The 573,940-nt window shown below is 46.0% G+C and overlaps 7 protein-coding genes, 3 long non-coding RNA genes and 1 pseudogene across 66 annotated transcripts; 4 read left to right on the top strand and 7 right to left on the bottom strand.

Annotated features, from left to right (window-relative positions):
* Positions 1 to 20,748: 20,748 nt before the first annotated feature.
* On the bottom strand, positions 20,749 to 28,639 carry AVPR1B (arginine vasopressin receptor 1B). Its single transcript, XM_086342861.1, has 2 exons — positions 26,041 to 28,639; positions 20,749 to 21,752 (listed from the first exon to the last, which is right to left on the bottom strand). Exons 1-2 carry the CDS (start codon positions 26,978 to 26,980, stop codon positions 21,424 to 21,426), a joined length of 1,269 nt encoding a protein of 422 aa, XP_086198987.1. The 5' UTR covers positions 26,981 to 28,639; the 3' UTR covers positions 20,749 to 21,423.
* A 7,655-nt stretch (positions 28,640 to 36,294) lies between these two features.
* Positions 36,295 to 38,094, bottom strand: LOC147357085 (uncharacterized). Its single transcript, XR_015142884.1, has 2 exons — positions 37,968 to 38,094; positions 36,295 to 37,200 (listed from the first exon to the last, which is right to left on the bottom strand). It is a non-coding gene; the product is annotated as an uncharacterized LOC147357085 (long non-coding RNA).
* Positions 38,095 to 56,018: 17,924 nt separating this feature from the next.
* On the bottom strand, positions 56,019 to 64,263 carry LOC147357084 (uncharacterized). The gene is made up of 3 exons (XR_015142883.1): positions 63,969 to 64,263; positions 60,189 to 60,243; positions 56,019 to 56,482 (listed from the first exon to the last, which is right to left on the bottom strand). It is a non-coding gene; the product is annotated as an uncharacterized LOC147357084 (long non-coding RNA).
* A 33,288-nt stretch (positions 64,264 to 97,551) lies between these two features.
* LOC147357083 (14-3-3 protein zeta/delta pseudogene) lies at positions 97,552 to 99,857 on the bottom strand (annotated as a pseudogene).
* A 33,683-nt stretch (positions 99,858 to 133,540) lies between these two features.
* Positions 133,541 to 146,458, bottom strand: RUMY1 (regulator of UNG2 and MKLN1 interacting yippee protein 1). Of its 2 annotated transcripts, XM_086342858.1 has the most exons (4): positions 145,268 to 146,458; positions 142,957 to 143,034; positions 139,554 to 139,678; positions 133,541 to 134,710 (listed from the first exon to the last, which is right to left on the bottom strand). In XM_086342858.1, the coding sequence occupies exons 1-4, from the start codon at positions 145,417 to 145,419 to the stop codon at positions 134,616 to 134,618; spliced, it is 450 nt and encodes a 149-aa protein (XP_086198984.1). In that variant the 5' UTR covers positions 145,420 to 146,458; the 3' UTR covers positions 133,541 to 134,615. The 2 variants fall into 2 exon arrangements, with proteins under 2 accessions (XP_086198984.1, XP_086198985.1); XM_086342859.1 differs by lacking the exon at positions 139,554 to 139,678 and having other exon boundaries at positions 145,268 to 146,455.
* A 402-nt stretch (positions 146,459 to 146,860) lies between these two features.
* On the top strand, positions 146,861 to 401,442 carry SRGAP2 (SLIT-ROBO Rho GTPase activating protein 2). Of its 19 annotated transcripts, XM_086342847.1 has the most exons (25): positions 146,861 to 147,020; positions 148,862 to 149,470; positions 250,257 to 250,449; positions 278,640 to 278,802; positions 322,486 to 322,548; positions 323,489 to 323,563; positions 329,697 to 329,912; positions 330,470 to 330,598; positions 337,806 to 338,030; positions 341,871 to 341,972; positions 342,979 to 343,176; positions 353,581 to 353,665; positions 356,387 to 356,414; positions 358,092 to 358,116; positions 363,645 to 363,705; positions 372,410 to 372,487; positions 373,416 to 373,550; positions 375,171 to 375,276; positions 383,936 to 384,160; positions 387,692 to 387,771; positions 389,804 to 389,984; positions 391,420 to 391,566; positions 395,394 to 395,718; positions 396,369 to 396,463; positions 398,067 to 398,520. In XM_086342847.1, exons 2-24 carry the CDS (start codon positions 149,404 to 149,406, stop codon positions 396,456 to 396,458), a joined length of 2,997 nt encoding a protein of 998 aa, XP_086198973.1. In that variant the 5' UTR covers positions 146,861 to 147,020; positions 148,862 to 149,403; the 3' UTR covers positions 396,459 to 396,463; positions 398,067 to 398,520. The 19 variants fall into 19 exon arrangements, 15 of the variants coding, with proteins under 15 accessions (XP_086198973.1, XP_086198969.1, XP_086198968.1 ...); XR_015142879.1 differs by lacking the exon at positions 396,369 to 396,463 and having other exon boundaries at positions 390,703 to 391,566; positions 398,067 to 401,442; XM_086342843.1 differs by lacking the exon at positions 396,369 to 396,463 and having other exon boundaries at positions 337,809 to 338,030; positions 398,067 to 401,442.
* A 5,091-nt stretch (positions 401,443 to 406,533) lies between these two features.
* On the top strand, positions 406,534 to 431,377 carry IKBKE (inhibitor of nuclear factor kappa B kinase subunit epsilon). Of its 14 annotated transcripts, none has more exons than XR_015142871.1 (23): positions 406,621 to 406,898; positions 407,460 to 407,534; positions 409,461 to 409,580; positions 410,226 to 410,366; positions 410,709 to 410,838; positions 412,369 to 412,550; positions 413,478 to 413,638; positions 414,424 to 414,534; positions 414,842 to 415,021; positions 415,653 to 415,849; positions 417,050 to 417,114; positions 417,203 to 417,294; positions 417,417 to 417,503; positions 420,620 to 420,695; positions 420,811 to 420,906; positions 422,039 to 422,174; positions 422,652 to 422,728; positions 425,118 to 425,157; positions 426,043 to 426,144; positions 427,805 to 427,901; positions 428,601 to 428,713; positions 428,916 to 428,987; positions 430,586 to 431,377. XR_015142871.1 is itself a non-coding variant. In XM_086342839.1 (22 exons), the coding sequence occupies exons 3-22, from the start codon at positions 409,494 to 409,496 to the stop codon at positions 430,617 to 430,619; spliced, it is 2,151 nt and encodes a 716-aa protein (XP_086198965.1). In that variant the 5' UTR covers positions 406,534 to 406,898; positions 407,460 to 407,534; positions 409,461 to 409,493; the 3' UTR covers positions 430,620 to 431,377. The 14 variants fall into 14 exon arrangements, 4 of the variants coding, with proteins under 4 accessions (XP_086198965.1, XP_086198963.1, XP_086198966.1 ...); XR_015142872.1 differs by having other exon boundaries at positions 424,996 to 425,157; XR_015142878.1 differs by having other exon boundaries at positions 420,811 to 420,923.
* Positions 431,378 to 440,644: 9,267 nt separating this feature from the next.
* Positions 440,645 to 513,641, top strand: RASSF5 (Ras association domain family member 5). 3 transcript variants are annotated; one of them, XM_086342833.1, is made up of 6 exons: positions 440,645 to 441,165; positions 467,789 to 467,910; positions 507,205 to 507,315; positions 508,350 to 508,647; positions 509,462 to 509,577; positions 511,144 to 513,641. In XM_086342833.1, the coding sequence occupies exons 1-6, from the start codon at positions 440,694 to 440,696 to the stop codon at positions 511,294 to 511,296; spliced, it is 1,272 nt and encodes a 423-aa protein (XP_086198959.1). In that variant the 5' UTR covers positions 440,645 to 440,693; the 3' UTR covers positions 511,297 to 513,641. The 3 variants fall into 3 exon arrangements, with proteins under 3 accessions (XP_086198959.1, XP_086198961.1, XP_086198960.1); XM_086342834.1 differs by lacking the exons at positions 440,645 to 441,165; positions 467,789 to 467,910 and adding an exon at positions 482,696 to 483,215; XM_086342835.1 differs by lacking the exons at positions 507,205 to 507,315; positions 508,350 to 508,647; positions 509,462 to 509,577; positions 511,144 to 513,641 and adding an exon at positions 481,628 to 482,154.
* A 2,456-nt stretch (positions 513,642 to 516,097) lies between these two features.
* EIF2D (eukaryotic translation initiation factor 2D) lies at positions 516,098 to 537,864 on the bottom strand. 20 transcript variants are annotated; one of them, XR_015142858.1, is made up of 15 exons: positions 537,537 to 537,863; positions 536,409 to 536,599; positions 534,498 to 534,581; positions 533,936 to 534,026; positions 531,008 to 531,115; positions 529,064 to 529,302; positions 528,503 to 528,620; positions 526,820 to 526,865; positions 526,334 to 526,437; positions 526,064 to 526,213; positions 525,606 to 525,732; positions 524,583 to 524,821; positions 523,216 to 523,336; positions 517,864 to 518,038; positions 516,098 to 516,312 (listed from the first exon to the last, which is right to left on the bottom strand). XR_015142858.1 is itself a non-coding variant. In XM_086342824.1 (15 exons), exons 1-15 carry the CDS (start codon positions 537,839 to 537,841, stop codon positions 516,242 to 516,244), a joined length of 1,989 nt encoding a protein of 662 aa, XP_086198950.1. In that variant the 5' UTR covers positions 537,842 to 537,863; the 3' UTR covers positions 516,098 to 516,241. The 20 variants fall into 20 exon arrangements, 5 of the variants coding, with proteins under 5 accessions (XP_086198950.1, XP_086198954.1, XP_086198951.1 ...); XR_015142857.1 differs by having other exon boundaries at positions 524,441 to 524,678; XR_015142856.1 differs by having other exon boundaries at positions 524,583 to 524,678.
* Positions 537,865 to 540,646: 2,782 nt separating this feature from the next.
* Positions 540,647 to 563,235, bottom strand: LOC147357077 (uncharacterized). 2 transcript variants are annotated; one of them, XR_015142867.1, is made up of 4 exons: positions 563,166 to 563,235; positions 558,683 to 558,819; positions 545,799 to 545,938; positions 540,647 to 541,099 (listed from the first exon to the last, which is right to left on the bottom strand). It is a non-coding gene; the product is annotated as an uncharacterized LOC147357077 (long non-coding RNA). The 2 variants fall into 2 exon arrangements; XR_015142868.1 differs by lacking the exon at positions 545,799 to 545,938.
* A 123-nt stretch (positions 563,236 to 563,358) lies between these two features.
* On the top strand, positions 563,359 to 573,546 carry DYRK3 (dual specificity tyrosine phosphorylation regulated kinase 3). Of its 3 annotated transcripts, XM_086342832.1 has the most exons (4): positions 563,359 to 563,594; positions 565,605 to 565,716; positions 571,731 to 571,893; positions 572,669 to 573,546. In XM_086342832.1, exons 1-4 carry the CDS (start codon positions 563,518 to 563,520, stop codon positions 572,749 to 572,751), a joined length of 435 nt encoding a protein of 144 aa, XP_086198958.1. In that variant the 5' UTR covers positions 563,359 to 563,517; the 3' UTR covers positions 572,752 to 573,546. The 3 variants fall into 3 exon arrangements, with proteins under 3 accessions (XP_086198958.1, XP_086198956.1, XP_086198957.1); XM_086342830.1 differs by having other exon boundaries at positions 571,731 to 573,546; XM_086342831.1 differs by having other exon boundaries at positions 563,359 to 563,632; positions 571,731 to 573,546.
* The last annotated feature ends 394 nt before the right edge of the window (positions 573,547 to 573,940 follow it).

Here is a 573,940-nt window from a genome sequence, read left to right as displayed (position 1 = left end):
ATGAGAAGGCAATGGCACCCCACTCCAGTACTCTTGCCTGGAAAATCCCATGGACGGAGGAGCCTGGAAGGCCGCAGTCCATGGGGTCGTGAAGAGTCAGACACAACTGAGCAACTTCACTTTCACTTTTCCCTTTCATGCACTGGAGAAGGAAATGGCAACCCACTCCAGTGTTCTTACCTGGAGAATCCCAGAGACGGGGGAGCCTGGTGGGCTGCCGTCTATGGGGTCACACAGAGTTGGACACAACTGTAGCGACTTAGCAGCAGCAGCATTGCCTTATATATTGAGGTGCTCCTATGCTGGGTGCATATATATTTATAATTATTATATGTTCTTCTTGGATTGATCCCTTGATCATTATGTATTGTCTTTCCTTGTCTCTTGTAACAGTCTTTATTTTAAAATTTATTTTATCTGATATAAGTATTGCTTCTTCAGATTTCTTTTGATTTCCATTTGCATGGAGTATTTTTTTCTAGCCCCTCACTTTCTGGTCTGTATGTGTCCCTAGATCTGAAGTGGGTTTCTTGTAGACAGCATACATATGGGTCTTGTTTTTGTATTCATTTAGCCAGTCTGTGTCTTTTGGTTTGAGCATTTAATCCATTTATATTTAAGGTAATTATTGATATATCTGATCCTATTGCCATTTACTTTATTATTTTGAGTTTGTTTTTGTAGGCCTTTCTTCATCTTGTATTTCCTATCTGAAGAAGTTCCTTCAGCATTTTTTGTGAAGCTGGTTTGGTGGTACTGAATTCTCTTAACTTTTGCTTACCTGTAAAGCTTTTAATTTCTGTGAATCTAAATGAAATTCTTGCTGGGTAGAGTAACTTTGGGTGTGGGTTCTTTCCCTTTTATCATTTTAAGTATATCCTGCCATTCCCTTCAGGCCTGCAGAGTTTATGCTGAAAGACCACCTGTTAACCTTATGGGGATGCCATTGCATGATATTTGTTGCTTTTCCCTTTCTACTTTTAATATTTTTTCTTTGTGTTTAATTTTTGTTAATTTCATTAATACGTGTCTTGGCATGTTTCTCTTTGAGTTTATCCTGTATGGGACTCCCTGAGCTTCCTGGATTTGGTTGGCAATTTCCTTTCCCATGTTAGGAAAGTTTTCAACTATAACCTCCTCAAATATTTTCTCATACCCTTTCTTTTTCTCTTCTTCTGGGACCATTATAATGCACATGTTGGTCTGCCTAATGTTTTCCCAGCGCTCTCTGTTACTATCCTCATTTCTTTTTATTCTTTTTTCTTTACTCTACTCTGTTTCAGGTATTTCCACTTTTCTATCCTGCAGTTCATTTATCTGTTCTTCAGCCTCAGTTATTCTGCTATTGGTTCTCTCTAGTGTATGTTTTTTCTCAGTTATTGTGTTGCTCATCACTGACTGTTCTTTATTTCTTCTAGGTCCTTGTTAAACATTTCTTGTATCTTCTCAATCTGTGCCTCCATTCTGCTTATTTGTGCTTCCATTCAATTTCTGAGATTTTGGATCATCTTTACTACCATTACTCTGAATTCCTTTTTAGGTAGAGTACCTATTCCTCTTCATTTATTGTTCCTGTCTGTTTTCACTTTGCTGCTTTCATCTGCTGCATGTCTCCTCATTTTGTTTAACTGGCTGTGTTTGGGATCTCCTTTCTGCAGGCTGCAGGGTCATAGGTCCTCTTACTTGTAGAGTCTGTTCCCAGTGGATGGTGTTGGACTAGTGCTTTGTGAAGATTTCCTGGTGAGGGGACTGGTGCCTGTGTCCTCGTGGGTGGAGCTGGATCTTGTTCCTCTGATGCACATTGCCATGTCCAGTGGTGTGTTTTAGGGTATTTGTGAGCTTATTATGGCTTTAGACAGCCTGTCTGCCATTGGGTTGATCCAGGACCTAATGTTGAAATGGAGGCCTTTAAGAGAATCCTCGCTGCCTAATATTCAATCGGGTCAGGTGTTCAACATCCGGGGCTCGGATCACCTACCTTGGAGGTTCAGGCCCAACCCCTGGCTGGAGCACCAAGACTCCACAAGCTGCACAGACAAGAGAAAGAAAAAGATAAATGAGTCAATCAAACAAAGAAAAGACAGACAAAACACCAAGTCAACTCCACACATCAGCAGATAATTGGATTAAAGATTTACTGAGTAAGGCCTTATGTACCAGAGCAAGACCCAGTTTTTCCCACCACCAGTCCCTCCCATCAAGCTTACACAAGTTTCTTAGCCTCCTCCATCTGAAGGCAGACAGAAGAAGCAAGAAGAACATCATTACAGAAAATTAATCACCATGAAAAAGCAGAAAGTTATGTCCCCAATTAAGGGACAAAATAAAACAAGATACACAGAAAAAAAAAAACACAAAAAGAAATTCACACACTCACACTAACTAAAAGAAAAGAAGAAAAAAAAAAGGAGAAAGAGAAGAAACAAAAAGAAGAAAGTGATCAAACCAATAAATGAAAACCAACAGTAAAAACTAAACTAGCAAAAACACAAAAGCAAGATTAAATCAAATGCAGAAAACAAACTAAAATAAAAGCAAAGAAAACATAAAACAACCACATCCATACAATCAAAAGAAAAAAAAAGTAAAAACAAAAGCAAGAGGAAGACAGAAGGAAAAAAATACAAAACATCAAAGAAGTAAAGTAAAGATAGATCAAGGTAAAATATATTTAAAAAGAAGATCAAAACCAAGGGGGAAAAGCAATATAATGAAAACATACTGCGGAAATTGGAAAAAAATAAAATAAATGTACTTAAAAATAAAAGCATAAAAATCAAATGACTAATAAAAAAAGAACAGCGATAGAAAAACAAAAAAGGAAGAGTAGTAACAGACCTACAACTGCGGCCCTTCTCCTCCTTAGAAAGGTCTCTGGATGTGCAGTGGGCACTGTGGGGCCAGTTCCGATTCTGGTCTGGCCTTACTCCAGCTTGTCCTTTTTTCCAAAATCCACAATTGTCCCCAATATCCACAGCCTCAAATGTGGGAACACATTATTTATTCAGATATTCCGGATGCAGGGCTTCCCATACCAGTTGTGGAGATTCCATTCACTGCTCCTGCATTCTTTTCCTTTGGTCACACAGCTGGTGCTCAGCTTTGGTTCTGGCCCACCTCTGTTTGCATGCTGCCCTCCAGCGTCTGGTTTTCCACCCAGACAAGAGAGGGGAAGGTGGCAGCCGGTTAGGGCTCACTTGCCCACTCAGGCTGGGGAGAGGGACATACGCAGCAGACACGTTGGGGATGTGCAGGGAATGCCTTCATCGGAAGAGGCCTCCGAGAAGGTGCTACAGCCTGGGGCAGGGCCTGCACTCTCCAGGGGAATCAACCCCAGGGCACAGCTCCCTCGGTGACGCCAGGCGGCACAGGCTCCTGGGAAGGAGTGGACAGTGGCTTGTGCCCACTCTCAGCCTAGTGGAAGTGGGGCAGCTGTCATGTCCACCTCCTGGGTCAGAGCTGCAGCTCACCCCTCCTCTGGAGCTTCTGTGAGTGCACGGAATTACAGCATCCCTGACCGGCCTGCCCTTCTCCTCGTGTACCCGGTGCTAATGTGCTCTCGTCTCTCTGGCAAGTCCAGGCTTTCCCCTGGACTCCTGTAGCTGTGTTGTATTTGTGCCCTCAGACTGTCATCATGGAAGTCCTCTCCCTGGGGTCTGGCCTCTGAACCCGAGTCTCAGCATCCAGCCCCCACCCGTCTCAGCGGGCATGTAGACAAGCATCTCAGGCTGGGGGCGGGGGTGCTGTAGGCACTGGTCTCTATGCAAAATTCTCCCCACTTTGCCCTCTGTACACCTGCTGCCGCACTCTCTTCTGAGGTTCTGAAGCTTCCCCCATCCCCACTAGTGAGGGGGTTTCTGAGCGTGTGGAAACTTTCCCTCCTTCATAGCTCCCTCCCAGAGGCACAGGTCCCATCCTGATTCCCTTGTCTCTCTATTTTCTTTTTCTTTCCTTCTTTCTCCCAACCTGGTTGTGTGGAGATTAGCTTGCCTTTCTTGGAAATCTGAAGTCTTCTGCCAGCATTCAGTAGGTGTTCTGCGGAAGTTGTTCCACATGCAGGTGTATTTTTTTTTTAAAGATTTATCTGTTTATAAATAGATAAATTTATCGATCGCACTGGGTCTTCATTGCTGTGCATGGGCTTTCTCTAGCTGTGGCAAGAGGGGGCTACTATTCGTTGTAGTATGCAGGCTTCTCTTTGTGCTGGCTTCTCTTGTTGCAGAGCATAGGCTCATGGCTTCAGTAGTTGCAACACACGGGCTCAGTAGTCGTGGCTGGTGGGAGTGCTGGCTCAGTAGTTGTGGTACCTGGGCTTAGTTGAGCCATGCATGCAGACATAAATTTGATGTGTTTCTGGGGGGGGAAGGTGATCTCCAAGTCTTACTCCTCTGCCACGTTGAGAAATGGTATACTTCCATACTTTCAAAATGATCACAATAAGTCTAGTCACCCTCTGTCACCATACAAAGATATTATATAATTACTGACCATATTCCCCACACTGGGTATTTCATATCTGCAACTCATTTAATTTTCAACAGGAAGTTTGTACCTCTTAATCTTCCTCATGTATTTCTCCCTCCCCTCACCGTTCCCCCTCTGGCTACCGTATGTTTCTTCTCTGTATCTATTACTCTGTTTATGTTTTGTTATTTTTGTTCATTTGTTTTTTTTTTTGTTTTTTTGTTTTTTTTTGCATGTCACTTTGTTAGAATTTATGATATAGCAGAATACAGAATCTCTATGGTGAATCATAAAAAAAAGCCCACATTTTTTTCCTTCACATTCAAGTGTTTTTTGAAGTTATATAAACAGTGAAGATTACAAAATAAATAGTAAACGAACACCTGTGTAATTTCAATTTTTCAATGCAAGAAATTATTATACATTTTTTTTTCATTTTGTCTCAGGCTTTCCATAACACTTTTTTTTTTCCTTTTTTTAATATATATATAAAAAATATCAAAATGAATCCACCACAGCTATACATGTGTTCCCCATCCTGAACCCTCCTCCCTCCTCCCTCCCCATACCATCCATCTGGGTCGTCCCAGTGCACCAGCCCCAAGCATCCAGCATCATGCATTGAACCTGGACTGGCATCTCGTTTCATACATGACATTTCACATGTTTCAATGCCATTCTCCCAAATCTTCCCACCCTCTCCCTCTCCCACAGAGTCCATAAGACTGTTCTATACATCAGTGTCTCTTTTGCTGTCTCGTATACAGGGTTATCATTACCATCTTTCTAAATTCCATATATATGCGTTAGTATACTGTATGGTGTTTTCCCTTCTGGCTTACTTCACTCTGTATAATAGGCTCCAGTTTCATCCACCTCATTAGAACTGATTCAAATGTATTCTTTTTAATGGCTGAGTAATACTCCATTATGTATATGTACCACAGCTTTCTTATCCATTCATCTGCTGATGGACATCTAGGTTGCTTCCATGTCCTGGCTATTATAAACAGTGCTGCGATGAACATTGGGGTACATGTGTCTCTTTCCCTCCTGGTTTCCTCAGTGTGTATGCCCAGCAGTGGGATTGCTGGGTCATAAGGCAGTTCTATTTCCAGTTTTTTAAGGAATCTCCACACTGTTCTCCATAGTGGCTGTACTAGTTTGCATTCCCACCAACAGTGTAAGAGGGTTCCCTTTTCTCCACACCCTCTCCAGCATTTATTATTTGTAGACTTTTGGATCGCAGCCATTCTGACTGGTGTGAAATGGTACCTCATAGTGGTTTTGATTTGCATTTCTCTGATAATGAGTGATGTTGAGCATCTTTTCATGTTTGTTAGCCATCTGTATGTCTTCTTTGGAGAAATGTCTATTTAGATCTTTGGCCCATTTTTTGATTGGGTCATTTATTTTTCTGGAGTTGAGCTGTAGGAGTTGCTTGTATATTTTTGAGATTAGTTGTTTGTCGGTTGCTTCATTTGCTATTATTTTCTCCCATTCTGAAGGCTGTCTTTTCACCTTGCTAATAGTTTCCTTTGATGTGCAGAAGCTTTTAAGTTTAATTAGGTCCCATTTGTTTATTTTTGCTTTTATTTCCAATATTCTGGGAGGTGGGTCATAGAGGATCCTGCTGTGATGTATGTCAGAGAGTGTTTTGCCTATGTTCTCCTCTAGGAGTTTTATAGTTTCTGGTCTTACATTGAGATCTTTAATCCATTTTGAGTTTATTTTTGTATATGGTGTTAGAAAGTGTTCTAGTTTCATTCTTTTACAAGTGGTTGACCAGATTTCCCAGCACCACTTGTTAAAGAGATTGTCTTTAATCCATTGTATATTCTTGCCTCCTTTGTCAAAGATAAGGTGTCCATATGTGCGTGGATTTATCTCTGGGCTTTCTATTTTGTTCCACTGATCTATATTTCTGTCTTTGTGCCAGTACCATACTGTCTTGATAACTGTGGCTTTGTAGTAGAGCCTGAAGTCAGGCAGGTTGATTCCTCCAGTTCCATTCTTCTTTCTCAAGATCGCTTTGGCTATTCGAGGTTTTTTGTATTTCCATACAAATTGTGAAATTATTTGTTCTAGCTCTGTGAAGAATACTGTTGGTAGCTTGATAGGGATTGCATTGAATCTATAAATTGCTTTGGGTAGTATACTCATTTTCACTATATTGATTCTTCCAATCCATGAACATGGTATATTTCTCCATCTATTAGTGTCCTCTCTGATTTCTTTCACCAGTGTTTTATAGTTTTCTATATACAGGTCTTTAGTTTCTTTAGGTAGATATATTCCTAAGTATTTTATTCTTTTCGTTGCAATGGTGAATGGAATTGTTTCCTTAATTTCTCTGTTTTCTCATTATTAGTGTATAGGAATGCAAGGGATTTCTGTGTGTTAATTTTATATCCTGCAACTTTACTATAATCATTGATTAGTTCTCGTAATTTTCTGGTGGAGTCTTTAGGGTTTTCTATGTAGAGGATCATGTCATCTGCAAATAGTGAGAGTTTTACTTCTTCTTTTCCAATTTGGATTCCTTTTATTTCTTTTTCTGCTCTGATTGCTGTGGCCAAAACTTCCAAAACTATGTTGAATAGTAATGGTGAAAGTGGGCACCCTTGTCTTGTTCCTGACTTTAGAGGAAATGCTTTCAATTTTTCACCATTGAGGATAATGTTTGCTGTGGGTTTGTCATATATAGCTTTTATTATGTTGAGGTATGTTCCTTCTATTCCTGCTTTCTGGAGAGTTTTTATCATAAATGGGTGTTGAATTTTGTCAAAGGCTTTCTCTGCATCTATTGAGATAATCATATGGTTTTTGTTTTTCAATTTGTTAATGTGGTGTATTACATTGATTGATTTGCGGATATTGAAGAATCCTTGCATCCCTGGGATAAAGCCCACTTGGTCATGGTGTATGATCTTTTTAATGTGTTGTTGGATTCTGATTGCTAGAATTTTGTTTAGGATTTTTGCATCTATGTTCATCAGTGATATTGGCCTGTAGTTTTCTTTTTTTGTGGCATCTTTGTCAGGTTTTGGTATTAGGGTGATGGTGGCCTCATAGAATGAGTTTGGAAGTTTACCTTCCTCTGCAATTTTCTGGAAGAGTTTGAGCAGGATAGGTGTTAGCTCTTCTCTAAATTTTTGGTAGAATTCAGCTGTGAAGCCATCTGGACCTGGGCTTTTGTTTGCTGGAAGATTTTTGATTACAGTTTCAATTTCCGTGCTTGTGATGGGTCTGTTAAGGTTTTCTATTTCTTCCTGGTCGAGTTTTGGAAAGTTGTACTTTTCTAAGAATTTGTCCATTTCTTCCTCGTTGTCCATTTTATTGGCATATAATTGTTGATAATAGTCTCTTATGATCCTTTGTATTTCTGTGTTGTCTGTTGTGATCTCTCCATTTTCGTTTCTAATTTTATTGATTTGATTTTTCTCCCTTTGTTTCTTGATGAGTCTGGCTAATGGTTTGTCAATTTTATTTATCCTTTCAAAGAACCAGCTTTTGGCTTTGTTGATTTTTGCTATGGTCTCTTTTGTTTCTTTTGCATTTATTTCTGCTCTAATTTTTAAGATTTCTTTCCTTCTACTCACCCTGGGGTTCTTCATTTCTTCCTTTTCTAGTTGCTTTAGGTGTAGAGTTAGGTTATTTATTTGACTTTTTTCTTGTTTCTTGAGGTGTGCCTGTATTGCTATGAACTTTTCCCTTAGGACTGCTTTTACTGTGTCCCACAGGTTTTGAGTTGTTGTGTTTTCATTTTCATTCGTTTCTATGCAAATTTTGATTTCTTTTTTGATTTCTTCTGTGATTTGTTGGTTATTCAGCAGCGTTTTGTTCAGCCTCCATATGTTGGAATTTTTAATAGTTTTTCTCCTGTAATTGAGATCTAATCTTACTGCATTGTGGTCAGAAAAGATGCTTGGAATGGTTTCTATGTTTTTGAATTTACCAAGGCTAGCTTTATGGCCCAGGATGTGATCTATCCTGGAGAAGGTTCCATGTGCGCTTGAGAAAAAGGTGAAATTCATTGTTTTGGGATGAAATGTCCTATAGATATCAATTAGGTCTAACTGGTCTATTGTATCGTTTAAAGTTTGTGTTTCCTTGTTAATTTTCTGTTTAGTTGATCTATCCATAGGTGTGAGTGGGGTATTAAAGTCTCCCACTATTATTGTGTTATTGTTAATTTCTCCTTTCATACTTGTTAGCATTTGTCTTACATATTGTGGTGCTCCCGTGTTGGGTGCATATATATTTATAATTGTTATATCTTCTTCTTGGATTGATCCTTTGATCATTATGTAGTGACTTTCTTTGTCTCTTTTCACAGCCTTTGTTTTAAAGTCTATTTTATCTGATATAAGTATTGCTACTCCTGCTTTCTTTTGGTCCCTATTTGCATGGAAAATCTTTTTCCAGCCCTTCACTTTCAGTCTGTATGTGTCCCCTGTTTTGAGGTGGGTCTCTTGTAGACAACATATGTAGGGGTCTTGTTTTTGTATCCATTCAGCCAGTCTTTGTCTTTTGGTCGGGGCATTCAACCCATTTACATTTAAGGTAATTACTGCTAAGTATGATCCCGTTGCCATTTACTTTATTGTTTGGGGTTCGAGTTTATACACTGTTTTTGTGTTTCCTGTCTAGAGAATATCCTTTAGTATTTGTTGGAGAGCTGGTTTGGTGGTGCAGAATTCTCTCAGCTTTTGCTTGTTTGAGAAGCTTTTGATTTCTCCTTTATACTTGAATGAAATCCTTGCTGGGTACAATAATCTGGGCTGTAGGTTATTTTCTTTCATCATTTTAAGTATGTCTTGCCATTCCCTCCTGGCTTGAAGAGTTTCTATTGAAAGATCAGCTGTTATCCTTATGGGAATTCCCTTGTGTGTTATTTGTTGTTTTTCCCTTGCTGCTTTTAATATTTGTTCTTTGTGTTTGATCTTTGTTAATTTGATTAATATGTGTCTTGGGGTGTTTCGCCTTGGGTTTATCCTGTTTGGGACTCTCTGGGTTTCTTGGACTTGGATGATTATTTCCTTCCCCAGTTTAGGGAAGTTTTCAACTATTATCTCCTCAAGTATTTTCTCATGGTCTTTCTTTTTGTCTTCTTCTTCTGGAACCCCTATGATTCGAATGTTGTAGCGTTTAATATTGTCCTGGAGGTCTCTGAGATTGTCCTCATTTCTTTTAATTCGTTTTTCTTTTATTCTCTCTGATTCATTTATTTCTACCAGTCTATCTTCTAATTCACTAATCCTATCTTCTGCCTCTGTTATTCTACTATTTGTTGCCTCCAGAGTGTTTTTAATTTCATTTATTGCATTATTCATTATATATTGACTCTTTTTTATTTCTTCTAGGTCCTTGTTAAACCTTTCTTGCATCTTCTCAATCCTTGTCTCCAAGCTATTTATCTGTGATTCCATTTTAATTTCAAGATTTTGGATCAATTTCACTATCATTATTCGGAATTCTTTATCAGGTAGATTCCCTATCTCTTCCTCTTTTGTTTGGTTTGCTGGCTATTCCTCTGTCTCTTCATCTTGTTTAAATTGCTGAGTTTGGGGTGTCCTTTCTGTATTCTGGCAGTTTGTGGAGTTCTCTTTATTGTGGCTTTTCCTTGCTGTGTGTGGGTTTGTACAGGTGGCTTGTCAAGGTTTCCTGGTTAGGGAAGCTTGTGTCGGTGTTCTGATGGGTGGAGCTGTATTGCTTCTCTTTGTTCAGTTGCGCTGTGGGGAGGGAGGGAGGGATGCTGCAAACAAATATCACTGGCGTGCGCTCGCAGTGCCTCAGCCACACTGGGTCTGCCCCCGCTCACGGCGCGTGTAGCCTCCCTGCCCACACTGCTCGGGCTCTAGGTTGTTCCACCGGGAACAATCCGAGGCTGGCCCTGGGTTGCATGCACCTCCCAGGTCCAAGCCGCTCAGATTGAGGCACTCGGGTAGTCCTCAGAGGCGCAGACTCAGTTGGGCCTGAGTTTTGTGCTCTTCCCAGGTCCGAGCAGCTCAAGTGATGAGGTGTTTGGCGAGCGCCAATGCTGCGACTTATCGCCTCCCCGCCACTCGGTTATCTGGGTGTAAAACCGGCGCACCTTCTCAGGCAGATGTTAACCATCCAGACCCCCAAGAAGTTTTAGTTAGCAAAGAAGCCTGCTTACAGTTTTATAGATAATGTCTCTCTGGGGCTGCGATTGCCCCCTTCCGGCTCTGGCTACCTGTCACCGGAGGGGGAAGGTCTGCAGCCGGCTATCTCTGTTCAATTCTTTGTTCCGTGCGCGGGCCTGGCGGTGTCTTAGGTTGGGGCTGGCTTTTCGCGTGGTAGATATCCCACAGTCTGGTTTGCTAGCCCAAATTATTTCGCTCAGATAGTGCTCAGGGTATTCAGGCCAGATTCTTACTCTAAGCGATGCAGCCCGCGCTGCGCCTCCCTGCCCAGCCCCCACTTGCTAATGGCGCGTGCAGGCGTCTGTGCTGCTTCTCCGCTGGGGGAGTTACCGTAGGACTCGCAATCTTCGAGTTTTAATTGTTTATTTATTTTTTCTTCCTGTTATGTTGCCCTCTGTGCTTCCAAAGCTTGGCACAGATTCGGCAGTGAGAAGATTTCCTGGTGTTTGGAAACTTCTCTCTTTTTAAGACTCCCTTCCCGGGACGGAACTCCGTCCCTCCCTCTTTTGTCTCTTTTTTTGTCTTTTATATTTTTTCCTACCTCCTTTCGAAGAGTTGGATTGCTTTTCTGGGTGCCTGATGTCCTCTGCCGGCATTCAGAAGTTGTTTTGTGGAATTTACTCGACGTTTAAATGCTCTTTTGATAAATTTGTGGGGGAGAAAGTGTTCTCCCCATCCTACTCCTTCGCCATCTTGGCTCCTCCCCTCTGTTCATTTGTTTTTTTATATTCCACGTATAAGTGACATCATACAGTATTTGTCTGACTCATTTCACTTAACCTAATACCTTCTAGGTCCATTTGTATTGTTGCAAATGGTGAAATTTGATTCTTGTTATCGCTGAATATATATTCACACACACACAACACACACACACACGTATGTATATTTATATCTTGTTTATCTGTTCATCTACTGATGGGCTTTCATGTTCTTCCACATCTTGGCTACTGCAAATAATGCTGCCACGAACATAGGGGTATATATATCTTTCTCAGTTAGTGTTTTCATTTTCTTGGATAAATACTAAGGAGTAGAATTGCTGGATCACATGTTATCTCTACATTTCATTTTTTGAGGAATCTCTGTACTGTTTTCTATAGCAGCTATACCAGTTTATATTCCCACCAACAGTGCACAAGCGTCGGCTCCTCAACACATATTTGTTGTCTTTTTGATAACAACCATTCTGACAGATGTAAATTGACATGTCATTGTGGTTTTGATCTGTATTTCCCTTGAAGATTAGTGATGTTGAGCATGTTTTCACATGCTCATGTTTTGGCATGTCTCTTTTAGAAGAATGTCTATTCATATCCTCTGCCATTTTCAATCATTTTTTGTTGAGTTGTATGGGTTCTTTGTATGTTTTGGGTATAAACCTGTTACTGGATATATCATTTGAAAATAACTTCTCCTTTTCAGTAGATTGTCTTTTCATTCTATTCATTAATTCAAACTATTTGTTAATAGTTTCCTTTATGGTACAAAGTCTTTTAGTTTTATGTAGTCTCATATGTTTAGTTTTGTTTTTGTTTCCCTTGCTTGAAGTGATGTGTTTAAAAAACACTGTTACTAAGACCAATGCCACAGTGTGTACTGCCTGTTTTTTCCTAAAAGTTGTATGGTTTCAGGTTCTGCATTGAAGTCTTTAATCCACTTTGAATTTACTTTTGTGCCTAGTGTGAGAAAGCCATCCAGTTTGATTCTTGTGCACATAGCTGCCCAGTTTTCCCAACACTATTTATTGGAGAGGCTGTCCTTCCCCGCTTCTGCATTTTTGCCTTTTTTGTTGTAGGTTAATTGCCCACATAAGTGCGGGTTCATTTCCGGTTCTCTGCTCTGTTTCATTGATCTACGCGTCTGTTTTTGTGCCAGTACCACACTGTTTCGATAGCTGTAGGTTTGGATTATAGTTTGAAACCAGAGATTGTGACACATCCAGCTTTCTTCTTTCTCAAGGTTGTTTTGGCTATTCAAGGTCTTTTGTGTTCCCAGAAATTTTAGAATTATTTGTTATAGTTCTGTGAAAAATTCCATTTATATTTTGATAGAGATGGTTTTGAGTATGTAGGTTGCATTGTCATTTTAACAAGATTATTTCTTTTAATCAATGAGCACAGCATACTTTTCTGTTTGTGTCATCTTCAATTTCTTTCATTAGTGTCTTACAGCTTTCCAATTACAGCTTTTTACTTTCCTAGTTATGTTTATTTCTAAATATTTTATTATTTTTGATACAACTGTAAATGGGATAATTTTCTTAATTTTACTTTCTGATTGTTTGTTGTTATTTTATAGAAATGCAACCAATTTCTGCATACTAATTTTGCATCCTTCAACTTTACTAAATTCATTGATGAGCTCTTGTAGTTTTTTGGTGGAATCTTTAAGATTTTTCCATGTATAGTATTATGTCATCTGTAAACAGTGACAATTTTACTTATTCCTTTTTAATTTGGATTCCTCATTTCTTTTTCTTGTCTAATTGCTATGGCTAGGACTTGCAATACAATGTTGGTTAAAAGTGGTGAGAGTGATCAACCTTGTCTTTTTTTTTTTTAATCGTAGAACTTTTTTAGATGCTTTTAGCTAGTGCGTGCAGGCGGGCAGGCTCTGGTGAGGGTCCCGGGGAGTGGCAGCCGTAAGGTGTGCCCCTGCCCAGGTATCCGAACCTCAGAAAAAAAAAAAAAAAAAGATGCTTTTAGCTCTTCACTACTGAGTATGATGTTAGCTATGGGCTTGTCATATATAATCTTTATTATGTTGAAATATGTTTCTTCTATATTCACTTTGTTGAAAGTTTTTATTATAAAGGTATACTGAATTTTCTCAAAAGCCTTTCTACATCTATTGAGATGATCCCATGATTTTTATTCTTCAATTCATTAATGTGGTGTATCACATTGATTGATTTTTGAATATTGAAAAATCCTTGCAACTCTGAAATAAATTTCACTTGATCATGCTATATGATCCTTTTAATGTATTATTAGATGTTTTGCTAGTATTTTATGGAGGATTTTTTTCATTTATGTTCATCAGTGATATTTGCCTGTAATTTCTTTTTTTGTGATATCTTTTCCTGGTTTTGGTACCAGAGTGAGGCTGGCCTTGTAGAATGAGTTTGGAGGCATTACTTTCTTTGCAAATAATTTTAGAAGGATAAACATTAACTCTTCTCTAAATGTTTGGTAAAACTCACCTATGAAGCTGTCTGGTCCTGGACTTTTGTTTGTTGGAAGTTTTTAAAATTACTGATTCATTTCATTATTGGTAATTGGTAGGATCATATTTTCTACTTTTTCCTGATTCAATCACAGGAGATTGTACATTTCTAGAATTTGTGCATTTTCTTCTTCTTCATTTTATCAACATATAGTATAGTTCACAGTAATCTCTAATGATTCTTTACATTTCTGTGGTGTTGGTTAGAACTTCTTTTTCACCTCTCATTTTATTTGGCCCTTCTCTCTTTTTTTCTTGACAACTCAGGCCAAAGGTCTGTCAATTTTGTTTGAGCTTTTCTAAATGGGGAAAAAGAGTTTCTACTGATTAAAGAAACAGAATGAAGAGTAAACACCGCCAAAGCCAACAACAGTGACGCTATCTTTGCATCCAGAAGCAAAATTCTACTTCTTATTGATCTCTTTTAAAACGGAAAAAAGAAAATTCAAAATACGCTCAAGAGATTAAGATAGGTTATAGCACACCCAAGAGAGACTGGGCAGAGATGCTGCCAAGACACTTTCCACACCAGGAGAGACGACAGCTGTGGCAGCATGGACAGAGTGCCTGCCTTCTGCTTTCTCCCAGAGTAGGCCCTGCGAGGTGGGAGGATCATACATAAAAATAAGGCTTTAGCACCTAGATGAGGTTAGGTGGTGCATGACCTCCATGTGGAGACAGGCAAGAACATGTATACTACAACACATGAGAAAGGAGAATTAACACAGAGCAACGAAACCAGAGCTCATCAATGATTAGATTGTGTATAAGAATGCTAAGATCAGATGGACCTAATCAGAAAAAGTAACTAGAGAGTGATGGTTTCTGACCTCAGTTTAGAAAAAAGGGTAGATGGATGGATGTAAAAAGAGGCAGAAGGACAGGGAGCAGGCCTGACCCAGTGCAGGCAGGCACTCGATAAATTCTTCAGGGACCAACCTGAACTGAACTGCATGGAGAAATGTCTGAGTTCAGAAGCAGTGATGATACTGGGAAGCAGGAATTTGACGTCAGAGGAAAGAGAGACGAGAATGCCCCTGCCCGCCTGATGAAGGGGCGTAACGAACTGTGCTAGGATTGGTTTCAAAGGCATGATTTTCAAGGCAAATAAATATATCACAGAGGTTAACATTAGCACTCACCCCAGTTGCTTATAAGGGGAGGCCTTCTTTGAGGGTGCTGTTTAAGAATAGAGGTGAAAGTACGACTCCAAGTGACTCGCAGAGATTTGATTGACCATCAACAATGCAGGTGACTTAGATGGTCTGAAAAGTGAACAGGAGAGTTTGGGCCAATAAGATAACGGTTGGGGCCAGCTAATAATCTGACTTGATCCACATTGCTAGCCACAGCTAGAAATAAAATGGTCTTAAAAAAAAAATATATATATATATATATATGTATATATATATATACACACACACACTTCCATGTGCTTAAAGGGTTAGCTGCCTAAATCTGCATAAATGGTTTTATGTACAGGTAATCAAAAGCCTCTTGATGAAAGTGAAAGTGGAGAGTGAAAAAGTTGGCTTAAAGCTCAACATTTAGAAAACGAAGATCATGGCATCTGGTCCCATCACTTCATGGGAAATGGATGGGGAAACAGTGGAAACAGCATCAGACTTTATTTTTGGGGGCTCCAAAATCACTGCAGATGGTGACTGCAGCCATGAAATTAAAAGCCGCTTACTCCTTGGAAGGAAAGTTATGACCAACCTAGATAGAATATTGAAAAGCAGAGATATTACTTTGCCAACAAAGGTCCGTCTAGTCAAGGTTATGGTTTTTCCAGTGGTGATGTATGGATGTGAGAGTTGGTCTGTGAAGAAAGCTGAGCGCCAAAGAATTGATGCTTTTGAACTGTGGTGTTGGAGAAGACTCTTGAGAGTCCCTTGGACTGCAAGGAGATCCAACCAGTCCATACTGAAGGAGATCAGCCCTGGGATTTCTTTGGAAGGAACACGACTGAGTGAATGAACTGAATTGAACTGAATCACCCTTTGAGGAGTACAGTTTCTGGTACAATAAAGTCACTTTCTCCAGTAACATATGTACACTTTCTCTGTATATCATCAGAACCTCCAGGGAAGAATTACGCTGCCCCACTCTTGGTTCCTCTGTGAATAAGGACTGGATACAAATCTCTCTAAAACTGTCTTACCACAAGGTAAACTGATTTGCTACTGGCAGCCAGTAGAAGGCTGATTACCTGCCAGTAATGAACTGGGAATGCACACTGGACCAGACTAAATGTGACCTGTCTTCCATGAAGCTTTATTCTAAAGGAGCAAGCACCCACTGCCCACCATGGAACTGCAGCAGAATTCCGTGAGGTAAACTGTCTTATCTACCAGCAAGATCCACAGGGTGAAGAGGTATTTTATGCTCAACACCTGTAGGGTATTTGCTCCTGAACCAGGACTATTGCCCTGACCCAGGGGCGCTTCAAGAGGCCTTCTAACCCAAGACCCTGGCCTCTAAACCAAACACATAATGACTCCAACTTATTGGCTTCTTTTTTTTTTTTTTTTTTTTTTTTGAGGTCCCACTAGCTCCCTCATGCACTCACCCTTTCAGACAAGAATCTCTATATTCAGACCCTCAACTTGCAGAAGAAACCTCTTGCTCTTTGCCCCTCTTTGCTAAATACATCCTCTGTGGACTTTGGGAGAAAGAAGTGCATGTAAGTTCCTGAGAGCATGTCAGCTCTCAGGAGAGCTGGGTCAAATGCAAGACCAAGACTCTAGAACCTTACGGAAACTTAGTGTGGCATTAGAGCTGGGAAGACTCCCTGCAGGCCCCTGTGGGTCATTTTCTGGGTCAGACTCACTTTTAGCTCCACACTGCCATCGTGTGGTCCCAGGGCAAATCCCAGGTGACTTGTCTTCTTTCCCTTTCAAGTGGGTGGGGGGCACCGGGAAGGTGGCTCACCACACCTCGACATTTCCCCTGCCCCTGCTCTGCTCAAAGCTATCACAATTTTATTTTAGCTCACATATCTTGTTGTCATTGCCCATAGGAAGCAAAGAAATTTGCTGGTTATCAAGCAGTTTTATTGGCCAGTTTCAACCACATCTTTGGGCTCTGGACTCAAGAGTGAGTTGCTATGGCCTAGACGGAAGCTATAGCTCCTCAGTAGATAGGAATACTTATTTACATACAAAACACAAAGTCATCTAGAAAATTACTGACATAGATCAAACAGCATAGAAAGCCATTCTGAGAAATGCCCACAGTCAAGCAATTAACCTCCTCCTGCCATGTTCAACCCTGCCCACCCCATAGTACCCTGCCCCGCTCCCCCACCACAGCCCTCTACTTCCACATGGGCTCACAGGACTGAAGCACAGTAATTCACAGAGTCCACAGGACGGCATAAACAATTCACAAAGGTGCTCAGCCCAGGGACAGTACAGCTCAATTTATCCTGAGTGAGCTGTCAGAGAGCGCCGAAGAATTGATGCTTTTGAACTGTGGTGCTGGAGAAGACTCTTGAGGGTCTCTTGGACTGCAAGGAGGTCAAACCTGTAAATCCTAAAGAAAGTCAGTCCTGAATATTCATTGGAAGGACTGATGCTGAAGCTGAAACTCCAATACTTTAGCCACCTTGGAAAAGACCCTGATCCTGGGAGGGATTGAGGGCAGGAGAAGGGGACGACAGAGGATGAGATGGTTGGATGGCGTCACCGACTTGATGGCCATTAGTTTGAGCAAGCTCTTGGAGATGGTGAGGGACAGGGAGGCCTGGCGTGCTGCAGTCCATGGGGTCACAAAGAGTCAGACATGACTTAGAGACTGAACAACAGAGAGCATGGGACCTCCTTCTTGCTTCTCATGGTGACCCACCTTCCTCCACCCTACCCAAGACCCTACTGCTGTCTCCAAATGCTTAGGAGAGCTTCCTACACAGACTGCAAAAGACATCAACCATAGATCCAGACATCATCCTGCCATTTCCTTCAGGAGCCTCCTGGAATAGACTCCTGAGGCTCCCAGCCTGGTGTCCAGCTGTTCCCCATTGGCCTCATCACAGAATAGCACCAGGTTTCTGGAAAATATCAAGTGCAGCCTTTCCATGGGAGAAAGAGTGAGGGTCTCAAAGCCACCATCACAAGTAAATCCCCCTTGTGTAAAGGAAATCTGGAAATATAATAGTGGGATTATTTGCTACTCCTTGCTATAGAAGGACCTCCCTGGTGGCTCAGATGGTAAAGCGTCTGCCTACAATGTGGGAGACCCAAATTTGATCCCTGGGTCAGGAAGATCCCCTGGAGAAGGAAATGGCAACCTACTCCAGTACTCTTGCCTGGAAAATCCCATGGATGGAGGAACCTGGTGGGCTACAGTCCATGGGGTCACAAAGAGTCGGACACAACAGAGTGACTTCACAAGCAAGCAAGCTACAGAAAGCACATGGCATGGGAGGGGCTCTGGCCAACCTTGATTCCGGGTCTCTTCTCTCCTCTCTACTATAGAGTCTCAGGTCCAGTGCCCTGGAAGCCACCCACTGGATGGGATCCAGAGCCAGGCCACCATCCTCTCTAGCATCAGAAGAATGTTGTACAGTCTACAGCCTCACAAATGCCTCCCACAAGGCAGACGTTGTTACTTCTGTTTAACAAATGAGGTGCCGCTTGCTCAGAGACATTAGATAACTTGCCCAAGTTCATACAGGTAGAAAAGAGGTGAGACTGGGACTCAAAACCAGGTTTGGGTTACAAGGCCAGTATCCCTTCTACCTCCCAGATGTCGTGATGAGCAAAGATTTACTTACTATCTACTGTGGTACTAGGGTCAGAAACTGTGGTCTGAGGTGAGGGAGGCTAATGTAAACAGAGGAAGGAGCAACTTCAAAAGCTCAGGCTGGCGTGTGAGGTTCATAAGCCCAGCTCCATCAGGACAGATGGGCTGGGAAGAAGCAGATGGATGTCAAGGGCTGACATGAGCAATAGCTGCAGTGAAGAGAGATAGTGGGTTCCCACATCTGCCCAGAGCCTTGATCCCATTAGGGCCTGCATCCCAGTTTCCAGTTCTCTAGTGTTGAAAGGCTGGGATGCTTTGCTCACTCATGACACTCAGCTTAGTTCTTTTCTCTTAAGGAGACCTAAGGAGACTTCTTAGAGCTAAGTGGCCTCTTAAAGAAGTGTATCCCCAAAGCCACAGTCACCCCTCAAACCTTCCCTAGGAGTGGAGGGCAGAGAGTGACTCTGTTCCCTAGTGCTGCTCTCAGGCGCTCTTAATTAGATTAGCAATCAATCCCCACAGTAGTATAGTTTCATGGGTTTACAAACTGCCTACATACCCACAGTCCTATTTGACCCTCATAACAAAGAGAGCTTCCTTGGTAGCTCAGCTGGTAAAGAATCTGCCTGCAATGCAGGAGACTCCAGTTCAATCCCTGTGTCAGGAAGTTCCCCTGGAGAGGGATAGGCTACCCACTCCAGTATTCTTGAGCTTCCCTGGTGGCTCAGATGGTAAAGAATATGCCTGCAATGCAGGAGACCTGGGTTCAACTCCTGGGTTGAGAAGATCCCCTGGAGGAGGGCATGGCAACCCACTCCAGTATTCTGGCCTGGAGAATCCCATGGACAGAGGATGGCGGGCTACAGTCCATGGGGTCACAAAGAGTCAGACAGGACTGAGTGATTAAGCACATAGTGAAGAGAGCAAGGTCACTGGTGGCATCGTGGTGGTAGAACCAGGGCCTGACTTCAGCTGATGCTTTTCCCACCATCAAGACCATCACTTAGATTAGAACCAGAATCTTGGAGAGGAGGTTATTCCAAGGTATAAATGCCACTGGAGATAATGAGGAGCAGGACAAAGTCCCAACTTCCACCGGCCAGGCTCTCTTGGCATTAGCATCATGTAACTGCTGGCAATTGACGCTTTTGAACTGTGGTGTTGGAGAAGACTCTTGAGAGTCCCTTGGACTGTAAGGAGATCCAACCAGTCCATCCTAAAGGAAATCAGTCCTGAATATTCATTGGAAGGACTGATGCTGAAGCTGAAACTCCAATACTTTGGCCACCTGATGCGAAGAACTGATTCATTGGAAAAGACCCTGATGCTGGGAAAGATTGAGGGCAGGAGGAGAAGGGGATGACAGAGGATAAGACGGTTGGATGGCATCACCAACTTGATGCACATGAGTTTGAGCAAGCTCCAGGAATTGGTGATGGACAAGGAGGCCTGGCGTGCTGCAGTCCACGGGTCACAAAAAGCCGCACACAACTGAGCGACTGAGCTGAACCGCTGGCAAAGGTGAACGGTACGGCCGCGGCAGGACCCAAAGCCACCAAAACCGAGTCAAACAGCGTAAATGTCACTATCACGAAGATCCAACAATCCTTCTAGAGCTTATGGGTAGGAAGTCCTCAGTGCTTCTCCAGTCTTGCGAGTCATGAAAAGTTTGAGCTGGGAAAGACCTTGAAGAGCATCTCTATTCTGCAGGCAAGGAGCTGAGGCCCAGAGAGGGAGGTAAGTTCCCAAGGTCGTACAGATACCACCAGGCAGAGCTGGGATCCCCATCCTGGGCTCCTGACTTGATCGTGGCAAGCATGTGATTTGTATGGAAGCTCTGAAGAGCCTCAAACAAATCCAGAGCCACGACTAAGTCATGCTTTCTCAAAGGATGTCCCCTCCATGCAGCCCAAGAGGCAGGAGCCACGTGGACCCTGTGAAGGGAGGGGGATGTGCAACCAATCCCTGCTGCTCCCAAGACCTCCTCCCACTCAGAATTTGGTGACCATTTTCATCTCCATCTCTCCTCACTCATTCTTCCCACATTCAACCCAGTGGGCCATTCCACTGAGAATATGCAGTACTTTGCCTTGTCACCCATCCTAACTATAAATGAGGGTATTTGGGAGCAGACAAGCAGCATTTGCAGAGTTTTTACCAGTTACCAAGCGCTGTGCTACCCCTCATCTCCCTTCGGTAGACAGGTGAGTATAGCAGGCGAAGCCCCCACACCTGTTCACTTCTCTTCATTAAGCACGCCTCTCTCAAAGCCCCCTCCCACACACACCCATCTCAGGATTCAAATACAGTCCTCCTTGCAGTTATTCACTCCTTCCCTCTCCTGGCTGAACTGGGATGCACTAGTCAGATTAGGGTGGGACAAACAAGATAAGATACCAGCCTTTGAATCCCTGCTGCCTGTGGACCCTCAGGCAGGACAGCCCAGATCTGCAGCACCACATCTATCACACACTTGGTCCCCAGACATGCTGTGAACACGGCAGGATCAAGGAAGCAGACAGTCTTAGTCTCCCTGTTTCCCAGCACGTGAAGTTGGGTGGGCAGCTATGACACCAAAGACAGGAGCGGCCTTTCTGGCCTCCTCACCCTGCCTCAAGCTGAGTCAAAGGGCATAAATGTCATTGTCATGAAAATCCAACAATTCTAGGGCCTATCGGTTAGGGTGTCCTTAGAGAACGCTTCTCCAATCTTGCAAAGTCGTGAAAGGTTCTAACTGTAGAAGACCACGGAGAGCATCAGGCTGGGCAGTGCTGAGATAGGCAGAGATCCTCCACCAGACTCTGGGGAGTGCTCCTTAAAAGATGCTGGTCTCAGTGGCAGCATCGCCCTCCACCTGCTCTGCGCCCCGCAGGGAGTCTTTGGGCCCTGGCCTCCTGCTGAGTCCGGGGCTGAGGCCGCGGGCAGGCGGGCCACTGGAGCGGGTCAGCAGGGTGGCATGGCGGCTGGACAGACTGCCGTTGGAGAGCCGCCTGCGCATCCTGGGCCCAGGGCCTCCGCAGCAGGCCAGACGGCGCAGGGCATGCAACCACAGGTGGCTGTTGAAGCCCATGTAGATCCAGGGGTTGCAGCAGCTGCTGAGGTTGCCCAAAAGCATGGAGATGGTGAAAGCCACATTGGTCGAATCTGCCAAGGGAGAAGCACAAGGATTTCAGAGCTGGAAGGGACCTGGGAGAGAGTCCTGCTCCCTACAGAACAGAGGAGGAAGTTGAATCCCAAGGAGGACCACGTGGGGTTCTATAATCAGAAAGGATCACAGCTGGGACTCAAACCTGGGACTCCTGACTCCAGGGTTTTCCCTCACTGATTTATTTATTCATTTTGTGCCACAGGGTGATGACAGGAGCTGAGGCTTGCTCTAAGCTGACTTTAGAGGCACAGACATAGTCAGCAACAGGAGCAGCCCGAATTGGATCACTATCTTTGTTCTGAAATCCGGAATCGTGAATCCCCTAATGGATGCTGAGCACGGGTGAGGCAATTTCTATAAAACCTGCAGGAAAAACAACCATGATTCCAGCCAAGTTTGGGCACACTGCATTCCCACTTAGGTCATAGATATGGGGACACACTGCCCTCTGAGTTCTGTGCTCCTTGAGCCCTTTGGGTCTGTCCCAGTCATTCTGTCATTCAGTTATTGCCCGTGTGAGTATCGACCGTGCTGGGGACCTGGTAGCCTATCAGTGGAGCCTGACAGCCTAGAGGTCCCATGAAGCCATCTCCAACTGTGCAGCTTCTAGGTACAGGGCATCCAGGCATCTCGTTCCTGGCCAGTACTGTTCTCTCTTGTCAGAAATTACATCCAGAGAATGTCCCTTCTGCAGGGAAAACTACTTTCTCTTCTGGACAGTCAAAATGCGAGCCTTCAAAGACTCTGATAAAATTCCTTACAGATGTAATACTCTTTCGGAAAACTAAATGAAACTTCTCATGCCAACAGGAAAGCTGCTGAGATGGGCCCCAGCCTCCTGCCAGATGCACCATGGCTAAGCTACGGCACGGGCTGCACACTGAGTTGCCCAGCTCTTTGGTGGAGGCTGTAGAATCACTGAGTGCCATGGCAGAGCTGGAAGGAATTAAGGGTTATGGCCCAGACCTGATCCTAGGTCTTCCCTCTTTAAAGCAGCAATTCTGCACCCTGCCACCATTTCAACCAATGAACTCAAAGGCAGAGCTCAAGTGCCTGCTCTGTAAAGCGTCGTGAAAGCTTCCGATATGCTGGGTCCTTGGGTGCTCTCCAGTGTGGTACTTGGCAGCCCAAGAGAAGGGAAGATACCGGGTCAGGATATTTGAGAGAAGGCATGAATCAGAGTTGGGAAGCACAGAAGTGAGAGCAAGGAGGGAGCACTTGTAAGCAGAGGGGGGGGACCAGCCTCAGCAACAAACCCAGGCTCCTGTAGCATGAAGGCGTCTGGCCTGCACCCCAGTTAACTGAATACCCAGGGGCTGCAGACATTTGAGAAGTTGCTTTGGCTAAGGGGTGTATTCATCCCATCTGCTCCATCAGTATATGTATAGTGCCTAGACTAGGCCAGAGACTGAGGGTTTCCACAGGTTTCTTCACTTGAGAAGCATCTGTTTGAATTGGCGCCCCCGAGCCAGGGCCAGGTAGGGGCTCGAGACGCGCCTGGAGCCCTGGAGTCTTCGGAGGCTCCAGCTCAGTCCTGGAGGGCAGACCTGCTGCAGACCGGCCTGGCAGAAGCTCCACTGACGGTAGGGGGTATGGATAAGCGTAAGGAGACAGCTTCCTGCCAAAGACTCGGGGATGAGTGGCCAGGAGGCCAGCATGCCGTGGAGGGAAGCTAGATGTACTGGAAAGCAAGTTTAAAGTAGTGAATGTCTGCTCAACTCAGAGTCCCCGAAGGGCTTCCGGTTTTCTGAGGGACACTTCGTTCCTGTACTGCTTACTTGGAGAGACCCTTGATAAGTGATAAGTCATTTATATATGGGTCTGAGGGACAGGATGATGATGGTGGTGACTACAGGAGGCAAGCAAGAAAGCTTCTTGTAGGTTCCTTGATAAAGGGCGAACGGCCTTCTCATCCCTGGTGTCACCAGCTCAGCTAGGATTGTTGGGAATAAGACAACAATAAAAGTCTGGATAAAGTTTGGCCTAAGGAGACCTTGATTTGATTCTTGGCTCCATCTCTTACTAGAAGTAGCACCTTGGACCAGTTATTTCACCTCTCTGAAGCTCAGATTACTTAGATGTCAAGGGGAGAAGGTCACCCCTAAGTAGCACAAGGCCTAAATGTGCTTGGCACATAGAAAGCCCTCCTTCCTTCTATTCTGTCCTTGACTAGAGATGGGGGCAGTCCCTGGAGCAGGTTAGGGGTAATATTGCTTAAAGGGTAACTTTATAAATAGCCTCTGGTCCACACTAGTGTCTGAAAGGTAGTTAAGAAGGGGTACAATGGGACTGTTACAATTCAGTATTGCTGAACTCTCTCTTTTTTTTTTTTTTAGCTTTTAAAAAATTATTTTTAATTGAAGGACAATTGCTTTACAATATTGTGTTGGTTTCTGCCATACATCAACATGAATCTCGCTGAACTCTCTTGCAGAGTTGTGTTAATGTCATGAGCAACCTTCCCCTTACTTCATCTTTCCAGAAAAGATGCTTAGCTTGAGCCTGTTTGGCTTGAGCGTGCCCTAGGACAAGCAGATTGAGGTTAGAAACAATAGCACAGGGAAGGGGGATCACTCTAAGAGCTGGTAGGAAGTGGTAGTCTGGGTCTGCTGGTCAGTGAGTCCTCAGGAAGCTTCCAGAGCAAACTGTCCACAGGGCGTCCCTGGGGCAGTCATGTGCTGCACCCATCATACACCCCGAGCTGCGCGTGAAGAGTCTGCTGCACCAGAGAGCACAGTCACTCTGACAGGTGACCACACTCTTGTCCCCACCCTCATGTTCCTAGGGGAGCAGGAACAGATGTCTTTGAATACCACTCACCAGCATTTGGGCTGCCCAGAAACAGCACTTACCTTTCTCAGGACAACCTCACCCCCAAATGGCCTCACCCCAAGTTGGCAGTATCTGAAACTTAGGCTGCCATCTATCTCACTCCAAAAAATGACCAGAAACAGGCCTCCCACGTCCCAGTTGGGACACAGTCCTGTTGGAAGGTCCCACTTTGTTTTTTACATAGGAGGAAGGCCCTTCTCTTCATCACTTCCAGAGCTAGAATTTGGAAAGTGGGGGCATGGAGTTGAGGAAAGAAATGAGGAGATTCCAGACCTAGGTTCTATCCTCACTTTGCCACTTCCTAGCTGTGTGGCCTTGGGCAGGTCAGGTAGCCTCTCTGAGCCTCTGCTTTCTCATTAACAAGACAAAAGGGTTGATCTTGGAATTTCAGGGTTGTGCCCCAGGGCTAATTAATTGAAAATGGCTGTTGAAAAGGAGTTCAAAGTCTTGTTCAGGTGCAGTGGGGGAAGAATGCTGAGAGACACACTTCATGGGCCACAAACTGCCATCTGGACCAAATCGTTTGAAAATCCCTTTCAAACAGTCTAGCAAACTGTCAGTTGCTTGGCCAAATCTACTCATGGTCATATCTTCATTAGGGCCAAATACTATTTTAAAATGCTTAAATTAGTTGCCAAAATTGTAGAATATGGAAATTTCACCTTAAAGGTACTCACGTGGCATGTTTTGATTGGATGGGAGTTGCAGCTGTCCCTTTTCACACTGGGACAGGCACCATCTTTAATGCTTCACCCATTTGTTACCGGCCTGACCATGGCAGCCTCTGTGTTGTGCTGCCGTGCTAAGTCGCTTCAGTCGTGTCCGACTCTGTACGACCCTATGGACTGTAGCCCACCAGGCTCCTCTGTCCATGGGATTCTTCAAGCCAGAATACTGGAGCAGGTTACCATACCCTTCTCCAGGGGATCTTCCCGACCCAAGCATCAAACCTGTGTTTCTTAAGTCTTCTCCATTGGCAGACGGGTTCTTTACCACTAGAGCCACCTGGGAAGGAGGCTCAGATGGTAAAAACTCTGCCTGCAATGCGGGAGACACGGGTTCAATCCCTTGGTCAGGAAGACCCCCTGGAGAAGGAAATGGCAACCTGCTCCAGTAGTCTGGCCTGGAGAATCCCAAGGACAGAGGAGCCTGGTGGGCTACAGTCTGTGGGGTCACAAAGAGTCAGACACAACTGAGTGAGTAACACGCACGTAATACTGAATGAGATCTTCAAACAGCTTTGAAGGGATTGATAGAAACCATTCAAAATGAATGCATACTAGAACTGTCCCGTTTCACACCAGAACACCATTTTTAACTGCTTCACCCATTTGCTACCTGCCTGGCTCTGGGAGCCACTGTGGCCCTGTCCTAATACCCTCCTTCTCTCTTTTCTGCATCTTTCCACCTCCTGCTCCCACCTCTAGCTTTCCAACCAGACCACACACTTGCCTTCATCGGGGGCATTCTCATCCCACACAGACCACATCTGGACACTGAAGAAAGGCGCCCAGCAGGCGATATAGGCCAGCACAATGACGAAGGTCATCTTCACAGTTCGGATCTTGGCCCGTGAGATGGCACTGACACTGCTAACCCGGGACGGCAGCCCCCGCGGGGCTGCCACCGGGCCACGAGTGGAGGGCCTGTTCCCAGTGCCCCAGCTCCCTCCTTCGGCCTGCCCAGCCTCCGTCTTGACTTTGAGGTTCCTGCAGATCTCGTGGCAGATGAGGCCGTAGCAGGCTGTGAGCATGGCCACTGGCAGGATGAAGATGGCCAGGGTGGTCCAGGTGATGTAGGCCCGTGGGCCCCAAGGGAAGCGGAAGTCTGCCCAGCAGTCCAGCACTCCAGAGCCCTGGATCACCTCTCGTACGGAAAAAATGAAGACTTGAGGGAGGCTGAGGACTGCCGCCAGAAGCCAGGGCGCTGCGATGAGCGGGTAGGTGGACCGGCTGGGCTGCTGGAGGCTGCGCAGGGGGTGACAGACGGCCAGGTAGCGGTCCAGCGTCATGGCCAGCAGCATGTAGGTGGAGGCAAACATGCTCAGCACCTGCAGGTACTTGACGGCCCGGCAGAGCGGGTCGGGGCCCCGGAAGCGGTAGGTGATGTCCCACAGCAGCTGGGGCAGCACCTGGAAGAGCGCCACGCCCAGGTCGGTCAGGGCCAGGTGCAGCACGAACACCTGCATGCGGGAGCGCTTGCGGACCGGCTGCCCCACCGTCAGGAGCACCGTCAGGTTGCCCCCTGTCGCCAGCGCCAGGACAGTGGCCAGGACGCCGATCTCCACCTTGGCCAGCTCCTCATCCCGGCCCAGCCAGGGTGTGGTGGCGTTGGCAGCAGAGAGGGTGCTCCCCGGGGTAGGAGCAGCCGTCCACGGAGGCCTGGAATCCATGGTAGAAGTTTGCTGGGAGAAAAATGCGCGAGGAGGCGGGGATGGACGCAGAGTGTGAGCGCAAATAGAGAGGCCGGAGGAATGAGACGGAGTGGACAGGAGGAGGTTAAAGATGAAAGAAAGGGGAAGGGTGGGATGACCAGAAGGAGGCTGAGACTGTGTGGCAGGAGTTAAGAGGGCAGGGATGGAGAGGATGAGGTAAGGAAGAAGATGCTGAGCCCAGAGAGGGGAGGGGGAACCCAGGAGCGAAGGGAAGCAAGCCTCAGGGAGCCGAGGAGTCAGGAAGGGTAGAATGGGCCAGGCTGTGCAAGGCGAGCCTTCTGGAAGGGTAAGAAGGCTGGGGGAGCTGGCACCACTCCCCAATGCACCTCAAATCTACTTTCTCAAAACTTTCCTGGAAGCGGGAAGCGGGTGCCCCTAAACCTGTTTGCAGGAGCGCTCCTGGCCAGAGGAATCGCTGGAAAACGCCGCTGAGCCCATATGCCCCGGCTGGCGGCTCGGCTCGAGCAGGCTTTATGCGCTCGCATCCGAGAGCAGCGGCCCCTGCGCGCCGCGTGGCTCCTGCCGGGGAGGGCGGAGTGACACCCATAAGCGACCAACCGCGGGGCCCAGAGAAGCTGGCTGGGTGGGGATTCGAGGGAGGGCCGGGGAGGAGGGACAGAGGGGCAGGTGGACCCCGGACAGACAGGGAGCCAGAGAAGCGGACGGCGTGACGAGCGCTCAGCGGCCGGCGGGGCCCGCGGACAGACAAGCTCCCCTTGGCTCGCGCCTGGAACCGTCGGACTGTCTCCCGAGACCGGTGCGGGCCCAGCGGATGGGTGGTGGGCGCCCACCTACCGGGCACCCCGAGGCCGGCGGCGCTGGGGCGGGGTGGGGGTGGGGTCCCTGTCCCCTAGGTAGTCCCCCAAGGGTGACCAGGTGGGCGAGGCAGCGCCCCAGACGGAGCCCTGGGCCGTTGGCGGTGTCGTCTGATTGCAGGCTTGTGTGGAAACTTGGAGCCATAAAGGCGGGAAGAAAATAAAGGCGAGGCTGTGGGTGGAGAGGAGGCAGCGGCGGAGAGAGCGCAGTGGGACGAGTCGGTGCTGGGGAACCGGGGTCCAGGGGAGGGCTTTCCGGAGTCTTTCATCAGCGGTCGCCTCAAGGCAGTTAACCACTCTGGGAGGTAGAAAACGGAGGTGGTGGAAGTTACAGGATTCGCTCTAGAAAATCACAGAACTAGTGAAGCAGTGGAGGCAGGACTAGACCCAGGGCTTTTCCCAGAGCGGCCTTTGCTAACATCCGTGAGAGGCACGGGTGCAAATAAAAATAAACCACCAGGGCCCAGAGGAAGCTTACAGTGCGGTGGTACTGGGCGTGGACTCCAGAGCAGAAGTTCCTTAGGAGTGACAACAGCATCGTCCGCTACTCTCAGAAAGGCCAGGGCCCATCATCATACCAGAGGTGCTCTTGTCTTGCCTTTTAATCAAACCAGACCCTCCTTTATAGTGTCATCCGTCCACCCATGTATCCAATTAAGATCCCTTCTTGACTCGCCTCCATCCTACACAGCCTGCACATTCATCTCCAGCTCATCCTTCATGGTTCAAACACTCACCATTTCTCACCTAAAATATATTAGCATCTTCCTTTTGTGCTGTGCAGCCCAAACCCTAACTTCGCAGATTTTGTTCTTTGTGAATAATCCTTTTTTAAGTCTTTCTGCGGGATCATTCCCATTTTCAGGTAAACAAACTCTGCTGCTGCTGCTGCTAAGTCGCTTCAGTCGTGTCTGACTCTGTGCGACCCCGTGGACGGCAGCCCACCAGGCTCCCCCGTCCCTGGGATTCTCCAGGCAAGAACACTGGAGTGGGTTGCCATTTGCTTCTCCAATGCACGAAAGTGAAAAGTGAAAGTGAAGTCGCTCAGTCATGTCATGACTCTTAGCGACCCCATGGACTGTAGCCTACCAGGCTCCTCTATCCATTGGATTTTCCAGGCGAGAGTACTGGAGTGGGTTGCATTACAAAACATATACATAACCCACCTCAGACAGTAGACCCTCACCTCCAGCTGTTACAATCTCTTCCCTTTGACAGTGAGACTCAAAAGGGCTGTTTGTCTCCATCTTCTTACTCCTATTCATTTCTCAGTGTATTCATTTAAAATTATATATAGTTAAACATATGATATCAAACTATATGTACCATTCTGGAACTTGCTTTTTAAAATCTGCCCATGGTAATACATAGATCTAGCTTATTCAGTTTCTCATGCACACTATTGAAGTATGTGAATATAATGCATTTTGTTTATTCATAATTTTAGGTTATTTTCAGGTTTTTTAGCTATTTAATTTTTAATGCTACAATGAACATTCTTTATATACGTGTCCTTATGTTCATGTGTGAGAATTTCTCTCAGGTGTACATACAGATATATATGCTTGATTTAAGTATTATTGGACCATACAGTGTATGAATTTTCAATTAGATAGATCCATATCTTAAATTTTGTCTCTAAATGTGTTGTGCCAATTTAGTCTCCCACCAGTTGCATTTGAGTTTTCCACCATCATCACAGTCAGACTTTTTAATTTTCACCAATTTGATAGATATGAAATAGCATCTCACGTTGCTTGTATTTTCTATTTCTCTGACTATTAATTATTTTGAGTATCTTGCCATGTGTTTATTTGTTGTTTGGACTTTTGTGAGTTGTTTATATCCTCTGCACAATTTTTGATCAGATGGTTTTTCTTATCAGTCTGTAGGCAATCTCTATATGAATCTTTTATGTATTCTGATACATCGCATATCTTCTCTGCTTTATCACTTATCTTTTGTTTATGGGATCATCTGTTACAAAGAAAGTTTAAATTTTAATGAAATCAGTATTTTCTTTTATCATTTCTGCTTTTTGTGACTTGTGTTCCCTATCTCAAGAACAGAGAGGTCCCATATTTTTTTCTAACCCATTTAACATTTGGTTTTCATCTTCTAGGTCTTAATCCATTTAGAATTTATTTTGTGTGTGTGTGAGATAAGAATCAACTTCCCTTTTTCCCCACGTGACAAATCAGTCCTCAGTTTACTGAGTACTCCATTCCCGCTGTCACCTGAATAATACATTAAGCTTCAAAATCTGTATATGGTGCTTTTCTAGGGTCTCTGGTCTGTTCCATTGTTTTATTTTTTATCCCTGTTCTATTATTTCACTGTTTTATGTTCTAAAGCTTTATAATAAATCTTTAGAACATAATAAACTTTAATGTATAGGGGAAAAGCCAACAAGCCTCCATCTTGTTCTTATTTTCAAACCATTTTGGAAATTATGAGGCTAGGTATCAGTTTGTCTAGTGCCACAAAAATTTCTGTTGAGTTTTCATTTGAAAGCATGGAATTTGGAGACTATTTTGGGGGAGAATTGACATATTTATAATTTTATTCAGATCTATTTTATGTACTCCAATAATATTTAATAATTGTCTTCATAAATGGCTTCCCACAGAGGAGCCTGGCAGGTTACAGTCCTTGGGACCACAAAGAGCTGGACACGACTAAGCAACTGATCAGCAGGCACTTTTTCATGGGTTTACTCCCATGTACCTAGTAATTTCTGTTGCCGCTCTACATAGAATTTTGTTCTATCATATTTTCTAATAACTATTATTTGTCAGTTATTGCCAGTATTGGGGAGTAATATTGATTTTTTTTAACTTGTTCTTAAATTTAGCCATTTGCTGCACACCCTTATATTAGTAAATCATTTTGGACTATCTATGCTTATAACGTTCTCTTTAAACAGGAATCTTTTTTTGTCTTTCATTCCAATTCTGTTTAACTCTTATTTCTTTTCCTTGTCTTAATATACTAGCTAAGACTCCACTACAATGTTGAATAGCAGACAACATTGATTTCTGACTTTGGTGAAAATGCTTCTAAAGTTTCATCATTAAATATCATACTTATGGTAGGTCCTCTTCACTTTGTAATTTTAAAAATATCCTCATTTTTTTACATGCACATAGTTTAAAGATTTTATTTTCTTGGGCTCCAAAATCACTGAGGATAGTGGCTACAGCCATGAGATACCAAAAGGTGCTTGCTCCTTGGAAGGAAAGCTATGACAAATCTGCTGCTACTGCTGCTGCTAAGTCGCTTCAGTTGTGTCCGACTCTGTGTGACCCCACAGACGGCCGCCCACCAGGCTCCCCCATCCCCGGGATTCTCCAGGCAAGAACACTGGAGTGGGTTGCCATTTCCTTCTCCAATGCATGAAAGTGAAAAGTGAAAGTGAAGTCGCGTCTGACTCTTAGTGACCCCATGGACTGCAGCCTACCAGGCTCCTCCATCCATGGGATTTTCCAGGCAAGAGTACTGGAGTGGGGTGTCATTGCCTTCTCCAATGACAAATCTAGACAGCATATTAAAAAGCAGAATTATTACTTTGCCAACAGAGGTCTGTCTAGTCAAAGCTATGGTTTTTCCAGTGGTCGTGTATGGATGTGAGAGTTGGACTATAAAGAAAGCTGAGTGCCGAAGAACTGATGATTTTGTTTTTGTTTTTTTTTTTTAATTTAATTTAATTTTATTTTTAAACTTTACAATATTGTATTAGTTTTGCCAAATATCGAAATGAATCCGCCACAGGTATACCCGCATTCCCCATCCAGAACCCTCCTCCCTCCTCCCCCACCCCCCACCCTCCCTCTGGGTCGTCCCAGTGCACCAGCCCCAAGCATCCAGTATCGTGCATCGAACCTGGACTGGCAACTCGTTTCATACATGATATTATACATGTTTCAATGCTATTCTCCCAAATCTCCCCACCCTCTCCCTCTCCCACAGAGTCCATAAGACTGATCTATACATCAGTGTCTCTTTTGCTGTCTCGTACACAGGGTTATTGTTTCCATCTTTCTAAATTCCATATATATGTGTTAGTATACTGTATTGGTGTTTTTCTTTCTGGCTTACTTCACTCTGTATAATAGGTTCCAGTTTTATCCATCTCATTAGAACTGATTCAAATGTATTCTTTTTAAGGGCTGAGTAATACTCCGTTGTGTATATGTACCATAGCTTTCTTATCCATTCATCTGCTGATGGGCATCTAGGTTGCTTCCATGTCCTGGCTATTATAAACAGTGCTGCGATGAACACTGGGGTACACGTGTCTCTTTCCCTTCTGGTTTCCTCAGTGTGTATGCCCAGCAGTGGGATTGCTGGATCATAAGGCAGTTCTATTTCCAGTTTTTTAAGGAATCTCCACACTGTTCTCCATAGTGGCTGTACTAGTTTGCATTCCCACCAACAGTGCAAGAGAGTTCCCTTTTCTCCACACCTTCTCCAGCATTTATTGCTTGTAGACTTTTGGATCGCAGCCATTCTGACTGGCGTGAAATGGTACCTCATAGTGGTTTTGATTTGCATTTCTCTGATAATGAGTGATGTTGAGCATCTTTTCATGTGTTTGTTAGCCATCTGTATGTCTTCTTTGGAGAAATGTCTATTTAGTTCTTTGGCCCATTTTTTGATTCGGTCATTTATTTTTCTGGAGTTGAGTTGTAGGAGTTGCTTGTATATTTTTGAGATTAGTTGTTTGTCAGTTGCTTCATTTGCTATTATTTTCTCCCATTCTGAAGGCTGCCTTTTCACCTTGCTAATAGTTTCCTTTGTTGTGCAGAAGCTTTTAAGTTTAATTAGGTCCCATTTGTTTATTTTTGCTTTTATTTCCAATATTCTGGGAGGTGGGTCATAGAGGATCCTGCTGTGATGTATGTCAGAGAGTGTTTTGCCTATGTTCTCCTCTAGGAGTTTTATAGTTTCTGGTCTTACATTGAGATCTTTAATCCATTTTGAGTTTATTTTTGTGTATGGTGTTAGAAAGTGGTCTAGTTTCATTCTTTTACAAGTGGTTGACCAGATTTCCCAGCACCACTTGTTAAAGAGATTGTCTTTAATCCATTGTATATTCTTGCCTCCTTTGTCAAAGATAAGGTGTCCATATGTGTGTGGATTTATCTCTGGGCTTTCTATTTTGTTCCATTGATCAATATTTCTGTCTTTGTGCCAGTACCATACTGTCTTGATAACTGTGGCTTTCTAATAGAGTCTGAAGTCAGGTAGGTTGATTCCTCCAGTTCCATTCTTCTTTCTCAAGATAGCTTTGGCTATTCGAGGTTTTTTGTATTTCCATACAAATTGTGAAATTATTTGTTCTAGCTCTGTGAAGAATACCATTGGTAGCTTGATAGGGATTGCATTGAATCTATAAATTGCTTTGGGTAGTATACTCATTTTCACTATATTGATTCTTCCAATCTATGAACATGGTATATTTCTCCATCTATTAGTGTCTTTGATTTCTTTCACCAGTGTTTTATAGTTTTCGATATATAGGTCTTTAGTTTCTTTAGGTAGATATATTCCTAAGTATTTTATTCTTTCCGTTGCAATGGTGAATGGAATTGTTTCCTTAATTTCTCTTTCAGTTTTCTCATTATTAGTGTATAGGAATGCAAGGGATTTCTGTGTGTTGATTTTATATCCTGCAACTTTACTATAATCATTGATTAGTTCTAGTAATTTTCTGGTGGAGTCTTTAGGGTTTTCTATGTAAAGGATCATGTCATCTGCAAACAGTGAGAGTTTTACTTCTTCCTTTCTAATTTGGACTCCTTTTATTTCTTTTTCTTTTCTGATTGCTGTGGCCAAAACTTCCAAAACTATGTTGGATAGTAATGGTGAAAGTGGGCACCCTTGTCTTGTTCCTGACTTTAGAGGAAATGCTTTCAATTTTTCACCATTGAGGATAATGTTTGCTGTGGGTTTGTCATATATAGCTTTTATTATGTTGAGGTATGTTCCTTCTATTCCTGCTTTCTGGAGAGTTCTTATCATAAATGGATGTTGAATTTTGTCAAAGGCTTTCTCTGCATCTATTGAGATAATCATATGGTTTTTGTTTTTCAATTTGTTAATGTGGTGTATAACATTGATTGATTTGCGGATATTGAGGAATCCTTGCATCCCTGGGATAAAGCCCACTTGGTCATGGTGTATGATCTTTTTAATGTGTTGTTGGATTCTGATTGCTAGAATTTTGTTAAGAAGTTTGCATCTATGTTCATCAGTGATATTGGCCTGTAGTTTTCTTTTTTTGTGGGATCTTTGTCAGGTTTTGGTATTAGGGTGATGGTGGCCTCATAGAATGAGTTGGGAGTTTACCTTCCTCTGCAATTTTCTGGAAGAGTTTGAGCAGGATAGGTGTTAGCTCTTCTCTAAATTTTTGGTAGAATTCAGCTGTGAAGCCGTCTGGACCTGGGCTTTTGTTTGCTGGAAGATTTTTGATTACAGTTTCAATTTCCATGCTTGTGATGGGTCTGTTAAGATTTTCTATTTCTTCCTGGTCGAGTTTTGGAAAGTTGTACTTTTCTAAGAATTTGTCCATTTCTTCCACGTTGCCCATTTTATTGGCATATAATTGTTGATAGTAGTCTCTTATGATCCTTTGTATTTCTGTGTTGTCTGTTGTGATCTCTCCATTTTCGTTTCTAATTTTATTGATTTGATTTTTCTCCCTTTGTTTCTGATGAGTCTGGCTAATGGTTTGTCAATTTTATTTATCCTTTCAAAGAACCAGCTTTTGGCTTTGTTGATTTTTGCTATGGTCTCTTTTGTTTCTTTTGCATTTATTTCTGCCCTAATTTTTAAGATTTCTTTCCTTCTACTAACCCTAGGGTTCTTCATTTCTTCCTTTTCTAGTTGCTTTAGGTGTAGGGTTAGGTTATTTATTTGAGTTTTTTCTTGTTTCTTTAGGTATGCCTGTATTGCTATGAACTTTCCCCTTAGGACTGCTTTTAAAGTGTCCCACAGGTTTTGAGTTGTTGCGTTTTCATTTTCATTCGTTTCTATGCAAATTTTGATTTCTTTTTTGATTTCTTCTGTGATTTGTTGGTTATTCAGCAGAGTGTTGTTCAGCCTCCATATGTTGGAATTTTTAATAGTTTTTCTCCTGTAATTGAGATCTAATCTTACTGCATTGTGGTCAGAAAAGATGCTTGGAATGATTTCTATTTTTTTGAATTTACCAAGGCTAGATTTATGGCCTAGGATGTGATCTATCCTGGAGAAGGTTCCATGTGCGCTTGAGAAAAAGGTGAAATTCATTGTTTTGGGATGAAATGTCCTATAGATATCAATTAGGTCTAACTGGTCTATTGTATCATTTAACGTTTGTGTTTCCTTGTTAATTTTCTGTTTAGTTGATCTATCCATAGGTGTGAGTGGGGTATTAAAGTCTCCCACTATTATTGTGTTATTGTTAATTTCTCCTTTCATACTTGTTAGCATTTGTCTTACATATTGTGGTGCTCCCGTGTTGGGTGCATATATATTTATAATTGTTATATCTTCTTCTTGGATTGATCCTTTGATCATTATGTAGTGACCGTCTTTGTCTCTTTTCACAGCCTTTGTTTTAAAGTCTATTTTATCTGTTATAAGTATTGCTACTCCTGCTTTCTTTTGGTCCCTATTTGCATGGAAAATCTTTTTCCAGCCCTTCACTTTCAGTCTGTATGTGTCCCCTGTTTTGAGGTGGGTCTCTTGTAGACAACATATGTAGGGGTCTTGTTTTTGTATCCATTCAGCCAGTCTTTGTCTTTTGGTTGGGGCATTCAACCCATTTACATTTAAGGTAATTACTGCTAAGTATGATCCCGTTGCCATTTACTTTATTGTTTTGGGTTCGAGTTTATACACTGTTTTTGTGTTTCCTGTCTAGAGAATATCCTTTAGTATTTGTTGGAGAGCTGGTTTGGTGGTGCTGAATTCTCTCAGCTTTTGCTTGTCTGAGAAGCTTTTGATTTCTCCTTCATATTTGAATGAGATCCTTGCTGGGTACAATAATCTGGGCTGTAGGTTATTTTCTTTCATTGCTTTAAGTATGTCTTGCCATTCCCTCCTGGCTTGAAGAGTTTCTATTGAAAGATCAGCTGTTATCCTAATGGGAATTCCCTTGTGTGTTATTTGTTGTTTTTCCCTTGCTGCTTTTAATATTTGTTCTTTGTGTTTGATCTTTGTTAATTTGATTAATATGTGTCTTGGGGTGTTTCGCCATGGGTTTATCCTGTTTGGGACTCTCTGGGTTTCTTGGACTTGGATGATTATTTCCTTCCCCATTTTAGGGAAGTTTTCAACTATTATCTCCTCAAGTATTTTCTCATGGTCTTTCTTTTTGTCTTCTTCTTCTGGAACCCCTATGATTCTAATGTTGTAGCGTTTAATATTGTCCTGGAGGTCTCTGAGATTGTCCTCATTTCTTTTAATTCGTTTTTCTTTTATCCTCTCTGATTCATTTATTTCTACCATTCTATCTTCTAATTCACTAATCCTATCTTCTGCCTCTGTTATTCTACTATTTGTTGCCTCCAGAGTGTTTTTAATTTCATTTATTGCATTATTCATTTTATATTGACTCTCTTTTATTTCTTCTAGGTCCTTGTTAAACCTTTCTTCCATCTTCTCAATCTTTGTCTCCAAGCTATTTATCTGTGATTCCATTTTGATTTCAAGATTTTGGATCAATTTCACTATCATTATTCGGAATTCTTTATCAGGTAGATTCCCTATCTCTTCCTCTTTTGTGTGGTTTGGTGGGCTTTTATCCTGTTTCTTTGTCTGCTGGGTATTCCTCTGTCTCTTCATCTTGTTTAAATTGCTGAGCTTGGGGTGTCCTTTCTGTATTCTGGCAGTTTGTGGAGTTCTCTTTATTGTGGCGTTTCCTCACTCTGTGTGGGTTTGTACAGGTGGCTTGTCAAGGTTTCTCGGTTAGGGAAGCTTGTGTTGGTGTTCTGGTAAGTGGAGCTGTATTTCTTCTCTCTCCTTTCGAAGACTTGGGTTGCTTTTCTGGGTGCCTGATGTCCTCTGCCGGCTTTCAGAAGTTGTTTTGTCGAATTTACTCGGCATTTAAATGTTCTTTTGATGAATTTGTGGGGGAGAAAGTGTTCTCCCCGTCCTACTCCTCCGCCATCTTAGCTCCTCCCCCCAACTGATGATTTTGAACTGTGGAGTTAGAGAAGACTCTTGAGAGTCCCTTGGACAGCAATGAGATCAAACCAGTCAATCCTAAAGGAGATCAGTCCTGAATATTCATTGGAAGGGCTGATGTGGAAGCTGAAGCTCCAATACTTTGGCCACCTGATGTGAAGAGCTGATTCATTGGAAAATACCTTGATTCTGGGAAAGATTGAAGGCAAAAAGAGAAGGGGGCAGCAGAGGATGAGATGGTTAGAGAGCATTACTGACTCAAAGGACATGAATCTGATCAAACTCTGGGAGATAATGGAGGATAGAGGCACCTGCAGTGCTGCAGTTCATGGGGTTGCAAAGAGGAGGCCGTGACTTAGTAACTGACAACAGCAACTATATACATATATATATATATATATATATATATATATATATATATATATATATATATATATATTGCTCTTCGCCATGCTATGGAGGAAGGCATGGCAACCCACTCCAGTATTCTTGCCTGGAGAATCCTCATGGATAGAGGAGCCTCCACCAGGCTATAGTCCATGGGGTCTCAAAGAGTCAGACATGACTGAGCGACTAAGCTCAGCAATCTTCCCAATAGAGTAATGGGAATAGTGAGTCTCCATCTGAGGCTGACTTTGTATGAATTGAAAGTTGAATCTGTAAGGAGTAATAAAGATTGATAAAGTCTCTCACTCAAAATATTTAAAAATTTAAGAAAGACCTGGTTCATCCTCAAATGATTTAATCTAATCCTTTACAAAAGGATTTGCTTCCATGGATTTGAATGTTGGCTACTGCATTATAACTAGTAGACTAAGATGCAGAGAATCACAATTGAAATTCTTAGGTGCCACTTCAAGTAAAGAAGAAAGAAGTGTTCTGTTTTCATATGTTCAACTTGAACATAATATTTTCAGAAATAGATCTACAATGGAAAATAAAATTTATTTGTATACTTATCAATAACTCTTCTGTTAATAATCTTCCATTTTGTCCAGAATGGTGAACTCCAAATTCTTCCCACATTATTATTGGCCAGTGAAGAATGGAGAATGTGTGTTCCTCTTGTATCACACTAAGACCTGGGTGGAAGAAAGTAGATAAGGGTATTTTCCTCCTTAGCCTCTGGGTGCCTAGCATGCAGAGGCGTCTTCTTGGTTGGGACTCAGAATACCCTTAGCATGCTGAGTTACTTGCCAGAGCTGGCACTTCAGAGAGATGCTTGGTTCCTTGTCTTCACACTCGTCATCCACCAGGCACTGGCCTTTCTGCTTCCCTGGGTAACCCTTGATTCACTGTCCCATGAGTGTCTAGATGGAGGAAGCAGTCTGGGAAAGATGGGCATTATGGGGACTAATGGACCTTTATAGGCTTGTTGTAGCCACTGTCTTCCGTTAAGTTGGTTTAACCCTGAGACTGATGGACACCCAGTGGGTAAAATAAGTTGGTATAGAGAATGCGAGAGGCATCTGAACAGGTGTTGAACTCAGGGACTCTCCAAAAGCTTCCAGTTCCTCTCACCACAAAACATCTTGAAAAGTCCTAGAATGTAGGAGTTGAAAGGGACTTACACCTTGGTTCAGACCAAGAGACTTAGGAGTGATGGAAAGGAACTCAGAGACCATCAAATCCCATTCTCTCCTTGTCCAGAAGTAAGTCCAGCCTGAAAGCCTGAGTGAGGTTCTCAACACCTCACGGATATCAAAATTGAGAGCCTGGCCAAGTCTGTCCGTGTGCTCTTTGCCCCATCACTCCCTCAGGACAGTGATTCTCACCTTGACTGTACATGCGACCTCCTGACAAATTGTAAAATGCCGAGGCCTCACCCACAGACGGAGAATGCAATGGCAACCCACTCCAGTGTTCTTGCCTGGAGAATCCCAGGGACGGGACACGACTGAAGCGACTTAGCAGCAGCAGCAGCCACAGAAATTCTATTTGGATCCACTGCTAAAGGGCAAATGCTTTAGCACTCAAGCTGATAACACACTGCTTGACCCATACTGGAAGGCCAGTAAGTTTTTGTTGAATGTTAATTCAGAATTTAATGAGCACAAACAAATAAATGGATTATCCCCAGCAGGTAAGGTTTTATTTTATTTCTCAACTTAATTGTAGACATTTAAAAATATTCACTGAAGTAGAGAGACTACTGTAATTGTTTTTACAGTATATAATTTACCTTTAGAGGTTTTCTGAAGAGTAGATCAGAGAAGTGACTAATCCTGCAGAGAATTCTGACATCCCCACAGGGCCAGGGTTGAGTTACCTGTATGTAGTATGTTTGGGAACCTCTCAGACCATACCCCCTGAATATGTAGCTGTGAGAGATGCAAATGGGGGGACCCAGTGCCCAGGCATCCTGGCAACTAGAAACATAGCAAGCAGCTAAAATCAGGAGGCCTTTTATACAATATGCATATTTTGCAAGCCTGACCCTAGAGCAGTCCTCAGCTCCAAGCAGGTGAAGCAGAATTAGTGCTAGACACTGTCACAGGGGCTAGGGCTGTCTCCCAGAGGTATTCAGCTCTCTGGGGTGGCTTTTTAGAACAGGAAGTGATTCTTTTATGTTCAGATAACACCGCCTTTGACACCTATGAGGGGACGGTTGAAACTTTCCCCATTAATTATCATCAGTTCATGAGAAAGTCTTGGTTTTGGTTACAAGCTCATTGTGGCTATCAGAACTCTTAAATAAATTTCTTTGAAGTTTAATGAAATGAAAGCAGTGACTCACTGAGGATAAAATACACAGCATATCTTTCTAGTTTCCCAGTAAGCTGGTCCCCAGCCAACTTAGTGGTCTTGGCTGTTTGAGGTTAGGAGCCCTGGAAAGGGGGGCCTGGGGTGGGGCACAGCTGCTGAGCTCATGAGATCAGGAAGGTGGGGGACAGCTGCTGAATCCTGCTTTTTCCTCTAGTGCTCCCCACACCCCCAGGGAAGTAGAGTCTCGGCATTAAGTAGGCCCACGTACATCTCCTGCCCAACCTCTGTTCAGCTATGCAGAAGGAGGGCGGTTTGCTTTCAGCACCTTTAAAGCCTGCTGTCGGGATCTCTGTGCTTCTTTTCCTTTACTTCTTGCCCCATCCTCCCTTCACATTTCCAAGCCCTCATGCTGTGCCCGGCAGCCCAGGGAGCCCCACGGCAAGTTTTCCTGCCCAGGTTGGGTAGGCGGATGCGTAAGTGACAGCCCATGTTAGAGATATACCGCCCTATTTCTCTTCTCATCCACACTTACATATTCAGTGACCTACTAACAGAGGGCAGTGGCAGGGAGCTCATTAATCTATATTGTTAGTGCATACAAGTAAGTAGCGTGAAATGGTCAGGGCATCTATTATTCATCCCTGGTGATAACAATATCCCCAGTTCTTACCATAGCTCTTGGTAGATCAGATCAGTCGCTCAGTCGTGTCCGACTCCTTGCGATCCCATGAATCGCAGCACACCAGGCCTCCCTGTCCATCACCAACCCCTGGAGTTCACTCAGACTCATGTCCATCGAGTCAGTGATGCCATCCAGCCATCTCATCCTCTGTCGTCCCCTTCTCCTCTTGCCCCCAATCCCTCCCAGCATCAGAGTCTTTTCCAATGAGTCAACTCTTCACATGAGGTGGCCAAACTACTGGAGTTTCAGCTTTTGCATCATTCCTTCCAAAGAAATCCCAGGGCTGATCTCCTTTAGAATGGACTGGTTGGATCTCCTTGCAGTCCAAGGGACTCTCCAGAGTCTTCTCCAACACCACAGTTCAAAAGCATCAATTCTTCGGTGCTCAGCCTTCTTCACAGTCCAACTCTCACATCCATACATGACAACAGGAAAAACCATAGCCTTGACTAGACAAACCTTTGTTGGTAAAGTAAAGTCTCTGCTTTTGAATATGCTATCTAGGTTGGTCATAGCTTTCCTTCCAAGGAGTAAGCGTTTTTTAATTTCATGGCTGCAGTCACCATCTGCAATGATTTTGGAGCCCCAAAAAATAAAGTCTAACACTGTTTCCACTGTTTCCCCTTCTATTTCCCATGAAGTGATGGGACCAGATGCCATGATCTTCGTTTTCTGAATGTTGAGCTTTAAGCCAACTTTTTCACTCTCCTCTTTCACCTTCATCAAGAGGCTTTTTAGTTCCTCTTCACTTTCTGCCATAAGGGTGGTGTCATCTGCATATCTGAGGTGATTGATATTTCTCCCGGCAATCTTAATTCCAGCTTGTGTTTCTTCCAGTCCAGCGTTTCTCATGATGTACTCTGCATGTAAGTTAAATAAGCAGGTGACAATATACAGCCTTGACGTACTCCTTTTCCTATTTGGAACCAGTCTGTTGTTCCATGTCCAGTTCTAGCTGTTGCTTCCTGACCTGCATACAAATTTCTCAAGAGGCAGATCAGGTGGTCTGGTATTCCCATCTCTTTCAGAATTTTCCACAGTTTATTGTGATCCACACAGTCAAAGGCTTTGGCATAGTCAATAGAGCAGAAATAGATGTTTTTCTAGAATTCTCTTGCTTTTTCCATGATCCAGCGGATGTTGGCAATTTGATCTCTGGGTCCTCTGCCTTTTCTAAAACCAGCTTGAACATCTGGAAGTTCACAGTTCACATATTGCTGAAGCCTGGCTTGGAGAATTTTGAGCATTGCTTTACTAGCGTGTGAGATGAGTGCAATAGTGCAGTAGTTTGAGCATTCTTTGGCATACCTTTCTTTGGGATTGGAATGAAAACTGACCTTTTCTAGTCCTGTGACCACTGCTGAGTTTTCCAAATTTGCTGGCATATTGAGTGCAGCACTTTCACAGCATCATCTTTCAGGATTTGGAATAGCTCAACTGGAATTCCATCACCTCCACTAGCTTTGTTCATAGTGATGCTTTCCAAGACCCACTTGACTTCACATTCCAGGATGTCTGGCTCTAGGTCAGTGATCACACCATCATGATTATCTGGGTCGTGAAGATCTTTTTTGTACAGTTCTTCTGTCTATTCTTGCTATCTCTTCTTAATATCTTCTGCTTCTGTTAGGTCCATACCATTTCTGTCCTTTATTGAGCCCGTCTTTGCATGAAATGTTCCTTTGGTATCTCTGATTTTCTTGAAGAGACCTCTAGTCTTTCCCATTCTGTTGTTTTCCTCTATTTCTTTGCATTGATCACTGAAGGCTTTCTTATCTCTTCTTGCTATTCTTTGGAACTCTTCATTCAGATGTTTATATCTTTCCTTTTCTCCTTTGCTTTTCCCTTCTCTTCTTTTCACAGCTATTTGTAAGGCCTCCCCAGACAGCCATTTTGCTTTTTTGCATTTCTTTTCCATGGGGATGGTCTTGATCCCTGTCTCCTGTACAATGTCACGAACCTCATTCCATAGCTCATCAGGCACTCTATCTGTCAGATCCAGGCCCTTATATCTATTTCTCACTTCCACTGTATAATCATAAAGGATTTGATTTAGGTCATACCTGAATGGTCTAGTGGTTTTCCCTACTTTCCTCAATCTAAGTCTGAATTTGGCAATAAGGAGTTCATGATCTGAGCCACAGTCAGCTCCTGGTCTTGTTCTTGCTGACTGTATAGAGCTTCTCCATCTTTGGCTGCAAAGAATATAATCAATCTGACTTCGGTGTTGACCATCTGGTGATGTCCATGTACAGAGTCTACTCTTGTGTTGTTGGAAGAGGGTGTTTGCTATGACCAGTGCATTTTCTTGGCAAAACTCTATTAGTCTTTGCCCTGCTTCATTCCGTATTCCAAGGCCAAATTTGCCTGGAATACAGCAATTCTTGGTACATAGTGGGTGCTCAATAAATGTTTATTGGAAAGATGGGTGAAAGAAATGGAAAAATCACTAGACCTAAAGCCAGACCCACATTCTCCTCTTGGTACTGCTCATAACTCAGTGTGTCTTTGATTGTTGGGGGCCAGAGTGAGGCACTCGGCCCGTGGCAAAGGTCATGAGGAAGGAGGCTCAACATACACAAAGGCAGGATTGAGCCTCAGGAGTCCCCCTGGAAATCCTCGAGCATCTACCCCCATAACCAGAGCCTGCCTACTTTACTACTTTGTGCTCATCTACACCTCTGACTTTACGGGGGGCTGTCCCCCACCACCTCTTTTGGAGAAGGAGTTAACCTAGAGCTCCAGTTAATAAAAACTCCTGGGCGTGACAAGAGTGTTTTAACCTACAAACTCCTCTGAAGGTTCTCTGGCCTGCCTGACAGGCTTGTCCGGCCACATGTGATTGCTCACAGCCTCCCAACCATGAGAGGCACGAGATGCTTTAAACCTTCTAAAAACAGGTTCCTTAGAAAAGTTAGAAAACTATTAGTATAAGTATAATGGGCTGATTAGAAATTGCATTGGTGAAGGGTTTTTCATTTGTTGAGCCAATGTTTGTTGCTAAGTCTCCACATCCCCTGCCCTTACACACATTAATGAATATATAGAAGAAATAAGTATTAACCTTTGATATAAATCACGTTAGACCTTAGGCTAAGTAAATTCTTTCCTTAACTAAAACCCACTATACCCTCACCCTATAGGAATGTAACTTTATTTGGGTGGTGTCTGTTTTAAGAATAATCACCCCTGGAGAAATAAGTGTCCTGGTTGACTGACCGTTGTCACAAGGAGAGGGTCATAAATTGTCAGCAGGCCCCCTGGCCAGAAGATGATGTAACACCCCTAAGACCTCTGTATACATTTGTGTGAAGCATCTGACTTTGATAAAAGTCAGGACTGCTGACCCCGCATGACTTTTGCATAACATCTCAGTGTATAAAAGTAGACCATGGAAAATAAAGAATTGGGATCAGTTTCTCAAAATACTGGTCTCCCCGTGTCGCTCTCTCTCTCACTCTGGCTGAGTCTCCATCTGGAGCGCGGAACCCGCCATGCTTACTAATTATGCCTGGGCTTCTAAGATCCGACAGGGGAGGCCTCAGTGTCTCCTCTCCTTCGGGAGAATGGAAGGACGCCTGCGGCCTACATAAGTGGTGCAAGCTTCTTGTCTTGAAGTTTTATTGGTCTCCCGCGTAAACCAAGCTACTCAGCCTCTTTTCTCCACTGAATTTTCCTACTGAGCTATCCTCATTCTATTACTCTTTACATCTCTAATTAATATCTAATCGAAGTTATTGTATCCTGATCCTCGCCAACGCCGTCCCTGCTTCGAACTCCCTGGATCAGCCGAGGCTGGACCCCGGCAGGTGGCGCCCGGCTGGACCCCGGCATTTGATGATGTCACCTCATCACTCTGGCCTCAGTTTCCTCTTACATAAACCAAGGTGGTTGGATGAAATTTCCTGCAGTGCCTCTTTTATGGTTCTAAGCTGATACAAGTCCTGATCTGTGCTGAGGAGATATTGATACTTATGTTTAAAACAGACCTGAGAAACAATATCTAACCCAAGGAGAAGCTCTAATTCTGAAAATTCAGAGCCCACGCAGCCAGGAAAGTCAAAGTCATGGGCCAGATTAGTTTTCTGGGGGCTGATTCTGACCCAGTGTCCCAGACAGCAGTGGGTATCAGCATCTGCCCCACAGAGGATGCCTGAAGGTCATGCAGCAGGACCAGGCTGCAGGGGGTGCTGTGCAGGGGGCTGTGCAGGGTGAGAGGCTCATCTCTGTGAGGTGCCTCCCACACCAGTCCATGCCCATGCCCTTCCCAGTGTCGACCTAAATTCACATCTGATCTCTAACGTATTTCTACCATAAGAATAAGGTGTTCTGATTGCCTCAGTTCAAGGAATGTCACTGTGGAGCCATCAGAGACTAGTTTAAAATGGAATAAACAACAAGGACCCACTGTATGGCATAGAGAGCGATATTCAACATTGAACCCAGATCTTCCAGCATTGCAGGCAGATTCTTTACTGTCTGAGCCATCAGGGAAGCCTCAAAGTGAAAATGAAAGTCACTCAGTTGTGTCCACCTCTTTGCGACCGCATGGGCTATATAGTCCGTGGAATTCTCCAGGCCAGAATACTGGAGTGGGTAGCTGTTCCCTTCTCCAGGGGATCTTCCCAACCCAGGGATCAAACCCAGATCTCCCACATTGCAGGTGGATTCTTTACCATCTGAGCCACCAGGGAAGCCCATTCAATATCGAATAACCTATAATGGAAAAGAATCTGAAAAAGAATATATATTTGTATGGGTGATAACCAAATCATTTTGCTGTACACCTAAATAAAACACTGTAAATCAACTACACTTCAGTTTTAAAAAAGGAACTGCCAGTCTCTACAGTGAAGGCTTAATGAAAATAGAGAAGATATTGTGGACCAAAGATTACATAGGAGGGTGGATTTGAGTGATGTACAGACTTGACATACATTATTATGAATTCTCACTGCAACCATGGAAAATAAACACTGCATTATAATTCTTTCTGTCTCCCTTTCTCTTAATGGTGAGGAAATTGAAATGATTCACAGAGGTTAACTGACTTGCTCACAGAGCCAGTAAATGAGGGACCAGGATTCCAAATCTTTTCCAGAAAAGACTCCATAACTCAATCTTTCCACTGTTCTTAGGTACTTCAAAGAGGTAACAGAAAAAGATCACAGCATCCCCATTATCTACTCAATAAAACAATATTAATAACAACTAACATTTACATGCTCTTTGGAGTTGAAAAATTATTTTACATTATCTCACTTAGTTCTCACCATAATCTGAGCCACAGTCAGCTCCCAGTCTTGTTTTTGCTGACTGTATAGAGGTTCTCCATCTTTGGCTGCAGAGAATATAATCAATCTGATTTCAGTGTTGACCATCTGGTGCTGTCCATGTGTAGAGTCTTCCCTTGTGTTGTTGGAAGAGGGTGTTTGCTATGACCAGTGCATTTTCTTGGCAAAACTCTATTAGTCTTTGCCCTGCTTCATTCCGTATTCCAAGGCCAAATTTGCCTGTTACTCCAGGTGTTCCTTGACTTCCTACTTTTGCATTCCAGTCCCCTATAATGAAAAGGACATCTTTTTTGGGTGTTAGTTCTAAAAGGTCTTGAAGGTCTTCATAGAACCGTTCAACTTCAGCTTCTTCAGCATTACTGGTTGGGGCATAGGCTTGCATTACTGTGATATTGAATGGTTTGCCTTGGAAATGAACAGAGATCATTCTGTCATTTTTGAGATTGCATCCAAGTACTGCATTTCAGACTCTTTTGTTGACCATGATGACTACTCCATTTCTTCTGAGGGATTCCTGCCCACAGTCGTAGATATAATGGTCATCTGAGTTAAATTCACCCATTCCAGTCCATTTTAGTTCGTTGATTCCTAGAATGCTGACGTTCACTCTTGCCATCTCTTGTTTGACCACTTCCAATTTGCCTTGATTCATGGACCTGACATTTCAGGTTCCTATGCAATATTGCACTTTACAGCATCAGACCTTGCTTCTATCACCAGTCACATCCACAGCTGGGTATTATTTTTGCTTTGGCTCCATCCCTTCATTCTTTCTGGAGTTATTTCTCCACTGATCTCCAGTAGCACATTGGGCACCTACTGACCTGGGGAGTTCCTCTTTCAGTATTCTATCATTTTGCCTTTTCATACTGTTCATGGGGTTCTCAAGGCAAGAATACTGAAGTGGTTTGCCATTCCCTTCTCCAGTGGACCACATTCTGTCAGACCTCTCCACCATGACCTGACCATCTTGGGTGGCCCCACACGGCATGGCTTAGTTTCATTGAGTTAGACAAGGCTGTTGTCTGTGTGATCAGATTGGCTAGTTTTCTGTGATTATGGTTTCACCTCCTTATTGCCAAATACAGACTAAAATTGAAGAAAGTAGGGAAAACCACTAGACCATTCAGTTCAGTTCAGTTCAGTTGCTCAATCGTGTCTGACTCTTTGCGACCCCATGAATTGTAGCACACCAGGCCTCCCTGTCCATCACTAACTCCCAGAGTTCACTCAGACTCAGTTCCATCGAGTCAGTGATGCCATCCAGCCATCTCATCCTCTGTCATCCCCTTCTCCTCCTGCCCCCAATCCCTCCCAGCATCAGAATCTGTTCCAATGAGTCAACTCTTCGCATGAGGTGGCCAAACTACTGGAGTTTCAGCTTCAGCATCATTCCTTCCAAAGAAATCCCAGGGCTGATCTCCTTCAGAATGGACTGATTGGATCTCCTTGCAGTCCAAGAGACTCTCAAGAGTCTTCTCCAACACCACAGTTCAAAAGCATCAATTCTTCAGTGCTCAGCCTTCTTCACAGTCCAACTCTCACATGCATACATGACCACAGGGAAAACCATAGCCTTGACTAGACGGACCTTTGTTGTCAAAGTAATGTCTCTGCTTTTGAATATGCTATCTAGGTTGGTCATAACTTTCCTTCCAAGGAGTAAGTGTCTTTTAATTTCATGGCTGCAGTCACCATCTGCAGTGATTTTGGAGCCCAGAAAAATAAAGTCAGCCATTGTTTCCACTGTTCCCCCATCTATTTCCCATGAAATGATGGGACCAGATGCCATGATCTTCATTTTCTGCATGTTGAGCTTTAAGCCAACTTTCTTACTCTCCACTTTCACTTTCATCAAGAGGCTTTTTAGTTCCTCTTCATGTTCTGCCATAAGGGTGGTGTCATCTGCATGTGTGAGGTTATTGATATTTCTCCTGGCAATCTTGATTCCAGCTTGTGTTTCTTCCAGTCCAGCGTTTCTCATGATGTACTCTGCATATAAGTTAAATAAGCAGGGTGACAATATACAGCCTTGACGTACTCCCTTTCCTATTTGGAACCAGTCTGTTGTGACCCAATTCAAATTTCTTATGATTATACAGTGGAAGTGAGAAATGGATTTAAGGAACTAGATCTGATAGACAGAGTGCCTGATGAACTATGGACGTAGGTTCATGACCTTGTACAGGAGACAGGGATCAAGATCATCCCATGGAAAAGAAATGCAAAAAAGCAAAATGGCTGTCTGGAGAGGCCTTACGAATAGCTGTGAAAAGAAGAGAAGCGAAAAGCAAAGGAGAGAAGGAAGGATATAAGCATCTGAATGCAGAGTTCCAATGCAAGGAGAGATAAGAAAGCCTTCCTCAGTGATCAGTGCAAAGAAAGAGGAAAATAACAGAATGGGAAAGACTAGAGGTCTCTTCAAGAAAATCAGAGATACCAAGGGAATATTTCATGCAAAGATGGGTTCAATAAAGGACAGAAATGGTATGGACTTAACAGAAGCAGAAGATATTAAGAAGAGGTGGCAAGAATACACAGAACTGTACAAAAAAGATCTTCACGACCCAGATAATCACGATGGTGTGATCACTAACCTAGAGCCAGACATCCTGGAATGTGAAGTCAAGTGGGCCTTAGGAAGCATCACTACGAACAAAGCTAGTGGAGGTGATGGAATTCCAGTTGAGCTATTTCAAATCCTGAAAGATGATGCTGTGAAAGTGCTGCACTCAATATGCCAGCAAATTTGGAAAACTCAGCAGTGGCCACAGGACTGGAAAAGGTCAGTTTTCATTCCAATCCCAAAGAAAGGCATGCCAAAGAATGCTCAAACTACCGCACAATTGCACTCATCTCACACGCTAGTAAAGTAATGCTCAAAATTCTCCAAGCCAGGCTTCAGCAATACATGAACCGTGAACTTCCAGATGTTCAAGCTGGTTTTAGAAAAGGCAGAGGACCCAGAGATCAAATTACCAACATCCGCTGGATCATGGAAAAAGCAAGAGAGTTTCAGAAAAACATCTATTTCTGCTCTATTGACTATGCCAAAGCCTTTGACTGTGTGAAGTGAAGGGAAGTGAAGTCACTCAGTCGTGTCCTACTCTTTGCAACCCCATGGACTGTAGCTTACCAGGCTCCTCAGTCCATAGGATTTTCCAGGCAAGAGTACTACAGTAGGTTGCCATTTCCTTCTCCAGGGAATCTTCCCAAACCAGGGTTCGAACCCAGGTCTACTGCATTGTAGGCAGATGCTTTACCATCTGAGTGACTGTGTGGATCACAATAAACTGTGGAAAATTCTGAAAGAGATTGGAATACTGGACCACCTGACCTGCCTCCTGAGAAACCTATATGCAGGTTGAGAACCAACAGTTAGAACTGGACATGGAACAACAGACTGGTTCCAAATAGGAAAAGGAGTACGTCAAGGCTGTATATTGTCACCCTGCTTATTTAACTTATATACAGAGTACATCATGAGAAATGCTGGACTGGATGAATCACAAGCTGGAATCTAGGTTGCCTGGAGAAATATCAGTAACCTCAGATATGCAGATGACACCACCCTTATGGCAGAAAGGGAAGAGGAACTAAAAAGCCTCTTGTTGAAAGTGAAAGAGGAGAGTGAAAAATTTGGCTTAAAGCTCAACATTCAGAAAACTAAGATCATGGCATCTGGTCCCATCACTTCATGGGAAATAGATGGGGAAACAGTGGAAACAATGGCTGACTTTATTTTTCTGGGCTCCAAAATCACTGCAGATGGTGACTGCAGCCATAAAATTAAAAGACGCTTACTCCTTGGAAGGAAAGTTATGACCAACCTAGATAGCATATTCAAAAGCAGAGACATTACTTTGGCAACAAAGGTCCATCTAGTCAAGGCTATGGTTTTTCCTGTGGTCATGTATGCATGTGAGAGTTGGACTGTGAAGAAAGCTGAGCGCCGAAGAATTGATGCTTTTGAACTGTGGTGTTGGAGAAGACTCTTGAGAGTCCCTTGGACTGCAAGGAGATCCAACCAGTCCATCCTAAGGGAGATCAGTCCTGGGTGTTCATTGGAAGTACTGAAACTGAAGCTGAAACTCCAATACTTTGGCCACCTCATGCGAAGAGTTGACTCATTGGAAAAGACCCTAACGCTGGGAGGGATTAGGAGCAGGAGGAGAAGGGGACGACAGAGGATAAGATGGCTGGATGGCATCACTGACTCAATGGACATGAGTTTGAGTAAACTCTGGGATTTGGTGATGGACAGGAAGCCCTGGCATGCTGCGATTCATGGGGTCACAAAGAGTCGGACACGACTGAGCGACAGAACTGAACTGAATTCTCACCATAGTTCTTTCAGATGGTTATACCAGTCCTATTTTTAAGGAGATGGATAATAAGGTTCAGAAGACCTAATTACTAGGCCATGATCAGTTCAGTTCAGTCTAGTCTCTCAGTCGTGTCCAACTCTTTGTAACTCCATGGACTGTAGCACTCCAGGCCTCCCTATTCATCACCAACTCCCAGAGTTTACTCAAATTCATGTCCATCGAGTCGGTGATGCCATCCAACCATCTCATCCTCTATTGTCCCCTTCTCTTCCCACCTTCAATCTTTCCCAGCATCAGGGTCTTTTCCAGTGAGTCAGTTCTTCATATCAGGTGGCCAAAGTATTGGAGTTTTAACTTCAGTATCAGTCCTTCCAATGAAAATTCAGGTCTGATTTCCTTTAGGATGGACTGGTTGGATCTCCTTGCAGTCCAAGGAACTCTCAAGAGTCTTCTCCAACACCACAGTTCAAAAACATCAGCTCTTCAGTGTTCAGCCTTCTTTATTGTTCAACTCTCACATCCACACATGACTACTGGAAAAACTGTAGCTTTGACTGACAGACCTTTGTGGGCAAAGTCTCTGCTTTTGAATATGCTGTCTAGGCTGGTCATAGCTTTTCCTCCAAGGAGCAAGTGTCTTTTAATTTCATGGCTGCAGTCACCATCTATAGTGATTTTGGAGCCCCCCCAAAAATAAAGTCTGTCACTGTTACCATTGTTTCCCCATCTATTTGCCATGAAGTGATGGGACCAGATGCCATGATCTCAGTTTTCTGAATGTAGAGTTTTAAGCCAATTTTTTCACTCTCCTCTTTCACTTTCATCAAGAGGCTCTTTCATTCTTTGCTTTCTGTCTTAAGGGTAGTGTCATCTGCATATCTGAGGTTATTGATATTTCTCCCAGCAATCTTGATTCCAGCTTATTCTTCATCCAGCCTGGCATTTCACATGATGTACTCTGCATATAAGTTAAATAAGCAGGGTGACAATTCAGCTCGGACATACTCCTTTCCCGATTTGATGATCCCTTCCCTATTGGGTTTCCCTTGTGGCCCTGCTGATAAAGAAGCCACCTGCAATGTGGTAGACCTGGGTTCGATCCCTAGGTTGGGAAGATGCCCTGGAGAAGGGAAAGGCTACCCACTCCAGTATTCTGGCCTAGAGAATTCCACGGACAGTCCACGGGGTCGTAAAGAGTTGGACAGGACTGAGCAACTTTCACTTTCACTTTCCCGATTTGGAACTAGTCTGTTATTCCATGCCAAGATCACCAGGACATTAAAATTGAGACAAGAGACAAAAATGAAAGATATCTGGAGTCCTCATAAGTAATATAAAGGGATTCCGGGAGTAGAATTTGTAAAAATCATTGCTGTAAGCCAACCTGCTTCTCAACTTTGTATTTCTGCCTCTTTCTTTTTTTTTTTTTTTCAACCAGCCACACAGAATTGAAAATCAGGAACCATAGACACGGGAGCTTTAAACATGGAAGGACTCTCAAGTCGCCATCAAGGTGAAGCCTGAAAGTTTCTCAAAGGTGCTCCAGGGGCTGTCTTAGGGGTGAAATTGGGGGTGGGAGTTCCAAGAAAAATTGTTATTCATAAACTGGCACCAGAGTCTCTCATACACAGAATCTGACTTGGCTTAGAAAAAGACTTGGCAAACTTCAGGGAGATAGAGGTAAGACCCTGATGGTATGATCTGAAAGGCAGTCAGGAAGAGATGGTCGACCCACTAGCATAAAAAATAAGCCAAGATTTGGAAAGTGATGAAGAGAGAAGGGAAAAGGAGGGAGAAAGGATGGATATCACAGGTGAAGGCTAGTGCTGAGTCAGCAGAAATGGCACATGGGCCTTTTGAGAACAGGGAAGTCTCATTTTAGCTATCTGTTCCAGGGTTCTCTGATGTACATCTGTCCTCCCCATGTCCTCTTCATCTCGCTACACAAACCTGCCTGGTAGGAGGACATTTGAGAGGATGGGAAGAGGGTGGAGAAGGATTGCATCCTATATTTTGGTCAAGGTTGGGGTAGAGACGAAGATGCAGAATGAGCATTCAGCAGGGATAGATGGTGGCGCCCAAGGTGCTCGGGGGAAGCAAGGGCCTTGGGCCTTATGCGGTGTGCGGGGTGGGTTCAGACGATCTTCCCTGGATCCTGAGGAGCAGGTAGCCCTGCTCCAGAGCATGTGCCCCAAGTCAGGCTCCTTGCCTCCAAAGACCTCTCAAATGACCCCACTTTTTCTACCTCCTGATTATTTACCCTGAAACACTGTTCACAACTCCTCCCTATGCATGTAGCCACGTGGTTTTGTGCTTATTAAATAAAATCCAGTATCTTAAGCCTGGCCTCTCCCACCATCGTCCATGAACCTTCTGCTCTTGTCAGGCTGTCCCCCCTTACATCCACACTGCTGCCTCTACCCACGTACCTTGGCTGTGTTTTTCCTTTCAGCTGAAAAATGCTGTGTGGGGCTGATGCTGGCAGGGGGCTAGCCCTGAGGCCGATGGCTGTTCACAAGGCCCAGACCTTGAGATGCTGGGGATGGGTACCTCTCTCAACACGGCAGACGTTGTCCCAGATGGGAAAGGTGCTCATCAAAGGAGGAAAGGATGACAGTCGGTGTGTGTATGAGAGACTCAGAGCAGCACAGCATAGTAGGGATGGAAGCCCGCTGGGCTGGGAGCCTCAGGAGAGGAGTTTTTACGAACAGGAAGAGCCCTGCCACCAGCTGTGCCAGAGGACACAGAGTGGAGGCCACTCTGGCTGGTGACCTTCTTCTATCAGATCCTGACCCCGGGGCCGCGCTCAGCGGGCTGGCTGTGGAGGCCCCCAGAGTGGTCAGCAGGTGTACGTGGAGTGACATCCCTGCCACACAGGCCAGTGTGTCGGTCCTGGGACACAACAGCCTGGGGAGGGGTGGGGTGGTGGGAGTGCAGGAGTCTGGGGACCACCTGAGAAGCGTGTGGAACCACAGACAGGGGCTCTCCCTGGGGGCCAGCAGGACCACGGCTCAGAAGGCCAGGTGAAGAGGACACCCAGGAGGAGCAGGGATTCCAAGCCTGGGATTACAACAGTGTTGCTGATGGCTGGTCTGAGCCAGAGAGCTGTTTTCGGTTTGGTTTTGTTTTGTTTTGAGATTTGTCATATTAACCTATTAAATGGAATTTGTGCCCAAGACAGGGTCAATTACTTTTAATAAGTCATCTATGGCTGGTAATGAACTGAACAGATCACAGATCCCCAAGCACCTCAAGACTGTTTGGGGTAAGGTAAAGCCAGCCCGTGAGCACTTGGGATCGGAAGGGTCATTTCCCATGCCTTTAGGAAGAGCCTTCAGACTGAGTTTTCCTTCCCCTCTTGGGCCCTTTCCCTTTCTAAATCATCATTACAAATGTGCCCAGGGGTTGACTCTGAAATGCGTGGTTATCTTTTCAAGCATTGTTTTTTTCCCAGTTTCCTTTGCTTGAGTCGTGGCAATGTCACAGGAGGAAGGCAAACAGTTTCCTTTTCTACAAAATGGGACAGTCAACACCTACTTGCGGGTTACTGTGAGGATATTGGTTACCTGTGTGTGGTGCCTAAGGCAGCTTAGCACACAGTAGGTGTTCAATCAAACACATGTCATATTAGTTTTTAATCCTGCTACTGTTCTCCACTGCTCCTCCTGGCTCTCTCTTATTCCCTTTCTCTGTTTAGAGAGTGAGAGTGAAGTTTGGAAATTAGGGCTTAAAATATATTTCCCATTAACTGCGGCCTCTTTTGGCAGTCTGCTATAGAGGGGTAAATGATAGTGTGGGCAGGCAGAGATGCAAAAGACCCTTTTTCAGTGATCTAAGCACCTGGGTTATACCCAGACATCACTGACAGGACCATTTATCACCTTGATAATTCTCCAGGTGTGCAGTGAAAGCCATTTATAAGCTCCTTCCTCCTCTTTTTTCTTCTGAATATTTTAAAAAATCACTTCAGTGTGAAACTAATCAATGGCATTCTACCAGATGCTGGAGTGAAGGAAATGGGGGACTAAAATCTTTTCAGAGAAGATGAAATAGAGGTGCATTGATTTAAAAGCAACTAAACTCAATTTTTACCCATTTATTAGGTCCCTGCCAGATTTAAAAGAGAATGATTCTCAGTTTCTAGTCTATGGACCCCCAGCGCCACAGTCTCCTGCGAGTACTTGTCTGGAAACAAAAGGCAGGGTCCTGACCTCACTCTAGTCCTACCAGATCCATCTTTAATTGCAAGAACAGGGAGTCACATTTTAAATATGTTCCCCATAAAATCTGAGAATCACAGCAACACAGGAAATATAAATGTGTGTAGTTTGTATCTTTAGGCAATTTACAATCTAGGTGGAGCTGATAAAAATGCAGGACAGTGACAAAATCACCATGTATTTTAGAAAGAATTGGCAGCAATGCACAGAATGGACTTGATTGGGAAGATGGACGTGGGAGATTTGTTCAGAGGTGTTGGCAGTAAGCCTAGAGTGAGATAAGGGCTGGAGGTGCTGAAAAGGAGAGACAGATGCCACACATCAACCCCACATAGATGTAGGTTTTTTTTTTTTTTTTTAATTGCAGGCAGTCACCAATTCCTTTTGAAAATTGGAAGGCTATAGATGACAAACTAATAAAAAGTATGTAATAGTAATGAAATGAAAAAATTGATTCCATTCATGCTAATGGAGGCCCCAAGCCCTGGAAAGAGGATGATCTTTCTGAGTGTAATTCAGAATAAAACAACACTGAAGCTCACTAAGTCCTGAAATTTAAAAAGTTTTCTGAGTCTCCAGTTGTAATATTCTGGAGAAATTCACTAGAGCTGCTTTTTGCTTCTTTTTGGTTCCTCTGCTTTGCTGGGGCTAAGTATGGGCTTAGTCTTTCTGTGAAGTTGTCAGAACCAGCTACGGAGGCCAGGTGGGTAGAAATAAGTCAGGGGGTACTTTGGGAGAGAGTTTGAGGGGCGAGCTTTGAGCCAGATTTTACATGGGATGATGAACATAGAATAAAAGTAAGAAGGAAAGTGATTATAGGAGGCGAGACTGACAGGTGTAGAGGAACCACAGTCTCTAGATGAAGATGAACTCAGTCCACATGGTTCTAGGCTTTAGATGAGTGAGCCAGATAAGAACTGTGAGCGTTCCTCCAGAGCGGGGACAGGCTGACTCCACTGTCCGCTCCATTGCTGTCAGCGCTGGCCGCACAGGGGTCTGAGACCTCAGAAGAGAGTACCCCTTAACTTAGGGGAAAGGGCCAGAAAATGCCCCTGGCCAAAATGTCAACTGGAAATGGACGCACTTGGCCTCTTTAGACACTGGGGGGATTGGGGGGGTGCCTTGTATCCATGAAGTCAAGAGCCTGAGTTGGAGATCCAAAGACACATTAGGATCTAAAAGGCCATGATAACACCTACAATTAGAAAACAACAAATACCTGCTTAACTTTTTTCTGCCTATTTAATTTTTAAAACCAGCATTTTCTAAAATCATAGGATCCTTTAAAAAATATAAAGAAGGAACTTTTCTGGGAGTCCAGTGGTTAGGACTCCCAGCTTCCTCTGCGGAGGGGGAGGGTGGTGGGGGGAGTTCCAACCCTGGTCCAGGAGCTAAGATCCTGCAGGCAGTAGAAGTTGCCATCCAGCTCGCTGACTGAATCTGGCCCTGACGTGTTTGGTTTGTTTAGAGGAGCATTTTTTAAAACTTTGAATTGGTTGCCAATATTCTAAAAAAAATCAGGTGATTTCACCTAAAATCCAGAGTACTAACTTTTCTTGAAAATACTTGCATCTGGTAACGTCGGGACCTCATTCCCAGAAGGCCACAGTTGCTGGGTCATCATGAGAAGGGAGGCACTCTCTCCAGGTTGCCAGAGTCCCCAAGATTCACCTTGTCCCCAGGACTTACTTTGTCCCCTCTCTACTGAGCATCAGCTGCCATTTATCCTCACACCTGTGCTACTTTTTTCTTATAGAGAAGACTATTAAGAAGCATATTTATGCTCAAACTGCTATTGGGATTATTCTTTTATTCAGCCTGATTCACTCTGCTACACACCTGGTCCCTGCTGCATATAAGCTGGCAAGCCCTGATATAACCTCTATTCATGTTGCACAGAACCAGATGAAAGAAAGAGCCTGCAGGCTGCAAACCTCCCCACAACCCCTCCCACCTCCATACATTGGTGTAGAAATGCCAGAACCTACAGAACTGCAGACAGCCTTGGGCTGGGGCATTTCCCATTAAGTCTCCTCCCCTTCCCCAGAACCTCAAGACAAACTCCAGAAAGCATAACTGGAATGAAACTAATACGAAGAAAGCTGTCATCTTTTGAAATGGTGCTATAAGTGGCTAACAAAAAAACAGTTGTTTAGTCAGGACTTCCTGGTGGTCCAGTGGCTAACTTCCACTGCAGGATTCCACCCGTTCCATGCAGGTAAGATACCGCATACCACGGACCTTGACCAAAAAAAAAAAAAAAGAACAGGTGTTTACAAAGAGGCGCATCTTGAGAAGAACCCGCTCATGGGTATTCTGGGTATAAAAACATCCAAGGAGGCTTGCCCGTGACCTCTTCTATTCACATACCCTGAGTAAAATCTCCTCACAGTCACTCCCTTCCTTTGGGCTGATTCTTTCTTGCCAATCAGCCTCCTGGTATAAGCTCCATTAGGGAAACATGTGTCTTGGGAAGCAGGTGTGAATACTCTGGTCACAGGACAGCCATGCTCACTCATTGCTCACTTGTAGATCAGTCTCCTGGAATGCAGGCTTGAATCCCCCAGGACCTGAATTAATAAAACTGAGCTCCTCATCGTGCAAAGCTCAGGACCAGAATATTGACAAATGGCATCTCAAGAAGCAACGGGCTCCCTGGCCAGTCAGCCACCTTTCACTGCTATGGTGAGGGGGATCTGTTCAGTCCCAGGGGCTCCAGGGTCTGCAGTTGGAGACCAGCGGGTCTAAATTTCCTGGGCTGCAGGAGATTTCTTGCTTCACTTGCTCCTGAGCTTTCACTGTTCCCGGGAGATGTTACTGGTCCCTGCCCATTAGTTCCTCACGCTGTACCTGACACAGAGGAGCATTCTGTAAACGTTTATGGAAAGAATTTTAGACAGAAACATATTAGCAGAAGCCAGATGACCCCACCACTGCAACAGAGGTGCCTGAGGGCATTCTTGCTTTGCTTGAGGGGCTATGCTTCTCTCTCGGGTTGTACGATTCACAGCTTACTGCACTGACTGTGGCAGAGGGCAGAGCAAGGAGAGGTGAGAACAGAGCTGGCACTGGGCCTGTCTAAAGCGAGGCCCTGAAGTGAAAGGGCAGCATTGCCCCAGTAGGCATCTCGCAGCTTCCTGGTCATGAGAAACCTTCCTGGGATCCCTGGATACCTGGGAGAGGGAAAGGAGCAGGGGAAAAAGGAAGGAGCACGTTCGTCAGCTCGGTTTTCCTTAGAGGCAGCAGGTGTGGGGTTAGAGCAGGGCATCCTGCCTACTCAGAGGAGACAGGCGGTGGGGGGCCAACACTGGGGAGGATGTGCATGGGGCCAGCCCTGCCCATATGGTGAAGAATGCTATGTGCCCCTTACCTTTCCATCTAGCGGGGTGTCCTGCCAGCCCCCCACAAGTGGTGAGTAAATGGAGAGGACACAGCAGACCCCCCCTCACCCGGATCTCAGAGGAAAACTGCACCGATAGACCAGTTCCCACAATGATGCCTGGGACTCCTACAGTGCTAAGCGCTGCTTCATTTTTCAGAAAGGATGTTATAATGAACCCCTATGCCCACCACCTTGGTTTAACATTATTTTTCATTCTGTCATAATTACTTCTTTTTAATGAAAATTCCAGACATCGTGGAATATGAAGCTTTAAAAAATAAGGACATAGTTAAAATAGTGTGTTTTATATCGTGCGACTTTTACCACAATAAAAACATTTAAAGGACATTGTTCTCACATGACCGTGATACCATTATCATACCTAACAAAATGAATACTCAGTCCATATTCAAATTTCCCCAACTGTCTCAAGAATAAATTTGTATGGTTGGTTTGTTGGCAGCAAAGCTTTTAAAACAGTGTTCCCAGCAGCCTCAGGCTTCTGCACAAATGTCTCAGGGAGCGGCAAGGGTGAGCTGAGGGGGAAGGAGACCTCCACCCTGCTTCAGCCAGAGCAGGTTTATTATTAGGAACAAAAGAGTTTTCTGTTAAGAAAAAAATTAAATTTGAAAATCATTTCCACAAAGCATTACTTCTCTCAGATTTTAAAAGAAAATATCTAGTGCATCCCTTCTGCCTCAGATGGTAAAGAATCTGCTTGCAGTGCAGGAGACCCGGCTTCAATCCCTAAGTCAGGAAGATTCTCTGGAGAAGGAAATGGTTACCCACACCAGTATTCTTGCCTGGGAAATCCCATGGACAGAGGAGCTCATGGCTACAGTCCATGGCATTGCAAAGAGCCGGTCATGACTGAGCCACTAACTCTCTTTCTAGTGCTGTAACTGCTTTAAATCAAGGGCATACGTTCCTAGTGGTGGTGTAGTGGGAACCCAGGGTGCAGGCAGGGAGATTTGGCCGAGTCCAGTGGCTATAACACGAGAGTTTTAGTCGCTCTGGGCATGACCCGGGACTCAGAGAGCGGATCTAGCCAGTGCCTAGAGTACTCTGGATCCACACGGTAGTTTTCCCCAGGGTGTGAATGCATCTAATACTTTGCCCTTTCCCTTTCTAGATCTCATTCTATGACTCTCACCTAGTTCTTGCTCCCTTGTAGGGCAACTTGGCATACTCAGGCCAAAGAACTTTGAAACCCTTCCTGCTCAGTTTCTACTTTTAACTTTCTTAGGTCCTCTCTAAAAGAATGGTCTTCCAAATGTACATTACAGTTTGGCATTACCAAAGCCAGATTAATAGAAAAGCATCGATAACATAGACCTGTCCATTGCAAGGGCTTCCCAGATGACACTGGTGTAATAGAACCCATCTGCCAGAACAGGAGATATAAGAGACTTGATCTCTGGGTTGGGAGGATCCCTGTGTTGGGAAGATCTTCTGGAGAAGGAATGGCCACCACTCCAGTATTCTTGCCTGGGAAATCCCATGGACAGAGGCCTGGCAGGCTACGTACGGTCCATAGAGTTGCAAAGAGTTAGATACTGAAGTGACCGAGCACGCATGCACGCATCCATTGCAAAGCAAGTGGTATTGAGTCACAGATGCAATACATAAGCAATGTGACCCAGCAAGGGGGCACAGCTGTCATTGCAGCAGTCTAAAGACAAGCCTGGATAATGAAGAGTAGTCAGAGATTCTAGTAAATGGTCATCTTTTCAGGGAATCTCAATAAGGACAGCTTTCAGCAACAAACAACTCAAGACCTTTCTCCTTTCTCAGGACACATGCCCAGATTAACCTGTCAAAATACTCAATTCGCTTTTGAGATTCTTGAAATTATATTTCAAATGATGATATTTTCCTACCAGGTCTGTTCAACTGCAGAACTGTAAGCTCCATAAAGATGGTGACAAAAGAGACTTCCCTGGTGGTCCAGTGGTTAGGACATGGGTCTAATCCCAGTCCAGGAAGATCCCATGTGCTTCAGGGCAACTAAACCTCCACACCACAACTGTGGAGCCCTTGTACAGCAACTACTGAAGCTCCCAAATCTAGAACCCAGGCTCCGCCACAAGAAAAGTCACAGCACCGAGAATCCTGCACACCACAACTAGAGAATGGCTCCCGCTTGCTGCAACTAGGCAAATGTTTATCCGTTAATACGTAGATGATACACAAATAGTTTGGGCAGAGGAAAAATCTGGGAATATACGAACTGAGTCATCCTTTCCCAACACCAATCTTTTTATTAATTACTTAAATAACAAGTAGATGTCACACATGCAAGTATGCTCTCTGCTAACAAAATAGTAAACGCCTGAAAGATTGTGACCATACCTTATATTCTTTTGCCATTCCCTCATTAGTTCAAATTTGGATGTGGAACTTACTGACTAAAAAGTTGGGTCGTGTGGAATTTTCACTAAACATGAAAATCTATAAATTGATAGTAAAATTAACACAGAGAAATCTTAAAACACTAAGAATTCTCACCCTCCTTTATAACTCATCGCAAATGTTACCTCCTCCAGGCTGCCTTTCTTCACTTACCCAGGCAGGCTTAGTCCCTCTCTTCTCTCTGAGTCCACCTGCTTGCTGAAGACCTCTGTAGATGAAAATATACACAGTTACTATAATGATTAGTTTACCTAAGTCTCCCCCAAGACAAGCTGCTGGTGTTGAGGGGAGGGTGGGGCCCCCTAGGCTGCCCAGGGAGACAGCTCCTCCTTATGGCTTGGATGGAGGGTCAATAGAGGACACATATGCCCAGCAGGCTTTTGTTCTGATAAGATGGCAGGCATGCGCAGAAACATTTGCAGGATTACGTCTCCGTGTAAATATATGACAGTCCTCTCTACTCTCTTTCCTAAGAAGGTAAGAATGAAATGTTCTGGGAGGAGGAGAAAGGGAAAGGCAGTAGTCAAAGGTTCCTAAGCTTCGGTTGTGTTAAGACAAGATGAGTGAGCCCTAGAGACACAATGGGCGGCACGGGGCCTGTAGTGAACAGTGACGGGCTTACCTTTGCCAAGAGGGCAGACTTTGCCTTAAGTGTTCTTGAAACACACTCAAACAAATAATAATAGGTAAGAAGTGCAGGAGGAAAATTTGAAGAGATGAACATGACATGGGGTGTACTGATGGTTTCATGGTTTTAACCAGCTATCTGCAAGCTTATTAAGTTGTGTTCTTAAATATGTACAGCTTTTTGTGTGTCAATTGTATCTCAATAAAGTGACTTAAGAAAAAAAGAATTCTAGGCCTTTGTGAGAGGAAGATAGTCTAACCAGACACTGAAGATTTGGAGATTGAACTCGTCCACCAGAATGAAGCCAGGAGACTTGGAGAGGGTTCACTCCATGTCCGTCCAAAATGAGGACGAGAGGAGCAGCCGGTAATGCTGGCCGTGAGAAGGGGCAACATCTCAGAGGACTCCACTCTTAAGGCCGAGGAAAAATTTCATCTGAGAGTGTGGGCACTGAGAAAGAGGGCTCTGGCAGCCACAGAGGGTGTAGCTGACAGGCCCCAGTGAAGGAGGTTATGGCTGTGAGCTGAGGGTGGCAGGAATCTAATCTCAGGACCTGGCAGTCAGAGACCACCAGACAGTGACCCAGAGGATCAGGAGAAATGAAGGAAGACCCTGATTCCAGGAACTTCATTACCAGACAATTAATCAAGGCAGGAATTCAACCTGGAGGGACAAGGAGGGTTCCAGACACTAAAATTTGAGAGAAGAGCATTATGTTATGGTGGTTGGAGTGTGCAGCCTCAGAGTCCCATGCACAAGGCTCAAGCCTCTGCCAAGAGACCCAACAAGTTACTTAACCATTCTAGATCTCAATCCACACCTGATAGGGTGAGGCTATTAGATGAAGCTATTGGAAGGAATAAACAGAATTATGCTCAAGCAGAGTTTAGGACAGTGCCTAGAGCATAGCAGGTGCTAAAATAGTAATTACGATAGTAATGGTAATTCTGAAGGTTAATAGGAGTTCATAGTGTAGTAGCAGAATAATAGTGGTGATACTGGTAACAATAATGAGTAACTAGGCGGCTTCACTTTTCACTTTCATGCATTGAAGGAGGCAATGGCACCCCACTCCAGTACTCTTGCCTGGAAAATCCCATGGACGGGGGAGCCTGGTGGGCTGCAGTCCATGGGGTCACTAAGAGTCAGACACGACTGAGCAACTTCACATTCACTTTTCACTTTCACTTTTCACTTTCATGCATTGGAGAAGGAAATGGCAACCCACTCCAGTGTTCTTGCCTGGAGAATCCCAGGGACGGGGGAGCCCGGTGGGCTGCCATCTATGGGGTCGCGAAGAGTCGGACACGACTGAAGTGACTAAGCAGCAGCAGCAGCAACACCACGAAAGCTAGAACGACTGCCCAAAGGCATACTGAACCCATGGACACTCCAAAACCTACTACTGGACGTGGCACTGCCCTTGAGAGAGTTGAGATCTAGCTCCATCAACCAGAACACAGGCACAAGCTCTGCCAACCAGGCAAACATCACAGGACACTAACCTAACCCCATCCACAGAGGCAGACTCCATAACCAAGAACTATGACCTTGAAAATCCTTTAAAATTGTTTTTTCCCTTTTTCATCTTTTTCCTTTTCTCTTATAAATCACACTGTTTATTCCCCCAACATATCTCCTCCTTCACACTAGCATTTAGTGGTGCTGTGGAGTTTTTCTCTTTATTTATTTATTTTTTGTTATTGTTGTTATAAAAAAAAAATTCATTTTAAGATTCTTTTTTATAAATCACACTGTTTACTCCCCAACATATTTCCACCATCACATTAGCCTTTTGCGGTGCTGTGGGGTTTTCTTCTTTGTGTTTCTTGTCCAAAAAAAAGCAAGAAAAAAAATTCATTTTAGGGTTTTTTTTCTCCTTCTCACTTTTTTTTTCTTTTTCTTAATGAGTTTTTTGGATTTATTTTGGATATAGTCAACTGCTTTTCCTACTGTTCTTTACCAGCTGTAGCTATTCCTGAATATATATAAATCTTTTCCACACAGGTCTATTCATCTTTGCTTTTCAATTTTTTTATTTTCTCTCTCTGTTTTTATTTTTTTTAATTCTCTTCTCCACCCCTTCCTTTTCTCTTTCCCCTCCCATCTCCTCTTTCTTTGTTCTCTCTCTTTTTTTATTCTCTCTTTTTTCTTTTACTCTTTCTTCTTTCACCAGGTAAGTTAAATGGTTGAGCTCTCTATGCTATATTCCCCAGTCGGCCTTCCACTCATGCTCAGATTTCCAGATTGAGCATTAGCTAACTCTGCTTTCTATTGGTTGATATCTCCTCTGGTTTCCCTTTCTCACCAAGTCAATCTCCTGTACTCTTTTCTTTAGAACACTTTGGTTATAACTGTATGTGTGGGAGTGTGTGTGTATATGTCCCAGCATTTCCGTAATTGCCTACTTGATCTCCTCCCACTAGAACACAGGCACGTCACCCCCAACAAGAAATCAACACAAACCACCCCACCAATGTTTCCCTCCAAGGGCAAAAATCAAAAGGAAGAAGTAATACAACCCTAAAGCCTGGGAAAAGGAGACCTCAAGTGAAGAAGTTTAGAAAAAAGAAAAAAAAATGATCAAAAGGCAGAGAAATATGACACAAATGAAAGAGCAAGGTAGAAACTCACAAGACCAAATAAACAAGAAGAAAATAAGCAATCTCCCTGAAAGAGAATTCAGAATAATGATAGTAAAGATGCTCCAAAGATTTGAAAGTAGAATGGAGAAAATGGAAGAAGCATTTAACACAGTTAATACAATCACCAAGGGCATAGAAAAAATAAAGAATATGAAAACAGAGATGAATAACACAATTACTGAAATTAAAAATACTCTAGAAGGAACCAATAGCAGAATAACTGAGACAGAGGAATGGATAAGTGAGCTGGAGGATAGAATGGTAGAAATAACTGCTGAAGTGCAGAATAAAGGGAAAGGAATGAAAAGAATTGAGGAAAGCCTCAGAGACCTTTTGGACAATATTAAACACACCAGTATTTGAGTTGTAGGGGTCCCAGAGGAAGAAGAAAAAAAGAAAACACTAAGAAAATTTTTGAAGAAATTATAGTTGAAAACTTCCCCAACATGGGAAAGTGCCGGGGCCCAGCCCCGGCTGATCCAGGGTATTCAAAGCGGGGACGGCATCGGCGATCTATTTATTTAAATATTTATCAAAGATATAAAGAGTAATAGAATGAGGATAGCTCAGTGAGGAAATTCAGTGGAGAAAAGAGGCTGAGTAGCTTGGTTTACACGGGAGACCAATAAAACTTCAAGACAAGAAGTTGGCACCACTTACGTAGGCCGCAGGCATCCTTCCGTTCTCCCGAAGGAGAGGAGACACTGAGGCCTCCCCAGTCAGATCTTAGAAGCGCAGGCATAATTAGCAAGCATGGCAGGTTCCGCGCTCCAGATGGAGACTCAGCCAGAATTTGAGAGAGAGAGCGACACGGGGAGACCAAGTTTCGGTGAACAAGGCCCGCACTTTATTTTCCAAAGTAGTTTTTATACCTTAAGTTATGCATAGATGATAATGGGGGAAGGGGTGGAGTCATGCAAGGACAGCAGTTCCTGGTCCTAATCGAAGCCAGGCTTTCAAACTTATCATATGCAAAAGTTCAGGTGATTTACATCATCTTCTGGCCAGGAGGCCTGTTACCATTTTAAGAAAATTATTTCTCTCTAAAGGTGATTATTCTAAAGTCAGGCACCAGCCTCCAAAAAAGTATTGGACAAAGCTGCATTCCTATAGGGCAAAGGTGAGGTGGGCTCAATCAAGAAAAGAATTAACTCAAGGGTCCAAGGTTACAAACATTGAGGCTACTACTTACATGTCTATACACCCATTATATCAATCAATACACTGCCAAGGACACAGTAGGTAAGGAGTATGGAGACTTAGCAGCAAACATTGGCCCAATAAGTGAAAAAACCTTTCACCAATACAATTTCTAATTGATCTTTTAACTACTTAAAGGAATCTGTGTTTAGACAGTTTAGAACATCTCCTGCCTCTCACAGTTGGGAGGCTCTGAACAATCACATGTGGCCGGAAAAACCTATTCGGGCAGGCTAGAGGATTTCCAAAGGAGTTTGTAGGTTGAAACACTGTCACACCCAGGAATTATTAACTGGAGCTGTAAGCTAACTCTTTTTTCAGAGAGAGGTAGTGGGGGACAGCCCCCCGTAAAGTCAGAGGTGTAGGTGAAAGCACAAAGCAGAAAGTAAGCAGACTCTGGTTTTGAGGGTAGATGCTCGAGAACTTCCAAGGGGACTCCTGAGGCTCGATCCCGCCTTTCTGTATGCCGAGCCTCCTTCCTCATGACCTTTGTCATGGGTGGAGCTCCTCATGCTGGCTCCCGGCAGTGATAGAATTCCAGTTGAGCTATTCCAGATCCTGAAAGATGATGCTGTGGAAAGTGCTGCACTCAATATGCAATATGCTGGCTCCCAGCAGGAAAGGAAATAGTCAATCAAGTTCAAGAAGTGCAGAGAGTCCACTACAGGTTAAATCCAAGGAAAAATGCATCAAGACACATATTAATCAAGCTAACAGAGATTAAGCACAAAGTCAGAATATTAAAAGCAGCAAGGGAAAAGCAACAAGTAACATACAAGGGAAAACCCATACAATTAACAGTAGATCTTTCAGCAGAAACTCTACAGGCCAGAAGAGAATGGCAGGATGTATTTAAAGTGCTGAAAGAGAAAATCCTACAACCATGATTACTATACCTAGCAAAGATCTCATTCAAAACTGATGGAGAAATCAAAAGCTTTATGGACAAGCAGAAATTAAGAGAATTCAGCATCACCAAACCAGCCTTGCAACAAATACTAAAGGGACTTACATAGCCAGTAAACACAAGGGAAAGGAAAGACCTACAGAAACAAACTCAAAACAATCAAGATAATGCCAATAGGAACACATATATCAATAATTACCTTAAAAGTAAATGAATTAAATGCGCCAACCAAAAGATACAGACTGACTGAATGGATACAAAAACAAGACCCATATATATGCCACCTACAGGAGACCCACTTCAGACGTAGAGACACATACAGACGGAAAGTAAAAGGAAGGAAAAAATATTCCATGCGAATGGAAACCAAAAGAAAGCTGGAGTGACAATCTTATTTCAGGCAAAATAGACTTTAAAGAATATCATAAGATATAAAGAAGGACATGGCATAATGATCAAGGGATCAGTCCAAGAAGAAGAAATAACAATTGTAAATGTCTATGCACCCAACATAGGGGCACTTCAATACATAAGGCGAACACTAACAGGCATAAGAGGAGAAATTGACAGCAACACAATAATAGTAGGGGATTTTAACACCCCACTGTCATCAATGGACAGATCATCAAAACAGAGAGTCAATAAGGAAACACAAACCTTGAATGAGACACTAGACCAAACGGACCTAATTGATATCTTCAGGACTTTCCATCCAAATGCAGAAGAATACACTTTCTTCTCAAGTGTATATGGAATATTCTCCAGGATAGACCACATCTTGGGCCACAAATCAACTCTCAGGTAAATTTAAGAAAATTGAAATTGCATCAAGTATCTTCTCTGACCCACAACACTATAAGATTAGATATCAACTGCAGGAATAAAAAAGTAAAATACATAAAATCATGGAGATTAAATGATACATTACTAAATAACAAAGAGGTTGCTGAAGAAATAAAAGGAGAAATCAAAAGATTCCTAGAAACAAATGACAATGAAAACACGATGACCCAAAACCTATGGGACTCATCAAAAGCAGTTCTAATAGGGAAGTTAATATATTAATACAACCATACCTCAAGAAGCAAGAAAAGTATTGAATAGACAGCCTAACTCTACATCTAAAGCAGCTGGAAAAAGCAAAACAAAAAACCCCCAAAGTCAGCAGAAGGAAGGAGATCTTCCTTCATAAAACCAGAGCAGAAATAAATGAAAAAGAAATGAAGGAAACAATAGCAAAGATAATACAACTAAAAGCTGATTCTTTGAGAAGATTAACAAAATTGACAAACTACTAGCCAGACTCATCAAGAAAAAAAGGGGGAAACATCAAATCAATAAAAGTAGAAATGAAAAAGGAGAGATAACACAGAAATACAAAGGATCATAAGAGAATATTATGAGCAACTATATGCTAATATGTTTAATGTAGATCACAATAAGCTGTGGAAAATTATGAAAGAGATGGGAATACCAGACCACCTGATCTGCCTCTTGAGAAATTTGTATGCAGGTCAGGAAGCAACCATTAGAACTGGACATGGAACAACAGACTGGTTCCAAATAGAAAAAGGAGTACATCAAGGCTGTATATTGTCACCCTGCTTATTTAACTTATATGCAGAGTACATCATGAGAAATGCTGGACTGGATGAAACACAAGCTGGAATCAAGATTGCCAGGAGAAATATCAATAACCTCAGATATGCAGATAACACTACCCTTATGGCAGAAGGTGAAGAAGAACTAAAGAGCCTCTTGATGAAAGTGAAAGAGGAGAGTAAAAAAGTTGGCTTAAAGCTCAACATTCAGAAAACTAAGATCATGTCATCTGGTCCCATCACTTCATGGCAAATAGATGGGGAAACAGCGTCAGACTTTATTTTTCTGGGCTCCAAAATCACTGCAGATGGTGATTGCAGCCATGAAATTAAAAGACACTTGCTCCTTGGAAGAAAAGTTATGACCAACTAGATAGCATATTCAAAAGCAGAGACATTACTTTGCCAACAAAGATCCATCTAGTCAAGGCTATGGTTTTTCCAATAGTCATGTATGGATGTGAGAGTTGCACTGTAAAGAAAGCTGAGTGCCGAAGAACTGATGCTTTTGAACTGTGGTGTTGGAGAAGACTCTTGAGAGTCCCTTGGACTGCAAGGAGATTCAACCAGTCCATCCTAAAGGAAATCAGTCTTGGGCGTTCATTGGAAGGACTGATGTTGAAGCTGAAACTCCAATACTTTGGCCACCAGATGCAAAGAGCTGACTCACTTGAAAAGACCCTGATGCTGGGAAAGACTGAGGGTGGGAGAAGAAGGGGACGACAGAGGATGAGATGTTTGGATGGCATCACCAACTCAATGGACATGGGTTTGGGGACTGAGTGACTGAACTGAACTGAACTGATATGCTAATAAAATGGACAACCTAGAGGAAATGGACAGATACTTAGAAAAGATCAGCCTCCCAAGACTGAACCAGGAAGAAATAGAAATTATTAACAACCCAATTACAAACACTGAAATTGAAGCAGTGATCAAAAATCTCCCCAAAAACAAATGCCCAGGGCCAGATGGCTTCACAGGGGAATTCTATCAAACATTCAGAGAAGAGCTAATGCCTATTTTTCTGAAATTCTTCCAAAATACTGCAGAGGAAGGAACACTTCCAAACTCATTATATGAGGCGACAATCACCCTGACACCAAAATCAAGAAAAGACAACACGAAAAAAGAAAATTACAGGCCAATATCACTGATGAACATAGATGTAAAAATCCTCAACAAAATTCTAGCAAACTGAATTCAACAACACATTAAAAAGCTCATACACCATGATCAAGTCGGGTTTATTCCAGGGATCTAAGGATTCTTCAATATATGCAAATGAATCAATGTGATACACCATATCAACAAACTGAAATATAAAAGCCATATGATCCTCTCAATAGATGCAGAAAAAGCCTTCGACAAAATTCAGCATCCATTTATGATAAAAATGCTTCAAAAAATGGGCATAGAAGGAACCTACCTCAACATAGTAAAGGCCATATATGAAAAGCCCACAGCAAACATTATTCTCAATGGTGAAAAACTAAAAGCTTTCCCTCTATAATCAGGAACAAGACAAGGGCGTCCATTCTCCCCACTATTATTCAACATAGTTTTGGAAGTCCTAGCTACAGCAATTAGAGAAGAAAAAGAAATAAAAGCAATCCAGATTGAAAAAGAAGTAAAACTCTCACTGTTTGCAGATGACATGATACTATACATAGAAAATCCAAAAGAAACTATCAGAAAATTACTAGAGCTAATCAGCGAATTCAGCAAAGTCATGGGATACAAGGTCAATACAGAGAAATCACTTGCACTCCTATATACTAACAATGAAAAATCAGAAAGAGAAATTAAGGAATCAATACTATTCACCACTGCAACAAAAGGAATTAAATATCTAGGAATAAACCTACCTAAGGAAACAAAAAACCCGTATAAGAAAAACTATTAAGATACTGATGAAAGAAATCAAAGACGACATAAACAGATGGAGAAATATTCCATGTTCCTGGGTGGGAAGAATCAATATTGTGAAAATGACTATACTACCAATGCAATCTACAGATTCAATGCAATATGTATCAAATTTCCAGTACTCTTGCCTAGAAAATCCCATGGATGGAGGAGCATGGAAGGCTGCAGCCCATGGGGTTGCTGAGGGTCAGACACGACTGAGCGACTTCACTTTCACTTTTCACTTTCATGCATTGGAGAAGGAAATAGAAACCCACTCCAGTGTTCTTGCCTGGAGAATTCCAGGGAAGGGGGAGCCTGGTGGGCTACTGTCTATGGGGTTGCACAGAGTCAGACATGACTGAAGTGACTTAGCAGCAGAACAAAAAATTTCACATTTCATATGGAAACACAAAAGACCCTGAAGAGCCAAAGCAGTCTTGAAAAGAATGGAGCTGGAGAAATCAACCTTCCTGACTTTAAACTATCCTACAAAACTACAGTCATCAAGACAGTATGGTACTGAAACAAAAACAGAAATATAGCCCAATGGAACAAGATAGAAAACCCAGAGATAAACCCATGCACCTATGGGTACCTTCTTTTGACAAAGGAGGCAAGAGTATACAATGGGGCAAAGACAGCCCCTTCAGTAAGTGGCGCTGGGAAAACCGGACAGCTAGGTGCAAAAAAATGAAATTAGATCACTGCTGCAGCTAAGTCGCTTCAGTCATGTCTGACCCTGTGTGACCCTCCAGACGGCAGCCCACCAGGCTCCCCCGTCCCTTGGATTCTTCAGGCAAGAACACTGGAGTGGGTTGCCATTTCCTTCTCCAATGCATGAAAGTGAAAAGTGAAAGTGAAGTCACTCAGTCGTGTCCTACTCTTAGTGACCCCATGGACTGCAGCCCACCAGGCTCCTCCATCCATAGGATTTTCCAGGCAAGAGTACCGGAGTGGGTTGTCATTGCCTTCTCCGAATTAGATCACTACCTAACACCATACACAAAGGTAACTGAAAATGGATTAAAGGCCTAAATATAAGACAAGAAACTATTAAACTCTTAGAGGAGAACATAGGCAGAGCACTTGATGACATAAATCAAAGCAACGTCTTCTATGACCTATCTCCTAGAGTAATGGAAATAAAAACAAAAATAAAGAGAGACCTAATTAAACTTAAAAGCTTTTGAACAACAAAGGAAACTACAAACAAGGTGAAAAGACAACCCTCAGAATGGGAGAAAATAATAGCAAGGGAAACAACTGATAAAGAATTAATTTCCAAATATACAAGCAGCTTATACAACTCAATACCAGAAAAGCAAACAACCCAATCAAAAAGTGGGAATGGGACCTGAAGAGATATTTCTCTAAAGAAGACATACAGATGGCGAACAAGCACATGAAAGATGATCAACATCACTCATTATCAGAGAAATGCAACTCAACACTACAATGAAATACCACCTCACCCCAGTCAGAATGGCCATTATCAAAAAGTCCACAAACAAATGCTGGAGAGAGTGTGGAGAAAAGGGAACACTTTTGCATTGCTGGTGGGAATGTAAACAGATACAGCCACTATGGAAGATGGTACGGAGACTGCTTGAAAAGCTAGGAATAAAACCACCATCAGTTCAGTTCCGTCGCTCAGTCGTGTCCGACTCTTGCGACCCCATGAATCGCAGCACGCCAGGCCTCCCTGTCCATCACCAACTCACGGAGTTCACTCAGACACACGTCCATCAAGTCAGTGATGCCATCCAGCCATCTCATCCTCTGTCGTCCCCTTCTCCCCCTGCCCCCAATCCCTCCCAGCATCAGAGTCTTTTCCAATGAGTCAACTCTTTGCATGGGGTGGCCAAAGTACTGGAGTTTCAGCTTTTGTATCATTCCTTCCAAAGAAATCCCAGGGCTGATCTCCTTCAGAATGTACTGGTTAGATCTCTTTGCAGTCCAAGGGACTCTCAAGAGTCTTCTCCAACACCACAGTTCAAAAGCATCAATTTTTTGGCACTTAGCTTTCTTCACAGTCCAACTCTCACATCCATACCTGACCACTAGAAAAACCATAGCCTTGATTAGATGGACCTTTGTTGGCAAAGTAATGTCTCTGCTTTTGAATATGCTATCTAGGTTGGTCATAACTTTTCTTCTAAGGAGTAAGCGTCTTTTAATTTCATGGCTGCAGTCACCATCTGCAGTGATTTTGGAGGCAAAAAAAAGGAAGTCTGACACTGTTTCCACTGTTTCCCCATCTATTTCTCATGAAGTGATGGGACCAGATGCCATGATCTTTGTTTTCTGAATGTTCAGTTTTAAGCCAACTTTTTCACTCTCCTCTTTCACTTTCATCAAGAGGCTTTTTAGTTCCTCTTCACTTTCTGCCATAAGGGTGGTGTCATCTGCATATCTGAGGTTATTGATATTTCTCCCAGCAATCTTGATTCCAGCTTGTGCTTCTTCCAGCCCAGCGTTTCTCATGATGTACTCTGCATATAAGTTAAATAAGCAGGGTGACAATATACAGCCTTGACGTACTCCTTTTCCTATTTGGAACCAGTCTGTTGTTCTGTGTCCAGTTCTAACTGTTGCTTCATGACCTGCATACAGATTTCTCAAGAGGCAGGTCAGGTGGTCTGGTATTCCCATCTCTTTCAGAATTTTCCACAGTTTATTGTGATCCACACAGTCAAAAGCTTTGGCATAGTCAATAAAGCAGAAATAGATGTTTTTCTGGAACTCTCTTGCTTTTTCCATGATCCAGCAGATGTTGGCAATTTGGTCTCTGGTTTCTCTGCCTTTTCTAAAACCACCTTGAACATCTGGAAGTTCACAGTTCACGTATTGCTGAAGCCTGGCTTGGAGAATTTTGAGAATTACTTTACTAGCATGTGAGATGAGTGCTATTGAGCGGTAGTTTGAGCATTCTTTGGCATTGCCTTTCTTTGGGATTGGAATGAAAACTGACCTTTTCCAGTCCTGTGGCCACTGCGGAGTTTTCCAAATTTGCTGGCATATTGAGTGCAGCACTTTCACAGCATCATCTTTCAGGATTTGGAATAGCTCAACTGGAATTCCATCACTTCCACTAGCTTTGTTCGTAGTGATGCTTTCTAAGGCCCACTTGATTTCACATTCCAGGATGTCTGGCTGTAGGTCAGTGATCACACCATCATGATTATCTGGGTCATGAAGATCTTTTTCGTACAGTTCTGTGTATTCTTGCCACCTCTTCTTAATATCTTCTGCTTCTGTTAGGTCCATACCTTTTCTGTCCTTTATTGAGCCCATCTTTGCATGAAATGTTCCCTTGGTATCTCTAATTTTCTTGAAGAGATCTCTAGTCTTTCCCATTCTGTTGTTTTCCTCTATTTCTTTGCATTGATCGCTGAGGAAGGCTTTTTTATCTCTTCTTGCTATTCTTTGGAACTCTGCATTCAGATGCTTATATTTTCCCTTTTCTCCTTTGCTTTCGCTTCTCTTCTTTTCACAGCTATTTGTAAGGCTTCCCCAGACAGCCATTTTGCTTTTTTGCATTTCTTTTCCATGGGGATGGTCTTGATCCCTGTCTCCTGTACAATGTCACGAACCTCCATCCATAGTTCATCAGGCACTTCATCTATCAGATCTAGTCCCTTAAATCTATTTCTCACTTCCACTGTATAATCATAAGGGATTTGATTTAGGTCATACCTGAATGGTCTAGTGGTTTCCCCTACTTTCTTCAATTTCAGTCTGAATTTGGCAATAAGGAGTTCATGATCTGAGCCACAGTCAGCTCCTGGTCTTGTTTTTGTTGATGGTATAGAGCTTCTCCATCTTTGGCTGCAAAGAATAGAATCAGTCTGATTTTGGTGTTGACCTTCTGGTGATGTCCATGTGTAGAGTCTTCTCTTGTGTTGTTGGAAGACGGTGTTTGCTATGACCAGTGCATTTTCTTGACAAAACTCTATTAGTCTTTGCCCTGCTTCATTCTGTATTCCAAGGCCAAATTTGCCTGTTACTCCAGGTGTTTCTTGACTTCCTACTTTTGCATTCCAGTCCCCTATAATGAAAAGGACATCTTTTTTGGGTGTTAGTTCTAAAAGGTCTTGTAGGTCTTCATAGAACCGTTCAACTTCAGCTAAAACCACCATATGACTTAGCAATCCCACCCCTAGGCATATACCCTGAGGAAATAAAAACTGAAAAAGACACATGTACCCCAATGTTCACTTCAGCACTATTTACAACAGCTAGGACATGGAAGCAACATAGCTGTCGATTGACAGGTGAATGGATAAAGAAGCTGCGGTACATATATACAATGGAATACTACTTAGCCATAGTATTACAGCTGTAATCTGTTTTGAATGAGGTGGAAGAAACTAGAGCCCATTATACAGAGTGAAATAAGTCAGAAAGAGAAATATAAATATTGTATACTGACACATATATATGGAATCTGAAGAGATGGCCCTGATGAATTTATTTTCAGAGTGGCAATGCAGAAACAGATATAAAGAACAGACCTATGGACAAGCTGGGAGGAGAGGAGGGAGAAGGGGAGATGTATGGAGAGAGTAACATAGAAATTTACAATACCATGTGTAAAACAAATAGCCAATGGGAATTTACTGTAAGACTCAGGGTAACTCAAACAGGGGCTCTGTGACAGGTTGAAGGGTGGGGTGGGAAGAGAGATGGGAGGGAGGTCTGGGAGGGAGGGGACATGGGTATAACTATGACTGATTCTTGTTGATGTATGACAGAAAACCACAAAATTTTGTAAAGCAATTATCCTTCAATTAAAAAAATTTTAAAAAGAAAGCTGAGGGCCAAAGAATTGATGTTTTCTTTTTTTTTTTTTAATTTTATTTTATTTTTAAACTTTACAATATTGTATTAGTTTTGCCAAATATCGAAATGAATCCGCCACAGGTATACCCGTGTTCCCCATCCTGAACCCTCCTCCCTCCTCCCTCCCCTCCCCTCCCTCTGGGTCGTCCCAGTGCACCAGCCCCAAGCATCCAGTACCGTGCATCGAACCTGGACTGGCGACTCGTTTCATACATGATATTATACATGTTGCAATGCTATTTTCCCAAATCTCCCCACCCTCTCCCTCTCCCACAGAGTCCATAAGACTGATCTGTACATCGGTGTCTCTTTTGCTGTCTCGTACACAGGGTTATTGTTTCCATCTTTCTAAATTCCATATATATGCGTTAGTATACTGTATTGGTGTTTTTCTTTCTGGCTTACTTCGCTCTGTATAATAGGTTCCAGTTTCATCCATCTCATTAGAACTGATTCAAATGTATTCTTTTTAATGGCTGAGTAATACTCCACTGTGTATATGTACCATAGCTTTCTTATCCATTCATCTGCTGATGGGCATCTAGGTTGCTTCCATGTCCTGGCTATTATAAACAGTGCTGTGATGAACATTGGGGTACACGTGTCTCTTTCCCTTCTGGTTTCCTCGGTGTGTATGCCCAGCAGTGGGATTTCTGGATCATAAGGCAGTTCTATTTCCAGTTTTTTAAGGAATCTCCACACTGTTCTCCATAGTGGCTGTACTAGTTTGCATTCCCACCAACAGTGCAAGAGAGTTCCCTTCTCTCCACACCCTCTCCAGCATTTATTGCTTGTAGACTTATGGATTGCAGCCATTCTGACTGGTGTGAAATGGTACCTCATAGTGGTTTTGATTTGCATTTCTCTGATAATGAGTGATGTTGAGCATCTTTTCATGTGTTTGTTAGCCATCTGTATGTCTTCTTTGGAGAAATGTCTATTTAGTTCTTTGGCCCATTTTTTGATTGGGTCATTTATTTTTCTGATGTTGAGCTGTAGGAGTTGCTTGTATATTTTTGACATTAGTTGTTTGTCAGTTGCTTCATTTGCTATTATTTTCTCCCATTCTGAAGGCTGCCTTTTCACCTTGCTAATAGTTTCCTTTGCTGTGCAGAAGCTTTTAAGTTTAATTAGGTCCCATTTGTTTATTTTTGCTTTTATTTCCAATATTCTGGGAGATGGGTCATAGAGGATCCTGCTGTGATGTATGTCAGAGAGTGTTTTGCCTATGTTCTCCTCTAGGAGTTTTATAGTTTCTGGTCTTACATTGAGATCTTTAATCCATTTTGAGTTTATTTTTGTGTATGGTGTTAGAAAGTGGTCTAGTTTCATTCTTTTACAAGTGGTTGACCAGATTTCCCAGCACCACTTGTTAAAGAGATTGTCTTTAATCCATTGTATATTCTTGCCTCCTTTGTCAAAGATAAGGTGTCCATATGTGCGTGGATTTATCTCTGGGCTTTCTATTTTGTTCCATTGATCTATATTTCTGTCTTTGTGCCAGTACCATACTGTCTTGATAACTGTGGCTTTGTAGTAGAGCCTGAAGTCAGGCAGGTTGATTCCTCCAGTTTCATTTTTCTTTCTCAAGATCGCTTTGGCTATTTGAGGTTTTTTGTATTTCCATACAAATTGTGAAATTATTTGTTCTAGCTCTGTGAAGAATACTATTGGTAGCTTGATAGGGATTGCATTGAATCTATAAATTGCTTTGGGTAGTATACTCATTTTCACTATATTGATTCTTCCAATCCATGAACATGGTATATTTCTCCATCTATTAGTGTCCTCTTTGATTTCTTTCACCAGTGTTTTATAGTTTTCTATATATAGGTCTTTAGTTTCTTTAGGTAGATATATTCCTAAGTATTTTATTCTTTTCGTTGCAATGGTGAATGGAATTGTTTCCTTAATTTCTCTTTCTGTTTTCTCATTATTAGTGTATAGGAATGCAAGGGATTTCTGTGTGTTAATTTTATATCCTACAACTTTACTGTAATCATTGATTAGTTCTAGTAATTTTCTGGTGGAGTCTTTAGGGTTTTCTATGTAGAGGATCATGTCATCTGCAAATAGTGAGAGTTTTACTTCTTCTTTTCCAATTTGGATTCCTTTTATTTCTTTTTCTGCTCTGATTGCTGTGGCCAAAACTTCCAAAACTATGTTGAATAGTAATGGTGAAAGTGGGCACCCTTGTCTTGTTCCTGACTTTAGAGGAAATGCTTTCAATTTTTCACCATTGAGGATAATGTTTGCTGTGGGTTTGTTATATATAGCTTTTATTATGTTGAGGTATGTTCCTTCTATTCCTGCTTTCTGGAGAGTTTTTATCATAAATGGGTGTTGAATTTTGTCAAAGGCTTTCTCTCCATCTATTGAGATAATCATATGGTTTTTGTTTTTCAATTTGTTAATGTGGTGTATAACACTGATTGATTTGCAGATATTGAAGAATCCTTGCATCCCTGGGATAAAGCCCACTTGGTCATGGTGTATGATCTTTTTAATGTGTTGTTGGATTCTGATTGCTAGAATTTTGTTAAGGATTTTTGCATCTATGTTCATCAGTGATATTGGCCTGTAGTTTTCTTTTTTTGTGGCATCTTTGTCAGGTTTTGGTATTAGGGTGATGGTGGCCTCATAGAATGAGTTTGGAAGTTTACCTTCCTCTGCAATTTTCTGGAAGAGTTTGAGCAGGATAGGTGTTAGCTCTTCTCTAAATTTTTGGTAGAATTCAGCTGTGAAGCCGTCTGGACCTGGGCTTTTGTTTGCTGGAAGATTTTTGATTACAGTTTCAATTTCCGTGCTTGTGATGGGTCTGTTAAGGTTTTCTATTTCTTCCTGGTCGAGTTTTGGAAAGTTGTACTTTTCTAAGAATTTGTCCATTTCTTCCTCGTTGTCCATTTTATTGGCATATAATTGTTGATAATAGTCTCTTATGATCCTTTGTATTTCTGTGATGTCTGTTGCGATCTCTCCATTTTCGTTTCTAATTTTATTGATTTGATTTTTCTCCCTTTGTTTCTTGATGAGTCTGGCTAATGGTTTGTCAATTTTATTTATCCTTTCAAAGAACCAGCTTTTGGCTTTGTTGATTTTTGCTATGGTCTCTTTTGTTTCTTTTGCATTTATTTCTGCTCTAATTTTTAAGATTTCTTTCCTTCTACTCACCCTGGGGCTCTTCATTTCTTCCTTTTCTAGTTGCTTTAGGTGTAGAGTTAGGTTATTTATTTGACTTTTTTCTTGTTTCTTGAGGTGTGCCTGTATTGCTATGAACTTTCCCCTTAGGACTGCTTTTACTGTGTCCCACAGGTTTTGGGTTGTTGTGTTTTCATTTTCATTCGTTTCTATGCAAATTTTGATTTCTTTTTTGATTTCTTCTGTGATTTGTTGGTTATTCAGCAGCGTGTTGTTCAGCCTCCATATGTTTGAATTTTTAATAGTTTTTCTCCTGTAATTGAGATCTAATCTTACTGCATTGTGGTCAGAAAAGATGCTTGGAATGATTTCTATTTTTTTGATTTTTTTGAATTTACCAAGGCTAGTTTTATGGCCCAGGATGTGATCTATCCTGGAGAAGGTTCCATGTGCGCTTGAGAAAAAGGTGAAATTCATTGTTTTGGGATGAAATGTCCTATAGATATCAATTAGGTCTAACTGGTCTATTGTATCGTTTAAAGTTTGTGTTTCCTTGTTAATTTTCTGTTTAGTTGATCTATCCATAGGTGTAAGTGGGGTATTAAAGTCTCCCACTATTATTGTGTTATTGTTAATTTCTCCTTTCATACTTGTTAGCATTTGTCTTACATACTGCGGTGCTCCCATGTTGGGTGCATATATATTTATAATTGTTATATCTTCTTCTTGGATTGATCCTTTGATCATTATGTAGTGACCTTCTTTGTCTCTTTTCACAGCCTTTGTTTTAAAGTCTATTTTATCTGATATAAGTATTGCTACTCCTGCTTTCTTTTGGTCCCTATTTGCATGGAAAATCTTTTTCCAGCCCTTCACTTTCAGTCTGTATGTGTCCCCTGTTTTGAGGTGGGTCTCTTGTAGACAACATATGTAGGGGTCTTGTTTTTGTATCCATTCAGCCAGTCTTTGTCTTTTGGTCGGGGCATTCAACCCATTTACATTTAAGGTAATTACTGATAAGTATGATCCCATTGCCATTTACTTTATTGTTTTGGGTTCGAGTTTATACACTGTTTTTGTGTTTTCTGTCTAGAGAAAATCCTTTAGTATTTGTTGGAGAGCTGGTTTGGTGGTGCTGAATTCTCTCAGCTTTTGCTTGTCTGAGAAGCTTTTGATTTCTCCTTCATATTTGAATGAGATCCTTGCTGGGTACAATAATCTGGGCTGTAGGTTATTTTCTTTCATCACTTTAAGTATGTCTTGCCATTCCCTCCTGGCTTGAAGAGTTTCTATTGAAAGATCAGCTGTTATCCTAATGGGAATTCCCTTGTGTGTTATTTGTTGTTTTTCCCTTGCTGCTTTTAATATTTGTTCTTTGTGTTTGATCTTTGTTAATTTGATTAATATGTGTCTTGGGGTGTTTCGCCTTGGGTTTATCCTGTTTGGGACTCTCTGGGTTTCTTGGACTTGGGTGATTATTTCCTTCCCCATTTTAGGGAAGTTTTCAACTATTATCTCCTCAAGTATTTTCTCATGGTCTTTCTTTTTGTCTTCTTCTTCTGGAACCCCTATGATTCAAATGTTGTAGCGTTTAATATTGTCCTGGAGGTCTCTGAGACTGTCCTCATTTCTTTTAATTCGTTTTTCTTTTATCCTCTCTGATTCATTTATTTCTACCATTCTATCTTCTAATTCACTAATCCTATCTTCTGCCTCTGTTATTCTACTATTTGTTGCCTCCAGAGTGTTTTTAATTTCATTTATTGCATTATTCATTTTATATTGACTCTCTTTTATTTCTTCTAGGTCCTTGTTAAACCTTTCTTCCATCTTCTCAATCTTTGTCTCCAAGCTATTTATCTGTGATTCCATTTTGATTTCAAGATTTTGGGTCAATTTCACTATCATTATTCGGAATTCTTTATCAGGTAGATTCCCTATCTCTTCCTCTTTTGTTTGGTTTGGTGGGCATTTATCCTGTTCCTTTATCTGCTGGGTATTCCTCTGTCTCTTCATCTTGTTTAAATTGCTGAGTTTGGGGTGTCCTTTCTGTATTCTAGCAGTTTGTGGAGTTCTATTTATTGTGGCATTTCCTTGCTCTGTGTGGATTTGTACAGGTGGCTTGTCAAGGTTTCTTGGTTAGGGAAGCTTGTGTCGGTGTTCTGGTGAGTGGAGCTGTATTTCTTCTCTCTGGAGTGCAATAAAATGTCCAGTAATGAGTTATGGGATGTCTATGGTTTGGGGGTGACTTTGGGCTGCCTGTATCCTCCAGGTCAGGGCTGTGTTCCTTGCTGCTGGAGAATTTGCTTGGTATGTCTTGCCCTGAAACTTGTTTCACCCAGAGAGGTTTATAGCGTTATATGGAGAAGAGAAGAGTGAGGAGAGAGTTAGAGGTGACCCAAATGAGATGAGGTGGAATCAATAGAGGAGAGAGTGGGCTATTCAGTAATCTCTTCCTTATGTGCACTCCACAACCCGACCGCTCAGAGTTGTTCACAGAGTTATACAGAGAAGAGAAGAAGGAAGAAGGTGGCAGAGGTGGCCAGGAGGATAAATGGGGAGAATGAAAAGGAGGGAGACAGATCCAGCCAGTAATCAGTTCCCTAAGTGTTCTCCACCGTCTGGAACACACAGAAATTCACAGAGTTGGGTAGAGTAGAGAGGGGTTAAGGAGGAGACACAGGCGACCTAGTGGAGAAAAAGGAGAGTCCAAAGGGAGAGAGAGCAGTTAAGCCAGTAATCTCGCTCCCTAGTGAAAAATGGATACTGAAGATTGGGTTCTTAAGGTACAAAATTGGTAACAAATACATAAAAACAAAAATTTAAAATCTAGAGTAGAATTTGGAATTTCAAAAATACGATGTTAAAGAAAAGAAGAAGGAAAAAAAAGAAAAAAACGAACAAAAACAAACAAGGTCGCAAAAATTATAAAGAAAATATAGGTACAAAATTGATAACTAATACCAAAAAGCAAAAGTTAAAAATCTAGAGTAGAGTTTGGAATTTCAAAAATACAATGTTAAAAAAAAGAAGAAGAAAAAGAAAGAGAGGGAGAAAAAAAAACAAACAAGAACAAACAAGGTCGCATAAATTATTAAAAAAAAAGAATACAGGTACAAAATTGATAACAAATACCAAAATGCATAAATTAAAAATCTAGAATAGAGTTTGGAATTTCAGATATACAATGTTATTTAAATGAAGAAGAGAAAGAAACAGAGAAAAAGAAAAAGAAAAAAGAAAAAAGGGTCCCAGAAATTACATAAAAACAAAAACAAAAAAAAACTATAGGTACAAAATTGATAACAAATACTAAAAAGCTAAAATTAAAAATCTAGAGTAGAGTTTGGAATTTCAAAAATACAATGTTAAAGAAAAGAAGGAAAAAGAAAAAAAAAGGTCAAAAATTATTTTAAAAAATTATATATATATGAAGTTTGCTTTAAAAAAAATAGGGTCTTCTTTTTTTTTTGGCAAAGTAATCGGTTATAAAAGTGGAAATTAAAGGAATAATAGAGGACTTAAATTTTTTTTTTTTTTTTTTATAGGCTCACTTGTTCAGTCGCACTGAGGGGAGGTAGGGAGGGATGCTGCAAACAAATAACACTGGTGTGTGCTCACAGTGCCTCAGTCACACTGGGTCTGCCCCCAGTTCACGGCGCGTGTAGCCTCTCTGCCCACGCTGCTCAGGCTCTAGGTTGCTCCGCCGCGAACCATCCGTGGCCGGCCCTGGGCTGCCTGTACTTCCCAGGTCCAAGCCGCTCAGGTTCAGGCACTCGGGTAGTCCTCAGAGGCGCAGACTCTCGGTTGGGCCTGCGTTTTGTGCCCGTCCCAGATCCGAGCAGCTCAGGTGATGAGGTGTTTTGCGTGCGCGATTGCTGCGATTTATCGCCTCCCCGCCGCTTGGTTATCTAGTTGCGCACCGGCACACCTTCTCAGGCAGATGTTGACCGTCCAGACCCCCAAGAAGTTGTAGTTAGCAAAGAAGCCTGCTTACAGTTTCATAGATAATGTCTCTCTGGGGCTGCGATTGTCCCCTTCCGGCTTTGGCTGCCTATCACCGGAGGGGGATGGTCTGCCGCCGGCTATCTCTGTTCAGTCCTTTATTCTGTGCGCGGGCCTGGCGGTGTCATAGGTTAGGGCTGGCTTTTCGCGTGGTAGATATCCCACAGTCTGGTTTGCTAGCCCAAATTATTTCCCTCAGATAGTGCTCGGGGTATTCAGGCCAGATCCTTGCGATGCAGCCCGCGCCGCGCCTCCCTGCCCAGCCCCCGCTTGCTAATGGCGTATGCAGGCGTCTGCGCTGCTTCTCCGCTGGGGGAGTTACCGAAGGGCTTGCAATGTGTGGGTTTTAATTATTTATTTCTCCTCCCTGTTATGTTGCCCTCTGTGCTTCCAAGGCTTGGCACAGATTCGGCAGTGAGAAGGTTTCCTGGTGTTTGGAAACTTCTCTCTTTTTAAGACTCCCTTCCCAGGACGGAACTCCGTCCCTCCCTCTTTTGTCCCTTTTTTTGTCTTTTATATTTTTCCCTACCTCCTTTCGAAGAGTTGGGTTGCTTTTCTGGGTGCCTGATGTCCTCTGCCAGCATTCAGAAGTTGTTTTGTGGAATTTACTCGGCGTTTAAATGTTCTTTTGATGAATTTGTGGGGGAGAAAGTGTTCTCCCCGTCCTACTCCTCCGCCATCTTAGCTCCTCCCTCAGAATTGATGTTTTCAAACTGTGGTGCGAGAGAAAACTTCTGAGAGTCTCTTGAAGTACAAAAAAATCAAACCAGTCAATCCTAAAGAAAATCAGCCCTGAATATTCACCGGAAGGACTGATGCTGAAGCTGAAGCTCCAATACTTTGGCCACCTGATGCGAAGAGCTGATTCATTGGAAAAGCCCTCGATGCTGGGAAAGATGGAAGAGAAAAAGAAAAGGGGACAGCAGAGGGTGAGATGTTTAGATGGCATCACTCAACGGACATAAATCTGAGCAAACTCTGGGAAATAGTGAGGGAGAATGAAGCCTGGTGTACTGCAGTCCATGGGGGTCACGAATAGTCAGACACGACTTAGCAACTGAACAACAGAAGTTAAGGGTCTGATTGCTGCACTTGAGGAAGCTGTGAATTGGCGTTGAAGTCAGAACACCAGATTCCAGTCCTAGTTTTGCAAAATGATAGATATGTGATCTTCCAGCCAATCAACCTTTCTGAGCCTCAGTTTCCTCTGTTGTCAAAAGGAGATGTTGACACTGGTGGTGCCCTCCTCCCAGACCTCCTAGGATTTCATCAGTCCCAGGATCTGCCACCAACAACACGGCCCCTGCACCTAATGGACATTAGTAGATGGATATAGCCTGAATCTGATGGTCAGGACTCTTCAAGCCTGACCTGAGGCTGAATTGAACGTGTTCACTTTTCCTTGCTGAGACAGGATGAGGTCTGGGAGCACCTGCCAATGTGTTTAAGTGGCCCCAGCTGAGTGACTGTGGCTTTGGGGTGGGTGGCATGGCAGAGACTTAGGCAGGTCACCATTTTCCCCTTGGTCATAAACTGCCTCCTAATGATCCTGGCCATGACAATTAGAAAGCCTAAACTCACTTGTGAAACCAGGCTTTGAGTTAAAAGGAGGTTGTGGTTCTTTCTTTGACTTCCTCAGCCATTTAGGTTGTTGTTGTCATGCAGATATTAAGTAACACATCATCAGCTTAACACCTCCCGCCTCTTTTTGGAGCGGACTTGGACTGGAGGTTGCTGTAATGAGAGACTGGCTTTGCAGTTCCCTGCTAAATGAGCTAAGTCATGTCTGACTGTTTGTGACCCCATGAACTGCAGTACACCAAGTTCCGCTGTCCTTTACTTCCCGGAGTTTGCTCAGATTCATGTCCATTGAGTCAGTGATGCTATCTAACAATTTCATCTTCTGCTGCCCTCTTCTCCTCCTGCCCTCAATCTTTCCCAATTGGGATCTTTTGCAGTCAGTGCGTCAGCTCTTCACATCAGGTGGCCAAAGTATTGGTGCTTCAGCTTCAACATCAGTCCTTCCAATGAATATTAAGACTGACTGGTTTGATCTCCTTGCTGTCCAAGGGACCCTTAAGAATTTTCTCCAGCGCCAAAATTTGAAAACATCAATTCTTCAGCATTCAGTCTTCTTTATGGTTCAGCTCTCACATGACTACTGAAAAAAAACCATAGCTTTGACTATACGGACCTTTGCTGGCAAAGTGATATCTCTGCTTTTTAATATGCTGTCTAGGTTTGTCATAGCTTTCCTTCCAAGGAGAGTCTTTTGATTTCATTAATTTAGGTTGTAAATTCATTCATAAATGTTAGTTTGTTGGGAAGTCTGGATGATCCAGCTTTGTGATTTTAACCTAAAGCCAAATTTCTGGGCTTTTTATTGCATACCAAGCTAACTGGAAAATTTGAAAGTAAATACATTTTAAAGAGAAAAGAAAAAAATATAGAAGTGCCTGATACTCTGTGATGAGGCTTTTGCAACCTGCAAATGTCATTGTTTTGTTGCTTGTAAAAGAACTGGACAGAAAGTTCTGTTTTCGTTCTCTTCCAAACTCTTTATGTGACTAGGAAAGTGATAGTGTGTTTCTCAGAATATTTTAACTGCCTTGATGTACCCCCTTTAAAAAAAACAAAGCCAATTATCCATGCAGAGCTCACAGTGAGGTGGCTCTGAGTAAGGCCCAGCAGTGTTTGCTTTTGCAGATATCTAAAGTGGGAGCCATGGAGACCAGGATATCTGACGGCCTTGTATCTGTCCCCAAGACTTAGGAGAGCTGTTATATGGATGTTGGATCAAAGGTCATGAATGCACTCATCACACTGTATTCAACTTGTCTGGTGGATCTGGGATCTGAGTTTTAACAAGTTCTAAAGAGATGAGAGGCCACCTGCCCTGGTTGCCAGGACTGAGCATTTCCAGTAAATCTGGGACATTCTTCCAAAACTGGGACGGTGGCCCCCCTACTAAAGATCACCCCATTTTCCTACTGGTGATGCCCACAAAAGGAGACCAGATGAGATAAGCAGAGACAGCACAACACTTTTTAAAGCAGTGCCTGAAGCAGAATCACCCGGAGGGCTCATTAAAAGCAGGTTGCTGGGCCCTGCCATCAGAGTCCCCACTCAATGCATCTGGGGAGGACCCGGGAACTCGCCCTGCTAACAAGTCCCCAAGTGGTGGTGCTGCTGCCGGTGTGAGACTCCATTTAAGAGCCTCTGCTCTAAAGCACTGGAGTCTTGGCTACACATTGAAAACACCTGACAATTTTATAAACCGAATTGGTGGGTGGGTCTCACTCCCAGATGTTTGCTATGGGGATTTCTAATCCCCTCTCAGGTGATTTTGTTCAGTCACTTCAGTCATGTCAGACTCTCTGTGACCCCATGGACTATAGCCCACCAGGCTCCACTGTCCGTGGGATTCTCCAGGCAAGAATACTGGAGTGGGTTGCCATTTCCTCTTCTAGGAGATCTTCCCCACCCAGGGGTCAAACCTGCTTCTCCCACATCTCCCACATCTCCCACATCTCCCACATTGCAGACAGATTCTTCACCACTGAGCTATCAAGGAAGCCCTCAGGGGATTGTAACAGGCAACGAAGTTTGAGATCACTGCTCTAAAAGGTCCTGCTACTCTTGAAGTGTTCTGACCTGAACTCATTTTCTGACACTTGTTCATATGACATTCAGCACACATTTGCAGAGCAACTACTGTGTACCATGCATTGTGTCAGAGGCTGGTTGATGAAAACAGACATAATCCCTCCCTCCAGGAGCTACTATTTAGGGGAAAACATAGCGTAAACAACCAGTCCATTCTAAAGGAGATCAGCCCTGGGAGTTCTTTGGAAGGACTGATGCTAAAGCTGAAACTCTAATACTTTGGCCACCTCATGCGAAGAGTTGACTCACTGGAAAAGACTCTGATGCTGGGAGGGGTTGGGGGCAGGAGGAGAAGGGAATGACAGAGGATGAGGTGGCTGGATGGCATCACCAACTAGATGAACATGAGTTTGAGTGAACTCCAGGAGTTGGTGATGGACAGGGAGGCCTGGCGTGCTACGATTCATGGGGTTGCAAAGAGTCGGACATGACTGAGCGACTCAACTGAACTGAGCTGATAGCATAAACATGGCTTCCTAGGTGGTGCTGCTGCTGCTAAGGTGCTTCAATCGTGTCCGACTCTGTGCGACCCCATAGACAGCAGCCCACCAGGCTCCCCAGTCCCTGGGATTTTCTAGGCAAGAACACTGGAGTGGGTTGCCATTTCCTTCTCCAATGTATGAAAGTGAAAAGTGAAAGTGAAGTTGCTCAGTCGTGTCCGACTCTTAGCGACCCCATGGACTGTAGCCCACCAGGCTCCTCCATCCATGGGATTTTCCAGGCAAGAGTACTCGTGCTAGTGGTAAAGAACCTGCCTGCCAATGAAGGAGACATAAGAGATGAGGGTTCAATCCCTGGGTCAGGAAGATCCCCTGGAGGAGGGCATGGCAACTCACTCCAGTAGTCTTGCCTGGAGAATCCCATGGACAGAGGAATTTGGTAGGCTACAGTCCATGGGATCGCAAGAGGCAGACACGACCTAGTGACTGAACACAAGCACACACACCAATAATGTACAATTAAAAGTAAACTGGAGATTAAGAGCAAGTTTTTAGGAGTAAGAGAGAATAAGGGCATGCAAAGGGGAATGATCTTGGACAGAAAAGTTACTGATGTTGAAGCCAAAGCTTGAAAAACTAGGAGCCAGCCATGCTGAGTGAGGGGAGAGGATGTCGATCACCAGAGCTGAGGTCCCCTTTGTGCCCTGTGTGGGCTAATTCAGCAGATATTAAGTAACACACATCGATTTAACACCTCCCACCTCTTCTCTGAGCGGACTTGGGCTGGAGGTTGTTCTAATGAGGGGCCGACTTTGCAGCTCCCTGCTAGATGAGCTGGAGGTTCCAGGACTGCCAGCCAGGCAGGGAAGCCCAAAGCCAGGCCCGGTGGCTCAGGACTCGGGAGTCCCAGGTGCACGGCCATCTGCAGTGGCCCTTTGCATTATGTGGGGGTTTTTAATCTATTGCCCAGATGGAGAGTTAGATTAAATGGTTCTGGCAGGTAACCAGAGACCTGAGGAGGGAGGGTGGCAGCGGGGGCAAAGCCTGTCCTGAGTGAGCAGGTGCGGACATCCTCAGGGCAAGAGAAGGGGTGCATTCACACACCCTTTGTCACTGAAAATAATTGCAGAGTGAGTTTCAGCTCACAAACATGTGAGCTGAAACTAAATCCTTCTGAAGAGTAAACGAGTATGCTTCGTGCAGCTTTGCATGGCCAAGAACTTTCACCCTGTCCTAAACTGCACACAAAGGAGAAGAGAAGGGAGACTTTGCTTCCTAGTTTTATAGTCAGTGAAACAAAGGCTCAGAGGAGAAGGACTGTCTCAGGCTTCATGGATGGGGAGATGGGATGGATGCGCAGGCTTCCATCTGCCATTCTATGCTAGTTCCCAGTACTCTGACAACCTTGGAAATAGCTCTGGGAGAAAGGACTTTTGCTAGGGGTGCAGCTTGCCTGGGACCTAAGGAAAGCCGAATAGGGGTGAAATGAGCGAAAAGGGACTGATAAACGGGTCCCCATCATGTACTCAATAAACATTTACTGAGGGTACTGAGTATAAGAGAGACCCTACCCCAGGCAAGGGAAAGAGCTAAAGTCACTACTTTGGCACAAGGAGTCGTGTCCAACTCTTTGTATCTCCATGGATTGTAGCCCTCCAGGGTCCTCTGTCCACAGGATTTTCCAGGCAAGAATACTGGAGCAGGTTGCCATTTACGACTCTATATTTTACTTTTATCTGCATTATTAACATCTGTCACATAGTAAACCCTCAACACATGACTATGGAAAGAAATGATAAAGATTTACTGAATTCACTCAAGTAGCCCTGGCTATCAGTAGGCAGGACTGTTTTTCAAACACAGTAAAGTGTTTCCTTGACAGCAGACTCTGCATGGAAGATCCTTGAGAAGAAAGTGCCTGAGAGAATAGGTAAGGAGATGAAGATTTGGAGAGAAAAAAAATGAGATGAAATGATACTGCTTATATGTGGGATCTAAAACATGATACAGATGAAAGTATTTACAAGACAAAAATAGGGTCACAGACATAGAAAACAAACTTATGGTTACCAATGGGCAAGTAGGGGGATAAATTAAGAGTTTGAAATTAATATATACACCCTGGTGGTGGTGGTTTAGTCGCTAAGTCGTGTCTGACTTTTGTGACCCCACGGACTGCAGCCTGCCAGGCTCCTCTGTCCATGGGGTTCTCCAGGCAAGAATACTGGAGTGGGTTGCCATTTCCTTCTCCAATATACACCTACTATATATAAAATAGATAACCAACAAGGACCTACTATACAGCAAAGAGAACTATACTCAATGTCTTAATAATAGCCTATAAATAAAAGAATCTGAAAAGGAATATATATATAGTTGTGTTAGTTTCAGGTATACTGCAAAATGATTCAGATATCTGAATCTAACAGAACTTTGTAAACTAACACAGCATTGAAATCAACTATCAGTTTACTTCAGTTCAGTTCGGTCACTCAGTCGTGTCCGACTCTTTGCGACCCCATGAATTGCAGCACACCAGGCCTCCCTGTCCATCACCAACTCCCGGAGTTCACTCAAACTCACGTCCATTGAGTCAGTGATGCCATCCAGCCATCTCATTCTCTGTCGTCCCCTTCTCCTCCTGCCCTCAATCCCTCCCAGCATCAGAGTCTTTTCCAATGAGTCAACTCTTCGCATGAGGTGGCCAAAATACTGGAGTTTCAGCTTTAGCATCATTCCTTCCAAAGAACACCTAGGGCTGATCTCCTTTAGAATGGACTGGTTGGATCTCCTTGCAGTCCAAGGAACTCTCAAGAGTCTTCTCCAACACCACAGTTCAAAAGCATCAATTCTTCAGCGCTCAGCTTTCTTCACAGTCCAACTCTCACACCCATACATGACCACTAGAAAAACCATAGCCTTGACTAGATGGAACTTTGTTGGCAAAGTAATGTCTCTGCTTTTGAATATGCTATCTAGGTTGGTCGTAACTTTCCTTCCAAGGAGTAAGCATCTTTTAAGTTCATGGCTGCAATCACCATCTGCAGTGATTTTGGAGCCCCCAAAAATAAATTCTGACACTGTTTCCACTGTTGCCCCATCTATTTCCCATGAAGTGATGGGACCAGATGCCATGACCTTAGTTTTCTGAATATTGAGCTTTAAGCCAACTTTTTCACTCTTCTCTTTCACTTTCATCAAGAGGCTTTTTAGTTCCTCTTCACTTTCTGCCATAAGGGTGGTGTCATCTGCATATCTGAGGTTATTGACATTTCTCCTGGCAATCTTGATTCCAGCTTGTGCTTCTTCCAGCCCAGCATTTCTCATGATGTACTCTGCATAGAAGTTAAATAAGCAGGGTGACAATATACAGCCTTGATGTACTCCTTTTCCTACTTGGAACCAGTCTGTTGTTCCATGTCCAGTTCTAGCTGTTGCTTCCTGACCTGCATAAAGGTTTCTCAAGAGGCAGGTCAGGTGGTCTGGTATTCCCATCTCTTTCAGAATTTTCCACAGTTTATTGTGATCCACATAGTCAAAGGCTTTGGCATAGTCAATAAAGCAGAAATAGATGTTTTTCTGGAACTCTCTTGCTTTTTTGATGATCCAGCAGATGTTGGCAATTTGGTCTCTGGTTCCTCTGCCTTTTCTAAAACCACCCTGAACCTCTGAAAGTTCACAGTTCACGTATTGCTAAAGCCTAGCTTGGAGAATTTTGAGCGTTATTTTACTAGCGTGTGAGATGAGTGCAATTGTGCAGTAGTTTGAGCATTCTTTGGCATTGCCTTTCTTTGGGATTGGAATATATTGCAATTTAAAAAGCAATCAAACAGATGAGTCACACACATATACAAAGAACCTATTTGTGACTCCAGGCCAATTCTGTTTATTAAATAAATGAAAGTTTTTTAAAAAGAGGTGAGGTGAGAATCAAAGCAAACAGAACAAGAAAAAAGAAAGAAATGTGGAAACTTTATGGAGAAAATCTAGAAAAGAAAAGCAACATAATCAGACATACTACATATTCTGGGGTCAACAGAATTTCAAAGTCATAAAAGCCTAAACACTATATTGGGTAGATGGAAGAGAGGATGTCAGCACCCCTAAATGTGTGAAAGACTCATCTACCATGGCTGGAAATAAGTATTTAATATCTAAAGTTGAAAAATCAAGACAAACTTCTATTTATTTATTTTTCAGATAGAGGAAGGGAAAAGAGCTCAAAGTGGTGGCTCTTGAACGAAAGGACAGAAGATGCTCTATGGATTTCCTCCACCCCGAGGTTAGCCTACTGGCTCTAACTCTCTCCTCTGCTCAAACCCAGGCAGCAACCAGATCTGAATCCCTGGGCAACCAGCCCCAACCAAACAGAAAGAAGGGGTGCAGACAAGAGGTGTAAAGTGGAGAACAAAGTCAGGCCTTTGAACAGAGGCAGATTATGAGGGGTCCCAGGCAGCTGCAAGGCTAACTTCCAAAGTCAAGATCTTTTAAAATGGTATTTGATTTTCAGAGTTGATTGGGAAACTTCAACCAAATAAAAAATATCTTCCTTCCTGAAATAATGGAGGAAACAACAGGAGGGAGGATGGGTCAAGGTAGGTCAAAGCGAATCTTCTGGTTGGTCCTTGCTCAGACGGCCCGGTTTGCCCCACACTGATTGGGCTTCACACAGCTTGAAGACAAGGAGAAGAAGCCCCTAGAAGAGAAATCACAAAACAGAAGCAGAGAACAGAATGCCAGGGCTGGCCTGATCTCAGTGACAATCCTGTCTGATTCTGTCTTTGCCTGAAATGCAGGTGGTGAAGTCCATGGAGGCAGACAGGGCAGAGTGTGACTCTTGCTAGTTCTCTTTCTTCTCTAGGAGACAGGAGAGATAAGCAGAACTTGTTCCATACAGTGAGCACTGGCTGGAAAGTAGGAGTCTTAGATTCCAGCCCCCAAGCTAGTGAAAATCAATTGTTTAAACTTGGGAAAAATCACTTAATTGTGAGCCTGAATTGTCTCATTTGTGAGCTAGATGACATTCCATGACATTCTGGGTTCACCCCCCAGAAAGCTGAGTAGCAAACTTGGAAAGAGATGTTTCATCTTCACGTCATGCCCAGAAGGCCTAATTCCATATATAGAGGGCTAAAGTATACATATAGAAGCCCAGGTTCCACAACCAGAGAACCAGGTTCTATGCCTAGAGAGGTGGGATCCATATCAGGAAGCACTTTGCAAGCCTAAAGTCAGATTCCACACCTAGAAGGCCAAGTTCCATGTCTATAGGCCCAGGTTTCACTTGAAGGACCAGATTATATGCATAAGGGAAAATTCACATCTATGAGAAGTAAACCAATGCCTCAAAGTCCAGATTTTATAGATGGAGTGCCTGGCAGACCAGGTCGCATGCATGTAGGACCAACTTTCTTTAGGGGCTCAATGTCCTCACCTTCATAAGAATCTTTCCATAAACTTCAATCACAGTTCATGCAATCCCATATCCTCCTAACCAAAACCTTCACTTTTGGGACTGGGAGTTTGACTGGCACTATAGTTCAGCCAGTCTCAGGATGATGTTCCATGTTTGATTTTCAGCAGTTATAGTCCTGTGGCTACAGGAGATAAGGATCTCTTTGACCACACATGTAGAGCTCTTCAGTCATTTATATGATGCTTGGGCTGGGAATTTGAGTCCCTGAGCTCAGCTTTTCTTTCACTACTCTGTGCAGCAACATTAAGAGCAACCAACCAATGTAATTATATTCTTTAATTTTCAAAAAATGTTCAAAAGTATCATATATGCCACATCAACAAAAGAAAAGACAAAAATCAAATGATCATCTCAATAGGTGCATAAAAAACATTTGATAAAATTCAATATCCATTCATGATAAAAAAAAAAAAAAAACCCTCCCACCAAAAAGGGTATAGAGAACAGATTTCAACATAACAAAAACCATTTATGACAAACCCACAGCCAAGCTAATACTCCACAGTGAAAAGTTGAAAGCCTTCTTAGCTAAATTCTGGAATGAGACAAGGCTGCCCACTCTCACCACTTCTATTCAATACAGTATTGGAAGTCCTAGCCACAATAATCAGGCAAGAAAAAGAAATAAAGGTATCCAAATAGGAAGATAAGTGGTGAAATTGTCATTATATGCAGATAACATGATACTCTATAAATAAAATCCTGAAGATTCCACAAAAGACTGTTAGAACTGATAAATGAATTCAGCACAGTAGCTGCTGCAGCTGCTGCTGAGTCGTTTCAGTCGTGTCCGACTCTATGTGACCCCATAGACGGCAGCCCACCAGGCTCCTCTGTCCCTGGAATTCTCCAGGCAAGAACACTGGAGTGGGTTGCCATTTCCTTCTCCAATGCATGAAAGTGAAAAGTGAAAGTGAAGTCACTCAGTCGTGTCCGACTCTCAGTGACCCCATGGACTACAGCCTACCAGGCTCCTCCGTCCATGGGATTTTCCAGGCAAGAATACTGGAGTGGGGTGCCATTGCCTTCTCTGAGCACAGTAGCAGGATACAAAATTAACATACAGAAATTTGCTGCATTTCTTTACACTAACAATGAAATATTAGAAACAGGAAATTTTTAAAGTCTCATTTAAAATCACATCAAAAAAGATAAAATATCTAGGAATAAACCTGATCAAGAAAGTGAAAGACTTATATACAGAGAACTGTAAAATATTGATAAAGGAAATTAAAGATGATGGAAAAATAGCCAATGCTCTTGAATTGGGAGAATTAATATTAGGATGGCAATACTACCCAAAGCAACCCACAAATTTAATGTGACCCCTATCAAATTACCCGTAACATTTTTCACAGAACTAGAACAAATAATCCTAAAATGTATATGGAACCACAAAAGACCCAGAATTGCCAAAGCAATCCTGAGGGAAAAAACAAAGCTAGAGACTTCAGAGAATTTCTACAAAGCTACAGTAATCAAAACAGCATAGTACTGCCACGAAAGTAGACATATAGACGAATGGAACAGAATGGAGAGCCCAGAAATAAACCCACACACGGTCATTTAATCTTTGACAAAGAAAAAAAAGGCAGTCTCTTCAGCAAGTGGTGTTTGGAAACCCGAACAGCCACATGTAAGTCAATGAAATTAGAATACTCCCTCATTACCATACACAAAAGTAAATTAAAAATGGCTCAAAGAATCAAATATAAGACATGACACCAAAAAAAAAAAAAAATGACACCATAAATTCCTCAAAGAGAACATAGGCAAACAGCCTCTGACATAAATTGTAATAACATTTTCTTCAGTCAATCTCACAAGGCAAAAGAAATAAATGCAAAAATAAAAGGGACCTAATCAATCTTACAAGTTTTTGCACAACAAAGGAAACTATAAATAAAATGAAAAGAAAACTACATAATGGGATAAAATATTTGTAAATGATGGAACCAATCTATACAGACAGCTTATACAACTCAATATAAAAAAAAAATGGGGAGAAGACCTAAATAGACATTTCTCAAAATGACATACAGATAGCCAGCATCACTGCCACGTTAAAGATGCTCAGTGTTGCTAACTACTAGAGAAATACAAGTCAAAACTACAAGAGGTATCACCTCATACTGGTCAGAATGGCCATGATCAAAAACTCTATAAATAATAAATGTTGGTTAGGGTGTGAAGAAAAGGGAACCCTTCTATACTGTTGGTGGGAATGTAAATTGGTAGACACTATGGAGAACAGCATGGAAGTTCCTTAACAAATTAAAAATGTTACAATATGATCCACCAATCCCATTCCTCAGCATATATCCAGAAAAGACAAAAACTCTTGTTTGAAAAGATCCATGCAGCCCAATGTTCATAGCAATGCTCTTTACAATAGCCAATTTAAATGTCCATCAACACATGAATAAAGAACATGTGATACATATATACAATGGAATATTACTCACTTATAAAAAAGAATAAAATAATGCCATTTGCAGCAACATGAATAGACCTAGAGATTATCATACTAAGTGAAGTAAATCAGACAAAGACAAATATATGATATCACTTATACATGGAATCTAAAAATATGACACAGATGAACTTATTTACAAAACAGAAATTGACTCACAAACATAGAAAACAAACTTATGGTTTCTGAAGGGGAAAGGGGAGGGAGAAGGCTAAATTAGGAATTTGGGATTAACGAATATACACTATTGTATGTAAAATAGATAACCAACAAGGACCTACTATAAAGTAGAGGGAACTATATTCAATATCTTGTAATAACCTTGTAATAATGGAAAAGAATCTGAAAAAGTATATACATATGTATAACTGAATCACTTGGCTGTACAGCTGAACTTAACACAATATTGTATGTAAATTATACGTCAATAAAAAGCAAAAATGAATAAGTATCATATATGGAGTCACCAGCCCCTTGCTTCCTATAAACGGTTAATTAGATATGCAGATATTTTGCATATGTCTATAAGCTGTTCACACTGTGGACTATCAGTGCTTTGTTTACTACAGGAAATAGAGTTATTAGTCTTTAGCATCTTCATTCTTATCAGAGAGTCAATTCTAGAAATCTTAGAACCAGTTCAGAAAACTCATTCTTAAAATTCTGTTTTTCTAGAAAACACTTGATTTTAAAATCTGTATTAGGGTTGTCCAGAGAAACAGAACCAGAAAATGGAATTTTGTCAGATATACATAGATAACATAGATGTGTATGAGATTTATTATGGGGAATTGGCTGATGCAATTATGGAAGTTAAGTAGTCCCATGATTGCTGCTGCTGCTGCTAAGTCGTTTCAGTCCTGTCCGACTCTGTGCAACCCCATAGACCGCAGCCCACCAGGCTCCCCCGTCCCTGGGATTCTCCAGGCAAGAACACTGGAGTGGGTTGCCATGTCCTTCTCCAATGCATGAAGGTGAAAAGTGAAGGTGAAGTCACTCAGTCGTGTCCGACTCTTAGTGACCCCATGGACTGCAGCCTACCAGGCTCCTCTGTCCATGGGATTTTCCAGGCAAGAGTACTGGAGTGGGGTGCCATTGCCTTCTCCCATGATTGGCCAACTGCAATTTAGAGATCCAGAAAACTAAGTGGTATAATTCAGTCTGAGTCTGAAGGTCCAAGAACCAAGGAGCCAAAGATGTAAATCCCAATCTGAGGACAGGAGAAGAGATAAGAATTCACATTTCAAGCAGTGAGTTGAGGGGAAAAGGATGACTTCCTCTTTCTTCACCTTTTATTATATTCAGGCCCTCAACAGATTAGATGATGCCACTCACATTAGGGAGGGCAATCTGCTTAACTAAATTCATGGATTCTTCTGAAGATAACTTTGGAGACATATTTGAAAGTAATGTTTGATCTGGGCACTCTGCAGCCAGACTGGTAACACTAAAAATTAACCATCATGTGTTCTGTATACATGAAGTGCCAAATTCAGTGCTAGTAGTGCAGGCTCCATGCTCAGAGGTTGAGATTCCAGACTTGAAAAGTTTAGATTCAAGGCCTAGATGACCAGGTTCAATACCGGCAGGCTAGATGACATTCACGTTCTACCTGAATGCCACAGAAAGCCAGGTTATAAGCTGGGAGGGAATGATATCACACAGTCTAGTAATTTATGGCGGGCTTCCCTGATAGCTCAGTTGGTAAAGAATCCACCTGCAATGCAGGAGACCCAGTTTGATTCCTGGGTTGGGAAGATCCTCTGGAGAAGGGATAGGCTACCCACTCCAGTACTCTGGCCTGGAGAATTCCATGGACTGTATAGTCAGTCCATGGGGTCACAAAGAGTTGGACGTGGCTGAGTGACTTTCACTTTTCACCTTAGTGATTTTTGGCGTGCTTGAAAGGCCTCCTTCCATGTCCACATGGCCTGACGTAGAACATAGGAGCTTTGGTTCTATGTCTAGTGTGCCAGCTTACAGGCCTAGTAGGGCAGTTTTTATGCATGGAGAAACAAACTTTATGACTGAAATACCAGATTCCATATCTGGAATTCCAGCCTCCAGACTTGTATGGCCATGTTCCATGTTTCGACATTGAAATTCATACATGGAGTGCAAGGTTCCGTATCATGCTTGGAGGTTGAGATTCCACATGTGGAATGCCAGGTTCCAGTTTCGTGAATGGAGAGTCAAATAACTACTTTGAGATTTACGTTTCCAAAGTCCGAAATTCAGGGGGTTTTTTTGTTTGGTTTTGTTTTCACATTTTATGCCTACTTACTTATTTAGAGAACCAAATTCTACTACTACAGATCAGTTCTTATGAATGTAAGACCTTGTATCCTTGTAACCTACCTAAAATTCTGGGTTCCATACTTGGCATGGAAGGTTCCAAGCCAGGGTGACTAAGGTCCATGTTCAGTGGGCCAGATGACTTGCCTCGAGGTTCAGGTTCTAACCTAGAAGGCCAGGTTCCAAGCTTGGAGAGAGTGCTTTCACATAGGCTTCCGTGAAATGACTGTAAGGCCTAATTCCATGCCTAAAGGGTCAGGATCCATATATAAACGTAGAGGTTCCAACCCCCGGAGTGCCGGATTTTACAACTAGAGTGGCAGGCTCCCACCTGGAGAGAGTCTTCAGGGATGGAATTCAGAATCCACGTTGGAGGGCCAGGTTCCATGTCTGAAGGGCACATTCTGTACCAGGAGGGCAATTGTTCATGCTTAGATGTTTAGGTTTCCTGCCTGGAGGCCCAAGTTCCATGTCAGTAGGCTTGGGTCCTATGGACCAACACAATGTTTGACTGGACAGGCAGCCTTAACCTCTCAGTTGGTAAAGATCTGCCTGCAGCGCAGGAGACTTGGGCTCGATTCCTGGGTCAGGAAGATCCCCTGGAGAAGGAAATGGCAACCCACTCCAGGATTCTTGCCTGGAGAATCCCACAGACAGAGGAGCCTGGCAGGCTACAGTCCATGGGATCACAAGAGTCAGACGACTTAGTGACTAAACCACCACCACCACCACACATAATTTAATACTTGCAATTCGAGATTTCATACACTGACTGTTATGTTCCATGCTTTGGGGACTATTCCATGTTTAGAGATTGAGATTCCTTTCATGGAACATCAGGTTCCATTTTGGGATATTGTGATTCTGTACTTAGATTGCCAACTTCCATGCCATGCCTGGGTGACCAGCTTCCACGTCTTAGGCAGCCAACTTTTATGACTGAAACACTGGACTTAATGTCTGGAGTGCCAGGTTCCACACTGATAAAGCTACATTCTGTACTGGAAGATTAAGATTCCACCTATTGTGTGCTATTCCACTTCTGTACGTTTTAGGGATAGAGTCCTATGTGGGGTACCAGGATGCATGTTTGCAGGGCCAGGATCCATCCTAGAGAGTGATCTGCCACACGGAGCACCAGCTTCCATGCTTGGATGTTGGGACCCACATCCATTGGATTTTATGCCTGGAGAAGCAGGATTCACACCTGGAGAGATATTCCATGTTTGGAGAGCTGAATCCCATAGTTGGAAAGCCATGTTCCATGTTTGAAGGGACATATTTTTTTCCATTCATAAAACTTTTATTCCACTTACATGAACTTAATAATACACATGTTCTTAATAATTATGCTTGGATTATTCATGAAAATCTCACAAGATGTTAAAAAAGCTGGCCATCATCTCAAGTTATTTCCCTGTTAACTATTTTTATAGCATATGCATGTTAGGCAAGTATCAAAAAAAAAAAAAAAAACCCACAAAAGCAAAAAAAAAAAAAAAAAACCTTAAAAAGATCGTTAAATACATGGGGTTTTTTGTTTTACTGCTGCACTTGATATCCATGAAGTAACAGATATCAAGCAATTTACTTTTACTGCATCTTTGCTTGTACATTTGTTCTTAGGTTGCTAATACATTTAAATGCAAGTAAAATGAATGTAGCAAAAATAATGAAAGCGAATAGCAGGTAACTCTACAAATAATGGAACGTGAACCGTTCCTGCCCTTATCCAGAGTAAACTGGGTCACAACCGAAGGAACACTTCTGTAGCTGTAGTCAAAGGTGTGCACACTGAAACTGAGTATTCCACACATGACACATAGCTTAACGTGCAATATCCGTGGGATATCCACTTCTACAGCCTTGTGAGCACTCCAAACCTAAAAGGACCCACAACTATACCTGCGACTGCAACCAGTTAGCCCTTTTATTCTCCGCAGGACAAGCCAATAAATAGGCAGTTTTCTTTGCTTAGACATGGAAGCAGTTTTAACACTGGCCCTTGTGAAGCCACAATGTGCCAAGAGCACTGTGCCAAATATTTATAACTTGCGTAAAAATTCCACAGCCCCATATTGACCGCTTCAAGATGAAAACAGTAACTCCCTAAATGTTAACTGGCTCTATTCCCTTAATATTAAACACAAAAATCACATGGGAAATTCATATAGAAGTAGCATGAACCTGTCATAAATCATTAACAAAAAGCTATTTGTGGGACAGCACAGATGACAAATGGTCCACTGTGTAAATTTCAGAATGAGGCAGGCCACGTTGGAAGTCCGGTTATTCTTCCCCTCCTTCTCCTGCTTCAGCTTTGTCTCCTTGGGTGTCCAACGTCCTCCCTGTCAAGTTGTCTCCCAGTAACTGCACTATCAGCGTGCCACCTTTGTATGACTCTTCGCTTAATGCATCAAGTTCAGCCATGGCTTCACCAAATGCTCTCTTTGCAAGAAAGCAGACTTTCTCAGGAAGTTGAGAATCTCATCATACAAAACAGAAAAGTTAAGGGCCAGACCCAATCTGATAGGATGTGTTGGTTGCATTTGCTTTTTGCTGATTTCAAAAGCTTCTCGGTATGCTCGCTGTGACTGATCCACAATCCCTTTCTTTTCATCGCCAGCAGCAACCTCAACCAAGGAACAGTAGTAGTCTTGTTTCGTTTTCAAACAGAAGACTTTGCTCTCCGCTTGTGAAGAATTGGGGATCAAGAACTCTTCCGATAAAAACAAAAATAAACAAATGGGACCTAATTAAATGGCAACTCACTCCAGTACTCTTGCCTGGAAAATCCCAAGGATGCAGGAGCCTGGTAGGCTACAGTCCTTGGGGTTGCAAAGAGTCAGACACGACTGAGCAACTTCACTAAATTTAAGAGCTTTTGCACAGCAAAGGAAACTATAAGCAAGGTGAAAAAACAGTCCTTAGAATGGGAGAAAATAATAGCAAACAAAACAACTGACAAAGAATTAATCTCCAAAATATACAAGCAGCTCACACAGCTCAATACCAGAAAAACAACAACCCAGTCAAAAAGTGGGCAAAATACCTAAACAGACATTTATCCAAAGAGAACATACAGATGCTAATAAACACATGAAAAGATGCTCAACATCACTCATTACAGAAATGTAAATCAGAACCACAATGTGGTTATCATCCCACATTGGTCAGAATGGCCATCATCAAAAAAAATCTATAAATAAGAAATGCTAGAGAAGGTGTGGAGAAAAGGGAATCCTCTTACACTGTTGGTAGGAATGCAAACTGGTCCAGCTGCTATGGAGAACGGTGTAGAGATTTCTTTAAAAACTGGGAACAGAACTGCCATACAACCCAACAATCACACTGCTGGGTGTACACCCCAAGGAAACCAGAACTGAAAGAGACACATGAACCCCAGTGTTCACTGCAGCACTATATACAACAGCTAGGACATGGAAGCAACCTAGATGTCCATCCACAGACGAATGGATAAGAAAGCTGTAGCACATATACACAATGGAAGATTACTCAGCTATAAAAAGAAACACATGTGAGTCAGTTCTAATGAGGTGAATGAACCTGGAGCCTATTACAGAGTAAAGTAAGTCAGAAAGAGAAAGGCAAATACTGTATATTAATGCATATATATCGGAGAAGGTAATGGCAACCCACTACAGTACTCTTGCCTGGAAAATCCCATGGATGGAGGAGCCTGGTGGGCTGCAGTCCATGGGGTCGCTAAGAGTTGGGCATGACTGAGTGACTTCACTTTCACTTTTCACTTTCATGCATTGGACAAGGAAATGGCAACCCACTCCAGTGTTCTTGCCTGGAGAATCCCAGGGACGGGGGAGCCTAATGGGCTGGCATCTATGGGGTCGCACAGAGTCGGACACGACTGAAGCAACTTAGCAGCAGCAGCAGCTACTCATATATATGTATATGGAATTTATAAAGATGGTACCGATGATCCTACATACAGGGCAGCAAAGGAGACACAGATGTAAAGAACAGACTCTTGGACTCCGTGGGAGAAGGCAAGGGTGGGATAATTTGAGAGAAAAGCATTGAATCACGAGTAAAATAGATCACCCATGCAAGTTCGATGCATGAGGCAGGGCACACAAAGTCAGTGCTCTGGGACAAACCAGAGGGACAGGGTGGGAAGGGAGACGGGAGGGGAGTTCAGGATGGTGGGGACAGATGTGTGCCTGTGGCCCATTCACGCTGATATATGGCAAAACCATCACAATATTGTAAAGTAATTATCCTCCAATTAAAATAAGTTAATTTTAAAAAAGAACTTTCCCAAAAGTGACAGTACGTCATTGCAGATATGTCCTAGCTTGGTCTCTATTTTCTCTCTGTATTCTCGAGTCATCTGTTTTTTTCTCAGCACCTTTCGTCTTTTGCTCAATACTTGAGAGGACCCTCCAAGATGACCTATGGGCTCCTACAACATTTTTACAAGCAACTGAGAGAAGACTCCTCTCCTCCTCGGCTAATTCGGCTCCTGACTCAGTTGCAGACTTCATGCAGGCTGCCATGTCATCATATCACTCAGCCTGCTCTGCCAGTTTGGCCTTCTGTACCAGCTCATTTTTATCCATGACAGGATGTTCTGTGTCTGAAGTGGATGGTGGCAGATGGGCAGGACTTTGACGGGACATATTTTATACCTGCTTTATAGGTTTTCATGCTTAGAGAACAAAGTTCTATGCTGGGAGATCTAAGTCCCTTGTCTGTTCAGTGGATTATCATGTAGAGGATCAGATTATATGCTTGGAAAGGTAAAATTAGACCTAAATCAGATTATATGCTTGGAGAGGTAATACTAGACCTAAAAAAACCTAAATCAATGCTTGACAGTCCATATTTCATATAGGAGTATCAGGTTCTATGCTTGGAGATTGAGATTCCATACGTGGATTTTCTGTTTCCACCTTGAAGAATAGGTTCCATGTCTTACATTTTTAAGAGAATCAACTTCTCATTTCCTAAATTCTGAAAGTACTCTTTCTTAAAATTAATCTGCCTTGTAGCATGTCTGAAGTCAAGGTATTATAGTGGCTCACTTTTCTACTTCCTCTTTCAGAATTGCTATCCTCCATTTTACTAAAAATGAATGAATGAAAAAATGAATGGTGAACACTCTTACTGAACTTAACTGTAGTGCCTTGTCCTCGGGTGAAATAACTTCCAGGGCAGTGATGGGCAATTCAACATTTTGTAGTTAGGGAAGCTTTCTTTAGGCAAGATAATGTAAACCTACATTGGGCTTGTGTTTCTTTTTTTATCTTATCCATATTTCTGATAAGGGTGACTTATAGACAGTGTGGATCACAACAGTCTGTGGAAAATTCTTAAAGAGAGGGAATACCAGACCACCTTACCTGCCTCCTGAGAAATCTGTATGCAAGTTAAGAAGCAACAGTTAGAACTGGACATGGAACAACGGACTGGTTCCAAATTGGGAAAAGAGTACATCAAGGTTGTATATTGTCAACCTGCTTATTTAACTTATATGGAGAGTACATCATGAGAAATGCCAGGCATGAAGCACAGGCTTGAATCAAGATTGCCGGGAGAAATATCAATAACCTCAGATACACAGATGACACCACCCATATGGCAGAAAGTGAAGAAGAACTAAAGAGCCTCTTGATGAAAGTGAAAGAGGAAAGTGAAAAACCTGTCTTAAAACTGAACATTCAAAAAACTAAGATCATGGCAACCGTTCCCATCACTTCATGATGAATAGATGGGGAAACAATGGAAACAGTGACAGACTTTATTTTCTTGGGCTCCAAAATCACTGCAGATGATAACTGCAGCCATGAAATTAAAAGACACTTGCTCCTTGGAAGAAAAGCTATGACCAACCTAGACAGCATATTAAAAAGTAGAGACATTACTTTGCCAACAAAGGTCTGTCTAGTCAAAGCTATGGTTTTTTCAGTAGTCATGTATGGATGTAAGTGTTGGACTATAAAGAAAGCTGAGCACCAAAGAATTGATGCTTTGGAACTGTGGTGTTTGAGAAGACTCTTGAGAGTCCCTTGGACTGCAAGGAGATCCAACCAGTCCATCCTAAAAGAAATCAGTCCTGAATATTCATTGGAAGGACTGATGCTGAAGCTGAAACTCCAATACTTTGGCCACCTGATGCAAAGAGCTGACTCACTGGAAAAACCCCTGATGCTGGGAAAGATTGAAAGTAGCAGGAGAAGAGGACAACAGAGGATGAGATGGTTGGATGGCATCACTGACGAAATAGACATGAGTTTGAGTAGGCTCCGGGAGCTGGTGATGGAAAGGGAAGCCTGGAGTGCTGCAGTCCATGCAAAGAGTTGGACACAACTGAGCGACTGAACTGAACTGATAGTATAGAAATAAGGTGTGTTGGGATGTCCTAAATTCATGTATATTGTGGAGTGAAGTGCCGGGTGTGACAACAAATTTTGTTCGATGATCTTATATCTTGCATCTCCTGGTTACTGTCGAAGAAAGTCTTATTATTATAAAAGAGTTCTGTGAGATCAAAGCAGAAAGGATCAAAATATCAAGCTTAGCAGAGCCATTTCATCTAGGCAACAAACTCATGGTGAAGCAAGACTGTGCCTTATTCACCCACCCTCCTTCCCCCTCTCCCTTCTTTCCTCCATCTCTTCTCTTCCTTCCTTTCCTTCTTCTGTCTTCTTATGCAGTTTATTCAAGATTTGTAAAATTTATATTGGAGAATAGCAGTGTACTACCAAATTTCACTTGCATTTATCCACATATCAGTTGAGAATTTTGCATTATTTCAAAGAGAAGATGAGAAATCCCATGTTTATTTCCAAGAAATCAACATTAAACCTTCGTTAGGAAAATATATTGAAAGTAAGTAGAGACACTTCCATATTTCCTTAAACATTCATTCAAACTTGTAGAAGAAACATTTCATTCATTTTGGCCAAAAGATTATTGATATCATAAACTTACATTTAGTTTTTACTGGGGTGTAATCTCCTGCTGTTCCTCATTAACCACTATTCCAGTTAGTCATTTGTATTATGTACTTACTAGATTTATATTAACTTAATGGAGATATATTGTGAACCCAACTGTAAATAATGCACTTAAAATCATGATTACTATGTCTTTTGTAAGCATCACACTTACTAGCAGCTCAGTCCCTTCTTTTCCTTTTGCTATTTATTCCCACAAGGTAGATTAACCTGCATGGAACATTTACTTACATAGAACAAAATGTTCCTAAAATGCAATTAGTATGTGATGACCTGAACACTTTAGAAAACCAACTTTATTAAATTAATTTTGTTGCTGCTGTTCAGTTCTGTCCAACTCTTTGAGACCCCATGGACTGTAGCGTGCCAGGCTTCCCTAGCCTTCACCATCCCCCAGAGCTTCCTCAAGCTCATGTCCATTAAGTCGGGATTGCCATCCAACCATCTCATCCTCTGTCATCCCCTTCTCCTCCTGCCTCCAATCCCTCCCAGCATCAGAGTCTTTTCCAATGAGTCAACTCTTCACATGAGGTGGCCAAAGTACTGGAGTTTCAGCTTTAGCATCATTCCTTCCAAAGGACACCCAGAGCTGATCTCCTTTAGAATGGACTGGTTGGATCTTCTTGCAGTCCAAGGGACTCTCAAGAGTCTTCTCTAGCACCACAGTTCAAAAGCATCAATTCTTCAGAGCTCAGCTTTCTTCAAAGTCCAACTCTCACATCCATACATGACCAATGGAAAAACCATAGCCTTGACTAGACTCATCTCACACGCTAGTAAGGTAATGCTCAAAATTCTCCAAGCTAGGCTTCAGCAATATGTGAACCGTGAACTTCCAGATGTCCAAGCTGGTTTTGGAAAGGCAGAGGACCCAGAGATCAAATTGCCAACATCCACTGGATCATGGAAAAAGCAAGAGAGTTCCAGAAAAACATCTGTTTCTGCTTTATTGACTATGCCAAAGCCTTTGACTGTGTGGATCACAATAAACTGTGGGAAATTCTGAAAGAGATGGGAATACCAGACCACCTGACCTGCCTCTTGAGAAACCTATACGCAGATCAGGAAGAAACAGCTAGAACTGGACATGGAACAACAGACTGGTTCCAAATAGGAAAAGGAGTATGTCAAGGCTGTATATTGTCACCCTGCTTATTTAACTTATATGCAGAGCACATCATGAGAAATGCTGGGCTGGAAGAAGCACAAGCTGGAATCAAGATTGCCGGGAGAAATATCAATAACTTCACATATGCAGATGACACCACCCTTATGGCAGAAAGTGAAGAGGAACTCAAAAGCCTCTTGATGAAAGTGAAAGAGAAGAGTGAAAAAGTTGGCTGAAAGCTCAACATTCAGAAAACGAAGATCATGGCGTCTGGTCCCATCACTTCATGGGAAATAGATGGGGAAACAGTGGAAACAGTGTCAGACTTTATTTTTTTGGGCTCTAAGATCACCGTAGATGGTGACTGCGGCCATGAAATTAAAAGACGCTTACTCCTTAGAAGAAAAGTTATGACCAACCTAGATAGCATATTGAAAAGCAGAGACATTACTTTGCCAACAAAGGTCCGTCTAGTCAAGAATCAGGGTAGCCAGCACCAATCCAGCTGTCCCTGTCACTGGACAGGCTGAAAGCTGGGTGGGAACACTGTGCCAAGCCCCTGTCTCTACTTGGTCTAGAAGCCGGATGTCTCTCTGCCACCATTTGAGTGAATTCTACCACAGCCTCATCTTTCTGACAGTGTCATCCACACTGAAATCATGTGTAAGGACACTGATGGGAGGAGCCTGAGCCGTAGCCTCGTCCTCTGGCTTCAAGGGAAGCTGGGAAAATGTGGCCATTTTCAAAAGGCAGTCTCACTAGATGGAAGAGCTGCCAAATGTAGTGAGTGTTCAAAGCATCTAGATGGCTAAAAAGAATGAGAAGTGCTACTACACAAAGTTAGGTAGTAATGACATGATTTTTTAAATACAAATATTTTGTTTAAATCAGCATGTGATCAAGGATTGCATTATAATGTTCATTTCACTATAATCTTCACATTATTGTTTGTTAATCATTAACGAACAATGCAGGCTTCTTGATTTACTTTACATTAATTGAATGAAAAGGAAAGATTAGTTAACAAGTAAGTCTTTAAAAGACATGTCTGTGTGTTGGTCTGGGGTTTACATTCTAAAGTGGACACTGAACTTCAAGGCTTGATGTGTTATTCTTTAATTTTGCTTCTGAGAAATGGATTTACTTTAATAGAATTCCTTTTCAAAAAAAACTTTTTATTGAAGTACAGTTGATTTACAACGTTGTATTAATTTCAGGTGTACAAAAAAGTGATTCAATTATATATATATATATATAATTTTTTAGATTATCTTCCATTATAGGTATTATAATGTATTTAATTTAGTTCCCTATGCTACATTTTTAAATAAGGTCATATGCATCATTTTTTAGATTCCACATATAAGTTTTATCATGTCTTGTCTTTCTTTGGCTCACTGATAATCTCGAGGTGCATCTATATTGCTGCAAATGGTGTTAGTTCATTCTTTTTTATGGCTGAGTAATATTCTATTGTACATGTGTGTCACATGTTCTTTATCTTTTCATATGTTGATGGACATTAAGGTTGCTTCCATGTCTTGGCTGTTGTAAAGAGTACTATCACCATTGGGATTCATGCATCTTTTCATATTAGAATTTTCATCTTTTCTGGATATACGCTGAGGAGTTGGATTGCTGGATTATACGGTAACTCTGTTTTTATTATCGTAAGGAACTTTCATACTATCATCCATCGCAGAGAATAGTACATACAGCAATTTAAATTCCCACCAACAGTGTCTGAGGGTTCCCTTTTCTCTATACATGTATCATCAGTAGGCTTTTGATGATGGCCATCTTAACCAGTATGAAGTGATACCTCAGTGTAGTTTTGATTTGCATTTCTCTAATAATTAGTGATGTTAAGCATATTTTCATGTGCCTGTTTGCCATCTATATGTCTTCTCTGGAGAAATGCTTATTTAGGTCCCCATTTTTTAATTGTTTGTTTAAACTTTTTTTAATTTACTTCTGTGTTCTGGCTACACGCGGCCTTCGCTGCTGGGCACGGCCTCTCGCTGCGGTGGCTCCCCTGGTTATGGAGCACGGGCTCTGGAGCACGGACCTCAGTAGTCGTGGCGCATGGGCGTACTTATCCCGTGGCGTGTGAAATCTTCCTGGACCGAGGACTGAACCCGTGTCCCCCGCATTTGGTAGGCAGATTCTTAACCACTGAACCACCAGGGAAGTCCTGAGTTGCTTGTTTTCTGACGTTGAGCCACTTTCACAGAATTTTAAAAAGTGAAGTAGATGCCAATCCCACTCTAAGGATGGAAGCCCTTGTGACAACATGCTGTCAGGCATCACGAGACACTAGTTTAGGAAACATCGCTTTACTCTTCTCTGGGAAGTACTTGAATCTCAACTTCCTGTGGCCTCCTGAGTCAGCTTCTGATACAATCACAACTGGACTGAAAATGGCTACACAGGCTTGCCCTGCTGCCGGTTCAGGTGGTCAGCCACCCGCTACCTCGTCTGAGTCTGCTTGCTGTTGAAATCATATTACATGCTTGAACTGATCAATGACTATAGGTCAAGGCCATTTTAAGTGACTGCCTTCCAGTCTTCCAAAACAAAACATAAAACTGACCCAAACCAAGAAATCAGAGGACTCTTCAGAGCAAGAAATCCATACTGCCTCTACAACACCTGCGTGTGGAACTTGGACCCTAGATGTCTGTGATGCAGGGTCAAGGCAAGTGGGTTCAGGTGGACCCTATAACAGCCTATTCTGTTTGGCTTTTCATTTACTGGGAATGAAGACTCTCTATACCCAGAGTTTGCTGAAAAGCACTTACAAATAGCAGCCTGAAACCTTTTATCTCATTTAGAAACAAAACAGTCAGAACCTTATCTTTACTTAATGCATATGGTGTTCCGGTTGTAACCAGTGACACTTTAGTTTAAAAAATGACAGCAGCTTTTGCTTTTAACCAACCTATAAAACGGAGATGAGGGAATAGATTAAATGCTAAACTCAGGACCTAACCCCTTAGCGGCCTGTACAAGTCAGAAGTGAAGGCTCCTGCTTTTGAATAGGCACCTGTTTGGAGTGATGAAGGAGCCTACCTTATCTATCACCTCTCCTCAAAAAGTCCCCAACCCCGGGCAGCCAGTGCCTGCGATGCAAATCGTGCCTAGGGAGGCTGAGAAAGAGTCACTAGCTTCACTTACTCGGTCATGTGCCCAGCGTGGCCATCTGCCATGTGGTGGGACATGGCCCCTTGTGTCCCCATTACACCCTAAGTTTGCTGCATTCAGAGCCCATCAACAACTCCAAGACATGCAAGGGATATCTGTCCTTCTTCCCCTTCTAGTGATGTAGGTGGGGAGATTGGAAGGCATCAAATACTTGTTCCTCTGAAATTTTGCACTCGACTGGACTCCCAAGCCAGAAGAGATGCCAGTCATGCTTTAATGGTTGCCCTCCTCCACGCAGGCCTCGGGCTCCTTTGAGGATTCCATGAAAACTCTGAACACTCTCGGCTAAAACAATCACTTGGATGCGATACACATACCATTTTCACGTGCAATTACAAGCCTGTGAAGCTCATCTACAGACCTCAGTTCTCATCTAAATCCTTTCTAAACTGTTTTCCATACTGCTGCCAGGGTAAACACTTCTCACATCCTCTTGACCTGCTGTTTTATTCCAGCCATTGCTGCAGCGACTAGCTGTGTGCAAATGTGACCTGATCCCAGCCCTCCTCGGCCGTCCCTTCCTTTCTTCTGTCCCGGGCCTTCTCCAAATGTTGTGTGGACCTCTGTGGGAACCTGCCCAACTACATTGTGCATGTGAGGGGGAGATCATAAAGGAATTGTTACCCCCTGAGACAGCAACTCTTGTCCAGTGAGGGCCAGGAGCTGGTGCATAAACATCCTCCCCTTCATCTCTCAGGCAGACAACTCTGATCTTTCGTGGGATCAAGGATCTCAGGGGCGATCAGCTCCACGCATGCCCTTGGGTTAGTTCTCCCTCCTTCCTTGTTTCACCTTCTAGGTTTCTCACTCCAGCTCCTCAGGAATTTCATCACAAGGTGGACTTTTTGAACACCAGTCCTTCTCCAGGCTCTGCTCTTGGGAGGAACCAGGCCTGAAGATGGCATAAAAGGTCCTGCACGCCTTTCAAATCTCATCTCCTGCAGCTCCAACCAGCACACAGGGACTGTGGACTGCCCTATCCTGTTGAGCTGAGACTCAGCTGAAACATGCTGACGCTCCTCCTTGGGATGACATCTTCTCTGTCCTTCAAGTTAGAGCTTGTCACCTTTTTCAGGAAAATGTCCATAAAAACCTCTCCCCAATTTGTGTTACCTGCCCTTCCCCTGGGTTCCCTAACCCCAGGATTCCCTATTCATGGCACTTATCAGATCATGCTGTGATTACCCATCTGCCCATCTGCTTCCCTTATTGGACTGAGAGCTTCTGGAGGCAGAGCCAGTGGGTTTTCTCTGTTTATCCATCTCAAGCCTAAGACTGTCTGGGACTAAAAATTGGAACTGAGTAATTATTTGTTCAGAGAAGGCAATGGCACCCCACTTCAGTATTCAGAGCCTGGTAGGCTGCAGTCCACGGGGTTGCTAAGAGTCAGACACGGCTTAGCGACTTCATTTTCACTTTTCACTTGCATGCACTGGAGAAGGAAATGGCAACCCACTCCAGCATTCTTGCCTGGAGAATCCCAGGGATGGGGGAGCCTGGTGGGCTGCCATCTATGGGGTCACACAGAGTCGGACACAACTGAAGCGACTTAGCAGCAGCAATTACTTGTTGACAAATTGAACAAATGATGTATGAGATTTCTGAGATGAGCCTGGGGCAGGCAATATTTGGGTCTTTATCACATCTGGGCCCAAATGAAGCCAAGAGGAAAGTCCAGGTAGATGGCATGCCTCTGGGACCCACAGAGATAGGACCTAGTCTGCATGGTTAGTATGCAGCACAGACCTCTTTTACAGAACAGCTGGTAAAATCCTGGTCTGGGTATGTTCCCCTAATGGGCCTCCTGGGACTTTGCATGCCCTGCTGTGGGAAGCTGATCTCAAACACAGAATCTGTCAGTGCTGTCTCTTTTTGAGGTCACGCTTCATAAAACAATTCAAGAAGTCACTTCTTCAGGTTTCACTTAACAGGATCCCTTTCAGAAGCCAAATCTGAAAGTTTGCAGAGGTGTAGGACATTTGGCTTATTTACCACTTATTTGCTGATGCCTTTGGGCAAGTTCCCTGAATTCTCCGGGCTTCAGTGTCCCCATGTGCATGTAAGCCACATGTTGCAGGGCCTCCCATGCCCAGGGGTGCCAGTGAGGCCACATTAACATCAGTACTAGATCACGTTGACCACCTGGCCTGAGCCACACAACTACAGAGTCTTAGACTGTCTCATCTCTCCTGTCATTTCTGAGGCTGACTGAAAGCCGCTCACATGTGCTCATGTTCCGTTGACAAGCTATTTGGGGAGGATCCATGGCCCCTGTCACTGCCGCCATACCTGAGGTCTGATTTATTTGGGAAAAAGTTTATGTGTTACTTTTCTATCGACAAAGCTTCAGTGTGTCACTCTTATGATGCATTTTCAAGAGGACAGAACTACTAGGTAGAGAACATAAAGACCCAGACATAGAGAAGAGGCTAAATAGCAGGATATCTGAAGCAGAAGAATGGATCAGTGAGCTAGCTGGAAGATACAATGGTGGAAATAACTGCTGTCAGAGACCTCTGGGAAATATTAAACGCACTCAAATTATAGGGGTCCCAGAAAAGAAGAGAAAAATAAAGGTTATGAGAAATTTTTGAAGAGATTATAGTTGAAAATATCCCCAACATGGAAAAGGAAATAGTCAATCAAGTCCAAGAAGTGCCAAGAGTCCCATAGAGGATAAACCCAAGGAAAAACACACCAAGACAGATGCTAATCAAACTAACAAGGATTAAAACAAAGATAGAATAATAAAAGCAGCAAGGGAAAAGCAACAGGTAACATACAAGGGAAACCCCATATGTTTAACAGCTGATCTTTCAGCAGAAATTCTGCAGGCCAGAAGGGAGTGGCAGGATATATTTGAAGTACTGAAAGGGAAAAATCATCAACCAAGATTACTCTACCCAGCAAGAATCTCATTCAAAACTGATGGAGAAATCAAAAGCTTTAAAGACAAACAAAAGTTAAGAGAATTTAGTACTACCAAACCAGTTTTACAACAAATGTTAAAGGGACTGACATAGTCAAGAAATACAAGACAAGAAAACGATCTACAAAAACAAACTCCAAACAATTAAAAATAAATGGCAATAGGAATATATATATATATATATATATATATATATATACACCAATAATTACTTTAAATGTATATGGATTAAATGCTCCAACTAAAAGACACAGGCTAGCTGAGTAGATACAAAAACAGGACCCTTATAGATGCTGTCTACAAGGAACCCATTTCATACCCTAAAAACACATATAGACTGAAAGTGAGAGGATGGAAAAATATATTTCATGCAAATGGAAATGAAAAGAAAGCTGGAGTAGCAATCCTCATATCAGACAAAATAGACCTCAAAGAATATTACAAGAGATAAGGAAGGACACTATGTCAAGATCAAGGAATCAATCCAAGAGGAAGACATAACAATTGTAAATATCCATGCATGCAACATAGGAGCACCTTGGTACATAAAACAAACACTAACAGACATAACATAACAGAAGAAGAAACTGACAGTAACACAATAATAGTAGGAGACTTTAAACTTCATTTATACCAATGGACAGATCACAACACAGAAAATTAATAAGGAAACACAAGTCTTAAATGGCACATTAGATCAGATGGATCTCATTGATATCTTCAGGACATTCCATCCGAATTGCAGATGAATATGGCACCCCACTCCAGTACTCTTGCCTGGAAAATCCCATGGATGGAGGGGCCTGGTGGGCTGCAGTCCATGGGGTCACTAGGAGTCGGACACGACTGAGCGACTTCACTTTCACTTTTCACTTTCATGCATTGGAGAAGGAAATGGCAACCCACTCCAGTGTTCTTGCCTAGAGAATCCCAGGGACGGGGGAGCCTGGTGGGCTGCCGTCTGTGGGGTCACACAGAGTCAGACACGACTGAAACAACTTAGCAGCAACAGCAGCACACCTTCTCAAGTACACACAGAACATTCTCCAAGATGGGACCACATCTTGGGTCACAAATCAAACCTCAGTAAATTTAACAAAATTGAAATCATGTCAAGCATCTTTTCTGACTGTAACACTATGAGACTAGATATCAATTACAAGAAAAAAAAACTGCAGAAAACACAAAAGCATGGAGATTAAACATTACTTTTCTAAATAAGGAACAGGTAACTGAAGAAATCAAAAGGGAAATCACAAAATTCCTGGAAACAAATGACAATGAAAATACAATTCAAAACCTATGGGATGCAGCAAAAGCAGTTCTAAGAGGGAAGTTTATAGCAATACAATCCTTCCTCAAGAAACAAGAAAACATAAAATAGACAACCTAACTTTACACCTAAAACAACTGGAAAAAGAAGAATAAAACCCCCAAAATTAGCAGAAGGAAAGAAATCATAAAGAGCAGAGCAGAAATAAACACAAAAGAAATGAAAGAAACAGTAGTAAAGATTAATAAAACTAAAAGCTGGTTCTATGAGAAGATAAATAAAATAGACAAACCTTTAGCCAGACTCATCAAGAAAAAAAGAGAGACGTATCAAATCAACAAAATTAGAAACGAAAGAGGAGAGGTTACAACAGACAATGCAGAATACAAAGGATTACAAGATACTATTATGAGCAACTATATGTCAATAAAATGGATAACCTGGAAGAAATGGACAGATTCTTAGAAAAGTTCAATCTTCCAAGACTGAACCAGGAATAAACAGAAATTAAGAACAACCCAATTAAAACCACTGAAACTGAAACTCAAAAATCTCCCAGAAAACAAAAGCCCAGGACCAGATAGCATCACAGGAGAATTCTATCAAACATTTAGAGAAGAGTTAATGCCTATCCTCCTAAAACTCTTTCAAAAAATTACAGAGGAAGAAGCACTTCCAAACTCATTCTACGAAGCCACCATCACTCTGATGTCAAAACCAGGCCAATATCATTGATGAACATAGATGCAAAAATCCTCAAGAAAATTCTAGCAAACAGAATTCAGCAGCACATCAAAAAGCTCACACACCATGATCAAGTTAAGTTTATTCCAGGGATGCAAGGATTCTTCAATATATGCAAATCAATCAATGTGATACACCATATTAACAGATTGAAAGATAAAAACCATATGATAATCTCAATATATGCTGAAAAAGCCTTTGACAAAATTTGGCACCCATTTATGATTAAAACTCTTCAAAAAATGGGCATAGAAGGAGTCTGCCTCAGCATACTAAAGACTGTATATGATAAGCCCACAGCAAACACTATTCTCAATGGTGAAAAACTGAAAGCATTCCCTCTACGATCAGGAATAAGACAAGTGTGTCCACTCTCACCACTATTATTCAACATATTTTTGGAAGTCCTAGCTAAGGCAATCAGAAAAGAAAAATAAAAGGAATCCAGATCGGAAAAGAAGTAAAGCTCTCATTCTTTGCAGATGACATGATACTTATACATAGAAAATCCTAAAGATACTATCAGAAAATTACTAGAACTAATCAGTGAATTTAGCAAAGTTGCAGGATATAAAATCAATACACAGAAATTGCTTGCATTCCTATATACTAACAATGAAAAATCAGAAAGAGAAATTAAGGAATCAATTCCATTCACCATTGCAACAAAAAGAATTAAATATCTAGGAATAAACCTACCTAAGAAGACCAGAGAATTGCATACAGAAAATTATAAGACACTGATGAAAGAAATCAAAGACAACATAAATAGATGGAGAGATATTCCATGTTCCTGGGTGGGAAGAATCATTATTGTGAAAATGACTATACTACCAAATGCAATCTACAGATTCAATGCAATCCCTATCAAACGACCAAAGGCATTTTTTACAGAACTAGAACTAAAAATTTCATATTTCATATGAAAACACAAAAGATCCCAAATAGCCAAAGCAGTCTTGAGAAAGAAAAATGGAGCTGGAGGAATCAACCTTCCTGACTTCAGCTTATACTACAAAGCTACAGTCATCAAGACAGTATGGTACTGGCACAAAAACAGAAATGTAGACCAATGGGACAAGATAAAGAGCCCAGAAAGAAACCCACGCGCCTATGGGTACCTTATTTTTGACAAAGAGACAAGAATATACAATGGGACAAAGAACCTCTTCAATAAATGGTGCTGGGAAAACTCAACAGCTACATGTAAAAGAATGAAATTGGAACACTTCCTAACACCATACACAAAGATAAACTCAAAATGGATTAAAGACCTAAATGTAAGACCAGAAACTATAAATCTCTTAGAAGAAAACATAGAACACTCGATGACATAAATCAAAGCAAGATCCTCTATGACCCACTTACTAGAGTAATAGAAATAAAAATAAACAAGTGGGACCTGATTAAACTTAAAAGCTTTTTCACAGCAACGGAAACTATTAACAAGGTGAAAAGACAACCCTCAGAATGGGAGAAAATAATAGCAAAGGAAACAACTGGCAGAGGCTTAATTTCAAAATATACAAGCAGCTCATACAACTCAATACCAGAAAAGCAAACAACCCAATCAAAAAGTGGGGAAAAGACCTAAACAGACATTTCTCCAAAGAAGACATACAAGTGGCTAACAAACACATGAAAAGATGCTCAACATCACTCATTACTAGAGAAATGCAAATCAAAACTACAGTGAGATATCACCTCACACCAGTCAGAATAGCCAACATCAAAAAGTCTACAAACATTAAATGCTGGAGAGGGTGTGGAGAAAATGGAACTCTCTTGCACTGTTGGTGGGAATGTAATTGATACAGCCACTCTGGAAGACAGTATGGAGATTTCGTATAAAACTAGGAATAAAACCACCATGCTATGCTATGCTATGCTAAGTCGCTTCAGTCGTGTCCGACTCTGTGCGACCCCATAGATGCCAGCCCACCAGGCTCCACCATCCCTAGGATTCTCCAGGCAAGAATACTGGAGTGGGTTGCCATTTCCTTCTCCAATGCATGAAAGAGAAAAGTGAAAGTGAAGTCACTCAGTCGTGTCCGACTCTTAGCGACCCCATGGACTGCAGCCTACCAGGCTCCTCATATGACCCAGAAATCTCACTCCTTACCCTGAGGAAACCAAAATTGAAAAAGACACATGTATCCCATTGTTCATTGCAGCACTATTTACAATAGCTAGAACACGGAAGCAACCTAGATGTCCATTGACAGATGATGGATAAAGAAATTGTGGTACATATACGCAATGCAATATTACTCAGCCATAATAAGAATGTATTTGAGTCAGTTCTAATGAGATGAATGAACCTAGAGCCTATTATATAGAGTGAAGTAAGTCAGAAAAAGAAAGATAATTATCATATACTAACGCAATGGCACCCCACTCCAGTACTGTTGCCTGGAAAATCCCATGGATGGAGGAGCTTGGTAGGCTGCAGTCCATGGGGTCGTCGCTAAGAGTCGGACACGACTGAACGACTTCACTTTCACTTTTCACTTTCATGCATTGGAGAAGGAAATGGTAACCCACTCCAGTGTTCTTGCCTGGAGAATCCCAGGGTTGGGGGAGCCTGGTGGGCTGCCATCTGTGGGGTCGCACAGAGTCAGACACGACTGAAGCGACTTAGCAGCAGCAGCAACAACACACATAGATGGAATCTAGAAAGATGGTACCAATGAATTTATTTGCAGGGCAGCAATGGAGAAACAGACATAGAAGATAGACCTATGGACACTGCAGGTGGGGAGGGGAGGTGGGAGAGGGTGAGATGTATGGAGAGAGTAACATGGAAACTTACATTACCATATGTAAAATAGGTAGCTGATGGAAATTTGCTGTATGGCTCAGGAAACTCAAACAGGGGCTCTGTATCAACCTAGAGGGGTGGGATGGGAGGGAGGTTTAAGAGTGAGGGGATGTGTGTATACCTATGGCTGATTCATGTTGAGGTTTGACAGAAAACAACAGAATTCTGTAAAGCAATTATCCCTCATTTAAAAAATAAGTAAGTTTTTTTAAAAATAAAAATTCTGCAAAAAAAAAAAAAAAAAGAGGCCTAAATATATAACAAGCTCAGCAAATTCAGATGAAAAAAAGACCTCATCGTTTCCATAGTTGTTTCTGGCTTTAAGGACAGCAGGTGGCAGCAGAATCAAGCCTTTTCATAGCAAGAAGCTTCTGGAGCTTCAGATGGTTTTCAAAGGAGAGAAGCAGCTTTTAGCAAAAACCTTCCATCTAAAAATCTAAACTCTTATCTGAATTGCCACGATTTCTTTAATGTATGTTTACACTTTATTTTAAATTACTTTAAAAATAAACTATGTTTAGCACATTTTAATTTTTAAAATAAATAAATAATAAAAATCTAAACTCAGCAGGAGAACAAAAACAAGCAGAATGTGAAGCCAGTGTCATCAGCCTGGGCTACTAAAGACCCAAATGTCATCCTTTGCTGCCATCCCTGTCCTTCCAAGGAATCGCGAGATTTCTGTGGACCATGGCCTGGAAATGAAGCTGGAATCTGTCTCTCCTTGAATAGGATTTCTGTCCTGATGGTGCCCTTGTTGGTTCTCCAGGAAACAGGCTCTCTTCAGGGTTGGGCTCCCTGAAGAGGTCAATCTAAATTCAGAACAAATTTGTGCATGAAAAAGGGTTTCTTCGGTTGTTTTTTTTTTTTTTTAAGAAATATTGCATTTAATAAAAAGAAATGCAGTACTGCTGTGTGCTGTAACGCAGATGAACCTCCAAAACATCATGCTAAGTAAGTGCAAGAAGGCAGTCACGAACGTATGACACCATTTATAGGAAATGTACAGAATAAGCAAATCAAGAGTCAGAAAATAGATTAGTGGTTGTCCAAGGCTGGGGAGGTGGTGATTGTGGAGTGGCTTCTAAAGAATACAAGGTTTCTTTTAGGGGTGATGAAAATGTTCTAAAATTAGATTCTGGTGACAGTTGCATAGCTCTAGAAATACACTAAAATCTAGTGAATTGTGTACTTTAAATGGGTGAACTCTATGATATGTAAAGTTATCTGAAAGCTGTTTAAAAAAGAGAGAAAGGGGAAAGTATACTTTGATCACTAAGATATTTCAAGTGAAAATAAATCTCAAATAACTATTCAAGGAGAGAAACAGAGACAGATGCAGGCAGGGAAAAGAAGGGACTCTGCAGCTGCCACAGAAAAGAATTGGAGGTTGGTTAGAAATATGACTCTGGTTCATTGGGGAATTTTACTTTTCATTTAGATGCTGGTGTAATGATGGTACAATATGCTTCCTGCTTGGGCAAAACACTTTCAGTTCCTAAGGACTACAAATACTTACTTAAAGAGTGACTGGATGTTGGGGGTGGCCAGCTCGCTGTTTTAGAGGATGGAGCTCTCCCTGCAGAGAAGACAGAATGGAGCAGCAGACACAGCAAATCTCTGAAGTCACACAGGCCTGTTTTCAAATCCTAGATCCTCCTCTTATTAGCTTTGAGGTATTCGTTCCTTGTTTATATCCACATCTTGAGGTTAAGTAGGAATGACTTAGCACAAAATATGAAAATGCTTAGCCTGTAATAAACATGGCTGCTGCTGCTGCTGCTAAGTTGCTTCAGTCGTGTCCGACACTGTGCGACCCCATAGACAGAAGCCCACCAAGCTCCCCCGTCCCTGGGATTCTCCAGGCAAGAACACTGGAGTAGGTTGCCATTTCCTTCTCCAATGCATGAAAGTGAAAAGTGAAAGTGAAATAGCTCAGTCCTGTCCGACTCTAGCGACCCCATGGACTGCAGCCTACCAGGCTCCTCTCTCCATAGGATTTTCTAGGCAAGAGTACTGGAGTGGGGTGCCATTGCCTTCTCCTAATAAACATGGAACTTATGTTATTTGCCTAGAATGTCTGGCCTTCTCAGCCAGAAGACACTATCTTACAGCTAGGCTGCGTCACGCTCCCCTGTTGTTCTCATGGCTCTAGGACTCTGAAGGTCTTCTCTCCTGAGCCCCAGTCATGCCCCCCCCCGCCAGTTCATTTTCCATAAACAACCTCATTTATCACTTTTTGCAGCAATGGTAATTCCCTGAGAATGGAAAATTAGTCGAAGAATCTGAGTAGAAGGGAACCCCTGTCCGTGACTACCTAAAGCACGAGATCAGTCGATAACACATGTCTATAATCTAAGCCTGGATGGCAATGCTACGATGGAAACACTGCCCACGCCAGAACAATAGTGCTTGTATTAGAGACTTTGAGGTGTTATTATCAGAAGCAGGTCTAGCAACTATAGAACATTACGATAAAATGTTAACACCTCAGTCAATATTGTACTTAAAATCCATGCATATTTTCAACTCCATAGTCATCCCAGTAGCTCCAGGGGAAATTATACTCTGGTCATAGTGTAACGGATGAGAAAATGGGCTAAGGAGCCAGACTGCCTTGTTTCCATGCTTGTGAAACCAGGGTAACTACTTATCCTCCTGGTACTTGTTTCCTCACATATCAATTGAGGGAACAATAGGATCCATTTTATAAGGTTATATAAGGATTCTGTGTGTTGATGTAATATACTTAGAATTGTGCTTGACATGTTGTAAGCACTCAATAAATCCATTACAAATAAACAAGTGTTTATTGAATATAATTGTGGCTTAATATGTGACACTGTTTTATGTTGGGAATACTAATGTCAAAAAAACAGAATGAGTCCTGCCTTCACGGAGCCTACTTCCTGGTGGGAAGAGGCAAGCAGCAAAAGCACATACATATATGTCACTATGGACTGCACTGTGTCCCCGCCCCCCTCCCTTCCTCTCCCCCAAGTCCTATGTTGAAGCCCTAACCCCCGGTGCAATGACATTTGGAGGCAGAGCCTTTGGGAGGTAATTAGGACTAGATGAGGTCATGGAAGTGGGTCTTTCATGAAGGGATCAGTGCTGTCATGAGAAGAGGAAGAGACCAGAGCTCGCTCTCTGCCATGTAAGGACACAGCAAGATGGTGGCCATCTGCAAGCCAAGAAGAGCGCCCTTACCAGGAACCAAATCCACCAGCACCTGGAGTCTGGACGTCAAGTCTCCAGAACTGCGACAAAGAAATGTGTGTTGTTGAACAACAGACAACCCGACAACCTGTTCAACAACCCAACCCCTATTATTTTGTTATAGTAGCCTGGGCAGACTAATACAGATTTGTTTGTTAAATACATGTTTGAAATAAGAACCTTGAATACACATGTGCCTGGTTTTGCTGATGGAAAGAGCCATGTACTAAACTATGGTGGGGAGCCTCCTTTCGCGTTTTAGCAATGATACCCACTCTCCACAGAGTAGCCATGGATAAGTCACTTGATGACTCTTATCTTAGATGCCTGCATCTATAAAATGGTGAATTAGATGATCCCTGAAATGTGTGGTTCTGCCCATTTTATGGTTGGAATAGCAATTCACCTGGGTAATTTACAGACCTAAGTGTGCTAATACTTAGGTTGACTTAGAGTGGTCACTGATTATCTCAATCGTGCTTTTCAAATGAGAGATTAATTAAATCCTAAATTTGGACTTGACTTCCTAGTTGGCGGTGTTTCCTTCCTGGAAAAGAAATAGTGTGTGTCAAACAGAGCAGCTCCTACAGCTGATTTTTTCTTTCTTCCTGGGCTTATTGTGAGCTCTGACTGTGCAGCTCTCCTGGGGTCTCTTCCTTTCCAGATAACAGCCAAGACAACAGAGCTCATGGTCTCCCCGAGGTTCTTTTGATAAATGGCTGACACATGATTGATTCGTTCTCATTTCACCAAATACTTGCACAGAAAAGCCGTAGAGAGTGTAATAGCACAAGAGAATAATTTAAAAATTTTTCAGGCATTTTGTACGATTTTATTTTTCTTCTTCCCTCACCTCTGAATGCTTTCACTGGGGTGTCTTGGATGTAAAAGATTCTTTCAAGTTCTTTTGCTCTTGGATCCTCCAGTCCTCTGAGCAGGTGACAGCCTCTGGAAACGCATCTAAGGAAGCATCTTATCACTTCCATCCTTTGATCCCTGGGCGCTTTCCACTACCGAGTATGTTAAAGGAAATAAGAGCCTTCCCTGTTAGCTGCGATACAGTGGAATTGAGGGACAACCTCAAAGAATTCAGACGAAATCCTATAATGGAGCTGCCAGACAGCTTGTGATGGCAGAAATATTTTTTCCTAGTGATGAGACTAGAAGGATCTTCATAAAACCAGAAAATGTATCATGTGCACTTCCAAAAGTCCATCTTAGATCATTTGTCACAATGGAAGAAAATGAGATTTTTGAAATATTAAAAAGTAAGCTCAGTCTCACTCTTAAGATAAATACAAATAAAAATTACAAGAGGATGCTTAGCAGATTGGCCAAATTTTAAAATGACGTCCACTGTTTGCATTTACATGTAAAGGTATTAAGAGTTTAGTCTGCCTAGTGGAAGACAAATTACAGTATCTATCAAATTTTGTAGGGCACATGGATTAGTAATTACTTGGATACAGTAATTGTACTTCCAGGAATTTATCCCACAGATCTTCCAGACGTGGGCTTCCCTGGTGGCTCAACGATAGAGTCTGCCTGCCAGTGCAGGAGATGTAAATTGATCCCTAATGTGAATGGAGAAGGGAAGGGAGAAGGGAATGGCAACCTACTCCAGTTGCCTGGGAAATCCCATGGACAGAGGAGTCTGGTGGGCTACAGTCCATGGGGTGACAAGAGTCAGACACGATTTAGCGATTAAACAACAACAATCTTCCAGACATGTGCTCAAAGATGTAAGTATAAAGATAATTATTACAGAATTATTTGTAACAGAAAAGAAATAAAGAAACTTAGACGCCCATGAAGAAGACTGGATAAATAATTTGATAAGCTGGATGTGAGAGTTGGACTGTGAAGAAAGCTGAGCGCCGAGGAATTGATGCTTTTGAACTGTGGTGCTGGAGAAGACTCTTGAGAGTCCCTTGGACTGCAAGGAGATCCAACCAGTCCATTCTGAAGGAGATCAGTCCTGGGTGTTCATTGGAAGGACTGATGGTAAAGCTGAAACTCCAGTACTTTGGCCACCTCATGCGAACAGTTGACTCATTGGAAAAGACTCTGATGCTGGGAAGGATTGGAGGCAGGAGGAGAAGAGGACGACAGAGGATGAGATGGCTGGATGGCATCACCGACTCGATGGACATGAGTTTGAGTGAACTCCAGGAGTTGGTGATGGACAGGGAGGCCTGGCGTGCTGCGATTCGTGTGGTCGCAAAGAGTCGGACACGACTGAGCGATTGAACTGAACTGAACATCCATATAATAAGACACCACTAAAGAATTATCTTCATGATGTACTGCTCTAGGGAGAAAAGGTACAGAAGCATATGCAGGTAATCCCATTTGTTTAATATTCAGAAATGAGTGACACAGGTGGCATCTGGGGAGAGAAACTAGAAACCAGCTTTTCTTTTACACCCTTATCTTTCACTGTATACTTTTTTTAGCATTTAGATTTGTGTACCATTTGTATGTATACTTCAAAAACTAATTCAAATTTCAACACTCACAGTAGTGACACAAAAATTCTATAGGAATAATAACTTACATGTATTGAATTTTGCTGTATGTCAGGCACTGATTTTCTAAACCCTTTGCACATACTTTTAAATTTAATTCAACAAGGACCTTGTAGCATGGGTACTATTATTATCTCCATTTCACAGAGGGGAAAAATTGTGGTAGAGAGAGACTGAATAACTTGCCCAAGAATTCACACCTAGTTGGTGACAGAGCTGAGATTTGAGCCCAGACACCTTTGCTGTAAGACCAGAGTCTTAGCTGCTAAGTTATACTTCAGTTCAGTCACTCAGTCATGTCAGACTCTTTGCGACCCCATGGACCGCAACACACCATGCTTCCCTGTCCATCACCAACTTCCAGAGCTTGCTCAAACTCGTGTCCGTCGAGTCAGTGATGCCATCCAATCACCTCATCCTCTGTTGTCCCCTTCCCCTCGTGCTTTCAATCTTTCCCAGCATCAGGATCTTTTCAAATGAGTCGATTCTTCCCAACAGGTGGCCGAAGTATTGGAGTTTCAGCTTCAGCATCAGTCCTTCCAATGAATATTCAGGACTGATTTCCTTTAGGATGGACTGGTTGGATATCCTTGCAGTCCTAGGGACTCTCAAGAGTCTTCTCCAACACCACAGTTCAAAACTATCAATTCTTTGGTGCTCAGCTTTCATTATAGTCCAACACTCACATCCATATATGACTACTGGAAAAACGAAAGCTTTAACTAGACAGACCTTTGTTGGCAAAGTAATGTCTCTGCTTTTTAATAAGCTGCTAGGTTGGTCATAGCTCCTGTGCGATTTCAGACCTCCATGACGAACTCTTCATTATAGTGTAGCCAATATGAAGCTTAGGAAAGAAACTCAGAGGTGCAAGTATGTTTGTGTTTTCTTTGAATCAACTTAGATCTGATTCCAAGTCCCCATCTAGCTTTCTTGGCAGAATATATAGTCTTAGTCATTATTGGGGCTCCAATAATTGTGCAAGGACTGTGCAAGGTCCTGGGGCCTTTCTTGCACGGTAGAGACCCTGCCAGTTGTCAACCAACCCTGGTCACCTGAGAGATGTCTGCTGACCCAGTGCAAGACTCTCCAGCCACAGCTTGTAGTCTTACCCACTCTCACCTCTACATTTTGGGCTTCTGCGTATTCTTGGGAGATTTTCTCCTTCCTTTTTCCTGCTACCTTCAAAGGCATGCTGAATACTCTCTTCAGTGAACTCAGGTTTTATCTCAGTACAGGAAGATCATTCTGCAAAAAATCTCTAAGGTGAGTAATTACTGAGGGCCTTTCTAACTTGCTTAGATCAAAGGAGAAGAGAAAATACAGGAAGAAGACAGAGAAATTCATATTTCAATAAACTCTCCTGCCATAGAGTCATAGACATGGAAAACAGAGTAATTTTGGATTTGGAATTTACATCCTTCTTCATTTCCCCTGCAAGTGTTTGGACCTGTGTAGTTCTGGAATGATGATTTTAATATAAAAAAAAACAAAACACCATGTCTTCCATTGATAGTAGATGTTGAGTGAGACACATTTAACCCCTGTGATTTGAATGCAAAGACATTGCTTTCCAAAAGGGACAAAACTCTGATGGCAAGCTAAGGACAGTCTCCATTTACACCTTAAACATTCTCAGATAAATATCAGTCAAGTTCCTGGCCCCTGCTCAGCTAACCAACAAATCATAAACTCAGAAAAAAAGATAAGATTGGAATCTAAGGAAGGAAGTGTTAATCCAAAGGCCTGGAATCAAAGAGAAGATATTTAAATAGAAACCAGTTTGATACCAAAACTTTAGGAGGGTTATCGCAGGCAGGAAGAAGATATATGATCTAAGCACAGAATCTTTGGACTACAGGAGCTTGGGTAAGAGGTCTGCCCCAAATTCCATCTGCCACCAATGAAAGCAGAAAGGAAATGTGTAAAGCGAGCCAAGCCATGGGGGAAGAGTCCAAGATGGGTGTGCCTCCTGTGTGTTCAGTAATCGCATCCAGCTCAGCAGAGCTGAGTTTCTTTCCTCTTTGGACTACTATCCATTTTAATGAGCAAGGAGCATCTGATGAGAAGAAGTTTCAGAAACTCACATTTCCCTCAGCCTTTGTCTGAGTTTTGTAGAGGAAAACGAATAGCTGCAAACATGCCTGTGAGTGCTCCTGGTCAGCTAATTCCTGGTCCTTTGCTCCACCTAGTGGATTTCCTTGCTGGAGAGGCTCTGAAAACAATACTTTGTTCCACCCCATTCTGTCCTGGTTCATATCAAGTGAGCTCTTTCCTTTATTTCTACTAAAGCCAAATGTACAGCTATGAGTCAGCAGGATCTAATGCATCCCTTTTTTCTCTTCTTTATATAGAAATAGCATTACATGCATTATATGATCAGGAGTCACATATAGGCACGGAAAAGCATATTCCACTCAGAATTATATCCTCTGCGAGCCAAACTCAGTCAAACCTCAACAGAGTCATTTAATTGAATAATGGCTTGCCTACTTGTTAACTCCCAGGAGGCTTCTTTGAGAAATAATTGGTTAAATAGTCATAGAAATTTTTCAGGAAGTTTCTCGTTCAATCATAAAAACATTATAAAATACAGCAAAGCTAAGAATCTCAGGTACAAAGGGATTCAGAGAAGATTCTTAAGCAAAATCCACATGTGGAGATAAAGATTAGTATTGGTGTGCTGCTGCTGCTAAGTTGCTTCAGTCATGTCCGACTCTGTGCGACCCCATAGACGGCAGCCCACCAGGCTCCCCCATCCCTGGGATTATCCAGGCAAGAACACTGGAGTGGGTTGCCATTTCCTTCTCCAATGTATGAAAGTGAAAAGTGAAAGTGAAGTCGCTCAGTCGTGTCCAACTCTTAGCAACCCCATGGACTGCAGCCCACCAGGCTCCTCCATCCGTGGCATTTTCCAGGCAAGAGTACTGGAGTGGGGTGCCATTGCCTTCTCCGTAGGTTTACACAATTAGAGTATAAAAAATAAACTCGACAATCTATACTTATTTGCTAGCTGATTTTGCCCTTGTTGGTCATCAGCCTTAAAATCAATCAAATAGTTATTCTCTATCTCTTACCAATGGTTGATATTTAATTGTTGTTATGAATTGAATTGTGTTCCCCAAATATTTATATGGTAAAGTCCTAACCCCCAATATCTCAGAATATAACCTTATTTGGAGAAAGGGCCTTCACAGAGTCATAAAGTTAAAATGAGGCCATTAGTGTGGGCCCTAACCCACTATGATTGGTGTCCTTATAAAAAGCTAAAATGTGGAGACCGACATACGTCAAGAAGAACACCATGAAGATGAAGACAAGCCAAGGGCAGAGGCCCGAAACAAACCCTTCTCACAGCCCTCAGCAACAGCCAACCCTCCCAAAATCTGATTTCCGACTTCTAGCCTCCAGAACTGTGAAATAATAAATGTATGTTGTTTAAGCCACGCAATTGTGGTACTTTGTCACAGCAGCCCGAGCAAACAAGCACAATTGCCTCTGGCAAATGAATAAGAATCTCTCTGAAAAAACAAAATTAATCCGTAGAATAATAACATGTAATAACACATAATGTAATACTAACTCATGTCATATTATCTCTAATGATTTAAAAAATGTCTTTTCAGTCATGATGTCATTTAAATTTTAACATAGACCTATGAGACAGGCAGGATAGCATATAATAATTTGTGATCAAGAAAACACTAAAATATTAAAACTGACTAGTCAACTTAGTTTAGAATTTTAAAAAGTAAATGCTAAATAAAAATAATTTTGCTTTAAAGAAATGAAATCAACCCGTAGAATGCTAGAGTTGGAAAGGATCTTAGAATTCTAACAAATTGCTCAATCCCCTTGTTTTGAAATAAGATATCTAAAGTCACACAGCAAGTTGATGATTTAGCCACTGTCTTAGCTCAGCCTTCAGTCCTTCCATTTCTCTCATAGTCTGCTGGATATTTCAAAGATGGTGGCAAAATCAGCCTTTGATGGTGAGTAAATCCAGAACTTTTTGGAAAGAATTTCCTTAAGGACAATATTCAAACATAGACCCTTTCTCAGTTCAGTTCAGTTGCTCAGTTGGGTCCGACTCTTCATGACCCCATGGACTGCAGTACTCCAGGCTTCCCTGTCCATCAGGGACCCTTTTTAAGTATTTGCTAATGGAAGCACGTGCTAAATAGGAGAAACGACTGTTGGCTAGATGCCAGCCAGAAGATTGATACCCACGTGGAACAGAGAGACAGGTAATTTGACCTCTGGCTGGGCTGATAGGATCCATCACCCCTCCAGACAAGTACTTGGTTGTGGTAAAGGTCGAACTCTGGCTGGAGGGCTGCCCCCACACCACTGAGGGTGATTCACCAGAGTGACTTAATCATCTATGGGTCAGAAGCTCAGTTTCATGTGAGGGGGTGGGGGCTGGGGGGACAGAGTCTGAGTAATGCTTCGTGGAGGGTGTGGAGACTTGTTATAATAGTATGCTGCTTATTAGAGTACATGACACAGGTAATTGCCAGAGATCCCAAACCAGCTATCACCTAGGATTATGGAGATCTGATCTAATATGAGACAGAGAGCCCAGCTTCAGCTCCACAGCAGAAGCCTTTGAAAAGTGTCCAGAAGTAATTGGCATTTAATCAATGTAATCATTATCCTAGCACATGGCTCCTGGAGCTTCAGGGCCTCTTATAACCACTGAACTGCGAAAGGGAGAATATGTCCATTTAAATTCACCAGCAACAACATTTGATTTACAGTCCCGGATGAGGTCCAAGTGGAAATACATTCACACATTTTTATATTTGAGAAACACAGGTTCACTGTCAGTAAGAATTCAGTCTGGTATCAATGATAGTATAAACAGTGATGGGCATTTTCCCTTTACAGAGGACTGATTAGCCTTAATTTTGACAGACAGAGGAGTAAAAGCTGTAACAGGCTGCTAAGCATTTGCTTTTCATTTAATCTTCTCTAAGCCTTCAATGAAACATGGGGAAGAATATGACTGCTTGTCTCTCCCCAAGATACAAAAGGAGTGTTTGCTACTTGTAATTAGGGGACTAATAAATATTGACTTTGCTTTTGGTTTTGCTTCGTCAAGGGTTATCTTTGGGCATCGAATTAAATACTTAAAGGTGAATATGCTTCTCCTGAAGGGCAGACATTATTATTAGGCCTATATCCTCTCTCCTTTTCCTAGCAGGAGTTCAGTTCACTTTCAACCACCCTGTAAAAGACAACTAGAAAAAAGAGAAAGCCCAACTTTCCCTCTCAGAGTCTCACAAGTCTTTCCTGTAGGATCCTTAAGAGAAAGTGGGGAGGGAGAAAAAAGTATTTTTTAATTTTAAGGACCTATAAAATGGTTTCTTAGATCGATGGTAGTCTACTTCAGTGTTTTTCAAAGGGTACTCACAAATTACGCACTTCAGAATGACCTAAAAAACTTGTCAGCAACATAGACTGCCTGACCTCCTTGCGTGTTCCGAATCAGAATCAATGGCAGTACGCCCTGGAGTCTACACTGTTAACAAGCGTCTCCAGGGACTCCAATACACACTAAAAATGGATTCTACTCACCTTCCTTTGTCTCAACATTGCTGTTCCAAGGCTCGATCTCTTCTCTGTCTACGCTTACTACTCCCTCAATTGCTTCAAGCCTCATGCCTTTAGAAGTTTTTATAGGCAAATAGTTCTCAAATTTGTATCTGTGGCCCACACCTCTTCCCTCAAACACCAGAATCCCATATCTAACTGCCTGATTGGTGTCTAATAGTCATATTAAAAACCAAACTCTAATTTTCTCTCTGAATTTGTTCTTTCTCATCTCAGTAACGGAGATCACAAATTCTTGATTCTGTCCTTCAGTCTTCCTCGCTTTCTCTCATACTCACTTCCAATCCTTTGAGCTCTTTTAAATATGCTCCAGATCTTCCTCTATTACATGGGTTACTACAGCAGCCTCCTTTTGGTCTCTCTGCTGTGTCAGTTTCCTGCCTCAATCAGAGTTCAGTTGCAGATAACAGAAGCCAGTCTAGTTACCTGAAGCAGAAAGGAATTTAACGTAATTGTGGTAGATTCACGCTACAGAAATCCTTCCCATCCTATATACCTTTTTGCAATACAACTTTGTCACAACTCCCAAAAGGAAATGGAGTCTATATTTCCTTTCCCTTAAATCGGGGCTAGCCCTCTGATTAACTTTGGCCAATAGAATGAGGCAGCAGTGATGTTGTATGACTCCCAGACCTAACCATAAGAGTTTTTGCAGCTTTCATTTTTACCATCATGGAAGGCAGCTTTCACATAAAGCAGCTTAAGCTAAATAAGTGAAAGATGGAAATGCACACAAAGTGAGACGGCTCAGACTTTTCAGCATCCCTACCAAAATCCCAGACATATAAAGGAGGCCATCTAGGTAGGACCTTCCAGCCTAGCAGAGCTGACAGCTACATGCAACTACTTGAGCTCAAGTGAAATAGTAGAAGTGCCCAACCAACTTATGTTTGGGGGGCATTCATTAACAGCAAAAATAACTGAATTGTCAGTGAAGTAAGACTTGTAAAACCTTTGAGGGGCTGTAGGGGTATGCTCTAGGCTAGGCTTCTAGGAACGACTCCTAGAATAATACTGCAGAACTGGCCTGCCAGGGGAAATGCTACTTCTGCCATAATCTAAGAGTCAGGAAGTCATCAGTCACTTTCTAATTCCAGAAACACACTACCTTAGCCATGATCTGGTCATCGGGACGTTGCTACAAGATCTGCTGGCTGCAGAGCTAAATCACAGTCATTTTACATTAGCAAAATGAATAATTAATGTGCTGTCATTGCCTTTTCCCACTTAAGTTAGTTCTGAATTCAAGACTTATGCAAATGGCACCCCACTCCAGTACTCTTACCTGGAAAATCCCATGGATGGAGGAGCCTGGTAGGCTGCAGTCCACGGGGTCGCTAAGAGTTGGGCACGACTGAGAGACTTCACTTTCACTTTTCACTTTCATGCATTGGAGAAGGAAATGGCAACCCATTCCAGTATTCTTGCCTGGAGAATCCCAGGGACAGGGGAGCCTGGTGGGCTGCCATCTATGGGGTCACACAGAGTTGGACACGACTGAAGTGACTTAGCAGCAGCAGCAGCAAAAAGTAAATTATATTTTAATTTCTAGAGGCAGGAGAGTCTGCAAAATGTAATTTTTAGCTTTTTAGCCTATGTACTGCTGAAAGGCACAAAAGGAAGAATTTTTTAAAATGTTTTGTTTCCTATTATAACACCTAGTATAATACCTGCACTTAAGGGAGGGTCATGAATATTTGTTAAATAGTTGAACTAAAATTTGATAAAGGAAAGACATCATTTAGAAATGATTGTCCCTAGTTAGCCTAGAGTATGACATTCTGTACGTCTAAAACCCTGTTTCTGTCATTCCTTTTCATGAACATATGCTGGAGTATAAAGAAAGACTTATTTTCTTTTTAAGATTTTTTTGTGGACCATTTTAAAGTCTTTATTTAATTTGTTACAATATTGTTTCTGTTTCATGTTTTGGTTTTTTGGCCATGGGACCTATGGGATCTTAGGCACTGACCAGGGATTGAACCCACACCCTGGGTACTGGAAAAAGTCTTAACCACTGGATCGCCGAAGAAGTCCCAAGAAAGATTTATATTTCAAGATTTTTTTCTTTCTGGTACTTGCCAATTTGACTATCACTACGCATTTATCTTGAGTCAAACACATTCAATTTCTTATGTAATAAATTTTCGTTAAAAAGATGAATTTGAGAGGAAGGAAAGAAGTTTTGGAAGGGCAAGCTCTCCCATCTTTCCTGCTTCCCATGGCCTTGGCCACCATCTCTCTTTGAGGGCTTGTTCTTCGGGATACCGACAGCTTGATTTCTCTGGGTAACATCATGCAAAGGAAATTAGCTCAGTATGTCTTCTACTGAATCCCATCTGTAGTTCAATGTTTTAACGTATTTATGAACAAGACTACAGAGCAATTTTGATAAGACAAGGCAATGTTCCAGTCTCTGAGAATATTTTTCTCCAAAAAACATTTTTTAAAATACCACTGAACAGCCTGGAAATCCACCCCCACATGAGCAATCTCCAGAAAGCTTTTCAGGTGTCACAGCCATAATAGCAGGTGGTTCCTTTGGGTAGAAAAATTATGGCAAGGATTAGAGATAGAAAGCAAACTGTTTTGATATTCTGGGTACAGTTTTCTCCAAGTGAATCATTCCCATATGCCTACTCTTACCATGGGCTCCTTTCCAAATGGAGTAGGTTGTGTGAATGGAGGTGTAGATATGCATTCTGGTGGGCAAACTTCAAAGGTACCCATATTTGGCAAATCCAATTAATCTTTAGATATTTGTCAATCCACTCTTCTACAAGTCTCAAAAGGCAAATTTTGACTATGGATCTGATACCTGTTTTTGCTCCTCTCATAATAAATACTTAATCTTGTTATGAAGATCCAATAGTGCTCATCTGAGGCAAGACTGCTTCTGAAATTCCATATAAAAAGATTTTAAATGCAAGCATGTAAGAAACAGTGAGACCAGAACAATTTGCAAAAGGTGGTCATTTAATTCACTTTTCTATTATGAAATATTTGAGACATAAAAAAGTTTAGAGACCAAGTATTTACTCTCTAGTGGTATTTTGTTGCTTGTAAGATAAAAATCTGGATTAATGAAAAAGACTTTGTTTCCAGATTAGAAATGCTGGAAATTAACAGTTTTGCCTAGGTTTTTTTTTTTTTTTTCTTTCTCTCTAATATGTAAAATTAGCATTCTTATCATTTACAGGCATACCAAGTCTCCCATCTAACTTAAATCAAAAACCTATTAAGGGAAAGAAGATTTCTGATGGAAAGCTTGACTTTACTCAGATGGAAGACAACCACATTAAAAAACAAAAGGGAGCCATAGTCATTCAGCTAACCTATTCTGGCTTTTCCCAAATCTCAGAGTGGTGTCATTTGCTATCTGTGTGACATTGGGCAGGTTCTTCGATGTCTTCACACCTCAGTTTCCTGAACTGTACCGTGAAGATCCTCTACCTCTTAGGGTTGCTACGTGTCAAACCCTTAGAATGGTGCTTGGTGTACAGTAAATCCTTCAGTTCAGTCGCTCAGTCATGTCCGACTCTTTGCGACCCCATGAATCGCAGCACGCCAGGCCTCCCTGTCCATCACCAACTCCCGGAGTTCACCCAGACTCACGTCCATCGAGTCCATGATGCCATCCAGCCATCTCATCCTCTGTCGTCTCCTTCTCTCCTCTGTCCCCAATCCCTCCCAGACTCAGAGTCTTTTCCAATGAGTCAACTCTTCGCATGAGGTGGCCAAAGCACTGGAGTTTCAGCTTCAGCATCATTCCTTCCAAAGAAATCCCAGGGCTGATCTCCTTCAGAATGGACTGGTTGGATCTCCTTGCAGTCCCAGGGACTCTCAAGAGTCTTCTCCAACACCACAGTTCAAAAGCATCAATTCTTCGGTGCTCAGCCTTCTTCACAGTCCAACTCTCACATCCATACATGACCACTGGAAAAACCATAGCCTTGACTAGACAGACCTTTGTTGGCAGAGTAATGTCTCTACTTTTGAATACGCTATCTAGGTTGGTCATAACTTTCCTTCCAAGGAGTAAGCGTCTTTTAATTTCATGGCTGCAGTCACCATCTGCAGTGATTTTGGAGCCCCGAAAAATAAAGTCTGACACTGTTTCCACTGTTTCCCCATCTATCTCCCATTAAGTGATGGGACCGAATGCCATGATCTTTGTTTTCTGAATGTTGAGCTTTAAGCCAACTTATTCACTCTCCTCTTTCACCTTCATCAAGAGGCTTTTTAGTTCCTCTTCGCTTTCTGCCATAAGGGTGGTGTCATCTGCATATCTGAGGTTATTGATATTTCTCCCAGCAATCCTTAATAAATGTTAATTCAGTTTCCTCTTTTCCTCAACAAAATGTTAGCTCCGCATGAGAGCAGAGATTTTGCCTGATTTCATTCTGGATTCTCAGTTTCTATTTTGCCCACAGTAGGTGCTCAATAAATATTTGTTGGATGGACTAACTAATGAAAGTAGCTAGGTTTTGAGGCTAAAAGTGAAAGAGAATTTGTCCTAAGTTTCATAGCTAGTGAGGGAAAAACAGACCTCAGGTTTAAGGCAGGTTAGGGAGGTAGGAAAGAATCCAAAACTAAGATGAGCAGATCAAGATTCTAATTTAAATTCTTCTAACTCTCCGGGTGTTGAGACCAAGGTTTTCTTTCCTGATTTCTAAAATGTAACTCCCAATTATCCTGAGGATTACATTAAACTGTGTGTGAATGCTCACAGTAAAATATAAAGGGATATACAACACAGATATTATTAATTTTTATCTCAGTAAGTTTGTCCATTGGATGATAATCAAATGATTCTATGAGAGAATCTTGGAAGAAAGAATCTTTAGCTAAGATTTAAGTACTAAAAATATTCAACCCCAGAGGTACCACAGACATAGACTAATTTTTTCCATCTGTGCAGTTTAGGGTAGATTTGGCATACACTCAATACCAGGCAAGAAAGAAACTATGGTTTAGGCTGCTTTTAAAGTAAAAAAAAAAAAAAAAAAAAAAGGCAGAAAAAGAAACTATTTCCTTTTATAAGCATGAATGTTAGAATAGAGAAAGCCTTCATCGAGCAATTCCTCGCTGAAGCAAGATTGTTTGATCAATGTGCTCTCCTAAGTTTTCCCACTCCCCATTTTTGTTGTAAATAATAGTTGTTTTGTATATCATGATTTATGTATTATGATCACTTCCCCTTCACCAAAGAAAAGTAATATAGGCTATTCTTTATCAGCCACATGTGACTCAGAGGTCAAATGAGCAGTTCTTTGTAAGGTAGACTTCTTAGATTAGCAGTATTTAAAGACCTGGTTTCTAGAATTAGGGATTACTCAAAACATTATGGCTTTAAGATTAGGCCCCACCCAAGATGCATCACCAGAACCTGGTTTTGAGTTTGAGAAACTGACTTGAGAAAAAAGATAAAGGAACAACAACAACAACAAAAGTCATAGTGGGTGAGCTGATGACTCACTGCCCCTTCCTTGAACTTCAAGAATGACAAGATAGGAGACCATAGGGTAATGAAGCTTCCAAGGATGACAAGATGGCAGAGGGAAGAAAGGCAGTGTCCCACTGCAGACCAGATGTTTCAAGAAAGAGAGGAAATTCAGGGCTTAAAGATTTATATATGTTCTAAGACATTCTAAGGCAACACATATAATTTCCACGGTCAAGTTGTTAAGTGTATCAAAAAAAGGATACTAGGAACTGACTCTGTGTTACCCTATGGACTCTAGCCTGCCAGGCTCCTCGGTTCATGGAATTCTCCAGGCAAGAATACTAGAGTGGATTGCCATGCCCTTCTCCAGGGGATCTTCCCGACCCAGGAAGGTGGTTTTTCCAGTAGTCATGTATGGATGTGAGAGTTGGACCATAAAGAAAGCTGAGCGCCTAAGAACTGATGCTTCTGAACTGTGGTGTTGGAGAAGACTCTCAAGAGTCCCTTGGACTGCAAAGAGATCAAACCAGTCCATCCTAAAGAAAATCAGTCCTGAATATTCATTGGAAGGACTGATGCTGAAGCTCCAATACTTTGGCCACCGGATGCAAAGAACTGACATATTGGAAAAGACCCTGATGCTGGGCAAGACTGAAGGTAGAAGGAGAAGGGGATGATAGAGGATGAGATGGTTGGATGGCATAGCCGACTCTATGGACATGAGTTTGAGTAAACTCCGGGAGTTGGTGATGGACAGGGAAGCCTGGCTGCAGTCTACGGGGCCGCAGAGTCAGACACAACTGAAAGACTGAACTGACAACTCTTGGAAGGCATAGGGAACCACTTATAGTTTAGCAAATAAACCAGATACTCTTAAACTCCAGCCCATTGATTGATACTGCTCTCTGCCCAGAACTCATCCTAGCTGGCAAGCCCCAAATGGGCTTCAAAGCCTGGCTCAAGTGGTTTTTTCTCTGTATGTTTCTTAACTTCTATTCTCTCCTACTACTCGGAATGATTATTCTTTTGTTTATGGAGTCATTGAAATTTAAGCATCCCATTCATTAAGTAGATTCATAAGGTTCTACCCTTTCTCAAACTTACTGAATACTCCACAGGGGTATAGGTGAGCCTGTCATTGTGCAATTCTTGGCACACCATATGAGTACAATACAGGTTTGTTGAATTGATTCAAATATTATTAACAGAAGAGGACCAAAGTGTAAACAAATTTTCTAGGCCTGGGAATTATGTTAGGTCTGGAAAGTGTATGGGATATCTACATATGAGATTCAGCTTTTCAGTCTTAGCAGAGAGCATGTAATTTACTCTTATTTTTAAAAAGTGTCATGAATGTATTTCTCTATATAAAACATTATTAATTCACTTTTGGCTTAGAACTGGCCCTCCCATAACCCAGTTAGCCAAAAGGTAGCTGACTAATTTGAAATCCTCTCCAGCTGGAGTGGAAATGCATTTGGGTTTTGCTTCAATCAGTGAAACTCTGTCTTGCTTTGCTTTTCAAACAGCCTCTCAGTCAACCATAGCCTTTGAAGGCATGAGCAGAAGGGAAGCCAGATGAGCTCTGTTGAATTCTAAAGTTGCCACATTTTCAGCTCTAGCATTAAACTTTTCTTCTCTAATTAAACAAATTAACTAAAGTAGTATATAACATAGTATCAGTTTACTTTTTTATCTTATCCATTATGCCACCTTGCTCCTGAAATTCTTTAAGAGACGTTTGGTTAAACGAAAAATAAAACAAAACACCAAATTGTTCCACACTCATCTCTTTGGTTCTTTTGGTGAACTTCTGTCAATGCTGATGGTCAGGGTGGAAGAATTTTGGAAAAGTTTTCCAGTGCTAGTAACAGCATTTCTTGAAGCATCTTTTCTCTTTATATAGCAAATGATTAAGCAGTGCCACAGGTCAGTTTTACCCTAAGACCCAGTGAGTTTTTTCAGCCTTGATCAGTCACTAGGCCCTCACCTAGGGCACAAAAAAGGTAGATGTTACCCAGCATGTGTCCCAGCTAAATCAAATCATAGCTGATTCACGTCTGAAGGGGCTCAGAGGGAACAGCATGAAGATTAAGAACGGGAGCTCTGGAGTCAGTCTGCTGTCTGCGTTTGAATCTGGCCACACCTCTGGCTGGTTATGTGACCTTAGACAAGCTTCTTAACTTCTCTATGTCTCACCTGTCTTATCAGTAGAAAAGAAATAATAATGGTAAGTGAATTAAATGTGTAAAGCACTTACATGGTCAGCATGCAATAAATGTTACCTCATATTAAATACTTTATGTTTTTAGGCTACAATAAGAAATATTTTTCTATATATTTTTATTTAAGAAATGTGGATAAAATTGGAAAATTAAAACAAGGCTGGACATTTTTAGAACAAAACTTTATTTACAAAATCATAACTTGGTCTGTTTCGGTATCACTACTGACAAAATGCCTTTGGTTGAAATATAAGTTAAGATGACAGACTGATTTTAGCAGTTCATAAAACAAGATACCAGCACTATCCCATTTTCCTATTCCTGTGTGCCTATGAATACAGTTAAACAAAACAAAATTTAAAAAACCTTTATAATGTACAATGGCTTCAGCAAACCACTTCTTTAATTTTGTTTTCTATTTAAGTGTTGGGACTGAGACAACTAATCTAAAATTTTCTATTTACAGAGAAAGCTCTAGAGAATGGGATAACTTAAAGATGGAGGTTAAAAGGCTTTCACAATACAATATCCATATGACTTTATAAGAATGTAAATAAATAATATTAGTAAACAGTACATATTGAAAATCTTCTGACAAATTCATTTATCCAGCATCATGCTGAGGAATCAAGAGGATTTCTCCATACATTTTAGAGTTTTATTTGCTGATTCACAGTCTTGCTCCATATTAACATAGTTATCGCCAATATAACATGTGATAACCAGTACCCATGGAAACCAAATTTTTATTTTTAAAAATTCTCTGCTAAGCTTTACTTCCCAGCTGTGCTTCAAATATATATACATGCTTATCTGCATGGACTATGCATGGATATAAGCATGGTGGTAAACGTGTGGGTATTTAACGTCCCTTATTCAGGAATGTAAAATTAATGGCATCTGACATCTAACTGTAAGAAAAACTCACCCAGATTGGAAGATAGCAGAACAACATGTAAAAGATTCTTCTACTTGAATTTAAGAATACATCTATACTGGGAAGAGGGGTGGAGAGACAAAGGGTAGAAGCAGATGTAGAAGAAAAGAACTATATTGGTTCAATAAACTCAGGTAATTAATTTGAGACAACAAATAAATAAATCAACAAATGCTCCATTTTTGTCTTCTGAAAAAAGAAATCATTGACAAATCCTTACTAACAATTTTTAAATTGGTCCATTAATATATTTTTTACAAAAGAAAAAGTTATAATATTACATATTGAATATATCATAATTGTAGTCATCTAATACACTCCTCCGCTGAGATATCTAACATGTCTTCATCTGTATTCTCTTCTACCTCTGGCAAGTTGCCCCAAAGTAGGAAATTTACACCTGAAAACAAAAGGTCACAAAATTATTTTGTGCTGACTACTGTCACAACTCAGAACAAGATATACAAAACCTTTTATGTTAACATTCTTATATGAAATCATAGTGTTAGCAGTTAAGAGAAAAGCTAATAAAAAATGAACTGCAAATAACATGATTGATACCTAGATATTAAAACTATCTAACATCTAGAACATAACCATTCTTTAAACTCTTTTAATTAAGGGCTTCAATTCTAGAATCTTGGAACTCAAAACGATCTCAGGAGTTGATTTACTCAAACCTTGCCTCCAGCTACATTATGTCATAATCACTCTACACTGATAATTTTCAAATCTATTTTAACGATTTTTAAGAATGGAAATCTCATAAGATCTTTTTAGATTAAATATCTCTTTGGAGGAAGCACGGAAAGACTTGAATAAGTTTCCCCATCTCCTCAACAAGGATGGAGCTGCTGGTGCCTTTCTTCTGGTTAAAAAAAGTAGGGTTTTGGAGCCAGTTATAATATGAACTAGGCTGCCCTGGTGGCTTAGGTGGTAAAGAATCCACCTGTAATGCTTGGTCTCAAACCCTAGGTTGGGAAGATCCCCTGGAGAAGGGAATGGCTACCCACTTCAGTATTCTTACCTGGAGAATTGCAAGGACAGAGGAGCCTCGTGAGCTACAGTTCATGGGGCCGCAAAGAGTCAGATACGATCAAGTGACTAACACACACACACACACACACACACACACACACATTGTATTATAACTTGAAAGCACTAAGTTGAAAAAAACTACTATTATTAACTGACATCATGGAGAGCCAATAAGAAAGCAAATCTCAACTGTCCAGTTGTCAGTATGGACACAGGGAGGACTCAGCAACTCTGCATATCCACACTACACAGTGGGCTTCCCTGGTGGCTCAGGTGGTAAAGAATACGCCTGCAAAGCAGGAGACCCAGGTTTGATCCCTGGGGTGAGAAAATACCCTGGAGAAGGGAATGGCAACCCACTCCAGTATTCTTGCCTAGGAAATCCCAATGGACAGAGTCCTAGTGGGCTATACAGTTCATGAGGTGACAGAGTCAGACACAACTTAGTGAGTAACACTTTGACACTGACTTGAGATAGTGGCCACATGGTGGAATGGAATAAGCCAGGGTTTGGAGATTTGGTTTCAATCCAGTTTCCACCACTAACAGTATAATGGATGTGTTTACTACTTTAACTACAAATGTATATAACCATAGGCAATATACATTATTATTTTGTGTATCTAAATTTTTACATTATAGTATTATATGTATCTCTTCTAATTTGCTTTTTTCTTTCAATATTATGTTTTTGAGATCTGCCTATGTCCATATGTGTAGATTTAGCTTATTTAGCTCATTTCTTTTTATTTCTGTTGGACATTCCATTGTATGAATTAAAAAAAAATACAATCTTAAATTTAGCCCATCACTCATCCTTTTCTCTAACCGTCCATTTTGCACAGGTGCCCAAGGAGACACGCACAAAGATGTGCACCGCTACATGGTTAAACAGTGAAAACAATTAACTGTCTCTCTTGGCTGAGATACTGGAACTTAACCAGGCAAGAAATTAGCATCTACTTGATGCATAATGATGTCTATCATATTATTTTATATAATTTTTGTATGTATGAATCATTTACAATAAAAGCACTTCTTTTCCCCCAAGAATGAATGACGTTTTGCTTTTGAACAGATGACAGGATAGTAAGGAATCTCTAGGCTGAAATCTAAGGGACAATTAGAATGCATAAAGGTAAATGGAGAGCTGAACACAACCTATGTTTGAGGGCATTTGCCAATTCCAGGGAATTTGAACTGAGGTCTCCCAAGCCCCTTCAAGAGAGTCTCAGGAAATCAGGTCTACACGTGAAGGCTAACCTAGAACATAGACTTCCTGAGGCCCTTTCAGTCTAAACATTCTAGAATTTTATAAAGCTTGTGTACAGATTCCTTTGATGTTGCTGATTCAGGTGATTCAAGGACAGTCGCAATGCCATGAGCAATTCTGTTTTATATGAAGCATCTAGAAAAATCTTCCTTCAAATCATAATATTAGGGTTACAGAGGAGAAGTTTGATATTCTTGGAGTCAATACTCAGAGACATGAGTGGCTCGGCACAATTAGTTCAAAGGAGAAAAAAAATAAACTGAGAGACTGGATCTGACAGAAGCAGCACCTTCCTTTCTCTGTTAACAAGGAGGAAGGAAATCCTGTGATACATCTGTTTCTCATGGATTAGATTCAATGCAAATGGAAAAATGCTGGGCTTTTCTCTTTGAAAAATTGACCAATATTAAAAAGTAAATCAAAACTGAAAAACCTCCACCCCATGTTTTGAATTCTATGAAGCAGGAAAAACAGTATCAAAGCAGAAACTTCCTTTAATATGTTCCATGAGCAACACAAACGTAAAACTGGAGGCCTAAATTAGGAGCCTATATCTCACTTAGGGGAGTTCAGAGAAGTCTTCGCTCAAAAATGGCCTTCTTAACATTCTAGAGCCTTAAATTAAGGCCTCCAAATGATGGGTTGAGAGTCACAAATGAAAGTCAGGTGATTTTTTTTTTTTTAAAAAGAGTCTATCAAAACCCAAGCATAATTGAAAGGTTTAAAGACCCTAACAACCCAGCTAACAACTCAAGATCTCGTAGTCTGTGAAGGCAAATCATACTTAAAAAAAGAAAAAAAAAAAGAATATAAGTTCTGAAGGAAACTAAAACATACATTTAAAAACCTGAGAATGTTAGTGCCAAATTAGATTGTCACATTATTTAAACTTTTTCTGTAAACTAAAGTTCTATAAACTTTAGTTCCCACTAAAAAAAGTCTCACTAAAAGTCACCTTGGTGTGTTAAGCAGGTATTAGACACTGAGAACATGTGTCCTATAGCAAAACTGACAGGTTGCAGACAATATAAAATGTATTATGTAGATATGCTTTAAGAATTTGTTGTATATTTTTCTACTAAATAATCAGTTCAACATATTGGTATTAAATATTTTCCTTGACTAAACTTTCATCATAATTTATTAATATAGATGTCAAAATGTCTGTTTTTATCCTGAAGTAACATCACCAAACACAGTTCACCTAGTTATCCTTCCCCCCAGCTCCCAGTGACCCTAGCCTCTTCCCTTTTCTTAAACACACACACCCATACATACAATTGGCTGACAAATCTAAATTATTCCAAAATTTTCTGGAGCCATATTATATATCAAAGCAGCAATTTAGAGCAATTAAAATATTAATTTTAAAAGACCAAGAAATCCAGCCAAGTTTGATGTTCTTAAATATGATGTTGAAAACAGAAATGCAAAGAAAGGCAATGCCAAAGAATGCTCAAACTACTGCACAATTGCACTCATCTCACACGCTAGTAAAGTAATGCTCAAAATTCTCCAAGCCAGGCTTTAGCAATATGTGAACTTTCAGATGTTCAGGGTGGTTTTAGAAAAGGCAGAGGAACCAGAGATCAAATTGCCAACATCTGCTGGATCATCGAAAAAGCAAGAGAGTTCCAGAAAAACATCTATTTCTGCTTTATTGACTATGCTAAAGCCTTTGACTGTGTGGATCACAATAAACTGTGGAAAATTCTGAAAGAGATGGGAATACCAGACCACCTGATTTGCCTCTTGAGAAATTTGTATGCAGGTCAGGAAGCAACAGTTAGAACTGGACATGGAACAATAGACTGGTTCCAATTAGGAAAAGGAGTATGTCAAAGCTGTATATTGTCACTCTACTTATTTAACTTATATGCAGAGTACATCATGAGAAACACTGGGCTGGAGCAAGATTGCCGGGAGAAATATCAATAACCTCAGATATGCAGATGACACCACCCTTATGGCAGAAAGTGAAGAAGAACTAAAGAGCCTCTTGATGAAAGTGAAAGAGGAGAGTGAAAAAGTTGGCTTTAAGCTCAACATCCAGAAAACTAAGATCACGGCATTTGGTCCCATCACTTCATGGCAAATAGATGGGGAAACAGTGAAAACAGTGGCTGACTTTATTTTTCTGGGCTCCAAAATTACTGAAGATGGTGACTGCAGCCATGAAATTAAAAGACGCTTGCTCCTTGGAAAGAAAGTTATGACCAACCTAGATAGCATATTGAAAAGCAGAGACATTACTTTGCCAACAGAGGTCTGTCCAGTCAAGGCTATGGTTTTTCCTGTGGTCATGTATGGATGTGAGAGTTGGACTATAAAGAAAGCTGAGTGCAGAAGAATTGATGCTTTTGAACTGTGGTGTTAGAGAAGACTCTTGAGAGTTCCTTGGACTGCAAGGAGATCCAACCAGTCCATCCTAAAGGAGATCAGTCCTGGGTGTTCATTGGAAGGATTGATGTTGAAACTGAAACTCCAATACTTCAGCCACCTGATGCGAAGAGCTGACTCATTAGAAAAGACCCTGATGCTCAGAAAGATTGAGAGCAGGAGGAGGGGATGACAGAGGATGAGATGGATGGATTGTGTCACCAACTCAATGGACATGGGTTTGGGTACACCCTGGGAGTTGGTGATGGACAGGGAGGGCTGGCATGCTGCAGTTCAAGGGGTCGCAAAGAGTCAGACACAACTGGGCGACTGAACTGAACTGAACTGAAATATGATCTTGAAAACAGAAATGCAATGAGTTCTGGCTAGTATTTGTTTCTGTAAGTAAATGTTTGGGATAAAATTTTCGAAGTTCTACTCTAGTGGATACAACCCAGGTGAGAAAGTCTCAGATGGGATCCTGAAATGATCTATGGAGAGGTTCACTCAAATATTGATAGACAAATGTTACAGGAATTAAATTGTTTCTTACCAGTAGAGTCTAGTCTGTTAATACCATAAACTGCCTGGCTGTGAAACATCCAGAAGTGTCCGTTGTTGCAGGAAAGAAGGCAGGAACAACATGGAACAATCACGTGATAACCTACAATGTTCCCACTAAAAAGGAAAGTATATATTATTATATACAAGGTAATATCCGACCAGGCAAACCTTTTAATGTGCTAATGTAAATAGACAGACCATATAAAGATCTCATTTCCTCCTAACAACCTCGTTTTCTGGGATCTTTGGGATGGGAGTTACTGTAATAATAGTTAAGAGTTCTACTGTCAAATGGGAAAAGAGTCTTTAATGAAATAATAGTAACATATTCTCAATTTCTTTGTTAGTATTGTTTTATGCATTGTCCCTTCAGAAGTTAGTTTCTAGTTGCCCTAAGCTTGTGATTAGTCCAAAATTGATGGGCTGTACAGACAAAATACATTAAATAAACCCTGATGTGTGGATAAAAGGTTTGTGCTCTCCCCAGGACTATGGTAAATTGGGTTCTTATATGTTCCCGCTCCATGCCAGCACCTAAAAACTGTTTCAACAGATGGAGGAGTAGGAAGACAGCATGAGCCCATGAAAACTGAACACAAGCTGGCTGCTCTAATTTTAGTCTCAGTGTTTTTGAAGGAGTTCAGAAATGAAGCAAATCCACAGCTCCTAGAGAAAGTCTCAAAAGTTTTTACTGTCTCCAGGGTTATCCTTCTTATTAGAAACACCTCACTCTTCCATAGGTTTTTCTTCCCTATCTGATCACTTTAAATAGACTGAATATACAGGGAACATTTTAGCTAGCACTGTTTTGTTTTTTAAATGACAACATGAACTGCTTATACCTTGAGTTGTAAAAATTCCTATTACAGCTGTTCCCACCCTATGAAATGTGAGTCAGTCATTTTTGTGACGCCCTATAAAACTACTGTAAAAGGTACCAGTCCACCTAAAACATATTCTAATCATAATCTTCTTGAAAGGCAAACGAATGAAAGCAAAAGTTGTTCTTGCATTAGACTGACAGTTATTTGTAAGGCTATATTACAAGAATAAATTCTACAGTTTTAATTACCACCCATATTCATTCATTCATCCACTCATACCGCTAATATTTACAGAGCATCTACTATGTGTCAGGTACTGTTCTAGGTGCTAGGAATAAAGCCCTTGTGTTCATGGAGCTAACATTCTTGTAGGTACACCTCAGATCATTTTGCTCCCTTATTAAAACTCCTTCAATGGCTTTCCATTGGCCAAAAATGAAAACCCAAAGACCTTTCCTACCAAAGTTTGAAAGTGAAAGTGAAAATTGCTCGGTTGTGCCGACTCTTTGGGACCCCATGGACTATACGGTCCATGGAATTCTCCAGGCCAGAATACTGGAGTGGGTAACCTTTCCCTCCCCCAGGGGATCTTCCCAATCCAGGGATCGAACCCAGGTCTCCTTCATTGCAGGCAGATTCTTTAGCAGCTGAGCCACAAGGGAAGCCCAAGAATACTGGAGTGGGTAGCCTATCCCTTCTCCAAACCAGAGTGTAGATCTGTGCTATCCAAAATGTGACGACTGAGCACTTGAATTGGCTAGCCTGAACTGAAATGCGCTGGAAGTATAAAAAGTAAACTTGATTTCAAAGACTAAGAATAAAAAATAAGAATGTAAAAATATTTCATTAATAATTTTTCATGTTAGTTACATATTGAAATGATAATACTTGGATAATGGATATTTAGGTTAAGTAAAATATCCAATAAAATTAATTTCAGGACTTCCTTGGTAGTCTAGTGCTTAAGAATCCACCTGCTAATGCAGGGGACACGGGTTTGATCCCTGGTCTAGAAGACTTCACATGCTGTGGAGCAGCTAAGCTGTGTGCTGCAAGTACTAGGCCATGCTCTAGAGCTCACACGCCGTAGCTCCTAGCCTGCGTTCTAGGGCTCACGGGCCCCAGATGCTGAGCCTGAGTGCTAACACTACTGAAGTCAGTGTGCCTCAGAGCCTGTGCTCCACAGCAAGAGACGCCACCACAATGAGAAGCCTGCACACCACAACTAGAGAGTAGCCCCTCTCGCTGTAGCTAAAGAAAGCCCGTGTGCAGCAATGAAGGCCCAGTGCAGCCAAACATAAATTAAAAACAATAAAATGGTTTAAAAATAAATTTCATTTGTTTTTATAAAAAATAAAAAGAAGTGACTTGAAATTTTTAAATTACATATGTGGCTTGCACACTTCTATTTGATGGTGTTGCTCTGGACTATCTGGATTCTGAGTACATCTCTAATCTACCCAAACTCTCTCACCTAATGTTCACAATGTCTCAGCCACACTGTCCATTGTCTTTTCTATTAGTTGATATGTTCTTCTTGCCTTGGCTGTTCCCTCTGCTTAGAACATTCTTCCTTTGGCTCCACTTAGCTCAGTTTTTAGGATTCAATTCCAATGTTAATTTCCCTGACCATGTTATCTAAAATAACTCTTACCTACTCTCTCAACCTTTATTATTCTCTATCATTTATTATTATTATTTCCTTTGGAGTACTTCCCACCCTATTCAAGATCTTATTTATTTAAATATCTTATTGATTGATTGATGGCCTTCCTACCAGAATAAAATGTTCAAAGGTCTTTGATTTTGTCTTCTTTATTGCTGGATTTCAGCCTCTAGAACAATGATGAGCACGTGGTAGGACCTCAATAGACAGTTTAAATGAATGAATGAAAGAAATTAGTCATGACCACACAAAGAGTTTGCTAATTCAAATGATCAAAATTTATAATCCAAATCCTATTTAAATGAGAAAATCTCAACTGTTTTTTCCCTAGGATTGAATCCCATAGGATTAATTATACTCAAGTCTGTTTGCCTCTCAAAAAATTATAGTAACAGCTTTCATCTGAGTTGTAATTTATAGTTTACCAAGCCTTTGAACATTCATAATTCACTTGATATTCACAACAACTCTATAGGTAAATACAAAAAATATTTTAATTTTTATCTCAAGATATCTTCTTGAGATAAAAATTAAATAAGGAAACAGAGGTTCAGAGGTTTAAGACATTTACTCAAGGTAATAAGGATAGGGCCAAGGCTCAAACCTGACTTTTATTACTGTAAATCTAAGTGTTTCCCCCACCCCCCAAACTACACTGCCATTTTCTGAAAGTTAAAGCAGGTATTTGTTAATGCACTTCGAAAAATTATAAAGTCATATACAAATGTAAAGTGAATTAAGACTCTTTTAAAAGACAGTTCTAAGTAACAAATGGTTTTTCAACTGTTCACTGCATGGGTGATAACCACTGCTTGATGCAGCCCACTGAACCTTTCTCTGTACTTCAGTGTCAACATTCATCTCCCAAACCCAGGGCTATTTGGAATATTGCCACACGTTACCATTTTAAACATGCGATGTCCTTCAGTTTACATTTGCAGATTTCAGTGAAATAGCATCTTCCAATGAAGTCCACTGCACTAGATGGAAAAGTTTAGAGATAGTCAAACGTACTTTTAAAAGAATGTTGTGAAAAACATAAAGTAAAATTTGCTATTTTAACCATTTTTAAGTGGATAGTTCATAAGTGTTAAGTGTATTCACATTTTTTTGTGCAACAAATCTACAAGCTTTTTTCATCTTGCAAAACTGAAAGTCTATACCAATTAAATAACAATTCTTCATTTCCCTCTTCCCCCAGAACCTGGCCACCACCATTCTACTTTCTGTTTCTATGAATATGACTACTTTAGATACCACAGATAAGTGGAATAATACAGTATTTGTCTTTTTGTGATTGACTTATTTTTCTTAGCATAACATCTTCAAGGTCCATCCATGTAACATGTAAGAGGCAGGATATCCTTCCTTTTAAAGGATGGATAATATTTCATTATATGCATATACCACATTTTGTTTATTCATTCATTGCTGTACATTTGGGCTGCTTCAACCTCTTGATTATTGCAAACAATAAGAACTTGAATGTGCAGATATTTCTTCTAGATCTTGCACTAAATTCTTTTGGATATATACTCAGAAGTGGGATTGTTGGATCATATGGTAAATCTGTTTTCAAGTTTTTGAGGAATTGCCATGTTATTTTCCCTAGTAGTGGCATCATTTCACATTCCTACCAACAGTGCACTAGGGTTCCAATTTTTCCATACCCTTGCCACAATATGTACTTTTGATTGTGATTTAGCATGAATTTTATAGACAGGAGCTGAAAGGGACACTAAGAGAAATTGTAAGAGAACTATAGTATATGTTGCAAGGGCAAATAAATATTTGTGAGCTCACTATAAATATGACTAACCTTCCAGTCAAAAAATCTTATGCATTCATTGGTTCACACACATCTTAGTACGTTAATCCAACACCATTGTAAGCCCTACATGGAAGAGTAGTAAAGAGAAATGACTTGGTCACATTAACAGTTCACATACGTGAGCCCTCCTTATAACTATTCTATACTTACCATAGCTAGTGCAAAGACAAATGGGTTAATAATTAAAACTGTTGTTTCTGTATGTGTTACTGAAAATAAAAAACAAAAAATCACTGAAACTTTGCAATGTAGGGTCCAGATTTATTGTCTAGTGCTTTTTCTTTTTGCAACACATACACACACAGACAGAGGTAGTTATAATAATCCATTTATCTCTATACTAAATGAGGGCCTTTAGCTTTGCCATTATGCATGACTACACTCAAACCAATGCAGACAAGATTTCAAGGGAGGAACGTTCACAGCTTTGAGTATATTTAATTTTTTAAAAAGTTTCTATCATCATCATGAAATTCATTTTAAAGTATTCTGTTTATTGGTGTGCTTCATCTGGCTCTGTGTCTAAAGAAGAGCTGTCCATGTATATTTTGGATAATTTCTCTTTTGCTTTTGTGACAAAGTTTCAATAAAGAGTAAAATCTTGAAAACCATGTATAGGCACATACATGTTGACTATAGAAAGTACCTTTTTGAGTTAGAAAAAAGTATATTTAAATCAAATAAAGTGGCTATTTTTCTAAACAGGAAGCAAATTCTTAAAGATTCTACACCCAAAAGTGGGTAGTGACTGAAAACAGAATTTAAAAGGATTTAAGTATGCAAACAAATGCATAATATCTAAAGTAGGCTTTATGGGAGACACAGATTATTTTAGGGCTGTCTCTATTTCATCCCATAAAGATCTGTATGACTTGCTCATTCAGAGTGAGGGAGATTACAAGGAAAGAGTATTGAATTAGGTGGACAACGGATCTGATTCAGCATGCCCATTGCCCCCGCCCCGAAAAAGGTAGAAAACTAGGAAATGTTTTTTGGAGTAAAAGTTTATGAATAAAAACAAAAAACTTAAATGATCTTTCTTCTCCAGCAGTACAGAGAATCTTGCTTAAATTACCTAGCCTCTCAAGTCATGGACTTGATCCAGTGAGAGGTTGGTTGGGTAGGGCCAGGGATTCAACTTAAGGGATCACATGACTATAATTGAACTAGAAACATTACATCAGGACTGACCACTCTGGTTAAACCACAGACTTTGTCCAGACAGTCTGCGCCCTTAGTTAAACTCCAAGGGGGATCATCAGACTGTTGGGAGTGGCTGGAACACCAAAATGATAACCTCCTTGTTGACTCCGAGAGGTTCAAGCCATACACTTTTCCCATTTAGTTAAAGGCTACCGCTGCCCGCCACTAGCATGACTTACTTGGTAGGAGGGATGTCTGTAGAGAAAAGGTCTATTTCAGTGTCAGCCAGCAAAACAGCCTTCATTCCCCTAGAGCTGAGCACTTGTTTACAGAATTTGCAACACAGGATGGACACGCGCCGGTCCTTGAAACTACAGCTGCTGGTAGACATGGCGTCTCGGAAGGATGAGGTGTGGGATTTTGGAGCAATACCCTCCCTAGTCTGATTCCCCCAGGCTAAAAAGCAAATTGTGAGGCCTCAAGCTTTTCTAAGCCCGAAAATTGAGAAGGATATGAGTTTTTTTCTGTTTTCCCGTTCAAGGGTAAAAGTAATATTTATTGAGTAGGAACAGAGAAGTAACAATCTTGCCTTTCTCTTTAACTTTCGGGGGGAAGGGAGAGGAGTTTGAAGTGGGAAGCAGGCAAGCTGCAAGGTGCCTCGGGGAACTTCTCTACAGTTTTCCTCTCCTATTTGAAGGATCGTCTGTTCTTTAGTTCCTTTTGCAATTCCCTTAGCTTCTCGCCGACAGGATTTTATCTACAGGTTCCTACTCAAGCCCTCTCGCTCGGAGCGCTCCGATTCCTCTCTCTCTCGGATACGGGGCTAAGGTTCCCTACCCACGTCTCCTCTGTGGAAATCTTTCTCCTCTCCTCAGGATTCAGAAACCCCCTCAGTTTTTCCCACAGGCGAGTGTGGGTATCCCTTAACCCTCCCGCCACCCTCCTCCTCTCTGCCAGTTAGCGAGACCCCGGCTTCACTTCTTTCCTGGCACAGCCCCCAGGCTTCAGCGTGCGGGGTCTCGCGTCGTTCCTCCTGCGTCTCCCTCCCCTCCGCTTTCCCTCGCGGCTCCCGCCGATCCCTCGTCTTTCCCGAGCGGCCGCTCCAGAGTGCGGGGCGCTGTCGGCAGGGCGGGGCAGAGGTCTCTTTGCGGGTTCGGTCGGCGTTGGGGGGGTCTCTGCCACCGCACACGTCGCTTTTTGCTCGCTCTTCCGCTCTCGGGCTTTCCAACCCGCTGTCAGTTTGAATCGGCCGGCGCCGTGCACCGATTGGGAGAACTAGAGTTCGCCCACGTCCCGCATTGGAAGGCTCCGGAGCCGGCCTCTGAGGCGATCTCAGTGGCCAGGAACGCCGACGCCCCGCCCCAGTAACGGTGCCTAGATAAAACTCGGCTTGCTGGTTGGCAGAGCTTGGCCCCGCCTCTGATCTCATTGGTCCGCTCGCGAGGATTCGGCTAGCCCGAGTGAGAGAACAAGGCACGCCCACCGCCCTTCTCATTGGCAGACGTTCCATAGGCCCCGCCGCGCTCTACTCTGCATTGGCTAGAATTCTCCACAACGCCCCGCCTCTCTTCCCCCGGTCCAATCGGCCGCGCCTCCCCTCAGAAGTGTGTGTTTGGCTGTTGGTTCTCTCTTAATCCCGCCCTTCCATTCTACTGTGGGGCTCGGCCGCCCGGGGAGGAGTTTAACTCTGTGACCACGCCTCGACGGTGCTAGTCACACCTCCAGGGTTTGGCCAGCTCCTCCTCCTCATTCCTGGCCTCTCGGGATCAGCTATTCCTATTGGCTGTGGGCCCCATCGGTCGATAGAAAGCGGGCGCTGATTGGCAGGAGGGTGGGCCCTGCTTCCCGGCGGGGTCCTGTGGAGTTGGCAGAGGCTCCTCGGGGGACTAAGGGGACCGATCTGCGTAGAAGCGGGTGGCGGGGACGAGAGGGGAGGAGAGCTCCTAGTGGGAAGCGGAGCCGGGGGCGCAGGACCCGTCGCGTCAGAGCCAGGTAAAGGCTCCGTCCCTCTCCCTTTTCTTCTCGCCCGCCGCGGGACTGGAGCCCGGACTGGACAGACCGGGCGGCAGAGGCGGGAAGGAGAGGGCGCGGATGAGGCTCTCGGCATCGCCCTCGCGCTGCCGCCCGGAACCCCTCAGCCCCCCTCCCTCCGGACCCACTCCCCGTCTCCCGGTGCAGCCCACAGTGCTTCTTTAGGGCTGCGTCTCCGCCCTTCACCGTCCTGGCCGGGACCCTGCCTTGGCTCTCGCGCCGCGGCGCGAGCTCCCAGGCCCCTCCTCCAAAACCCCTGCACACGGGCAGCCTCGGTGCACCTTTGGGCAGGCGTCGTTGGCATCATCCGTGACCAACGACTGCCCTCTGCCTCTGTCTCCAAGCCCTGGCGGAGAGCCCAGTCACAGCCCTGGACCCAGAAAGACGGGTGTTCCGCGCTGTTTCCGGGGCTCTTCTCCGGCCTCAGCCCCCCGGCCCGCCCGGAACGGGCCCCTCTTCACGCACTCGCCTTCTCGGACCTGCCTCTGCGTCCCCAGAGTTGCTAACATCGTAGCGCCGCCCGTACCACTGCGGCCCACGGTAGTCTCTTAACTCCCCCCTCACCCCCAAGGTAGCCCTTCCTCTGCCCGCTCCCCGCCTATCAAGCATGTGCAGAAGCTCCACTCATCCCCCGTTCGCGTGCAGTCTTCGGACCCCACCTCTCACACCCCCTCCTCCCCCTGCTTCCTGCCCGTCTGAAGCACCACGCCGCCGCTCCGGCTCCCTGCTCCTCCCTCGCTGCGGCCCTTTCTCCAGGCGCGGGAAGTGGGAGACTCCCGGCGCGGAAGGGGAAAGGGGCGGCCAAAGAGGGAGGGTCGCCGCCGCGGCGCGTCCCGGAGCGAGACGCGCCGCTCTGCACTCGCGTCCTCGTCTCTCCCGCCTCCTGGGCCTGGGTCCGAGCGGAATCTCCTCGGGGACCTCCTGGTGCCAGGAGTCGGGGCCGCGAACCTCAAAGACCTCCCCCCGCCCCCACCCCCCAGCCTGGGATTGGGTGCGGTGTCTGGGATCTCTAAGCTTGGGTGATCAATTGGGGGTGGCATTTAGAGTCGCCGTGGTCCCTGACTTGGGAGAGGCGGTGGCTGCTTTCCGCACCCCCCGCCCCCGCCCTGCCTTCCCGGTTTTCCAGACTCAGACCCTAGCCTCTAACCCGTTTCCTGCTTCTGCCGACCACATTGTTTTCCTGGATGTGTCCCACACCGAGCAGCCTTTTTTTTTTTTTTCCTGCAGATCACTCCCCCAACCCCCGACACTCCACCCCCCCCACCCCCCCCCCGCCACCCCACCAACCCAACATTTTGCTGCCAAGAGAAGCTAGTAACCAAAACAAAACAACTGGCAGGAGGGGCGGAGGGGAAGAAAAGTTGTGCCCGGGTGACTTGTCCCTTCCCGGCTTTGATCCCCTTTGAAGTCCAGGCAGTTGCCCCCGCCCGGGATCGGGGGCCGCGTCGGAGGCAGGGTTGGGAGGGTTCTCTCCGGCTGCCGCTGCCTAACGCTGGCAAGGCTCGGGAGGCCACTGAGGTGTCGCAGTCCCCGCCCGGAACCCCGCGTTCCCGCCGCAGTCCCCACCCCAGGCCCGCGAAGGCCGTTGCTCCAAAGTGTTTTCTTTCAGCCTTAAAACAAAATCCGGAGGGAGCTTCCTTCCTCCCCACCTCGTTTCGCAGGGCTCTGCGGGCCGGGCGGCGTTTGGCTGAGATGAATGGGCCCAGGCCAGGCTGGGAGCGGCGTCCCTTACCCCACCCCCGCAGCGATTAGGATCTGCACTGGGGCTGATAGCCCCCTCCCCTTTTTCCCTGCATTTACAGGCAAGTGAACCGGAGCAAACGACTTCCGATCCAGTCTGCGCTGCTGCGACTCCCGTTTGGGATTTGATTTGCAGCATCTTCGAGCCTGTGCAACAAAACCCCGTGAAACACGCCCAGCCCTCCCCCGGCACCCCGATACGCACCCACTCTCTCCCGGGGACCCAGCTGGGCTAGTCCACACCCCCGCACCCTCACACCATGTTGTGCGGAAGGACTTCCACTCCCCGCCTGTGTCGTTGATGTCAGACCCCAGGCCAGCCTCCGGGCGCTGCAGTTCTCCCGGCTAATGCTGAGGCTGCGGCTCGGGCTCTAGCACAGGAACCAGCTGCTGCCGCGCCCGGCCCCAGCGCCCACCGCCTGCATGTGCCCGCCGTAGCCGCCTGCCCAGCCCGCAGCCCGCGCTCCCCGGAGCGCTGGACACCACCGCGGGGGGCCCCTTCTGCCCTCTGGAGAAACGGTCTTGGAGGTATTGATTTCGGCGGTTGGATTTTTCCCGTGGATCTATCAATTCACAATTCGAATTTGGAAGAAAGAAGGAAAACATGACGTCTCCAGCCAAATTCAAAAAGGATAAGGAGATCATAGCAGAGTACGATACTCAGGTCAAAGGTAAGGGCTTTGAAAAATAGCAAAATGCATCTTCTCTGTAGACCATGGAGACATACATTTCCCTGATTTGCAGGGTGTTCATTTCTTTGGGTGGAGCAGGTGGGGGCAGGCTGACCCTAGAAGTGGTTTCCTAGGTGGGTCTGCGCCTCCGAGGGATTGTCCGTGGCAGGGCCATAGGCTCTGCAAAGGCATTTTCGGAGTGGACTTTACAGTTGTCTGTAGGGCTGGTCATTATTTTGGTAGTCTTTTTCCCTAGGCTAAATAGGATGGGGGGAGGGGCAGGAGGTTCTTGGAGAGAAAAGGCGGCAATTTGCCTCTGGGTGTCTGGGTCAGGTTTCCTTGAAGGACAGCTGAAATCTGACAGGTGTTTAGGAATTTATTTCAGAGGTTGAAGAGGCGTCCAGGCAGAGAAAGGCAACCTTGAGAAGGTGTACCATTTGGAGAGCCCTGGCAGAGACTGGGTTTTTTTATCTGATGCACTATATCCAAACATGGTATTTGCTATGCCATCAGGCACAGGAAGTCTGTAGCCACCTTGGGTGCACCTTGCACCTGCCTGGTCTCTGGTTGCCTGCATTCTGTCTGAGATCCGAGAACAGAAAGAATAAGGTCACTCACGCCCAGTCTCCACCTTCACCTAAACCTGAATGGAGTTGGGATGTTGCTGGGTGGTGCTGATTCTGGAGAATGGGAAGACATAATTGTTTAACCCTTCTGTGCTGTTGTCTTCTGCTCCAGAACACACGCGTTTAAAGGCCCTCATACCTCTCTGCAAAATTATGAGGGGTAAAGCGAAATGTGGACCCAGAGAAAGCAAGACCTGTCGGCATGTCTTTTCCTTTGCCTGACTTGGTGCATGAATCAAAACCCCTTCCCAGATCGCCTTTTTTAACCAGCAATACCCATAGAAGGGGTTCCTGCCTGTTAAAGAGCCCCAGCGTATGGTTGTATAAGGCACTGTCCCTTCCTGGCCAGTCACTAGAAAGAGCCATGTGGCTCTAGCCCATTGAGACCTCAGCTGGGGAGTGGGAGAGGTGGGTGGCCTTGACTGTTACACCACATGGTTGGAGCTCTGGGTTTTCCTTTGTTTCAGAGTGCAGAGGGAGGGGCCCCTCCTTCTTTCCCTGCGCCAATGCAAGGAGACCTTTTCCTATCCTAGAGGACTTGGGAAGGGCCATGCCTCCCCTCTTAGGATTGCTGGGGGTGTGAGTAGGGCAAGAGTTTGAAATGGGCAGCTGCTTTATCTCTTGGAAGGTTGGACGGTAGTCTGAGGTCCACGTTGTGCCTGTGGGATTTTTTAATGTCATCAGCGTGGTCCATGCTGGAGGTACCCTGAAGGACCTTCTATCCACTGGGCTGCAAAGAACTGGGGGAGCTGACTGATGGATAGCTTCAGTTGAGCCGGGACTGGGAGAGGTGTGGCTGTGAGGTATAATTGAGGTCTTGGCCTCTTGTCACTGTTCATAATCCCGGCCTATTTCTGTAAACAATAGGCTACTGGCCTCAGTGTCCTGTCCAGATGTACTGCATTTGCTGTTGGAATCCCAGTTTTAACCAGATATGTCATCCTTTTTTTTTTTTAATACCTTCTATTCTTAACTGTTGCCATAGGGAGGAGTGTTAATAACTTTGACTTTCCCAGATTTCTCTCCAGAAGCATGCCATTTGACTCAGGTGCAAAGTGATTTCACACGTTTATTTTTTGGAAGGTTCAGGACCGATAGGTGTTGAATTGTATCTGCTGATTCTCTATTGGTGAAGGATTTCTCACAAGTTTCTCAAAATTAAACACTTTGTATATTTACAAACATTGCTTTCTGAGATGATGTAATGCAGTTGACTATTTGGGGTTTCTCTTCAGCCTTGCCACAGGCAGGGGACCGCTTTGCTTTGCACTGATATTTTTTCATTGACACTATTCGGCATCATGGAATTTTATAGGTGGCTGAGCATGATGGCTTACTCAAAGAATGTGCCCGATGAATGCTTATGAGACTGATTTGAATGGTTTAGTCCCTCATTTGTAGCTCAGGCAAGTGGAAAGAAATTAAGAGGCCTGTCCAAGGTCACACAGCTAGGTGGTAGTAGATCTGAAACTAGAAGCAGGTTATCGACTCCCAATTATCTGTTCTTTTCTATTCATATTTACTATGAAACGTCATTTGACCAGAGTAGGGTCAATGTATCGTTGATCATATCAGAGTAGGGTCAATTAAAAAGCCAAAATGTGTTAATGGATAATAGTAGAAATAGTGATAATAATAGATTATGTTCTGTGTGGTCATTGTGTTCCAAGCTGTCCCAAGTGCTTTATAAGAATTGTCTCACTTAATCTTCACTTAAAACCTGGAGGTGAATCTTACTTCATTCTCTATTCACTACATGAAGAAACCAAGGTCCAGAGAGGATAAAGAAGTCCTTCCAAGGTCACCTAGGCAAACCACAGCAGCGGGACTCCACTTCTTTATTCATCAGCTAGTTATTGAGTGTCTTGAATGGGTTCTGGGCACTGGTAACGTAGCTGTGAACAAGACGAAGTCCTCTGCCTCTTGAAGCTTTCCAACTAGAGTCTGTGTTCCCTGTGGAAGATCTTGGAGATCTGTGTTCTCCGTAGAACTTGGAGACAAAGGACCTGGGTTTTGGGTTGGCTCTGCTCCCCTGCTAACTGGAAGCCCTTGGTCAGATTTATGATGTTTCAGCTTTTTATGGTCTGTGTGGGACTCATAGTGCTGCCAGTCTCACTTCTCTTACAGATGCCAGGATAAAAAAGAAAATTAGTTTTTTGGTCTGATGGTTAAGAGCGCAAGATTTTGAGTCAAAGGGATCCAGGTTTAAATTTCAATGCTGCCGCTCGCTTGCCTCGCTCCTGGGCAAGTTACATGACTTGTCCAAGCCTCAGGATACTGACTTGAAAAACAGGCAGCGTAATACATGTTTCCTAGGTGGTTGTGAGAATTCAGTGAGATAGTGTATCAAGATCATTTAACACAGTATCTGGCAGTTGTAAATGCTCAGTGACAGTCAAGTGAAAGTGTTAGTTGCTCAGTCATAGCCAACTCTTTGGGACCCCACGGACTGTAACCCGCCAGGCTCCTCTGTCCGTGAGATTTCCCAGGCAAGAATACTGGAGTGGGTTGCCATTCTCTTCTCCAGGGGATCTTCCCGACCCAGGAATTGAACCTGGGTCTCCTACGTTACAGGCAAATTCTTTACCACCTGAGCCACCAGAAACAGTATGGTCTGCTTAATTGGGATGAACATTCAGTCCGCATTGCCTTTTCACTCCCAAAGTGCCAGTTGTAATAAAGAGTCCAGGAATAAAACCAGGAATAAAACCTGGGCTCTAGTTTAAGTTCCTCCAGTAGTAATGAAAAATATCTTGGTTTGATCTCTTAATGAGAACTGTTTCTCATTCTGAAAAGTGAACAGGTAAACTGTCTAACTGTTGGTCACTGTTGTTCTGTGTATCTCTGGCCAGAGTCCTGAGTCTTGCTTTTCAGTCAGAATGGTTTAAATCAAGAGGACCCTTAATGGACTTTGGGGAACCCTGCCTGTCTGTGGTTTTGGCTCCCTTTAAACCACCTGCTTGCATGTGCCCTGAAGGACTTCTGAGACTGCAGCCCCAGCCCTACCCAAGTGTGGTTTTATGAGGGGCGTGCCTCCTTAGTCAGCCTGCCTTGGAGCTGCCTTCTTAAAAACCATCATTGTTTCTGCTTTGTGGGTGTTCAGATTCCTTTGAAAGTTCATGCCTTTCAATCTCTAACTCGAAAGCAGTAATATTCTTAGTACTTGTACATGGCTCAATTTACAAAGCACTTTGTATACATTAATCTCTGGAAATTCTTGACAGATTCATGATTATAACCCGAGGCCTTTTGGCCCCTAGTCTGTCAGTTTTGGGGATTGGAGCAGCGAAAGGTGGTAAGGTGCAGGGCATAACCTTCACGAGAGGTGATAATCTGGCTGGTATTTGGATGAGCTCACCTCATGGCAGACCCTCCCAGCTATTGTCCTGACCTTGTTCAAGGCTCCTTTCCTATACCCTCTCCATACCTTGAATTTTTACATTCCCCAGGAAGCTTGAGATCGACAGTTAATGCAGATATTCTAGGAGGAACCATCTGAAACAGAGTGGCACTGTGTGCTGAGCTGTCAAATTCTCTTTCTTGAGAACATTAGGGGTCTTGTCTTTTTTTTTTTTTTTTTTAATGTCTTAGAAGAACAGTGTGTGTGCACCACAGAGCTGAGAAGTGAAATTTTGTAATTTCCATCTGGAGCATTTTGATAGAAAAGCCTCAGGCCTTTGCCTAGAACAGTTTAACCCTTTCAGGACCCTTTCAGAGCAGATGAAATTTAAAACTCTAGACATATTGTATGTGCACACACACTTGGGAATGTGGATTGCTGGTATTTAAACAAGCTTTTTCTCTGGGGAGGTGTGAGCGGTTCTTCACTCCTGCCAACAAAGGTCTTTTCAGAAGCTTCTTTCCTCCCAGCCCCCATCTCTCAAGGGAGCTTTAAATATAATCAGTTTGTGAAAAGCTGCAGTAAAACATCTCCTTGGAATCCCCAAGCAGATGCCGTCATCTTCCTGCGAGGTGATGGAAGGCACCTCTTCCCCTGCTCAGGAAGATGGGACTCTGTGGTGAGGTGAGCTCCTGGAAGAAAACGGAGCTCTTGCAGAATTTCTAGTCCTGTACTCTGTATCTGCAAGTTAAAAGGCCCTGGGGGAAGGTGGTAGGCAGGGAGCTGGGCCTGCTGTGTGCTATGCAGAGCAGCAATGGTTAGAAATGGGGTTCCTGAGGAGTCCTTAACTTTTCCAGTTTCAGGCACTCTCTTGAGGAATGGAAACAGAAGTTTCCTTTGGAGAACCCCATCTGGTAGTTATGTACCACATAGGTTGAAAGCCTGGACAAGCCCTGATCATTGCTCTGTTATGAAATTTACAGAGTCTGACTTGACCCTGCGATGTAGGTTCCACACCCTTTTAAAATCAACAGGTGCCCAGCCCCTGACTCATAAACGCCCGCCGTTCACTGGACAACGCGGGCTGCCAGTGGCACCCGTAGAGGGCTCCTTCCAGAAGAGAGGTTTTCTTCACGAGAGTCACGATTACCTTAGACCCTAGACCTTCGAGGTCTTTGTTAGGAAAATATAATGTCATGTTGTGTGGAAAAAGAAGTTGATATTTTGATTTCTACTAGCAATAAAATTCAAGTGAATAGTTTTAACTGGTGTGAGCTACAGAACTGGCCTTTGGGGGAATCTGGGAAAGTTACCTCAAAGTTGTTTGATTTAAAAATAAATAATGAGAGCACTTAAAATGTTTCTGAAAATGACAAAATAACACCTTTACTGAATTTACAATAATGTATAGGAACTCTCTTCTCTCTCTCTAATTGTGGTGAAATACACATATCATAAAATTTACCGTCTTCATGATTCTTAGGTAAACAGTTCAGTGGCATTAATTACGATCACATTGTTGTGTAACCATCACCACCATCTATCCACAAAACTCTTCAATGCAGAGTTGAAACTCTGGACCTATTAAACAATAACTGTCCCCCTCCCCCATCTCTATTTGGTGACTCTAGGTACCTATGTAAGTGGAATATATAGGATGTATCCTTTTATGACTGGCTTATTTCATTTAGCATAATGTATTAAAGGTTCATCCATATTGTAGACACATGTTCATCCTTGTGTCAGAATTTCCTTCCTTTTTATATACATAATCCACATTTTAAAATTATATGTATAATATACATTTTTAAATCCAATCATCCATCCATGGACACTTGGATTGCTTCTACCTTTTGGTTATTGCAAATAATGCTGCTATGAACATATATTCTTACTTTTGAAAAATCTTATCTACACTGAAGTTTTACAGGCTGCATATACATTTCTACATACTAATCACTTGTCTCAATTAAATTTTTAGAGTTAACATTAAAAAATACATATTCATAGTTCCATATTATGAATATATATTTATGTTCATAATATAAGCATTGTATATTAATAAAAATTTTATACCTTTTAATAACTGCATAAGTGACTAAATTTTAATTATATTTTTAACAACTTTATTGAGGTTTAATTGACATATTATAAACCACACATGTTTAAGGTATACATTTGATAAACTTTGACATGTTATTTCCCTATGAAACTATTACAATCAAGATAAATGAATGAAACCACCAGAAAATGTCTTCATCATATTGTGTTAATAAATGAATAGTGTAATACCATATTATAGAAAGGACATTAGGCTAAAAATTAATAAGTAAAAGCTGAATATTACCAAGTTTTAAAAGGTAATGAATAAATGATGATCCAAGCCACCTAGATTGGTGCCTGGAAATTTTATTTAACCTTAGTAAATAAAAACAGTCTCACAGGGAAGTGGAGTTAATAATTATGTTGTAGCCATTACTGTGTGTTTGGGAGGGAGGACACAGGATAAGGAAAGAAAGAAAAAAAATCTTGGATATGTTACAGGTTGAAGCGTGACAGTATCTCTTTTCCTATAGTCCTTGCTTAACTAATTCCCTGGGCCCAGGCCTCTTCTGAGGGGTCACAGATAAGCCAGATGCCAAGGGGAAGGCCCGGGAGCCCCCTGGGGAGATCTGCTCAGAATTGTCTGAATATGGCTTCTTTCCCCTAATGACTGATTCCCTATTGTCCATTGAATAGAGACTAACTTTCCAAGGTGAACATTACTTGGTCCTCAATACGGCTGCAACCTATCATTTCAACTATACTTTTCCATTTTATTTAAAATGAATTAGAGGCCTGTCTGGACTATTTGCCATTCTTCAGATGCATATATTATTAACTAATATTTTGCTGTTTGTTTGGGGTTTGATGTACTTAATTTTTATACCAACTGTGGTGGTTTAGTGGTTTAGTCGCTAAGTTATGTCCGACTCTTGCAACCCCATAGATTGTAGCCTGCCAGGATCGTCTTGTCCATGGGATTTCTTAGGCAACAATACTGGAATGTACACCAACTGTAGGAGGAATATATTGTTATTATCCTCTTTTGCTGATGAAGAAAATGAGGTAGAAGATTTAGTGACTCACCCAGGGTTTGTAGCTGGTGAATGATGGAACACGAATTAGAGCCTTGGCCATCACCGGAGTCAAGTTTTTCTTCTTTTTTAAAAAGTATTTATTCATTTAATTTATCTCTTTGGCTGCACTGGGTCTTGCTTGCAGTTCATGGGATCTTCAGGCTTTACTGCAGCGTGCTGGATCCCATCTCCTGACCAGGGCTGGCCCTGGTCCCCTGCACTGGAAGTACGGAGTCGTAGCCACCGGACCACCAGTGAAGTCCTCCCAAGTCAAGTTCTGAGTGCTGTTCTGAGTGCTGTTCTCAGAATACTTCTGTATGCCTGCCCAGCCCCACATCTCCACCTACTGAAACCTCACCCTTCTAACAAAGCCCGGCTTTTCTGAAATACCTTCTTTGGTCACACTGATGAGAAATGACCCCTCTCTCTAATTCACTCACTCACATAGGACTATAGTTTATACTGCCTAAGGTTTTTAGTATTTGTCTTTCAGTCTTCTCTCTTCTCCTAGGCTTCTGGTGGGAATGTTTTGAGGTTTGGGAGTACAATGCAAAGAGCATAGGCTTTGAAAGTAGCCCTTAACAGGAATCATGTCAGCATCACCGCCTTCCCCTACATCCTTGTTCACTTAACTTCTCTTTCAAGCCTCCTCTTCTGTGACATGGAGATAATAAGACCTACCTTGCTGGTTTATTCTGAATGTGTGTAAAATTCCTAGCTTCGTGTATGGCAAATATTAAGTGCTAAATAAGTAACTCATATTATGTAGGGGGAGGAGAGTCCCTTCAGATGGAATAGGGTTGTAGCCTAAATGGTGGCTCTTAGTATATATATATACCGGCTGTAATGATGAACGCATAAATGAATGACCTGGACTACCATAGGTAGTATTAAACAAAAAATAGTTTCTTAACTTGATGTTAACAATAAATCTTGCGTAATACCACCAAAGTGATTTTTTAAGAAAACAAGCTAATTGCTCTGTTGTGGTCATAGCATGAAAGACTGTTGACATCCATCACTGCCCGCTTACCTGGCTCACATTTTATACTACTAGAAGGCTAACCTGCCTCTCGTTTCCTTCCCGCATTATGTTATTTCATGCTTCATGCTTTATCCATGCTGTGTCTTCTTTTCAAATGGGTCCTTTTCCTTGAACCTGGAAAACTTATCCTTTAAAACCCAGCTCAGATGTCACCACCTCCAAGAAGTCTTCCCTGCTTATCCTTACTCTCTGCATAGTAACCCTGGGCAGGATTCTAAGCAGGATTCCTTAGTGTTTCTGCACAGGGCTGATCAACCCCCCCTCAGCGTCTCCTCAGCAGTTTCTTTGCGCTTCTTTTTATATTGCACTCATCATATTACATTGTAATCCCTTCATTTACACCTCATTATTTACAGCTAGCTGAGTACCTTGTGGACAGAATTGTCTTTTATTTGTTTCTATGTTTCTAGGCATGGAAATGAATAAATGCTTATAAATTGAACGTGACCCTTTTCTGAGTTGAGGTTGGATGTGGCAATGCCAGGATGCCTTGCTTCTGCATTTCTCTCCCTACTCCAATAACAAACCTTCTCCTGTGTTAATATTATTTGAAATTCAAAGTAGCTCAAGCACTGTGAATAATATCATTAGACAGGGACAGGTACAAACTATACTGTGCTATGGAGGCTCCCCAGTGAGGGTGAGTTTTCCTTATTTACTTCCTGCTCTCTCCCTTTAGAATCATGGCCCTAGAGCTATACTTGAGTTCTTTAACCATGTCTCTTTCCTTAAAAATCTAGGAAAATATTAACTCTGAAATTCCAAAGAGTTGAAAACAAAAGTAAGATTTTCTGTAATTGAAGCAAAACACATTCTCCATTTCTCCAGGATTTATTCATCATTCAAAACCAATATTCCAAGTCTAAATTTGAGAAAGTTTTGGTGTGTTTTGACGAGGAGTTAGTTAAAACAGACTTGACCTGAAGAGGAACTGTTGGGATACTTCTTTGATGCCTGGGTTTGGAGAGCTGCTGCCTCACTGGAAGCAGCTGCGTGATCAACGGTAAAAGGGGAAGACAGGTCCAAAGAGACAAACAGAAAAACGCTCTCCTCTGGTTTTGCGAGCCATTTGGGATTAAGTACCCTTGACTTTATTTATACATTGTGAATGAAGGGTTGTGAACTTGAAATATATATTCGTGAGGAAGGAGAAGCAGCTGGGATGTGCGCCTTCTCCATTTCTGTGGGTATTTTAGGATACCATCTGTTAGGGAGAAGGCAAAGCCTTTTTTTTTTTTTTGACCTTTCTTCTAAAAATGTGCTAATCAGCAGGCAGGTGACCTGGAAGGCACTGCGAAAGTTGGGACTATGTCTTTGCTGCCTGAGCCCAGACTCTGCCTTTTGAATCAAGTGTGACGGATAGGGTCTGAGTGCTCTCCTGAGAGAAGGTGACCTCACCAGCCACGGGCTCCACAGGAAGACACAGCCCAGAAAACAAAGGGGGCCAGCAGCGTGAGCTGCCTTGGAGCCGGGGATGTGCCAAGAGCTTTGAGAAATACATCCTGTTTCTGAAGTGTGGACAACAGTTTCTCCAAATATCGAACCCCCTTGGAGATGTGCTCCTTTCCCCAGTGGTGTTTTTCTTGTGTTTATTTGTTTATTTGGGCTGGGGGTTGAGGATAGTGGAACCAGTTCTTGTCAGAGTAAGCTGCTCTTCGGGGAAGCATCTTGACTGAGGTACCTGTTTTGGAGCAGTATCTTTTTTTTTGGAGCAGTATCTTTTTATGACACATTGGACTACAGGACTGCATGGTTCCCTGGGAAACAGTGCTGGATTTGGAGTCAGAAAGCCTTGGTTCTCGATTGGCTTTGCCATTTACTGCTGTGATTTTGGGGGTCACTCACTTCAGGTCTCAAACTTCCTAGTTTCCTCATCTGTAAAATCAGGATAACAGTTGATGATTGATGGTGTTGTTGAAGATGACTGGCAATTGTGTTTTAAGTGCTTTTGTTGTGGTTTAGTTGCCAACTCCTGTCCAACTCTTTAGCGACCCCATGGACTGTAGCCCGCCGGGCTCCTCTGTCCATGGGATTCTCCAGGCAAGAATATTGGAGTGGGTTGCCATTTCCTTCTCCAGGGGATCTTCCCGACCCAGGGATCAAATCCTCATTGCCTCCACTGGCAGGCGGATTCTTTACCACTGAGCCCCCCGGTAAGCCCTTTAAGTGCTTTAGGTACAGTCTTAACTCATGAATCTCCCAGCAGCCCTATGAGGTAGCTACTATTATTATCCCCAATTGACAGATGAGACACAGGGAGGCTAAACAACTTACTCCAAAGCACGTAGCTAGTCAGTGATAAAGGCGGAGTGGGGAACCAAGCCGCCTAAACATTGTTGTGTGGCGCCAATGAAAGAATTCATTTGAAATGCCTTTGAAACTGTGAAATGCTGTAGACATTTAGTTGATTGTTCTCATTTCCTAGTATCTTAATGCAAAAAAGGAGTCCTAAATGCAGTGTTCTAAGTCTCTGCCTAGTATACACCTATTTGATTTCCCATCTAAGAAAATAAAATTAGAAAATTTCTAAGGTCCTCCCCAGCTTTCATGGCTCATTATTTTTGCTTATTTAAGATATTGAAGATGACAGTTTTGGCCCTATTAAGCAGGCACATGTGTAAGTACAAAACCTGTTGTATTCTCTGAATGATACTCTCCCCAGTCTCAGGGCTTGCCATGCCTGTGTGGCTACTGCATACACGCAGCGTGGACCCTGTGGTGGCTCACCAGGTGTGAAATTGAGGGGAGGGGTAGTGACTTGAAGGGCTTCCCTGGTGGCTAAGATGGCAAAGGATCCATCTGCAATGCAGGAGACCTGGGTTCGATCCCTGGGTGGGGAAGATCCCCTGGAGAAGGAAATGGCAACCCACTCCAGTATTCTTGCCTGGAGAATCCCACGGACAGAGGTTCCTGGCGGGCTACACTCCATGGGGCCACGGAGAGTCAGACTGAGTGACTAACACTTTGATAGTGACTTGATGGGCCCTGAGGTGGGCTTGTGGTTGGATTACTAGGGACAATAAATGCTTTAATCAGGATAAATCTAGTAAACCTAGGGATTCCAGTGAGAAAATCCTCTTCTGATAATAGTTTCCTCATCAATGTTGGTGGGCCAGAGAGGGAACTTGTATAACTCTTGGTATTATAGTCACTTATGCTGTGTGCAAAGCTTGAATTTAAAAGAAAAGGGAAGTTGGGTGATTGTCTCTAATTAAAATGAAAGAAATAAGGAAGTGAGAGGTTTTTAATTCCTGACATCTGGGCTGGGGCAAACTAGGGGAGGTGTTGTGGATGTGGAACTGAGTAGGCTTGATGCAAACATCTGGGCTTTGGGTAAGTGACTTCAGGCTCTGCCAGGATACAGGATGGCCTCTTGCATCTTCTGTTCCTCTCCATATGGTAGGCCCTTGTCAATAAAGGGGTTCCTTTGAGAAGTGTGGTGAGGTATGCTGTGACACAGAATGGAAGTGTTTCCACGATTGTTTGTTTTCTCCCCACCTAATGAATAGGCTAAGTAACAATCTGTTGCTTTAAAATGAGTACTACTAATAATGATGACAGCTCATATTTTTATCATTATGGCGTTTAAAAAATATTCACAGGGAGGGAGGGCTGTGGGGCCATGGAGCTGCATCGTGTTGGATGAGCCCTTCCACCTTTGGGATTCTCGGCTATAAAGTAGAAAGATGGATTACTGGTTCCTTGCTTCGTCATTTTTAGGACATATGATCCAAAGTGGTTATCTTCAAATGAGTTGACACACAGAGCTTTCGCATTGATAGTTGTCCTGAGAGAAGGCTAGAAACCAGAGAACAGATATCGTAGTTCTTCCTACTTATTTCTCCTACTTCTGGTTTACGGTTTCATTGTTTTAAAAAAATTTTATTGGAGTATAGTTGATTTAGAATGTGTTAGTTTCATGTGAACAGCAGAGTGATTCCGGTATACATATACATATTCATTCTTTTTCAGTCTTTCCTCATATAGATTGTTACAGAATGTTGAGTAGAGGACCCTGTGCTGTAGTAGGTCCTTGTTGATTATCTATTGCATGTATGGGTTAATCCCCAATTCCTAATTTATCCCTTCCTACCATGTTCCTCTGTTGGTAATGATAAGTTTAATTTCGAAATCTGGGAGTCTGTTGCTGTTTTGTCCTTTATATAATTTAAAAAAATTAGATTTTACATATGAGTGTAAGTTTCATCTTCAAATGACATTAATAAGCTTTGTGTTTTGGACATCCTTGGAGTCAGTTGTACTGTGTCTCTTGATCGCTCTTATTTATTCAGTGATTTGTGGTGATGTAAGTTATCTCAGCTTTTTGCGGTCAGCAATTTTAAACAAACATTGAAGCGTTTTGGGTAGATGATATCTGCTGCTTTGATTAAAGAGGTTCTTGATCTGGATATTTTAAGACCAGTGACAACACAATTTTAAAACGCCTAGTCTTTAAACCTAGCTTTTAAAATGGCCATAGTGCCCCCACTGCCAGTCTGACGTGGGTTGATCAGTTAGTTCTTTCTGATGGTGCATGCATGCCCATGAGCTTTCTCCCACTTGGGCCAGGGAGCAGGACTGCTGGTCCAGAAATGCTGGCTCTTCTGGATTCACCAGCAAAAGGTTAATCATTATCCAGGCGGAAACAAACCTCCCAAGCTTTTAACCTTCTGTTGCCTCAAGTCTTCTTGCTCCTCACAGGAGACAATGCGTGCACACACACACACACTCTCTCTCTCTCTCTCTTAACAAAACTCAATGTAAAACAATCTCATGTTCATGAGAGCTGGAATTACTTGGGAGGGGTACTTGTGTTCTGCAGGCTCAGTGGGCATGATGTAAAAGCAGGGTGTTTGGCCTGTGGAGATTGAAGATAAGACTGTGATATGTAATTGAGTAAGAATTTGAAAAATTATCCGATAACATTAGGAGCAACAGAGCACTTGCTTGTGTTCTTTTCTTTTTTTTAATGCTTGAAACTATTTGGAGGAGGAGTACGGAGCTAGCATTGTTTTCAGGGCACGGGAACCCCCTCCCTACCCCACCAGCCACACCTGTTTGCCTAGGCAGAGAGTGTGAGGTCTCTGAGAGATCCTGACAGATCATTTAGTACATTCTTCTGGCCCTGGGCAATTCTTCAGTCCAATCATGTCAGGAAAAGGTCTGTCAGCTAACCTTTAAAATCTTTTCCAGAAGAGTACACCGGAGCCTACCTTTCCATCTTGTTCCAGTGACCCAAACTACAAACAGTCAATTCCTTCATTTGCAGAACTTGAAACAAGATAAAAAAAGGAGGCGATGAACTGAACTCATGCTTTTGCTTCCGCTGCCACACCCTGTGGACAGCCCTTTGCTTCACTCGGGGAAAGGAGGAGGTGACTGACGAAACTTTCACGGTGTTGGCTCACGGCTGCCAAGGTGTTCTTCCCAGTCCCCTCCCCTCCTCAGTGCCACCAGTTTGGGTTCACCTTGTATTGAACAAGGAAATCATGAGCCAATTTCAATCCAGCATCCGTTTATTGAGCACCTACTGTGTGCTTTGTATATGCTAGGTTGTGGGCATATAGAAGTAAATAACAAGGTTTTAGCTTTCAAGGAGCTCCAGCCTATTAAAAAGCATGGACAGATCATACAAATGTGTGGTAGGACTACAGTGGAGGGATATAGAAGGCCCAGGAGGGAGAGCATAGTCTGACGATGAGTAACTTTTTGTGGTGTTGGAGAAGACTCTTGAGAGTCCCTTGGACTGCAAGGAAATCCAACCAGTCCATTCTGAAGGAGATCAGCCCTGGGATTTCTTTGGAAGGAATGATGCTAAAGCTGAAACTCCAGTACTTTGGCCACCTCATGCGAAGAGTTGACTCATTGGAAAAGACTCTGATGCTGGGAGGGATTGGGGGCAGGAGGAGAAGGGGACGACAGAGGATGAGATGGCTGGATGGCATCACTGACTGGATGGATGTGAGTCTCAGTGAACTCCGGGAGCTGGTGATGGACAGGGAGGCCTGGAGGGCTGTGGTTCACGGAGTCGCAAAGAGTCAGACACGACTGAGCGACTGAACTGAACTGAACTGAACATTGATAAGGCTGGTGGGGGCCAGGGGCAGGGAATGGATTGTGATTACCTCCTGGTGTTAATAGAGCACTTGACAGTCTGAGAAATGCCTTTCCACGCTTTATCTTGTTTAACCTTTAACTGGTACCATATAGCAGGGCAGAGTGATTTCAGGCCTTTTTGCTTTTTTTTTTTTTTCTGGGATTTATTTAAAATACTTTAAATAAAATACTTTATTTTTAGATAATTATACATTCACATGCAATCATCAGAAATAACGCAAAGATCGCATATACCTTTAATTTAGTTTCCCTCGATGGTTAACACTGTGCAAAATGACAGTATAGTGTCACAGTCAGGACACTGACATTGATATAGTCACAGTGCTGCACAGTTCATCACTAATGTTCATCACCTCAAGCTGACCTGTTACAGTCCTGTCTCCCACTTCGTGTCATCCCACCTCCCTTAGTCCTTATTCCTTAACTCCTGGAAACACTACTGGTCTGTTCCCTGTGGTATGATCTTATCATTTCAAGATTATTACATAAATGGAATCATATAGTATACAGCCTTATAGGCTGGCTTTTTTTTTCACTCAGCATAAGATCCCCTGGAGAAGGAAATGGCATCCCACTCCAGTATTCTTGCCTGGAGAATCCCATGGACGGAGGAGCCTGGTGGGCTACAGTCCACGGGGTCGCAAAGAGTCGGACACGACTGAGCGACTTCACTTTCACTTTCCCTTTAAGATTCTGGTGATCCACCTCGGTTGCTGAGTGTATCACCAGTCGATTCCTCTTTATTGCTGCCTAGCTTTCCACTGTATGGATGTGCCACAGTTTGATGCGCATTTACCCACCGAGGGACAGCTGGGTGGTTTCCAGGTTTTGCCTGTTATGAATAAAGTGGCTGTGGACATTCATGTACAGATGTTTGTGTGAAGATATGTTTTTTAAAAAGCGTAGGCAAATTTTTTAATGAAAAGTTTATAGATTAGACGGTGAAGAATCTAGACTTTGCTATTCACTAGCAAGTGGCTTCCCTGGTGGCTCAGACGGTAAAGCATCTGTCTACAATGCGGGAGACCGGGGTTCAATCCCTGGGTTGGGAAGATCTCCTGGAGAAGGAAATGGCAATCCACTCCAGTATTCTTGCCTGGAGAATCCCATGAACAGAGGAGCCTGACGGGCTACAGTCCATAGGGTCGCAAAGAGTCGGACACAACTGAGTGACTTCATTTAGGAAGTGATATATGTTCTTAAAACTGATAACTTTTTGAGTCTTAATTTCCTTATTAATGAAGTAGCATAATATATGTTCTGCTTCCATCCTAGAGCTGTGTAGATAAACTGAGATAATATATGGTAACAGACACTATAAACTCTAATAAAATATAAATGTTTCTAACTGGGACAAGTTACCACCTCACTGTGTTTTCTAGGAGAATTGAGCTGGAAACATACCCAGAGTAGTTATTAAATTAAAGTCTAGAAACAGCTTTTTTAGGTGGTCTTGCTTTTACTTGTTATTGACATGTGGGTGTTTCTTATATATTCTGGTTACTTATCTTCTGTTGGTGATATGGCTTGCAAATACCTTCACCCAGAGTTGGCTTAACTTTTCAGTCTTTATTGGATTCTTTGATGTATAAGAAATTTAAAATTTTAATATATTCAAATCTGTCTAGCTTATCCTTTATCGCTTGGGCTTATTTTAGAATGCACATACACATAACCTTTTCTATCCTGAAGTCATAAGGATATTCTCCTTTGTGTTCTTTTGAATGTTTTTTAAGTTTCACCTGTCACAAATCTGACTTGCATAAATGCAGAATTTCTGTCTGTGAGTGGTGTGAGGTTGGGATCTAACTTTCTTTTCTGGTCTGTGTGGCTAACCATTTGTTCTGATTCTGCTTGTTGGAAGGAGCCATCTCTTCCTCCATTAATCTGTAACGTCACGTTTGGCCGTGTATTGAGTTTACACATATTTGTGGGCAAAATGAGCTTGCCATCGTGCTTAGTGGTGTTTAATCCTGGGACATGCAACAGGGACTGTTAGTGCAGAGCTGGATGCCTGCCCCCTGAGTAGGCAGCTGCAGGCTCTCATCATGTCTCCAACCATCAGCTCTGCTTTTAGGGTTGCTATGTTGAGTGTCCACCTCAGACTTTATTTGAAGAGCTTCTTACATTTAAAAACTTTTTTTGAAGGTTTTAAAACTATAGTTTTGGCAAATTCTTGTTGGAAAGTGTTTTAGAGATAGCTGGAGGTCTCCTCTCTCATTTTGGGTTGAATTCCAAGGGTAAGCCATGCAGAAGTCAGGACCTAGCAGTGAGGGGAGAATGTATTTGCCAAATAAATATAGGATTTTGTGATTGTCAGTAACCCTGAATATATCACCTATGTTACCCATAATTAGTGCATTGGTTCCACAAGAGATTTAGAATTATCTAGAATCTAGCGGGTATCCTCTGCAGTTGCTTAAAGCAGTGGCGAAAAACAGCCAGCGTATGCAAAAAATAATTTAAAAAATAATTTAGCCAACAGCAATACGAGAAATGACATCAGCCAGTGGATGACTGAAAATGAGTAGTATTGATAAGAACTTGAGGAATTCAGAGATGGGAGAGGTGTGGGCCAGAATGAATAGGATCTTGACTCTCAGAGTAGGATCTGGCTCACTGGGGAGTAGGAGGCGAGAACAGAGGCCATGTGTGCGCCTCCCGGAGTGCGTTCCCACAGCCCTGCCGTGCTCGCCCCCCGCTTCACTTCCTACACCGAAATACAATGATGGTTCTATCCAGCCTCACCCCGCCCCAGGCCCCTTCCCGAGACACGCACTCCCTACCAGAAAGGCGCTTGTGAGCTGCTCGAAGGTGGGCAGCCTTTCATTTCCATGTTCCCAGCATCCAGCAGCGTGTTGGCATGTGGTGGGCACCCAAAAATGTTTGCTGAGTGAGTGAGTGAGTAGATTTTGGCTGGAGCAGAGGAGAGTGAGGTGGGGCTACATGGACTTTGATGATCTTGAAGATTAGCCAGAGTCTGCCATGCGCTGGAGCGGTCAAAACAATGAGGCTGTCTGGGTTGAAGGACAGGGCCATGCAGGCCTGCTTCAGAGAGACTCTTTAGTTGCTCTGGGCTGGAAAGGGAGACCCGTTCCTGCCCACACGCTGCACGCTACTAGTCTGCCTAGCCCGGAGGTTGGTGCTCTGAGTATGTTGTGTCAGTTCAGTTCAGTCGCTCAGTCGTGTCCGACTCTTTGCGACCCCATGAACCACAGCACGCCAGGCCTCCCTGTCCATCACCAACTCCCAGAGTCTATCCAAACTCATGTGCATAGAGTCGGTGATGCCATCCAGCATCATCCTTTGTCGTCCCCTTCTCCTCCTGCCCTCAATCTTTTGCAACATCAGGGTCTTTTCAAATGTGTCAGCTCTTCGCATAAGGTGGCCAAAGTATTGGAGTTTCAGCTTCAGCGTCAGTCCTTCAATGAACACCCAGGGCTGATCTCCTTTAGGATGAACTGGTTGGATCTCCTTGAAGTCCAAGGGACTCTCAAGAATCTTCTCCAACACCACAGTTGTTAAATGTGACCTATTCTTAATGTCACCGACAGGGGGAATACAGTTCTCCATTTACTGCACTAGCAAGCCATGCTCAGACAGGTGATCCGAGGTGATGGGTGTCTGGGGTGGGTGGTAACTGAGGCCCAGGTCTGTTAGGCTGCCAAGCCTGCTTGTTCTTTTCCCGTCAGCACCATGTTTGTGTGCGTTATAGTTGGAGACACTACTCAGGTGAGAGAATAGGCTGCAGAGCTGGGTGTGGGAGCCAGGGCCAAGGTGAGAGTCAGGAGTGCCTGGGGCTTCCAGCTTGGTAGGCAGAGAGGATGATGGTGGCAGTGGCAGGAATAGACAAGGGGAAGTCAGGGTCGCTGCGCTTGCCAAGAGAGGGAGAGCTATTCTAGACATCCTGAGTTGGAGGTGACAGTTCCATTCAAGCAGGCGTTGCATCAGGCAAGTGGCAGTGCCATCCCTTCCCCACTGCCTCCACCCCACTTTCATTAAATCTGTCATTTTCCTTTCTTCTAAATTGGGAATGTTGCAGAGAAACCGTGACATAGATGACACTTCGCGTACTTGCCAAACACCTGACCTCATTTGCAGCTTCTTTGCATTTCAGTTTGAGAAATACTCTCCCTTGAAGGGGACTTACTGTTTGTGTTCCAGAATTAATAGCATTTTCTTTACCCACTCCCAGTAGGGAATGAATACGGCTAAACAAGGAAAGGAAAAACTGGAGCTCTGAGCTCCCCTGTTCTCTGATAAGCCTCTCTCCTGCCCCGAGATTCAGTTAGAGGCCCCATCTGAGGGTCAGCCTGTGAGTTAAAGAAAAGTCAAGTCCAACCCGGCCACCACCCTCCACAGCCTGAACTCCCATTGTTGATGAAGAGCTGGCAAAGGAACAAGTTATTTTAAAAGCATCCCAGGGAGTGTGGGAGAGGCCGAGTTCAGCACTACATGGCTGGGTGGTGCCTGTGCTGTTTCAAGGTGTGGAAGCAGAAGTGGCTGATCGTCTTAATTTGAGTAACTCTGGAATGATGAGATAGAGGGCTTGATTAGCGATTGTGATGTGGAATTTGTTGAGAGAGATCAGGCTAAAGCTGTTTATGGGAAAACATATTTGTGATATTGGCAGTTGCCCTAAGTGGATTCCAACATCACCTCCAAAGGCTTTGAATTTTTAGTGTTATTTCTGTTTTGAACAGAATGGCCTATGATTGCTTCTCATCAATGTGCTGGATCCAAGGAGACTGTAGGAATTATTATCCTCCTCTTTTTTTCCTTTCTGAGTAACCAGGATTACCTACAGCTGGCTTGGGAATTTTAAGCAACTGGATTTTAAACAGTTTGGTAGGGGAAAAACTACCCAAATAGAGCTTAGAAGGCTTGCACACCAGTCCAGTTGACCCTTGCATTAACTACATGTGTGCTTGCTCAGTCGCTCAGTCGTGTCCAACTCTTTATGACCCCATGGACCATAGCCCTCCAGACTGCTCTGTCCATGGAATTTCCTAGGCAAGAATACTTGTGTGTTTGCCATTTCCTACTCCAGGGGATCTTCTTGACCCAGGGACCAAAGCTGAGTCTCTTGCATCTCCTCCATTGGCATGCAGGTTCCTGCATTAACTCCATGGCCCTGAGTAAATCTGTAACCTCTCCTGACCTCAGTTTCTTCAAATATCAGATGATCGTGTAATAATCACACCTAGGGATTGCTCTGCTGCTTAAATAATATAATGTTTGTGCACCTGCTTTGGAAATTACATGGTGCAAACAAGTATGCGTTAAGACTTTGTTTGCTGTGGCAGAAACTGGTGGACAGTCTCCTGGAGTTTATTTTTTTGGGGCTTGACTCCGGATGTCTGTTAAGGTGAGTCACCTTCGGGGCCACGCTTGAAATGGCATGCCATGTAATGGCAAGCCTCTTTTGCAGCGCCCCAAGTCTAGGTTTGCTCTTGCACAATTTGGGCGAGACTTACGGGCACACCCATTCTTCCCCTTTAGGAACAAAACAGCAACTTGGGCAGGGTAGGCATCAAGAAAGTGACTTAGCAGGCAAGTATGTGATTAATAATGTAGATTTGGCCTAAATATCAGTGCGTGCCTCTGTACAGATGGGTAAATGGTAACCAGTAAGTCTGCCGAGTAAATCGTATCGGGGAACCTATTGTCCTCCATCTGCGCTTAAAGCGAACATGCCGATGCTGCAGTCCGTGTTCAAATACAGTCATACCAGCTGTATTTCTCTGCATTCATTTATTCACGTCCTTTTCTCACATACTAAACTGTGAGCTCCTTGAAGGCAGGGACTGTCTGTTTTTGTTTGCTTCTCTGGCAGCTGGTGTGATGCTTCGGCACACAGTAAATGTTTACTGGGTGAATGAATGAATGAAACTCTTCACACTTTTATTCAGTTATAGGGATTTTTGTGAAAGGTATAGATGTGTGATTATTTGTATTGTCATCTGCTAATTTCATAGATGTCTCAAACTGGAGACTCTCGCTGCGGAGCAGGGACTAAGATTTATGCAAAGCTGGCTTGTGGCAGCTGCTGCCCCCTCCTTTGTCTGCCTCCAGCCAAGCTGCCCAGGCTGGATGGTGCAGAGGTGAGTGCAGCCTCTACACCAGCCCGTGGTCTCTTGATAGAATAACGGCTTCCCTCAGCCCTCATCCCCTTTGCCTTCCCTCTGCCTTAGTCTTTCTCATGCACAAGGTTGTCTTCATCACACGTCTTCCTTCCCTTCTCTTTTCCAGTGCTTATGCATTCTCAAAGATCTTTCCAGATCTTTATTGGTGTTGGTGTATGCTTCATGAGTTAAAACCCAAACTGAACGCCCTCCTCCAGCATACCTTACTCGTAATGGATGGACTAGTGATGAGCCTGAAGGGGAGAAACCCCTCCACACGGCTCACAGTGAGAGGAAAGCCGTAACACACCAGTGTGGTCAGCGCTGGCAGCTTCGGAAAGTACCCCCAAGCCTCCTGTGGCATCCTCAAAAGCTCCCGTTTACTTCCTCATCTTTCTCAAATGAAATTTTTTCTTTCTCAGGCATCAGTCTTAAACAACAAAGAAAGCAAAGCCCTCCACAACCTGCTTCTTATTCAGTTTGGCGCCAGTGAAGAGTCCTATTGCCACTCAGTAGCTCCGTGGCTTCGAAGAAGTTTCTAGGCTGTCTATGCCTCCCTCTCCTCAACTGTTGATACACAGAGTCACGGTGAAGTTTCTGTTTATGAAAAACCCTTTGTAGCTAACAAAGCGCCATATACGTGTCAGTATTTCTATTCTTACACTGGCTTTTCTATATCGTGTTTCATTCGCACATACTGGATATTTCACTCACACTGTGGGCTAAGTCAGTTTCTTACCAGCCTGAGAACTGAAACATGTCTTTTATGGGGAAATGTGTTTGAACTTCAAATACAAATTTACAGAGACTCTTATTATGCAGCATACTCTATTGGTAAATTAACTAAGGGATATCTCTGCATTGTTAGGTATGGGTGACCAGAAACTCTATTTTCTTTTGTACCTGCCCTTGATGTTTTGCCCAGTGCTGGACATTTAATATATACTATTGTTGATAGTTTGAAAAGCAATCTTACTTATGACCTAGAATCATTCTTATTTAACAGCAATCTCAGTGTCTTGACTTAATGTAAAGTAACTAATTTATTTTGGAGCCGGGAATGGGGAATTGAAGGATCTTCTTCTTGGGCAAAATAGACCTTCCTCTATTTTGATCTTGAAACCTCCAAAGTTGGATACATTTGGAAAAGAAAATCAAATCTACTTGCAAAAATGCTGTCTAAAAGAATGATGTATGTCTGCAGGCTCCTCAGGGTGATTTTTTTCCTTTTCTTTTTTTAAGATGATATTCTTTTTTAACTAGCCAAGGGAACCATTTCCCAACCTCTTATCTTGTTGGAGGTGTTTCTGAAAAATATATCAAGTGTGGGACCCTGTGAGCATGGAGTTTATTTTTGTTGTTCAGTCGCTCAGTTGTGTCTGACTCTTTGCGACCCCATGGACTGCAGCACACCAGGCTTCCCTGTCCTTCAACATCACCAGAGCTTGCTCAAACTCGTGTCTATTGAGTCGGTGATGCCATCCAACCATCTTGCCCTCTGTCATCCCCTTCTCCTCCTGCCTTCAATCTTTCCAAGCACCACAGTCTTTTCTAAGACCCTTTGCATCAGGTGGCCAAAGTATGGGAACTTCAGCCTCAGTGTCAGTCCTTCGATTGAATATTCAAGATTGATTTCCTTTAAGATTGACTGGTTTGATCTCCTTGCAGTCCAAGGGACCCATAAGTCTTCTCCAACACCACAGTTCAAAAGCAGTTTATTAAACTGCTTAAAATCAGTCTTCCTTCAATTAGGTAATCTTTAATGTCAACCACTGTACTTTTGTCTATAGAAACAACTCAAGTTTAGTCTTGGCTTCCTCAGATTTAGTCTATGGTACAGTTGGACTAGGGCTTCCCAGCTGGCTCAGCGGTAAAGAATCCACTTGCCAAAGCAGGAGACTCAGATTCGATCCCTTGGGTTGGGAAGATCTCCTGGAGAAGGAAATGGCAACCCACTCCAGTATTCTTGCCTGGGAAATCCCATGGACAGAGGAGCCTGGCGGGCTACAGTCCGTGGAGTCGCAGAGTCAGACACGACTAAACAACAACAGTTGGACTGGGCTGTAACTCAAGCAGCTGCTGCAGTCCAGATGTAAGCTGTCGCGAGGTAGGGCTGACACTAGATAGAAGCCGGGTGCTTGTGAAGCAACAGAATGAAACTACGAAGAAAGGCTATTGAACACTCTGTTCAAGGACGTTTAAAGAAGAGAATAGGATATTTTTTTAAGGAAGGGTATAAGGTAGGATGTAATGGGGGCTGCTTCTGAGTGGGGGCAGAAGGCTGGACCTAGGATCTTGCAGTCTTAGTCCTATTTTAGAAGCTTCCTAAATTTGTGCCAAAGTTGTATAATGGCATTCACTACTGTTGAAGGTCTTCTCTGTCTTATCTTGCAAGAATATCTTGATGAATGCTTAAATCATTAACAACTCATTAAAACTCTTTTGGTCATTTTCATTTTCTCCCAAGCTGAAACCTGGGTGTGGTAGAAACCTGTGCAGGCCTGCTTGGCTGGATTGCACCTGAACGCCTAGTGACTCCTAGCATCTTGGCTGTCAAAAAGCCGCTGAATAAACAACCTGATTGTGATGGTAGAACTGATCCCTGGGGATCCTTGGAAAGGAAGACAGAATGGTAGTGAAGGATGGCTCTCTTCAACCTGAAGGACTCTTCAGCAATTAACACCTTGCCTTTCTTTTTATGCAGTGTCTTTTTTTTCCTCCCTCAGAGACCATATTTGGGTTATTATTATTATTTTTCTTTGTAATTTCAGAATTTCAATGGCTTCTTTCAGAGACTAAAAGCACTTTTAGTTCTGTCATCTCATTTATTCTCTGTAGGAGCAGGAATTAGGTGTTGATGGAGATGAGTTGGTACATCACTCACTGGACTGTGGTGTCTGTGTATTCCACAGGTGATTACAGTAGGAGTTCTGGTTACTTATTGTTCTAGTTCTTCTAGTTGCATAGATAGTATATCTATATATGTATCGATACACATATATATGTGATCGATATATATATACGTAACACGTTCATATCGTACATGTATATGTATCTTACCTTATTTCAAACAAAATGGATGACGGTGTCACAGTTTAATGTCTCCTAAGTTACATATTAGTAATTTTCTATATCTTAAATATAGTATCTTACTTATGCCTCGTAAGGAAAGAAAGAAAGAAAAAGAAAGAGAGGAAAGACTTCTGCTTTTGTCTTGAGTTGTTGAACTTATTTGTCCCTTGGTAAGCTGATCAATTGCCACTTGGATTGAGAGAAAGATGTCCAATCAATCAAAGTATTTCTGCTACATTGGCATGCTTTGTAATGGAAATGAAAACGACAGCATGTTTTTGTCAGTTTAAATGAATAGGTTTCCTTCAGATCGATGCTAGAGTTGGTATTAGAGGTAACTCAGCCTGTGAACGCCGATGATTAATTATGGAAATGCCTGATGGAGGCTCTTGATTTTACCTCGGCATCTTATAAATGTGTTTCCCTGTTGGTGAAGTGTGTGCCAGCTTTGGCATTTCTTGTGAGTACTGGAGTGAACTAGGACACTGTCTCTGTGGGACCCACCAGAGGGCCTTACCCTGTTTTTAAGAGACTTCAATTTGAGTTGTTTAAAATGTTAATTCATTCATTCATTCATTCATGCACTCAACATGCATTGGTGCGTGTCCACTATGCACTGGGCTCTGGTCTGGTGCTAGAAATGGAGATACCATGAGATAGAGTAACTCTCTGCTTTCATGGAGCTGTAATCTTAGTGGGAGAAATATACAGTAAGGAGACAAATGGATCTATTAGTAGCGTAATGAAAGGTGTTCTGAAGGAAATAAAAATCATGTGGTATCGGGGTTCCCTGGTGGTCTAGTGGTTAGGATTTCAAGTTCTCAGTGCTGTGTCTCAGGTTCAATCCCTAGTTGGGGAACAGGTCTTGCAACCTCTGTGGTGTGCTCTCCCCACCCACTCCCCCCCAAAAAATAAAAGAAATTAGGTAACAGGTTCGTGAGTGGCTGGCAGGGACTGGTGTGGGTGGAGCTTACTTAACCCATGTGTGGTCAAGGAGGGCCTCTTGGATATGACTCCCAAGCTGACCTTGTAAGGGCAGATCTGGGGCGAGGGAGCAAGGCTGCCAGGGTCTGAAGGTCCACAGAGCTGTGTATGTTTGAGGAACAGAGGCGGGGTCTGTGCAGCCAGAGGTAGAGAGCAGGTGGGAGAGCTATGGAGTAGGCGGACAAGGCACGCAGAGTCAGACCACGTGGCTGGCCTAGAGAGGGCTCTGCATTGATTCCCATGGGTGCAATGGGAAGCCATAGAGGGCATCTGCAGGGGAATGGCGTGTCTGATTTATTTATCAGTTTTTAAGCTCGTGCTACTTGCTGGGTAGAAAACGGGTGGTTCCATGTTTTCTATGTCTGTGAATCTGTCTCTGTGTTGTAAATAAGTTCATTTGCACTATTTTTTAGACTTCACATGTAAGTGATAATCGTATGGTATTTGTCTTTTTCTTTCTAACTTACTTTACTTAGTATAATAATCTCTAGGTTCATCCATGTTGTTGCAGATGGCATTATCTTATTCTTTTTTATGGCTGAGTAATATTCCATTATATAGATAGATAGATAAACCACGTCTTCTTTATCCCAGAATGAATGGTATTCTCAAGATGGATTAAAAAGGAGCATTTGCAAGAAAGAGCGGCAGGACTGTATGTGGATCTCTGATTCCCATTAATGCAGGATGGATAATACACCTTTCTGTGGGGCAGTGTTGCTACTTACAGCCCAAGCTCTGCAAGACGATATGGCAGGCTTGTAGATAAGACCCACATCTCTGCAGGCCCACTTGAACTTCTTTGTAAAGCCTCTTGAACTTATCTGGAATGGTTTCAAGCTTTAGTTCTCCATTTGTCTGAGGCTGGGCAGAAAACTGGCTACTGGGTGTGACTGGGGGCTGTTGTCAAGGTCCGCTGTGGTGGGGAGTGGGCTGAAGGTGTCTCTTCCACTCTTGGCTTTACCTGTCACAAAAACAGGTTTATGGTCTCTTTCCTTCCCTTACTTGAAAGTGTTATTTATTTATACTTGAGAGTGAGATTGTGTTTGTTTCCTGTAAGAGGTTTTGATAAGGGTCCAGGTCTGCTAGATGCCAAATTAGGGAAGGAAACAGAGCACCTCAGGGAAAAGTACCCATGGACATACAGCCAGAGCCAGGAGGTTGAAGCGCCTGCGCCTGAGCCTAGTACCAGTTTTGCTTAGCCTTGAACTCTTGCCTTCTGAGTACATACAGCCAGAGCCAGGAGGCTGAAGCGCCTGCGCCTGAGCCTAGTACCAGTTTTGCTTAGCCTTGAACTCTTGCCTTCTGAGAGAATTAGTTTTCTGATTTTGATAATGACAGAGTTGGATTTGATGATCTCAGTCTCTTTTAGCTAATTTTAGCTGAGTGGGTTTGTACCTAACCTCCCAGCCTTCCAAGTTTTTTCCCTTTTATCTTTCTGTGAGAAGATCCTGCATTTTCTTTCCTTTTCCCCTGCCTGAGAGTGCCCTGTGGGCACGTGTAAGATGCCAGCCCACTAGTTTCCCCAGGAAGAGGAGGGTGCGTGCTTCCAGAGTGGTATCTGCCATGGTGTCTGTGTTCTGGCTGGGTGGCCGTGCTCCATGTTGGGCGCTTATCTGTGGGAACCAGGAGGGCCCCCACTCTCGCAGTAACTGACCTTTACATGGTGAAGAGGTGGGTAAATGGGAAGAATACTCAGGTCAGAGTTTTCCAGAGGGAAGGTTTTTGAAGCCATCAGCTATTAAATAGAACAGAATTTCCCTCCACACCTGCAGATCGTCAGGAAATAGATCGTAAGGAGATCCCAAGAGTCAGGGAGCAAACATGATTGTAGTTACCTCATAACAGCTGAGCATTTTGTGCTTTTTGAAACTGAGTCACATATATGATGTCATGTGACCTTAAAATTCTGTCAGGTAAGCAGGGCAGAAATTATTAAAACCATTTAATAGATGGGGAAAGAGAAGCAGTAGGTAGGTAAGTGTCTTGTCCAAGGTCCCACAATTAATAAGGGTGAACTAGAATTTCTGGTAGCTCAGCTGGTAAAGAATCCACCTGCAATGCAAGAGACCCCAGTTCAATTGCTGGGTCAGGCAGATTACCTGTAGAAGGGATAGGCTACCCACTCCAGTATTTTTGGGCTTCCCTGGTGGCTCAGACAGTAAAGAATCCACCTGCAATTCGGGAGACTTGGGTTCGATCCCTGGGTTGGGAAGATCCCCTGGAGAACAGAAGAGCTACCCACACCAGTATTCTGGTCTAGAAAATTCCATGGACAGAGGAGCCTGGCAGGCTACAGTCCCTGGGGTCACAAAGAGTTGGACACGATTGAGTGGCTTTCACTTTCACTTTCAGAATTTTAGAATGCAGATTAAAAAAAAAAAGATTTTATTAAGGTGTGATTTATATACTAGAAAATTCACCTGCTTAAAACCTAGAGTTTGGTGGGTTTTGACAAGTGTACACACTTGTGTAACCACAATCACGCTCAACATATTGAGGATTTCTATATCCCCCCAGATTCCCTCTGGCTCGTTTGCATTAACTAATCCCCCCTCTAAGATCTTTTGATGTCTAATCCAGTGCTCTCTCCATTGTCCCACACTCTGATTTCACAGCCTTTTCAGCTTTATCCTGCTGCAGAGAATACAGGCTGGCAGCCTGCCAGCCTTATCGTGTTGAGTTGAGTGAATGGGAAGCTGGTGGATTGGTTACTCCATTGTTGTTGCCTCCTTCCCTTCTTTTTCCAGCTCCAGTCTACAGAAAGTTCAAGTGGGTTCTCCTTCTTAGTAGAGCTTGCAGAACAGGACGCCACTCACCCATCTGTACTGGTTTCCCTGTAGCCTGCCGGGGGGAGCCGGAGGTGCTGGGTGGTGGAGGAGACTGCCTCTGGAGGACGCCCGACTCCTGCATTGCCTGCTCAGTCTCCTCCATGGGAACCAGCTCGCTGCTGCTTAGCTGCGGTTCCCCAAGGCCTCCAGCAATCCAAATCCCATGTCTCATGAATGAATCCCCAACGTGTTGACGATCCCAGCTCTGAAAAATGAGCAAGCCCTGAGTTTTCATAGTTCTGCAGGGCGGGTCTGGGAGAGAACTCTCCCTTTGCCCCTGAGCTGGGTTCTGAGGAGAGACACTTGTGGAAATGCGGATCCTAAGTCCTGGATTTTGATCGGAGTGTCTGGCACATTCCAGAGGGTTCGGATGTCTGGCCAGGCTGTTGTGTGGTGCCCAGCAAAGGAAGGGAAGGTGCTTGCCCCTTTCTATAGCTGGCATTGCCCCCAGACCAACAAGATAGAAGGTGATGTCCTACCTCGCAGAACCCCTAGAGCGTCTGCAGAGGTGACTCAGAACGCAGTCTCACTTTTCTGAGGTGACATTTCACCGCCCATTTGGGGGACAGCCCGTGTGTGTTAGCAATGATGACAGTCTTATTCTTTCATTTGCTTTGGGATGCGTGGGTTTATAGGGCACTTTTCTATCCATTGTCTCCTCGTTCTTCTCGGTAAGTCTAGTTATCTTCTGTGAGGGTGAAAGCACCATCTCATCTGACTAGGACAGCGGGAAGGACAGAACAGACTCAGATTTCTCCTCTGCAAAGGCTCCTCTTAAATCTGGGGCTCTGCAGTATTGATTTTCTCCTAGTTATCTTTGCAAATTTCTCTGGCTTTGCTGAAAGGGGAAAAAGTCACTAGGCTGCATGCTTGAGCTTCAGGTTTCTCCTTAGCTGGCAACCCCCACCAGAAAAAATTCTTCTTTAAAGAACTGAGCCTCGGGCACTGGTTTTACCTTGCACGCCCTTAACTGTCTAGCTCTCAACAGCTGGTGACCATCCCTCACCTCCATCTCTAGTTTGCTGAGGACCTCAGCTCGGTGAGTCCCTGGTGTTGACTCGTTGACCTCACTGCTCTCCTGCAGGGGCCTCTTGTACTATATGGGCTGAGAAAACAGTGGGCGTCTTGTGTTGTGTCTACCAGCAAAGTGGGGTACCCAAAGGCCCCTGTGACAACGCCACATGGCTGACTCCAGTGTGCTGTGGGAAAACAGTGTCAGAACAGAGACTTAGTTGAGAGCCCCAAATGTGCGTATTTGATGTGGTTGCACAGAGATGGGGTCAAAGGTTGGCTCACGTCTGCAGAGAGAGGGACAGCTCCAGTTCTGCAGAGGTTCCAGGCCACAGTGATGCTGTTTCTTGCATTTCCCACTGGAGTTAGGTTTCTAAAGGTCTGTGAAGGTTTCATTCCTTTTCATGCCCCAAGAGAGCTTTCCATAGCAATGAAGGAAATACAGGAAGTGGGTAGGATTTCAGGTGGCCAAGCAAAGAAGAGAGTGCCTTTTAAAGGAAAATTTTTTGGAAATGCTCTGTGGGTGCTGCTGGTCACCTGGGAGATGTTGGATTTATTTGACAGTTCCCATCTTCTCTTAGGCTTCATGTATACACTCGTTTGGGAGCTAGGGAGCGGAATAATACCGTCCCCAAGGATCTGCGGCTGAGCTCACCGTCCCCAGGACCAAATGGAACTGCTGTAGCTGAGAAGCAGATTGGTTCAGCTCTCCCCAAAGAGCTCAGAGCTGTGCAGTTATTTCCTGTCATTTTGCCCTCATAGCTTCCTCTTTTCAGTTTAAATCTTCCCTTTCCATAGGGATTCTCAGCTACCTAACCCCCAGCTTTACAACTAGGCCCGGACGGACTTCACCCTCTCTCCTTTTTCCCTCAACAACCCAATCGCTTCTTTGTAGACTCCCTCGGAGGGAAGCAGGGTTTGTTCACCCGCCTCTTGGAAGGGCTGCACCCTACCAAGACAGATGGTGGCGGCCTAGCCTATTTTTATCTGTCTCCAGGGAAGAAGATTCCACAACCTATTTTGAAAGCTGTTCCATTGATTGACAGCCCTCAGATTAAGAATTTCTTGCTGATACCTGACCTAAAATTTAACAGCTGTCATTGAAACTCATTTCCTTTTATTCCTTTGGAAGGAGAGGGATCCTTGAGGTCATCAGGGCCCACCCCTAATGAAGGAAATTAGAGACCCACAGATTTTCTGACTCCAAATTGAAATGGGAAATAGCTACTCATCCTCTCATTGATGATCCCATTAGTTTTGGGAAATGCCTTTGAAAGCACACATTTGGGTGCCATTGTGTGAGAATCAATTTAATTTTCTGGGGGAAAGCAGTGATTCTGGAGTGGGAATGGGAGATGTAGAATACAAGGCATTAACTGCCTTACTCTATTTTGTTTCTAGTGAGAAAGTTAAATGATGCTTATAGAATTACCTTGCCTCTGTTGGCAAAGAAAATAAAAATAAACTCAGCTCTCAATATACAAAGGCTTTCCCAGTTCTTTTCCCTCCTCTTGAACCATTCCTTTGTCTTTAAAGGAAAAAAAAAAAGGGTTGATACTTTTCTCTCCTCCATCAATGAGATCCTGTGTATGTTAAATAAGTCTTTTAAAAATATTGTCAGGAGGCTGAAACTCTGCTGAAGCCTCCCTTTTCCCTCGGTTTTCTGTTCCCGCAGACTTCTCTTGACATGAGGCGCCGTCCTGCCTCCCTTGACAGATCGCATCTTGATGGCATAAAGCGCTGGTGGGAAGTTAATGATGTTGGTTCAGTTTCAGTGCCTGGTATCTTGTGATGTGGGACAGAAATCCAGCATTCTATGCAAATTAACAGAAGTGTATTAGACTGACTATCAAGGGGTTCTGGGAATGGATCTCGCTCCTCCTTGATACGTAGGACTTTTCTCAATAAAACATCATCTGAGACACTTCTCCTTGCAGAGATGACATCACATGCCAGGTTGGAACGTGAGATACTTGAATCAACGAACAAGCTGTGTCCAGAGCTGTGACCAAGGCTGGCCTGGCCTTTGGGACATATTTCATCTCTTGGCCCACGCTTCAGGCTATGAGTAGTCAGAGTGCAGCTCATGCTTACAAAGGTTAGCATCTCCGTCTCTGAAAGTATGGCTAAAATTCCACCTGCATTTTGTTTGAGAGACCTATTTTATAAAACCCCAGGTCGGCCTTCTCTGCTACCCGGTTAGTTTGGACCAAGGGGATATAAACCCATTTTGCTATCAGCCTAAGAGAAACAGGCAAGTAGTGTGGGGGCACGTTCTTACGTGTGGTAATTGGACCAGCAGTTGGTCAGTCAGCCCCAGAAGTCAGTTACAGCAGAGATTCTTAAAAAAGAAAAAAAAGACACAATCCCTAAGCATCTTATTTAAATTTGTAAATAAATACACATACATTCACAAATCTTTTGATGTGGACCAGGGCTTTTTCTTAGTGAGGGTCTTCTGAGTAGAGTTCTGCTGACTTTCTTTCATAAACTGTACCTTTAACACATCATCTGTGATTTCCAAATTGTCTCTTTAAGTAAAATGAGTTCTTTAATACACTTGAGATAAATGCATAATATTATAAAATGGATAACGTTTCTAGATTTTTTAGTCCCACCAAAACAGTTTTTTATGTTGTCTTGCCCATACCTAATTCATCAGCAATTCCTTTTAGCAGTCTGCCTTCATTAAGTCTTGCCAAAGCATTCAATTCATTTTTCATGGAAACACCTTTTTTTTTCATGTTTAGTCACTTTATATAATACTTAATTAAAATAATAAGTGTACCTATTGTGCACAGACTACTGACCCTAAGGAAGCACCCAGCCTGGCTGATGGGACAGAACGGAGCAGATACTAAAGAAAAAGGCCACTACTAACAACCCAGCTAGTGTAAGTCTAGAGAGTAATTGAAGTATTTCGCATAAAGCTGGCAAGTTAATTAAGACAGCATCATCTGTGTATATCTCTCCTTTTTGCATCCAGTGCTTGTATATGAAATTTTACCTTAGCAGCTATAATTGTAATTCCTTTCCCTAAGTTTAGGGAGAACAAGGCCCATGTCTTATTTATCAGTGTATCTCTAGTTGCCTAATATAGTGCCTGACCCATCAGCTCAGTTCAGTTGCTCAGTTGTGTCCGACTCTTTGCGACCTCATGGTCTGCAGCATGCCAGGCTTTCCTGTCCATCACCAACTCCTGGAGCTTGCTCAAATTCATGTCCATCGAGTCGGTGATGCCATCCAACCATCTCATCCTCTGTCATCCCCTTCTCCTCCTGCCTTCAATCCTTCTCAGCATCAGGATCTTTTCCAATGAGTCAGTTCTTCACATCAGGTGGCCAAAGTATTGGAGTTTCAGCTTCAGTATCAGTCTTTCCAGTGAATATTCAGGACTGATTTCCTTTAGGATGGACTGGTTTGATCTCCTTTTGGTCCAAGGGACTCTCAAGAGTCTTCTCCAACACCACAGTTCCAAAGCATCAATTCTTTGGCTCTCAGCTTTCTTTATAGTCAAACTCTAAAATCCATACATGACTACTGGAAAAACCATAGCTTTGACTAGGTGGACTTTTGTTGGCAAAGTAATGTCTCTGCTTTTTAATATGCTGTCTAGGTCGGTCATAACTTTTCTTCCAAGGAGTAAGCGTCTTTTAATTTCATGGCTGCAGTCACCATCTGCAGTGGTTTTGGAGCCCCCCAAAATAAAGTCTGCCACTCTTTCCACTGTTTCCCCATCTATTTGCCATGAAGTGGGACCAGAAGCCATGATATCAGTTTTCTGAATATTGAGCTTTAAGCCAGCTTTTTCACTCTCCTCTTTGACTTTCATCAAGAGGCTCTTTAGTTCCTCTTCACTTTCTGCCATAAGGGTGGTGTCATCTGCATATCTGAGGTTATTGATATTTCTCTTGGCAGTCTTGGTCCCAGCTTGTGCTTCATCCAGCCCAGCATTTCTCATGATGTACTCTGCATGTAAGTTAAATAAGCAGGGTGACAATATACAGCCTTGACGTATTCCTTTTCCTATTTGGAACCAGTCTGTTGTTACATGTCCAGTTCTAACTATTGCTTCCTGACCTACATACAGATTTCTCAAGAGGCAGGTCAGGTGGTCTGGTATTCCCATCTCTTTCAGAATTTTCCAGTTTGTTGTGATCCACACAGTCAAAGGTTCTGGGTTTTGACTATGTGTACAGTACTATACTAAATATGCATGTGTATATACACATACAAACACACACAGAATCAGTAAGAAAATTTACACTTCTTGGGCTCCAAAATTACTGCAGATGGTGACTGCAGCCATAAAATTAAAAGATGCTTGTTCCTTGGAAGAAAAGCTATGACCAACCTAGACAGCATATTAAAAGGCAGAGACATTACTTTGCCAACAAAGGTCCCTCTAGTCAAGGCTATGGTTTTTCCAGTAGTTATGTATGGATGTGAGAGTTGGACTATAAAGAAAGCTGAGCACCGAAGAATTGATGCTTTGGAACTGTGGTGTTGGAGAAGAGTCTTGGACTGCAAGGAGATCCAAACAGCCCATCCTGAAGGAAATCAGTCCTGTTTATTCATTGGAAGGACTGATATTGAAGCTGATACTCCAATATTTTGGCCACCTGATGCAAATAACTGACTCATTTGAAAAGACCCTGATGCTTGGAAAGATTGAAGGCAGGAGGAAAAGGGGGCGACAGAGGATGAGATGGGTGGATGGCATCTCCAACTCAATGGATGTGACTTTGGGTAAACTCTGGGAGTTGGTGATGGACAGGGAGGCCTGGTGTGCTGCGGTCCATGAGGTCCCTAGGAGTCAAACACCACTGAGTGACTGAACTGAACTGAACTGTACACTTAGTTGGTGCCAGACAGCTCTTTCTAAATAAATGGATCTATATGTATATCACTGCACACAATGTACTCAAAATCCCAATAAGAACCTTCAGAATATCTATTGTTTAGATTTTTTTGTTGTACTTGTTCCTTCTGTTTGCATGAGAGACTGAAATTTATCATGGGTTTGCCCTTGGGTTAGAATGACATATCTTTTAGGAAGGTCTTTCTGAATAATAGCTGTACTTCATTCTTAGAATAATAAAAATAATATCAATAATAATTAGTATTTACTGAGTGTTTACTATGTGGCAGGCACTGTGCTAAATGTATATTATCTCAGTTAATTATCACAACCTAGAAAGGAGACACAACAAAGCATGTTGTGTTATTTATTCTTACAGATGTGGAACCTTTGGAAGGCTTCATCTTGGAACAATTGAACGATGAGTGTACTTTGTTTTCAGAGTGCTGCTTCTTATTTGGGGAGTTTGGTCTCTCTAGGTAGGGTAAAAGGAGTCTTTGAATCTAAAGAGAAGGCCTAGAGGGAGAAGCTGTACTTGCTTTTGGCTTTCTGGGAACCAGGGTGGGCACTCACTGGACTCAGAGAGTGAAAAGCATCCTTGTGACTGCACGTTGCTCAGAGTGTTTGAACAGCTCCTGGCAGATGGTAAGGAAAGGCCAAGATGGTAAGTGAGAGCAAGCTTCTGCGGGACCCTGGGTCCTTCCCGTCACTTCCCTGCAGGCCTTTCACTGCTTGGAGGGCCCATCTGAACGCCTGCTTCGCTGGTCTGGATGTGTATGAACAGGCTGCTTGCAATCACCAACACAAACATCAGTGTGGGTCCTGGAAGCCTGGGCTGGGAGCTGGGCAGAGGGTGGCAGGGCTCCATTTTAGAAAGGTGACCATGGAAATAATTTTCGTAGCTGTTGGCATTAGATTGGTTCTGAGCTGAATTTAAGAGAAAGGTAGGGTCCTTGGTCTGTCTGCACTTTTGGGACCCGGCAGATAACACAAGAGCTTCCCCGGAGGCTCAGTGGTTAAAAGAATCTGCCAGTATTGCAGGAGACACAGGTTCGATCCTTGGGTCGGAAAGATCCCCTGGAGGAGGGCATGGCAACCCACTCCAGTGTTCTTGCCTGCAGAATCCCCTGGACAGAGGATCCTGGAGAGTTACAGTCCATAGGGTTGCACAGTGTCAGACACGACTGAAGCGACTGAGCATACACGCAGATAACACAAAGCTTGTCTTCACAAATTCACTCACAGACAGAAGTGAATCTTTAAAAGTGCTGTTGGTTAGGAGGGGAAGAACAGCGACAGGAACAGCAAAGAAACCAAATGCCCATGAGCTGGCAAACAGAATTTCTTGTCAAGGCTACATCTGAATGTCAGACTTGTCCCTTTTTTGCAGGCTGGAAGGAGACAGCATTCAGAGACCACTTTCTCTAGTCCCCCCTCCCAAAGGAAAAGCTGTAGCTGATTTCATGGTTGCCTTTAACTTAATATAAAGACACCTTGGTCTGGAACTTAAAAGAAAGGATTCTTGATGTACTTTTCAGCCAAAAAGCTTTTATGCTGCTGTGTGGCCATTTTTTCCCCTACTTGTCTGCAGCAATTACAATTTTTGACAGTTGTCTTGACAAGAGTATAGATTTTGATTGAGGAGAGTGATTTTATTTATTAGCAAGGTTGATTTCATGTTAGAATGAATTCTCTAGATCCTACTTGGATTGTTTTATGTTCCTTGGCAAGAAAGACATTGATGACTGGTCTTAGGAGTCTTTGGGTTTTCTGAACTGGATAAACTTGGCCAACTCAGGAATTTGAGAGTAGGGCGAGAATGTTGCATAATGTGGGTCCTGTTTGTGGAAATGTGTTGCGCCTGTCATCATGGAAGTGTTCTCAAGTTTGGCCTTAAACCCGCAGAGCTGGTTCCCTGAAACGCTGGCATCCTGGTCATACGTGTAAGCAGAACGTGTTCATGCCTCAGCCATATCTGTATATCACTTTTCTTCAGTTTCATATCCAGTTTCTGCTTTCCTGAGACAGAATGAAGTCATATAGTCCTCACAAAACCACTGGCCTTAAAAGCTCCCCTAGACAGACCTTTTACAAGGGCCTTGAGAGCTGGGGATCATTCTCCCCATTTTACAGACAGGAAGCTGAGGCTTACAGAAATTAAGTAATATGCCCAAGGTCATATAAATCCTAGGAACCGAGATCTAGGATTCCAAAGTCTGACTCAAAGTCTATGCTTTTCCCACAGAACTTCTGAACTTGACCTCAACCCTCTTTGCCATTTACGTTGCCTCTTACATTCCTTGGGAAAAAATGAACTAAAATGTGTGTGAGAGAGAAAAGAGAAACCTAACTGTGAGTGTTCAGCTGGCTGCTTGTGGGGGATGTCTGCTGTCAGCTGGGAGCAGCCAGCCCTGTCATTTTCGTTTATGCTGACGGACTTCTTTCTCTTCCTGGGCTGATGGCCACTGGGTAGAAATAAGGAGGCTGCTCCGAGGAGAGGAGCTGAACGTGGCTTCCTGTGATTTACATAATAAAATTAGAGTCTCCCTAGTGGCCCTTTCCTGTCTGCTGGTGGCCGTGATGGACTGCACCACCCTGGGGACAGCTTCACTTAAGGGCCTCTCTGGGGTCATCAGGCCCACAAAGGGGCTTGGGATCAAATGTGCAGTTAAATTGATGAGATCAATTCATTAGGATAAAGACTTCCTTTACTTCCAAAGCAGTGTGGTGCTTGGACCAGTCTCTCCTCTTTAGAAGTAAAATGTATAGATGAAAGATTCCATATTGGGAAGACCTCTGTGCTGCCCTTTTTCCAGAGCTTTGATTATTTGAAGACAGAGAAAGCCTTCTTGATCCTACGCCAAAATATTCAACATTGAAAGATGAAATTTTTTGAGGCTAGTTTGCTACCTGCTGTTTCTTTTAGAAATAATTGCTCTGTAGGTTTAAATGGTGACCCAAGTGCCTTTTTTAAGTCTGGGAGGAGTTTTACAAACATTATGTGTGTGTGTGTGTTTTACCTCCTTTAGCTCTGACCACCTGACAGTCAGTCTAATGTCTTCCCTCAGCTTGATCTTTTAGTTCAACATTTAATTACATATTTTGGTACACAATATGAATTAGATTTCTTTTTCTTTTTCTGAACTCATGAAAGGTATTCTAGCCCCTAGAAGGAATAACACTCCCCTCCCCCTCACCAGTGAATACTCCTTTCCGAAAGACAAATAGAAAGTGGTTTGGGTTTGTCCCTTTGCTTTAGTTCATAAAACACTGTTCACTCCCTTTGTTGTTGATGGTCTTAAACTTACAAAGTAAGGAAAATCAGTTGAAATTAACAGATATTATTGAGAGAGAAAATGATGCTGCCATACTCTCAGCTAGAGGCAGGCTTTTTAATTCATAATTTTAGACTTATTTGATTACAAAGTATAGTGACCCCTCTTCGTTTTTCTTCTGCTTTTCTTTCTAGTTCTATAATCAGGAGTCTGCTCTTACCCTTCTAGGGCTATAATTAGTAGTCTGGTCTAAGATATAAGAGCCTTGAAGTTCTTAACAGAAACACTAACTCACCTCATTTTACAGAGAGGCCACTCAACCCCTACGAGTCATTCAGTCACTTGACAGACGTCATTGAGCACCGACTACATGTAAGAACTGTGATGGATGCCAGGGGTTCCCAGACAGAACACGCTTCCCTCCTCGAGTGCAGTGTCTGATTGTGAAGCCCACATACAAACAACCAGACAGATTCAGTGTGAGAGAGGTTGCAGCTGAGCTACACTTAGAGCTCTGATTTTGTGCTTTTCTGTAGAATAGCAGGTTCTAGCCTGTGCTCTGTTTTCCTGTTTACTTGCTTATTTCTCTGAGTTCTTGAGGGCCAGGAATGGCTATGGGTGTGGATATGAATGTGGATATGGTTCAGATATGGAACAGATGAGTGAGAGGATGTCTGTTACCAATGGCAGGTCTGTTTAACAAGGGGCCCCATGGCGTTTAATGTACCTGCAAAATGCTGTAGCTCCTGAAGACTAATAGGATACAGTCTTGGGTAGAGCCACCTGGGAAACAATGGGTTTTGTGTTCTTGCTTATTGCAATGTCCAGTTTGCTTTTTAGGATTCTATTAGGTTAAATGATATGAAATCATCATTTTGTAGGTAATTTCACATGACTCAACCCAATACAAAGAGACCAGTTTTATGGCCTTTTGGTCTTCTTAACGCTTAAGACATGCATAGAAATGAGGTTGTGGGCAGGCATAGCGCCTCCTGAACACTGCCACCAGCTTCCCGTCTCTGAGTGTGGGTCTCTATTTGGAGCTTCAGAGAGGGAGCCTGTGCCCCAGATGTTCCTGTGACACTCAGCTCTGGAGTGGAATTGCTCAGCGCAGTGCCTTTTTGTAGACTGGACAGGGAATGAAACCACTGCTCTGTGCCCATTTAAAAATATTTTTGTTTACCTTGGAGAGCGTACAAGAACAGGGTTTCATGCATATATAAGAGAAAACAGCAAGTGAAAAGGATGTGTACACAGCGGCATGAATGGGGCGCTATTCTTAGCTGGGACTCTAACCTAGAGAAGAACAGGAGACAAGATGTTTCTGAATGTGGACTCTGGCTGCCTCAGGCTAGAGTCAGGGGCTCTGAGTCACAGAGAAACTCATGTAACTGCTAGTGTCCTCCACACCTTCCTCTTTTGGTAGAAAATTTTACACTTGTGTGTCTCACACTGAGATGGAGGAGGGGATGGCTTTCTCTGCTAAGGCGTCTGGAGAGAAAGAGAAAGGCTTGGGAAGTAGACTTCCAACCTGTCCTGCTTCTTCCACAGGAACCATCTGCATTTGCATGGTGGAGCTCCTCCTCTTGCTCTTGAGTGGTTTAGCCTCTGAGACAGAGAGGGGTGCCTTGGCTGTCTGGATTCAACCTTCTTCAGAAACTTGTGTTCTTTGGTTCATTGTTTAGTCTCTCACATTGGGATTGAACCTGATTTTCCTTTGTAAGACCAGGACTAGAAATGCCTGGTGTATATAGCCACAGTGGATGCCAGCTACTTTCTAGTTGCCCAGTGACTGCCAGCTGATTTGAATCTATCAGGGTCTGGAAGCTGGACTCAGTCGCCCAGCTTCCCAGTCTGAGGGTGTGATTGATAGGGAGAATGTTTCCAGGTAGCATTTTCCTGGATTAGGATAGTGATGGTGTTAGCCAGGAGAAGGCAATGGCACCCCACTCCAGTACTCTTGCCTGGAAAATCCCATGGATGGAGGAGCCTGGTGGGCTGCAGTCCATAGGGTCACAAAGAGTCAGACACGACTGAGCGACTTCACTTTCACTTTTCACTTTCATGCATTGGAGAAGGAAATGGCAACCCACTCCAGTGTTCTTGCCTGGAGAATCCCAGGGACGGGAGAGCCTGGTGGGTTGCCGTCTCTGGGGTCGCACAGAGTCGTACACGACTGAAGCGACTTAGCAGAGCAGCAGCAGTGTTAGCCAGGATCTGTATTGTCACTGGCATTACCATTACCGATCTTTATTATGAACATACTTAGACTGGGCGTGGGGAGGTGATGTAAATGTATTCAGTTCCCTCCCTGTATGCTTGTTGTCTATTTTTTAAACATATTTATGTATTGGCTGCACCAGGTCTTGGCTGGAGCAGCCGGGATCTTTGATTTTCTTTGTATGTGAGATCTTTAGTTGCAGCATGCAAACTCTTAATTGCAGCTTGTGGGATCTAGTTCCCTGACCAGGGATTGAACCTGGACCCCCTACATTGGGAGTACAGAGACTTTAGCCATTGCACCACCAGGGAAATCTTTGCTTATTGTCTAACACTGACAACAGCTCCAAACCAACATTTACAAGAGCGTGTCTTTAGGTAGAATCCAATATTAGATGGGCTTTCTTCAAGGAGGGCCTGAAATTGTGGCATTACAATTTATAGACTCTCTGAAAAGGGTAGGGCCTGTATAGAAACTATTTTACTTCCTCATTCTCTAAATGAAAAAAAAAATATATCATTTCCTTTCTTTCTTTCTTACTCAGAACCCATAGTCCATTCAGCCACCCCCAGAGTTATTATAGCCAGGTCACCCCTCTTAGAAAAATTTTTCTTCTTTTAGAGTGGTACATGGGAACCTCAGAATCAACTTTTACCTCTTTCCTGATCTGACTAAGATTGTGCAAAATGAATATAGGGAAAACACCAGTTATAGACTTGACAACTGGTTCACAGCATGTTCCTGTTTGTGGTATCTCTGTGCTTAGACTATGTGAGGTCCCCATATTTGCCGGTTGTCACGCTATATCACTGCTACAAATTAGCCTCCTTAGTTAAAACAAGTGCCAATTAGCATCATCTGATGGGGAGGAAGGGGCTTCCCAAGTGTCTCAGTGATGAAGAACCCACTGGCCAATGTAGGAGACACAGGAGACGCAGGTCTAAAGAAGTTGAGTTCGGGTATACTGTTTTGGGTAAAGAATCTGCCTGCAATGAGGGAGACCTGGGTTCGATCCCTGAGTCAGGAGGATCCCCTAGAGGAGGGCATGGCTACCCACTCCAGTATCCTTGCGTGGAGAATCCCTTGGACAGAGGATCCTGGCAGGCTGCAGTCCATGGGGTCACAAAGAGTTGGACACAACTGAACGACTGAGTATGCATACTTGTATGATGGGGAAGAAGAGGGGATAAAACAGAATTATAAGCTTCTCCATGGAAGTTGGTGACTACATCAGCACCAGACCTTGCAGACCTGGCTTGAAAAAATGTGAAGGTTACTGCCCAGAGTCCCTGTGAATGCAAGACCTCACCATCCTGATGCTAAGTTTGATGAGTAAACTTCAGGTAAAGCCTTCAGGTAAAGCCATTTCCAAGGGATCATGAGAATGTGCCCCACTTGGTTGGATTGTGTCACGTTTACCTTTTCTGACTTATGTCTGTTATTGAATTTTTTTGCATGCTTTCTTCCCCCTAGCTGCTGTTGATGATTTATGTGACACCAAAAATCCCAATGAAGGTAACTTTCTCTAAGAGCTATAGAAACACAAGGCTAGAGAATTGATCTTACCCCTGATCCAACAATTGCAATCAGTTTTGTTGAACGTGGTCAGGCCCGAGGTTGTCACTTTGGGTGTGTTCTGAGAAATGTGAAGTCTGATATGAGCTATGTACCAGGAAGGCTGGATAGGGAAATGGCTTCACAAAATAAAATAAAATATTTACATTGATGCTATCCCAAAGAACTTGTTTTTGGTTTCATAAACTCCATGTGGATTGCAATATGTAAAGCCAGCTGAAGTGAAAAGGTGTCTGGATAGGAGAAATGATGAGATGAAGTTTTTTCAGAGGCTGAAGATCTTCTGTTGTTTCCTGGTAGAAGTTCCTCTGATGTGGAATTTCTCTGTTTTGTCTAGCTAGTTGAAATTATAGTCTGGTTTCTGTCCTTCAAGATGCTGCTATTGGCCTTATACTGCCTAATTCTCTTTGCTCATCAAATTGATGACATCAGGAATAAGGCATGAGATCTAGTGTCTAAACATTAGTTTGGTTTTGGACGATAGGTTCCTTGGGCTCATAAGTTAGCAGAGAGAAACCAAGAGAGGGAGTATGGTGTAACTAGAAACAAACAAAACTCCAGACAGACCTGGCTTGGGATCCTGGCTGTGCCATGTATAAGCTGCATCACTTTGAGCACATCATTTGATCTCCTAGAACCTCAGTAGTCTCACTATAAAATGTGAGCTATTAAAATAACTGCCTACCTTGTGGGGAGGTTGTGAGATTAGAGCAAGTAAAGGTGGACGGCCAGGAAGGGCCTGGCATATGGAAGCACACATCAGCTTCAGCTGTGTCTGTTACTAGCAATGGACTTAGCAATGCACATGCCCGTCCCTCCATGCTTCCCACTTTTCCATTTGTAAAATGACCTTGTCATTTCCTACTCAGTGGTTGACAGGGAGCCAAGTGAACTGAACCAATCTGAACTGGTGAGGATGGCTCATGGGTCCCAAGTTGGGTCTACAAGTTGTAGAACTGTATTAAAAACATGCCCTCTCATTTCCCCTTCTCTGTCTCCCATTCAGAGTGTGGCTCACTGGCCTTGTGCTTTAAATAGTCCTCAGATGGTGACTTGAATGGTGGATGAACACAATCCTTGTGAATCCATTTGCCTCGTGCTTGGGAATTCTATTCTTAGACCACAATCGCCGGAATAGAAAGCCTCTGACCCGACATCCCACTGGAGCCACGTGTGCCTGGTAATGGATTTCTTTGGGAAGCTGGAACAAAGGACTGGGTCTGCTCCTGTCGTTGAGTAGGCCAGGTAGGGGGCAGTCCATGAAAAACCAGTCTCCTCCTAACTGTCCTGAGTTTAGGAGTCTAGCCTACCTGGGACATCCCACATTATGGTCCTGATTAAAGTTGACTCTGTTTACTCTGCTCCAGTCGAGGGGCCACAGGAGAATAAAGGCAGATAATAAAGGCAGTTTATGGGTGAACCCTTTCCTGTTTCTCTCTCTCTCTCTTTTGTTTTTCTTTCTGGATCTGTGATTAAAGGATTAGCAGCACTTGTTATTTATTGAGCAGAGCCCCACGAGGGAGGAGGGCTTTGGCATTTATTTTGCTCCTTCTATGAGTCCAGGGCTGTGCCAGCAGCATTTAATATCTTCATTTTTTTCCTCTTTGCTTTTAGCCCCATAATACAGAGGTGGAAATTGAGGGTCAGAACTTGCCCAGGGGTTCTTGATGATGGTTCTTGATCTCATACCTTGCACACCATCTCTCCTGATAGATAGATAACAGTGTGGTCATGTCAGGAAGATCCTGGTGATTTAAAAGTATCACTAAATGTTCATTAAACACTTGAATGTAGTTATTACATATGTAAGAGGCTGACCCCGACCCTGACTTTGGGATTTATGCAGTGTGTTGGTTTTCCAACTCTGGAGCTATGATGCTGAGATCCTTCAATAATATGGGGGTGTTTCTAAGAGCAGCCCAAGCCCTTAATTATCTTACTAAAGACATTGTTCTGTCTGTAGAGTGTCTTTCTCCAGGAGCCCTGGAGCTTCCAGAGACAAGATCTCAGCTTTATAACATCCCTGTCAAAACAGGAGAGTCTGAAATCATTTGCTGTCCTTATAGTGAGTGGGAGATTCAGGCACAGATGGGAGACAGAGGCACAGAAGTTAAACAATTAGTCCAAGGTCACAGCAGATGATTTTCGGCTGAGCTGACGAATCCTTCTAGGACTTGGTCTCCCAAATGTTGCAGCTTCCCTTACAGTGTAATTTGGTCTCCGCCACTTTACTTGTCTTATCTTTCTTCCTCCTTTTTCTCATTTGGTAAATAAGATGTTTCTCACACTTACTTCCTGATTACTGATGGATTTTAATTTAGCCCTTCAAGATGATCAATGTCTTCACCAAAAAAAACTGCTGCCAGAATGTGGTTTATAAAAACACACCTTTATTGTTATTTCTCCTGATGCTGAATTTTCTGCTCCTATATTTTTCACACTGTCAGTTTCTGTGGGTTAAGAACCTTGGGACTCTTAAGGGTAACCTTGACACAGAAGTTTCTCTAGTTGGGAATTGTCGCCTTTTTCAGCAGTGCTATTCAGGGTGAGGGGAGGTCTAGAAATTTCTGTCCTCAGCTTCTCAGAGGAAGGGCATCAAGCACATTCAAGGATGGCTGCTTCCTGTAAGGACTAGTACAGATTTGACTTGTGTCCTTTCTTGCCTGTGAGTGTCCAGGAGTCTCCAGCGGAGGTGAGGGTCGGCGGTGGCCTGCTGCAGGTGGGGTCACTGAGTGCAGCAGTGCCTGCATGGGGCCTTCTGAAGGACGTCGCCATTATCCTCATTACCGCCGCCATAGTTTAGCCTCAGGTCAAACAACAGGGAGGGAACACAGCCCTGTGTGTTTTCAATAGAAAATTGAAGATTTACTGAGCATGGCCCTGCCCATCAGAACAAGACCCAGTTTCCCCCTCGGTCAGTCTCTCCCATCAAGAAGCTTCCATAAGCCTCTTATCCTTCTCCATCAGGGGGTGAAAAGTTGAAAGTTGAAAGTTTAATCGCTCAATCGTGTCTGACTCTTTGCTACCCCATGGATTGCAGACTACCAGGCTCCTCCGTCCACAGGATTCTCCAGGCAAGAGTACTGCAGTGGGTTGCCATTGCCATCAGAGGGTAGACAGAATGAAAACCACAATCACAGAAAACTAACCAATCTGACCACATGGATCACAGCCTTGTCTAACTCAATGAAGCTAAGCCATGCCGTGTGCGGCCACCCAAGATGGATGGGTCATGGTGGAGAGTTCTGACAAAATGTGGTCCACTGGAGAAGGGAATGGCAAACCACTTCAGTATTCTTGCCTTGAGAACCCCACGAACAGTATGAAAAGGCAAAAAGATAGGATACTGAAAGAGAAACTCCCCAGGTCGGTAGGTGCCCATTATGCCACTGGAGATCAGTGGAGAAATAACCCCAGAAAGAATGAAGAGACAGAGCCAAAGCAAAAACAACACCCAGTTGTGGATGTGACTGGTGATGGAAATAAAGTCCGATGCTATAAAAAGCAATATTGCATAGGAACCTGGAATGTTAGGTCCATGAATCAAGGCAAATTGGAAGTGGTCAAACAGGAGATGGCAAGAGTGAACATTGACATTTTAGGAATCAGCAAACTAAAATGGACTGGAATGGGTGAATTTAACTCAGATGACCATTATATCTACTACTGTGGGCAGGAATCCCTTAGAAGGAATGGAGTAGCCATCATAGTCAACAAAAAGAGTCCGAAATACAGTACTTGGGTGCAAGCTCAATAACAGAATGATCTCTGTTCATTTCCAAGGCAAACCATTCAATATCAAAATAATCCAAGTCTATGCCCTGACCAGTAATGCTGAAGAAGCTGAAGTTGAATGGTTCTATTAAGACCTATGCTGCTGCTGCTACTGCTAAGTCGCTTCAGTCGTGTCTGACTCTGTGCGACCCCATAGACGGCAGCGCACCAGGCCCTCCTGTCCCTGGGATTCTCCAGGCAAGAACACTGGAGTGGGTTGCCATTTCCTTCTCCAATGAATGAAAGTGAAAAGTGAAATTGAAGTCGCTCAGTCATGTCTGATTCTTAGCGACCCCATGGACTGCAGCCTACCAGGCTCCTCCATCCATGGGATTTTCCAGGCAAGAGTACTGGAGTGGGGTGCCATTGCCTTCTCCATTAAGACCTATAAGACCTTCTAAACTAACACCCAAAAAAGATGTCCTTTTCATTATAGAGGACTGGAATGTAAAAGTAGGAAGTCAAGAGATACCTGGAGTAACAGGCAAATTTGGCCCTGGAGCACAAAACGAAGCAGGTCAAAGGCTAACAGGGTTTTGTCAAGAGAATGCCCTGGTCATAGCAAACATGCTCTTCCAACAACACAAGAGAAGACTCTACACATGAACATCACTCAATACTGAAATCAGATTGTTTATAGTCTTTGTAGCCAAAGAAGGAGAAGCTCTATACAGTCAGCAAAAACAAGACTGGGAGCTGACTGTGGTTCAGATCAGGAGCTCCTTATTGCCAAATTCAGACTTAAATTGAAGAAACTAGGGAAAACCACCAGACCATTCAGTTGAGTTGAGTTGAGTTCAGTTGCTCGGTTGTGTACGACTCTTTGCGACCCCATGGACTGCAGCACGCCAGGCCTCTCTATCCATCACCAACTCCCGGAGATTACTCAAACTTATATCCATTGAGTCGGTGATGCCATCCAACCATCTCATCCTCTGTCGTCCCCTTCTCCTCCCGCCTTCAATCTTTCCTAGCATCAGGGTCTTTTCAAAGACCATTCAGGTATGACCTAAATAAAACCCCTTACTATTATACAGTGAAAGTGACAAATAGATCCAAGGGGTTAGATCTGATAGACAGAGTGCCTGAAGAACTATGAGCGGAGGCTCGTGATATTGTACAGGAGGCAGTGATCAAGACCATCCCCAAGAAAAAGAAATGTAAACAGGCAAAATGGTTGTCTTAGGAGGCCTTACAAATAGCTGAGAAGAGACGCTAAAGGCAAAGGAGAAAAGGGAAGATATACCCATTTGAATGCAGAGTTCCAAAGAATAGCAAGGAGAGATAAGAAAGCATTGATCACTGCAAAGAAATAGAGGAAAACAATAGAATGGGAAAGACTAGAGATCTCTTCAAGAAAATTAGAGATACCAAGGGAACATTTCATGCAAAGATGGGTGCAATAAAGGTCAGAAATAGTATGGACCTAACAGAAGCAGAAGATACTAAGAAGAGGTGGCAAGAATACACAGAAGAACTGTACAAAAAAGATCTTCATGACCCAGATAACTAGTTTGGTGTGATCACGCACCTAGAGCCAGACATCCTGGAATGCAAAGTCAAGTGAGCCTTATGAAGCATCACTATGAACAAAGCTAGTGGAGGTGATGAATTCCAGTTGAGCTATTTCAGATCCTAAAAGACGATGCTATTAAAGTGATGCACTCAATATGCCAGCAAATTTGGAAAGTTCAGCAGTGGCCACAGGACTGGAAAAGGTCAGTTTTCATTCCAGTTTCAAAGAAAGGCAATGCTGAAGAATGTTCAAACTACCACACAATTGCACTCATCTCACATGCTAGCAAAGTAATGCTCAAAATTCTCCAAGCCAGGCTTCAGCAATACGTGAACTGTGAACATCCTGATGTTCAAGCTGGTTTTAGAAAAGGCAGAGGAACCAGGGATCAAATTGCCAACACCCGCTGGATCATCAAAAAAGCAAGAGAGTTCCAGAAATACATCTATTTCTGCTTTATGGACTATGCCAAAGCCTTTGACTGTGTGGATCACAATAAACTGTGGAAAATTCTGAAAGAGATGGGAATACTGGACACCTGACCTGCCTCTTGAGAAACCTATATGCAGGTCAGGAAGCAACAGTTAGAACTGGACATGGAACAACAGACTGGTTCCAAATAGGAAAAGGAATACGTCAAGGCTGTATATTGTCACCCTGCTTATTTAACTTATATGCAGAGTACGTCATGAGAAATGCTGGGCTGGATGAATCACAAGCTGGAATCAAGATTGCCAGGAGAAATATCGATAACCTCAGATATGCAGATGACACCACCCTTATGGCAGAAAGTGAACAAGAACTAAAGAGCCTCTTGATGAAAGTGAAAGGGGAGAGGGGAAAAGTTGGCTTAAAACTCTACATTCAGAAAACAAAGATCATGGCATCTGGTCCCATCACTTCATGGCAAATAGATGGGGAAGCAATGGAAACAGTGAGAGACTTTATTTTGGGGGGGCTCCAAAATCAATGCAGATGGTGACTGCAGCCATGAAATTAAAAGACACTGGTTCCTTGGAAGAAAAGCTATGACCAACCTAGACAGCATATTCAAAAGCAGAGACATTACTTTGCCAACAAAGGTCTGTTTAGTCGAAGCAATGGTTTTTTCCAGTAGCCATGTATGGGTGTGAGAGTTGGACTATAAAGAAAGCTGAGTGCAGAAGCATTGATGCTTTTGAACTGTGGTGTTGGAGAATACTCTTGAGAGTCCCTTAGACTGCAAGGAGACCCAACCAGTTCATCCTAAAGGAAATCAGTCATGAATATTCTTTGGAAGGACTAATGCTGAAGCTGAACCTCCAGTACTTTGGCCACCTGATGCGAAGAACTGACTCATTTGAAAAGACCCTAATGCTGGGAAAGATTGAAGTGTGAGGAAAAGGGGACAACAGAGGATGAGATGGTTGGATGACATCACTGACTCGATGGACATCAGTTTGTATAAGTTCTGGGAGTTGGTGATGGACAGGGAGGTCTGGCGTGTTGCAGTTCATGGGGTTGCAAAGAGTTGGACACGACTGAACGACTGAACTGAACTGAACTGATTTCTTCTATCTTGTAATAATGTTGTTGTTCATAATCATACATTTCTAGTTACCCTCATGACTCAGTATTCATTAAAATATATGAGATTACTCATGAAACATTTCTCCCTGTATTTTAGATGGGAGGTGCTAAGGGGGTGTGATTACATATGGGCCACTTAGGAAAATAGCCATGTTGTTCAGATTCTCAGCTGCATTATATGAAGTTTTCAGTCAGCTTCCCTACTTAGCACTGCAAAGTTATAAAGGGGAACTTTTTACAAAAAGAGGTGGGTTCAAGCAGGGGAAAGGATCCATTAGTTAGTGGATCAGTTAGTAAAATACGTCTAATGCCAAATGCTTTTTGTTTCCTGATGACCTATCCAAGTGCAGGTCTTCTGACCTCATAATATATTTAGTTCACATTATTCCTTCAGCATTTTCTGTATACTCATTCTGTGTTGGGTACCATGTGGGACACTGGATGACAGAGATGAATAAACCCCTAAGTCTCAAGATATTACAGTAGATGTTGGAATGTAGTGTCATTTAGCGTCATTAGATTCTACAGTAGTTCAAGATGTCTCAAAGTCCTGGCCCCCAGTGTCCTGAGCACTTCGTAGTATGTCATCCTCTGTCCTCCACCCTTCCCTCTGCCCCCAGTTGTTGCTACCCTGGGCTCAGCTGCTATCGCCTCTCACCTGGACGATCTCAGCAACCTCCCAACTGGTCTCCCTGCCTCTTGCTTGCCACTCTTGCTTCTTCAGTCTGCTGTCAATGCAACAGCTAGAGCAATCTTTTAAAAAGGAAGTTTAGATCATGTTACTCCTTGGTTGTAAACCACCCGTGCTTTTTCCATTCCATACATGATTGGGCCCTGACTCTACTTGGCCTTGCCTTCTACTGTTCTCCCCCTCTGACTCCTCCTCATCAGTGCTGGGTTCATGGTGTCTGCTTTAAAATGTCGGCCATCCTGGACCTAGTCCTGTCTTAAGGCTCTGCTTTTCCCTTTGCCTGGAACATTCTTCCCCTGGGATCTGCATGGCTCAGTGCCTTAGATCTCTGTTCAAAAACAGATCTTTCCTGACCACTCTCTATTAAATGTACCCTCACCTTGTACTTCCTGTTTAATTAGTGTCTGATTCCTCTTTCCCCTCACTAGAATATGAGCTCTACAGGGGAAGGGATTTTGCGTGTTTTGTTCACGGCCGTAGCCCTAATACCTAGATGGTGCTCGGTGAATGTTTTTTGGTTGGATGAATGAATCAGCCTGTTGCTGAATCACACAGTGAATTTTCTCTGTAGAGGGGGCTCTTGGGCCAGTGGTGCACATCTCTCTGATGGCTGGTGTGGGGAACACATGGTTGGATTGGCTCTGTTTATATGGAAGGGAGTTTCAGTTTAGCATCATCCCAACTGGCTCCTATAGGGTGGAAGCCCACAGCTTTAGCCTTATTAGTATCAGTTTTCAGATATAAAGTCAGAGGATGTTAAGATTGAAAGAGATCTGAAAGACCATTAGGTGTACTTCTCTCTTACTGATGTGAGAATAAAAGTCTCGAGAGAGGAGGTGAATTACCCAGAGTCAAAACTTGTTAGGGTCAATCTAAAACCTCTGACATCTGATTTCATAGTCTTGACTACATCTAGTCTCCTCTGGCTCAGAGAGTTCCCAGACTTTCAGATTGACAGTTTCTCTCCAGACTCCAAACTGGAGCTTTTATCTGCATTTCCTGGTTAGTGTAGATGGATGATGGCCCTGCGGTGTGTGGAAAATCCCCAACACTGACCAGTGTGAATGGGAACTACCCCAGACGTGCCAGGGGCAGCACAGGCAGGCTCGCTCTTCCATTGGCAGGAGCCGCGTAGTGTGGAAAGGAAACCGGAATCGAGATCCTTTGCCGCTCCAGTTGTTTTATTACATGTCACAGGCAGAACGTGTCTTCCATTTAAATTCAGAGTTTTTGATGAATGGCCAGACCAGCTGCAAGCCCTTTAGGCCAGAAGCCTTGATCTCGCCAACTGTTCATTTTCTCGATGGACTTCCTTATTTCGGGGGTTTGTGTCTAGCCAGCCTATTGTGGACTCGTCGGAGGGGTGTGGAGCCCTCTCTTTGCCACAGTCAGTTCCCGCATGTAGCATGTGTCCTGAAGCTGGCCTGCCTCCATCTTCTTTTTAAGTGTGTGTGTGGTCTTTTGTTAAGCAGGGTGAAGTGAGAGAGGACCCTCAAAGAGAGAAAAACTCCTCCAGCATTTGCTAGAACGTGTTTGGGAGCTGACCAAGCTGTAATTGGGAAGGTAGAAAAAAAAGCTTAAATTTATTAATTTCTTGTCATCGGTTTTTGTGATATAAGGTGCCCTGGTTGGTGTTTAGAAAGCACTTGGATCATATATGAAGAATGTAGCATATTAATTCCACTTTTGGTGGCCTCGTTGACTGTACCTATCAAATATATTATTATTTGTGTTATTGTTTATTACCTTAAAAAGCTTTATTTTGGTTCAGTTGCAAAATTTATTTTACCTTGGTTTTCTTACATGAGATGGGCAAAATAATAAAGGCCAGAAAGTTTAGATCTGTGTCCTGAGACACTGAGCAAAACAATAAGACCTAGAATTAGGAACCAGAAGTATTACTCTATTTACAAATTATTCCTTTTCAGGCTGGGCTAATGGAATTGCTGAGCACCAGTGAATTCTCCCTTCTACATCTCCAGATTTTGTAAGGTTGCATTTAGCCCTCTGGGGCTTGGGTGATTCTTAGATCTGGGTTGCAGTGATTCACAGGAGCACTCGATATGGACAGGATGGACCTAGAGTAGTTGAATTCACACAACAAGGGTGGTGAGAGGGTCTCTTATCTTGGTTACTGTACATTTTCTTACCAGAGAGCTAGAGGAACAATCTTGACGTTAGTGGAACTCACTCTGATATCTTGGGTTGTCTGGGATTGTCCTGGATTCTGACATCAAATACAGAATGCCCCGATTCTTAGGGGCAGAGACAGCTCTTCAGCCTGTGGGTTCAGGAACCAAGAAATGGAATTCTTATCCATTCTTGTTTTCTATGCTACAAGTTATACTTTGAGATTTGAACCCGCCTCTTTCTTGCTTTCTCTTTTTGTTTCTCCGGTAGCAGTTGGAATTGGTTGCTCATTCAGACAAAAGCAAAAGGATATTTACCCAGCCTGGGAAATAAATGTGAACCCACATGGTCTTTTCCCAGCTTTTCTTTTTGCTCTGTTGGTAGTATGTTAATTGTATTTTCCTTAGCAAACTTACCACCCCCAGCTCCATTCGCCCCCACCCGCTGTCCCCCATTCTTTTGGCAGACATTATTACTGGAATTGGAGGAACAGGTGAAGAGCTGTTTTAGGACTCTGAAAGAGTAGAGTACAGATGACAGTCTCAGCTGATGGTAGCCAGAGCCGGGGGCTGGGGTCAGCCTGAGCTGGAATCAGTTAAATCAGCACAGCACTGACTCTAAGTGTCAGGAATACGAGTGACCACAAAGTGTTAAACACATCTGGAAAGGGAGTCTGACCTCATCTCCAGCATCTGTGGGGAATACACACAGCCTGTAGACCCATTCCTCTTTGACCTTACAAAGATTCTTTAAAGAGGCATGCCCCTGAGTGGCTTTCTGGCCAGCTTGCCTGCTCATTTATCTTGGAGGAGATGTAAGGAGCCCACCTGCCGGAGGGGCTCCATGGGCCCCAGAGGCAGACGGATTCCACGTCTGAAAGTGCTGAAGCTCAGAGACCAGGTCATAGGGGTTCCCAGGGGTCTGCTTTTCCTCTCTCCTCATTGTCCCCACAAAACTTTTCCTGGCAGCCAGCGTTGATGTTTAGAAGGTTTGTTCTCTGCCGTTTAAGTTGTTTGGCAGTGGTGTGTCAGGATGCGGGTTTTCTGAATGCTTTCCCAGCTGGTTACTTGAATGGTGGTTAGGGAGGGGTGTTCTGAGCCGCTGAGGCCAGTCTCCTGTCTGGACACTCACAGCTGGACGGGTGTGAGGACGTCATCTTTAGTCAGCGGCCTCTGCTGCTGCTGTGAGTGGCTCCTGAGATGTGCAGAGGGGTGAGTTGGGCACTGATAGGCCTTTTTTTGTTTCTTTTTTGTTGGTGAAGGAGTCCAGACCACAAGAGTCAATGTGACTTTTACCCTTATCCTACGCATACTTCTGTGCTAGCTTTCTCAGCCTATAATTTCTCGATTTCCCCTTGGTTGAACTTATTTAAGGGCTCCATTTTCAAAACCAATTTCCTTTTTCGTTCCTGAGCCAATTATGACTAAAAAGTCAGTTCTATAAGCAGCCTCAGATCCACCACCTGGTAAACCATGCTGCCAGCCAGACCTGGGATGTGGGATTCTGGATCCAGGGCTGGATCCCATAAAGCCCCTGTAACTTAGCACAAATCCTGCGAGTTGACTCAGCCCATCAGGGCTAAACTTGCCCCTCATATTCTAGTCTCTCTTAGAGGCAGAGGCCTTGCCTAAACCGTCAGCTGCTTGACTCCAGTTCTGAATTGCTCTTTTTTTTGGTGGTGCTGGTCATGGCAGGGAGAGGGTTTAAATATACACACAAGAAATATGATGAATCTCCGTTTACCCAGCACCCAGATAAAACAGTTATTCCCGTTTTGCCAAATTGGTTTCATCTTCCCCAAACCCCTTAAACATTTGCCATTATATAGGAAATGCTACGGAGAAGGCAATGGCACCCCACTCCAGTACTCTTGCCTGGAAAATCCCATGGACCGAGGAGCATGGTAGGCTGCAGTCCATGGGGTCGCTAAGAGTCAGGCAGGACTGAGCGACTTCACTTTCCCTTTTCACTTTCATACATTGGAGAAGGAAATGGCAAGCCACTCCAGTGTTCTTGCCTGGAGAATCCCAGGGACGGGGGAGCCTGGTGGGCTGCCGTCTATGGGGTCGCACAGAGTCGGATACGACTGAAGCGACTTAGCAGCAGCAGGAAATGCTAAATAATTACTTAATTCCTCACCTTGTCTACCTTCTAAAATCATTTTTCAGAATAATGAGTTAATGACTAGTAATTTCTGATGGTGACCAACCATTTTTTTGGTTTTTTCAAAAATATTACGATGAACTCACAGATTTATTATGTAATGGATGTGCTTCAATCCATTACTTCATTATTTGTTGTTTTGGACGCTCACATTGTCTTATCTTACATCAGTGGACATCCTTTCAAGTTCATCCCATGTTCTATTAAACTTTTAAAAAATGTTGTCTTTATTTGTTTCTGGCTGTTCTGGGTCTTCACTGCCACTTGGACTTTTCTCTAGTAGCGAGCAGGGCCTGCTCTTTTTTGCCGTGTGTGGTCTTCTCATTAAGATAGCTTCTCTTGTTGAGCAGGCAGCTCTAGGCAGAAGCAGTAGTTGTGGCACGTAGGCTAAGTAGCTGCAGCTCCCAGGCTCTAAAGCACAGGCTCAGTAGATGGGGTGCACGGCTTAGTTGCTCTGTGTGGGATCTTCCAGGATCAGGGATCAAACCCGTGTCTTCTGCATTGGCAGACAGATTCTTTACAGTCACTGAGCCACCAAAGAAGCCCCATCCCGTGTTCTTTTGACGTGACCCCGTTGAACTTTGATAGCTTCCTTGGTTTCTGGCACAAGATGTTCCAGGCTCTGCCCGAGATGTGGAATGAGCTGTCTCTTCAGGGGGCTTTGATTTCTTCTAGTAGAGTACACAGTCTGAGCTCTAAAACTAAATGACTTTTGTTATGTGTCAACCTCCTCCTTGGGGACTACAGCTTGCTCCCTGCTCGTAGCCAGTGTGAAGTTTTTGTTGAGAATCCGTGGATCAGTAGTCACCCACTGTGGAGTTCTGCCTCCTTCTGGTAACGATTCATTTCTGAGAATCTTGTGTTCTACCGCCTGGTTCTGACACTCTTGCTTCCGTCACCCTGAATTTGGCTGGCCTCTGTGTGCCAACATCCCAAGATGGAATAGTTACCTGAGCCCATGCCTAATACCCAGTTAAGCAAGATTCTATCTGGACTCAGCTTAACTTCTGCCCTCTGTGGGCCCTGTGTTCCACCACTTCCCAGCATTTCATTCATCTGAAACTCTCCCTTTCTCATCAAAATCTTGTCTGGTCTTAAAGATTTACTGCTGCTTCTTGGGTGTTGAAGAACCAGCTCAGCTGTTCCTGTTTTACTTTGAGACTCTATAGGTCTGTCTCATGAGGTGAGTCCAACCCAGGTAGGATTAGGCAGAGTAGGCTGGGGGTTAGAGGGTGCTGTTGGTACAGCATGTATTTGGCTGACTTATTCTTAACTTTTTCTTTCCTCTTGTAATCCATGGATTTCAGTACCTTCAGAGTGGTGTTTGGTAGGTTATCCTGTTGATTTTCAGCCAGAAAGTAGGATGTTCTGACCCTGTACCATTGGCAAAGAGATTTGAGAATAGTCAAGGGGCTCCGATTTTGTTAAATGGAACAGTAAGAGGAGATGGCCTTGTAAAGAGACTGGGCAGCCAGGCCGAGTGAATGGTTGGTTCTCGGCTCCCATACAGGAATTTTGAATGGTCTCAAGTCTAACAGATCGCTTGTACTTAACTTGAGAGGAAAGTCAATGTTATCCTCGAGATTGACTGTATACCTACCTGTCTTGAATGCAGTTTTGTGGATCTCTGGAGGGTCTCTGTGTAAGAGAACATTTACTCATTTTGATATTTTAGTTTAGCTTCTTTAGGGAGCCATTAAGATTGAGAAACCCAAGAGCCGTGTTCCCTCTGCTCCCCTCCTTGGGTTCTGCAGCTGGATGCATTGGTGAACAGAGAGGAGCTAGGCTCAAAACGGAGTCAGCCTGGATCTAGCTCTGCTTCGTGCTTGCTTCAGCCCTCAGGCAAATTTACTACAGAGTAGCATGTGAAGTTGGAGAAGGCAATGGCACCCCACTCCAGTACTCTTGCCTGGAAAATCCCAGGGACGGGGGAGCCTGGTGGGCTGCTGTCTATGGGGTTGCACAAAGTCAGACACGACTGAAGTGACTTAGCAGCAGCAGCAGCAGCAGCATGTGAAGTGGTCGTTCAGGACGGCACTAACTTGCACTTCATTATAGCCAGTGGGAGACTCAGTAATTTATAGCCTATCATTTCTGGAGTCTGGAGATGGCTTTGCTGAAGCAGATTGTATTACATTAGAAGAGAACCTAGCTGGGTGTGCCCAAGACTCAAAGCTTTTAGATGCTGAGTAAGGAGGCCATGTGAAGGGAGCAGAAAGACTTGGAACTCAATCCCTCACCTGAGAAAGAGAGTAATAACATTCTGGGTTGGCCTCTTTTCATTTCCCTTTGATTTCGAGTAATAAATTCTCCCCTTACTTCCCAGCTGAACAATTTGGGAGTCTGTATTCCCTAGAAAGACCCTGTTCTTGCACCCATCAGATTGAATTAGGTGAAAACTCCTTGGCCTTAATGAATGTTGAAGGATTTCAAAGGGCTAATGGAAATTCTTCTAGAAGTAACAATTTCCATTCTATTGGTAAGACAGCTCTGCAGAAATTCCCTAGATGTCGTGGGCTATTTTATAAAGCAAAATAGCCAGCATTGGATTTTCTTTGCTAATAGATGACAGAGAGAATGTGGACATTTGAAATCCATGGAGGGAGACTCCCTGAGTTGCATTTTGGCTCAGGCGTTTTGCTGCCTTTCCTAACCCTTTTACCAGAGCTGCTCACAAGAAAACAGCATGGGTAGATTTGCTTTACTTCTCTCTCTGCCTCCTCCTACCATTCTTTCAGAAAATGGTGAGGGGCTGGCCGCCTGCCAGGTAAAATCTGGATGACAAAATCCAAAGCTAGATTCAGAATTGTAAGCATGACCCCCACCCAGGTTGCTTACCAAGGAAAACCAGGAGAAGTCTTGTACACAGTTTTGCTTCATTGGCTTTAAGTGTATTTTTTCTTTGATTTTTATTTTTTTCTGACTGTGCTGGGTCTTCCTTGCTGCCCTGACTTTCTCTCTAGTTGTGACGTGTGGCTTCTCATTGCAGTGCCTTCTCTCATGGAGGAGTACGGGCTCTCGGACACTCGGGTTTCAGGAGCTGCGGGTCCCGGGCTCTAGAGCGCAGGCTCAGTAGCTGTGGCCCAAGGGCATGTTGGATATTCCCGGACCACGGATTGGACCCATGAACCCTGCGTTGGCTGGTGGATTCTTTACCACCGAGTCACCAAGGAATCCCCTTTATTGGCTTTAAATGTGGTATTTATTGAGTTACTGAATTCTAATTTAGCCTTATAGTAGTTGCTATGCTCTTTTTGGTTGATTGATTTTGTTCTACATTCACGGTGGGCCTACAGAATTCCTGGCACTCTGCTGGGCACCTGAAATGAAAAGATGAACAAGACATGGTCCTTGCCACCTGGAGTTTGCAGTCTTAACAGGAGAGCATCAGTTGTGATAAGAGCTATAGTAGTCTTGAAACATACCTAACATTTGTATCCTAAAGCCAGTGGGGAACCATGGGATTATTTTAAGCAGGGAAGTGACGTGACTCAGTTTACATTTTAGAAAGATCATGGTGGCAGTGAGGATACCAGTGATTTAGAAGGGGAAAGCTGGCGGCAGTAAGGTTCAGACAGTAGATGCTTATGAAGTCCCTGCTTAGTGCTAGGCACAGTTCTAGGTACTGGGAACCTCGGGGTGAACAAAGCAAATGGTTTGTGCCCTCAGGGAGCCCACATGCTAGAGGTGGTGTGAGATTGGATAGACAGACAATATATATGTAACAAATGATATTTTTCAGATGGTGATAAGTAATTTTAGTAAAATAGATAAATAAATGGAAGTTAGACTGGGCATTGGGGTAGGTGCGGACCTATTGGGGTAGTTAGCGCGGGCCTCTCTGAGAAATCGACGTTGGAGATGAGGCAGCTGCAGGAAGAAGTGGGGAAGAGTGGTCTGATGGGATGCACAGCAAAGGCGGGGACCCTGAGACGGGGCCGTGTTGGCGAAATTTTGAAGCCCATAAAGAAGATCTGGGTGGAGCGTAGGAGGAAGGGCAAGTGGTGCTGAGGTGAGGTTGGAGGGCCTTGTGCGCCATCGGGAGGAATTTGGATTCATTCCAGTGGGGTGAAAAGCACTGCAATTAATTAAGTCCGAGATTGGCAAACTGTGGCCCGTGGGTCAAAGCTGGCCTGCTGCCCGTTTTTGTTCATAAAGCACGTTGGAGCACAATCGTGCCCATTGGTTTACGGATTGCCCATGGCTGTTTTACCTTACAAGAGCAGAGCTGAGTAGTTGTGACAGAAAACATATGGCTCAGAAGCCTTAAATATTTACTGGCTGGCCCTTTATAGAAAAAGTTTGCTGACCTCTGAATTCAATGATCTATTTATGTTTAAGAAGACATTCGAGAAAGAGTATATCAGAATAGTTGAGACAAGAAATGACTAAATGTTGAACACCAGAAAGCAGGGTCATTCTACTTTTATTCTGTTTAAAAGCACCTAGCTCTTATCTGTCATCTTTAAATTTTGTTGAATGAATGATGAGATTGTAGTGATATGAAAAGGAAGCAAGGCTTTGAGAGATATTTAGGAGGTTAAAAAATCAGTACAGCTCCTTATCGATGAGGCGGATAGAACTCAGGACAAGGAGGAAGGACGGGAGGATGCTCTTCAGCTCCCTGGGTTAGGTGTTTTGGTGCCTGGCTCTGCCATTAACTGAGGCAGAGAGGGGAGCTAGAAAGGATGTATGTTGCCAGGGAGAAGGCCATGGGGAACCTGGGACACCCAGGTAGGGACGTCCAAAAGGGAGTTGCAAGAGGTCTGGAACTCATGGCATGAGCCTGGGCTGGTGGTGCCAGGCATATTGGAGTCATCAGCAGACAGAGGCTTTCCCGAGAAGAGGGTGGGGCTAAAACTCAGGGCATTTATTTCCTCTACAGACTTGGATCTAGGGAAGAGGCGAAGTACACGAGCTGTCTGGACAGTTTGCATCCGTTAGTCTGGTCATCTCGTGATCACAGGATATTTTTTCTGTGGAGACTGGCAGGCTCCCATGAGGGCCTGCCTTACCCACTCTCTTGGATGCCAACCTCTTTCTCTTAAGTGGGGTGACTGGGGCAGCTCTGGGGGCTCTTCCTTCCCAGACTCCCTGCTAACATGGAACATCTGTGGCCTTTTAACTCTGCAGTTGATTGTGCCTGCATTTATCTCCTTGAGGATCTGGGTAGGTAGGAAGGTCTTAGTTATCCTAGGTGTTTTGTTAAAGTAGGAAGTCTCTGACCCCAGGGTTAGACAGTTGGCTGAATTTTATTCACTTTGGTGCTAATCCTCTTAACCCACAAAGCTAAATAAACCCCTATGTGCCCCTCTGCTTCTCCCTTCTTTCTTCTCGTCTAGGAAAGGGAAACCACAGAAGCGATTTATAAAAAGAGCACTTGTATTGAAAGTGGCCTTAAGATAGTTGTAGTCCTACACTTGGATATGAATCTCCCTTCTTCACAAAAGTCCATTATGAAAACCCAAGAATAAAATCAGAATTATAAAAATGCGGAGGCTGCCCTCACTCACGCCTGTTCTTAGTGGCATCACATTTCTGCTGTTTGCATATTTTAGGAGGAGGTAACCCAGTCTTAAGTATAATGTTCAAATTTTATGGGCCCTCATGTTTTATCAGTTTTCCTTCCTTAGGGAAACAGTCAAGTGATAGTCCTGTTCTTCTCACCTAAATTATTACTGTCCTGAGGTTAGCGATGCCCAGCAATCCCAGATAAGAAGTCTGAAACCTGGTCACTCAAGCCCAAAGTGGAGGAAATTGAATCTCCTCCTAACCCTTACTACCACCGAATGAAGTAGGTAGTAAAGGTAAATTAAAAACATGGAAAATTATTTTTTAATGTGTATGTTGAGAAAAATTACTTCCATCTCAACTTTGGTCTGCTCAGTAGACCCCCTGCCTCTTATTATATGCCACACAGTGGTGACTTAAATATCAGTCTAATATTTCTTTCAGAGAAGGCAATGGCACCCCACTCCAGTACTCTTGCCTGGAAAATCCATGGACGGAGGAACCTGGTAGGCTGTAGTCCATGTGGTCGCTAAGAGTCGGACACGACTGAGCAACTTCACTTTCACTTTTCACTTTCATGCATTGGAGAAGGAAATGGCAACCCACTCCAGTGTTCTTGCTTGGAGAATCCCAGGGACGGGGGAGCCTGGTGGGCTGCCGTCTATGGGATTGCACAGAGTCGGACACGACTGAATCGACTTAGCAGCAGCAGCAGCAGCAGTATTTCTTTATGTAAACACAAGCAAATAGGAAGATATATTCTTATTCCCCCATTACTCTTTTGTAAAAAGGCAGCATGTTATTTTGTTTTGTTTTGTTCTTTGTTGTCATTGAGTTGTTTTGTTTTTTTTTTAAGTATAGTTGATTTGCAGTGTTGTGTTAATTTCTGCTGTACAGGAAGATGACTCAGGTGTACATGTATATACATTATTCTGTATATTCCTTGCCATTATGGTTTCTCCCACCCAGAGCACTGAATACAGTTCCCTGTGCTTTATGGTAGGACCGTGTCCATCCGTTCTCTGTGTGATAGTCTGCATCTCCTCACCCCAGGCCCCGTCCCCCCACCCCCAACCTTGGCGGCCACAAATCTGTCCTCTCTATCTATGTGTCTGCTTCTGCTTTGTCGATAGGTTTGTGTCATATTTTAGGTTGCACGTATGCGTGGTATCATGTAATATTCGTATTTCTCTTCCTGCCTTACTTTACTTAGTATGCTAATCTGTAGTTCCGTTCATGGTACTACAAATGGCGTGGTTTCATTCTTTTTTGTGGCTGAGTAGCATTCGTGTGTGCGCACGCGTGTGTGTGTGTGTGTGTGTGTGTCACGTCATTATTCATTCATCTGACCATAGACATTTAGGTTGTTTCCATGTCTTGATTACTGTGAATAGTGAATAGCGCTGCTCTTTTTGAATTATAGTTTTGTCCAGATATATGCCCAGGAGTGGGGTTGCTGGATCGTACGGCAATTCTATTTTTAGTTTTCTGAAGAGCCTCAATACTGATCCCATAGTGGCTGCATCAGCTTACATTCCTACCAACAGTAGGAGTGTGCCCTTTTTTCCACACCCTCTCTAGTATTTGTTATTTGTAGTTTTTTCATGATAAGGAAAAGTGTTATATAATCTGTTCTATAACTTGGTTTCTGTCCTAAATGTTATGTCTTGGGGATCTTTTCATGCTGGTACAGAAGGAGCTTCCGCGTTCTTTCCTCAGAGCTGCATAGTGCTCCACTGGGTGGTTGGCCGCTCCTAGTTCCGTATGGACACTTGTATTGTTTCCAGTATTTGCTGCCACAAGCCCTATCTCAGTGAACAAAGACAGCTTTTTAAAGAAGTGCACAGCACTGCATGTGCAACTTAAAATAAGATTTTACTCCTTATTGCTAGGATGCCAGTTGCTTTTATTGGTTGATAAATTCCCAGTTACTGGAATTCATGAGTGAGACATTGGTAATGGGACCAGCATCCTTTCCTAACTCAAGAATCAGAAGTATGACTGCCCCATGGAAGCATACTGCTCTATCTCAGGTTTATTTTAATAATAAAACCTTAGGAAATTTTAATAATGAAACCTCTTTAAGGCCCTGTACTGAAGAAGTCTGAATCACTCATCACTGCAATTGCTGCTGGGGCAGCTGTAGAGCAATTTAAAAGGATAATAGTGAATAAGATAAATTACACTTCGAATTGTTAATGGATTGATATGCAGAAGTATGCAAGGGAAGATGGGGTGGGGGAGGAGCGTCTTCTGAATTTCAGCACTTGGATTTACAAAATAGGGCACTGGGCCATCGTAGTAGCCATTACTACTTGGGATGAGTCATTCTGTACCAACCTTTGGGGCCCTGTGGTGGGTAGAGCTCCTGTTTGTTATAGACAACAAATTGAGCTAATTCTCTTGTTTGTGAGCCTCTGTGGAGTGGGCGGAGATCCTAGGTAACTTGCTAATTGTCTTATTTAGAACATTCCCCTTTCTGCTAAGGAATGAGTTATCTTTGGTGTGAAAATAAGGACGCAGACCCATTTTACACATAGCTGCTGGCCAGGGGAAGCACAGTTTTCTGCCAGGTGAGTGGTTTAAAAATGGCAGACTGGAAAAATAACGGTGGGAGGGTAACTGTTCCGCTCTTATTTACAAAACTAACATAGTCCGCCTGTGTGTTGGGCGTGGGGGAGGGGATGGATCAGTTAAGAAGTAAGTACAGTGCTTGCTTTGTGCGTCCTTCAGTTTGTGTTTAGGGGAGCACTGTGGGCTGTGGGTCACATGGGGGAGAGGGGCTTGCAGAGGAACCCGAGGAGGCAAGGCCAGGAGGCCTGGCTGCAGTCCCACCTTACGGACATTCTTTGGCGCCTGGTCGCATTGCGGAGGCCTTAACGTCTTCAGAGCAGTGGCCTTCCACCTTCATTCTCCGTACAGAACACTTACACCCGTTGCCTTGTTCCTGCCCGCCAAAGCCCTAGAGCAGGAGACCAGAGCAGAGGAACGAGGCCTTTTCCTTCTCAGTGTTCACCAGCACTAGCCTCACACTGCCCCTGGACTTGAAGTAGGGTTCATATTAAAGCGAACCGAACTGTCGTGGACTGTAGAAAGTCCTTTCGGAAAAAGTCGCAGGGGTAGAGCGGAGAGAACCAGGCAGGCGAGGGTGATCCCCTGAGCTGGAGAAGGGCTGTGCCTGGGGAGAATGCCTCAGAAACCGTCTGGTCAGAGAATTTTGTGTTCAAATCATAGTTTGCCCTTTGACCAAATAATCATTTTACGTGTAGAATAAATTTATAATCATTTTAATGTATAAAATAAGAGTGATATCTAATGTACAGAGTTTTTTTTTTAATGATTAAATGAGATAATATACACAAGTAGGCTCTTCTAGGTGGGGCCTGCTACTATTATTAGTGGAGAGTCTTCTGAAGGGGCTCCTTTATAGATGTGAAGAGAAGGAAGGAGTCTTGCATGAGGAGACTGGTACTTCTGGCAGTAAATCAAGAGGGCTGCCTTTAAGATTGGGAAACATATTGACAGTTGGGAGGAAGGTGTTAGTTACCATGGCAACTTGGGAATTCATTTGGAGAGAGAGTTGTGACTGGAGGTTATCTCACTGTGAGAGCCTGACTGGTGGAGATAAAAAAAGGCCCGTCTAGCAGGAATGAAATCACGCTCTATATCAGCAGGAAATACCGAGAGATTGGGCTCTAGAGAAAGTTCTGTACGTGGGTCAGAATGTTTGCTGGCCTTCCGTGATAATCAGGGGCAACTGTGTCTTTGTGGCCCTAAGTGCTGGTGCCAGCTTATTGCTTTTACTCACAGGTATTACTTGGATTAAAAAAAGAAAATCTGTGAATGGAATTTCCATGAGGTTTTTCTGTTTTTGTTTCTGGTGTTTTTTGGTCATCTGAAAACATAACGTCAGAAACTGTCACTCATTTCCTGCAGTTAGTTATCAGTCCCCACGAAGGTGGGAGCAGTCTCGACGCGCTCTGTGCTCCGTGTGAGCGCACGGGCTCCCAGCGCTCATGTTCATGCCTGCTCGTCCCTTCGAAGTTAGATGTGACTTGCTCAGCCAGCAGGTGTGGCTCTGCATGGTACTTGGAGGCAAGAACACTTGTCAGTATAAGACAAAGCAATGCTCTTTTTCCATGCCTCAGTGACGTGAACGTTTGTGACCAGGTAGATGCTCTGTCAGTCTGGCTCCTTGAACTACAGCGATGGACATATTCTCCCCCTTTTAACTCGTGTTGGACACACAATAGAAGCAAGAAATGAGCTTTTGTCACGTCCAGCCACTGAGATTTGGGGAGTGTTTGTTACACAGCAGAACCCAGCCCATTATTACTGCTTCACCATTTACTTAACACATAGTTTTTGAGTATTTGCTATAGGCTGGGTATGATTAAGTTAGGATATATAAGTGAACAAGACAGACAAACCTCTTCCCTCGTGGAGCTTACATTCTCTGAGGGAAATAGATAATAAATAAGTAAACAAATGAATAAAGATAATTACAAATTGAGATAGGTGTTATGAAAGCAAATGAACAAAATCATGGGATAGACAAGTCTCCAGAGAGCAGAGAGGTCACGAGAAAGAAATGGGAACCCCTCAGAGCTCTTGTTAGTGTTTTTTAGTTCCTGATATTCTTTAGACTCTGGGTGCTTCCAGAGCAGTTTCACTGAAGCCTTAGGAAAGAAATAACTCTAAAGGTAAGAGAGAAATATATCATAGTACTAAGTTAAATAGCTAGAATATTCCCAAATAAAATGACAACCAATGATATCAGTTTGCTTTTGATCTTTGGAAACTCATGAGTATCCCACTGGGTTACTGGGAGATGAAATCTGAGTTTTGTTTGTATGTTGTGTTGAGCCCCTTGTGGCAAGCACCCATCTTCAGCAATCAGACTGTCCCATATGACATCTGGTGCTTGGTGGACACTGGTCCAGTTAACCTGCTTCTTACCCTGAGGAGAAGCGGAACAGAGATGGATGCATAATCCTCATATTTTACCTAATACAGTTTTGAAAGAAAATAGGATGATGGAATAATTAAAATTTCCATAAATGTCCCCAGTGCAAGTTTGGGGACTGGTTGTAATTTTTCTGAACAAAAGCATAGGGATAGAGCTCAGTTCTGGTTGCTGAGGGACATTGGTTCCGCTGCCAACTGGCAGTGATTTATTTAGTGTGACCATAAGACTGGAAGAAATCTCTTGGTCCAAGACTGGGCAACACCGATTCTGCTTTGGTGTGAAGAAGTCAGGAAAGTGGTGCTTGGAGTTGTAATGGGGAAGGAGAGCTTTGTCTGCTTTTCTTTTCTCCGGTTTGTTTGGGGTAAACCAGAGCAATCAGAAGGAAGGAAGGTCCGGAGAGGAGGCGTGTTTAAATAATAGTTAATGGGAGAATCAACTAATTGAAAAACTCTGGGATTTAGAAGAGTATGGGTTGCTGAATTCTATGAGCAAATTCAGAAAAATGCTCTTGCAGTCTCAATGAAAAGGGATATAGAGGGTTGGGCATGGTGATGCTTGCGCTTCCTCAGTCAAACTAGTCTTATGCTGGTCCTCGGAGGTAGACTGAGAATCTCTAAGCTGCAGCCCAGACTTTTTTTTTTTTACCATCTTGAGTGTATCAGTCATTTCATGTTGGCACATGCTCTGAAAATCCCATCTGGGTGAAACTTCAGGGAAGTAGGAAGAATGGGTAAAAGTAAGAACTACTCTGCATACCTGCAAATATATGGGTACATTGATACAGTGTAAATTTCTGTGCCAGGACACATGCCAACAATTTAATGATGTGTATAGCAAAGTCCCTTGTTAGCCCCATTCAGAAACTCTAAAATGAGTTGGAAGACTGAAAGTATTAAAGCCTAAGGCCAAAAACAACTATCATGTTACCTAGGGTCTCATGAATAATTCAGCTAGTTTAATGGTTTTTCCATGGTGAAAATAAAGCTGAAATATTTGGCATAACGTAGGCAAATTGTACCCCCTTTTGGCAGGGGGGTTGTTATGAGGAATGTGAGGAAGGATGGGGTAAAATAAGGAATCTTTTCATATTTCTTTTAACCAAATATATAGAATCTCTCAATAGCGCACCTCTAAAAAAGTAAATATATAAAAATTCAAGTTGGGAGTTTAAAAGTGTTTCCTTTGAATGCTCACTAGTGGCTGGAGTTTTGGGTTGGGTGTGAGAAGCACTCCAAAAATTGCTCCAAATGTCACAGAAGGGTGGTCAGAGAAATACCAAAAAGGAAGGAATGTCTGATATTCTTGGTGATACGTAAGCCAAGGAGTGTTGGTGTGTTTCAGGAAAATAATAATAAAATAACAGTCCTTGGGCATGAACAAAAAGAGCTTAGAGATGTTTTTGAAAGTTGTGAGCAAATTGAATTACTGTAAATCAAATAATGATGTAGAAGTATTAGGAAAACATTATAATAAGACCTGCTAGGAGATTGGAATTATTTTTCATAAAGTGAAAATAGTTCCTTCTCTCCAACCTAATTTTTAAATCTAGAAGTCAGTATGTTGCTTTAACGTAAATTGAGACTTTTGCTATCTAGGGGATAAAGCTCTGGACATTCTGTGTCTTCAGACTCTAGTTCTTGTCTCCTAAATAGGTGAATTCTGGTGGTTTTTTATACTTTTCTCTTAATAAGACAAGTGAGTTAATAGAATCTAAGAATGTTCAAGCTGAAAGGAACTTAGAGATCATCTCATACAGGTCACTCATTTGACAGAAACTGAGGCCTCTAGAGGTTATATGACTTGTCCATAGTCTCCTATTACAAAAGAGAGGTGACATTATGAATAGGGCAAAATGAACTCAAAGGACAAAAATTCTTACATATTAAAGAATAAATTGGGCTTCCCAGGTGGCTCAGTGGTAAGAATACCCACTCCAGTGCAGGAGACATGGGTTTGCTTCCTGATCCAGGAAGGCCCCATGTGCCACGGAGCAGCTAGGCACCTGCAGCACAGCTGCTGAGCCGGAGCCCTAGAGACCAGCGGGCGCACCTGCTGAGGCCGGGGGTCACAGCACCGAAGCCGAGCACCCTGGAGTCCGTGCTCTACCACAGGGGAAGCCGCCGCAACTGGAGAAAAGGCCCGCACAGTCAGGAAGACCCAGTGCGGCCAAAACTGAGCAATTAATTTAAAAGAAAGAGTATATTGAAGGGGAAATAGACCAGGCTGGTGTGGAGCGTTTCTTTCTTGATCCATGCCTTTTATTGCTTGAATATGGTGTGACGCCGAGAAGGTTAGTTGCCATTTTGTGATACAAAGTGCCATGCTAATTCAGTGAAGAGTAACAGACGGAGCCAGGCATCCCCGATGTCATCATTAGGGTGCTTACTTCACCAGCTATGCACTTCTTGGTTCCAGGCTTCTTCACTGGAGTACTTCTGCGTATCATGGACAAGACAATTCCATATAGAACAGCCAACAAATAGGACCAAAATTTACAAAAGCTGTTTGAAATCAGTAAGACATTACCGGGTCAAGATTCTGGAGAACAGGAGAACTCAGAGAGTGGTCCTGGGGCAACTTTCCTTCTAGGGGCATCTGTAAGGTGCAGCGGAGAGTCTGGAAACCTATTAGAACTTTTACTTATAGGACTAGGGGTAAAAAACTCTATTCAGGACTTGCCAAGGAGAGTAGGCTCTAGTAAATACCCCAAGCTTTGGGTTGGTACTCTGCATGGCTGAATTTTAGGACTAAGCTTGAATTAGAAATTGACTAGCCCTCCCAAGGACAGAGGCCCAGCTTCAAACCCTCTAACTGGCTAATTGGATTAAGGATCCTGATTAGATGGCTGTGTCTTAAATTATTTCTAGAATTTTTTCATGTAAAATATTCAATAGACAATAAAAAAATAAGTAAATGCATAAAATGATATGAAAATATGATATGAAAACAAGAGAAATAACAGATGATAGAAACATCCACAGAGGATCCAAATAACGGAACACTGAATTTTCGACTGGAGAAAGAAAAAGAATGGATTGATACCTTCAAAGTGTTCATGGAATATAATTAAAGATAGAGAAAAGAAAAGGTATAGATAAGAACAGAGTAGTAATAGAATAATATATGTAAATTTTATATATATATATTCTGACAAATAGAAATAAAGCAAATAAAAATGAAGAGAAGGGAAGCATGGATGTAGAAGACATTACGATTGTTACAAAGTTAACAGGTAGAAGTTCAGAAGTTGACAAGCTTGACAAAGGGTGAAAACTGACAAGCCAAATAAAGAAGACTAAGCGAGAAAAGGGGGCTCTGGACAAAAAGGGTTAGTGTAAAGATAATCACTAGAACAAAAATGCCTACCCTCCCAAATAGAAAAAAAAAGACTGTGAAATGAATGTAGCATAGTAGAAACAGTAAAGATAGTGTAAAACAATATGACAGGGTTGAGACTGAAAATATCAGTGATATAAAGATATAAATGAGCTGAAATGCACCTAAATAAAAAGAAAGTATTTTCAGTTTGGCTCCTAAGCAAAGTACAACTCTTTGCTAAATATGAGAGACGTACTTAAAGCAAAAAGATTCAGAAAGACTAAAATTAGCAAGATGACGGAAAGACACATACAAGGATGTTCTTAGCGGTATTATTTGTAAGACTCAAACAACAATAAAATGCCTATCAGGAGTAGAGAGGATAAATATAAATTGTGTTGTATTCACACAGCAGAATACTGCTGCAGTTGTCAGTTAGAATATATGAAATAAAAGTACATGAAACAAGGATAAATCTTGTGATCATGCTATTGAACAGAAGAGGCACAAAACAAGAGCACACGGCATATGATCCCATTTAAAAATTTGCATTCCATTTTTGTTTCAGATTTATTGAGGCATAATTGACACGTAAAATCATAAGATATTTAAGGTTTAAATCATGGTGGTTTGATACAAGTATCTGTTGTGACCCACCCTCCACCCCCCTATTTAGTTAATTAACACATTCATCACCTCACATCTTTATCCTTTTGGGGTGTTGTGGTAGGATGAGAATGTTTCAATTCTACTCTCAGCAAATTTCAGTTATAAATTTATACAATACAGTGACATACACAGTTATTACCACTACAGGTTTTGTTCTGCCTGTTTTTAACTTTCATGAAAATCCCATGGACGGAGGAGGCTGGTAGGCTGCAGTCCATGGGCTCGCGAAGAGTCGGACACGACTGAGCGACTTCACTTTCACTTTTCACTTTCATGCACTGGAGAAGGAAATGGCAACCCACTCCAGTGTTCTTGCCTGGAGAATCCCAGGGACGGGGGAGCCTGGTGAGCTGCCGTCTATGGGGTCGCACAGAGTTGGACACAACTGAAGCGACTTAGCAGCAGCATAACATATAATATTACATGTGTAATATGAACTTCATATATGGGACATGAAGTTTTTATATATGTCAATATGTGTGTGCAATCTGCAACATGGATATGTGAAGTTTAAAAGCAGGCAGAAGGAATCTATGGTGATAGTGATCAGGATCGCGGTCCCCATGGGGGAAGGCAATGGCCAGAGAGCAGTGCAGGGGACTTATGGGTAAGCAGGGTGCTTTTTCTCCATCTGGGCGCCAGTTGTGTGGTTTGGTTCCCCTTATTGGAAACTCTTTAAGCTGTATATTTAAGAGTTGTGTCCTTTTCTATGTGTATGTCACATTTTCATAAAAGCCCTACATTTCAAAGTATGAACTGTTTACAAGCAAGAGACAAAGTGTAGGGTAAAGTCTCATGAAATATTGAGCTTAGTCACTGGGGAGAGTGATTTTAAATTCCAGCGTATGTGCACACTGTCTCTAGACCATTGAAGCCATCTCCTTTTCCGTATGATATGTCAAGTTTGCTCCTTAGATTTGTTTTTGCTATCTCCAGATTAAAAATAGAGTCTAGAAAAACAGAATAGAGAATTCAGAACCAGATCTACATAGACACAGAAATTTAGCATAGAGTAAACGTGCAATTTCAAATTGGTAGGATGGACGAGAGGAATGGATTTTTCATTAACTGGTTTTGAGGCAACTCGGTAACCATTTAGAAAGTAAATTTTATTGGGTCCCTATCTTCTTTGTATGAAAGTAAATTTTAGATGTATTAAAATATACATGTGAAAAATGAAACCATAAAAATACTAAAACATGGCTTTTTAAAACCATGGAATATAATCTAAGCATGATACAGAAAATTCAGAAGCTTTTTGAGAAAAAATGGATAAATTTTGAAAGTTCTACATGGTTAAATATAAAGTCAAAAGAATAAACTGGAAAAAATATTTGGTGCTCATGACAAAGGGCTAATTTCTTTTATAGATAAAGTGCTCACAGTCAGCAAAATATGAAAAAAGTTCAGAATCTAAAATAAAAAATGAGCAAAGAGCATGAACCATTGATTCAAACAAATAAAAAACCACAAAGACATTGCAACATATGATGCAGGAAAAGATACCTAGATCTCACTCATAATAGGGAAATACAAATTAAATTATAACTGTAGCCTATAATCATTTTTCACATATTGGAGAAAAACATAAGCTAATACGTTGTGTTCTCTGGGTACAGTTATATCCTGTTCACTGGGCAGTTTCCGAAAGAATTTAAAATGTGCTTATCCTTTGACTTAGCAATTCCCTTCTAAGACTTTATTCTATAGTTATTCCCATATCTATATTCAGATCGGCATTGTTTATGGTGGCAAAAGCTTGAAAGCAATAACAAGGACCATCAAAAAGGAACTAGTAGAATAAACACAAGCACAGCCATCCAGTGGAGTGCTATTGTGGAAAATCTCCAGGATATACTGTTAAATGAAAAAAACTGGAGAGGGGTTGGGGAGGGGCATATACACAAACGTTTGTATACACATAAGATATATCTCGAGATATACAAGAAAATATTAACAGTGCTTTCCTTAGAGGTATAGAACTTTAAGGCAGGGTCAGGGGTAAGTGTGTCTACCACTGGGAAGTGTGACTGTTATACTCCTTTAGGGAAACACAAGACAGAACAAAACAAGACCACTTCTACTGTCCACAGGAATTCTTAGCAGAGATGTTGTTGGCACTTGGGGCATAGTTCTGTCCCTTTGGACTGAATGTGAGCAGCACAGCTCCAGTCACCATGGCAACCGAAAAATGCCCATGTAGATCTGTGAGCACCCGGGGTGCAGGGTGGGTTAGTGGTGCTGTTTGAGTTGAGAGTCTTAACTTCTCTTCGGGGTTTCTCAGTTCTCAGGTTCTGCTGGCCTAGCAGGGTCTTATCACAGGCAGCTGTAAATTTTTATCTAGAGAGGAACCTATGGAAGCTTTCCTTCTATGATTCCAGATTTTTAGCCAGTAACAGTAGATGTTGACCTGACTATTGAGCTCCAACTAGGAAGAATTACATCTTTTCTGGGAGAGGGCTCCCTGATAGCTCAGCTGGTAAACAATCCACCTGCAGTGCAGGAGACCCCAGGTCGATTCCTGGATCAGGAAGATTTGCTAGAGAAGGGATAGGCTACCCACTCCAGTATTCTTGAACTTCCCTTGTGGCTCAGCTGGTAAAGAACCCCCTCAGCTGGTAAAGACCTGGGTTCGATTCCTGGGTTGGGAAGATCCCCTGGAGAAGGGAAAGGCTACCCATTCCAGTATTCTGGCCTGGGGAACTCCATGGGCTGTATAGTCCATGAGGTCACAAGAGTTGGACACGACTGAGCAACTTTCACATAGCCCTCAGGCCTTGGTGAAAATGGCCAAGAGTTCAGGAAGGAGGACTTTGGTTCCCTTCTCTTAAAAAACGTGGAGGAGTGGATGTATCCCAATAAGATTGGCCGTTTTTCTGGAGTGTGCTTTTTAGCTTTTTTGCAACAACTACAAAACCCTTCTGTACTGTTCCCTGCCAGCAGAGTTTTCTGAGATGGAAGACAACAGGTATTTCTGTCGGAAGTTGGCATCTTTCTCTCCCCTCACTGTGGTGTGCACTTCCTCGCCCGGGCCCATGTAGCACTGAATTAACATTGGAAACCTCTCCCAGGAGAAGGTGATGAAGAACTATGAGGTCCTAATGTTTCTGGAGCCATGAGGAGAGCAGAACAGTGGTGGACGAGGGCCGTCTCCACCAGAGGGGGAGCGTCCTCCTGACTGATCTGCTTGCCGGTGGCCAAGAGCTGTTTCTGACCCTCCTGAAAACAGAAGGCAAGCTTGTGAGACATTAGAGAAGCCCCAACACTTTAGGGGTCTTTAGTCAAGCAGGGTCTTATAGCGTGACACACCTGGGTAGAAAGGTCACGGTAGACATCTGTCTTCTCAGAACACACCCAGCCACAGTGACCCTTTATGCTGAGTCTCCTCTTCGGCACCACACTGACCAAGTGCCTTCTGTTATAAATTAAATTTTTTCTAAGTGTGCACACTAAATCATAGGAAATTTCCACCCTTGCCCAGCCCTCTGGATTTTCTCCTTTTTTAAAAAACTGGGCCTTCTTTCACTTTCAACATCCCATCCCCTGCTCCCCCCAACCCCCACCATGGGTCATTCCTAGGGACTGCCTCAGAACTTTCTATATAGTGCTTGTGCTGATTTTCAAAAACGTTTTCAGTGACTTTTATTCCTCTTTTCTAATTAGAAAAGCAACATGTTTATCATAGACAATTTGGAAAACACAGGAGAGCAAAATGAAGGAAATAATTATCAAGAGAGACTTTAACCTTTTCTTAACAAATTTCTTTATTTCTCTATTCTTGTTTGTGCTGGCTCTCCGTTGCTGTCCAGGCTTTTCTCTGGTTGCGGTACATGGGCTTCTCACTGCAGTGTCTTCTCTCGTCGCGGATCATGGGCTCTAGGGCACAGGCTCAGCAGTTGTGCTGCACTGGCTTGGTTGCTGTGAGGCATACGGGATCTCCCTAGATCAAGGATCAAACCCAGGTCTCCTGCGTTGGCTGGCGAATTCTTTACCACTGAGCCACCAGGGAAACCCCGACCTTTTCTTTTACCCACTGAGCCACCAGGGAAGCCCTAACCTTTTCTTTTAAACTATCATTTTCTCTCTGTCTTTGCAGCCACAAACTCCTTCACTCCAGTTTTTACATCTCTGAGGATCTGGGATTTGGAACACAGAGGGTCACAGATATGGAACCCTGTGTTATATATTCAGTTCAGTTCAGTCACTCAGTCATGTCCGACTCTTTGTGACCCCATGAATTGCAGCACGCCAGGCCTCCCTGTCCATTACCAACTCCTGGAGTCCAACCAAACCCATATCCATTGAATCGGTAATGCCATCCAACTGTCTCATCCTCTGTCATCCCCTTCTCCTCCTGCCTTCAATCTTTCCCAGCATCACCGTCTTTTCCAATGAGTCAGCCCTTCCCATCAGGTGGCCAAAGTATTGGAGTTTCAGCTTCATCATCAGTCCTTCCAATGAACACCCAAGACTGATCTCCTTCAGAATGGACTGGTTGGATCTCCTTGCAGTCCAAGGGACTTTCAAAAGTCTTCTCCAACACCACAGTTCAAAAGCATCCATTCTTTGGCGTTCAGCTTTCTTTATAGTCCAACTCTTACATCCATACAAGACTCCTGGAAAAACCATAGCCTTGACTAGACGGACCTTTGTTGACAAAGTAATGTCTCTGCTTTTTAATATGCTGTCTAAGTCTGTTATAAGGGCTCCTGAAAACAGCGGGCAGGCCCAGGCTGGCTCTAAAGCCTTGCAGAATGGGAGAAGGCACCACATTCTCTGGAGGACCTTTATCTCTGGTCACCTCCCTGGTGACTGAAATGGTAAAGAATCTGCCTGCGATGCGGGAGACCCGGGTTTCATCCCTGGGTCGGGATCCCCTGGAGAAGGGAACGGCAACCCACTCCCGTATTCTTCCCTGGAAAATCCCATGGACAGAGGAGTCTGGAGGGCTAGCGTCAGTTGATGGCGTCACAAAGAGTTGGACACTACTGAGCAAGTAATACACACACACACACACCCAAGGAGGATAGTTTCTGGGAATAACAGAAGGAGTGGTGTGTACTAAACTATACAGGGGTTTTCCTCCCGATGCATGGTCAGCTTCTGCTGTTGGATAGGGGAAGAGGATGCTGGGGATGTGTGTTTGCACCAGAATTCCAGCTCTGTCACCTTGGCTTCCTCTGTGTCCTTGTATTTTTAGAGCTTCTTTGTTGTGAAACACTGATTATTCATGTTGTTGAATTTTTCAGAGAGTAATTGGCATCTGGAGTGAGAATCCTTCTACCTAAAGGCTTTGGACTTGTGCTTTTGGCCGGTTCCTAGTGGGTAACACCAGAAGAAATAATTGGCAAAGAGGGCTGATACCGCTTCAGTTGCAGACTGACCCAGACCTTGGAGCAGCCCCTCCTGAGGCTCAAAAGAGACTGTCCTAGATTTAATGACCCTCCGCATTCAGGCTTCTGGGGAGACTTTTCATTTTCCAAAACCCCCTCTGAAATTGAGAGATGGGAATTTATGAGCTGTTCCAATTGGTGCCATTTTGTGTGTGTTATATCATATTGTGTTTCTATGACGACAACCAGATGTCAGGCTTGGGAAGACAGACATAGTGGGGCAGGGAGCTTTGAAGAATTCCCTCGCTCCCAGTTTCTATGATGTTTTCCTCACTCTTTCACCCAGTCAATCTGATACCCTAGTATCTTTTCCTCTATCCCAGATCAAGAGGTACTTTTTAATTTTTCTTTTTATTGGAATATAAGTGCTTTACAATGTTGTGTTAGTCTCTGCTGTACAATTGTGTGAATCGGCTATATGTATCCATACATCCCTTCTGTCATGGACCTCTCTCCCACTCCACCCCCACCATTCCACCCATCTAAGGATGTGGAATCTAGGAAAATGGGACAGATGTTCGAGTTTCCAGCGCAGGAGGCGAGAGCAGATGTAGAGAACAGACGTGTGCATCCAGTGGGGGAAGGGAGTGGGTGAACTGGGAGACTGCGATTGGCACGTGTACGCTGCCACGCGCTGCGCCCCCTCCTGTGGCGCCGTGTACCACGGACAGCCAGTGGGAACCTGCTGTGGAGCCCAGGGCGCTCAGCTCGCTGCTCCTTGAAGACGTACTGCTCTTCCTTATTCTCTCTGAAAATTCTGTATTGTTCAGAACGGGATAGGGGAAAAGGGAGAGAAACAGACTTATACTTTGGAAGTTTAAAAGCTACTTAATGAATGACTGCACTTTCATGCATTGGAGAAGGAAATGGCAACCCACTCCAGTGTTCTTGCCTGGAGAATCCCAGGGACGGGGAAGCCTGGTGGGCTGCCATCCATGGGGTCGCACAGAGTCAGACACGACTGAAGCGACTTAGCAGCAGCAGCAGCAGCCCTTTAAGATTGTGATTTTTCAAAGAAGGGTATGATGTAGAAGTTCTTTCCACCATCCTTCCTGCCAGATGGCTCATCAAGAAACATGTAAGTGTTGCTGGCAGCCCTCTGAATCCTCACGGCTTCTGCCTTGCCCACTTGACTTTCCTCTTTGTCCACTGTGGGGGTGGGGTGGCGAGTAGGTACGAAGAAGCTGTTCAGAATGACCTGGGGGCAGGTGTCAGCTCTTTCTTGTCTGTCCCTAACCAAGGGCCTCTGCAAGGTTTGCCCCAGAGTATCCTCTTGATGCCTGAATGAAAGCCTGCTGGGTTGTACACTGATCAGGACTCTGGCCTGTCACTTTCTGTCTTTGCCCACAGAATGTAGTACTAAGTGCTCGATAAAGATTTGTTAGATTGAAGTGTTGTGAATTAAATATGAGTTGTGTGTAATTTTATATTTAGTCTGAGTTACTTTTCAGATTATCTGTTGCTGCTCTGAATATTTTCATTTCCTGAATTTTTCTTTCTTTGTTTCTTTTCACCCAATTGCTTCCATTGTTCCAAATTTAGGCATACTGGAATTGAGACTAGATGGGTGTGAAAATAACTTTGTTCAGTCAGGGGAAGGTAGGGGAGATTCATTGATAAAACTGTCAGAATCTTTTGTCTGGGTTTTAGGGTCAGAAAGTGGAAACTGTGGTAGAGCAGAAAGGACACAGTTGCCAGGAATACCTGGTCTGCTTCGATCCCAGTTGGCTTTGAGCACGCACCTGCAGTGTGTTGACAGCGGGCCTTCGAGTCCTTGGTCCAGAACAGCTCCCGTCGGGTCGGGTGGGCTGGGGTGGGGGGCACGCTTCCCTCTAAGGGGTCTTCACCAGGCCTTCTAGACCCACAGCAGCCCTTTAGCTCTTGGCACTGGGTTTCCCATGTCCATTCCCCTGCCCTGCCTCTGCACCACCCCACCCCACCCCGCTGAAAGTGAGGTTAAAAAGCCATTAGCTTTTTGTCTGCCCTGCTTTTAATCACTTTCCCAAGGCAGCAGCAAGTACAGTCCCAGCCCCTTTCAACCCCTTCTATGTGGGTGTTAGACTGAGCATTTAACTTCTCCTTCTTTATGAAAATGCACATTAGCTATTCAGAGACTTAATCTCCTAATGATTTGTGTATGTTGGTAAAGAGGAAAAGCCATCATCTCCGCCTGGTGTACTCAGATGTTCCCTTTGGTACACTGATGGCAGGATTTCAAAAGCGAAGGACCGTTTAATTTAATTTTGCAGATGGCAGGAGGTACTGCAGGAAGCTTGGTCACAATATGCCCCCTCCCAGGAGAGTGGCTTCAGTAAATTCAGGTTGCCTTAGGGGCTTAGATGTAAGGAATCTAATCCTCAGCCTTCCTCCTACCTCTCCTTCCTCATAAAATGTGTTTTTCAGGAGTTGGGGGTGGGGGCGGGAAGGGAGAGTGAAGAAAATTGCCTGGGTTGAGAAGCCAGTGACTGATACGAGATTGCCTTATGCAGTGATGCTGCTCTGGATGTATGGATTATGACCAGCTACAGATTAACCTTTGTTGGTAAAGTGATGTCTCTGCTTTTTAATATGCTATCTAGGTTGGTCATAGCTTTTCTTCCAAGGAACAAGTGTCTTTTAATTTCATGGCTGTAGTCACCATCTGCAGTGATTTTGGAGCCCCCCAAAATAAAGTCTCACTGTTTCCATTGTTTCCCCATCTATTTGCCATGAAGTGATGGGACCAGATGCCTTGATCTTAGTTTTCTGAATGTTGGGTTTTAAGCCAACTTTTTCACTCTCCTCTTTCTCTTTCATCAAGAGGCTCTTCAGTTCCTCTTCGATTTCTGCCATAAGGGTGACGTCATCTGCATATCTGAGGTTATTGATATTTCTCCCGGCAATCTTGATTCCAACTTGTGATTCATCCAGCCCAGCATTTTGCATGATGTACTCTCCATATAGGTTAAATAAGCAGGTGACAATATACAACCTTGATGTATTCCTTTCCTGATTTGGAACCAGTCTGTTGTTCCATGTCCAGTTCTAACTGTTGCTTCCCAACCTGCACAAAGATTTCTCAGGAGGCAGGTAAGGTGGTCTGGCATTCCCATCTCTTTAAGAATTTTCCACAGTTTGTTGTGATCCATACAGTCAAAGGCTTTGGTGTAGTCAATAAAGCAAGTGTAGATGTTTTTCTGGAACTCTCTTGCTTTTTCGATGATTCAACGGATGTTGGCAATTTGATATCTGGTTCCGCTAACTTTTCTAAATCCAGCTTGAACATCTTTACCAACAAAGGTCCGTCTAGTCAAAGCTATGCTTTTTTCAGTATTCATGTATGGATGTGAGAGTTGGGCTATAAAGAAAGCTGAGTGCCAAAGAATTCATGCTTTTGAACTGTGATGTTGGAGAAGACTCTTGAGAGTCCCTTGGACTGCAAGGAGATCCAACTAGTCCAACCTAAAGGAAATCAGTCCTGAATGTTCATTGGAAGGACTGATGCTGAAACTGAAACTCCAATACTTTGGCTACCTGATGTGAAGAGCCGACTCATTGGAAAAGACCCTGATGCTGAGAAAGATTGAAGGCAGGAGAAGGGGACGACAGAGGATGGGATGGTTGGCTGGCATCACTGACGCAATGAACATGAGTTTGAGTAGGCTCCGGGAATTGTTGATGGACAGGAAAGCCTGGCATGCTGCAGTCCATGGGCTCACAAAGTATTAGACACGACCGAGTAACTGAACTGACTGACTGACAGGTTAACCTGTTCCCTCTTTAATTGTTTTAAGGCCTCAACCTTCTGAAATTGCCCCCTCGTGGCCTGAAGGTTTCCGTTAGACTGGGGACTGAGTTTGCTGCTGGGAAATATATCTAACCATCTCCTCCTCAGTGACATGGAGGAGAAGACCAATGGGGAAGCTTTTTTAAACTTTCCTTACTTTATTTGTAGAGTGATCCCTTCCCACAGAGAAGCAGGCTCAGGATCCTGAATTGTTATTGCATAGAGGCTAGATATTTGCTGCTGAGTCCTGTTAAATTTCACGATTGGAAATCTAAGCTGTTGTCTCTTAAGCCAGCCCCCAAAGTACACACATGTCACCCTTGGGGCCATTCAGTTCAGTTCAGTTCAGTCACTCAGTTGTGTCCAACTCTGAGTGACCCCATGGACTGCAGCACGCCAGGCTTCCATGTTCAGCACCAACTCCTGGAGCTTGCTCAAATTCATGTCCATCAAGTCAGTGATGTCATCCAACCATCTCATCCTCTGTTGTCCCCTTCTCCTCCTGCCTTCAATTTTAACCAGCATCAGGGTCTTTTCCAGTGAGTCAGTTCGTCACATCAGTGGCCAAAGTATTGGAGCTTCAGCTTTAGTATCAGACCTTCCAATGAATATTCAGGACTGATTTCCTTTAGGATTGACTGGTTGCATCTCCTTGCAGTCCAAGGGACTCTCAAGAGTCTTCTCCAACACCACCATTCAAAAGCATCAATTCTTCAGCATTCGGCTTTATTTATAGTACAACTCTCATGTATACATAATTAGTGGAAAAACCATAGCCTTGACTAGATGGACCTTTGTTGGCAAAGTAATGTTTCTGCTTTTTAATATACTGTCTAGGATAGTCATAGCTTTTCTTCCAAGGAGTAAGCATCTTTTAATTTCATGGCTGCAGTCACCATCTGCAGTGATTTTGGAGCCCAAAAAATAAAGTCACTCACTGTTTCCATTGTCCCCCCATCTATTTGCCATGAAATGATGGGACCAGATGCCGTGATCTTTGTTTTTTAGATGTTGAATTTTAAGCCAGCGTTTTCACTCTCCTCTTTCACTTTCATCAAGAGGCTCTTCAGTTCCTCTTTGCTTTCTGCCATAAGGGTGGTGTCATCTGCATATCTGCGGTTGTTGATATTTCCCCCAGCAATCTTGATTCCAGCTTGTGCTTCTTCCAGCCCAGCGTTTCACATGATGTAGTCTGCATAGAAGTTAAATAAGCAGGGTGACAATACACGGCCTGACGGACTCCTTTCCCAATTCGGAACCAGGCAGTTGTTCTGTGTAGGGTTCTAACTGTTGCCTCTTGACCTGCATCCAGGTTTCTTAGAAGACAGGTCAGGTGGTCTGGCATTCCCATCTCTTTAAGAATTTTCCAGTTTGTTGTGATCCACAGGATGAGAATTTCATTGTGTGGACCTGATTTTCTATTTATTCTGATTTCAAGAGCTGTTGTGTTACTGCCTAAAGTCGCTAAACAGATTTTCAGAACACTGACCAGGGCCCTGACCATAGACTAGTGTTTTCTGTGTGTAGAAAAGTTGACTTTGCCAAACAGGTCATTAAACCAATTTTGTCCACCACTCACCAGCTTTTTGAAAATGTGAATAGAATAATAGTATTAAAAATAGGGTAGAGAAATAGGAAATCGAATTGAATATAGAAAGAATAAATAATGCACCAATTTTTAGGAGTGTGTATGCATGTGTGTGTATGTGTATATGTGTGTGTATGTATGTGTGTAAGTGTGTGTGTACATGTGTGTGCGTGCACGTGTGTGGGTATTGGGGCACAGTATAACATGGACTGCTCATTATGGGTCACAGTTGAAAAAGGTAAAACACTGTCTTAGCCTGTCCAAATGTCGTATTCCTTATTATGGATCTCGTGAGGGCAGAAGAGAAGCGAGTGCCTAGGAAGGCTCTAGCTCTGTAAGATAAAAGTAGAAATTGAAATGACAGTTTTTAGCCAGAAAAACAACCCAGATTGGGTTTGCTACTCCTCTATAAGATACAGAAGTTACTATGTCAGAAAATGATGCTGTTCAGGTCAACAGGAACTAAGCTGGTTGTTTCTCTCTGCACAAAGAGTTGTGCAATTTCCAGCGGGAACTCCCTCTGGAGGTGGAGAGGGAAGGGAAGGAAGACTGCAGTTAGGCAGAAATCTTCACTGTGAGCCTGGCTGACCCAGGATTTGCACGGAGTTAACTCGGAGGCTTTGTTGGAATCTGCCAGAGATTCATGGTAGAAGACAGGGAAAGCGCAGCTCATTTACATTTATTTCAGCTCAGCATTATGCAGTTGTGCGCTAGGTGCTAGGATGTAACAGTGAATAAGACATGGTCTTGGACTTGTGGCGCTCCTAGCCTGGCAGGGAAGACAGATGTAAATTGCTAATTACCGCACACTGTGCCGAGTGTCATAACAGAGAGTGTGCATGAAATGGTCTTATGAATTAAGGAACCGTGCTCTCAGCCTTTCATTCTGAGAAATGTGCCATTTAATAATAAAGAACTAAAATAGGGGTTTTTTGGTTTGTTTTTTTCCTTAAAATTTGGGGAAGTTACTCTATTGGAAAGGAAAATGAAATTTTTAAGCACATTGGGTTCAGGCTACTGTGCTATTTTATGCCATTTACTCTAAACATATTTTAATGTCTTAAAAATATATTTTTAAAATAAATTTCTTTTACTTGATCCCTTCCCTGGGTTGGGAAGATCCCCTGGAGAAGGATCTGAATACTGCCCACTCCAGTATTCTGGCCTGGAGAATTCCATGGACTGTGTAGTCCATGGGGTCGCAAAGAGTCAGACATGACTGAGCGACTTTCACTTTCACATTTCACTTTCTGCCCAGAAAGTCTGGAGATGCATAAAGTAATTTAAAACTATTTTCTAGAATGTCCTTTAAAAATCTTGATAAAACAGTGGGAACTTGAGTGCTTTTCTCTGATGGAACCCACAACACATTGCTTTTATTTTCTCTTTCATGTCTAAAATCAGCAAAAACTTTTGGGGACATATAAGATCATGACTAATTTGACAAATTAGTTGAATTTATGCACGTCCCAGATCTAGAACCCAGGTCTCCCAAATGCAGACTAATTTACTCAGCTGCATTTGGACCAAGCCTGCCCCATAGGGCAGTCTGTGGAACCAGATTGAATCAAGAGCTGAGTTTTAATGTCTTTTCTTTAGTTTTGATTGTGTTCAGCTTACTGTTTTTTAAATCGTCAGCTGACATTTGCTCTGAATTTTGTTCCCGTTGACAAATTGTGGGTACACCCATCTATAGGTTTGAACGGTGGAGAGTTTTTTCAGAGGTGTGAAATGATCGGGCAGCCTTTTAACTGTACATTCTGAAGCATTTACGTCTTGTTTCTGGGATTGAATAAAAACAGTTGGTAAAATCCTTTCCACTTAATTGTTTTGAGATGTGGCCTTCAAAGAGTGTGAGGTGGGTAGGCACAGGATAAATACTTCTTTATCACAATTTCTCAGAAGAGTAAAGTGAAACCCAGAGACCCAAATGAATCTACTGATTCATGTAGATACCCTCTGCTGCCTCTAATATCTGAATGATGGCACTGATCTACTCATAAGATCAGAGCATATGGTTATTTGGGAGCTAATATTTGAAAGCACGAGGCTTTTTGTGCTTTGTGGGGTATTTGCATTTTGCTTTATTTGGAATATTCAGATTAAGGGACACATTATAAGAGGAGTCTTAAAAACCTTGAATCCTCCGAAAATAAAAAGTCTCACATTTCCCTTCTACTTTGGTTCTCTGTTGGAGTGGAACACTCGTGTCATTAAAAACACTGTAGTTTGCTTATCTAATTTCTAGTCCATGTGTTAATGGCTTCCCATTGCTCTTAGGAAAAATTCCATTCTTCTTCAGACTATTTGCAGTACTCTCCAGGGCTTGATCCCTGCCTCTCTTTTTAATCAGTCTTATTTATTTATTTATTTTTTTCACTCTCTCACTTAAACTCCATGCTTCGGCTACTCTGAATGTCTCAGATTTTTTTTTTCAGTTCCTTGCATGTGGCTTCTTTTCTCTGGCCTCTGGGCCTTTGAACATAACTGTTCTTTCTGGTCCTGCATGGCTAACTCTGATTCTCCAAGGCCTCTGGAGCCACTTACTGAGCCCAAGACCAGGTTAGGCTTGTCTCCTGTGTATTCCTATAGCACCCTCTTTCCCCTGACTCAGGGCTCATCACAGTGCGATAACTTTTATAGTCTTTCTGCAGTAGATTAGTGTCCTTGAGAAGGCAGGCCCGGGTCAAGAGGAAAGAAGTTGGTTACAATTACTGGAGTGTGATCAAAAAGACTTTTATATTAAACTGGTGTTTTGTAACATTTTAGGATTTATGAACTCCTTTCAGAGTAATATAATTTTGTGAATCCCCTCAAGTATTTAAAAGGTAATGACACTTTTTTAAAACTAATTTTTATTTGAGTATGATTGCTTTATAGTGTTTTGTTAGTTTCTTTGGTACGGCAAAATGAATCACTATACATAAACATATATCCGCTCTTTTTCAGATTTCCTTGCCATTTAGGTCACCACAGAGCGTTGAGTAGAGCTCCCCGTGCTATCCAGTAGATTCTCATTAGTTGTCTACTTTATACATAATATATCAAGAGTGTATATATGTCAGTCCCAACCTCCCAATTCAACTTACCCCCTGCCTATTTCCCCTTGATATCCATATGTCTGATCTCTTTGTCTTTGTCTTTATTTCTGCTTTGCAAATAAGATCATCTATACCATTTTCTAGATTCCACTTATATGCATTAACATGTGGTATTTGTTTTTCTCTTTCTGACTTACTTCACTCTGAATGAGTCTTTAGATCATTCCACAGCTCTACAAATGACCCAGTTTTGTTCCTTTTTGTTGTCACTTTTACAAACTGCAATAAATGAATTTAAATAAAATGTTTTCTTTTATATCAACATTATTAAAATTATAGTGTGTAGTTTATTTTAACATAGACAAAGTTTAATAGCCTCCATTATATATATATCGATAAATAATTTTTATTATTTTCTCACTTAGCAGATGATATGCAATATTTAATTTATTTAAATAAATTATGAAAGAAAGAATGTGCCAAAATAAATTTAAAGATAAAATATTGTGCTTAACTTGGGGCCAACTTCATTAAAATGTAGTTGGAAATTTACTGACTTACTAATTTATTTTTTAAAGATAAGAAAAACCTGATTTCTTGACCTAATGTTTAGAACTTTTGTATTTTGCACTCTAAAAAAATGACATTATTAAACATAATTTTAAAAGTTTCTAAATGGTGAACTACCACAGATGGTTTCCACTGCATCTCTTCCAGGGAATAACACACTTTAGGCACGGAATGCCTTTCTTCTGACAATTGAAAAGTCAGTTTGGTAATAGTTATTCCAAGGTCTTCTGTTGTTAGTATTGGCTTCATAAGATTGAATCAGATGAATGCTCCATAGTAAGTTGTGAGATCATCTTAATGTGAATTGGATGACTTAATACTGTTCTTATTCTACTAATTGACAATTGTATTTCATCATTAGTGTTCTTATGCTTCTTGTTTTTAACTCATAGCCTACTATGTTTATAAATTTTATTCTTTGTGGCGAAGAATTTAAAAAATGAGAAAAATTCAGAGTGCTCAAAACCACCTTGGCCTAAATGGAGCTTGCCAGGGGTTAGGGGGAAGGGAGAATGAGGAGTCAGTGTTTAGTGGGTATAGAGTTGTGGTTGGGAAGGTGGAAGTTCTGGAGATGGGCAGTGGCGATGGTTGCACAATGTGAATGTACTTAATGCCACAGAACATGACACTTAAAAATAGCTAAAATGATAAACTTAATATTGTGGTATATTTTACCACAATAAAAAGATCACCTTGAAAAGAAATAGAAGTAAAAATCACCTTGACCTAGTTAATGATATCTGACCTGTCACCACTAACAATTACACACAGTCATGTGATATACAGAGGCTCTAAACTGTCCAATTTTAAAGGAAGAATTGGGAAAACAATTAAATTATTGATATAAAATAATGAAGTCACTACTCTGACTGCCATTAGTCATGTGAAGACCCTAGAACCCATTTGTCAACTGCTTGGGATTCACAGTCTACTGATTAGTCAACAGCCTTAGAAAACGTAGGTGGATGTGTTAGGAGACCAAGGTTTGAATCCTATTTGGGATGGGTACCTTCTGCAGTGGGCTTCCCTGGTGGCTCAGCTTGTAAAGAATCTCCCTGCGATGCAGGAGACCTGGGTTCAATCCCTGGGTTGGGAAGATTCCCTGGAGAAGGGAAAGGCTACCCACTTCAGTACTCTAGCCTGGAGAATTCCATGGACTGTATAGTCCATGGGGTTGCAAAGAGTCAGACACAACTGAGCGACTTTCACTTTCACTTTCACCTTCTACAGTAGGGCTTCCCTGGTAAAGAAACTGCCTGCAATGCAGGAGACCCAGGTTCAATCTCTGAGTTGGGAAGATCACCTAGAGAAGGAAAGGGCAACCCACTCTGGTAGTCTTGCCTGGGAAATCCCATGGACAGAGGAGCCTGGCGGGCTACCGTCCTGGGGTCACAAGAGTCGGACACGAGTGAGCAACTAAACAACCACCACCTCCTACTTTCTACAGTACGTCCATGAACGCTTAATCACTAGTCCACAGGCTATTGCTGCTTCTTTCCTCATCGTGGAAAGAGCAGAAGAGGCAGGTAATACTGGAGGTGAGGGGTGTAAGGGAGGGACACCGAAACACAGCCTAGCTCATGTGCCACTCGGGCCTCACTCGTTAGAGACAAGGGGGAGGGCTTGTGCCGTCCACTTTCCCCGGGACCTCTTGGAGGTGGAAGAAGCAGGTCACTCCGTTTGCTGAGTGACATTTCTTGGTGTTGCTGTGGGTTGGTAGGAGGGACAAGAACTTTTCCTGGTGGTGTGTGTGTCACTGGAGCTCACAGAGCCCCTTTTTTATCTTCTCACTGGCCCCTGTGACTCTGTGACCCTGGTTATTACATGTTCAGAAGTGTCAGCTTGTTCAAAAGTGATACTTATATTTTCTCTGTATTACTGAAGACCTCATACTTTGGTTTGCAGGGTGCTAACAGACTCTGGCATCTAGATTATGGCAGCAATATGATATTATAGTGAGAAGAGATAGTTAGGAAAACCGGGAGCCTTGTCTTCATACTCTTTGGTCAGCCCTGGGCAATTAAAACTTTTGTTCCAGTGAAGTTTCCTCCTAAAAAGTTTCATTAATTATGAAAAATGCCCTGAGGGCATTACACTGTAAACTCTTCTGTGGCTATCATAAATAATGGGGCAAAAACACACATCCAAATATAGCAGACCTGATTAGATAATGCATCTCTCCTTTGCATGATTTTTGACTGGTTTTCTGCTTTAATTTTTAAAGGAATATTGCTTCCTTATAAAATAAGCCCTCCTTATAAAATAAAAGATGCTTATTAAAAATACACTAAACTGAAAACCTCAAAGAAGTTAGCAATAAATTGTTCCAACTACCGTTACACCAAAAGAGCTCTACATTCATTCATTCAGTGAGTAGACGTTGAGTGTTGACTATGTGTGAGGCATGTGGCACCAGAGATCAGTATTGAGCAAAGGCCATGCTCTCATGCGGAAGGAAATGATAAATAACTGAATAGATTTATAAGCGTCATAAAGAAAAATATAATGAGATAAAGGCACAGAGAGAGAGTGTCCGGGGCTCTTGCAAATGAAGTGGCCACATGGTTGCTCTAAGAAGCCAACACCTGGTCAAAAAGAATTGAGTGAGGTGAGGGAGCTGACCGTGTGAATGTGGCCGGGGGGTGGGGGGAGGGGGGTGTGCTTCAGGCCAAGGCAAAGCGTATGTAATGTGCTTGGCACGTGCTGTGAATAAGAGGCCAGTGTTGCTGGAGACTAGTGTCTAAGGTGAACATAACACAGAGACTGGAGAGACAGCAGGGGGCTGGGCCATGTAAGGTTTTAGAAAGCCCGCAGCTTTTTTCCTCCAGGTGAAGGTGTTGGAGGGTGATAAGCAGGGAATAGATCATAGGGCAATGAGGGTGGCGGCGGCAGGAGCACTCAGGAAACTGGCGAAGTGATGCCGGGTCGGACTCAGTTGGGAATGGAAGAGGGCATTAGAAGTGATTTGATTCTGGTTGCGTTTTGAAGATAGGTCAAACAGGATTTGCTCTTGAGTTGGATTGGGAGTTTGAGAGAAAAGAATCACTAATACATTTTTAGTTTTTTAGGCCTGGCAAGTAAATGGTGGTGTCATTACTTAGATGGGGAACACGGAGATCAGGGTGTGTATCAGGAATTCAGCTTTGGGCATGTTAAGCTCTAAGTACCTGCCAGCCATCCAAGAAGAAATGTTCAGTCCATTATAGGAGGCAGGCACTCAGGGAGAGGTCCAGACTAGAGACACAGATTTGGCAATCATCAGGCGCAGAACCAGGAGAGGTCTGCTGGGAAACAAGTAGAGATGGAAGAGACGCCCTTGACTGAAACCTGGAGTGTCAGCAGTTGAAGGCTGGGAGAGGAGGAAGGAGGGAAGGAGATTGAGAATGTGAGTCCAGGGGCATATCAAGAGAGGGTGGTGTTCCAGGGCCAGAGAGTAATCCCCTCTGTCCAGGCCTGGGGGTGGTAGAGTAAGCCGGGTCCTGAGAATTGGCTGCATTTGGAAACGCTGAGGTCACTACTGCCACCATGCGAATGGAACGGGCTTCCCTTGTGGCTCAGCTGGTAAAGAATCCGCCTGCAGTGTGGGAGACCTGGGTTCGATCCCTGCGTTGGGAAGATCCCCTGGAGAAGGGAAAGGCTACCCACTCCAGTATTCCTGCCTGGAGAATCCCATGGACAGAGGAGCCTGGTGGGCTACAGTCCATGGGGTCGCAAAGAGTTGGACACGACTTAGCAACTTTGATCATCATCTATGGGAGTGAAAGAAGCAAAAGCCTGGTTACAGTGAGCTAAAGACAACCATTGTATGGACAAGCATTCTGGATTTTATTGTAAAGACAAGACAAGATAAAAAGAAGTACCTGGGGAGGAAGGAGGAGATCAAGTAACAGTTTGTTTTTTCAATTAGATGGGGGGAACATAGCATGTTTGCTTGCTTATGGATTTAATCCAGCAGAGAGGGGGAAATGATACGAATATGTGTGTAATTTTAGCAGCAAGGGACTTGGGTGAGCAAGGAGGGGTGGGTTCTAGTGTGCAGGTGGAAAGATGAACCTAGGCTAGGAGCTGAGACAGGGAGGTTGGGGAAGGGAGGGTGGGGGTGGGAGATTTGGTGCCAGGCGCGTGGACTTTCCCTTCCAGTGCACACACTCGACACACGGAAACAGGATGGTGGTTGGCAAGAGCGAAATAATTGTAAAAGAGTGGCATTATGCCATATGTGCTTTAAAAATAAAAACAATTGAATTTCATTTTACAGAAGAAAAAGAAACTGAAGTGAAAGGAAAGAAACTTCAGCTAAATGTTTCTTTTCCACAAAAGATCACAGTCCTTAAGTTCTCTCTACGGTTAAGAAAATGATTGTGAAAATCATTAGGAGGCTGAAGTCATTGCTAATATTTTAAACTACATTTTAAGCTGAATCTTCACTTCTTGACAGACTGGCTGATCACTTGCCTGGAAGGGTTAGGTGATTCACATTCTTGCCCTTCCTTGTACCTCTCTTTCCCGTCTCCCAGTTTTTATAGCTTATCTGAATCTTTTCCTTGGCAGTGTTTCTACCATCTATGTCCTGACCCGCGTGCCCCCATTTTTAGGGTCTTGGAGCCGTATCTACCGTCTGTTCTTTCGCCACTTCTTCGTTCCTGTGGTCTTGTTTTGGTTGAGTTACTGTGTGCAGGATTTCTGTCTCAGGCGGGGTTCATGGGTCTGTATAAGCTGAGATCTTTCAAGTTGGCAAATGTCTGAGCCTTTTTCACACCTGAACTTGAGGTGACTTGGCTTGCCATAATATTCTTGGATCACTGTGGCTCTCCCTTAGAATCCTTTTAGAATACAGCTCCATTTTCTTCTAGCCTTGAGGGTTATCTGGAACAATCTGGAAAAATTGAGATTTTTCCAGGAAAAAAAAAAAATCTGAGATACTCTTGATTTTCCCCCGTACTTTGTTAAACAATTTGTTTCTTATCTCCATTGATTTTTAAATTTATCCTTTCTTTATCCTTGAAGTTCAGAAATTTAAACAGCATCTGTCTTAATGTTGATTATTTTATGTACATTTCCTGCTGTGTCATATCCCTTTTCTCCCACAGATTTAGTTCTTTTGTTTTAAGGAAATTGCTGTGTACAATATCCCTGCGTATTTGTTCTGTTTTGCTGATCTTCTTTTGCCTCTATTATGAGTCTTTTTAAGCCTTTTTTTTTTTACATGCCATTAATTAGATTCTTAAAAACCTTTAATTATGAAACATATCAAACATACACAAAAGTAGAGAGAATAGTGTTATGAACTTCATATCCCTATCACCTTGCTTCGAAAATCCTCAGTTCACGGCCAGTCTTGCTTTATCTATATGTTTGCTGCCACCACCACCCCACCCCTCCATCACTTTGAAGCAAATACCAGACATTATTCATCCTTGAATATTTCAGTATTTATCTCTAGGAGATAAGAACTCTTTTTTCCCCAACTTAATCATTAGTAAGTTTCATCTGTTCTGTTTATAATCCATCTGTAATGACATTGCCTTGTTGAGTTAGATCAGTGGCTTTTTTGCTTGGAAGGTGTGATGGTTGATTTACAGTTCAGTTCAGTTCAGTTGCTCAGTCGTGTCTGACTCTTTGCGACCCCATGGACGGCATCACGCCAGGCTTCCCTGTCCATCACCAAGTCCCGGAGCTCACTCAAACTCATGCCCATCAAGACGGTGATGCCATCCAACCATCTCATCCTCTGTCGTCCCCTTCTCCTCCTGCCCTCAATCTTTCCCAGCATCAGGGTTTTTCCAATGAGTCAACTCTTCGCATGAGGTGGCCAAAGTATTGGAGTTTCAGCTTCAGCATCAGTCCTTCCAATGAACACCCAGGACTGATCTCCTTTAGGATGGACTGGTTGGATCTCCTTGCAGTCCAAGAAACTCTCAAGAGTCTTCTCCAACACCACAGTTCAAAAGCATCAATTCTTCAGTGCTCAGCTTTCCTTATAGTCCAACTCTCACACCCATACATGACTACTGGAAAAACCATAGCTTTGACTAGACGGACCTTTGTCAGCAAAGTGATTTACAGTTGCTGGACCTCAAAATCAGGAAGGTGAAACTCAAAGGACAGGCCACGGAATTCTCCCTGCTGCACAGTGGTGACATGCTGGGTGGGACGACGGAGACAGGAGGTGTACAGACAGGAAGTATCTGTTGGTTCCTTGGTGTTCTCTGAGTTTCCAGTGTTCATGTGAAATGTGGAAGGGATAGGAGAAGGACCCAGAATTTACAGTTTCTTTTCAAGCAAGAAGTGAAACTTGAGTCCTTTCTGATTTAATAATAACCATGAAGAAGGAGATGAGTCGTTTGAAGACTCTGTTCTAGTTCTGCCTTTGGTAGCCATGTGGTTTATTCCAGAGCTTTTTAAACCTGCAGGTCAAGACCTACTAGGTCAGGAGATCAAATTAGTGGGCCACAACTAGTGTGTAAAATATAAAAATTATCAGACTTTATGGCATATTTATTTTCATGATATCTTGTTGTGGTGTAGGTGTTGGCTTGTAAAAATTAGAAAGCCACCAATTTATTCTATTTAATTCCTATCACTTTGTATACCTTCTAAAGAATCCATGAGATAAATCTGATTTATGTTTTTAACAAAAACATAGATAGTACTTAAAATGTACCAGAAACTATTCTAATTATTCTACAAATATTAACTCATGAAAACTCTAAGAGGTAATGAACTTTGACACATGGAGGCATTGAGGCACAGAGAAGTTAAGTGTAATTTGCCCAGGGTCACATAGCTATGAAGTGGTGGAGCTGGCATTTTGAGCACAAGCTATCTGTTTTCCAGTTATAGGCAGGCCAGTCATATACAATCAATAATGATCATAGATGCCACTTAGTAGGTACTTTCTGTGTGCCAAGCAACCTCATAGGAAGTTGAATGGTAACCCAGATTTTACTCTGCTGCCTCTCCAGTTGATGGTATCTCTAGGTGGGCATGGACTTTTTGTTACTATTTCCTTCAAGAAGAAATGATATAAAGGTGTTCTCCACTCCACCCCAAATACTTAAACATTCAGAGTTAAGGCAATAAGAATGAGGACTTTTGTATGAAAAGCTGAAGAAATTCAGGTATCTCTTTTGTTAACCAAACTAGAATGATAGGATTCCAGTATGAAAGGGAACAAAATGAGTCCATATCTAAGTTTTAATTTTAAAAATGTAGAAGAGTGGTTGAAGTGAAGTGAAGTGAAAGTCGCTCAGTCATGTCTGACTCTTTGCGACCCCTTGGACTGTAGCCTGCCAGGGTCCTCTGTCTATGGAATTCTCCAGGCAAGAATACTGGAGTGGGTATCTGTTCCTTTCTCCAGAGGATCTTCCCAGAGCCCCAGTTTTAGAATCCCTTATTCAGGGATACACAGCTAGCATGTGACAGAGCTAGAGAGAAAGCCAGGTCTTCCTGAAAGTAAAGTCTGGGCTCTTAACCATTCTGCTTTACTGCAAACTTATCCCACGGGGATGTTTGAGGATTAAATGAGAAAACATACTAGGTTCCAATCCTGTCCTGATCTGTAACTATATTGGTGACCTCAGGCAGTTAACTAATCTCTCTGAGCCTCTCTGGTCCCATCTGGGAATTGGGAGGAATCATGGGTGACTTTTAGTGGAATCTTACTAGATACTTTGTTGTTCAGTCGTGTCCAACTCTTCGTGACCCCATGGGCTGGAGCATGCGTGCCAGGCTTCTTTGTCTTTCACTATCTCCCGGAGTTTGCTCAAACTCATGTCTATTGAGTTGGTGAAGCTATCTAACCGTTTCATCTTCTGCCTCCCTCTTCTCTTTTTGTCTTCAATCTTTCCCTGCATCAAGGTCTTTTCCAGTGAGTCAGCTCTTCACGTTAGGTGGCCAGAGTTTTAGATGTTCAGCTTCAGCATCAATCCTTCCAATGAATATTCAGGGTTGATTTTCTTTAAGTTGACTGGTTTGATCTCCTTGCTGTCTAAGGGAGTCTCAGGAGTTTTTCCAGCACCACAGTTTAAAAGCATCAATTTGTCGCTGTTCAGCCTTCTTTATGGTCCAGTTCTCATATCCATACATGACTACTGGAAAAACCATAGCTTTGACTATATGGACCTTTGTTGGAAAGTGATGTCTCTGCTTTTTTATAAGCTTGTCTAGGTTTGTCATAGCTTTTCTTCCAAGGAGCAAGCGTCTTTTAATTTCATGGTTACAGTCTCTGTCCACAGTGATTTTGGAGCCTGAGAAAATAAAATCTGCCACTGTTTCTGTTTTTTCCCCATCTATGTACTAGATACTTGGCATATAGTAAACACTTTGTCTACATCATCTCTTCTACTCTTCATAATAATCCGCTCGTGTGGCTGTTGTTACAAACTCCATTTTATGGATAATGAAACAGACTTAGAGAGATTAAGTGTCTTATTCAGGGATACACAGCTAGCATGTGACAGAGCTAGAGAGAAAGCCAGGTCTTTCTGAGTGTAAAGTCTGGGTTCTTAACCATTCTGCTTTACTGCAAACTTATCCCACGGGGATGTTTTGAGGATTAAATGAGAAAACATACTTTTACACTTAAATGGTGACTCAACATTCTATGAGTCACATAGAAAGTATTTAATAAATGGCATCTTTGATCATTACTGATTGTATACCTTCCCATAACTTTTGTAGAGTCAGTTTACCTTTGCACAGAAAACAAATTGTAGTAAATTGCATCAGTTTTTATCCAATCACTTCACAAATATGCTGAGTCCATGAATGTTAGCTATTCTCAAGACTACTAAGCAGATACTTTCATTGGGGAATAAGTTTCATCAAGAAAAAGATTATCCATCCAGCATCTGGCTAGAACAGTGTCTTAGTCTGGGTTCACTAGAATGGCGGTCCCCAGCCTTTTGGCACCAGGAAGACAATTTTTCCATGGACAAAGGGGCAGGGAATGGTTTCAGGATGATTCAAGTGCATTACATCTATTGTGTACTTTATTTCTAATCTAATGCCACCACTGATCTGATAGGAGGTACTGATCCACAGCCCGGAGGTCGGGGACCCCTGTACCAGAAAACAGAGCTATAGAGGCAAAAGCTTCCACTTGATTTGTGAGAGCCATCACAGGGAAGCATGAATGAGGAGAAAGGGAAGAAGAGAGCGCGGATGTAAGGAACTTTTCAGAGGCTGGGACAGCTTCGTGAGAGCTGATTGTTTGGTCTTGTGTGGTGATGCGTAGCAGGCTGTCAGTCATGATAGCCAGGTTAACAAACTGTTTGCCCCGCTGTGTTCTTTAAGTGATTTGCAGTTATTGACACCTTGATCCATCTGTTTCCATTCTCAGTCTACTTTCCTATCTCCTCTTCTTTTACTTTCCCCCTCCATGAGGATGTCCCCAGGCTTAGACCTGCATCTTTTGTTCTCCATGCTTGCTATGGGCAGCCACATTCGCTTTCATGGTTAACGTCACATTCCCATCTACTTGCTGGTGGTGACTTGCAAATGTCTCCTTCCAGACCTGACCTCTGCTGAGAACTCCAGATTGGAAAACAAAGCTGCATTTTCAAATAGGAAGTTCCATAGGTACTTTAAAAGCCAAGTGAATCTCCTGATCCTCTGTAGTCATCTTTGTCCCTTTTCCCAACAGCTAATAGGGACTTAGTCCTTGCCGGTGGAACTAAATCTTAAACAGTGTGCAGATACCGTAGGCCAAGCTGGGTCTTGCACAGAATGAAGTAAATCCCCCAGAGCCAGCTCTCTAGGAATTTAGGGTCTGGATTTTACTACTGACCTGGTTGGTTTTCCATTCAGTTGTACTGGAACCTTGAGCAGCAGATAGTTTACTGTTGTGCATTACTGTAGTGAACAGGTTGAAATTGACAGTTGATCTTTTCAGAAGTTGATTAGTAGGGAAGTCTTGGGTTTTTGGCTCTCCTTGTGCTGACCTTCTGCTTTTTAAGACCTTGCTTTGTCCACAGTTTAAAGATCCCTTTGGAACAGCGGATCAGCTCATCGAGCACATGGGCCCTTTCTTGCTTTTCCACCCTGCTCTTTTTCTCCATACTCTGTGAGTAAACCTTCAAGACACTGTGCTATACTCACACCGCCTCCTAGGCTTGACGTGCCCATTTCTGTCTCCTCACCTTTGCTCTAGTAATCACAGCCCTCCTTCCTCTGTCACCCGTGTGTGTGAGTGTGTGTGTTGTGCTCAGTCCTGTCCAACTGTTTGTGACTCCATGGACTCAAGTCCACCAGGCTCCTCTGTCCATGGAATTCTCCAGGGAAGAATACTGTAGTGGATTACCATTCCCTTCTCCAGGGGATCTTCCTGACCCAGGGATCAAATCCAGGTCCCCTGCATTGCAGGCAGATTACCATCTGAGCCACCAGGGAAGCCCTCCATCACCCTTGAAAATGAAAGTGTTAATTGCTCAGTTGTGTCTGACTCTGCGACCCCATAGACTGTAGCCCGCCAGGCTCCTCTGTCCATGGAATTCTCCAGGCAAGAATACTGGAGCAGGTTGCCATTTCCTTCTCCAGGGGATCTTCCCAATCAGGGGATGAAACCCAGGTCTCCTGCATTGCAGGCTGATTCTTTACCAATCCTCCCCAATTCAACGCCTGAATACTAACTCAGGCTGACTCTGGTTTACACTGAGCATGATTCGGGGCCATTATTTTGGCACTTAGCACAGTCCTATATAGTTGAATGCTTTTACATTTAGTCTTTTTTTCCAAATGGATTATAAGCTTCTTGAGAGCAAGATCAGGCCTTATATTTTCTTCAGTGAGCTGTCTGTCACTCAGATATTTGCACAGAGATGGTATAAGAGAAATATTTGCTAGACTTATTGGTTAATTATCATGATCCTTGGGAATTGACTTCCACTTTACCTCTAGCAATGAATCAGGGGCAGCAGACTAGGTGACATTTGCCAGAGGAGCTGTTGGTCATCACATTCCAAATCTATAATTTGTAGTACAAGTTAATTCTAGACTTTGGACCTCAGGAATTCTGTTTCTTAAACATCTCAGGCAAGGCCTAGGAGCTGAAATTACTACTTTGGCGTTTGGTGTGGCAGCTTGTTCATTTGGGAGCTTTTTGTCTTTGACTTTCTATTGAGTCACTTGAAAGAACCAAGGCGGCCTGCCAAGAGCAATCCTGATGATTAAAGTTCATTGAGATATTCCCCTTCACACCCTCCCATCTCATTGGCTTTACGAGGTTGCTTTCTGTGTCTTCACTTGGGGGCTCGAAAGTTAATGAATCGACGTCCTCTGGAAACTCTCAAGGCTGTTTTTCTCCCCCTCCTTCTCTCTGGCTGGTTTCCCTTTGTCTCCAAAGTTGCATGCATTGTTCTTAGGTAGTGTGGAGTTAATGCAAGGGGAGGAAAGCGTCTTTTTTTTTCATAACTTTTGGGTGATTTACTGCCCAGGGCAGACAGTTTTGAAGATGGCCAAACGTAAAGTTCGACACAGAGAACTGTAGTGAAGGAAAAGCCAGAAAGGCCAGCACTCCAGGTTCCACCACCTCTCCTTCCTGCCACTCAAACACTTACTGAACACAAACGTGTGTTTGTGTCTCTCGTGTGTCCAGTGTGCTCACTACAGCGTAGGAACTCACCAGCTTCAGGATCACTGGCTCTAAAGTGTGTCCTATTACTAGTGATCAGGTATCTGATTCGGAGAAGGCGATGGCACCCCACTCCAGCACTCTTGCCTGGAAAATCCCATGGACGGAAGAGCCTGGAAGGCTGCAGTCCATGGGGTCGCTAAGAGTCGGACACGACTGAGTGACTTCACTTTCACTTTTCACTTTCATGCATTGGAGAAGGCAATGGCAGCCCACTCCAGTGTTCTTGCCTGGAGAATCCCAGGGATGGGGGAGCCTGGTGGGCTGCCGTTTATGGGGTCACACAGAGTTGGACACGACTGCAGCGACTTAGCAGCAGCAGCAGCAGTGATTAAGTATGGACTATTACTAGTGTTAGTATGTGTAGGGCTTCTCCATTCCTGGGATTCTCCTACTGGTTTGACCTCTGTACTATTCGGCCTGGATTGTGAGTTAATGCTCACTCCATCAAAGATCTGGAAACCCATCCAGAAGACCTCCTCCACTCTTGATCTTTTGCATCATGACACAAACTTTCACTAGCTCCATTTCTGGCCTCTTGAAATCCAAACTTCCCTGTTAGCCGATGGAGGTGCTTCTCTGTGCACCCTTATCTCTGACTGGGCCCTCCTGTTACCCTTGGTTCTGGCGAGGCCAGCCTCCTCCCTGTCTTACAAAGAAGCCGCACTCAAACATTCCCATCTCCTGGCTTATGTTTTCTCTTCTTCTGGAATATTGTCTCCACTTTCTTACATTTGTTGAAATTTCACCTTTTCTCAGAATACTAATTCAGACTTCTCTTTGTTCGCATTTTCTCTCTTTAGCGTCTCCTTTCTTCCACAGATTTGGAGCCCTGCTCTGTCCAGTATCTCCCTCTTAAGGAGTTTAGTCTTTCTCAAGGAGTCTTATTTTAACAATGTTACTTCCGCTGCTCTGAGTTCTTAAAATTTGTTCAGTTCAGTTGCTCAATTGTGTCTGACTCTGCAACCCCATGGACTGCAGCACACCAGGCCTCCCTGTCCATCACCAGCTCTAGGAGCATGCTCAAACTCATCTCCATTGAGTTGGTGATGCCATCCAACCATCTCATCCTCTGGCGTCCCCTTCTCCTCCCACCTTCAATCTTTCCCGGCATCAGGGTCTTTTCCAATGAGTCAGTTCTTCATATTAGCCAAAGTATTGGAGCTTCAGTTTCAGCATGAGTCCTTCCTATGAATATTCAGGACTGATTTCCCTTAGGATTGACTGGTGGGATCTCCTTGCAGTCCAAGGGACTCTCAAGAGTCTTCTCCAACACCACAGTTCAAAAGCATCAATTCGTTGCTCAGCTTTCTTTATGATCCAGCTCTCACATCCATACATGACTACTGGAAAAATTATAGCTTTGACTAGACGGACCTTTGTCGGTAAAGTGATGTTTCTGCTTTTTAATATGCTGTCTAGGTTGGTCATAGCTTTTCTTCCAAGGAGCAAATGTCTTTTAATTTAATGGCTGCAGTCACCATCTGCAGTGATTTTATAGCCGAAGAAAATAACGTCTATAGCCCAAGAAAATAAAACAAGTACTTTATTTGTATTTGTAATATTTATTCACAGTTTCATTCTTTCAGTATATAATAACATAAAATTTATACATTTAATTATGTATCTTGCATAATTATATAATATGTAAATAATTACATATTTTTTGGAAAAGTATTATATGTTTTGATCATGTTTTCATAATTAGATTGCAAGTTCCTTGAGGACAAGGACTTTCATGCTTCTGAATACTTGAGAATTTCCTATTTTGTTCAGTAGGAATCCTTTGTTGCAAGATACCAGAACCCCAGTGCAAACTATTTTAAGGAAAAACTGAATAAGTTGGCTTATGGAAACTGACAGGAATAGGGGCTGGCATCCAGCCATGATTGATTCAAGGGCCCAAGTTCCCCTTTTGCATATCTCAGCTCTGCTTCCGCTAGGTCGGCTCCATTCTGAAAAGGGCTTTCCTCTTGTGGTGGCAAGATGGTGGCACTGTCTCAGACTGACGTTGTCTCCAGGTTTTGTAGCTCCTAAACAGGGCCTGGAGGTTACATCCACTAACTTTGGAGAGGACAGAGATGAAATCAACTTTTTTAAGGGAGGATATAGATGCAAGGAAGAAAAATATGTCAAATCCTCATATTCTGGAAGCTTAGTAGCTATTTGTTGGTTGATAGTTTGGATTAACTGAGGTTTGTTTCTGTGTCATATTCAGTCAAGTAAAGAGAAAAAAGGCCATCAATCACTCTCTGTGAGGAAGAATATTTGCTGTTTTCTAGTTTACTAAGAGTAGCTTGATGGCTTTTTTTTTTTTTTTGACATACTAACTACTCGGAGATTAGTAATAACTTTCAGTCAGCCTCTGAAAGATGTGATATATAGCAAGTGGTTTGAGGGTGATAATGTGACTTCTCTCTGCTCTCAAAATACTATGTGCATACCTCATTTATTTATATTGCTATTGCTCTGTGTTTGTTAGAGTTCCTGACTACAGTTCCTAACTCAGTAGTTCCTGACTACTCTGCTAACTTTGATGGAGGACTTTTGTCTTTGTACTTTCAGAGCACCTGGAAGGCGCTCAAATAAATATTTGCAACAAGAGTAGAGTAAGAAAGAACTTTGGCTTAGGAAACCCGGGGGCCTGGGTTTCAGGCCTAGATCTGCAGCTAAATGACTGTGTGATCCCCAGAAATTCCTTTCCCTTCTCTGGGCTCCCGTAAAAAAAATTTTCGATAGGCCTCCCATTACTGAGTCTGTAGAAAAGCAATCTGCAGGTAAAAAGTGAGACTTGGCAAGGTGTTCCAGCATTTTGTTTCCCGGGGAACAGCTTTGAGAGGAGCTGATGACTGCTGTGTTAAGAGGTCTTGGTAAGAGATATGGAGGGTAGAGCCTCCAAGTGAGGTGAAAGCCTCAGTGTCTCCTTACATAACGCTTGCTTGAAGTAGGAATTCCCGTTCCTGAGGTGGCTGAGGTGACGTCATGTGTTTGTGAAGGGCTGAAAAGCAGGCGAGGCAGATTTTGTGTAAAAAGACTGGCGTCAGGCCTGGCCCCCCGTGGGGAACCCAGGCTGAGCTCCTGTCCCGCGGGCTCTGAGCACCGCCTGCAGGGGTGGCAGCTCCTGCCCCCAGGTGCCAGCGTATCAAGGAGAAAGGAAGGACATGCCCGGGTTACTCTCCTGGAAGGTTACATCTTCCTCCCACCTGCCTCCCCACCCTTATTTTCTCCTCAAAAATGTGGGAGTCATAGAAAGAGGTTCCCTATTACATAATCAGAAAAAATTCCTGAAGAAGGAGATGAATTTTGAAAGAGGAACAAGTGGGGCTGATATCTTTGGATTGGAAACGATGAGCTGAACAGAATTCCCCAATACTCTCCTGACTGGTGAATTTCCTGGGGTTCTCTGAAGTGTGGACAGTTTTTAGACGACTGTGTCACCTGCGTTGGCAGGTGTTACATAATTTAGAGTCTCCACGATTGTCGCTGTGGCAGGGCCCTGTTTTTGTTAAGCAATCAATATCCTATTAGGTCTAGTTTTTCTATGAATTTGATCCGTTTTTGTGACTTTCAGCATCTTCCTAAAAAAGAAAATGAACTTCCTTCTAACTCCCAGGACAGGTGTAGTTAGAACTTCAGCTGTGGCCAAGCCTGGACAAAGAGTCAGCATGTCTCTGGGGAAGCGTTCCGGGACGTGTGCGCTGATCCTAGATTTGAGCTCATGCATGAAAACGTTCCCTTCCAGCCTTTGATCCGACACCCTTTGGAAATGATGGGATGGTGATCTGCCAGTGGAGTTCCTTGTCCTGGCCAAGTTTGCTGTCCGGAGGGACAGCTTCTAAGATTTGCTTTAAGAATATTCAATGCAGAACTGAAATTCAGCCCATACACATGGAGAAATGGAAACCAAGAAGGCCTTCCTCCTTTTGGTGCCTGTTTGTGGGGCCATTTTCCGCTTAGTCGGCAGGATGGCACTCAGCAGGACATGCTGTTTTGATGGGGTTCAACTTTTTTAATGAAAAATAGTTCAAGTACCATAAAATTTACCCCTTTGAAATGTACCATTTGGTGGGATTTTTTTGTTTGTTTGTTTTTTGTTTTAGTATATTCACAAAATTGTGTAACTGTCGTCAAGGGCTAGTCCCAGAATAGTGAGGTTAAATTTTGACTTGAATCTTTGAATGAAATATTAACCAAAGGTTAAGTCTGATTTTCAGGAAATTTGCTCTAAAACTTTGGTCCCTTTTGCAAGGGAAGCTGTAGTTTATTCAAGTATCATTTTTATAAAGCGAAATAGAAAAACAGTCAGAGGGCATTGAAATTTTCTTAGTCTTGTTGCCTAATATCTTTGCCAGCTACTGATGAGTTTTAAATCTTTGGTCTTTAGGTGGGGGCTTCTTACCATGGCTGTGTTATAATAAAGAATATTTGAAGCAAAAGCAATGAGACAATCTTTCCTGTCTTTTCCTTCCTCCTGTCAAGTCACACTTCAGTAGGATAGGACTTGGGCCTGTTTTGTCCCTCATAATCACCCGGCACAGGGTCTGTCATACAGAAGCAGCTCAGTAAAGGTTTTCTGAACAAATGGGCTTGGCGAGGTGCCCAGGGGAGGTCATTTTTGGCATGTATCACTTCAGGTCATTCATGGTGACCTTTGTACTTTGGCTTTCTGGATGGCCATTGATTTCATTTATAGCCCTGAGATACAGCTGCTTCTAGAAAGTGAGAACTTGACTTCTTCAGTGTAGTTCTAAGGACAAAACCTACGAAAACCCCATCATCCCCAGCTCCCAGGAACGCTTCTCCAACTATAACCTGGATTGGCAAAGGCATCTTGAGTTGGTGTGATGAAGCACGGTGTGGGTGGTGTGAGTGTGTCTTTGTGTGTCTACACGTGTGCAGGTGCATACTGGGCTAAGCACATGATGGAACTGTGAGAAATTCCTCCACGTTTTTATAAATTGCCCCTTTCTTCTTTCTGCACTTGTAGTGTATTGGTAGGCCAGGGTGCAGAGGGGCCTCCAGCCTGGGCACATGGCCCAGGCGTGCTGGCTTTCAGTGGCCCATTGTTCCTGCCCCTCGTATGCATGGACAGAGGACTGGGGCTGGCACAGCTGCCTTCTTGGGGACCATTGTTTGTCTTTGAAGCAGCAGCAGCAGTACAAGCCTGAAGTAGCACATTTTGCCCTGGACAGAGCAGCTATTCTGTCTTGGAGCGGCAGGCCTAGAGATGGGGGTGATGAGAATCTCCCTTGAGTGCCTGTGCAGAGGCTCTTGGGGGTGGGGGCCAGGGCAGCGCCTCCTTCCAGGCAAGTTGTGGGAGCGGGGCAGGGGTGATGCTCAGCAGTGTGGCATCACTAGCTGACCACGGTGCAGGTGGTATCTCTTAGCAGAGACTCTTCTTTTGCTGGATGGGGTGGGGACATCCCATTCTCACTTCCTTCAAAGCTGCTCTGTAGAAGTAGGAAGCTGCTCTGTAGATCTAGGAAGTAGGAAGGAAGCCAGTCTGGTCGTGGACTAGTCAAAACATGGGCTAGATAGTGAGTCACTGGGCTACTCCAAACTTGACTCTTGGGCCTGAGTCACCACTGCAGCTGGAAGGTAGAGAAGGGGACGTTCCAGGTTTTGGAGCCAGAGAAACTGTGATGTCCCCCCCAAAATGCCCCCGAGACTTCAGACTCTTGTTGGTTTCTCACGTTTCCCGTCCCCACTGTCAACCTCTTTGACAAGTCAAGGCAAACCTTAACTTGGCTTCAACCCCACTTGCCCCTAATTGTATGGCCCTTTGGTAAATTACTTAACAAGTCATACTTCAGTTTTCTCATCTTGCGATCAGGATAATTGGAGATACCAATTATGGCCTAGTAATAAAGATTAAATAAAATGATGTGAGTAGAGGCCCATCAAAGATGTTCAGCAAACACATGCTTCTTTTCCTGCAGGGGCCCAGAGGGGATGCCTGAGGGTGGAGTGCACTTTGGGTAATGCTGCCCATTTGTTGAGGCACTTGAGGAAGTCAGGGTGGAATTCCATGCTGGCTGGATGCACGTGGGGCTTCCTAGATTAATTCACACATCTTAAAGGCTTCCTATGAACTGCTTGTTCCTCGGACAGGACAACCCTGGAGCAGTCTCCCTCTGGAACTTCATGGGTATCGTGGGAATTTGCTTAGCCTTCTCCTTTCAGCAGAGGTGGGCAGTGTCCATCTTGCCATGCTCCCCTTTCTGCTCCCCCAGTTAGGGAGTTTTTTGAGGCAATGTGTTAAAGAATTCCAAGTGGCTCAGGAAGGACTGACAGCGCCCCTGTCTAGCCACATCCTCTTGCACTGTTACTGACTGGGGACCTAGAAAGCCTTTTTACCCTAAGATGCTCTGATTCTTATTATTTAATGGACAGGTTGTGAATAATATCAGTGAGCATGGTGAATAGCCTCTCTGCTCGCAGTCTACCCACCCAGTGGCTTCTCCTGCCAGCTGCTACTTCTGTTTGTCAAAGACGGAAAAGGGACAGAAGCCTCAAGGAATAGTCTCAACCAGGGCTGCTGCCTTTAAGAGACCCAGAAAACCCTGGCGAGAACCAATGCCTGACATGCCCTCTGCAGATCTTTCCCCCTCAACATTCTTGTAAACAGACTCCAAAAAAAGCACAGAACAAGAGAGCTTTGATGAATGATGAGGCAGGCAGCTTTTCTGTGCAGCCTTCTGTCTGCTTGAAACAATCCTCCGGGGCTCAGTTTCAGTTCAGGTGAGGTTACTGCAGGCCTGTTTGGCATTGGTGGTTGGCACGAGGGAGGCAGAGGGATAAAGAGGGTGAGAACTACGGTTCTCACCCTTAAAGGACCAGATACTTGTGATACATCTGATATCTGTAAAAACAACCAAAAATGAAGATGGGGATGGATGGTGGACCTGTAGCTACTCCAAGGCGAAGCCAAATGCACCATTTGCCCATCCCTTATTGCTTCATAAAAGGAGTGGTTGGCAGGCTTTTCAACATCATAGCTTCATTCCTGGATTTGCCTCTCATTTGTCTACAGCTCAGACGAAAACTCGGATCCCGCATGCCCACGCCCTGCTTTACAGAGCATAGTCTGAAAGCAGTGTTACAGCTCCACTGTTGGGAAATAAATTCGGAGCACGCAGAAGGAAAGGCATATCAGTGCAGATGCTCTTCTCCCTGGGCTTGGAGTCACTGTCACAGCCTAAGCTGCTGGGGCTGAGCAGGCTTGCAGGGTTAGGGGCCGGGGGGACGTTGGGGAGGAAAGGGATGAAAGAAGTGACTCCTGTGACTCAGATAGGGATGGGGGCATAACTTCAGCAAGATGTGCACGGCAGGCCTTGCAGTCGGATTTTGGCAAGCTGCCTCCCGCGGGTGCCAGGTCTTGTCAGTGACAAATGCAGTATTGCATGTGAGGCAGAACTGGTTGTATCTGGAGCTGCCATTGCTGCAGTTTCAGAGAGTGTTTGCTAGCCCTGTATGTGGATTCTGGCCAGCCAGAAAGCTGCCAAGCTAGAGCTTAACCAGAAATATTTCTAGCTTTGACACAACGGAGGCTCTAAGCATTGGTGAGGGTGAAGGGTCAGAGATATGAGTAATATTTAGTGAAAATACCAACTTCTTAAAGATCGATTACGTTCTATGGTATTGGAAACTGTGGAATCTGACTGACGGTGAATGGTTTGCTTGCCCAGAGATCTAGGTAATTGTTTCATTCTTGATTGCCACTATTGATTCTTGGGCAGGGCCCTTCCTATCTCCTTTAAAATACCTTGACCCCTCCCCTTCTTCATGAAGATGTGGAAAGACAGTATGAAAAGTAGGCGTTTGGGCTCTAAAGTCGAGCTGTTTGAGTTTGAATCCTGGCTCCACCACATAATAGCTTAACTTCTTTAAGAGTTAGTTTTCCCATCTTGAAAATAGGGATGAAAGAAGTCCTGACCTAATAGGCTGGTTGGGAGATAATTCATTCGGCTCTCTGCCAGAAGGAAGCCCACATTCTGACGCGGTGTCTGGTATACAGTGAATTGCTTATTAAAAGGCAGCCCTGAGTATCATATGTCTGATAAGCAGTTTTTTCTTAACTGATTTAGCAGATTCTCGGTTTCAGTATTCTTTAAGGGTTTGAAAAGTTGGTGAGTTGGTGGTGGTGCCTCGCATCACATTTTTAAAAGTAAAGCCTTTCAGTTCCCCAGAACACAGGGAACACCTAGATGGAAGGGGTGAATGTTGGCATCGTGGTTTTTTCCAGAGGTGTCTGTCTGACTGCCTCCGCTTGCTTTCGTTGCAGAGATCCGCGCTCAACTCACGGAGCAGATGAAATGCCTGGACCAGCAGTGTGAGCTCCGGGTACAGCTGCTGCAGGACCTCCAGGACTTCTTCCGTAAGAAGGCTGAGATCGAGATGGACTACTCCCGCAACCTGGAGAAGCTGGCAGAGCGCTTCCTGGCCAAGACGAGGAGCACCAAGGACCAGCAGTTCAAGTAGGGATGCTGCGCGGTTACTTCTAGAGACCTTGGGAGTGAGGGGTGTGGGAGGGAGGCAGGGCGTGCCACCTCCATCCCGCTGTATTCATGAAGCAGGTGGCCTAGTGATTTCTAATTGCCTGAGGGCTGAGAGCCCTCCAGGACTTCATTTCCAGACCAGTCTTGCGTGCAATTCAACATTGTGGAGAGATCAGGACAGATCATGAACCGTAACAGCAAACACCTTCCTGTGTGCCAAGCTTAGTGCCAAAGGGCTTAATTCAGTCTTCACAACTCCATATGTTAGTTTTTGTTGTATCCCCAACATACAGATGAGGAAACTGGGTCATGAAGAGTTCAAAGAATAATGACCCGTGGCCTCTATGTGTGTGGCATACACACACACACACACACACACACACACACACCCCTAATAAATAAATGGCAGAACTGGAATCCAGACCCAGGCAATCTGGCTCTAGAGTCTGTGTTCTTAACCATTTCACTGAGCTGTCTTTAACTGGAAGAAATGGAGGTAGCCATAAATCTAAGTCGCTGTACAGACAGTTGCTAAGGTCTGTTCCGTCTACATTTACAAGTGTTTTATACAACTGGCCCTGGCCCTCTGTTCTCCCTACCATTGCCCTAGTTTAGGTCATCTTCATCTTTGCCTGACTTATTGCAATACTTACTGTATCATCTTTAGGAGAGGTTCTCAATCCTGGCTGCACATTAGAATTCCCTGGAGAACTTTTTAAAAATGCTGAAACTGGGCCGCATTCCAGATCAATTAAATCAGAATCTCTGGGAGTAAGGCCTGGGTAACAGTGTGGTGTAAAAGCTTCCCAGATGATTCTAACGAACAGCTTCTCCCCATCCTAATCTGCCTGATGCACTGTTACCAGATTTAGTCTTCCTGGAGTACCCTGCGGGTCAGGCAGTTTCTCTGTGCAGTGGTTCCCGGAGGTCTGTGTTCTTGATGCTCAAGATGTGGTCTTTCAAGATCGGCACTGCCTAAGGGTTGGCAATACAGAGTCTTGGGTCCGCCCCCCTCAGATCCGCTGTAACAAGAGCCTCAGGTGATTGGTATTCACAGTTAAGTTTGTGAAGTCCTGCTCTATTCACAAAGGTGTACACTCCTTGGCTTAGTGTTCAGGCCCGTCTACATCTGGCCCAACTAGCTTTCCAACCTTATTTCCTGTTTCTGCTCTGCTCTTCCGCAGCCAAACAGAACACTAAGTCCACTGGGCCTTTGCGCATCCTGTGATTTGAACTTACGTGTCCGTTCATTACATCTTTGCCTGTCAAAGCCATACCCATGTTTTAAGGCCTCATGCAAATAGGACTTGTTTCTAGAATCTTTCTGGATTCTCCCAGAAGGAAGAATGAATTCTCCCTCTTCTAAATTCTTACAGCATTGTTTTCATTGTTCTTTCTTTAGGGCATTCAGAACTATCTATCTTATATTATCTTCCCTTCGTGGACTTGTATAAGCTTTTCTGATTCATCATTCAGCCTCCCACAGTGCCTAATGTAATATATGATCCATGCTTACTAAATATTATTGGATGAATAAATGAACGAGTGAATTTAAGAATTAATGCCAAATGTATCTTATTTCCCTCTATTTTCTGTATTTGTTTATCACCCTGACAATTTAGGACATAATTTATTCTTTACAAGCCAGTTCTGAGCAATGACTGTGGAGTCTGAGAATAAGAAGAACATATAACCTTTCAATACAAGCCAGAGTGAGAGTTTCCTCCAGATGTTTCATCTTCAGAGACCCTTGTCTTTTCCAAGGGTCTCTTCCAAGGGTCGTATCTCTTTATGATAAGCAGTCCTGAGAGAATAAAATGTTATTTTAGTATATGATAAATGAAGATAGAAGGATTGTTTGCTTTAGAAAAATGATTCAAGGTTGGACTTATTCTCTTGATAACTCCTCCTATTAAAGTAGCCTGATTTTTAGTCCTATATTATATTCTTAGCTTAAGGACATATTTACTAGAAATTAAGGTATAGATGTGCTGAATCTGATTAAGATTACATACAAGAAATAGGGTTTTTTTTTCTCCAAGGCTGGGAGAATTGATTTCCCTTCTGATAAAGCTGGTACCAGGCTTCGTTTTTCCCAAATAATCAGTGAATATTTCTTGAGAGCCAGCTATGTGCTCTGTGTTGTACAGGTATTGGAAGATATAAAACAGGTTGATTGTATGTTTCCATAGGGGGCCATATCTGGTTGGGGAGAAAAGGTTTTTAATATAGGAAGCAATTAGAGATAAAGCAATAATGGTCTCATTAAGAGATCCTTGCTGTATGTAGGATATAGATATGATAAGAGGTCAGTGATAAATCATCAGAGACAGATAAAGGATCTGGAATAATCAGGAGCATACTCATGAAACGAGTGGGATTTAGGTTAGTCTTTAGAGGTAGATTTGTGTAGGAGAGAATAGCACATTCAGGAAAGAAGAGGCAGGCGTGTTCGGTGGTGAGAGGCTAAAGGGGCGAGTGAGGGATGGATCCCAGCGCTTCCCTAAAAGGAGGCTTGAATGCATTCATCCAACAAATGTCTGTTGCGCATCCCTTGAGCTCCTTCAGAGTAGATGCTGTACCTTGGGATATAACAATGAACAAATACCGTCTTCCACTTGGCACTTTTAATAGAATAAGGTAACAGGTACTGAACACATCACACAGTTAGGTGAGTTGAGGCAGGTGTTGCGGAACAAAAGGACAAAGAGCTCCAAGTGCTTGTCGAGGGGGCTTTGCCACTCCTTTGCTGTCACTTTATGGCCAGGTTACTTTAATAGCTTCCTGTCGGAACTTAGCCTGAGGAGCCATCTACTTATTCAACAGACCCGTTTGAAATGCGTGCTGGGTACTGTGTTCTGTGCTGATTCCTTTGCAGACTGAGATAAGCTCTGGAATCTTGGCTAACAGGGAAAAGAGACATGTAAACAATATAGTGTAAAAGGGGCTTTAACAGAGGTATTAGCAAAATTTTATGAGAACACATATTTCCGAAAGCAGTGGAAAATTAAGTTTAGGTAAGTAGACACCAAATAATTTAACAGACAAGCAGGGGAGTTAAGATTTGATGCAGAGCGTGGTAGTGAGCCCTCTGGGTTCTTCTGTGGGAAAGGAGACATGACAAAAAATGGTAGAAGGATGAATGAATTTTTATGGCAGAGAAGGCCAAAATGGAGGTTTGGGGGAATAATCCATGTACAATATGAGAGCAAGCAAGATTAGAGAAGAAGGAATAAGTATTTGGGAAACCTAAGAGGACTGGGTGACTGACTGGATAAAGAACTATAACCATCAGAGGAGACCCAGGCTCTCTAATGTGGTGGCCTGGAAGAATTGGAGCATCTATCCTAGATGTGGGGCTGTTGGGGGAAGAGCTGTTTTGAATGAGCCTACTCTGAGCATGTCAGGTTTGGTGCAGTAGGAAGCCTGTCTGGTGGAGAGGTACCACTGAGGTAAGAGGTTTTGACTAGGAATAGAGAGCAGACTCTGAGGTATAAAAGTGATCATGGAAGATATGCAATTGTGTGAACTCAGGGAAGAGAAAGAGAGGAACAAAGAGCTAAACCCAGGACCCAGGCTTGGGCACACGCAATTTTAGGGAGTAGAAGTGTTAATTATTAGAAGTAAAAGTTACCAGGAGAGGATGCTGGAGGGAAGAAGGAAGGAAACAAAGGAAGGAGAGAGGGTGGTGATTTTTTTAAGCACTTAGAAGGATGGAAAGGATGTAGGTATGTCTGATGAAACTAGCAGGCTTTCAAGTAGAAAATCTGTAAAAGTCAATCCCAGCAATTTCTTACTGATATTCTCCGATTATAAGCATTGTGAGGCAAAGATGACTAAAATGAGCCCCAAGCCCAAGAACTTTGAGCCTATTAGACTGAAACATGAGACTGCTGATTTTTGGAAGACACAGAAGGTCACAAAGGGGCCAGTCCATGAGGTCTGGCCTAATAGGAGAGGTGGTGAGACACAGGCAGGATGCTGGAAGCTCAGTTAGGGGTCCAGGCAGCGTCATTTCCTACACTTTATTCCTAAAAACGTACAGGGGCCTTCCATGGAGAAGAGGGTATCTGTTACTGTAAGTTTATCTGTGAAACCCCGAGTTACACCTCACCTGACGACCTTGAGCCTTTTGTGCTGGGTCTCTCATTTTCTTCTTTTTGCCCCAGTTGAACCCGTGGCAACTGCTTGAAGCAGTTGAACCTGCTTAAATCTGGGGAGCATTTGAGGATTCTTGGTGGCTGGAGATTTCTAGCCTTGTCTTGTTCGTACAGTGATGAGACTCTACTTCTCAGGGTAACGCTGGTGGCAGGCCCTGCGTTTTTCCACTTTCCACTCATCTCTGCTTTGTAAAACGCAGCCAGGTGTTCGGATGTTTGCACGTACAGGCGTTGCTGTAGGAAGACAACCACGCTGCTGAAACTGAGCTCACTCTTGGCAGGCAGCACCACCAGACCACGCTTGAAACATTTGTTAGCAATTGAACATTGGCATTTTGGGCTCAGGAAAGGCTTTTTAGGTATATCTGTTTTGGTTAAGGTGTAAGTTTTGCAGCTCTAATAGACCCAGTAATAGTATCTTTCACAAACAGAGCTTGATTTTTCTCTCTTGCCGTTATCTGGTTGTTAGCTATCCTGGGCAGTGTTGGGATCCTTATTCCATCCCTAGAGTGTTGCCCTGGTTCTTCACGACCCAAGATGGCTCAGACCATCATGTCCCCATTCCAGCCAGAAAGAAAAGCATAAGGGTCAGGGGCAGATACATCCTTACCTTTTAAAGGTGCAGTCTGGAAGTGGCACATACATCTCTTCAGCTCACATAGACTCATGGGGCTACTGAGCTGCAAGGAAGGCTGGGAAATGTACTTATTAATCTAAAGACCAGAAAGTAGAATCTCTATTAATGGAGGGGGAGCATAGTGGGGGACAGTTAGCAGCCTCTGCCACGTTGTCTGTGTGTGATTCACAAGAGGGCAGGCGTATGAAAGAGCATTTCACTCATCCACTTTGAGAAGTGCCGTAAATGCACAGAGAAGACGGGGCTTTATGGAGGTGCGCTTCAGTGGATGGGAAATGGAAACATAAAAGTGCCAATGCAAGTTATTAGTTTTATAAGCTTAATTCAATGGAAACAATGCAGAAGTTGTAGAAGTAGAATACAAAAATTGAGAAGGAAGCATTTTAGGCAGAAAAACAGTGTTGATAGAGGCACAGAGCTGGTCGGTAACTCATCTGTTTTTCGAAAGAACAGAAGTGAGAAATGTGATAGGGACATAAGCCTGAAAAGTTGATAGGAATCGCAGATCACAGTGGTCTATGAATGCCAGGTGACAAAGGTTGGGCTTTATTCTGTAAGCATGGGGGACCCATTGATAGTTCTGGAGCATATTTATAGATGGCTGTGCTTTGGAAAGGTAACTATGGCAACAATGCATAAGATCAGCTGGAGCAGAGAGACTGGAGGGAAACGCATTAGGAAGGAATGGCAGTGAGCCTCAGGTTAGTGGGGGCTGATACTGAAGTCGTGCCCTGGGAACTCGACAAAAAATGGGTCAGACAGGAGGGCAAGAAGCAATTAAAGTCAAAGAAGCTGGGACAGAGGAAGGGCTGTGGCTTTCCTGGTCTGTGGAGTGGCAATTGTACTGTATTTTCATTCAGCCGGCGAAGTGTAGCCTCGATTCCGCTGACTCTAGGACTGGTCCCTAGAATAGTTCATTCTCTGCCCAAAGCATCTCAGCGGGCACTCGTCGCCTCCCCCGGAGCTGTAGCAGCTGTTGGCCCAGCAATGCCATGAATTTGTCTCCTTGTGCTGCCAGGAGAGCAGCTGCCAGCGGGAGCCCTGGACAGACGCGTCTCAGGGACGTGGAAACTATTCAGCTTGGGATGGGGTGGGCTGGCCAGGGCTGACATTGGTCTGCATGGTTTGTCCCACCCTTCTCCAGGCCCGTTTCTCAAGCTGGCTAGATTGCAGCCCCTCATACTGGCTTAGGTTAGGTGTTTTGTTACAGTCTTAAGTGACCGCATTTAGGGACCAATGTTGCTGAACTGCTATTTTCATCTTTTCTTGGACAGCTTCTTACTTGGAAGCCATTACCCTGTCTCTCTTTGGCTTGATTTCCTCTTCTGCTTTTCTCCTGCTCACCTTTGTCCTCTCCAACACTGTCTCAGTGCAGACACTCTCATTAAAGCTCACGCGACTGTGACTCCATCGCAGAATCTGACCCTGTGGTTCACCCTCTTCTTCTCCTCCCCCTACAGATAGAACTATAGTGATTATCTCTATCTTATTCTGCTTTGTTTAAGATAAGTCATGTAGCTTCCTTCATCCCTTTGCATTGTAGGAGGACCCTGTTAATGTTTAAAAATTCTGTCTGCCTGATTTAAGAGCGGAGATATTATGTGAGGGTAGAAAATCTTCCTAGGGAAGATGCTCTTGCATTTTCTTTGACTCCTTGAAGAGTCTAAATGTATTCCTATTTGTTGCTAAGCCTTTGATTGTCTTTTTAAAGTGGAATCTGTGTTAATATTACCCAGCAGGACTCTAATTGATAATGCGTTTGTTTGTTTGGCTTTTTTATTTTTTTCATAGACTTGCTGTAAATTACCTTTCAGTTATAGCTCATTTGGTTTTGATCTCCTGCTTTTAATAGCTCAGTTTTTTCTTTTATTTTGAGGTAGGGTTATGGGTTTGGTTTTTTGTTTTTTCTATTGAGTTTTAGAGGAATACTCCTACATTGCTATCCTGCTGTGTTCCTTACAGAGACCTTATGCTTCTTTATAACCCACTGCCAATATCTTGTCTTTTTTTCCAGCTTTTCCTTCTCCTCAGCAACAAATATTTGTTGAACATTTTTAAGGTTATTAGTCTAGCCTCTTAGAGGAGAGAGATTCAAAAAAGTAGAAGCAGTGGTTCTTTCCCACATGACTTTATACTCTCAGGTCAAGTCAACGGTGCTCCATTGTGTCCACCTCTGTGACCCCATGAACTGTAGCCCACCAGGCTCCTCTGTCCATGGGATTTCCCAGGCAGGAATACTGGCATGGGTTTCCATTTCCTACTTCAGGGAATCTTCCTGACCCACATCTCCTGTGTGTCCTGCATTGCAGGTAGATTCTTTACCTGCTGAATCATTGGGGAGGCCCACTAACTTTATAATCTGCTGCTGGTGCTGCTGAGTCTCTTCAGTTGTGTCCAACTCTGTGCAACCCTATAGATGGCAGCCCACCAGGCTCCCCCGTCCCTGGGATTCTCCAGGCAGGAACACTGGAGTGGGGTGCCATTTCCTTCTCCAGTGCATGAAAGTGAAAAGTGAAAGTGAAGTCAGTCAGTCGTGTCTGACTCTTAGCGACCCCATGGACTGCATCCCACCAGGCTCCTCCGTCCATGGGATTTTCCAGGCAAGAGTGCTGGAGTAGAGTGCCATTGCCTTCTAATCTAATCAGGGGCAAATTATGCCTGGATGTAATAACACAGATCTTCAGTGTAGGGCAATATGGGGTAAGTACCAAGTGTGTGCTACAGAAGGCATAGTGCACAGTTGGTCAGTCAGCAAACTTTCAAGAGGGGAATGGGATTTGAACCAGGCCTTAAAAATGGCTAGGATTTTGGCAGATGAAGATCGAGGGAGGGGAAAGATCTTGTAGCCAAGAGGAAAGTACAAAGCACTTTTGGGGTATAGTAAGTAGACTGGTTTGGTTGGGGGAATGAGTGTGTATGGAGGTCCTGGGCTAAAGTAGATAGGACCGTATCTTGGTGAAGCTTGACTCTTGGCTAAGAGATTCGGCCTTAAGCAGTGGACACTGGAAACCAGTAAAGGTTTGCACAGCACACGTCCAAGCTGAGGTGTGAACTGGATTTGAGGATGATTAACCTTAACCTTGATGGTGATGGCTTGCCAAATGACAAGGAAGTTGAGACAGTGAAACCGGTTTTCATGGTAAGTAATAAGGATCTAAATTAGTGGGGGGTGGTAGGGATGAAAAGAATAGAAATTGATCCTTCAGTCCACTTAGCACGCGTGTGCTCTTACCGTGTGCCACATGCATGCCAGGCAGACAGATACTGCCCTCTTCTCTCCTCCTGGAGCTCCCAGGCTGGAGGCAGAGGGAGCACCTGGTGCCGTAAGACTACAGGAACTGCTGACTGGTGGGATTTGGGTTTCAGGCAATCTTGGCAGTACAAAAGAAAGAGGGCTGTGAAGTTTCTTTTGGACTTGGGTGACTGGTAGATTAATGGTGCCTTTAATATAAATCCCAAAGTTAGGAAAAGGAGCTGTTTTTGAAGAGCTGAAATATGCGAAATTTGGTTTTGGGTTGTTAAATTTAAGACTTCGGAAAGATATTGAAGCTGAAATTTCTGTAATTGACAGAAAATGAATGGCTTTAGTCAGGGCTAAAGATCTGGACTATATTCAGAGCTAATGTGTGGGTGGTTAGAGATTTGGGGCATGTTCATTGGGAGATGATGGTTGAGGCTGTGGAGTGTTTGACTTCCAACAGTAAAGGTGTTAGGAGTTTAAAAAGGGAAACGTGTATTGTCGGTGGTACTCAGATTGCAGAGAGTGAAAAAGATATATTTATTTGGTATTCATTCAGTTCACATTTGGGGAACTAATTATATACGGGCATTGAGCTAGGTACTGGGGATCGGAATCTGGAAGACGTTCCGCCTGCAGTACTCCTTTCAGTGGGAGGTTAGACACACAATTCATTAAAGAGAAATTCTTGTAGCATCCATGTTCTTGGGCTTGGGCCCAGTATTTCAATGCGCACAGTCTCTTCAGTTATATCACCTGTTGCCAATGGATTTTTCCTCTGGAGCTGAGTTCCAAATTGCCCATCAACCTCCCTGGACAGCATTGAGTTGAAAAATAGAGTCAGTCGGCCATGGACAATATTATAGCTGTGACTGCAAATCAGAAGAGTGGAGGGCCAGCAAGTTCCTCTTTGAGTACGGTGTGCTTTTGAGGAGGGAAGTAGGAAAAAGCCTGAAGCTGCCAGAAGGAAGAGCCCGTATTCCTTGGGACCAGTGTGTTGCTCGTTTGCTTTGGACATATTTGGGAGCTGTGTGTTCCTTCAGGGAAACTTTGCCCAGAATTAGCATCTGGTGTTGAGCAAGGGTTGGTTTCCTTTTGCCATGGCTCAAGCTGGCTTGGTTTAGAAACTAATGAAAGATCTGTTGGTGAGTTTTTCACTAGCCTAGTCCATATAGAACCCTCAGTATGGTTGGGTCCTTTTTGGAGGAGTTGGGAGGTCTCCTCACACATAGATAAAAGATGATGGAAAAGACACAGGCAATGTGGGGGATCAGCAAGATGGAGTAGTGGTTTGTCTTTTGAATAGAGAAAAAATTCATTTGAAAGCTCTGTGGCAGGCTTTAAGACTTAGCAGAAAAAGCTGAGAGCTTTAATCCAGAGAAATTTGGATCTTTCACTTATAGCTGTGTGACCTTGACCAAGTCACTAAACCCCTTTTTGCTTCAGTTTTCTCATCCATGATATGTGGAGAGTAAAATGTGCCTTGAAGAGTTGCTCTCAAGATTAGATACAATATCTGTAAAGCACTAGCCAAGTGCCTATAACTTACTTTTTGTTGTTCAGTTGATAAGCCATACCTGACTCTTTGCAACTCCATGGACTGCAGCATGCCAGGCTCCTCTCTCCTCCACTCTCTCCCAGAGTTTGCTCAAATTCTTGTCCGTTGATTTGGTGATGCTTTCTAACCATCTCATCCTCTGCCATCCCCTTCTCCTTTTGCCTTCAATCTTTCCCAGCATCAGGGCCTTTTCCAAAGAGTAACTTACTGGCTGCTCAAAAAATGGTAGCTGACCTAATTGTCACCACCATAGAAGGAATGTAGCCTGATTGTCAAGATCACAGGTTCTGGAACCAGATTTTCTGGGCTCTGATCTTGGATTTTCTGCTCACTAGCTATGTGATTTTACATGAAGGTTGTTAGCTGGCTCAGTTTTTTCATCTGCAAATCGTGGATAATAATCGTATCTACCTCATGGAGTTGTTATGCTGATTAAGTGAATGTGAGGCCTTTAGGACAGTGTTTGACCCAAAGTAAATGTAAATATCAGTGACAGTGTTTTCTTGTCCAACTCCTGAGGAGTTGGGACCAAATACAGCTACACCATAGCTAATAGTAGATCAGATTCACCATTTATTCCCTAAGCAGAGTTAAGCGCTCTTAAGCCTAGCCCTAGGTAATAGCATGTCAGTCTCCATTTACTTCAGTGACCGCTATGGGCCCTCTCGAATGACAGACTTTCTGCTTCTTGATTTTTATGCTACGACTGCCTTGGGATGAGATATGTAATTAAGTGACTCTGTGTAATTATACGTCCGTTCTTATAAGAACTCAGCAGTTGTGTGTTTTGGCCGATAAGGTGTCTTTTCGTTAGGCGTCATGAACTGCCTTGAACCAGGTAGTGAACCCTGACTTGTTATTTTTAGATTCAGGCTCACCATCATCAAGAGGAGGAAATTTGTCTTACAACCACCCTCTGATGTCCTGCCCTCACAGAGTTAATAGTTAGCACTAATTGCCTAATCATTAAAGGTGTAGTGTTGAGGCCCACAGGTCCCAACTGTGCCGCAGGTGAATAAAAGAACACCAGTCAGGCCTGTTCAGCCTCCTGCAGCAGCCACTGGCAGGACCGGCAGGCCAGGGCAGCCCAAATCTCAGTCATGAGCACAGCAAACTGTGGTTTATGGGGCTGTCTGTCTCATGAGGCCAAACAGAAGCTTACAAGCGTCTGCATAAATGACTTCATATCATTCTTTTAGTGCAGGGAATGATAGAGGGCAGGTTGGGAGCAAAACATGCTTTTATGCACAGTTGGGAGGATGTTGGAAGCTGGGGACTTCCTGTGTCTCGTGGGCTCTGCTGTTGAGATGTCAGCAGGACACACCTTGGTCTTTCAGCTTGCCAGGCACAGACCCTGGTGATCTTGTCCCTTAACAACAGTGCTGGGCACAAGGAACTCTTAGTATTCATTTTCCTGGCTCTTGTAAGCCCACAATTCCACAGCAGACGCAGGAAGTAATGTGCGGTGGGTTCTTTCATTCTCAGAAATTCGTAGCCAATTAAATGAATTGACTTTGATCCAGTTCTCTTTTAAAGGCAAAAGCCATGTCATCTTTATTGGGAGATGGCTGTGTTAAGTGGGAGGGTTTGCAAGATAAGAAGAAAAGACAGTCTCTACTGTAAGGACACTCATAATTGAAATGGGGAAAAATAAGACAGGTCGGAAGAGAAGAATAAGCACACATGTGCACGCAGGCACACGAATCTAAAAATAGGAGCCCGTGTAAAGCAGGTTTCAGTCGTCACCAGGAGGGAGGGAAGGTGGAGGGCTTGGGAGGTACCTGTGCTTGGCTCAGCCAGGGAGAGGTACAGGATAGCAGTTATGTTCTCAATTAGATTTGGTCCCAAGCTAATTGAAGTAAAGACTTTAATATCTAATTTCTGTGCTGCACTGAAGTATCATGCTGTGAAAAGAAACAGAATCATATGGGAAGAGCTCAGTGTTAATGAAGGATTTAGGGAGAATGAGAAAAAAGTAGGGGTTTGGTTTTTCAGAATTGAAATCCTTTCCACTATCTCCTGCCTTTATACACCTCCACCGGTCGTTGGATCATTGCCCCTTAGGTTTTAATTCAGGGAAGATCAATGAACACAGCTCTGCTTCTTAGCATATTTTGGGTGCAGCTGGTTAAAGAGCCAGGATTTAGAAAATGAATCGAACAAACTAGGATTATCTTCAGCGGGAGGATGCTGAGCTGTGTTTGCCGATTTCTGCTTAAGCAGTTGGGACAGGGCATCCTTGCATGAAATTCAGACATCCCTCCCTGGCAGCCTCTGTGTTAAAGTAGAGGTTGCAGAGCAAGTCTGGCAGCTCTCAGCCTGAACCCTTGTAAACAACAGATGTTCATAACTAAGTTCTCGGGGTGGGGGTGGGGGTTTCTGTTGATGCTTGAAATTCTTTGAATTTACAGGCAGCATCTCGAGGATTTAGCAAAAGGAGGAAGCTGTACAGAATTGATGCTGCAGCGTACAGGTGGATATGATGCCTCACACGTTTCCCTTGGAAGACAAAGCACAGGCATTGAGTGGACTCTGAATAGAGGGCAGATAAGCCCAGGAAGGCAGGCACAATTAAGAAAGGTTCGGCTTCTTAGATTTATTGACTTTCTGCCTTTCTCCCTGCCTCCCTTCTTATACATGGGCTAGATTGTCAGCCGCCTCCTTGATCCTGTTTTCTCTGGTCCTGGGTAGAAATGTGTGCCCTTCCCTACCACCAAGTGCCACACACACACACATGCACGCTCGGGCAGGCGTGCCACACACCGTTCCATTAGCACTTCCTGGTGCTTCTAATATGTGGATTAAATGGTATTGTTAGGGGCTTTGTCTCGGATGCTAACCTGATTCTTGTGCATTCTAAGTGTTGGTTTTGCCAGGTCTCAGTTTCATCAGGAATTGGAAGTGAATGAAGATAATGTGGCTTGTAAAGAATTCAGTTATGCTGCTTTTTTTTTTTTTAATCCTCAGCTCACTAAACTCCCAGCCCCCAGATATACATACTGAGTATCCAGACAGATGATGACTGATTAGGAAAGCCACTTTACAATTTACAGTTCGGGGAAGCCATATGGAAAAAATACATATAATACATCTTTTTAGTAGGCATTCCTGATATCAAATTAAAGAGACTATAGAAAAGTTCTCACCTTTTAATCAAATGACAGAAGTGATTTGTCAGATCTCAACCTATTTTTGAGCCATTCTAGCCAGAAAGAATTGGCTTGGAAATCTTGGATAAGATTTTTCACGTATTATTTTGGGGGCTGAGAACTTCCTTACGCTATGCCCACTCCTGGCCCTGGTGTGAGTTAGCATAGGAAGTTTTGGTGAACACCAATCTTAGCATGTGGGGTTCACTTATCCTTTCAGCAGACATTTATTTAGCACTTATTCTAGGGCAGTTCTAGGAATTAAATATGCACAGAAGAAGCCAGTATTTTAGCTTATAGAGGTTACCACTTGATGTGAAATATTTTAAGGTTTATATATATGCATCTATGAATGTGTGTGTTCTGACAAGGTATAGAGTTCAAGATTGAGGAGCCAGAATTGTTGGGTGACCTTCTTGGGCTCCTGTATTATTGTGATTCAGTAATGGATACTTGGCTTCATCATCATCAGCAGTGACTAGCAGTTTCTGGCAGGTGCCAGGGTCACAAGGATGGATAGGACCCAACCTCTGCCCCCAGAAGACTGAAGGCTTATGAACAAGATAAGACAAAGTAGCATGTATTTACTGCCAAAGGGAAGACGCAAGAACTGATTTCCTTTTCATCCAGAATGAGATCTTTAAAAATTTTTTGGACATTATTTTAGACTTATAGAAAAGTTTCAAGAATCGGTCAGAGAATTTCTGTATACCATTTCCCAGATTGTACAAAAATATTAACATATTAACACTTGTTTTATATTTCTCTTTCTTTCCACACACAACTCATGCACATACATATTTGTTTTTCTGAAACACTGAGCATAGGTTATGGACATGATACCTTTTTAATCCTACATACTTCGATGTGTATTTACTAAAGATAAGGTTGTTCTCTGACCTAATGGTGATATAGTTATTGAAATCAAAGTGTACATATTAACACAGTAACATTGTGTAATCTACAGATATTCAGATCTATAATTTGTTTCAAATATTTCCTTTTTGGCAAAAGAGAGTCCAAGATTATTCATTTCATTCAACTGTCTTATCTAGTTTCCTTTAATAGTGGGAAGATTTCCAGGTCTTTCTTTGTATTTTATGACATTGACATTTGAGGGGAGCACTCAGTCCAGCTATTTTGTAGAATATTCTCCAATTTGATACTTTCGTTAATATCTAACATTTCTTTATTTGGGTTATCTGCTTCGGGCAGGAAAAGCATAGAGGGGATATCCTCTTGTTTTCAGTGTATCGTTCATGAGTTGTCCCAATAAATATCATGTTATTCCTCAGACCTTACACTCACTAGTTTTAGCATCTATTGATGATTCTTGTTTGAACCTATTATTACGATGGTTACCAAGCGGTAATTTTCCCAGTTTCCATCATCCCTTCTACGTTTATCTTATCACTTGGACTCTACTGTAAAGAAGAGGTTTCTCTCCCCCATCATATTTGTTTGGTGGTGTGTTTGTTTGCTTCTATCAATGTGAATTCATGGATTCTGATTTTATTCAACAGATTTGCGATCTTTGATGTCTTTATTTTAATGCTCACATTATCCTACATTTGGCTGATAGAGTCCCTTCAGGCTGGCTTCTGTGTCCTTTTTACATGCCCCCATCATTCTTTGAGTACTTTTTATACTTCCTGGTACAGCAACAGGTTCTAGATACATTTTGTATTTCTTTGCTTCCGCTTTGGAGCCGTTTCTTCAAAGAGCCTTGGTTTCTTTTAGTGGGAAATGGTTTTTAGAAACAATGGGTGATAGATGTGCTCTTTGCTACTGGAACAGAGTTGTTTATAGTCCCCCTGAGTAGATAGAAATAGTGAACAGCTATATGTATGCATATACGCATACCCACATGCTTCTGTATCTCTGTCTATCTATCTACATTGGAGCCTAGGAGTAAACATCAGTATGTTCAATTCAATCCAACACTGCATGTTTTATTCTATTTTCTCCCCTTTCCATATTTGTGACTGTGTTACCTGAACACTGAGAGACCTGATCCCCATTATCCATATATGTATTTAATTGCCCAGGGTTGCTAGAGTCGGACACGACTGAGCGACTTCACTTTCACTTTTCACTTTCCTGCATTGGAGAAGGCAATGGCAAGCCACTCCAGTGTTCTTGCCTGGAAAATCCCAGGGATGGGGAAGCCTGGTGGGCTGCCGTCTATGGGGTCGCACAGAGTCGGACACAACTGAAGCGACTTAGCAGCAGCAGCAGAGTACATACACAGAAAAGGCAATGGCACCTCACTCCAGTACTCTTGCCTGGAAACTCCCATGGACGGAGGAGCCTGGAAGGCTGCAGTCCATGGGGTCGCTGAGGGTCAGTCATGACTGAGCGACTTCACTTTCACTTTTCACTTTCATGCATTGGAGAAGGAAATGGCAACCCACTCCAGTGTTCTTGCCTGGAGAATCCCAGAGACGGCGGAGCCTAATGGGCTGCCGTCTATGGGGTCGCACAGAGTCGGAAATGACTGAAGCGGCTTAGCAGCAGCAGAGTACATACAAAGTAGTTTCAGAATCACTAACCCGTGCTCTGAAAAAGCTTGACTGCTACTAATTAGATTTCAATACTAGCTTGAAGGTCCTTGTTTTTGTCTGTTTTTAGCCTTGGGAACCAAAATAGTGTTCAAAGGGCCACAAAGCATTAATTGAGGACCATCCTGTGGACCCGCACTCCCTTCCCTGTGCCTGCCATGACTCTGGGAAAGCCCTCTTAGGGACTGGGACCCTTGCCACTTTCTCCTAAGACTACTCCTGTCCCATTCTCATTCTCACGATCACTTTAACGTCACATTTAGGGAACCAAGAATCTAGCTTTTGTCTCAGTTCTCGGCTGTGACTGTGAGGACTCATGTAGCTCATGTACTGTGCTGGTGTAGGGCCTCTGGAGGAGCTTGATCCGGTCCCTCAGAGGCGGAGCCTTGGGGCCCTGCTCCTGGACACTGGGACTTGCAGAAGTTTCGGCCCTGTTTGCTGACTTCCAGTTCTAATGGCCCACTTCTCCTCCGTGGCCCTCCTCACTCAGATGCGCCGGCCTCTCCAGTAGTTCTTTTGCATCCGTTCTGACCTGGACATTCTCTCCTCTCTCTCTGGGGATAGCTTCCAGACTCCCCTTCCTCTGTTCTGTTTAACCCTCCTCCTCTGTCTCCCACACACTCATTTTATTTTTCTCCTTCCTCCAGACGCATGTAACATGGTCAGTGCCACTGATTCCAGCTGTTCTGAATCTTGCCTGCAGCTTAAGTTCAAAAACAGATGGGCCCAAAGCATCCTAGATGCTGTGCCAATATCCACCACATGAAAACAAATTACTGAAAAGCATCAGGGAACTTTAGATTAGTTTTGAGGTCTGACTCTCTGTCTTCTCAGTGGTCCTCCCTGCCCACTCCCCCATCTCCCCTTGCCTCCTCTCACGTTATACCTTCCGTCCTCTGTGTGCCTCATTCGGCAAAACCTTAACCCGCATACTCATCCTCTCTACACACAGATAGGTGTGGGATGAGATGGTGTTGACAGTCATTGGGTGTTGTTCCTTTTTTTCCTAATAGGCTGCGCCCTTTTGGAATCTTGCAAGGACTAAGGAATTTCTGTCCTCCTAGTCATGTAGAAAAAGTGAGGCTAGGTCTCTGTGTCTTTAAATGTGGGTATCAGCAGGTCAGAGAAATCATTACATCGGGACTAAAGTGTACACTCCTCTCCTGACTAATCCGTAGGGGTGCGCAAAGATGCCAGTGCCGCAAGCTGCCCTGGGTACTCTGGACAGGGAGTGTGCTCTTCGAATCGCTGTGACATTGGGCCCACACCATTGCTTTCAGAAACCTTATGCTTGGAATTTGCCATCAGCTTTCTCCCAGTGTTCAGAGAGCATTGTTTAACTTCAACATTTCTAGTCACCCTGAACACAAGAGGAAGGGAATCAGCGTGGTGGGGCCACATCTCTTACAGGGTACACTGCAACATTGGCAGTCATTTACAGAGCATCAGGAAAAAGTTGTTGACATAGTCCAGTAATTATTAGGTGTCTGCTGTGACCAGAGTACTAGACGCTGTAGCAGTTGTCCCAGGAGAAGTCCTCAGGGGATGGGCTTCTGAAGGTCAGGAACTCTTGACTCGTGCAAATTAAGATGTGTGTACAGATGAGACCCTCCCTGCTCCCTCCCTGTAAGCTCTCCCCCCCTATTTTTTCCTCCCTTCTTTGAAGGTGAATATGTGGAAGAAAATCCTCAGATTCATAAAAGGGTCTGGGGTATGTAGTCACCCCCCAGAATATCTTATACTGTGAGCTGGAATGCATACACAGACATATATATATGTTCTTTATGCCGGTGTTATAACCAAGAACAGCATGTTTTTAAGCAATACCTAGATATCTTTGCTCTGTGTGATGCGCTCTGGCATTTCCTACTTTTTCTGTGTTATTCTGTCCCACTGTCTTCTGTTTCATTCTCTGAGAAATGCTAACTGGTGACCTGCTAAGTTGACTTTTTAAACCCCACTAATGGGCTGTATCCCACAGTTTGAAAAACATTGCTTTAAGAGCATTGGTTCTTAAAATTTTGGCGTGCATTAAGTTACCTGGTGTAAATATTTAAAATGCAGACTTGAGCAGCCCTGCACTTGTAGCAAATCAGAATCTCTGGCGAGAGGGCCACAGGAATCCGGATTTTAAACCAGCACCGCAGGAGATCCTGATGTAAGGTGATTTGGGGTCCTGAACACTCACACTTGGAGAAATTACTCCCTAACGGACTTTGGAGCTTAGCTGCCCCAGGCTTCCGATCACACACTTGCTTGGAGATGGTAGAGCTTAGTGGGTATCCTCTGAATCCAAACTGAGAATCTTCCCTTTACAGTTGCCCCATTACCCACGCTCACTCCTGGACCTTGCTGTGCTTTGATCTTGCTCTTTTTCCAGGATCTGTTATGGCCCCTGTGAAGGCAGAGAAGGAGTTAACTGGGGCCACAGAACGGGGCGCGAAGGAACTGAAGGGTCATTGTACAGAGTGGCCGGGGTGTGGTCAGCCTCCAGTAGGTGCCCAGAGTCAGCCCCAAATTAGAATGGGCAGGATTGGAGACTGCTTTTCCTATTCGCTCGCCTTTCATGTATAACCACATGCAGTGCGTCAACATGCTTTCGGCGCCGTTAGGCACCAGCAGTTTTGCTCCCTCTGGGTTCACGGACCCTTGGTATTCCTGTTATGTGTTGTCTTAGAATAGCTCTGCGCTCTGGGGCTTGGGCAGCTGGACACTGTCCATTAACTCTTTCAGCACCAGTGCTTTATAGTTGCTAAGGGCATCTTAGTTGAAACAGAGCAGCAACCACAATAAAATAAGAAAGCAATTGCTGGTCAGGAGACCTGGATCCTTGCCCTTGCTCTGCCACTGTGTGTGACCCCAGGCTCCCTGAGCCTCAATTTCCTCACTTAGAAAATAAAATGATAAGTTTGGTTAGACTTTAGACCATCTTGAAAGTCCCTTCTACCTCTGAAATTCCACAATTCTGTTTTGTGTTTCTTCTTGTTTTTGTACCCTCTGCTGCTTCCTTTTACACTGTAGAAGTCTTCCCTTTAAAGCCTCCCCTAGGTCTCCTGTCCACAGGAGACTCACTGAGGTTGGGAATTGCCAGAGAACCAGATGAATTAATAACAACAGAATGTATTCCTATTTAGTGCACGGACAAGGTACAGAATTTATAAAGCAAGTTCATTGCAAACTTGTATAATAAGGCCTGGGAATTTGGGGACATGTTTGTCTTTTCAGACATGACTCTGGCTACTTTGCTTCGTGAATGTAAATACATTGTATGTCATGTAATAATAGTAGTTACAGCAATAATAACACATGATGATACTGATTTGTAGGTGTAGAACACTTTAGAGTTTATGAAGTTTTTTAATGGACATCACCTTTGACTTGACCTTTTTGACAGCCATGTGAGTTAGGCAGGGAAGATCTGCTGTCCCCATTTATTTTATTAAGCAGATGAAGAAATGTTGAGGCCCAGATTGCATCTGTGACGTATCCAAGTTTACTTGGTCAGCAAGTGGCAGAATTAAGACTAGACTGTAGGTCATCAGCATGGTTCAGGGCACCTTCCACAGAGTACCGTCTTGCTGGGATAGGGTAATCATTGTTTACCCAGAAGACCTGTAGAACTCAATAACGTACTAATCTGGAAATTGACCAGGTCTTCTCTTACTCCATCCAGCCCTTTAAACTTTTGCCAGCAAAGTATCGGCTGGTTAATAATATGCTGTAATTTAGAGCACACAAACCTGTGGGTGCACAAACTCAGTCACTCAACAGCCACCCAGATTCATGCTGCAGTCGTTGATTAGGCAGGGTTGGTGGAGGCTGAAGATGTTAACTGTTCTTTAAATGAGTTGTCTTACTGTGCTCCATGCTTACTGTGTTCTGTGGCTGTGACATCTGTCATTAATCAGTGCTGATTAACTACCCACCCATTCTTGGTGATAGACATTCATTGAATATTCCAAACTATCCCCTGTCCTCAAGAGACTTCCTTCCGGTAAGGCAAGATAAATTTCAAAATAACACATGAGAACTGATGACCATGCAGGCAGCTGATCTGATGACTACTTAGACTTCATTATATGTAGTTCTATAGTTTCACAGATCCCTGGGTTGGGAAGATCCTTGGAGAAGGAAATGGCAACCCACTCCAGTATTCTTGCTGGAAAACAAATCCCATAGCTAGAGGCGCCCGGCGGGCTACAGGCCATGGATTGCAAAAGAGTCGGACACGACTCAGCAACTAGACAACAATTATAGTTTCACAGGACCAAATCATATTGCTGTATTTCTCCTTTTTCATTGTTATCATGAGCCAAGTAAGGAAACACATTGTCTCAATAACAGGTATTCTGCAGGGGGAGGTTTAAATCTTAGGGATACCCTTTCTTCCCAAGCGGCTTGTTGGTGCTTGATATGTGTAAGGACCGTTTGCCAGGCAGGAAGAGTTATTGGCTGTCGATAAGCTTCTCCACTTCTGCCTGATGCCGGAGAGATGCCTTCTCCCAAGGTAGTGGTTACTGCTTTGAAAAAAAGTGTGTGGATTTCTGAGTGACATCATTCCAGTTTGGCACAGACAGGTATTTATTTTTCTACAATGAACTACCAGGAGTGAGCCAGACTGTCTGTCTCAGTCATCTCCCAAGATTTCATTCATTTAAAAAATCTGCTAACACATCTGCGAGTATTTTTTTCTCTGTACGTTTGTCATGTGCTATAATTACTTATGGGGTTTCTGGTGACATCTTGATTAACCAGACAAGAAAAAAACTGAAGAAATAATTGTAGTGTTGTTCGCTGATTATTCTATGGAACATGTGGGTCCAACTGTTAATGTAGATGGTTATAAAAATTTTTTTAATGAGAAATATATATGACTTTTTTTGTTCTTTGGTTATCAGTCATATCTTTGTTATGTCTTTTACTTTTGCTATGATATTTTATTTTAATTAAGTGAATTAATCAGCTCAGAATTTTAAATGATTATAGCCTATTTTGGGGAGCTGTCAGGGGGAAATGTTAATACTTAAGTAAATGTATAGGCCCTTAGTTCTCCTGATCATATTGGTAGTTTTTCTTCTCCAGCATTTAGATTGTACCCAGAGTGCATTAAGAGGGTTTAGTAATCTCTTTGATTATGCCTCCCTATAGTTCTAAGAATGCTAGTGGCGAGACATGGGAGGTAAATAAAGGGAAGGACCCAGGTCTACAGCAGCCATGAGTGGTCTGGTGGGCAGGTAGATCTTCTAAGTCAGCCAAATCAGGATTTCACAGTGGGTCAGCCAAGTATCAAGACTGGGGTAAGATGTGGGCTAAAGCTGATGGACAGTTTAGGAGCAGAAAAGTCATGTCTTAGATCCAGGAGGTCTGCAAACATGGAAGAACCTGGTCGAAAGTAAGACTTTTGCTCCCTTTAATGCTCAGAACAGTGCCTGGTACATAGTAGGCGCTCAATCAGTATTTGTTGCATCAATGAATGAAATAAGAAGACTTTCAAGATCAAGGACTCAGAGAAGGAGGCTGGACAATAAGAAATCTTTTCAAGAAACCAGGGTGGGAAATACTCACATCTTAGGTCAGCCACCCTTCAACCAGTTCTCTTCTTATGACCCCCAGAGCTGTCTTGAGTGAAGCTCTAACCTCCCCTCCCCACCACGAACATGGGTGGGGTAGGGGTGGTTGAAGGGAAGGCAAAATCTCTCACCTAGCATAAATTGATGGAGACATTTCCATTCAGCATCTATTAATACAATGGCTCGGGTTTGGGAACCACTCCCAGTTCTCTGACCTAACTCAGGGGGACCTTGGTCCTACAGTCATTCAGGAAATAGTCATTAAGATGTCATACACATGCTAGTCCAGTTCTCAACTTCAAAGCAGATTCCTAAGCTCCCAGCTCTCGAATATGCCATTATCCCAAGGGTGTGGCTGGACTCCTTGGAACTGATCCAAAGCCACAAGAATTCCATTTCCATACAGCTCTTCCCCTACACGTGATTATAGGGGACAGTTTAGACTATTTTGAGTAAGGTGGGTACACCACTGAATGAATCCTTTCTAATCATCTGTCTAGGCCACTGAAGACAATTTGTAGTATTAACTTATCCCTGAAAATTGGAGAGCTCATTTCTCCGTATGTAGAATATACATTTTCTGCCTTTGGCCCTTTTTTCTTTCTGTCTCTGAACTCTCCTACTCTGATCTCATTGCTGGCAAAGCTGAAGCTGTCGCTGTGATAAGCTCAGGGAAGTGTGCCTGCCCCCTCCCTGTCTGCCCGCCTGCCTGTCTTTGAAAGATGCCTCCAGGCTCCCCCTGTACTACTGGGTCACGCAACCAGCAGCAACCATTATGGGCAGAATCTTTTTCAAGTCAGTTCCCACCTTGGTGATTTTTTCTTCTTCTTCTTCTTTTAACACCTTCCCCGGCAAATCCCATCCATCCTCTGGCTTATCTGGGTCAGCAAGGGTCTGATTTTATGCATGGCACTGTCAAGCCATAAATCCGCTGAGGCTTTGCCTCTCTATCCAGCAGGTTTGCTTCTGTCAGCATCAGCAAAATGCATAATAGAGAAAATAAGCCAGAAAGGCTAATAACACTCATCTGAATAAAATAATCTCTTCGGCTGCCTCAGTTCATTTCATTGTAATCAAGGCACCAGGAAGGAATTTAGGTATAGAAATCTAGCCTCCTCCTTGCTACCAGTGTCCTGTCCAACTATCACTAAATAGTCCCTTTTATTATGTTTATTATGTTTTTTTTTTTTTTTTATTTTAATCCTCCTCATAGCTAGGTACTCAATAATCTGTACTGGAAGATGTATTTGTTTAACTCATTTGGATTTTTGTCTAACAGCACATATATGTCTGTTTTTAAAAGTGAGAAACCACCTTCTTAGATGTATCGATATTTGCATCTTCATGTACAGACTGGCAGGTTTGAGAGGAAAGGTGGGAAAGGGGGCCCAGTGGAAGCGCAGAAGCACCCAGGGGTCTGGCATTCTGGTCTCGCTGTGGCTTCCTTCCTGTCTCCCTCAGCACAGTTCCCTGTGTGGATCGCGGGGCTGCTCCTTCACCTTGCCCCTTGGGGGAAGGACAGTGGAAGATTAAATTCTGCTCTCCCGTTGGTATCTCCCTCACGTCTTCCCAGAGACTTACAGCTGCTTGGTTAATTGCCTGTTGCTGCTGTCTGATCCCAGCCATTATTTGCCGAGGGCTGTGCATTTGCAGCAGGCTGCGCTCTTGGCCCTGGCCCAGGGCCGGGTGAGGAGCATGTCGGAAATTGATGAATGCTGAATCCTAGTGTATTTGGAAATAAAAATCATACTTCTTCACATTTGGATAGTGCTTTAGTGTTGATGTAATTCTTTTGCACCCTCCATCTCATTTTAGCCACACAACAGCCTTGTGAGGTGGGCAACGCAGAGACCACTGGCCCAAAGGGAAACAAATCTCAGTAGAGCACCACAGAAGCTCAAGCCATCCCAGTAATGCCAGGCTTGCATCATGCAGCCTGTCTGCAGATCTGTGAACGTAGCAATCGTTAATTAAATGGTACCTTAAGCCAGGAGAGCTTGCAGGTTTGCGATCATGCTTTGGAGATCTTGGGGGAGCTAGATGTTCAACAACGGGGCATGTGTCCATTTTACAGATGAGACAGCTGAAACCGGACAGGGGGATAGAGAAAAAAAGGGACGTGCACTCCCGAGGTCGACGGAGACTGAGTCAGCTCTTCACCTTAGTGTTTTAGAGGAATCCCTTTAAGAATTTGGTGACTAATGTGTTGAATGTCCATCAATAGTTTAAGTTGAAGGGCTATTGTATTTGAAGTTAATGATTCAACTGTACAGGTTTAGCTCTTTCAGTGCATTTATAATGATCATCTCGTCTGTGGATGCTTAGTTGGCTTGTGACTTTCTGGGCCTCCTTTTTTTTTTTTTCCTCTTTTTTTTTGACTCCAGAGTCATTCCCTCTCAATTACAATATTACATTTTCTTGATCTTCCTCCTGAAAAAAAATTTTAAGTAAGAAAAATACTTCTGGATATTTTGTCTGCTTCTTAGGGATTAGTGTTTGAGGAGGTTTGCAGCTGTTCAGCACATGCCTGAGGGATTCAGACCCTTTTCTTTAAAGGCCCAAGTATCACACAACCTAAGACTCTGGGGGCGGGGAAAGTAAAGAAACTGTACAAACAAGTGATAGATGGAAAAGATATAAAGACAAATTTCAATCTCCTGACCAAACGAAGCTCCCTTGGCTCTAGCAGCCCCAAATAAAATCAAGCTGCAAAGCTGCTGAAGCAGGAAACCACTCTAGCAGAACCTTAATATGCTCCCTATGAAATCACGTCTCGTTGACTTGCTCGTTTTCCAGCCTGAAGTGTGTTCCGCCTTTGTTCGTGTTGGCTGGGAAAATCATCTCTACAGCAGAGTTGTGTTCCCCTCCTTCCACATGCCCCACACCTCTCCCACATCACTGTCCCAAAATAAATAAATGAATTAATTAAAACACCTCTGTTGGAAGGAGAAATAAGTCCAAAGAACTTATAAGTCCAAACTCAAATAAGAAATAAGTCCAAACTCAAAGAACCAAAAATATTGTATGAAAGCTACATTAGTAGTAAAAGAGAGTGGGAAATCCTGGGAGAAACAGACAGCGGAGTCTAATATAATTTTGTTTTAGGGCCAGACTCCTTTTTTAAAATAAAGATTTTACACAGAGCTCTCATATATGCAGCAGATTAAAGCAGTGTTTTATTGGTGTAAATCTACTTTTTTGAAGTACCAGTTTATAATCAGAGGGAACAGTGAGGCTGGGTTTATGAACCCCGATTATGAATCAGAGTTACAAGTTTATATCAGTTTCAGCGTCAAAGTTATTTTAGGTCCTGGTTTGTGTTGTTTGGCATCAAGAAATCCTGACTCACACAGATGAGTTGTCATAATCTTGAGATAGTTTTAAATTGATTTATATGCTTGAAAAAGAAAGATGGTTCTTGTTTTAAATTTGAATCACTGACATTACCTAGAGGATAAATGGGAATGTTTAATAACCTTTACAGCATTGGTAATGAAATTAGGTGATACTCAGTGCGTTTACCCCTGTTACCCAGCCATAGTCTACCACGCGCCCAGCAGAGGCCCCTGAGCCTTCTGTGGCATGCGGTTGAACTTGGCCACTGTGAGTCAAATCGTGTGCTCACCTGAACAGCTTTACCCACGGAGACACGTAGGTTGAATTAAAAACTAAACCTGTACAGAGCAACGTTCATTCTAATCGATAGCATATTTTTCAACAGTCTGGACCCATACATTGATTCTTTATCCCAAAACACGCATATAACAAAGCTCACCTGGGCAGCCCATGAGACATTGGTGGAATCTGCTGCAGGGAAACTGGGTCCTGGGCCCCTTACATATTTCAATAGAGGTTGCTCATTTGAATGGGTGTATTACAGTTGTTTGAAATTTAAATGTAATGTACTGTAATTCCAGCGTTTCTCAGAACACATTATTAAAGCTCCTACTCACTGAAACTAATAATGGCTGTCCCACCACCTGCTGTAAGAATGGAAATAAATGCATGTGGTAAAAATACTGATACTTGTAGCCCCTTAGAAGTTCTGATAAGTATAAATTTATGAGTGGTGAGTGATAAGGCATTTTAAAAGATTCCCACCTCTTCCCTTCCTTTTTAATTCATCTTTGTTTACTCAGGCTCTGCATCCTTTTCCATGGTACTGGGCTGGTTTCGCCTCTCCTGCCTCCACCTGTGGCCTGTGATGGATTCAGTTCATGGCGAACTAGCGGGCCCTTGTGCCCCTGACCTTCTGTGGTAGTATAGGTCTGTCTATGTCTCCCAGCTGTATTGTGATAGCATCACTTTTATAACCACAAAAGCCCCTACTACTGTGCTTTGTCCATTTAAAACACAAATGTTTATACACTTATAAATTTGAAATGTAGCGTTGTTTTTATGTGTGTAGACTGCCATAGAGAAGAACAAAGAGGGACCACCAACCCACAAGAAACAGATTGAAACCGGTTGTAAAGTTAAGGTCATGTGAGATCTGCCCCTTTAAAAAGTGTGTGTATTTGTGTGGTATATTCCAGGCTTACTGAGGACATGGATGTCTTGTCACCCAGTAAAAACTAGGTTATTTAGGATTTTGTAACGGGGGGCTGATTTGGAATCAGTTTGAAAGTTCTCTTGCAGTGGAAACATCAAATGTTGCTGAATGCCTGTGCTCTGATCTCAATGTTTTGAATTTAGGATTGTTTCCTATTTACCTCTTTTTTGTGCCCCGGTGCTAGAAATTTTGAAAGGAGTGAACTAATTACATGTGTCTCTGTCTTAGCTAGTATATATTTTTAATTTCCATAGAAATCTTTTAATCTTCCTGGAAAGTGGATACAGTTGTTACCGCAGTGATCAGCACATGCGTGTTGGGGACTTCGACCACAGAAGCATGGTGCCTGGGGCAGGGGCTGAGGGTAGAGGGCAGGTACAAAGTAGTTTCATACTGTTCATGGGGTTCCCAAGGCAAGATTACTGAAGTGGTTTGCCATTCCCTTCTCCAGTGTAAGCTCCGGGAGTTGGTGATGGACAGGGAAGCCTGGCGTGCTATAGTCCCTGGGGTTGCAAAGAGTCCGACGCGACTGAGTGACTGAACTGACTGAACTGATAAAGCAGTTCCAGTTTGGACTCTTAATATTCATTGGTTTGGAGCAGCCTCTTGGTACTGTTTAGACAGATATTTTGAGTTAATGGTCTGGTGTGTTCAGAGGCCCGGAGAAGGCAATGGCAACCCACTCCAGTACTCTTGCTTGGAAAATCCCATGGACGGAGGAGCCTGGTAGGCTGCAGTCCATGGGGTCACTAAGAGTAGGACACGACTGAGCGATTTCACTTTCACTTTTCACTTTCATGCATTGGAGAAGGAAATGGCAACCCACTCCAGTGTTCTTGCCTGGAGAATCCCAGGGGCTGCTGTCTATGGGGTCGCACAGAGTCGGACACGACTGAAGCGACTTAAGCAGCAGCAGCAGCAGCAACAGCAGCAGTTCAGAAGCCAGAGTATGTGTGGTGTGATTATTTGTTAATGGTTACCTTACATCTGAATTGAAAGAGCTCTTCTAAGTTGAATTCTGCCCTACAAGTAAGTCACAGGTGCCTGCCACAAGAAGGGAGGCAGTGCAGACTCGATAACCAAGCCATTCACAGCTTTCTTGCTTTGCATTAAGAGTCTGGCTGTAGGGAGGCAGGAGGGGAAATGGGAACAAACAAGGTGTGATACTTTGCAGTGATTAAGAGCATTCTCTTTGCAATTACAGGGCTTCTTGAATTCCAGCATTGCCACTTTTTAGCTGTATGAGCTTGAACAAGATATTGTAACCTTTTTAGTCCAACTTTTCCTCATCTGCTGAATGTAGTTGATAACCCCCACTTCGTCAGGTTTTGTAGGGTTCAAATTAAACAACATGAGTACAGGGCCCAGCCATATGCCAAGTGTACAGTAAGCTCTTGATAAATAGCCCTACCTTCTATTTCTTTCCTTAAACCCACATTGCAGACGCAAAACTTTCTGTTGCTTAAGTTAGTGCAGGGAGCTGATTATCTGATCAATAACTTTTTTAGATCACATCCTTTTCAGTAGAAATGAGCACCTAGGTTTAGTGCTTTACTGCTCCACTCAGGCTGTTAACATCTTCACAATGCACGGTTCAGATAACAGTTTATGCTCTTGGTTGTACAGGACATGAGAAAATGGCTCAGTCAATGGAATCAACCCTCCATGGATGTGTTCTGTGGGACTGAAGAATTTTCAGTGACTTTTTCATGCCCAACTCTTTGCGACCCTGTGGACTGTAGCCCACCAGGCTCCTCTGTCCATGGGATTTTCCAGGCAAGAATACTGGAGTGGGTTGCCATTTCCTTCTCCAGGGGAACTTCCCAACCCAGGGATCGAACCCAGGTCTCCCGCATTGGAGGTGGATGCTTTAATTTCATGGCAAATGCGTCCACAATTGTCTTCATTGAATCCTGTGGGAGAGAAATGTGAGGGATTTAGTCTGTAGCTTAGGTTTTGTCTAGAGACTAACTTTTGCCTGTAATCCTAGACACAAACCAAATATTGTAGTGGTTGAGGTCATGGAATTTGGAGTCAGACCTGCTGGAATCATTCTGGTCAGTACAGAACTGTGGTCTGGTCCCTGACTCCCTTTTACTGTCTCTGTGACTCCTTACTAGCTGTGGGCAAGAGACAACTCTGAGTATGTGTTGTTTTGTTTTTTTTTAATCAGTGAAATAAGGATAATGGTAATTCTTTTCTGACAACAAGATGATGGAGCTTAGATGAGATAACATATATAAAGCTTTTACCAAGTTTCTAGAACACACAGGTGTGGGTGCTAAGTCACTTCAGTTGTGCCAGACTCTGCGACCGCATGGACTGTAGCCCACTAGGCTCCTCTGTCCGTGGGATTCTCCAGGCAAGAATACTGCAGTGGGTTGCCATTTCCTCTTTCAGGGGATCTTCCCGACCCAGGGATCGAACCCTTGTCTCTTGTGTCTCCTGCACTGGCAGGCGGGTTCTTTACCACTAATGCCCCCTTCTAGAACATAACAGATGCTCCGCAGATAATCCTACTTCTCTTCTTTCCTTCCTATCACCACCTTCTCCTTCTTATTTTCTCTCTTTTTCCTCCAATGAGCTTTCAGAAAAAGAGAAAACTAGACGTGCAGCTTCAGGAAAGACATCTTTATTTCTGGTTTGGCTCTGATTGCTATGATTTTGTGACATGGACTGTAGTCAGAGATGTTGACCCTGCCTGTTCACCAGTGCTGACTTGTTTTCTTGCCGTTTCTCTGCAGGAAGGATCAGAATGTTCTCTCTCCAGTCAACTGCTGGAATCTCCTCTTAAACCAGGTGAAGCGGGAGAGCAGGGACCATACCACGCTGAGCGACATCTACCTGAATAATATCATTCCTCGATTTGTCCAAGTCAGCGAGGACTCAGGAAGACTCTTTAAAAAGGTAAATAGGCTATTTCTAACCACAGACACCATGTTGTAAATAAGAGAAAGAATATCTTATTGGCCGACTTAAAAGGCTTTCCATGGGTCTTACCCTAAAAACGTACTTATGGAGAGAAAACATTGAATTGGCTCTTTTTCTTCCTTTCTCAGATGTTTTATAGCAGACCTGGGAAAGGAACTATTTGCAAGGTACAGCCCCAGGTCTGGCAGCATAATTCATAATTTGTGAATATTAATAATGACCATATTTGGTTAATTTCCTAAGTGATTTGTGAAGCTATTGAGATTCAGAGATGTTCTGTGTTGCTTTATGATTTCCTCTTCTAGTTCATTTAGCACATCCATGTATGTTTATGTTTTTAGTTTGGTTCTGTTTCCAACTTCTTGTCTTGGCCAAGGTGAACTCATGAATTTGGTTACTCTTATCATGACATATCTTTGTCTTTGGTCCTTGAATATGTTTTTTTGTTTTGTTTTGTTTTTGGTGCTCCCAGGTGGAACTTGAACCCATCCCTGAATGTTTTCTGAAGCTCAATTGTTCATCACAATTCCTTGGGTATATGTCAAAAATTTTGACTAAGGAAAAACTTAAAATTAATTGTGATAATCTTAGGAAATTTGTGCCAAATTCACCTGTCAATAGTCGAACTAGCCTTTTGGAAACCCAGGAAGCTCTTTTCTAAGCTCTCAACCCGAGCTCTTAATGGCGTCATTTATTCATAACTTTTGGTTACAAATGGTGGCAAACACCCCAACCATTGTACATTATGTACCATGTCTAACATTCAGGCTCTGACATTTCCAAAAGATTTTTTAGAAGGTGAATAACCTTCCCACAAGTGATATGTAAAAAGAGGATATATTTATATAGAGGGGTATCATTGGTTTCATACACAGGGAATTCACCGGTTTCCAGTTGACAAAATCAGTGTTAAAAATTTGAGGCTGGGAGAGAATGGACTTCGGTAAATAAGACTGTGGTCCATAGTAGCCTTAGGTCTTGGTCAGTTTTCTGATTCTTAACATTAGGAAGTATACAGATCTCAGTAGGTCTGGAATTAGAACCCAATTTCTTCTTTTTTTTTACCAGCATGAAAAAAGAGCTGCTTTAGAATTGTCCATCTACATAATTGCATCTGTGAAGGGGCTTTCCCTGTGTCGTCCAGATAGGATATTAAGAGTACAATCATCTGAGAATGAAAGAAGGAAGAGAAAGATAACTCCTTGCAGAGCTCATTGGCTATTTTTAGTGGCCCGGCTGTGCGGTGGTTGGGCCCTACTTGATTTAGGGGCGAGGGTACTTTTCACCATCTCCTCATGCTTCCTAGCATCTGCTCCAGCTTGCTTGTCATTAACTTGAATTATTCTGTAACATTTGGTGACATTGTATGTGACTGAAATTAATGACTACAGTTAATAATACTGTATTCAGTACTGGAACACTGCTAAGAGAGTAGATTTCAGGGCTCTTTTCCTACACACAAAAAGGTAACTATGTGATGAGATGACATATTATCTTGATTGTAGTAATCATTTCACTGTGTATGTGATACTAAATCATTTTATACGCCTGAAATACATAGAATTTTTATTAAAATTTTTTTTAAACCTTAGATGGAACCAGTGATCAGATACCACTTCTCTACCATCTTGACAGACACTTAGACCATCTCGAGAAGAAAAGGGGTTGATGGATAGTGTCCTCCTCTATTTCCTCTGTTCATCTGAGAAGAAATTTTTATGAGAGATGTTTAGCTATCTAGACTTCACCCCATCTCTCAGCTCCCTTTTCTCCAATTTCAGAAGGTTAGAGAAGAACCAAGCTGAGAGAATCTTATAACCCCTCCATATTTTAGAGATGTTTATGCCAAAGGCAGTCAGTTATCAAAGCCACAAGTGTCCCCGGTTCCGCAAATGCCATTCACGTTTCACCAAAGGCCTAAGTGTGTGGCGTGTACATAAAACATGGCATGTATCCCCATCCACTCGTGACTGATATTCCGAGCTTTGTCTAAGCATTGGCCTCCTTAAGCAGTGCATGTCTATGCTGAGGGTGTAAGGAAGAATCTCTAATTCATCACTGGATTGTTTGTATATTACATTTCATTGAAGAAAAGTGAATATATCTTTGGCTTAAAGCTGAATGCATTTGTATAAACTGAAAATACCTGGTAACCAGCTTCCAGCTCAAGAAACAGAATATTTCAGGGCCCCCAGAAGTCCCCTCATGCTCCTTTCCTGTCACTAAGGGATTGAGAGGAGTGTCCCCGGTCCCTCAGAATAGCATCACTCCTGACTTTTCACAGCAGAGATTAGTTTTCCCAGTTTCATACTTTATGTAAATAGAATCTTGCCGTGTATACTCTTTTGTGTCTGGTTTTTCTCATTCAACATTGTATTTGTGAGATTTGTTCATATTGTTGTAGGTAGTTGTAGATCATAGGACTTTCTCTTGATCTTTATAACTTTTCATCAGTTAAATTATAGTGGATTAGAGATATCCATAGGATTGTCAAATAACCAATGTTTACCATCCCACAGGGTGAATAACCTCTTTTCTCTCTCCCCTGGGGTCCAATGTAGGCAGAGAACTCTAAGGTAGAAGCTAGCTTGGCTGATCCTAAGAATAGATTAATTCCGTTTGGATGAGAACCCCTCTGCTTTCTAGTAATGGGCGAAGAAGCAGTTTCTCTCCATACCTCACAGTTTCAGTCTCCTTTGTTTAGAGTGTGTTGCACATGAAGAATTAGGATCCCACAGGTTGAGCTATAGTAATAAGAGAACCGAGGAGTGTCCCTGGCCACCCTGGCAGTTTCGTGACGCTTCTCGGGGCTTGCTTTATGCTCTTAAAGCAGAGCCCTTCCCTAACAGATTCTTTCTCTTGGGCTCAGCTTAGCCAGTAACTCTGAAACTCTGGACAATCCCTTCTTTTTCCTCTGCCTTAGTTCCCTCAAGCTTAAAGGAGACTGAGCGATAGGACCTTCATTCTGCCCCTGAAATCTAATGCGCTGGAGCTGTATGGTAACAGGGACACCCTCCACTGGGCTCCTTCTGGTTGCTGGGTGACCTTTGTTACATTGTGATAAGGTGAGCTGCAATCCCTGAGATAAGGACGGACAAAAGTGCGTGTGGGTATAGAGAAGGGGCTCGCTTAAGCAGTGGAAGACCACATTTCTGAAAAGATTGAAGTATGGTTTCAGATTCTTTTATCTACAATGGCCAGCAACCAAGAGATACCACACTGAAATCTAAATATGTGGAATAAATACACCTCTTATTTTACCCGTAAATTTGGTTCCAGTAGCAAAAGGAAAAACCCACATTTCTCTGGAGACACAAAGAAAATGTACCTTTATTTCTGGTTCAGCTGTGGACACCTGAAAATTTACCAGTATTTTACGTGAATTTGAATCTTCTGCTTGTCACTGGGGAAAGTCAGGGCTTTTCTTACTTTAAAGAAATTTATTTTAATCTATAAAACTTAATGATTCTCTGGCAAAGGTTATAAATCATCAGAACCAAAAGTTTTGAACCCTTGTGTGCTAGGTACAGTATTAAGCACTTTGTATGCATTATCTTATTGAATCCTTACAACACTTGTATAAGGTAGTTATTACTATTACCCTTATTTTATGGGGGGAGAAACTGAGGCTTCGAGAGATTAAGTAAGAAAAGAAATGAGGCTGGTATTTAAATACAGCCATCAGGCTTTAGAACCCAAGGTTTTCCACCTACATATTCTGTTAGGCCTCTCTAGGTATTGTATGCAGAGTAGAGGGTACTCTGGATTTTCTTGCTCTTTTTCATTGAATCCAGATATTTCACTTAGTTACAGAATTAAACTAACCTTTTCTTTAGCATGCAACCCTTCAAAGGATCATTCGGTTGTTTCTCCTACCTGGTGTCTGGGCAAGCACCTGATGTTGAAAGTGAAATACAGCCGCACGTTTTTCTCCCTAGGGGCAGAATCTTCAGTAAGAGGGAAACAAAGACTCGTTAAAGATGAGAGTGGCCCGAAAACCTGACTGGAAGCTAACTCCGCTAATTTGGGCATGTCAGGGTGGCTGCACAATTGGCCCCTCTTTGCTCTGAACCCCCTTAAGGAATGCTCCCTGCTGGCCCTCTGGTTTGTGGTTATGTCTGCTGGGACATATTTCACATGTTGCCTGAAGTCCTGGTAGAGATTCCTTTAGCTAAATATAACATGTAAAGAAAGTAGCCTCCTATCCGCAACTTAGAAACAGGCGCACTTTGTGTAAGACTCCAGGGGAAATTGAGCCCGTTTGGTGCTCCTGACACCTCCTTTCATGTTATGAAAGCTTAGTCTGTCTAACCCCTGTTGGAACCAGGGTCTGGGCAAATATTATTGCTGCCACCTTCATTTGTTTAATGCGGTGGTTTCAAAAACGGGGGCCGAATTCTACCAACTCTGACTCTCAGCTCCATCTCGTCTCTTTGCGGGGCATGTTCTACTAAAGGATCCCACCAAGAAGAGAAATTGTCTCTCTCACTGTCTTAGTTTAAACTGAAATAAACTTGGATGTGCGTTTTCCCACCGGGGAGAAGACCACCCTGTTCTCTCTCCCCGACTCACTTAGCTGGGACACTCTAAACGTACCTCCAACTTGGCTTTTCCAGGCACGCTTTCTAGCCCTTAACAGCTGTTTACTCTTAGGCTTGGAAGGCAGTCAGTTCAGACAGTCCTAAGACTGAATTTTATTCTGCCTGTTATGGTATTTCAGGTAACTGTTTTATCTTTATTACCCTAAGGTTCTATGGCAGAAAGTCAGGTTAAATTGAGAAAGCTAGGTCAGATTCCCAATAGACCAGTAGTTCTCAACTTCTTCTTTTCGAGAGAGTCACTTGGGAAGTTTTTTTTAAAAAAATCTTTGCGACCTTGAAGAGACAAAGATTTCTTAGGATATCAAAAGCATGAACTATGAAATAAAAAAAAGAAAAAATGGACTTCATCAATTCTTAGACTTTTATTCTTGGAAAGATTTTGTTAAGAAAATGCAAAATAAGCCATAGGACTGGGAGACTGTATTTGCAATACACAAGACTCAATAAGAAGAAGATGGAATACCCAAAATTTTTTAAACAGGTAAAAGGTTTTAATAGACACATTCACCAAAGAAGATATATATAAATGGCTAGTAAGCTCATGAAGAGATGCTCAATATCGTTACTCATCAGGGAAATGCAAATTAAAACCACTATAAAGAGATATGCTACATACGCACTAGAATGGTTGAAATTAAGAAGACTGACAATACCGTTAGAATGGATGGAATTCTCATATGTTGCTGGTAAAAAATGTAAAAAGGTACAACTGTTTTGGAAAATAGTTTGGCAGTTTCTTATGAAGTTAATAATGTACTTAACCATATGACCCATCAATTCCATATCTTTGTGTTCATCCAAGAGAAATAAAAGTATATATCTACCCAAAAACTTGTGTCTGAATATTCATAACAGCTTTTGTTGTAGGCTGAATAATGATCCCTCCCCCAGAGATGTCCCTGTTCTAATCCCTAGACCTGTGGATGTTGAACTTTATCCATAAGTCTTTGCACATATAATGAATTTGAAGATCTTAGGATGTGGATTTAATTCTTGTTTACATAAGTGGGTCCTAAATGCAATCACTAAGTGTTCTTAAAAAAGGGAGGTGGAGGGAGATTACAAGCAAAAAAGAGGAAGGCCACGTGAGAGAAGTGGAGGGAAGGAAGCAAAGTCACAGAGAAGATGCTAGGCCACTGGCTTTGAATGCGGAGCCGAGGAGCTCGGCTCTAGATGCTAGGAAAGGAAATTGAGAGCCTCGCTGCTGATGCCGTTTGGCCCAGTAAAATTGGTTTTGCACATCTGATCTCCAAAAGTATACAAGAGTAAATGTGTGTTGTTTCAAGCCACCAGGTTTGCAGTAGTTTGTTATGGCCACTGTAGGAAACTAATATTTTATTTATTAGAGCGAAAACTGGTACCAACTCAAATATCCATCAAGAGATGAATAAGCATATTGTAGAAAATCATATTGTGGTATGTCCATGTATGAATACTAGTCGGCAATAGAAAGAAATGAAATGCTATTGGATACAATAACGCAGATGAACTCACAAAACATTCTATTCATAAAAAGAAGCCAGACATTATGAACACATCCTGTATGATTCCATTTATATGGAATCTTATAAAAGATAACTCTAATATATAGTGATAGAAAGTAAACCAGTGATGGCCTTGGGGCCAGAGTGGGGATGGGGTCGACTGCAAAGGAACACTGGGGGTTGTGGAAATGTCCTACACTCTTCATTATGGCCATGTGCATTTGTCACAATGTGTCATCGTATATACTCAAATGTATACATTTTATTGTATTCAAATTATGCCTCAGTAAAATTGCTTCAAAAGATAATAAAAGAATACCAGGCCAAGGCCCCGCTTCAGGACAGTTGAATCATGGTCTCTAGGAAAGAGCCCAGCTGATCCTTGCATATAATCAGGGTTGAGAATCACTGCTGTAGATACCCTGGTTTCCATCCTGGGGAAACCCAAGAGCATAGAGGTATATGTGAAGCAGTAAGATCCTGTCCGTCTGTCTGGGAGCCATATTTTCCCCTGCTGCAGAGAGTGTTGAAGCATCTAGGTCAGTTTGTCTAGGCTACCCACTGTGGTTTACCTTTATTCTTGGAGGATGACAAAGGGTGAATCTGGCTTTAGGGGTCACACTGAAAATAGGAGATGCAAGAAGGATGCTGAGGAAGAATCATCAGAGGATCAATTAGTAGTTTTCTCCAGGACCCTGAGGTGTTAGACATGTCCTTTTCCCGTGAGATCAGTCAGAAGAGAATTGCCATGACTGGTCAGATTTTCTCTGGCCAAGGAAATGGCTCTGGCAGTAAAGTTAAAAGGCGATTTGAAACTAAAAGCAGTACTTGTTACCTACTACTACCTGTTTATCCCCTTTGGATAGGACTTCCTATGGAGTCTTTGAGTCTAGCTGTTTGGCATATATGAGGGGAGAGGATGATGATTCCCCACCATGTTCTGTGGTGGTGGTGGTGTCATAACTGGGAGGAGAAGAAAGGAGCTATGATGCTGGTAGAGTTGAATGTCCCTGATCGGTACCATAGATTGAATGTATGAAGAAAGCAATAGATTTCCAAAGGTTTTGTTCTGTCCTCTTGAGAACAGATTTGACCTAAAGACATTTCTGAGGGAAGGAGTAGATGATTGACTTACCCCTCCCTCTCTTCCCCAATCCATTCTGCAGCTTCTCCTCCACAGAACTCAGTATCGATTGTTGATTAAATTTCCCCCCTGTTCTAACAAGGTCACTAACAGCGGTGTGTGGTGCTTTACAGACAGCTGTTCCCATTGCCCAATTTATCTTGTTGGTAGCAAAACTCTGTTCCAATTAATTGAGCTTTATTCTCTCATATCTGATGAAGAGATCCCCTTTGGAAAAAAGAATAGGATGTGAAGCTGAGTTTATTTGAGTAGGGAATGGAAGGCTGCCAGCTACTTCAAAGGTATCTCCGATGATAGGGGGGCGTCGGGTTTGCTGCCAAAGCCAGCAGTGAGGGGAGCTTTGCCCTTAGTGCTGTTTGTGGCATTGTAGCTTCGGTTTCTGTGACACTGGGTCAGGAGCATCTGCATCCTCCCCCTTGGGGCTTCTCTCTGGGTGTCCCAGGGTTCTTTTGGCCTTAGGAAGATTCAGCTAAGAGGGAATGTGGCATCAAAGATGCCTGCTTTGCCTAAGGTTAGTTTATACATTGCCTCTTTGGTGCTTCGGTCCTCAGGCATATATATGCCTTTTTTGAAAGAGCACAGGGTGCTCTGTGTAATGGTACTCCATCTTCATAAATCAAGCGGTGGTTAAGAGTGTCAGAAGAGCAATTTTAAATTATGGAAAAGAGAGATGCAGTGGACAGAAAACACAAATGTCTCCGTGCCACCTTGTATGTATTGGAATACTACCCTAAACTAGGAAAGCATGTAGTCACGAAGTATTTTAGTGAAAACTATATACACGCCATTATGCTAGTGCTAAAGAGAACTTAAAATCAAATTGAGGAGCAAGATTTGCCCCCAGGGGGCTTAGGGCTTTTCAGTCCATTTAAAGCTCCCAAAACTTTCTACAGGAGGATGATAAGAATACTAATTATTTATTTATACTGTTAAATAAATACTGTTATTTAACAGGCTTTCTTGAAATGCTTATGTACTTTTATTGTTGTTGTTCAGTCACTCAGTCGTGTCCAACTCTGTTATGACCCCGTGTACTGTAGCTCACCAGGCTCCTCTGTCCATGGGATTCTCCAGGCAAGAATACTGAATGGGTTGTTATTTCCTTCTTCAGGGGATCTTCCCAACCCAGGGATCAAACCCTCGTCTCCTACATTGACAGGCGGGTTCTTTACTGCTAAGCCATCAGGGAAGCCCTTTATATACCGTGCTGCTGCTGCTAAGTCACTTCAGTCATGTCTGACCCTGTGCAGCCCCATAGACAGCAGCCCACCAGGCTCCTCTGTAGAAGGCCCTAAATATATTTTCTCTAGTCTTTCCATCTATTTTGAAAGGTTTTTTTTCCCTTAGCTTTTTACATAAGTATAAAGTTGTTAGAGAAAGTGCTTGTATTGTAAAGTGTACAGCTCTATGAATTTTTACAAATGGAACCAAGTGTGTAATTATTACCCAGATAAAGAAAAGAATGTTCCCAGTATCCCACGAGCCCCCTCTTTTGCCCCTTTCCATTCATTATCCTCTGAAAGCCACTAGCCTGACTTCTAACACAATATAAGTATTTGCTGTTTTTGAAAAAAAAAAAAAAAATTATATAAATGGAATTTTATTTTTTCAGCTATTTAACTATGGCATTTTTTTCTTCCCTTGTTTCTATTGTTTATTATGAGAAGTCAGCTATGATTCTTATTGTTGTTCCCTTGGATATGTTTTGGGGGATTGGGCGACTGCTTTTAATATTTCTTCTTTTTTTAACGTTTATTTATTTTTGACTGCACTGTCTTTGTTGCCATGCGTGGACTTTCTCTAGTTACGGGGAGCAGAGGCTGCTCTCTAGCCGCGGCCTGCGGACTTCCCGCAGTGGCTTCTCTCTGCCAAGCGTGGGCTCTGGGCCACACAGGCGTCCCTCGTTGTGGGGCAAAGGCTTAGCTGTCCCTGCAGCACGTGGAAGCTTCCTGGACCAGAGATCAAATCCGTGAACTCTGCATTGGCAGGTGATTCTTAGCCACTGGACTACCAGGGCAATCCTATTTTTTATCTTTGGCTTTTAGCAATTTGACTATAATGAGTCTAAGAGTGGTGTTCATTTTTTTTTTTTTTTAATTTGACTGGGATAAGTACCATATCTACATAGCCTGGATCCATAGATAGTGGTTTTACCTCAATTTGGGAAAACATATGGGAAATATTTTTTCTGTCCTGCTTTCTCTTCTTGCTTTGACTCCAATTACACACTTGTTGGACTGCTTGATACAGGCCCGTAGGTCACTGAGCCAAGCTCTTTTTTCCCTGTGTGCTTCAGTTTAGGTAATTTCCAAAGTTTACTGATCCTTTCTTGTTGTATCCAATCTGCTATTCATACCATCCAATATATTTTTTTATTTCAGCTGTTATATTTTTTAGTTTTATGATTTCCATTTGGGTCTTCATTTTTTCCTTACAGTTTTCATAGAACTCCTGAAAGCACCGTTCTCTTCATCAATTATTTTTAAACCATATTTGGCAATTATTTAAAAAATTCTTGTCTGCTATCTTCAGCATCTATATCATCTGTGGTTCTTTTCTGTTTATTATTGACTTTTTTCTCTTGACCATGAATAACATTTATTTTTTCACATCTACTAACGTTTTATTTCATATTGGACATTGTAGATGTCATTATTGAGACTCTAATTGTGTTTAATCTTCCTCTGCAGAGTGTTAAGTTTTGATCTACTAGGCAGTTAAATTGATCACCTTGAGCTTGTAGGGAACTGGTTTTAAGGTTTGTTAAAATGGGTCTATTTTGGTTTTGCCTGTAGTTCTGAAACATGTTCTATACACATAAGTTATGACCTTTCTGGGGTTCCCATGGGAAGCCCAGGATGTTTATCACGCCCTCCAGCTTGTCAGGCTTTGAACTTGTCCGTCTCCCCTACAGCGGCGGCAGCTAGGATGGCCAGCAGTCCCAGTTTGCCTGGGGGTGAGAAGGCAGTTCCTGGGATATGAGACTTTCGGTTTTATCCATTCTACTGTTGATGACATTTGGATAAGTTTCCACTTTGAGGCTATTATGAATAATGCTTCTATGCACATAATTTTGGAAAGTAATTTTTCCTCCCACTGTATAGTTGAAAAAACTAAAGCTCACATTGGTAAAATGCTCTTTTGTAAGACCAAGGAGAGGTGACATTGGAATTTGAAATCCCTTGCTCTTTCTACAGCATCACCCTGCCACTCACGTTTCGGGATTTATAGGTGGCATCCTTAAAACATAGTTATTGCCAAATCAGATTGTTGAGCCTGGTCACAGTCTGAGCTTTGATGACAGTGAATTCAAACCTGCTTCTCTCTCCCTGTTTCCCCTTCCCTCTCCCCTGGCCTCGTCCCCGTCTTCTGTGCCTCTCCTTTTCCCCTTCTCTGTTTTCCTCTCTCTTCCTTCTTACTTTCTGTTCTTTTGAATAATCTTTTAAATTTTTATACCACCTGTGCATTGCAGAAATTAGAAAATATCAAGAAGCAAAAATATGATAACTAAAAAGCAGATTGTATTGTATATACTATTTTATAATCTATTATTGTAGTCAAAATCTCCACTTACCCATTTCAGTAAATTTTCATTTCATCTAACGTGCAAACCACGTAAACATTTACCTAATTGTCCTCGAATGTACTTGACACCTGGTTTTCCCAAGCTGGTATCTAATACACGGTGGTTTTATGTCCCTTAAGTCTCCTTTAGTACTGTTTCTTTGCCATGACGCTGATTTGTTGCACAGACCAGGCCAATGTCCTACAGGTTCTCCCTTCTAGATTTGCCTACTTGCTTCCTTGTTTTGTAATTTAACTTCTTCCCATATCCTGTATTTCCTGTAAATTGGAAGGTGGTTCTATAGGCCAAACCTATTCATGATATATATTTTCGACTAGAATATTTAGTAGGAGATGTTGGATACTTCATATTGCATCACATCGGGAAATAAACCCACCAATAATGATGCCACTGTTGACCGCCCCCCATTAGGATGATAGTCTGAATCCTCTATTTTGCAGCTGCATTTTTCTCACACAGTCAGAAGCCTGTTGTATGGTATTATTTATGGTGCTATCATACATATTTTGGGTGCCAGTTCAGTTGTTCATCTGATATTTTTTAACATCAATTGATAATCTCTGTACTTCTTATATTTGATTACAAAATGCTGCTCTGAGAAAAGATTACTAATATAATTCATCAGGCACCATGAAAATAGATAGCAGTTTGTAAAAATGTATTACTCCCAGGAGAAACTACACTCATGGTGTAGAAGCTGGCTAGGTATCAATTGTTTATTATAAGACTCACAGCAATAATAAAAATAAAAACTATAATTAATACTAAAAGGACTGATGCTGAAGCTGAAACTCCAATACTTTGACTACCTGATGCGAAGAACTGACTCATTGGAAAAGACCCTGGCGCTGGGAAAGATTGAAGGCAGGAGGAGAAGGGGATGACAGAGGATGAGATGGTTGGATGGCATCACTGACTCAATGAACTTGAGTTTGAGCAAGCTCTGGGAGTTGGTGATGGACAGGGAAGCCTGGTGTGCTGCAGTCCGTGGGGTCACAAAGAGTCGGACACTGAGTGACTGAACTGAAAGAAAAGAAAGAAAGAAAGTGAAGTCACTCAGTCGTATCCAACTCTTTGCGACCCCATGGACTGTAGCCTACCAGGCTTCTCCATCCACAGGATTTTGCAGGCAAGAATACTGGAGTGGGCTGCCAGTTCCTGCTCCAGAAGATCTTCCCGACCCAGGGATCGAACCTGGGTCTCCCACATTGCATGCAGACACTTTACCCTCTGAGCCACCAGGGAAGCCCTACTGAATACTAAAAGAGTGGTAACCATGCCTAAAAACTCTGCTAAGTACTTTGTATGTATTAACCTATTTAATCATCACAACAACCCTTTAAGATGGGTAGTGGTTCTGTCACCTCCATTTATAGATAAGAACATGGGCAGACGTTAAGCAATTTATTCAAGGCCGTACAGCCGATTGGTGGCAGAATTGGGATTTGTGGCTACGTGGCCCACTTCCTCTGTGTCATCTCTTCACATCACTGTGGTCTGCTTCCCCGCATGTAGAAAGGTGGCAGTCATTATATTGGGAAGTTCAAGGGCTGGTGCTTGTGAAAGGAATTAATGACTTGGGCATTCTGCAGTAATACCTTTGGGTACTTTTGCCAGGCCAGAATTTCCCTTGTGCTCTTCTGACTCAGCTTCTTGCCCAGCTTGTCTGGAGAGAAAATAAGTATCTGATTTCAGCCTCCCTCCTTGCCGGACTGACTTCTTTTGATTCCCCTATTTGTCTTTGTCAGGAGTTTTCCTTTGAGTTTCTTCCTGCTTGTCTGAAGGTGATTTTTAATTAAAATGTGAAAAAAAAAAATTCTCCTTTTGAGATAGCATCTTCCATTTTTACATGCTCTTCTTCTTTCCTTTAAGATACTGAACTTTTCAGATCTGATGGTTTTTCTATCTGATCATGCCCACCCCTTAGCCTTTTTGCTTTTTTTTCTTTTTCCATCTTTGACTCTGTGCTCCATAAATCAATAGCTTTTACTAGTATTTAGCCAACATGAAGGTTTAAGTTACTGGCTAATTTTGTCTGCACTAACTCTTGTCTTTGAGAGTCCATAGGAACTTATTTCTTACGAGCTCTTGGAATCATCCTGTGTTGAGCTAAGTAGTTATAGTTAAAGCCCAGGGACAAGACTGAGTAGCAGCATTTTCTGTCACCTTTGATTTGGAAGCAAGCAAAAATCCCTTAGCTTAGTTTACTTTTTATCCTAATTGTTAAAGTAATACATATTCTTCCAGTACATTGAGGGGAAAACAAAAATAATAAAAAGAAAATAATGATTACTTAGAATTAGTATTAATGTTGTAAGGTGTATTTCTTTACAGTCTTTTTTCTATGTGTATTTTTCTTTAGAAAATTAAGATTATATTGTATATTATTTTGTATAATTTTTTTCATTTACCATTTTAGCTGAACATTTTTTCCGTGTCATTGCATCCTCTTTAAAAATGTGGTTTTTAATGATTAGACAGCATTCTATTTTCTGGTTGTCCCACAGCTCATTCCTACATTCTTTATGGTTCTTTGGCTATGTTGTTTTATCTATCTGCTCGAACATGTTCTGGTATGTCCAGAAGCAATCCAGAGTCTCATTTGTATCTTCCTGCAAGTCACTTGTTTGTATGAATGCTTTCATTTGAAAATATCCTACTTCCACGTGATATAAGGCAAGGAGAGAGGGTTTCCCCTCTTCTTTTTTCCCTTTTTCTTCCTCTGTCTTCCTCTATCTCCAAGTTTAGCCCGGAGCCTAGACCTCAGACCTATGGCTGACCTGGGTGCTGGCTGGCTCAGTGGAATTCTTTAACTACATTGGGTTTCAATTTCCTCATCTTTGCACTGGAGAATATTACTCATATACTCACTTTTCCTTCCCAGAATGTTTATATACACACACGCATGCGCGCACACACACGGACTTCCCCAGTGGCTCAGAGGTAAACAATCTGCCCGCAATGTAGGAGATGTGGGTTTGATCACTGGGTTGGAAAGATCCCCTAGAAGAGGGCATAGCAGCCCACTCCAGTATTCTTGCCTGGAGAATTCCATAGACAGAGGAGCCTGGTGAGCTATAAAGTACATGGGGTTGCGAAAGAGTCGGACATGACTGAAGCGACTTGGTGCATGCACGTGCGCGCGCGTGCACACACGCACACACACACACACACACACACGAATATTATTTGTCCATTAAAAAAAAACAAAATCCTCCAATTTGTGACAACATGAATAAAGGAGGAGGGAATTATGCTAAGTGAAATAAGCCAGACAGATAAAGGTAAATGCTGTAGGGTATCATTTATATATGGAATCCTTTTTTAAAAAGCCAGTTTCATAGACATAGAGAACAGAATGGTGGTTGCCAGGGGTTGAGGGATAAATGGGGTGACGTAGCTTGAAGGGCACAAATTTTTAATTATAAGTTCTGAGTCTCTATAGCAAAGCATATAGTTAATAATATAACATGTGTACTTGAAAGTTGCTGAGAGTAGATCTTAAGCCTTCTCATTACACACACAAAGAGTTAACTATGTGAGGTGGTAGATGTGCTAATTATCTTGATCTTGGTAGTCATTCTACAATGTATATGTATATCAGATCATCACTTTGTAGACTTTCAGTTCGGTTCAGTCACTCAGTTGTGTCCGACTCTTTTCAACCCCATGGACTACAGCACGCCAGGCCTCCCTGTCCATCAGCAACTCCCGGAGTTCACTCAAACTCATGTCCATTGAGTTGGTGATGCCATCCAGCCATCTCATCCTCTGTCGTCCCCTTCTCCTCCTGCCTTCAATCTTTCCCAGCGCCAGAGTCTTTTCTAATGAGTCAGTTCTTCACATCAAGTGGCCAAAGTATTGGAGTTTCAGCTTCAACATCAGTTCTTCCGATGAACATCCAAGACTGATTTCCTTCATGATGGACTGGTTGGATCTCCTTGCTGTTCAAGGGACTCTCAAGAGTCTTCTCCAACACCACAGTTCAAAAGCATCACTTCTTTGGTGCTCAGCTTCCTTTATAGTCCAACACTCACATCCATACATGACTACTGGAAAAACTGTAGCCTTGGCTAGATTGACCTTTATTGGCAAAGTAATGTCTCTGCTTTTGAATATGCTGTCTAGGTTGGTCATAACTTTTCTTCCAAGGAGTAAGCATCTTAATTTCATGGCTGCAGTCACCATCTGCAGTGATTTTGGAGCCCGAAAAAATAAAGTCTGACACTGTTTCCACTGTTTCCCCATCTATTTGCCATGAGTGATGGGACCAGATGCCATGATCTTAGTTTTCTGAATGTTGAGCTTTAAGCCAGCTTTTTCACTCTCCTCTTTCACTTTCATCAAGAGGCTCTTTAATTCTTCTTCGTTTTCTGCCATAAGGGTGGTGTCATCTGTGTATCTGAGGTTATTGATATTTCTGCCAGAAATCTTGATTCCAGCGTGTGCTTCCTGCAGCCCAGCATTTCTCATGATGCACTCTGCATTTAAGTTAAATAAGCAGGGTGACAATATACAGCCTTGACGTACTCCTTTTCCTATTTAGAACCAGTCTGTTGCTCCACGTCCAGTTCTAACTATTGCTTCCTGACCTGTATACAGATTTCTCAAGAGACAGGTCAGGTGGTCTGGCATTCCCATCTCTTTCAGAATTTTCCACAGTTTATTGTGATCCACACAGTCAAAGGCTTTGCCATAGTCAATAAAGCAGAAATAGATGTTTTTCTGGAACTCTTGCTTTTTCTATGATCCAACGGATGTTGGCAATTTGATCTCTGGTTCCTCTGCCTTTTCTAAAACCAGCTTGAGCATCTGGAAGTTCATGGTTCATGTATTGCTGAAGCCTGGCTTGGAGAATTTTGAGCATTACTTTACTAGTGTATGAGATGAGTGCGATTGTGTGGTAGTTTGAGCATTCTTTGGCGTTGCCTTTCTTGGGGATTGGAACGAAAACTGACATTTTCCAGTCCTGTGGCCACTGCTGAGTTTTCCAAATTTGCTGGACTATTGAGTGTGGCACTTTCACAGCATTATCTTTCAGGATTTGAAATGGTTCAACTGGAATTCCATCACCTCCACTAGCTTTGTTTGTAGTGATACTTCCTAAGGTCCACTTGACTTTGCATTCCAGGATGTCTGGCTCTAGGTGAGTGCTCACACCATCGTGGTTATCTGGGTCATGAAGATCTTTTTTATAGTTCTTCTGTGTATTCTTGCCACCTCTTCTAAATATCTTCTGTTTCTGTTAGGTCCATAACATTTCTGTCCTTTATCGAGCCCATCTTTGCATGAAATGTTCCCTTGGTATCTCTAATTTTCTCGAAGAGATCTCTAGTCTTCCCATTCTATTGTTTTCCTCTATTTCTTTGCACTGATCACTGAAAAGTTAGAGACTTTAAATAAATACAATTATGGTTTTTAATTATTCCTCAATAAAGTTAAGAAAGGAAAGAAAGAAAGCACTCTGCAGAGCTTTGGTTATATTCATGTAGAAGAGTGTGCCCCTTGTGCCTTCTCCCTGCTAGGGTAGTCCTTGCCTCGCTAAGCTAATCTCTTTTAGCACTGTGTTATCATATAGGGTGGGCTTCCCTGGTGGTTCAGATGGTAAAACGTTTGCCTGCAATGTAGGAGACCCAGGTTCGATTCCTGGGTCGGGAAGATCCCCTGGAGAAGGAAATGGCAATCCACTCCAGCACTCTTGCCTGGAAAATCCCATGGACAAAGGAGCCTGATAGGCTACAGTCCATGGGGTCGCAAAGAGTCGGACACGACTGAGAGACTTCACTTTCACTATCATGTAGGGTAGTGAGGAAATACAGAAGGCAAACTGGGTGATCCAGTCTCTGGCTTTAATAGTCTCTTCTCCAAAGCCAAGATAATCCAATCCTTGTGCCCACATTAGCATCGCATCCTTTCCTGCCTTGCTTCTTCCCATGACCTCGTTTTCCTTTTGATGTTCATTTTGAGGGCGGAGAGTAGAAAAAAGCTTTCTCTTTTTGCATCTTTATGAGTCAGTGGCTTTTCTGGGTTCTTGTGTTCTCAGGAAAACTGCAGAGCCCACCTGATTCTTCTTTCAGGGACACTTTAAAAAGAGAGAGAGAGAGAGCACACTGCTTTATTTAAATCCAGGAGTACCGGTATCAACTAGTTCATTGAGTTCAGTTTAGTAAATACTATTAGATTTTCTTTAATTGCTTGGTAATCAAATTGGCACTATAAAAGAGCTGCAGAACAAGCTTAAAACATGGTTCAAGATCTTAGATTTCTTACCTCTCAGTTGGATGGACAGGCCATAGACTCCACAAGCAGGTTACAACTTAAAACATCAATTTAATGAATGGTACAGATAATTGGTTGTCTATAGAAGCTTGGACTTGCACTTTCACTTCCCACAGAAGTTTGGAAAAGGCACAGATTTATGAGAGGTGAGTCAGGCAAGCTTCATACAGGCAAACAAATTCAGCTGATGTTATTTTAATTATCTGCCAGGATTCTTAATTAACCATCCATGTCTTATCTTCTGGAAATATCCTTTGATTATTTCCATATTACCTGGTGCCAACTTCTTCTCCTGTCTCTTTGTCCCCATGAGAGATGCCACCCATGAGAGCAGGCTGACAGCTGCAGAGGCTTGGTTTCCCCAGCAGTGTGGGATGAGCTTGGAGCCTGAATGTACAGGGCTTTGAATGCCAACCCAAAGAGTTTAAGCTACTGGTCAAAGAAAGCCATTGACCATTTTCGGTAGGGCAATGAGATATTGAAAACCACTGTTTCCAGCAGCATTGATGGCTCAGTATGGTTTAGAGTGAAAGAAAGTATTTGAGAGCCCACTACAGTACTTCAGGGGATAATAGAAACCAGTTTTTGGATAATGGCAATGGCAACTGAAAGAACAAGATTTTTTTTTTTCTCCATGCTGCTTGGTACGTAGGATCTTAGTTCCTCGACCAGGGATCAAACCCATGCCCCCTGCACTGAAAGCACAGTTTTCAATGTTTTGTCAAAATAAATAGAGTAAAGATGATGGAGGCACTGGGACAGTGTTGTTTCATATAGGGTGCTCAGGAAAGGCCTCATTGATAAATTGGCATTTGACTTGATTCTTGGAGGAAATGAGGGAGTTTGCTATTTAGCTCTCTGAGGAAAGTATTTCAGGCAGGGGGAACATGTCTAAGGCATGAGATGGGAATCTGCTTTTCTTATTAAAGAAACAGCCTGATGGCCTTGCACACAGTGGGCAAGACGGAGAGTGGTGGGTGATATGGTTGAGGATCTGGGGTGGAACAGAGAATTGATAAAGTCTGACTTCTGTTGAAATAGGATTGTTCTGGCTGCTGTGCTAAGAGAAGACTGGAGGAGGGACAAGGTAGGAGCAGACCAAGAAGACCAGTTAAGGAGGCCCCTATAAGCAGTTCAGGCAGGAGGTGATGGTGGGACACAGCAGTGTTCATAGATGTGGAGATCATGAGATAAGGTCAGAGTTGGATATATTTTGAAAATGGAGCCAGTAGCATTTGCAGCTAAATCAAATGTGGTGTATGGGGAAAAAAGAGTCAAAGATGATTCCCAGCATTTTGGCCTGAGCAATTGGAAGCTGGAGTTGCTATTTATTGGGGGAAAGTGTGTGGAAGAATGAAGCTTCCCTTGTGGTTCAGACAGTAAAGAATCTGCCTGCAATGCAGGAGACCCGGGTTCAATCCCTGGGTCAGGAAGATGCCCTGGAGAAGGGAATGGCAACCCACTCCAGTATTCTTGCCTAGAGAATCCCATGGACGGAAGGGCCTGCCAAATTACAGTCCATGGTGTCGCACAGAGTCTGACACACTCACTCGAGCTACTAACACTTTGATTTCACCTATGTGATAGAGTCACTGATTCTAGGTCAGCCCTTTAATTAGTGAAGAATCTGAGAGTCAGGTGGAAGGGACTTGCCTTAAGTCACCCACTTAGGTAGTAGCAGAGGTGGGACCAACCTACCAGGTCAATGCCATGCTTCCTGAGTTCAGTTTTAGGCATGGCAATGTGAAAGTTCAGGGAGGGTTAGGGTTGGATGGGAAATCTGCAAATTAACCCCATAAAACTGACAGTGGAAGGCTTGCAAGTGAGTGAGTGGAGAAAGGAGAGGATTTTAAGGAGCCAGCAAAGAGGAGAAAAGAGCGAATTAAAAGGGGTAAAAGGAAAATGAGAAGAGCATGGCTCACAGAATCTAAGTGAGAAGAGCAGGATGCAATGGTGTTGTTCTGAGGGGTCGGAAAGTATGGCATCTGAGCAGATGTCATTCAATTTGGACTTTGAAATCTTGGGAGACTGTGGTGACTCACTGGAAAAGACCCTGAAGCTGGGAAAGATTGAAGGCAGGAGGAGAAGGGGATGACAGAGGATGAGATGGGTGAATGACATCACTGACTTGATGGACATGAATTTGAGCAAGCTCCAGAAGTTGGTGATGGACAGAGAAGCCTGGCGTGCTGCAGTCCATGGGGTCACAAAGAGTTGGACACGACTGAGTGACTGAATTAATCTGAACTGTAGTGTCCTCAACAAAATCTCCACTCATGTTTTACATACTTTTCTTAGCCTCACTTTACTAATAGTAAGGAGAAATACAACAGCATAAGCTGGAGACAGGGAAATTTGTTTTCAAAAAACTCCCTTCCACCTCTAGTGTACATTCTTATGAGTCTTACAGTAAAGTTTGACCATCCCAGATTTCTGCATGCCCTTTGGTAAACTGAATGAGCAAGCATCCTTCTTGCCCACTTTGTGAGGATAATAGTGGGAAAGGATCTAAAACTGCTTTGGAAGAGAAATGTTCCATAAATCAAGATTCCTTTTCTAGTTGATGTTAACAGATTTTTGATTTGAAAAAGAAACTTGATAGAGGTATAAGAACACTTTACATTAGGAATACATTAAATGCAGAGCACACTGATTGATAAAATTGATGTTGCTCTTTGAAACAACGTAAAATATTTCAGTTATCATTTGGATTAAATCTTGCTAGATTCCTAGGTCCATTAGAATCATATCAAATCCTGCTTCTGACTGTGATTTAATTTCACTGACCTTTACCCGCTAGGCCACACAGATCTTTCAAGCATTCATAGACTAGCATCAGTCTAACACAGGATGAGGTTTTCTGTTCTGAGTTCTGAACAGTCTGTCTGTTTTGGAGCTGCAGGCTAAAGCCCCAGTGGAGTTCAATTTTGTCCTTCCAGTCCCCTTCACATAACAGTCTATGAAGAGCAGGAATGGAAATTAATTGTACCTGCTGGCATTATTAAAGTTATCAGTGCATATCCTCTCCTGGGCCAGGAAGATTAAAAAGGGTGTTGTAATCAGAGCAGATGATTTCTGACACAAGGGATGGGCTTCCTCAGCAGGTTGATGTAAGGATGTGATCCGAGCGTGTCGCCTCTGGCCTGATACCACATAGCTCGGGGCTATGCGGAATCTCTGCCTCAGCCTCCCACCAGCCCTGGAGGAAAGCCAGGCGTCTGCTCTCTCCAGATAGGTCTCTTAGGTAGAAAACCCATCCTTCTCACTGAAGTCTAGCCTATTCCAGCTGTACCTTCCTGACTGCAGGATGCAGTCAGGTGTCTTGGGCAGGTCGGGCCTGAGAGTCAGTCACACCTTGTTCAGGCGCCCCTGAATGAAGTAAGGCAAAGTGCTGCTGCTCCCTGCTGATTCAGTTCGCTTTAGCAAGCGTTTATTAAGTGCTTCCCCAAGCGCCACGCTCGGCCCAGACATTTCTGCCTGCGTAGGTGCTGCAGTATTTTGTTGGTTTGGAATAAAGAGGCCTTTTTTGTAGTTTACGAATCAAAGAAGACCCTGATTTGGGAGTAAGAGTCTCTTCCCCGCTTTGACACTGACTCACAATGTGACCTCACTTTTTATCCTAAGACTTGGTTTTCTAATCTGTTCAGCTACAGGTTTGGAGTCATATTTCCAAGACTGCTCCCTGAAAGCCTGGAATGAAGTGCAGGAATTTTTAGAAAAGTGTTTGGTATTATCGTGGTTCTAACTGAAGACAGTCTTTGAGTTCTGACTCTGTGTTGCCTGTTGCCAGAGACTGAGAAGATGGCATGGCGAGGACCCTGACCTCAGAGCACAGAGTCTAGTGGGCAAAATGGGCACACAAATAAGCAATGATAATGTGGTATAATAATGGGTTCTTCCGTGGAGAAAAGCGTGAGCTGAGGTTTGCCTTGTGAAGTCCTTTGAGTCTTAGTTGGGGAGAAGGAGAAGTGGGTAGGGTGGTGAACAGAAATTCCTGGGAGATGAAACAGCCTCTGCAGAAGACAAGCAAATCGTGTCCGGGAACTGTAGATGCTCTGGGTGAGGACAGCAAGCACGCCCATGGAAGATGGCAAGTGATGAGGCTGAAGAGGCAGGCCGGGCTGGCGTGCCTCACTGCAGAGCTGACAGTCTGAATTCAGCAAAGGGGAAGGCTCATAATGTTATTGTGCCTTTTTTTTTTTTTTTTTTACTTTTCATTTGGAAAATGACTTCAGACTTAAAAAGTTACAAAAGCAGTATAAAAAATCCTATATACCCTTCACCTCTGCTTTATTGACTATGCCAAAGCCTTTGACTGTGTGGTTCACAATAAACTGTGGAAAATTCTGAAAGAGATGGGAATACCAGACCACCTGATCTGCCTCTTGAGAAATTTGTGTGCAGATCAGGAAGCAACAGTTAGAACTGGACATGGAACAATAGACTGGTTCCAAATAGGAAAAGGAGTACGTCAAGGCTGTATATTGTCACCCTGCTTATTTAACTTATATGCAGAGTACGTCATGAGAAATGCTGGGCTGGATGAAGCACAAGCTGGAATCAGGATTGCCTAGAGAAATATCAATAACCTCAGATATGCAGATGACACCACCCTTATGACAGAAAGTGAAGAGGAACTAAAAAGCCTCTTGATGAAAGTGAAAGAGGAGAGTGAAAAAGTTGGCTTAAAGCTCCACATTCAGAAAACGAAGATCATGGCATCCGGTCCCATCACTTCATGGGAAATAGATGGGGAAACAGTGTCAGACTTTATTTTTGGGGGCTCCAAAATCACTACAGATGGTGACTGCAGCCGTGAAATTAAAAGACGCTTACTTCTTGGAAGGAAAGTTATGACCAACCTAGATAGCGTATTAAAAAGCAGAAATACTACTTTGCCAACAAAGGTCCATCTAGTCAAGGCTATGGTTTTTCCTGTGGTCATGTATGGATGTGAGAGTTGGACTGTGAAGAAGGCTGAGCGCCGAAGAATTGATGCTTTTGAACTGTGGTGTTGGAGAAGACTCTTGAGAGTCTCTTGGACTGCAAGGAGATCCAACCAGTCCATTCTGAAGGAGATCAGCCCTGGGATTTCTTTGGAAGGAATGATGCTAAAGCTGAAACTCCAGTACTTTGGCCACGTCATGCAAAGAGTTGACTCATTGGAAAAGACTCTGATTCTGGGAGGGATTGGGGGCAGGAGGAGAAGGGGATGACAGAGGATGAGATGGCTGGATGGCATCACTGACTCGATGGACGTGAGTCTGAGTGAACTCTGGGAGTTGGTGATGGACAGGGAGGCCTGGCGTGCTGCAATTCATGGGGTCACAAAGAGTCGGACACGACTGAGCGACTGAACTGAACTGAACTGAAATTCCACTAATGTTAAGATCTCATATGACCACAGTACAATGATCAAAATCAGGAAATTAATACTGATTCAATACTATTACCTAATCTACTGGTCTAAATCAAATTTTACCAGCTGCCCCACTCATGTCCAGTTTGTGGTTCAGAATCCAGTTCAGGATTACATGTGGCACCATCCCACTCATCCCCTCTAACCGCTGACATTTCCTCTATCTTCCATTGTCTTTCATGACTGACACTTGTGGATAGTTCCGGCCAGTTACTTTGTAGAATATCCCTCAGTCTTGGTTTGTCTGCTGTTTCCTCATGATTAGATCTGATTAAACAGGTTTTGGCAAGAGCACCACGTAAGTGATGCTGTGTATTTTATCAGGAGCCACTTCTGGTTGATTTTTCCCATTACTAGTGGTGATCATTCTGATTGCCTGGGTAAGATAGATGTCTGCCAGATTGCTTTATTATAAGTTACTTTCTTTCCCTTGCACTTCAGATAATTTGTGGAAAGCATTTTTGAGACAATGCAAATATCCTATTTCTCCTCATCTTTGCCCACTACTTTTTAACATCTGTACCTGCTTCTTAACTGAAACAGTCACAGTAATGGGTTTTACCAAGGGAGTACGATGGACAGATTTGCCTTTTAGAAAGATTACTCTGAAGTCTTTGGTTGTGAGAGAGTTTAGTAAAGCTGCTGCTGCTAAGTTGCTTCAGTCGTGTCCGACTCTGTGCGACCCCATAGACGGCAGCCCACCAGGCTTCCCCGTCCCTGGGATTCTCCAGGCAAGAACACTGGAGTGGGTTGCCATTTCCTTCTCCAATGCATGAAAGTGAAAAGTGAAAGTGAAAGTGAAGTCGTGTCCGACTCTAGTGACCCCATGGACTGCAGCCTACCAGGCTCCTCCGTCCATGGGATTTTCCAGGCAAGAGTCCTGGAGTGGGGTGCCATTGCCTTCTCCTTAGTAAAGCAAATACAGTTAAATAAAACTGTCTTGATAGTTCATGTAAGAAATGATGGGGTCCTAAATTAAGATAGTAGGAGGAGGCAAAGAGAAGATGGGGGAGACATTCCAGCTATATTTGAAATCAGAATGCACAGGGCTTATATTTTGTGCTATAGATTTAAATCCTAGAAAAATTATGAGATTAAAAAAAAATCATTTTCTCTAGATTATCTCTGTATAACCGCTGGGTTATTCTTTTAAGAACTAGAGTAGCTGATTTTATTAAGCATATTGTAGATCTCATTAAATGAAGTTTTATAAGTTGTTGTTTCTCCTCTTGGGCAACTCTTGGACCAAATACCTTTTGTTTAACCCAGAGCCATATCTAATCTCCAACACAGATGTGGTCATCTTTTGGTTACAGAATATGGTAAAATGTGATCTTCTTCTCAATATCCCATCCTTTCTTTGCCCTAACAAAAAACCCAGAACAATAGGCCATAGTCATGATTTGACAGCATCAAGGAAGCATTTCTTATCAGTTTTTCCAGAAAAAGAGAGAAAATATGCAAGTCAGCAAAAAAGAGATGGCGGGCAAAGGCTCAGTTCTTACCTTAAGATGCAGTGTGGAGAAGATGGCAGCTAGAGGGGCAGCGAGATGACTGAGGGCAGCGAGCTTTTTTAGCACAGCTTTGCAAGGGAGCTGAAAATCATTTTAGTTTTTCATGTCAGGGAGATTAATTGGGTTTGTAGAATTACATGAGAACTTGGGGATTAGCCTAGGCATTTAGGATGGTTTCTGGCCCCAGACCAGTTGTTGACTTGATTTAGGCAAGAGGAAATGGAATTGAGCTCAAGATTCTTCCTTCAAAAGCTGTAGGGGACACACCGTGTTCTAGTCTAGAGTCCTGCTTACTGGGTTTCTGAAAATCCTCTCATGGGTTGTGAAACCGTACTCCTTTGGCTATATTTCTGTCCGTGGTGATGTGAGTTAATTAAACTGTCAAGCAGATAATGGAGGGAATGGGTTAGATGTCCCCGGCAAGAGGTCATGACGAAATGGATCTGTGGTTGACGAGAGGAATTTGAACACAGACCCAAGTCAGTTCCTCAGATAGGTCATCAAAGTCCCCCAGCTCTGCCTCATGCTTCCTTGAATCTGACTCCTGGCCTGCAAGACTCAGACTTCAGAGGCTCTGCTGGGTATCACACAAATCCACTTAGGAAAGTGGTGATGAGCACTGAGGCTCTTTTCAGGAGCTACCACAGCATAGACATCAGGTAACCTGGGCAGGGACCCAGGGCTCCAGATGGTTTCCTTGTTTATTTTTCTTACTAGTTTAATTCCCTACCACAGTTTGGAGATTTACTTCTGGCTGTGGTCTAGAGAAGCAGCTAAGAAAGGAATGTTTGAATTTAAATCTAGTTTGTAGGTAAGACAATTGAAGTTTTCAGATTTTGCAAAATTATGGGTGAGCGGAGTAGAGACTAGGAGAGAAATAGCAGGCAACAAGCTGCTCTTTTTTAGTTCTACATTCTGAGAACACCACTGATGGGTAAATCCTGTCTTTCCCCCCTTTGTTTTTTGTTTAGCTTTCTTTCTTTCTTTCTTTCTTTTCTTTTTTTGCTTCTGATACAGGCATGTATTTGCTTTAGAAAATATTTCTTGACCTCTCCAGAATATTTAGGGTTAATGAAAAATTATAAGAGCGTGTCACAAACCCAGTGCGCTCTTTAAGCCTAGGGTTTACACAAAAGATTGCCACACTCTGGCTCGGTGACCCTGACCCCATCTCCTCGACTAACCTACATATTTTGCTTCAAAACCCTAATGCTGTGAAGAATGCGGAACTGACGAGTCCACGCATCTACAAGCTAGGACATCTTGATTAAATTAGTGTCAAGGGGGGTGGAGAGAAAGGCACAATGACACAAAGGGCGTTTTGAGGAGCCCTGTAGCGCCTGTAGAGAATGAATGTTCTCGTTAAATATGGCTCTGACCTGCAGCTCCACACATGCCAGAGACACAGCTCGATTGTCCCCAGAAGTTGGGGGGTGGGGATAGTCGGGGGGAGAGGACAGCCTGGCATGGAAAGGCAGGAATGTGGGAAGGCCCATTGTTGCTTTCTTTTTGCTATAACTTCAGCAAATTGATTCTTTGATCACAACCCTTGTTTTTGCAATGGATCAATAAGTACTTTCCTTTCCCCCGGATATTTGAACCTTCCCTCTGCTCCTCTCTTCTCTTCTGGATACTAAGGGAACTCCTGAAAGCACCCATTGTCTTAAGCCTCTTTCCACTCCCTTCCTTGGGGCTCCCCAGGAAGACTGCTGCCTGAACTCTTGAGCAGTGCCCCAAGACAGTGGTCGCCCTTATCATTTACCCCCATCCTCATCCCGTTCATCCTGAATTCCCAAGACTGGACGAAGAACAGATGATCCGTGCAGGGCTTTCACAGAGCCACTGCCTTGGTGGGAAGGCGGTAATCAGGGACCCGCTGGCGTGGTCCCGTCTGCACAGTGGCCGGTGCTTCATGGGAGGTGCATTTGCCATTCGCCCTTTGAGCCGCCAGCCACCCAGATACAGCGAGGGGACTTAAAGCACATTAAGTGTTGGATTCCCTCCTTATAACTAGAATATCCTAGCAGCTTATTTTTCTGGCTAACATACATGATTCTCTTTTTAACAGATGGAATCATAACCTTTTATATATATATACCCTAGGATTTTAAAACTGGTGCATCAGGGATATTCTTTTGTACTATCCCTCTCTTTCTTGCTATAAAATTTCATGGCGCTTCATCCTCTCATTGTCACTTAATAAATAATTATTGGGTGCTTACTATATTCAAGGCATTGTATGAGATGAGGAGAATACAAATCTGACAAAAGAGCAATGAACAGGAGTTTGTGGGTTCAGACTGTAAGTCTGCTATTTCACAGCTGTTTCCATGGACAAATAACAACTTCTCCAAGATTTAGTATCAAAAATATAGAGATAATAATAAATACCTCATAGATTAATACCCCCTCATAGATGACTACAAAGATTAAATAAGGTTATGCCTATAAATGATTAATGTACACTAAGCGCTGGGTGAATTAAGCTACAGTTAACTGTTTGTATTAACTACTAATTGCAAGATATAGTCCAGGCCCTTCAGAAACGTATGCTATAGTTGAAAGGGAAGAGCACATTTACATAAACAGCTGTAATCAAGGCATTGTATATATGAGGTGTCCCATAAATGGCATAGATAATAATTGCTGGAGAATGTGAGACAGGCAGTGAAGAAGGAGCTCATATTTAGCTTGATTCTTAAAGGAAGACCTGTGAACCAACGTGTATCAGCACAGACTCCATTCCTGCATTTGTGATAGACATCACCAATCAACCTGGGGCTCTTCTGTTTTTCAGTTTTTAAAATTTGCTGTGTTGATATAGAAAAATAGGTAAAATATATATGTATAAGAGGTGAGTAATTATAAGCAAAAATCAAGGTAAATAACCACTCAGGTCAATACATAGAACCTTATCAGCATTTCAAAAGTCCTTGCTGTGTACTCTTCCCTAGTGAAAGCTCTTTCTATTCCTCCCCACTATCCTAACTTTGTGACAATGATAATTATTATCATTGCTTTCGTTAAACTGTAGCCTCTAGGTGTTCACCTTTAAAAGCTTCGTTTTGCCTGTTTCTGAACTTTACATAGTGGAACTATACTACATGCGTCCTTTTCTGTCTTGCTTCTTTTGTTTGCCACAGTTGGTTAGATTCTTTTGTGCTGTTGCATGGAGCTGTACCTTGTGTATTTTCACTGCTGTAGGGTTCCACTTTATGAATTCACCACAATTTGTTTATCCATTTCGTTGTCATTGGGCATTTAGGTTGTTTTCAGTTGGGACTAATGCAGACGATACTTTCAGTTCAGTTCAGGTCAGTCGCTCAGTCATGTCCGACTCTTTGTGACCCCATGAATCGCAGCACGCCAGGCCTCCCTGTCCATCACCAACTCCCAGAGTTCACTCAGACTCACGTCCATCCAGTCAGTGATGCCATCCAGCCATCTCATCCTCTGTCGTCCCCTTCTCCTCCTGCCCCCAATCCCTCCCAGCATCAGAGTCTTTTCCAATGAGTCAGCTCTTCGCATGACGTGGCCAAAGTACTGGAGTTTCAGCTTCAGCATCATTCCTTCCAAAGAAATCCCAGGGCTGATCTCCTTCAGAATGGACTGGTTGGATCTCCTTGCAGTCCAAGGGACTCTCAAGAGTCTTCTCCAACACCACAGTTCAAAAGCATCAATTCTTCGGCGCTCAGCTTTCTTCACCATCCAACTCTCACATCCATACATGACCACAGGAAAAACCATAGCCTTGACTAGACGGACCTTTGTTGGCAAAGTGATGTCTCTGCTTTTGAATATGCTATCTAGGTTGGACATAACTTTCCTTCCAAGGAGTAAGCGTCTTTTGATTTAGTGAACAATTAAGTTTGTGCTTACTAGGGTGTGTACCCAGTAGAGGAGCTTCTGGTTTAAAAATTGGCATATCTTCCTTTTTATATAATGCTAAACTAACCCACTCCAGTACTCTTGCCTGGAAAATCCCATGGATGGAGGAGCGTGGTAGGCTGCAGTCCACGGGGTCACGAAGAGTCAGACATGACTAAGCAACTTCACTTTCACTTTCAAACTATTTCCCAAAGTCAGTTCAGTTCAGTTCAGTCACTCAGTTCATTTCAGTTCAGTTCAGTCGTTCAGTCGTGTCCAACTCTTTGCAACCCCATGAATCACAGCACGCCAGGCCTCCCTGTCCATCACCAACTCCCGGAGTTCACTCAGACTCACGTCCATAGAGTCAGTGATGCCATCCAGCCGTCTCATCCTCTGTCGTCCCCTTCTCCTCCTGCCCCCAATCCCTCCCAGCATCAGAGTCTTTTCCAATGAGTCAGCTCTTCGCATGACGTGGCCAAAGTACTGGAGTTTCAGCTTCAGCATCATTCCCTCCAAAGAAATCCCAGGGCTGATCTCCTTCAGAATGGACTGGTTGGATGTCCTTGCAGTCCAAGGGACTCTCAAGAGTCTTCTCCAACACCACAGTTCAAAAGCATCAATTCTTCGGCGCTCAGCCTTCTTCACAGTCCAACTCTCATATCCATACATGACCACAGGAAAAACCATAGCCTTGACTAGATGGACCTTTGTTGGCAAAGTAATGTCTCTGCTTTTGAATATGCTGTCTAGGTTGGTCATAACTTTCCTTCCAAGGAGTAAGCGTCTTTTAATTTCATGGCTGCAGTCACCATCTGCAGTGATTTTGGAGCCCCAGAAAATAAAGTCTGACACTGTTTCCACTGTTTCCCCATCTATTTCCCATAAAGTGATGGGACCTCAGTCATGTCCAACTCTTTGCGACCCGGTGGACTGCAGCACACCAGGCTTCTTTGTCCATCACCATCTCCCAGAACTTGCTCAAACTCATGTCCATCCAATTGGATGGTGATGCCATCCAATCATCTCATCCTCTGTCGTCCCCTTCTCCTTCTGCCCTCAATCTTTCCCAGCATCAGGGTCTTTTCCAGTGGGTCAGTTCTTCACATCAGGTGGCCAAAATATTGGAGCTTCAGCTTCAGCATCAGTCCTTCCAATGAATATTCAGGACTAATTTCCTTTAGGACTCTCCCAAAGTAGTTATTAGTAATTTTCACCCCCACCAGCAATGTATAAGAGTTTCATTTTTCTGCAACCTTACTAATGTTTAGTATGGTCAGATTTTTAATTTGAGATATAGTTTTATATTTAATTTTAGTTATTGTCTTATCAGTTTTAATTTGCTGATAGGATTGTTATTATCAGCAAATTTGCAACAATCTGATTACTATGAGTTTGAGGGCTTTTCTAGTTTGTATTGACCATTTAGATATATTGTTTAATGAAATGCCTTTTAGGAATATTAATCCTTTTATTGGTTATATGGATAGACATATTCTTCTACACTATATTTTACTTTTTCCTGTTCATATTTTCTATTGGCCAATAAAAGTTCATGATTTTAATGTGCTTTCATTCGCTTTCCTATGGTTAGTGCTTTTACTGCCATATTTAAGAAAGCCTTTCATGCCCTACGGTATTTAAGACATCCCATTGTATTGTCTCCTGGTGGTCTTACAGTTCTATCTTTTACTTTATAGCCTTTAAGCCATCTCCGTGAAATCAGTTTTTTAAAATTTATTTATCTATTTGGCTGTGCCAGGTCTTGGGTGCAGCACATGGGATCTTCGATCTTAGTTGTGGCACGTGGGATCTTTGGTTGCAGCATGGGAACTCTGTAGTTCCCTGACTAGGGGTCGAACGCAGACCCCCTGCATTGGGAGCACAGAGCTTAGCCACTGGACCACTGTCACTTTTTATATATAATGTGAGGTACACAGTTTAATTTTTTGAAAAGTTGCCATGCAATTTACATTTCACCATTGATTGAAAATTGTGTCACACTCACATGCTCACTTTATTTTAAAGTATATATATTGAAGATTTTATCCTGTACCAGATATAGTAAATGCTTTACATACAGTAAGTAGACAGGTGACATTTGAGCTTGGTTTTCAGTGAATGAAAATGCTTTCATAATTAGAAATGGAAAAGTAAGGAGTTCATGAGTATGCAAGGGAAGTTAGAGTGGAAGGACAGTCCAAAAGGAAAGAAGACATTTCAGGACCAAAGAGAGCATAGAAACACACTCACCACCTTCAGAGGGTGGTGAGTAAAAGAGTTTGGCTGAACCAGACTATTTATGAGGAGAGTGCTTGAAACAAGGCTGAAGAGGGCCCTGAATGCTAGACCAAGGAATCTGAACTTCATTCTGAGAGTCCATGGGAGTGAAGGGAGATTTATTCTTAGGAAAATGATATAACAGAGCTCTTGTTTCAAAAAGACTGAGCCTTTAATCCAGGGGCAGAGTAATAAGGGCCCCCATGTGGTAGCTTCCCTGATAGCTCAGTTGGTAAATAATCTGCCTACAGTGCGGGAGACCCCAGTTCGATTCCTGGGTGAGGAAGATCCGCTGGAGAAGGGATAGGCTACCCACTCCAGTATTCTTGGGCTTCCCTTGTGGCTCAGCTGGTAAAGTATCCACCTGCAATGCAGGAGACCTGGGTTTGATCCCTGGGTTGGAAAGATCCCCTGGAGAAGGGAAAGGCTCCCCACTCCAGTATTCTGGCTTGGAGAATTCCATGGATTATATACCATGGGGTCACAAAGAGTCGGACATGACTGATCAACTTTCACTTTCACTATGTGGTAGCAGTAGCAGAGGGGATGAATAGGAGAAGATATTACATATATCCTAAAGGAAAAATCAGCAGCACATGGCCACTTATTGGAGACAGAATTAGAAGTCAGTGATTACTTTTTTTCCGTTTTTATAACTAGTATCAGTTAAGAAAGGCCAGTGTACTGGATAATTGGTGAAGCTATTTTCACATATGGCCCAGGAATTAGATGGCCAAGCCTTCGAGCCCCAAATGGCCCCATAGAAGACTTTGATATGTACTCAGTTTTAGAATTTCTTGGGTAGTTCCTCCCTTTCGTGGACTTAGGGTTACCAGAGAATGCCTGAGATTTAAATCTGGAGTCTCAATTACTACAACTAATTACTATGCCCTTTATATGAGGTAGATTCATCCTTCTTCTATCCTTTGATGGATTGTGGTTTTCGAAAAGCCCCTAAGGAAGTAATGAAGACCATATTTTAAACCTCAGGCTTGCTTCTCTCTTATTTTACCAGAGTATGTCGGTTACCATGTCCTGGGAAATGAAAAACTTTAAAACGTGGTAAGCCTTCACTTTTACCAGTATCATTCTTTCTTTCATACAAAGCATACTTATTAGATATCCACCATTGCACTGGACCTGATGAAGCCTACACATAAACATGAAGTAATGCCTGTCTTCCAAGTTTAAACTTTGAATTTGCTCCTAGGACAGCTGCTGCTGCTAAGTTGCTTCAGTCATGTCCAACTCTGTGCGACCCCATAGATGGCAGCCCACCAGGCTCCCCCGTCCCTGGGATTCTCCAGGCAAGAACACTGGAGTGGGTTGCCATTTCCTTCTCCAATGCATGAAAGTGAAAAGTGAAAGTGAAGTCACTCAGTCGTGTCCAACTCTTAGTGACCCTGTGGACTGCAGCCTACCAGGCTCCTCCGTCCATGGGATTTTCCAGACAAGAGTACTAGAGTGGGGTGCCATTGTGGAAATTCAGACCAACCCTTCTGCTTCTTTGGAGCTGCTTTTGCTAAGAGGCACCTGCTATTCTAGAAGAGAAGCCAAGCATAGCTTGTAATAAGACCCTTATAGGGTTAACAGGACAAAAATTGGAATTCAGGCTAAGGAAGAGGGAGCCCTAGTAAACTTCCCCAGGCTTTGGGACCCCACAGGAATACAATTTAGAAGTAACAGTGAACCAGAAATAGACTCTAGCAGTCTCACAGGGACTGAAACCTAGCTTCAAATTATCTTAATCTCTCATTGGATTAAGTTGATCCAAGATATCTAGTGACTATAAGAAATTTAAATCTTCTCTAGTGGAAGATGCTATCATCCTAGCCCTAATACCTCTCATTGTTTTGTATATGCACTAGTAAGAAAAGCAATAGATCTATAGGAGGTCCATATAATGATTATCAACTTTAAATTAACTATGTTTATGAAGTCAAATAATAACAAAAAATGGGAAAATTATAAAAAAGAATCAAACAACTCAAAATGGATCAAAAATACAAATTTAAGACCTAAAACTTTAGAAGAAAATGTAGGCATAAAGCTTTGTGACCTGGGATTAGGTGACAGTTTTTTAGGTATGGCACCAAATACAAGCACCAAAAGGAAGACGTACAGAAATTGAAGTTCATCGAATTTTAAATTATTGTACTGCAAAGAACAGAATAAAAAAAAAAAAATTAAGACAACCTATAGAATAGGAGAAAATATTTTTGAATCATATTTCTGATAAGGATGGAGTATCCAGAATATATAAAGGACTCTTACAACTCAACAATAAGGAGAAAAACAGCCCAGTCTTTAAAAAGGCAAAAGGCTTACATAGACATTTCTCTAAAGAAGGAATGCACATGTCCAGGAAGCATAATGGTGCTTTGTGAATTGTTTGGAATATGAGTTTTATCTCAGTGTTTAAAAAAAAAAAAAAGAAACAGAAATTTGAGTATTGAAAAATACAGTAACTGAAATAAAGAGCTCAGTGTGAATTAAACAGCAGACTAGACAAAGCTGACCAAAGAATTAATGCACTGGAAGATAGGTTAGGAAAAAATACATACTGAAGCTGAGAATGAGAAAAGGATGGAAAATACACCCCCCACCCCCTGCAAAACAAAGAGCATAAGAGACTTGTGGGATATGATAAAGGATTATGAACCCCAAGGAAGATAAATACAAAGAAAATTACACTTAGGTGCATTATATTAAAAATGCTGAAAACTATGACATAGAGAAATCTTAAAAACAGCAAAGGAAAAAAAAAAACTAACATTACTTTCAAAGGAACTTCTGGCAGCTGACTTCTCAACAGAAACAATAGAAGAAAAGAGAGTGGAATGAAATGCTGAAAGAGAGAGCTTTCAAAAATGAAGGTGAACTAGCCAGTTTCAGACAAAAACCTCATATAACTTCTCACCAGCAGCACTTACACTAAAAGAAATACTGAACGGTATGCTTTTAGGCAGAAATAAAATGCTCTCAGATAGAAGCATGGAGATGCAGTAAAGAGTGAGGAGAAGCAAAAAGTATGTATGAGTATACACCTAAATGAATATTGACTTTAAAAAATAATTTCTTGCAGGGTTTTAAACATATGTAAAATTAATGGAAACAATAAATGTAAAATAAATGGAAACAATGCAATCTGTGTCTAGGCAGAAATTGGGAGATAGATTTAAAGGAATTGTCCAGAAAGTAGTAAGAGTATTAATTTATTTTGTTGTTGTTGTTTAGTCTCTAGGTTGTGTCCAACTTTTTTGCAACCCCATGAACTGCAGCCCACCAGGCTCCTCTGTCCATGGGATTTCCCAGGCAAGAATACTGGAGTGGGTTGCCGTTTCCTTCTACAGGGGATCCTCCCGACCCAGGGATGTTTGTCTCCTGCATTGGCAGGTAGATTCTTTACCCTGAGCCACCAGGGAAGCCCATTAATTTATATTAGACTTTGGTAAGTCAAGGATATATGTCATAATTTAGGGTTATCACTAAAGAAATAGTATCTCTACCAATCTAAGAGAGGGGAAAACTAGATAAATAAAAAATAGCCCCCAAATTGATAAGAAAGATTCTGGTAAGAGCAAAATTGCAGGCATACAGAACATAGCAATGGCTTCCAGGGGTGAAGGGTGGAGGACAGTTGGACCACAAAGAGGAGGCAAGAATGAGTTTTTTGGTGAGTGATAGAACTGTTGTGTGTCTTAATTGCGGCAGTTGTTACTCATTTTGCACACTTGTCAAAAAATTTAGGATAAACCAAAAAGAGTGACTTTTATTGATTTTTTTTCCAGTGGAAGGAAAAAAGAAGATTAAAAAAATGAGAAAAAGAAAACACATAGCATCTAGGTGGTTGGTGGATTTAAGCCTAAATGTGTCAGTAATTACAATGAGTGTAAATAGATTCATGCAAAATAAAAAAAAAACAGATTTTAAATAAACAAAACTGAAGTATATAATTGCTTATAAAAGAAAGGATATAAGGATATAGAAAGAGTTAAAGCAAAATGATGGGAAAAGATAGCTGTGATAAAATCAGACGAGGTAGATTTTAATGCAAAAAAGAATTATTAGAGATAAAGAAGGACATTTTGTAATAATTAAAGACTCAAGTTACCAGGAAGAAGTATATACTTAATAAGGCAACCTTAAAACATGTAAATCAAAAATGGACAGAATCAAAAAGAGAGACAGACAAATCATCAACCCCAGTGGGAGGTTTAATACACCTAACTTAGTGAACGATCAAGTAACTAGACAAAAACAATCATAAAAAATCAGTAAAGATATAGGAGACTTGAAAAGACAGTGAACGAACCTGGCCTAAATGACACGTGTGGGCCCTGTGCCCAGCACCCGCAGGCAGATAGATGTTCTTTTTGGCAAATCTGGGAAATTTATAAAGCCTGAAGTAAAGAGAAAAACTGACGTGCTTAGGTGAGAAATCAGAGCTGGAGACTGGAAATCATCAGTTCCAAACTCTGTGCGTCCTCTTTCTTACAGTTCACCGATTTTTCACTGGGGATGAGGGAGGGTGCCTTCCTCCAAGGATGTAGATGTTTTTAACTGTCTGTGAACAGGCAGGCGTAGCTGCGAGTGTGGACACAGTGTGGACAGAGACTAAGGGGTGCAGACTGCCGCTGTCAATGAGGAGACCTGTCCTCACTCAGAGCTCCACCCAGCCCCAAGGAAATGCTTCCTGATCTGCCAGTGAGGACTCTGTCTCCCAGAGCTGGCTTTATGCTCCTGTCAGGTCTAACTCTGGCACCTGAAGTGTCAAGAATATGCTCTCTTCATAAGCAAACCCCCTGCTCCCCTTTTACTCTCTGGACAGTGGATTCTAAGGCCATTCCAGAAGTATGGGAACTACACAGATCCCTCAATGAACCGACTTTGCTGCCAGGTTCCTCTTTAAGTTGTCTAATCAGCGATTGTCCCAGTGCCCCAGGCATTTCCTGTAGGGTGCTGCTGACTGTTTTGCTTCCTACCAGGCTGCCCTGCATGCCATGTTCACGCTGCCAACTTTCAGATGGGCTCTATTAACCCCTATTCTCCCAACCTCCTCCCAGGCATCTGGGAGCCACAGGGGTATTCTTCCTATCCCCCAGCTCCTGGAATTCCTTATTGTAGGCATGTGCTTACATTCACTTACCAGTCTGGCTTTTCTCCCCCTTCTTGCTGAGTTCCAACCCATTGTTTTTCCTCCAGAGTTCATTTTGCAGCTGCTGAGAGATTTGTGTTCTCACGTTGCTTGTTTGCCTTTGCATGTTTTGTCCCCTGTGTACCGATCTCTACAATGATGCCATGGTCATCCAGACACCATTTCTATGCCTTTCGTGTCCTGCCTGGGGGTGATCACTCATCTTCAACATGACCTCAAGGAGTCCTTTAGCCCTGGAGATCAGGACCCAAAGACACCATTCCATTCCCACAGATCATTATCCTGAAGAGTTAAAGATGGGGATTTGCCAAGAGAAGGATCACAGTGATGGTTTAAGAAACGAAGCCTCGGACTTGTCTCTTTCCTTTTAAGGGATATTACTTTCAGCTTGTTTTCTTAGTATTCAGTGCAGTTCAGTCACTCAGTTGTGTCCAACTCTGCAACCCCATGGACTGCAGCAGGCCAGGCTTCCCTGTCCATCACCAACTCCTGGAGCTTGCTCAAATTCATCGAATTGGTGATGCCATCCAACCATTTCATCCTCTGTCATCCCCCTCTCCTGCTGCCTTCACTCTTTCCCCACATCAGGGTCTTTTCCAATGAGTCAGTTCTTCACATCAGGTGGCCAAAGTATTGGAGTTTCAGCTTCAGCATCAGTCCTTCCAATGGATATTTAGGACTGATTTCCTTTAGGATTGACTGGTTGGATCTCCTTGCAGTCCAAGGGACTCTCAAGAGTCTTCTCCAAAACCACAGTTCAAAAGCATCAATTCTTCAGCACTCAGCCTTCTTCACAGTCCACCTCTCACATCCATACATGACCACAGGAAGAACCATAGCCTTGACTAGACGGACCTTTGTTGGCAAAGTAGTGTCTCTGCTTAATATTACTTACTATTCTAAAATTTTACTTACTATTCTAATTTCCTAGTACTAGAATAGTCCATTCCAAGAGATTGGAACAACCATGGGAGGACATTCCGATTGCTATAGGGTTGTGTTTTATGAATACATTGTATCATTCCAAGGTCTTGGGAGAGCAGAGGGCCTTCAGTCTCCTCCTGTCCCCCACCTCCACCCCACCCCTGCCTTAGTCCAGTGGGACTCAGCCTTGTCTGAATCAGATGTTTCCCTGATAGGAGGCTCCAGTCTGTTGTAACAGAGCACAGTAAGTATCCATGGGAGGTAGAAATTGAATCCATAGAGTTCACTGTCATAGCAAAGAATGGATTTTCTCCCAGGGCCTACTAGCGTTACTGTGGATCATTAAGTCTGACTACTCATACATTCCAGAACTTCTGGGAAAGCCTTAAGGAAATGGCTTTCAGAAACAAGTACCCTAGAGGAGAACGCTCTTGGATTTCATTAAACCAGAATTTAGTAGTGGGCATTCTTTGTCTTCTCTGACCTAGGCAGCAGGGATTGTCCTACCTTTAGACGTTTAATTTATCACCCCAACTGAACTAAGTCGCAGTTGTACATCTGAGAAGGATCTTTTCTGTGTAATCTACCTAGAGAGATAGAAAATAAATCTATCCTTTTTACTTTGCCTCTACAGCCACTGACCCCCATCCCCACCGACTTCTTCCTTTTTGCTGAACATCTACTCCTCTCCTGTAGGAAAATTGCTTATTTCTTGCAGAGTTATTATTACTTTTGTTATTAGTGAAACTGGGGAGGGGAATAGATTGTGCAGCAGCAGTATAAGAAAAACCAAAAATTCTTCTTCCCTGTGGTTGATAGAGCCTCTCTATTGGAGGGATTTAGCTACAGTCCTGCCTGAGGAGTAGCTTCTGTGAAAGCATGATGTGTAAGTCTAAAATTTTATCTAATTGATTCAGCAACTGGTTATCTTACTGGCTACTGTGTGCAAAGCAGTGGGCTGGGCACCATGGAAGACAGAAATCAGGTTTAAAGTTAGAGTCTGTCTCTTTCATTAGTTTTAGGTGGTTTCATATTTTAGTAGCTTTGGGATTTTCTTAAGATTAAGTTCTTTAGATAAACAGGAATCTAATTGAGAAACCAGGTGTATTTCAAAAGGCGAATTCTGAGATGGATATAATGTGGCTCAGACTGTGTCAGGCTTCTGACATTTTCTTTTAAAATATGACTCTTGTTACAGAGGGAATTTAACTATGCTCATCTACTTCTGAGTGAAGGAGAACCTGGTGAGTTTTTAGTTTGTATGATGCTGAGAAGCTCAAGGGATTCTTTAAAAATGAAATGTGACTGCTTTGGGGGTCACTTATACTGATGCAATATCTTTACAACTGGAAATACCTATTAGTAACTTAGAAAGGCAAATTCAAAGAAAAGTTTTGCTATGTAGTAGCAAGATTTTTTGAAATCACATTTCTGTTTCTAGCAAGCTAGGTTCTAACTTGCTCTGGAGTTAGGTCAAGTGTAGAAACCTCTTGGCTAAGATAGAAAAAAAATTCTTCTTGAACTAGAAAACTCAGATAAGAATTCCATCTCTAGTAATGCTTTTGAGACTGGAAGAGCGGCATTCTCATAGGCTCAGACATCAGCTTCATGTCCATCTTTCTCAATAGACTGTAAACTTTTAAACTGTTTTGTATACTGCTGTGTGTGCATGCTCATTCATGTCTGACTCTTTGCAACCCTAGGACTGCAGCATGCCAAGCTCCTCTGTCCATGGGATTTTCCAGGCAAGAATACTGAAGTGGGTTGCCATTTCCTCCTCCAGGAGATCTTCCTGACCCAGGGATCAAATCCATGTCTCCTTCGTCTCCTGCATTGGCAGGTGGATTCTTTCATCACTGAGCCACCAGGGAAGCTCAGTATACTGCTATATTTCCAGTTAAACCACAAGTTCTTGACACATAATAGATGTTCTATAAATATTTGCCAATGGATTCTTAGAGATCACTCCTTAAAATCCAGCATTTCCCACCTTGCCAGCAGCTAGTAATTGAACCTTCTTCAAAGCATGTAACTAGCCAACTCGAGGGCCAAGTTACATAGCACTTATCTTGGCTGGTGAGCTGCTTCCACTATTTTCTTTATCAGTGCCACAATTTGTGGGTCTAGTCTTTTTAAACCTGTGTATAATGACTCATTGAATAATTGTAAAATGAATTTAGTAAATTCTGACTAGCATTAAAAACTTGAAGAAAAGAGAAAAGAATAGGAAATATCAGAAAGCACTGCACATAAACTATTTTTACTGTAGACACACACACATTATACTGGATTACAGTTTTTTAAATGTATTTTTAGAAATCCTGTTCTACTCTGTCTTCAGAAGGTAGAAGAACTTCAAGGTGTTTCTTTCACGGCAGCTCCTAGCCTCCCTCTCTATATGTCTTGCAGTTCAGTATATTTGTATTTTTACGCTACCGTGGGCTCTCCAGAGTATCGTCAAAGCACAACCTTGCTACAGCCACCATGTGGTATCTTAGTCAGCGAGTGAAAGCTGGGTAGAAAGTGTCCCGCCGCACAGCCACAAGTAGTATGGCCACAGGGAAATCTAGAAGTCACTCCTGAGCTCTGACCAGATCCCCCTACCCTGCACACCCACTGCCGCACCCTGCACCACCTATTTTGATGGGCTGAGTTGGGTTGGGGCGAGGCCGGACACAGTGCCCACTGTCACCCAGCGCTGGCCCTGCAGCTGCACAGCCATTACTTTTAGCCCTGTCCTCCCCCAAAAGACATTTCAGGCATAGCTCTAGCTCTTGACATTTGGCCACTTTGAAGTAGTGAGCCCCAGTGCCCCTGAAACTGTCACTGTCCATCTGGTGACACTTCTCTTGCTGCCAGAGCTTTGTATAGGGTTCATGTCTCTTTCCTCTGAAATCTGTTCATGTAAATTCAGTTTCACATTTTTTTAACAGTCAGTCTCAGAAGTATCTTTTGGGTAGGGAGGAGGGTAGCCCTGGTGGAGGGAGCTATATGCCCTTGAAAATTCGATTCTTTCTTGGAAATCTGCTGACACAAGCTAATCGGCGAAGAACTAAATGACCGTACTGTTTCTACCTGCTGACAGGCTCAGCCTTGAGACGGAGCTGAAATTAGCTCTCACCACATGGCAGAGACATGTCTTCCTCTTTTTCTCTTTCATACAAATAAGGGGTAATTTGGTGCCTATCAAATAATAGAGCTTTGTAGTATAGGTTGAGAGCCAGTAAGCCACAGCCCCTCCTCTCCAGCTTGCCAAGCCACGTGGGTGCTGAGTAAGTACATAGAGAGTCAGGTAACCTCCTGATGAGGACTGGTTTGAAAACCCTTTCCTAATCAGTGTTATTTGGGAGGTGCTCACACAAGGCCCATCCCAGCTCAGGGACATATATTGCTCGGAAGCTAAGGGACCAGTGTCCCACCAGCCCAGCCCATGTTTCCTTATGTTTCTGCTGCTGTATCCTTGCTGTGGGTGAGGAGCTTTCAGAACTTGCTGGTCTTGGGGAAACGAGGCTGTATGTTTCGGTTCTGTTGTCCAGAGCTGTTATCTGTTGGAGGACTCCCTGCCCATTTTGTAAGCACACAGCTGGCAGGCCCTGTTGCAATCTCGCTGCCTTCCGATCAGCCCCGCCCCGGCAGCAGGCAGGCAGGGGGTGGGGGTGGGGGTGGGGGGCCTGGGAAACACGCGGCCAAACAGTTGTGGTGAGTGTCAAAATAAAAGCCCCCGCCTGGGCACACCAGGGCCCTCCCCCCCAGAGAACCAGCATTGTTCACTGTGCCACATCTCTAGTCTAAATTTAGGCATCTTCTCTTTTTTTCCAGGCAAAGATTACTATGCAAACATTTAAGAGAAAAACTTTGCCCAAAGTCATTTTTTCCCTCGACTTCTATTTGGTTTCCTACGATGTTTAGATGACTCATTCTCTTCCAAGAAATTTTAAAGAAAAGAGATTCAGGCTGTGTGATAGCTCACAAAGCCTGCTCTGTAGGCTCTCTCTCTTCCCTGCCTCGGAGCCCCTTGCTGTTTTTCATAGGAAACGGAAAGGCCCCACAGCCTACATTGTCACGGCCTCACCAGGCCCTGTTGTTCCCAGGAATAAATGTCCCCCTTGTCTTTGGGTGGGGCCCCCTTGGAGCTTCCCCGTTCTGACAACCGCTCCGCGGCGGACGCCAGCTCCACGGTGGACGCCAGCACGGAAGCCCTTCTCAGGTCACCGGGGCCACACTGGCCCCCAGAGGCACACAGCTAAGGTTTCAGAAATGGAGAACGGTGGCCTTTTCTCATCTGTGAAAGGAGAGGTACAGGCTATTTCCTGCCTCTCCCCTCGAGTCAGAGTGGCTCCCGATGGTGGGGGGCTCTCTCATAACTGTAACCCGGCTGACAACACATGTGTTCCCCGCCCAGCCCATAGCCAGAAGGAGAGTAAGTCAGGATCACTTCAGCAGCCTGTTCAAATAAACAGGGATAACAGTTGAGTCGGTCCTTTTCCAACTAATCAGTACAGGAAAGGAAACATCTGCCTGGGCTTAATTGCTGTTCTATTGGTCATGCTTTTTCTTCCCTCCCCATCCCATCTCCTGTGGAGGGCTAGGTTATTTAAGTCATGGGTCGGCAGCAGGGTAGAGGAATGGGAGCCTTCTCCTGGACCGTCTGCCATCGAAACACCAGGAGGTGTAGGGGAGGCTGGGAGGTGGGCAGCGGGGGCTGGCCTGGAGGCCAGAGGGCAGGGCCTTTGCCAGTGATACTCGTGGTCACTTCCTGGCCTTGTTGCTGACTCTGGGACTAGTGGTTGAGTCATTTCGCCTCACTTCACCTCCTTGGAGCCCTGCTACTTTCATGGGGCTCAGCTCTGCTCGTGATGGGAATCCTAGATGAAAGGCGTTTCCTCTTGTGGCTTCTTCCAGCGGTTGAGGGCATTGAGCGAGAGTCATTTGGGGATAGTAAATTTAAGGTTGGCAAGATACTCCTGAAGCCATCCATTTTGTAAAGCATCTTGGTCCCAGAGGAGAACCTGCTCATTATCTTCTACTCTATGGAGGAAGGCCAACCCACTGTCCACTGAAGTGGCTGGTGTTGGAATCTAATAAGCCAGGCAAGAGATGGTGAAAAATTATAAAATGGCAGAAGTTGGAAAAGAACTTAGGAATGTTTAAGCCAAAGACTTTCATTCTTTGGAAAGAAAAACAGAAGTCCAGAGAGATGACCAGGTTGTCCAAAGTTATCTTCTTGATGGTGGAGGAGCTAGAAAGAGAAGAGCCTCATGACTGCTAATTCAGGGCTCCCTCTATCCCTCTCCACACTACCAAGTGTAAAAATTCCTGTCTGCTCACAACAAAGGTCATACATGTGTTATATTCCATAATTAATTCCATAACAGAAAAGTGGCAAAGTCTGAAAGAAAAGTGAAAATGACTGCTAAGCATGTAAGAAAAAAGTTTAGGCTCACTAGAATCAAAGGGCTGTAAATTAAAAGAGGATACCATATAGAGTTTTCAAGACAAAAAAAAGTAAAAGAACATTCTTATATGCTTCTGGTGGTATTTTAAATGGGTACATTTTTTCCCAAGGGCAATTTAATGGTGTAAGTTAGCAGTCTTTGACTCAGCAAGGTTACTTCTAGGAGAAAATAATCAAGGTGTGTATGTAAATGATATACAAAGTAATTAAATGCAGCACATTTTATTATAAAAATTTGTATGCAAAGTTAATGTGCAAGAGTATAGGAACTACATCAATATAATCTTATTATAATGCTATGGAAGAATAATATATAGGGGAATATTCACAGCTTATGTCTAAGTGGATAAGTTACAGTTTGTATGAAAGTGAAGTTGCTCAGTCGTGTCCGACTCTGCGACACCATGGACTATAGCCTATCAGGCTTCTCCATCCATGGGATTTTCCAAGCAAGAGTACTGGACTGGGTTGCCATTTCCTTCTCCAGCGGATCTTCCTGACCCAGGGGTCAAACCCGGGTCTCCTGTGTTGCAGGCAGATGCTTCACCCTCTGAGCCACCAGGGAAGCCCCCTAACTGTGTATAATGCAATCCAAATTCCATAAACATTGTAGAGAGAAAAATGTATAACAAACCTGAAGTGGTGATTTCTTAGGAGTAGGAATTAAGGGTTGCATTTTCTTTTTTGAGTTTTCTTATTTATTGCAATAAATGTATATATTCCTTTTGTAATCAGAAAAAAATATTTTTAAAGTCATACGTCTTGAAAAAAAGCAAATTCTTAAATAATTATGTGTCTGACATGGAGGATGTCAAGGAATTTCTTTGCGTGGGAGCTGAGGTGTCCCAGGGAGTAGTATTATACCACCTATTAGAAGGGTGTTGTTGGTATCTAATTTTTAGTAGGAAAGACCTAGGAGCTGGCAGAAGATTAAACAAGGGCTTTCCCTCTCAATAACCTGGTGATGCCAGTCAGTTTTATGTTTCTGCTCTCATGGGCTTTGCATAAACATTCAGTATCAAAGGCATGGCTCTTATTTCCTTCCTGCTTCCTTATTCTTTATTTCTGCCCTTCTCCCCATATAGTTAGATGCCAGCCCTGGGCAGCAGCAGCAAAGAATCTGAGAGTTACCACTGCTTAAGGTTAACCTGTTGGAGACTCTTAATGTGTATTATGAACTTCCCTTGTGGCTCAGCTGGTAGAGACTCCACCTGCAATACAGGAGACCTGGGTTTGATCCCTGGGTTGGGAAGATCCCCTGAAGAAGGGAAGGGCTACCCACTCCAGTATTCTGGCCTGGAGAATTCCATGGACTACAGTCCATGGGGTTGCAAAGAGTCGGACACGACTAAGCAACTTTCACTTTCAATGTGTATTATCAGTCTCAAGTAACATTAGCAACCAGTCATGATTGACATACCACTGCCCTGGGAGTCTGGTGTTTCTACCAATAAAGCAATTAAGAGGTATAACTTCTTTTTGCTTGGAGGTTCCTATTTAGTCAGGTACTTTGAAGTCCTTGGATATTTTATTTATATACACATGTCTGTCTCATCCTATTTCACTTCTTACTTTGCTCCACAATTGTCAGGAATGCCTGACTACAAGGATTCAAAAAAGCTCATCCCACCTAACTATTGCTAAGTAGGTTGTAGCTTTTAGACCTTCTCTTTGGCAGCCAATTGAAAAATCAAAGGCTACAACCCATTTTCCCTCCACACGATTGCCTTTGCTAGACTCTCAAAGGGGCACATTTCATTTTATTAAAACTCTTTGAGTAATCCGACCATAATTTGGCCTGATCGGAGTGGTTATCTGATTTGCTGGGTTAAATAATGGGCCTTAATTGAGTCTGCGTTATTTGTGGAGTCAATGCTGCTCTTGCCTTTGTTGCCTCCTCCTCCTTCCTTCTGTTTCCCAGTTAACCTTCATTCTTCTTTCTTTGCAGAGTAAAGAAGTCGGCCAGCAGCTCCAAGACGATCTGATGAAGGTCCTGAATGAGCTCTACTCGGTAAATCAGCTGGGTTGCTTGGCCCTTTCACAGGCAGAGGGAAGCAGCATTTGGCAGCTTGTGGCCATAGTCATGTCAGCAACAGAGCTGAGCTGTTGAGGACAGTGCATGATCCCCACTGGGGATGACTTCACCCATCTCTTCTTGCACTCTTATTTTCAAACTGGATTGAGCCCAAAAACACTTTCTCAAAATAGGATCCCTCTTTAGTTATGCAGGCTAACTCTGGCTTCTTTGGGGGCTTAATCACCAGAGACCAGCCAAGGTCTAGGTCACCAGCACAGCTGACCCTCATGAATAGCAAACGAGGGACCCCGAAGCTAATAGTAAGGAACTTAGTTTACATTGCTATTGCTCTTTGAATAGTACACACCCTGTTGGAAAGGACCTGTTGTTCAAAGTTTTGCGTCAGTTCTCGGATTTATCTCCTGGTTTGAGACCAGAGCGAGCGCTCTAGAGGGAAGCAGAGTCCTCGATGCTCTTAATATAAGGGGCCAGTTCAAGCAGAGAGATCTCTGCATCGACTCTCTGGGGTTTTGTAAAGGCCATACCTCAGTGACGGGCCAGGCTTTGACGGGCCAGGCTTTGGTGGCGAAAACACAGTCTGTTCTGAAGTGCCCAGCACTGCAGGCACATGGTATCTGTGACTGACGCGTGTTTCTTCAGGCACAGGGAGGTGGTGGGGCTGTTTTTGTCCTGGTCATGTTTCGTAATTAAAACAAACATGCACACCAAGGAAATTCCTGCTGCCATACAGGGACTATTCCTATTGTGCAGCTAACGCCTTTCAGGGCCCCTTCTCCAGCTGGGCTGTGCCAGGCCTTTGTGTCTTTCTCCAGGGTTGCCCCATCCTGTTTTGGAGGCAAAATTAATTTCCTGTGTTTACTTGCTTATTCACTATAGTTTTTTTTTTTTTTTCTTTCCTTTTTTTAATTCACAGGAAGACAGGCAGTGGCGACACGTATCACAGGCATTTGGGATCAGAGAATTCCATGTTCTTGATCCAAAAGCTGAGGTGTGGCCACGCTGTCAGGGCAACTGTTACGCAAGTAAATAGGGTAGAGTGGTCATCGGTTTTGTCTCCACTGACGCTCAGTTTGTTTGCAGTTTCTGCTCTGTGACTCTTCTGCTCTGAAGCCAAGTAGATAGATGGTTCCCTTTGGTTCAGTTCCCAAGTCTTCATTTCTTTCAAATGAAGTTAAGCCTTTTTAAAAATAGAAGCATGTTCATGAACCATGTTCAGACTGGATGAGTTTCCTGAACCCCCTGGTCTTTTTAATGCTTTACTTCTGCTCTTTATTTTTAGAGCATCTTCTAGGCACCACGAAGAGCTGTTACTCCTTTCTTCTGGCAGATAATTCACCAGGATAAAAAATGACATGTGTAGTCATTATATGAATCCTTTCATTTTCCCATAAGCGTCTTGGGTCTCTGCTGTCACCCTTTCTAGGGAGGAGTAGGGTGGATAATCAGCAAGCCCCAAACCAATTTGAATCCAGTATGCTGTTTCTGCAGGGGACCTGGAGGCAGCAGAGGAGGAGCAGTGTCTAGGGATCTGTTAGCTTTACTCTGCATCCTGGTCCCTAATGTACCATGATTTTTTTTTTTAATAAATAAGTGAAAAGACATAATATGTTTTGGTGTAAGAAAGAAAACCTTGGAACTCACTGCTTTGGTCTGAGGAGGGCCAAGGTGGCACTTCCAGCTGTAGTCTTCAGGCAGTCCAACATTGACCAGTGTTCACTGGCCACTGTGAGGCCACAGTCAACACAGAGCATAAGGTCCTCCCACTGGTGTGCAAACCAAGAATTGGCTGGGCATGGTGTCTCCTTCCATTAGGTGAGTTGGTACACACTCTTATAATCTATTTAAGGCCAGTAGACAGTAGGAAGAGAGAAATGAGCAGAGATGGAAAGTTCCAGAGAAGGCAAAACAGTCTGGTGCAGTGATTCTCAATCAGGGGGATTTTTCAGGCAAGGGGACACTTGGAAATGTCTGCAGACATTTGTGATTGTCACAACTGGAGTAGGAGGTGCTGGAAGTCAGAATGCAACTGAAATCTTATAATGTGCAGGACAGGTCCCCACAACCAAGAATTGTCTGGCCTAAAATGGTCAATAGTACCAAGATTGAAACCCCTGCTCTAATGACTAGAGTCTCCTGAATTAGGCAACCCAGATCCTACCTGGTCTCCACCAGCTGTATGATCTTAGTGGGTACTCCAGACCTCTGTGAGCCAGATCTCCACATATTCCATGTGCTGGTGTCTCCCATTTCCTGGGGGAGTGGGGGATTTGGGGGACTCATGCTTCGTGAAGTATCAGACTGTAGTTAAGGGTCAGATGAGTTTGCAGATTGTTAGCCTTTAGAAAGTTCAGAGAATAGAAGTATAAGTTTTTTCTTCTGGAGTGTAAAATAAGTATAGGACTGGTCTGAGTAAGGTACCATGGCATTAGGGTGACTAACTCTCTCTCGGTTTGCCTGGGACTGACGCCTTTCCCAGGACATGAGACTTTCAGTGCTGAGCCTAGGAAAGTCCTGCGTAAGCCAGGGTGATTGTCACCCTACATGACAGTGGTTTCAAGCAGGAGCTTGGGACTTTTGTATGCTGGCTCCAGGAGATACTTGTTGTACACATTCTCTCTGCCTGTCTCTCTCCCCCTCAGAGGAGTTAAGAAGAAAACAAGGAAGGACTTTTTGTAAGGAACTTTGCCCTCGTTTGATCTTCGGAAAAGCAGTCCAAGTTATTTGCAAGCATGGGATGAAGGAAACCAAGGATGTAAAGGAACCCAGCATATTCAGTGCTCCTGTTTCCTTGTATCTGTCCTTAATGCCCACAAATACCTCTTTTGGGGAGACTGATTACCTTTGGGTTGAGAATTTAGATATTTTTGAATCCTGGTAATCTAAGGGGCAGGACCCAGGTGTTCCCAAATAAAGATGCCTCTGGGCAAGAGGCCCAGATGCTCACCATCAGTGGCCAGCTGCCTTTCTGCACCTTCCTCTTTTCTGCCTGAAGGGCCTTTGATTTTCCTGACTTGGCACTCTGTGCCAGAGGCCGCTTGCCACAGCTGCTCTCAGAGAGCAATCTTAGGGCGCATTCTCCTCCACGTGCTCTTTACCCCCTAACGGACTGGCTGGTTTGTAGGCCATGGTATCAGTGGTTTTCATTTTCTGACTGATGAATCAGGAATGCCTTTGAAGTCAGAGCACACTGCTTCCCAAAGAACTCCAGAATTCTCTCCTCGGTTATACTCTAAGGCTGTATCTGGAAAAGCCCAACCAGCTCCCACAGGAAGGGGTGAAGGCGGGGGCATGGAAGGCACGCGGACTGGCTGAGCAGGAAGAGCCAGCGAAGCCCTAGGATTGAGAAAGAAAGACGAGGTGTGGGGACATTGAAGCTGTTGTCGCCCCACAGGTTTCAAGCTCCTGTACTACCCATGAATATATATCCCCTTGATTTGGTGCGGCAGCTGTCTGCAGAGCCACTTCAGAGTGGAATTTAGCACCTGCTTCCTTGAAACAATGTCAGTTAATAGTCCCCAGCACTTGGCACTAGGGATACAAAGACATGTAAGGGATGTCCTTGAACTCGAGGCATTAATTTTAACATAAGAGACAGAAAAGTAAAGCAGTAAAAAAGTAAAAAGGTGAGGTGATCAGTCTTTCATGTGTATACACAGAAGAAGGGCATGAAGTCAGGCTCTTTGGAGAGATGTCTGAATTAACTCCTAATTGCCAAGGGCTCTTCTATTGTTCTCTAAATGTTCCTTTTTTGTTGCATCCTGCTCTTGTTTCGTGATTATTGTCTTTTCATTTCTTAATGATCTTACTAAGGATATTATTGATGGATTAATTTTGAAGTTTTCTTCTTTCTGTATACTTTCTGTTTTCTCCCAAATTGCTTGTTCTGGTCTTGGTCTTTCACATTAGATATTTTCCTTAAATGTCTGGTAATCTTCAGTTGCCTGCTCATATTTTAAAGTGAGACACTAAATGGTGCTTGAAAGTTCTGTGTCAACTGTGGTCTTTCCTATAGGGTGACCTGACTGGACTGTGTCCTTGGGAAAGCCCTGATGTCAGTATGTGTAGGTCTTTTGTATCAGGTGAGCAGTTCCCCATATAAGGCTTTTCTAATCTCCTACCTATATCTAGAGTCTGAGCTGTGAAGAGACCTAGTCATCTCAACATTCAGTATAGAATTTTCCTGTTTTAGTTTCAGTAGCCCTATCCTCAGCTGGGCCAGCTTTCCCCAGACATAGACCCTCCCTAAGAAAATAAACCTCTAGTCTTCCCAGCAGAGGGGCAGGGGAGGTCTGGAAGTCTGATTGTTCTCAGGCACTCAGTACTTTTTGTTCTTAGCCCCACCTTCATCCCACTTCCATTGATTCCTCTGAGGGTTTCTGTGATTTCGTCTGGTTGCTTCTTGCCGCTCCACTTTTCATCTTCGGCTTTCATTCTTTTTCTCAGTTTATAACTAAAAAATAACATAAAAACTCTTTTCTGTTATTTTGGTGTGGCTTGGGGAGGGAGCAGAATTAAAGACATGAATTCAATATTTGGTTTTTCAAAGTAAAGTGAATTCCTTTGTAGAACTGAGAATTTAGACTTCAGAATTTTCCCCCTAGTTTGTATTTGCTTCACTGTATATATTTCTTCAACTCCTATCTTGAGTTCCCTATATCTCCAACAATTTTTTTTTTTACAATCAATTATTCAAGTTTTATCCTTAGTTTCCCCTTGAGTTGAAGGACCCTAGTTATACTTCTCCTGTATTTGCACAGAGGAGAGATTCAGTCATTTGGGCAATGACATTGATTGTAAATCTACCACTGTGTACATAACATATTTGTTAACTGTGGAGAAGAAAGAAAAACACAAAAGAAGAAGTGGTACTTACCCTTAGGAATTTATAGTTTCTTAGACGAGGTAGTGTTTTCCTCTTGTAAAGTGAGTTCTTTAAGTTCTCTAGGGGAAAGGAGTAATATGCGTTGTTAATTCTTACTATTTCATTTGTTGTCCTGTTGGCCTTTGAGCTCCCCCTTTCATTTGGTCCTTCCTGTTCATTAACAGCATTTCCTCTTTATTTATCACACATCTTCATGAAATAAAAAGTCACTTTCTTAAAATCAATTCACTTTCATAACGGTTCACTCAAACTTTTGAATCCCTTAGTCACATTCAGATGAAAAGAGAAAAAGGAGCCTCCTATCTACCCTTCTTCAGCTAGGATAGCAGATGCCTATTTCTTGCTTCTTAGTCAGTCTGGAAACCTGGAAGACAAATTACTTAGGAAGGTTTTTAATGCTGTCAGATGCTAAATATTGCTTCTCCTATGTAGAGAATATACAGAGTAGATCTTATACTTAAGGGAAATGTCAGGTTCAGAGTAAGGTGGAACTGATTTTAAACACTCTCCATCGAAAGTGAGACATGATTTAATGTCTAAAGCACTTTGATTTTGTCAGTATCCTAATATTCTGTACTCCTTCCTCCACCTCCAGCTAAGGGAGGAGTATACATACCCACAAAATTCCTCTAACCCAGGATTTCTCAGCCTTGGAATCATGGACATTTGGGGCCAGATGAATGACAATGAAAAATCTCTCTGGGGATTGTTCCCCCGGGGGGCCAAATTAGCCCCCATTTGAGACTACGGCTCTAACTCAACATTGATATGGAAACCGGATTCTCTTTTTAAGCCTCTCTTGACTCAGTTTAGCCTTTCTTCCCAACTAATCCAGCCGTGGCCCATACAGAAGGGAGACACTGGTGCTCAGTGACTAAGGACATGAAATTTGTGGCCTGACAAACCTGGGTTTGAATCCTGATTCTGATTTATTTACTAGCTGTGTAACCTTGGATGTGAGAGTTAATTTCTTTGAGCCTCAGTTTCCTCATCTTTAAAAGTGGAAATAATAGCACGTCCTTCATAGACTTGTTGTGAACGTTACATGAGGTGACATACATCAGGCCTCTGACACACAGCATTGACCAGGTGATCGAGATTATTATTATTACACCTGGTCCGCCTCTGTTGTTCAGTCCCTGCTCTCACACACGCATACACCCCAGCTCCCACACTCTCTGATTCTCCCACTCGTGGCATCAGGATGTCAGCACTCTTGAACTTGGTTTGTCATCAAGCGTTTTGAATTTCCAGATAGCAGCAGAGGCTCGCTGTGTGGAAACAGAGAGCTCCAGCAGGGAGGTGCAGACACCTGGTGGCTAGAAGTGGTGTGTTTGGGAGGAAATGAAGGCAGGTCCCAGGCTTCCCAGCCTCCTCTTTAGGAAAAGGGACTAGACTTCCAAACCGTTGCTGTGATGAAAAATGTGAACGTTGTATCTTCTCCTTTGATATTACGTCCTTCCTTCGGCAACTCCAGTTTCACCTGATATGGATTCCTTCTTAGGCTCTTCCCTGAATTTTTCTGCAGGTTTACAGTCTTCTTGGGGCTGTTGTCTAGACCACAGGATTGCTACAAGAATAAAAAAATGCATGCGTAGCACTTGGCACATAGTCAGGGAAGTACACTCAGTGCTCAGTAAGTGGTGGCTGCCCTGTTCTTGCTGTGAGAGAGGGCATTTGACCTGGATAAAGCGAACCAGGCAGATCCCCAGGACACAGGCCAGTAGAAAGCAGGTGTGGAACTGTTCCGCTTCCCCGTTTCGTATCTGAAAGTCCCCTAAGTGTGGGCTGCTCTGCATGCTGTGCTGCCCCCTTCAGGGTCCCAGCCAGCCCAGGAAGGCTTTGCTCTTGGGGTCTGAGTGCTGATGTTTCCTATCTTGGTCTTGTGAGATGACTAGTCACGGAAATTACCCATATAAAGTAAAAATGCTCACAAATGTTCATAAATAGGAGTAAATGATTCCTGTGGAATCCTACGGATTCCACAATCCTATGGTGGAAGACATAAAATCATTTAAACAATAAGACATGTTGGCTCAGTTCAAATACTGCTTTCCTGTGCTTAGGAGTGGTCTTTAATATAGAAAGTTTGCTGAACCAAACACGTATGAATTTTGCCCTTAAGGGTATGAGAATATTGCTCATGGAGGAGAGGTCCAGCTGAGTCTCTTAGTCTGTAAAGCAAAGAGTTGACCCCACTGGCTTGACCTCTAGGGGTGGGGGTGGGGGTGTCTTGCAGGTCATGAAGACATATCACATGTACAATGCCGACAGCATCAGTGCTCAGAGCAAGCTAAAGGAGGCGGAGAAGCAGGAGGAGAAGCAAATTGGAAAATCTGTAAAGCAAGAGGACCGGCAGGCCCCACGCTCCCCTGACTCCACATCCAACGTCCGCATCGAGGAGAAGCATGTCCGGAGGAGCTCGGTGAAGAAGATCGAGAAGATGAAGGAGAAGGTGTGTGGACTCTGGGGAGGAACACTGCGGAAGTCGGGACTGCTAGGAGATTTCCAGCGTGCCCTGCGGAGAGCAGAGCGAGGAGGTTCGGGGTTCCTTCAGCGCCTAGTGACCTTGCAGTCGCCCTGAAAGAAATCCTAATTATTGGGAGAACCTGGGCATCTGTAGCAGACCAACAAGAAACAGTAGTCACCTTTCCCCAAGCCTGGGAGGGGAACTGTAGACCTAGGGTTTGGCTTCAGGTGTCAGGCGTTCAGCGGCAGGTCTGGTGACACTCCTTCAGGGTGGCGGTGCAGGGGTGGAGGATGGAATGTACAGACAGAACCGAAGTGGGACACACGTCTAAAGTAGGAGCCTCACTAACCTTTCCTGGGCTGTTCTACATTATGCCCTTGAATCTCATTACACAGAATTAGAACCCAATTTAAGGCAGACGCGCATAGGGAGTAGCAGCACAATTGTGGTTCTTGAATGTACTGTACTTTTTATCTTTTAGAGAACAGTCTCCCCTGTTAAAAAAATTAAAAAGTAAAAATGAACTTCTGTTCTCTTTTCAGCGCCAAGCCAAGTATACGGAGAATAAGCTGAAGGCCATTAAAGCCCGGAATGAGTACTTACTGGCCTTGGAAGCCACCAATGCATCTGTCTTCAAGTACTACATCCACGACCTGTCTGACCTTATTGATGTAAGTGCTTAAAGCCGAAGGTGCAAGGGTAAGAGGGACACAGGGTCCCTTCTCCTGATTTTGAAGATCTGGTCAGGAGTGCCCCAGTTCTGTTGCTCGGGCATCTTAGAGCATTTTGAGAACGCTTATGAACATGGTAGCCATGACCCCTCTGGGGCTTGCCATGTACCAGGTATCAGGTGAAGCACTTTACACTTCTTTTCATTCAGTCCTCCCTAGAATCCTGGGAGGAAGGCGTTACTACCTCCATTGTTACATATTTAAATTCAGAAAGTTTAGATGACTTTACCCAGAGTGAGCTAATAAATGACAGAGGCAAAATTGGTACCTAGGTCTGATTAGTAAACCCAGGCTCACAACCACTGTGCACTTGTGTGTCCCAGGAAATATTCCCTTAGATCAGCCACTTGCCCATAGAACTGAGTGCCAAGAACTAAAGGCTAAGTGTGTCTTACTTATTAGTTTATATATCTCTTAATGGTTCTCAGTATTATCTCATTTGATTGTCATGTCACTCTTTTGGGTCAATATTACAATCTCCAATTTGTAGATAAGGAAAGCTAGGTAGGGGGTCGAAAGAGTTCCTGCCCAAAGTTAAACTGCAAATCAGAGTCCTGGTCAGGAAGGCACCCGGATGCCCCTGACCTCTGGCTCATACTCACTGATATGACGCACAGATGATGAGAGATCAGAATCTTAGGCGCATGTGTATTGCGTGGGGCAGACACAGGGATAAGGATTTTGTCTCTGGCCTTACGGGTCGGCCTTGGTTTGGTTTCTGCTGCTGCTTCTCCTTCAGAGGAGCCTGGTAGGCTGCAGTCCATGGGATCATAGAGTCGCACACGACTGAGCAACTTCACTTCTTCGCTGCTTCTCCTTATACCTTATAGTTACGTCTTGCAATGGCTCTCACCTGCAGACACCAGTCTGGGCCAGTTCTGAGCCAGCCCTGACTGCAGCTGCTTAAGTACCCCTGCCTCTCCCTCCTGTATCAGAGTGAGGGGCCTGGAGCATCCAGCTAGCCTCAGCCTCCCAGTCTCCAGGGCCTCAGGCGGAGCCTGGCGTTCTCCTCACAGAGGTCTGATATGTGCCTCTGGCTGTCAGCAGGCAGCAACTGAGTTTTGTGAGCCTCTGGCCAGACCTCACATACTTGCCTGTCTACCTTGGTTTCTCTGCAAACGGACCTGCCACATTTCGCCATGTTGTGTGTGGTTCTGGTCTAAGATTGGCCATTGTGTAACTAGCTGGTTGACCAGAGGCTTATCACAGAGATGGTTTGGAACTCTGCTGTGTCTCCCATCCACCCCCCTGGCAAACTGAAGAACTGGGCTAAATCACTGAGTACTTAAATCTGGCCTCACATCAGAGCTGCTTGGGGGAGGTTTCTAAAATAGCGATTTCTCTTTCCCTTCAGCCAGGGCTCTTTGAGTCAGTAGGTATCAGCCTCTTAATGCCCTGAGTGTCATCGTTCACCGGGTAAGTAGAGCCCTGATCCCTGTTCAGGCCCTGCTTTGTTCTCTCTACTTGTTGATGCTGATCTGAACACTGTCCTTCAACGGAGGTCAGAGCCTTGGACAGGATCCTTTCTCCTCCTCACGGGAACAGCTCCTCACTGTTGGGAAAGAGGCCTGTTCTCAGCATGAGGAGGAGAATCACTTCTTTCTAATGTTCCATCTCTGCTGTTTATCTCACATTCGATTAAAAAAAAAAACAGAAATCATACCTGGGCGGTCCACCACACCTCTGCTGCGGGTTCTCCTTCTCTCTTTCCTTTGCCCCCAGGATAGCTTTCTCTCCCCTTTCACCAAAACCCTGACCTCTGCGGAAGAGGTGGGTACTGCTAAGTCAGTCACAGTTCGCAGACCCTCCCTCAGATGTGAGATGTGTTTTTAAATCAGTCCAAGGAGCAGCCTATTTTGCTCCTTATTATCATTTAAAAGAAGAAGCTTGTCCGGAGCCTGTCCTCAGGGCGCTGAGTGAGACGCCACTAGCATTTAGCCAGGGCATGGCTCTAGGCCACTAGGAGCGAGTCCAGGCTGGCAGTGCCGCAGGCCGCATGGATAGTGAAACTGCTCTTGCTTTATTTCATTTGTTTCTTGTTTGTGCTTTTATTTTTCCTGGAGTGAAATTAATTAGTCTTCTAAAAAAGAAAAAGAAAGAAAGCGTTATAACATTATTATGCTCTACAAATGTTCAGTAAGTATTTCTTTGGGATGAGACTATATGCCCTGCAGCATCAAGGTACAAAAAGAATAAAATAATTCTTACCCTAGAGGTATTCATAGACATACAGAGAGATCATCTTTTATCTGACTGGCCAATTGCAGCACCAGAGCTAAGCACAGGAAGTAGGACTGTGGTTTTCAAACCATAGGTCATGATCCATTAGAGGAATCATGAAAGTTTGGCTTATTTTATTTTAATGAATAAACTAGACTAGGATAGAGTAGAATGGGAAAGAAAACATCAGGGTGCATTACATTAGTAAGGTTAAGTTTTATTTGGTAAAACTATTATGTTAGAGGTGTGTGTGAGTGTGTGTGTGTGGCAATATAAGACATATTTCTTACTGTAAGTTGGAGGCCAAAAAGAGTTTGAGAGCCACTTCACTGAGAACAGAGGAAGGTCTTTTAGTCTCTGTAAGCTCCCTGAGGGCAGGAACCAAGTCTCTTCTCTACCTTAATAAGTACAGGGCTTACTACAGTACTTAGCTGAGTACATAATGTGTTCATTAAAAGAACAGAAGAAGGAGGAAGAAGATGATTTCCTAAGCCAAGATTTTTTTCCTTTTTTTGCCTTTCAATACTGTTTTAATTGAGATCTAATTTGCATACAATGATTGAACTTGTCTTAAATTGTAAGAATTGTGATGAATCTTACACCTTTATAACCTGTGTCTCTATCAAGATGTAGAATATTTCCATCACCTCAGAAAGTTCCTCTTTTCTCTTCCCAGTCAGTCCTCCACCCTGAGGCAACCACTGTTCTGATTTCTTTGACTATGAATTAGTTTTGCCTGTTTCAGAACTTCACAAAGGTGGGCTTTTTATATAGTATATACTTTTTAAAAAATCTGGCTTCAGTTGCCCAGCATGATGTTTTTGAGCTCCATTCATGTTATTATATGTATCAGTAGTTTCCTGCTTTTTCTTGCTCATCTGTTGCCATAAAAATGGCCAAAAAGATACTATGGCCAGGAACCAACAGTTAGAGCAGAAGTGAGTGGGGAGCCCGGTTATCCCTTGGCTTTGAGATCGTGACAGTATCCAGAACTTGCTTTGAGACGTGGGATGAATCTTGTGCCAGTCCATTGCCATCTGTGTTATGGACACCATTCTGCCTCCTTCTTGGCAATGTCAAAGCTCATTGTGGGCTCAGGCATCGAGGATAAGTGAAAGAAGTGATTTGTGTGGATGCCAGTCCATTCAAGGACTAGCCCTTCACTTCTTTTCATTGTATAGTATAAGATTTAATCTCAGATTGTAGGAATCCACTTGAAGCATCTGATACACACCAGGAAAACCTTGACTTCGGGCCAAAAAAGACATTCTGAAGTGGCTTGAGATAGTCTAAGAACCACAGGCTCCTTGGAATGTACTTTTCTCCCCCAGAAGCAGATGGACGAATGAAGAACCAGGCATTGTCCTCATGGAGTGTGGTGAGTGCTGTGTGTGGGCAGAGAATCTGTGACACCATATGCACCCAAGTCGGACGGGAGGGAACCCAGCTTTCTCAACAGGACATTTTATTAAGGGCAATTATTTCTCGCTTCTATGAGAGCTTGAAGTGGGTATTACGTTTCTAGGCCTTCCCTAGATCTCTGGATGAGACTGTCAGCTGGTGAAGGGTTAATGAACCGTCAGTTCAAGTCATCACACATCTGGAAGGGCTATCATTAAATTCTTATAAAAATTTGATTTCCCCTGAGAGAGTTTTCATCAAACATTTATATAACCCAGAAATGGCCAGGGGAGCCCAGCATGGCCACAAAACTCATCAGAAGCCATGGAAAACATACTTTGTCCCCATTGTGAGCAAAATAATGTGCTGCCTCTGCTCACTGGGATTCTACAGGGGACGGGGATGAAATATTCAAATCTTGTTTACCTAGCCTTGCGAGAAATTGCTTCTTTTCTGATGCCTCAGTTTCTGGCTCTTGCCCTTTCAGATATGTGGGTAGCCAAGGCTCTGGAAAACCTATTCTGAATCTCCCTGGTTGGCTGAAGGCATGGATGAGGCAGAGGGCACACCATGAGTCAGACCCCCACGCACTGGCACGGAGAAGCTGCAGGGCAGTTATTATAATAAAGACTGGACTGGCCCCGAAAAAGCTCTGTGTCTTCTGTAGGCCATCCAGAGTGAGCAAAACAAAAGGCTTCAGTGGCCACAACTGCCCACTTGACTAAGATCAGTATTCAGCCTGAGTGGGTTGTTTCCTCAGAGGCTAGAATCTGTACTCCTGGCATCAATCAATCAACTGTACTTATTAAATGCCTGCTATGAGCAAGGCCTAATAGTAAGGGATGCAAAGAAAGAGTAAGACGCTGGCCAAGCCCTCTTTGGAGGCTCATGTGAAATGGCAAGTTACAGAATGAGGGAGTGTGTCCTGTGTCACCCAAGGGCTGTAGATGGATGTCATTCTGAGGGGAGGGTCAGTATGTGCCAGGGTTGTAGGGATGGCTGGCTTCCTGGAGGCTGAGAATTTGATTTGGATTTTGAAGACTGGGTCCAGTTCCAGCAGGTGAGAGGAGTGAGAACCATTTCAGGAAGAGAGAATGCCTGGAGCTGAAAGTCAGTGGATCTGGAGATACAGGTGATCAGTGTTTGTTTGGTCTGCATGGTGCCAGATAAAGGTAAACATGTATTAGCTTCACCACAACCTCCAAGGCGGATGTTACCCGTCTGGGGCTCAGAGAGGTTAAGTAGCTTGCTAACAGTCATACAGCTGATTTGAGGCCTATGGTTTTCTAATACTCGACCCCAAACAATGAGTATGTCGTTGGATTAGAACAGAAGAGTCTGAAGAAGAAAATAGAGGCAGATGATGTTAGATGGTGAGATAGAAAACAAATTACACTTTTCTCTGACCATTAACTTTGCTTAATTTCACTGAGCCTCAGCTTTCTAGTCTGGAAAGTTAAAATAATACCCACCTTACTGGAGTCACTATGCAGATTAAAATGCAAAATATACAGAAAGCATTTAGCACACTGGCATATAGTAAGCACACTTAATAAATGGAGGCATTTTTAAATTTCCCTACTGAGGGAGGTGGATGTTACTTTAGGGAAAAAAATGAGAGCTATTATAGGTTCTTCGGCAGGGGAGTAGGTATAACAAAAGCCATATTTTAGAACAGTGAAGCAGACAGCACTGTAGGTTGATAAGAGTATGAATTAGGATACAGGTAGTGAGAATGGAGAGGAGAGGGGAGTTACTAAAAATATGTAAAGGTTATGAAGCCTGCCTCCCCTAATTCTCTTCTGCACTGAAAAGGTGCCCCCACCTCCACCACGCACTTGCTCAGCCATGTGGGCATTGTTACTCCTGTTCATCAGACTTACAGGCGTGAAATTCATCAGCAGGAGTCTACGCCGAACTAGTCAGGAAGGTTTACAGGTTCAAGGGAGGCTTGGCTAGACCAGCAGCATCTCCCAGAGGAAAAAGGGCCCCTGCGTGTGCAGCCTTCCAATCAGCCGCTTTTGTCTAGCTTCCCTCCCCACTGAATTTAATGTCTTTCCATCCTCTGCCTCTAGTTAAGCTGTAACTGCTGTTCTTCCGCACAGCCAGGCACCTGCCAGGGCCCACTGGCACTGAATCCAGAGCCCAGCCTGACAAGCACTCTGTCGTGGAGCTTCTTGTTAAATGCTGCAAGGAAGAGGCGCATTCTTCCCCAGCAGTGGCTGTTCCCAGTGTGATCATGAAGGAGGCGGTGGGGGGAAAACTGGGGGAAGAGTTAATTTGATGCCTGCTTATGGAACGAAATGGCAATCAGGCAGATGGTCTCACTCTATCCATGGATTTTTCTCTGATATTTCATCTCAAGTTCTGGATCTCAAAACTGTTTGAGCAACAGAGGGGATAATGGGTGACTGAGGAATTTGGATCTCTGGGTCCTTTGGGAGGAATGAGGAATAGAGTTACAGACTGCCATTGCTGAAGAGGGCCTCAGGGATTATGCTTAGTTCAAGTACTGATATTTTCAGTCTTACTCTTTAACAGAAGAATTCTTTCTTCAAATCAGACTTTACACAGAATCCTAATATATTGAATAGAAAAAAGGGCAGAGCTGGTTTGGTTGAAATGGGGATAGGAGGCTCTAAGTCCTACTAGCTGGGCTGCCCTCTCCTAAGGGCAGCCTGAGTCCAGAACCATAGAGCTCTGTGCTACAGCTTGAAAACCACTGCTAGCCAAATCTTTCCATTTCACAGTCGAGGAAATGGGTTCAGGGAGGGGGAGTAGTTTTTCCAAGGTTGCTTGACTTCCTGTCCAGTGCTTTTTTTAATACTATTGCATCTTTCATACATTTTTTTTTCCCACGTTATTTCAAAAAATCAGAATCCCTTAAATGATGTGAATTTTCCCGGTAACACTTATATTTAGAAATTTTTGGTCTCAGAAATGCTGTTGGGCCAGAGCTTTAGTGCAGAAATCCTAATCTACAACTATGGCCTGTCCTAGAATGTTGGGAGTTTGCTAGGGGCGGGGGTTGATAATGACAGGGTCAGCCCCTCTCCCCCATTTTTATTTCTCTCAGTAGAATTCTCTTGCAACACTTCTGATTTCTAAGTCCTGAATGCAGAAACAGCCTGACTTGGTCAGTATGTTGTAATGAAATCACGGTAACCCTGAAGGAGTGGCAGGCTGCATTTTTATTGTTGAATTTTATTACGATGGTATCCCCAGAAGAACCTGAAAATAGAAGAAAATTCTCCCCAACTCTTTCATGTTTACTGAACAGCATGATTAAATAATTTCGTTTTGTCCCAATGAGTCCTCTTCCTTTTGACTACCTCACAGTCCTCTAAGGAATCCTACATATTGAACTAGGAGTCAAGAATGGAGAAATATCACCCAGATCATGGAGGGCCAGCCTTCTTCCGGTAGCACAGATCTCGTTGATCAGACCTGCCCTGGGCGCCGCCCTCCCCTCTGCCAAGCCTCACAGCTGTCCTTGGTTTGCTCACGTGCCTTCTCCACTCCACAGCAGTGCTGTGATTTAGGATACCATGCCAGCCTGAACCGCGCACTGCGCACCTTCCTCTCTGCTGAGCTGAACCTGGAACAGTCAAAGCACGAGGGTCTGGACGCCATCGAGAATGCCGTGGAAAACCTGGACGCCACCAGTGACAAGCAGCGCCTCATGGAGATGTACAACAACGTCTTCTGTCCGCCTATGAAGTTTGAGTTCCAGCCCCACATGGGGGACATGGTGAGCCCCTCTTCCCACTCCCGCACCCCCAGGGGGCTTGAGCTCACTTGGATCTAGAGTTTCTGCACTCAGGCCATGGTATTCTGGGGAGGGCAAGGCTTGGGGCTGGCTTCATGTGGGGGGTGGAACTCATTCCACCCATTCAGCAAACAGCTCCTGGGTGCCTGCTGTCCACTAGGCTTGACCATAGACACTGGGGGGTTAGAGCCCTCAGGGAGCTTATCATTGACTGAGTTGACAGAAATATGCATAGAGAGGGGCACCTAGAGGGACTGGCAGGATCAGGGAGGTGAGAAACAGCCAGTGTGCTCTAAAAGCTACTAACAGTTCCATATGATGAAAGGAAAAGGGAGGTGGAGTCCTCCAGCTGCTGAGCCTGAAAGAAGTGAGGGTTGAGACGGAGCCAGATACTCAAGGTTTCGGATGGGGCGGGAGCTCAGCAAGCTGACGGCGTGATCTTCTGTCATTTGTCAGAGTTCTGAAGGTGCTTATTCTCGTGGGTTCAGAAGATTGTGATAAAGGGAGTAGTTTTACTTAGATACTGAACAAAAAAGAATGGATACTACAGAAAGGACAAGAGCTAAGATGTCATCCCTAAGAATGGCTGTCCAGGTAGCAGTGCATGAATGTAGGGGTCTTGTTTCTGACTTTTTACCTCTGATGGCTAAAACAAGAAGGGCCTAAATAACCTGAAGTGAGAGGAAAGAGAAGCTCTTTGGTTTCAGAACCTCTGCATGTTGAGGTTCCACTTCTGGTGGTTGTTCATATAGATCAAAGTGAATCTTGTTCCTGGCTTAGGAGCCACCATTTGACCTTTGGATTAAATCAGAAGGAGGATATATAAGCTTACGTAATAGAAAAGCTCAATACAGATCTTCAGGCATGGGTGAACTGAGGACTAGGAATTATATCAGAAGACTCAGTTTTTCTCTCTCTGCTTCACATCCTGTGTTTCGGCTCTGTTCTCAAATAGGCTTTTATCCTGTGGGGGCAAGGAGCCTATATTTGCAGGCTTATTCCCCTGTAGATTGAAATCCAACAGAAAGAACATCTGTTTCCTTGGGAATTCCTGGTGGTTCAGTGGTTAGAACGCCATGGTTTCCCTGCTGCATGCCCAGGTGTGATCCCTGCTCAGCGGAACTAAGATCCCGCAGACCACAAGCTGTGTGGTGCTGCCAGAATAACAAACAGACAGAGTATCTTCTTCCCTCCCGGAAGCCCTCACGAGTCTCCCTTGGTCTCCATGGCTCTGATTGGGTGATGTGCTTATCCCTGAGCCAATCACTGTGGTTGGTATCTGCAGTCAGCTGAGGCCATACCCTGCAGCCTCAAGTCTGGGAAAGTCCCGTCCAGAGCACAGAGCCTGAGTTGTGAGTGAAAATTTCCCCCTCAGAGGACAGTCAGGCCGAAGTTACCAGAAGAAGAAGGAAGGAATGCTGGGTGACAGAAAAACGGCCATGTCCTCTCAACAAGGGAGCAGTGCTTCCGTTAGGATGAACACCCAGATGCTCTTCAGCAAATGCTGCTCCAGAATGAGAGCTGTGGCAGCGTCAGCCGCGGATCTGCTCTCATCAGTAGGCCACCATGGAGAGTGGGATGTGTCTGTCCTAAGAACAGAAGTGTGGGGATGATTTCTTTCCTCCTCTCCTTCTTGGGAAAACCAAACCGTTTCCAGTTTGTCTCCATTGCTGTGGCTCAGGAAATGTCAGCGTGGAACAGATGGGGAAGGGAGATGGCAGCATGTGCAGCTAGAATACGGGGGTGGGGTGTCACCGAGCCCCAGGAAGCCCCATTCCTCACCTGCTCTGGCTTCTGGTCAGACTTGCCTTCCAAACCCCTTCTCCAGCTGCCACGGAGATTCCCTCCCAAGAAGCAGTGGAACTTGGGGACCAGCTGAATGGAGTGATATTAATACTATTTTCTGGTGTCGACTGCATTGCCTGCTAAGCCCAGCAGCTTGTCTCCATAAAGGGGGATTCCAGACGCTGGGTGCTCAGGCTCCCTCCTCGCCCTGTCAGAGCCTCATTCCCATACTCCGGAGCACAGCTGGAATGCATTACCTTGCACCCCGGTAGAGGACCACTGCCAAAGCATGCCTCAGCGGCCCTGCTGCTGCTTAAAGAAACAAGCGTGGAGATGGTTTTCCCTCCATGATTCCCGCCTGCTAGATTGAAGTTACTTTAAAAATCGATAGTTCAGTTCTCTGCCTAGGCCCTCCCTTTGTGTGATGCTAGCTGATCGGTGGCTGAGCCAGGCAGGGGCCAGGGCGAATCCTAGATCATGCAAAGGTTTTGCGTTCCAGCCTCGCCTTCATGTGAGTGGAGAAGAAAACGCGATGAGAGGCCAGTCTTTCTTGGTCCCTGCAGCCATCTATCCCCAGTCAGTGAGGGCTGTGTGTAGACTGTGGAGGCGAGGAGAGGGAGCTGCCTGGAAGTCCTTGAACCAGGGCCAAAGTTCGGGTGGCATTCGGACCGGAAGCCTTGAAATTGGCCAAGGCCCCACACTGATTGGCGTTCTGGGGCACTCGGCTCATGGACTGACGCCAAGCACTCTCCGATGTACTAGGAGGAGGCGCTTGGCTCTACCCTTGGTGCCCCGAGAGGCTCGTGGGCTCTGGATGCCTGACCGGTGACATCAGGCAGCCAGAGAGTCTCACTATTGGCACCATCCCATCCTGGCCACCGAGCTTTCTCCATTGTGTCTGCTTATCCAAGAGCCAGGATGAAGTCAGCTCTCTCCAGATCTGAGAGCTGGCCCGGGCCAGCCTCTCAGCTGGGGGAGGAGGTCAAGTCAGTTGAGAGCTTAAAAGCCAATGGAGGAAAAGGTCAGGTCCCAGCCCCCTCCATCTGAAGAGAGGTTTTGTCTTTTCAAGCAAGAGAATGGTCTATGGGCTTGGGAATGTGCCCGCTCGTCGCTGGGGAAGGAGGAGGCTGGTTCTATCCAGATGTCTCTCCTCAGACGAGAAGCTGAAGGACACGTGGTGGCAAGGTGACAGAAGCTGCCTGCACGTGGTCCTGCCTCGCAGTCTGCCAGCCTTCTGTTCCTCATCTGTCATCCTGGGGACGGGGGGTGACCTCAGGCCCACACCATCACCGTGGCCTCACCAGGAGACAGTGGCTCAGCCATCCCCTCACTCGGGGTGAAGCTTATTGACAGCAGTGCTTGGGGGAAAGACAGACTTTTCTCCCACAGAGATCTGGTGATGACCTGGAGTGAAATGATGGCTTCTTGAAAATGCCAAGTTCCACAGGATTCCATGCCCTCTGGGGCCCTCTAGCAGAGCCCGTGGACTTGCTCCTGGCCTCACACTTTCTCTCATTGAGTCAGAGCTCTCATGCGTGGCCCAGATTTATAAACACACGCTGGCTTCCAGCAGCAGCACGTTAGCCTCCTGACCCACTTCTCTCCGGCTCTCACTCTGGTGCCCGGCGGGGAACGAAGGTGGGGCCAGAGAGGTGGCCACTTGGACCTCTAGCAGGAAACCCTCCCTGTGCCAAAGCTTGTGCGCTTGGAGCCAGCACTGCCTGAAGCCCTCTTCTCTGCCCCGACTCCGGCTTCCTGGGAGCTGCCAGCCCTTTATAGACCTGCCCCTGCCAAGCACCAGGCTGGAGGTGGGCTCCAAAGAGAGAGAGAGAGACCTTTCAAACAGGTTCCATTCCTCCTTCTTTTCTTGTGCTATTTGGTCCTAGCAGAGGTCTACACACTTTGGCTTTGGATTTTGTTTTCACGTAGAAATTGTGAGCTTTGCAGCTTGACTATGAGTCATTTTATTAACAGTAACGGGCCTCTGACAAAAGATCTGTGTCCTCTCCCTGACCTGGTTTTGCTTTCTTCTGGCAGGCATCCCAGCTCTGTGCCCAGCAGCCCGTCCAGAGTGAGCTGGTACAGAGATGCCAACAACTGCAGTCTCGCTTATCCACCCTGAAGATCGAGAATGAAGAGGTGAGTTTCCTGCTCAGGAGATTCACAGCCACCCTGAGTTTCCCTGTCGAACCTCTTGCTGTTCCCCATACGGGAGCAGGTGGAAGGAGCATGCAGGGAATGTCCGGGCTGCCGCAAACATTTCCTAGCCAAATGTAGGCTTGGATTTTCCCCTTCTGCTACATCCTGCCCTTGAACTCCAGGAAGTGGCTCTTGCATTGCCAAAGGTTTAGCTCTATTTTGAGCCTTCTGCAAAATGCTTTTTTCCCCGCCTTTACACATTTAATCAAAATGGCACTTGGCAGCTGTGTGAACAATATTGTGTCTCTGAAACCACCCCCTCCTGCCCGGCTTTTTCCAGCATTTTCAAACAAACAGAGGCCTTTGACTCTGACACTTCAAACATCTCCGTCCTCTTAGAAAAGGGCGACTTTCTTCTGGGCCCAGCGTATTTGCTTTCAACAACTAGTTCAAAAGGGCAGTGCAATTGATTATCAGCTCCTTATTCTTTTGAGCTCTTGTAACTTCTTACCTGGAATCTCAGCTAAGTCTTACTTTCCCCTGTAAGATCAGGAAAGCCTGGGGATGGATGACTTGGTTTGCAAATGGGGAGACAAGTTCATTATTTGTGGAAAGTCAGGAAACAGAACCTGGGGCACTGTGGGACTAGGCCCATCACGCATTTTTAACCTGATCTTTATATGATGGGGTTAGTTTGGATTTGTTTCATTCTCTCTCCCTTAGCATGTCCAGTATAGCCAAGAGCTAATCTTAAATTTAAAAAATAAACATTAAATAGCCAGGCCAAGCAGGTAGTGTGAGGGAGGTAGTGGGTTTTAGGTCCTTACTGAAGAGAAGAGGGTCCCTGTGATGTTTATAACTCACTTAGCACTGTTCAATGGGAAGCGGCGCTGCAAGCCCGCTAACACCCCCTCCCTCCTGCCTCAGCTCACTTCTCCAAGCTTCTCCATCACCTACCGTTTTGCAGCCCGCCCCTCATGCATTATGTTGGCCCTTATCGTGACAGGTAAAGAAGACAATGGAGGCCACTCTGCAGACCATCCAGGACATTGTGACTGTCGAGGATTTCGATGTGTCTGATTGCTTCCAGTACAGCAACTCTATGGAATCCGTCAAGTCCACGGTCTCAGAAACCTTCATGAGCAAACCCAGCATCGCCAAGAGGAGAGCCAACCAGCAGGAGACAGAGCAGTTCTACTTCACGGTGAGGGGCTCAGTGGCCGTCAAAGGCCAGTTTCAGGCTCTGCAGCACACACGAGCCATTCAGATCCCAGGGTCCTTGTCAGGCATCTTCAGGGCAGTTTTTGAATATCTTGACTGGGATCTGGGCATGTTCGGAGACCATCCATACACTTCAAGGCACAGATATTTACAAGTTGTGTGTCTACCAAGAATATTTTCTTCTTAAAGATGTTTTTAACCAGCCAGTAGACTTTGTTCACAGCTTTCCTTCTCATCCTGAGGGGTCATACAAGGGGGCTGCATCTCCTGGTTCTTGAGAACCACACTGAGATATTTTGGCCACCATCAGATCAGATCAGATCAGTCGCTCAGTCGTGTCCGACTCTTTGCGACCCCATGAATCGCAGCACGCCAGGCCTCCCTGTCCATCACCAACTCCCGGAGTTCACTCAGACTCACGTCCATTGAGTCAGTGATGCCATCCAGCCATCTCATCCTCTGTCGTCCCCTTCTCCTCCTGCCCCCGATCCCTCCCAGCATCAGAGTCTTTTCCAATGAGTCAACTCTTCACATGAGGTGGCCAAAGTACTGGAATTTCAGCTTTAGCATCATTCCTTCCAAAGAAATCCCAGGGCTGATCTCCTTCAGAATGGACTGGTTGGATCTCTTTGCAGTCCAAGGGTTACCTTAGGGTTAAAATCTGTTATCTCTTCTAGTTGATGTGATAACTTTATAATTTGTGGCAATACAAAATTATTTTTCATAATAATGGCTAAAACTCAAAGGAACAGGTAATATACAACATTGTTGGTTTGCAGAGAATTCTAAAACATTATATTTATATTTTGTTATTCATGCATCTCCCAGTCCTCTTTTAGACAGATGGACCCATTTTTTTTAAGCAGTGTTAACAGTCCTTTGGAAGGCTGCTGGTTGGTCTTTGGTGCTACTTTTTAATAATTGAGTTATTTCGAGCTTGCCAAGTAGGATTTATTGCCTGAGCTAAAATTTATTTCCTAATCTTCTGACAACTAAAAAGAAGAAATTAAGTTTGCAGATGTGAGAGGAAATATAGCCAGTGAATATGCATACTGATTCTGAATGAGCAGAATTAACTTGTTTCTCAGTCAAGAAGCATAGTCTGCAAGTAGCAAATTGAATTTCTCCTGCAACTGGAACCATTTGTTTAATTCTTCTTTGAACACTGCCCTTTCTCCATTAGGAACACTATTGATTTGCTATCTTTTTTAAAGAAGAAATCTGTTTTTTCAAGTAGTTAAACTAAGAGTTCTTCAAAAGTTTTTTTAAGTCCTAGAGAAGACTGTTGAAAGGGTGTGATTTAACAGTACTGTTTTTTTTAAATAACTTTTTTTTCTTGTCATACAAAATAAAACATGCTTATTATATAAACTTTAGAAGTAAGAAAGAAGAAACTAAAAATCATCCATAATCCCAAATATCTACAGATAACAGTGTTAGAATATATTCTCTTTCAGGCTTTTTTCTATGCATGCACATGGATATGAACATATATTTATAATTTTATTATAAAAATGGCATACTGCTGTGCATATTGTTTTATAATCTGCTGTTTTCACTTAGATGATTAATTTAAGTGAAAGCCATGTAATTATAACATGCTTTAAATATATTTATGAGTAAAATGCTAAAATCAATACAAAGAAAGAATAGAATGATATTTTGGCTCAATCATTCATTTTTGTAAAATATATAGCATATTGCCTATTTGTAGTAAGTACTCAAAAATGCTGAAAATTTATTATCCCTATCATCACTGTAATTTATTCATTGAAAATTATTAAATTATTCATTGATCATTTATTAAGGATCTACTCTGACACTGTGCTATATAAGCTGGGAATGCTAAGAATATCAAATGAAGAGAATGGTGGAATTAGGCCTAGGAAGGGAGAACTTCTTTTTTACTGCATATTTCTAAAGAATTACAATAGGTTAATTTTGATAATTTAAAAAATAAATGTAAAAAATATTAAGTGCATACACGCACACATATATGAATGGCAACCATGATGAGCGGAGTTGGGGAAACATCACACAAAAGTGACTTTGTGCTGATAAGGCAGAGAATCAAGAAGAGAAAAGAATTCTCTGAGACCAGAGCAGCATATGCAAAAGCGTAAAGGCATGAAAAATCTGGGACAGACTTGGGAGAACCTTCTTGTCTGTAGTGAGGGCTGTGTACCTCCCCAAGCTTCTTTATCTCTGGAGGTTGTTAAATATTCGAGAGGCTTTAAATAATAGGATTCTCTGACTGTTCTGTCTGGACTGCTTAGATATAACACTACTTACATGACCCAATCTTGTTACATTGCAGAAGATTTCCATTTTTTGATTAAATGAGAATTTTGAACATAAAAATCTGTATTGAAGACTTCAGAAATTACTTCTGAGCTTTAAGGGATGCTACATTTGTATTTAGAATTGACCTTTAGTAAGAGCAGGAATGACCATATTCAAACCGGCGATCTCCCAAATCCTGCCCACCCTTTCACCTCTGTCTGAATGCATTGATGTCCACTAACTCATTTCCTGTCTTTTGTGACCATAATGCTACTTATCAAAATTGTGTGTAAATTTCCTTGGCTAACAGTAAGCTTGTTTGTCCGGGCTTGTCTAGTAACAGATTTGTAAAAGAGTTCACCATTTTTGTGATTGGTGTTTGGAATGCGTCAGATAATTCAGTTCATGTTAAAAGGACTTTGAGGGGGTGGGTGGCAAAGAAAAGGTGGTGTGTGAATGTTCGCCAGGATGTCTGCCTGTGCTTGCCAGCCCCACAAAGCCAAGACAACTACAGGTGTCCTTCCCTTAGTCTTTGCCTTTACAAACATTTACCCTTCTGTTTCCTGTGTTTCCTGGTGCCCTTCAAAGACCTCGGAGTATCTCCTCCTGGGGTTCCCTTCTTTTGGAAAGTTGGAAAGAGGTCTCTGGTCATGGCTTTGATTCCTGGTAGTGTGCCTAGTGACCCAGAGGGCTGCTAGGAATACTTCTGAGCACTCTTGGCTGTCGTCAGATTGATCTGCCCAGATGACAGCGATTGGAAACTTGAAGCATGATCTATAAAGGTTGGTCATTTGCAAGAGTACCAGGAAAATAATCATGAAATTTTAAAGCTTGAAGTGTTTTTTTAAAATCATCTAGCCAAATCTTTTCATTTGAAAGATTTTTTTTTCAAGAACTAACAAACAACAAAAATTCAAAAAGGATGGGTAGCTTGTCCAGGGTCTTCAGCAAGAGCTGAAGCCAGAACTCTGGTGTACTGGTCTACTGGTGTCAAGACACGAGCTTTTTCTCTTTGCCCTGATGAAGCAGCTGAGGTCAGGGGAAGGCTCGGGAACTGCTCAGCTTTCTGCTCTTTTGCTCTAAGTGAGAAGACAGAGGTTTTCTGATCTCCTTGGCTTTGCATCACTTATCTTCTGTAACACGCAATCCTGCACTGTCTGCCTTTTTTCCCATTGCCTATTTTATTGTAACTATTAAAGATTTTTTTAAAAGATGCAAAGATTTCAAAAAAGCAAGGAAGTCAAGCCTCTACCTGTTCCTAACCTGCACTTCCTGCCAGTGACTGACACCGGTTTCTTCTGTGTCCTTCCACAGGTGTTCTGTATGGACACAACCACTGATGTAACCTTTAACATAATATTATTACATTAGAAATATGAGGAAATAAAATAAATAGAAATACAAATGGAAGTGTATCATCAACACTGTTCTTCACTTTGCTGTTTTTACTTAACTTATTTGGGATATTATCTTCAATTTATTCCAAAAAGATCTAACTCTTTTTTTTAATGGCTGAGCAGAATTTCATTTGTACAGACAGATGTTACATTGTTCATTTAACCAGTTCTCTTCTCATAGGCTGTTGTTGCTGTTGTTCAGTCAGTAAGTTGTGTCTGACTATTTGCGACCCCATGACTGCAGCATGCCAAGCTCCCCTGTCCTTCACTATCTCCCAGAGTTTGCTCAGATTCATGTCCCTTGGGTCAGTGATGCTGTCTAACCATCTCATCCTCTGCTGCCCCCTTCTCCTCCTGCCTTCAGTCTTTCCCAGCATCAGGGTCTTTTCCAAAGAATCAGCTCTTTGCATCAGGTGGCCAAAGTGTTGGAGCTTCAGCTTCAGTATCAGTCCTTTCAATGAATATTCAGAGTTGATTTCCTTTAGGATTGACAGGTTTGATCTCCTTGCAGTCCCAGGGACTTTCAAAGAGTCTTCTCCAGTACCACAGTTCAAAAGCATCAATTCTTCAGTGCTCAGCCATCTTTATGGTCCAATTCTCACGTCTATACATGACTACTGGAAAAGCCGTAGCTTTGACTTTATGGACCTTTGTCTACAAAGTGATATCTCAGCTTTTTAAAATGCTGTCTAGGTTTGTCATAGCTTTTCTTCCAAAAAGCAAATGTCTTTTAATTTCATGGCTGCAGTCACCATCCGCAATGATTTTGGAGCCCCCAAAAATAAAATCTGTCACTGCTTCTACTTTTTCCCCTTCTATTTGCCATGAAATGATGGGACCAGATACTATGATCTTAGTTTTTTGAATGTTGAGTTTTAAGCCAGCTTTACTCCCCTCTTTGACTATCATCAAGAGGCTCTTTTGTTCCTCTTCGCTTTCTGCCACTAGCATATCTGAGATTGTTGATATTTCTCTCAGCAAGCTTGATTCCAATTTGTGATTCATCCAGACTGGTATTCCGCATGGTATACTCTGCACATAAGTTAAATATGCAGGGTGACAATATACAGCCTTGTCACATTCCTTTCCCAGTTTTGAACTAGTCTGTTGTTCCATGTCCAGTTCTAACTGTTGCTTCTTGACCGGCATCCGATTTGACAGGTAAGGTGGTCTGGTATTCCCATCTCTTTAAGAATTTTTCAGTTTGTTGTGATCCACACAGTCAAAGGCTTTAGCCTAGTCAATGAAGCAGGAATAGATGTTTTTCTGGAATTCCCTTGCTTCCTCTATGATCCAATGGATGTTGGCAATTTGAACTCCGGTTCCTCTGCCTTTTCTAAATCCCGATTATACATTTGGAAGTTCTCAGTTCACAAACTGCTGAAGTCTAGCTTAAAGGATTTTGAGCATAACCTTACTAACATGTGAATGAGCTCAATTGTGCAGTAGTATGAACATTCTTTGGCATTGCCCTTCTTTAGGATTGGAATGAAAACTGACCTTTTCTAGTCCTTTGGCCACTGCTGAGTTTTCCAAATTTGCTGACATATTAAGTGCAGCACTTTAACAGTATCATCTTTTAAGATTTTAAAAGCTCCACTAGCTTTGTTTGTTGTAATACTTCCTAAGGCCCATCTGACTTCACACTCCAGGATGTCTGTCTCTAGGTGAGTGACCACACCATCATAGTTATTCAGGTCATTAAGACTTTTTTTGTATAGCTCTTCTGTGTATTCTTCCCACCTCTTCTTAATCTCTTCTGCTTCTGTTAGGTCCTTACGATTTCTGTCCTTTTTCATGCCCATCCTTGCATGAAATGTTCACTCCATATCTTTAATTTTATGAAGAGATCTCTAGTCTGTTCACTAACCAGCTGCTGCTGCTGCTGCTAAGTCGCTTCAGTCGTGTCTGACTCTCTGCGACCCCACAGATGGCAGCCCACCAGGCTCCCCCGTCCCTGGGATTCTCCAGGCAAGAACACTGGAGTGGGTTACCATTTCCTTCTCCAATGCATGAAAGTGAAGTCGCTCAGTCATGTCCGACCCTCAGAGACCCCATGGACTGCAGCCTTCCAGGCCCCTCCATCCATGGGATTTTCCAGGCAAGAGTACTAGAGTGGGGTGCCATTGACTTCTCCGCACTAACCAGCTAAGTACTGTCAAACCCTACAGGTATTTCCTTGTGTGAGGGTTGGAGTATGGGATTCTTGAATGGGGGATGAAATGGGGATGAATTGTTTATAAAATAAGCAAAGCTAGGTTGCGTGAATTTGGGGGAACAGATTTGGGTAAGGTAAGAAGTTGTAGAGGAACCTGTTCCTTGGCCATTGAACAGACAGTGCTCTAAGACTGCTAGACTTGGTGTGGTCCAAGATCTTTTTTCTCTTGGTATTCTCCAAGAATAAACAGATAGGTGATAAATGTGTACTAAGTGGGTATAAATGAATGACTGCCCCTGCCATGCAATTCAGGTGGGGAGATGGCTTGCTCTATTATGTATTCTGTCTGACAGCTGTCTCCTGCTTTAAAAATTGACGGGTAGGAGGGGAAATGTCAGTGTGCTTGGCTGGTGGGGAAGAAGGCCCCGTAAGGACATCTGTGTGTATCTGTGCACTGCACGGGGCTAACTAGGCACCACTCACTCCTCCCAGCCACCCCTTTCTCATCATGGTGGAGACTTGTGACCTTGGGTTCACAGATTAAATTTAATGGGTAGCCAAGGTCCATGTGTTGTATAGCACCATGGTAAGAATGTATTTAAAGGGAGGAGACATTTTAAAATTAAATTTGAAAACCATTCTTGTGCCTCCTTTTTTTCTTTTTAAAGGATGGAAACCTGCTTTGAGTTTGTTTTGTTTTTGTTTTTGGTGGCACCACGTGGCTTGAGGATCTCACCTCCCCAACCAGAGATTGAACCCCAGGCCCTTGGCAGTGAAAGTCCTAACCACTGGACCACCAGGGAATTGCCAAGCTTTCTTAAGTATTAGCATAGAGCAAAGAAATTGAGGGAAGGGCTGTTTTTCAGTTAGTTGACCAAGTGATTCTGTGTAAGGAACACTTTTGAGTATCTACTGGTTGGCATCACAGTCATGTTTGTTATCTTTATTTCATCTTGAACCCTTGTGAAAAAAGATATTATCCCCATTTTTCAGTTGGGGAAACTTAAGTTCTGGGAGTTAAGTGACTTGCCCAAGGTCAGAAGAGTAACAAGTGGTAGGACTCAAATATACCAACTTAGCCTTCTTCATCTTACTACAGTTAAAATGTCTGTAAGGGATGGTGGGCTCAGAAAGAAAAAGTATCATACTAATCCTTTTCAGTGAATAAAACTCATCACTGACTGTTAATACTAAATTAAGAATTATTAAGAAAGAAATTAATGAGATCATAAAAACTGAATTGAAGGTTCACAATGGCAAAAACCAAAATCATCCAATAGACTCTTGCTTCCCTTTCTCCTTTTGGACGAAATTCTCAGTTTTGGTAATATTGAGGGTTAAATGATGGGAGTGGGGCGGGTGGGAGCAGCTCACGGGGTGTGGCAGTCAGGCTGTGTTTTAGGAATTTGACTTCATTTTGGTGATCTGGAATTGACCGTGATCCTTTTCTTTCTTCTCCACTGAGGAAAGGTCCAGGTGATCACTCTACCTTTAGAGGTTTGGAGAGAGGAGCAGGGTAGAGGAAGTGGAATGAAAGAAAATTAATTACCTAATATTGGGACATGGTTTAGATAAGGAAAATGACTCTCATTGCCCAAGGAAGGATTTTGAAATTACCCGTGAACAGTTCTTTTGGCCCTTGGTCTCCAGAAATCATTGAAAAGCCACCTTTCTGCCTCATCCTCAGCTGTGTGTCAGAACAGCAGCACCGGACGCTGCTAAGCAAGCTCCTCCAGGAAAGTCCGGTTACTCTCGCAGCTGACCTCTTGTAGAGATGAGCGCATTATGGGTGGGACAGGAAAGTGATAAATGATATGCCTGCAAATAGGATGCTTTTACCTCCGCATCCCCAGCTTGCCCAGATGGAAAACTTCCTACCACTGTTTCCACTATTAGGGATGTAGGTCATACCTTGACACAGCTTTTGATCCTTTAGGATTTAGTGGAACCCGAAAAGGTAATTCATCATACCTCTTTATCAGATTGTTATTTATTTTAATGGTTCACTGAGTGAGAGCCAGAGTTAAGCAGCGAACTGTGAACATGAATGAAAAAAATGATTTCTGATATCACAAGTATACACATGAGTGACAGGAAGGAGTTTGCATCTCCTTTCAGAATTTGGGCTGTTTTCTGAGCACTCTGGTCTCATTTTAAGGGTTACCATGGGCGAATTTTCCCTCATTAGGAAGCCTTTAGAGTCTCCTTGGGATGAACTTCCAAACGGGGGCCTTTGGTGGTTCAGGTATTCACAGTGGATGTTTCCTGAAGGTGTTTCACCTCTGAGCCCTGAAGTACTGTTCCGGGCTTCACAGTTGGCATTGGTTGGGGATTAGGGTGTCACGCCGGGAAGACTGACAGCAGGTGAGCTGGCAGCTGGAGCAGATGGGATGAGGAAGGTGACAACAGAGCCTGTTTTTAAGCAGATGTTCTTGTGCGGAAGCACAAGGGAGCAGAGGGAACGGGTCGTGAGGAAAGCCTCAGAAATGACGTGGCGTAGGGCTTGTTTTTTGTTTGTCTTCTATTTAATTCAGAGAGTAGGGGCATGCTTGAAGGCATGGTTTGTCACTGCTGAGGAAGGTTCTAGCCAGAGGGAAGTGAGACTGTTCATTTATTTACTAATTTTCAAGGATTTGTTGAGTGTCTGCTGTCCGCTGGGCACAGTGCTAAGTATCAGGGACACGAAGAATAATGAATGCCATGGTCTCCAGCCACAGAGAGGGGACCATCTGGAGGGAAAGAGACAGGAGCGACAAAGCCTCCATGACAGGGCCGGGTGAGAAGTGCTGTCAGAGACTTGCCAACGTCTACGCAGGAGCAGCTGGGTGAATGTGGGCGGGTGAAGATGAGCACCCCAGAGAAAGCTGCGTTTTTCTGTGTTTTTATAAGGGGGAGAGAGAAATGTGCACTCAGTTAAAAGTTCACACTGCACAGAAAGGTAAAGAGATGAAAAGTAACTCACAGTTTTTGCACCTTTTCTTTCTACTTTCACCCCAAAGGCTTGATCTATACTTTTTGGTTCGTACATTAAAAAAAAGGCAGAACAATTATCATTTTAAGTGTTATATCCACTTACCTCTTCAACTACTTTATGGATCACCAGTGATTCACAGATCACACACTCGGGGAGACACTGCAGTTTTGCCTGAGTTTAGAGGTGGGCAGATGACCTCGACCCAGCAGATGAACCATTGCAGCAGAAGACATCCAAGGCAAACTGAGATGCCCGTGAACAGCAGTGGGGTGGGGTGGGAAAGACACCGTGATGAGAGTCCAGAGGCTTGGGATCTGGGCTTGGCACAACCACTTACGGGCTTGCAGCCGTCAGCAGCACCCCTGTCTGTCCTCATCTGCAGTAAGGAAACAATGATGTCATCCCTGTGGGCTGTATGCAGTTATCCTGGAAGTCAAATGCATGCTAAAGTACTCTAAAAACTGGTTTTATTCTGCTTCTCTCCTTCTGCTCTGCACCGTAGCAGATCAAGCACTTTTTCATAACGGTTAAAAGCACACACTGGGGACTTCCCTGTCAGTCCAGCGGTTACGACTCCGAACTTCCATTACAGTAGGCGTAGGTTCGATCCCTGGTCCAGGAATGAAGATCCCACGTGCCGCGCAGCGTGGCCAAAAAATAAATTAAAAAATAAAAGCACATATTGTATTGCCTAACTCCGTATATGGAGACTAGCTCCACCACTCACTAATTGTTTGACCTAAAGCCACTTACTGAATCTCCCCAAATCTCAGCGTCCTCATCCGTAAAATGGGGATAATGGTTATCATGGTTCATAGGGTTGTTTGGAAGATTGGCTGAATTGTCCAGGGAAATACAGTCTCTCACTGAGCAGACAAGGGTTGAGAGAAGTCAGTCACAAAGTGCAGTGCAGCAGTCATATTTCGACTGTTAGAGCAGATGGGATCGCATTTCCATAAACCTCATCTGTGTTTGGAACCTCCAGTGTGTGTTATGCAAGTGGGGTGTGGCAGCCCCTCCTTCTGTGTGCTCAGAAAACCCAAGCTTTCTGCAGAGACTCCATGCAGAATAGAGGAGCAGGCCGATTAAAATACAGCTCAGATAGAGATGCTCTGAGTGCTGGGCTGGGCTGAGCCTTGACACTGCTGCTGGTGTGAAGGAATGCACCCTGGGAGGGGCCTGGAGGGGAGGGTGTCAGGAGAGGGGACAAGCTGACCAGCCGCAGGTGTGTGTCCTCTCCACAGGAAGGCGGGGCTCCGTGAGTCCCTCCACCCTCAGCTCTTCAGTGGAGCTGAAAAAGATGGATGCGGGGCTCGGACTCAAGGAGACAGTTTCTTTCAGTGGCCGACGTGGAGCTCCTAGGAAGACATAAAGCAGGACACTAATCCACCAGGAAAATCAGCAGCTGCTCAGATGCTCACGGCCTTTAAAAAAAATAAAAAAGGAACCCAGTGGAAATTGGGTCAGAAACCAAAAGCCCTCTTAGAAAGGGAATTGTACAGCTGAGCGTCTGTGATTTTTTTTTTCCTCCCCTTCTGGAGTCTGAATGTTCTCTGTCCTCCTCTTGCCTTACAGAAAATGAAGGAATACCTGGAGGGCAGGAACCTCATCACCAAGCTACAAGCCAAGCACGACCTTCTCCAGAAAACCCTGGGAGAGAGTGAGTGTGGGCTCTGCGGGAGACTTGGCAGCAAGGGGCAGGCCGGGTCCTGGCCCTAGTGCTGAGCACCTGCCCCCCTCCTTAGCAGAGTGGCCCCGATCTGGTTATGTGAACGCATTGCTTTTCCTCGCCTGTTCGATGTGGAAGCACACGCCCCAGATGACTGCCTGAGTAATGGGGCAAGGCCCGTGCTTAATGAAGCACCAGTGTGCATCAGCTATTCGTTTCAATGGAGCGTGCCTGCGCTCCACCCCCTCCTGTGCCTCCTCTGCTGCTACCTAGGCCAAGTAGCTGATGGGTCCTTTCCTCTCCAGGCCCTTTGGTCAAACTGTCAGCTTCTCTGTGGCAGGACGGAGGCTGGATCTAGAGGGTGGGGAGCTGTGAGGTGAGCTACACAGCTGCTCTGAGCGGAGGAGAGGCGTCCCAAGGGTGGGGTGCTGGGCAGACTGCAGCTGTCAGTAGCGTCAGGGTGGGCAGTGCTTCTCTCTTGCTTTGAAGCGTCCTGGGGCTCAGAAGCAGCCCTCTCCTTGCTTTAGCCAGGTGGAGGCTCTGGTGCTGAGCGGACTGTCTGGTCTCATAAGATGATTTTAATCAGACCCTGGAAAGTAGCAAGGCAGAGGGCTGGACTGGCACTCTGGACTTTATCCTCAGCTGTCAAACAGAAGGCAGAAGTTGAAAGAGAAGCTTCCCTGGGATTTTTGGCACCCTGCCCAGCTCTCCTGCCCAGCTCTCAGCACCCTCTGATTAATGGGATTCCCAGGTCAGGGATGCCTCTGAATGCCCTGCCCACTCCTCCTTGCCCCACTGATCTCCTCACTTAAAGATGGGGGCCGGGACAGGTAGTACCAGCAGTGAAAGGCAAAAGCTGCGTTCTCACAGAGGTCGGATGTTCTCAAATCAATTCTTGAGCTCTCCTCAGACTGAGTGCAGAATCTAGACAAGTATACCGTGCTCATTGGCTCAAAGGCCCCAGGAATCAGAGCCCCACTTTCCATTCCAGAGCCTCCTAACCCACCCTTCTTATCCTGTTCTCCTGCCCTGAACGATTTTCCCTGGTGATTAATTCTTTTATCTCTAATGTCTTTGATCTTGTGATTTTTAATGCATTTTCTTTTATGTGATGAAAGCCTGTTAAGTAACTTCTGTTTTCTTCTCCCCACAACCCCCCACCCCCCACCCCACATACACACCCAAGGGACTCAGGCTGAACAGGTCTAAACTTTGCTTATAGAAAGTCTTTACTCTTGGGTTAGCAGGTTGCTCTGTGGGGAATCAGAGGAAAGAATGCCCAGAACTATTTGAAACAAATTACAACTGTGATTTCTTTTTGCCAAGATAGTCTAAGCATGACCCATACGTGAGATGGGGAACAAGCCTCAGAGTGTGAGAGAGACTGTGTGTATGTGTGTGTATGAGAGAGAGAATGGGTTTGCAACACACGTGCATATTACCAAATGTGCTACTACAGGGAGAGAAGGCTGGCGACCATTCATTAGTGCTGCACATTGCCTTCATCAAGAGATGACAAGTTCTGGCAATAAGGAAAAAAATAGATCTTCCTGTGTGCAAGTCATCATGTCCCTGCCTTCTGTATGCATTTGTCATCAAAACGCAAGAGCCCCTTGTACTTGCCACAGAGGGATAATTGATGTGTATGAATATTCCAGAATGGAAATGGGACAGATGTTGGAAATAATGGCTTGGAATAATATTTTTGCAGATGAAAGCTGAGCATTTAGTAAGAGAGACTGTTGGGGTGGGGGAGGGTGTTGTTCTAGATGAGCTGAACTGTAACCAACAATTAGCAACCTTTAAAGCCAAGATAGAGCCCTGCCCTCCCCCTACCCTTACAGTTGCCTTTCCAGGAACATGGGAGCTGATCTGTCCTCCAGCTCAGTTCTTGCTTACACTTTGCCTGGTGTATCTAATACAGTCTCATACAGACCAAGCTCGGTTAACTGTGGACCCAAAAAAAGCAACACAGATTACATAATGGCCCAAGTTTTTAAAAGCATGAGAATACTTCAGATGAATGTTAAGATCTTCAATCTCATTTTTTAAGGCTGGCTGTGATCCTTTCAATTTAGTAGTAGGGCCCGCTGTTGGATCGAGAGCCCCAGTCTAATAGCAGTATCAGCATTTTAAATCTCATGCAGCCCAACCTGCTGGCACTGAGGGTTTAGTATCTAAAAGGAGAGCTTCCACATATAGAGCATATTCTCCGCAAATAACTATTCCTTCCTTCTTTGCCTTCCACCCTCCACCCTCAAGCACACGTGTGTGTGTGTGTATGTGTGTGTGTGTGTTCATATATTGAAGGGCAAGCAAGCTTGTCCCTCCCTCCCCACCATATACACACAAGTACACAGAGAAGAAAAGCTAAATTTCATCTCTGGGAAGGTTTCTAATAATTTGTTCTCTGAGGTATGACCTGCCTTACTATTTTCCCTTGTGTCCACCCATTTTCCCGCTGGGAAGCAGACTCGGCAAGCCCAGCGTTTCAGGACACCAGCAGCCCTGGGCTGGGAACAAGCAGCAGGAACAGCACTTGCCCAGAAAGAGGCCCTGGGTGCTGGCTTCTTTTTCGCCTGGAAGTCTAGTCACAGCGTGAGGCTAGAGGCTCCCTGGGGAGACGGACAGACACTGTCATTCCTGGGAGCAGCTCTCCCCTTTCACCTCATTTGCTTCAACACGTGCTTTTTGCCTTTGTCTTTCCAACAGGTCAGCGGACAGACTGCAGTCTGGCCAGGTAGGTGTGGCCTGGGACAGCCCTGGGTGGGGATGGAGAGAGACCCTTCTTGGGAGGGTAAGGAGCCAAGGAGCTGAGCTAGGGGCATTGGATGGCCTAGGAGTGGCCTAGGGCTAGGGTGGCTTCCATCCCTTTGCCTTGCTGACCCCATCTGGCCTCAAATGGAAATGAGGTTTGCTGAGCAGAACTGAGTGAAGTGAATTACCATTTGCTGAAATACTCCCAGTGACCTGAAATGGTCAATGCTGGAGGACCCTGGAAACCTCACCTGAGTGTCTAGACTTCACCATGTGGGTTTTGGGAAGTCTCTGACCCAGGGAAGGAAGATCAGAAGATAGCCTTTGACCTGAGAATTTTTTTATACATGGAAAAGATGACAGTCTCTAATAGTGAGTGTCGCTGGATAATGAAATATTACATTGCATTGCTCGCCAACAGCATTGGTACAAATCCTCGCCTGATGTACAAGTATGCAGCCCTCCCAGTCTTTCCCCACCTTCCCCGCCCTCCCCACCCCAGCCAAATATTTTCCCTCTCAGTCATGGAGCTGCTATGAGAAAACGCATGAGTTGGCAGATCGCAAGGCTTTCATTCAGCCAGTGGTTCTCAGATGCCTACAAATGTGCCGATTTAATGGGGGAAAGAGCTTTCATGAGCTGGACTCCTTAGAGACCCCAGGTTAGCCCATTATATATAACCACTTATATCTGCCAGCACGTACAATAATCATGAGGTCGTTAACAATTATAGGCTCATTATTCAAAAATGCCTTCATTTGCCTTTCATCATTTTGTCATTGTGGATTACAATAAAGATCCCACTAATATACTGGTCTTGTTGACTGGAGGGAATCAGGATAATGGGATTCTGTCTTCTTGGTGATAGATCTTAGTCTGAGTTCACCTGAAGTTCCATATCTGCGGAAGGCTCTATAGGAGTGAAAAGAGCTGAGCTGAATTTCCTTATGCTGGGTTTATTCACTGTGTGACCTTGGGCTGTTCTCTTCCCCTCTCTGAACTCCAGCTCCTCATCTATAAGACAAGAGAGAGCATTCACCTAGATCAGGAAGCTCTAGGATTCCAGAGAGTTCCTTAAGAGCAGCCTAGTGGAAGAGGCAGACGGTGCCCAGCAGCCCAGCTCTGGTCCCTACCTCCTGCCTTTGCTCAGAGAGATAGAGCTGCTCTCCTTGCTTGGGAGGTTGCTGTCTGAATCAGATTCCCTTGGAGGAAAGGCTTCCAAGGCTAAACACGGCCTGAAAAGCATTGACCTATGGAATCACCAAGATTCCTTCCAGTCTGGACCCTCTACCCTCTAAATTCCAGGAAAATCACTCCCTAACTTTTCCCTAAGGATTTTCAAAAGAAAGAAAACCATAGCTTCCTTTGGTGTTTATTAGTGTCTCCTTGCACACAGAGGTCTTCTGTTGTCTAACCCATACATATTTTACTGCGAATTGAGCCAGTTCTTTCCGAGTCTTCTTTTGAATGGTGGCAGACATTAAAAGCAGAGACCTCTAAGCTTTTGTGAAAAGCACTTGATTGGGCTTTATTTGAAAGGTAACTTATCAAGTCTCTTAGCCACTTCTGGACCTGAGCTGATTAATGTGACTTATTTCATTAGCCACCTCACAGATTGTTTTTAATCCCGTTTTCTCTTTTTCCTCCCCATTGACCACAGGCGTAGCTCAACTGTGAGGAAACAGGTAAGGATCCTGCAAGAGCCAGGTGTGTCTGGTAAAAATGGTGACATCCCAGATATTTATGGAGCTCCACGGTGGATGGGGAAGACACTTTCCTGACTTCATGCTAGTGTTTGGACTGTACAGTTTAGTCATAATGCATGCATGCTAAGTTGCTTCAGTCGTGTCCGACTCTTTGCGACTGTATGGACTGTAGCCCACCAGGCTCCTCTCTCCATTGAATTCTCCAGGCATGAGTACTGGAGTGGGTTGCCATTTCCTTCTTTGGGGGATCTTCCTGACCCAGGGATTGAACCCACGTCTCTTATGTCTCCTACATTGGTAGGCCTGTTCTTTACCACTAGCGCCACCTGGGAAGCCCCTTAGACATAGTCTGTTTAATGTTGCGGCAACTTCATTGACTTAGTAGGGCAGGGATGGGTATCTTTCTGACCTGGTTCTCTCCTCTCTGGCCATTTACTCTCTCTTATATACTAGAGATCTGGTTTGACTGTGGCAGATTGGACCAGAACTGTCTTTGAAGTGGCCCCCTTCTCTAGGAGACCACGAAAGGGGGAGGGGGTGGAGAGAGCTCAGAAATGTCTTTGTGTCTACTCAAGGGAAAGCTGATCCAGGCTTTAAAAATCATTTTGGGTAATTCGCAGTGGCTGTAGCCACAGGGAGATAATGGAATGTAGCGGTCTCTGTGGCCATGGCAGCCCCCGCAGGATCTTCAGCCGATCTCACTGCTTCAGCTGGCTGGGCGGTCCAGCTGGGGAAGTTGATAACACAGCTGCACTTGCCTTTGCTTTGTGGTCACGGTTTTTTCCCCTTCTCTATTTTGTATCTCCTTTTAATGAGAACACCATCAGATGCAATTACACATTTTTTAAATTATAAAAATGTCATTGCAGTTCTCTTTCCTCTTGTTCCTGTATTTATTTCTTCTCCCCCTTTCTTTCATCATTTCATTTAAAACTAGAGAGGAATGAAGTGCCTCCCAGAGACCATTTATTACATTTAAAATTAATAGGTGGATATCTTAAAGAGGGAGCAAGCCCTGCCCATCCCCCCCTGCCGCCCCCTTCTTCAAAAGTAAGAACAGGATTGAACTTGAAGTTTGTTCCTTTCATTTCCTGGACTGAAACTGAGCCTCCTGTGAGGAGGTGGAGCCTGGGTGGGAGGAGTGCCGGCGGCCACACTTTGGCGGTGTGCATCCCTGGTTGGACTGTGATCAGGGAGGGGTGGCGCCCATCTGGTTTTCACCCTGCTGTGCCTGGCACGCTTACCTGGTGCTAGACTCGTGTCAGAACTCGGTTCCAAGGTGCACCCAAAACCCCAGTCAAGTACAGACCTTGTTTCATTCACTTTTTTCCCAGCAGGTCAAATCTAATGGTGGGTCAGTGTTTTTCTAAAATACTCAGGAAGGTAAATAGTAAGTAACTTGGAAGAGACATAATCTTATATAAGTAACCAGGAAATATAATTTGTTTGGTCGTTGATGGCAAATTGGCCAAAGAAGAAGAAGAATCCAGTAGCTTTTGTTTTTGAGGGTCCCCAATGGGTTCCAGTCGTTTTTGACTCCACCAAAAGTCCACCATCTGACTTTTCTTTAAAAAAAAAAGAATCCTCACCTGCTTTTTTCTAAGCTGTCCGTCCTCCCATCAAGCCCAGAATTTTCTCTCTCCTGTTGCTTCCATATCTTCTTTCCCGGCCCATCTCTCTGTTTCTCGAGTTGTGGGCATTGCCCTCCTTTGACTTCCCTCCATACTCTGCCTTGTCACTTGCGTTGTCTTAGGTGAATCTGCCTCTCTCCTTCCCAAAGCATCCACTTGTCCAGTATTGCTGTGGTTCAGAGTCTTTGTATCCAACTCCTAACTAATAGGCAGGACATTGGTGCTCAGGAATTGAGTTGGCCCCCCTACCCTCAGTGTCTGTCTCCTCAGCTTCCCAGCCACATCTTCAGTTCCTTAGCGCCTCTCCTTACTTCTCTCCTTCTCTTACGGGGGACCCTCCATTCCTCACAATCCCTGAAGCCCCACATGTGAACGCTGATGTCTCTTTTTTCCTTATTACTGACATCTAATCAAGTGTTTTCTCCCGTGGTGAAAGTGGAAATCTGACAAGTGTATCAAAGATCAGTACCTGGAGAAATCCACGCGCGAGGAGTTATGCCAAACGGTGGCACATTTAGACAATTTCTGGCCACCTTCTTGATTGTTTTCCCCTGCAAATCACTGGGCCCCTGCTTTACCATCTTTCCCAAGTTGTGTTTGCTACATTTCTCCCTCCACTTTTGGTTTAAAGTTCCTTTCTTCTGATTGAATGGAGATTTGACCCAGTTATCCTTCAAGACCCCTTCCAATCCTGGGCTTATATGACCAAAAAGACTATAATCAGAAGAATGAAACTGACATGGATTCTAACACTGGAGGAGGGAAGCGGAGAGGAAGAAAGGGAGAGACAGGCACTGAACAGGAACACACAGAGACCCTGCGCAGTCAGCTGTGTGCAGCATGATCGATGGCCAAGTGAGAGTCCTCACCAGGCATGTCCTGGGGAAGTGAATTCACTCAGACTTCAGAAACATTACAAGAAGAGAGTCTGAAGCCTTCATGAGTTTGTCCAGTATTTGTTTTCACTGGACTCTTAGGCTCCACTGGAGCAGTGGGGACTGGGGAAAATATGCCTCCACAGTAGGACAGGCCCCCTCTGGTGCACTTTTGTCTGCAAGAGGTTATTATCCTCTGAACTGCTTCTGATGTACCACTGGTAGCCACGGACACGCAGCTTAATATCTTTGGTGCTCTGCTTTCTGCAACCCTGCGCGCTTCCCTTTAACTACCATTGATGTCCCTTCTCCCACAAGTCTAGGCAGGATTGTGCACTCACACAACTCGCTGAAGCCCAGAACCTGTGCTGCCTGACCTCCCTCCCTCAGGATCTTTATTATGTTTAAACTTAAGGCCAGAAAAACTTTACATACGGTCACATCGTTGTCCTCATCACCACTGCTACTATTGGTAAATGACAAGTATAATAATGTTTGTAAACATAGAAAAGACCTCCAAAAAATGGGGTTTGGGAGCTTTTTATAGTGGAACCCATTTTCTTCATGTATGGAAAAGCCGATGAAAATTCTTCCTCTGAGATCACCCTAGGCTGACTGGTATAATTAGTGATGGCGACAAGAAGGCAGACCCTGGCTACTGAAGCTGGAAGGCTGGAGGAAGCAGGCGGGTCTGGGGTCGTGAGATGAGCATTTGGGTCGCTGAGACCTTCCTGACTCCAGCTGCACCTTGCCTCACTCCACTCCCTGTGATAGCATCATGGGTTCCCAGCACACTTGGGAGCAGGCTCTTCTGTCAGCCTGGCTTCTTCATGAGAGCCAGTTGCTTCCCTGATTGCAGCCAAACTCATGGCTACAGTAGAAAATTCAGAGCCAGGAGAGGGGTACAAACAAACCTGTTAAATGGACAGAAGTCACAGGACCCACCCCAATGGAGAACTTAGTCTCTGTCCTGAACATCTGAAGCCCTTTCTGTTGTGTTGTTTAGTCCTTCATTCGTGTCTGATTCTTTCGACCTCATGGACTGTAGCCCGCCAGGCTCCTCTGTCCATGGGATTTCCCAGGCAAGAACACTGAAGTGGGTGCCGTGTCCTTCTCCAGTGGATCGTCCCGACCAGGGATCGAACCCAGGTCTCCTGCAGGGGAATGCTTTACCACTGAGCCACCAGGGAGGCCCAAAACCCTTTCTAGCTAGGTTTAAAGTCATTCTGCCTGATCCTTTTCTTCCTTAGAGCTGAGTTATTAATGCATTTAGCGGCATTAGAAAACCCTACGGATTTTCTGTAATAGTTGGTATTCACACCTGGCTATGTTTGCCAAGCTCCTGTGATGCAGTATGGGTGGTAGTCAGATGTTTGGTCTCAGGGGGAGACTGCCCGGATTCGAATCCTGGCATCTGTACTTACCAGCTATGTCCATAAGCAGCTATTTCACCTTGCTAAGCCTTCATTTCCTCATTTGTCAAATGAGGATAGTATTAATACATGCCCAGTAGGGTTGCTACCAGGAACAGCCCGTCTAAACCACTTAATACATCACCCAACACCTCTGTAAATTCTTTTGTAAATGCAAAGCACTATGTTTATATACCAATAGGAAATATTACTCTCCTCACCACCAACCCCTCCCCAGTTGGTAGATATCAAGTTAAGGCCCAGAGAAGTTAAATATATGGCAGGGTTGTCCAGCATAATGGCAGAGCAAAGATGGATATCTGGGAGGCCTTAGTTTAGTACCAGTTAGTCTCTACTGTGTCCAAGAGTTGGTTTTTTCTTTCTTGCCTTTTATACCAAACAAATCCCCATCCTGATGCTCCTGCGGATTCATCCTGCTACCTTCCACTGATATTAATTGAACACCTGCTATGTGAAAGCATCCTAGCCAGCACTGGCCACCAACAATTGACATAGGGGCTGCCCTGTGGAACTCGAACTGTAATGGTGACAAAATGCAAACAAATATTTATACCCACACAGTTAAGTCATAATCAGGGTGTGAAGGCCAAATACAGGTACTGAGAGTACCAAGTAACAGGTACTGAGACCCCATAGAGAGGGGCTTTGATCTCGTATGGGGAGTCTAAAAAAGCACTCCTAAGGAGGTAATACTTTCCCTGAGACCCTGTGGGTGGGGGTCCAGGGTGAGGAGAGCTTCCAGCAGCAGGAATGACTCCCTCAAATCTATGAGCAAAGGAGGACTTACTGAGGAGCAGAAGAGGGGCCAGTGTGGCCAAAACAGAGTTGGGGGAGGAGCAGAAGGAGGTAAACCTGGATAAGATGCGACCCTGGACACACAAGGCTGTGTACAGAAAATAACGAGAGGTCTTTGAAAGAGTTTAGCCTGGAGAGTAACTGATGAAATGTGCACTTTTAAAGCACCTGCAATACGGGAGACCCAGGTTCGATCCCTGGGTCGGGAAGATCCACTGGAGGAGGGCACGGCAACCCACTCCAGGATTCTTGCCCGGGAAATCCCACGGACAGAGGAGCCTGGTGGGCTACAGACCATGGGGTCGCAAAGAGTCGGCCACGACTGAGCCGCTAAGCACACAGCACTTTTAAAGATCACTAACCACGTATAAGGGAAGAAGCACTGATTGGTAGTAGACAGGGGTAGGAGTGGTCATACTGGTGGGCTGGGCTGGGCTGGTGGCAGTAGAGATGGAAGGAAATAATAGACTTAAGGGACATTTAGGAGGTAGGATATATGTATCTATTGATTGATTGTATGGCCAGGGGCGGGGAGCTGGTTGGGAATAAAAGATGACTAGTTCAATATGGGACATGCTGAATGCAAGACTTCTGTGTGAGGCATTCCAAGCGGGTGGTTGTGTGTGTGCTCTGGGGCTCAGAGCACAGGCTGGATGCTTCTTGTGGTCAGGCCTCTCATCCAGCTGAGACAAGCTCCACACCGTTTTGGTCCTTTTTCTCTGACCCTGGGCTATCTCTGAAGATTCTAATGCTCTGTTTCTCTGGCTTTTCAGGATTCCAGCCAGGCAATTCCTCTGGTGGTAGAAAGCTGTATCCGGTTTATCAGCAGACATGGTAAGCAGGATTACAGCCTTGTCATATTTGTGCAAAGTTGGGAAGAACTTCCAGGAATTCTTTGCAGAGTGAGAACAGAGAATGACTTCCCATCCTGACATTCTCAGAAAAGGAATAAAATCTTATTTGTTCACATAATGTTTGCTACCTCAGAATGGCCACACCTAAACACTGAGCGAAATGTATCTTATGTTTTTAACCCCCAGGTGCCTTAGCTACTAACACACTCCCTTTTCCAGCTTGAGAGTGAGTTTTAAGTTATAGCTATCATGTGGGTAAATCCAGGCCCGAAGTGGTCATGTTCGTTTTGCCATCACTCACCGTCTTTGCCTGTGTTCTTATCTCCCCTGCACTGCCTGGACCATTATGTCACGTTGGCTTTCTGCAGCAGACTGCTTTGAAAACAAGCTCCTTTTATACTATTGCATTGACTTGTGGTAATATTCAGTTTTTGTTCTGGTTTGGTCTTACTGGTTACGACATCTCCAGAGCTCAGTGAGTCGCTGCCCCTAAAGTTGTAGCCAACATTTAGAGTCTGCAGGGGCTGACTCCTTCTCAGCCTAAGTCAGATCACACCGTCTTCTGCTTGGACGAAGCTGAGTCTCATAAACTCCATTCCTCACCAGCTCCTAGGCTGGTTGGACAGGATTTAGGGAAAGAAATGAATTACCAGAGAACCAGTCTTCCAAGTGTAAGAGTGTTTAGAAAGCACAGATATCTGAGCAAGCGCCATGAAGGTTTCTAGGAACTGGCTATCAGAAGTTGTTTTCAGATGCTCTGCTGACTAGTTATACGAACACTAACAGAATGACCTTCTTGGAGCTAAGGAAGTATGTAGATGATCACTTCTCTTGATTCAGAAGCAACCATTCTCTCTCCCTTCCTCCCCTTCCTCTTTCCCAATGAACTGGGACCTTGCCTGGGTTTGTTTTTAGAGTAGTAATTATTTTAGCATGCTTATGACTTATCCTATTCTAATCAGCTACAGTTTTTTCATCATATCTCCATTCACTAGAAGTACTCTTGCCTGGAAAATCCCGTGGACGGAGGAGCCTGGTGGGCTGCAGTCCATAGGGTCACGAAGAGTCGGACATGACTGAGCGACTTCACTTTTCACTTTCATGCATTGGAGAAGGAACTGGCAACCCATTCCAGTGTTCTTGCCTGGAGAACCCCAGGGACGGGGGAGCCTGGTGGGCTACCATCTATGGGGTCGCACAGAGTCGGACATGACTGAAGCGACTTAGCAGCAGCAGCAACACCGTTATATAGAGCTATTGAACAATCAGCAACTATTTATCAAGCCAGTTTTATAATTAAGTGTTGAGTGTCTCATGTAATTTATCGAATACTGTACTGAGAGTGAAGAACAGAATGGCTGTCTGGGTGCAGGATGACTGTAAGTGTACTGGTTGTTTACGCTTGTGTTCGCATGGCTGGAAGCTGAGGCCCATGACTGCTGCCCAGCATCACGACAGAGTCCTGCACCACGTATGAGTAGCCAAGAAAAGATCAGTCAGTTTTCTACTGAGTGTGTATCACTTTTATACCATCAGAAAGTCAGAAAGTTGTGAGTCAAACCATTGTATGTCAAGGACAATCTGTATACTTATTGACTGCTCATTGTATACCAAAAAAAGATCCTGTCCTCATGAGCCTTATATATGTCAGGTGTTGGTGAGGGTCATGAAGAAAAGTAAAACAAGGGGAGGAGGTGGAGGATGGAGCGGGGATACTGTTCTAGGCGGGTTGTTCAGGGAAACCCGTAGGTCACCTAGAGTGACACCTGAGCAGCCCTGAAGGAAGTGAGGGAGGGGCCGCGCGGGTATCTGGGGAGAAGGAACACCAAAGGCAGAGGTCCTTGGCACACACAAGCAAGCATGCAGGATGCCAGTGAGGCTGGGGCAGTGAGTGGAGAGGAGAGTGGCAGGAGATGAAGCCAGAGCCCAGACTCTTAGGGTTTCAGCAGCTAAGGTAGCTGTCTGGGTTTTGTTCTAAGTGAGCTGGGAAGCTGTTGAAGAATTAGGAACAGGGAATGATCTTTCTGAAGGGTCACAGGCTGCTGTGTAGAGCTAAGACTATAGGAAGAAACAGGAGGCTGCTGCAGCAGGGAAGACATGGCGGTCACCCGCCCCGGGCATCAGCTGTGGAGTTGTTGACAAGTGATGCGTTCTGGGTGCCATGGCTTGACTGTCCCTGCCCCCATACAGGCACAGTCCATGTGGAAGCCAGAACTTGGCACATTTCTGTGGTGAAGCTCTGGAGAACCAGGCCTGCTCCCATGCTGCTGATGGGAATGAGAACCGGTACGACCCTTCTGAAGGGGGGACTCAGCAGCATCAAACAAAACGACTTGTGTGCTGGTTTTCTGAACCAACAGCCCTTCTAGGAATTTAGCATGAAGATACACCTCCAAAATACAGAAATACATGTGCACAAGGTGATTTATTGCAGTATCGTTTGTAATTGCAAAATATTAGAAACAACCTAAATACCACACTGGATGAATAAAGAATAAACTATGGTATATCTGATAGACAGAGTGCCTGAAGAACTGTGGACGGAGGTTCGTGACATTGTACAGGAGGCAGGGATCAAGACCATCCCCGAGAAAAAGAAATGCAAAAAGGCAAAATGGTTGTCTGATGAGGCCTTACAAATAGCTGAGAAAAGAAGAGAAGTTAAAGGCAAAGGAGAAAAGGAAAGATAAACCCATCTGAATGCAGAGTTCCAAAGAATAGCAAGGAGAGATAAGAAGGCCTTCCTCAGCAATCAATGCAAAGAAATAGAGGAAAACAATAGAATGGGAAAGACGAGATCTCTTCAAGAAAATTAGAGATACCAAGGGAATTTTTCATGCAAAGATGAGCACAATAAAGGACAGAAATGGTATGGACCTAACAGAAGCAGATGATATTAAGAAGAGAATACACAGAAGAACTGTAAAAAAAAGATCTTCATGACCTAGATAACCACGATGGTGTGATCATTCACCTAGAGCCAGACATCCTGGAATGTGAAGTTAAGTGGTCCTTAGGAAGCATCACTACAAACAAAGCTAGTGGAGGTGATGGAATTCCAGTTGAGCTATTTCAAATCCTAAAAGATGATGCTGTGAAAGTGCTGAACTCAATATGCCAGCAAATCTGTAAATTCAGCAGTGGCCACAGGACTGGAAAAGGTCAGTTTTCACTCCAATCCCAAAGAAAGGCAATGCCAAAGAATGCTCAAACTACCGCACAATTGCACTCATCTCAGATGCTAGCAAAATAATGCTCAAAATTCTCCAAGCCAGGCTTCAACAGTACATGAACCATGAATTCCAATGTTCAAGCTGGATTTAGAAAAGAAAAAGGAACCAGACCACCTGACCTGCCTCCTGAGAAATCTGTATGCAGGTCAAGAAACAACAGTTAGAACTGCACATGGAACAACAGACTGGTTCCAATAGGAAAAGGAGTACGTCAAGGCTGTATATTGTCACCCTGCTTATTTAACTTATATGCAAAGTACATCTTGAGAAATGCTGGGCTGGATGAAGCACAAGCTGGAATCAAGATTGCCAGGAGAAACATCAACAACCTCAGATATGCAGATGACACCACCCTTATGGCAAAAAGTGAAGAACTAAAGATTCTCTTGATGAAAGTGAAAGAGGAGAGTGAAAAAGTTGGCTTAAAGCTCAACATTCAGAAAATCAAGATCATGGCATCTGGTGTCATCACTTCATGGCAAATAGGTAGGGAAACATTGGAAACAGTGAGAGACTTTATTTTCTTGGCTCCAAAATCACTGCAGATGGTGACTGTAGCCATGAAATTAAAAGATGAATGCTCCTTGGAAGAAAAGCTCTGACCAACCTAGACAGCATATTGAAAAGCAGAGACATTACTTTACCAACAAAGGTCCACCTAGTCAAAGCTATGGTTTTTACAGTAGTCATATATGGATGTGAGAGTTGGACTACAAAGAAAGCTGAGTGCCAAAGAATTGATGCTTTTGGTGGTGTTGGACAAGACTCTTGAGAGTCCCTTGGACTGCAAGGAAATCCAACCAGTCCATCCTAAAGGAAATCAGTCCTGAATATTCATTGGAAGGACTGATATTGAAGCTGAAACTCCAATACTTTGGCCACCTGATGTGAAGAACCAACTCATTGGAAAAGACCTGATGCTGGGAAAGATGGAAGGTGGGAGGAGGAGGGGACAACAAAGGATGAGATGGTTGGATGGCATCACCAACGTGATGGACGTGAGTTTGAGTAGGCTCCATGAACTGGCGATGGACAGGGAGGCCTGGCATGCTGCAGTCCATGGGGCCACAAAGAGCTGGACACGACTGAGTGACTGAACTGAACTGATGGTATATCCACACAGTGGGAAACTGTGCAGCTACAAAAATAATAACAACAATGAGGAAGAGTTCCGTGAAATGACCTGGAGAGCTTGCCAGGATATGTTGTCAAGTCGAAAAAAGCAAAGTGCAGAAGAGCGTCTCTTGCATGTTGCCTTTCAGGTGAGAAAGAAGAGGGCGTAAGAATATAACGTGTCTTCTCACTTCCGCAAGAAGACATACAGGAAGGATGAATCCAAAAACTAATATTTAACTGATCATCTGCACAGATGGGTGGAAAAGGGTGAGGATGGGACATGGGGTTGAAGTGACATTTCTCTGACTGTTGCTTTTTGTGCAGTTTTGACTTTTAAAACTACATGGGTGTTTTCCATACTCAAAAGATAAACAAATATATAAAGCAAGGATGTGGGTAAAACCCCAAATGGAATCCAAACAGTAACAAATAAACCTAACTGTGTTGCAAATGAATAACACTGAGGAGATGAGGAAGAAAATAATCTAAATATCTTTGAAAAGCAGTATTTTGATAACAAGAACTGTAAACAAACAATGCACAGTAGTTGGTAATTTTTTTTGTCACAGGGTAGTGAGCTAGAACTAGCAATTCTGAAGCCATTTTATAAGATGGAACAAGTTCCCTGGTGGTCCAGTGACGGGGACTCCACGCCTCCACTCGAGGGGCACAAGTTCAGTCCCTGGTTGAGAAACTAAAATCCCAAAAGCCTTGCGGTGTAGCCAAAAAATAACTGTTGTTCAGAAAATTGAATCATTTCCCCCTAAATAGGGATTTATGGTATTACTGAACTCCCTAAACATGATGTGTAATATTTGTACATGTACATTTAGTGGGGATAAGGTCCATAACTTTTGTTAGCCCCCAAAACATCTATGGTCTACCAGTTGCCAAAATTTGCACATCCTTACTATCTTCATGTTCCCTGGGAGGTGCTAGTGAGCCTCCCTGGTGGGTCAGTGATAAAGAATCTGCCTGCCAATGCAGGAGACGTGGGTTCAGTGCCTGGATCAGGAAGATCCCCTGGAGGAGGGCATGGCAACCCGCTCCCATGTTCTTGCCTGGAGAATCCCATGGGCAGAGGAACCTGGCAGGCCATGGTCCATGGGGTCGGAAAAGGGTTGGAACAACTTAGTGACTAAACAACATCAACTATATTCTGCGTGCATGCATGCTAAGTTGCTTCAGTCGTGCCAACTCTTTGCAACCCTATGGACCATAGCCCGCCAGGTTCCCCTGTCCATGGGATTCTCCAGGCAAGAATACGGGAGTAGGTTGTCATGCCCTCCTCCAGGGGATCTTCCCGGCCCAGGTATGGAACCTGCGTCTCTTATGTCTCCTGCAGTTGCCAGGTGGGTTCTTTACCACTAGTGCCACCAGGGAAGGCCACATTCGTTCTAGTCCCCATTATATAGATGGGAAAACTGAGGCTTGCCTGTAAGTGGTAGGTCGGGGTGATCTAGGAAGACTTAAAAGAAAGGAAGGGATGTGAGGAACAATTGAGACTCACTCAGGATGGGAAAACCCCACCATTTTCATGAGGAAGGGAGCAGAGTCACGTGAGCAGAAGCTGGTGTAGCAGTCATTTCGAGACTTCTGTAGGAGAGCAACTCTTGGCGACAGCTAGATCCAGCTGAAAATGGAAGGTTTTGTGCTATTTCCAAATAACTTACCCAAATCTGACTGGCTTTATGCTTTTATGATAGTCAGCACTAAGGAAAAACGAGAACGGTCATGCAGGTGTCATCTGAGGGATGTGAGGTCTTACCTGCATTATCATAAAAAGCCAACTGCTTTTCCCCTTCTCTTTCTGGAAACCCACCATTTATTAATGTTCCTACTTTCAGAATCATCATCTAAAGATTCTGTCTGTTGAGCAGGAACACACATTGGCGCTTCTGAAGCTGGGGTTCTCAAGGGGACGTGGAAACCAGACTGAAAGGAACCTCAGTGTATCTCAGGCCTCCTGCCTGGTTTTCAGTCAGCTGTCCCATGATTTCTTCTGGCCCTGGGCTTGGGCACCAAATTGGCCTGTCCTTGATGTCTAATCTATCAAAACGTGCCGAGGCGATCCTCTGTCAGCAAGCTGTTGGCTCCTCCAATGACACTGAACAGCCTGGTCCCTGAGATGACAGTTCCTTATATTTTACCGTGGTTTTGACAAGTCACTGAGTATGTGACTGTTTCTGTCAGAAACTTACTGTTCATGTTCTGTGTCTACACAGCATTATCTGGCTGTTACTCCCCATTGGTAACTACTGTAATACGGTACTGTTACTTTGGGGTCCTGACTTTGCCTGCCATTCTGATTCTGTGAGGGATAGTCTGGAAAGTCCCCTACAGTAACAGACAACTTCAGTCCTATTACACACGAAATAATGAAATTCTCTGTGCTTACTTCTTACTGTTGCTTCAGTTGGATTCAGAATTTAATCCTGGCCAGTGTAGTTTACTTCAAAGTAGATAGAATTCATTCACCCTCCCTCCTCAAGAGGGGAGTCCCAAAATAGTGGGAAAAATGTAACATTATTCTCTTTTGTTTTCCAAAAAAGAAATGTGTTTGATATTTGAAAGTTTCAGTAGATCATGCAGTAAGAGCAGGACTTTAATAAAATTGAGCCACAGGGCTCGTGAGAAAAACTAGACAGAGCTGATACGAGGAAAGACGCTACTTCAGTGCAGCCCCAGGGCTCATGCTTCCTGGATCCACCCCTCTAGTTTTGAGTTGCATGTGTGGGGCTCTCGATGAGCCATGTCCGTACTGTCACATGAGACATGTCCAGACTGACACATGAGACCCCCCTGCACTTTAACTCCAGTAGGCCCCACAAGCCTGGTGTTAAGGAGTGAGTACATGATTGCAGCCAGAAGGCCTAGTTTTGTGTCCTGACTCTGGTTCTTGTCGTCTATATAGTCAGGCGGGTCATCACTTCTCAGTCCTCTCTTCTGGTAACCCCTGCCTTGTGAGCCTATAAGCACATGAGCAGTCACCACGCATGTTAATTGTCCATGATTAGTTTTACTGCAACAAGCTTCAAAAAGACAGTTTTTGTGCACGCTATTCCAGGGTGGCACTCAGGAGTGCTGCCTGTAGGGTCAGGCTGCAGTGCAGGACCAGTGGCTGGCACAGCGCCTGTGATACTCGCTGTGGACTGATCGCTTGTCTTTTTAACTTCTCTGATTTACAGCAGGGTCTTGCTTTCAGGTGTACAGCAGCGTGATTTAGTTACATATATACACATACCTGTTCTTTTTCAGATGCTTTTCCCATGTAGGTTATTACAGAATATTGAGTAGAGTTCCCTGTGCTGCACAGTGGGTCCTTGTTGACTATCTCTAACAGTATATATATGTTAATCCCAACCTCCTAACTTATCCCTCCCCCCACCTTCCCCTTTGGTCCCCATAAGTTTGTTTTTGAAGTCTGAGTCTCTGTTTTATATATAAGTTCATTTGTGCCCGTTTTTTAGGCTCCACATGTAAGTGATAACATATGATAATTGTCTTTTTCTGTCCGAGTTAACTTAGTGTGATAACCTCTAGGTTTATCCATGTTGCTGAAAATAGCATTAGTTCATCCTTTTATACCACATCTTCTTTATCCATTCCTCTGCTGATGGACATTTAAGTTGCTTCAATGTCTTGGCTGTTATAAATAGTGCTGCAGTGAGCATTAAGACGCATGTATCTTTTTGAATTATGGTTTTTTGGGAATATATGCCCAGGAATGGGATATATGCCCAGGAGTGGGATTGCTGGATCGTATGGTAGTTCTATTTTTAGTTTTTTTTAAGGAAACTCCACACTGTTCTCCATTGTGGCTGTACCAATATATGTCCTCCCTTTTCCATAAGTAGTGAGAGCACTGTGGCCTAGAACAGCTGAACAGTGTCAGGATGGCTGAGGTACTAATCACGGTCCCACACCTCGGGAAGCTCTGCTCGTGTCTAATGACTTGCCTGCCGTGCTGCTGGATCACATCCCTGATCCTGGGGATAAAGAGGTGACAGAAATCACCTCTCCACTTTGTGGGAGGGACAGAGGGGCAGAGGCTGGAAAAGGAACCTGCTGCACAGACTTGGTCAGAATCAGAAATGGCATAGACTACTCTTCCTTTGAAGTCTCTGACTCGGTGCTTTCTTTTGGCCAATACCTCACATTCATTGCAGTGACCTCTCCACCATCCCTGTATAGGCTTTCTCCTCTGGCCTGAAGAAAAGAGACAGGATGCTTAAATACACACTGGCTGAGGGAGATGGACACTCAGCTGAGCTTGGTGCTGTGGTTGTGAATTTGCTTTTTTGTCTCCTTGATCACTGTTCCCTGTCTTTCTAGGGCTACAGCATGAAGGAATTTTCCGGGTGTCAGGATCCCAGGTGGAAGTGAATGACATCAAAAACGCCTTTGAGAGAGGTGAGGAAACAGCCTTAAAGATAAGGCCAGACATTTTCCAGTCCCCTGGGGTAGTGGCTCCACCCTTTCTTCCCTGAGAGGTACCCAGAGTCAACAAGCCAGCGTGCCTCCCTCTTCAGCCCAGCCCCTTCCCTCTGTAGACATCCTCCCCACCCACCCTCCCAGATGTGCAGGGAGACGCCGGGGACGTCCCAGTTCCCCCCTTCCCAGCCCCTCTCTTCCCGCCTCTCTCCTGCGGACACTCCACCCAAACCCAAGAAGCTAACCGTGATATCTGGGCAGTTTGCGGCTCTACCTGGAACCTTGGTGGCAGAGCAGAAATGCCTGTTCACGTAGCCCATTTATTATCTTGTGGGCTCTTAAGGTAGTGGGCAAGCTTTGGCAATTTCCATGCCTGTAATGGAATATATAGTTTCAATTTGAGGTTGGTCCTACCATTAAATCTAATTACGTCTGATAGGAAATTTTCCATGGGGAGCGCCAGCATGATCGGTCTCTTGCAAGGAGGTGTGCTTAGTTGCAGGCTGAGAAGGAGGAGAGCTAGTCGGAGGGGCTGGCCTCCCTGGCCTCGTCTCCCTCCCCTCTGGGCTCAGTCCCAGCCTGGCCTGCTTTCATGATGCTTAGGAGAGAGCCGGTTGCCGTGTCCCTTCCCTGGCCCATAGGGAACGTCCCTGAGCTAGTCTGGCACACGCAGATTCACGTTAATGGTCGCCTGTGCCCCTGCTCTGACCCCAGGGCCCCTGAGCCTGAGCAGCCTTTGCTTTTTCTAGTTCCTGGTTGCCCTGCTCAAGGCCACCATGCTGAGCGGAGAGCTGAGGGACTTCAGTGAAAGCTTGAACAGGGCACTGCTTCCCTACCAGCTCTGCTTCATCCTGCGTGTTTTTACCCCTCTCACTCTCTCTCCTTTTTGGGGGCTTCTCACCCTCAGGAGAGGACCCCCTGGCTGGGGACCAGAATGACCACGACATGGACTCCATAGCCGGCGTCCTGAAGCTGTACTTCCGGGGGCTGGAACACCCGCTCTTCCCCAAGGACATCTTCCACGACCTGATGGCCTGCGTCAGTAAGTACCCCGACCACAAGCTCACTTCTGGGCCGGAGCACCTTGTAGCAACAGGGAAATTTCCAGGGTCACAGTAATTCTTTTCTTTTCCCTCTGTGAACTTTCTCTTCCTTGTTGTAAGGGAGGAAAAAGTGACTTTTCAGGAAGGATCTTTACCGCAAGTCAGAACTCCTGGTTTTTCTTTCTGATTCACTTTAAATTGCTTTATTTTGCTGGGCTTTATCTCTCTTAATATGTTCATATAGAAAATACAGTCCTTCTCAGCCATTAGAAGCTTGTACATTAGTACTTGTGCTTTTCATGATAGAAAGGGAGAATACACGTGTTACAAATATTTCCTGCTTGTTGCTTTAAGTATGACATGACTTATCTGTGAGATGTGTTAATATGTATTCTTCTAGGAATTCAAGCCCTCTGCACATTTAAAAGTAGTGATATGATATTTTCTCAGAGAGAGAGAGTCTCTACGTTTCTTTACATAAAACAGATATCTTAGAATTTCTCTGCCTCTTACTCTAAAATTTGGGGCTTGAAAAGCTGCTCCTGGCCATTTATTGTACTGGAACACCCTTTCATTTGTTGTCCATGGAAACCTGGATTAATATTAGGTCATTCTGAGAGCGATTCCATTGAGATCCAGAGGCTGGAGGAGGCAGTTCCTTTGAAATGAAGAAAATCTCTCCCCCCAAATCAGTGAAGGTCTTCATCCCCACCCTCAACGCTCCCACCCCTAGTTTCCAGTTTCATTTAGTACATCCCCTGAGAGCGCAGGAAGCCAGCTCCTTGTTTGGTTGACTTACCCACTGTTTTTGGGAGTCCTAGTGGACCTGAGTTCTGTGGGTGACTGAGTAGAGGCACCCCTCACGTCTTCACGTCTCCTTCCAGGACGGGGCCTGGGTGCAACATCCTAAGAGAATGGGTGTTGCCAGGATAGTACAGGGTACCTTGGCTGCACAGTCCTCCCCTTGAGGTGTGCTCCTGATACAGTATCTCCCACTTGGAAGATACTCACAGAAAGGCTCTCATAGGAAATGAAGTATCCACATGGCACACACGAATGCGGGAAAGCGGGCCCTGGAGAGGTCCGGGCCTTGGGCCATACCTGGAGTCAGGAAAGCTCTCTGGTTTCCCCCAGTATCACGGCTTACACGGGGGCCTGCCAGTTCTTGCCTCTGGCCACCTTCTGCCATCCCTGCTGCAGATAAGAGAGTGGGGAAGAAAAGCCAGACTTGTCCAGGGGCTGAGGGGTGCACACATGGAGGGGGCAGGACGGGACCTGGACAGAGCGCCCCCCCACCCCCACGCAGCCCCTCCAAGGCTGGGGGACAGTCACAGCCGTTTCTGGGCAGCTCTTTGTTTTGGTGTTGTAATAAGGGGGTGGCGGATGTGGGGAACTTGCCCAACCCTTCTGTGCCCAGGGAGCATACATCTTCAGTCCTGCCCCAGTGAAGGGTCTAGAGCCCACCGCCAAAGCCCTGCTGCAGGGAGCCCCTCGCACTGGCCCAGTTCTATGTGGGCTGGAACCAGCCACTCTCTGTTGTACCTACAGCGAGTCAGGGCCTTCTGACCACTAGTCCCTGGGATCCCAGTGGAGGGTAACACGTGGCTTTCTTCTTTCAGCAATGGACAACCTGCAGGAGCGAGCTCTGCACATCCGGAAGGTCCTCCTGGTCCTCCCCAAAACCACTCTGATTATCATGAGATACCTCTTTGCCTTCCTCAATCAGTGAGTAGACTTCCCTGGGAGCAGCTGATCGGCCTTGGCTTTGGCCAGTGAACGTTCATGTGGGGACCTATGTTGATCCCTCCAGACCAACAAATACTTATTGAACACGTGCTGGGCGTGGTTTTAAGATGTAAAAATACATTGTGAAATAGAGACAAAAGCCTAGATATCATTTGGCTCATGTTCTAGCAGAGGACACAGACAATAACAGACACGTGAGGTAGTGATAAGTGCTTAGAAGAAGAATAAAGAAATGCAAGTGGAGGGTCAGGGCAGGGGTGACGGAGGAGAACCAGCACAGAGGGGTCATCAGCAAAGTCCTCTCTGGGGAGACGGTGTATGAGCAGCAGCCTCAGTGAAGGGAAGGAAGGAGCAAGGGTCAAGGTCATCAGGCTCACGAAAGTCATGGCAACAGTGGGTTTGAATTTGAAGAAGCCGTTGGAAAGTTTTAAGCAGAAGAGTGTTGTGATCTGATTTTCTAATTTATTTTTAAAAGCTGCTTTGTGGAGAAGTTACTGTGCAGTGAAGTGAAGTTACTCAGACCAGTGAGGGAGGGGTGGAGGGTGGGGGAAGGGTCAGGTTTGGGATCTATTTGGAGCACCCCCTGTACAGGACCTGCTGATGGGTAGGGTGTAGAAAGAGGAAAGAGAAATTCTGGATTTTTGTCATGAGCAGCAGTGGAGTTGGGGAAGACAATACGTGGATATGCTTGTGTGGATGTGTTAACTTGAGGCACCTACTGGCCCTCTATGTAGAGAGTCTAAGTAGGCAGCTGCCTCCTCCAGGAACCTCTGTCTTTACCCGTTGCTTTCACCGCAATACCTCCAGCAGCTAGGCCGGAGTGTATAAGTGAGCAACTTGAGGGCCAGATAAGGCCCATAGGTGTGTTCTTTTTAAATCCACTGTGTCTTGAAAGCATTGGAGCATTCAAATATTGGGAGATTTTACACTTTAAAAAAATCTGGGTTTCTGGCTTCTCTTGAGAAAATCATTAGGTCTGGCAGTACTGGATCTGACAGCCATGTGGCTGCAGTGTCCCGTGGAGTAAGGGCTGCTGCCCGGATGTAGTCCAGGGACCCCAGGTCACCAGTCCCATTTCTCCCCGATGCCCTCCAGTGCGGAGGCTGAATTCAGTTGAAATTATCATCTCTCTGGCTTTATGCCTTTTCATATAGTGGGGAAACATTTCTATAGGTCTTTAAATCTATTTTTTTTTTTAAAGGTGTGGGGGGTATAAAACTTAGACTAAGGGTGTTTTAGCTGTTATTTCTTTGTGAAAATGAAGAATCTTCCTAGTGGGTTAGTCTCTGCTTCAGTGGAGTACACGTTCACAGGCCATCTCAGGAGCCTCAGCCTGCCCGCAGAGGCACCGGGGTCAGGGGCCGCCGCCCAGCCTCCACCCTGTTGCGGCCCGAAGCCTGTGTCTGCACCATTCACTGGCTGAGCCCTGACTCGGCGCCACCACTGCCTTTAGTTGAGAACCCCTCATGACTCACGCAGGGTTTCACAGGCTGCCTATTTCAGGCAGACAGAAACCCTGGTAATGACTCTCGAGCCCGTCAGTCTCCTCGGGGCCACTAGGCCACCCTCGTCTCCCCTTGTGGACTGATACCTCCCCTCAGAGAGCCCAGTCTGCTCCCCAGAGCAAGAAGCAGGATGGCGGGGGTGAGGGCAGGGTTTGGGGTGACTCTGTGTGTAAGCACAATGCACCCACTCTCTTCCCCACATTTTCTTCCTGCTAAGGGGAGGGGCGTGGGAGACAGTGGAGTAAGCATCGTAAGAGCAGAAGATGGCCACTGCTGAAGGAAACGTGGAAAATTGTACCAGTTCAATTGATGACTTTTGTTGTGTTTAACTTCTCTTTATGGTTAAAAAAAATTCTCATCAAAGTATTTCATTGAAAAGATGCAACAATAATACCACAATATTTCCGAAACTGATAAATGGACACAGTTGATAGAAAAGACAATTTCTGCCTGCATGAGAAGGTCACAGGTGACAATGGCCAAAGTTGGCAGGTAGTTCCCCATGGAGACTCTGCCTGGGCCCTGACTTTAGGACCTCTCTCCTTTGCTGTTATGTGTCCTGAGGATGTGTGTACTCTATTTCTGGCTATGGTCTTTTTTGGGGTTGTACAATCCTCCAGCCGAAGGAACTCTCAGAACTGAGACAGATAGGTAGATAGACAGACAGATAGGTATGAAACTCCTTGCACAGTACACCAATGCTCTGTGGACTTGACCAGGTTCCACATATTTCTGTGTTGCTAGTGTCCAGTCCACTGCATGAACCTTGAGTACACGCCTGTCCAGTAGGCCTTGCTAATGACTAACATTGTACTTTCTTAGCATCTGCGTTGACTCTCAATCTGTGTAACAAATTGCCCTAAAATTTAACAGCTTCAAACAAGAGGCCTTTATTGTTTGGTCCCAGGTTCTGTGGGTCGGGAGTCTCGGTGCAGCTTAGCTGGGGCCTCCGGCTGCAGGCTTCATGAGGTTGCAGTGAGTGTATAGGGGGCAGGGCTGCAGTTTCTTCTGAAGGCTCGACTGGGAAAGGACCCACTTCCAAGTTCTCTTGCACGGTGTTGGCAGGACTCGGTTCCTTGCAGGTTGTTGGACTGAGGGCCTCCTTTTCCAGCTGGCTGTTGGCCGGAGGCCTCCATCAGTTCTTCGTCACATGGCCTCACCTCCAGAGCTGTGCATGACCTGGCAGCTGGCTTCGCTCCAAGCAAGGGAGAAATCATCCAAGACAGCAGCCAGTCTTTGTAACCTAATCTCAGAAATGACAGCGCATCCCTTCTGCCAGCTCCATTCACTAGAAGTGAGTCACTAAATCCAGCCCACACACACAGGGAGAGAACCACACAAGGCTGTGAGTGCCAGCAGCAGGGACCGTGGGGTTCATTCTAGAGGTTCCAGCCTCAGCAGCTGTACCACCCGGTGGGCTTTTACCCTAAAACAAAATGCAGGTAACTCCCCCTCTCAGCTGCTGACTCTGCTGCTTTCCTTTTGAAACCTGATTTCTTCAGATTTCTTCTTTCTTTTAGTCTCTTGCTAATCAAGTGAGGTCCACAGACCAGCAGCAGCAGCATCACTCGGGAGATTTTATTTTTTTTAAGTCACTCAGTCATGTCTGACTCTTTGTGACCCCAAGGACTATACAGTCCATGGAATTCTCCAGGCCTTCTCCAGAGGATCTTCCCAACCCAGGGATCAAACCCCACATCTCCCCACATTGCAGACTGATGCTTTACCAGCTGAGCCACTAGGGAAGCCCAAGAATACTGGCGTGGGTAGCCTATCCCTTCTCCAGGGGATCTTCCCGACCCAGGAATTGAACTGGGGTCTCCTGCATCACGGGTGCATTCTTTACCAGCCGAGCTATGAGGGGGAGGTTGTGAGAAATGCAGAATCTCAGCCCCTCCTCCACTTCAGCCCCATGGCCTCTGAATCAGAATCTGTATTTTGACAGAATACCCTGGTGAGTCATAGGCACGTGAAAGTCTGAGAAGCATTGTTCTACATCCTCAAATATTGCTCCATAATCTGGAAAAAGGAATTGACTGTGCTTCTCTCATTGTTAAGGCACCTCAGCTGGTCTCCAGAAAAGCTGAGTCTTCCTCTAAACTTCAGCATCTCTAGGGCCTCCTGGTTTGGGAAGATTCTGTCTGTGCTGCTCTCCTGACTTTCACAGGAAGTGTTTTAACCTCTGTATGCAAACAGACAAGTAGAATTGTGACTGGACTGTCTTGGAGGCTCACAGATACTCATGTGTTTCCTCATTTATTTAATATGTATTTATTAATCATTTACTGTGTACCAAGCCCTGTTTCAGTTGCTGGCTATCTAAGATTGCATCAAACCATCAAAGTTTCTGCCCTCATGGAGCCTATGTAGCACATAGAACTGGAGGAAGACAGGAAAAACTAATAACACATGTCATATGTCAGGGGATACGGGCTGTGGAGAAAATCTAAGCAAGTTAGTGAACTGGAAAGTGTGAGGGTGTGCTCTGTAGTATGCAGTGGTCAGGGCCACCTCACTGAGCAGGCGACAGTGGGCAGCGCTGTAGGAGGAGGACCAAGAGAGAACGGGGTCCCAGAAGACGCATAACATGTCTCAAGAAGGGTAAGATAAAGCGACGACAGTCCAGCTGAGGAAAGGCCCGAGAACTGACTGAGCAGCGTGGGTGCTGCTGGTGACCTTGACGTGTGTTGTCTTGGAGAGGGGAGAATTCTGATGGCGTCAGTTCAAGCGAGAAGGGACGCTAACCGTGGATGAAACGCGGTGGATCCTGCAGTGGGGTGGGATTCAGCTAAATGCTACATAATTTTGAGTAGGTTAAAGTAGTAACACTTGTGTTGTGTGTCTTTGACCACAATAAAGGGGGAGGGGGAGAGTAGGTGAGTGAGTCTGCTGGGACCGCCACGACAGCGTACCACAGACTGAGAGGCTCAAACAACGGAAGTTGGTTTCCTCACAGTCTGGAGCCCGGCAGTCCAAGGTCAAGGCGCCAGCAAGGCTGGCTTCTGGGGAGGCCACACTCCTTGGCGTGTGCACGGCCATGGCACGGTGTCCTCACATGGCCTTTCTTCTGAGCCCACTGGGAGAGAGAACTCAGGTCTCTTTTCCTCTTCTCATGAGGACACCAGTCCTGTAGGGTTTGGGCCCACCCTTATGGCTTCATTTAACCCGTAGTGTCTGCTTCAAGGCCCCATCCCTAAATGCAGTCATACTGGGGCTTAGGGCTTCAACAGATGGATGGGCAAGAGGGGACTCAGTCCATAACAGCAGGGGCAAGAGAAACAGACAACTCTCAAATAACTGTATGATAGAGGAAAGAGAAGTAATTCGGTGTGCATAAGGGGTTAAGAGAGAGTTTTGTTTTAAGATGCATGTTTGTATGCTAGTGGGGATGGCCCCATAGGGAAGAAATGATGGTGGAGGAGAGAGCAAGGGAATTGCTGGAGTGATATTCTTAAGGAGGGGAAAGAGGATGGGATTCACTGCATAGGGAGAAAGCAGGCCAGTCACCAGACAAGGGAGCATGGAAACTGGGACAGGTGGCCTTACAGTAGGGGGCAGCGAGGGATTGCCTTTGAAGGGCCATCGGAAAGAGTCAGCCATGTTGCCTTCCCCTTCTCATTGCTTAAGGAGCCTGTTGGGGAAGTCTGTTAAATCACGGGTTTATGGATTCTTAGCCCCACATTTTGCCTGGGGCTGTGGTGAATACAGTTTCTCTTCATCCCTTTCAAAACCTGAAATCCATCCCGATGCATAATATCTTACCCAGAGTCTGTTGGTTGTTGCCAAATCAAACCCCCAGGGCCTGTGAAGTTGAAGGTTTTTAAGTGAAATATCATATGTTTAAAACAGTCTATTCAAAGCTTCTTGCTCTCCCTGAGGATTTAAGGTTTCGGTTTGAGGATGCAGAGCCCTTAGCTTGTTAAATAATGCCTGTCAGGAGGAGAAGAGAGTGGACTCCTGTAAACCAATTACTGCCAAACTTTAGCAGCCTTGCTCTCCCTTACCTGACTGGAATTGCAGATCCTATGTCAACAAGCAAACTGGACTTGAAAATTACAGAAAATATTTCTTAAACACCTCCTGTGTGCCAGGCACAGTGCTAAGTGCTTTACACATATTACTTCATTTAATCTTCACAACAGCCCATCATGGAAACACGTAATTGCCCCAGTTTATGATGAAAAGATTAGGGAACTAGGAAAAAACTATGGTAAGCAACGGAGCTAGTACTCAAAACCAGATGTGCTTGATTCTAAAGTTCTGGGATGTTTTGTGTTTCTTTATAAATATAATCAGAGAGACAAATTTGCATCATTTAAAAGTAAAAAGTCCAGAGAAGTGCATGATAAAAAAACAAGCTTCCCACACCAATCCTGATTTTCTCATTGCCCCCCAAAAGCTTCTGTTCCTAATCACTACAGTGGACCTTTTGAAGGTGCTCAAAAGAAGATGAGCTTAAATCAATTAGGAGAGTTCACTCCTATTATAGATAGAAACTAAAGAAAATAAGTACAGCTCTTAGAGGAGATGGCATGTATAGAAGTCGATGGTGGTGGTTTAGTTGCTAAGTCACGTCCAACTCTTGTGACCCCATGGACTTTAGCCCGCTAGGCTCCTCTGTCCATGGGATTCTCCAGGCAAGAATACTGGAGTGGGTTGCCGTTTCCTTCTCCAGGGGATCTTCCTGATACCAAAAAAAAAAAAAATTTAAGAAAGAAGGAGCTGTTACCATCATTATCCATTTTAGATATTTCTTTTAAAAATAAAAATCCAGTGTTTTAAGTCTTATACTAGGTACAACCTTCATAGTCTTCAAGGATTACTAGCACTGTTGTTTTATATCCAAAATTGTGTGCATTTGTTATGTGCTTGTGTGTGAATTTCTCTGGGTAAGAATCCTTAGTTTTTGTCAAATTCAAGAAGCCGCTGTTCCTCAAGTAGTTAAGAACTATGACTTTACCCCCAAAACTTAGGTGTTCCAATTGTAGATTGGAAAAGAAAGAAGGATCTTGGTCTGTATTTTAATGGGAGTAAGAAATGGACCTGGATCCATAAGAAGTAGACCCCAGTCCACAAAGACATGTCCTCTGCAACCCTTAGAGTCCCTTGGACCACAAGGAGATCCAACCAACCAATCCTAAAAGAAATCAGTCCTGAATATTCACTGGAAGGGCTGATGTTGAGCCTGAAACTCCATTACTTTGGCCACCTGATGTGAGGAACTGACTCATTGGAAAAGATCCTGATGCTGGGGAAGATTGAAGGCAGGAGAAGGGGATGACAGAGGATGAGATGATTGGATGGCATCACCAACTTGATAGACATGAGTTTGAGTAAGCTCCAGGAGTTGGTGATGGACAGGGAAGCCTGGCGTGCTGCAGTCCATGGGGTCACAAAGAGTTGGACACGACTGAGCGACTGAACTGAACTCCAGCCCTGGTCATCATAGCCACCTAGGAGCTGAACCACCATTTTCTTAGAAGACAGGAAAAGACTTCTCATCACTCACAGAGCTTAAACTAGGAAGCTCAGGCCTAGCGTTTATTTCACTTTAGCCACCAGGCTTCCCAGAAACTACTGTTTTTTCTTTCAAAACGTTGTCAGATCACACTAAAGAAGCAGGGCCTTCCTCCTCCTTGTCCCTCCGTGAGGCAGGAGCCAGTCAGCCTGGGATGAGCCACCGTTCTAGTCTCATGGCACCTCAAGCCTCTGTTGTCCCTGCGGAGGTTCCCATGCTAATTATGTCTCCTGTCTCTCTCAAGTTTTTATTTGTCCAAGAAGTGGACTTGGAACCTTCTGCCAGCATTTTCTGAATCTCTGCTCTCTTTTAACTTAGGAGCCAGGGAAGGGTTACAAAATTAAATTTTTAAACTTTCTGTGACACAGTCCAGCCGCCGAGATCCCAGGCCTCCCTGTCTTTGACCGGGTCCTCGAGAGCGGTGGTCCTCTGCCACAGCCGTTGTTGGTCGCTGTCCCCGCTGCATTCTCCCACCTCCAGGTCCTGCAGTGATACTCTGAGGGAGTGGAGCCATGTCTGAATCTTCAGTGAAGGAGAGAAGCATCGAGTTAGAGAGAGACCAGCTTGGTAGTTTGAGTCTGAATGCTGAATACATCAGAAATAAACTGCCCAATTCTGAAGAACAGCTACTCAGATGAAGACAGCTGAGTGCCAGGCCTCTGGTTCAACACCACGACTTTGGTATCATCTCAAGATCAACCAGAAGCTGGTGCTGATGCCCATGAGGAAGGCAGAGCCCCTGAGCAGAACTCACGTGTTTGCAGACTGTTGGGATTGGGGGTACATCCAAAGTAGCCCAGCCTTCAATGTCTGGACACACAGAGACCAGTGGGGACTCATCACTGAAGGGCTTGGGTCCCCGGCCAGGGTTGGAGGTGTGGCTGGAGCAGCTGCTGGTTGAAAAGAGGGAGTTCCTAGAAGACGGTACCTGATAATGATAATGCATCCAGGGGAAACCTGCACAGAAGCTAAGCCGCATGCGGACCTTTTCCTGAATAAATCCTGAATGTACAGTAGAGGAAGATATTCTGAAAATGAAAAACAATTGCGTTAGCTGTTCCAGAAAGAAATTCATGGGCTTGATGGAATACAGGGGCTAATTGGTTGGCTATTTATTAAAATAAATCTAGAGCTTAGAATGGAATATCCCTAATAATTTGATTGTTTTGCTATTTAAGAAGGCGCATGATGCACAGCGCCTGACCATGTCTTTACCAGGGCAGCCCAAGGGCTGCATCTGCTCTGGCCAGCTTAGTGAGCTGGTCTGTGGGAGCGCATTCAACTCTGCAGAGCAGTGTGTCCTCGAGGCAGGGTGGACTTGCTGGGTAAAGTCCTGGGTGGGAGTAGGAACTGGGGGACAAGTAGGATTTGAACCAGGAGCTAGAGAAACAGGAAGGGTGAGACCTGCAGAGAGGGGCTTTCCTTGTCTCCTGAGTGCCTGTCCTGGTAGCCATTCCCTTCCCACCCCACTAACTTTCTAGAAGGGCTCGATACCCAGAAAAGCAGGTGGCTGTGTGTGGCACGTCTGTTCTTGCTCCCGGCAGCGCCTCCTGGGGTTGCGTTTCCTGGGCATTCATGCGAGTGCGCTTCAGCTTTCACCCTTCTTCTCCTGCAGTTTATCTCAGTTCAGCGAGGAGAACATGATGGACCCCTACAACCTCGCCATCTGCTTCGGGCCCTCGCTGATGTCGGTGCCTGAGGGCCACGACCAGGTGTCCTGCCAAGCCCACGTGAACGAGCTGATCAAAACCATCATCATCCAGCACGAGAACGTCTTCCCCAACCCCCGGGAGCTGGAGGGCCCCGTCTACAGCAGAGGAGGGAGCACGGAGGACTACTGGTAGGGGGCTCGGGGCTGGAAGAGGGGCGGTGTCACCCGCACCCACTGGCCTGGGGACCAGATGGCCCAGTGAGGCCGACAGACACACCCTGCTCCTCCCCACCTCCCCCTCTGCGGCGTGGCAGGCCGCCGGGCCCCGGGGTGCTGTCGGCCAAGCCCACTTGACCCAAACCGCAGAGCAAGTACCACTTTAGACTGCCTCCCTTCTTCATGTGTTCTGCGTGGCGAGGGACCATTCTGAAAGATGCAATAACAATAGCAGGAGCATTAACAATCTCCAGGAAAGGAAATTTGATCCGGTTGTACACAGAACTGCCGCTCATCAAGCAGCAGTCTCAAGGTCCTGCTCTAGGCTGGCGGTTGTGGGAGGAACAGTCCTGCGTCCAGGGAATTCCTCTCTGATTGGGGAGAGTTCAGATAGGAGACGTACTTTGCTGACTGTGAGTTCATACAGTGGTAGTTTGCTAATGATGTCAGACATTTGTGACGAGAAAAGGGGTAAGGTCCCTTTGCGGCAGGTTAGGCCCGCTTTCCCCTTAAAGCAGATTTGTTGTGAGTTTGCCTGGAAACCGAGATATAAAAGGAATCTTTCGGGTGTATCTTTACTAGACCCTTCCATTAGACAAATAACAAATCACCATTTCCATCTTATAGATTAAGTCACTGCAATCTAGAGGCCACCCCAGCAGGGGGAGGGTCCTAGCCCTGACTGCTTGACTCAATACAGAGTGCCACCCACTGCCCCCCAGTGCCCCCCGTGTGCCACTTACAGGGTCATTTTCAGACTAAACACGAAGACAATTACCCAGTATCCCTCACCACCTCCTCCACGAAGACAATTACCCAGTATCCCTCACCACCTCCTCCTCCTCCCCCTCGCTTCTTCCCCTAAACAGTGTTTCAGTCTGGGCTGAAAGCATAGGCCAGCCCCAGTCGGATTCCATCTGAATTCAACATCTGGAACCAATTCAACCAGCCCCATTGCTGTGGACTGAGGTCGGGGGGGACAGAGGAGGCGGCTTACTTCATTAGAGGCCAGTCAGTCCATGCTTCTGCCTGACGCTCACAGAAGGAGCCTCCAGCCCAAGGAGTGAGGAGAGTGCTAGCCGTACGTCTGCGAACATAAAAATGCCACTGTCGCGGGCTCGGGTCTTGACTGTCCTGCAGATCCTGGCCTCTGGGGCTGAACTGGAGAAACCTGGGCTCGCCAGCTCGGAGAGGGAGCTTCTGGTCACTTGCAGATGGCTTGGCGGGGACCAGGGAGGCGGTTCAGGTCTCAGCCTTCTGGCTGGTGGGCTCTGGGCAGCTGTCTTTGTGTATGTGACTTGGAGAGTTGGTCTTCCTCACCTGAGTGTTGAAACGCTGTGGAGTGGTGCTCCAAGTTCCTGCCTCACCTCCCTGCTCGCGTATCACACAGCAGCAGGCTCTGGACCGCTTCCAGGGCACAGAGCCTTCCGCCCTCCGTCACTCCCCAGTCCCCGCCCAGCCCGGCAGGGGTGGCACAGCGGGCATAGATGGGAGGGCGCCTGCCTCCCGGGTCTGCCCAAGGACTTCTCCCAGGCCCTCTCGGCTGTGCGGCCGGCATTTGTGGGCAGCCGCTGGGGAAACCGCAGCATTCGTCAGGGGCTGTTATGCCCACAGACTGGGTGGCAGGCCAGACGCATCCCAGGTTCAAGAGTGGATGATGCTGGGAAGGAGCCGCTGTCTGACCGCTGGCTTCCCGGCCACTCAGAAGGCTCCAGCCTCTGCATCTGAAGAGCGAGACGTGCCCATAAAGTGAGCTGAGATGGACCAAGACCCTGGAGCTGGGCTGGGAGACAGAGCAGCCAGGGAAGGGGGGGCCAGGCTTTCAGGGGGGCCCCCTGAAACGGGGGCCTGGCTTTCCGGAACTGCCTGCAGTGTGGCATGCTGGGCTGCTGTTGAGACTGCAGCTGCTGGCAAGGCTGGGGTGTGCGTGGGGCAGGAGAAGCATAGCATTTAGGGCTAGAAGGGACCGTATAAAGCCTCAGCTTGCCTTTACCTCAGGGCAGTGGTTTTCCAAGTGGGGTCCACAGACCAACAGCACCTGCCTCTTGTGGGCTGGTCAGAAACACAAGGGCTCCAGCTGCGCCCAGACAAGTGAATCAGAAACTCTGAGAGTGGGTGAGGCAGTCTGTTGCCCACACACCATCCAGGGCTCCCTCAAGATTGAGCTGGTGCCTTAGTGGGTGGCCGCACAAGTGAACTTAGAGGCCTGGGGGAAGGTGAGCCTTTGTTGGCCCTGAGCACCCCAAGAATCCTGAGGGTTTCCAAAATGTCACCCAACTCCTTCAGAGGGTCTTTAGGCCTAGCAAACAGTGAGAAAGTGTACCCACATTTTCTGATAAGGAGAAAGTTTTCCCACAGTGCTGTCTCTTCTGGAGAGCCAGGGATGTCCCGGCTGCTGTTCGGAAGCCCAGAGAGTTCTCGGTCCTCCCACAGTGCTCTCTGGGGTCTGGAGAGCCTCCATAAACCGGCTCACTTCACGCAGGGTAGGGTCCCATCTCATGAGGAGGGAGGGCTGTAACTTAGCCCACACACAGGCTCACGGAGGCTCAAAGGTGAACACTGAAGCCAGGATGTGGGGTTGAAGGATGGTGGTGTCTCCATGGAACTGCCTGGGAAGACTCACTTTTTGCTGCCAGAGGAAGAAGCCTTGGAAATGAACAGGCTTTTCTCTGCTTCTCGGGAAGCAAGAGCGTCCTTGTGCCGCTCCCCCACCTGCTCTGCAGTCCAGATCAGGGATAGAAAGAACTTTCCTAATAACTTCCCTGTTCATTCTCGATTCTCCGCCCCGCATGACCTTAGGCTCCACTAATTTTGTCAAGAGCTTGACCCAGCTCACATGCCGTGCCCTTTGCAGAGTCCAGCCCACAGCCAGCTTTCTCCCCCTGCTTTTGTTTCCCACTCACTCCTATGACTCACCTCCTGCTTTCTCACCAGTACCAAACCACAGAGCAGCCAGAGACATCAAGCAAAAGAAGAAAGAAGGAAAGAAAGCACTGCCTGTTAATTACCCCTTCTTATTTCACTAAATCCTTGCACACCTCTGTGAGAAACATAGAAGTATATAGACCATTATCCCCAATTTATAGATCAAGTAGCTGAGGCTCTAAGAAATTAAGTAATTGCCCAGCGTCACACAGCTACTGAGTGTCAGAGCTGGTTTTCAGATGCAATTGTATCCGATGCTAAAGCCCAGTATTTCCCTTCCACCTTGCTCCCTCCAGGAACTAATTCACCTAAAGAAATGAGCCTTGAGGACCTGAGTCATTCTGTATTTTTGAAAAGATTTCTAAGTTGAAATGAGGTTCCCTTTGTGTCAAGATGTTTGTAAGTTCCATGTAGTCTCCAGTAGTAAGCTAGCAGGAGCTAGCCTAGAGACTTCCCAGAGCCTTGTGTTTCATTATAAGCATCTGCCTGTAGTGTGTGATCAGAGCGTAAGATTCCATGCCCAAGGAAGCTGTGTGAAAGAGAAGATAAGAATTTTGGTTCCTCTTGCTTCTGTTGCAGTGACAGCCCTCAAGGAGAGACTACCTCGGCTGAAGACTCAACCCAGGATGTGACCACAGAGCACCACACCAGCGATGACGGTACGAGGCCCCGAGTGGGGTCACCGGGCCGCTGGGGCGTGAAGCAGAAAGGAGCGGTTACACATCCTGTACTCCCACCCTGCAGTCTCCTGGGAGCTGCCCCCAGCTCTCCTGGTTCCCATGCTCACGCCTTCCCTTTCTTGGAGGGACAGCCCACCCCCTCAGATTGAGTAGTCTCTGTGTTAGAGCAGAGGTACAGGGCTGGACCTCAGCCTTCCACCCTTCTCGCCCCAGCTCCCTGCCCCTCGCCCACCTCCCAGCTCCTATCTCATCTGGCTGTCTCGCCAGCATACTGTCAGTCCCTTGTCACAGCCCAGACTCCTGCCAGGTAGCTGGAGACCAAAGTGAAGGAGCGCTCGTTTGAAAACCAGTGAGCCCGGGGATAGGGAAGCTGGATGCCAAGAACCCAGCAGAAGCAAGCCAGAGGGGGCTGGGAATCAGGATGCAGAAACCACATGCTCTCACGCCTGCCGACTGGAAAAATTGACCCCTTCCAAAGCGCAGACATGCGCTGCGCGGCCTGGCGGGTGTGCGTCGAGAGCTGGAATGCACAGCTGTCGTCCGTGGGCCTTGGCGGTGCCCATGATTTATTAGGGTCTGTCCGGCCAGCACATTCCCTGTCTTGCCAACACTTCTGCACCTCCATTTCTGGATCGCCTGGGCTCTGGAAGTCTCGGCAGCTGACAGGGGGCCTCAGAATTTTCTGGGCATGAGAACGAAATGGCACAGTCTTCAGTGTTCCCTGCTCCCTGCCTTGCCATGAATTCTGTAATCCTAAGCCAGTTTTTAAAGGAGAAAAAAAAAATTAGGATTGCTTATTTGGCTCCTAAGGTCAAATGGATCGATATGATAATTTGCCACACGATGGGAGGAGCGCCAGTGAAGTAGGGAAATTTGTATTTGACTAGAGCCTAGTGTTCCCCAGCACTGCTAGAGGCTTTATGTGTCTCATCTCTTACTCCCTAGTGAAATCAATAGAGCTGCTATTTAATAGTTAAGAAAACTGAGGCCAGAGACAAACCCAAGGCTGTACGGAACTGAGCCTGGGACATTTAGACAGGCCTGCTGTACCGAATTCTCCAGCAGACGCAGCAGCCCTGACTGTCTAGGTGTGGTCTTGTTTGAGAGCAGTGTTTCTTTCCATGACTCAGAATATCTGACTTTAACCCTAAGTTCCTGATTTCTAGGATCCCTCTTTTTTGCTGTCCAACCTCTACCTGCAGCCCAGAGCAGACCATGAAAATGATACAGTAATAATAGTGACTGATGCAGGCAGCTTACTCTGGGCCCTCACTGTTCTGAGCACCTTTACAAATGGTTATTTATTGACTCCTCGTGCCGACTTCATGAAAAAGGCACTATTCTTTTCCTCGTTTTATGGACGAGGAAGCCGAAGCTTATACAAAAGTAGAAGTAAATTGCCTTCGTAAACCTCTGTTAATTCTTCAGATCACTTCTATGTGCGTTTTTCCACGTACTGGGCACAAAATATATTTCCATATTTTGCTCTTTGGAAAGCTGATTGGGTAAGTTATTTTCTCTTTATAGAGACTAAAAGTTCATGTTCTAGTAGGGGGAATGGATAACCTAAATAGATTATTTAAAATGCAATAATAAGTGTTCTAAATTAATGGAGTTATTTTGCAGCCGAAAAGGAAATAATGCTTACAACTACAGTATGGCAGGTTCGATGATAGGGGTTGGCATAAAGCTCTCTGGAAACACAAAGGAAGTTACTCGAGGAAGCAAGTGATGTTTGAGTTGTGATTCAGTGTGTTTCTTCAGGCAGGTGAGAGAGAAAGAGGGATTCCAGGTGGAGGGAACAGCAGGAGCAAGGGCAAGGAAGGGCATGTGAGTGCTTTCAGGGGTTTGCACCATCTGCTCAGGAATTGCTGGCTATTGTGTATCATCCGTGACTTATTCTCACACTAGCTTATCTTCCCACCACTGTGAGTTCAGCTAACTGGGCTCTTCCACCCAGTTGCCGAGTCTGAGTCCCAGCAGCCTGTTTGCTTCTCTCCACCCCTCTCAGAGTGTGAGCCCATCGAGGCCATTGCCAAGTTTGACTACGTGGGGCGCACGGCCCGAGAGCTGTCCTTCAAGAAGGGGGCATCTTTGCTGCTTTACCAGCGGGCTTCCGACGACTGGTGGGAAGGCCGGCACAACGGCATCGACGGTCTCATCCCCCATCAGTACATCGTGGTCCAAGACACGTACGTTGGGCGCCCTGCACCCTTAGGGGCCCCTGGCCGCCTTGTGGGAGCGAGTCCTTACTTCTGGAGCCCAGGAGGATGAGGGAGACCAGCCCGTAGGGGGCGCCCGCACGGTCTGCGAGAGTGCCCAGAGTCAGACACGGTGGAGAATTGTTTTCAATCTCTCCACTCTACTCCTCCGCCAGTCACATCTCCGCCTCCCCCAGCCCATGCTCATCCACATTTATGTACCTGATGAGTGATAATGAGGGCTAATTATTTGACCACTTACAGTTCCCTTCTGGAACGATCAGGTTGGGAAAACGTTTTGATTTCTCTTTCCTTTTTTTAAAACAATCGTGTTCACCCCAACCTGTTGGGTCACTGATGGCACTTGTCCACTTGCAAATGAAAATGTTGAGCCCATTTTCTAGTAGAAATGTAGCGTAAGCAGCTTTGTGGAAATAACCCAGCTCATTTAATGAGGTTGATGTGGGGAAAGACGGGGGAGAGGACGGGGAGGAACGCCGGGGAGCCGTGGGCCGATCGCAGACAGACTTCCTTGAGTGGGCTGTCTGTGGAGTCCCACCCTCTGAAGCCGTATCTCCCCATCAGGAAGGCTTTTCCCCGTGGCCCCCCAGACCTGCCCACTGCCCAGCGCCCCGCCTCTGCCCCCGACTCCCCTTGGATGCGATGCTGTCAATGTTTTTAGTCCTCCCCTTAATATTATTTTTTAAAGGTTGATATCCTGAATGAGTCTGCGCCCTCCCAAGCCTCTCCCCGGCTCGCTCTGCGGGGAAGTCCTCTCCCTGTTGATAACATCGCACACCTGGTGGCCATCTGTGCGCGGACAGGACCCTCCCAAATTTAGCATTATGACTTCACCGCAGGACCGAGAGAAGATGAATTGTGGGGGAGATGGGGCTTTCTTTGTCATCAGTAGCCAGAGGGCCCGGGAGAGCAGTGGCAAGAAGTGGGACCGGCTTGGACACTCTAAGCGGGGCTGGATGCGCTACGACAGAGTGTGGCGGGGTCCTGCCTCAACGCCGGCACCTCCAGAGCCGCGGCAGAGCTGACTGTCCCTCTCCAGCGCTGCTCAGGACCTGAGCACATAAACCGCAACCTGCAGGAGGTGGTCCCGGCACCGCGGCCCCAGGAGAGCAGCGAGGGGTAGAAGGCAGATGCCACGAATCCAGGTGTCCCCTAGCCAAGCTTTCCGGAGGAGCTGAGGACCCCGCAGGACTCGGCAGGATTATTTATTTGTATTTAAGTGACCCTCCAGAGGCCCGTAGCTCCCCTTGCCTCCGCTCCCCGAGCCCAGCCAGGCGTCGCTGCTGCCTCAGAGCCGTTGCGGGGTCGCGTGTGTGATGGGGGGGCCATCTTGCCGATTTAACACTGCTTTTTGTGTTGTTGTTGTTTTCCCCTCCTCCCTGCCTGCCTGCCCCTCCTGCCCCAGCGAGGACGGTGTCGTGGAGAGGTCCAGCCCCAAGTCTGAGATTGAGGTCATTTCTGAGCCACCTGAAGAAAAGGTGACAGCCAGAGCGGGGGCCAGCTGTCCCAGTGGGGGTCATGTAGCCGATATTTATCTTGCAAACATCAACAAGTAAGCTCTGCTTTTCATTTTCTGCTCCCCTGAATGACTTGCGACACCCAGCCTCACCCTCTGGCCTAACCGCCCCCTCCATCCCTGTGCTGTGCGTAGGGCCCCCGCTGCCCACCTGACCGCTTGCATGTGCCCGCGGCTGCTGCAGGGCAGACAGGGCCAAGGAGACGTCCACAGACCCCGTCCACAGGCCCAGCGCGCGGCCGTCACCCTGAGGGCCGGGTGCACCCCGCTGTCCCCGAAGCGGCTGTCCGCTCAGACCTTCCTGGCCGTCTGACTGCGAAAACTCTGGGCAAAGCTGCAGTCACTTCACACAGCTTAGTTTTATGCTGTTTCTCAGAGGTGCCTTCTCGTTTTCAGTTTTGACTCAAATAATAGTCTTGGACGTCTTCCTTGGCCCTGTCTGTTCAAAAATCCAAAGCCTCATGTGTCTTCAGCCAGGTTCGCGTTGCCCCCAATGGTTTATTTTACCCTGTGTCTGTTTCTCCCTCATCCTGTGTTCACTCCCCTGGAGGAAAGGAGACCACTCCCCACCGCCCACGGAAAGCTCCGTCCTGAGGTCTTCATTCGTTGTCTAACCCCAGCTCCCTTTCCTCATGCCCTTTCACACCAGGAGAAACAATTTGCCATTCCCCCACTGCTCTAGCCAGTGTATGATCCTGCCCTACTAGTCCTTGTGCAGATGCCCACTTCCGTCCAGCAGGCTCGTAACTGGCCCCCGGCTCTCATTGTGGCTGTTAGCAACATCCTGAGGTTTTTACTCTGCTCGCGACCGATCTGGCCATCTAGAGGGATTCCACGCCCGTGTGCTGCTGCCTCCCCTAGAGACATTCAGGTTATTGGAGAACTAATCTCATCTCAAGGGGCCAGACACCAAGTCCCAAAGCCTGCAGACCTCTTTCCGCCAGACCCTGAAACCTGGCCCAGTGCCAGCAGGATGACAAGCCCCAGGGCGCTCCCGATGAATATGGATTGGAGATGATGTACAGCTTTTATTCCCCTCTGGCTTTGGAGGAATGAAATGATTTGCACATTGAAAACCTGTTAACCGTAGCCTCTGGATACTGAAACTGGAAGGAGAATAAAAGATGCTTGTTGTTTTTAAACTGCACCAGGTCGCCCAGATCTCTTGGCTTTATTCCAACCAGACGGTAGCAGGGGGAGTGTTTGGGGCACGTGGCTCTTTCACCCTCTTCTTAGTAAAGTAGCTGATTCAGCTCACTTAGCCAGTATAGTTCTAATTTAAATTAGACTGGTAAAAAAGACTGAGGATTTTATTCATTTCCCTCCAGCTTCATACCCGTTGGGAGGGCCAACTAGTAAAATGTTAACTGTGGGCAGATCGCATTTTCTTCCTTATTTACAAGTCTGTGTTAATTATAAGCCTATAATCATAAGGTTGTAAGCCTATAATTAACCCAGAAACCAAGGCAAGGTCGGTGGAGGGAGAGTTAGCTAATTACTCGGGTACATACTTTTAAGCCATCATATATTTGTTGCCATTTGTACAAAGGAATTGTAGAGGGTAGTAGCCAGAATAGTCAACAGATGAACATCTGGTAGAGCTCCTGTGAACTCCCTGGTTGGGGTATCAGGATGGGCTCTTGGAGGACGCGGTCTGCCCAGACTACCCGCTGGTCAGGGGTAAGCAGCGGTTCCCCGGCGCATCTTGCCCTTCGGACTGATTCAGCCATACCTCCCGCCCCACTCAGCTCTCCCCACAAGCTCCTTCTCTCCTGAGTGCCCTGGGTTCTCTCCTGAGCCCTGGGTTCTCTCTCACCCCTGGGCCTTCCCATCTGCTGTCTCCTCACCTGGTCGATTCTTCTCCCTCTTCAGGACTCGGTCTGATGATTGAGCTCTTTGGAGAAGCCTTTCTGACACCCCTGAATTCCTCAGGGCTGAGTTAGGTGCCCTTATTCTGTATTCCCAAAGCAATCTCAGGACTCAAGCTGGACTCAGATCCCTTGACACCAGGAACGCTGTCTCCCTCTCTTTACATCCCGGGGGCCTGGCCCACACCAGCCGCTCCATGTGTCTGCCTCCTCAGCAGTTTTGGCCTTGTGAGTCAGCCCTCCTCAAGTGGGAAGAGGAAATCAGCAAAGAGTTACTTGGGCGTGGCCTTTCATTTCAACTCCACACATTTATTGAGCACCTGCTGCTGTGCCAAGTCATTCAGAGAGGAGGAAGATGTTCCCTGCCCTCGCTCAGATGGTAAAGTGTCTGCCTACAATGCGGGAGACCCAGGTTCGATCCCTGGGTTGGAGAAGGAAATGGCAACCCACTCCAGTACTCTTGCCTGGAAAATCCCATGGACAGAGGAGTGTGGTAGGCTACAGTTCATGGGGTCGCAAAGAGTCGGACACGACTAAGCGACTTGACTTTCAAACTTTTTCTATCTTTCTGCCCTCGGAGCTCTCCGTCTGGCAAGGTGAACACCATACAGACAGGTAACTAAAAAGTGGTTCCATAGATGCCCTGAAGGAACAGAATTGAGAGGGATCGAGTCTGCCTATCAGTGGGGGTGGGTGCCAGAGAAGACTTTGCAGAGGAAGAAAAGTCATTTCAACTGGACCTTATACGACTCTGAGGACATCCTTTATCCACTCAAGAGTGGCTGACCCCCAAGGTTAAAGCTACTGAGACAGGCAGCTTCACGAGTGGCTACAATGTGCCAGATCCCAGCCAGGCCCAGGGATTTCTGATGAGGAAGACCTCCCCGGTGAATAGGACCAGGACTGGCTAGAATCCTGGTCCTGCCCCAAGGACTAGCTCCTTATCTTCAGGGCCTACCATGCTGATCCTTCCCCTCTTCCATCCCCAACTCCCACCTCAGCTTCCGTGGCCCTTAGTAGATTCAAGATCAGAGCTGCCCAGTGGCCATCCCAAACCAAAAGTCACATAGCCTCTTACTTTAGATCCTTTAAATATGATTCCAAGAGATAATGAAATTATTCGGCAGTAATCTCCAAGGCAGCACCTTGGAGAAGGCAATGGCAACCCACTCCAGTACTCTTGCCTGGAGAATCCCAGGGACAGAGGAGCCTAGTGGGCTGCCGTCTATGGGGCTGCACAGAGTCAGACACGACTGAAGCGACTTAGCAGCAGCAGCAGCAGCAGCAGCAGCAGGCAGCACCTGTATGAGTAGGATTCTGCCAAACCATTTCATCTGAGAGCCTTAGTGGGCTGAAACAAATTGACTCAGAGCCTGGGTTCAGCCCAGTGCTGGATGACTTAGGGTCATATAGATGTATTTCCACCCTAGAAAATGCACAAATGTGGCCCAAGCTCTGTAGCATTGCAGCCTCTTGAAAAATACTGTTCCATATCTACAGAGTAAGCAACAGCAACCTCTTGCCAAAGCCCAAAATAATTACGGTCTCGTCAGTGGACTAAGAAACATGCTGAAATTTGGGAAAGTCAACTCTCCCTTTGCCATCAGTTCCCTGTCTCCTTGGTAATGATGAGACTTTTTTCCCCTATCTGGGGCCTGGTTTCCACTCAAAGCAGTTAACGGAGGATGCCTTTTCATAAGTCTGCCTCCCATTAGAAACTTTCACTTAATCAGACGTTTCTTCTGACAGCACCTTACATCTCAAGAACTCAAAGCCCATGACCACCAAGTAAGTATCCGTCTCTCCTCTGCCCAGGCCAGGGGTGGCAGGGGGACGGACCCAGAGAAAGCCAGGGAAGGTGAAACGAGAGAGGCGCGCTTTGTATCCTCTCCTCCCCGGAGTCTCTGGGTCCCACGCCTGCCTCTGTCTCGCTCATCCTGGCTTCCTTGGAGCCAAGGCTCCCTGATGACACTGCCTCTCTGTCTGTCATTGAAGGCAAAGGAAGCGGCCAGAATCTGGGAGCATCCGGAAAACATTTCGGAGCGATGGCCACGGGCTGAGCAGTTCCCTGACTGATTCCGCCTCCCCGGGGGTGGGGGCTAGCTGCCGCCCGTCTTCCCAGCCCATCCTGAGCCAGAGCCTCCCCAAGGAAGGGCCGGATAAGTGTTCCATCAGTGGGCATGGAAGCCTCAACTCCATCAGCCGCCACTCGTCGCTGAAGAATAGGCTGGACAGTCCACAGATCCGGAAGACAGTGACAGCAGGAAGGTCAAAAAGCTTCAATAACCACCGGCCCATGGACCCTGAGGTCATTGCACAGGTAACTGGGGGCTCTTGGGCAAATGGGTATCATGAGTCTACTCTCACCACGGCTGCTTAGCATCGTCCACGCTCATGATGATGAGACTTGAGACAGAAATGTGCCTTGTACATTATACCCTGAGTTCAGGCTCTGTTGGACACTTAGACCTGATCATAGGACTTTCCAAGAAATTCGTCAACCCCTCTCTCCCCAGAAAGAACTCAGACAGAATAAAAGAATGCATGTTTCTTGCTCATACATGAGCTATTTGCAAGCTTGTTGTAACTTTTAAAGCTAGTAGTTACAGATGGAGAATTTCTGATGGAGCCCATTCAGCCCAAGTTTCAAGTCTTGAGACCCTGGTAGATTTCAGTGAAATTGCCCGAGTGGTGAGACTCAGAGGTGGTTCTGGCCACCTTTCCATATCAGTGTGCCAGCCTCATCATCCCTGAGGCTCATCTCTTGTTCCTAGTGATAGACCAATGACCAATCAACAATCTGCTCCTGGTTGTGAAGGACCCAGATTACTCTGCCACTGGGGACTCGGGTACCAGAAAGGTTTCCAGCCCAGGCTTCCAGAGACAGTGGAGATGAGCCCCCTGGTTACAGGGTCTTCCATCCATTTATGCATCACACTGACAAATCTCTGTTTTCCATGAAATTATTAGAGATCCAGCCCCACCTCTAAAAATCCGTCTCTTGGGGCCACTCCAAGCAGTTCACTCAGACGTCTCTCCCAACTCTATAACTTTCATTAGACCAGGTAGGAACTAAGGGCTCACTGCTTCCCTTTTTTGCCTCAACCGAGTTGAGAGTCCCCTCACCCCAACTTCCAGGGGGCAATAGAGACCGGGCATGGTCTCTATTGGCTTAATTGTGGTGCTCTGCTTAGGGAGGGTATGCCTGGCAAGCACAGTATTAAGCTACGGGCCTGAGATGTCTTGCTTGGCTAGCCTTCTGTATCTGTGTCCCCCTTAAGCTCTTGGCTGCACTCTGCCTTGCACTCCAGGAATCCTCCCAGCTCCCTCTTTGGCCAGGTGTTAGGAATGTCAGAATAGCTACATATCTGGAATAGCTACATAGATAACTCTAGCTGCAGAACAGGACCAAGGAGGGAGACAGAGTTCTTTCTGAACAAAAACCTTAAGGTTTGAGAGCATTGGAGGAATGAGTGAAATTGAACCACTGTCAACAGAAAGCATGCATCACCCTATAGGTCTTTGCTTAAAACTTGCAATTTTTGCATATGACTTTAATCCCAAAGGAGGAGTTGTGTGGTTGTTTGGGGGTGCCAGACAGAGTGTGTGGAGAGGAGGGGAGGAAGCTGGGAGGTCTTCCTGGGAGGCAGCTGGCTGCATACAAAGGGTCTTTGGTTCTGCCCTGAGCCCCTGAGCTAGGGCTGCTATTTCCTACTATCTGGAGTAGTGACCTGATGGAGATTGGCCTGTGTGGGCTCTGGCTCCCCACTCCTGGTCACTCCTTGGTCCCCTCCCATGGTGATGGGTGGAAGGAAATGGCTTCATCAAGATGGACACTCTCATGGGGTCAGGTCGGGCAGGGAGGGGTGGGGGTGTCCTGATGAATCCTCGGGGCCAGGGCTCTTGAACCGTCCCTCAGCCCTTGAGGAGGAGGGACTAACCCTCATAACCTTTGGCCTTTAAAGTCCAAGATAACAAAGATCATACTTCATCTCTACCACTGTTTTTTTTTTTTAATCCTTATTATGTACAGTTTCAAGCACAAGTAGAATATGCACCCCAGGGATAGTGAATCCCATGTACTCATGACCAAATTCGTGGCCACTCCTAATTCATCCACCTTTCCTCTCCCTGCTGGATTACATGTCATCTCATCCAGGTGGCTCAATGGCAAAGAATCTGCCTGCCAAGAAAGAGACGTGGGTTCGATCCTTGGGTCAGGAAGACCCCCTGGAGAAAGAAATGGCAGCCCACTTCAATATTCTTGCCTGGGAAATTCCAGGGACAGAGGACCCTGCTGGGCACTAGTCCATGGGGTTGCAAAAGAGTCAGACATGACTTAGCAAACAAACAACAACAACAATAAAAAATCCAGAGATACATCAGTGCATGTGTATAAAACCTGAGGACTGTGTTTCATAAGGATTTCAACCACTCTGTCTAAAGGGGGGAAAACCTCATGAGAATGAAAGTCCTTCCCTCCCATCTGAACACCACATATTAAAGGGTTTGGGCCAGATAAAATCATCTGGACACCTCCTTGCAGGTGGTTTCTCCACGATTCGGCCCACGTTGTTGGAATAGGACCTTGGCGGGGGGCGGGGGGCGGGGGGTGGGGGGAGGGGCTTATCTCTCCATGAGCCTCACGCCCTCCTTTCCCGTCTGCAGGATATTGAGGCGACCATGAACTCTGCCCTGAATGAGCTGCGGGAGCTGGAGCGGCAGAGCAGTGTCAAGCACACCCCGGACGTGGTTCTGGACACCTTGGAACCCCTCAAGACCTCCCCCGTGGTGGCCCCTACTTCGGAGCCCTCCAGCCCCCTGCACACCCAGCTCCTCAAGGACCCCGAGCCCGCCTTCCAGCGCAGCGCCAGCACGGCGGGGGACATCGCCTGCGCCTTCCGGCCCGTCAAGTCTGTCAAGATGGCGGCGCCCGTCAAGCCTCCGGCCACGCGGCCCAAGCCCGCCGTCTTCCCCAAAACGAACGCCACCAGCCCCGGCGTCAACTCCTCGGCCTCCGCACAGTCCACTGACAAGTCCTGTACTGTCTGAGGGGCGTAATTTAATTATCCTAGACAGGGGACTAGAGGGACTGACTGTTATTAAAAACCTTCCTATTTAACTAGCTTGGGGACTTCAGTTGAAACTTAGGTTCTAAGTTGTTCTTGCCTTCCCATCACCCAAAACCTTGAGAATGAAGCCCTCATTATCGCCCTGCCCCCGGCCCCCTGCTGCCCCCAGTCACGGTAACCCAGCCAGCTACAGTACATGCAGTCCTTAGGTTAGCCGGAGATGGATCTGTCCGCCGTTGGTCACTGTGAAGTCCGGTAACGCAAGTCAGGGGCCCTGGGCTAGCGGCTCAGCCCCCGCAGACACACGGGACGCCTAACCAGACGGCTGGCCGCCAGCAGCGGCTCTCAGTGGCGTCTTGTTTTGGGTACTGGTTATAGAGGATCATATACAGTCCATGCTCCGTTTTACACACACACACACACACACACACACGTAGGATCATATACAGTCCATGCTCCGTTTTACACACACACACACACACACACACGTGGATTTTTCTAGTCTCTGGCATGTGTAGCCTCCCCTGGTTCTAGATAGACCGTCTCTTTGTAAGTTATTGTGGCAGTTCACACAGGAGCCACCAGGGGTCTCTGTTTCCGTTACAAATCTCATTCTGTTTGGGCCAGAGAACCTAGCCTTTGCAATCTCTCCATCATACGAAATTTAGCAGGATGGGACTGGATCCTGTAAACTGTCTGGGCTTGGCAGTTTCTGTCTTCTTTCTATTGGTGTGAATTGGTCATTGGTGTTTGCTTTTGCTCTCCTCCATTCTCTGGAACTACAACCCAATCTTATGGAACTTCTAAAGTTTTTCTGAATGTATAGACATTTCTCGGGGTCCTATCTTTGTCTCTGATGGACCATTTTCCATTTAAGACATCTTCCTGTATAAGACAGTTTTATAGTTGGTTCCTTTTAGGGTAAAGAGTCTTAAGACAGTTTTATTGTATTTGTGGCAGGTTTGGAAAAGGTAAGAAATGGGTCCTTCCTCCCACTTTTTTGGGTACTTAAGACATAAGATTTATTATCCTATTAAAAATTAAATTCAGCTTTGCTAATCCTAAAATCATTCCCAAATGAAAATTTATTCTAAGTTTACCCCCTAGTTGGGTCATTCTACGAGGTCTCTCTTCAGGGACCAATGGGGCTTGGGGAGCCCTAGTTAGATTAAAGAGAGACAGAGCCCTTTAAAACTGATCTCTGTTTATCCGGACAAGGACAACTAAGAGAACTCTGGCCCCGAGGGCTTTAAAGTCTTTCCAAGGCCTGAATCTAAGAAAATCAAAAATCGGATGCTGACTCTTGGACTCCCTTTGGCCTTTATGGTTCTCCTCCAAAAAGCAAAAATCTTGTCTACTTTAATCCCTCTCCAGATCTGGTGCCCACAGTCCCAGCTCCCCCAACTCTCCCAGCATCATGCTGTCCCAGGGAGACCAGAGCTAGGGATGGGCACACCCCAGGCTCACGGGTCTCAGACGACTACTTGAGTTAAAGCTGAAACCCATTCCTCTTCTCTGTTTTCTGGTGTTTAAAACTGCGCTTTTTGCCTTGTTTTTCACAGCTTGGGAAAGATAGTGGGTTGCCATTCAGATAGGAAAATCTAAATTGTCTTAACTTTGGCCTAAAAGATCCTTTTCAGATTAACATTTGGAAGCTGGTAGTCATCTCTATGGAAAGCGGTGGGATTTTCCTCCTTCAGCGTGAAGGAAAAGAGGAGCTCTATGGAAAGTTGCCAGTTAGAAAAGTAGCCTGCGGCATCAGGAAAATCATCCCGCAGGCCAGGATGGAAAGATGGAGTGCTCCTTCAGTGAGTGTGTCGGCCTGTGAGAGGCAACCCACAGTCCTCTGGATCCTCAGCTTCTTTGCTCTGTGTGGTGGCCTGTCCTTGTGTGTCACCAGAACTTATGCAGGCCCTGAGGCAACAGAGGGCTTTCATAGCCAAGGATCTGTCTCCTTGCTGAAAGTGAAACCCCGCCCTTCACTCGACATTCCTTCTGATCTGACTGGCCAAAATTGGTGCCCACACCTGCCCTTTTCCTTTTTTCCTGGCACGTCCTTCTCTTAAGAGAGAAAATGCAAAACTTCCTTAATGACAACACCTTGGACCTGTTCTGTTGCTCCTGCCTTAGGTCTCTTTCAGCCCTGTACCTGACGTGCGTTCACCATCCTGCGGTCAGGGTCCATCTGCTGATCTGCATCACGGACTAGACAGTGTGTGAGTGCTCATCTGCTACCCCCTCTCTGGGCACTGAGTTGTCTTCCCCTCTCTGGTGCTCCTGACACCGATGAGATGGTCCTGCCCTGAGGACTAGGAACCCCAGGAGGAGAGTCCTTCTCAGCAGAGCTCATTGCGATCAACTGGAATCGAGGTTACACACTGTGATTTTTACACCGAAAAGCCAAGCAGAGCTGGCCACCCAGGGTCTCGGGAGACCAGTCTTCCTCAGATTAGCTTCCTAAACCAGCATGATGCTTCAAAGAGCCCCACTCTGCCCCTGGAGGCCTGGATCCTTTTCCTGGTGTGGACTCTGATGGGTCAGTCTTTGGGACACAGGTGGGGTAGAGCTACCAGCATCCCAGTTTGGAAAAGAGAGGAGTTTGCAGCCAGCAGCCTGTAAACTGGAAACACTGGTCTCAGCCAACCTCCTCAGGGCGCCCTGGTTTCTCCCCAAAGAGATGAGGAGAGATGACGCCAGCAACAGGATGAACAGACCACTGGAAGGGCTGGTGTATACGTACTTCGTGTTCAGAAGAGAAGTTAGATCTTCCAGGGAATTGCAATGTTGTGACGTCTGACTTGTATGTCACGTTTGTGTAAAATGGTATATTCTTTAAAATAGTGTTGATAACTGGAATATTGTATGTATGCTTGGAGATGCTTTGTGTGAACCTAAGACTGTCACTCAACAGATGTTGGATTGGGGAAAATCCAAAGCACAACTTCGAAATAAAATACATTTTTAGGTTTCGATGCTGCAGTTTCTATCCCTTCTCCACTGCTTGACATCTCCAATCCAGGAGTCCCACTGCCCGGGAGGGATTTTGATTCGTCTGCGGTTAATAGAGCCCTGCCTGGCAACAGGAGAGATGGGGTGACCTCGGGAGCCAACTGTCTCCTCCCTTCCCCAGCAAGACACAGCAGAGGTGCGTCTGGAGTGTGGATATTTTCCCCCAGCATTTTCATCTAGCCCGTGAGTGGAAGCTAAGAGACTGTGTAGCAAGTCTTCCAGCCTCTCCATTGGGCAGTCTGTTGCCATGAGAACTGTTTCCTTCACAGAATCCACCTCTGCTGTTTTCAGTGAGGACTGTTCTCATTGCTTTCTCTAGTCAGATTTCCCCACTTGCAGGAGTGGAGCCTGCAAAGTTGCTTGGAAGCTTTACCAGCCACAACCGAGGTTGACTGAAGGCTTTATTTCTTCCATAATCAAAGCCCTGGGTCATTCTGCCCTTGGCAGCCCCCTGCGTCTGCAAGAAGGGCTGACGCACATGTTTGTGCTGCTGGCGTGGGGTGGGAAGCAATGCTTTCTCTCCCTTAGATTCTGACTTTAGCAGATCATAAATTCAAGGATGACGTTATTCAAAGGTAATCATTTGAAACGCATCCTGCAGCCCCTCGGCCCACACTTAGGTTTAGTGAGCTTACTCTAATGCTAGAGGCCCCTGGGGCGGATCAGATCTCACACCCAGTGTTCAAGGGTCACACAAGGTATCCTACCCCAGACATGCTCCGTCCTCTCTCAGGTTTGCCACTGCCACCTGCTTTTGGTATATTTTCTGTTCAGCTTTCTCATGCCCTTCTAACATGCCATCTCTTCTCCCTTGTTTTATCGTAAAGCTCCAGCTGGACCCTCTCTTGCTGGGCTCTTAGTCTTGGTTAAGTCAGAGTTGAAGCTGTTCTGCCTCCCTGTGCTGTGGATGAGTTATCACTCCTGATAGCAGGTTACAAGCTGTGAGATGGAGCTCACGCTTAAGCTGTGAGCAGAGGACCCAAAAGCCTTTTCAGGGAGTCCTAAGGCATAGGCTGGACAAGGCACTGGCGACCCACTCCAGTGTTCTTGCCTGGAAAATCCCATGGACGGAGGAGCCTGGTGGGCTACCGTCTATGGGGTCACACAGAGTCAGACACGACTGATGCAACTTAGCAGCAGCAGCAGCAAGGCATAGGCAGGTAATCCTTTTGGGGTCCCCTTATCTCACATATTCTGACAGGAGCCTGATAGAAACTGGTTACGATGAACACAGTCAAAAAACACTCCTTTGATCTAAATAGAAACCAAAAAAGAAGACCAGGTGGGTCTAAATTGAGGAAATAGTCTTTATGATGATCTAATTTAAATGTGTATACCCATAGGCATATGAAGCTTCCTTTCACTCAGGAGTCAGAAACCCTGTGTATTACACATGCCAAAGACTCACTAGTCAGTTAAGCCTCACTGTGCACCAAGCACTGTGATACAGTATTGAACAGGAGAAATAGATAATAGAGCTTTCTGGTTTCAGGGAGGACAGAGAAATAAGCAAAATAAGTGTTACTCTAAAAATAAGACAGTGCCTATCTTATTTTAGGGAAAAGTAGAAAATTCCTCAAGAATTCTGCTTGGTCTGGTCAAACTGAAATTACTATTAGGCATCCAGGTGGAAAGATCACATAACTCTTGGATATGGAGATTTAGATACAGATCATACCTGAACACAAATGTAGAAGCTATTATGGTATAGACGTATTCAAACTAGGAGATTCCCGGGAAGAACACACAAATGGGGGGAAAGAGAAGGTCCCAATAATTAGAGATCCAGCGGAGAGGAAGGAGCCAGCAGAGAGGGCAGTGGGGGTGAGTGACAGAGGTGGGTGGCTGGGGGGTCACAGAAATCCTGGGGGGAAGAAGTGCTGCAACGAGGATCGGCTGTAGACGAGGCCAGTGGAGAGAGGTCATGCTTGTCAGTAGCACCTGCCTCAGAGGGGAAACAAGCTGACCAGAGTCAGCTGGCAGCACACGGGAAGGGTCAGGAAGGGAGAGTCAAGGTCCTGGCAGTTCATTCAAGGCTTTGTTTTGAATGCCTAGTCACTCAGTCGTGTACGACTCTTTGCGACCCCAGGGACTGTAGCCCGCCAGGCTCCCCTATCCATGGGGATTCTCCAGGAGAGAATCCAGGAGTGGCTTGCCATTTCCTTCTCTAGGTTGCTTTGAATGGGGGTGCATCAAAAGGGGTCAAGGGCCCAGGTTTTTCTTTTTAAAATGGACAGTATGGGGGCAGGTTTGCTCAGGGGCAGGACTCAGTAGAATGAGAGCAAAATTACAGAGCACAGATGGAAGGGCCGCCCGGGCCATTTCAGGGGAGGGGAGGTGGGCTGGGAAGAGGAGGGCATTGCCTGTCCATAACTTCTTTATTTGCAGCAAAGTTAGAGGCAAAGCCTCTAGCTGAACACGTGGGAAGGGATAGCGACGAGGAGGTCTGCAGAGTTAGGAGGATGAGTGAAGCACTCACTTTTCCACACCAGGGATGACCATGCACGGCGGCCTGGTGAGCCCCCACCACACCTTCTCCGGCCGCCAGCAGCCCGGCCCTGACGGCAGGTCTGTCCTTCTTCCCCCGCCCAGAGACCTGCTCGCACAGCCCTGCAGCGTGTCTGACCCCCGCCCTCGCCTGCCTCTCCTCTGCTCTAAGCCGTGAGGCAGGTGAGGAAGCTGACAGCTAGAGCCACGTCGGGGCAGAAAAGGCAGCCAGCATCCATTCAGGCCCTCCTGGGTAGTGGGCCCTGAACTTCGTTTTGTTTCCACACCGAATGGATGAGAACCGTCAAAGGACTTGATCAAGGCAAGTGAGGTCGCGACTCAAACCCCAGACGGCAAAGCCCTGCCCTTCCTGCGACCCCACGCGGCCTCCCTCTGGAGCAGCAGATGTGCACTTTCTCCCCGAGAGCTGCCATCAGAGACCCCCAACATCCCACCTGGGGTCCTTTTGCTTCCTCTGAATTGCCACTTCTACGTTGACGACTCCTCAGAGCCACCCAGGAGAATGTGATGAGGCCTCTCACAGGCTCCCTCTTCCTCTCAGAAGCCCCCCAGTGTCCTCAGATTAAACAAGGGCCAGGCTGCCCAGCTGGGACCAGCGGCTGCAAACCACAGGCCAGATACTCGCTCATTCTGTCCACAGGGAGGGTGTGGCCTCCCAGAGGATGCCGGCGAGGCTCAGAGTCCCCAGCGCTGCCCACGGCACACCCCTGCGCCTCTGCATGTTCTCCCGCAGCCTACACTGCCGAACCTCTAACCCCCTACAGTCTGCCCAGCCCTCCTCCCTCCAGAGTCTGGTTGAGTATCTTTTCTTCTCACAAACTCTTCTCGGTCATTAGCGGTCCCACCTCCCTGCAGCCCACCTCGGTCAAGTTCACAAAGTCACTCCCTGCTGAAGCCTCTTTCTCACGGCCTTCACCACGCTCCTGGCAGTGGGGTTGGGGGTGCCTAGGTCTCCCCTTCTGTCTTCAGCACCCAGCACCCACAGGGCCAGCTTCCTGGTAGATGCCAGACACACAGTCATTGCCCCCGAGAGCAAGGGTGCTGGTAAGGACCAGACAGGCTCACTGGGGGCAAATGAGTCGAGCTTTAGCCATAAGCTGGCTAAGTTGCAAATCTCAGTGACTTAAAACATCCTTTCCTTGTGGGCCAGCGGGGGGTGGGGATGGGGGTCTCTGTTCCATAGTCACTCAGGGACCCAGACTGATCACCACATCTAACAGAGTCACACTGTCACAGGGGCTGGCGGGGGCCGGGAGCGGGGGGGCGGGGGGGGGGGCGGTTTCTACATCAGCAATTAAATGCTTTGGTTAAGAAAACACACGTGGGGACTTCCCTGGCAGCGCGGTGTGTAAGAATCCACCTGCCAATGCAGGAGACACAGGTTCGATCCCTGGCCCAGGAAGATTCCATGTGTTACAGGAGCAACTAAGCCTGTGAGCCACGACTGCTGAGCCTGAGCTCTACGGGCTGCAACTGCTGAGGCCCACGCACCTAGCGGCTGTGCTCTGCCACAAAAGCAGCCACCTCACAGCAACCAGGAGTAGCCTCTGTTTGCTGCAACGAGAGAAAGTCTATGCAAAGCAACAAATACCCAATGCAGAGAAAAAAGAAAAAGAAATGACAGCAAAAGGATTTTTTTTAAAGGAAACAATAAAGTAAATTAAAAAAATAGAAATCACACGGCCCTGCCAAATCAGAGGGTCTCAAGGAAGTACAATTCTACTGTATAGCAGACGGGGAAAGCTGGGAATCCTGAGTGCAGAACACAAGGCCTGAGGGACGTTTCTCCTGGTCCTGCTGCACGAGCCGGCAGGGCAGCCCCTCTGGGTCACGCCTGTGGGGGTGGGGGCAGGGCGCACCTCCGCGAGTACGGGCTCCTGTTCTGGTGCCACTGGGCTGGGGGTGGGGCTGCCGGAGGAAACCACCAGGTGTGGCCGTGGGAAAGTCCCTCCAGCTTTCTGTTGAAACATGGAATCTCCTGGCTTTAACCGTTTCTTACCCACTGCCATCTGGGAGCTGACCGGAGCTGGGCAGACCTCTCCAGCCTTCTCGGGAACTTGATCTGGGGATCTGGAGTCCTGACTGGGCAGTTGGCACCCCTGGGTTCCAGCCTCAGCTGGCCTCTGAAGATTGTGGGCAAATTCCTGAAAGTGCGTGAACCTCACTGACCTCAGTGCCTGTCTGTAAAGCACTGTGCAGTTTCCCAGGTGTTCCCAAGTGGGCTCTGCCATGTCGCCCTCACACCCAGCAGGGTAAATGTGACCGTCCTCGGGCCTTGGGTGAGAAGACCGTCTGGCAGGGGTCGTGTGCTGTGCTCGAGGTCGTCCAGGAGGGCATAATCTGGGCTCCAGCACTTCCTCTAAGACCTCTGCAGGCTCCCTGGAAAGATGAGTCAGACCAAACTCCTAGAAGTGGCTGGCTGGAGGTCCTGGCCCTCCCTGGGGCTCCTGGGTGTGGGAAGCTGGCTTTCCCAGGCAGTTCTTCACTTGGTTAACTGGCCCAACCTGCTCTGTAGACTGTGGGCTGAGTTCCAAACTTCCCTGCTCAGGCGAACCAAAGGGAGATACAGAAATAACACCCCGCAGCCCACCACAGCCGCCCAGCCTCAGTGCCCGGCCTCTTTCGTGGCTCAGACCGGGTTCTGTTGCCTGCACTTGGGAACTCAGAGCATCCTCTTTCTCCTTCCTGCCAGGCTGGTGGCAGCCGCCAGCTGCCTCTGTCTCTTTAAGAGAGAGAAGGAACGAAATCAGGAAGTGGGAGAGAGTGGAGAGCCGAGGGCTGAGTTTCTTCAGGTCTCCGAGACCCGTGGCCACCAGGATGCTACGGATGTGGCCCGTGCAGGGCAGCAAGCCCTGAAAGTCTGGGGGTGCCTCGCAGTCCCACAGCCTGCCTGTCCCACAGCTGAGATGGGGTGAGTGTGCAGAGTCCACGCTGAGGGGAGGAGGGTTGAATGGGGGCGTCTGGGAGCCAGGCGGCTGCAGGACAGCAATCAGCGAAGTGCCAGGGTGCTGGCCGGCCAGGGTCGGCTCTGCGGGCTCCTGCCCCTGCCGCGTATCTCTCTGAGGCTGCTGCCCCCTGCCCCGAGGTGCCCTGTGCACCATCTCAGATGGGCACCCTTGCAGAGGACGGCTTGGAGGCCCTGAGAGGCAGGGAGGGTTTTACAGCGCAGAGGAGAACTCAGACACTCCCGTCCAAGCGTCGGATGCCAGCCTCCAGCGCTGCCTCTGTAATTTCCTTTTCTGCCTCCCTTCTGGGGCTGACTCTCACCTCTCCTAGGGTCCTGCTCACTGGCCCGAGCCCCTGGAGGGTGGGAGTGGCAAGGACAGTCTCCTGGAGCGGGATCGGTCTAGGCTGGAAACCCCCGGCTCTGTGGGGGAGGGTGACAAACAGGAAGGGGTTAAAGGGCTGATGGAGGCTGAGAGTGAACAGCGCCCAGGGCTGCCTCTCATCCGCCCTCCTCTTTCCGGTGCAGCTCAGCTCCTGGACTGGCCACAGACAGAAAGCACAGCACACTCTTGCCGGGGAGAGTCTCTGCCTGATCCGCGGGGTAAGTGCTTCTGGCGGCTGTAGCACCTGGAGACGGAGGGGGAGGGGTGGGGCAGCTGGTTCGTGGCTCCGCTGCCCACCACCCTCTTCGGTCCCAGCACCGCCCTTCTGGGCACCAGCTGCTGCGCTGGGGGCCGAAGAGCATGCACACCTGACCAGATGTGTTGCTGTCGGACCTGGGCACAGCCCTGGCGGGACCAGGAGAGAGCCCAAGGCACGCCAGCCCTGTGGGACTCTGCTCTCTGCGCCAGCTGCCCTTCCCTCGCACCTACAGCTACGCAAGGCCCCAGCACCAGCCCTGGGGAGGACTCTGGAGGAGCTGATGCCTCCCCTGGCTGGACCTTCGGCCTTGATTTCAGGATATCCTACCTGGTTCCTCAGCCCCAGGCCCGCAGGCTGATTCCTCCACAGCCTTGGAGGGGAAAACCTCACCAGCTTATTTCTGCTGAGCTATTACCTCATCTTCAGAGAGACTCATCCCTTCACAGCTTCTATAAAACGCAAACACCAATCCATCTTCTTAAACTGGAATTGACCCCTGATCTCTCCAAGTGGCCTCTGGCTCAAGGGATTGACCTTCTTAAGATTCCCATTAAAAAAAAAAAAAGCTTACAGAGAGAAGGCTCGAAGCTAAGGAGCCGTGGGATTCCAGGCATGGTGACCCTAGGGTTGACCACCTTTGAGACGGTAGAACAGGAAGCAGCTCTGGCTAGTCCGGCCTCATCCGAGAGTATCTAGGGGGTGGGGGCCCCTCTCATGAAGACCAGCCCTGGCCCCGCTCTTCAGAGCAGCCCTGAATGTAACTCCTGAGGCTGCTTGCTCTGCAGTCAGTTGATTGAGAGGAACTGGCGTTTGGGGAGAAGGGCGTGGGGGCAAATACGGGGAACAGAGCCGCAGAGGGGTTTCAGATCCTCCAGAGGCCGCCAGAGCTTCTGGATGTGATGGTCTCCTGCTTCCCCTAACCCTCCACACACACACACACACACACACACACACACACAAAAACACCCATGCATACATGCTCACACACACACACACCGTGCATACATGCTCACTCACACACACACACACCCGTGCACACATGCTCGCTCACACACACACATGCTCACAAACACACACACCGTGCATACATGCTCACTCACACACACACACACCCGCGCATACATGCTCACTCACACACACACACCCGTGCACACATGCTCGCTCACAGACACGCTCACACACACACACACCCGCGCATACATGCTCACTCTCACACACACACACGTGCACACATGCTCGCTCACACACACACACGCTCACACACACACACACACCCGCGCATACATGCTCACACACACACACAAACACACTCGTGCACACATGCTCGCTCACACACACCTCCCTGAGCAGCGCTGACCTAGCCAGGCCGGCTTGCTGGCCGTGGCTGACAGCAGCAGGAAGTGGTGGCCCCGGGAGCGCTGGGGAAGGCCCCGGCTCGTGTTGCAATCCTGGAGATTTCTGGTGATGTGGGTGACGCTGTCTGACCTGGAGCCGTTCCTTCAAGCACTTTCTGCTTCCTGGGACAATCCAGGCCTGGATGCCAAAACCCAGAACTGCCAGTGCGGAGGAGAGGTGGCAGAGAAACGGGCTTGTCCCTGCAGAGTGGCCTGCCTGGGGTGGGGACGACAAGGACATGCGGAGTCGGGAGGGGACAGAGCCCTGCGAGGGGACCGGGCCAGGCTGTGTGCTGAGGGCCTGGTGGCGGGGCTTCTTTTGGGGGAAGTTACTTAGTCTTCCTGTGCTTTCCATTTCTGCCCCTGCCCCCTGGCCTCCGGAGTGACTGTGTGGAGCCCCTCAACGGGGTGGTCTCGGGCACAGCTACCAGCTGGGTCCCCAGTGTCCATCCCGGGTCAGGGGCCGCCCTGGACACCAGTGTGCTCTTTAGGGCGGAAGGCGGCCGGCCGGCCGGACGCAGGAGATGCAGAGCACCGTCAACTACCTGTGGCACACGGACGACCTGCTGGGGCAGGGGGCCACGGCCAGCGTGTACAAGGCCCGCAACAAGGTGGGAACCCCCCCCCGGCCCGCCCTGCCCCGCACCCGGGAAGGCGGTCCCCAGCGGGCCTTGGGGTTGCGGCGTGTCTGGGCAGGCTCCTCTGATCTGCACTGTCTGAGGCAGGGCAGGGGTGCGGGGGTCTGAAAAGGGCTTCTGGGGTGATGCCCATTGGGCACGCTTTGGGGCTGGAGAGAGAGGGACAAAGACGTAACCCAACGTCCAGGGGAGCTGGCGGCAAATCTAGGAACAGCAGTGGGGCAGCAGGACCCGTTTGGATTTAACCTGCCTTTATCGCATTGACGGCTGTACTGGATACATGAGACGCACCGCACTGTCTTGGACTTAAGCGCTGAAGCCAGACAGGACGGTGCTGCTAACAGCCCGTAGTTACTGCCAGTAGCAACAGCAGCAGTAACACAAACCGGCCCCTCCCGGGTATCAGGTGTGCCAGGGTCCTGTCATCTCCCCGTGCTATGGTCAGGCCTGGCCATGGGGCCCCCTGGGGAGGGGAAGGAGCTCAGGGTGGGAGCCCCCATCCCCAACCAGGCTACCCTGGCTCATCCCTGGGGTTAGCTCTTCCGAGTCTGAACGGAAACTGGGAGGCAGGGTGTGCTTCCCAGGGCAGGGGTGCCACTTCTGTTACCCCCACGGCAGAAATCTGGGGAGCTGGTTGCTGTGAAGGTCTTCAACACGGCCAGCTACCTGAGGCCCCGCGAGGTGCAGGTGAGGGAGTTTGAGGTCCTGCGGAAGCTGAACCATCAGAACATCATCAAGCTCTTCGCGGTGGAGGAGACGGTGGGTCCGGTGCTCGGTCAGAGGAGTGCAGTCTTGTCTTTGACCCAGTCAGGTCACGGAATAATAGAGACCCGGCACACACTCATAAGTGGGTCACCTAGAGAGGAGGAAAGGCTGCCAAGGGGCTGGGGGCACTGCACAGGACAATCAGGCTGTGGTGTGGGGCCTAATCAAGGAAGGCTTCCTGGAAAAGGTGACCTTGGGCTCAGTTTGAGGTCAGAGGAGGGAAGGCCAGCCAGAAGTGGAAACCTATAAAATGGGGGCTCTGGGCCCGTGGCCGAGCCACCGCAGCTCTGGAAAGAGGAGAAGTGCCCTCCCCAAGACCCCGTCCCTCTCCCACAGGGGGCTGGCCGGCAGAAGGTACTGGTCATGGAGTACTGCTCGAGCGGGAGCCTGCTGAGCGTGCTGGAGAGCCCCGAGAACGCCTTCGGGCTGCCCGAGGACGAGTTCCTGGTGGTGCTGCGCTGCGTGGGTGAGCCCCTCCCTGACGCCCCGGGTGTCCCCTCCCCTGCCCAAGCCAGCCCCAGACCCCGCCCTCAGCGGCAGGCAGAGTCCCAGGGGGTGTGCTGTTTCTGGAAGAAGCATCCAGACACAAGAACGCTGGCACCTAAGAGGCGCCCCGCGCACAGACCTGGGACAGACGCTAGTGAGCGGACAGAACCCAGGGTCTTCTTCCTGCAGACTGGTAGTTTACAACTCCAGTTCCAGAGTACAATTAAAAACACCGTTGTTCATGACGGCACGATTCATGATGCTGTTGTGATTCATAATGCTGTTGCTGTTCAGCTGCCCAGTCGTGTCCGACTGTCAGTGACCCCATGGACTGCCTCCCTGTCCCTCACCGTCTCCTCTTGGCTATTGTTCTTGCCTCTTGGCTATAATGAATAGTAATAGCCAAAGGGCAAAAACAATCCACAGGTCAGACAGGTGAATGGATAAACAAAGTGTGCAACATGCAGGTGACGGATTAACTAGTCTTAAAAAAGAAGGAAATTCCGACACTTGGATGAACCTGGAAGACACTGTGCTGAGTGAAAAAAGCCAGCCACACAAGGACAACTACTATATGATCCTTTTTATATGAGGAACCTAGAGGCACCCCACTCCAGTACTCTTGTCTGGAAAATCCCATGGATGGAGGAGCCTGGTGGGCTGTAGTCCATGGGGTCGCTGAGGGTTGGACACGACTGAGCGACTTCACTTTCACTTTTCACTTTTCACTTTCATGCATTGGAGAAGGAAACGGCAACCCACTCCAGTGTTCTTGCCTGGAGAATCCCAGGGACGGGGGAGCCTGGTGGGCTGCCGTCTATGGGGTCGCACAGAGTCGGACACGACTGAAGCGACTTAGCAGCAGCAGCAGAAGAGAGATTCAGTCCATGGCAACAATAAGTAGAATGTGATTGCCAGCGGCTGAGGGTGACAGGGTGGAGAGTGAGTGCTTAATGGGTGGAATTCCTGTCTGGGACACTGACAGAGGTCTGGAGACACACGGTGATGCTGCACAGCCATGTCAATGTATTTAATGCCACTGATGCGTACACTTAAAAATGGTTAAAATGTAAATTTTGTTAGGTAGGTAGTTAGTGTTAGTCGCTCAGTCGTGCCCGACTCTTTGCAACCCCATGGACTGCAGCCCACCAGGCCTCTCTGTCCATGGGATTTTCCAGGCAAGGATACTGGAGTGGGGTGCCATTTCCTTCTCCATTGTTAGGTACAGTTTACCACAATTTAAAAAAAAAGATGGGGAGTAACTGAGCGCCCTCCGCTGGGAAGCAGAGCCACCATCCTCTCAGGTTTCCAGGGAACCACAGGCTACCCCGACACTCCACGCCCTCGAGACCCCTGTCCCTTGCCCCATGTCCATCTCTGTCCTCCTGCTGTTCCCGAGGCCCCTGGGGACCCCTGGGTGTCACCCTCTGTCCGTGGCTCCTCCCCGGGACGGGCCCCGCCGCTGGGCCGGCCCCAGCTGGAGCCACTAGCAGCCCCACGTCTGTGGCAGCGGCCGGCATGAACCACCTGCGGGAGAACGGCATCGTGCACCGCGACATCAAGCCCGGGAACATCATGCGCCTGCTGGGCGAGGAGGGCCAGAGCATCTACAAGCTGACTGACTTCGGGGCCGCCCGCGAGCTGGACGACGACGAAAAGTTCGTCTCAGTCTACGGCACCGAGGAATACCTGGTGAGCGGCGTGGGGGCTGGCCTGCGCCCTGGGACTCTCGGCGCCCCTCTGGGGGCCCCGTCCAATCCCCCTGGGGCCAGGAGGGTCATCCCTCACCCCTAACCCTAACCCCAGAATAATTCATTCTCTTCTCCAAGGCCAAAAGGTCAGTGCTGAGGCCTGCCCAGACTCCTTTCCAGGCCCCCTGCCCAGATCCCTGCCCAAACCCCCTGCCCAGACCCCCTGAATAGACCCCCTACCCAGACCCCCTGCCCAGGGCCCCTGCAGAGACCCCCTGCATAGACCCCCTGCCAGGTCCCCTGCCCAAACCCTCTGCCCAGACCCCCTGAATAGACCCCCTGCCCAGGCCCCCTGCATAGACCCCCTGCCAAGGCCCCTTGCCAGATCCCCTGCATAGGCCTCCTGCCCAGGCCCCCTGCCAGACCCCCTGCATAGACCCCCTGCCAAGGCCCCCTGCATGGACCCCCTGCCAGGCCCCCTGCATAGAACCCCTGCCCAAGCCCCCTGCCAGGTCCCCTGCATAGACCCCCTGCCAGGTCCCGTGCATAGACCCCCTGCCCAGGCCCCCTGCATAGACCCCCCTGCCCAGGCCCCCTGCCAGGTCCCCTGCATAGACCCCCTGCCCAGGCCCCCTGCATAGACCCCCCAGCCAGGCCCTGGGCTAGGCCTCCCTTGTTCAATCAAGCCCTTGATCAGATCCTCGTGGAGGATGGAGCCCTGCTGCTCACCACTTTCCCCAGAGCAGAGGCTGATAAGCCTGTGGCACACTCACTTTGGAGATGACCCAGGAGATGTATTCTGACAGTTCTGCTTCCTCCTGGAGGTGGGAGAAGGCAGTCTGAATGGGGGGGGCGGGCGGGGTTCCAGGGGTGCTCAGGCCCTTGCCCCCTCCCCGTCCCTGACTGCTCTTTGGTTCCCCGGCGGCAGCACCCTGACATGTACGAGCGGGCAGTGCTTCGCAAGCCCCAGCAGAAAGCTTTTGGGGTGACTGTGGATCTTTGGAGCATCGGGGTGACCCTGTACCACGCAGCCACCGGCAGCCTACCCTTCGTCCCATTTGGCGGGCCCCGGCGCAACAAGGAGATCATGTACGGCGACCCATGGGGACCCACGGGGACCACGTGGCAGGGGGCGGGCCTGGGCATCCCGCTGGTCCCTGCTGGGTCCCCCATTCGGCCTCTGACGGTGGGCCCAGAGGGCCTGGAGTGCACACACAATCCCTTTAGATGCTTGGATGTCGGTCCATCAGACAAGAAGCCACGCCTTGTCCCTGGCTGATGGGAGACCACATCTCAGTCCAGTGCTTCCCTTGAGCCCCACCCCAACCCCACTTGGGCTGACCACATCTCAGCCGAGGTTCCCAAAGCAATCTGTCCAAGGTCACAAAGCCTGCCAGGGCAAAGAACAGGGTGGGGGTAGGAGCAAGAATCCAGCCTCCTGATCCCAGGTCCCTCGGGGTTTCCCGCTGTCTTATTCAGAGGCTGTGGCTGCTCTCACTGAGGGCACCACCAGAGAAAAGAGGTTTCAGGTGGATTTGCAGGAAGGTCGGTGCTCCTTCAGCTCAGGGGTCAAGCCGGGCGGAACCGTGCTAAGTTAGGGAAAGGGGAAGGAGTCTGCCTTGGGTCAGGGCTGGCAGGGTAGCTGGACTTTAGAGGAGGGAAGGGTGGACTGTGGGGTGCAGGGGAGGGGACTGACCAAGCACAGCACTGGCACGTGGGGAAGCCAGGCAGGCACGGATGAGTGGTGAGGGGCTGATGAAACAGACAGAGGAGCCAGCAAGTCTCTGAGCCTCCAGGCCGAGTCTGTCCTCCCTTGGAAGCATCATGGGCTGGGCAGGGGGTCCTGGTGACCTGGTCCTGCCCACCCACCCCAGGTACCGCATCACCACAGAGAAGCCAGCCGGGGCCATTGCGGGCACCCAGAGGCGGGAGAATGGGCCCCTGGAGTGGAGCTACACCCTGCCCATCACCTGCCAGCTGTCCATGTGAGTGAGAGCCTGCAGGAGAGGGGATGCGGACCCCAGCCCAGCCCTGGGTCCTCCTCTCAGCAGAGGCCTGGCCCAGCAGGAGCCCCTGCTGTGCCACTGGCTTAGGTTCCCCCTTCTCCCTTCCCGGCCCCAGTTTCTCCCCCTGGAGCTGGAAGACCCTTTGGCTTTTCCTCCCCACCCTACCCTGCCACGCCCGCTCAGTCCTGGCTCTCCAGGGCTTTCTCAGTCCACGCCCCCATTTACCTCCTCCTGGAGGTTAAGTCTGGGCCCCCAGCCCCTGACTCTCTCCGTGTCCCGGGGGCAGGGGTCTGCAGAGCCAGCTGGTGCCCATCCTGGCCAACATCCTGGAGGTGGAGCAGGCCAAGTGCTGGGGCTTCGATCAGTTCTTCGCGGAGACCAGCGACATCCTGCAGCGAGGCGTGATCCACGTGTTCTCCCTGCCCCAGGCCGTCCTGCACCGCGTCTACGTCCACGCGCACAACACGTGAGTGGCGCAAGCGCGGGGCCCCTCCTCTCCGTCCCGCCCCCCACGCCCCCCAGCCCCGCCCCGGGCCCAGGGGCCTGTCCCGCCGGGCTCTGTGGGGCGCTCAGATAGGGAAGCTTCTGGGTCCAGTCTCAGGTTGGGGAAGTACTAGTTCCATCAAGTTAACCACTGTTCCTTGCTGGGAACTTGAGAGATTCAGCAACCTTTACAAAGCTGACGTGCATTAGAAACCTCTTGAGGGGCGTGTGTGTGTGCAAGCACACGCTCACCGCCAGTGCACTCCCCAGTGGACTGCTCGTAGAACCCTTTGTTTCTGGAGCTTGCTTGGGGACTAGGTGAGTCCTACCTAGTCCTGGGTGACCCTAGGGGACAAGGCTCCCTGGGTGCCTCTAGGGAGCGTGGTAGGAGGGGCCGTGAAGGCAGAGTCTGGACACTGGACTTTGTCTCCATCTGCTTCAGGACACCACCTCTACCCTTTGTCTCCCAACCCTGGAGAAGAAAAATCTCCCAGTCCCTCCCTCTGAAAAGCAGAGCCCAAGTCTTAGCTGTGTGTGGGTCACCCTGACGCTGATTCCTGCCTGTTGACACCCCCTCGCCTCCTCCTCTCCTGCCTCTGTTCCTGGTTTTCTAGGATAGCCATCTTCCTGGAGGCCGTGTACGAGCAGACCGGCGTGGCCCCCCAGCACCAGGAGTACCTCTTTGAGGGTCACCTGTGCGTCCTCGAGCCCGGCCTCTCTGCTCAACACATCGCCCACACCACGGCGAGCAGCCCCCTGACCCTGTTCAGCACAGCCAGCGAGCCCCCCAAGGGGCTGGCCTTCAGGGACCGTGAGTAGGGCCATCCAGGCTGGACCTTTTCTCCTCCTCACTTTCTCTTCCAAGGGCCAGAGGCTTATAATCCAGGATATTGGTTCATTTGATTTGTGGGTATGTCTTTGGGCCCCTGGGGTGTGGAGGCATCTCTGGGTTCTAATTCCGTAAACGCCTCTGAAATGCCGTGGGACTCGGGCCGGTGGCTGGACCAACCTGCGTCACGGCATCCAGAGATCTGTGATAGAAACTCCAAGGGAAACAGGGAGGGCTGGATTTCACCTGCTGTCTTCAGTCCATGCCTGACGGGAAACCTCTGAGTTTGTGTTGGAGGCGCAGGGGCCCAAGCTGCTGGAGAGAAAGGCAGGCGGTCAGGGGCCCAGAGCTCTGTTCTGCAAGTTCTAGCAAAAAATCACTCCTCGTTTGAATGATGCCAATTTCTTCCTCCTTCTCAGGGTCCCCAAGGCTGGGAGGGGAATTCACCTTAAAACCCCCGAGTGTGAGGAGTGTTAGTCACTCAATTGTGTCCCACTCTTTGGGACCCTGTGGACTGTAGCCCTCCAGGCTCCTCTGTCCATGGAATTCTCCAGGCAAGAATACTGGAATGTGTTGCCATTCCCTTCTCCAGATCTTTCCCACCCAGGGAGTGAACCGGGGTCTCCTGCATTGCAGGTGGATTCTTTACGGTCTGAGCCATCAGGGAAGCCCCAGTTCCTTCAGTCCTGTGGGACTCTGCGACCCCAGGGGCTGGGAGGAGTGGTTTGAGTCTCTTTTCTGCTGCCTTGGCTGTCGTTCTCCAAAGTGGGCACAAGGGGGCAGTGAGGGGCTGCAGTTGTAAAAAAAGCACTGCGACTGCACTTTGCTCAGTCGTGTCCAACTCTTGCAACCCCCTGGAACTATACAGTCCTTGGATTCTCCAGGCCAGAATACTGGAGTGGGTAGCCTTTCCCTTCTCCAGAGGATCTTCCCAACCTAGAGATTGAACCCACGTCTCCTGCATTGTGGTCAGATTCTTTACCCGCTGAGCCACCAGGGAAACCATAAAGAAGCACACTCACGGCATTTAAGACTTAGGAGGTGGGGCTCCAGGCAAGCCAGGAAGCTGGAGGCGGCCAATAGGCGGTGCGGGCCGACTGTGAGCTGGGGCTGGGGAAGACGCGCTCAGACCTCGCCCAGGGCCAGACGGGCGTCCCTCCCTGACCTAGTCTTCATCCACAGCCGCTCTGGACGTTCCCAAGTTTGTCCCCAAAGTGGACCTGCAGGCAGATTACAGCACAGCTAAGGTGAGGGGGCGGCCGCCGGCTGGCAGGGAGGAGGGTTCCTGCAGGGGTCAGGGTGCAGGATGTCACCCTGCCCCGCTGTGTGTTTCAGGGCATCTTGGGTGCCGGCTACCAGGCCCTGCGGCTGGCACAGACTCTGCTGCGGGGGCAGGAGCTGACGGTTCGGGGGCTGCACTGGTTCGTGTGAGTGCCCTGAGGGCTGGGTGGGTGGGCAGGAGAGGCAGCCCAGGCCCCCTTCAGCACCGCCCTGGGGCTGGGCCCTCGGTTCCAGAAGGAGGCAGCTCTGATCGGGCTCCCTTCGGCAGGGAGATGCTCCAGGCCACGTGCAGGCGGACGCTGGAGCTCGCGAGGATGGCTCTCCTCTTCCTCAGCAGCAGCCTCGGCCCTGAGAGGTGGGTGTCTCCCGGGGCGGGGCCGCAGCGGGCGCGGGGCTGGCCCCTCTTCTCTGTCTGTTCCTCTCCTGGGCTTTCCAACAGTGCCCTTTGCCTCCTCCAGTTCAGAGCTGCCAACCTCCCTGGCAGGCTGAGTGGAGAGAGCATGCCCCGCCCCTGCCAGCTGGCCGCACTCACCTCCCCCGCTTTCCAGTCCCTCTGGGCTGTGGGCCTGTGAGGACCCTGCCCCTCAGGCTCCGAGGCAGCGCCCCTGCCTCCAGGAGAAGGGGCCTCTGTCCTCCCCATCCGCTCTCTGAAAAGTGAGACCCTCAGCTGCCCCGGGCCCTGGGGCAGGGCTCTGGGAGAAGCACCCACACCCACACGGGGCCCCTGGGCCCGCAGGACGGAGGTGCAGGCAGGCTCATCCCCAGTATCCTCCTCCCGCCTCCCCTGGGCCTCTGCGTCCTCGCCTCCAAGGACTCCCTGTCCCAGTCCTGGGAGCTGCACACCCTCCACCCTCTGACTTGGGCCAGTTCAGGGTGATGGATTTGGAAAAGGGAGAGACTGGGGAGGAAGAAACCAAGCTGCAGGAAACGAGCCGCAGGAAGAGTCCCGTGGCCAGCGCACTGCTGGGCAGGTGCCCGCGCTGTGGTGCAGCTGGGAGAGGGGGCCCTGCGGCCCAGGGAACCCGAGGGCAACTGGAGCCATTCCTGGTGACAAGCGGTGACAGAGAGCAGAGGCTGTGCCGGACAGGCCTGGCCCCCCTGCCCCTCGTCCCGCAGCCCCTGTCCTCGGGAAGTCCTGGGAGTTCCCCAGAAGCAGGTCAGCACTGCAGACCCGCCTTCCTCCTGGCACCGGTCAGCGGCAGCTCTGACAGTGGACAGACAGGGCAGTGGCTGTGCACCGAGGGGGAGGCGGGGGTCTCCAGATGAGTCCCCGGCATGGCCGAGCCCCCGCCAGACAGTGGCAGAGACAAAGGGCTGCAGAGGGCGGGGTCGGCTGGCTGCTCTGGTGAAGCTCCTCTGGGCAGGGCTCTGCTAGGGCACAGAGCAGGCCTCCAGGGGTGATGTGGCCCCAGGCCTGCAGAGGGCCCCCATTTTCCTGGAGGAGACAGCCCTTCCCTGGCACGTGCAGGCGGCCGGACGGTTGGGTGAAGGGAGACTAGAAATGGGTAGAAGAAACCAGGGAGGTCTTCCTGGAAGAAGTGAGACTTTTTAAGGCCAGAATGTGAGTGAATAGCTGAAGGCCCTGTGCAGGGAAAGAGAAGGGGGCGGTGACTGGAGGGGTGGGGAGGTGCTGTGAGGTTTGCTGAAGCCGTGGTCATGGTGGAAGATGTCCTGCTGAGGAGCTGGAGAGGGACAGAGGGGAGGGGAGAATGCATGCAGCCCCAGGACCCAGTAAAATGACCAGTGAGGTTCCAGAGCGGGAAGGAAATGTGCAGAGAGCATTTGGGTGTTTGCCCGTCTTCCCTGGGCTGAGAGTGTGGGGCCCCAGGTAGCCCCAGGGCTGGAGTCGCAGGGTGTGCTGGTGCGGTTTCTCCCCATTGGGCTCCAGGGTCTCCCCTGAGGCATGGTGGGCGTGGAGAGTTCAGGGCCAGGAGAGTGCAGGGCCAGGAGAGTGCCTGCTCTGGGGCCGGTTTCGGCCCCCCAAGAAGGAGGGCGCTGGCCCAGGCTCATCGCTGACCCACAGCTGGTCTCCACCACCTGGTGCCTTCCCTACCTGGGCCCCTGTTTCCTCCTTTTCAAACTGAGAGGACTGACTGACCTCAGGGCCTCCCAGCCCGAGAGCCTCCCAGTCCTGTTCTTTGCGGGACATGCTCAGGCCGGCAGGCTCTTATGAGGTCTGATGACACTAGCTGCCTCCCACAGAGAACCCGAAACAATATTATGACCAAATCGCACATTGGAAGAGCCCAGGCACGTGGCACTAAGGGGCCGTCCTGCCAACCTGGAGCCTCGCCTCACCCCCGGACTTGAGCGCCCGCTCTGGGCTCTGGAGACGCCCGGGTACCCTGGCCTTTGTCCCAAAGCCCCCCTGCCATCTGTAGGCCCCACTCAGGCCCCAGGACTGACTGACGTGGGGACTCCCAGGGCTTCCCCACCAACAAAAAGACTGCTTTTGTGTTCTTTGATCCCACAATCACCTTTTATGGGAGCAGGAAGGAGGTTTCTGTCCCCATTATATGGGTGAAGAGCCTGAGGCTTGGAAGATAAAGTGATTACCCAGATCCTGCAGACAGGGGTGTGGCAGCCAGGGCTAGGACTCTGACCTGCCCCTCCCGACTCCTGGTCCAGCTGGGCTGGGCAGCCTCATCCTCTTCTGCACAAGTATCCCATGCCCTGAAATCCGTCCCTGTGCTGAACAGTCCATTCGACACTCTGTGTGGGGCGCTTGCTGGTGTGAGCACTGTCTTAGACATTGCAGGTGTGGTGGTGAGCAGACCTGCCCTGCCTTCCGGGAGCCCCCACCCCTTCCTGCCTGATTCTCTCCAATCCTCCTTCCTCCCCACCCCCGCCCTCCCAAAACACACAGGGTTCTCCTTCCCTAATTATTATGGTATAAAAACAGCATAATATGTTATGCTAATTGTACTAAGTTAGAAAATATAGACCAGCAAAAATGAAATTAAAATGCTATATCCTGCCACCGAAGAGACATGATATCTGCATATATCCGTGGTTTTCTGGTACCTGTGTGTGTTAACCAACATGGCATTTCCCTGTGCTTGCTATTTTATAACCTGCTTTTCTAAGCTTATGATCCTCCAGGTCAGTACATTTCATCTATAGGGCATGTCCATGTTCAGATTTCCCTAGTTATCCCCCAAGTGTTCTTTTCTGGCTGGTTTCACCCCAAACCGGGATCCAATCTGAGACCGCGCTTGGCGTCTGGTCGTTGTGTGCTTTTACTGTTGTTGTTGAGCCACTAAGATGTGTCTGACTTTTGTGACCCCGTGGACTGCAGCCACCAGGCTTCTCAGTGCCTGGGATTTCCCAGGTGAGAACACCGGAGTGGATTCCATGTCCTTCCCCAGGCAAACTTCCTGACCCAGGGATCGAACCCACGTCTCTAGCTTGGCGGGCGGATTCTTTGCCACTAAGTCCAATCCTTAGATCTGTTTTCACCCTTCCCTCGAGGTTTAGCGGCGTGGCCGGGGTGCCTGAGCTCCAGGACCTGAAGAGGACCGCAGAGCTGAGGTCCAGGCTGCGGAATGTGAGTGAGGCTGGGCTGATGGGCGGCCAGGAGCAGAGCTGAGAGCAGGGGTCTGGCCAGGCTCCCATCCGAGCCTCGCTGAGGACCCCACGGGGTCTGCCTTCGTGTCCCCCAGTTGGCCGAGGTCCTCTCCAGATGCTCCCACAATATCACAGAAACTCAGAAGACCCTGAGCGACCTGTGCTCTGAGCTGGTGAAGAACCGGGATCAGGTACATGAGGACAGAAGGTCTGTGGGATTTTCTTCTTGGCGGGCTGGAGGTGGGGCAAGGGCGGAGGCCGCAAAGGGCCGGGTGGCCCCGTTAGGAGTCCGCCCGCCTCCCCTCTTCTCTTGGCGAGGATGCTGGGGTCTGCGGATCGCGGTGGGGAACCCACGGCCCTCCCATGAGACTGCCCAGAAAAGGCAAGGATCTGGGGTCCCGCCCCAGCTGGGAGTTAGTGAATTACGAGTCTTAGAGGTGCAGTAGTTCTAATGGAAGAAACATCGCGTTCCCACCTCTTCGGAACCCTTGCTCTGGTCAGACCCTGGACTGGGTCCTCCTACTTCTATCATCTCAGGTCATCTTCAAATCAGTAATGATGCTACTACTCTTGTGCTCCTTTTATAGATGATGGGGCTTCGTAATGACAAAGGATAGGGCCCCAGGTCAGGTCTGCCTGCTTCCAGAGCCTGTATGGTTGGCCTACACCAGGGATTTACCCCTCTGAATCCCCAGTCTCCATTCAGACAAACAGGAAAATCCCCATCACCGCTTCCCCAACGGCCCGTGTGCGGAGCGCCTGCCTGCCTCCTGGGCTTTGACCAGGGCGTGGCCCGCTCCTCCAGCCCCCACAGTCAGTGTCTGCACAGAGCCACACGCCCCGGTCCCCAATTCTGAATTCAGAAAGCTCTGAACACCTCGGAGCTGATTCTTCACTGTCTTAGCTGCAGAACCTGCGCTAACTGACACGAGGCTCTTCCTGGTCTTTCTTTATCCCACTAAGTGACTGTTCTTACAGTCCTGAAGGTTGAAGGTGTGTGATGACGGGGTGCTGCCCTAGACTCCCCAGGGGCGTCCATGATACAGTGTATGCGTGCTGACCCACCTTTCTCAAATCAGAGGGTGGTTCTGAATTTGAAACACTTCTGGCTCCATTATTTTGGATAAAGACTGGACCTAGGATCTTGTCCACTCCAGATCCCAGGTTGGGGAGGGTCCTGGAGTCCACAGGATCCTGGGAACAAGCGTGGGCTCTCCAGAAATAGCGGAGACGGGGTCCTGGGTGGAGCTGCAGGGAGGAAGTGAAGCCAAACAGGCCGGGGGGTGGGGAAGAACTGCCCTCACACCCCAACATCTCCAACAGGGTGTGTCCTGGAAAAGAAAAGGACGAAACAGTCACGACCTTAGAGCCCAGGCTGAGAGGGTAGAGAGGTCATCTCCCGAGCTCCCTGTCTACAGGCAGGACCAAGGACCTGGAGTCATCCTCGTTTCAAACAAGGGTTGTTGCTTCTTTAAGTTCTTTCTCCTTGCGCAGAAAACACGACTTTTGCTTTTGCCAGGGGACAGAAGTTCCTCCTGGGCTCTGGCACGCAGGTGCCACCACCTCTCCTGTTCTGGGGCCCAGGGCTCCTTCCCAGAACCTCTTCTCAAGCCTTTTTGGGCAGCAAAGACCACCTTCCTGCCACGCGTCCTGCCTGGCTTCTTCTGTGTGTGTGTGTGTGTGTGTGTGTGTGTGTGTGTGTGTGTGTGTGTGAGAGAGAGAGAGAGAGAGAGAATAAACACAGGAGTGAGAAATGACTAGCTAAGCAGAAGATGCCTCAAACAGAAGAGTTACCCCACTCCCAGACTGGCCCCCAGAACTGTGGCCACCCAAAACGAGGCTCCTCCTGTAGGGAGACAGCCCGCTTCTCCCACAGCCGTCCCTGCCTCCCTCACCTTGACCCGTGCGGTTCGATTCTTCTGTCTCCTGCCCACAGCATCCAGCAGATTCAGTGCTGTTTGGACAAGATGTACCTCACCTACAAACAGTTCAAGAAATCCAGAATGAGGCCAGGTGAGCCGCGGGGAGAGCAAACCCCCTCCTCTCCCCTCCCTCCTTCCCTCCGGTTAGCTGGCTGTTCGTAATACCGCAGCAGCATCGGGTGGCGCAGCTGGGCTGGGGTACGGGAGGTGGGGAGGGGTGGGGGGCCCCCTACAGACCACTGAGGGGCCTGAGCCTTTCCTGCACCCATTGCCACCTGGGGGCTCCGCTGAGACCTGGGTGCTATAGGAAAGGCGGCCTGACCGAGACCCCCCATCTTCTCAGAGCACTTTATGGTTTAAGAAGTGATTCCCTGTCTGTGTGTCTCTGGCTCACTAAGGTCATCAAGCTTTCCAGAAAGGGGAGGATGAGGAGAAATACCAGTTAGCGTCGCTGGTGCAGGAAGGGGAGCCTGGGGAGGCCCCAGCTGGCTCGTGGGGTTAGGGAGGTAACACATTCCAGGAACTGACCCTCTTGCCCACGTGCCCCTAGCATTTCCTCATGTGCAGGAAATCGATGTTTGAGGGCTTGGGCTTGATTGCAAAGCTCTCTTCCACCCCTAAGATTATCTAAAAAGTACTGTCCCATAGAAATATAATGCCAGGCACATTTGTAGTTTTAAGTTAGCTAGTAGCCAAAATGTAAAAAGTAGAAACAGGTGAAATTTACTTTAATAATGTATTTTATTTCACCCAGTATATTCAGATTGTCGTTTCAGCATGTAATCCATGGAAACAATTATTAAAGAGATATGTTACAGTCTTATTCTGTGCTGAGTCTTCGCAGACCCTCGTGTATTTTACGCTTACGGGGCACCTCTATTCAGAAGCTAATTTCTTTAACAGAATTACATGTACTTTTACCAAAACAATAAAGCTGTGTTTGATAGGGAAAAAACGTTGCACACTGCTTTAGTTTTTAAATATAATCGAATTTGTTAAGTTAAAACAAAAATGCAGGTTCTCTGTCGTATCAGCTGCACTGGCCACACTCCAAGTTCAAAGCAGCCACACGGCCGCCGTGTTGGACATGCAGTTTCTGAAAGATGGTGGTCTCTCCTTGGGAGCCTCAGTCCTGCCTCTGGGTCTGACCTTGAAGGGAGCACAGCTCAGGAGATGGGAAAACCAAGACTGCCCTGTTCCTGAGGCCAGGGGGCCATGGGCTCAAGAAGCCTGGCCTGACACCCAGCTGACCACCTTTGCTGTGACGTTAGGAGACTTCCGGAGGTTTCTCTGCCTCCAACTCTGGAATCCCGCCATCTTGTGACCACTACACTGAGCACCTCCTGTGTGCTGGGCATTGTTCTATGGACAGTGGGTATATTTTTAAAAATTATGTGATGCTCATAAAAATCGTAAGACACTATTAACCTCCCATTTTATAGATAAGGAAACTGAGACACAGGAAAGTTAAGTAGCCCGAGCAACCTGGGTCCAGCTGCTTTGAGCCACCCCATTTTACAGCCTCAAAAAGAATTTCACTTGGATCAGTCTGTAAGAGTCCTTTATTCAAGTGTATAAAGAACCAGGACAAATAACACTTCACTGCCAACACCTGGGGAAAGATGGCATTGTAGAAAATGCCCCGTCATTTTCAGGGCACTTTCTCACTTTCCCTTCACTCCCATCCTGTGTGTTACAAGTGACGGATAAGGCAAAAATCAATTGCCTACAGCACCCTGCTACGATAACAGGAAGGAGGCAGACCCAGGCCTCGTCCCGGATCGCCTGGACCTCACAGTCAGCTGAGCGCAGGGCCCAGGACAAAGAGGCCAGGGAGGGAGGCGATTCCGCTATCAGGGGAGTGATGGGGGTGGGCAGCAAGAGACCCCCAGCGGCAGGAACCGCCTTATCACGTGTGTTTCTGCCGCTAACCAGAGGCCATTCCCCTGGAGTCCAGGAGAGGGCAGCACCTCCCCAGTGCAGAGAGCATTAGGCCGCAGCCAAGGCAGTGAGAAGCTTAGCCCTGCTGGCAACAGTGCTGGGCTGAGAAGGGAAGATCAAAGGTGGTGGCCTGGCTTGGGCGACCCCTTGCTGCAGAGCCCAGCTGTCCGCAGCCTGAATATTCAGGGACGGAGTCCACCAGCTGTTAGCATCTGCCTTGCGGGGAGGAGGACTGGATGAGGGGTCAGGTCACATCCTTCAAGGCCCATCTCATCCGCCGGTGCCCACCTGGAGCCCTAGGCGCCCGTCCCGCCACCCCCAATGAGTGGACTTGCCTGGCCCGCGTGGGCCTCTGCCTGCTCATAATGCAGGGTCTTGGGTGCTAGTCTCCCTCGGCCTGTCCTTCTGGCTCTGCAGGGCTGGGAGCACCGGGCAGGGCCCAGGCTTCTGCCTTCACCCTTGCAGCTCGCCCGGCCCTCGCGCAGTCTGCTCTGCTGACCGATCGCATGCGTGACCTCAGCCCTGTCTGTCTCCTTCAGGGCTGGGCTACAACGAGGAGCAGATTCACAAGCTGGATAAGTGAGTGGCCTGTGCCCCAGCAGGCGGGTGAGCCGGAGGGTGGGTGTCGCCAGGGGACAGTGAGTCTCTGTGCCAGACACGAGGTGGTAAAGGGCCCTGGCCCCAGGCCCCAGCTGGGCAGGAGGAAAGCTGGGGGGCACTAACTCTGGGGCCGGGTTGGGGGCGCGTTTCTCAGCAGCAGTCTTGATGAGACTGGATTGACTCCTGGTATGAACACAATTGTATGAGGGCTTTCCTTTCCTGTTGCCCTCGCTGATTAACCATGTACCGCTTTATGCTCTGGGCTCTTTCTGCTCTAGCCCAGGCTCTCCTTTGGATGTCCCTCTGCTTCTCTGTCTCCTGGACACTCTCTTCTTCCAGGAAGCCTCCCTGACTTCATACTTATTTGAGGACTCACCCCTGACCACACACACACACACACACACACGACCATCTCTACTTCTCTCTGGGGGCTGAGCTCGAGTGTGTGTGTATTTCTCAAGACCCCTGATCCTTCTTGCACATGTCTCTGCTGGGGTGTGCTGTGTGCTGGTTGCTCTGACCATCACCATACATGAGAGCGAGCACCATCGCCTGCACCCCTGACTACACACACACACGCACGTGCACATAACCATCTCTCCTCTCTGGGGGCTGAGCTCGAGTGTATGTGTGTTTCCTGAGACCCCTGATCCTTCTCGCACATCCCTCTGCTGGGGTGTGCTGTGTGCTGGCCGCTCTGACCATCACCATGCATGTGAGCGAGCACCGTCACCTCCTTTGGGGAGGTGGCCCTGCTCTAGGCCAAGGGGATGGACACTTGGGCACTGGAGGCACCGGGAGTCTAGGCTTGTGCTCCGGTGGCTCTGGCTGCTCATCTCTGTGCCTCGGTTTCTGTCTTTTCAGGGTGAATTTTAGTCATTTAGCCAAAAGGCTCCTGCAGGTGTTCCAGGAGGAATGCGTGCAGAAGTACCAGGCATCCCTGGTCACACACGGCAAGCGAATGAGGTAACACTGGGCCTCCCTTCTGAACTCGGTTCCCAGGGCCCTCCAGGCCTGGCCCTTCCTGGCCTCAGACAGCCCTGGGCTTTGCAGAGCCCCCGCTGAGAGGGAGGCGGTACTAGAGGAGCAAAAGCAACAACAAAGAAAGGTGGTTCTGTGGCCCTGGGTGGACCAGGCAGTCTGCTGGGTGATTTCTGTTAACTCAGTCTCACAAGGTCTGCCCTCTGCAGTGGACACTATCACCCCATTTCACAGATGAGGAAACTGAGGCTCACAGAACAGCTGCTGCTTTAATACCACACCACTAGTAAATAGCAGCCCCAGGACTAGCATATGGGTATGACCGCATCTAAAATCTAGATTCTCTCCCTCGTCCCAGGTGGTTGTGTTCAGAAGCCCCCTCTCTGGGGACTGAGATGGGGACACGTGGCCTGGGAAGCAGGGGCAGGCGGGCCCCCATGTGGAGCCCCCTCCACGCTGTCCCCTGTGGGAGTGTTTGGTTTCTGCCCCTCAGACAAGCCCCTCCCTGAGACGAGAGGGCCGCTTCCCAGGAGCGGCGGGTTCTGAGGATGGAGAGGAGACTCAGCTTAGAAGACAGCTTCTGCCTCCCCTGCCGGAGGCCACCCTGCATTCTGACCTAATGGTCTGGAGTTGGGCTTGGCCAGTGGGCTTTGAATGCTGCTCAGTGATTCTACAGAGAAGGCAATGGCACCCCACTCCAGTACTCTTGCCTGGAAAATCCCATGGACAGAGGAGCCTGGTAGGCTGCAGTCCATGGGGTCGAGAAGAGTCAGACACAACTGAGCGACTTTTCACTTTTCACTTTCATGCATTGGAGAGGGAAATGGCAACCCACTCCAGTGTTCTTGCCTGGAGAATCCCAGGGATTTGGGAGCCTGGTGGGCTGCCGTCTATGGGGTTGCATAGAGTTGGACACGACTGAAGCGACTTAGCAGCAGCAGCAGCAGTGATTCTGATGCGTCACAGGGCTGAGAGTCGAGCAGTGGCTGAAGCCTCCGGGAGCTGGCGTCCTTTTAACGTTGTGGGGCAGTGTCCTTGCTCACTCCCTTTGCTTAGAGAGAGAAGAGAATTCTTAAAGAGTCTTTTTAAAATTAATTAATTTATTTTAATTGGAGGCTAATTACTTTACAGTATTGTGGTGGTTTTTGCCATACATTGACATGACTCAGCCACGGGTGTACACGTGTCCCCCATCCTGAACCCCCCTCCCACCTCCCACCCCATCCCATCCCTCTGGGTCATCCCAGTGCACCGGCCCTGAGCGCCCTGTCTCATGCATCAAACCTGGACTGACAATCTGTCTCACATATGATAATATATATTGCTCTGGAGATGGGGGCGTCAGCAGGCCCTGGTTTGAGCATCCCAGAGCAGGCGTCTGGCCTCTCCAGAGCCTGACCCAGGCCCTCGCTTACTAAGCTTACTGGCTTGTGCGTCCCGGCCCGGGAGGGGCTTGCAGCCCCCACAGTGCTGGTTCTCCAGGACCCTCGTCAGCACCCTTACCTGGGGCAGGTGTGGGCTGAGGGCTCCTGGAAGGGCAGGGGCAGGGTGGGTGGCCAGCGCCCCAGCCTCTGCGTGGGAAGCCTCTCTGTGTCTGTGCTGGCCGGCGGTGGGCCGGGCCCTGACGCCTCTCTGCCCTCTCCAGGTTGGTGGACGAGACCAGGAGCCACCTGCGCCTGGTGGGCTGCTCCGTGGCCGCCTGCAACACGGAAGCCCAGGGAGCTCAGGAGAGCCTCAGCAAGGTGGGCCGCTTCGGGGCCCTAGCCGTGCCAAGCATGGCCGCGCCAGTCGGACGCCTGGGAGGCATCCGGGCCATTCCCCTGCCTCAGGGCAGAGCCGTGCTTGACCACGTCCGAGCACTCTGGTGTGGCGTGGAGGGTCTCTGACCCGCCAGGATAGAAGGCAGTGCCCAGCGTTCTCAGAACAAGCATGCTCGATAACAGGGCAGAGGCTCCTAAACCCTGGGGCATCTTCTGGGCCCCGTGCAACCTGGGAGGCTCCCCGAGGGAGGTGACCTGAACACTCCTTGGTCTTCTGATCTGTTCTGCTCAAAAGACCAACTCAGGCAACTCTGAGAGGCCACTTGCCTTGCCAGCAGGGACAGAGAGGGGCTGTTCTTCAAGGAGTAAGGCCCACACAGCTCCTCCTCTCCCCAGCACTGGACACATTCTTTCAGAGACGGTGCTGGGCTGCCCCCCACACCTTCTGCATCTTCTGACTCAACTGTGTCCTGACAGGTACAGGTCAGACACAGAGGGGAGCCTGACAGGGGAGCCCCATGCTCCCAGGATAAGAAGGGGGGGCTTGTGGGAAATTCCTGACACTCCAGGGATGTTCCCTGGGGATAATTTTGTTACGAGTTGCTTATGCCTCCCCGCACCTCCACTGCGCCCAGCACCTGAGCTGGCTTATCCCTTCTGACTAAAGTGTGGCTCTTTCAGATCCTTGACCGACTATCTCACCAGCTCCTGCAGGAGAGAACACAGGGGGCTCAGGCCTCCCCACCCCTGACAGCTCCTTATCCCAGCTCTGTGCTGAAGGACCTAGTTCTCCAGTAAGTGCCGGGCGGGGGGGGGGGGGTGTGAGCGTGTGAGCATGTGTGTGTGTGTGTGTTAGGGGCTTTGCCCCTTGCCAGGCCCGGTAGGCAGGAATGAGGCTCAGTGGGGCTGTCGGGGAGGGGGGCTCCCAGGAAAGGTCAGGCGGAGGCTCGCCTTGGTCCTTAGCCATCATTGCCTCTCTTGCTTGGCCTTGAACAGCATGCAGGAGCTCCATGGGGAGATGAAGGTGCTGGCATCTGACCTCCAGGACAACAACCGCATCATTGAAGGGTGAGGAGTGCCCGCTGTGCAGGGGTAGGGAGGCCGGGTCCTCAAGCAATCCTTGCCCCAGGGGGACAGGCCCCGTGCCTGCCCAGGCAGGTGTGATGACAGGGGTCCACAGTCCAGGGCTTTGACCTTGCCCCCAGGTTAGTCGGTGTGCTGACCAGGTGGAGGCTTTCACTGTGCTCTGGAGGATGTGGGTGGGCCTCAGGGCAGCCACGTGGATTTGTGGCCGTGTCCAGCTCTGCATGAACGTGGCCTCTACCTGACGCCCAGACCAGCTCCTTTAACCATACAACCCATCCTCAGAGTGGCGATGACCCAGGAAATGCAAAGCAGAGCTGGAAGAACTGGCTCAGCCTGCAGGCCCCCTGTTAGAGGCTCTGCGTCATCGTTAGACGGGAGTCCACTCCTGGGCTAGGGGAGGGTGGAAGTCGGGGGGATACTGGCAGATGCAGCGGGGCTCAGCCTTTGGATTTTGTGTAAAATTCACAAAAGAAAGCTGGAGAATAACAGAGTGACTGGCTTCTCATATTACCAAGTAAGCACCACTGGAAGGGAAAAAAGCCCTGCCATCTAGAAGTCTCACTTTCGAAGGTGCGTTTGAAAACCAAAGAGAAGGAAGGACACAATCTCAGAAGCAGGGGTGGTCCCGTTTACACATATACACACTCACACGTGCATACACGCACCTCCCGCGTCTTCCCCATCATCCTTACGCCTGTCACTTCCCCATCTGGGAACCAAAGAGTCTGCAGAGATTCCTACCGAGTGTGACCCTGCTTGCTCCTCACCCACCGTGCGGCCCCGGGAAGTTTCTTTGGCTCTGAGCTCCACCACATTCCCAGAGATTCCACCTCCTGGTGCTAATAAAGGGATTAAACGGGATGAGAGACGCACTGTGCTGGGAGGGAAGGGTGCACAGAGCCGGGATTCACTAAATGGCAGGTGTTCCCTGAGGTCCGCGGGAGGTAGGGAAGCTGGGAGCAGAGCTCACGGCTGCTCCTAGAGTTTCAGAGGGTCCTTGGGTTGGGGAGGCATCCCATGTCACATTCTGGCAAGAGGAGAACAGATCCTCCTAAATACCCACAGGGAGACGATTTGACAGCTTCTTAGAAAGATTTTCCGAAACAACCCTTAGGGGCAGGAAGTTCTAATTTTAGTGCCAACATAAATTTTCCTTGCTGTGATACGTAGTCTATTTACAGAGAGCTAACGTTTTTATTTTAGTGGATTTTTTTACTTCCTGATTCAGAGCTGTAACCAAAGAGCCTAAAGAAACCATCTGAATTCCGTCTCCCCTCCTCTTAACCCGAGGCCACAGTGGAATCCCCAGGGGAGCTTTTAAAAGGAACAGATGCCTGGGTCTTGGCCTCAGAGGCTCTGACTGCCGCTTGGAGTTGGGGATTTTCGTAAGCTTTCCCAGTGATTCTAAGGTGTAGCCAGGGATGAGAATAGAGTTCTTGTCAGGAGACACAGGCGCTCCGGGAGGAGAGCGGAGGGCCTGACCAGCCTGCTGCCCCTGAAAGCTGACGGTGCGGGTCCCCGGGCGGGGTTCTGGCCTCTCCACCTGGGCAGGAGACACTAACCGTGGCCTTTCTTTACAGGCTAAGCAGGATCCCACTGGCTCCTGACATCTGAGCTTGGGGATGTGCCCGCGGCATCCTGAAGCATTACGGTTGTTCAAGCACTGCCCGGCTGCCGGCACCGGGGACCCAACAGGACGGTGCCGGGTCCACCTCACCAGCCTACCTCCCTCCTGGCTGACAGCCGGGAGTCTCCAGCATTACCTTCTGCTGCCTTTCTTGGGGGGGCAGCGCAGCAGGCCCGGGAGCACCAGCCGGATCCCAGGCTGACCTGCACCCCTGCACGAGCCCGGAGCCAGCCCCCCTGTCTTCCTCACCGTGCAGCAAACCTGCCGGACGGTGGGGCCAAGGCTCCCAAACGCCCTCCCCCGGCCTGCCCCGGTGTGCAGGGCTTCACTCCTCAGGGAACAGAAGAGGGGGCCTCCCGGGGGCTCCCCAGGGGGCCGGGGCAGACGACTCCATCCCCGTCTTCCTTCCTCTTCAGGTGATTGATGTTGAACAAATGGACCTCCCCCGTCTCCCATGGCTGCTGAGGGTCACCCGTCGAGGAATCAGGCATGACGGCCCGATTTCCCATTCCCTCCAGTCAGACCGAGCCTAAAGCTGAGGAACGGGGTGGTCAAGGCCGGGGCTGTGTCTCGGGGACCTTCCCCTCTCCCTCTGGGGCACCACCAGATTTGGGGGTTCACAGCCAGCGGCGTCGACAGTAGCTGTGCCGGTTAGCACAGTCCCATGAGGCCGGAGCCCCGAGGAAGTCAAGGCCTGCAGCTTTCAGAAATGAAATAAACAGGACCCTTTTCTGGGTGGCTGTCACTGGGCTGTTTCTGGAGGCAAGGAGGGCTCTAGGCTGCGTGTGCTCGGGGATCAGGGAGGGCTCTAGGCTGCGTGTGCCTGGGAATCTGTGAGAAGGACTAGGAGATGGAGGCAGGACAGCTCACTGCCTTTCCCTGAATGGGAGCCTGGTTTCAGGGAGGCGCCCAGGGAGGCTGGTCTCCTGCTGGGGTCTCTCTTTTCTGGCTCCATGTCACTTGAGGAACTGTGTAAGGGCCTAGAACTGGCAGGGAGGGTCTGTTTGGTTTTTTTAACCTCCAAACCTCCATCCAAGTGCCTATTCCTTTCCACGCACCCCCTACCACTGTTCAGCTGGTCCTAAATATCGGTTGAGAGCAGTCCTATGGGCCATTTTGTACATCCCCTCTTTTGCCCAGAAGCTGGATGGTGCCAGGGTGTGGCATTCAGATTTGTGCATGTCTAGTCTTTCCCTTGCAGGGTACCTCCCTTTCCCTTCACCAGAGCCGACTACCCTGCTGGCCTAGGGGTGGGGAAGGGTGTGCAATAAAGTGGCTCCAGCATGGGCGGGAAAGAGTGAGGAGCCCTACTTGGCGCTTTGAAGCATGAAGACCCGGGAATCCTTCCTGCCTGTCTTTCAGGAGCTTCTGCGTCCTCAGCGGCTGTTCCGCCTGAAGGCCCTGCAGGGCGGCGCTGAGGAAGGCTGGGTCCTGGAGTCCGACGTTGTCTGGGCCGGTCCTCCATGGGAAGACCAGTGCCCTGTAAAGACCCGGGGAGGGCTGCTGGGTGTGCTTGCCTCAGGCTTCCTGGGTGCCATCGGGCCCTGGGTCACTCGGGCCGGGCGGGCTCAGGTCCTGGGTTCCCAGGAGCCAGCCGTTACTCCAATGGCCCTGGGCACCAGGCCCCCTCTGGTCCGCCCTGCCCACGGGAAGTGCAGCCGACACTCCTGGCTCCTCAGCAGCCCTGCCGGGCACGTCCCATGGCAGATTTTCCCTGGCAGCTGCGGCTGCTTCTAAGACCCTGTGTGCTGGGTGGAGCCACGGGATCCCTGAAAGCCAAGTGCGGATTTGGGGGAATGATACTATCCAGGCTCTATGAGCTCATGAGCAAAGGCCAGCAGGGAACCTGCAAAAGCTTCAGTGTGATCCTGTGCTGCAGAGCCCCTGACATGGGTGCCCCCAGCCCAGCAGGGTTTCTGATGCCCTCTCAGCGGGGAGCATGGAACTGGACCCAGGCCCATGACCTTGTCCAGTTCTTCCAGAACCTGGTAAGACCCGCCCCCCCAACCAGGTGTCTGATGACCTCTTCTCTCTGGTGATTCCTAACACGACACTTCAAATGCAGTGCCCATTCAGCTGCTGAGACGTCAATTGGGCACCTGCTGGGTGCCAGGCCCTGGGAGGGGAGCCAGAGCTTCGTGGCGACTTGGGTGCTGTGCCCGCCCTTGGGGAGCTCACCCTGATGGGGAAGGGCCCTTCAGCACCATGACAGCGGGCAGAGACAGGAAGGCACAGCTCGGGGGGCGGCCTGCGTCACCACCGCCAGAGGGCAGGGGTCAGGAAAGGACTCGGGGAGCAGGCGGCTCCAGAGTGAGGTCTTGGCAGGTGAGCAGGGTTGCCCGGCAGAGAAGGCATGGGAGGCATCCCTGGCAGGGGGGCCGACACCCACCTCGGTGTGGGAGAAACGGCAGGTATGTGTCTTGCTACAGAGCACGCTGGAGCGGGAAGTGGGCGTTGAGCACCGGGCGGAGCCAGATCCAGAAGCTGCGCCTTGGCCACACAAAGGAACGCAGGCTTCACCTCAAGGAGCCGTGGAAACAGGTTTTTGTAGGTCAAGCCCAACTGGTATTTTAAAGACACGTGTGCCTGTGTGGAGCGTGGACTGAAACTCCATGCCTACGGTTCTCATTTGTAAGATGGAGACAGCATCTTTCAAAGCTGTGGGTAGGGACAGATTCTGTGTTTCCACAAGGAGTCAGAAACACTCCCTGGGGTCTCTGCATACCCTTCCAGCCCCGCCTCCCATGGCTGAGGCCACCACGCAGGCTGGGTGGGAAAACCGGAGCCCTTGTCTCCGATTGACCCATCGGTGGCTCAGGTTCATCGCAAATCTTGGGGAAGAGGCCCCATAGCATTCGGATCGATGGTGAACATGCCGTTAAAACAGGCCGCTTGGTTCAAGGGTCACCTGGAAGGAAGCAGCAGAGATGGGCCGGGGCCCTAGTGCCTCCTTCTGAGCCCTGGGGCCTCAGGGCGATAATTTTTGCAACTCTCAGAATCTGTGCAGTTTCCTCTATAAAGACAGGCATTCTGGTTCAAAACCCAGATTCTGGGACCCTCCCCACCTCCTGATTCCCACCTGTAAGGGTGTGGCCCTGGAGCCTGCCTTGTGGACGTTTCCCCAGAGATTCTCCCGCAGGCTCTAAAGTTCAAGGACACCGAGGCAGTTTGCAGCCTCCAGTAGAGGCTGTATGGACGCCCAGTATGGGCCCGTGGGCAGCAGGGGACACCGGACCAGGCGCCAGCCCACAACCTGCTGGCTGAGGCTGGCGAGGCCAGTCTCAGGGACAGCGGCGTGGCCTCCCTCCTCCTGGGCCAGCACGTGCTCTCTGAGGCCGCCTCCCTGCAACAGGGACAGCCCCAGAGGATTCCCGCAGCCGGTCGTCCGGGGCTCACTCCCACACTGCTTCAGTGATTTTGCAAAGCATGGGATTCCTGGCTGCTTTTTGCTTCATCTCACACATGCACATGCAAAAAAAAAAAAAAAACCTCTGTAATCCAGCAACCCCAATGGGGAGGTGGTGAGGAAGGAGCCAGCGTGACCTGAAGTAGCTTCAGTGTATTCTTGGAAGCTCAGAATCACTGCGGGCACTTGACACAGTCCCGTCCTTTCTCTGGAGCCTTCGTGAGGCCGAGAGAGAAGGAGGAAGAAGAGTGGGAGTGAGGGAAGGAGGGAAGGATGGGGAGGGAAGGAGGGAAGGATGGGGAAGAAGGAGAGCGAGACGGGTGGAGAGGGAGACAGAGGGGAGAGGGGGCAGAAATGAGAGGAACCAGAGGAGGGACAGGCGTGTGTGTGTGCGTGTGCACACACGCACACATGCTTCCAGTGGGAAGCGGCCCAGGCCCCTCTGCCCCTCCGCCTGCCCCTGCCCTGGCCATGGCGATGGCTTAGTCCTGGAACGTCCGTGGCTGTGGCTCGGCACCCCACACCCCTGGCTGAGGGCAACAGCTGCTGACAAATGGGCCTGGAATATCTAAGTTTTTCCAACATGGAGAGAAGAAACATCCACACGGAAACCAGGCTTATCGTGAGCCTGGCAGAGCGGCTGGGGACGGGAGAGTTCCGTAACTGAGGCACAGATGGAGGAGGCGCCCCCACACCGCTGGAAAGCCAGCCCCACCGCCTCGCATCCCACACAGTGACGCCGCCCCAGGAGCCCTCGTGTTCCTGCTCACACTGCCAGCCCGGTTTGCCCCTCTGGCCACCAGGCAGTATCAAGGACCTAGGGGATCCCCCAGGAGCACTGGTGTTACACACAAAGCCGAAGCCCTTGAGAAGGGCGATGGTGCCCTGAGCCCCGACCCCTGGCCAGTTACTAGCACATGAAGGCAGAGAATCCACCCCGGTGACCAGCAACTTTCTCCCGGCTCCCACAGGTCCTGGGGGGCCTTCTGGTCTCCCTAGACCAGACAGTTCCTTCATCTTCCCCTCCCTGGGTGCAGGGGCCATGGCTTGAAGGGATACTAAGAAATAAACTCTCTCTTAGGTACAGGTTGGGAGCCTACAGCCGAGTTCATTTCTCTAAACATTTAACGAGCACCTCCTCTTTGCCCTGCACAGTGGCAGAAAGACTGACAAGTGAGGGAGACAAGAATGTGCAAACCTAATTGTGACTCATGTTAGGATGACGTGGATGCAGGAGAAACAATGAGTTAGGGCTGGGGGACTCTGGGAAGACCCTGTGGAGGACCTGCTATCTGGACTAGACTTTGCAAGTTGAACAAGATTGCAACAGATAGAGAAAAATGGGGAAAAATTTTCTTCAAACAGCACGTACAAACTGAGATCAGAGGTGTTAAACGCTGCCATTTAATGGCACCCCACTCCAGTACTCTTGCCTGGCAAATCCCATGGACGGAGGAGCTTGGTAGGCTGCAGTCCATGGGGTCTCGAAGAGTTGGACACAACTGAGCGACTTCACTTTCACCTTTCACTTTCATGCATTGGAGAAGGAAATGGCAACCCACTCCAGCGTTCTTGCCTGGAGAATCCCAGGGATGGCGGAGCCTGGCAGGCTGCCGTCTATGGGGTCACACAGAGTCAGACACGACTGAAGTGACTTAGCAGCATTTGTACCACACCAGCTGGGCAGTGCCAAGGCAAAATCAGAGATCTCAGTCCAACCTGTGACACCTTTGGGGGCCAGTCACATGCCTTCTCCGACCCTCAGTTCTCTCATCTGTAAAGTAGGCATGCCAGACACTTCATAGAGTTGCTGTAAAGAGGTCATTCAAGCCAAGGGTGCTTGCCATAGAGCAGGTATTCAATGCATGTTTCTAGCGTAAATATGTATAACACACTGCACTTTACAAAGGACTGTCACAAACACTTTAATTCCCCAACAATGTGTTGTCACGGTGCCTGCTCACAGTCTAGCAATGAAAGGTGCTCCCCACTCTCTGAGGAGGCTGAGCTCTGTGTACAGAAGCAGCCGGGAGGGGAAGGAAGTCGTGAGGAAGAGGCATCCTCCAGCAGTTTCTCAAGGTAACAGCGCTCTTCCTTAGACATCTACTGAGTGTGGTCTCTGAGTCATGTTCACCAAACTCACATAAGATACAAGCCAGTGTCCAGACTTAGGGAACTGATCTCTGCAGGGAGGGTCTGGAATCCACATTTGGAAGAAACTCATGCTCACAAAGTCTGGGAGGGTTAGGGGAAGCCTGCCGCTCCTTCAGCCTGGAACTTCCTTGCTCAGATAGACAAAGGGCTGGCCCCACTCAGGGCTGTGTTTAAACATCTGCCCCTCAGAGAGGTGCTTCTTGCCTCCAGTCCAATCCGACAGCCCCCGCTGCTCTCTGTCCCTCACTGGGCTTTGTTTGCCATCAAGTGCACATGACCTGAGGCTCTGTTACACTCGAGTTGACGGGTCTAGTAGCTGACTCTCCACCTAAACTTCTATTAGCTTCAGGAACATGGCCATTTCACTGTTGCACCTTTAATGCCTAAAACAGCACCTGAGATACAGTGGATATTAGGTGATCCCTTGTTAAATGAGTAATTGCTCTGTGCTCTTAAGGACAGCAGGGAGGGGTCATTTGCGCTGTTGACCAAGTACTTCCAGCTCTTTTGCCATCCTGAGCACAAGGAAGGAAGGCACTTCCTGCCCTCCTTGTGGAGGGTGGGCTTTAGAACTAATTCTAGCCCACGAGGAGTGAGCAGAAGTAGCTGGAGCTTTTGCATGCTGCTATCGGAGCCTCGCGGATCTCTGCGTCCCTCTGGTTTGCTGCTGGGCAACATGCTACATGACTCCTCCATCAGCCTGGATCCCTGACTCTGAGGAACAAAGTCTCCCCACCAACAGGCAAGGGGGCATGTGATGTGAGTGAGAAAGCAGTCTCTGGGTGCAAGGCACTGGGACGTGGAGGGTTGTTTACTGCCCGTAGCCTGACCTGTCCTGACAGGTCCAGTGACCCCAAGCAGACAGCTGTACTGCCACAATCACTGGGAGGTCCCTAAGTCCCTTTGGGGGTTTCAGGCGACTTCGAATGCCTCCAAGCCAGACAAACCCAGGAACTTCCCCTTCAAAAAGTCAGGCCATATTCTCTCCTCCTCTTTTCCTTCCTCCTAGGAAGCTCCCTGGTGGGTGGGGGGGCGGGGGGGTGGGGTCGAGGTGTTAGGAGATAACCTTGAAACCCACTGGGGGAACCGAGAGACCACCTCTGAAGTGACTTACACGCTCAAACTCACTGTCAGCATCCTTCCCTTTGGTCAAAAGGAAAAACAGCACACCCACTCTTCTGGGAGTGAGTCACAAGCAGAAAAAAGTCAGTGGCTCCGAGCCAAGAGGATCTGCTAACAAGGGGAGAAAACTCCCAGTGGAGGTGTCTCAGCAGATGCTGTGGTCTCGCCCTTGTGGCCGGCATAACCAAAGACCAACCCGAGCAGTTCCGAAGTTCAAGCATCAGACATTACCCCAGGTCCTGACCCTACCATGAGCCTGGAGTTTATTTAGTACTTCCCTGATGAAGGAAAATGGGCTGCGTGTGTGCTTGTGTGTGTATGTGTGTGTGTGTGTGTGTGTGATGGGAGAGGATGCTCTTCTGGGGAAGAAGGAGACTGGGCTGGGAAAGATGACATCAGAAGAGGCAAGTTCCCGGCAGAGAGCCTCCTGCTGGGGGTTCAGGAGAGGCAGCAGCCTAGCCTGACCTCAGTCTCTAGCTCAGGGAGATGAACTGGGAGATAAACTTGATACACTTTTGGAGTTGGTCACATGGAATTACGTTATCTCCACTTTTATCTCCCTTCTGTCCCTGAAGCCACATGCCGGGCTCTGGCCCTGCTGGAGTGCTTTCTCCCTGCACTCCTCCAGATCAGAGCTGAGGCAGGACAACTAAACGAGAGCACGTTTCTACCCAGCTCAGGAACCTGGGCAAAGGAGTTTATGCCTGAGTATTCCAGAGAGTCCTCAGTTTCCCAGGGCCAGAGGAGAGACTCATCCTGTGAGCCTCTCCATCCCAGGAATCTGGGCTGGGTTGCCCAAACGCATGCTGAGGGGAGGATGATGAAGGACAGAAATGGCCATTGTTGGCAATTTCACAAATGGCATTTCAAAACTGGCTCCTCGGTGATGCACTCTCCGCCAGGGCCCTTCTCCTTGCCACATCAGACTGTCAGCAGAGCTTGAGCTTGGCCCACACCCTGGGCCTCTCCCAGCCCTCTGCTCTCCCAAGGTTGGAGGAAGTGATCTTCAAACAAGTCTCATGCCTGTGGCCAGAGGTGGATAATACAGGGTGGATTCGGCAAACGTATAGGCTTCTGCAACGGCCTCTCAAGAACTGCTTGCAGAAGAAGTGAGAGAGATGGGGAAAAAAGACCACAGAGGCAAATTGGTCTTTTCTGGGTCAACATCTGCCAGAAAACATTGCAAATTAGCCCCCACTGTGTTTTTCTCAGTCGCTTCCCGCTGAACTTCACTTGCTCTGCGGGGCAAAGAGCAGAGAATCCTATTTTCTTCTTGCCACCTTCGATCTAAAGCAATAGACCAGCAGCATCAACACGGCCTGGGAACTTGTTTAAAATGCAAAATCTCAAACTGTTACATACAGGATGGGCAAGCAACAAGGTTCTACTGCACAGCACACGGAACTACAGTCAATCTCCTGTGATAAACCATAATGGAAAAGAAAAAAATAGACAAAATCCCAAACCCCAGGCCCAGACAAACTGACTCAGAAACTCAGGGGGTGGAGCTTGGTAATCTGTAATTCAACAAGCCCTCCAGGTGACGGTGATGCATGGCAGCATTTGAAAACCACTAATGTAGAGAACGCGAGGTTCAGACAGGGGAGAGGAGAGGGGCAGGAGGGGAGTAGAGCAGGGTGGCTGTGGCTCACAGGCCCCCATCTCACACCTTCTGCTTCATAGCTCTGTGCTCTTGGCCACATTCTTGCCACACACTCAGAAGCAGCCTCATGAGGTGAGAACCTTTGGTGACACCCAGGGATCAAAGGACCCATGGCTGCCACCACCATGAGGGAAAAGCCGTGGGCCGAAGCAAGCTGGGCTTTCCCTGGCCTCTCGACTGTTGAAATTTTAGGAATCACCTAAAAACGAACCTCCAAGGGGAAATCCAAAAGCTAAAGTGAAGATTCCCCTAGAAGACACTAGGGGGAGACCCATCTCTGGCCTGGGAAGGGGAGGAAGCAACTCAGGTCTAGAAGAATTCAGACCATGTGTTTCTCAAGTTGATTCGCTGGTGACCTCTACTAAATCAACCAAACTAAACCGCACCTTTCAAGAGGACAGGCAGTGACCACTGAGTCAGAGTGATGTAATCAGAGAGGATGAGGAAAGGGTCACGTGTCTGCTCACTCCCAGTCCAGTTTCCAGCTAAGGAAACTATAGAGGTTAGAGAGGACCCGGGGTCACACAGCAGGTCTGTGACGGGACACAGGTTCGGAGCCCCAGCAGGCCCGGTTCCCCACCCAGGAGAGATGGGCAGGGCCGCTTACCTACTTGGTGCGACCCAGGGCTAAAAGACAATGCTAGCCTTTTGTTCAAAAACTGTTAAGGCTTTCAAGGAGAGGACAGCAGAGCATTAAAATCCAGAGGAGGGGGAGGTTGTGAAGCCTGTCCTCGGACTGTAGAAAGGAATCTCTCTCAGAGTCCCACAGGAGGGCTGTCTACACCAGGTGCAAAGCAGGGCTTTTGCGGGCGGGGGTGGTGGTGGTATTTCCACAGGAATTACTAGAACTGCTATGGGGAGAGGAGATTTGACTTAGAAAGGAAAGCTCTCCCAACCTTTGAGGGGCCGGAGTGTTCGCACGGACCTAGGATCACCAGAACTCCAGTCTTCCGGGAAAGGACTCTCCCACAGGCCAGGGCTGCTGCGAAAGGGGAAATCCAACCAGGGTGAACGCGGCGCGCGGACAGCCCGCTGCCATCAGCATCGGAAGCGTCCCCCGCCGTCACGGGACTCGGAGCCGCGGCGGGCCCGCGAGCCGGAGCCGGGCATCCCCTGCCTGCGCCCGGCTCGGCGCGCGCGGGGGCGGCGGACTGCGGCGAGCGCCGGAGGGGAAGGGCCGGGGGATGCATCCCTCCGGTGGGCGTGAAAACCAAGAGGCCAGCGGGCCGACTCTGAGCCGGTGGACGTCTCGCTGGACCCCCATTCTCCGTTTCTAAGCCCTTCCCTCCGGCCCGCTCCCTCCTCCGGGCGGGTTGGGGTGTGGATTGGGGGCGTGGGAACCTGAGGTTGGAGGGTGGAAATCTGGGGTTGGGGGTGAAGGATGGGAGAGGCGAGGAGGTAGAGCTGAAGGCAGGAGGCTCCCACAGAATGCCTCTTCCGAGTTGTCCTGTAAAGAAGCTTTACACGTGCAACCCTTCAGCTGCCCCGGCTACCTGAAGACACCCCGAAATCCACACTCGCCCAGGCGTCCCCCACCGCCGCCCCTGCCCGTCGGGCGGTCGGTGGTTCCCTCGGGTCGTCCTTCCTGCCTCTCAGAGGTCTCCCCGCCCCCGCCCCGCCCCGCAGGCTGCGGTCCCTTTAAAGGCGCGCCGGTCTGGGGCCGCCCCGCTCTCGAGGAGGACTCGGGAGGAGCGCCAGCGCGGAGAGCCGCCCGGCATGGCCATGGCGTCCCCGGCCATCGGGCAGCGCCCGTACCGGCTGCTCTTGGAGCCAGAACCGCCGCGCTATCTGCAGAGCCTGAGCGACCCCGAGCCGCTGCCGCCGCCGCCGCCGCCGCCCCCCCCGGGCCACTCCTCGCGCCGCTGCGCCTCCGCGCCGCTCTCCACTGCGCCCGGGGCGCACGAGAGACGCAGTGCCGGGAGGGCCGCCCGGGGGGACCCGGAGCCCCAGCCCCGGGCCTCCCGACCCGCTCGCCCTCTCCGGCCTGGTCTGCAGCAGAGACTGCGGCGGCGGCCTGGCGCGCCCCGGCCCCGCGACGTGCGCAGCATCTTCGAGCAGCCGCAGGATCCCCGCGTCCCGGCGGAGCGAGGCGAGGGCCACTGCTTCGTGGAACTGGCGCTGCGGGGTGGCCGCGGCTGGTGCGACCTGTGCGGGCGAGAGGTGTGGTGGCGGGCACTGAGCTGCGCTAGTAAGTGTGAGGGTCGGGGTCGGGCGGGGCTGGGGGGCGCGGGAAGACCGCAGTCTGCCCGCGAGCGGCTGCGAGCGAGCCGGCTGGGGCGAGCCGAGAGGGGGCGCTGACCCCTCCGGCTTCAGGGGAGACCAGGATTTTCACCGAGGCAGGTAGCCCCTGGACACACTCTCCTCCTTAGTGCTCTTAGGTATGCTTGTGCGGTATTTAACAAGCACCTCTTCCTCTGACAGGTGCGCGCCTCGCCCCTCTCCAGATACAGCCAGTACGCACGCACGCACGCACACACACACACACACACACACACACACACACACAGGCTGGGGTTGATGCCTGATGCTACCAGATCATTCCCCTGGGTCTCCAGTGCCCTCTCTTGCTTTTTTGTAGCTTCTTGAGAGTGGGCTGTGAGGCTATTCTTGAGATGACCGTTTGGCCCCTGCTTATTAGGGTAATGGCTGATGACTTTGTCTGCCTGCCTGCCTGTGGTACACCCTTCCTCCAGGGTGACCTGTGGGGACAGGGAAGAGACCTGGCTGGGCTTTGGATGGACAGAGGCCATGAGGCTTGAGAAGAGCGTGAAGTGACCCTGGATCCCTGCCCTCTCCCGCCGTCCACCTCTGGCCCCTCGGACCTTTGCCCTCTGCTCTGACGTTTGGCTGGGCCTTGCTTCCTCCTCTTCCTCCTACTGGCTACTGCACCAGGCATCAGGCTCGAGAATTACCCAACTACCTGCCCTGTCTCACCCTCCCCAGAGCTCTCAGGTCCCTCCAGCCTCCTCCTCTGAGCCAGAATCTTCTCAAAGCCTGACTATAAAACACTGGACATCCACTGTATAGATTTTCTGAGCACATTTGCGGTCTTCTTGGGGGTTTGTTATTTTTCTCTTCCAGCAGTTAGGTGTGTATATTTCTTCAGTGATGTTTCTTTTCTTCTTTTCCTATTAGAGTTATCTAGAAAAATAGATTTTCCTGTTAGACTTATCTAGAAAAATAGATTTTTTTCCCTATTAGATTTATCTAGAAAAATAGATTTCTTCTTTTCCTGTTCCCCACCCCATAATTGCTGTTGCCATGTTGGGCAGACGATACCCACACCCATGTGCCTATGTGTTTATGTAGATAGTTTAAATATCTGAAGCACAAAGTGCAGACGATGGTACAGCCTCTAGAAAGCATCTCTGGAAATGGCTTGGGGTCGCATCTTTCAGCCAAGCTTCTTCCCACATGACAGCAGCCCCCATCTCCCATCCAGCTGCAGCATTGTGTAGCAGCAACTGTTACACCCTCATCACGAAAGCCTGACCTTGCCTCTCTGCAGTCCCCAGCCAAGGCTGTGCGGTGTGCTTCCCACTGCAGCTGGCTTCAGGGCAGCAGAGCTCAGACTCGAAGCCAGGATCCAGCGGAAGAGGAGTGTGGGAGGTGGGGGTGGGTTCTGCTCCCTCCACCATCAAAACTCAGTTCAGGTGCTAATTAATAAGGAAAGGGCGATAGATACAGAAATGTGTGATGTGGGCAGAGGGCTGCTGTCACTTGGCAAATCGCCCTGACCTTCAGTAGAATCAAATGCAACTTTCCCACAGATGTGTTTGCAGCTTTTGCCCTCTCAAGGGCCCTGGGGTACTTTACTGCCTCCCAACAGTAACATAGAGAGGCAGTATCCTCTTTGTAATGGGTTTTAGTGTGCTGGAATCCCAGGAAAGCTGCTTCATTGGAATTCTAGTTTGTATTAGGACATTGAGGCCTTCAGTTGGTCTAGTGGTTAGGACTCCATGCTTCCACTGCAGGGTTTGATCCCTCATCGGGAAACTTAATATATTGCATGCCTTGCAGCGTGGCAAAAACTGAGAAAAGTTTAAAAGCAGGAGTGAAAAAGACACTGGAGGACTGTATCAATTGTTGAACATTTGGCATATAGTTTTACGACTGGCGGGGTTGTTGTTGGTAATGGTGTCTGTGTGTTTATTTGTGTATATGCATGATACTCCATGATTAAATGAATTTATGCAGAGCTTCCCTTGTGGCTCAGCTGGTAAAGAATCTGCCTGCAATGCGGTAGACCTGGGTTCGATCTCTGGGTTGGAAAGATCCCCTGGAGAAGGGAAAGGCTACCCACTCCAGTTTTTTGGCCTGGAGAATTCCATGGGGTCTCAAAGAATGGGACACAACTGAGTGACTCTCACTTTCATACTTTCACATTAGACAGTTTCTTGTGAAAGGAAGCCCCAGGTGAATACGCGTGTCCTCTGATTTCTGTGTGACTTGGTAGCCCTCAGCTAGGTGGGTTAGTACCAACCAGGGATGTCTGAACACCGGAGAGGGAGCAGAGTTGGAATCAAGGGGCTACAGAGAGGAGCCTCTGTTTGTCATTATTAATATTTAACTGATTGTGGACTTGTAGCTTGATGGAAACAGTTGAGAAATGTTCTGATGGCTGGCAGGCCAAACTCACCAATCATCTTTCTTTCAACTGAAGTTCTAATTCCATGGTGGGGTGGGTTTGTTTTATCTTTGTTTTAAAAAGCAAGGGTCAGAAACGTGACTTTTGAAAGGCAGTACTCTGCAGTGCCTAAGAGAACAGCCTGGAACCAGAAGACCTAGGTTTGAATCCTGATGTTGCCAATTAGTCTCTGTGTGACCCTGGGTACCTCTGTGTTCCTCTTCTGTGTTTTAAAAAATTGAGATGATAGCATTAACTTCTCAATTGCGTTCATGTGAGAATTTAATGAATTAATATATGGAAAGGGCTTAGAACAGTGCCTGGTAGAAGGCAACTTAAACATTTAGGGCAGTATGAATGTTATTATTATCCCCTCCCATCCAGCGGCTGTAACAATTTGCCTGGGCTCCCGGCACTTCTTAGGATCACCTTTCTGAACAGTGAGAGCCGTTTTCCAGCTCTGCTCGGTTGCTGAGCTGAGGCGGGAAGAGGGTGCCCCGCGCAGCACAGGCGGGGCAGGGCCACTCCTGCCTGCTGTGGGCATCCTCATGGCGTGTTGGTGGCCTCGAGGTCATCGGGACCCTGGCACCTGGCATTTGCACCACTTGTCCCCAGCACAGAGCACAGTCTCGTGCCTGATAAAGGCAGTCGTCTGTTTTACTATTAAATCTCCCAGCTCTTGGAAACACGCGGAGGGACAGCGGGTGTGTAAATGACATCTGTCTCAGCAGGAGGTTGACACTGGGTGGGAGCTGTGTTGGCAAAACGGGCTTTTAATAAGGGAAGCTTTTAGAAAACTGTCTCCCCACTGCCTTTTCAGTGAAAATTCCTCTATCTCAAGCTTATCCCTACTTCAAGGACTGTAACGGAGCTCTGGTTAATGCTGGATTTGCCAACAGGAGACGTTCAAAGTTGATATTCATTTCTAGGATTAAAGAACTCGTGTTTATTAGATAGACAAGGAAATCTGGTGGGGACTGGGAGGGAGAGAGAGAGGTAGATTATATGAAGTCATGTGTGTGTGCGTCTGGGGGTGGGGGACAGTGGCCGTGGTGAGAATCCGTTTCCAGCATTCCAAAAGGGAATGGTCAATAGCACACAACCCTTGGAACTCTCACGGACTGCCTTTATTCTCAGGGAATGTCCCTTGCAGGTTGTAGACCCTTTCTTTTACAGAAGGAACTCGGGGTTAACCTTTTATCTCGTTTGGTGGATGCATTAGCCATCTTGGAATAGGAAATGGTCTGGAAAATGGGAAAAGCTAAGTTCAACTCAACACTGAGAGAGGGATACTTGGACATGCCGTGCACGTTACTAGTGGAGCGGGTCCTCCCTGGAGGGGTGTGTTCAGAGCTGTAAAGGGTTATGTGGTAAGGGTTACAGGGTGAAGGGGGGCCCTGGAGCTTACCATCCTGACCTCCCCCTCCTGTGGGAGACCTGTTTTATGGTGGGAGTGCGAGGTATTTGCCGTGGAGTCTGCTGGCACGGGAACAGGGACCTCCTGGGTGAGAGCCCCTTGTCGAGCCTTGCTAGCTCTGTCTCATCACAGCATCAGTGGTCGGGCTTAACCCACCTCTCTGCACAGAGTGGACCCCCATGTGACAGCCACAGAGTCCCACAGACCCAGCCCCTCTCTTGGGTTCTTTGCAGAAGAGGTTACTGGGACACGGACATTGAGTCTCTCTGTAGCAGGCCCAGGAACCTGGGCACTTGGAAAGTGTTTTATTTGTCCAGGACACCTGGTCACACTGAAGTATGTGGCTTAAAGTATTTTCATTAATTCAGGCCCACGCTTGGCCTTCGAGGTTAGGAAAATTAAGCCCTGAAATGGACGTTTCGTTGTTAGAGATAGTGGAATCCCCCACCTCCCTTCCCTCCTCTGCTTCTGGCTCTGATTGGGGTTTTTCCTTGGGGAGAGTCCTGGTGGAGGGCTGGGGGACATGGGAGGGCAGAGGAAGGACCTGGACGCCTTGAGAGAGGCCATTTGAGGCCTCCAAGCTGCTGCTCTCTGTTTCTCCTCCCTGCTTCCTGTATTTTCACAAAATGAAAGTGAAAGGATTAAATGTGGGTTTAATTTTTTCCCCTTATCCATCAGAGCATAAAATTTTCTGATTATGGAGTAAGAGGGGCTTGAATCCCAGGTACAGTCAAAAATGATTAATGCCACTTGTCTGCCAGCCTAATTAGACTTGGTAATGAACGTGTGTGTTCTCTGGCTGATCCTGCAGAGTTATTGGGGGGAAGTGAATTGACATCTCCCCTCAGCTTTGTGGGCTTGATCCAGGATCCTCTCTTTTCTCCCCGAGTTTACCAGTGAATTCAGCGGGCGCCAAGCCTGGCAGATAGGCCTTGTAGGGCAGGGGAAAGAGAGCCCCCAGCTCTGCCTGGCTGCTGAGGGGACCCTGTAGCCCCGGGAAGCTGACTGCAGTCCCTGGAGGCAGGACCCAGGGGCTCAGAGAGTGGCTGAGACTCAGGGCAGGCCCGGCGCGGCTCTAAGAGTGATACACGCTGGAGGAATTCTTCACGGGTCCACAGTGCCTTTTCTCTGAGGAGCCTACAGCCTTTGCCTGCTGCATCCACATTCATCCCAGAGCAGATTCACGAGGTCAGGATGCAGGGAGGCTTCTGCTGGGGTCTCGGATGGAGAGAAGGAGGCGCCCGTCCATCTGGCAGGGGCAGGGGAGCTTAGAGCCTCATGCAGAGCAAAGCCGACCTGCCTTGAAGGTGGCCTGCACCAGCTCAGGCTGTAACGCAATTTCCTGCCTTTGGTCCACACCCAGCATCTGGGGGACCTCTTGCCGCTGCCCATGGGGGCATCCCAGCCCCTGCCTCCCCAGGGCTCTCCCGCGTGGGGTGCTCCCAATCCCCACCCCTCAGCCCGCAGTCTCCCCGGGGAAGGAGCTGCGTTCTGCTCTGGCCCCGCCTGCTGAGGCGCTGTGGAGGCTGCTGAGGAAGCTGGCCTCATAAGAGGCCCTTCCTGGTTGCCGTCCTCTGATGACATGGTGAGTACCCTTGGGCAGGTATTTGTGGGTGTGCAGAGCATGCAGAGGGGACATCCCTCCCCGTCACTGGCTTCCATCAGTACCCGCCTTGTGGTCCTGCCGAGCCCGTGGGGGAGGCTTCCTGCCTCTCAGAGGGCCTCACCCCGCCCCGCCACCCCCGCCGCCCTCCGGGGCCTGGTCGCTCTCCCCTGGCTGGGTCGGGAAGTGCTGCAGGCAGCTGATGCTGGCAAGGCCGGCCCTGACCCTGGAGATGGCTATGCCTTTAGTCACTTTCGGTTTTTCTCCAAGAGTTTTGGCAGCTTCTCCATACATGTTCCGGGCTGGATCTCAGGGCTGGGAGGGGTGCTGGGCCGGCTTTCGGGGGACGAGGTGATGACGGCAGGCTCAGTCCCCTGGTAGAAGTGGAGTACAATTGGTGCCGGGGAGGACTCACAGGAGTGCTCCCCCAAGGTCAGCACCGTCTTGACCTGGACCCAGGAGGTGATCCTGGGTGTTCCTGAAGGGCCCCTGCACCCTGCCGATGTGGGCAGAGCCTGGCGGAGTCTGGGAGCCCTCCGCTCTGGGGTGTTGGCCGCCGTGGCCGGCAGGTTCACGCAGGGCCTGTTGGAGCCTGCCTGTGGCTCCTGGTGCGGAGAGCATTCTTGAGAGATGTACCCACAGGGAAGCTGTGATGCTGGGCTCTCGTTTGCCTTGTTTGGAGAGGAAGCGGGGAGAGCAGCAGGTCTGTCCTGGCACGGCAGCCCCGTGCCCAACCTCCTCGTAGAGAGCGCTCTGTCCTGTGAGCCCTGACTGCTGTAGCGCCCCCCGATGTTCTTCAGGGCTTTCCGGCTCACCCCATTCCCCTGGCCTCATCCAGGGCATCGGCGGGGTGCAGGGGGCACAAGCCAATGTTGTGTCGAGGGTTGGGAAGAAGGTGGTGTTGAAAAGTTCAAGTAGTTCCCATGTGTCGCTGGGCGGACGGGCAGGCTGGTAGCCGGGTATGTTTCTCGCCTGTGACCACAGCGAGGCTGGGTCGTATTTGCTGTTCAGCGAAGGGCCTACAAGCCACCTTCTGCTCCCCCTCCCTGCTTCTTGAACAAACATTTCCAGGGCGGAGCAGATCTTACTCAGACGTCTGCAGTGGCTGCTGGCTTAGGGCTGCTAAAACATGAAAACTTGGCTTCTGTGTACCTTTCATAAATCAAACCACAGGTCCGCAAAAGTCAGGCCTGAAAGAAGAGTGATGTTCTTTGCCCATTTTGGTTTTTTTTTTTCTTTATCCTTTTATGTTTTGATTCTCCCGGATGCCAGATCTGGGAAAGAAGCGTCATATTTGCTGAAGATGCAAATTGGTATTCTGTGAGTCTACAAAGATGGAGATATTCACGGGAAAGAAGAAAGTACTGAGAATGGCCAAGGAACTATGGGAGCAGAGACCAGTTTTATCTCAGAGATGCCTTGGCTGGATCTAAAGTGTCTTCTTGCCTACTGGCTCTGCTGGGCCCAGCAGCGCCCTTGAGAGGCAGGCAGGGCTGGTTGGATCATGGTCATCTCACAGACCAGGAGACCCAGCATCCAGAGTCAATGGCTTCTCTGATGACCCAGAGGGTTAGCACCAGAACCCAGCTCAGGCAGCATTTTGCCCTGTGAGCTAATGTCACTGAACACGCCAGTTAGTGGAGCTTCCTCATTCACCTGCCAACAAATGCTGAAATGTCCATAAAAAGAGATACAGAAACAGAGAGGGGTGAGCCAAGGGGTGGGTAAGCCCTGTCCAAGCTAGAGGATCCGTCGGGTCCCGGACAGTTGCGAGCTGGTGGCCCTTCAGCCTGTTCTCAGGCTTTGGTTTCTAAATAGATTTTCAGCATGTGTAAATCATGAGATCCTAAAACAAAAGGTGAAGTTTTTCTTCAATCTCAAGATAAAAGGAAGAAGTGTGTCTGTCCCCACCCCCACCTCACTGGTGTTAGGTGTGTGTAGGGAGTGGGCGTGGAAATGCAAGTTAAAGACTTTTCCTGGAACAGAAAAGATCCTCCTTGCTGTGACCCAGGGTCAGAGTTCATGACACAGGAGCAAAGAGAAATTAGGTTGTGTCTCAGAGGGGGCAACAATGGGAAGAAGAGTTGGATTGGGACTGGAAAATAAACTGAGGTTTGTATCGTGGACCTCCTCCCTGTCCCTGGCAATGGTGTGGCTGAGTTGGGGACAGCAAAAAGCCCCCTGCCCCCCCCCCCGCCCCCTACTCCAACTCTGAGAGTGTGTCTCCAGGTCAGGCTCATATTTGGGTGTCATCACTTACTTTCCTTGCTGACTTGGAGGAAGCTGTTTTTTCCATCTAAGTTAAATGGAAGCTGGAGGCTTTGTGGTTTCTGTTTAAACAATTATGTCCTTTCTGCAACTGAGGAAAGTATTAAAAATCCAAAGAAAACTCAGAGATGCCTTATTATTCAAATGGAACAAAAGACTCCAGATGTAACTTGAGAGTTTTTAGAAAAAAGAGGTTGCGCATAATGTAAATGTAAATGTCTCTTCTAGTGATGAAAGTTTTTTAAAGCCATCTGGAAGGACCTTTTTATACACAGGGTATATCACGGTGAGAATTTATTGCAACCCCAGCATGTAGGATGGTTAAAGGTGTTTCTTCAAATTATGTTGGCCTTGGCTGGACTCTTCAGCATGGTCAGAGGGTCAGTGCTTAGATGTTGGGGCAGCAAGAGGTCATTGTGCTCCTCCTAAAATATTCCTACAGTAGAAAACCTATCCCAAGTTTTCAAAAGATCAGGAGTAAGGATTCTAGAACCTTCCAAAGCCCTGTCTGGCTTCTCAGCCAGTTCTTTCCTGCTGGCTTCCCCAATGACTTAACCTGTCCACACAACATCTCTGTGATGAGGAAGAAGGGAAGTGAGATCAGTGCCTCCTCAAGCCCAAGTGGGGCATTCAGGAGGGATTTTCCCCCATGACACATGACTCACGATTTAAAATTCCCCCGCATGTGCCTGTCCTCTTCTCTGAGCATGAGAATGGGAATGCCACCCTTATCTGTCCTTAGCCAGGCAGGAAAGCCTGGGTCCTTGTGAAGATCTTATGTCCCAGTGGGGCCAGGAACCTCGCACGGTGAGCTGGTATCATCTCAAGACCTGGACTCACCTGTGAGTCTTGTCTGTGCAGAGCTGGGTAAACTTGTTGTTTAGTCGCTATTGTGTCTGACTCTTTTGCAACCCCATGGACTATATATAGCCCACCAGGTTCTTCTGTCCATCAGCAAGAATACTGGAGTGGGCAGCTATTCCCTTCTCCAGGGGATCTTCCCGACCCAGGGATCGAACCCAGGTCTCCTGCCCTGACAGGTGGATTCTTCACCCCTGAGCCACCAGGGAAGCTGCTGGGTAAACTAGAGGATCACAAAAAAGACCATTAGCAGTCCCCCACGAGGAAGCATTAGGGAGAAAGAACCAGTGTCCCAGCCCGCGGAAGGGGGCCTTTGGGGACATCTCTGTATTAAATACATGACTTATAAACTGTGTGTTTTATGGTTCCTACACCCAGTGCCAAGGGCCTCAGCAGGGAGGGGTGGTCCAGCTGGGTCCTCCTGGCCAGAGCTCCTGTGAGGGGGCAGGTGGTCAGGGGGGCGATTTGGAAGGTCATGTGCCTTTTAGGTTTATTCTACCATTTTCTCCTCTCAGTGGCCAGAGGACCTTGCCTCTAGGATACGATGCCACTCAGCATTCTCTGTGGCCTGGGGAAGAACCACAGCATAAAGGGGTGGAAGCAGGTTGGAGGCTGCACGAGGGCCCACAGGACTCCCAGCTGAACTCGTGAACGTTCCCTTTCTGGACTCAGCCCACAGAGGTGTAAATGCAGCTTCCTTGGTCCTCTGGGGTCACTCTCCTCTGGTTGGAGGACAGCTCCCCCCTCCATGTGAAGCGGGGCCCTGTCAGCGGCCGGTGGATGAGTTCTGGAGTCTCTGGGCAGCGCAGAAGCAGGATCCCTCTCCCTGATCTTCCTAGAAGGTTCTGCCACCGCTCATCGCCCACCTCACCCAGGTGACAGCCTGTGTGGGGACTTCCCCCCCAGGACTCGGGTGCTTCTGCGAGTCATGTTGAGGGGACACCCTGTGAACCCCATGTTAGGGCAAGAAAACAACAGCTCTGCCTCTCCACGCATGTGTGTGTGCCTGCTCAGTCGCTCAGTCGTGTCCGACTCTGCAGCCCCATGGACTGTAGCCCTCCAGGCCCCTCTGTCCACGGGATTCTCCAGGCAAGGATACTTGAGTGGGTTGCCGTTTCCTTCTCCAGGGGGCCTTCTCCACCCAGGGGTCGAACCCGAGTCTCTTAGCTCTCCTGCATTGGCAGACAGGTTCTTTACCACTAGCACCGCCTGGGAAGCCTCTGCCTCTTCATGGGAGACTCTGTTCTCTTTCTCCCTCCGACTTCTGTCGCCTCTTCTCTGCTGGGGTATTTGCTCTCAGATAAGTGGTCTGACCCTCTTAAGGCAACACCGCTTCCTAGGGGCCCTGGTGGCTGAGAGCTCTTCCCCCACACCAGGCTGGGCCTGGGAGGATGTGAATTAGCTGGTTGTCCCTTAGGAACCTGTGCAGCTGGTAAAGCATTGTTAATCCGACATCCCCAAAGAGATCCATTAACGAGTTCCTGGGCTGGGCACCTGCGTGAGGTAACTGATCACTCCTGTCATCTGCTGAAACTTTGGAGATGTTGATTTCTCAGACTCCCAGGCACTCCTGAGAAGCGAGGCCCAGGGCGGGCCCTTTCTGCAGCCTGTTTGGGGGCATGTTTATCTTATCAAGCTAAAAGCCCCAGGAATAGAAAGTTTTCCGCTGGGGGGAGGTGGAGGGGATGGGACCTGAGCTGGGAAGAAGGCATCCGTCCTGCTGGGCTGGTGCTGCCCCAGGGTCCCCAGTGCCCTGGCCTGCCTTCGGAGGAGCAGGGAGGCTGGGCTGATTGCAGCAAAGCCTGGCTCGCACAAGGCCTGGAGTCCTCCTGGGCCAGCGGCTCTCACTGTGCCCGACGCCAGGCCTGGAGAGAAGCTAGTGATCCCCCCTCAGCCCAGCGGGATGACAGAGGGCCGGGTGGAGGAAGCAGCCTCTGCCTGCTTCGGAACCATCACCTCGCAACTTCAGCGCCTCTTCCGCAGGCTCCCCAAGGGCCACTGGAGGTCTCTAAAGCCCCAGGCCCTCCCTGGGCTCCGCCCCAATGCCCAGCTGGCTCGAGGTAGGTCCGGGTCACTCCAGCTGGGGGTGTTCGGGGGTCGGGGGGCCAGACTAGCAGCCTTCTCCATGGGGCAGGCCATGAGGGAGCCCCTGGCCGCCTGGTATTTCATGCTGAACTCAGCACCCCTCCTTGTCCCTCCTGACTCCCCGGGACCAACACTCAGGTGCTGCCGACCTGCCAGGTTTAGGTGGGACTTCAGAAGCCCAGGTTGGCTGTGGGTTTTAGCAGCTTTTCCTTGCCTGAGCATGAGGGCCAAGCAGTCACCCCAATCCAGTCCCTGAGTGGATGGAATACAGATGGGCATCTTGAGTGACCCCTCTTTTCCACTTCTGGGCATCCTGTGGCTCCCAGGGGCATCACACCTTGCCAAGCTCCTGAGTTGGCCTTCTCAGGCCCCTGGAGCAGTGAAATGACGTAGCCAAGCCTTCTCACCTGCACGGTTAGTGGGGGTGCCTGTCGGGGGCTGGGGGCTGCCGGGCAGAACATGGCTGGACAGGAGCCCAGCCCTGCCGTGACTAGGCTGCAGCCTCCTCCCACAGCACGAACCGGGGTAAGTGCAGTCCTCCCTGGGGAAGGGAAACGGGACGGACTGGGTAAGTGGAAGATGAGGAGGAGAGACTAGCAATCCAAAGTTTCCTGGGATTGGAGGTCATGGACTCCTTTTTTTTTTTTTTTTTTCAAACAAAGGTGGCAAGGGGCAGAACAAGCTGGTGGCCGGTCCAGGACTGGGACTGGACTCCTGCCTTCCGGTCCAGCCTTCTCCCTGCTGGAGCAGACTGGTTACTCTGTCTTGCATTTCTGCAGCATTCTTCTGCTAAAGATCCAAGGGATTTGTGTTTATCTGCGTTTTTCATTTGTGTGTTTTAAATATCATTGATTCCGTCCCCTGTAGACCTCTACATGGTGAGGGTGGGAAAGCGGTGATTCTGTCTCACAGATGAGAGGGCCCACAGAAGTCAGGCCCCTGGCTGAGGGTCAGAGCCGCGCGGTCAGGCCAGAAACCCCTCCCTGATGGGCTCTGCTCATCTTCCTGGCCTCTAGCGGCCTCTCTTTGACGGCTGGCTCTTTGGTACCCATAAGCTTTCCCCTTTGTCTCCCAGGCATCTGGGTGGGTGACAACACCGAGCCTTAGGGGCAGAACTAAACTGAAAGATCATCTCTGAGCTCAATGTGTGAAAGCCTTTAGAAGATCATACGACCTTAACTCTGGAAAATCTGATTTTCCCGATTACAGTTTGGCTTAAAAAGTGAGAATTTTAATTCCCTAGATCTTAATCCCTATTTGGAGACAAATACTGTTCAGCCAGCCTAAATAATCTATCCTCATCAATAGCCTAACACACACTGACCCTCATAGAGAGGATGGCTGAAGACCGAGCTCCTCAATTTAAATGTTCAGTCATGTCTTCTATCCACCCTCTTCCCATCCACCCGCCCTTAAGAATTGTTCAACAGAGCGTTTCCTTGCTCCTTTGCTCTGCAGCCCAAAGAGTTATAGATTTAATGGAATCAATCAGGCCTGGAGTGGCAAGCATTGAGGTCAGGGCAGATACGGCCCTGCAGCTACGGCTCGTTCGACTTGTGTCAGCATTTGGGCAGATTGACTGGAAGAGGAGGGGCGAGCAGGACGCGCAGAGACAGCAGGGTGGTAGGCTGTGGGCGGCGGACTGCAGCTCCGAGAGCGACCTGTAACGTAGCACTGAAGGGAAGGGGCTTGGAGCCAGGCCAGCTTTGTTTTAAGCTTATTGAAGTACAGTTGATTTATAATGTTGTGTTTAGTTTCTGCAGTACAGCAAAGTGACTCAATTATACACGCACACACGTATATATACACGTTATTTTCCGTTAGTTTGTCACAGGAGAGTGAGTATAGTTCCCTGTGCTGTACAGTAGGACCTGTTATTTATCCATCGTGTGCATAACAGTTTGTACCTGCTTGCCCCAAACTCTCATCTGTCCTTCCCTCCCACACCGTTCCTCCCCCTTGGGAACAAGTCTGTTCTCTGTATTTGCATGCCTGTTTCTGTTTCATAGGTGTATTCGTTCCTGTCATGTTTTAGATTCCACATATAAATGATATCATATGGCATCTGTCTTTTTTTGACTTACTTTGATTAGTACAATAAGATAACCTCTAGATCTATTCGTGAGGCAGGCCCAGTTGAATCTGGACCTTGGAGGCCGAGTGGGAGGGCCTTCCTTGTACAGATTAACCTCTGTGAGCCTCAGTTTTCCCCAGCATTAAATGGAGCCAAGAATCCCCACCTCCAGCTGGTGTTACACGGCTTAAACATGACCTCAGCAGAGACCAGCTGACATGATGCTGGTCACACAGCAGGCCCTCAACGGCAGCTGCCCCCAGAGAGACTTTTAGCAGTGACTCACCCTGGGTCATCGGTACCAGCCTCCAGCACAGAGTCTGCCCTTCCCTCCTACCTGGGCCAAGGTGGGCCGCTCACATCTCCCTGAAAGAGACAGGGTTTGAAGATTTACCCAGGCAGAAGTAGAGGAGGGCCATGAAACTCTTAAACACCTTCTCTGGAAAAATTCTGATCACCGAATTTATCATACCACTTAATTAACAGACAGGGCTGGATTAGCCCACTGGGCATCCGTAGAAGTGGAGCAAGTATGTTGCCGAGGAGCAAGTCATAGATCATTATAAAAGAGTGCTCAGGGGTCAGAGGGACGCAGATCCGGCTCTCTCCAGAAGTCTCCGGTGGTCTTGGCTACAGGACTACAGCTATAAAGAAGGCATTGTGTGTCTCCTGCAGAGAGGGCTTCAGACATAATCTATTTACTTTTCTCCTCCTGCAAAAGTCTCCCTTCGCCCAGTTGGTCGCTGTTCGGTTGGTGACTGGCACTCTGAAATCAGATGACATCAGAGCAGGTGTGGAAATATCAGTTGGCTGCCGCAGGCTGGCTGTCCCGTGAGGGCAAACCTCTCTGCTCCTGGCCTCCCATGACCTCCCGGTGCTCAGATCAGGCATGCCTGTGTGCAGACACCTTCGCGTGCTTTCACACCTGCACACCTGTTGAAGCTTCAACCCCTGCCCTGCGGCCTGCCGAGGCCGAGGCATGGCTTCTCGCGAAGCTCTTTGGCTGCCCTTATCTCTGGGGTCTGTGGAACACTACCAAAAATATACTCAAGCTTAGCAAGAGATGAGGTGACCTTTTTCCTCTTCTCAGAGGTGGTATCTGCTTTAAAAACAAAAGCAAAAAACCAAGAAACCTCTCAAACTCCTCCCTGTTACCTCTGCCCCTGGCTGCTGGGCCCACCACTCTCTCTCCCAGCTGCCCAGGCTCCTCCTCGTGCCCCAGGGATGGGGCGGGGGACCCTGAGCCCTGGAGGGGGGACCCCACCTGCTTTGTCTCTCCTACACCCAGAGTGGAGTGACACATGCCTGGAGGAAGCAGAGGCCTCTTCTGAGCTGCCTAGAGCTGAGACGGCATCGGCAGCTCCACACTGGCTTTAGTTTTCGTGGGCTTCTTGCCGTTTCTTAAATCACCTTAAACCCAGCTATCCACAGTGGTATTTTTATAAAAACATTTTATTGGAGTACGGTTGGTTTAGAATGTTGTGTTAGTTTCTGCTGTAAAGCACAGTGAATCAGTTATACGTGTTTCCACTCCACTCTTTTTTAAATTCTTTTCCCGTATAGGTCATTACAGAGTATTGAGAAGAGTTCTCTGTGCTAATCAGGAGGTCCTTATTAATTATGTATTTTTTAAAACATTTTACTTATTTATTTATCTGGCTCCACTGAGTCTTAGTTGCAGCATGAGGGATCCAGCTCCTCCCCCAAGGGATCGAAGCCGGGGCGCCCTGCACTTGGAGCGTGGGACCTTAGCCACCGGGCCAGCAGGGAAGTCCCAGTTCTCTCTCACGTATGACAGTCTGTACACGTCAGTCCCAGTCTCCCGATTTATCCCTCTTGCCCCACCCCTGGCTCCCTCCTTGGTAACCATGTTTGTTTTCTACATCTGTGACTCTCTGTTTTGTAAATAGGTTCATCTGTACCATTGTTTTAGATTCTACCTGTAAGTGATATCATATGACATTTGTCTGTGTCTGACTTATTTCATTCAGTGTGACAATCTCTAGATCCATCCATGTTGCTATGAATTGCATTATTTTGTTCTTTCCTTTTGCTGTCTACAGTGTTTTAAAAAAAAAATTGTTTTACGTGCTTTGGAAATAAGATTTATCTTTTCCTGTGATAATCAAAACAGGATTAATACCTGTATTAAAAATATATGTGTATATATTCAAAGTTTTATATATATATATATATATATACACACACACACTCCTTTGACTCGATGGACGTGAGTTTGAGTGAACTCTGGGAGATGGTGATGGACAGGGAAGCCTGGCATGCTGCAATTCATGGGGTTGCAAAGAGTCAGACACAACTGAGCGACTGAACTGATACTCCTTTTATATCTTTATATGTATGTGTGTGTGTGTGTGTATATACTTTTCCTTTTACACAAGTTTTTGGATAAAACCAGCTGTCCTTTGGAACAATACTGAACCTTGGTATCAGATCAGATCAGATCAGTCGCTCAGTCGTGTCCGACTCTTTGCAACCCATGAATCGCAGCACGCCAGGCCTCCCTGTCCATCACCAACTCCCGGAGTTCACTGAGACTCACGTCCATCGAGTCAGTGGTGCCATCCAGCCATCTCATCCTCTGTCGTCCCCTTCTCCTCCTGCCCCCAGTCCCTCCCCCAGTAAATACTTGTTGAATGGACGCATGCGTGCACATGTGGAAAACTGATGAGTAATTAGGTAGATGTAGAAAGACAGCAGACATGCTTGTCGTAAAAAGGTTTACCTCTGTCTCTCGGAGTGTGTGCGTCCTGATGGGTGCGTGTACTTTAATTGTCACGGATCAAAAATGGTGTCGTTAAAAAAAAACCATTGTGCCGTGTCTTTGCACTTCTTCTGCATGGCCACACCCCAAATGCAACTTGGCCGTTTTTGGATGTGATGTCAGACGGTCCAGATGACAAGCCTCCTACAGACTTGTGAGAAATGAGGTTCATTTGGCTTTCCCACCTCGTGTCATTTACTTGTATGTTTTACCAAAGTCTGTGGCCTCCTGCAATGATTGGCCAAGGGGGCATTTTCAGAGATGCTCTGTGCCGTTGCACTGAGGGCCTGCAGACTCGCCTGCCTCTGTCTTCTCCATCTGCGTTTCCTCCTGATCATCCTTTTCGTGCATAAGACCCCAATACCACAGCATGAAAAGTCCAATAAAATAGGGCTGCTGCTGCTGCTAAGTCACTTCAGTCGTGTCCAACTCTGTGTGACCCCATAGACAGCAGCCCACCAGGCTCCCCCGTCCCTGGGGTTCTCCAGGCAAGAACACTGGAGTAGGTTGCCATTTCCTTCTCCAAGGCATGAAAGTGAAAAGTCAAAGTGAAGTCGCTCAGTCGTGTCTGACTCTTAGCGACCCCATGGACTGCAGCCTTCCAGGGTCCTCCGTCCATGGGATTTTCCAGGCAAGAGTACTGGAGTGGGGTGTCATTACAGGGCACATCTCTTTAAAATGCTTGAAGCATCATTGGCAAACATAATGCATATAAAATATAATACCAAAAATTTCAGTCCACCGAAAGATTGATTAAAATTAAAAATAGTTTTGCTGTTGTAAAAAGACTGAATCAGTTTAAAGGTGGAGTTAATTTTAGATAACTGTGTGATCATTATACTTATGACAGAATGTAAATATTGTAAACATTGGAAGTGTAAATAATGTGATACAGTGAAAATCAGGGGGTGGGGACAGAGTTGACAGGAGGGAGAGTTCTAGCATAGTCCTGGCAGGGAGCTAGTTAACGCGATCTAAACATGAGGCGTGAATTGTCAAAAGCGGATTCAACCTTGTTTATAATTTAAACATATATACACTTCCACACAGGGCTTCCCAGGTGTCACTAGTGGTAAAGTAGCTGCCTGCCAATGCAAGAGATGCAGGTTCAATCCGTGGGTTGGGAAGATCCCCTGTCTACCTGCTCCAGTGTTCTTGCCTGGAGGATCCTACAGACAGTAGAGCCTGGAGGGCTGCAGTCCACGGGGTAGCAGAGAGTCAGACACGACTGAAGCGACGCAGCATGAACACACGTGCACACATCCGCAGAAGGCAGGATGGAGGGAACGCTTCAGGGTGCAGCACCCCCAAAGAGCTAAGTGACATGGAACAGACCACACAGACAGCTGCCCTGGGCTCAGGCCCCGGCCCCTGCCTCGCTGGCCCGGGGCGGGTACTGCCTGACCCCTCTTGCTCCTGCACCTTCCATCTGAACTTGCCGTGAACCGTCCTGCCCCCACCCCCTCCACGGGCGCCTCCCAGAACACCCCCACCCAACACACTTGGCCTGGTCTGACCACAGCGCCTGCCCTTTCAGCCTAGGGATGTGTGCTTATGTCAGAGACAGATGAATAATAGGCCCGCCCAAGAGGCACACCCACCCACACCCACCCACGTGGGACGCGATCGTGCCTCTGCAGGCCGGCCTGGGTCCCAAGTTGGGGAAGAGGGTGCAGGGGACACGCCGAGCCTGCCTGAAACTGTGACCCTCTGTGTGACCACCAAGAAGCCAGGCTCAGGGAATGAGCAACTGCCCCGTTAGACCCAGGGACCAAGGCCCCGGGGAAGAATTGTCAATATCTGCTTTGGCTCCTGAGTAACAACTCAGCAGAACGTTTTGCCTTTCCCTTCAGTACAGAAGGGTGGCTCGAGAGTGCACACGTCACCCCTCCAGCCCTGCCGCACGCGGCCTCGATGCGTCACTTGGCAGGAGGGGGTGGCCCAGGGTCTTGAGGCGGCATCGTGTCCTCAACTCATCCCAGGCTCCTCGCGTCACCCCGGTGCCTTCACTCCCTTGACTTACCTGACCCGGGGCCCTGCTTTCCATGAAGCCCGCTCATCCCAACTCCCATTTTACGTGGGGACTCAACATCCGATCCAGACTTGAGCTTGTTCAGGAGCATTCCCTCATGGCTCTTTGACAACATCCCAGTGCAGCCAGCCGCCCGCGTCTCCTGTCCGTGGGAGGGCTGGCATCTCTGACCCAGGACACAGGCCTGACTTCCAGGTCGAGCCTACCATGACACTGCCCTCCCTTTTGGCTTCCTGGCTTGCATTCCGGCACAGTCTGTAGGGTGGTTGTGTGTGTGTGTGTGTGTGTGTGTGTGTGGCCGGGGCTGTGTGGTGTGAGAAGGCAGCTGTGTGTCTCCAGGCCCTCCAGGCTGGGGTCGGGGTGCTGGGTGCGCTCAGCGGTGGCCTGTCCTCTGAAACAAGGAACTGCATTGTACAGCCTGGAGGGGGCTGGGGTTCCAGTTTCTTCCTGGAAACGTGAAGATGGAGACGTCCTGAGCTGGACGCCTTACCCCAGGAGTGGGGAGTTTCCATTCTCTTGCTGCCAGCCTCACGAGACGTTCAACCAGGAGTATGAAAAATGTAGAGACTGTTGATTCCGGCAGTGGCCCCCGACCTCCAAGGCTGACGGATCCATCCGCCTCTCTCCCTCCCCTCTGTCGGGCACTACCATCCTCTCCTGACTCTGCCTCACTCCCTGGGCCACCAGAAGCGGTGCTGGAGGGAGGTGGGGCAGGTAGGAGGAACTTAGGGGACAGGAGAGTTGCATGATTTGTCTTACTTAATACATTGGAAGAGGACCCCAGACTGAGAGATTTGAGGGCTGGCAACCTGCCTGCCAGGGCAGGAGACATAGATGTGGGTTTGATCCCTGGGTCAGGAAGAACCCCTGGAGGAGGGCATGGCAACCCACTCCAGTTTGCTTGCCTGGAAAATCCCAGGGACAGAGGAGCCTGATGGACTACAGTCCATAGGGTCACAGAGTCAGACACGACCGAAGCAACTCAGCACGCAGGTATGCATGCACACACATCATGCACTGAGTCGACAGGAATCCTGGTTCCCAGGCTCAGGAGTCCCTTCGTTGTAAGTGACAGCTGCTGTCTGCTGGGCATCTGCTATGTGCAGGCACTGTGGGGTGCTTTGAGTGAGTGAAGTCGTTCAGTCGTGTCCGACTCTTTGCGACCCCATGGACTGTAGCCTAACCAGGTTCCTCCATCCATGGGATGTTCCAGGCAAGAATACTGGAGTGGGGTGCCATTTCCTTCTCCAGGAGATCTTCCCGACCCAGGAATTGAACCCAGGTCTCCCACATTGTAGGCAGACGCTTTACCGTCTGAGCCACCAGGGAACATCCATGGGGTGCTTTACACACTCTAATTTTGGCAACAAAGCTGCTGGTAAGGAGGATATCATTACTTCCACTGTGCAGACGAGGAAATTGTGGCATCTCATAACCAATTAGAAGCAGAGCTTGTGCTCAGACCCTGATCTGTGTGGCTCTGGAGGCCAGATTTTGTGCACTTCAAAACTGATTGAGTGTTTTGCTCTTCTCACACTTTCCAAGGACCTCTACCGTGCACATTAAACAGTGTCCTTTAAGGGGCCACGTGGGTTGCCTGAGAATGTCTGACTTACAGCTGCCGAGTGGGTGCACTTTGGTGCTCCGGGCGTGTGTCCATTGCCAGCTGCTTTTCTGCCATTCTTATCTTTGCACGCGATGTGGCAGTGGGCTCTGTTTGGGTGTCACAGAAAGCGGAGCTGCAGAGCCTGGGACTCTGAGCAGGGAGGGCGGAGAGTCCACTGCTTGTGGGGCTTGACCTTGACTGAGGAGCTGGCCTCTCTGGTACTCCGCGAGGAGCTCAGTGCCAGGATTTCTGGCTGTTGCCCCAGTAGCTCCTAATCTCCCAGGGATGAAGGGACTGTGGATGCAGGAACAGGCCAGGGCAGGTTCTCCCAGGCCAGGTGGCCTGGCTGGGCTGAGCCTCGAGCCGTGAACTGGCACTTCCCAGGACAAGGCAGAGGCCTTGGAGAGGAGCGTTCTTGCTGTTGCCTCCCAGGGCAGAGGAAGAAGCACCCCTCGCCCACATCACTGGGACCCATGCTCTCTTCTGGCCTTGGGTCACCCTAACCCCCATCCCTGATGAAGCCCATCCCTGGCATCAAGTAGTGTGGAGTAGGGAGGGCCAAGAGCAAGTGGAGGGGACGGTGTACCAGAAAGTAGGGCTCCTGAAAAGCAGCAAGGTGTGATGGATTTCCTCCCCCAGTTCTGCCACTCACTAGCCACAAGGGTCTCGAGAAGTCTCTTAACCTCTCCAAGCCTCAGTTTCCTCATCTCTAAAATAGGAGTGTGTGTGTTAGTTGCTTAGTCATGTCCAACTCTTTGCAACCCCATAGACGGTAGCCCACCAGGCCCCTCTGTCCATGGGATTCTCCAGGCAAGAACACTGGAGTGGTTGCCATTTCCTTCTCCAAAAGGAACTATAGAAAGAAAGAAAGTGAAGTCGCTCAGTTGTGTCCGGCTCTTTGCGACCTGTGGACTGTAGCCTACCAGCCTCTTCCAACCATGGGATTCTCCAGGCGAGAGCGCTGGAGTGGCTGCCATTCCCTTCTCCACTAAAACAGGAATAGAACAGTGGGACTGGAAACTCCCGTCCACGTGGAGACCCACATGCAGGTGTTTGCAGCGGCTTTACCCCATGCCTCCAGCACGTGGAGGCAACCAAGATGTCCTTCATAGGTGAATGCCTAAAGAAACCGCGGTCCATCCAGATGGTGGATTAACATTCAGAATTTAAAAGAGATGAAAAGACATGGAGGTACCTTAGACGCATACTGCTCAGTGAAAGAAGCCGGTCTGAAAAGGCTGTGGGGTATGTGGGACATTCTGGAGAAGACAAGACGACGGAGGCAGTAAAAACAAATCAGTGGTTACTGAGGATTAGTGAGGAGGAAGGGATGGGTAGGCAGAGCACAGAGATACTTAGGGCGGTGAAACTATGCTGTGAGACCCTGCCGTGCTGGGTGCATGTCGTCATCCATTTGTCCAAACCCGCGGGATGCACAGCACTGGGGGCGGACCCTGACGTAAATTGTGGAGGGGTGACAGTGACCGCCCAGCAGGCCTCATCAGCTGTCACCGGGGCGCCACTCGGACAGGGATGTTAGTGAGGGGAGGCTGTGCATGTCTGGGGGCAGCGGGAACTCTCTATATACTTCCGCTCACTTTTGCTGTGAACCTAAAGCTGCTCTAAAGAATAAGTCTGATAGGGGTAGACACATGTCACACGTGCTTAGTATTGATCATGTGGAAGCATGTATGTGAAGTGTCCAGCACATTGGAGGTGGTGAATGCTGGTAGCTGCTGTCATTACGGTGTGGGTCCAGGAATTTTCTTTGTTCATTTTTTGGTGGTATTTTTTCTATTAGTAAAGAATATAGATTCAATTAAAAAAATTCAAAAGCAAAATTTAGGAACTGTAAAGAGGAAAAACACTTGAAATCTCATTACTCAGAGCAAACATATCACCTTCCAGATTTCTCTCTGTGCATAATGTGTATGTAGGTATGTGTATGTTTTTATATAACCAGGACCATAAAACAGAACCTTTTTTCTCTTTCAGTGATAAACTTGTGGACCTCTTTCCAAACTGATCAGTATGAATCTACATCATCTTATGTAACGGCTAAATAGTATTCCATTTTAAAATGTAACTGTAACTGGCCCCCTGTAGATGGATATGGGGTATTTCTAGTATTTTGTTGGCATGAACAACTGTGTGATGAACCTTTTTGTGCAGACATATTTAGAGACAGATAAATACATATTCCTGCAGGAAACTGGTACCACCAAGAAGGCAAGAACCTTCTCATGTACCCACATCCTCTTTAATACTAAAAGTTATCAACCTTGGTTAGCAACTTTCTCTTCTGAAACTAAAGCAAGATTTTAGAAGTTCAAATATTAGAGGGGCTGGGTAGGAATGCAGGGAGGAGAGACAGCTCAGGTAGGCAGAGGTGCCTCCCTGAGGTGGGGAGGCTTGCCCATCTCCAGGCTCTGTGTGCAGCTGGCGCCTCACCTGTGAGGGGGGTTGAGGCTGGGGGCCTCCCCTGCTCAGCCTGAGGAGGGGGCGCAGTGGGGGTCTGAGGGACTTCCCAGGTGGCTCCGTGGTAAAGAACCTGCCTGCCAATGCCGGAGGTGGAGTTCAGTCCCTGGATCGGGAAGATCCCCTGGAGGCGGGCAGGGCAACCCACTCTAGTATTCTTGCCTGGAGAATCCATGGACAGAGGAGCCTGGCAGGTCACAAAGAGTCACGTGAGGATGTGTCCGGACCTTTGTGTCAGGACACAGTGGGTCTTGGGGGAGGTCAGCGACACTGATGCCTGGAGCACAGACGGGCTTCCGGGATGCGGACACCAGGGGCCGTGACCGCTGGGGAGGCCGACTTGGGTTTTAGCCGCTTAATAAAAATAGTTACTATTTATCGATCTCTTAGTTTGCGCCAGGTGTTATGATTTACATAATTACCTCATTTAATGCTCTTAGCAGCACTGTAAAGCAGGTACTTGCCCCAAGTCCACCCTCTTTCCATTTCCCCATAGCACAGGACAGGTCCCAAGGAGAACGGGGGGAAGTGGTTAGTTTGTTCCAAGGCTGACCTTGTCCAGGAAGGCCTGGGGTACCCAGAGGACAGACACAGAGCTCATAGACTCAGAGGCTGCTACGCTTCCCCACGGGCCTCGGAAGTGGCTCTGGTCACGGGGTGAGAAGCTGCTCTTCGCTCACCTGGGAGCGACCGCTGGGAGGCCTGTGGGCGCGCTGTAACCAGGCTCTGAGTCCCAGGAGCCTGCCCACCCTCACCCCACATCCCGGCTCCGGCCGGGGGAGGGAGAGTAAAGCGGACCAGCTCCTTGCTGTCTTGAGATCTTGCTTACAAGCCTGGGGTGAAAGGGCCTGATGGGTTTCTTATCAACAGAATTCATCTGGTTGAGAAAAATTAGCCTCTATGTAGGCCTGTGTGCCTGTGTGTGTGTGTGCGTGTGTGTGCATTTGGCAACTGGGGTCAGGCAAGAACTAACTTTGGCAGCCCTGGGGACTAAAGGGAGGTTTGTAGCTTTTGTATCTTGGAAAACAATCTCCAAAATGTTCCAGGCAGAGTTCACCTCCTCCGGGGTAAAGTGGAAGAAAGATGCATCTTGGGACTCGTTTGCCATGGCCTCTGGACCTGACCCCCTCGCTGGGGACGGTGCCTTTGGTGTGACCTTCAGGGATCCAGAAGGCCAGGAGCGGGGCCGGTGGAGGTGGTGGAGGTCCCGGCCTTGGCTCAGCTCTCCACCTGCTCCTTCCTCTGCCAGGCTGCACTGACCCCTTGGGTCTGTGAGGAACCCCCTCTGTTTGAGACTGAGGGCTCTGGGTTCTTAATTCTGCCCAGGGTTTGTGCTATGGGTTGAATTATATCCCCCACACCTACAAACATGCTGCAGTTCTCATCCCAGTACGTCAGAATGTGAACTTGTTTGGAAACAAGTTAGTAGCAAGCGTAATTAGTCAGGAAGAGGTCTGCCTCAGAGGGTAAAGAATCTTCCTGCAGTGTGGGAAACCTGGGTTCAATCCCTGGGTCAGGAAGACCTCCTGGAGGAGGGCATGGCAACCCACTCCAGTGTTGTTGCCTGGAGAATCCCCATGGACAGAGGAGCGCGGTGGGCTACAGTCCATGGGGTCACACAGAGTCGGACACGACTGAGCGACTAAGCACAGCACAGGAGGAGGTCGTGCTCCAGTAGGAGAGTCCCCTAACCCAATACGACTGGCGTCACATGAAGGTGACCGGGTGCAGGCACAGCCCACGGGGACAGCAGGCCCTTGGGACCTGTCCTGTGCTATGGGGAAACGGAAGGAGGCTGGACTCAGAGATGGAGGCAGAGAGTGCAGTCCTGCAGCTACAGGCCGAGGGACACCAGAGATCTTGCCAGCACACTCCCAGAAGCCGGGAAGAGGCAAGGAAGCGTCCTCCCGCAGTCTCCAGGAGGAGCGTGACCCTCCTGACAACTTGATTTCAGACTGCTAGCCTCCAGAACTGAGAGAGAATAAATTTCAGTCCTAAGCCACCTGGTGGGTGGTGCTTTGTTAGAGCAGCAAGGAATCCAGCAAGGCCTGGGTCTGAGGGTGCCCCAAGAGCCCTTCCCCATCCGGACACACGGGCCCCTCCTTGGAGAAGGGTCTGTCTGGGGGTGCTCCGCCATCTTTCCTTCTGTCTTGGGGGAAAGATGGCCCGTGAGGGCTGAAGTGCTAGGCCCTGGTGGAACACGGCCCTGCCTTTGCAGCCTCGTGACTGTTGGTACTCAGAGCCCCGGGGGCCTGCCGGCTGCTGGCTGTGCTGGTGGGGTCCGCTTCTGGTGCGCAGAAGGGCCTGAGGACTCTGACTTCATCTCTGCTAAGCCCTGGGCTTAGCGTTTCCAGGCGCCAGGAAATATCAAGACGTGCTTTGGTAGTTTTGCTCCGGTCTGTGATTCCATGGTCTGATGGGACAGACTCCACTGGTGTTCAAGTGTGCTTTTTATAAAATCCTGAACCACTCCGCCTGGACTCTTCTGTTCCCTGGCTCTGTCCAGCTCAGCATCAGACCCATAAGAAAAAAATAAGTAAGTCTCCGTGTGGTTTCGGTGCTCTTTTCAGAGCGTGTGTGTGTCAGTGAGAGACAGGCATGGAGAGATTGCGGTGCGCAGGTGGACAGAGTGCCCGAGTTGGCAGGGCACAGCTGAAAGAAGAGACTGCAGGCGGTGTCCTCTGTCTAGATGCTCTCGCCTTTGGGAGCCAGGGCAGCCCTCCCTCGGGGCAGAGCTGGCAGGCTCCCACCGGCTGGCAGCCCCGGAGCATCCTTTACACTCTGAGCCCCCCGGGAGCTGCACAGATGTGTCCTGGGAGTGGAGCCCGGACCAAGGCTTCTCTGTGGGCCCTGGCCTCGGGGCTCCCTTATCGAAGCCCTGGCGTTTCTGGGCACCACGGGCAGCGGAGACTCGGCCTGCACACCCTCCCTGCTGCCTTCCACCCTGCCAGGGGTGAGGTCGTCCTCACACTGGGCAGGAATTCTCTGGGGGCCCAGGAATGCATGGGGGTGCTGGGAGGGGTATGGTGCGTGGCTCCGAGCAGGCTCCACGCAGCCCCTGCGCAGGCGAGACCGCTTCCGTGGAGGAGGGCCAGGAAGGCCTGGGTGGGCTCTGAAGGAGGAGGCGGTGTGGTGGGCCTGGCTGCGTGCACGGGGGAGGTGAGCAGCAGGGCTGAGCGCCATCCTGGAGGGTGCTCGGGACTTCAGAGTGTGGAGTCAGAAGGCGGCAGAGTTCTGGAATTCCCAGGTGCTACGCTGTGGCATCAACAGCAGAAACTGTCCAATGGGGGTGGTCCCTGCGCTCAATCTTTGGGGACAGAAGAGAAGGTGGTAGCTTGAAGAGAGTGGTGGTCTCACTCCAAATGCCGCCCCGCCCCCCGCCGAGAGCCTGGGGAGAAGAGGAGACCCACCTCCACCATCAGCCCCAGGCAGAGCGCTTCAGCAGCTTTAAGAAGACCTTCCAAGGACTCCCCTGGTGTCCCAGCAGTTAGGAGTCCTTGCAGTGCAGGGGACGTGGGTTCAATCCCCGGCTGGGGGGCGAGGATCCCGCATCCCTGGGATGTGTGCCACAGCTACTGAAGCCGGCACGCCGTACCTAGAGAGCCTGCGTGCCTCAAAACATCCCACAGGACACGAGGAAGACCCTGAGAGCCGCACGTAAGATCCAACACAACCACACAAGTCCTCAATAATTTTTTTTTTAAAGAAGGCAGTCCCAATGTGCCGAGGTTCTGGAGCTTGTTGAAAGGAAGAAGGCCGAGCCTTCATCAATCAGAAGCTTTCCTCGTCCCCAGGTTACCCAGATGGGCCCAGGCTGTCATGCCCACCCCACACACCCACGTCACCATCGGACAGCCTTCTCACGGACACTGTGGCCGCCTCCCCAGCTGGGCCTTCCAGCTGAGCTGTGGCACCTGCAGGACAGGTGACCCCGGCAGGCCCAGCGGATTCTGTGGGAGCCAGCCTCAGATCGGGGCATTGCCCGTCTGGGGGAACCGGCCTCAGATCGGGGCACTGCTCATTCTGGGGAGCCAGCCTCAGATTGGGGCATTGCTCGTTCTGGGGGAGCCAGCCTCAGATCAGGACATTGCCCATCTGGGGGACACATCCTCAGATCGGGGCATTGCCCGTCTGGGGGAGCCAGCCTCAGGTCTGTGGGAGCCAGCCTCAGATCGGGGCACTGCCCGTCTTGGGGAGCCAGCCTCAGATCGGGGCACTGCTCATGGGCGTGTGCTCCCTTCTCTTGCTGCCGTCCTGCTTCGCTCCCATCCTCCATACACCCCATCCCCTCACTGGTCCCAGCCTTGCTGCCTCCTGCCCTTTTCAGCTTCACCTCCTTTCTGCCCGGGAGGTTCCAGAGAGGCAGCTGTGGCTTGGCCAGTGAGCTGTGTGTCATTGGGCACCTCGCTTTACCTCTCTGAGCCTCAGCTTCCCTATCTTGAAGGTATTCTCCTACGCCCTTCTCAACTCTAGATGTGAACATTGTTTAGGAAATAAAGGTGAGGTTTTCCCTGAGGAACCTAGTTTGGGATGCTGACTGTAGGCTGTGTCAGCCGGGTTAAAGAAGCTGACACATTTCTAGATGGGGTAGGGTCAGAAACAGGTGACAGCCCTTCCCGTTGATGATAACAACGGGACAACAGAAATTAGTAGAGAGCGCACCAGCCTGAAGGCAGATGACCTAAGAGAAAGTCATCAAAGTCCCCCAGCCCCAGTTTCCCCTCTGTAATGCAGCAGTAATAACGGTCGCAGGGCCACAGGCAACAGCAGAGGTGGGAGCAGTCTGTGACCGGTAAAGCACCTCCTCACCTCCACGTGCACGGTGGGGTGGGGAGCCGGCAACACTGCCCCCCCCACCCGGGGGTCTCCCCTCCTCTGGCCTCCGCTTCCCTCCTGAGCGCCCTTCCCTCTGGGAGCCGCATGCTGCCCCCAGGGCATTTCTCTGGCCACTAATCCCCCTGCGGTTCTCTCCCTCCAGACTGTAAATTCACCTGCCACCCGGAGTGCCGCAGCCTGATCCAGCTGGACTGCACTCAGCAGGATGGCGCCAACCGGGACAGACCGTCTCCAGAGAGCACCCTTGCTGTGACCTTCAGCCAGGTAGGCAGCACAGACCGCGGGGTTTGACCTCTGAGGGTCCGGGCTCCCCTCACCCCCACGAGCGCTGGTGAGTGGGAGGTGCACGGGCGTTCCACATTTGCCGTATGTCGGCGTCGCGTTCTTGCCGGGTCCCATTCTCACCGGGTGTCGGCGTCCCCTTCTCACCGGGTGTCGGGGTTCTGTTCTTGCTGGATGTCGGGGTCCCGTTCTCTCCGGATGTTGGGGTTCCGGATGTCGGGGTCCCGTTCTCGCCAGATGAAGTCCATGGCACACACTCAGATTCTTCACCCAGTTCATGGGGCGGGGGGCAGGTGGCTACACCGCCAAAGCAATCCTCCGCTGCACTGAGTCCTCCAACTCAGCCCCATTCTGGCACTTCTGCGATCACCACTCCAGATACCGATCTCAAGGCCATGCTCTCACCCGTGCCCCTGACCCATTGGCTACAGATCCAGGTTTCCACAGCCCCCTCCTGGGGCTCAGTTACTTTGCTACTGCAGCTCTCAGAACTCAGAGGCATCTTTGGCCCACTAGATTACCAGTTTATTATAAAAGGATGTAATGGGAACATCCTGATCGAAGAGATGCAGAAGGCAAAGTAGGCAGGAGGGACACAGAGCTTCCATGCCCTCTCCCAGCCCTGCTCTCTCCACACCTCCCTGTGTTCACCCACCCAGCTCTCCAGCCCCATCCTTTTGGGGTTTTATGGTGGCTTCATTACACAGACATGACTGATCAATTCCCTGGCCACTGGCAACCGATTCATCCTCCAGCCCCTCCCCACTCCCCAGAGGCCTGGGGGCTGGGAAGGAAAGTTCCTACCTCTATAACTTGGTAGGTTCTCCTTAGGTGGGGTCCAAAGTCACCTCATCAACATAGGAAACATCTTTCTTGCTCTCTGTACTTAGGAAGTTCCAAGGGTTTTTGGAACTCTGTGCTGGAAATGGAGAGAGACCAAGGATATGCTTCTTGTGATAAATCGCAGGGTGGCACACCCCTTGCCAAGGGGCTGGGGGCATGGAACAGGGTGGAAGGCACAGGGAAGCCTGATGCTCTTGAGAAGTGCCCTGTAGTCCACCCAGGCACGGAGCCTGCCTTGTGCTAGGGCTCCAGCCATGGGGTGCGGTATGGGTGGGGGCGGGAGTCCCAGGGAAAGCTCCTGAGGGTCCTCTGAAGTCTCGTAGCCCTGGGGTAGCGGGGGCGCTGGCACTGAGGCTTCTCAGTGCGTTGTCCTGCCAGCCAGCCAGCCAGACCAGGCCAGCTTCAGAGGGACTACACAAGTGTTTCCCTGTGTCAGAGAACCAGGAAGTTGATGCCCAAAGCAGTTCTTGATCCTGGGCTTTGCCAAGGCACTTGAACCAGGATGTATTCGACCTTTGATGTCAAGCCTTTGGGAGGGAGACAGGAGAGCCTTGTTTTTAATTCCTGCATTGAACACACATTGATTTACCTGCTATGTGCCAAGCACTGGTAAGAGTGGGGATCCTCAGAGAGCTTACATTCTGGCAGGGGAGGCAAAATACAACCAAATAGTATATACTGTGATACATGTTTCAATAAAAGTATGAACCAAGTGTTCTGAGTATACAGTGCACAGGAAGTGCGGCTGTTTCTGTTGGGAGAAATCAGGGAATACTTCCCAGAGGAGGTGACATTGCCTCTAAGCCGTAGTGTATGAGTCGAAGGTTGTTGGTCAAGGAAATAAGGAGTGTCCCAGAACGTCATCTATTTATTTATTTAACAAATATGTTTTGAATGTAGACCATGTGCCAAGCCCAGGAATGCTGGGGACTTACAGTCAAGTCCCAATACAGTCCTACTTGACTTGATACAGTCCAGTAGGAGCAGCACTTTGAATAAACCCCCGGTTTCTGAGGGCAAAGCCCTGGGTGTCATGAGAGACAACACAGATGCTGGATGACTGGTTATTTCCTCAAGAGAGTACGAGTGGGCCTGGGGAACTGGGGTCCAGTCCCAGGTCCCCAGACTCGCCACCCACACATGCTTTCTCTAGCCATGATGGCCTGCTCAACCATGTTCAGTCACCGGGTCCACCCATGGGTGCTACCAGCCTCCCTGCTGCTATTCCCCAGGCCTTTCCTCCCACTGGGAAAGCAGTTCAGGGGGCAAATATGATGCATACTTTTATTAAAATGATATGAAATCAGTTCTAAAAGTCTGTGTCTCTGGGAGAAACTTGCAGACACCAAGGCACCTGGCCTCCCCTTTCCACCGCTCCATCGCCCCGTGGCCGGGGCTGGACCGAGACACCGGGAGCCCGAGCCGTGGGGCAGCCCGCCATCCCCCCGTGACGGTGGGCCGGTGGGAGGTGTCGTCCCAGTCTCAGTCCCGGGCATCACGAACAGAGCTGTGGAGTTCTACACTCAGCACAAATACTCCTAGAACAAGCTGCCAGCCCTTGTGACGTAGTGTCTTGGAAATTCACAGATTATGAAAAGGAGGTTGCCCTGTACCCCATCCGCAATCAGTGGCAACATAGAAATAACTTAAACACGTCAAGGAAGATGAACACACGTATTATGCGGAGCTGTACAGTCCAGACCATCTCATGCTGTATGTGCCCCTACCATTCATTGGATATCACGGCAAAGGCCCCGAGGATGACACCGTGTCTGTATTAACCTGGGATTATGGAGGGCATGCTGAACAGTGAGAAAAGCTATGATTCAGCCCAGTTTCACTGCTGCTGCCTGTCTGAGGCTTCCTGGCATTGGAAGAAACCAGTACATTGATACGATGAATCAGTGTAGATCATCAAAACATTTTTTCAGCAGGAAAACTGCCTGTCACTTTTTACCAGTAAAGCTGGTGGTAAAGAATCCGCCTGCAATGAGGGAGACCTGGATTCGATCCCTGGGTTGGGAAGATCCCCTGGAGAAGGAAAAGGCTACCCAGTCCAGTATTCTGGCCTGGAGAATTCCATGGACTATATAGTCCCTGGGGTCACAGATTTGGACACGACTGAGCAACTTTCTGGAGAAGGAAATGGCAACCCACTCCAGTACCTTTGCCCGGAAAATCCCATGGACTGGAGTGACTTTCACTTTTCAATTGCCATCGAGGCATAGTGGGTGGTGAAGGCTGGCTGTATCACGGAAGATGACATAAAGATGTGCACTTTGCCTGAGAAATGCACTATTGATAAGATCATTGGTGCAGGCCCTCAGCTCTCTGGATCACTAGATTACAGTGTGGTACATAGCTTTATGGGGCTTCCCAGATGGTGCTGATGGTAAAGAACCTGCCTGCCAGTGCAGGAGACCTAAGAGATGTAGGTTTGATCCCTGGGTCAGGAAGATCCCCTGGAGGAGGGCGTGGCCACCCACTCCATTATTCTTGCCTGGGGAATCCCATGGATAGAAGAGCTTGGCGGGCTATGGTCCACAGGGTCGCACAGAGTTGGACACAACTGAAGCAACTTGGCATGCGTGCACATTGTTTATGTAACAGAGCGTTTATCTGGATGCACCAGTATCTGGTGACAGCAGTTTAGCAATTCCTCCTCTTGGCCACGTTGTAATGAATCAGTGCAAGGTGATTATTTTGAAACGCTTTAAGGTATTCGTTTCAATAGATGAGCATACTAATGAGAGCTTACAAATGTCCTTGAGATAGACCTGTCCCTGGTTTAAAATGTGTGAAGTACTGCTGATTGGAAGTTGCCCGTAAGAAAGGCCCCCTGGTGATTCAGTGGTAAAGAATCCACCTGCCAATGTGGGAGACACGGGCTTGATCCTTGATCCAGGAAGATCCCACATGCAGTGAGGCAACTAAGCCAGGGCACCATAACTACTGAGCCTGTGCTCTGGAGCCTGGGAGCCACAACCGCTGCAGCTCCCGTGCCCTGGAGCCCGTGCTCCACAGCAAGAGGAGCCCCGGCAACGAGAAGGAGTCCAGCTAGAGAGTCCCTGCCGCTTGCCGCAACTAGAGAAAAGTTAGCGCAGCAGTGAAGACCCAGCATGGCCATAAATAAATCAATAAAAATTATTTTTTTAAAAAAAGAAGGGACAAGTAATACATTTGGATCAACTTCATTCATCGTGGAGGAATGTCCGATTCCTAAACAGATTCAAGTAACTCATGTATTTAGTATGAGAAGAAAACTTTTGTACATCCTCCACACGCTTCAGAATTGGAGCTGTCTATACCAGAGTCTGCATGTAACCAGACCTCTCGGGAGGGCCGTGCCCCGTCCAGGGTGAGAAAAGGAAGGGAGACAAATCTGACCCCCAAGCCCTGGTGAATGATGCAGACTTTTGTGGAAGACTTTCTTTAGAAGGTGGAGGAGGGAAGTTACATAGCCCACAATAGAGCAACGTCTTCTAAATATCTTAGACTATTTCCCCCACTTTCTTTTCCATTGGGAACTTCCAAGTCTGTCTGCTTTCTGTTCTCCTCGAGCCTGCCCAGCCCACTACATCCTGGGCTTCTACTTTGAGTCTCTGTTTCTCCCTCTGGAGCAGCAGGTCTCAGATGGGGGTGGTTTTGCCCTCCCCTCTCCACTGGGTCATGGGCAGGGACTGGAGACATTTTTAGCAGACACAGCTTGGAGGAGGCTACTAGCACCCAGTAGGCAGAGGCCTGGGATGCTGCTAAATGATTCCAGTTGTACAGGAAAGCCCCCCACCCCATTTCACCACCCGCACAACAAAGAATCATCTAGACCCAAATGTGAACAGTGCAGTTTGAGAAACCCAAACTAAACCCCACTTAGCCAGCACTCTCAAGTGCCAGGGCGGGGTGGGGCAGGGGGAGAGGTGGGGGGAGGGGGGCAGGAAGCCCCAGAGCAGGGCCTGGAGTTTGCTGGATGCCTGTCTCATCCTCAGAATTTCAACAGTGAGCAGGTGTTTCCAAGTCTGAGTATTTGGGAGGAGAGTGACTCCCCTCCTTCTGTTGGGGAGACGTGTCAACCTTGGAATTTTCTGACAAACTGAATCAGGGCTGTGTCTAGAGCAGAACCACCACAAAAATACAGAAGGAGCCAAGAGCCCCTCGTGGGTGCCGAGCAGCCCCCATGGCAGCCAGCCTGGAGTGGGGTTTGCTCAGTGGGGTTTGCTCCGGGGCCAGCTGGGTTGGGCTGCAGTGTTTGCCTTGGACAGGCCCGGCTGCATGCTTCAGCACAACTGGAGCAGCACCTAGCCTTCTATCAATAAAACCTGGGCCCTGCTCCAGCCTCACTCGCCTTTTCTAAAAAGCCTGTTTGTGCTGATTTCCGCCTTGGCTTGATTTTCTGTTGCATACCAGGATGGAGCTTTGCGTTCACCTTGGCCTCGTCACCTGGTCTGAGCTATCCAAATGTTCGAGTGCCATTTTCGGGCGGGGGTGGGGGAGGGGATTTTCAGGGGGTGGGGAGGGCCCTGATCAGAGCTCTGCCAGTTTGGAGACACATGACTGTTAGGAGGTCTTGGCCTGGTGGCATTTCTCCGCTCTGCTGTTGAAGGAAAAGAAAAATCATTGATCTTCCTCCATCCAGAAGGAACCACTGTTCGTTAACATTTTTACATTTTCTTCCTGTACATTCATACATTTTTCAAAACACAGTTGAGATCATCCTGTCGATAAGTGTTTGGCCTCAACCTTTGAAAAGCAGTAATCCCAGGTTCAGGCTGTCTTCTCTCTGCCATGCCAGACAGAGGTGGGGAGGAGGGAAGACGGGGCGGGTGTTTAGGGGGTGGGAACGGGCTTAGAGCCCCAGCTGCACTCAGAAGGCTTGTGGGTTGTGCACGTCTCTCCCAGGTGGAGAAACAGAGGAGGCGCGGCTGCGAGCTTCCCATGCCTTTGTCAGTCTCTCCTTGGAGATCACCAAGGTCTGGGATGACTGACTTTTCTCTTGGGCACCCTTTGCTGACCAAGCAAATCCCTTCAAGTCCGCCCAGATCCCCTCTTCAGTTTAAGGCTGTTTCCTAGAGGGCGTGGTTGCCATCAGCTGAAGACCACAATACCTTGCCAGAACTGCTGCAGTTCCCTTGTTTGGGGGCATGCCCCGAAGACTTTACCCTTCCGGTGGTGCGGAAGTTGCTCTTACCCCGTCCCCCTGTGATGAAAGAATCCCAGGGGCTCCCCAGTGCCCTCTGGACGAAGTGAGACCTCTGCTGGTTTGGCTTGGTCCTTTCCATGCCTACCCGAGAGCGGAAGCCCTTGCCCACAGCTGTGGATTCTTACCAGGACCTGCTGCTGCCCAGAGGGACGTGGCAGCTCTGTGCCCGGCTTTTGGTGCCCCTTTCCTTGGCACGTGGAAGGCACAGGCGACAAGACAAAAACAGCAGCACTCTCCCTCCCGCTCAACTCTCTTGCGGCCAGCGATGGGATCTCCTGTCCATCGGGCCCAGATTCCCCCGCTCCTGGTGGCACCCCAGAACCCAGGAGCAGGATTCAGAAACGAGGCTCTCCGTCCCAGTCTGCGAGTCCAGCCCGTCCCGCTGCAGTCCCCAAACCTCCCCCAGGCGAGTCCAGCCCGTCCCGCTGCAGTCCCCAAACCTCCCCCAGGCGAGTCCAGCCCGTCCCGCTGCAGTCCCCAAACCTCCCCCAGGCGAGTCCAGCCCGTCCCGCTGCAGTCCCTAAACCTCGCCCAGGCGCTTCCCACAGCGAGGACTCTGGCCATATCAATAATCCACCTGTGCTACTCTTTACTTAATATTCCTCTTCAAATAGATTTCTTTTATTAAACTTAAACTTATGTTACAGGGAAAAGTTTCAGTCCTTGAATCACCATTCATGTACTTAGGATTTTTTTTTCCTGATACACATAATTAATATTTAATCTCTAAAATTAAAAAAGCAGCATGCCTAAGGACTGTCTCAGATTCCTTCCACATGTAATGATAGAGCCAGGCATTGCTTTAAAGTCCTCTCCGCTGCCCTCAGTGGGCAGCAGAGACTGCTCTCCCCAAATACCAGCGCACTGGGTCCAGCCACTGCCTCCTGGGCACTGTGATCAGTGGAGAGAACTGTAGGGGTACCAGGAAGGAAATTCCAGCCACTGGCACTAAGACCCATGTGGTTTTCCAAAGGAGGCGTGGATCTGCGTGTACTGACAAGGGATGGTGCCAACAGAGACAAGTCACTCAGTGGTACATAAAGACAATCAATTTGTACCTTGTACATGTGTGTGTGTGTGTAAATGTGTGTGAGAGTGAGGGCCTGCAGGGCACCCAGCCAACTGCTGGAAGATATTTCACCTTGGGAGGGGGTGGGGGGTGACCAGGGTAGAGTGAGAGAACCCTTGACTTTTGCCCTTTGCTTCGGGGCTATTTGAATAACCCGATGCTGTCCAGATGGTTCTAGTGTAATATTTCTAAAAGGTAATACCTGTTTTCTTAAAAGAAGGACTCTTGGCCTGGATGACAGGAGAGCCCGGTTCTAATTCAGACTGTGCAGATGACATTGTGGACGTGTGACGGGCACAAGACTCTTAGCTTCCCTGAGCCTCAGGTTTCTCCTCTGAGCGATGGTGGTTCTGTGGCTTGGTATCACCAGGTAACATTCCAGGGCCGTCCCTGTGCCTTCAACAGCCTTACTGGATTTTTTTTTTATCATGTCGCCCTGTGATGGAAGCCCCGGGCAGCTTCCTATTACCCTCAAAGTCAGCCTGAATCTGGATTAGCACACAAAACTCTTCACTGTCTGGCTCTGCCTACTCTCCACAATACCAGAAAGATGCATTCTTCTCCTGGACATAAACCCAGGACACTATGGTTTTGTGGTTTGCTGGGCACTCTCGCTACAAGACACGATTATCCCCTTCTTTGCGGCCTCTTATTGCTCTGCTCTGTTGATAAAAGGACTCGAGACCGTGTCCGCCTTCACCAAGGGACGGGGGCTGGCCGGCTGGGCTTTCAGCCCTCCCGGTCGGGCCGCCCAGACTTTCTCCGCGTGTCCCCCGCCCCGCCGCCCCTGGCAGCCCCCCGCGGTCCTCCCCTCGCAGGACGCCCGCTGCAATCGCCTCCCACGGCCCCCCGCAGGCACGGAGCGGTGACCCAGCTGGTCTGGAGAGCCGGGTTTCCTGCCTCCCGGCCCTGTCCTGTCTCCGCGGCCGCACCTCCGTTGCCCTGCCCTGCCCCTGCCGAGGGCTCGCTTCTCCGAACCCTTCAGGAGGATGCCCCAGCCCCCAGCGCCGCGCCACACGCCGAACCCAGAGCCGCCACACGGGGGAGCCCCGGAGCCGGAAGGGAAGACCCGCGGGGACCGGGTCTGCCTCTGCAGAGGCTGGGGCTTCCTTAGGAGCACTCCCGATAGATGCGTGCGCGCCTCTCCAGGGATTCTGGCCCTGGGTCTCCTGTGAAACGCTCTAAAGGTTTATCAGGCTGAATTGTGATACCCACGTTAGCTAACATTTGTTGAGGCACACCATGTGCTCTGTCTGCTTCTTTAATCAATTATTGAGAAAGGGGTGTTGAAATCTCCAACTCTAATTGTAGATTTGGCCACTTCTCCTTCCAATTCTATCTTGTACTTTGAAGCTCCATCATTCAGTACGTAAACACTTAACATTATTACAGTCTCTGGATTAATTGACCTTTTTCATTATGAAATAAACTTCTTTATCTTTGGCAATATTCTTTGTTCTGAAATTGACTTTGATGTTGATATAGCCACTGCGGCGTTCTTTTGATTACCATTAGCATGTTATTTCTTTATCCATCCTTTAATTTTAGGCTATTTGTGTCTTTATATGTAAAGGTCGTGTCTTTATATGTAAAGGTCATGTCTTACAGAAAGCAAGTAGTCGGATCTTGTTTTTCTTAATCCAATTGGATCATCTCTGCTCTTTGAGTTATTTAGTTCATTTGCATTTAATGTGGTTATTGATATAATTAGATTTGAAGTCTATCATCTTGCTGTTTGTTTTCTATTCGCCCTATTTGTTCTTTGTTTCCTTTTCTTCCTTCTTTTGGATCAATCGAATACATTTTACACTTCTATCTCATTTGTTGCCAGCCCATCCACAGCTGCCAAAGGAAAGGGCCAGTCCCCAGCCACCCCCCACCACAGATTTCCCTCCACGCTCTAGAAACCAGAAGTGCTGGCCGAAGTTGTCAGTGATCCCACTCCACTCAGCAGCTGCCTCTAACAGGAGCCGCCCTAAGGCCTGTCTGACGGCCCAGGGGAGCTCAGTTCTGATCAGACAGTGGGAATGGCTTCCCAACCAGGAGGCTCTTGATATCCTGGCGCCAAGCAGAGCCAGAGCTCCAGCCCTTGCTTCTCTAGAAATGCTTAAGCGCTGGAGATGTATCTCTGTGCCCCTCACAGCCCCACCCACTCCTCCCAGCCTAGAACCAGTCTGTGCCTGAGATGACCTCTGGCTGAGCCAGCTCGTCCTGAGGCCCTAAGGAGGCAACAAGCTTCTCTCTCTCTACATGCAGCAGTGCAAGAGTTGTTCACACATCTCACATCCGTGACCACATTGCCCTGGCTCCTGAAGGATTGAAGAGATCACGTGAGGGATGGGATTGTTGGTCAGAAACATCTTTTATGATTCTCTAGTTCCCCTAAAGGAGGGCAGCTAGAAGGCCAACTCCCCACACCTGCCTCAGACCCAGCAACAGCCCTCCAGGGCCTCTGCGTCTTAGTCTGGGCTGATCTAACTGCCTTCGGTGTGTGTGTCAGGGCCCTAGCAAAGCTGGCAGCCTGACAGCCCAGGAAGCAAAGCGTGGAGAGGGCTAGGAGCCCCGGAAAACTGCCTCTGCTGTGAGTCAGCCTCCACGGTGTTCAGCTGCATACCTCTCACAACAGGAAGTCATCGGGGGAAGCTGAGCTCAGTGGTGCGCTCACAGTCTAATGCTGTCAGATGCTGCTCTCAGGACACGGGGTGGCAGTAAGGTTCACCCCAGAGAGGGCATCTGAGAAAGGCTGCTTCCGAGAGGCGCTGGGAAGGTGGGGTGGAGACACAAGAGGACTCTGATGGCAGAGGAGACCGAGAGCAAGGCCACGAGAGCAAGGCCACGAGCGGGGAGGGCGGCTGCCGGTGACGTGAGGCGAGCGTGTGTGCCTGTAAGGAGGGCTGCCTGAGTGTGGCTGGAGGTGGGCACGGCCTGTAGGCTGGGCACGTGCTATGAAGGGCCTTGAAAGACCTGCTCTGGAGTTGAGGATATTGTTGTAGGCACTGAGGCGTCACTGGCGGCAGGACAGCTATGGTGGAAAATCGTCAGACACGGAGGCTCTGGGTTTGAAATCTGATCCCACTATTTATTTGCTCTTTGGTTTGGGGCAAATCAGCCATCCTGAGTCTCATTTTACTCATCTGTAAAATATGTTCTTACAGGGTTGTGACAATATACAGCCTTGATGTACTCCTTCCCAACTCTGAACCGGTCCATTGTCCCATGTCTGGGGGATTAAGTGCAAGAATGAAGTATATGGAAGAAAAAAAAAAAAAAAGAATGAAGTATATGAGAGCTCGGTAGCTCCAATATGACATCTTATTTCATGTTGTTCAGACTAGCTGTTAGGAGAAAGCAGGGACTATGTGTTCTTCAGAACACCCAGTCTAGTGCCTGCCATGTAGAAAGTGCTCCGTAATTATTTGTTGAATAAATGAATAAGCTTGATACTAAATCTTGATCCTCAGTACTTACGCAATAATTATTAGTTGACATCTGAATGGGAAGATTTTTTGATGAAATAACCCTGATCAGATCTTGGTCTAGACGGGTAACTTTGGCAACAAGACAGTGGGGAATTCGGAGGAGTCAGGATGGGAACGAAGAACATTATTGGAAGGCTTTGCAATAATCTGTGTTAATGGCATCCATCAAGATAGGAAATTCTAAAGGAGGGGGAGCAGAGGGAGATTGAGGCCCCGAATAATCAGCTCCGTTTGGACCTGTTAAGAGTGAGGCCGTAGTGGGGAGGGCTGGGTACCTGGTGAAGCATTCATCTGGAGGACCTGGGGGAGAGGGCATCATGAGACAAGTCAAGTGTGGTTGATGCCATTGGCCTAGACTCAGCTCCCAGGGACAATGTGAAGGCGGAGCGAGTGGAAGAAACAGTCAGTGAACTGTGGAAAACCCCAGTGAGCCAAAGGGAAGACAGGGTCATAGGCAGACTGAGAAAGCAGCTCCTGACTTGTCTGGGACAGACTCCAGTGTCAGGCAGGGTGACTGTTTGAGAGCGGTCGGGGATAGGTTCTGCATGCTCTGTGTGTGTGCATTCACGGGTCTGGGTCTGGAGTCAGACCAGCTGGGCTGATTTGGCTCCACCGGAACTAGCATGTCTGACTGTGTGCAGATTACTTGACCTGCCAGAACCTCCTCTTCCACTCTGTAAAGTAGAGATACTGAAGCCGCCTCCCCCGTTTGCTGTAGGGATTAAATGAAATGAAGCACATAAAGTCACTAGGAAGACAGCGTCCACACAAGGCAGCTAATGATCACTCCAGTGGTTTCGGGGGTGGGTTGGCACCTCACCTGGTTTTCGGCCTCTGAATGTGTTTGTCGCTCATGAGGCCCCAAACCTGATCTCTGGACCCCTCCATGGATCCTGGATGAGGACATCTGAGGTCCAAAGTTGCTGAAGCTCCCCCAGCAAGCTAGAGCTGGAGCTGGGCCTGGAATATCAGCCCCCTGGCTTCCATTTCTGTACCACAGCTTTCCTGGAACACAGACCCACAGGGTGGATTTGACAAGGGATCTGGCCACGTGTCAGGATGGCATTTGAGAGAGGAAGAAAGTTTCAAATGATGTATTTCATCATCTGACGCTCTGAGACAGGGAAGTCACCCATCCACCACTTCAGTGGGGCTTTCTGAATCCACCCCACTCCCACCCCCCCCCCCCAACAGCGATGCCATCATTGCTCTGGGGCTCTGGATGCTGCAGCTTCAGGTCCAGACTCCTCTTCCTGGGACCAGGGACAAGAACAGCCAGTTCCTACCCTTCGCGCATTCACTTCCAGAAGCATGAAGTGCTGTTGCCTAAGCTCTTCCTGCTGCCTTCTCCCCTCCCCCTGGCCACGTTATCACCACTGTTGATTATTCATGGGGAAGAGGTATAGACAGGGTCACTGGATGCTGAAAGGAATCCGGTCTTCCTCCCTTTGGGACTATGGAGCTTCAGTCTGGATTCTTCCTCCTGGAGGCTGGCCAACTTGTATCACATGTGATCTTTGCTGGCTTCAGAAGAGTCCCAGGGTCCTCGCCAGCACCATCTCTGCTTTGCTTGGCTTCCTTCCAAGCCTGGACTCATTGACAGGTGGAGTAGGGTGGACAGACGAACACAAACTAGGCTTTGAAAATATCTCATGAGCTATGATGGAACATATTCCTTCTCTCAGTTTCCTCATCTGTGAAATGGGAGTAAAACCTGCTATCAGGGTTGCAGAGCAACCCAAGTGATGAGGTGAAGGGACTTTGAAAAGCCCTATTCAGATGTCACTTTTCATATTTGAACTGGCAGGGAGCCGCACCCTAAAAGAACACAGTGTCACTCAGGCCTTTTCCTAAGTGGATCTGGCATCTCGTGTGCCGCTCACAAGCAGAGACTCACGCCGACTCCTGGGCTACTTTGGCCTGTTGTCCGCTGTATTTTAAGATTGTACGTTGTGAATGTGTAGCGCTGCACTTACTCTGCAGAGGTCAGTGTGTACTCCAAGGACACAATGTGGCCCGAGAATCTGGGGCCTGTTTTTCCCTTAAATATTGAATTCCCACTGAGCAAGGAGGTTCCTTTTATAAGGAAACGTGTGTTCTTTCACTGGCCAGACAAAGCAGGCAGGCTCTTGCTGGTGCCCAGGGGTCATGCAAAGCCCCTCCCTGCAGGATTCATCATCCTGACATTGGCCTTCGAGGTCCTGGTGAGGCCAAAACCAGCTTCCTTTCCCTGGACCATAGTCTCTGGGGTAAACCACCCCCACCCAGCAAAGTGAACGTGAAAGTCGCTCAGTTGTGTCCGACTGTTTGTGACCGCAGGGACTATACCATCCGTGGAATTCTCCAGGCCAGAATACTGGAGTGGGTGGCCTTTCCCTTCTCCAGGGGATCTTCCCAACCCAGGGATCCAACCCAGGTCTCCTGCATTGCAAGTGGATTCTTTACCAGCTGAGCCACCAGGGAAGCCCAAGAATACTGGACTGGGTAGCATATCCCTTCTCCAGCGGATCTTCCCAACCCAAGAATCGAATCGGGGTCTCCTGCATTGCAGGCAACTGAGTTATGAGGGAAGCCTTGCCCAACAAAACAGTCTTTGAAATACTCATTTGAAGATTGCTCCAAAACCTACTTTCAACCCCACTAACGTGAGTTCTTCCCTGAAAACACCCGGTAGCTCAGCCCAGCCCCCCTCCCCACCTGGTTACTTCCATTTGCTATCTCCCGGCCAGGGAGGCAGCTACTGGTCATGACCATCCCTGGAGCTGGGCAGGTCAGTGGGCCGCGGTGCGGGCTCTCAGCTAGCTCATGTTCGTGCCTGCCAGGCACTCGCGGGCTTCTAGAAAAAAGACTGTGTGGGAGGATGGAGCCAAATTGGGCTGCAGTTGAAACCATCCTGAGCACTGACGGATTTGACTAAGACGGGGGAGGAAGAGGGCCCCTCGCAAAAGTAGCCAGAGCTTAAAATGGAGCTGGCAGCTTGCAGTCTGGGGGCTGAGTCTAGCCCCTTACCCAGCTTGTGCCCCAAGACTGGATGGTTTTGGGAACTACAGGAGACATAGACTTGGAGAAAGTCCTGATAACCCCTCTCAGCCACTCTCTGGGCGTTTTCAGGGTCCTCGGGCCATCAGACTCCACGAGCATGGTGCTCCTGGCATTGCTCGGCTCTGAAGGCTTGTTTGCTGTTCCGGAGACTCCGAGCCCCTCTCTGCTGAGAGACGGCAGCAGCACACACATCAGTCCCATCTCTTCTGAGAGACGGCATCACACCAAGAGCACAGGCCCTAGGACTGCAAGGACCCGGGTCTGAGTCCCAGCACACTGGTCCTACCAACGTGACTCTGAGCTTCAGTTTCCTCACCTGGGAATAGTAATCTCTATCCCGAGGCTGTTGGGAAATGACAGACTTCATGTACATCACCAGGCGCACAGAGTAACTACTGTAGATGAAGGATTTGAAGGATTCAGCCCCAGTGGAGGAAGGTGTCCCTTCATCCGGTTCTAATGGAGAAATGTAACTGAGCTGTCCTTGATGAGATGACAACATCTGGCAAAGACCCCTCTTTCAGACCCGCCGCCCCTCCCCGCCCGGAATTAAACGCACTAATAAACTGGGTGGTGTCTGCAGGCGCCTTTAGAAACCTGAGGCTTCCTGGGGGCAAGTTCCTGGGCTGGGTGGAAGGGCTGCTTACTCTGCAGATTGCTGTAACTTTGCATCTGATTTGCATACGCTTGGAGGTGGGGGAGCCCTGCAGTTTCTTCTGGCATTTCCGAGTTAAAATATTGCTGCTTCTCCAGGCAGACCAGATATTGATTTTCTTCTTCTGCAGTCACTTCTCTAACCACTCCGAGGGGCCTGACTCCTTCACCCAGGGAATGGGGAATGAGAGGGTGGGGGAGGCAGAGGACGGGGGAAGGGAGGCGCGACGGTGTGGGCCTTCGAGCTCCTGCCGTCCTGGGGGAGGAGAAGGAGCTCCGACCAGGAGGATGGAGACAGCAGAGAGGGCATTTTCTCCCTCGGGTCCGTCCCAGTGCATTCCCGCCCGGCGTCCCTGCTCTGACTCTAGGGATGCCCCGGGTCCACTTGCCAGTGTGGTCCAGCGGCAGGGTGGGGACGCGCAGGCCTGGGGCGGGAGGACCCAGAGGGGCGTGGCGACCGCCGGGGCCTGGAGGAACCTTGCGAGAGGAAGTGGCTTCCGAACCCCTCTGGCAGTGGAGGGGCAGGAGCGGCGCGGAGGCGGGGGCCGTGCCGAGAAGGCCTCCGCGCGGGGTGGAGCGGGGCGCCGGCGCGGAGGGCGCGAAGGCGCAGATGCCCAGTGAGTTGCAGAGCGAGGTGCGCCGCGCGGCGTCCGGGTCTGAGCGCCTCCGGGGGACAGGTTACCCCGCCGCCTGAGCCCCTCGGGCCCCAGTGGGAAAGGCGAGGCGGCCGGCGCCGGGTCCGCCCGGCCGGGTAACGGACTCGCTCCCCGGCGGGGCTAGAAGCTCGCGCCGCGGCCGCCTGGGGAAGGGTCCCCGCCTCCCTGCGCCGCACCCGAGCCCCCAGCAGATGCGCGCTCTGCCTCCCGCCGGGGCTCCGGGCTAGATGACGGTGGACAGCAGCATGAGCAGTGGGTACTGTAGCCTGGAGGAGGAACTGGAGGACTGCTTCTTCACCGCCAAGACCACCTTCTTCAGGAATGTGCAGAGCAAACGTCCTTCGAAGGTAAATGTAATGATATAAGAGCCTTTCATTGCGGGGAAGCAAGCTCTGTGGTCTAGAAGGGAAACCTGGCTCCTGGCAGACAGGCTGTCAACGTCTTACCAGAGTGGGTGGGCAGTTGCCCTGAGGGCCCTCTTGAACTTGTTGACTGAGCGGACCCTGGGTTGGATCTGGAGCCCTTTGGGGACCACAGGCAAAACTGGTCTTTTTTCTTTTTCTTTTTTTTAATGTTCTTTTCAGCATTTCCTGTCCCCGGACCTTTTCAAAATGGCTCTCTAGGATTTGGGGACAGCACTCACCTGTGCCTGGGAGGGTGACCATCCCCAAAATCCGAGCTCTGAAGCTCCAGGTGGCAAGTGGATGGCTCCCTGTCCCTCATTAAGGATAACATTGCTAGGTTGAGACTTCCGTATTGCAGATGGCCAGAAACCATCTTAAAACACAGCCCAGCAACTTTGCAGAAGTCCAGGATGTTTTTAGAAGCAAACTAAAACTTCTCTCCTAGATCACTGTGCTGCTACCATTTTGACTTCCTGAGTTAGCTAGGGGTAACCTAGAGGGGTTTGCGTGTGTCCCCTAATGCGGCTGTGTATGCTAGACACCCAGCTCACCTGAGTCCCCTGGCCGCACTCTCCCAGTTGCAGCCATGTGTCTGCTACATGGCAGTGGCGGCAGAGCTCTGTTTGTTTATTTGTTTTGTTATTTAGATGAGAGGGCTCCAAGCCAGGTCCTTGCCTAAATGGGCCTGTTTGTAGACAGAAGTGAGCGGTTACATTTTACAGGTGTATGCAGGCTCATAATTAATTCAGCAGTCCTACATCGAGTCAAATTAGCTAAAAACTTCCCCAGGCCTGACTCTGGGGCCTCCGTAGTTAATAATTCATCTTGCCTGTAGGCCCCACATTTGCTGGGTTCTGCCCATCAAACAAATGCACTGTAAGAGGATGCCCAAGAATCAGCAGAGAAGTTTTGATTTTAGTGTTCAAAGAATCAACTAGAACTGGCCTGTGCTGGGGTGCCCCTTTGAGAAACTGGGGCAGGGGGTAAGGAGGGCTCATGTGGAAAACATGGCTGCTAAGGGAGGGTGTCCAGCTCTCTCCTGGGGTTCCTGCCTCAACGTGTGTACCCCCTTCTACCCTCACCCCCACCCATATACATATTTAAGGGCACTCCAGCTGTCTAGGGTCTTTATTTAGGCCAGTGGATCTCAGCCTTAGCTGCACACTGGAACTGCCTACTGAGCTTTAGAAAATATGGGTTCTTGGTCCCACAGCATGGGAGTCTGTGATTTCGTTGGTCTGGGGTGAAGCTTGGGCATCAGGATTTTGAAAAGCTCGCCTGTTACTTCTGAGATGCAACTGAGGTTAAGAACCATTGCCCTAGAGAGTTTTGCTGCTGCCGGGTAGGAAATGGTTCCTGTTTTTAGAACAAAGTTTAGCTGCTGCACTTGCTACCAGCCAGGCCGTAAGCCCTTGGCCCTAGAGGGTGGGCTTTTTGTGCCATTGGGTAGAGGAAGGGGCGCTGCAGAGCCACATGGCAAAAAAGGTATCTGTCTCTGGTGATTCTTGGGAGAAATAGAGATATTTTACAATAAAATATGCAGGGGCTTTCCTGGTGGCTCAGATGGTAAAGAATCTGCCTACAATGCCGGAGACCAAGGTTTGATCTCTGGGTTGGAAAGACCCTCTGGAGAAGGAAATGGCAACCCACTCCAGTATTCTTGCCTGGAGAATTCCTTGGACAGAAGAGCCTGGCGGGCTACAGTCCGTGGGGCCACAAAGAGTCGGATGTGACTGAGCGACTAACACTTTTACTTTTTTTTCATGCTGGCATGGGGAGGCAACTTGTTTTTTGGCCCAAATAGCCTTCTCTCTCATTCTCCCCCAAAACCCTTTCCAGGGATCACTCTTGAAAATACACCTTCGGCTTTGCACCCACGTCACCTCTCTCTTTGCAACCACAGTAACTCAAGCTTTGTCTGGTTCTTGAACCCATTGCGTGGCATGAGGTCTCTGCACAGCCCCCTCCCTTGTTTTCCCAAGTCTGTAAGCCCTCGGAGGGCAGGAATCCCTTCTGAGAAATGGATTTTACTGAACCCCACACAGGGTGGTAAGGATAATGCCTCAAAGAGAAAGAGGTGGACATGGCCCCTCTTGTCCCTGGGCTCTGCCCAGCTACAGGGTGCGCAGAGTCTTAACTGAGATTCAGAACTGCTGTTGGAGACATCTTCGTCAGCATCAGCCTTGCCATCTGTACAGCCCTCTCCATGGACGCAGGGGGCGCAGGGCCTCCTCTCATTGGGGAGCAGGCACTGGGTGGCCCCACCGGCTGTGCAGGGGTGCATGTGGCTGGCATAAGAACCGGGATGCTTCATCCACAAATCTCAGTCTCCTATCTTTCGTGCTTTTCCACCTTTAAAAAACACTTCGGATCTCTCTTCGCCTGGGAGCCACTTCTAGAAACGGTTTCCAAGAGATCGGCCTTATCCTGGCCCCATTCTGACTCCTATCATTGCTTTTTTCCCTACCCAGTCTGAGCTCCCAGGAGAATTTCTCCTTCCTGTCTCCAAGGAAAGGCATTTATGTGTTTCCCAGTCACCGAGAGACTGAGGCCCCATTGGGGAAGGGCCCAAGCTGGTGTCTATAAATAGCCTTGTCAGAGCAACCTGTATCTGCCAGTCGGTCGTGTGCCTGGCTGGAGCGGAGCCGCGGGGGGAAGCCTCCCGCTGTCCTGGAGCCTTCGCTGGCCCAGCCTCCAGGGAGCTCCTGAGACCTCTGTCCAGCCCTTTCAATGGGGGGCAGGAGCATGGGGGAGAGAGGGGCCACGCAGAGCCAGGAGGCCCCGAAGGTGGAGTGGCAGCGGCAGAGGAAGTGGGGCCAGGCCCTGAGCTTGGCTGTTTCCCTCCGTTCAGAAGGCAGCAGCTCCCGGGGGCCCCAGGCCTCCCCTGAGACGCCATGGAGCTCCAGTCTTCAGTCTTTGTTTCGGGTGCCCTACAGGGACTTCTCCCTTGGCTTCTGGGCCCGATTAGGTCACTTACCCTGGATCATGTCTCCAAATGGGGCCCCCGGTGGCTTGGGGGAACCCCAACCCGAGTACTCATAAGTGCAGACCAAGGAGCTCTCCAGAAGGCGTCCATACGGTCACCCGGTTCAAGACATTGGCATCAGGGTGGGGGTCATTCGAGGCCACACAGCAAGTTCCTGATGGACCCCTGGGGTTGGAACCTGTATCTCTCGTCTCCCAGCCCGGAGGTTTTTCTGCTTCAGGCCCACAGAAGGCAGGGTTTGGTGATTTGTGGGCCTGGTGCCTGGGATCTCTGACCCTGCCAGCTGCCCTTGTCTTCCTGTCTGGGATCTGACCCTAGAAGGGAGGCCAGCTCCCACTCCCGTCGGTTCCCCAGATGCCTGCAGGGGGCGGCAGTTTCGGGCTCTGACCTCTGAGCAGGGACACGGACACCCCAAGTTTTCTCTGCATGTTCTGCAGGCTCTAGGACCCCAGGTACCACCCAGACCATTGGTGTGAAGGCTCCAGGGACACAGAAAGCCTCCTGCTTGCAGAATGTCGAAGCTGGAAGGACCCGAGTCTAGCATCTGTTTCCAGATGGAGAGGCTGAAGCCAGGAGGCATGAGGCTGTCACCAGACCGGACGTCTGGCTGGGTGGGGTCTCTTGGACACCTTGTCAGGAGCTCTTCTGGGTCTTCATCGCTCAGTGGGTGACAGGAACAGCCCTTGCCCTCTCAGGGCCTTCTACACAGTGGAAGAAGCCAAACAGCCTCAGGCTAGGAAAGGGGTACGGGGTCCTTCCAGCCCTCCGTTCCTAAGGCACAGTGTGGCCCAGGAACGTTCATTCTACACTTGGTACTAACAGGGGTCCTGGTCATCAGTCCCAGAACTTTATGAGTTCTTCGCATCTGTCCTAGGTACTGCTTGCTGTATCTTTGTCGTATGCAGAAGGTTGGGCTCTATCTGTGGTTAAATATTAAACTTAAGCACAGCTGGAATGCGTTCCCATCCCCGCCTCCCCACCCCGGGCCCTTCCTGGTCTACATTGACACCATTGATTTTTGAAAAATTTAAGGAAGATGCAAAGAGGAAGGGGAGCAGTCGCAGAGGTCACAGGACAAAGTCACTCCCAGTTCCATCCTTGCACTTGCCTCCTCTCCTCTTGCCTGGCCGCGTGGCCCCTACTTGGACAAGGTTCCATGGTTCCAGGGACTTCATGCAAGCCTGACCAGTCAGGGAAATCCCCATCTCTCTGCCCGCAGCAGGAGCACCTAGGCCCCCACCTCCGTACCTGCCCCTGACCTTCTCTCACGCCAAGTGAGAGATAAAGGACACTAAAAATAAGTTAGTTCCAAATTTGAGCAATAAAAATAAAAATCTTCAGCACTGTTGGACCATATCACTGCTGTTTTATGTGCTTTCTCGGAAGCCTGCCCAGCCCACCACTCAGCTCTCCGTGTTGGCAGGGCCCGTGATAGCCTCCCTCTGGGGCTGGAGTCTGTGGTCCCCTCCTGGGGGACTGGTGGCCTGCTGCTGCCCGGGGCCTTCTCAGTGTTGCTTTTCTCCAGAAGACGGTAAGCCGTGTAAGATCAGGACTCGCGTCCCTGCAGGTGCTATGTCGCACCAGCCGCTGGTTAGAGAAACCGGGCTGGCTGAATGCTGGTCGAGGTTAATCGCTGTGAAATCTCTCTTGCATCCCGTGTGATCAGGATGGGTCACAAACAGCCCCATTATTTTCAGTCATCAGATACAAAAGAAGTTTATTTCCCTCTTTAAGGAAAGTTACATTGGCAGGTGGGGCTCAGGATAACACACGGGAGATTCTGTGGGTCAGGCCCGGAAGTGGTGTGCGTGTTCTACGCCCCTGCGCCACTGGCCAGAATTCGGTCACGTGGCCACTCCTAACCACAGGGAGGCTGAGAAGTGAAATACAGCTGTGAGCCCAGGTGGACGAGGAAGCCGGTTGTGGTGAACACTTAGCCGTCTCTGCCACACATCGCTTCTCCCACCTCTGCCCAGCTACCTTAGGAAACTGCTGTACTCTCTTGGTGAAGGGCTGCAGCCCTGTCTCTTTGACTTTGTATTTGTCCGTCTATCACCAAGGAGGTGCGGTTCCTGGGGTGGGCAACCCTACCTCCCCCAGAAACACGGGGAACTTTTGGAGGAAAGGTGCTGTTCCTTACTCAGCACTGCGCTGGCTCCTCTTAGCATCTGAAGCCTTCAGTGGTGCTCACGGGTTGACCCTGGCCCCTGACATCGGAAATCTGTCTTTGGATCACTTTTTGATAATGGACAGTCAAGGGCCCCACTCTAGACGTCTTGGCTCCTGCATCTTTGAAGGTAGGACCCTCAAATCTGCTTTTTCAAAATACTTCCCCCTTGGGGACACTCACAGAAAGTCTGAGAACCAGCTGTTTAGGAAATATTGGTGATTGATGGCTTCAGTTGGAATGTAAGATGATCATATATGACAGATTCCTAGGCTGGAAGCCCAGGAGGTAAAAGGCTTTCCCTGGTCACTCAGCGAAGTAGAGACCGCCCCGAGGACCCAGAGCCCCGGGCCCCTGCTCAGAGCAATCTGTGTTACTCTCAGCACTGATGCTGGCAGAGATGTTGAGGGGATAATCCTTGGTGATCGTGACTGGTTCATGATGGAATGGAAGCCTCACAGAACTGTAAGCCATGTTCTGGCTTCTCAGCTCAACTCCAGCTCTCAACTGAGGGGCTGTGGCCAAGACACATCAAGCCTCCAGATTCGGGCGCCTCATCTGGTCCTTTTAACGAGTGTCACGTGAGCCTGTCCTTTTCTTCTTTAACCGAGCGTCCTTCCCCACTTTGCATGGGAGCAGAGCCTTCTTAGCAGTTTCTCACGGGACTGGCAGAGAGAGATCCTGACTGCTAAGTTCTCTAAACTGTAAGGACTTCCCTAGGGTGGGGTTGGGAAAAGGGCCTGAATGGTTGACACGAGCTCCTTCTCCAGGACCACCTGGGACTCACCCCAGACATCCTCCCCTTTGTGTTCCAGATTCCTCCACTCCCACTCAAGCCTTTCTCTTCACGCCTTTAGACTTTATCCAGACTTGGCCCGCTTTTCCCTCTAAAGTTACAGCTCAGCACACATGTAACACCCATTCACCCACGTTATTTTGGGAGAAAGGAAAACTTTACACGGCTTTCAACCCTGAATCCCAGCTCTTAGTTTACGCTGTCAGGCTGGACGCTGGACCCAGGTTCCAAGCCGTGAGTGGCACAGGGAGGCACCATCAGGTCACCCTCGTGCCTGAAGCCTGTTCCCAGCCCTCCACTGATCCCGGCTCGCCAGGTAACCCACACCTGTGTGCGTCTCAGCTCTGGGATCCCCCTGTGTGGGGGGCCCAGACCTGTCTTCATTCAGGACCTCATTTCCTCTTCTGAATGGCTCAGTCTACCCATAAGATAGCACCCTAGTCCTGGCAAGGCATATGCTCTGGGGATAAGAGGACCAGATCAATTTGCCAGGAGCCAGGGGCATTTAATTTCAGAACCAGGAGGAAGAAGGGAGCTGTAGAGGCAGAAACCTGCAGGTTGGACTCGCTGAGCCTGCACCTTCTGTCCATGGTTCTGTCCTGGTTCCTGTCTCTTCTCCTCCCCCTCCCCTCCCCAGCTTTATGTGCAGCTCCCCAGCCTGCATCCCCCATCTCACTTCTCTTCTTAGCTGTAGAATGAAGTTTTCTGTAGCCTGTCGGAGGTCTCTCACGCCCCTCAGACGCCTACAATTTAATGTGTCCAGAAGCAGGTCGTAGCTTTGCCCATGACTGATTTCCCTCCCTGTCTCCGCCTCATCCTCCTATTCCCCCACCTTCGGCACCTGAAGGACCTCCCCTCTCATGCCTTCCATCCAGTCTGTCACTGTGGCTTCTGCCTCCACGGTGTGGTCTCTCCTTTCTGTCCCCCACCCTGCCCTACCTAGCTGGGGGCTTGTCGCCTCTTCCTGAGATGCTCCAGGAGGTTGCCCAACCAGTTTCCTTCTGTTTCTTCCCCTGCTGTGTACCCTGCATTTGATGGCATATCATTCTGGCGTCCCAAAGCCTTCAGAGCCTCCCCTTTGCTTCTAGAGCAAAGTCCACGCTGGTTCCCACCTGTTAATGTTGCATCTAAAATGTCGCAATGCCTGGCCTCAATCAGAACGCTGTGTTTTCAATCTTCTTATAGCACAGGGCTGAGGGGTCGGGGGATACAGAGATGGATAAAACGTGTAAAGACCTATGGCCTCAGCCACACTGTGCAGCAGACTCTAGTTGCTCCCCTTCCCCACCCATGAAGTGTCGATGGGGCCCGTGGGCAGAGGGTCACCTGGGGGGGGACACTGGGTCTGCCCTGCGGCCCCGCGGCTTTCATCAGGAGGTGGCGGCAGCTCCCAAGATGGGGGGAAGGGGGCTGGCCCCCAGAATCAGAGGGCCTGGGCGTAAGTAAAACCCAGGAGGAGGCCGGGGACGGGCTGGCAGCGACAGGACTGCAGCAGCCTGGGAGGGTTGGAGGAGATCAGCTTAGCCTCTGAAAAGCAGCGACTCCTGGAGCTGGAGGAGACTGTGATGGGTCATTAGGCCATTACCTTCTTTCTGAACAGGCCTGCATGTGGCCCCCACAGGCAGGGGAGGGAACCTGTGCTCAGCACACCTCCAACCCATTGATCAGCCCTTCCTTGTCCATGGTGCTACTCAACGTGGCTCCAGCTGGTTGGACCCCTGCTGCCTGTGAGGCTACAATCCTAGGCTTAAAAAAAAATAAAGCAGGGAGGGCGGCGGCAGCACGTTTCCACCTGGCAGACCACCCTGGCCTGCTGTCAGGCCAGAGGGCTGGCACGTTCAACGAGGTCCTATGTGAGAGGGGCTTAGCCAAGGGCGAGGCCCACACCCCACGCTCATCCAACTCCAGAACACATGCTCTTCCCACCACACACGTGGCGTCTTGGGTGAGAGTCAAGTTTCGAAAGGCTCCAAACAACCTCAGGTATCCCAGCTCTCGTCTGCTCACCTGCCGCAGGAAGCTGTCTTTATCACATTCGCTCTTTGCCTGCTGCTGAAATCCAGGCCGTTTTCCCCTGTTGGGATCTCGGGAAAGCTGGTCGCCATACACTATCGGCGTCCCTTCACCAGCGTTCAGTCCGCGAGTCCCGCCTTCTCACCTCACCTCCTGGCTCTCCCCGAGCGCCAGGGGTGGTGTTGGGCTGCCCACCACACTGTGGGGCGTGGGGGCTGCAGGGACCTGCTTTGCAGCGGAGGATACGAGGCCGGGCCCTGTGTTGGCCTGAACATGTGGAGAGGCTGTGGGCAGGTACGACCTCCATAGTCACACATGGCTGGGAAAGTGTGCGTTAGCGAGGAGGATGGGCGAGCTGGTGGGTCCCAGTGTTCATAGAACATTTCCAGCTGCAACTTGATGCTTCTCTCTGCTCCCTGAAAACCACCGAGTCCTCCTCTCCTGCCCCTCATTTTGATGGTCTGTAATTCTCTGGATGAGGAACCGTGTCTTGTCTTGTTTAGCATTGGGTCCCCGGCACATGGCAGGCACAGAATGCAAGCCTGATGAAGGAGGAGGGGCCTTGGAGGGTCTTCCCCACAAAACGTCTTTCCCTAAGGGGTGGCGGGCGCTCCTGGAGGGCACACAGAGTGTTTCAGACTGAGCGTGTGAAAGCGGATCTCGGGACTGTGAGAAAGGGAAACTTGCTGAGATTCGGGATGTGGAATCAATGGATTTTTCCAGTGACTCTGAAAAGAAAAATCTCACTGAGTGAGCAGAAAATGCAAGGACAACTTTCCAAACACAGAGCGGCCCCTCCATCCCATCTGTGATTGCTCAGCTGTTTGCCCCGGAGGGTGAGGGCGGGCAGCGCTGGGTCACTAAGCAACTGGGCCCTGGCAATTGCTGGCAAGAGTTAGCCTGGCCCGTCCTTCAGTGGGGCCTCCGGGGGTCGGGGCAGAGGCCCCACGTGCAGGGGCGGGAGAGCCTCAGGGATTTCTCCTGTCTGGCTTTCAGCCGTGGGAGTGGCAGGGTGGGGAGTGGGGAATAGATACACGTCTCCCTTGTTTCACTTTCCCAGTTTTATTCTAAGCATGTAAAGACCCCGGGTTGGTGATCCCAGTCGTTTGAGCATTCTCAGACAGCCCAGCTGGACTGGGCAGGGACCCCAGGCCCTCAAGTGGGCCCAGCTGTGGGCCTGGGAACCCATGCCCCCAGCCTTCCCTCTGGGTGACCTCAGGAGGCCTGCTCCCTGCTCTCAGCCTCACTTTTCCCCTCTGTAAAATGGGGAGACTTGATCCTCCAGGGGAGAGTAACTGCTAGAGAGGGCCCAGCATCTGGTTGCGAGAATGCATAGAGAACTCCTGGGTTTGGGATGATAAAGGCCATTTTGAGAAATGCAGATGGGGGTTGAACTGTGATGTGAGGAGGTAGGGTTCTTGATGGGGATGTGAGGAGTCGTAAGGCTCTGTTCACGGAACAGGGAGACGGCAGGAGCCAGAGTCTGCTGGGAATTGGTTAGAGTTTAAAATAATAATGATTGGGCCTTGATGTGTGCCAGGCACTGTTCTAAGTGTGGAGACTCATTCAATCCTCACATTAACTGCAATCGCCCCATGAACAGTGCAGGTTTGAACTGCATGGGTCCACTTGTCTTCAGATGCTTTTCAGTGGTAAATACTATCATCCTACATGGGCAGTGGTTAGCTGAATCCACTGGTCCGGGGTACTGAGGGCCCACCATGTGCCATCAACCCCAGCACTGATTAAGGGTCAGTTGTGCATACGGTTTGCATTTAGCAGTGAGGAAACTGAGGCACTGAGGGGGTCAGGGGTCCCCTAGAAGCAAGGGGCAGATCCAGAACTTGGGCCCGAGTGACCTAATGCCAGGGCTCCCAGCCCTGAAACTGTCCTGCCTCTCCTGTAGCTATTTCCAGAATTACCCAAATAACTGAGGCTGGAAGATGCCCACAGATGTAACCCCGTGTCAGCAGCGTTCGTCTTGGAGACACTTTGCCAGGCCATTTAGGAGAGAGGAGACCAGATGTCCCTGCCCCTGAGGCTTTAGGGCACAGTGAGAGCACATACATGTTGAAACACTCCGAGCCACTCAGTAACCAACCGAGATGAATGTCATGTCAGGTTGTCTCGGAGCCCTGTGCGGGCTCGTTAGCAGGGCAGGCGGCACAGGGGGAGAGGGGGCGTGGGGGCCACTGGCGAAGCTCGGGCCCCCCACACAGCCCAGCCCGCAAAACTGAGGGCGCAGATGGGGCTTCCGGCCAGAGGGGAGCCAAGAAGGGCCCGCTCCAGCGGCAGGGCAGCGAGCTGGGACCCCAGCTGCCCTTGCCCTCCGGGCAGGCGTGGCTACGCGGAGGCAGGGAGCTGAGTGTTGGCTCCCACGTGCTGCTCACAACCCTGGACTTCTCTGAATCAGTTATGGCTCTGGATGCCCTGTCCGGCGCGTAGTGGGAGAAGGGGCGCCTTCTGTCCTGGTGCCCGTGTCCTGGAAGGGGCCTGTGATTAGAACACATGAGCTAGGGAACATCCCTCGTGGTCCAGTGGTTATGATTTCACCTTCCAATGCAGGGGAGGGAGGGTTTGATTCTTGATCAGAAAGCTAAGATCCCACATGCCTCGTGGCCAAAACACCAAGACACAAAACAAGCAATATCAACAAATTCAATAAAGACTTTAAAAATGGTCCTCGTTAAAAAAAAAAAAAAAAAAATCTTAAAAAAGAACACATGAGCTGGACTCCTAGATCCACCCGTCTCATGGCCAGGGACTCTGTAGGGCTCTCAGAGCACATGGGGTCCGAGAAGCAGAGGAACCCTGTATTCAAAGCATTCATGTGCAGTGACGTCGCTAGGTGAGAGCAAGGAAAGGATTCTGTGATGGGGATAGGGAACTTTGGCGGCCAGCCAGTCCCCAGCTCCCGGCTGGGTAACTTCAAGAGAACCCCACAGCTCTGTGTCTTGCAGAAACTGTGTTGCCCCGAATCTTCCTTTTCCTGTCGCAGCCACCTCTCGGGGGGTGTGTGAGCTAGCAAAGCCAGGGTCGCGCCTTGCCGGATACCAGCCGTGCTGGGCTTGGGGCAGAGCATCTGAAGCAGATGGGAAGTGCCCGCTGCTGGAGTCATCGACTCAGGTTTCCGCAGAGTGTGGGGGACAGGACCGTTCATCTCAAGGCCCCTTTCGGATCCCTGAGTCCAGGCTTCTGGGTTGCACCCGAGCTCCCCTCTGGAGGGTCAGCTACGAAGCTGTGTGGCCTTCTCCTGGCTGCAGCGACTCCTCTGAGGGGGCGGGGCCGTCCAGATCACCCCAAGGCTTCAGGCATTTCTCAGTGCGCCTGGCAGAAGAGTGGCCAGGCCTAAGAAAAGAGTCTGGTCCCAGAAGTCCCGGGAGGAGGCCCCACTTGCTTAGAAGCAGGATTGACTCCTCATTTTCCTGGAATAGAGAAAGTGAAAGACATTCCAACCTTAAAGAACCAGGTGAATCCAGCTGGTTACATGGCCTCCTGGTTCCCCTGCCCTTGGAATCTTCTTTTTTTAAATTGTTTGCTAGAATTTTGTTAAGGATTTTTGCATCTATGTTCATCGGTGATATTGGCCTGTAGTTTTCCTTTTTTGTGGCATCTTTGTCAGGTTTTGGTATTAGGGTGATGGTGGCCTCCTACAAAGAGTTTGGCAGTTTACCTTCCTCTGCAATTTTCTGGAAGACTTTGAGTAGGATAGGTGTTAGCTCTTCTCTAAATTTTTGGTAGAATTCAGCTGTGAAGCCGTCTGGTCCTGGGCTTTTGTTTGTTGGAAGATTTTTGATTACAGTTTCTATTTCCGTGCTTGTGATGGGTCTGTTAAGATTTTCTATTTCTTCCTGGTTCAGTTTTGGAAGGTCATACTTTTCTAAGAATTCATCCATTTCTTCCAAGTTGTCCATTTCATTGGCATATATTTGCTGATAGTAACCTCTTGTGATCCTTTGTATTTCTGTGTTGTCTGTTGTGATTTCTCCATTTTCATTTCTAATTTTGTTGATTTGATTCTTCTCCCTTTTTTTCTTGATGAGTCTGGCTAATGGTTTGTCTGTTTTATCTTCTCAAAGAACGAGCTTTTAGCTTTGTTGATTTTTTGCTATAGTCTCCTTTGTTTCTTTTTCATTTATTTCTGCCCTAATTTTTATGATTTCTTTCCTTCTACTAACCCTGGGGTTCTTCATTTCTTCTTTTTCTAGTTGCTTTAGGTGTAAAGTTAGGTTATTTATTTGATTTTTCTCTTGTTTCTTGAGGTAAGCATGTATTGCTATGAACCCTCCTCTTAGCACTGCTTTTATTGAATCCTGTTGGTTTTGGTTGTGTTTTCATTTTCATTCGTTTCTATGCATAGTTTGATTTCTTTTTTGATTTCTTCTGTGACTTGTTAGTTATCCAGAAGCATGTTGTTTAGCCTCCATATATGTGTATCCTAAATAGTTTTTTTCCTGCAGTTGACATCTAATCTTACTGTGTTGTGATCAGAAAAGATGCTTGAAATGATTTCAATTTTTTTGAATTTACCAAGGCTAGATTCATTGGCCCAGGATGTGATCTATCCTGGAGAATGTTCTGTGTGCACTTGAGAAAAAGGTGAAATTCATTGTTTTGGGGTAAAATGTCCTTGGACTGCAAGGAGATCCAACCAGTCCATTCTGAAGGAGATCAGCCCTGGGATTTCTTTGGAAGGAATGATGCTAAAGCTGAAACTCCAGTACTTTGGCCACCTCATGCGAAGAGTTGACTCCTTGGAAAAGACTCTGATGCTGGGAGGGATTGGGGGCAGGAGGAGAAAGGGATGACAGAGGATGAGATGGCTGGATGGCATCACTGACTCGATGGACATGAGTCTGAGTGAACTCCAGGAGATGGTGATGGACAGGGAGGCCTGGTGTGCTGCGATTCATGGGGTCGCAAAGAGTCAGACATGACTGAGCGACTGATCTGTCCTATAGATATCAATTAGGTCTAAGTGGTCCATTGTATCATTTAAAGTTTGTGTTTCCTTGCTAATTTGCTGTTTAGTTGATATCCATAGGTGTGAGTGGGGTATTAAAGTTGCCCACTATTACTGTGTTACTGTTAATTTCCTCTTTCATACTTGTTAGCATTTGCCTTACATATTGCAAATCTTCTTTTTTTTATTGTAATTATATATATATAAAACACATGTATATTATCATTTTAGCCATCTCTAAGTGTGTATTTCTGTGGCATTAAGCACCTTCACATGTTTGTACCACCATCATCACCATCCTCTCTGGAACTTTTCCATCTTCTGAACTCTGTACCCATTAGACTCTGACTCCTCTTTGCTTCCTCCCCACAGTGCCTGGCAACCACTATTCTACTTTCTGTCTCTTTGATTACTCTAGGAACCTCATATAAGTGGAATCATAAGGTATTTGTCTTTTTGACTGGCTTCTTTCACTTAGTATAATGTTGTCAAGGTTCATCCGTGTTGTAACATGTGTCAGAATTTCCTTCCTTTTTATGGATGAGTAATATTCCACTGTGTGTATGCATCACATTTTGTTTATCCAGCTATCCATCAATGGGTTGCTTCCACGTTTTGGCTATTGAGAGCCATTCTGCTATGAACATGAGTGTGCAAATCTCTGTTCAGGCCCTGCTTTCACTTCTTTGGGTTTATATTCAGAAGTGGAATAGCTGGATAATATGGTGATTTCATGTTTAATCTTTTGAAGACTATTTAATGTTTTGAAGACTGTATCTATTCAATTCCTTTGTCCATTTTTAATGGGGCTGTTGTTTTTCTGTTGTGAATTATAGGGGCTCTTTATATATTCTGGATCTTGATTCCCTTTTCAGACATATGATTTGCAATGGAATCCTCTTTAAATTGACTCTAAAAGAGCCAAGTCCAGCCTTTGCAGGGACTGGAGTCTGGGCCGAGGTGTGGGGACCCACTCACTCACCCTGCCTACCATCTTCCCTGATTCACTGTGCAGTGCTCTCGTCCTGGGTTCTCCGGGAACACGGAGATGGAAATGCTCCTGGTGTTGGGGTGCTCATGGTCTACTGGTGAAGATAGGGTTAGACAGCTCATGCTACTATATAGAAGATGAAGCCAGTGCTGGAATAATTGGGGCATAAGCTGCTGTTGTTTAAAAGTCCACTAATTCTAGACAGAAGTGGAAAAGTATCCCAAAAAGATATATCAGTTCTGGGGGCTCAGATGAAGAGGAAAACCTCTCATCCCGAATGATCAAGCTAAGATGTCAGGGAGACAGAGGGGACAGGGACCTAGAAGGAAATCCAGTGAGGAAAACTAACTGAAAAACAGACTTTCTCATGTCCTAGAAACTCTTGAGGGCACAAGAGAATGACCCAAGGGAAAATTCCTGTGGCCACTGAAGCAGAATGGGTGTCACCCCATTCTGCCTGGATTCACACTTTAGACCTCTGAGCTACAAAGAGGGGCCTGCTTCATGAAGGCCCAGGAGAGGGGAGAACAGAAGTGGAAGGAGTTTGCATCATCCACCCTTGGATATAGAGTCCAGGCATCTCCTCTTTCTAGTTACTGTCCCAGGAGTAAGCAGATGGTTAGCCGTGCAGCAGGAATCCTCTGGGCCCCTTAGACGACTCTGGAGCCTTTCATTTCCCTAGATCTGTTTTTGGGGTTTGGTGTGCACGTGCATGTGTGTGTCATATTGCTTCTTGGTGTTTTATTCATTAAGCAAATATTTAATGGCCCCTCCTGTGCGCCAGGTGCCGTTCTAGGAACTGTGTCTGTGAACAAGGCCGTCTCTGCCCTCACGAAGCTTCTGTTCTGTATCCAAGCTGCAGGGAAGTGTGCTGATCTTGAGCAGAAGCCAGCACCCCTGTGTCCAGGCCAGGCCGGGGTGGGGCAGGGGCAGGGCCTGTCTGGAGCCCCTCCCGGGTGGAGTGCAAGGATGCAGCTTTACGGAGGACGGAAGAACAAGCAGTGTCCTGGGCCCACAGGAGACAGAGGAAGAGAGGGAGCGAGGCCCTCTAGGACTGAGAGGGGGTCCCAGGGGCTAGGGTTTGCCCAGGACTCTCCTGATTTTGCACTGGAAGTCCCACATCCTGAGAAAACTCAGTCCCAAGCAAACTGGGATAGCTGGTCACCCTACCTGGGACTCGAGCTGAAGACACCCCCTGCTTATCCAGGGGCCTGAAATATTTGAGGCGCCCACAGAAATATTTTCATTCCTTTTAAAATCAGGAGGAAAAAATGAATTTTTAAGTTGAAGGAAGTACTTTATGACATTAATGTATTTGTTCTTATACCAATTGGAACATATAATTTCCAATACCTTTTTTATGGAGAAAGGGGCCTACAGCCCTGAAGAGGAAAGTAGATATCCAAGAGTCATAATGTGGGCCAGACTGAAAGGCCTGTCAGGGGTCCAGGGTCAGAGGAAGAAGACTCCACGTCTTCTTGGGGGAGGATCAGTCCCCACAGCCAAACTTCCCTTTGCCCTCCAGGTGTATGCTACTGATCTTGCTGGCGGGTACCATGGCTGTGTGCCGGCTGCCATTCATTGAGCGCTTACTATGTACTTACACTGTGCTAAGCGCTTCCAGACGTGCGATCCCAGTCCATCTCTGCAGTAAATGTGTAAAGAAGACCTGCTTACCTGCATTTCTCAGGCAAAGCAACCTGAGTCTCAGTGAGATTGACTTGCCCACGTTCACAGACGACCAAGGGTATGGCTGGCAGAAGCCAACCTACGGCCAGATGTGCCGGCAGCATGGCTCAGTGGGTAGCAACATACCCCTCATTATTTTGAGGACTAAATGAGATTATGACCGTGAACCCTGAGAATGCCTCACTAAGATGATGAGGTAACTGCAGGCCTGAATTGAAATGCCTCAGCTCCCAGGCACAGGGCTCTCCCAGCCTCCTGCATGGGGCTCCTGCTACTCCAGACGGCCTGCTCCTGCGTGTAGACTGAGAGGGCTGTGTGAAAACACGAGGGATGCCGGGATGGCTCTGGGACATGCTGGCAGCCCAGAGTCCACGGGCAGGACCCCCCTACACTCGGAGCTGGGCTGGGCTGCCTGGGTTGAACCCAGGCTGGTCCCAGCTCGTGCCATGCTTCTTCTGGTGTCCACAGGACATGCGTCTCTGTCTCCCCTCCTCCGATAACCCCTGGGCTCCAAGGATGGGTGCACATGTCCCAAGGTGCCTTTCACAGCCCCCAACCCACGAGCAGTTCAATCAGTCACTGTTGACTGACTGTCCACATGGACCATCTGCTCCATATTTTGTCTTTGGTGACTTCAGTCTCTTTCTAGTTTCCTTCTGTTTTGTTTTTCTTTTTTTTTTAATTGCTTCTCCTCTATATCCCCCCAAAGCAACTCAAATTCCACATGGTTCTGCTTGTTCTGCTTGTTAGGCTTCCCTGGTGGCTCAGAGGGTAAAGAATCTGCCTGCAATGCAGGAGACCCAGGTTCAATCCCTTGGAGTTGGGTTGGGAAGATCCCTTGGAGAAGGAAATGGCAACCCACTCCAGTATTCTTGCCTGGAGAATCCCATGGACCGAGGAGCCTGGCAGGCTACAGTCCATGGGGTCACAAAAAGTCAAACATGACAGAGCAACTGACGCATGCTTCCTTCCTATTCCCCTTTTGGGAATAACCTGTCAGGGACCATAGTTTAGGAGTTTCTGGTTCTTTTATTTCGGAACACTGGACAGCTCCATAGAGGGACTTGTGAGAATCAACCCACTGCCATGGGTGAGGCTGGGAACCCAGCTCATCAGGACCTGTGGTGAAGCTCCACCAGCTTCCTCTTTCCCGTTTGATTTAGGCTATCACAAAGGGGCCAGTGAGCCTTCAATGTGACCAGGACATCGAGCAGGGTGTTCTGAACCCAGCCCAGCCGGCAGGTGCCCACTCCTTTCCTTCAGAGGTTCCTTCTTAGGATGAGCTGAGTTGAGACCCCAGGGTTGGGGTCAGGCTGGCTGTGGGCAGCAGACCAGAGCGGAAGGTGTCTATAGGTGGTCATTCCCCTGCAGCGGCTGCCAGAGGCTCTCTTCCCAGACAGAGGCTGGAGATGGTTTCCACCCAAGGGGCACAAGAACTGCTGCTGACAGATTTGCTAAGAGCTAAGAAAGAGGAAATGTGGCAAAGGCTCATGGTGACCAGCTTCCGGGAGAGTTTTTGTTTTGCTTTCTTGAACTGTGTGACTTCAGAAGCTGTGGACCTACTCGAACTCGGGCAGCGTGGGGTCTGGCAGACACATAGAGAAGCCAGTGGCAAGGAAGGAGCAAAGTCAAGTCAGGGAGAAACGCTGGGCAGGTTCTGAGCGCGGCCGTAGACCCGTCATCACTGCTGCAGCTCGGACCATCCAGCCCCAGCGCTCCTCGAAGAGGCCCCCAGCCCACACCCAGTTCTCTGAAACAGAAGAGGAAGCAGTGATGAAAGAAACCACCCTGTCCCACCTTCTGTGTAAAATCTTAGTGTTGCAGAGGGGCCTTAGAGCTTCTCTGGTCTGGCTTCATGATTTCACAGGTGAGGAAACTGAGGCCCTGGGAGGAGAAGTGACTCACCAGAGGTTACAGATCATTTGATGGTCTTGTGTTCATCCTCAGCGAGAAGCTGCCAAGAGCTGACAGCTTCCCACACAGCCCACACCTTCTCGGCATGTGCCCCTCGCAGCGCAGGTCGGTGTGAGGTGCTCCTGGTCCTGGCTGGTGTCCTTGCCGGGCTGAGTACCAGCTTAGCTAGTCCACTCTTTCCCTGCCACTCAATCAGCAGGTATTTATTTATCTGTCATGCCCTTGGAGGTCAGCCTAGTTATCTCCACTGAGCCCCTGCAGGGGCTGCAAAAGAAGACTAATCCTCAGATGTCACATCTGACTCCCTCCAAGGAGTGTCTAACTGGAGAGTTGAGATTAACACATGTGGAACAATAATTAAACAATAAAAGGCAGTGCATAATTCGATGCTGAAGTAGCCATACAGGCTGTGAAGGCACCTCCCCAGGTTCTTGGAGTGGTGGAGGTAACGTTAGTAGGCAGCTGCAGAGGTCCATGGCATGTGGGGATTTGCAGGTTTGCTATGACGGGAATCTGAGGCTTTGAGGTCATGGGGCTGGTGTCTGAGAGTGTCTCTGAGCCAGTGGTGAGCGTGCCTGCACCTTTCCTCAGCCAGCTTGCTACCTCCTCATGAGGGAAGGGTGGAGAGAGCGAACTCCGATAAAGTGAAAAGCCTTTGTCTAGTGAAGTTGCCAGAGGCCCATCCACTGGTGGTGGGCGGAAACACACTGCAGACAACCATGCTATCAGGAGAAAGTTGAGGACCAGTTCAAACCTGTATGTGCCTTTCTCCATTGGGGAATTCAAGTGTCGGGGATCTAAGAGATGAGGAGAGCAGAGAATGAGGAGATCACAGCAGGCCCGAGAAACGTCCTACACAGAGAAGATGGAGCTAGGGGAGATGAGGGTTGTGAATTCTAGGCAGAGAGACCACACAGACAGCAGAGTAGACCAGAGGTGGCAAGCCACTGTCCGTGGGCCAGAATCCACAAATAAAGTTTTATTGAAACTACACTCATTCTGTGATCACTGTCCGCTACCACGGCAGAGACGAGTCGCAATGGAGACTAGATAAACTGCAGAGCCTGAAATATTTGCTGCCTGGCCTTTACAGAAAATTTGCTAAGCACTAGTGTAGAGAAAGGAATGAACAAACCCTTTGGCACAGGGGCCAGTCTAAAGGGAGTGCTCCAGGAAAGTGAGAAATGAGGTTGGCTCACGGAGGTGGGACTCTGTATTCCTGGAGTAATAGAGCGCATGTCTTTGGATGGGTTCGATCATTTCCAGGATGCCCCCTATTTCATTTGGCTTTACCTTTACTTCAGTATGAGACAATAAATGATTCACAGAGATGAGGAACCTAAGGCTTAAAGACACGCTCAAATTCTCTCAAGATCGCTTTGTTAGCAGTGGGAGTCAGAATCTGAACACAGGCTCATGCTCATCCTGTAGGTGTTGCCTAAGCCTCTAACCTGTGCCAAGCTGGAACTCAGCTCTGGGATTCCAGGGTGGAGAAGAGGGGTGCTTCTCTCACAGAACTCAGTCCAGATTGCAGTGCCAGACTCACCGCACTGTAATTCCTAGCAGAAAGTGAGACTGTTTTCTCCCCACATGGCAATGGGGCCATTGCAAGTTCTTGAGCAAACATTTATTATCTGCTTCGTGCCCAGGGCCATCTGGCATAGAGCAGAGACCTACGTATGGTGTAAGTCATTAGGGAGCTTCAGCCTAGTTGGGAAGAAAAACCAAGCTGGGTGGTCTCCTCGGAGGTTAGTATAAGTAGATGGGATTTAAGTGCAGAACGGTGTAGTGTTAGCTTTGGATGTAGGTTAGCTTTAACCTTCCTGGGTTAAAGCTGTTTCTCATGTGTGAAATGAGCATAATAAGTGTATATTTCTCATGAACTTGTGGCGAGAGTGAAATGAGCCAACAGGACAGGCTAAGTGAGAACAGTACCTGCACAGAGCTAGCCAGTAAATAACAGTAAAGCATCGTTGTTATCATTCAGGGCTGAGATGATCAGAGAGGCCTTAAGAGCTGAGGGACTTTAGACAGGAGTAAGATGGTGAATGCAGTGTGCAAGGAGAGGCGGATGAGTTTAAAAACAGGAAAAGTGAAATTTCTGGCAAAAAAAATGTGGTTTGTGTGATTTAGGTCCAGAAGAAAAAAAAGGCCTGAATGTATCTGACGGCTCTAGCAGGTTCTCCTCAGCCCACTCCTCACTCTGGGGGTCCCCCGCGTTGCTGGGGCTTTGTGGGCCTCCGTGTGTTCAGCAGGGGAGACTAAAAGCCACCAGCTTCACTCAGCGTCTTCTCAGCTCACTGGGTCACTTCTCAGTGACCCAAATTAAGACTTTATATCATTGATCGAAATGCAAGATTAGCCGGTGTTTGGGTTTTTTCTTAAAGTAAACTTCAGCTTGGGGTAAATCTGCTCTGAGATGGGCCCCAGACCACCAGAGGATGGTCCTCTCTTCTTTTGGTGTGATGGCTACTTAAACTGAAAAGTTTGAGGATCACTGTCTCAGGATGAGCCTCTACTCTGAGGCCTAGCACCCAGCCTCTTCACCTGGCTGTGCCCCAATAACCCTGAGAGTTGAGAGAGGACACTGTCCTTTCCATGGCTTAGGGCCTAGGAACACAAATCTGCTTTCACCAGTGCCCTGGATGTGCTGGGTGCATTAGGAACAGCTCAACCATCTGCCACCCATGCCAGGAGCTTCATCAGAGCATCCGTGCCAGAGACACCGAGATGTGTCAGCCTCCTGGGAGAGACACCTCGCAGGACAATGCCTGTATTTTTAAAACCATAACAGAGTCAATTTCCCATTCTGTCTCCATCTTGGGCCACCCCCGGAAACAAAACTGTCTGGTTTCTAGCTTCGTAGCCATAGATATAGGCAAATCTTTCACTTTGAGGATCTGAGAATTCGGCAGGTGAATAGAAAGTGGGGTCTTTGACTTACCTTCTGAAGACTGCAGACACTGGATATTGCCTTCTCGGTAAACCCTGGGGGCGGTGGATACCTGTGGGTGCCAAAGTGTTAACCCTGCAGCTGGATGGGAACCCTGGAGGTCTGAAATTGCCTGGGAGTTCTTCTCCAACACTGCTGCACATTAGCATCGCCTGGGAGATTTTTAAAATCCGTCTGCCCAGGCTGCACCCCAGACCACTTAAATCAGAACCTCCAGGAGGGGGCCCAGGTGTTGCTGTGTTTCTGAGGCTCCCCCAGAGGAGTCCACGTGCCGCAAGTTGAAGAAGCACTGGTCTAGATTTTCTGCCCTCTCTGGAATGGGAAAGGGGAGCGGACGGTGCTGGCTATGGCTGGCTGACTGGCTGCTTCGGGAGCTGATTCATTCAGTCCACGGGTTAGATCTTGCCTGCCAGCCCTGGTGTGGGCAGCAGCCTGGGATGCTGCCGTCTGAGGCTGGGAGATCGAGCCTGCCGGCCAGACAGGGCTCCTGGCACTCCCGGATGGGGCGGAAAGCAGGACGGCTGTCTTCTGCGTCAGTCCTGCAGAGGGTGCCCACAGCCGCTTGCGTCACTTCCCCAGGTTTGTGGTGGGAAGCGGGGGATAGATGGTCTGCTGATGGGAAAGAGAACAGGAAGGAAAATCTTTAGGTTAAGTCCGCTCTGACTCTTACTGTTCAAAAATAGGCTGGAATACTGGCCTTTGAAAGCCATGATGCGGCTGCCCTTTCTAACAGGGAAATGGCTGTAGCTCATTTGGAAACCAAGAGAGATCTTCTAGGAGCTGCTAGAGTTTTCTCTCCATCACTTAGCTCTTTTTTATAGAGGAGCCTGAGAAGGCTGTTAACCCCTAAGGAGCAGGAGCCTGCATGTTTCATAGATGAAAGGAATACAGCGTGTGTAATAATAACTGGATGCTGGCCTTTCTGACTGGAAGTTCTCAGAGGGCAGCAGGCGCACCCGGTCCCATAGAGAGGTGCCCAGCGGGCTGGGGGCTGGGGTGAGGTCTCCAGGAACCAAGTGGGGAGGGACAAGGAATGAGATGCTTCACTGTGAGGGTCCCTGGGGAGCAAGTCGACAGCGAATGAAGACAGATGTGCAGCTCACACCAGCTGCTACTCCCCTCCAGCAGAAGGGAGTCCCCCAGGGACTACTCCTCCTGGGTGGTCCTCGATGGACCTGTCCCAGGGATCTGAGTGGCCACATAGGAGAAGGGCGAGCCCTTTCCTGGAATCCTGGTGCTTTTCGCTGGGAGACAGGAGTCCCTCCTTGACATCTTCTCGGGTGACACGGTGGCCCCAGGTCCTGAGGCTTCTGGGGACCCACCAATCAGATACACCTTAGCTGAACATTTCACAGGTCAGTAATGTATCGGTCTTGGTGAGGAAGCTGCTCATCCCCGCCTCAGAGCGTGGAATTTCAGTGATCACTGTGGGGGCGGCAGATGTGGGCTGTCCTGGGGTGACCACATGGTGAGAAGAGCACCGTCAGGCAGACTTGACGGGCTGGGTGACAGGCCCCACGCAGATGCTTACTATCAGTGGGACCACACACGCGTTCCTTAACGCGTCTGAGCTTCTGTCTGTAACCTTTAAAATAGGAACAGCACATTTAGTGTGTAGGAGATAGTGTGTGGATGCACAGTGCTCTTCTGACCAGCCTCCTCAGAGAAGAGTACAGAGAGGGGCAGACAGGCCCGCGGAAGACGCTGTGATGGAAAAAGGGTGTCAGCGCATCTCCGCGCTGAGGGCCGGGTGTGGGAGGCACGCCAGCTCCCCCCCCAGCCCGAGCTTGATGTCTTACCGGCCCTGTGGGGTTGGAAAGTGCGAGCAGGAAGTGAACGCGTCCTGCTCAGTGTGACTTGTCTCCCACGGGCTGGTGAGACGGGCAGCTCTGCCCCAGGAATCCGACCTGTTCAGCTGGGTGATGCTGTGATGGCAGCATGGCTGTGAAATTCCCCAGCCAAAGCAGACAGACGCCCACAGGTTGGTGCTGCATGATGGCAGCCAGGAGACAATGATCGCCCTCTGGGCTTCAGTTTCCTCATTTGCCAAAGGAGAATCCCAACCCGCCCTGGGGTCCACTGGGTTTCTGAGACAGGCAAATTCTAGGCCGATTTCGACATGCCTGTTTATTCCTGCAAACTGTGGCTCCCGCACGCTCAGCTGCCCAGGAACAACATGAAGACAAAGCTAGGAGGGTGGGCGGCAGCGGACTCGAGAGAAACTCAGGGAACTGACAAGCGGATAGAGCTGCTGAGACCCCAGAATTCTCCCCGGGACACTGAGCTTCACGTCCTCAGCTTCATTCTTCCTGCAGGGGGTCTGGGGCAGGGGTGCGGTCAGAAGAATCCATTGTGGTGTCGTGGGAAGAACGCAGCAGAACAGAGTCCCTTTTAGCTCTGCAGACTGTAGGGCTGGAGGCACGTTCCTAACCTCCTCTGAGTCTCGGTTGTCTAACCTGTGAAATGTGGGTGATAAACTCGATCTTGCAGTTTGGTTCTGAGGATTAACTGAGACAATGCATACCGAGCACTTGGCACAGAGGAGGCTCTCGGTAAACCCAGGCCAACCCTGAGCCCCAGCAGAGAAGCGTCATCCCCTCGGTTATCAGAGAAGGCTGCACCCCCTGCTCCCACCAGTTGTGCATTCGTTTGATAAATACGCATATGTGTGTGTGTGTGTGTGTACATATGTGTGTGTATATGTGTGTGTGTGTATTAGTTGCTCAGTCGTGTCCAGCTCTTTGAGACCCCGTGGTCTGTAGCCTGCCAGGCTCCTCTGTCCGTGGGATCTCCCAGGCAAGAATACTGGAGTGGATTGCCATTTCCTTCTCCAGGGGACCTTCCCAACTCAGGGATCAAACCCGGGTCTCCCGCATTGCAGGCAGATTCTTTCCTGTCTGAGCCACCAGGGAAGCCCTGGGGCCTGAGCTGATGTCCGTGTGCCCTTGGCCCACTCGGCGTGGAAGAACTGCTGTCGTTCCCTTCAGCACACGCTGGGACCGTGTGTGCACGCCTCTCTCCAGCTGTATTGTTACTTCCTTGAGGAGACGACTACGGCTTGCGTGTCTTTGCGTCTCCCATAGCATCTGAATGCATCTTTCCGTAGCAGCCCTCAATGAGCAAAACAGCTTTGCTGACTCAGCAGATTCATACCCAGTGCCTATGTGTCCGTCTTGCAACAAGCCTGAAGGGTGGGGTATGGCCCCCATTTCACAGGCGAGGGAGATTGGCACCAAGAAAGGTTTCAGCCACTTCCTGGGGGTAGCCGGCCAGGCAGTTACCACAGCTGGCATTTGACCTTCGACTGTTCTCAGCCTGAGTCCATCCCATTCGCTCCGTGGTTCTGGTGCTTACTTACTCTTGGTTGGAGAGGCCTTTGGGTGGAAGCGGTCACTCCCTTTCTCATCCTGAGAAGCATGTGTGATACATGTGTCCACCCTCACATCTGTGTCTGTTCCAGAATGACTGTAAGCCCCCCGAGGAGCCTCAGCGCCCGCCCACTCTGCAGGAGATCAAGCAGAAGATTGAGAGCTACAACGCCCGGGAGAAGAACTGCCTGGGCATGAAGCTGGTGAGCATCTGCGCCCACTCCCCATCCCTGCCCCACCTCGCTCACACCCCCTTCCCCCTCGGAATCCTGGGGCTCCCCTCCCCGGGACGGCGCTCCCCTTTCTTTGGGGCTCTGGAGGCCTCCAGGCTTATGTGAGGCCAAGACCTGGGCTGTCCATGCTCTGGGGAAACAGATTGGGGTATGGAATGAGACCCAGATTCCGTCTCTGGCTCTTTCTCTAAATTGAAGCTTTGGGAAACCTTAACCTCTCTGAGCTTCAGTATAAAATACGTTAGGGCCCACGTGTCAAAGCACATGTAGGCTATGCAGGTGACTAGGGGCCCAGGAAGCCCTAGGCAAGGGGAGCAGGCAGCCCTCCGCTTCTTGATCCTCACATCCTGTGCCTGGGGCAGCCTGCCTGAGTGTGCAGAGCTCTGAGGGAGGAGGGCACCAGCTTCATGCTGGTTCAGAGAGGCCATCTTCAGGGAGACGCTGGAGGAGCCCTGCCCCCTGCTGGTGTTTGCTGGCAACTGGCTCTTTGGGGCGTCAGCCGAATGGACGCCAGAACAATCCAGTCGCAGAGGTACTGGGGTTTAAGCCTCGAGGGTTTTAGAGAGAGATGGAGGAGGAAATTCAGTGCCCTGGTTCTCCGAGGATCTTATCACAGAGCTCCTCCTTGGTTTGGAGGGGACGACCAGAAGGGCCACTCCAGACCCTGCCTCTTGGCCTGGGGACTCAGCAGAAGCAATCGCCCCATCTGCCTGGTGGCAGGGGATTTGGGGCAAGCAGCGTGAGCCCCTGGGGAGGGGAAGCCGCAGCAGTAGCCAGGTCCTGCGGGCCTTCTCCTGCCGCTGCCCTGCCAGCATCCCTAGGTCAGCAGAGGCGGGGTGGGGGTGTGAAACTCAGGGAGGCAGGTGGTGCGGGTGTGGCTGGGATGGCACTGCCTCAGGAAAGGCCTCTGCAGCCCGGCGGGTCTGGAGCCCCGGCCCGAGTGGCAGGTGGGACATCCGGCGAGACAGGCCCGCCCTGACCGCACCCAACCTGCGCCCTGGCAGAGCGAGGACGGCAGCTACACGGGCTTCATCAAGGTGCACCTGAAGCTGCGGCGGCCAGTGACGGTGCCCGCCGGGATCCGGCCCCAGTCCATCTACGACGCCATCAAGGACGTGGACCCGGCGGCCGCCACGGACAAGCGCACTTCATTCTACCTGCCGCTCGACGCCGTCAAGCAGCTGCACATCAGCAGCAGCACCACGGTCAGCGAGGTCATCCAGGGGCTGCTCAAGAAGTTCATGGTCGTGGACAATCCCCAGAAGTTCGCGCTCTTCAAGCGGATACACAAGGATGGGCAAGGTAGGAGCGAGCGAACTCCCCCCCAGAAACTACCCTTTTCGACTCTGGCTGGGCGAGGCCGGTCACACTTGAGCGGGAGGGGTGGGCTTCTAGTGGCGCCTGAGCCCAGCCTCCCGTGTGGCGTCAAGTCTGCGCACGGACCGCCCACCGTGCCCCTCCCTTCACACGTGGCTGCAGGAAACCCACCCCTGGGCGTTCACTTCCTAATCTGTGGAATGGGACCACTCCCTCGAACGTTTGGGGTGATGACGTGCATGGAAACACGCTTCCCACCCTAGCAGACTCCGAAGGTACCAGTTGTTACCCTTTATTCCTGCCAGGCGCCTTTCGTTAGGTTGAAAGGATGGCTACAAACACCCCTGCATCCCAATCGGTCCCGGCCATCCTGAGCCCCTGCCCGTCTACTCCAAGGCGAGCCCAGCCCCCTCTCTTGGTTTGCAGTGCTCTTTTTTTCTTTTTTGTTTTTTTGAGTTTATTTGTCTTACTGTCATTTTGAACCTAAATCAATTAAGAATTTTCCCTTCCTCTAGGAAGGAAAATAGTTCTCTATTTGTAGACTGAGTAGTTTTTTTAAATTTAATTAATTTATTTTAATTGGAGGCTAATTACTTTACAATATTGTGGTGATTTTTGCCATACATTGATATGAATCAGCCATGGGTACACATGTGTTCCTCATCCTGAACCCCCCTCCCACCTCCCTCCCCATCCCATCCCTCTGGGTCATCCCAGTGCACCAGCCCTGAGCACCCTGTCTCATGCATCGAACCTGGACTGGCGATCTGTCTCACATATGGTAATATACATGTTGCAGTGCTCTTCCAGAAACTCTCCATCGCTGACTGCCCCCTCTACCTGCGCTTACTCGCCGGGCCTGACACGGACGTCCTCAGCTTTGTGCTAAAGGAGAACGAAACTGGAGAGGTGGAGGTAGGTCCGGGCGCCTCCGCCTGTTGTGCAGACCCAGCCCACGGGGCTTGCCTCGCTGGGTGGGCGTGGTCCTCACCCCCCAGTGCAGCTGGAGGCCGCCCTGCAGCTGCTGAGCTGGGGCGAGTGTGGCCCAAGGTCAGCGCTTGTCAGGATTGTTTGTAAGCGCTCTGGGGGAGCAGGTCAGGGCCTGTCTGGCAAGGCCTGTGGAAGGACAGAATTCCATGTGCCTACTTCTGAACAGTCAGGGTGGAGGGGTGCTGAGAACCTCCCTGTGTTCCACCCAGATTTTCGCTCCTGAGGATGTCCCAAGGTCCAGCAAGCTCCAACTCTGGGCTCCCCCAGGCATGGGTACTGTTGACTCAGTTCTCTCTCTAGTTCTTGAAAACAGACCTCACTACCTCAAGGGAAGCATCCAGCCTGTGGTGTGAAGTGGGGTGAAACCCAGCTGGTGCTCCCCGCGTTCTGGGGTACCTGGGATGGCAGTGGGTGCATCTTGCAGTCTGTCACATGGCCTTCAGTGCAGGCCTGGGGTTTGCAGAAGCAGTCTTGGGGGCCACTGTGGAAATTTGGGGGATCTAGGCCTGTCTTTTTCCAGCCTCCACCAGGAAGCTCTGCTCTCCCTCTGTTTGACAGAGTGGGAGGTTTTGTTGGGACAGTATTCCACAGAAACTGTTTGAGTGTTGCTGGCCCCATGGGAACCTCACAGGCCTGGGGTTTAGAGGCCTGGCTTCTCGTTCAAGTTTTGCGGCTGTAAGCTCTGTGATCGTGGTTCCCTCTGTGGACTTGAGCTTTCTCATTTCTCCAATGTGGAGATTAAACCAGATAAACCTTGATGTTCCGTTGTGCTCAACGAGCCTAGGAGTCAAAGTCCCTGACCCCACGGGGATGTCAGTTCCCGGGTCAGCCAGGAAAAGCCAGACTTGCCTTCTGTCCTGAGAAGCCATGTCCCGCCAGCCAGGCCCAGGCCCGCCAGGCCCTGCAGAGCTGTGCAAGTGACTCATCTCATTATCTGCGCTGCCAGCCGCGGGAGGCGGACACCCTAATTCCACGGCAGATGAGGAAACAGCTGAGAAGGGTGGAGTTCTGTGCTGAGGGTCACACGGCGGAGCCAGGCTGACGTCCAGTCTCCTGAGTCCAAGCCCAGCTCCCCTCCAGATGTCACTCTGAGGACTGCATGCTGGGGACCCGTTGCTGGTCAGCCCCAAAGCAGACAGCTCCAGGCGGTCACCAGGGTCTCAGGCAGCTCCAGCATCACGGTTAGGATCTCAGCTGCTACCGAGAAATTTAAGATTATTGATTCTCCAATGAATAAGGCCGAAGCCAATAAAATACAGCATAAGCCAATCAAAACAGGGCTTATGGTCTACTAATTCTCAGCCAGAAGATGCCAGGATTTGAAATTCTGTTGCTGGTATGGCATGGAGACCTCAAGCTTTGTTCATCACACCTGCCTATTCCGTAGCAAGCGGTGTGAAGGGGGAGCTGAGCTGGCAGGGCCCCTCCGTCACGCGATGTCTAACCTGTCTCCTGTTCTCTCTCTCCCCCAATCTCCCTCTCGCCACCCAGTGGGACGCCTTCTCCATCCCTGAGCTCCAGAATTTCCTAACGATCCTGGAGAAAGAGGAGCAGGACAAGGTCCAACAAGTGCAGAAGAAGTACAACAAGTTCAGGCAGAAACTGGAGGAGGCCTTGAGAAAATCCCAGGGCAAACCTGCCTAGCCAGTCCGGCCTCCCCTTCTCCCGAAAGCCCACGGATTTAATTTTTATTATTAATTATTATTTTGCAACAGACACTTTCTCAGGACACCTCTGGTGGGTGCATCTGTGCCTGCCCATCAGCTCCAGATGTGGCATGACGCCTCTGGCGGCCACGTGTGCGTGCAGGCGCGGGGCCTCCCCGTCGCCATCTGTGCCTCTGCACATCACCCCAGAGTAGCACGCTCGTGTGCAAGATCGGCCGCCTCGTCTCGCCATCTGCAAGCCTTCCGCAAACCAAATAGCTGCCTCTCCCTACACCAGCTGGCAAAGCAAAGGGTTTTAGAGATATGTTCTTTCTCTGGCCTTTAGTCTTCAATTCGTTTCTTATTTGCCATCCACAGTTTCTTTATTTATGAGTCCAGAACTGTAGCATATTCCTTTAGCAGTTCTGAGCTAAGCCTCTGAAACAGGACAGTGCTCATAGAAGAATTGTCCTGGGACTTCCCTTGTGATCCGGTGGCTAAGACTCCAAGCTCCCAATGCATGGGGCCCAGGTTCGATCCCCAGTCGGGGAGCTAGATCCCACACGCCTCAACTAAAACATCTCGTGTGCTACAACTAAGACCCTGTGCAGTCAAATAAATAAATATTTAAAAAAGAGAATTTTCCCCCACCATCCTCAGGTGCCCGTTGCTCATGGGTAAGGGATGGTCATAAAGCTACTGGCCCCAGAGGCTTGGGTCAGAAGCACCAAAGCTGAGGTTGCCTGAGAGATTTCCAGAGAAGCTGCAGCTGGCCCTGGCCCTGATGGCCCAAGTCTGTACATGTGTAAACCCAAAGGCATTTATATCTGTGTGCATGTGGTCTTCAGCCACACCTTCGTCAGCTCTGTTTTTAAGTTGCAGTTTTGAATTTAATATTGCCATCATCCTCATTGTTTCCACTAAGGGGAAACCAGCCATTTAACCATTTTTAAAGTCTCCTGCTGAGAGCGGAAATCAGACAGTCGAAGCCAAAACGTGTTGCAGGTAAACGAGTCCAAGCTGTCTTTAGGCCTCCCCAGCTAGCGGCCACGGGCCTGGCTGCCTCGGTTCTCCTCCAGCCTCCAGGACCACCTCGCCCCTCCCTCTGGACACTGGGATCTCCAAGTGCTGCCAGAGGAGCTGCCTTGATTACAGAGTGGGGTGCCCTCCAACTCAGCCAACTTGGGACTCCTTCGTGGTCTGAAGCGTTGTCGGCCGTGGGGCTGGCCTCCTGCTGACCTCAGTGCCTTTTGTTTTTGGAGAAGGTCAGGAACCCGGGCCTTTGCTTGAGGCTCTGCTGCTGGCTTGCTCCTGCCAGGAAGTGGACCACGGCATTGTGGGACAAGGACAGGGCAGCCTGCCCCCCAAGCATGGGATGAGGGTCACAAAGTTCCTGCCCACCTAAGGTCCTGGGCCCTGACTTCCTAGAAGTGAGGTCAAACCGCCTGGACAGGGTGGATCAGATTCCCGACTCTACATCTGTACTGACTCCTTGCTTAGGTTCAAACCTAAAACCAGCCAAACAATTCGAGCCAGGAGCCAGGATGGCAGAGACACTCCAGGGCAGAGGGAGAAGGACTGTGAACTTTCAAAGTGAGGGCGGTTTTCCATTCCAGCCTCTAAGAGACCCATTTCTTCGCTGTTCTCTGCCTTCCCAAGTCCTTGGGTCGATTCAAGCCCGTGCTTCTTTGTGTAGCCTCACAAGTCTCTTCCCCGAGTCCACCTGGCCCCTGATCCTAGAAGGAATACAGCACCTTCATCGTGCACACTTCTTGTTCTTCAGAGCTGCAAAAACAGGATGAGCTAAGCAGCTCAAATAGATGTTTTCCATCATAAAAACCCTAGTTATCTGCCATCTCCTGCTCAGCCTTATCACTTCCCTCCCTTAAAATCCCGTCTCCCTGCTGTGGGCGGGCACAGCACCCTCTCCTCCACGCTGCATGTCTGTAACATGAACAGAAGGCACGCTGCTGCAACCGCTGTGAATGCTGCTGAGACCCCCCCTCGGATGGGGTGGCCATTTTATTTTTGAGAAGAAAAAGAAGTCATGTACATATATACATAAAGGCATATAGCTATATATAAAGAGATGGGGTGTTTATGAAATAAGAAAACTGGGAAAATTCAGACTTTATCGAAAGCACAGTTAGACCAAGGGACCCGGGCTGGGCTCTGCGCCTCCAAAACAGTAGCGAGTGGGGAGTCCCCCTCCCCTCGCAGGGTCGGCGTGGAGCGCCTTCTGCCGTTGTCTTGCGCAGTGTGTGCTCTGGGGCTGTTTTCTTCTGAAATGTCTGTCTTATATGGGTTTAAAAAAAAAGTAATAAAAGCTTGTTGCAAAAATGATTCAGACGAGAGATGTGTTCCTTGAACCTCCCCCTCTCGGGGAAATCTGGGAAATTGCATGGAAATGGTGGAGCTGGGAGAGGGGTGGGGACGGAGTAACGCACACGCTTCAAGGCCAAGTCAGATTTTCTTTTGCCAACGAACAGAAGGATGAAGGCTCCTGTTCAAACCATCCTGAAAACACCTTCCAGAGGGCTGGAGGTGCTGCCACGGTGACGGGTTCTTCTCCATCCTCAGAGCAGGAAAGCAGAGGGACTCACTACAGAAAGAGCACTTTGCAAAGGCGGGGTGGGGGGTTCTCTGGAGCTACGGATGGATGATTAAACACCAGAACAGGCTACTGAGTTAAGCAATGATTCTTCTATTTCTGGCTTTATTTTAAAATCAGATAGGAAGGAGTCTCTGAACGTTTGCGATCATCTCACCCAGAGGAAAGGGCTAGATGACTAAGACAGTCCTTTCACCTTAGCTCTGATGTCCATCAAAGGAATATCTCAGTAATTGTGGTGATAACCATATAAAAGTTATTAAAAAGGAATTCTCACCTGCCTTCCAGTATTGATCACACACAGTGCAATCAACGAGGGCCCTCAGTTCATCCGGCCCACCCCTGCCCTCCCTCTAGGAGAGCACCCCTGTCCAAGAGACATTCTTAAAAGTGTTCAGGGGTACAGCTGTAACGTTTGCTCGCTCCAAGAGGTATATCTTTCAATAATTTTGCCAAAACCCAGAAATGAACCAGTTTTTGCGTTTCACTGAAACTCATTTGGTTACAGTGTGGGATTAAGTTCAAAATTGCACGTTTGACCTTGGTGTAGATTATCTGGCTTAGCACATAGTTAAAAAGGAACCCCTCGCACAGCCGAACACGCCCTTGCCTCCTCCCGTGTACCTGTGGTGTTCATGAGGAGAAAAGGGAAGGTGAGTCAATGCAAAATGTGTCACCATTACTGGAAAAACCATCTGAAGCACGTCTAGACAGCACGGGGTCACGGCAGAATTCTAGGTCAAACCTGAAGAGTGGATGTTCACTGTAGACTTAGCCTCACCATTCACCGGCTTGTGTTAGTAGGGGTGAACAAGGCAAGATAGAACTCAGCCTCCAGTCCCTCCAAGGTTGTGCTAACAAATTATGTCTGTGAGAGAACCTTGGGAGAAGGAAATGGCCCACTCCAGTACTCCTGCCTGGAGAATCCTAGGGACAGAGAAGCCTGGCGGGCTTCAGTCCGTGGGGTCGCAAGAGACGGACACGACTGAGCGACTCCACCACCACCAAACGTTCCCTGTGTTATTTGTATTCATACGAGGACATTTCACGACTACTCTAACTCCCACAGATCAAACTCTGTCTGTCCAAGGGTTCTGTTGGAACAGAATCTTGTTTGGGGTCAATTTCTAGAATCTTTTTCGGTTTCATATGCTTATGTTAACAGAGCAGATCAGTAAAATGATGCAGTTTACTTACAGTGAGTCAGCAGTGAAAAGACCAATTATTCAGAGCCTCATAACAAAAGGCAAGGGACCTCACAGACATTTTTATATTCATTCCTTTCTTCTTATTCAAGCCCCAGGTGGGGAATTTGTGAATATTATGGGTATTTTCAAGTCTTTATCTTGGTTTTAAAAAAAAAAACAAGATGAGCAAGAAAAAAAGTAAACTGAAGTGTAATTTTATTTTTTTTTTAATGGTAAAAAGCAGGTAACTCTGCAGTGATTCGGCTCAGCCCTTCTCCTTCCTATTGCACAAGGAGGCCCCTGGTGACTGTCAGACTGAGCAGGGACCACAGCAGGGGTCTGAATCTTTTCACATGATTCAGCTGGGAACTGGACAAAAGCATGGTAACCTCTTTTAGGAAAATGGTCATACAAAATCTTGTGCACTATTTCAGAGAACTCCGTGGACTCTCTGAACACTTTGTCTATGAGCCCCAGGTGAAGAAGTTTGGGGCTAAAGAAAGCATTAGTTGATTAAGACTCTTAACTGTGGCAAAGTCATCTATCCTGTAGCCATATCACAACCCACAGCTATTTTCAGTATTGAGGGAAACTTACTGTTGTGTGGAAACCCAGGTCCTAATGTGCTTTCACTGTTTATTTCTGGTCTAGCCTAGACTTTGCTCAAGGAAGAGAGAACTGTTCCTTCTTTTGAATGATGAAAAATATAAACATACAAATAGCCCTTTAGATATCTGAAGGAATGATTTTGGGGCTAGGAGGTTAATTAGGTAGTAAGAATAGCAAGAGGTTACTGAATATTTGGTAGAAGGACTTTAAAGACAGGCAGGCTCCCCGGCCCTGAGCTCTGGATGGGCTGTGGGGCTTGAAGGCAGAGTTCACACCAAATGACTGAAGCCACACGAACGCAAGGAGCAGCCTCTAGTGCTCCTTTCAAACGGCTTTGAACCTGAAAACTCAGTACAAGTTTAGCTAAGTGGAAGAAACAAAAGGGAATCCAATTCTGATTAGAATAAAAATTTATTTTAGTAAAGAATTACATATATATATATTTTTTTTTTAATTTGCAAAAACAAAATACTCATATAAGTTACCAGCCCAGAGCCTGGATTTCCACTGGATCAACCACATGAAACAAGAGTCTGTCATTTCTTCTTGCCAGGTTTAGGGGCCTTTTCCAGGCCTTGGATGTGTTTTCGAGGAAGCCGATACTCTTCTACAATCCAAAAGGCAGAAACTCCTCAGTGAGGTTTGCACACGCTCTCTCCTGCCCACCCCTTCCCCTCGGTCTACAATGACCCTCCTTTGCCTCGATCTCCAAGGTCCCCAGGTGGCACAAGCAGTAAGGAACCCGCCTGCCAGTGTAGGAGACGTTAAGAGACGTGGGTTCGATCCCTGGGTTTGAAAGATCCCCTGGAGAAGGAAATGGCAACCCCCTCCAGTACTCTTGTCTGGAGAATTCCATGGACAGAGGAGCCTGTGGGCTATAGTCTGTGGGGCCGCACAGAGTGGACTAAGACTGAAGCGACTCAGCACACACACCGAGGGCCCCAGCTGCAGAGCCGCCTCTTGGCCCTCCCGCCCCACTGTTCACGCCCGCCATTGAACCTCAGTCCAAACCGTTTCCATCACTCGACCTGCCCTTCCACACTCAGCTCACAGTCAACCCCTGCGGGATGGACCACACATCCTCACACCTCGAGGCTGAAGTCCTTCAGCAACTTTCATGTTGCTAAGGACTTTCCGGGTGTGCTTCAGGCATTTGTGATTCTCTCACAAGCGAGAATGCGTATGTCTGAGTTCAGCTGTGTTTGTCTTCTCCTCTGTATTTCACATGGGGACCTTCACTTAAAGGGGTGCAGCTCTAAAAGTTAACTGCTGGGTACTGCCTGAGATCATAAAGTAAGTTTGCTTACTGAGCATTTACTATGTGCCAGACCTTGGGAATGAAAAAGGTAAGGTCTCTGATTCAAGATGCTCATTCTAACAGGGAATTCAGACAGCAGAATAAATCAGCCCTGTTGTAGACACTAATCAGAAATATAAACACAATTGGAAAGTGCTATGTTAGCAGGTTTTTAAATGTCAATTTAAGGAAACAGAACATTTTAAAATGGGACATGTTCTTAGACAGGCTTCCTGTGGCCCCTGAGCTGGGCCGATGAGCCTTAATTAAGGCTGCAAGAGGCCACGAGAGCCATTCGAGGCTAGGGGACTACACGGAGGGAAGCAGCCAGGGGTGACCGCTGGGGTGCACGCGGGGAAGAGCACGGAGAGCAGCGTGGCTGAGGCCTGGCCTGGGAGTCAGGGACCTGCCAGAGAAGGTGGAGGAAGATGGGGCTGGACTGGGTGGGTCTTGCTTATTGAACTTAAAGAGTTTATTCTGCAAATCAAGGTTGGAAGCCCAACTACAGCACTGAGCAGCTGAATTATCTCAGTACAAAGTACTGACCCTGTTTCCTCATCTGCACAACAGAAACGGCTCTTCAGCATCAAGCCTGCAAAAAGCCCAGCAAAGCGCCTAGCAAAGGCTGAGTGCTCAACACATGTTTTATAAAAAAGGAAAACCAGAAAGAAAACTTCTCTACTAGGATGGTGGATAAAACATTGAATCTGGGGGCTAAAAGACAAAGGGCAAACATTAGCTCCACCTCTTGCTGGCTGCTAAAGCTATGCATATGGTAAACTCACTAGAGTGACTTTAGTTGGTAGGAAGATCTTTGCCAAGTAAGACTAACGTCTCTGCTTCTTCAGGGGGGATGCTCACCGAGCAACAGCCGGCCAAGGTGGTGGATCTGATTGCCCTGGATCTGAACCTGCACGCTGTCCTTGAGCCCCGGGGCAGAAGTGACGGTGGTGCTAGCCTGGCATCGCTGCTGGAGGGTGGCAGCCACTGAGCGCGGGTCCAGGCCATAGGCCTCCAAGTTCCGGACCACGGTCACCTGGGCAAGAGAAAAGACTGACGGTGGGTACAGACCACGTGCCCACCCCCAGAAACCTTCCGGGGCCTCTGCAGCCTCCTCACCCTATGCTCACCATCCGTACAACCATATCTATTCATCCAAATAATTTTTGTGCTTCTAAATTGACGTTTTCTTTTTACCCCATCCAAGACAGGAATACCTCAGAGATTCTGAGGGTTCGATTCCAGACCCACCATGATAAAGCCAATATTACGGTAAAATGAGTCACATGAATTGTTTGGTTTCCCAGTGCATATAAAAGTTACATTCTCATACAAATCAAAACTACAATAATGTACCACCTCACACCAGTCGCAATGGCCATCATTAAATTCTACAAATAATGAATGCTAGAGAGGGTGTGGAGAAAAGGGAATCCTCTTACACTCTCGGTGGGAATATAAATTGGTACAGCCACTATGGAGAACAGTATGAAAGCTTCTCAAAAAACTAAAAACCGAACTACCATATAATCCAGTCATTCCACTCCTGGGCATATATCCAGGCAAAACTGTAATTCAAAAAGACAAATGTACCCCTATGCTCATAGCAGTGTTATTTACAACAGCCAAAACATGGAAACAACCCACAACAGATGAACGGATAAAGATGTGGCACATGGAATATTACTCAGCCATAAAAAAGAACAAATCTCAGTAATCCAAGTCTATGCCCTGACCAGTAATGCTGAAGAAGCTCGAACGGTTCTATGGAGACCGACAAGACCTTTCAGAACTAACACCAAAAAAAGATGTCCTTTTCATTATAGGGGACTGGAATGCAAAAGTAGGAAGTCAAGAAACACCTGGAGTAACATGCAAATTTGGAGTTGGAGTACGGAATGAGTCAGGGCAAAGACTAATATCGGTTTGCCAAGAGAACGCACTGGTCATAGCAAACACCGTCTTCAACAACACAAGAGAAGACTCTACACGTGGACTTCACCAGATGGTCAACACTGAAATCAGAATGATTATATTCTTTGCAGCCAAAGATGGAGAAGCTCTATACAGTCAGCAAAAACAAGACCAGGAGCTGATTGTGATTCACATCATGAACTCCTTATTGCCAAATTCAGACTTAAATTGAAGAAAGTAGGGAAAACCACTAGACCATTCAGGTATGACCTAAATCAAATCCCTTATACAGTGGAAGTGAGAAATAGATTCAAGGGATTAGATCTGATAGACAGAGTGCCTGATGAACTATGGATGGAAGTTCATGACATTGTTCAGGAGACAGGGATCAAGACCATCCCCAAGAAAAAGAAATGCAAAAAAGCAAAATGGCTGTCTGAGGAGGCCTTACAAATAGGTGTGAAAAGAAGATAAGCCAAAAGCAAAGGAGAAAAGGAAAGATATACCCATTTGAATGCAGAGTTCCAAAGAATAACAAAGAGAGAATAAGAAAGCCTTCCTCAGTGATCAGTGCAAAGAAATAGAGGAAAACAATAGAATGGGAAAGACTAGAGATTTCTTCGAGAAAATTATCTCTTAAGATACCAAGGGAACATTTCATGCAAAGATGGGCTCAGTGAAGGACAGAAATGGTATGGACCTAAAACAAGTAGAAGATATTAAGAAGAGGTGGCAAGAATACACAGAAGAACTCTACAAAGAAGATCTTCATGACCCAGATAATCAGGATGGTGTGATCACTCAGCTAGAGCCAGACATCCTGGAATGTGAAGTCAAGTGGGCCTTAGAAAGCATCACTACAAAAAAGCTGGTGGAGGTGATGAAATTCCAGTTGAGCTATTTCAAATCCTAAAAGATGATGCTGTGAAAGTGCTGCACTCAATATGCCAGCAAATTTGGAAAACTCAGCAGTGGCCACAGGACTGGAAAAGGTCAGTTTTCATTCCAATCCCAAAGAAAGGCAATGCCAAAGAATGCTCAAACTACAGCACAATTGCACTCATCTCACACGCTAGTAAAGTAATGCTCAAAATTCTCCAAGCCAGGCTTCAGCAATACGTGCACCGTGAACTTCCAGACATTCATGCTGGTTTTAGAAAAGGCAGAGGAACCAGAGATCAAATTGCCAACATCCGCTGGATCATGGAAAAAGCAAGGGAGTTCCAGAAAAACAACTATTTCTGCTTTACTGACTATGCCAAAGCCTCTGATTGTGTGGATCACAATAAACTGTGGAAAATTCTGAAAGAGATGGGAATACCAGTCCACCTGACCTGCCTCTTGAGAAATAATCTGTATGCAGGTCAGGAAGCAACAGTTAGAACTGGACATGGAACAACAGACTGGTTCTAAATAGGAAAAGGAGTACGTCAAGGCTGTATATCGTCACCCTGCTTATTTAACTTATATGCAGAGTACATCATGAGAAATGCTGGCCTGGATGAAGCACAAGCTGGAATCAAGATTGCCAGGAGAAATATCAATAACCTCAGATATGCAGATGACACCACCCTTATGGCAGAAAGTGAAGAAGAACTAAAGAGCCTCTTGATGAAAGTGAAAGAGGAGAGTGGAAAAGTTGGCTTAAAACTCAACATTCAGAAAACTAAGATCATGTCATCTGGTCCCATCACTTCATGGCAAATAGATGGGGAAACAGTGGAAACAGAGGTGGAGTTTATTTGGGGGGGCTCCAAAATCACTGCAGATGGTGATTGCAGCCATGAAATTAAAAGACGCTTACTCCTTGGAAGGAAAGTTATGATCAACTTAGCATATTAAAAAGAAAAGACATTACTTTGCCAACAAAGGTCCGTCTAGTCAAAGCTATGGTTTTTCCAGTAGTCATGTATGGATGTGAGAGTTGGACTATAAAGAAAGCTGAGTGCCGAAGAACTGATGCTTTTGAACTGTGGTGTTGGAGAAGACTCTTGAGAGTCCCTTGGACTGCGAGGAGATCCAACCAGTCCATTCTGCAGATCAGTCCTGGGATTTCTTTGGAAGGAATGATGCTAAAGCTGAAACTCCAGCACTTGGCCACTTCATGCAAAGAGTTGACTCATTGGAAAAGACTCTGATGCTGGGAGGGATTGGGGGCAGGAGGAGAAGGGGACGACAGAGGATGAGATGGCTGGATGGCATCGCTGACCCGATGGACATGAGTCTGAGTGAACTCCAGGAGTTGGTGATGGACAGGGAGGCCTGGAGGACTGCGGTTCATGGGGTCGCAAAGGGTCGGACATGACTGAGCGACTGAACTGAACTGAAGACACGGAAACAGACTCACGGACACAGAGAACAGAACTGTGGCTGCCAAAGGGGAAGAGGGAGGGTAAGGGAAGGACTGGGAGTCTGGGATTAGCAGATGCAAACTAGTGTATACAAGATGGATAAAGAACAAGTTTCTACTGTATAGTACAGAGAACTAAATTCAATATCCTGGGATAAACCATAATGGAAAAGAATATGAAAAAGCCTATATATATATATATATATATATATATATATATATAAGTGAATCACTTTGTATTCAGCAGAAATTAAAAGCAACGTTGTAAATCAAATGTACTTCAACAAAATATCTTTAAAAAGTTATGATTTCACTATACTGTTAACTGTACAATAACGTTATATGTTAAAAAACAAAGTATATACGTTAATTTAATAATACTTTATTTGTAAAAAGTGCACCCATCACCTGAGCCTTCAATGAGTTGTGATCTTTTTCACAATAGTAACATCAAAGATCATGGTCACAAATCATCATAACAAATAATAATGAAAAAGTCTGAAATATTGCAGGAGTTACTGAAATGTGATACAGACACAAGAAGTGAGCACTGCTGGTGAAATGGCACCATCAGACTTGCTTGACACAAAATTGCCACAAGCAATTTTCAATTTGAAAAAAAAAAACACTGTCAGCAAAGCATAATAAAAAGAAGCACAATAAAACAAGGTGTGCGTGTATACGTTACACATTATATTTAGTGGGACAGATACTCTATCTCATATAGAACATATACTTTTTTTTGTTTGTTAAGTTGCTAAGTTGTGCCCAACTCTTTGCAACCACATAGGCCATAGCCTACCAGGCTCCTCTGTCCATGGATTTCTCAGGCAAGAATACTAGAGTGGGTTGTCATTTCCTTCTCGTATATATGCTTTTTCTAAAGTTTTTAAAAAAATTTTCAATAGAGAATTTAAAACATAAATAAAACTAGAAGAGTACAATGAGCCCCATGTACCCATCACCAATTCCAAGAATTTACAACTCATGACCAACCCTGATTCATCTATATCCCCACCCACCCGCATTCCTATGTTATTTTAAAGCAAATCCTTCTAGAAATCTCATCTACAAATATTTCAGTATGTATCTCTAAGAGATAAGAGTCTTGTTAACATAAAAACAAAACCATCACTGTATATAATTATATATTCAAGAAATGGTGGCTATTGGTAATTATTAAACTTATCATCACTTCGTTCTCATTTATTGAACGTTTATATGCCAAGGAGTATTGTAAATATTTCACCTTCTATTCCTTCATTTGACCCTCACAGTGCCTTATGAGGTAGGTATTATCCCCATTCTTCATATAAGGAAACTCAGGCAAAAACGACATGAAGTATCGTGCTCGAAGTCAAGCAGCAAGGCAAAGCCACACTGGAATCCAGTCTGTACTCTCAAAGCCTACACTCGTAACCACACACTTCTAGAGTCTGTCTTTTGGGATTTCTACCCAATAATCCTATTTCTGTCTTCTCAAGACAGACAAAGTAAACGCAGTCCTTTTCCCAAGGACAGCTTTTCACATATTTGAGGACAGATGTAATTTGTTCTTACAACTGTGTTGCCAAGCTAAACACGTTCAGTTCTTCAGCAATTCTTTACCAGTTATTTTCACTGAACAAGGCCCAAGAGCCAACAGAAAGAGAAGGGCTGAAGGCCCATACCAGAGTTCTAAGGAAAAAGTAAATATAAGATCCTGTTTACTTTCAGAACCAGGCTCTAGCAAGTTTCCTAGCACAAAATCCTAGAGGACAGTGAGGGAGGGGGTCAGCTTCACCTGTTTTACACAGAACCCAGCCCAGTCACACAAACACGGGTGTTTCCTAAACAACTTTTGAGGTGTTTGAGGCCAATTTAAAAATCTCCAATCACATTAGAGAGACTAGAACTTAGCAGGAAGATTAAGTCACCATCTTCAAACGTTGTTATCTCTTAAAAATTACCTTTTTGTTGGAAGCTTTCTGTGCTAGGGTGATGTCAATTGGGCAGATCCTGCCTTTCTTCACAATGGGCTCCTGTCCCGGAAAGGTCACTTGATAGGCAGGCTGCAATTTTTCCAAACATCTGAAATGGGAGTTAACGAGTTGGAGGCTGATAAAGCCAGCAGAAGCCATTTCCTCACAGCTCACACCCAGCGGGCGGCTAGATGGAAGCCGATCTTGCAGGCAGTGGCTCGCCTCTGGCTGCAGAGTGGAATCATGCAAATCAACTAGGGAGCTCCACCCCAGACCAACTGAGTCAGAAACTCTGATCATGAAGATCCATTTTTTTAAACTGTGCTACTGTAACTGCTTTACACTGCTGAGTCGGTTTCAGCAGCACAGCAAACTGAATCAGCCATGCGAATACAAGCATCTCCGCTGTTTTGGACCTCCTTCCCATTTAGGCCACCGCAGAGCACCGAGTGGAGTTCTCTGTGCTACAAGAAGGCTCTCAAGGAAGATAACTGTTAAGCTCCCCAACATGCAGCTGCAGTGGAGACCCACCAACTCAGGGAAGGGGACATCTGAGATGAGCCCCTGGAAACTGTCCACAGGTCTGGCCTTCTGAAAATCTGCCCAGCAGCCTTGTGGCAGATTTCTGTCTCAAGACTCTACCTTACCCAGCCGGATAAAGCACAACTTCGCATTGCTGACAGGTTCCAATCATGTACCTTTTCTAGACGCCTTTACCAAAAGGAATTTCTACCTTTTGTCTAACCAGATTTTCTTTTGCTAGCATATATATTGGGAGAGACAAACATTTTCTATAAAAAGCCAGATGGTAAATATTTTAGGCTTTAACAGCCATATGGTCTCTGTTGAAATTACTCCACGTTGCCATTTAGCAAGAACACAGAGTAGATATTATGTAAACAAATGGGTGTGGCTGTGCACCAATAAGACCTTATTCACAAAAACAGGTAGCAGGCCAGATGTGGCCCACAGGCAATAGCTTGCTAACTCCTGATATAAATTATTTTCGGTTTTGGTTCCATGGAAAACAAAAGGTATAAGAATCCTTCCTTTGAAAAGACTGACTTTAAGACAATCCCCATCCCCCACTCCCACTTTCTTTTTGTTTCTCTTTTTGAAGTTCTTACTTTCAATTAATGTTCTTTTCCTCTCTCCTTCTCTTCTATATTGTGTTGGCCCAAACCGTCCCAAAGACCCTCCACATCAGAATTACCCATGCCTGTGTTTATGCAGACTGACACAGTGTGAACTATGGGACGGAAGAGACGATGACAGTGACGATCCTGACGTCCGATGCGACAGACGTCAAGGGGAAGGGATGGCAATGCTGGAGAGGGGCTGCCAATCCCCACTACCTGCCCAGGAGACTGTCCCACGGAAGCTTCGTGACTGTGTGCTGTTCATCCTTCTCTAAGATGCAGTCACAGAGGATGGGATCCAATTTCACGAGACTAAAGGGAAACAAGAAGCAATAAGTAGCCCCAGGATTCGTCTCTCATGTGTTGTTCACAGTCAACCAGGATTATTGGAACCAATTAGGGGTTCACAGTCCAGGATGCAACGTATTCTCTGGATGGGAGGTACACAGGCTTTCCTAGAATAAAGGAGAAGTAGGCAGTGGATGGCAAAGTGGTATGGGGAAAAAAATGCGAACACTGGGATCCCTGGCTCAATTATGTTATTAACTAACCATGATGAAGCCAGTAGTTCCCAACTTTTGGATCACGAGGGTGTCTTTTGTAATTAACAACAACAAAAAAATTAATGGCACACTCATTTAGTGGTTTACCTTCTGTATCCACCTACTAGGAAAATAGAGAACACCATAAAGCTAAGATGGCTTTGGTAAAATTTTCTGAAGTTTGCCTTTTGCTCCTCACAATAGCACCTGCATTTGACAGTCAACGGCAGATACACATGTTCAGGTCACTCTTGTTATTTAGTCACTAAGTCATACCCAACTCCTTTGCAACCCTACGGACTGCAGGCTGCCAGAAGTCTCTGTCCGTGGGATTTCCCAGGCAAGAATACTGGAGTGGGTTGCCATTTCCTCCTCCAGGGGATCTTCCCGACCCAGGGATCGAACTTGGGTGTCCTGCACCAGCTGGTGGATTCTTCACCACTGAATCACCGGGGAAACCCCAAGATACATATGAGATGATGCTTCTTCAGGCTGCAGTCAGTGTGGATGGTGTATATGGATCTGACTACCCTAGCTACAACTCTCACTGTCCACAGCCTGTGGTTTAGAAACCACCGGCCTTCATTATTTCTAGAAGGCTGAGATCCCTTGCACCCCGCCCTCCCAGCCACCCCCCACATCTGCTGAAGGTGAGTGTGGAAAGACACAGGGCAAGCCCTCCTCCTCATCCACTCACTTTTTGTTGTCTGCATCCACCAGGTCATTTTTCTTGGCATAGTTGATGACGAATGTTCGGACCTCACTGCCCTCCAGGACACTCCCTTTCCTGGGTGAGAAGCGACCAGGAGGTTACTCAGGCTGTGCTGGGGGACAAACCGCAAACAGCAAGACTCACTCCCTGCTCAGCAGGGCGCTGTCCTCGGCTTCTCGAGCTCTGCATTCTTCCCTTCTCCTGCCTGAGGCCCGCAGGGCCGTGAAGACTCGTCACAGGTAGAAAAGGGAGAGACCTACTCTCTCGCTCACTGAGTCCGGAGACCCTGCCCAGGGGAAGGAGGCTTGAAGCTGGGTCTGAGGGGAGGGGGAGGAGAGGGCAGAGCAGGTTTTGCCAGTCACAGAAGAGCACTACTCAGGCTGAGAGGGTTATAGGCCAGAACACCAAGCAGGCAAGAGAAGGGCTGCTCTCTGAAAACTCACTTGTGGCCAGACTCCTGGAAGAGCAGGGTCATGCTGGCTGGGACACAGTAGAGGGGTTTTATATCTGGAGGGTGATAGGGCTGTTCCCTGCTACCCTCCTGGATTGTCTGGGAGGTCGGGGAGGGCTCGGGTATGACGAAAGATGTGATCCTGAAACCCAGCAGAAGGAAAGAAAAAACACATTTTATACTAGTGTCTCCGAGCTCCGCAGTCCTGGCCCAGGTGCCCCGGGGCCAGCTGAGCTGCGGTGAGCAGGCCCCCGGCACTCACCTCGGGTGCTTCCAGTCCACGGCCACAATGCTCTCCACCCCTTTGCTCAGCTCCTGCACCTGTATAATCTGCTCCTGCTGCATGTGCTGCAGGAACTTAGAGAGCTAAGGGAGAGAGCGCCAGCGGTAGGGGGCCTCATCGACTCCGCACACGCGCTGAGCGCCTACGATGTGCCGGACGCCGATCCAGGCAGGGCCTGGGGGGGGACGTGGGACAGTCCCTGTCCTCGTCCTGAGGGCTGGGGACTAACGGGTGAAGCCCTTCGGAACTCAGACTGGGTATAAAGGGCTGGGAGGGAGAGAGGGGAGTGGGTGCCCACCCAACTGCCTCAGCCCCGGGAGAGCTTTCTTACCCCACTATACCTGGAATCAAAAAGCTTAACTCTAGCATCAGCCCTCAGACAGGGCTTCCCCACGTCAACCAGCTCACGCCATGAATGCCCTACACAGCTCCCTGTGCGGGCGTGCAGAGAAGGGACCCACTTACCTTTTTGTAGCTTGACTTCTTTATGTCCAGTTGTCGTCCTTCGGGGCTGATGGCAGATGGAAAAGGCAAGTTAAGCTAACAAAGCAGTAGGGTGAGACCTGCCTGACGCTGAGAGGAGGCCGTTTCCTCAGCCTTCCTCCAGGATGCTTGGGAAGAGGCCGCTGTTCCAGAACTTTCTACTTGGTGGCAGCATCAGAAAGAGGTAAAGACTTCAGACACTCTAGACCCTTGCTGTCCAACACACCTTCCTGTGAAGAGGGAATGTTCTCTGCTATCAACGAGGTGGCCACAGGCCACATGTGGATATTAAGCACTTGAAATGTGACTAATGTGACTGAGGAAATATATTTTAAATTTCGTTTAATTTTAAATAGCCACATATGGCTCATGGCTACTGTACTGGATACAATTTTAGATTCCTCTCAAACTAGACGATCTTCTGTGTCCTCAGAAGTTTCACCTCCAGGTGAGTCTTTCTAACACCAAGCTCACTGTGGCAGCCAGGGTTAGGCAAACTACAGGATTTGGCAAACTACATCCTGCAGACCAAATCCGGCAACACCCGTTCATCTACCATCTACGGCTGCATCAAGGCCACAGTGGCAGACGTGCACAGCTGTAGGAGAGACTGTAGGGCCTAAAATAATTACTATCTGATTCTTTATCGAAAAAGCTTGGAGCCTCTACCCCGCAGCTATTAGTTCTGGAGGAGAAGTCCCTAATGAAGGCTCCTTAGAACGTACATCTTCTCTGAATATGTGATAAGCAATAGCTGTTTGGATTCATAGGGATCCTTTCTAGAACCCATCCCAGGTTAAGTACCTCTATCCTAGAGAATATTCCAGGATCCCTTTTCCCAGTTACTTGCAACCCAGCAAGGTCAGGACAAATTACCAAGTATCCTGCCACACACTCCAGATCTCACGCTTGTATAGAATGCCTTAAAGAAGCTCACATGAAGAGGAAGAGATTCACCTTAAAATCATTTAAAAAAAAAAAAAAAGAGCAAAATTCTCAAAAAGAAAGAAGGTCAGACTTAGGGTGAAAATCAATAAGCAAATCTCCTGACATGGTAATATTCACTAGTTGCTTATGAAATGTCAGGCTATTTCATCTTGATGGCAACCTTACAAGTGTTGGGAATGAGGGCGCTAAGAAGCCTGGTTACAGGTTCAAATCCACCCTGTTTCAACACACTGGGGAGCTGGCTTGCGCGCCCAGCTTCAAAGTCCAGAAGTAATCCACACGTAATAATACTCCCTCTGCTGGTGGCTTGCATTTGGGGCTAGGGTGGGAGGTTCACACCAACTCTTCCTTCTGATACAAGCTCATCCAGCCCACCTTCAGAAAAGCATGAGGGGATTGGACTTTCAGACAAGCAGGCTGCCCCAGGACACTTCCTGGACGGGACATACTGCCCAATTTGCGAGATAGCCCAGCTTCACCAGAGCAGAGGCGGGGCTCAGAGCACCTTGGGAATTTTAGCCTCATTTCCTCAGCATCCTTTCACTGGCTCACATTTAAGCTTTTAAAACTCAGTATCTGCCAGATGAACCCTCCACATCCCGCTTTCCACATCATGCTCCTCAGACAACCCCCCCCCCCCCCGTCGGCCGTGTCCCATCTGACCACTGAGGAGCAGGAGAGGGCCCCCCTGCCTCCCACCCCCAAGACCCTCCGTACCAGCAGGAGAACATGTGGCTGCCCAGGAGAGTGCTGGTGAGCAAAGGGAGGTCAGCCTTTCTGACGTAGCACTTCAAAGCATGCAAGAAGCACGTCTGCAGCAGCTCGTCCATTTGCTCTGCAAGGAGAACAGGAGAACCTCATCCTTCCGGAGGGATGTAGAGGCCTGCGCGATGACACCCTCTCCTCACCCCCGGGTTCTGAGGGAGCCTGCTGCCCGGCACCAAAGCACCTAGACTCTCCAGAACATGGAGCCTCCGCAGAGGGCTGACCCCAGAGGAGGCAGCAGGTCTCAGGGTCCCACCTGGCCAGACTCAACGCTTCTCTGACAGAGAAGTCAGAGCTGGAGAAACCCTGACCGGCTGTGCAGCTGGGCCCACAGAGATCCGGGGAAACGTGACTCATGTGGGAAAGACTCCGAGGTGAGACAGCAAAGCGCTGGGCACCTCCCTGACCAAAGCCAGGGTGTCTCCCTCCCCCCCAGAGGCCTGGTCAGAAGCAGCACAGCACACGTCAGCCTCCTGCGCCGGGAGAGCAGACCTTCCACCCCCAGAGCTGTACCCTGAAGGGTCTTGCTGTCCATGGGGTCCACGTGCAGGCCCCCAGGGCCGGGGTCTTCCGTGGCTTCTGATGGGGACTTCTCCTCACACCTCTGCTGGACCTCCTCCTCCAGGGTCAGCTGCCTCATGGCACCCTGCAGGGCAGTGTCAGCTTTGACACATCCCTTTCCTTCACTGAGATCCGGGGGATCCAGAGCCAGTGGGGCAATGGACGGTGGACTGGATTTGTCTCCAGATCGCCTGCAAAAACCTCATGTCAGAAACACTGAGCGGCGGCCACCACACTCTCCAACCCTGGTCAGGGGGCCAGCGGGGGCCCAGGGAGAATGAGAGTCACAGGCAGGGGTGTCCGGGAGCAGCCAGAGAGCCTGGGCGTGCGTCTCAACTCTGTTTTCAATTCTGAGCCCAGAGAAGTCCCATGCCTCAGTTTCCTCATGTCTGAAATGGGGAGAGGAATTCTTGCCTCCTCCTTATCCCAAAGGAATACTAATAATATTAACAGGAATTCAGGGACAGAGAAAAATTAAAGAAAATATATTTACATAGAAGCCCCCCTCCTCCAAAAGTATTCCCTTCATATGAGTTAAAAATAAAACCACTTTGAATTAAATAACAAAATTAAGATTGCAAATGCATCTGTAGTACCAGTGGTGAAATACAAACCCAAGGTGTATTACAAAACCTTCTGTGTTAAACCAGAATGCAATCCAAAACAGATAAATGACAAGGACCTGTTGGAGAGCACGGTAACTATATTCAGTATCTTATAATAAACTTTAATGGAAAAGAATTTGAAAAAGAAGATGTATGTACATATCTGTATCTGGAATCGCTAGATATACTAGTGATCACTAAAATCACTTTGCTGTACACCTGAAAGTAACACACTGGAAATCAACTATACCTCAATTAAAAAAAAAAAATCACCCTAACCTGCAGAGTAGAGATTACAATGGTTCTATGCCATTAAGCCTTCTGAAGACAGGATGGTACACCCAAAAAGCTTTACCTTAACTAAGATTATGCAAGTCAAACTAAGTTTACTAACAGCTGCAGCAAGGCTTTTAATGAGGCTGACAGTGAGGCCAGAGGGCACGTTCAGGCGATTCTGATCATGTAAATACTGAGAGTATTTTCAAAAAGTGGGAGGATGGGAGATGAGGCAGCTGCTCACAAAACGATTCAGACAACAAGATCTTAATTTCTCACACTGACAGAAAACAAGGAACTGGAAGCTCGTGAGTAAGCAGCCTGCAAACATCTGCTGAGACCCAGACGGATGAGGCTGTACCTCCAGCAAAGCAGGGTCTGGCTGATACTTGTAAAATGAGTAACTCGAAGACTGACTAAAAATGTCACGGGTAAATCTATACCAAAAGGCCACAACACTTGGCCAAAGGACCGGGTACGCTGCTTTTGAGAAGAGCCCTATTTACTATTTTGGTTGAAGGACAAGAAAATAACCAGAAAATAAGCTCTGATACAGTTCCAGAGAGCAAAGGTAACAGTGAGAAAGGGCAACTTCCGTCATGAGGAGATCCAAAATGTAAAACTTAAACAACATAACAGTAACCAGATTATCACCCGGGAGCCTGGGGAGCTACTCTGCTTTGATTTGGATTCAGACGTGAGAACTTCTGAGCCCTCGTCATGGGGCCAGAAGATGCCTGAATGTACACGGCAGAGAAGGCCAGATGGACCGGTGCTATAAAACTAAAGACATCGCTGCGCTGAGAGAATAATTTACCTAGAAAATAATTACAGTTCTCTGTAATTTCCTCTCTAAAAAGGAAAAAAGTCTTTTCTTCACGTTGAGCGGGGAAATTAATGTCTGCCCAGCAACTGAGGACATGACAGAGACCAAAACCCTCACTTCTGAACCCAGGCCCTGGGCTCTCTGCACCCACCCAGCTTCCCCATAGAACAGAAGAAAGACTGAGCCCACCACAAGTGGTCCTGGTAGCTGTGGAGCACACAGAAGCCCCTTCCCTTCAGACCCGAGGCCAGCATCTCAGCTGTCGACATGGCGGCGACTCCGACGGCAACGGGGGCTCTGAGGAGGAGACAAGGGTCAGGAAAGGCTTCCAGGAGGGCCCCCGCCAGACCGGCTTTCTCACGTGCTCAAAGCACCACGGCTGCAAACCTGAAGCACCCACTTATACCACAGAACGAAAACAGTGCAGTCTCAATCCTCTTCAAATTACCTATAAACATGACTTTCAAAGAGCCAGACACGACTAAGCTACTAATACACACACACACACACACACGACTTTCAAAAATCCCTTGACCAAATATCCCTCCTGGGTAAGTAACTCATCTACTGATATTACCACTGTTTTATCCCTATTACAAATCAAACCCAGACAGGACTCAGAAGGATATTTAAAAGTTCTCTTTCTTTAATTTCAAAAATATAAATTATTCGTGCAGGTTCAATCCCTGGTCAGGGAAATAAGATCCCACGTGCCATGCAGGAAGGCCAAAAAGTAAAGGGAGAGCCTTCCTATTTGCAAGTTGAGAAGGGAGGTCTTTCCCACGCCATAAAGTAGGCTGATGAGTGCCGCCGGGAAGAGAGAAGACAGACGTGTGGAATCAAATAGAGGTTCCTTCTGAGTTAGCTCTTGTAACAGGGCTTGCTCTGTGTAGCCACCTAAGAACTGAATGTGTGCATAATATCCAAAAAAAGAAGACCACACATTTACAATAACTACAGAAAACTCCCAAAGCCCAAATGGCAAATCTCTGTCATCCCAGTGTAACTCAAGTGTTGCTCACACACTGCCCATAAGGATCAGCGTCTAGCTGTCGAACAGGAGGGGAATATACAAGCCCGGCAAGGTTGCCTGGACCCAGGGGAGAAGATTCAAGGGCTGAATTCCCAACACCTGAACTGCAAAAAAAAAAAACCTGCTAATCCGGTGGCTCCACTTACTGTGCCCATGGGTCAGTCCTGCCACAGAATCTTTGAATTTGGCCTCCTTCCCAGTTCCTAAAAGAAGGGTCTTACTTACTGTGCCCATGGGTCAGTCCTGCCACAGAATCTTTGAATTTGGCCTCCTTCCCAGTTCCTAAAAGAAGGGTCTTACTTACTGTGCCCATGGGTCAGTCCTGCCACAGAATCTTTGAATTTGGCCTCCTTCCCAGTTCCTAAAAGAAGGGTCTTTGTCTTCCACCTTTGGAAGGGCTCAAAATCCTCAGTCTCGAATATGGCCTGATCCTCTGCCAGAAACCACCCAGGCTTCATCCCCACATACATTCTAAACGTCAAACTAAGCCAGCCAAATACACATTTCCATCGTTTTCTCCTATCTGGGACAGAATACTGGGCGTGGGGTGGGGGAAACAATAATATCACCATTCTTTTCAACAGCTAGGTTTTTCTACATGTAAACAGGATGGAAACCTTTCTAGGCGCTTGGTGCCAAAAGGGTCAAGGAAAATAGGAGACTATGAGCAGCAAAAATAAGATCTTTAAACACTGACACCCCCACCCCCCACCCTCAAGGCCTACAATCTTTCTCCCTCAAAAAGGCAATGAGTAAAATAATGAGATGTCACTTTTTGTTCAGGATGACACAAATGAATATAACCCATCATATCCAGTGTCGGGGAGCATGTACGGAAACAGGCTCCATGTACCCTGCAGGTGGAGTGAAAACCAGCAGGGTTTTTGTAGGGCAACAGAAGACGTGCACGATCGTCACGTGCACGATCTGCTTTAGGGAAACACCGGCACTGGTGTCCCCAGAAGCATTAGGAAGCTCTTGTTTGTGACAAAGCAGAGGCAACCACACTGTCCACCGGGAGACGACCTTCTCCATCACCCCACAGCGGGGAAGATGGTTCAGCTTATCTGTGCTTGCTGACGTGGACAATGTTCACACGATCTGAACTGAAAAAATACTAGGGATAGAGTTTGTTTGTTTGTATTTTTAAACATACACAACCCACATCAGACATTTTATATGCACGTATATATATGCACTGAAGAAGGCTGGGAAAGCTGTGCATCAGAATGATAATGGTTACTTCTAGAGAAAAGAATTATGGGGTGAGTGGGTTTTGATTTTTCATAACTGTTCATATGATTATTTCCTAATTTATTTTAAATAAATTTTAATAAAATTTTAAATAAATTGTATTTATTTAGTGCACTGATGGCCAAACCATCCTATAAATAGGTTAAAAAAAAATCACTGAATTGTACAGTTGAAATAGGTGAATTTTACAATATATAAACTCTATCTCCCTCAATTAATCTATTAAAAAGAATTAAAAGATGATGATGATGTGGATGTCAGACTAAAACAGTCCTGAAGTCATGGAAGGCAGGAAAGCAAGAAAACATCACAGGAGACTAAGACGACGTGACAACTAAATGCCAGGTGGCACCCTAGCCTGGATCCTTGAACAAAAGAAATCTTTAAATACATATACATAGTGGGAAAAGCAGGAAAATATGAATAAACTCTGTAATAGTGTCAACAGGATTGAACCAATGTTAATTCCTTAGTTTTGATAACTGTACTGTGGTTATATATGATGTTATCAAGACAAGAGGCTGGGTAAGAAGTATATCAGGACTCTGTACTATTTTTGCAACTTGTCTGTAAATCTAAAAAAAAAAATTTTTTAATGAGAAAAAAAGAGTAAATTTTATAAAGGAGAAGGCAGCAGCAGGAACTAATATACTTGGCCCAGATGTGTGCACACTCCACAGGCTCACTGCCATTTCCACTCTCGGAATTTTTCAGGACGAATTTGTTTTCTCCTTTAATCCTTTCTCCACATGCTGTGAAGCTGTCATTCCCACCCCTCCCAAGTTTTCCCTAAGTTTGCCCCCCAGAGGCACAGCTGACCCGCACAGTACCTGTTCCCCACCAACGCAACGGCACAGAGGTCACCCTTCTGTACCTGAGGCAGGCCAGCAGGGGGCACCACCAGTCCCGGCAGCATCAAATCTGCAGCAAACAAAAGCATCACAGCTAATTCCACAGATTACTTCATTGTTCATTCATTCAGTCCATAAATGTTCATTAACTATCAACTACATTATTCATAATGAAAATAGAAAGCGGCAGCTTGAGTACCAGACCACCCTTTGGGAGGCTAGCGGTCAAACTGAAGGACCAAGCTGAGGGTCTAGTTGCCGTGATCTATCTGAGTCTGGTTTCCCCAAGTCATCTTATTAACCTAAAGGACAGCCAACGGCGGCTCACAAGGCACTTCATGTCACTCATCTTTTTTAAGCCTTACAGCAGGATCTCTGAGGCCCAGGGAGTCTGTGGAAGCAGCCAAGTGAGAGATGCAACAGACATGGGGGGAAACTCCATTCTTCATATGAATGCACGAAATGGGTACGCTTATTAAAGTAGTTGGTTTTTTTGAAGTAGGTTTTAGACAGTATCCAGAATATAAGAAAATACTCTTACCTGCTCCCCCAACCAATTTTTCGAGCACCAGAGGCCATGTTGTAAACGTTGGTAGAAGATCGGGATAAGACCACAAGGTATACACTGTCCAAAGAGAGGGTCAGAAAACACTTACTGCCAAGAGTCAATCCTCTGGGAATGGGCAAAGCCAAACACTAGGCCATGTTCATCAAAATACAGAAAAGACACTCAACTCAAAGCTAGAGAGCGGGTTGTGGGGGGATGTCCAAAAAGCTGCTTTCTTTTTTTAAAGTAGGTTACCCCAAGTTTGTGAAGCAGTTTATATGTCACATGCTATTTATTTTAGAATCTTTGCTTCCTTTAGCCCGAGAGATCCGATTCTTTACATACTGAGTTCTTTGCAGTAGTTTCTCTCAATATGTGATCTTGAGAAGTTATCATTTTTACTGGTAGGAAGACACACATGAAGTGAACTGCAGCTTTAAGAGATTAACTGCTAAAGTTGGATATTTACATGTAAGGCTAAAACTAGCGATTAGGTGAACATCTGCTTTTGCCTGTCCAGTATCCCTTTCCCCTACTCTGGGAATCAAGTGCCCCTTTTCCTGTGGGAAACATTCCATACAGCTTACATGGGGCTGACTCCCTTCTTAAAGAGGCTGCAGCCTCGAAGAAGGCAGAGACTTAAGAAACTGGATGTCACTTGAGCCTTGAAGGCACCTATTGCTTCACCCGGACTGCAGGAGCAGAGGAAAAGGGCTACAGGGGATTCTGATCCACTGTCCCAGTGTAGGGACAGAGACCCAACAGGGATTTCATTTACGACCTCAGAAGCAAGTAATCCAAAACCAGAGCACCAGCCTATAAGACATTTTGAAAATTTTCACATTTATTATTTTTATTCCCTCTGTTTCCATAGCCATTAGCAGAGGCTTGTATGTGTACATACATACAAAAAGGGAGTGTATGTGTACAACAGCAAAGTAGGGTAAGGCAGGGGTGGCCGGGGGTAAGAAACCGCACTGCATTGCTAAAGCCAAGCTGGGAGGAAGAAAAGCCCCAAAGGACAAAGTAGATGTCACCAGGAAAGGAAAAAAGAAAAAGACACTGACTCTGTGAGACCCGTGAGGAAAGCAAGCAACAAAATCCTGAGAGCCACAGAGAGCATAAGAAAGAATTCTGGTGAGATGTCTCAACCAAAGTCCATCACTAAGACAGCTGGGTATGGAGTTTAATTCACCTTCTTTCCCATCATAGTACCTCTTCAGTATCTTAAGAAAAGTGCACCAGTGGCAGTTTTAAGAAACATGTTTTACATGCCCTGAAACTTCAGGGGCTTCCCTGGTAGTTCAGCTGGTAAAGAATCCGCCTACAATGCAGGAGACCCTGGTTTGATTCATGGGTTGGAAAGATCACCTGGAGAAAGCATAGGCTACCCACTCCAGTATTCCTGGGCTTCCTTGGTGACTCAGTTGGTAACAGAATCTGCCTGCAATGCAGGAAACCTGGGTTTGATCCCTGGGTTCAGAAGATCCCCTAGAGAAGGGAATGGCTACCCACTCCAGTAATCTGGCCTGGAGAATTCCATGGACTAAACAGTCCATGGGGTCACAAAGATCTGACATGACTAAGTGACTTTCATTTCACTGAAACTCCACCCTTTTCAAGACCTCTGCTCCATTCCTAGTCAACCCTCTAGAAACAAGTGTTTCTTCACGTTAGCATTTCCCTCGGCAACAACCCTTGCTTTGTGTTAGCCCTTTTTTCCCCTCCATTCTATAGCAGTTTCTGGTTTTGTATGATTCAATTCTAGGGACGCAAAACAAACAAAAATTCTTAGGGAGATTTTGCATTCATTTGTTTTAAGGAAGACAGGTTAATGGAAGAAACAAGGAGAAACAAGTATTAGGCAGAGACCACAGTAAGGGCATCTCCATGCCACTGCCATACCTGTTGGATACAGATTTTTCTCCAGTTCAAACAGGATGGGGTTACCACCACTCACATACACAGTCACTGCATCTCCTCTGTGAGCATACAGCTTTACAATGTTGAGCTCTTCCTTTCCAGGCACTAACTCAGAGACCTGATCGGTTCCAAGAGTGGGGAAAACAGCTGCCACATCAGCCCGAAGCTTTCTCCTGCAGAGGGCACACATATCTGGTATGAAGGCTGCCTGCATAGATTTTAATAAATATTGAGGACTCAGAAAGACTTTACTATAAAGTCATGAGGACCAAGAAGTCTGGTTGATGATGCCCTATTCTCACACACTCTTCCAAAACATCCCATTATCTTTCTCATCCAGTGTCTCATCTATTTTCACATGTTCCTGAGGCATGTCTTTGCACTTCACAAAGAAAGAAAGAAATAACTGAGACCCGGTGAGCAGTCCAAGTTAGCCTGCCACTGGAAACTCAGTCCTGCCTTCCTGACTCCACGCATAGCTCTTGGATCTGCCCCTTTCTCATATATGGCTGGCAAATCTAACAGCTTATGATCAAACAGATACACCAGGGCATCAAGAATGACAACTAGAAAACACTGGTTCTAAAATCCCCAAGGTGATATCTGCCTTTGCAACACTGTCTGAACAGATACAGTTACCACCTATGGCTCATCCACTTCACCTCACCTTCCATGTGTCTCTCCCGCCAGATAGGAGAAGTGACTAGACACTTCTCATATACTCGTAGTTCTCTGTACCCCGTCCAATCTCTCCCAAGGGACTCAAAGCTCCAAGTAGGGGAGGGATCCCGTAATCCTTCATTTCTGCAACATCCACGACACTTTGAACAGACTGCAGTCAATACGCGGTGCCTGAATTACGTTTCTTTCAAACTCAGTAGAATATCCCAAAAAAGACAGCCTGGGAGATAACTCGGGCCTCCTCTCCCATTTTCACCCTCAAAATATGTCTAACTCACCCTTGCCCCGCTCTGGGGTCCCTTCTCCGGCTGTGCCCCTCGGCCTCCACCCTAGGTCGGCTGACCGAGCACAGAAAGGCTGCGAGCCGGCCAAGCTCGAGAGACGCTGGGGTGCCCTCGTGGGCAGGCACGGGATCCTCTTCCCACTCACCTGTCCGACCCCTTGATGGCCGTGTTGGACTTGACACGAAAGGCCTTGGCAAACATGTCCGCTGGAGTGGCCTGGGGAAGAGAGGGAGACCACAGACGCTGCGAGCTGTCAGGAAAGCGGACGCACGTCGGCTGCCAGGCCCGCGGCCCTGGGGGCAGCCATGCTGAGGCCCGGCTAGGAAAGCGGCCCGGCTGGAAACCGGGCCCGCTCAGCTTCGCGGCCGCCTCTAGCGGCAAGGCCGGGAACTGAAGCCCGGTAGGCGGGACTGTGATTCCTGCGCAGAGCGGTGCGCCGCCCCCCTTCATCCTGGCCGCCTGGTTCTGCGCCTGCGCGAGCGGCAGGCGCGCGTCCCTTTGTAGTAACGCTTCGGCCCTGGTTCTGCGCCTGCGCGAGCGCCTGGCGCGGGTCCCGCTTGCAGTAACCCTTCGGGACCGAGAGATTTGGTTCATTTCCACTCCATTAGCGCCGTGGTGTGTCAGGCCCTCTGCCAGCTCTCATCCCATTCAATTTAGTTTAGCTGCACTAAGTTAATTGAACTTTTGGGTTTTATTAAAATCGCAGACCTCTTGAATGCTTTTCTTAAGGGCTTTGGTTTATTAAGATCTTTACATTTCATTGTAGACTATGGGCCACAGCTGGAATTCTGAGATTTTTCTCCTCCCTGTTTTTTTTTTTTTTAATTTACATGATGTGATAATAACAAGGAATCCACTTTAGTCCCAGATTTGACCTCCTACTGAGAGGGGAAAACTATACAAATGATCTTCTAATCTGTTATTTAAAACAGCTTTGGACATCTTTATGTACTTTTTACATTCTGGCTTTCCAGGTGGCTGCAGTGGTAAAGAATCCTGCTGCCAATGCAGAAGACGCAAGAGATGAGGCTTCCATCCCTGGGTGGGGAAGATTACCTGGAGTAGGAAATGTCAAACTGCTCCAGTATTCTTGCCTGGAAAATTCAATGGACAGAAGAGCCTGGGGGGGCTACAGTCCACTGGGTCACAAAGAGTTGTAAGTGACTGAGTGACTAAGTATGCACCCATGTACGTTTTTGCATTTAGGCATTATTTCAGGGGTGGGGTGTTTCCAAAGCAATTTTTAAAAAGTAGAGTGCTCAAGAAAGAATAATTTTTGAGACCTAGTAAGATCAAATTACGGTTTGGCTTCTCCCTAGCAGTTTGATCTTTGCCAATGGTTTATCCTTTCTGAAACTCTTACATTCTCCACCTCACCTTCTGTGAGAAACAATTGAGATAATGTATGTAATATGCTTAACAGTGTTTTGAAACTTTCCAATAAATTGTAGATATTATCCAAAACAAAGAAAAAAAAATCAGTCTCAGACAGAAGTGAGAGTATGGGTTTCCCTGAAAGGGATCACTGTGTACCCTGGAGACATAAATTTAAACACCTGGGGTCCTGGCCCCTACTCAGTTGAATTTTGCTTATGAAAATTTCAGAGCAGAGTGTCCATCCACCCAGAAAAAGAATCCTAATTGCTTTCATCTGATGACACAGTTACATAAAGGAGAGGCCCACCTTGGCTATATAAAGATTAGATCGTCAGCAGTCTCTGCCCACCACCACTTTTGCCTCTAATGTGGGGCCAGCCCCAACTCCAGCTCCTCCTACACTTCTGACCCATCATGCCTTTATTCTGAGCCACCCAGCCACAAAGTCAAAGTCAGAGGACCCCAGAGGAGGGGAGGGCCGTAGATCCTTGTTCCCTTGGGCTCCCACCCAGTCACACTCAGAGGCTGTGATGCCAGACTCTGTGCTGTTGACCAGGCCTATTGCAATATAGCCACCAAAGCAATCTCTGTCCAAGGAGCCGAGGAAGGTTATTCAAGGGAGGATTAGAAATTTCAAGCTAGGAAAACTATTGTACATAGCAGATGTCCTGGATAAGAAGGCATAAATTATCAACCTAAAAATTAATTTGTGGTTGACAAGTAGGAGCCAAGACCCAAGGGGACCTGCCTGGAAACTGTGCTGTGAGTGCCCTGACTTCCTGCTGTGAGTGCAAGCCTTGCAGCACCACAGATAAGATAGGGGACAAATCTTGGGACTCTTGAGCCCCTGGAGGGGGCCCTGGCCAACCAAGCTCCCTGCTTAACATTCCAAATTTTACACTACAAAACAAACAGCATTAACATGAAACCAGAGCTGCAATTTTCTCACAGATTGATGATGATACTAGTTTGTGTCATGGGATTATAAGTGCGAACCCTGAACTGCAATCTTTGAAGTCTCACCCATAGAACGGGGTGCTGCCTGGAACCTCTTTCCAATTGGGACTCCAGATGTGCTGTGACCCGGGACTTCCCAGCGCTGATTAAGTCTGGATGTTTGTCAAAACCCAATTTGGTGATGTATCCTCTGCTCTTTCTATTTCTTTTTCTTTTAATGTTAGTACATTGAAAGTAAGCTAATAAATATTAGTATTATTTATTTGTATAAAACAAGTGGCTTATTTTGTTAATGAATCCTTTGAACCTGAGATGAAAGTGAAAACTTTTGGCAAAACAGTATGATGCCTACCTGTCCTTTCTCTTTTCTTGGACTGCTCAAACTAAATAGTCAACTGGGCATGTAAAAAAATCTCTTTTCATTGCCTCCCCCAAATTCACATACCCAAAAACTAGTGAATTTGAAGATATCAGGTGGGGCCTGTAGGAAGCCTCAGACACTGGCAATTGGGCAAAAAAATATTTGTAGAGCTGCTTGCAAGCAAAACCTTTTATGTCTCAGAAAGTTAACGTTATCTCCTTCCCTAGGATAAACCTGGAAGGTACTGATCGAAGGTTTCTGTGGAAGAAACCTGTTGTTGGAAACTCTCAGAACCTCCCAGACTATGAAAACACCACAGATGACCCGCATTCCCAGGGACTTTTGAGCTCAGAGCTGGATGTCTGTGTTGAAGAGAAGGGAAAAGCCAAGTGCAGGGGGTGACAGAGGAGGAACGGAAGCCCTGCCGCCTGCAGGGGGCTTCCTGTTGTGGCTGTAAGAAGGAAGACCAGGCAGGGGATGGGCAGTCTAGATGCAAAGCTCTGGGGCTGAGTCAAGATGCTTCTAAACTTCAAAGTCAGGATTTCGAAAAGTACCAGACCTTCAGAGAAATGTTCCGTTTTAATCTTGCCTAATATATCAATACTTCTAGATCCCGTGATCAAACCTAGAGCTAGAACCTCCTAGATCGTACAACAGAGGCTGGAGATAAAAGAGGTACAGGGGACAAGCGCTGGGCTTATTTTGCAGGATGTCACAGTTCCTCTGGTTTTGTGCTGTCTGTCCATAGCATAGCCAAGCCCAGACAGGCTGGATGTTATCATTTTGTTTCTGGAGGCAAGAGAATTTCCAGAACCTGGGATTGGGCAACACTCTGGAGTATGAGAAAGCTGGATGTTTAGAGGTGGATGTACAGAGCGGGGAAACTGGGGAAGAAAGGCAGGAGCATCGGCTTCTGTCTGCAGAGGTTGATGTCTGCTTCGTTTGGGTGAACATCTTTGCTCGGCTCAGTGATGTCAGCCCAGCCTAGGAGTCAGGACCAGCCTGCAGAGAGCCTGTAAATTAAGAGCGGAGACAGAGTTGACATGAAAGTATGCACTGCATCTAGTCATTGCCCCACTGCCCCGCTCATCTACCTCCTTCCATTCCACTGTCCCTCCAGTGACACAGGATTAATGACGGGGAAAAACACCTTGTGACAATCAAGGCAGAGATTGGAGGGATGCAGTCACCAGTCAAGGAGTGCCAAGGGCTGCCAACAGCAGCACAGGTGAGAGAGACATGGAACGTGGCCTTCAGAGTCTCCAGGGAGCCCACCCTGCTGACACTTTGGTTTTATATATGTGTGTGTATATATATATATATATTTTTTTTTTAAGATAAATTTATTTATTTTTGGGCTGGGTCTTCATTGCTGCGAGGGCTTTTCTCTAGTTGCCGCGAGCAGGCGCTAGTCTGCAGTTGTGGTGTGTGGGCTTCTTATGGCAGTGGTTTGTCTTGTTGTGAGCGTGGGCTCCAGGGCACGTGCACTTCAGGGGTTGCCCTGAGTGGACTCATTAGCTGTGGTTCCCAGGCTCTAGAGCCCAGGCTCAATAGCTGTGGCCCATGGGTTCAATGGCTCCGAGTATGGAACCTGGGATCTTCCCAGACCAGGGATTGAACCTGTGTCTCCTGCAATGGCAGGTGGACTGTTTACTACTGAGCCACCAGAGAAGCCCTTAATATTTTTATTTATTTATTTGGCTGTACCAGGTCTTAGTTGAGGCCTGTGGGGTCTAGTTTCCTGACCAGGGATCAAACCTGGGTCCCCTGCATTGGAAGCACGGAGTCTTAGCCACAGGGAAGTCCTGACACTTTAGACTTCTGGCCTCCCGAACTGCTGAGAGAATAAATTTCTGTTGTTGTTAGCCATAGAATTTGTGATAATTTGTTACCACAAACTAATACAAGAGAAACTAATATAAGCCCTGTGAAACTAATACAAGAGAAATAAAAACACATCCTCACAAAAAGATCTGTGTGCAATGTTCATAGAAACTTTATTCATAATAGCTCCAAACTGGAAACAGCTCACATGTTCACTGACAGGTGACTGGATAAACGTGGTAAATCCATTCAGTGGACTCATACTCCTTAAGAAAAAGAATAAGTGACTGAGATAAACACCCATATGGGCAAATCTCAGAAGCAACTTGTTGAGAGAAAGAAGCCAGACACTAAAGAGAACATACTGTAACTCCATTTATATGAAACTCAAGAACGAGCACCCACTCCAGTGTTCTTGCCTGGAAAATTCCATGGACAGAGGAGTCTGGTGGGCTACAGTCCATGCGGTCACATAGTTGGACACGACTGAGCACGCATGCATGCACAGGAACAAGCAACGCTAATCTATGGCAGTTGTCTCTGAGGCAACATCATTAACTGGAAAGGGGCCCAAGGGAACTTTTTGAGGTAATAGAAACAGTCTATATCTTGATTGGGGTATGTGTTTCACAGGGGTACAAACTGGTCAGAACTCATCAAAATATACACTTAAGATCTGTGCATTTACTGGGTGTAAAATTTACCTTAATGGTAACTAAAAAAATCCAAAAATAAAAAAAGTGGGGAATACGATTATATGGACTTGAATGTATGTGAGAGTTTGTGTTTCCAGGAAAAAGGTAGAAAAGGGGAATTACTTGGTAATTACTTGGTAAAAGGTAGAAGAGGGTGATTTTTTTCCAAGATCAGATTTCAAGTCTAATCCAAAGTAGTTCAGATAAAGATTTTATTCCTACCTGTAGGGTTGCCAGATTTAGCAAACAAAAATAGGTGTCCAGTTAAATTTGAATTTCAGATGTATAATTTCTTGTATTACTGTATCCCAAATCTTGCATGAGACATATTTGTACCCTACCTATGATTCTGTCATATAGTGAGAATATGCTTGTAATCTGTGAGGTCCAGCCCAGGAAAGGCAGGTAAAGCCAGAGAAAAAAGGACTATCCTAGGAAAGTGAGTGGAAGTTCCTATAGTAGGTATAAGTTCAATGACTGATTGAATCTGTGAGAGCTGATTCTTGGGGACTAAAAAACAAAAAGGGGCTAGGGCATGCAGATTATGGTGTGTGGATGGATCTGAGTCCTCTGTGCACCTAGCAATGGGCTTTGCCTATAAAAGACACCTGAAAAAAATCTGATTTTGGTGCACATAATCTGGAGGACAGGAAGTAGAAACTATGGGTTTGGGATCACATTCACATTGATGCTATTTCCTGCAAAGCTTAGGCAGTCTACAAAGAAAGCTATTTGTTTAAACAGAGACTGCATGAGAGAAGATGATGCTTGCCTTCTAATCATCAAATCCCAGGGAAAACAAAAATGTTCTCATCGCTTTTTTAGAGGTCAGCTTTAAAAAGTCATATTTCCTTTCCATTACTCTCTAGTTCCCAGGGCCATGGTACTTCTGGGAATGTTGGTGTGAGGACACATTGTTCTTCAGTGAGCCTTTTTTTTTTTTTTCTATTTTTGGCCACACAGCACAGCTTGTGGGATATTAGTTCCCCAACCAGGGATCAAACTCAGGCCCCTTCAGCAAAAGCACCAAGCCCTGACCACTGGACCGCCAGGGAATTTCCTCAGTGAGCCTTCCTTAACCTTCATACTCAGTAGGGTGAAGGAGCACAAACCAGATTATAGATGGAGTTTTCTAAAGTTATCTTTTTCCTTATTGAGAACTGTGATTTCCTGATTCACTTGTGCTTTCTGCTTCCAAGGAGGACAGCAGATGTAAAAAGCTCAGGTGAGGGAGCAAGCCCTGGGGCTCTCTCTGAACAGCGGAGAAACCCACCAGGAGCTCAGGAAGCCTGAAGAAAAGAGGCTGCTTTCCAGGGCCCGCCAGAAGTATACTTTGTGATCTCTGTGGCTCCTTGAGGGGTCTTACTGCAGAAAGACTGTTTCTTCATGAGCAAGACCAGGCTTTTGTCTTAAAAAGCAAGCAAACAAATAAAAGTGAAGACTTCCCTGCATCAGGTGACCAGCAAGCACAATTTTGAAGGGAGGAGTGGATTTTAAGATGGAGATTTCCATTTATCAGGGACTGGTTTCTAAAATTCTGGCGACACTGTCATCTTTACTGAGAGCCTCCTATGTGCTTGGTATTGTACTTGATGGGGGGGATATGAAGATTATCAATAAAACAAATTCCTGTCTTAGGGAGTAAGACAGACCCGTGCATGCATCGTTATAATCAAAGCCAGTGGAAGTACCTGGAATTCCTTCATACCTAGATATGTGCTTATTTGTTTAGAGGAGAGAGGGACTGAGCTGGCCAGGGAAAAGGGCAGAGAAGATCTCCAGCTTTAAGACCTCGAATCCCTGCAGACAACAGTACCAGCATCCTTAGAAGGCAATTTTGACATCATCAGTTTTTCTGAATTTTTTTGGGAATCTTACACTTGTCTCCTAACTGTCCCCATAAGGCACTTATCCAAGTATTTCTTCCAGGCACATATGGTTGTCTCCACTGGAGAAATCCAGATATAAACAGTATTCTCATTCATACATTTTCAGTTAATTTTAACTTTCCTAGTGGATTAACTCCCTGGGAAAATGTTTGACTACAACTTCCCTTAATCCAGCTTTTATTATGATACAAAGACATACATGAAATGAGAGGATTATGAACACAGAGACATATCGATAGGGCCCTTAGCGTTGGGATTAAATTATCTCGCATGGGGAATACTTCACCAATTGTTTTACAGAGCATACGAAGGGGGTGCATTTTTGATGGAGAGGGCAACCTGCCTGCCTCATTCAGGTGATGGCCGAGATGAATTGCACAGCCTGGCATCCAGACATTTGAGATCTGGGAAGGTGAAGATTTCCAGTAGCTAGGTGACCCAGTGCAAATTTTCAGGATTTAAGTAACATCAGAAAATCTGATCTCCATGTCCAGCTATAGCAAATATCAGTGGGTTTTGCTGCCCAACATCCATTCATGCCTTTCCTGGAACCTGTTCTAGCGGTTTTTCTCTGGAGAATTGCTATCTCCCTAACTCCTTGTCCTATGTACTTCAGATGACACTGCTTTTGGCTCCAGGTGGCTCCAGCCTGACCAATTACAGCATTGCATTTTCCTAGTCAGAGATTTGGTTCAAGAATGGAGCCAATCAAAGCCAACAACATACAGTTAGACTTCGTGGAGACTACTGAGAGAGCTTTTCCACTAAGTTGATCCTGGAAGTGCCACTAGGCAGCCTGAGAATGAAGCCAGTGTGGAGACAAGCAATAAGGAGGGAACAGGCACACGCCATGCCTGAATTTAGCCCTATTGCTTTTAAAAATTATTTTCAAATGTTTATAAGACATTTTCTTTAAGCAGTTCTAGTTGGGTTTTTTATATTTGCAATAGAAGAAGCCCTGACCTGTACACTAGGTGACAGAGAGCAAGTTTCCTTGGCCCAGGTGCCGTGAATGGAGCAGGTTTAGTGGGCTTCAGAGGTCCAGGTAACTCAGTAGGACTTGGTCTCCAAGGTCTACACTAGTGAGTTCCAAACTTTATTGATGAACAACAGCCACCACAAACATATTAATGGAGCTCCTTACCAAGAAATTCTTGATCACACTATCTAGAGAAATGGAGGATAGGCAGGAATTGATGTTTTTCAAAAGTACCCATAACATTTATCTGTTGCAGCACCCCAAAATTTAGTAGCTTAAAATAACAATAACTGTGTCTGTTCACAGTCCTCGAGGCGCTGCTGACCTGGTTTTTCTGTTCGCTTTGCTTGGGATCCTGATGGGGCTGCTATCATCTGTCAACTCATTTCCTCTCTTGCTAGCAGTTGATGTTGGTTGAGGGTTCTCCACTAATCTAGCTCAGATTTGTCCACATGGTGGCAGCATCTGAATGAGAGAGAGCAAGAAGGAAGGAAGAAAAGGAGAAAAAAAAGAAACTGTGAGGTCTCTGAGGCCTAAACTCATAACCACACAAGACCAATTTTGTTGCATTCTATTGGTCACAGCAAGTCACATGGCTAGCCAGAGTCAGGAGCTGGGAAACTACTCTTCACCACCTAATGGGAGCAGCTGCAAAGAATATGTGGCTGTGTTTAATTTACCATAGTACTCAAGCTTCTTAAGCTTTAATGTAACAAATTACCAAAAACTTAGTGGGTTAGAACAACACAGATGTAATATCTTACAGTTCTGAAGGCCAGAAGTCCTAAAATCAAGTTATTGGCAGAGCTGTCTTCTTTCTGAAGGCTTTATGGGAATCTGTTCCCTTGCTTTTTTCAGCTTCTAGAGGCCACTTTTATTCCTTGATTTGTGTCTCCTTCCTCGAGCTTTAAGACCGAAAACAAGCATCGTATATCCCATCCCTCCCCCCACTTCTGCTTCTGTTGTTACATCTTCTTTTCTAACCCTCCTGCCTCCCTCTTCCATATTATAAGATGCTTGTGATTACAGTGGGCCCATCCTGATAATTTAGGATAATTTCCCTAATTTAAGATCCTTAATAACATTTCAAAGTCCCTTTTAACATATAAGGTGACTTACTGACAGGTTCTGGGGATCAGAACACGGACATATTTGGAAGACAGTATTCTGTCCACCACATTTGGGAATTTTATACCAAGGGAAACTGTCACACAATTCAAAGGATCCAGTGATCAAGTTTGGGTTACCTTGACAGGCTCTGAGAGCTCAGGTAGCCAAAGGACTGAGCTTTAGAATCAAGCAGACCAAGGTTTGGATTCTAGTTCACCACTGGGGGAAAAAAAAGAAACATACTGTGATAGTTGTGATTCAGTTTTATCTGGGACAAAATGAAAACTATATCCCAGGAGACAGCTTCTGTGATAACTCTGAGGGACTGCTCTGAAGTGGTAAGGGGGGAGATGAGTATATATATGATGATGGTAAAGAGGGATTCATGTAATCAAGTACACATTTTGGCAGAAGTTTGCTGTTAGTCACAAGAAACATATGTTTCCTTTTGAGAAGATATGAGAAGATGCAAGAAATTGGGCTTGTAAAACCTTCTCCTGAAAATATCTAACTAAATGAATGCCTGTTCTGCCAGTTTTTCTCAGAGCACAGTGCCTCACCCCTGATTTCCACCCTGAACCCCTTTCAGGGTAAGCCGCAGGGCAGCAACTACAGTGGCTTCATTCTTGCGGTGCCAGATGGCAGGTGATAGGTTTTAGTTGGCAGTGTCCGATCATGGTCATAAATTTGACCGTGGTTTGGGAGACATCTAGTGACTATTTTGTCCCACAGTGTTAAGGAACGGTTATTCCTAGGTCAGGTGAGGCTCTCAACATGCAAACTCAATGTGCTATTACCAGGCCAGGCGCTACTAATATAGTCAAATGTCTCTGAATCACAAGACAGTCTTACTAGTCTATTGTGGTCCAGGACACGATGCCCCCTCGTTGCTTTTTCTCACATCTAGAGTTACACTATATAACCATTGATCTAGTATAGAACTATCTATCTGGTCAACTGCTTCTAGTCCCCTGGTCATCATTTTATCAAACACTCAGTCACACACATTTGGTAATGCAAAAACAACAACTTTGTAAAACAGGAAAAATACAAATGATAGTAGTAATAGTAAGGTTATAAGTAAGAATTTAAGCCAAGAACTTCTATTAGGTGCAGCCAGTATATTCCCAGGTCATCTGACTTAAGTCTGTTCTGTGCCAATCCTTATTTTTAAGGGAAGTTATATACTGGCATTGCCCATAAGGCACCCAACCCAATTCCCTACTGCTGTTAGCTGATTATCCTTTGTATGATTTAATTGTTCCTGACATACAGGAGCCTTTAAATTTAAATGTCCATAGCCTGGTGTTAACCACATAAATATATACTGCAATTGTGGGAGGTTCCTTCTAATAAAAACAGGAGGTTATAGTTTTTGACTGAGATTTGACTCCGTATTCTGACTGAGCTTGAGTGATCCTAAAAGAAAATTCATTTTTATAGTAGGAGTCAGAGCAGTTATTATTAATTGGCCAGGTGAGGGGGTCCCACTTAGTAATATCAATACTGGCCTAAAGAGAACTATAATTTCTTTATTCTAGAATAAATTTTCCTAAGGGTCACCCGGTTGGAACCTTCGAGTGGAGAAATCCACTAAAGTAGGGTATAAGTAGTTGATCATAAACCAAACAATTAGGTTAAATTCAAACTCTGCAGGAGACTGAAATATGTTTGGTTCATAAGCAAAGGTATGAGCAATTATCAGAGTAATTGGTATCCAGGCCTGGTCCAGAACCTTGGGTCAGCTGTCTGCTTCAGATGTCATCTTCTTCTCATTCTGGTCTGGTAGTTTCTCCTCCACTTGAGTCCTGTTTTAAGGTGATTTTAAGGTCAGCAGTCCTTTCTATAGGCCAGTGCAGTGCAGGGGCCCTTTCTAAGTGGAAACATTGGTCCAAGAGGCAATTTCCTTAAGTTTCACTGTGTCTGAGCTAGGTAAGAGTACAGAGTACCTGATAAAGGTCTTTCCATCTAGGTTGGAAATAGTCCGTTCAGTTCAGTTCAGTCGCTCAGTCATGTCCGACTCTTTGCGACCCCGTGAACCGCAGCACGCCAGGCCTCCCTGTCCATCACCAACTCCTGGAGTTTACCCAGACCCATGTCCATTGAGTCGGTGATGCCATCCAGCCATCTCATCCTCTGTCGTCCCCTTCTCCTCCTGCCTCCAATCCCTCCCAGCATCAGGGTCTTTTCCAATGAGTCAACCTTCATATGAGGTGGCCAAAGTATTGGAGTTTCAGCTTGAGCATCAGTCCTTCCAGTGAACACCCAGGACTGATCTCCTTTAGGATGGACTGGTTGGATCTCCTTGCAGTCCAAGGGACTCTCAAGAGTCTTCTCCAACACCACAGTTCAAAAGCATCAATTCTTCGGCGCTCAGCTTTCTTTATAGTCCAACTCTCATATCCATACATGACCACTGGAAAAACCATAGCTTTGACTAGATGGCTTTGTTGGCAAAGTAATGTCTTTTCTTTTTATTATGTTAAGTTGATCATAACTTTCCTTCCAAGGAGTAAGCGTCTTTTAATTTCATGGCTGCAATCTCCATCTGCAGTGATTTTGGAGCCCCCCCAAATAAACTCCACCTCTGTTTCCACTGTTTCCCCATCTATTTACCATGAAGTGATGAGACCAGATGCCATGATCTTCGTTTTCTGAAGGTCAAGTTTTAAGCCAACTTTTTCACTCTCCTCTTTCACTTTCATCAAGAGGCTCTTTAGTTCTTCTTCACTTTCTGCCATAAGGGTGGTGTCATCTGCATATCTGAGGTTATTGATATTTCTCCCGGCAGTCTTGCTTCCAGCTTGTGCTTCTTCCAGCCCAGCGTTTCTCATGATGTACTCTGCATAGAAGTTAAATAAGCAGGGTGACAATATATAGCCTTGATGTGCTCCTTTTCCTATTGGAACCAGTCTGTTGTTCCATGTCCAGTTCTAACTGTTGCTTCTTGACCCGCATACAGGTTTTTCAAGAGGTGGGTCAGGTGGACTGGTATTCCCATCTCTTTCAGAATTTTCCAGTTTATTGTGATCCACACAGTCAAAGGCTTTGGCATAGTCAATAAAGCAGAAATAGATGTTTTTCTGGCACTCTCTTGCTTTTTAAATGATGTCTTTTCCAGCATGCATAATCTCTGGCTGAAGGTCATGATGCATCTGATCTTCATCCAAAGATAGATTACTGAGATAAGCTTCAGAAACAAATTAGAATGTCCTTTTATTTTACAATAATATAACAGTAAGGAACTGACTTGGAACTGAGTCTTAGGCAATAAGTACAGAGATAAATTAACAAAACCAGAATTTTTTTTTATTGAAAGATAATTGCTTTACAGAATTTTGTTGTTTTCTGTCAAACTTCAACATGAATCAGACAGAAGTTACATATATCCCCTCCCTTTTGAATCTCCCTCCTATCTCCCTCCCCATCCCACACCTCTAGGTTGACACAGAACACAGGGTTTCCCGAGTCATACAGCAAATTCCCGTTGCCTATCTGTTTTATATATGGTAATGTAAGTTTCCATGTTACTCTCTCCGTACATCTTACCCTCTCCTGGCCTCTCCCCATGTCCATAAGTCTGTTCTCTATGTCTGTTTCTCCATTGCTGCCCTGTAAATAAATTCTTCAGTACCATTTTTCTAGATTCTGTGTATATGCATTAGAATACTACATTTATCTTTCTCTTTCTGACTCACTTCACTCTGTATAACAGGTTCTAGGTTCATCCACCTCATCCGAACTGATTCAAATGCATTCCTTTTTGTGGCTGAGTAATATTCCATTGTGTATATGTGCCACAGCTTCTTTATCCATGCATCTGTCAATGGACATCTAGGTTGCTTCCATGTTCTAGCTATTGTAAATAGTGCTGCAATGAACAGTGGGATACATGTGTCTTTTTCAATTTTGGTTTCCTCAGGGTATATACCTAGGACTGGGATTACTGGGTCATATGGTGGTTTTATTCCTAGTTTTTAAGGAATCTTCATACCATCTTCCATAGTGGCTGTATCAGTTTACATTCCCACCAACAATGCAAGAGGGTTCCCTCTTCTCCACACCCTCTCCAGCATTTATTGTTTGTAGACTTTTTGATGTTGGCCATTCTGACTGGTGTGAGGTGATATCTCACTGTAGTTTTGATTTGCATTTCTCTAATAATGAGTGACGTTGAAAATCTTTTCATGTGTTTTTAGCCATCCTATATCTTCTTTGGAGAAAAGTCTGTTTAGGTCTTTTTCCCACTTTCTGATTAGGTTGTTTGTTTTTCTGGCATTGAGCTATATGAGCTGTTTGTATATTTTGGAAATTATTCCTTTGTCAGTTGTTTCATTTGCTATTATTTTTTTCCCATTCTGAGGGTTGTCTTTTCACCTTGCTTAGAGTTTCCTTTGCTGTGCAAAAGCTTTTGAGTTTAATCAGGTCCCACTAGTTTACTTTTGTTTTTATTTCTGTTACTCTAGGAGGTGAGTCATAGCAGATCTTTGGTTTATGTCATCGAGTGCTCTGCCTATGTTTTCCTCTAAGAGTTTTATAGTTTCTGGTCTTACATTTAGGTCTTTAATCCATTTTGAGTTTATGTATGGTGTTAGGAAGTGTTCTAATTTCATTCTTTTACATGGAACTGTCCAGTCTTCCCAGCACCATTTATTGAAGAGGCTGTCTTTACCCCATTGTATATTCTTGCCTCCTTTGTCAAAAATAAAGTACCCATAAGTGCATGGGTTTATTTCTGGGCTCTCTGTCTTGTTCCATTGGTCTATACTTCTGTTTTTGTGCCAGTGCTATACTGTCTTGATGACTGTAGCTTTGTAGTATAAGCTGAAGTCAGGAAGGTTGATTCCTCCAGCTCCATTCTTCTTTCTCAAGACTGCTTTGGCTATTTGGGGTCTTTTGTGTTTCCATATGAATTGTGAAATTTTTTGTTCTAGCTCTGTGAAAAATGCCATTGGTAATTTGATAGGGATTGCATTGAATCTCTAGGTTGCATTTGGTAGTATAGTCATTTTCACAATATTGATGCTTCCTACCCAGGAACATGGAATATCCCTCCATCTGTTTATGTCATCTTTGATTTCTTTCATTAGTGTCTTATAATTTTCTGTGTACATTTCTTTTGTCTCCTTAAGTAAGTTTATTCCTAGGTATTTAATTCTTTTTGTTGCAATGGTGAATAGGATTAATTCCTTAATTTCTCTGATTTTTCATTGTTAGTATATAGAAATGCAAGTGATTTCTGTGTATTGATTTTGTATCCTACAACTTTGCTAAATTCACTGATTAGCTCTAGTAGTTTTCTGATACTGTCTTTAGGGTTTTCTATGTACAGTATGTCATCTGCAAACAGTGAGAGCTTTACTTATTTCCTGATCTGGATTCCCTGTATTTCTTTTTCTTCTCTGATTGCTGTAGTTAGGACTTCCAGAACTATGTTGAATAATAGTGGTGAAAGTGGACACCCTTGTCTTGTTCCTGATCTTAGGGGGAATGTTTTCAGTTTTTCACCATTGAGAATATAATGTGTGCTATAGGCTTATCATATACGGCCTTTACTAGGTTGAGGTAGGTTCCTTCTATGCACATTTTTTTGAAGAGTTTTAATCATAAATGGGTGCTGAATTTTGTGAAAGGCTTTTTCTGCATCTATTGAGATTCAGTTTAGTTCAGTTCAGTCGCTCAGTCGTGTCCGACTTTTTGCAACCCCATGAATCGCAGCACACCAGGCTGTCCATCACCAACTCCCAGACTTCACCCAGACTCACATCCACCGAGTCAGTGATGCCATCCAGCCATCTCATCCTCTGTCGTCCCCTTCTCCTCCTGCCCCCAATCCCTCCCAGCATCAGAGTCTTTTCCAATGAGTCAACTCTTTGCATGAGGTGGCCAAAGTACTGGAGTTTCAGCTTTAGCATCATTCCTTCCAAAGAAATCCTCTATTGAGATTATCATATGGTTTTTATGATTCAATTTGTTAATATGGTGTACCACATTGATTGATTTGCATATATTGAAGAATCCTTGCATCCCTGGAATAAACCCAACTTGATCATGGTGTGTGAGCTTTTTGATGTGTTGCTTAATTCTGCTTGCTAAAATTTTGTTGAGAATTTTTGCATCTATGTTCATCAAGGATATTGGCCTGTAGTTTTCTTTTTTTGTATTGTCATCCGTTAACAAAACCAGAATTTAATATCCACTAAAACCTGCTCTTTTCTCTCTATAATTGCCCTCATTTTTACCAAATATAGCTAAATTGAGACGAATTTGTTTGTATATTAAATCTGCTTTTAATAAACTTTGTCTGTTTACTTATATAAGTGTAATTGATGTAATAGGCTCTTTTAAATTGACTGTTAGGAAATGTTCATAAAGAGTTTCAGACTGAACTTTTTTAAAGGTCTCTCAGGGCAAGGAAAGCCATACCAAAGGTTTATCACAGACTTTGCTTTACAAATTTGGGTGAATTCCTCCCTTTTCAAGGTTCCCAAAATATCACCAGCCAGGAGGTTGCCTTCCTCATTCACCTGATAAGGCTATTGGGAACCTATGAGTTTCCAATTTCTGGAGGGCTCAGGTAAAGAGAAAAGATAAATGTTTCAATTCTGTTTACAAATGTCAGTTCAGTTCAGTTGCTCAGTCATGTCTAACTCTGCGACTCCATGAATTGCAGCACGCCAGGCCTCCCTGTCCATCACCAACTCCCGGAGTTCACTCAAACTCATGTCCACCGAGTCAGTGATGCCATCCAGCCATCTCATCCTCTGCTGTCCCCTTCTCCTCCTGCCCCAATCCCTCCCAGCATCAGAGTCTTTTCCAATGAGTCAACTCTTCGCATGAGGTGGCCAAAGTACTGGAGTTTCAGCTTTAGCATCATTCCTTCCAAAGAAATCCCAGGGCTGATCTCCTTCAGAATGGATTGGTTGGATCTCCTTGCAGTCCAAGGGACTCTCAAGAGTCTTCTCCAACACCACAGTTCAAAAGCATCAATTCTTCGGTGCTCAGCCTTCTTCACAGTCCAACTCTCACATCCATACATGACCACAAGAAAAACCATAGCCTTGACTAGACAGACCTTTGTTCGCAAAGTAATGTCTCTGCTTTTGAATATGCTATCTAGGTTGGACATAACTTTCCTTCCAAGGAGTGAGCGTCTTTTAATTTCATGGCTGCAGTCACCATCTGCAGTGATTGTGGAGCCCCAAAAAATAAGGTCTGCCACTGTTTCCACTGTTTCCCCATCTATTTCCCATGAAGTGATGGGACTGGATGCCGTGATCTTTGTTTTCTGAATGTTGAGCTTTAAGCCAACTTTTTCACTTTCCACTTTCACTTTCATCAAGAGGCTTTTTAGTTCCTCTTCACTTTCTGCCATAAGGGTGGTGTCATCTGCATATCTGAGGTTATTGATATTTCTTCCGGCAATCCTGATTCTAGCTTGTGCTTCTTCCAGTCCAGCGTTTCTCATGATGTACCCTGCATAAAAGGTAAATAAGCAGGAAGACAATATACAGCCTTGATGTACTCCTTTTACTATTTGGAACCAGTCTGTTGTTCCATGTCCAGTTCTAACTGTTGCTTCCTGACCTGCATACAGATTTCTCAAGAGCCAGGTCAGGTAGTCTGGTATTCCCATCTCTTTCAGAATTTTCCACAGTTTATTGTGATCCACACAGTCAAAGGCTTTGGCATAGTCAACAAAGCAGAAATAGATGTTTTTCTGGAACTCTCTTGCTTTTTCCATGATCCAGCAGATGTTGGCAATTTGATCTCTGGTTCCTCTGCCTTTTGTAAAACCAGCTTGAACATCAGGAAGTTCATGGTGTACATATTGCTGAAGCCTGGTTTGGAGAATTTTGAGCATTACTTTACTAGCATGTGAGATGAGTGCAATTGTGCGGTAGTTTGAGCATTCTTTGGCATTGCCTTTCTTTGGGATTGGAATGAAAACTGACCTTTTCCAGTCCTGTGGCCACTGCTGAGTTTTCCAAATTTGCTGGCATATTGAGTGCAGCACTTTCACAGCATCATCTTTCAGGATTTGGAATAGCTCAACTGGAATTCCATCACCTCCACTAGCTTTGTTCGTAGTGATGCTTTCTAAGGCCCACTTGACTTCACATTCCAGGATGTCTGGCTCTAGGTGAGTGATCACACCATTGTGATTATCTTGGTCGTGAAGATCTTTTTTGTACAGTTCTTCTGTGTATTCTTGCCACCTCTTCTTAATATCTTCTGCTTCTGTTAGGTCCATACCATTTCTGTCCTTCATTGAGCCCATCTTTGCATGAAATGTTCCCTTGGTATCTCTAATTTTCTTGAAGAGATCTCTAGTCTTTCCCATTCTGTTGCTTTCCTTTATTTCTTTGCATTGATGGCTGAGGAAGGCTTTCTTATCTCTCCTTGCTATTCTTTGGAACTCTGCATTCAGATGCTTATATCTTTCCTTTTCTCCTTTGCTTTTCGCTTCTCTTCTTTTTACAGCTATTTGTAAGGCCTCCTCAGAGAGCCATTTTGCTTTTTTGCATTTCTTTTCCCTTAACAAAATGCAATTCCATTCCTCATACCTTCATTTATTGAAAACACCCTTTCTACTTTGCTACTATATACTGAAATGTTTCATTTATTATTTCTAGTAGCTTAAATTACATATTTAAATTAGAATCCACAACTGTTAAAACCTTACTTTCTAGTGAAGACTAAGAAGTAGGCAATTATGAACTATCATTTACATTTTCATTCTGTTAATTGGCAAACATAAATACCAGCAATAATTTCTAAAGAACTGTGCTCTTTTTATAGAAAATATCTCAATGTGGCACCAAATATTTGGTTTAGTTTCTCCATAAAAGAAAGTTAATTAATAATCATTAACTAATAATTATTATTAACTAATATTATTAACTAATAATCATTATTAACTAATAAATATTATTAACTAATAATCATTAACTAATGTTTAAGTTTCTTGTTTTATTAGAGAATGACTGAGATATTCAATATACTTTCATCATTTAACTTATTTAGCACAACTTTCCCTTGTGGCTCAGCTAGTAAAGAATCTGCCTGCAATGCAGAAGACCTGGGTTTGATCCCTGGGTTGGGAAGATCCCCTGGAGAAGGGAAAGGCTACCCAGTCCAGTATTCTGGCCTGGAGAATTCCATGGACTATACAGTCCTTGGGGTCGCAAAGAGTGGGATACGACTGAGCAACTTTCACTTCACTTCACTTAAAACTTAAAGTTGCCACTTAAAGGTGGTCTTCCCTGGTGGTCAAGTGGTTAAGAATCCAACATGCAATGCAGGGGATACAAGTTCAATCCCTGGAAAGGGAACCAAGATGCCACATGCCGCAGAGCAATTAAGCCTACACACCATAACTAAAGAGCCCTTGTGCCACAACTACTGAAGCCATTTGTTCTGGAGCCCACATGTTGCAACTGCTGACCTCACATGACACAACTAGAGAGTCTTGGTATGCTGCAATGAAAGATCCCGTATAATGCAATGAAGATCCTACATGCTGCAGTTAAGACCCAATGCATCTGAAGAAATAAATATTTCAAACTAAATGAATCTAGTCACAGACATAGAGAACAGACTTATGGACATGAGCAGGGGCAGGAGGAGGAAGGAAAAGATGAGATGAATGGAGAGAGGAGCATGGAAGCATATACACTACCATGTGTAAAATAGATAGCCAATGGAAATTTGCTATATGACTCAGGGAACACAAACTGGGGCTTTGTAACAATCTAGCAGGGTGGGAAAGGGTGGGAGGTGGGAAGGAGTTTCAAGAGGGAGGGTACATTTGTATATATATGGCTAATATCATAAAGCAATTATCATTCAATTAAAAATAAATTAAAAAATAAATCTGGAGAGAGTATTTTTAAGTAGAGATTCCTGAAACAATTTTTCTAAAGAGTTCACCAAAAACCTCTTTCCTCATTTACATTTAATTTATAAAAAATTTCATTATACCAAGTTATTTTTCTTGCTAACAAATTTACAACATCTATAATAAAATCTCATTTGATTTTTATTAAGCCTAAGTACAATAAAGGTATACTTAATGTTGATGACTCTAAGACATGTATGTGTTAATTAAATCAACAAACCTTAATTCCATGTATTAATTTATAACTGAATATTTCATAGTTCATATGAACCTGAAATTCATCCTGGTCTGTTTCCTTTTATATTTCTGAGAATTTTTATAAGTGCTTAATTTGCAATTAAGCCAATTAACTAGAGCTCATTTACAAATTAATTTTGATAATACCATTCAAAGGTAAAGACATATGTGCACATATAGACAGATACAATCAGAGATCTCATAGTTTCATTTTAAAACTTAGTCATGAATCAGGTATTACAATATAAAACTCACTAGTTTATAACAATTGGAATAGGTTAAATTTTAAAAAGTCTCCTCCTTCCTTTTTTTCCCCTCAGTCTCAGGAATGATGATCTATGTAACTGTTCCTGAGAACCCTGGTCTCAAGGCATATTGAGAAGAAAGCAAGTGCTCCTAGAAGGACCTCTTCCTTCAAGAGTCAGAATTTTGAAGAGATGTTTTAACAAGCCAGTCTTCTCTTACAACTGCATAAAGGAGCCCATATTGACTATTTTCAGGGCAAAGTTTTCCTTTAATTCCCAATTAAGTATTTGTAAATTTAAGTTATGTATATACATAAACCTGGGGCTGGGGTGTTAGTCAGAGGTTGGCTTTCTGATACTCCTCGATTTTCTGTTTGAGAGTCTCTATTTCCCATCACTTCATGGGAAATAGATGGGGAAACAGTGGAAACAGTGTCAGACTTTATTTTTTGGGGCTCCAAAATCACTGCAGATGGTGATTACAGCCATGAAATTAAAAGATGCTTACTCCTTGGAAGGAAAGTTATGTCCAACCTAGATAGCATATTCAAAAGCAGAGACATTACTTTGCGAACAAAGGTCCATCTAGTCAAGGCTATGGTTTTTCCAGTGGTCATGTATGGATGTGAGAGTTGGACTGTGAAGAAGGCTGAGCGCCAAAGAATTGATGCTTTTGAACTGTGGTGTTGGAGAAGACTCTTGAGAGTCCCTTGGACTGCAAGGAGATCCGACCAGTCCATTCTGAAGGAGATCAGCCCTGGGATTTCTTTGGAAGGAATGATGCTAAAGCTGAAACTCCAGTACTTTGGCCACCTCATGCGAAGAGTTGACTCATTGGAAAAGACTCTGATGCTGGGAGGGATTGGGGGCAGGAGGAGAAGGGGAAGACAGAGGATGAGATGGCTGGATGACATCACTGACTCGATGGACGTGAGTCTGAGTGAACTCTGGGAGTTGGCGATGGACAGGGAGGCCTGGCATGCTGCAATTCATGGAGTCGCAAAGAGTCGGACACGACTGAGTGACTGAACTGAACTGACTGAACTGATTTCCCATTTTAAAGCTGAATTTGTCAGGGCTAAGATTACTAATAAAATTGTGTGGTAGGCCAGCAAGGTACTTGGTAGCATAAGTCCTCTAGGCATCACCCTAGAGTTGTTTTAGCCCCCTTACAAGGCTCAGTTTCTCCCTCAAGTGGTCCAAGACCACTGTGAATGCTCAGATCACTGAATGACCAATTCTTATACATGAATCCTGGATGAGCAATCTTATAACTAGTAAGTGTGTTTCCCTATGGGACCACTGCACAGTATGAAATCCATAAATTTCTCAGTTGCTGAGAAAGCTTTAACTGACTGAGAGGGATCTTGTCCCTCTTCTTTGGAGCAAAGCTCTCATGTAATATCTTCATTTTTATCCTAACATATTTTAAAGGCAGCCAAATTGAGGGAAAGAGTCAGATCAGTTAGTCTCTTACCTAACTACTCAGCCCAGACCACTCAGTGAATTTCAACTGAGCAAACCCCAGTGTCTTTCAACTTCTCCCCACTCAGTATCTTTCAACTGGATGGGTGTTTTCCCAGTGTCTTTCAACAGACTCCACCTCCCCTCACCAATATCTTTCAGTTGAGATGGGCAGGTACCTGTTATACGCCTCCAAATGAAACTCAGAACCATCAACCAATACAAGAGGGCCAAGAACCAGAACAGACTCACCCAAATTGTCTTGCATTTCCAAGGAGGTGAATAGGTACAAGAGGCCTCTGCTGATACCAATATGCCAGTTCCTTGTAGAGTTTAGGTAAAGGAGAGAAGTTCCCTTTAGGTCCCTTCATGGTCGTTAAAAATATGGACTGGAAAAAAAAAATGTGCGTGAAAGTTGTGAGTTCAGTTTCATTTGGGGTAAATGAGGACTATAGCCCAGAAGACAGCCTCTAAGATAACTCTGAAGAACTGTTCTGAAGAGGTAAAGAGAGAGGTCACATATACCAATATGTGATATTGGTCAAGCACATATTTTGGCAGAACGTTGTTGCTAGTCATGAGGAGTAGATGTTTCCATTGATGATTTTAGTGATTCTTTCTCTAGATATGAGAAGAAATCAGGCTCATAAAATCTCCTGACAAAGTCTAACTATCTGAAGGCCTGTTGTGCTACTTTTTCCTAGAGTACAGAATGCCTCATTCCTGATCTCTACCCTAAACTTTCAGGATGTATTGAAGGTCAGCAACTGCAGTGGCTAGAGACTTCATTTTTGTAGTGCCAGATTGTGTGACAATTTTCAGTTGACACCACACACCAGCTGTGTGAACCTGCACAAGTCATTCATCTTTGAGAATGTCTTCTGAAGTGTAAAATGGGGATAATACCTATCTCACAGGACTTGCATAAGATTTAAATGAGAAAATATACATAAAGTACTTCAGATAGTACCTAGAAAATAATAGACTTAATTAATGGTAATTATATTAGAAAGAGTCCTAGTTTAGGTTTTAAGAATTCGGAAATGTAGTTTCATATGTCCCCTCAGTCATGTAGGTAGAACTAAATTGGGAAGAGTAAGTGAGAAGTGACAGATATTTGGGGAAAAGATAAATATTTCTGGGGTTAGGGATTAAGAAGGAAAAACTTCAGGATTTAGGAGATATAGAACAAAGTGTCTACAGTATTGGAAGACACAAATAGATTTTATTTGTTTTGTTGTTGTTTTCAAGATTCAGAAGGATTAATAGGGGGAACTTTCAAAGCTTGGGGAAGAGAGAGAGGAGGAAGTACAGCAAGTGAAACCATGAAGGCCCCTATGGGTCTGCTGTGGGGCCCTCCCAGGTACAAATGCTTTCCATGTCACCAGTTTCTTGTCTGTAATAAATAGGCATCATTCAGCCTCTTTGACCTTCCCTGAATTCCAATGGGCAGATTCGAACAGTTGCTAATCAGGGAAGAGATAGATTGAAGAAAGAAAGGAGGAGCAATCAAGAAACAGTAGTGCAGTATGGGGCAGTTACTCCTTGGAAGTAACTTGGAAGTAACACTTACTCCTTGGAAGGAAAGTTATGACCAGCCTAGACAGCGTATTAAAAAGCAGAGACATTACTTTGCCAACAAAGGTCCGTCTAGTCAAGGCTATGATTTTCCCAGTAGTCATGTACGGATGTGAGAGTTGGACTACAAAGCAAGCTGAGTGCCGGAGAATTGATGCTTTTGAACTGTGATGTTGGAGAAGACTCTTGAGAGTCCCTTGGACTGCAAGGAGATCCAACCAGTCCATCCTAAAGGAAATCAGTCCTGAATATTCATTGGAAGGACTGATGCTGAAGCTGAAACTCCAATATTTTGGCCACCTGATGCAAAGAGCTGACTCACTGGAAAAGACTCTGATGCTGGGAAAGATCGAAGGCATGAGAAGGGGATGACAGAGGTTTGAGATGGTTGGATGGCATCACCGACTCAATGGACATGAGTTTGAGTAAACTTCGGGAGTTGGTGATGGACAGGGAGGCCTGGCGTGCTGCAGTCCATGGGGTCGCAAAGAGTCAGACACGACTGAGCGACTGAACTGAACTGAGATGAATTTAAACCTAAACCACCAACAGGCTTTTCATCACAAAATTCCAGGTGCATGTGGTTACAGGAATATTTTCTTAATCTATACATTTAAAACTGTTACAAACCCATTTTGAATGCTTTGATTTTTGAAGACTCAGGAATAGTTCCATTTTTTGTTTGTTTATTTATTATAGGTTCCTTATTTTGCAAATATATTAGAACTGGCTTCAAAGAGCAGGCAAGTATCTTGTATGATATTTAGCCAATCCATAATAGGTAAATCTGGCTGTAGCTGCCCTGAGAGAGACAATGGAAATATTAACCACTCTTAGGGGGAGCTTGGGAGTGTAAGCAGATAGGGTAGGATGGTCCTTGAAGAAGAACCAGGCAAGGCTTTTTTGACCGAAGCTATTTGGTGATCTAGGTCTGGCCACAATGTTTGCCCCTGAGCAGGTCTCAGTAATCAATGATCTTAAGAGAAGAAAAGAATGAATAAACATTGCCTGTTATTAGGCAAGAGAAATTGTAAAGACTCCCAGTTCTCTTTCAATGACAAAGATTAAGCTGAAGTGCTCAACAACCAGATCTACTGGAACCTAAAGGATAATGATGTTGACCTTTTATAAACTATGACTTCAATCAACTAAAGCTTGAACTCTGTCAACCACCCAAGCCCTTTCATGAATATACTTAAAACTTCCCCAGTTTTGCAGTTCTGGGAGACACTGCTTTGCGGAAGATCCCCAGTGTTCTCCTTACTTGCTGCAAGTAATAAATCCTTCCTTCTCTCTCTCTGACTTGGTTGGGTCTTGTGGCTCAACACCCACCAAGAGGTGAACTCAGTATGGAGGCTCCTGCTGGCTCCCTCACTGGGCTTTAATCCAGTCACACTGTTATGAAACAGGGGCTCTGAAGAAATTACTTGGGTCACTAAGGTCAGAGACTCATAAAGTTCCAGCATCCTCAAGGAATCCTCACTCCCTTGACCTTAAGATTAACAGACTAAAGATAAAGGAGTCCTCTGTGCTTCCCACCTCAGGGGCAGGAAGAAGAGCAGAAATGCTTCAAGAAGGCTTATGCAGATATGTCTTGAAACAGACTTGGAAAGATCAATGATTCAGAATGAGGTAAGCAAACTTGTTGAGGCAAGTCCCATTCAAATGTTCAAGGCAGTAAAGTGGTCTGAGGTGTCCACAGAAGTACTAAGAACAATAATTAAACAGAATTTCGCAATCTTTTCCAAACCTTTTGCTGCCATGGGACTTTTCCTTCAAACAAGCTTCTGTCGGAGTCCAAATACAAACCCATGTGAAAGCAGGTTGCTCTAGTTTCAGAAGGGTCGGGGAGGGGTTGGGCACGGTTTAAAAAAAAAAAAAAAAAGTCTATTAATAAAATTAGAAAATTGTAAATCATCATGGGAGAAAACCTTTGAATTCATATTTATATCATAGTCTAAAGAAACACTGATCAGAAAGTGAAGTTCCCCAAACCGACACTTCATTAGTTTTTAAAGTGAAGAGCTTTTGGATTTTAAGGACATTTTTACTTAAGGCTGGAGAAGGAAATGGCAACCCACTCCAGTACTCTTGCCTGGAAAATCCCATGGACGGAGCCTGGCGGACTACAGTCCATGGGGTCGCAAAGAGTCGGACACGACTGAGCGACTTCACTTACTTAAAGGCATGGGAATAGGGAATATGATTTTTAGTCACATGGAAATGAGCCTTGGATGGAAATTTTCAGATTTAAGGACTGTGTTCTGCAGGCCCGGGGCAATGAGTCCCCAGGCCCCACCAGGTGGCGCGCATATTCGGCATTTCCAGAACGTTTAGTTCTCTAACTCTAGGGTCAGACGGCCTGCCTCGTGCTTTGTAGGTTTAGGAAATCCGATTGGATGTCACGCTGGAGAAAATAACACTTCTGTTCTTCTGTTGTAAACTTCTTCCCTTTCACTTTCGTCCCAACTAGACAAATCCGCCTAACCTTGGTGTTGCCAAGGCGTCTTAACGTTTCAGAAAAGGAAGGGGTAAAAAAATCCCAGCCATTCCAAGCAGTAAGACCAGAAGAAACTTCTGGCGGCGTCTGGCGCACCAGGAGGAAGCCTGGTAAGCTGGAGACGTTTTAGTTTAAGGCTTCGCCAACCACGTGATCGTCTCTGGACTCAGTTTCTTCATCTTTAACATGGCTCTGAGCCATACCAGCCCGTGGCATCCGTGGCAGGGTAGTCGGACCAACCTCAGCTTAAGTTATATAATTCCTAGTTAAATCTATGTAAAAGTGGGATGTCATCTGGTATGGTTAAATGAAAACTTTCGTCGCGCCGGAAGTGTCACAGACAAAAATGGGTTTATTATTATTGCGTCCCTTCGTTAACTCATTACCCTCCGGAGGGATGCCCCCTCAGTCTGACAAAGTACCCATTTTCCCCCCTCATTCTTTTAAAATTCATATTCAAGGGAGGTTTTAGAACTCCAAGCTGAAACGTGTTAAGGGACAGATGGCCGTGAGGGGCCAGCGGCACTTCGGAAAGCGAGGGCGGTTACTTCACAAACGCTCCGTCAGGGCCTTTCTCCCTCCACAGCCCCGGCCCCCAGCCCTCAGACTGCGGCCAGAGGACCTCCGCCGCCCTGAAGGTAGCCTCCCACTCCCTACCTCCTGAGGTTGCTCCACAGGCGCTTCCCGGAGGCGCGCCCCGCGGCGGGGAACGCTCGGCCCCGCCCCCGTGCGTCACCGCGTACTAGCGCAGAGGCGTTTCCCGGGGAGTGCCGCGGTTGCTAGGTGACCGCGCCGCTCCCCCTCCCGCTTCCCTCCCTAGCTGCTCCTCTCGCTCTTCCCGACCCGGGCCAGTTCCGAGCGAACGCGCGCGGAGCGCCAGTGTCCAGACGAGAGTTCCCGGGGCAGCGTCGCGGCCCGGGAGGCAGCCGCCGCGGCGCAGGTGGACGCCGCCCGCTCGCCCGCCTCTCCAACCGCCGCCCCTCCCCCCAGCGGGGTCCCGAGCTGCGGGATGGGAGGCACGGCTCGCGGGCCCGGGCGGAAGGATGAGGGGCCGCCGGGGGCCGCACTCCCGCCGCAGCAGCGGAGGTAACGGCGCCGCGGGCGTAACGGGCTGGGGAGCCCCGGTGAGCGGGGCGGGGATGGGCGGGCTGGAGGCTGAGCGAACCCCCAGCGGGAGGGTTAGGGAAGGGGTCTGGCCCGCCGCCTTCTTCTCCATCCGCTGCCCTCCTCCCCAGCCCAGAGGGGGAGGAGGCTAGGGAAATAATTCCACCCTGGGGTTCTCTCTGAAGCCCTCGATCGGGGATGTACGGTCAAAAAGTCCAAGAATCTGGGACTTGGTAGGGCTTCTTAGCAAACTGGAGGGGATAAACAGGGATAACCGAGGACTTTGCCGTGAGGGGTGTGGTCTGGCCTCGGGGTGCAGGTGAGGGGCTCTGCCTGGTAGGGCTTTTCTGTGGATCCTGATTTGAGAGTTTCTCCACCTTACATTGTATTTTACACCTTAATAGAAGGGACCCCCCCCACACACCCGCTCCCCACTTCATTTGCATGGACACTTCCTTTGGCTCTTTATAGGAAATCTTGTAGGTCTTCCATCTGTCTTTCTCTGTAAATGTGGACGTCTGTCCTATTGTGTTTGTTTTATTCCTGCTGTTGGCAAAGAATCAGTCGCATCCAGAATTTTTGGTTCTTGTCAGTGAAGCAGTTCCCTTTAAAGACTTTATTCTATCAGAACGTGACTGTTTTTTTAAAAAGAGAACATTCCAAAAATATTTGTAGTGGGTCGTTAGGGTTTGTATTTTGAGCTTTTAAAAAACCTCTATTTCTGTAACACATTGATTAAGAAAACTCTAGAACTAATTCTGCAAAACAGTTTTTACAAGCCACTGAATTATTGCAGCGTGCTTTTAAAGATTAAAAAAGTTCTTCCCTGGCAGCTGGGTCATTATCATTGCATTCATAATATATCATGTAAAAATGATACAATGAAGTGCTGATGTATGTTACTGGAAATCCGTGTTCTTGGTGGCAGATGAAGTACATTATTCAGGGCCATCTTGTGGATTAAAGAAATCTCCGTCTTTTGTTTTGCCTTCCAGTGGTGGAGGCAGAGTTTTAAACAGAGAAATAATCTGTAATCACTTGGCATTTAGCTTCCACCATCCACTGGAAAATTAAGTGGATAAAAATGTGAAATGCTTGTAATTTAGAGAATTTCTTTAGTATTTGCTGTAGAATTCACTGTATTTTTCTATAAATTAGGTAGAGGTTAAGTAGGTAAGTAAAGAGAAGACAGCCCTAAGAAGGCCTTTTATTACTTGCTTGTAAGACCCAGAAAGGTGTAGACTAGAACTATTCTTCGTTTTACAACTGTGTCGAAAATGGCTCAGAGAGGGAGCTGGTGTAGCCAGTTTTAGAGCTGAAATTAAAATCCATGTCTCCGACTTTGAAAATACAGTCCTCCGTCTTGTTTGTTCTAGTTAGCTTTTAGGCTTCAGTATTTAAACTAGTCTTCAAGTAGTAAGTTAAATGAGATCCTTTGATAGTCCCTATCCTTAACAACATTCAGAAAATAAGAATTATTTTCAACCATTTCAAAATACAAACCTAGAAATACTTTTATTTCTTTAGATACAAAGAGAAAAGTTGGATTTCCTCTCTTCCTTTGCTTCCTCTGTAGTTTGTGTTCATTGCCAAAATTCGAAGTGACCATTTTTTTTCCCACCATAATCATTTTTATTGGGATATAATTGCTGTACAATGTTGTGTTAGTTTCTGCTGTACAACAATGTGTATCAGCCACAGATGCACATATATCCCCTCCCTGCTGAGCCTCCGTTGTAGGTCCCCCACCCTAATCCCACCCCTCTAGATCATCACAGAGTGCCATCTGAGCTCCCTGTGCTATATATATATACTGCAATTTCCCACTAGCTGTCTGTTGTACACATAGTAGTGTATATACAGAGGGGACATTTGTTTGTATTAATTATTCTTTGTAGAAGATAAGAAGTAGTTAAAACACAAGGTGTTTGGGAAATACAAATTTATTTACTTTAGTTACTGACAGATTTTATCTGTAATCCTTTCAACTAGATTGGGGGATGGTGTCTATGATACCTTCATGATGATAGATGAAACCAAATGCCCACCCTGTTCAAATGTACCCTGCAATCCTTCTGAACCACCTCTACCCAGAAGACTAAATGTAAGTAAATGTAATTCTTTGAGCTTTGATGATCCTCCTGAAAAGGAGGAAGATCTACTTTGAATGATCAAGGTACAGTTATATCTCACTGGTTAACCCAGGCTCTTCTTTTGTTTCTTCTTGGTTTCTCTTGACTTTGAAATAACAGGTTCTGAGGTCCAAGTTTAGCTTTTCAGAATGATTTTGATTTGGAACCCATGTATTTATTCCTTCCAATCACTGGGATAAACAGGAAAAAAAAATAGCATGTTACTTTTGTCTAGATAATGGTTATTTTTTTTAATAGAATGATAAATATATAGAGTGTATTATGATGGCTCATTTTAACAAAAACAAGGAACAGAAAATACCTCTGACCCTTAGAGTTATGTTTTTTCTGCAAGGTAGAAATGCAGTCCTAGCTTATTAGTATGCTTAAGAGAACCATTTTATAGATCATAAATAAAACTTAATCAGTACAGTTTGGGTTTTAATGCATTTATTCATTTTGGAGCTTGCAGGCATTTAGCTTTTGACACCATTTTATTAAGGTAATAAAAAAAACTAATTCTTATTCCCTTGGCACACATAGAGTGGTAGGGAGAGTGGGGTTTGGACAAGTTCCATGACAGGGAGAAGCTATCCTGTGGTTTTAAAATTTGCTGCATGTAATCTAATGAACAAATTGAATAATTGAGCTGACTAATTTATCAATAATTCTCCTTCATATTTCTGTTTAAGACCTAAAATTATTTCTATATAAAGAACTTCTTGCATTTTCCATAGTCCTTCCCAGCTGTTTTGTCAGCTTTGCCACTAAAAATCAACTTTTTCACAGCTTTCAAGGCTCATAATATTACAGAATATGGGCTAAATATATCTGGAAGGCCAGTAACCCTATTTTTAATCTCCTTTCTGGAGTGCAATAAGTTTCCTTTCCATTCTCTGCCAGCTTATTTTTATAATATATAAAAACTTCTGAAAACTCCAGAACCATATATGTAGTCCTTGTGTTGATGATCAGATTTCTCAGTTACTTGCTGACAGTTAGCATATCTCTATAGGAAACTTTTGCAGTTGGTCATCAGATCAGATCAGATCAGATCAGTTGCTCAGTCGTGTCCGACTCTTTGCGACCCCATGAATTGCAGCACGCCAGGCCTCCCTGTCCATCACCATCTCCTGGAGTTCACTCAAACTCATGTCCACTGAGTCGGTGATGCCATCCAGCCATCTCATCCTCTGTCGTCCCCTTTTCCTCCTGCCCCCAATCCCTCCCAGCATCAGTCTTTTCCAGTGAGTCAACTCTTCGCATGAGGTGGCCAAAGTACTGGAGTTTCAGCTTTAGCATCATTCCTTCCAAAGAAATCCCAGGGCTGATCTGCTTTAGAATGGACTGGTTGGATCTCCTTGCAGTCCAAGGGACTCTCAAGAGTCTTCTCCAACACCACAGTTCAAAAGCATCAATTCTTCGGCACTCAGCTTTCTTCACAGTCCAATTCTCGCATCCATACATGACCACAGGAAAAACCATAGCCTTGACTAGACGGACCTTTGTTGGCAAAGTAATGTCTCTGCTTTTGAATATGTTATCTAGGTTGGTCATAACTTTTCTTCCAAGGAGTAAGCATCTTTTAATTTCATGGCTGCAGTCATCATGTGACTTAAAATACATTTTAACTAATTTTTTAAATTAAGAGCTAAGTCATTTATTAATTGATATAAATTATGTATAATTTATAAATATTTTATAAAAATCCAAAAATTTTATAAAAATTTGTAAATTTTTAAAAATAAAGTCGCATAATTATTTATAATATACATTATTTTGGAAAGAATGCTAGAGAATTTGGAGATGATAATTGAATATAGATAATAGGCCATTTTAACTTTAGCACCAGCCATTAGTTGGCCAGTGCTAATCACTGTGTGTGTGTTAGTTGCTTAGTCATGTCTGACTCTTTGTGACTCAGTGGGGTGTAGCCCACCAGGCTACTCCATCCATGGGATTTTCCAGGCAGGAACACTGGAGTGGATTGCTATTTCCTTCTTCAGGGAATCTTCCTGACCCAGGGATCAAACCCAGGTCTCCTGCATTGCAGGCAGACTCTTTACCATCTGAGACATCAGGGAAGCTGTCTAGTAGGGCAATTAAATTGTGTTTCAGGATCAAAATGAATTTTTTTACTCTATGATACTCACAGTAATACAATTTCAGAAACACAAGGTTTTATGTTCTAACCCAATGATGTCTTTGCAAACTTTGCTGAAAAAGTACTTTTGAGGGCTTCCCTGGTGGACTAGCAGTTAAAAATCCATGTGCCAGTGCAGGCGACACGGGTTCAATCCCTGGTCCAGGAAGATTGTATGTGCTGTGGAGCAACTAAGCCCGTGTACCACAGCTACTGAGCCAGCACCCAGGAGCCTGTGCTCTGCAACTAGAGAAAGCCCACACATAGCAGTGAAGACCCAGCTCAGCCAAAAATAAATAGATAAATTTTAAAAGAAATAAACCTTTTTTTTAAAGTGCTTTCGACGTCTTAGTGACACTTGTAGCTCGTTATGCCATGACTCCAAGACCCTGCTGCTCATTTCACAAAGGTTTTTAGCTTCGTTGTTTATCCGAGATGCCTTACATTCTCATTGTAAATAATAAATCATCTGCTCCTAGGCTCTTAATAGGTTAGCTTTGTGTTGCAGAGATTTAGGGTCGAGAGTGAGAGGGTGGTGTTCTATAACTACTTTAACATGTGTGTGGAATTGTAGATTCTTCTAGAACAATGAAAGAAAGATTTTATTTATAGCACAGCAGATTTAATACATAATTGATTCAGGCCAGTATTTGAGTTATTTACAAGAAAGGAAAGAAAGCTAAGAAAAGAACCCCTCCCTGTGTGGAAAAATTCCTTCCTGGAATTCTTCAGATGCATTGGAGATTCAGAACTTGACAATCCATGGGGGCCTAGACCTGAAGTGTTGGGTTCTATTCTGGGAGCTGTGCTTGCACAAAGTGCAGCCTCTGTTGAGAACGTGGGATCACAAGCTGTGTGACGTGGAGGTTGTGATGGGGGATGATGAGTCTACAGAAAAACAGTGGGGCAGAACAACCCTTTTAGGTATCTGAAGAGCTTTAGCGTGGAAATTTGGACACTCCTGTGTAAGTCTAGAGAGCAAAGTAGTACTTAAATTGCAGAGAGATTTAGGCTCATTTTAAGGAACAACCACGAGTCAGCAAATCCAAATGACGTCTTTATTGTAATAGTTTTATGACAGTTAATTTTCTGCTGTATATCTGTTCTTATTAACGTTCTGTACCTGAGACCCTCTCTTGATCACAAACAGAAATGAAGACCTCAAGAGCCAGGGCAGCCTTCCTTGTAGGCAGAGTTAGGTGAAGTAGCCAGGGATGGACCCTGGACCACAGATAGCTTTCCTACCAGCTTGTCGAGTTCCTAGAAAGTCATTCCTTTGGGTTAAGATACTAATCTTCTATTAAAGTTCAAATAGCTCTGGAGAGGTAGCACATTAAATTGTATAGCAAGTTGCAAGCAGGTTTTATGTGGGGGAGAAAGTGGGTGAAGTGTTTCCGTGCATCCTAAGAGAAGCCCAATCAAGGAGCCCTTCTTGGAGCAGAAGGCATATTTAATGCCAGACATCTGGTGGAGGGGGAGTCTGGAGCCACAGAGGAAGGCACCGCAGAGAGAAAAGATAAGCTAGATGGGGAAGGGAGGGTGTATCAGGGTTTAAACTTTACTGTGTTGAGAATTTTCCCTAATTGTTATCAGTATTTTTAACCTGTTTTATCATTTGTGAAGGTCTTTCACATATATTATTAATTGATTCTCATAACATACTACAAGGAGGTATTATCAACATTTTACAGATGGAGAAACCAGGGCTAAGAAACTGGTCTAAAGGTTTTCCCTGTCCTGGGACCAACAGTTTTTGAGCAGTGTAGCCACCCCAGCCAAGGCCTCTGACTTCATATTTTTTAAGAATGTGTCCCCAAGACTTTAGAGTAAATATTTAGATGCGTTTAGGTTAGATAATAAAAATGTTAAGGAAAACTTGTTGAGATGCATGCAAATGTTCAGTTTTGTTGTGTATATCTAGCTAAAATCAAACAATTATAATTGTTTAGTTCAGCAAAGCATGTCTCCTAATAGACTGTAGAGCCTTGAGATGACCTGTTTTTTGGTGATCTCAATTGTTCACTACTGGTATAGTAGTAGTGAACATCCCTAAAAACAGGAATAATTATTTGACTTAATTGATGATAAGAAAAATGTTGCATTATATTTACATTTTAACACTTCTTGACTAGTGATCATTCTCTATTTTGGTATCAGTGATCTCTCCTGGTCCGTATCTTGCCTCTTTATTTAGAAACCCAATGTCAAAGTATGGCTACAGTTCTACTGCTTTGCTTATGTGTAAGATGGTGCAATGCCTCATTTTTGTAACTGTAGTACTCTATAAATGTTTAAATTAATTATAGGACCTAAAAGGAACAGGCAGGAACTAATATCCTGCTTTTGTAACTAAATTAGGGTCTGTCTAGATATGCTGACACTTAATTTTTTCATCCCCTTTTTTGTTTTTATTTATATTTTTATTTATATAGATGATAGATTAGGTGTTGTTTATTTAGGTCTTGTTAAAATTCTGTTTTTTAAATGTTTGGCCACTTTGGATCATTACCTTATAATTTGTATCGTATTTGAAGAGATCCTAACTATAGCTCAGAGCTCCCCTGAAATGATCGTAGAGGCTCTCAAGACACATCAGGGGTACAGTTCTTCAGATCCATTAAAAAAAATTGTTTTTGGAACTATCCTGGAATTTTTTTTTGAACAGCAGATTTAGCGTTTTTTTCCCTTTTTTTCTTCTTAGCACCTTCTTACATTTTTCTCTTTTTCATGGTGTTTGGTTTTTTTGCTCTTTTTCTCCCATCTATTTTCAAAGAATCTTATTTCAGAGATACTCAGTAAGTAGAATTTTCCTCTGTGTGTTACTATTCCTTGCAGAAAAAGGTGACGTAAAATCAAGTAAAAAGAGTTGAGTGCCTCTGTCGTGTAGGCTCTTGCTGAGGATGACTGGTGTATATGTCTGTGAGCCTGGGAGAGAGAGAAGGAAAGAAGGAGGCTATCTTTATTTAGGAAAGGGCCCTTTCCATAGGGGCCTTGGATTCTCACTGTTCCTCATCAGATACAGAAAGAATCTGCCTCAGTGATCTCAAGAGTCTTCTCTGGATTAGAATTTTGTGATTGGGTGAAGGGAGGTAGAAAGATGGAATAATTTATTTGGGGCCCCGGGAGTAGATGATGAGGCCTTGGTTGATTGCAGGCCACGATCAGCACTCAGGCCCTACTGGAGGGTTAGAGCAGACACCAGAAGCTGGCACCAAGTTACAGTAACCTTCCGACTGAGTCAGAAGCCCTGGCTTCACATCCTGCCTCTGTCCCTTTATCACTTACAGAACACTGTAATATGCATTATTTTGTTCCTGATACGTGCCCTTAAGATTTGGGAAGATACTTGAAACAAGTGTGAACAGTGTAGGGCAGTATGTATATAATCAGGTGCCAGATTATACGGCAGATGGGAAAGCTACAGTTAAGACGTGAGTGGAGCCACAGTTAGTGTGGGCTTGGAGTAGCTCTGAGTAGGAGAGAGAGGGGACGAGAATTGGGCTTTGACAGAGTATAGGATTCAAGTGGATGCGTTGAAAAGATCCTCAGTCAGAACACACACCTGTTAGCAGGAATGTAGCATGTTTAGGGTATGGTAAGATGACCATCTTGTCTGAAACAAAGCAATATATATGTAGGGAGCCGGGGTGCCCATAAGTCACGGAGTCTAAAGATTAGCATAGCATAAGTTTCTAGGACCGCCTGCTTTTCTCATCTCACTTTTGGGTCTTTTAACTACACATCTGGACATCTTTTGTTGTTTTGTTCAGTCCAGGGGAGGATTCCTTCGTCCTTCCACTGTTTTTAGTGACTTTAACATGGATTCATTTCTCTTTGCCATAGATCACCACTGAGCATTTAACAAGAGATCCTACTCAACGCTTCCTGAATGGAGGCGAGATGAAGGTAGAACAGCTATTTCAAGACTTCAGCAACAGAAGAGCTGACAACCTTCAGTCGGATGGTGTCAACGACTCTGAAAAATGCTCTCCCACCGCTTCTCAGGGTAAAAGTTCGGATAGTTTGAATACAGTGAAATCCAGCAGCTCATCCAAAGCATCCAAAGCGGTGCCTCTGACTCCAGAACAGGCCCTGAAGCAATATAAGCATCACCTCACTGCTTATGAGAAGCTGGAAATTGTCAATTATCCAGAAATTTACTTTGTGGGTCCAAATGCCAAAAAAAGACATGGAGTTATTGGTGGTCCTAATAACGGCGGGTATGACGATGCAGATGGGTCCTATATTCACGTGCCTCGAGACCATCTAGCTTATCGATATGAGGTGCTGAAAATTATTGGCAAGGGCAGTTTTGGGCAGGTAGCCCGGGTCTATGATCACAAACTTCGACAGTACGTGGCCCTGAAGATGGTGCGCAATGAAAAGCGCTTCCATCGCCAAGCGGCAGAGGAGATCCGGATTTTGGAGCATCTTAAAAAGCAGGATAAAACCGGTAGCATGAACGTGATTCACATGCTAGAAAGTTTCACATTCCGGAACCATGTTTGCATGGCCTTTGAATTGCTGAGCATAGACCTTTATGAGCTCATTAAAAAAAACAAGTTCCAGGGCTTTAGCATCCAGTTAGTTCGCAAGTTCGCTCAATCCATCTTGCAATCCTTGGATGCACTCCACAAAAACAAGATCATTCACTGTGACCTAAAGCCAGAAAACATTCTCCTGAAACAGCATGGGCGCAGCGCAACCAAGGTCATTGACTTTGGCTCCAGCTGTTTCGAGTACCAGAAGCTGTACACTTACATCCAGTCTCGGTTTTACAGAGCTCCGGAGATCATCCTGGGAAGCCGCTACAGCACACCCATCGACATATGGAGTTTTGGCTGCATCCTTGCAGAACTTTTAACAGGACAGCCGCTCTTCCCTGGAGAGGATGAAGGAGACCAGCTGGCCTGTATGATGGAACTTCTGGGGATGCCACCAGCAAAACTTCTGGAACAATCCAAACGTGCCAAGTACTTTATTAACTCCAAGGGCCTGCCTCGCTACTGTTCTGTGACCACGCAGGCCGATGGGAGGGCTGTGCTTGTGGGAGGTCGTTCGCGGAGGGGTAAGAAGCGGGGTCCCCCAGGCAGCAAAGATTGGGTGACGGCACTGAAAGGGTGTGAGGACTACTTATTTATAGAGTTTCTGAAAAGATGCCTCCACTGGGACCCCTCTGCCCGCTTGACCCCGGCTCAAGCATTAAGACACCCTTGGATTAGCAAATCTGTTCCTAGACCTCTCACCATTGAAAAGGTGTCAGGCAAACGGGTAGTAAATCCTGCAAATGCTTTCCAGGGCCTGGGTTCCAAGTTGCCTCCAGTTGTAGGAATAGCCAATAAGCTCAAAGCTAATTTAATGTCAGAGACGAGTGGTGGTATGCCTCTGTGCAGTGTATTGCCAAAACTGATTAACTGATGGGCAGCAGTGTGCTCAGAGATGCGTATGGATGTATTTTTAATTATCTTGCAAACCTGAAAATGGAAAGGAAAAAAAGCCCATTGGTGGATGTGTTTTTTGTCAATGTAGATTTCTTTTTTTTAAATAAAGCAAAGCATTTTTATATGACTGTTAAAAGAACTCTTCACAAGGGCTAAATTACCTAACCAGATTGTATTGGCCATCCTGGAATATATATTAAAAGACTTTTTATAGGTCAGTGCATCTTTTGTTATTATTGGCAGGCGTGCATCACCTTCCATATTAAATTCTGTTGGTTTAAATCTCTGCCAGAAAGTATATCCTGATCATTAACTTTTAGACTCCCTCGGCATCTGTTCAGAGGGTTAATCTGGGACATTGCCGTAGTCACAGGTGAGAGCCAAAGCTCGGTCTCTGGCCCCAGCCTGCTGTCTTGTGGGCTCCTGCCAGGTGGAAGGGCTCACAGGAGAATACGAGGTTGGAGGAGCGCCGGGATGCAGGGGGTCTCCTGGAGAAGTCACGTTGCTGCTTCCAAGCGCTCCTTTCAATTGTGTGATGGGTGCTGTTTTTATTTTATGTTGTCATTGTTTTGCCGCTGATTAGTTTCCTGGGCACTGAAAGCATTTTATAGA

Source organism: Bos grunniens, chromosome 16, assembly GCF_055505025.1.
Source record: "Bos grunniens cultivar Pamir isolate PY7600 chromosome 16, Bosgru_T2T1.0, whole genome shotgun sequence".
Taxonomy (NCBI): domain Eukaryota; kingdom Metazoa; phylum Chordata; class Mammalia; order Artiodactyla; family Bovidae; genus Bos; species Bos grunniens.
Note: the sequence above shows the minus strand (reverse complement) of the source record. Positions and strands in the feature narration are given on the sequence as shown.

Bases quoted from the DNA above. Each gene is read 5' to 3' on its own strand.
- SRGAP2 (XM_086342842.1), top strand. From the start codon at position 149,404: ATGACGTCTCCAGCCAAATTCAAAAAGGATAAGGAGATCATAGCAGAG. The intron at 278,803-322,485 runs GTAAATAGGCTA...CTTTCTTTGCAG, and splicing joins CAGGAAGACTCTTTAAAAAG to AGTAAAGAAGTCGGCCAGCA. The intron at 375,277-383,935 runs GTGAGTAGACTT...CTTCTCCTGCAG, and splicing joins CTCTTTGCCTTCCTCAATCA to TTTATCTCAGTTCAGCGAGG.
- RUMY1 (XM_086342858.1), bottom strand. From the start codon at position 145,419: ATGTCTACCAGCAGCTGTAGTTTCAAGGACCGGCGCGTGTCCATCCTG. The intron at 139,679-142,956 runs GTAACGTGTGGC...TTTCCTTTTTAG, and splicing joins GACATCGCATGTTTAAAATG to TGGGAACATTGTAGGTTATC. The intron at 134,711-139,553 runs GTAAGAAACAAT...TTTTGTTTTCAG, and splicing joins TAACAGACTAGACTCTACTG to GTGTAAATTTCCTACTTTGG.
- DYRK3 (XM_086342830.1), top strand. From the start codon at position 563,518: ATGGGAGGCACGGCTCGCGGGCCCGGGCGGAAGGATGAGGGGCCGCCG. The intron at 563,595-565,604 runs GTAACGGCGCCG...CCTTTCAACTAG, and splicing joins CTCCCGCCGCAGCAGCGGAG to ATTGGGGGATGGTGTCTATG. The intron at 565,717-571,730 runs GTAAGTAAATGT...TCTTTGCCATAG, and splicing joins CTCTACCCAGAAGACTAAAT to ATCACCACTGAGCATTTAAC.
- EIF2D (XM_086342824.1), bottom strand. From the start codon at position 537,841: ATGAAGGGGGGCGGCGCACCGCTCTGCGCAGGAATCACAGTCCCGCCT. The intron at 536,600-537,536 runs GTGAGTGGGAAG...TGCCCTCTGCAG, and splicing joins GCCATCAAGGGGTCGGACAG to GAGAAAGCTTCGGGCTGATG. The intron at 525,696-526,063 runs GTGAGTTTTCAG...CTTCTCACCCAG, and splicing joins TTCCAGGAGTCTGGCCACAA to GAAAGGGAGTGTCCTGGAGG.
- IKBKE (XM_086342837.1), top strand. From the start codon at position 409,494: ATGCAGAGCACCGTCAACTACCTGTGGCACACGGACGACCTGCTGGGG. The intron at 415,022-415,652 runs GTGAGTGGCGCA...CTGGTTTTCTAG, and splicing joins TACGTCCACGCGCACAACAC to GATAGCCATCTTCCTGGAGG. The intron at 428,714-428,915 runs GTAAGTGCCGGG...GGCCTTGAACAG, and splicing joins CTGAAGGACCTAGTTCTCCA to CATGCAGGAGCTCCATGGGG.
- RASSF5 (XM_086342833.1), top strand. From the start codon at position 440,694: ATGGCCATGGCGTCCCCGGCCATCGGGCAGCGCCCGTACCGGCTGCTC. The intron at 441,166-467,788 runs GTAAGTGTGAGG...CTCTCCCTCCAG, and splicing joins GCGGGCACTGAGCTGCGCTA to ACTGTAAATTCACCTGCCAC. The intron at 507,316-508,349 runs GTGAGCATCTGC...GCGCCCTGGCAG, and splicing joins ACTGCCTGGGCATGAAGCTG to AGCGAGGACGGCAGCTACAC.
- AVPR1B (XM_086342861.1), bottom strand. From the start codon at position 26,980: ATGGATTCCAGGCCTCCGTGGACGGCTGCTCCTACCCCGGGGAGCACC. The intron at 21,753-26,040 runs GCAAGTGTGTGG...CTCCCTTGGCAG, and splicing joins TGAGAATGCCCCCGATGAAG to ATTCGACCAATGTGGCTTTC.